This window comes from Podarcis gaigeae, assembly GCF_964106915.1.
Source record: "Podarcis gaigeae genome assembly, chromosome: 13".
In the NCBI taxonomy this organism is placed as follows: Eukaryota; Metazoa; Chordata; class Lepidosauria; order Squamata; family Lacertidae; genus Podarcis; species Podarcis gaigeae.
The window spans coordinates 35,954,184-36,530,899 of NC_139689.1; the positions used below are offsets into that span (position 1 = coordinate 35,954,184).

General features: G+C 46.5%; 9 protein-coding genes and 1 long non-coding RNA gene across 20 annotated transcripts; 6 read left to right on the forward strand and 4 right to left on the reverse strand.

Annotated features, from left to right (window-relative positions):
* Positions 1 to 62,031: 62,031 nt before the first annotated feature.
* DLX4 (distal-less homeobox 4) lies at positions 62,032 to 94,952 on the forward strand. The gene is made up of 3 exons (XM_083709860.1): positions 62,032 to 62,838; positions 84,860 to 85,053; positions 93,080 to 94,952. The coding sequence occupies exons 1-3, from the start codon at positions 62,451 to 62,453 to the stop codon at positions 93,329 to 93,331; spliced, it is 834 nt and encodes a 277-aa protein (XP_083565986.1). The 5' UTR covers positions 62,032 to 62,450; the 3' UTR covers positions 93,332 to 94,952.
* A 33,563-nt stretch (positions 94,953 to 128,515) lies between these two features.
* DLX3 (distal-less homeobox 3) lies at positions 128,516 to 145,861 on the reverse strand. The gene is made up of 3 exons (XM_083709848.1): positions 145,298 to 145,861; positions 142,109 to 142,299; positions 128,516 to 129,352 (listed from the first exon to the last, which is right to left on the reverse strand). The coding sequence occupies exons 1-3, from the start codon at positions 145,626 to 145,628 to the stop codon at positions 128,981 to 128,983; spliced, it is 894 nt and encodes a 297-aa protein (XP_083565974.1). The 5' UTR covers positions 145,629 to 145,861; the 3' UTR covers positions 128,516 to 128,980.
* A 57,676-nt stretch (positions 145,862 to 203,537) lies between these two features.
* On the forward strand, positions 203,538 to 290,132 carry ITGA3 (integrin subunit alpha 3). 3 transcript variants are annotated; one of them, XR_014557430.1, is made up of 26 exons: positions 203,577 to 204,211; positions 245,378 to 245,505; positions 246,245 to 246,327; positions 252,316 to 252,565; positions 254,241 to 254,330; positions 254,660 to 254,867; positions 254,972 to 255,165; positions 256,170 to 256,258; positions 257,036 to 257,169; positions 259,856 to 259,942; positions 261,978 to 262,045; positions 263,436 to 263,572; positions 264,279 to 264,425; positions 267,434 to 267,531; positions 267,721 to 267,886; positions 269,224 to 269,292; positions 270,379 to 270,458; positions 271,444 to 271,521; positions 272,644 to 272,746; positions 273,857 to 274,039; positions 274,667 to 274,783; positions 275,973 to 276,086; positions 277,095 to 277,193; positions 278,315 to 278,440; positions 281,264 to 281,425; positions 284,766 to 290,132. XR_014557430.1 is itself a non-coding variant. In XM_083709128.1 (25 exons), exons 3-25 carry the CDS (start codon positions 246,274 to 246,276, stop codon positions 284,925 to 284,927), a joined length of 2,853 nt encoding a protein of 950 aa, XP_083565254.1. In that variant the 5' UTR covers positions 203,538 to 204,211; positions 245,378 to 245,498; positions 246,245 to 246,273; the 3' UTR covers positions 284,928 to 285,423. The 3 variants fall into 3 exon arrangements, 2 of the variants coding, with proteins under 2 accessions (XP_083565254.1, XP_083565253.1); XM_083709128.1 differs by lacking the exon at positions 281,264 to 281,425 and having other exon boundaries at positions 203,538 to 204,211; positions 245,378 to 245,498; positions 284,766 to 285,423; XM_083709127.1 differs by lacking the exon at positions 281,264 to 281,425.
* Positions 290,133 to 293,748: 3,616 nt separating this feature from the next.
* On the forward strand, positions 293,749 to 319,823 carry PDK2 (pyruvate dehydrogenase kinase 2). Of its 2 annotated transcripts, XM_083709653.1 has the most exons (12): positions 293,749 to 293,989; positions 298,212 to 298,353; positions 305,368 to 305,439; positions 306,078 to 306,262; positions 307,092 to 307,181; positions 311,017 to 311,094; positions 311,646 to 311,675; positions 314,378 to 314,454; positions 315,724 to 315,822; positions 316,442 to 316,549; positions 316,650 to 316,763; positions 317,924 to 319,823. In XM_083709653.1, exons 1-12 carry the CDS (start codon positions 293,869 to 293,871, stop codon positions 318,062 to 318,064), a joined length of 1,257 nt encoding a protein of 418 aa, XP_083565779.1. In that variant the 5' UTR covers positions 293,749 to 293,868; the 3' UTR covers positions 318,065 to 319,823. The 2 variants fall into 2 exon arrangements, with proteins under 2 accessions (XP_083565779.1, XP_083565780.1); XM_083709654.1 differs by lacking the exon at positions 311,646 to 311,675 and having other exon boundaries at positions 293,760 to 293,989.
* A 4,401-nt stretch (positions 319,824 to 324,224) lies between these two features.
* Positions 324,225 to 354,036, reverse strand: SAMD14 (sterile alpha motif domain containing 14). Of its 3 annotated transcripts, none has more exons than XM_083709642.1 (10): positions 353,402 to 354,025; positions 348,524 to 348,575; positions 340,516 to 340,652; positions 335,158 to 335,467; positions 333,508 to 333,595; positions 333,265 to 333,339; positions 331,337 to 331,496; positions 328,946 to 329,074; positions 327,718 to 327,873; positions 324,225 to 325,279 (listed from the first exon to the last, which is right to left on the reverse strand). In XM_083709642.1, exons 2-10 carry the CDS (start codon positions 348,561 to 348,563, stop codon positions 325,121 to 325,123), a joined length of 1,254 nt encoding a protein of 417 aa, XP_083565768.1. In that variant the 5' UTR covers positions 348,564 to 348,575; positions 353,402 to 354,025; the 3' UTR covers positions 324,225 to 325,120. The 3 variants fall into 3 exon arrangements, 2 of the variants coding, with proteins under 2 accessions (XP_083565768.1, XP_083565767.1); XM_083709641.1 differs by having other exon boundaries at positions 340,516 to 340,673; XR_014557475.1 differs by lacking the exon at positions 324,225 to 325,279 and adding an exon at positions 325,427 to 325,532 and having other exon boundaries at positions 325,754 to 327,873; positions 340,516 to 340,673; positions 353,402 to 354,036.
* An 8,880-nt stretch (positions 354,037 to 362,916) lies between these two features.
* PPP1R9B (protein phosphatase 1 regulatory subunit 9B) lies at positions 362,917 to 448,738 on the reverse strand. 3 transcript variants are annotated; one of them, XM_083709271.1, is made up of 11 exons: positions 448,650 to 448,738; positions 446,407 to 448,363; positions 403,219 to 403,351; positions 400,304 to 400,424; positions 393,229 to 393,333; positions 387,881 to 388,016; positions 384,584 to 384,736; positions 378,720 to 378,773; positions 374,481 to 374,710; positions 373,147 to 373,243; positions 362,917 to 367,362 (listed from the first exon to the last, which is right to left on the reverse strand). In XM_083709271.1, the coding sequence occupies exons 2-11, from the start codon at positions 447,853 to 447,855 to the stop codon at positions 367,309 to 367,311; spliced, it is 2,532 nt and encodes an 843-aa protein (XP_083565397.1). In that variant the 5' UTR covers positions 447,856 to 448,363; positions 448,650 to 448,738; the 3' UTR covers positions 362,917 to 367,308. The 3 variants fall into 3 exon arrangements, with proteins under 3 accessions (XP_083565397.1, XP_083565395.1, XP_083565396.1); XM_083709269.1 differs by lacking the exon at positions 448,650 to 448,738 and adding an exon at positions 448,493 to 448,603; XM_083709270.1 differs by lacking the exon at positions 448,650 to 448,738 and having other exon boundaries at positions 446,407 to 448,468.
* Positions 448,739 to 479,354: 30,616 nt separating this feature from the next.
* On the forward strand, positions 479,355 to 510,865 carry SGCA (sarcoglycan alpha). 2 transcript variants are annotated; one of them, XM_083709687.1, is made up of 10 exons: positions 479,355 to 479,470; positions 482,453 to 482,587; positions 483,287 to 483,438; positions 492,531 to 492,603; positions 496,531 to 496,729; positions 499,100 to 499,262; positions 499,367 to 499,575; positions 500,707 to 500,733; positions 508,868 to 509,071; positions 510,438 to 510,865. In XM_083709687.1, the coding sequence occupies exons 1-9, from the start codon at positions 479,431 to 479,433 to the stop codon at positions 509,058 to 509,060; spliced, it is 1,191 nt and encodes a 396-aa protein (XP_083565813.1). In that variant the 5' UTR covers positions 479,355 to 479,430; the 3' UTR covers positions 509,061 to 509,071; positions 510,438 to 510,865. The 2 variants fall into 2 exon arrangements, with proteins under 2 accessions (XP_083565813.1, XP_083565814.1); XM_083709688.1 differs by lacking the exon at positions 500,707 to 500,733.
* LOC310830214 (uncharacterized protein) lies at positions 502,039 to 502,985 on the forward strand. The gene has a single exon (XM_083709945.1). It carries the CDS (start codon positions 502,274 to 502,276, stop codon positions 502,937 to 502,939), a length of 666 nt encoding a protein of 221 aa, XP_083566071.1. The 5' UTR covers positions 502,039 to 502,273; the 3' UTR covers positions 502,940 to 502,985.
* A 5,672-nt stretch (positions 510,866 to 516,537) lies between the features above and the next one.
* LOC310830303 lies at positions 516,538 to 548,765 on the forward strand. The gene is made up of 3 exons (XR_014557562.1): positions 516,538 to 516,688; positions 547,012 to 547,268; positions 548,685 to 548,765. It is a non-coding gene; the product is annotated as an uncharacterized lncRNA (long non-coding RNA).
* On the reverse strand, positions 520,345 to 564,836 carry COL1A1 (collagen type I alpha 1 chain). 3 transcript variants are annotated; one of them, XM_083709006.1, is made up of 51 exons: positions 564,484 to 564,836; positions 561,881 to 562,066; positions 560,823 to 560,860; positions 560,685 to 560,720; positions 559,991 to 560,083; positions 559,803 to 559,871; positions 558,700 to 558,744; positions 557,620 to 557,673; positions 557,311 to 557,364; positions 556,729 to 556,782; positions 555,529 to 555,582; positions 554,913 to 554,966; positions 554,763 to 554,807; positions 553,408 to 553,461; positions 553,213 to 553,257; positions 552,842 to 552,895; positions 551,497 to 551,595; positions 551,345 to 551,389; positions 551,162 to 551,260; positions 550,046 to 550,099; positions 549,834 to 549,941; positions 548,716 to 548,769; positions 547,126 to 547,224; positions 545,476 to 545,529; positions 545,246 to 545,344; positions 544,381 to 544,434; positions 543,262 to 543,315; positions 543,097 to 543,150; positions 542,565 to 542,618; positions 541,119 to 541,163; positions 540,911 to 541,009; positions 539,934 to 540,041; positions 538,562 to 538,669; positions 536,855 to 536,908; positions 536,622 to 536,675; positions 535,000 to 535,107; positions 534,850 to 534,903; positions 534,003 to 534,056; positions 532,876 to 533,037; positions 531,961 to 532,068; positions 529,249 to 529,356; positions 528,530 to 528,583; positions 528,261 to 528,368; positions 527,175 to 527,228; positions 526,636 to 526,743; positions 524,808 to 524,861; positions 524,536 to 524,643; positions 524,158 to 524,440; positions 523,115 to 523,305; positions 521,772 to 522,014; positions 520,345 to 520,680 (listed from the first exon to the last, which is right to left on the reverse strand). In XM_083709006.1, exons 1-51 carry the CDS (start codon positions 564,563 to 564,565, stop codon positions 520,534 to 520,536), a joined length of 4,356 nt encoding a protein of 1,451 aa, XP_083565132.1. In that variant the 5' UTR covers positions 564,566 to 564,836; the 3' UTR covers positions 520,345 to 520,533. The 3 variants fall into 3 exon arrangements, with proteins under 3 accessions (XP_083565132.1, XP_083565133.1, XP_083565134.1); XM_083709007.1 differs by lacking the exons at positions 536,622 to 536,675; positions 536,855 to 536,908; positions 538,562 to 538,669; positions 539,934 to 540,041 and having other exon boundaries at positions 535,000 to 535,079; positions 540,919 to 541,009; XM_083709008.1 differs by lacking the exons at positions 528,261 to 528,368; positions 528,530 to 528,583; positions 529,249 to 529,356; positions 531,961 to 532,068 and having other exon boundaries at positions 527,175 to 527,226; positions 532,964 to 533,037.
* Positions 564,837 to 576,716: the final 11,880 nt, after the last annotated feature.

Genomic DNA, 576,716 nt, shown 5'->3' on the forward strand with positions numbered 1-576,716 from the left:
GGAGCTGTTGCCTTGACTCCCTCGCTCCCAAATCAGGAGATTTCAAAAGGCAGGAGCCTGAATTAGCCCTGGAGGAGGCAGCTCTTTCAACTCCGTCCAAAAAAGAGAGCTGGGATGAGCTGAGCTAGTCACGCAGCTGTCCGTCACTCCGATGGAATGCAGACAGGGCTGCCCTGTGGTTAGAGTTTGCTCCACCCCAGAGACAGGGGCAGGCGCCCAGGTACCAAGGCATACGCTCTGGGGGACTTGGACAGAGTTCCCGGCGCCCGCCCTCAAACAGGTTAACCCTTGCCTGCCTGCAAGGATCTCTCTCTCTTAAAACCCAGCCCCTGTAAACAACCAAAAATAAAATAAAATAAAATAAAATAAAATACCGGTGTGTCTTCTTCTGAGCACTTCCCCCTAGATCTGGGAGGCCTGAATCCAAGTGAGGTAGAAATCAGAATGGAGAATGACAAATTTGTCAGCCAGTAGGTGGAGCTCTCTGTTCAAAACCAGCTCTGCTTTCTTTTCAGTTTGTGGGACCTTTAGGTGAGTTGGCATGATGTGATATGGGCCATAAGGAAGCCTTCTCCAACCTGGTGCCCCCTGCAGATATTTTGGACCTCTGCCCCCATCAGCCTCAGGCTTCTTTGTAGCCATGGCACAGAGATCTTAAGAAGCAATGGGTTCTTCCCGGGGTTGTCTTCTTCCTTCAGCTCCCTGATTGGCTGCCAGCCTAGCATTTTGATTGGCTGGGAACCTCATATAAATAATCCCCCTGCCAACTCCCTCTCAGACCACTCTGCGGCTCTTCGTTCTCAAGTAAGGGGGCTCTCACCAACCTAGTGAGGGGAAACCATACTCTTTATACACACTAGGGAGTGTGTTTTTGGGTTGTGCAAAAAACTGAACTTCTCAGATGGAAAACCTGGTCATCCTGCCTGGAGGGACGTGGGTGGCACTGTGGGTTAAATCACAGAGCCTAGGACTCACTGATCAGAAGGTCAGCGGTTCGAATCCCCATAACGGGGTGAGCTCCTGTTGCTCGGTCCCTGCTCCTGCCAACCTAGCAATTCGAAAGCACGTCAAAGTGCAAGTAGATAAATAGGTACCACTCTGGCAGGAAGGTGAACGGCATTTCTGTGCGCTGCTCTGGTTCGCCAGAAGTGGCTTAGTCATGCTGGCCACATGACCCGGAAGTTGTACGCCGGCTCCATCAGCCAATAAAGTGAGATGAGCGCCGCAACCCCAGAGTCGGCCACGACTGGACCTAATGGTCAGGGGTCCCTTTACCTTTAAATGTGCAAAACACTGAACTTCTCAGATGGGAAACCTGGTCATCCTGCCTGGAGTGGGTGGGAGTCAGAATCTAACCACATCTAGAGGACCTGAGGTTGCCCACCTCCTTCTTTACTTATTTCTTCTCTCGCTTTCATCTTCAGAATAATAACCTCCATGCCAGCTCCCTCTCAGACCACCCTGGAAATCAACACTCTGAGATGTGGGTGGGTGAAGCTGAGGTTGTTCAGTGGCGAAACAAAAAAAATAAAAATACTTTGCCTATGCTCAGGGACACTCTGTTAGTATATCACATTCTAGGCCTCAGTTTAAGTTCTATTTTTATTTATTATTTATTAAATTTATATACTACCCTCCATCACAAGATCTCAGGCTGGTTCTGGTTTTGACTCCTTTTCCATCTCACTGTGTTCTCAGGAACCAAAGCGCCTTACCAAAATTTGTTACCAACACTAGGCTGAAAAAAGGAAGAGAGAAAAGAAACCTTCTTTTAACAGATCTCCTTTCAAACAATTGAATTACCTCATGCTTTATTGTTATTGTTTTAAGTGTAGGCCTTCCTCTTCCCTGAAGGTCGCATTTGCTAATATCAGATCTGCAGGGCTTGTTGTGGTGACTTGGATGGAGAGGGAAATGCACTCTGTACATGTCTGGAAGAACTTGACTAATGCATCGGATGTTCTAGTACAGCCTTGACTCTTGTTACCCTTTCATTATTGCAACCGATTCTGTATATTGTGTTGTTGCTATTACGGTTACACAGGTGAGATTGCAGGCAATTAATTAACAACAATTAGGGATGTGTGCAATCTCTGCTCTGAGTTCAGGATAAGAACTAGCCAGGCCAAATTAAAATGCAGAACTGTACAGATCCAGGACGCAATATCATGCAAATTGAGACAGCTCATGTAGAGGTGGACGGAAGAAGGAGCGCCGACCAGAGAAGAATGGCAGACCAAATTGACGGGATATGCAGAGACGGCGAGACTGACGGGAAAGATCAGAAACCAGGAAGATCACGTATTTCTAAAATTTCTAAAACTGAGAGCCAGTGTGGTGTAGTGGTTAAGAGTGGTGGACTCGTAATCTGGTGAAGTGGGTTCGCGTCTCCGCTCCTCCACATGCAGCTGCTGGGTGACCTTGGGCCAGTCACACTTCTCTGAAGTCTCTCAGCCTCACTCACCTCACAGAGTGTTTGTTGTGGGGAAGGAAGGGAAAATGTTGGCCACTTTGAGACTCCTTTGGGTAGTGATAAAGCGGGATATCAAATCCAAACTCTTCTTCTAAAAGACTGGAATAACTTTTTAATATACCTAAAAGACCACTGTAGGCAGTTAAAATCACTGGCAGGGATACAATGACACTTGTAATGTGAAACCAACTATGGTGACTATGATTATAAAACGGATGGATAAGGGTAAAAGATGCAGAAAAAGAAAAATGAATTTATTTTCAATGGAAATGGAACCCATGGAGGGAGGGGAGGAGGTCCGAAGGTTTGAAAGAACCTTTTTATTTTGACAATTTGAAACGGTCAAAGCTATTGTGAAAAAATTCATGTCATATATATATATGACATGATATATATCTATCTCACATGGCTTTCCTTCCCAAAAGCTGGACACGTCTTTCCCTTGTCCGGCTGGTCAGATGGGTAAAATGCCTCTCAATTTTTCCTGCCCTCCAGAAAGGAAGGGAATAATGTTAATTGGATGAGAGCAAAGGACGAGGGGGGGAGGATGTGGTGACTGCCTTAAGGCACAGAGGTCATGGTGAGATTCCAGAGGGGTGGCTGTTTTCCACTTCCATCATTTGAAAAAACGAATCTCTGGTGATGTGCAAGACCTGAGAGTGCTGCTACTGATCAGAGAAGTCAGTGCCATGGGTCAGGGAACTGGCTTTACACTGAGGGCCACATTCCCTTAAGGCAGAGGTTTTCAACCTTTTTGAGTCCATGGCTCCCTTGACCAACGGCATTCTTTCTGCGGCTCCCCTTTGGCAATGGGCACTCGGCTCCCAGGCAGGCCTTGCACACAGCAAACACAAGGAAGGTCATCTTGGCACCTGCCTGCCCAGCCTCCCAGTTGTCCGTCCATTCCCAAGAGCAAGGGCTGGCGGACGGGCTGGCTGGGCTCCCTCGCCCGCTTGTTTGCTCATTCCAAGGCCGCCTCAGCTCCTGGCAACCAGCACCCCCTGGCCAGCCCCAGAGGCACCATTTGCCTGCGGAGCTTGTAGCCTGGGCTGCAGCAACAAACAGCCACACAACCCTTTGAGAGGCAGAGATGGGAGAGGGCGTCAGAGGAGGGAGGTCAGTGTTGCCCATGGCACCCCTGGCCATCATTCAAGGCACCCCAGGGTGCCATGGCACACTGGTTGAAAAGCCCTGCCTTAAGGAGAAGCACTTGGGAGCCACATGTTGCAAGTGGACCGAGCTGGAGACAGTGGTGAGTGGAGCCTGAGATATGGAGGGGGATGCACTGTATATCTTTAACTTTGACACGCCAGTGTGGTGTAGTGGTTAAGGGGGTAGACTCGTAATCTGGTGAACTGGGTTCGCGTTTCCGCTCCTCCACATGCAGCTGCTGGGTGACCTTGGGCTAGTCACACTTTTTTGAGGTCTCTCAGCCCCACTCACCTCACAGAGTGTTTGTTGTGGGGGAGGAAGGGAAAGGAGAATGTTAGCCGCTTTGAGACTCCTTCGGGTAGTGATAAAGCGGGATATCAAATCCAAACTCCTCCTCCTCTTCCTCCTCCTCTTCCTCCTCCTCTTCCTCCTCCTCCTCCTCCTCCTCTTCCTCCTCCTCCTCCTCCTCCTCCTCCTCTTCTTCTTCTTCTTCTTCTTCTTCTTCTTCTTCTTCTTCTTCTTCTTCTTCTTCTTCTTCTTCTTCTCCTCCTCTCAGTCCTTGCCACCCACTTTCCCCTTCCTCCATGACTGCATGAAATTAGGCCAACGGCTACAGGTTCCCTGCCTCCGCAATATAGTGGTACTTTGGTTCTCAAATGCCTTGGTACTCAAACTCCTTGGTTCTCAAACGCTGAAAACCTGGAAGTAAGTGTTCCGGTTTCCGAATGTTTTTCGGAAGCTGAACGTCTGATGCAGCTGTTGGTTATTGTTTCCAGGGCGCCTGCACCAATCAGAACCTGCACCATGGTTTTCGGACATTTTGGAAGTCAAATGAACTTCTGGAACAGATTAAGTTTGGCGCTTTTGTTTTTGCTATTTATTTTGCGTTTTTGTTTGTGAGGCTTTTTCGGTTAATTTGTTTTTGTGACTGTGTGGAACCCAGTTCAATTACTGATTGATTGATTGATTGATTGTGTGACTGCAGAAATGGATCAAAGCCCCCATCCAAACAATGACTATCATCAGTGCAGGTAAGAAAAAAATAATAATTTTGATTTTTATCATCTACAATACTGTCTTATTTATTTTATAGTACAGTACCTTGATTATTGCTTTCATTTTATGGACCAATGGTCTCGTTAGATAGTAAAATTCATGTTAAATTGCTGCTTTAGGGGTTGTTTTCAAAAGTCTCAAACGGATTACACCGTTTTGCATTACTTTCTATGGGAAAGTGTGCCTTGGTTTTGGAACGCTTTGGTTTTGGAATGGACTTCTGGAACGGATAAAGTTTGAGAACCAAGGTACCACTGTACTACATGGACCAGTGTTCTGGCTTGGTGTAGGACAACTTTGTAGGGAAGGGTCCACAGCTCAGTGGTAGAGCATCAGTCTGGCATTCAGAAGGTCACAGGTTCAATTCCCAGCACTGCCAGGTAGGGCTAGGAGAGACACCTGCCTGAAACCCTGCCAGTCAGCGTAGGAGACAATATTGCGCTTGCTAAGGAGATAAAGTCCTGATTAGAGACAAATGGCTGACAAAGATGATGGACTATGCCGGAATGGCGAAATTGACCGGGGAAATCAGAAACCAGAAAGAGAAGAACTTTAAAAGGGAATAGGGAAAATTTACAATGAATTTGCGAGAACACTGTAAACAACTAAAAACTTTGGCAGGATTTGAGTACCGCTTGTAATGTACTAAAAACTAATGTAAAATTGGATTATTTAAGAAAAATAGAGAAAACAAGTGAAGCAGTGGAAAAAATTGAAAATGGTAGCCATGGAAGGGTGGAGGGGAGTCAAAGGGTTCAGGGAATCCTAAATGATGATGATGTTTATTGTTTGAATTTAAATTTGCAATGTAAAACTCAATGAAAAAGATTTATAAAAAAGAAAAAAGAAAGGATATCAGGTCCCAGGGCTAGGAGTGGCCTGTACTTGAACTGGTATGCTTGGGATTGCCAAAATTTGCCTCAATCAGAAATTTGACTATAGTCTAATGAGAAACCCATCTCTCTTGGTGGACGAGGAAAGGATGGGAAGCTGAAACCTCTGGGAAGATTTAGACAGCAATTTGATCAGATGCAATCTTTTAAGTCTACTTTGGTGCCACTATGGCAGGAATTTCCCTTCTAGGATGCTGTGTGTGTGTGTGTGTGTGTGTGTGTGTGTGTGTACTGTGGATGGGAGAGCCTGGGAGGAGCACACTCTGTTCTCTATTGTGTCTTCACATTAACCCATCGGGCAAAGATAAGACATCTTGTTGACTAGACTCCCACAGACTTTTCAGAGCAGCCAACAAAGTCCTGATCTGCATTCCGTTTCGGCAGGAGATTAAATCAGCAGCAGCGTTGGAGCTACGGGGCCTTTTTGGTTGTGTCCACCCACCCACTCCTTCCCACAGGAGACCTGCTCAGGACTGACACTCAAAGGCTGGTGGGTGACTTTAGAAAGTCTGGCTTCAGCAGATCTTTGGGTGAAGCGTTTGATTGACATATCCTTACTTCCCGTAGCCATTGTTATAAATTGACTGGTTGGACACAGAGGAATGGTGGGAGGAACTAGCTGGAGAACCACCAGGGGAAGAAGCTTCAGAGCCCAGGGAGTGGGATGACGATGGGTGGCCAGAGGGAGAAGAGGAAGCAGAAGGGGTAACAGGGCTCTGTGAGCTGGGAGAGTCTGTGGCAGAGAGAATCGGAGGCAGAAGCAGAAGTGGGATAGTGGGAAGAGGGAAGCCAAGAGGCAGAGATGAGCCAGGTTGGTGAAGAGTTGCAGGTGTCTCCTCATCTCGCTGCAACAAGCTCCCCTTCCTCTCCGTCTCCAAGAACCAGAAGGGGGCTGAAATGGGCGGAGGAGCAGCAGGCTTCACACAGGTGTAGTCTCCAATTACTCAGGGGGAAACCCTGGAGAGGAGGAGTCTTTGTGTCTGTGCTTTGTGGGTTTTAAAATAAAAATAAAAATCTCAGGGCATCATTTGGTCAGTTGGCTTGCTGAAAGCAGCATGGTGAATATCCTCTTCCCCCCTCAAAAAATCCCCCCCAGTGGGATTATTATTATTTTCTTTTTTTAAAGTCCGGAACCTTAAAGCAGTTTACAACAACAACAACAACAACAAGTAAATTATCAGTAAAAATAATAATGGAAAACAATAATTTGAAACCTTCCCAAAAAATTTAAAATCATTGATAATGCTGAAAACCAAATTATTCCTCTTCTTCTTCTTCTTCTTCTTCTTCTTCTTCTTCTTCTTCTTCTTCTTCTTCTATTATTATTTATACCCCACCCATCTGGCTGGGTTTCCCCAGCCACTCTGGGCAGCTTCCAACAGAATATTAAAATACAATAATCTATTAAACATTAAAAGCTTCCCTAAACAGGGCTGCCTTCAGATGTCTTCTAAAAGTCTGGTAGTTGTTGTTCTCTTTGACATCTGGTGGGAGGGCGTTTCATAGGGCGGGTGCCACTACTGAGAAGGCCCTCTGCCTGGTTCCCTGTAACTTGGCTTCTCGCAGCGAGGGAACTGCCAGAGAAGGCCCTCGGCGCTGGACCTCATATCAACACTCTCCATCATCTAGATAGACATGTCAGAACAAAAATGTTTTCAGCAGATGCATATAAAAGTGTGGTGAAGAGTGAGGAGGAGCGCCAGAGAGAAGGGAGGGAGGAGGGGGCGAAGGAGGGAGAGGAGGTCCTTCTTCCCACCTTCTCTCTATTGTCGCTCATGCTGGACTCCTCGTCAGCCGCACCAACAAACGACAAAGCCGCCATTTTGGGCCGGCCAAGCTCAAATACAGGAGAAAGATGTCCCGTTTGAAGTCAAAACAGGACAGGGGACACTTTTGTCCAAAAACGGGGCCATCCCGTTTTTCTAGGGATGGGTGTTTGTGTGTGGCAACCCTACCTAGAAGAGCTGACTGTCGGTGGGGAGGCAAAAAAACAACAGCTAAAAAGCTTTTAAAAAACTTTTTTTTTAAGTACTTTAAAAGCATGATGATTAACTCTTGGGATTTGTCAGCAAGCTTGGGATTTGAATCTTCATGATTTCCAGTCGCTCAGTGGGGTGTGTGTGTGTCGAGCTCTGGGAGAAGGATCTGCGATGGCTTCTGCTGGGTTAAAGCAGGTGGAGGAGAACTTGATAAACCAAAGGCATCTTAGCCCACCCTGGAGGGTTAGCGTGCTTCTGATAGTCTGCCCCAGCTTACTTCCACACACCCCCAGGAGCCTCTGAGGTCACAGGTGCAAGGTGTGCCTGGGCTTTGTTTTCAACCCCCCTGTTTTTCTCCATCCAGCCAGGAAAACAGGCTCTGCAGCAGGAGCGCCAGGCAGCGCAGGTCAAACTCCTGCGAGGCACCTGTTTGTTGCTCCTCCTGCGGCTCGGCGAAGCTCAGACACGGGTCCCCGGTGGGTATCTCGGCAGGCCCGAAAGCAAGGCAAGCAGCTGGGAGCCAGCTGCCTCTCCACCCCCTGGGATGCTTCTTGGGGAGCCGGCAGTGTCTCTGAACAGTCACCCGCATGGTCCTCCCAGGGGCCTAGAAGAAATCGGCTTCTGCTCATTAGATGCCAAGGTTCTTCTTTTCCTTAGTTTAAGTTCAGAATGCTGATGGGCAAAAGCCCCATTGGAAGGGAGAGAAGGGACATGGGGTAATCTGACTTTTTGCCAAGGACACCATCCTGCCACAAAGACACTGTGCCACTTAGAAATGGGAGTTGATGGGAATCAGATGTGCGAGGGGTGGTCGGTGCCCAAACATAGCGTTCTTCCGTGAATTGGTTATGAGTTCAGGTTGTTGCTGGGTTTTTGTTTATTTAAAAGGATCCACTCCACCCAAAATCTGAGTGCAAATAAAGGGAATCATTTTGCAGAACCCCTTAATAGGCAATTGTTAAGCGTTTAAGGACATAAGAAGCAATTATAATTTAACAGTTTTCATGTTATTCTATTTTATTAAAGCAACTAGGGGAAAAAATATTATGATGGGAAGGTCTCACACAGGTGAAGGGGAGGAGAGGAGGGTTAGGTTGAATTTGGGAATTAAAACAATATATGGGACAGCAAAGGATATACTGTAATAGAGTCTTATAGGATAGTAATATATTGTAACCAGAATAGAAGTTCAAAAGGGAAGTAAATGTATTTTTAGTATTTTCATTATTGTAATAGTTGTTGTTATTATTATTATTTCTTATTGGTAGAAGTCAATGTTAATTTAGGCTTCTTCGTTTTGCTCTCTGTATAATTTTCTTAAGTCTATAAAAATTAAATAATAAAAATAAATAAATAAATAAAAGGAATCATTGTGCTCCAGTCACCCAGAAGATGTTCAGAGTTGTCCCCCCCCGTAGGAACATAAAGGCGTTACAACCTCCTCTCCTTGGACAGTTCCTGGGACCCCTATGCTTCAGCACTTGAATAAAATATTTGGGAAGACCGGGTCAGCCCTGCCCTGCATAATCAATCTCACGATGTAGTACACATACACCATTTGAATGGCAATTCCTATCAACTTGGGGGGGGGGGTGTCAAATATTTTATGGTGTGGGGTACCTCAGCCCCTAGGAGTTGGCTGCTATGCCTGCCGCTGACCCTTATTCTGGTCTTCTCTCTTTTTAAATAAAGGAACAATATCTATATTTTTAATTGAATCCATATTACGTTTGCGATAGAGTCCGGTACAGGATGTACACTGGTGACTGCTACCTCACAGGTTGTTGTGGGGATTAAGTGAGGACTAGGAGATCAGGGTTTGAATCTCCACTCAACTATGAAGCTCACAGGGTGCAACCCTGGGCCCAGTAACTGCCTCTCAGCTTAATTTACCTCACAGGGTTGTTGCGAGGATAAAATGGGGAGGGGGAGAACCATGCCCGCCACCTTGAGCTCCTTGAGGCAATAAACAGACAGGCAAACAAACTACCCTAGCCACTCTTTTTACTACCCACAATGCTCTGGGGCAATGCTGCACCACGGGCATTGTGGGAAATTTCAGGGGTAGCTAGGTACACTGTTACTGCTTGGAGTACTGCCGGGGGGGGGATGACACAGACCTTCCACGTGCCCCTATTTTCCAGGGACAGTCCCGGATTAACAGAAGGCATCCCAGTTTCTGATTTGATCCCAGAATGTCCCACTTTTCCTTAGGACGTCCCTGTTTTAATCGGAGAAATGTTGGAGGTTATGGAGTTATGCGACCCCTGAGCAAAGGAGATAAGTAACTATACAACCTTTAGAAGACATCTGCAGGAAGCCTTGTATAGGGAAGGTTTTTTTTAAAGAAGGTTGTTTTATGGTGTTTTTATATACAGTGGTACCTCGGGTTACATACGCTTCAGGTTACACACTCTGCTAACTGAGAAATAGTGCTTCAGGTCAAGAACTTTGCTTCAGGATGAGAACAGAAATCGTGCTCCGGCAGCACGGCGGCAGCAGGACGCCCCATTAGCTAAAGTGGTGCTTCAGGTTAAGAACAGTTTCAGGTTAAGTACGGACCTCCAGAATGAATTAAGTACTTAACCCGAGGTACCACTGTATGTTAGAAGCTTCCCAGAGTGGCTGGGGCAACCCAGTCTGGTGGGCAGGGTAACAACAACAACAACAACATTATTATTATGGAATAGGACATCTCTATTTTCATTGGTGAAATGTTGAAGGGTATAGGAGTGACTCTGGATTCGAGGGCATTTTGTTACGGTCCCCCTGAAGCCTGGTCTCCCATGTAACTGCATCCCTGGGGAAAGGGTGTTTAAGGTGGCATTGTGGGGTGGGGTGGGGCGGCCAGAGGGAACACCCTTTTAACTTTCAACCTCTTGCTTCAAAGCCCAGAGGCAAAAGACATGTCAGGGTGTTTGGTACAACTGAATTGTAGTTATGCATGCTTGAGAAAGATGAAACAGGCAATGCCAAATCTTCTCCCCGTATAGTGAGGCAGAAACTTGCCCTCTGCACTCCCAGAAACTTCCAGTCCACAATATCATCTTATGCATTGCGAGGCCTTAACAAATGTAGGAGAAAAAGATAATGGTGGGAGGAAAATAATAAAGAGAGAGAGAGAGAGAGAGAGAACAAGACACTGAATGCGGCATGAACCATGTCCCCGAAAACAGGAACCCCAAAAACCAAGCAAAAAAAAATGAGGGAGACCACAAAAGGAAATTATCAATGGAATTTGAACCTCTCTCCCTCATTAAGAGGAAGGAAAAGTCTATAAAGCAACTTTTAAGAGAGCTTTGGCCAATGAATTCCTTCTCCGGAACTGTGATCATGTGCTTTTTATTTATTTCATTGCGCGCTAGAGGCGTTGAATGGAGCCAAACGGGGTGAGCTTTTCACTTCACAAACATTCTCATCATTAAAACATTTTACAGCCTGGTCCTATGCAGAGGTAGGAGTGATTACTCTCTGAAATCAGTTGACTCAGTATAGGATAAGGCTGTCACCTGTAGTTTTTCCACCTTGGGAGTTATGTCCCATCTGATCTTGGAAGATGAGGATAATTGCTTATTAATTATTAGTATTATTTATTTTGACCCATTAATCACATGTTAAAGGTAAAGGTAAAGGGACCCCTGACCATTAGGTCCAGTCATGGACGACTCTGGGGTTGCGGCACTCATCTCGCTTTATTGGGCAAGGGAGCTGGCGTACAGCTTCCTGGTCATGTGGCCAGCATGACGAAGCCGCTTCTGGCGAACCAGAGCAGCGCACAGAAACGCCATTTACCTTCCTGCCAGAGTAGTACCTATTTATCTACTTGCACTTTGACTTGCTTTCGAACTGCTATGTGGGCAGGAGCACGGACCAAGCAACGGGAGCTCACCCCGTCACGGGAATTCGAACCACTGACCTTCTGATCGGCAAGCCGTAGGCTGTGTGGTTTAACCCAGAGCACCACCCGCATCCCTAATCACATGTTACATAGAATCATAGAACTGTAGAGTTGGAAGTGACCACTAGGGTCATGTAGTCTAGTCTCCTGCAATGCAAGAATCTTTTGCTCAATGTGGGGCTCAGGGGCGTAACCAGAGGGGCAGGGGGGCAGCTCCCCCCCAATCAAATAAAACAATAGAAAACTTAATGAACTGACCAATCATGTTGGTTCTGTCCCCCCCCCCAACAAAAATCCTGGTTACGTCCATGGTGGGATTCAAACCCACAACCCTGAAATTAACAGTATCATGCTTTACCAACTGAGCTATGCCAGAGATTACTTACATCAGGCATGTCCAAAGTCTGTTTCGGGGGCCTAATCCAGACTGCTGGTCGGTTTAATCCAGTTCAACCCTAAAAAAAACTCAACAACTTGGTTGGCCCTCACGGCCCTTCACTTCATCAAATCTGGCCCTCTTGAAAAATGTTGAAAAGTTTGAACACCACTGACTTACATGTTTAATTTGAAAACAGAAATGTAGTATACCTTAGGTGGGGGAATCATACTACAAAACATTAATGTGTAGCCCCTATTTGCCCTGTCAACTACTTGGTTTGGGGGTGGTGGCACAAAATATGGGGTTCATTGCACAAATCAGCACTAAACAGATTCTGGAAATTCCACTTTTGCAGTGAGAATGTTTGTTAGAGATTTCAAGTCAGCAAAACGACAATCTCTCCAGTTCCTTTTCATGGCAGGAGAACATTCTAGGTTAGACAACAAATCTATGTCAGCCTGATGTAGAATTCTGTGAAAATGGAAATATTCACCCAGCATTTCAGACACAGAGTTTATCAAAAAGGCTTTTTTTCTTCTTTTCCTGCTCTTCGTCTGGAAAGTTTCCTTTCTGAGCAGAGTATATAATTTTTCCAGAGTCAATGGCTTGAGAGGACGACTTGACCAAGCTGTCAGGTGGCCCTCGCACCACAACTCGTCCCGAGGACAAGTGAGTCACAGAATTATGGCTCGTGAGGAATCCAGCAAGCCTGGATCTGATGAAACAGCCTTTGACGGGAGAGAGAGATACGAAGAGGCGCACACATGGAGAAAACTTTGTAGCACAAGACTCATCCAACAGGTCTCACGGCTAACATCATCTGAAAGTGTCATCCTTACAGAATGGTGCCAAGAAACCCTTTCAATCTGCCTTTTAGTTTCACACTCGGCCTAGAGATTCCTGGATTAATCATTCTTAGCTTAGTGTTTACGTTTGACAGAGATGACAAGCACATCCTTGTCATACCTATGGAGAGACAGGCAAGTGAAGGCGCTGTTGTGTATTTCGATCCCAGCTCGGCCACTTCCTGCAGCCAAATGAGCTGGGTTAAAATAATCAGTCGTCGCTGTTCATTGCTCCTCAAAGCAGCCGTTGAACCTCACAGCAATGCTTTCAGGCTTTCAATTGGAAGCTGTGGACTCCAGTTCCCAGCAGCCTCCACCCACAGGGGTCAGTTGTCAGGGATGATGGGAGTTGGAGTTTTTCATGGACATGAAAAAGGTATTATATTTAAATGCTTGATTGCCAGTTTTCCATTGTTGAGGGCTATCTTACACTTATGCCACCGAGACCATATAACACTGGCCCTGAAAGAGCTACACTGGCTCCCAGTACATTTCTGAGCACAATTCAAAGTGTTGGTGCTGACCTTTCAAGCCCTAAATGGCCTCGGCCCAGTATACCTGAAGGAGCGTCTCCACCCCCATCGTTCAGCCTGGACACTGATGTCCAGCTCTGAGGGCCTTCTGGCGGTTCCCTCTCTGCAAGATAGGGAGGGAAGATATTTGATAGCCATGTTCAAATATATAAAAGGATGTCACATAGAGGAGGGAGAAAGGTTGTTTTCTGCTGCTCCAGAGAAGCGGACATGGAGCAATGGATCCAAACTACAAGAAAGAAGATTCCACCTAAACATTAGGAAGAACTTCCTGACAGTAAGAGCTGTTCGACAGTGGAATTTGCTGCCAAGGAGTGTGGTGGAGTCTCCTTCTTTGGAGGTCTTTAAGCAGAGGCTTGACAACCATATGTCAAAACTGTGATCTTGGGTAAAAAAGAGAGAATGTTATCGTCAGTTGCTTAAAAACAGACAGTGCTTCCCTGAGGAGAGCATTGCACAAATGGGGAGCCACAAGTGAAAGAGGCCTGTTGTCATGTCGCTGCTCTCTGCACCTCCCTTGGGGAGGGCACACAAAGAAGAAGCTCGGATTATGAACTCAGCCATCAGGTTGGCTCATGTGGTGCATAATTCAGCGTTGCGGCTCTCCTTTGAAATCCCGATGGGCAGCTGTGTGGTCACACCTGAAAGGATGTGGGATTGAACAGACACACCTTAGGACCGTAAAGAAAGATGGGCTGGTCTCCTCTCCCTAGAGGTCTGGCTGAATCCCCACCCACTCCCAGGTAGGACTTAATCGTGGGGCAACGCAAGCGGTTGTGATGTGTGTTTGCTTGCAATCGCCATCCCAGAGGCAGTGACCGTGTGACCTCTGAAAACACCCTTAAGGCAGGGCTGGAGAAATCCCAGGTGCAGGACAACACAGAATGCTGGTGGTGTCTAGGAATTCAAAGTATTTATGGAGTGTTACCCTTATTTGGCATCAGTGGCTGCTGGTATTAACCTCCACACACACCAGTGGCACCTGGTATAAGCCTCATGCGCAAGAACCCCATCCAACACCAGCATCCATTTCTTCCCCATGTCCTCCTGGTGCAAAGTAATTCACAAACCTGTTGCTTTATTCACTCCTGGTGAGATGATCCTTCACACCAGAGATTCACACCGTAGGACACAGAAAGCGCTATGGCGGACGCAGATCATCTCTCGACACATAAGATCAGGGATGATCTTATGGAGATGGGAAATAGCAAGTACCGCAGTGAGAATTGTTCATATTCATGGCTCCAGTCAAACAACTATGTTCCCTGCACTGAGACATTCCTCCTTCCTTTCTCCTTATTTCCCATCCCACCCATGTGGAAAACAAGAAAATAGACACTTAGCATTCTGTGTCCTCTGGTCTCATTGGCTCTTTAAGGGTTGGGGCAGATTTTTGTAAAGATTTTTGAACTTCTGCAAACCTTTGCGTTTCCAACTCTCTCAGTACATGCACATTTGGCTTCCTTAGGGCTGGCGCTCATGCCTGCACTTGGGGAAATAGAGGGAATGATTTGAAAGCCACTGAAATATTCCCTTTCAAAAGGATAGCGTCCCAGAAGGATAGACAGTATAAAGCCCTTTCTGACAGTAAGAGCTGTTCAACAGTGGAACCGTCTCCCTCGGAAGGTGGTGGTCTCTACTTCCTCGGAGGTTGGCTGGACATCTGTCATGGATGCTTTAGTTGAGATTCCTGCATTGCAGGGGGCTGGATTAGATAATAATAATCAATAATAATAAATGTTTATTTATACCCTGCCCTTCCCGGTTCAGAAACTGGGCTCAGGGTGGCTAACAACAAATTTAAAACACTTAATTGATGCAGCAAAAAACAGCATAAAATACAGTATAAAATGTGAATAACAATAAATTCAGCATTCAAAAATCAATTTAGCGGGAAAATCCATCCAATAACCATTAGATGATCACCAGGGCTAGCTGGCTAAATTAGGATCCCTTCCTACACCATGATTCTATGATATACTCATATTGGGGCTAAATCTATTTCCTTTTTCGTTTTTATTACACAGAAAATTACAGAAGAATGCAACCATGCACTTGCCACAAAATAGAAGCCAATGTTGAAATAGTAAACGCGTCTTCATAATGTGAGTTGTGAATGCATCCGAGTACAACAGAAAACAGAGGCGAGGGTGAAAATGTGCAAAACACATAACTGGCACGAAGTTAACTGCAACGCAAAAAGTCTGTTAGAAAAAACATTAATACAAATACAATAGAAAAGTCCAGACAGATGTTTAGGCTCAGAATCAGCGGGGGAAATAATGGGAAAGAATGACTTTTAGAAGACATCTGAAGGCAGCCCTGTTCAGGGAAGTTTTTAATGTTTGATGTTTTATCATTTTTTTTAATATTCTGTTGGGAGCTGCCCAGAGTGGCTGGGGAAATTCAGCCAGGTGGGTGGGGTATAAACATATTATTATTATTATTATTATTATTATTATTATTATTATTATTAAAAAATCAAGACTCTTTGCTCTCTGCTCTGCTCCCCCTTTCTTCCCAATCAGGGTGGCCCTGCCTTCTGCCTGCCCCTCAGAGCCAGTGTGCCACACATGGCAGGGAAGTAGCTGTTTTACTACAAAGGAATTTCAGAAATAGACTGGAAAGAGAAGCTGCTGAATTGCAACTTATTACCAAACTTAAAACCATGGAGAGACCTGGTCTGAACAAAGACATTGGATTCTTATCTCATTATACATGACAAAGCCATTTTTCACCTTCTCACCCCTTGCTTTTTCCTGTAAGACCTATTGCAGTCATTAAGAGTTGTCAACAGGTTCATCACAGCTATCTGCCAATCACCCATTCCCACCACCCTTCTGAGTAATACCCCTCCCCACCTTCTCACTATATAGAAGGGTCTGGAAACTTCTGTTTCAGTGTATCTGAAGAAGTGTGCATGCACACGAAAGCTCAAGAACTAACTTAGTTGGTCTTTAAGGTGCTACTGGAAGGAATTTTTTTTGTTTGGACATGGCAGGGAAGAAGAGGCAAGCCTTGGTATGGGAAAGAGGGCTTGTGAGCTTAACTGTGGCAGGCAGCTACAACTGCCCTGGCCTTCACCTACTCCCCAGCACACTAGAGACAAAACAGTATCAAAATGTAAAGTGGTAATAACATTCTGGGCTTGCCTCATGCCCAAAGGTTTGGCTGCTGCTGCTGTTTCATAGCACATGCCCAGCGGGAAATGGATTCAGCTCTTTGGGGCTGGTGTTTCGCCATGGCCAGCTGCCCACCATTTGAAACAGGATAGGCCAGGATTCCATGTAGACAGTCTCGCCACCCACAACACAGTGGCGAAAGTCTACATCCAGCCACACAAAAGCAATCCATCTTGGAACCACAGTGAACACCCTTGTAACTGGGGCCAGCTCTTCCCAATAAATCTGTCTTACTCACCTGGAGGAAGCTGGCAACACCTCCTTAGATTGCAGCACACCTAGGCTTCTTTCAGAAGGACTGCCTCCCAAACTATACTGAGCTATGATTGGTGGTTGCTTTTTTGGGGTACTGGGAACTTACAATGGTCCGAGCTGCTTGTCAGGGCAGGTATCTGCTGGCTCTGAGCCAGTGATGAGTTAGCCCTGTTGCAAGAGAAGGTATCTTGGCTCCCCAAAGGAAAGCGTGTTCACCAACAGCACAGGCTCTGTGGAAAACAGGAAGCAGAAGGATGGGGTTCTGGTCACCAGCTTGTGAGAAGAAAACACCCTGGCCTCTAGCTCTTGAGTAAACAAGGAAGCACAGATTAACTTGGGCTTTCTCATAAGAAGGATCTACTGGATGAGGCCACTTGCCCCTCTAGTCCAACATCCTGTTCTCACGATGGCCAACCAAATGCCAGTGGCAAACTGGCAAGCAGGACCTAACCACAAGAGCACTCTGTGCTTTCTAGAAACTGGTTTCCGGACTCATTGCAGACTGTGAAGCCACAGCATGGCCTCCAATGGATCAGTGTGCCAGACAGTATAGATTTAGAACAGTGGTTTGCAGAAGGGCATAGTTCAGAGGCTGCAGAGGGGAGAAGCTGGGAAATATTGGGGGAGGAACAGCAGGAAGAAGAAGAAGAAGAACCAGGGGAGAGACAGCTGACAGACTCAGTGTCCTTGGAGAACATTCCTGATCCCCCTTCTCCCAGGACCAGGAGGGCTTTGAGGGTAGTAGAACAGAGAGCTCAGAGGCAAAAAGCTCAAAATAGCCAACGCAGGAGTGACGTTGAATAGGGTAGATGTAGGGGGGGTGGGACTTTACTTGGAGCAACACCATTTTTTAGGGAAAGCTGCATTTCTTTGTCGCTCTCTGTGAATTATTGATTAAATTGCTTGGTAGGAACTTCTATCATTTCTCTGATTCTTGGCTGCCACTGTGGGAGGGATTTGATTCCCCGAAGCCTGACAGTGGCCATCACTGCCTCCTGAGACAGCATGTTCCATAGTTTAATGACGCACTGTTTTGAAGAGGTACTACCCCAAATCGTCTAACATTCAGCTTTGTTGGATACTTCATTTTGAGAGAAGGGTTTAGTATATTGCTGCCCAAGGAGCGCCGTGTCTTGAAAAAAGGAAGAGACTACCAGTCAAGGGACACGAGTGACGCGGTGGTCTAAGCCACAGAGCCTAGGGCTTGCCGATCAGAAGGTCGGCGGTTCGAATCCCCACGATGGGGTGAGCTCCCGTTGCTCAGTCCCAGCTCTTGCCAACCTAGCAGTTTGAAAGCACAAAGTGGAAGTAGATAAGTAGGAACTGCTCCAGCAGGAAAGTAAACAGTGTTCGCCAGAAGCAGCTTAGTCATGCTGGCCACATGACCCGGAAGCTGTACGCCGGCTCCCTCGGCCTATAGAGCGAGATGAGCACGCAACCCTAAGTCGTCCGCGACTGGACCTAACGGTCAGAGGTACCTTTACCTTTTTACCAGTCAAGGAAGACAATACTGGCCTGGTATACGATAGTTGTTTACGTTCCCATTTTCAGGTCAGCAGCAGAATGCCTTGGGAGACTGGAATGTTCTCCCATTGATTTCTGATTTTGATGGCAAGCTTATGTTCCTAGATTCTTGTATACAGGACCAGAATGGAGGACTTGCAGCTCTCCAAATGTTGCTAGACTACAACCCCCTTAAAAAAACACACCCCACCACTTTTAAGCACCGAGGAGTAAAGGTGGGGGAGGAAGAAATTCAGTTCAGTTCACATTGTTCGGCTTTTTGTTATGTTATATATTTTTTGTGGTTTTTATACTGTAAACACCCCTGTGAGACTCAGAAGAAGGGTGGCATATAAATTTGATTGATTAATTAATGAAAGCAAACTTGCCTGATTTGTATGTTCCAAAAGATTGTGTTAACTGAAACACAGCTGTTCTTAAAAATTCACACTTCTCTGAATTTTGCAATAGAGTTCTCCAGCCACGTAATGTGTTCAAAAATGCGTATACTCAGGTAAAATGTGCATGTTAGTGGAAAAAGCATACCAAAATGTGTTATATTAAGGGAAATCACTTTGCGTTTACACACACACAGGGAAATTGCATACAAGTGTATATATTATGTGAAATTTGCAGTAACATGCATGTGAATTTTCATGAAGGAATAAATAAACTGCAAGCTGATGCTGAAATCTGGAGAGCTGAAGCCAAGATTGGGAAATTGAGAAAACCTAAATTTCCCATCTCAAGTTAGGCGTTGTGCTGTTATTTTGCTGTGACCCTCTGAGATTTATCCACTGTTTTGAGATTCGTGCATATGTGTGTCATCTTGTATTGTGGTTTCATTTTCATTGCAAAGGCACCCTGGGAACACCGTTGTGTCAAAGGCGTGGGATATAAATATGGTAAATAAATAATTTGTTGGCAGCTGATGGCATGGGCCCGTGTGATTAAAAATCAAAGCCCAAGGGTTTCTCTCAGTAATAATTTCGGTAATAGCTGGATACTAATAAGGTGCTACAGGGAGAAGACAACAACACTACCATTTATATAACTGTGCTTATTGGTGAACTTGGGTCATGCAGTCCTGTGTGGTGGCAAGCAGAGAGAGAGCGGATTGGGATCTACTAGCAGAAATCTGGGTTTGCAGTTGATCAGTGAGGGTTTCTGACTCCCAACTCTGTAAGAAAAGCATCAGCACAAAGGCTTTAAAAGACACTGCTAAAACAAAAGAGGCGAAACCTAAGAGTTGTTTTACTGTGAAAGGACTGGGAGCTCAGCTATTGCACCGGAAATGGTGATGGTGATGATGATGAACTAAGCTTGGGTGAAAACCAGGAGTGGATTTTTGTATGTGAAAGGATCGGGAGCTGGGTGCTGGGAACAAGTACTTGAGCTGAACATGTACTGCTTACAGGTGCTCTGGTCCTTCATCAGTGTGTCCTGCATCATCATCATCATCATCAACAACAAATTTATCATGTATACCCTGCCCATCTGGCTGGGTTTCCCCAGCCACTCTGGGCTGCTCCCAACAGCATACAGTGGTACCTTGGTTTACGAACTTAATCCGTTCTGGAAGTCCGTTCTTAAACCAAAGCATTCTTAAACCAAGGCGTGCTTTCCCATAGCAGCAGGGGACTCAATTTACAAATGGAACACACTCAACTGGAAGCGGAACATGTTCTGCTTCCAAGGCAAAGTTCACAAACTAAAACACCTACTTCCAGGTCTGCAGAGTTCTTAATCCAAGTTGTTCATAAACTAAGCTGTTCTTAAACCAAGGTACCACTGTATTAAAAACACGATAAAACATCAAACATTAAAAATTACCCTAAGCAGAGCTGCCTTCAGAAGTCTTCTAAAAGTCAGATAGTTGTTTATTTCCTTGATATCTGATGGGAGAGCATTCCACAGGGCGGGTGCCACTACCAAGAAGGCCCTCTGCCTGGTTCCCTGCGGTGAGGGAACCGCCAGAAGGCCCTCAGTGCTGGACCTCAGTGTCTGGGTTGAACGATGGGGATGGAGACAGTCCTTCAGGTATACTGGGCCAAGGCCGTTTAAGGCATTAAACGTCAGCACCAACACTTTGAATTGTGCTTGGAAACGTACTGGGAGCCAATGAAGAACCGGTGTTATGTGGTCTCGGCGGCCACTCCCAGTCACCAGTCTAGCTGCCACATTCTGGATTAGTAATAGTTTCCAGGTCACCTTCAAAGCTAGCCCCAAGTAGAGCACAGCCAGGTTATAGATGATTGTCTTATTTCATAGAATTGGAGAATTGTAAAGTTGGAAGGAGATCCCCAGGGATCATCTGGTCTAACCCCTCTGTGATGAAGGAATCACAGCTAAAGAATCACAGACAGATGACTACTCAAACTCTGTTTAAAGACCTCCAATGAAGGAAAGTCCACCACCTTTTGAGGATGTTGAACACCTCTTACTGTCAGAAAGTTCCTCCTAATGTATAGTTGGAATCTCATTTCCTATTGCTTGAGTTCTTTATTTCAAGTCCTATCATCCAAAGCAGCAGAAAGGAAGCTTGCTCCATCTTCCATGTAACAGACCTTCAGATAGTGGAAGACGGCTTGAAGATTTGATGGACTTGTCTGGTCAACAACTGAGAAAAAGACAAAGAACCCTACTTTGGGGGCATTGCTCTTCAATATGTACCTGCAACAAGCACGCCAAAATGTATTGGTAATACTGTTCATGCATCAAGGCCAAGAACAGCCTTCTGTGGTCTGAAGTAGGAGTGATAGAAGAAGTCCAGTAGTCACACCAAACAGCAAATCAGGCTCAAAGGACAAGTGAAGAGTTGGGCTAAAGGAGCAAGCAGGAACCAGAAATATAGGAAAACAGCAGAGCTCAGAAGGATTTGGTTATCAAGCAAAGTTCCACTCAGACAGGAAGTCCTCTTGTATTCCTTCCTGCCTAGGAAGGTCCACTAGCCAGTCTGGGAGGGCAGAAGTGGTCCAGGACCTTCACTGTCACCTGCAGTTCAGTGACTTATCACACAAACAACTGTACATAGTTCCATCAGCTTTTGAAACCATGTTTCTGGAGGTCAACTTCAGGTCTTTTGGGGTGCAACCAGAAGAAATACAAAACCTATGGAACCCATTTGACCCGATGGTGCATGGATGGGGATCCTGTGGCCTTCTAGATGATGTTGGTCTCTAATTCTTACCAGCCCCAGAGAGCATAACAATGGTCAGGAATGATGGAGGTTGTAGCCCAATGTCTGGAGGGTCAAAGTTTCTCCATCCTTACCATAGTCACATCGACACTTTGCTATAGGTGGTGAAAGATCCTCTAATTCTCAGATAACCTATTATCAATACACAGTTTCCGTGGGGGAATGCAGACTGATAAAAGAGTGTGATGCATGGATCTGGAGATCCTCACCCCAATGTGATTCAGTAGGAGTTGGAGGAGTCCCCGCACTCACTTCTACCATGGCATTTTGCTGAACTCTTCTGTGTTCTGGAATCAGCTGGGGAACTTCTCAGATGAATTCTCCCATCTTGTCTGTCCCCACAGATGTTGGGAGCCAGAACGAAGAGCCTTGAATTTTTCTCACGGTGTGTTCCAGGCCTGACAGTGTGATGAGAACTTCTCCCTTATTTCAGAAGCAAAGAGCTCCTTCAGAAACAGAAATTGAGGCAGAGGAGTGGAATCTTTGTTTCTTTCTTAACCAGTTTGCTTACAAGTAGCTTCCCCTTAGGGTATACAGGGAGATTAGGTTGTCTCCAGGAGGGCGTTGAGTCATCAACATCACCACAAGGGACTTCTGTGAAAAGGAGAACAATTTGTGAGGGCTGGATGTGAAGTTCTTTGTGAAATGGGTGACCACAGAGCTCAGAGAAGGCCAATGGGGATGGGAAAATAGGGATGTGTTGGGGGGGGGGTTTCCTGTCATGCAAACATTCCTCCCCTCCCCCCAGCTTGGATGCAGCTCGGTGTTGCTGCCCCCCAAGAAGCTGGAGGGTGACTTTCTTCTGATTGTAGCTGGAGCTGATGTAGCTTCACATACCTACAAAATCTAGTGAGATTTTGGTTCTGGATGGGAATTTCTAATCTCACTTTTGTCTTACCCACCTGCGTAGCAAATAGTGTAAAAAAGAATTGGCACCCTTTGCTTCTTCATAAGGATGGAGTTCAGAGTGCCGAACAGTTATGCTTCTTGGAGGAATTAGTTGTTTAATGTTGGGCTTTTGTTGCTTTAAATCATCATCATCAAACCTTTTATGGGCATCACATACAAACATCCATAGCAAATCAATACAGAATTCCTGCCTTCCCAGTGACACAAAACTTTGTTTGCTGGGGAGATAGGAAGCTGCCATGAGGAATGACCATAGCACATTGACAGAACATCCACCTAACCAGTTACCTTTTCTGGTCGACATTTTACCAGCTTTACCATGGGGGATTTTGTCAAAAGCCTTAATGAAATCAAGATACACTACACCCACAGCATTCCACTGATCCATCAAGCTCTATCCAAAAAGAAAAGAAATGAGATTTGTCGGGCATGACTTGTTTTTGAGAAACCCATAGTAATCACAGCATCCTTTTCTGAGTGATCACAGATGGACCATTTAATTATATGTTTGAGGACATTTCCTGGTATTGATGACATGCTCACCGGTCAGTAGTTACCTAGCTTTTCTTTCCCCCCGTTTTGAAGGTGAGAAGAACATTTGCCTGCCTCCAGTCCACAGGGACCTCACCTGTTCCCCAGGATTATAGACAGAGGCTCTGAGATTACACCCCCAAGCTCCTTTAGTATCCTTTTTGAACAGCAGTGGCTTTCCACGGTCTCAGGGAGAGGGCTTTCCCATCCCATTCTATTCAATCCCCTTCATTTAAATGTAAAGGTCGAACCCAGGGTCCTCTGCATGGAAAACACGTGCTCTGCTATTGCACCGTGGTCAAACCATGCCGGCAGTGTGTGTCACTCTGCAAGCATTTCTCTCCTCCCACCCCAAGACAAGCTGAAGCAAGCACCTGTAGCTGTTCGGCAATTTAGAGCTGATGGAAAGTGTTTGGCTCTAGGGAACAGAGATATTAACCTGGCTGCAAATGATGAAAAAGACAACATAAAAAGATGCCAAACCTAAGCGGGGGTGGTTTATTTTGTTTTCTTTGTGAAGGGGGAAACGGGTGTAGAATTCTACGCAAGTGAACAACACCAGAGGTCATCCAGTCCAGCCCCTTGCTGCAATGCAAGACTTGCCAGTGTGAGACTGAGAGCCAGTGTGGTGTAGTGGTTAAGAGTGCTAGACTCGTAATCTGGTGAACCGGGTTCGCGTCTCCGCTCCTCCACATGCAGCTGCTGGGTGACCTTGGGCCGCTTTGAGACTCCTTCGAGTAGTGATAAAGCGGGATATCAAATCCAAACTCTTCTTCTTCTTCTTGCTTCCCTCCACACAGCCACCGAGTCGCCAGCTTTTGAACCAACTCTTGTAGCTGCACCTTGATGCTCAGGCAACAGCAGGTGGCCATGTTTTGAACCATTTCAGCAGCTTATTTCTGCAGATCAAGTTCATGTTAAAACATTTAGTATTTTCCTGTTGCAAACTGCCCTGGGATCGTCGGATAAAGAGCGGTATACAAATTTAACGATATTGTTAATGGATTAACTTTTCTGTCCTGCCTTTCATCCAAGTTGCAGGAGCAACATTCACGGGCCACCCCTCCCATTTTATCCGAACAGCATCCCTTTGTGCCTAGCAGTGATTGCTGAAAACCGCTCCCTGCAAGGCCCTTTCGACCTGGCCTAGGGGGCAGTGCCCCGACTCACTGGGGTTGGGGCTCTGGGGTTGGGGCAACTGTCTGAAATGCTTTTAAATGTTGTTAAATAGTTTTTAATCTGTGGCGTTTTACATTTTGGGGTCTTTTTGTTTTGTTTTTGCTGTATTTGGCGGTGGGTTAAACATTTAGTTGGGGTTGGGGATTATTTTAATTTGTGCATAATTGGAAATTGTATTTCATATTACAGTGGTACCTTGGTTCTCGAACTTAATCCATTCCGGGAGTCCTTTCGACTCCCAAAACCATTTGAAAACCAAGGTCCGGCTTCCGATTGGCTGCAGGAGCTTCCTGCACTCAAGCAGAGGCCACGTCGGACGTTCGGCTTCTGAAAAACATTTGCAAACCGGAACACTTATGTCAGATGGCAAAGGTGGTTGCTCACGAGTAACCAGGCAGGACTCTGACCTGTCTTTTACAGGTTTTATTTAGGCGCAAAACTATTTACAGTGTAGAACCCCAAAGTTCTTGTCTGCCTCAATCGCTAGCGGAATCCGGGGGTGCTTGTCTCCTGGATCTCCCCCAGCATAAAAGTTTCATTACGCCCAGCCTTTCCTCCCCTCTTTGTACTATAGACTTCTGCGCAGGGTGGGCGATGGAAGGGGCGTGCTTCCCTCCTAGCCAGCTTTGCCAGGAGTGGTGTTGGGGCTCCTACCAGCATCCTCTGGTCCTTTCACCTCTTCCCCACTGGAGGTGCGGTTTTCCTCATCACCGGAAGAAGAACTGCTTCGCAAGATTTTCGGGGGCTCCCTGTAAGACAACTGCCCCTCTGTTTCCTGCCCCTGTTCTGATGGCAGTTCCCTGACATCTTACTTCCAGGTTTGCAGTGTTCAGGAGCCGATTTGTTCGGTAGCCAAGCTGTCTGAGTACCAAGGTACCACTGTATTAGTTTCTACTGTTTTGTTGGTTTATTGTATGTATAAGGTAGGCTGAGAGATCATGGCTGCCCCATGGTTACCCAGTGAGCTTCATGGCTGACTGAGGATTTGAACCCGGGACATTCAAGGTTCCACCACATTGTCTGTTCCAAAGACACAGGCAAAGGCCAGGTTGTTGTTGTTTGGTCTGGTCAAAGAGAAGAGCAGGATCCAGTGCTGCCTTCGGATTATTTCCCAATGTGTCTTATCTCTCTCGTGTAATGTTCAGTTTCCAAAATTAGCTGGAGGAGAGGAGGCCAAGATTGGGGAGGGAGAAGCAGATGCAACACAAAGACTCGGCAGCAAGGGGTGGGGAAACCATCTGTACCGGTTGGGTTGTTTAAAAATGGGGGGGGGGGAGTTGTTCCTACCTCCACACCTTCCCACATGAAAGAGCTGTGGAAACAGAGGCCCAGAGCTAAAGGCAATGCCCTGCCAGAGATGGAATTGAGATGGATTGGGTTACATGGCTCAGCTTCTGAAAGTTCCACTGAAGGTCACCAACGGATTAGAGAATTCCGGACTCCGTTTGGTGACCAGCGAACCAGAGTTAACGAAGATGCTGTTGTGGAAGCAGGCAGGTGGGAGACAAGGGAATCCATCTGCAGAGATGGGCAGTTCATAGCTACATGCTCTTTAGTACTGATGCAGCACAACCAGCGGGGGTGGAGGGTGGGAAGATTTGCTGTTGAAGGTTCAGTTTGTGGGTGCCTCCAGACTGTCAATAAGCAATGATTCTTCAATATCAGCTTTGTTGGACTGGCCATGTTGTGCGGGTGGCTGATTATCGTCTTCCAAAGCAACCACAATGGTACCTCGGGTTACAGACACTTCAGGTTACAGACTCCACTAACCCAGAAATAGTACCTCGGGTTAAGAACTTTGCTTCAGGATGAGAACAGAAATCGCATGGCGGCGGCATGTTGGCAACTGGAGTCCCCATTAGCTAAAGTGGTACCTCAGGTTAAGAACAGTTTCAGGTTAAGAATGGACCTCCAGAACGAATTAAGTTCTTAACCTGAGGTACCACTGTACTCTATTCCAAACTTAAAAATGGAAAGTGTAATGTTGGCGGTCAACAAGAGAGGTTTAAAGAGGCAAATCTTTAAAAAGTAGCATAAACACCAACAATTGGGGAACACTGGGCTGTGAGCGCTCCAACTGGAGAACAGCCTTTACCAAACGTGTCGTGCGTTTTGAAGACACTCAAACTCAGGGAGAAAGGGAGAAATGTGCTAAGAGAAAGCATGCTTGGCAAATCCACACCGTGATCAACTCCCACCCGGAAACCAATGTCCCCACTGTGGAAGGATGTGTCAATCCAGAATTGGCCTCCACAGTCACTTATGAACTCATTGTTAAAACCATGTTTATGGAAGACAATCTTACTCAGCTACGAGTGATCACCAAAGAAGAAGAAGAAGAAAGAAGATATTGAAGGAGCGATTCACATGTGCATTGGAGTTTTCTGTTTGTGCAGTGCAGTGCATTTAAGCACTCTGTCACCCTAGGGCAACAACTATAATAATAATAATAATAATAATAATAATAATAATAATAATAATAATAATAATACAATACTGAACTTTTCACAGTTTGATAACAACAACAACAACAATTTTAATAAACAATTTTATTGTTTATACCCCACCCATCTGGCTGGGTTTCCCCAGCCACTCTGGGTGGCCCACAGCACATAAAAAACCATAAAACATTAGACAGAAAAAAATTCCCAATAGAGGGTTGCCTTCAGATGATGGGGAAAGGCACTGAAAAATGTGGAATGGACCATGGGAAGGTGTGTAAATGACCCACAAGCGAGTCACGTTGAATGTTCACTGTTGTGTAACCACCCCATAAACAAATCACAATGAATTCTCAATAAAGGCCGGACAGGATGAATGCTGAAGAAGCAGGTTTTCTGCAGTTGATTAATTTAAGAACACTCTTAATTTAAGAACAATCTGAAAGGCTCCAAGTTTCTAAGGCGGGGGGAGTGAGAATGACACCAGGACATCAGGACACCATGACATCATGACATCATGCTGCAATGTGATGTCATGATGTCACATGCACTGGGCAACCATAACCTAGGGCCCATCTCAACTCCCCTGTCTTCTGGATTTCTCTTCCTTTCCCCCGAGCAGTCAATCAGCATTCTGTGCCCACTAAACGTATCAGTCCTCGTTAATCTATTATGGGGTACCCACTCTCACAGATAGGGATTCCCCATCCCTATATATTTTTTGTTCTTCTGCAGACCTTGTGTGTCTTTGTGTATTTCAAGCGCACTGTTCTTTTTGCCACAGAACTGAATGACAAACCTATTTGTGAAAGCTAATACCTAGGAAATGAATTCCAGGGTCCAGCAGTAGAGGAAACCACAGGATGAAGAGGAGGGTTATTTAGGTTTCGAAATGTTGAAAGAAGAGGGTATAAATTAAACTTTGTGGTATCGTTAGACCCAAGACAACATCAACAAAATGGACTTCCAGAGAATGAAGAAGAGTTTGGATTTGATATCCCGCTTTATCACTACTGTAAGGAGAATCAAAGCGGCTCACAATCTCCTTTCCCTTTCTCCCAACAAACACTCTGTGAGGTGAGTGGGGCTGAGAGACTTCAGAGAAGTGTGACTAGCCCAAGGTCACCCAGCAGCTGCATGTGGAGGAGCGGGGAAGCGAACCCGGTTCACCAGATTACGAGTCTACCGCTCTTAACCACTACACCACACTGGTGCTCCTCTCCATGGGCGTTGGGAGATTCACCCACCAAGGGCCATGGTGGCCGGCCAGGCTCCCCTCTGCATGGGCAAGCAGGGGGCGTTCCTGTCTCGGGCCCCAGCAACCCACGCTATGCCACTGCTATAGAGCCCAATGGAACTAGCATGTATAAAATTGCACTGTAAGTGAGTGTAAGACTGCAGCCTTGGTCTACTGTTTCCTTGGATGGGTGTGTGTGTGTGTGTGTGTGTGTGTGTGTGTGTCAGAGAGAGAAGAGAGAAAGATTTCAGTCCCTCCATCACCCAAAGAGTAGACTGGTGCTGAGAAAGTCAATTCACTGACCATCTGTCAGAGATGTCGGAATCTGATCAGACACAAGCTACTGCTGCTGCTTGTCCAATCTTGTTGCTTTGGTCGTGTGTGTGTGTGTGTGTGTGTGTGTGTGTGTGTGTAGAGTGCAAAACTCTTGCACATTAAGTGGCTCCATCCAGCAATGACACACCTGTGTGCTTCATCACTGTTCTTGGACTGGGGCAACTGCAAAACACACATGGCCCTTAATGGGAGGTGTGGAAGTTAGAAAAAAGCAGATGGGCAGTGATGAATTGCCTGATGGCACTGAATTTCTGAAAAATTACCTGGTACTGGATGAATTTCAGAGCTTGACAGCTCTAGGCTCATTGGTTTGTTTCAGTCTGTTGACGGTGCCTTTCAGCGCAAAAGCCCTCTAAAGACAACTCACAGCCACCATCATAAAAAGGGGGTGGAATATAATAACCATATAATTCTTTATTTTTTTTATTATTAAATTTGTACACCAGCCTTCATCCGAAGATCACAGGGAAGTTCACAACATAAAAATACAAAATGAGAACACAAAATACATAGTAAAGCAAAGCAAAGCAAAAGCAACCAATAACCCCCTCCCAGAAAGACATATTAAACTTGTCTTTTGAATACATTTTATTAGAGTTTATAAAGAGAGATACAAATCTTAATACCAAATATCTTTTTATCCAACATTATTCAAAATAAAATAAAAACATAGAGGAAAAGAGGAAACTAAAAAGAAAAGGAGGAGAAAAGACAAGGACAAATGAGAGAATATGTTAGGAAAAAAGAGATAGAAAAGAACTTGAAAGAGAGAATAGAAAGGATAAAATACAGAAATTAAAGAATTTCAAATTCTTCATTGGTCCTATATGTAAACGATAGTCACTTCATCCACTTCAATATAACACACATCAAAACAACTTTCCATAAACCAACATTATCTTCAATCCCCAAATCCATATGTCATTCTTTCATTTTCTTTTCCATGCAAAATGTCTATGAAAACACATTTAAAACTAACACATCAGCATCCAAATGCTTAGTCCACCCCCTGTGGTCCAGATAGTACAAATTAAACATTTTAACACAATTTTAAACAGAGAAAGAGCAATGGTTTTAAACCATCTTTAATGAAAAGCAGATCAAAAGGGAAAGATCTTTAAGGTCTTTGGAAAAATAGATTCCACAGCCCTGATTTAGATGCTGGTGGACTCTGTTCCAGCCTTCCCAGATGTGGCACCCTCTTGATTTCATTGGACTCCAACTCCCATCAGTCCAGTCCATCATGGCCAGTGGTCAGGGAGGATGGGAGTTGGAGTCTAACAGCTTCCAGAGGCCACCAGGTTGGAGAAAGCTATTGTCTGCTCAGAAGTCCTGACGAATGCATCAGGGGAAGGGCAGGGCCAGCAGGTGTGTGTGTGTGTGTGTGTGTGTGTGTGTGATCCCACCCCATTCTTTTACCTGTGTTGAACCACCATTTTAGGCATTCAGGACAAAAAGCTGGCCTAGATAGGACATTTGCCATGGGGATTGACATGAATGGAGGCCACCAGGTAGCGTAGGGCTGAGAAACCTGTGACCCTCCTCCCGGCATTACCACAGGCTCCCCACCACTGCTGTAGCAGTTTCCCCAACAACAGTCATCAATGGGTGCTGGTCAACTCAGGACATGGGTAGACCATTGTGAGTTCTAATTATGAATGAATGAATGAATGGATGGATGGAATAATGAATGAAGGCTTGTGTCAGGGATGCCCTGGAGAATGCAACATCTAGACTAACCATAGCTGGCTGGCAGAGAGGGAGGGAGAGGAGCTGCTTCCTTTGAAACCGGGAAAATTTAAGATACATCATCAATAAGGGACAGTAGTGGGACACGGTGCTGGGATAAGGAAGTTTCCCGCCAAATAAGGGACGGTTGACAGCTATGCGACTAACTCAAGATGAGGTGATAGGAAGAAAGGTGGCTTTTGGACTTCCAGAGGTCCACCAGTTGTCCATGCCAAGCAATACCTGGACCTTCCACCAAGGCTGCACCTGGTCTTGGATCTGCACTCGGTCACAGCCTTCCCTCCCAGGACCACCTTGTGGCTCTACAGAAGGGCGGGTGGTAAAGCAAGCAGAGCTGAAATCCGCCCGCAGCACGTCTGTCTTGCTAGCAAAGAGACTGTGAGGCGCCTCTTAATAGCCCTTTAATTATACATCTACCATCACTTATTCGTTTTATTCTTTTTTTCTCTCTCCCCTTTTCTTTTTTAAAAGCTTAGGGTTCCCTAGATATGTAAATATACCACACAGAGCACAGCGCTGCTTAATTACAACTTAGAGAACACTCTGCAGGCAGCCAGGCGGAGATAGGATGAAGCCCTGGGTGGGGGAATACAATTTAGAGGACCCTGTCCCAGACAGAAAGAGATATACAGGGCAATTGAGCGCATTCTTTCGTGGGCATCGCAGGCAACTCCGAAGGCGGGGCTTCGGCTCATTGGGGGAGACCCGCCGTCTGTACAGTTCATAGCGATTTGGGTGACCGCAATTGGCAATTACTCATTGCGGAGGCGGGAATAGCGGGCCGTTTGTTTTCCTTTGTTTTGCATTCCCTGTTTCGTTCAGGAGCATCTCCTCTGGACCAGGGAATGATGGCAGACTGATTTGCTCCAGGGCTGGGCTTTTATAGGATGCCGCTGATCCAAACCCTAAAACTCAGGATAGGTTCTATGGCATGAAAAGCAGCCAGTTATCATCAGAGCTGAAGGGAAAGTGAGAAGAGCCTAGATTAGCCCGAAGTTCACGCCACTCTCCTGCAAGTCCTAAAAACCTTTGTTCCAGAGGTGTGTTCAGTGTCGATGCTTGCTTAGGCACGAGGGTATGGTATTCTGCACATGCTCAAAGGCGCTCTGCGCTACTGTTCCACGTTACAGAGTAGGAGAGTCCTTTATTTGAAGAGCGGTCCCGTCCCAGTGTGCTTTAAGGATAAAGAGCCCTACGCAAGGAGAGCAGGAGGGGTCCAAAAGTTAGCCATTTACCATTGGTATCCGAAAACAGTCAAACCCGGGCAATCCATTCTGGAAGCCCATTCAGCTTCCGAAATGTTTGACAACCAAGGCGTGGCCTCAGATTGGTTGCAGGAGCTTCCTCCACTCAAGCGGAAGCCGCGTTGGATGTTCAGCTTCCAAAAAATGTTCAAAAACCGGAGCATTTACTTCCAGCTTTTCAGAGTTGAAGAAGAAGAAGAAGAAGAAGAAGAAGAAGAAGAAGAAGAAGAAGAAGAAGAAGAAGAAGAATTTATACCTTGTCTATCTGGCTGGGTTTCCCCAGCCACTCTGAAGAAGAAGAGGAGTTTGGATTTGATATCCCGCTTTATCACTACCCTAAGGAGTCTCAAAGCTGTTAACATTCTCCTTTCTCTTCCTTCCCCACAACAAACACTCTGTGAGGTGAGTGGGGCTGAGAGACTTCAGAGAAGGGTGACTGGCCCAAGGTCACCCAGCAGCTGCATGTGGAGGAGCGGGGAAGCAAACCCGGTTCACCAGATTACGAGTCTACCACTCTTAACCACTACACCACACTGGCTCTCAGTGGGAGGCGAAACATTCCAAAATGGAGGTGTTTGGGAGCCGAGCTTTGACTGTAGTAGACTTAGCAGGATCATCGATCACCTGCTCACAGTCTTCCCCACTAGGATGAAATGGGTTTTGTTTTTAATAACATAGCAATTATCATACCCTCCAACATTTCTCCAATTAAGACACAGATGTCCAATTCAATGACAACAAGAACAACAATACCTTACCCATCTGACAGTTGCCTCAGCCACTCTGAATGGCTTCCAACATATATAAAAAACGAAACATTAAACAAGGGCTGCCTTCAGATGTCTTCTAAAGGTTGTATAGTTACTTATCTCCTTGGCTCAAAGGAGTCACATAACTCCATACCCTCTAACGTTTCTGGAATGAAAATATGTACATCTTACGAAAGAAGAATGGCAGACGAAATTAATGGACTGTGCAGAATTAGATAAATTAACAGGAAGGATTTGAAACCTGCGGGACCAGAGATTCTTAGAAGACTGGAGTAAATATATGAACTGTTTGAAAAGCAACGGTAATGAACAGATTACACTAGTAGGACTGCAAGAAGTTCTGTAAGGAGGATTATTTGAAATATTGCAAGAAAGACTATGAGGAGAATTGTTAATTAATGATAATTAAGAGTAATAGAGAAATTAAGAAATGCAGAATAAGTGATAAAGAATGGAAAATCATCAGAGGTTGTTGACGGAAGTCTAAAATGTTGTATAAGATAAGAAGTTATGTTAAATGACTGCTGGAAATGATATATTAAAAAATCAATAAAAATGTATATATATATAAAAAAAGAAAATAGGGACATCTTAGGAAAAGCGGGACATTCTGGGATCAAATCAGATCTAATCAGAAACCGGGGCAGCTTCTGCAAATCCAGGACTATCCCTGGAAAACAGAGACACTTGGAGGGTCTGAATTATTTCTAAATGTGCATCTATACATATAATAAGGAAATCTATGTCCTCTTTTGTCCTCTGTGTTTTTTAATTATGCATTTCCTCTTTTTTGGTGATGAGTAAATTACTGCCCTGAGCCACAGGTTCCAGTGAAAGTCCTTCAGCCCGATAAACATTGTGGACGCAGTGCATGGGATTTGACCATGCTAAACAACTGGCACACCACACATCTGAAGCACAGTTGAATCGCCCTCCCCCAAGAATCCTTGCAGAGCTGGCTCAGACATTAGACAGACTGATGCGGCTGCTTCAGGCAGCAGGAGCCTGCAAGGCAGCAGCCCAGCCAGCGTGGAAGCAGCACCCATCTCAGCTGAAATCGTGTCTGAAACCACGTGGGTTCTTGCGGAATGCGCGAGATCTCACACGGTTTCTGCAAGATGTCGGCCAAAATTGGCACCGATGCCAGTGTCCCTTCTCTGCCAGCAGCAGAGGCAGCAGAGCAGGTGGGCAAACAGCGGTGGCAGGCATGTTTCACCTCAAGTGGTGAAAGGGCATCGTGCCCAAATCCTTGGAACTGTCATTTGCTGTCTAATAATAATAATAGGTTACAGACTCCGCTAACCCAGAAATAGTTCCTCGGGTTAAGAACTTTGCTTTAGGATGAGAACAGAAATCACACGGCGGCAGCAGTGGGAGGCCCCATTAGCTAAAGTGGTACCTCAGGTTAAGAACAGTTTCAGGTTAAGAATGGACCTCCAGAACAAATTAAGTTCTTGACCTGAGGTACCAGTGTAAGACAATGGACTATGCAGAACTGGCAAAATCAAGAGGCATTTTATGGAAGAATGGATGCCTTTTTGGGGACTATTGAAAGAAATATTATCATATGATGAACTCACAAGCAGGAATTGCGCTATGAACGACTAAAATTATTAGATTATAACATTGTTCAGCAAAAGGGGAGAAACAACTACTCCTTGGGAAAAGGGGTGGGAAGATGACAAAATAAGAGGAATAGCCAAATTGGGTTTTGACTGTAAAAAAATGCTGAAACTTAATAAAATATAATTGGGGGGGGGGGAGGGAGAGTTGTACCATAACCAGGCAGTATGCATTCTAGAAAATTGCTTAGTGTTCATGGTGGATCAAGGCAAGCTGGGATTCTTGAGGTGTCGCATTCTGCCCCAGGGAACATCTTCCATCCCTGCAGATACTTGAAACATACTTTTACATAGCCCAGATCTAAGGGCGCTATCTGTCTCTAATGGAGCACAAGGAGGGAGGAAGCTGGAACCATCTAAGTGCTGTTTCTATTTTCAGCAGAATGGGGGTGAAACGTGATTTGTCTGCTTCTGCTACCTCCCCACCCCCCGATCTTTCTCCTGCCAGAGACTCCACTTTGCCTCTTAGCAAAGTGGGGGTGGGGTGGGGTGGGGTGGGGGGAACGACTCTCTGCTATTTCCCTTGTCAATCACTTGCCCTCCCCCAGAACCTGGGCAACAAAGCAATTTTCTGTCATTAGCAAAGAAAAGCCGTCACAAGTGGGGACTGAGAACATTGTCAGATGTGGGTTCACCTTTTCCTGTCAACTCTTTGAAAGCACTGACAGATTCTTCCCCTCAAACAGTCTGCTTTGACATATCCAGAAGGAGACAGCAATGGGGGCCCTAAGCAAGTCTGGCTAGGGAATCAGGTCTTCTTAGTCTGGAAGGCTTCCAAAATCCCAAATGGGTGAGGCTGCACTCAGGGCAAAAAAAAGGGAGGGGGAACCACTCTGTACATGCACAGAGGCACTCTTGAATTAGGCTCGATTTGTCCAGGCTCCACGATGGCATTCAGAGCTCCTGTGGACTAGGGTCCACGTCATCATAGCATCGTGCAAAAGAACTTGCAAGGAGCAGATACAGTGGTACCTCAGGTTACATATGCTTCAGGTTACATACGCTTCAGGTTACAGACTCCACTAACCCAGAAATAGTACCTCGGGTTAAGAACTTTGCTTCAGGATGAGAACAGACATCGTGCTCCGGCATGATGCTTCAGGTTAAGAACTTTGCTTCAGGATGAGAACAGAAAGTGTTATCCGGCACGGTGCGGCAGCAGCAGGAGGCCCCATTAGCTAAAGTGGTGCTTCAGGTTAAGAACAGTTTCAGGTTAAGAACAGACCTCCGGAACAAATTAAGTACTTAACCCGAGGTACCACTGTAATAACACCCTCGTATAGTGGGGTTTGTTTTCTAGAGTTGGTAATCCTTGGCCCAATTAGGAGCATGAAGGGGCAGAGGGAGAAATTGGATTCACATCACCTTTAAAGCCAAATTTATCAAATTTCCACCTTCCAAAAACAGTACGGGAACCAAAACACAACACACCTCCAAAATTCACACGTATCTGAATTTTGCGATACGGTTCTCTAACCAACAACTGTTTGCAAATACCCACATATTAGTGGGAAATGTGTCTAAGAATGAAGATATTGGTGAAAGTAAAGGTAAAGGTAAAGGGACCCCTGATCATTAGGTCCAGTCGTGGCCGACTCTGGGGTTGGGGCGCTCATCTCGCTTTATTAGCCAAGGGAGCTGGCGTACAGCTACCGGGTCATGTGGCCACTAAGCCACTTCTGCTGAACCAGAGCAGCGCACAGAAACGCCGTTTACCTTCCTGCCGCAGTGGTACCTATTTATCTACTTGCACTTTGATGTGCTTTCGAACTGCAAGGTTGGCAGGAGTAGGGTCCAAGCAACAGGAACTCACCCCGTCATGGGGATTTGAACCACCGACCTTCTGATCGGCAAGTCCTAGGCTCTGTGGTTTAACCCACAGCGCCACCCACGTTCCCCACTTCATCATAGCATCGTGCAAATGAGCTTGCAAGGAGCAGATAATAACACCCTCATATTGTGGGATTTGTTTTCAAGAGTTGGTAATGCTTGGCCCAGTTAGGAGCATGAAGGGACAGAGGGAGAAATTGGATTCACTTCACCTTTAAAGCCAAATTTATCAAATTTTCACCTTCCAAAAACAGTACGAGAACCAAAACGCAACACACCTCTAAAATTCCCACGTATCCGAATTTTGCGATACAGTTCTTCAACCAACCACTGTTTACAAATAATCCACATATTAGTGGGAAATGTGTCTAAGAATGAAGATATTGGTGAAAGTAAAGGTAAAGGTAAAGGGACCCCTGATCATTAGGTCCAGTCGTGGCCGACTCTGGGGTTGGGGCGCTCATCTCGCTTTATTAGCCAAGGGAGCTGGCGTACAGCTACCGGGTCATGTGGCCACTAAGCCACTTCTGCTGAACCAGAGCAGCGCACAGAAACGCCGTTTACCTTCCTGCCGCAGTGGTACCTATTTATCTACTTGCACTTTGATGTGCTTTCGAACTGCAAGGTTGGCAGGAGTAGGGTCCAAGCAACAGGAACTCACCCTGTCATGGGGATTTGAACCACCGACCTTCTGATCGGCAAGTCCTAGGCTCTGTGGTTTAACCCACAGCGCCACCCACGTTCCCCACTTCATCATAGCATCGTGCAAATGAGCTTGCAAGGAGCAGATAATAACACCCTCATATTGTGGGATTTGTTTTCAAGAGTTGGTAATGCTTGGCCCAGTTAGGAGCATGAAGGGACAGAGGGAGAAATTGGATTCACTTCACCTTTAAAGCCAAATTTATCAAATTTTCACCTTCCAAAAACAGTACGAGAACCAAAACGCAACACACCTCTAAAATTCCCACGTATCCGAATTTTGCGATACAGTTCTTCAACCAACCACTGTTTACAAATAATCCACATATTAGTGGGAAATGTGTCTAAAAATGAAGATATTAGTGAAAGTAGAATCCTATAATTGTAGAGTTGGAAGGGAGCATGAGGGTCATCTAGTCCAACCCCCTGCAATGCAGAAATCTTTGGCTGAATGTGGGGCTCAAATCCACGACCCAGAGATGAAGAGACTCATGCTCTTCTGACTGAGCTATGCCGTACCAAAATGTATTCTATGAGGAAGAATTGCTTGCCTTATTAGGCCCGCGGGCCCAAAGTTCTCCACGCCAATTTTATACGAGGCAAGGATTGTGTGATGAGAAGGGCAGGGGAGTAGCAGATGCAAAGTCATAGATGGCAAAGTCATATAGTTATAGACTTGGAAGGGACCATGAGGGTCATCTACAACACGGGAATATCTTGCCCAACGTGGGGGTCGAACTCACAACCATGAGATTAAGAGTCTCATGTTGTCAGGGACGATGAGGAGTGGTGGGAGGCTTTAGCTGGAGAACCCCCTTTGGAAGTCTCAGAACAGGTCAGAGAATGGGGGGAGGCACAATGGTTGGATGCTGAACAAGCAACAGGCTTGAGTGAGAGAGAGGAAGGAGAGGCAGAAAGCACTGCAGACTCAGGACAGGCAGCTGAGGAGGAGGCGGGGGCTAAGACTGCACCAGATTGACAGGGCCAGCTGATCCTACTGCTCCCCTCCTCCCTTGTCTCCAAGGGGGCAATTAGGCAATTGAGGCACTGCCCCACCAACTTCAGTCTGCCCCCAGACACCCCATCTTCCTGCCTTCTTACTTAGAATACACACAGGGTGACAGTGGCTGCTAGCATCCGCCATTCCTTCACCTCTGGGGGGGAGGGCGGTATACTACTACTAGTAGTAATAGTACTACTACTAATTATAATAATGATGCATGGCCATCCTTCAAAATTCTCACTTCTCTGCATTTTGTAATGCAAGTGATGTGTACCAGAATGTATATACTAGGGCAGAAAATACGTATCTTTGTGACAATATGCATTACATATGGGGAAATCGCTTTGCAAAAATGGGTATGTTGGGCAAAACTGTGTATTTTAGGAGAAATTCATACTAAAATGCCGGGAAATTTTCACACTTTTAAAAAAATAAATAAATCACAAATAGATGTGGAAATGGGGAGAACTGAACTTCAGAGTGGATAAAAAAAAACAATTAATGGAGAGAAAGGGAATTGGGACAGATTTGTCCATCCCTAGCCAAGGTTCATGTTTTCTTCGGGTACCCCCGTTAGAGACGACTCTCCATCTTGCTGCCTCCAAGATGGCACGTTGCATCTTTCGTTGGGGCACGATTGGGGATCTTGCCTCTAAGCTCCTTTCAATCTTGGAAACGGCTGTTTCAAAGCCTGCCAGAAAATTGTGCTGCTGTTTCAGGTGCCTCCTGTTTATACCTGCAAATTAGAACCAGAAAATTGTGCTTGGGCTGAGACAGCGTGCCTCAAGCCTGCAAGTTGACGGATGTCACCATGTTACCGCCATATAACTCCCCGCTCAACCCACAACAACACTCTCCACTTAAAGTTTTTCATGGTGGCTGTTTAAGCAGTAGCAAATTCCACAGGAGAGGCAGCCATATTAGACTGCTGTAGCTAATGCAACAGGGAGCCTGGACTCTGGAGGCACATTTTGGCGACAGTTTGTTCTACTCCTTAATTTGGTGCAAATAGAATAATTTCTATCTCGTCATGGAAACTCCAGTGTCTGGCCAATGTAGACTCAGGTTTCTTGGGGAAAAGTTGCAAAATTGAATTCAGCGAGTGAGTAAACACAAAGCCTTTCAATATATGCTGGGGGGGCGGGGAGAGACTCAAGAGGAAGATCTGTGGAAGCCGGTGCAGAATAGCAGCAAATCAAGTCCTGAGTTCAAATCTCACCCCTGCACCAATTTTCACAGTGGCCTTAGGCCAGCCAGCCTCTCTCTCTCTCTCTCTCTCTCTCTCTCTCTCTCTCTCTCTCTCTCTCCATCCTGCCATCTGCAAAATGGGGATGAGAGCAAGACCAACTTCTCTAAGTGGATTGTTGTAATTAGACAACATGTAAGAAGCACTTTGAATCCTTGAAAGCACCGTGGAGGGACCCCTGACCATTAGGTCCAGTTGTGGCCGACTCTGGGGTTGCGGCACTCATCTCGCTTTATGGGCCGAGGGAGCCGGCATACAGCTTCCAGGTCATGTGGCCAGCATGACTAAGCATGACTAAGCCGCTTCTGGCGAACCAGAGCAGTGCACGGAAACGCCATTTACCTTCCCACTGGAGCGGTACCTATTTATCTACTTGCACTTTGACATGCTTTCGAACTGCTAAGTGGGCAGGAGCAGGGACTGAGCAATGGGAGCTCACCCCATCGTGGGGATTCGAACCGCCAACCTTCTGATCGGCAAGTCCTAGGCTCTGTGGTTTAACCCACAGCGCCACCCGCATCCCTGTTAAGCTATATTACATCTGCTATTAAATTCAAATAGGAACCTGAATCTGCCAGTGCTTCTCTGCTGGTGCTGACTGATGGTGGATCTGGAAGCTGTAGCACAGGGATGGAGAAACTGTTCCTGAACTACAACTCCCATCAATCCTGACCTGGCCAGGGATGATGGTAGTTAGAGTCTGACAACATCTGGAGGGTTCCTCACCTCTGAAGTAGCTGGGTGCAAAGTTCCTCCAGCACAACGCAGTCCATGCTAACATTGGTCCCTCTCCTTTCTTCCTTGACCCCCTCCAATTAATGGTCACCGTGGCCAAATAGTAGTTAAAAGAGGCCATGTGAGCCGCTCTTCTGCCATGGAACAGACACAAAGGCTGGAGTTAATTAGTGGAATAATTGATCAAATATGGCACATTTCTTGTTGACACATCCACACCTTTTCAAAAGGGTTCCAGATGCAGGCTGCAATTACATCTCCACCCACCCACCCAAATCAGCTTAACACGTCAGGCCGAGGGGAGAATAACAAGGGGGTCTGCGGGGGAGGGGGGTTCATCTGGCGGAAAATTGTGCTTCCCAATTACTGCCAGGCACTCTGGAAGGAACACTGACGAGAGGGACGAGGAAAGAAAGAAAGAAATACAAAGCCAGAAGAGGAATCGTGTAACGTTTAAGTAGTAGTAGAAGAAGAGTTTGGATTTGATATCCCGCTTTATCACTACCCGAAGGAGTCTCAAAGCGGCTAACAATCTTCTTTCCCTTCCTCCCCCACAACAAACACTCTGTGAGATGAGTGGGGCTGAGAGACTTCAGAGAAGTGTGACTGGCCCAAGGTCACCCAGCAGCTGCATGTGGAGGAGCGGGGAAGCAAACCCGGTTCACCAGATTACAAATCTACCTCTCTTAACCACTACACCACACTAACTCCAGGAATATAAGAAGCTATCATACCAAATGAGGCCATGAAACCACCTAGCTCAATACTAGCTACACCAGAGGTGGAGAACTGGGGACTCTCCAGTCTTGACCAGCAGGGCCTGCTAATGTGCAGTTTTATATAGTGGAGGGGTGGGTTACTGACATTCTTATGTCAATTGTATTTATGTACTTTTAATTATGCGCTGTTTAAGTCTCCCAGAGGCTCCACTGTAGGCCTGTGGTGGCCAATGGTGGTGCTCTTCCAATGTTTTGGACTACAAATCCCATCAGCCTCAGCCAGCAAGGCCGGTGCTCAGGGGCAATGGCTGTAGTCCAAAATATCTGGAGGGCACCCTGGAGGAGGCAGAGCACAAATGTAAGAAAAGACAATGGGAGCTGGAGTTCAAGAACATCTGGAAGGCCACAGGGTCCACACTCCTGGTCTACACTGACTGCCAGGTAGGCGCTTACCAGACACTTTCCTAGCCTTACCTGGAAAGGCTAGAGATTGAACCTGGGATCTTCTACATGCTAAGCCATACCCTCCAACAAGTCCCGGTGCAAAACTGTGACCCACTCTGGAAATGTGTACTTGATTCTGACCAAACTAGGCCTCCTAGAGCACAATAAACACCAGGAGGCTTAGTTGGGGCAGAATCGAGCATACATTCCCAGAGTTAACGCTAAATTACTTCTGGTAAATGAGCCACTAAGAGGGCCGTGGAAATTTGTGTCCTGGGCTTTTTAGCCTCATCTGCCCATGCACTGTCTGAAACCCAAGGGTTTCCAGGCGCAATTCAAATTGTTGGTGCTGACCTTTAAAGCCCTAAACAGCCTCGGTCCAGTATACCTGAAGGAGCGTCTCCACCCCCATCGTTCAGCCCGGACACTGAGGTCCAGCTCCAAGAGCCTTCTGGTGGTTCCCTCACTGCAAGAAGCAAAGTTGCAGGGAACCAGGCAGAGGGCCTTCTTGGAGGTGGTGCCCGCCCTGTGGAACACCCTCCCATCAGATGTCAAGAGAGATGAAGAACTACACAACCTTTAGAAGACATCTGAAGGCAGCCTTGTACTGGGAAGTTTTCTAAAAAATGTTTGATGTTTTATTATGTTTCTGTATATGCTGGAAGCCACCCAGAGTGGCTGGGGCAACCCAGTCGGATAGGCAGGGGAACAAACAATAAAATGGTGGTGGTGATGATGTACGCTGCCTACAGAAGCTGTGGAGGATGTGAGCATTGCATGGGACCAGGGCCGTCTTAAGCATATCCAGCGCTGTGGTGCAAAGATCCCTCTGGTGCCCCCTGGCAACTCCAAAACAAGAGAGGGGGCAGTGGAAAATGTCCAGCTCCAAAGGCCTTTTGGCGGTTTCCTCCTGTGAGAAGCGAGGTTACAGAGAACCAGGCAGAGGGCCTTCTTGGTAGTGGCGCCCTCCCTGTGGAACGCCCTCCCATCAAATGTCAAGCAAAGAAACAACTATCTGACTTTTAGAAGACATCTGAAGGCAGCCCTGTTTTGAGGAAGCTTTTAATGTTTGATCTTTCATCGTGTTTTTAATGTTCTGTTGAGAGCTGCCCAGAATGGCTGGGGAAACCAGCCAGATGGGCTGGGTATAAATAATAAATTATTATTATTATTATTATTATTATTATTATTATTATTGTTGTTGTTGTTGTTGTTGTTGTTGTTGTTATTATTATTATTACCAGATGTGAAATATAGTGGCATTCTTTTCAGCTCTCCTACCCCGCTACTGAGATCCCCCACTCCCCTCTGTGGGAGACCAAAACTTAGTGTACCACAGGCCTTTTGTGTATTTCCTAAATTAACTTGCTGCCTTTGAGCGCACCTCAGGAACGTTATCCTGTCACCAGGGCTGAAGGAAGATTTGGTCACCAACCCATTTAGCACATACAAGGAGAGGACGCCTCGGGCAGCACGATTTCTTGAGCCGGCCCTGCTGAGTGGGTACCAGAACTCCTGGGTCTTTGCCCAACACTTTAACCGCTACACTGCGAGAGCTCCATAGAAGATCCGGCTCAAAGAGAAACCAAGATACCACTTGGGCAGCCCTCTGCTTTGATACCTCTGCAAAGTTGTTGTTGTTGTTTAGCCGACTCTTTGTGACCCCCTGGACCAGAGCACGCCAGGCTCTCCTGTCTTCCACTGCCTCCCACAGCTTGGTCAAACTCATGCTGGTAGCTTCGAGAACACTGTCCAACCCTCTCGTCCTCTGTCGTCCCCTTCTCCTTGTGCCCTCCATCTTTCCCAACATCAGGGTCTTTTCCAGGGAGTCTTCTCTTCTCACGAGGTGGCCAAAGTATTGGAGCCTCAGCTTCAGGATCTGTCCTTCCAGTGAGCACTCAGGGCTGATTTCCTCCAGAATGGAGAGGTTTGATCTTCTTGCAGTCCATGGGACTCTCAAGAGTCTCCTCCAGCACCAGAATTCAAAAGCATCAATTGTTCGGCGATCAGCCTTCTTTATGGTCCAGCAAAGTGGGGGGCAGAAAGTTCCCTGTTTGCAAACACACCCTCCTCCTCCTCCTCCTCCTCTTGCCCCCTAGGTTTTCCTCCTTGGCGGATTTATTATTCATGGTTGCGCTGCTGCCACTCGCTGAGCAAGGCTTCAGCCGTGTGTGGGAGGCCAGACGCCAGGCTGTCTGTAAAGACTCCTCTTGTCTTGTTATTAACTTCTCCTTGGGCTTCCATTAAAGCGGAGCTTCTGTGCTTGGCTCCAGGCCTTTGCCGTTGTTATTGTGGCTTTTCCTTCACTCTTTTCTTCTCCGTTCCTTCTTCCTTGCTATCTTTCCTCCTTCCTTTCTGTTTTCCCAGTTCCATCACGAGTGCATAATTACAGCTGTCTGGACTTCCATTATCTTCGAAGGTTTGTGTGAGTTTATGGCCTTAAACCTGCTCTTCCTTCTCCTTTGCATCCTGGATTTTTTCCCCTCTCCTCCCTGGCAGGAGGAGAGTCCAAACTGAAAAAAAAAAAATGTAGGGAAAATATGATCTAACGTCCTGCAGCTGCTGGAACATTAAGCATTGTAATCTTTGTACATGGCTTGGAGCGCTAGACAAGAAGGTGGTTAAGAGGGTTTTTTTGAACAAAAATATTTATTTGCCTGCCTGCTTGGCTCCTCTTTACATCTAGATGACCTGTTTATTGTGCATTTGTCCTGATTTGCTTGCAGGGAGATTAGACAATGTTGGCATTTTAATGGGCATTTGTTCCGATCGGTTTGCAGAGAGATTAGATAACGTGGCATCTCCACAGGTGTCGTCCCACGCTTTGCAGTGCATTTCTCAATCACTTCCCATAACGCAAGAAGCCCTGATCTTTGGGGGGAAATGGTTTGTTTCCCAAACTGTCCCGACCACCTGAATTTGCTGGTATGTGCCTCAAACCCACCCCAAAACAGCAACAGAATAGGAATACCCTTTGTCTTCCCTGCCTTTCCTTCATCCTTAGTGGTGCAGCAGCAAAGATGCTAGCACAGTTGCAAAGCTAAGCAGGGTCTGGTATGATTTCAGATTGGATGGGAAACCACATGCTGAGATTGTTGTATTGCAGGGGGTTGGGCTGGACAACTCTTGGAATCCCTTCCAACTCTATGATGTCATTTCCTTTCTTCTTCTACTCCTTTTACACTTTTCTACTCATCTGTATTTTTCTTTTGTGTAAACCAGCCATGGGATTGAAGGGCAGTACAGACTTTTCCTTCCTTATTTTTATTTTATGCTTGCATTTTGCAGATAGGCACTGTCCCGCACACTTCCATTCACCTATAATTTCCTCTCTCGTCTTTTCCATCTTCTGGGAGCCAGCAGTAGTGTGGTGGTTAAGAGTGGTGGACTCGTAATCTGGTGAACCAGGTTCGCTTCCCCGCTCCTCCACATGCAGCTGCTGGGTGACCTTGGGCTAGTCACACTTCTCTGAAGTCTCTCAGCCTCACTCACCTCACAGAGTGTTTGTTGTGGGGGAGGAAGGGAAAGGAGAATGTTAGCCGCTTTGAGACTCCTTAAGAGGGGTGAAAGGCGGAATATCAAGTCCAAACCCCTCCTCCTCCTCCTCCTCCTCCTCTTCTTCTTTTCTTCTTCTTCTTCTTCTTCTTCTTCTTCTTCTTCTTCTTCTTCTTCTTCTTCTTCTTCTGTGTTTTTCTTTTACATGTCCTTCCTAAAAATTGGTTTCCTGCTTTCTTCTCTCAGGCACGTACAATGAGCATTGAGGACCTGCAAAACTGATTTGGGGTGAGTGGAGATTGAATGAGCAGGTCCAGAATAGGTCTAACCACAGCATATTCCTGCAGTGGTGTGGGAAGAAACATAGACTATGCATTGTAGATTAGAAAAAGGTGGATGGATTTAAGTGCAACCAGTGGCATAGCGTCAGTTGCAGGTGCCCCGGGTGGGTGCACTCTCACCTGGTGAAGGGAGGAGTGCACCAGTCCATCCATTTCCACCGGAATCACACCACCCCCAGCGGAGCAAAGTGGGGCTGTGCTGAATTAAATTTCCATAGTGCAGTACTGTATTATTTAAAATGCACCATTTTTTATGTTTATTCATTTATTAAACCATTTTTGTTTCATTTTTGAAACAAACTTACTAAAGGTTTGCAATAGATAATGCAATAAAAATGAAACAAATCCAATACAAAATAATAAAGGGGGGAAAGACAAAGAAAAGAGAAAAAGCAGAGGGAAAGAATCATTAATAACTATGTAGCTTCCATCACCATTCTAACGCCGTTTAATTTAATACACAAGCACAAAAATTAATATGCAAACAGATGTATATACTTTCACTAACAACACAGACATCGAGTTACTGTCAGGATAAAAAGGCAGGGTAATAATAATAATAATAATAATAATAATAATAATAATAATAATTTTTAATAAGGCTTCTAGTCAAAACAATTTAAGTCTCTTGGGAAGCCAGTAAATAAACATAGCCCATTGGTTGTCAGACCGTGGCATCACCTCCACATTACTGCTTTCATGTGGAATTGTTAGAAGGAACATAGAGATAAAGTGGAAGAGAATGGCCATTGCCACTTGCAACACTCCTTTGGCACTTAGCAAGGGCTGCCAAAAAAAAGACCTCATGTGGCCCGTGGGCCATGGGTTGGACCACCATGTGCTAGGTGCAGGTGGGCAACTTCAAGGCCCTGCCTACTCTTCCTTCTGTAAGAATCATAGAGCTCTTCATCTTTCAGCTGGACTTAGGCCAGACAGTCCTTCAAAGAGAGGACACCTTCAAATAGGCAACTATCCTCTGAGAGCCCTTCAAACAGAGGATTGTCCTCTGTGTGGTAGGACACATGGCCATCCGAGCAAAGGCACCATCAGCTTCACCTACAATGCCGTGACCTCTAAATATTCCCTTTATTTTTATTTTTACATTTCCATCTCACCTGTCCTCCAAACAGTCTAAGGAAACAGACGTGGTTCTCCCGCTTTGCATTTTATCCTTGCAAGAACACTGAGACAGAGACTGGCCAAAGGCTGCCCAGTGAGCTTCATAGCCAAGTGGGGATTCAAACCAGGGCTTGGGCCAACCCTCTAGCTGCTACGCCAGAGCTTTCCAAACTGTGTGTCGCAACACTTTTTCTGTCAGCTGCAATGCGTAGGTGTGTCGTGCAAACACTCCCTGGGCTTCTCGCGGGGCTGGAAAGGGGTTAGTTCAACCTCTTATTTGCTAGTAAAACTGAATTACTGTGTCACGAAATGACACGTGTCTAAAAAAGTGTGTCACCAACATGAAAAGTCTGGAAAGCTCTGTGCTATGCCATAATGTCATCAAGCTGCCTGGGCATGTGTCCCTCTAATTCGTGTGCCTTGCTCTGCAGTCCCAGCTTTGTGATACTGGCTGTCATCTCTGGTGGCGTAGCAGGGTTTGCCAGTGCCCAGGGCAGGAGTAGGAGTGAAGGAAACAAAGGGAGGAAGCAGGCACACTCAATTGCCTAATGACGTATGTGCCACCCAGGCGATCACAGCTGCAGAGATAAGGAAAGAAGAGTCGTTCCGTTGTTTGGAGAGGTCACTTCCTGGGACACGTGGAGAAGCCGCTTTCAAAAGAGCTCAGCGGCAGAAGCGCACAGCTGTATTGAGGCAGCACTGGGTGTGGACATTTTTCACCCCTAACCATTTTGCACCCAGAGCAACTGCCCCGTGGCCACCCCCCCACTACACCATCATCACTCAGTATTAAGAGAAATGCACTCTGTACATGCTCAGAAGCTTTTCTGTCTTTTTTTACTATTTTGTGTGCTCCTATATAAATAATAATACCGTATTGGTGCAAATATAAGCCACACTTCCCCCCCCCAAATTCCCACCGTGAAAAGTTAAAGTTTGGCTTAAATTCGCAACCTTACAATTATTGGCTTTTGCGATATCGCTGCTGAAACAGACATACGGTAAAATGGAACGGGTGTGAGTGCCTGCAGAATTTTATGGGAGCGGCTTATATTCGGGTATTTTTTCCCCCTCCCCCAATTTTAAAGGAGTGGCTGATATTTGGGCCAATAAGGTAATACAGTCATACCTCAGGTTGAAGTAGCTTCGGGATAAGTATTTTCGGGTTGCGCGCTGCAGCGACCCGGAAGTAACGTAGCACGTTACTTCCGGGTTTCGCCACTCGCGCATGCGCAGTCAAAATTACGTCACGCGCATGCGCAGAAGTGGTGAATTGCAATCTGCGCGTGCGCAGACGCGTGGACTCGTGTTGCTTTCGCTTCTGGATGCAAACGGGGCTCCGGAACAGATCCCGTTCGCATCCAGAGGTACCACTGTAATAATAATATCACCTGGGACCCTGATATTCAGCACAGGTTCTGCAGCTCAGTTCTTGGCTAAGGTTTCTTCTGCCATGCTACATGCCTATATTTCATAGATGAGCTCAGCCTTATGGCCACCACCCCATAAAACCAAGAGGGTATGTTCTCTGCCTCCTGGTCTAGCGCGATCAAAAAGGGCCAGTGAAGGAGGCTCGGAGGTGTCAGCCTTGCTGAGTGAAATACAATGTTTGCACTGAGCCGTAATGTTTCTTTTGGGAAGCTGTATGAATGCAAGGGGAGAAATTGCAGCCAAGGATGTTAATCTTAACCCCGGCATCTTGGAAACCTTTACTGGGTAACTTGTCAAGGGCTGACGGAGGACGCCCAAGAAATGGGGGAGAAAACAGAGCTTTAGCAAAAGTGGGACCAGCAAGGAGAACTCATCTGGGTTAGATATGAGAGGGCGAAACGACTCTGACCAAATATTGTTTGTATCAGGGTGGGAATGATTAGGGAGTAGGTGGAGAGAGGAATGCCTGGTTCCACATTTGTACGTGTGACAGCATTGCTTCCAAATGACGTTGACTGGAAACACGGTCGGGAGATGGCCTCATTCTGGAGGCGTCACATCCTTCCAGACTTCTTCTGCAAAATGTCCCACTCGCGATGACAGGGTCTCCTCCTCATAAGCAAACAGAACTGCAGGGGCTGGAATGAGGTGCGCTGAATTTTGGGCTGCTCAATCCACAGCCTGAGCTAGGCAGACTCTTGCCCTTCTCCAGTGTTACACTGACCTTAGGCCCTGGAGTACAGTTGTACCTCAGGTTAAGTACTTAATTCGTTCCAGAGGTCCATTCTTAACCTGAAACTGTACTTAACCTGAAGCACCACTTCAGCTAATGAGGCCTCCCGCTGCTGGTGCACCGCGGCGGCGTGATTTCTGTTCTCACCCTGAAGCAAAGTTCTTAACCTGAGGTACTATTAATGGGTTAGCGGAGTCTGTAACCTGAAGCGTCTGTAACCTGAAGTGTATGTAACCTGAGGTACCACTGTATATGAAAAGGTAAGACGAAAGGAGCATTTCAGAGCATGTGAAGAGTGCCTGTTTCCCATTGCTCAGAAACTGCCGTCAACCTATGTGAAAATCGAATTTACAAATTTAATAAATAACAATAACTCAAACAGGGCTGGTGTCAGCACTTGGAGGACCTGAGATTCCTGGCCAGCTGTTGACACCCACCATTGTCCACTGTTCAGGCCTGCCCTCCTGGGCACTCGCGGACGAAGGTGGGGCTCGCCGCGCACCCCCGGGACGCATGCCAGCCATGCCCCTGGATATACACTGCTCCCAGTCCCAGAGCAGGTAGCTCCTCCACTGCTCCTGGGCCCCCCTTTAAAGAATTAAATTATTTTTCTAGCCCAGCACTCCAAAAGTCACCAGACTGCTGGATCTGGCTTTGGGTTTCAATTCCCCACAGTCCCCTGATATAGGCCACATTCATACAAGACATATAAAGCACTATGATTTAAACTGTCATGGCTTCCACCAAAGGATTATGGGAGCTGTGATTTGTTAAAGGTGCTGAGAGATTCCACATTCCCCTTGCAGAGCTGCCATTCTCAGAGAGAAGGAACTCAGGGAATTGTAGCTCCCTGAGGGGAGTAGGGAATCTCCTAACAACTCCCATAATCCTTAGCAAATGACAGCTCCCATGATGCTTTGGGGGAAGCTGCGACTATCTAAAATGGCCTGGTAGTAATTGTGTGGTATGAATGTAGCCATCATGCTCCTCTGAGGCCTTGTGGGTAATTAAAATGGCAGCCAAATCGAGGCAGTGGATGCTTCTCAAATCGCTGCTGCTGTCTCCATCACCTAAGTCTGCCAGGGTCTACTTACATGAGGAGACCCGCCACCCTCCCCAGAGGGCACTTTGCCTAGGGCAGTGGTGCCCAAAGGGTGTGGCAGGAGAGGTTGGCAGGTGTGGCAAGAAGGTTCAAGGACAAGCAAGGGTGCCCACTTGAATAAAATTTGGAGGGGGCAGGTAAGCCCCAGCCCCACAAGATCGATGACAAAACATGGAACACACACACCCATTTGAATGGCAGTGCCCATCAACTTTGGGGGACCTGGACCTCTATAATAATAAACAAACAATAACAACAATAATTTATTTATACGCCGCCCATCTGGCTGGATTTCCCCAGCCACTCTGTGCAGCTCCCAAATGAATATTAAAAACACAGTACATCATTAAACAGTAAAAACATCCCTAAACAGGGCTGCCTTCAGATGTCTTTTAAAAGTAGGATAGTTTCTTATTTCCTTGACATCTGATGGGAGGGTGTTCCACAGGGCAGGTGCCACTACCAAGAAGGCCCTCTGTCTGGTTCCTTGTAACCTCACTTCTCGCAGGGAGGTAACTGCCAGAAGGCCCTCGGAGTTGGACCTCAGTGTCCAGGCTGAACAATGGGGTGGAGACGCTTCTTCAGGTATACTGGGTCAAGGCCGTTTAGGGCTTTTAGGGCTCATATATTTTTGGGGGGGGCTAAGGGACCTCAGCCCCAAGGAGCTGGCTCCTATGAGGACAATCAAAGAAACATTTCAGTATAGTATGATATCAATATTAATATATTGTGTATATCCAATATATATATATTAAATATATAACCGGTAACAGTGCCCACGCCTCTCTGTAAGAGCATTGGCTATTCTTTTGCAGTTCTCCGCAATGTATTGTTGCTAACAGGGATTTTCAATTCTGACACATATGAAAGACGGGGAAAGAGAAAGTCTTCTCCGTGTAGATGAGATGAGAGTTTGTCTCCAATTAGACCTCATATAAATGAGATTACCCGCCGATAGCAAACTCACACCTCTAATTGAGTTTGGATGCATATATAAGGTACACATGTACGAGGCTCGTTTATAATTATATTTTGGGAGTGATTCATGCTCTTATGAAGCTGCATTGTTATATACTTTCTGGATGTCCCATGAACATATTATAAAGTAGTCATGTTCTGTGCTATAAATCAAGCCCTGCTAGGTGTTGTTTCTTTTTGTTTCCCAATGTATTATCAATAAAAAAAATCAGCATGGCATGAGCAAGTTTTTATTCTGAATGTGTGGCTCAGAGAAAAGGTATGAGACGACTGGCCTAGGGTCTCTTCTCTTGCGGGTTCCCCAGCTGGTCCTCCCGCCATTCCCCAGATGGTTTGATTTCCATCTGTCATGGATGCTTTAGCTGAGATTCCTGCATTGCAGGAGGTTGGACTAGATTTCCCTTGGGGTTCCCTTCCAAATCTACAGTTCTGGGATTCTAGGATTTCGCCAGTCCATTAAAGGGAAAGGGACCCCTGACCATTAGGTCCAATTGCAAACAACTCTGGGGTTGCGGCGCTCAACTCACTTTTCTAGCCAAGGGAGCTGGCGTACAGCTTCCGGGTCATGTGGCCAGCATGACTAAGCCACTTCTGGCGAACCAGAGCAGTGCACGGAAACACCGTTTACCTTCCCACTGGAGCAGTACCTATTTATCTACTTGCACTTTGATGTGCTTTCAAACTGCTAGGTGGGCAGGAGCATGGACTGAGCAACGGGAGCTCACCCGTCGTGGGGATTCGAACCACCAACCTTCTGATCAGCAAGCCCTAGGCTCTGTGGTTTAGACCACAGTGCCACCCGCCAGTCCATTACAGCCCTCCAGAAGATTCTCAACTACCTCTCCCATCATCCTTGACTATCACAATAGCTTGGACTAATGGCCGTTGCAGGTCAACAACATGGGGTCGGCCTAAGGTTCCCCATCCTTGGCAGACAGGGTGGACGGCGGAAGGCAATCATCTTGTATTCAGGTCCTGCACTAAGCTGAAGTCTTCTTATGAGGTCCTTTTCTGCGTGCCACTAGGCTTTGTTGGCACTGATGTCACTGGGGGGTGAGATGCGAGAGGGTCTTCTCGGTGGTGGCCCCCATTACGTGAAGCTTCCTGCTATGGAGAATATTCTGTCTCTTCCCTTGCTGGAAAAGCAAGGTTTTCAAGGAAAGATGGAATACCAGGAATCTTTTTCTCTACACACCCACCCCTTCTGTCTGTATTATAAACTCTTCTTATTGCAGTTTGGCTCCATGCTAAGTCATTAATTCTTTTCTGGTTATACTGCTGCTCTTGTTCTCTGTTTTGATGTGGTTTTTATAATTTATGATGGATTGCTTTTGTTACTTGCTCCAGGCAGCTCCATTTGGTAGAGGAAAAGAGGTTGCGATCCTTAGAATGAATAAATGAAATTAAAAACTTTATTGCTGAGGACAGCCCTGGGACTGAGACCTAAATTTAAAGTAACACTTAAAACACCCCTTGTCTCAAGATATACAGGAGTTAAATGTGGTGACAACAAAGATTTCAACACCTACTCAAAGTTCCTGCTACTGTTCTTTGCCATATATATTTGAAAGGTGAGGACTACTAGCCCACATTTCCCCTTGCATAGTTGTAAGGAATGATGGTATGCTTTTGCGTGAAAAACACTCCCTCTAAGAGCAAGCTCAGCTGGTGAGAGCCGATTGGATTGCAGCCAAACAGGGTCACCAAGTTAGAAATAAGACGTAGATGATACTAGTATGCTAAGCAGAACCACAAGATTTGCATGGTTGAGAGGGAAAATGTAAGAGCCCCCTCCCTCAAAAAGAAACCAGCCCTCTGGGGCCAGGTATACTCAATAGTCCCAAAATGTTGTTTCTGGTATGGTGTGTGTGTGTGTGTGTGTGAAAATGGTGAGGAGGTAATGGAATGGAGCATTTCAAAGGAGACATAGCTGGCTGGCTGGTTGGATTTGCAGGAGGGCTGAAAACTCAAGAACCAATGTGGTTTAACTGTTAGCATGTTGGACTAGGACTTGCGAGTGCAGGGTTCGAATCTCCACTCAGCCATGAAGCTTACTGGGTTACCTTGGGCCTGTCACTGTCTCTCAGCCTCACAGGGTTGTTGTTAGGATAAAATCTGGAGTGGAGAACCATGTTCATCACCTGGATCTCCTTGGAGGAAAAAGTGGTACAGTCATACCTTGGGTTGAAGTAGCTTAGGGATGAATATTTTCGGGTTGCGCAACGCGACGACCTGGAAATAACGGAGCGCATTATTTCTGGGTTTCTCCACTCGTGCATGCGCAGGCACTCAAAATGATGTCAAGCGCATGCACGGAAGTGCCGAATCGTGACCCGCGCATGCCCAGATGCAAAGACGCAGGTTGCCTTCGCTTCTGGATGCGAACGGGGCTCTGGAACAGATCCCGTTCGCATCCAGAGGTACCACTGTATATAAATTTAATAAAATGAATGGCAACAACATTGAGTTGTGGGTCCCACTTCTATGATTTTTGATGCAGGAGGTGGCTCTAGTTCCCATGCAGTCTATGCATGACTTGCAGAGCAGCGAGTGATGCTCACGTTACACTTGACTTCTATGGAAAGAACTGCTGAGTTTTGTGAGCAAAGAGCAGGAAGCCCACATGGACACTGTCTCATGCAGAGCCGCCTTTTCCAATGGTCTTAGTGGTTCGTTGCGCCAGGGCGCCAGCCTCTCAGGGCCAACCTAGCGAGTGGGGGAGCTGCGAGGCTTTGCCAGCAGCCTCCCCTTTTCCTGCATGCCCGCCAGCTGCACCCCGCCAACTATATGGCTGGCAGGCACACAGCGTCCCTCCCAAACCTCTGCACCTGCTAAAGATGTCCATGCTCCCAGTTGTTGTCCTCCTCCTGCTTCCTGGCGAAAGGTGGCGCGCAGCACGTTTTCCTGCTTGATCGCCGCCGCCACGCAGGGGATCAGGGCAGTGGGAGAGGCAGAGGACATTTTCCACTGCCCCCTCCCTTGTTTTGGAGTTGCCAGGGGGGCACCCGAGGGATCTTTGCAGCACAGCACTGGATATGCTTAAGACAGCCCTGGTCCCATGCAATGCTCACATCCTCCACAGCTTCTGTAGGCAGTGTACATCATCACCACCATCATTTTATTGTTTGTTTCCCTGCCTATCCGACTGGGTTGCCCCAGCCACTCTGGGTGGCTTCCAGCATATACAGAAACATAATAAAACATCAAACATTTTTTTAGAAAACTTCCCAATACAAGGCTGCCTTCAGATGTCTTCTAAAGGTTGCATAGTTCTTCATCTCTCTTGACATCTGATGGGAGGGTGTTGCACAGGGCGGGCACCACCACCAAGAAGGCCCTCTGCCTGGTTCCCTGCAACTTCGCTTCTTGCAGTGAGGGAACCACCAGAAGGCTCTTGGAGCTGGACCTCAGTGTCCGGGCTGAACGATGGGGGTGGAGATGCTCCTTCAGGTATACTGGACTGAGGCTGTTTAGGGCTTTAAAGGTCAGCACCAACAATTTGAATTGTGCCTGGAAAAGTACTGGGAGCCAATGTAGGTCTTTCAGGACTGGTGTTATATGATATTGGCCGCTGCTCCCAGTCACCAGTCTAGCTGCCGCATTCTGGATTAGTTGTAGTATCAATCAAGGCGAACGTGTGTGTTTTCAGACTTCCTCTCCCTCTGCTTCCCATGCAAGAAGAGTCCTAATTTTCAAACACACACCAAAGCCCCACAGATTAATTGCTTGGCTACCGAAAAGGTCTCCCCGTCGACAGGTTGTAATAAGGACAGGTGGTGGCTGGTTCTTCTCCTGGCAAAAGAGGCCAGAGTTTGGATTTCCATTGCCAGGCTGGGCAATTATCGTGTCAAACCTCGGAGCCTTCGCCCTGCCTTCCCTTGTTGAAAGTGGCCCCTGAAGAAACTCAACACCCGACAAGATTTAATTGCTCTGCCAGCGGCAGACTGGGGCTGAAGCTTGGCTGTTCTTTCCTTTTCGTGGAAAGCAGGTCTCATTTGCATTGCTACACACCTCGAGCTGTCAGGCTTCTTCTCAAAGGCAGGGCTGATAACCTATCGCAAAGATCAGACCTACCACTGTGCATGTCTGTGCCACAATCTGCTTCAGCTCTGATATAGGTAGGTTCAACTCTGAGTAGGAGCTACTGTAACTAAAGGAAGAGCAGCTGTCCTTTGTCCTTAAGTATGTCCTTAAAGATAAAAGGACCCCTGACAGTTAAGTCCAGTTGCAAACGACTCTGGGGTTGCGGCGCTCATCTCGCTTTAGAGGCCGAGGGAGCTGGCATTAGTTTCCTCCACAGACAGTTTTTCCGGGTCATGTGGCCAGCATGACTAAGCTGCTTCTAGCACAATGGAATACAGACACCAGAGCAGCACACGGAAATGCCGTTTACCTTCCCGCCTGAGCAGTACCTATTAATCTACTGTGCTTTTGAACTGCTAGGTTGGCAGAAGCTGGGACTGAGCAACAGAGCTCACCCCATCACGGGGATTTGAACCGCCAACCTTTAGATAGGCAAGCCCAAGGCTCAGTGATTTAGACCACAGCGCCACCCGTGTCCCACAAAGTATGTCCTTAAAGGTAAAGGTAAAGAGACCCCTGACCATTAGGTCCAGTTGTGATCGACTCTGGAGTTGCAGCGCTTATCTCGCTTTATTGGTCGAGGGAGCCGGCGTACAGCTTCTGGGTCATGTGGCCAGCATGACTAAGTCACTTCTGGTGAACCAGAGCAATGCATGGAAACGCCGTTTACCTTCCCGCCGGAGTGGTACCTATTTATCTACTTGCACTTTGACGTGCTTTCGAACTGCTAGGTTGGCAGGAGCAGGGACCGAGCAACAGGAGCTCACCCCATCGTAGGGATTTGAACCGGCGACCTTCTGATCAGCAAGTCCTAGGCTCTGTGGTTTAACCCACAGCGCCACTCGCGTCCCTAAGTATCCTTAAATCCCCCCTTTCCAAGATTTCACGGACTGCCCACCTGCTATAAGGCCAGGGTTGAAGTGTTGGTACTAACATATTCAGCCCCTGTACAGCTCAGGATAAGCTTATTTATCTTATAGAATCATAGGGTTGAGAGGGAAGCTGAGGATCATCTAGTCCAAACCCCTGTAATGCAGGAATATGCAGGGGATCGAACCTGGAACCTTGGCGTGCTCTAACCAACTGCGCTATCCAGCTATCCCAAGACTCTGCAATCTAGCTGAGCTATCACAGTCTTCAAATACCAGAAGTGCTGTCACACAGAAGAGGGCAGATACTTCTTCTCTTGCTGCCCTTGGGGGCTGAACTACACCTAGTAGGTTGGTATTTAACAGGAGGGTAGATTTTTGTTGAATGTAAGGATAAAAATCTTAATAGTAAGAGCAGTTTGACAAGGGAACCAATTTACCTGGGAGTAGAGATGAGAGAATATGTCCATTTCCGTATGTCATTTTCCCCAATCTTAAATTCAGCCCCGCACATTTCCAAATCAGTTTGCGATTATTATTTTTAGGTCCTTGTGTAGATTTGTTTTAGTATGAATTCCTCCTGATATACACATTTTTCTATGCAATTGTGCCTAATATACACATTCCCCGCCCCCCTGCAAAGCTGCTTTCCTTAATATAATGCACACTTAACCACAGTCCATGTGTATTTTTACATATGACTCGGCTGGAGAAAAACACAGCAAAAATTCAGAGAAGGGCAAATTTCGGTTTGTGTATTGTTCCAGAAAGTGTGGAATTAGTATGTTTGCCTGTAAATGCAAATTGAATCACATTTCTCCCCCATCCTTATTTGGGAGTTATTGGGTTACCGTCACAGGGTGCCCTCCAGCAGAAGATGGATGGCCACCTCTTGTGGATGCCATAGCTCTAAACCTTTTGCTTTTAGTGGAAAATTGGACTAGTTGACTTACAAAACCACTTCCCAATTCTGCCATTTTCAGGGAACAATAATATCATAAGGTGCAGCAGCATCCACATGGGATGTTAACATCGTAAGTCAGAAGTGAAGTGTTGGAAAACAGGCAAAGCTTCCCAAAAAATTATCTGAACCAATTCCAAATTGAGCCAAGGGACGTTCACCTATCACCAGGCGTCCTGATGGATGGAATCTGTGGGAATGTTCAGGGATGCAGGAGAGGATATATTGTTTGATTGTCTCCTTTCCAACTTGTGTTAACAAGTTCTACAATTTAGCAGAGTAGCATTCCCCTTTTAAACTTGCACAGCGGATGCATTTGCTCAGGCTCGCTAAAGCCTCTGAAAGAAGTTTCCTTGGTAATTTCCCCTTTAGTCCCTCATAAAAAGATAGACATGACACAGTCTTCTATAAAAGTAGGAAAAAGAGTTTACTCACTCACTCATTCTGTTCACAGATGGATCCCAGAAGGCAGACTTAAGTTACAAAAGTAATATACCTGGAATGTATCCCATAAAGAGATAGTCCCTTTGCATAGCTGTCAACTTTCAGATTTGAAAATAAAGGATCAGCAGCATCGAAAATAAGGGATGAGAAGCCTCACCTGTCCTAGGGACAGTCTATGGGATATCTAACAATCCGGGATAGCAGCGGGAAGCAGCAGGAAACGGTGCTGGAATAAGGGAATTTCCCGCAAAAAAAGGGAAGGTTGACAACTTTGTCCTCTCTTGGCTGGACAAGCTGGAAGCCAAGAGAGCATCTAAGGCTAAGCAGGTGTTGCTTCTTTGATGAATGTAGTCAGAAAGAGAGAGATGGCGGCCTCTGCTAAGGTATTTTATTACCTTCATAGGTGAGGTCACGCCTACGTCTGGTCACATGAAGAGGAAGTCTGTCCTAGCCTAGGAGGAAACAGGAAGTTCCGACTGGCTGGTCCAGACATCCCCTTTTTATGTCCACTCTAGGGATGTTGTACTTGACTGCTCTGTGTTTCACATCCCACAGAATCAAAGTTTCCTTTGAAACAATACTGAACCCAAGAACTTCCTTTAAAAGGTAGGGAACTGTTGGGATAGGTCAGTCAGTAGAACATGACTCTCAATCTCAAGACTGAGCCCTGCATTGTTGGAGGGTTGGACTTCAGATGACCCTCATGGTCCCTCCCAACTCTATGACTCTATGAGATGTGAAGCAACGGTAAAAGAGAAACACAGAGTGTACATCTCTGATTAGGGCCGCAATCAATCCCTACACAACTGAGATTCAGGGTAAAGAGTTCTAAGCAGTCTTGAACAAAGACACCTCTTCATTATATGATTTAGGCTTCTGAGAATTAGAGAGTCTTCAAGGTATGGATGAACCAGAAGCATTGCCGCCGCAGAGACTTAAGCGCAATCATAGGAGGCTGATGCTCATTAGGATTAAACAAACAGTAGTAAGTGATCTTTTGGAGTTCACTTAAACAACCAAGACAATTACTGTCTTTTCTTGTCCCACGGTTGATTTTGGCCCCGAGTCAACGATGTGAGTGATAACAGGTATGCTTTGTGCCATTGTCTTTGCAAGATCTTCATGCTGTCTGTCTTGCACAATGCTGAATTCAGCACTCTACGTCTCAAGCAACCAGTTTCTGAAAATGCAGACAGCCACCTCTTTTTGGACAGGAATGATGAAAACTTCATTGGAGACTGTGTGATTGACAGCACGGCTTTGCAGAGTGGCAGAGAAATGTATCTGCTGCTTTGGCTGCTTCTTATAGCAGGATGATGCTTCTTGCTGAAATGAATTTTGCTACCCTCCAACCTTTCCCTGGTGAAAATAGGGACACCCCATTCCATAATGATAACTTTACTATTTATACCCCACATATCTTACTGGGTTGCCCCAGCCGCTCTAGGCTGCTTCCAACATACAGTGGTACCTTGGTTCTCAAATGCCTTGGTACTCAAACACCTTGGTTCCCAAACACCAAAAACCCGGAAGTAAGTGTTCCAGTTTTCGAACGTTTTTTCGGAAGCTGAACATTTGATGCGGCTGTCGGCTATTGTTTCCTGGGCGCCTGCACCAATCAAAAGCCATGCCTTGGTTTTTTCTGAACATTTCAGAAGTCAAACGGACTTTCGGAACGGATTGTTTGAGAACCAAGGTACCACTGTATATAAAAACACAATAAAACGTGTGTTTTTTTAAAAAAACTTCCTTATACAGGATTGTCTTCAGATGGCTCAGGGGTCGCAGAACTCCATACCCTCCAACATTTCCCCAATGAAATTAGGGAAATCCTAAGGAAAAGTGGGACATTCCGAAATCAAATCAGAAACCAGGATAGCTTCACTAAATCAGGGACGTCCCTTGAAAATAGGGACACTTGGAGGGTCTGAATTTTGGGGACCAAGGGAAGTGGATGAAGGATCTGTGAACCGCCCTGAGATCTTATGATGAAGGGTGGTATATAAACCTGATAAATCATCATCATCCTGGGAGGTCATTCAGTCTACCCCCTGCTCAATGCAGAATCTACAGTGTGGGACACACAAATACAACATCCCTAACAAGTGGCAGTCAACCACTAGTTAGACACCTCCAGTGAAGGACAGACAACCACTTCCAGAGACAGTTTGTTCTACAGTTTGGAGAGCCAGCGTGGTGTAGTGGTTAAGAGCGGTAGATTTGTAATCTGGTGAACTGGGTTCGCGTCTCCGCTCCTCCACATGCAGCTGCTGGGTGACCTTGGGCTAGTCACACTTCTTTGAAGTCTCTCAGCCCCACTCACTTCACAGAGTGTTTGTTGTGGGGGAGGAAGCGAAAGGAGAATGTTAGCCGCTTTGAGACTCCTTCAGGTAGTGATAAAGCGGGATATCAAATCTAAACTCCTCCTCCTCCTCTACCGTCAAACAGTTCTCATTGTTGGGACGTTTCTCCATCTGCTTCCCTGCCATTTCCACCTATTCCTTCTAACCCTTTCCTCCACAGAGGAATCTTTGGCCTCCAGGTGTTGCTAAACTACAACTTCCATCATCCCTGACCCTTGGCCATGCTTACTGGGGCTGATGGGAGATGTAGTTCAGAAAGGGCCAAAGGTTCTTCCCACCTGATCTATTTGCTTCCTTGCCATCCCCACCCATTTACTCTACTCCAGGCTTCCTCAACCTTGGCCCTCCAGATGTTTTGAGACTACAATCCCCATCATCCCTGACCACTAGTCCTGCTAGCTAGGGATCATGGGAGTTGTAGGCCAAAAACATCTGGAGGGCTAAAGTTGAGGAAGCCTGCTCTACTTCTTGCCTCAGGAGCAACAAAGTCCTTGTTCCTGTGTTCAGATATTGAAGAGGGAAAGGACTTTGGATTTCCAAAGAGCACGGCATTCCATTCCACCCATTTCTCCTCTAGGGGCAAGAGCCAAGTCACTTCCATACTCTGTAATATTAAACCCGCCGCACGGCCTGAGCTGTTTATCGCTTTTTAAAGCAACGGGCTGGACCAAGGGGAGTGGGGGCGGGCGGGCTTTGCCATGGGAACCTAATTCAAGGGGGTGTCAAAAACATGATTAAAGTTAATAACACACATATATCCATTCTTTACAGCAACTAAAATTAATTTGTTATTATTAATTTATTACCCGCCCTTTACCCTAAGGTCCTGGGGTTTTAGCATTGAAACACAATTTTACAAAAATATATATTAAACAACTTACAATCATAAAAATTAAGTGGGTCATTTACTTGATTTAGGGAAGCCAGCCACCACCACCCAGCCACACCCATGAATGGAATCCTTTTATTTTTATTTTTTTAAAGTTGGGAATCCTAATTCTCATATGGAATATTTTTAACAGGGCCAAAACTTAGGTACCTTGTTGCCAGGGCAAATAACACAAAGTGTGCTGCAGAGACAACCCCATCTTTTATGACATACAAAATTAGGAACAGTTGTTATAGAAAACGATCAAAGAGTACATATCATTTGCACGTTCATTTGCAGTAACATCACAATCGCAGTTAAATCAGGAGCATGAAAAAAACCCGTAGTCATTCTAATGATTTATTACATCAGTAACTTTGCATGTTATTATTTTTGCTGCGACTGCAAATCTCATCCCCAGCAACCCTCCAAATACATTCAGAACCGCCCATCACCAAAAAGCTTACCTAACTTGTTCGAAGGGACTTAGTTGTGAGAAAAACATGGTCAGGATTGCCCTGCAGGCTTCTATATGGCAGGCTGCTATTTGAGACCAAGGAGCAGGATTGGCAAAACGAACTGGGACCTTTGTTTTATAGCCACATCGTAGAGTTCAACTGGTTTAACAGTCCCTCTCAGAGGAACTGTAGTGCTGCAGAGGGTGTCCCTGTAAGAAGAATGCTAAACCAACTACAATCCCAAGATGCTTTAGAAGAAACCAAAACTGGTATAAAATTTTAATCTGCCTAGGTCACCCAGAGACAAACAGAACCAAAGCAATATATATATATTGACTCTTGAGACTCTTGAGAGTCCCATGGACTGCAAGAAGATCAAACCTATCCATTCTGAAGGAAATCAGCCCTGAGTGCTCACTGGAAGGACAGATCCTGAAGCTGAGGGCTCCAATACTTTGGCCACCTCGTGAGAAGAGAAGACTCCCTGGAAAAGACCCTGATGTTGGGAAAGATGGAGGGCACAAGGAGAAGGGGACGACAGAGAACGAGATGGTTGGACAGTGTTCTCGAAGCTACCAGCATGAGTTTGACTAAACTGTGGGAAGCAGTGGAGGACAGGAGGGCCTGGTGTGCTCTGGTCCATGGATCATCAACCGAACTGAATTCGCCCATTCCCGTCCATTTTAGTTCACTGATTCTCAGGATGTCAATATTTATTCTTGCCATCTCATTTTTGACCACATCCAGCATATCAAGGTTCGTGGTTCTTACATTCCAGGTTCCTATGCAATGTTTTTCTTTACAGCATTGGCTTTCCCTTTCGCTTCCAGGCATATCCGCAACTGAGCGACCTTTCAGCTTTGGCCCAGCCGCTTCATCAGCTACTTGTACTTGTCCTCTGCTCTTCCTCAGTAGCATGTTGGACGCCTTCCGACCTGAGGGGCTCATCTTCCAGCATCATAACTTTTATATGCCTGTTGTCTTTGTCCATGGAGTTTTCTTGGCAGGGATACTGGAGTGGCTTGCCGGTTCCTGCTCCAGGTGGATCACGTTTAGTCAAAACTCTCCACTATGACCTGTCCATCTTGGGTGGCCCTGCACGGCATAGCTCATAGCTTCTCTGAGTTGTTCAAGCCCCTTCGCCACGGCAAGGCAGTGATCCATGAAAGAGATTACTCTTGGTACAAATTATGATTTGACTATCTTCCCCATTTCATCATATACTCTTCAGTATTTTGAGCGATGGACTGGGTAATTGAACAAGCCAGAGCCGTCTTTCCCATAGGGCTTAGTGGTTCGTCGTGCCAGGGCACCGTCCTCTCAGGGGTGCCCCAGCGAGTGGGGGAGCTGTGCAGCTTTGCCGGTGGCTTCCCCTTTCCCTGCACGCCTGCCAGCTGCGCCCCACCAACTAAGCTGGCAGCAGTGGTGGAGGAAGAGGGGAGCAGCAATTGAAGAGGAAGAGGGCGGCTGCACCAATTGGCAACCCCAGCAGGCGGATGGCGTGGCTGCACCAATTGGCAGCCCCAGCAGGGTTCCTTTCCTCCCAGCAAAGTCCATTTTGTGATATCAATTTCATAATTTTTGACCTTGCAATATATTCTGAATCAGGTTGGGTGGCTGGATGGGTGCTAATGCAAAAATTACAATGTGGAGGGAAACCGTGAAGCCAGTCAATGCCTCCATCTTTATTTCAGACACCATGAAATATCAGTAAACAAACAGTGATGTTTAGCTGGTGACGGCACGCTGTTGAAAACCACATACCACTTAGCCTAGGCTTCCTCAACCTTGGCCCTCCAGATGTTTTGAGACTACAATTCCCATCATCCCTGACCACTGGTCCTGCTAGCTAGGGATCATGGGAGTTGTAGGCCAAAAACATCTGGAGGGCCGAGTTTCAGAAAGCCTGCCTTGGTCCTAGTCACAAACAGAAAACAATGAGATAGTTTTGTTTTTTTTAAAGAAAACCTTTCAAGCAGTTCCATACTTGACTCAACATACTATATTAAAAGGATAGAGAAACCATACCCATCAATAGGGCAACACATCTTTCAATTGTATTATGCTTTCTACCGCTCTTTTAACTACTAAATCTTAAGGGAATTCTCTCTCCCCCCCCCCTCCACCTTCCTAAGTGTGTTGACAAACTTTTCTATCTGGATTCCTCTTCATTTCCCCAGAGGGACTTGGAAGGGCGAAGGGGACTTGTCCAAACCTGTCCACACGACGTTTTTCGCCATCTCAGCCCCGGCCCCAATCCTCCCCCGCCGGACCTAATTATTTACTGTGTCGTTTTTTCTCTGAAATTTCAGATACTCCCCAAGCCAGCTCCCCTGCTGCCTCCCTCCCTCCTTCCCTGCCAGCCAGCCCCGCCCACTCGCAGGGTTGACAAACATTTCAGCCCTGGACTTCCCTTTCCTCTCTTTCCAAGATGGGCGAGGAAAATAGGACAAGTCCCAACCTGTCGCTGCTGCATCCCTAACTTAGGCTCCCTGTGCGTGTGTGTCGTGGGTCGGGGGGGGGGGGGCAGGAGGTAGGAGGCAGGAGGTAGGAGGGGCTTCATCCCAACAACAGCTGCCTTTCAAGCCGGCGCTTAATGAGGGGTGTCCCTAGGGGGCTCCGTGACGTCACTGAGCCTCCCGAGCCAACCGGGAGAGGCGGTGGGCGGGGCTCGGCGGGGAGATGAAAGGCGGCGGAATGGAGGCGCGAGGGCGGAAAGGGAGCTACCCCGCCCCCTTAGGCAGCTCTTCGCCCTCGCCGTCTCTTTCGCGGGAAGCTGGCTGGGCGAGAGGGCGCTGGTGCGGGAGACTTTATTGTTTTGGGAAGAGACGAGCTCGCTGCTTGGACGTGAGCGATCGGCGGCGGAGTTTTCAATATCAGTACCGATAACAGTCATAATAATAATAATAATAATACTAGCAGTGGCGGTGGACTTAGCTTGATCTGGGCAAGGAGGAAGGAGTCGCTGCCCCAGGCATGAGGTTGTCCGGGCCCCACGCTGCCGCTGCCGCCCCCAGAAGCCGCCGATCCTCTGCGGGAACCCGATAGTCCCCTCCACCCCACCCCGCTCCGCCCCAGCTCTTGGGGGGCTTCCTCTGGATGCGGCTGCGCCTGGGCGCTGCCCGCTCCGTCCGGCTGCCGCCAGCCCCGCCGAGCTTTGGATGATGACGATGAACTCTCTGGCCGAGAGCTTGCTGGGCCCTCCGGACCCGTCCAAGGCGTCCTTCCTGGACTTCGGGCTCGGCCCCCCACCTCCCTCTCCGCCTCTCCATCATCAGCAACAGCAGCAGCAGCAACCCGGCTTGGCGCCCCCTTACTCTCTGCAAGCGCTGCAGCCGCCGCCGCACGACGGTAGTGGGGGCGGCGCCTTCCCCCCCGGCGCAGCCTCGTACGGCAGACCCCTGGCTTACGCCCCCTACCCCGGGGCAGCCGGCAGCAGCCCCCACCACGCTTTCTACCACCACCACCATCACCACCACGGCGCCTCGTACTCGCCTTACCAGCAGACCTCCAGCGCCTTGGGACACGGGACGAGGCTGGAGGAGACGGGTAAGGCGAGGCTGGCTGACTTGGAGAGGGGAGGGGGGTCTTGAAAGGGTGGGAAGGGGGAGAGAAGCATCCCTCTGGGGCAGCGAAAGCACCCCCGGCGCGTAGTCTTTCTCTGACTTGATCCGGAGTAGCCGGCTAGGCCGTTCACACGGTCGCCGATCCGGTTTGTCGGCGATACGGATCAAGGGCTGGGTTGCGGCGCAGTGACGAGAAGACTGCTGGAAGGGGCTTGCTCGCCTAGTGTAAGGAGTCTTGGCATAAGCGCCGGTCACGGCTAGGGGTTACAAGGCCCCCGTTTTCCGTGGGCAAGCACAAAAAGTCTGAAAAGGACACGTAGTAAAGGGGTCGCGAATGTGGATGCCTTGACGTGACTTTGAGGCGAGGGAGAGCGATGAGTTGGGGGGCGCAAATCCACGGGTTAGGGGGTGCAAATTACTTGCCTTGCCCCGGGTGCTGACAACCCACGCTACGCCACTGCTGGGGAGGCAGAACTTGGGGGGAAAGACCCTATGTCTCCCGTGGCTTTTAATGCCAAATTTGGCAGTGTTGGTCAATTCGTTTCCCCTTTCCATCAAACCCCCATTTAACACGCATTTAATATATACACGCATATAAATAAAATGTTGCCCCGGCATAGGAACCAACTGCTAGGGGCCGAGGTCCCTTCGGTCCCCCCAATAAATTCTTTAAAGGTCCTCCCCCTTAATGGGTATTGCCATTCAAATACTGTGCGTGCACTGTCTTGTAATCGACTATGTGGGGCGGGATTTACATGCCTCCCCCCTCCCCAATATTTTATTCAAGTTGGCACCCCCGTGCCACGGTATCATCAGCGAGGATGGGGAGGGGTACCTAGTGAGAACCTGTTGTGAACTTTAAATCGGATTTAGGATTCATTCAGCGTCAAGGCTTAGCACCTGGTCTCTCTCACTCTTGATTTCTGCCCTGTATCAGTCAACATTCGCAAGTGTGGGGATCTCATACTAGCTAGCATCGATCGCTTGTGGAAAACACCCACTGTTGATTGGGTTTTTGGAGAGGACCCTAACTTTTGTATACCCTCTAGGAAAACCACCTGGTTTCCATCCAATGCCAGCTGTATTCTGATTTGATCTGTTGGAGGTAGGTAACTGAGAACCACTAATTTCAATGGACTTGGTTAGATGCAACCCACCGGCCTACAGCGGTAGAGAAGCAGTTGGCAGCTTCACAAATTCAGTTGTGTTCTTAGGTGCAGACCAAAATGCAAATCAGAAGCCTGCTGGCTGCCGGGACTGTACAAGGACTGTGGTGTACAGCTCCTCGCACATCCTTTGCAGTTTGCAGGTCTCTTTCCCGTCCACCAAGACTGGATACAGACACTTTACTTGAAATAAACCTCTCCCTCTGGCCACCAGCTGCAGAGAGGCTCATGGGAGGGGCTGCTAGAGCATTTGCCCCGCGGGGCAACCCACCTGACAGGCACCAAAAACATCACCAGGAGTAGTTGACATGACTAAATCTCTATGGACAACGAGCATTCCTCTTGGGGCAACAACCTTTGCAGTTATCTGAACATAACTGGGGGCTTGGAGTCACTGGAGATAAGTTCCTCTGCTCATGATACCCTTTATAAATAGGATAGTACTGTATTTGGTTTCTTGGTTGTTGTTTTTGGGTTTTTAAAATCATTACGGTCGTCTTCAAATGTATTTGAAGCGCGGGTGGCGCTGTGGGCTAAACCACAGAGCCTAGGACTTGCCTATCAGAAGGTCGGCGGTTGGAATCCCTGTGACGGGGTGAGCTCCCATTGCTCTGTCCCAGCTCCTGCCAACCTCGCAGTTCGAAAGCATGTCAAAGTGCAAGTAGATAAATAGGTACCACTCCAGCGGGAAGGTAAACGGTGTTTCTATGTGCTGCTCTGGTTCGCCAGAAGTGGCTTAGTCATGCTGGCCACATGACCCGGAAGCTATATGCCGGCTCCCTCAGCCAATAAAGCAAGATGAGCGCCGCAACCCCAGAATCGGTCATGACTGGACCTAATGGTCAGGGATCCCTTTACCTTTACCTTTAATCGCAGGAGGTTTGACGAGACAACACCGTTGGGTCCCGTCCAACTCTACAATTCTATTATTCTTATACACTTAAGAGTATTTGTGCAGCAACATCCATGTCTCAGGACTGTTGGAGGTGGGGAGGGAAATTTTGGAGACATTGATCCCCCACCCCCAGTCTCCTTCCAGGTCCAAGATGCTGTTGCACCTCTCCTTTAACCCATAGGTTGCTGTGGGTAAGCCCTGGTCTTTCTGCCTCAGTCTCCCTGTCTGGGAAATGGTCAGAAGGGTCACAAGTGCCACAGAAGAGGTACATAGGCAAAAGAGGATAGGAGGGGTTTAGATGTGTGGTGTGCAGGCTTTTGGCAACCCCTTTAGTCCTCCTCCTGAAGCTGGAGCTCTCCTAACTGCAGTTGTTCACAATCACCCTTTGTTAACCCTCTTCTCTTCAGTCCTCTCCTGTTTCCTGCTCTGTTCAAATCGAAAGCGCCTGCAGGCAAGGCCTTGTTGCCTCTTGATTGTATTGCTCTGTAAAACTGCCATGTACCTGGATGGTGCTGTGTAAATAACTTGCCACAGGAGGATGAGGGAGGTTCAGCCACCCAGCAAGCCTCATGGCAGCCCTTAGACTGATGTTCTGGGGCTGAGCCCTGGCTGTTTTCAGTTTGTTCCACCCTTTGCACATGGGCAGAGTGCCTTTTGATCCAAGACACTTCCTCAGCTCCAAGACAGGATGCTACACACACACTTACTTTATGTCAGAAAAGGGATATAGTCTGTGGCCCCACCATGCAGGGAGAGATATATTCCATCCCCAGTACTTTAGGAAAACTTTTCTTTTGTATTTTTTTTTTGGGGGGGGTATATCTCTTCCAGGGTGGCGCTGTGGGTTAAACCACAGACTTGCCGTTCAGAAGGTCGGCGGTTTGAATCCCCGTGATGGGGTGAGCTCCCGTTGTTCGGTCCCTGCTCCTGCCAACCTAGCAGTTCAAAAGCACAAAGTGCAAGTAGATAAATAGGTACCACTCCAGCAGGAAGGTAAACGGCATTTCCGTGTGCTGCTCTGGTTCGCCAGAAGCGGCTTAGTCACGCTGGCCACATGACCCGGAAGCTGTCTGCGGACAAACGCCGGCTCTCTCAGCCAATAAAGCAAGATGAGCGCTGCAACCCCAGAGTCGGCCACTGCTGGACCTAATGGTCAGGGGTCCCTTTACCTTTACCTATATCTCTTCCATTCACAGCTCCTTCTTGACACATTTGATGGGCAATTTTCTTTCTCATTCCTCCCCCCTCCTTCTGACATACTATCAAGGGGTATCTTTGGAATGAGTCCCTATCCGTTCTGGGTAGCATTGTAAATAATTTTGACAAAACCCAGATGCTTTCTCCAACGACGAGGCAAACTCTGCAGAATCCTTTAATAGGAAACTGCTTGACTTGGTTTCTTCCAAAGAGGGCATGCAAATATATTAATATTTCTCTGGCATGTTTTGCATTGCAAAGGGGCTTCTCTGTTGCATGCCGTCCCCAACCAACTTGGCTTTAAACTGAGCTCCCAAACCTAAGAAAAAAGAATGTTAGATGGATTCATTCCTGAGACACTGAACTGCAAAAGATGATTTCTAGATATTTTGTTTGTTTTAGGGCCTGCTGCATTTTGAAAAATTATTATTGGATTTAAAAGAAGCAATTGATCTTTCTTTTTTCTTTTTCTAAAAAGCCATTTAAAAGTCATCCGGTGGTTCATAAATGGGAAACATATGAACGCTGTAACTGAAAACATTGTCTGTTGTTTAGATTTTTTTGTTCTAAATCTGAAATGGAAATGCTAACTTTTATACTTTTAATTTTTTATTTAAATGTGATTTAAACAGAGGACATTCCAAGCCAGTCCTCCTCCCCCACTTCATATGTTAATGAATTGGGGTGGGACGGGTGCTTCAGAGTGCAGTGATAAAATGTTGTCTTTGCATAAGATTTAAAAAGATGTATAAGAATATTCTTGAATCAGCTACATGACTGATTTATTTTTATTTTGAAAATAGGATGCTTTAGAAACAGGATATGCTGAGCCATTTTCAGCTAGATAGTCTGGACTGAAATTAACCCATAAAATTAGCCCCCTTCCATGGGAGTTTCTGCTCAACTTTTTTTGTGAAACTGGGTCCGTAATGCTAAACTTGGGGAAAATCCAAGTTAGAATCGACTCAGTTCTTGATTATTAAGTGTGTGTGTGAACTCGGGATTTTTCGATTGCACCATTTCTTACATCTCCAGTCGCCCCAGCAGAATGTTTGTAATATATTTCCATTTTCAATACAGCTCTAGGACCTGAGTGGTAGAAAACACGGCTGTGAAACGGATGGGCTTCCGCGCGTGGTTCTCTCGGTCTGCGTTTTCCACTGCCCAAGCAAGGAATATGCATTGTTTATATTCAAGGAATATGTATGCTATTAAGTTTACAGACAAAGCAATGGTTCTCATCTTAATAGCTGGAGATGGCGAGGAGTTGAGTTATTACCCCCTTGACTGCCCAGGCAATATCAGTGCGTCTGAGCATGCACAGAGTGCTTCTCCATCATCCCCTCAGAACAGTAGGCTGCCCTCTTGAAACGAGGAGTCCAGGCAGCTCTCAACACCCCCCGCGCCGCTTCTTCAAAAGAAGCCCTGAATTATAGCCAATAATTCATTTCCTCGCAGCGTGTCTTGTTTATATATTTGAATCCCCATCCCTCCCCCCCCCCCACAAACACTCTTTTTAATTGGCACCTGTCAAGATCAGCAAGGGAGATAGAAGATGTCTTTATGGTAATTTGAGGCAGAATTGCAGCACCACGGAAATCCATTTGCAAGAGCTGCCCTCTCTGTTTGGCTGAAGAGCAATTTCGATTTATTAGGCCGGCGTAGATCGCACGCACCGACGGCTTAATTAATGAGCTTTGGAACGCGCCGTGGCGCTACAATTCGAGGAGGCGATGATTACTACTTGCCACAGGGGCAACCCGCTTCCATATCGCTTAATCATGCAATCCAAGACCCCAAAATTAAGAGGGATCTTCCTAGCTGGCGCGGCTAGCGGAGAAAGACCGTTCATAAGATTCTGTCCCACCCCACGCGCAAACACACAAAACACGTGGCCTCGGTTTTCTTTTTGTTGCAGCCACCCCAGAGTTACCCAGAACTCTCCCTCAAGACAGAAAGGGTCGCCTTATCCGTCGGCGCTTCCCAGCTCGCTGCTGGGCCCGTTTACTCGGAAGTAAGCGTCTCTTGAGTCCAGTGGGACTTGGCCCCAAAGCACTATGTTGGGTAGGTCGCTAGCTTCCCCACGCCCATTGAGATCAGTAAGACTTAGGCCGCCTGGTTGCGTCCTGATTGCGCGCGATCCTAAACGTGCTTCCTGGCGAGAAAGCCCCGCTGAAATCCCAGGAACAGATTTTTTGACGAAGCGCGGTCAGCTAAGAGGTGTCAAACGGTCCTGGCTTTTGATGGCACCAGTTGCTGTTGGTTAGAAACAGGAGGTTGTGGCGGCTTTCGAATGACACAGAGCTCTTAGTTAGGCAAGAGGGAAATTAGTTCTCAAATTGGAGGAGAAGTGGTTCCTTTGTCGTGCCGTTTACTCCAAGGTAAATGGCATTAGGGTGGCGCGTCAGTCTAGCGAAACAACATGATCGATTTATTAGAATTGTTTTTACACCGAGTGTAATCATGTTTGCAGAGCAAGGCGGACTACAATGGGCGCGCACGTATACAATCCGCCTTGCCCTGCGAATCTGATTGACCTTCGAATCTGATTGACCTTCTTGTTCTTCTCAGGAGTAAACCCTATGGACTTTAACAGGGTTACTCCTAGGTAAAGTGTGTTGCACGGCAGCGTTAAGGCTGTCAAATCAATTCTGTTGGGGTACTGAGAATTATTAATATCTCACATCGAATACAACTAATCTGTAGAAAGGACTTTATGATCTGAAAACAGAGATAATGTACGTACTTTTGTAACCTAAGGAAATCATTAATAAAAACAATGTTTAAAAATGGTTTGGAAGAATTGCGTCGGAGCGCGCAATTTCCCACAAATCGCTTCCGTTTAAACGGGTGCGCGCTTGTAGAAGAGGAACTGTGCAACCCTATGCGCGTCTACTCGGAAGTAAATCCACTGAGTTCAGCGGATTGCGCAGGAATAGGGTTGCAGACCAGTAGCGCAACGCTTGGGAGAATCCAAGTGACCTGTTTTAAAGCTGCAATCCTGTGTGCATTTAGTTGGATTGAATGCAGTGGGACTTGCTTCCGTGTAGCATGTGGTATGAGCCAGGGAACCCTGGCTTCAAAAAGAAATCCTAGAAGTACGGTAATTCCATTGTCGTTGTTATTTTAATGATTCGCCTTTCAGCCCGAAGCTTCCCAAGGCGGCCTACAAACAAATGCGTTAAAACGCCACTCACCAAGAGCCCTTAAAACCAATAAACGTTGACGCCAATGATTCCCCCCCCCCAAGGGAGGCTGATTCTTTTATTACAGGCGTGTGGTATGGGGGAAGAGGCGGCTGCAAAATCACTTTCAAAACAAAAACAATAATAAATGTGGTATTAAGCCTTACAATTATATAATAATAAAATTAATTGAAAGTAGTGCCATAAATTGCGGTGTGTCGGAAATGTAAAAAACCAACACCAGCAAAAACCCACACACAGCGTTAGCGCGGAACCCTGGCAAGTCCTGGTTTTCTGGCTTTGAAGAAGAAAATAGGCAACGTAGCCGCCCTTTTGATGTTTTTATATTTAAGCTTCAGCAGGTGAGGGCGTTTAAAATCAGCATTAAAATCGAATCCGCCAGTGCAATGAGTTTTGGGGCATGGAAAGGCAAGATAACCCGAATTGAATCGGGTTTTTAAAATTATTATTATTATAAAAGCATGATCTTACGCCTACTGCGGAAGAGCTTGGCAGAAAACACACCGGTCCCTGGAATAAGTAAAAGGCGAGGCCAGGAGTCCGCTTGGCTTCATCCCAGCAACCCCAGAAACGTTCGCGGAGAATAGAGACACCGCATGGAATAATTTCGGTCTGTGCGTCCCAATTAATTTATTTAAACCATTTAATAACCTCTCCGTTTTATTTTTCCTTCGGAAAGGAGCCGTGAGGAGCAGAAGGCTTAAAAACAAAACCCTCGTTGCGCATGCACGAGGGTTTCCTTCCGAGGAAGCGCGCGCGGGATCGCCCTGTAGATCATTTTAGTGGAGCAGAGGCGATCCGAGCTAAAGAGCGCTTTTAAGAAAGAAGAAATCGCTCACCTGTTGTTTTTAAAACCAGCGATCTGGCTTTGGGCGCGCGCGTTTTGGAGCGAACCCGAAACCCCCGCCGTTTCCACCCGCTGCGCATTCCCTCCCCCCGAAGGCCTGCAGTTTAGGCGGTGTTAAATATCAGGTTAATTTCGCTGCTTCGTTTCTGCTCGGTTTCTTGGGCTTGTCTTGTGGTTCCTCCCGGCTGGCAAAGCAAGCTCTTCCTTAAGGAGAAAAGTGCTCTTATGTGGTTAATTTCAAGGGTTCCATTTAATCCGCGCTCCAATTCCTGAGCGTCCTCAAACCTGGCTAATTAAAATCTCGATTTAAAACCTGACATGGTGAAATGAAGATGATTTCATGCAGCCAAATCGTTGCTGCAGGTTTGCGCTTTCGACGGATCGTTATTTTCATGAATCATCCGAGCGACCGCTCTGGATGTGTTAAAGTTTCTTGAAGGGCGCTTTCGTTTCCAGATTTTCTCCTCGCCCCCTCCCTTTTTTAAATTAGAAAGTGAATGAATAAGGCCCTGAGATCTTTCTTCCAAACGCATCGGAAGCCCCCTTCAATTTCAAGACGGCTTGACAGAATCCAAGTGTATGGCAATCTCTTAGAATAAATGCTTAATAAATAATAATAATAATAATAATAATAATAATAATAATAATAATAATAATAATAATAATATCTCTACGCAGGACCGAGAGAATCTCCATGTTGAAATCAACCTGCCAGCCATTATATTTAATACTGAGCTAGGTGAGCGAATGGTCCCACTTAGTCATCTCTCCTTAGAGTTGTTGTATATTAATAATATACAATAGTAATATATTAACACGAAGGGCACCTGTGGTTGCAGGTGTGTTAGTCACACCAAGCGAAACAAACAGACACCCCCCCCAAAAAAAAAAACCCTCACATGTTCTCTCAGGGAATAATTCATCGCCCTGGCTCTGCTAAACTTCAGATATCTGGTTTTATTACGGTATTGGTTTTATTTTGTCAGCCGCCTTGTTTTTTGTGCAGTGAAAGGCGGTCTCCAAAGTCTTTAAAATCAAGACTTCGGCATCTGTGTTTCAATACTAGCAGACGAGATTTCTTGCTTTAGAGAATCAAGAGTTTAAGAAGCGGCTAGTCGGGTGTGATCCCCCCCCTTTTTTTTACCAACCCCAGTGTTAGATACAGCAGGGAAACGGTCAACTTCGCCTGGGGTGGGAGGCACCTGCGTTGTAGGCTCCGACCGGAAGTTCTCCTGCGCAAGAGGCGAGGTTGATTTGCAGGAGAACCACCGGCGGATTTGTGCTCCGAGACGTCACCTTGACGGTCTCTTAAAATCAATTGTGTGCGTGCAAGGTCGGTGTTTACATCGATCACTTGTGATTTTTCTACTCAAAGGAGTCCCTAACTTGTGATTTTTCTACTCAAAGGAGTCCCTAACTGGCTTTTACCATTCGCGATCAGAGACACTTCTGATCATAAACGTTGTGGGAAACGTCAGGATTTTAGGTAAAATTTCCATTATATAGCACAATAATAATAACAACAATAACAATAAAATATAATAATTATACATTAGAAATTATATAGATTATATATTTACGCACGCATTCGGATCTCCCCCTTCCCCCGTTTAAGTTTCTGAGGGCCTCGATCCCCGTGCATCTACTCCTTACACACGCAGCCAATCCACGTCCCCCACCCAGCAGATCCTTCAGCATAACAGAACACAGTCATCCAAGCAAAATCTGGCAATCGATAAACTAAACTAAAATCCTCGGTTGGATCCAGACCGCTGGTCCCCTTGAATTACAGTCTTAACAATTTAAATCGCTCAAGTCACGGCTTAGTTCCAACTGATTTCGATGGCAACTCCTCAAACCCTAGCCATTGTATACTCTGAAGCAAGCCCCATTTGACTCCATGGGACTTACTCCCAGGTAAATGTGTGCTTAAATACAGCATTGCAGCCTTGGTCTGAATCCAGTTTTACGCGTACTCTAATTGATGCAGAAATATTAAGGCTTTTCTTAGACTGACTGGAGGGGCGGTGTTCCATTTTCTTTTTCTTCGTGTTTATATTTATTAAACTGGTTTTTTTAAAAACGTAGACACAGGGTCAGGCGCCTTGATTTTTCTTTTCAACTTAAATTATTCCTTAAGGGCTCGGCACTTTAATCTTTCTGACTAGCTGACATCTCGTACTTTGTGGATTGAGTGTAGGCGGTCATTATTTAGGTCTCTCCTCGTCTATCAAAGACAAGCGGCGTCTTCAACCGATTTATAAAACCACAAGAATTGTGTATTATTATTTTTTTTAAGGAGGGGAAAGAGAGCTTACTTTTCACTTTGGCGGGGTTTGCGCAGGAGAACTCCCCCGCTGTTTTGCACTGCTCGATTTCAAGCAGATAAGAAGCGCGCTCCTACGCGCGTTTACGCGCAAATAACTCCCATTGAGTCCAACGGGAGTGAGAGCGCAGTTTGCGCGCCCCGCGCGCTTTTACTCGGGAGTAAATCCCATAGAAAACAAATGGGGCTTCATTCTCAGTAGACAAGCCCTGCGATTTCGGATTAGATCGTTTTGTCATTTCCTTCTGGAGACCGTTTCCGGTAGAAACGGAGCGGACAGGAGGAGTCTACTCAAAAGTAAGCCCCATTGAGTTCAAGGGGATTTGCTCCCGCGTAAGCACGTGGTCGGTTGCAGAATAAACTGGCCCCCCCAAAAAGAAAAAAAACAGAGAGAAGCGAATTATATTTAATAAAGGTTCGTGCCCAATATTCGCCAGTTAAACTGCAACCTGCAGTTAAATTAGTGAAATTCGGAGTCCCCACCTCCGCAAATTGTGTTGATATTATTATTATTAATCCATTTGAATCCAGGTATTTTGGTTTAACCAAGCAAGGCCGATCGCGTTTATTTGATAACATTAACCGGTTGTGTTGGTATCAACAGAAAAGAAAAAAAACCTGAACAGAGGATCTTCTTGGTGAAACTGTGTGCGTGTGTTTTAACTGAGATCAACAAAGTACAACCCTAAAAAAAATTCTTATAAATTTCCTTAGGGGAAGAAGAGGGGTGGGGAGGACCACGTGGGCGGGCCCAGGTAACCGAACACCCTGCACTCCATGCAATTATTGGCCCTGGAACAAATAACTTTCTTCACTTGCAAAGCTCCCGCTCCCGAAGTGACTGCGGCTTGTTTACTTTGAGATCTGTTGCGACTCCGGGATTGACAGCCAGAACCGACGCTTGTTTACCGGGAACGAAGGTCTCCCGGGCTTGACAGTCCCGAGAAATGACTGCATCCTTTACTCAGGAGTAAATCTGACCGCCTACGTCGGGATTTACTCCTGCGTAAGTGGACGCAGTGGTGCTGTGGTCTACTCTAAACCACTGAGCTTCTTGGGTTTGCCATCAGAAGGTCGGAGGTTCGAATCCTTACAACGGAGTGAGCTCCCGTTGCTCTGTCCCAGCTCCTGCCCACATAGCAATTCGAAAGCACACCAGTGCAAGTAGATAAATAGGTACCACTGCAGTGGGAAGGTAAATGGCATTTCCGTGTGCTGCTCTGATTTGCCAGAAGTGGCTTAGTTATGCTGGCCACATGATCTGGAAGCTGTACGCCGGCTCCCTTGGCCAGTAAAGCGAGAGGAGCGCCACAACCCCAGAGTTGTCCACAACTGGACCTTATAGTCAGGGGTCCCTTTACCTCTACCTTTATCTTTTAAGTGTGGACGTGGGTGGCGCTGTGGTCTAAACCACAGAGCCTAGGGCTTGCCGATCAGAAGATTGGCGGTTCAAATCCCCATGACGGGGTGAGCTCCCGTTGCTCGGTCCCTGCTCTTGCCCACCTAGCAGTTCGAAAGCACGTCAAAGTGCAAGTAGATAAATAGGTACCGCTCTGGCGGGAAGGGAAACAATGTTTCTGTGCGCTGCTCTGGTTCGCCAGAAGCGGCTTAGTCATGCTTGCCACATGACCTGGAAGCTGTCTGCGGACAAATGCCAGCTCCCTCGGCCAGTAAAGCGAGATGAGCGCCACAACCCCAGAGTCGTCCGTGACTGGACCTAATGGTCTGGGGTACCTTTAAGTGTGGATAGGGTTGTAAGCCTTTCGTCGCGATCCCTATCCGGTTCAAGAAGTCCAGAGCAGCTTGCTCTTGAGGAAAACCTTCCTTGGAGGTTTTCAAGCAGAGCTTGGGTGGCCATCTGTCATGGATGCTTTAGTTGAGATTCCTGCATTGCTGGGGGTTGGACTAGATGACCATTGGGTCCCTTCCAACTCTATGATTCTATGAAACAAGTTCAGGCCGAAACCCCCTTCTAATCTAGCTTCCTGGTGTCAGAGCTGGCCAACCTTGTGCTTATGGGATGCCCACACAAACAGGACAACCTGCTCCATTGCCCTCTCTCGTCCCCAGCATACTGCCTCTGGTGGCAGACATAGAACATAGCCATAATGTCTAGTAGCCATGGAAAGACTTAACTTCCATTAATTTCTCTCTCCTTTTGAAAGCCATCTAAGCTGGTGAACATCGTTGCACCATCTTACAGGATTTTGTGCTTTAAACCACGTGCTGTTAAATTTATTCCCCTTTGCTGGCTGGGGTGGCCTTGGGTTCTAATCTTACAAGAGGAGGAAAAATTGCTCCTTATAATCCACTTCCCCCATTCCATGCACAAAATGTTACACACTTCCATCAATTGCCCCTTTACTCTAGGGTTCCCCCGAAAAAACTAAAAAAGAAAGCAAAAAAAACCTAGAATCTTAGAATTGTATTAATAATAACAACAATAATTTTATTGTTTATACCCTGCCCAATTCCAGCAGTAAGGGACGTGGGTGGTGCTGTGGGTTAAACCACAGAGCCTAGGGCTTGATGATCAGAAGGTCGGCGGTTTGAATCCCTGCAATGGGGTGAGCTCCCGTTGCTCAGTCCCTGCTCCTCCCAACCTAGCAGTTCGAAAGTACATCAAAGTGCAAGTAGATAAATAGGTACCACTCTGGTGGGAAGGTAAACGGCGTTTCCATGCGCTCCTCTGGTTCACCAGAAGTGGCTTAGTCATGCTGGCCACATGACCCAGAAGTGTACGCCGGCTCCCACGGCCAATAAAGCGAGATGAGCGCCACAACCCCAGAGTCGGCCACGACTGGACCTAATGGTCAGGGGTCCCTTTACCTTTAATTCCAGCTGTAGAATTTGAAGGAACCCCTTGGTCATCAAATGCTTAGCTTTGCACTTGTGCTAGCAGTTTTGTTGCTGCTCCTCATGGTGGAGTTTTCTTTATCCCCTAGATATTTTTGGTTGTGTTTTTCTGAACCCTTTCCAGCTCTGCAATATCCTTCTTGAGATGAGGCAGCCAGAACCATCCATGGCCTACCAAATGGGGGTCTCACCTTAGATTTGTACAAGGGCATGATGATATTACTGGCAGTTTAATTTTCAGACCCTTTCTAAATAATTCATTTATTATTATTATTATTAAATACTTTTAATTACATTTTCCATTTTAACAATCCAATCCAATCACATTAAACATTCCAAATTATACAAATCATATAGTCCAAATATTCTGCCAAATTATAGTTTTTTTGGGGGGCTTCCCATGCTTCAAGTTTGGGGGGCTCTGATCCTTTCTGAATAATTCCTACCTTGGAATTCTGCTAGGATCCCAGCTTTTCCATTTTAAGCTTATTTCTTTGGAAGTCAATGGGCCTTACTCCCATGTAATGGCAGTTGTGCAGTGTGGCTCTGCCTTTAGTCAGAACTTAGCCCAGACAAGCATGCATAGGATTTTGCAGCTTTATAATGCAAGCCTGTACATGAATACTCAGGAACAAGCCCCATTGAGTTCAGTGGAAGTTGCTGCTGAGTAAGTGTGCATAAATTTGCAGCCTTAGACTTGAAAGGCAGGTCTACTTCTTCCTACTTTATGTAAGTTGCCCTAGTCCCACCGCCCCCAGTTGCCATTATTGTTGTTTTTCCAAATCAGTGCAGTGTTTGAATCATTTATTTATTTAATGCATGTGTGTGTGTGTGTGTGTGTGTGTGTATGTGTGTGTGTTTGTGTGTGTGTGTTTTAATACTAATATTTCATAAAGAAGCTCAAAGCAGTGGCGTAGCGTGGGGGTGCAGGGGGGCCCGGCCGCACCGGGCGCAACATCTGGGGGTTAGGGTTAGGGGGCGCAAATCCACGGGTTAGGGGGTGCAAATTACTTGCCTTGCCCCGGGTGCTGACAACCCACGCTATGCCACTGGCTCAAAGTGCTGTACAGCATTAAAAATGAACACAATTATTGTGGTTTTTTTAAAAAAAATAATAACCGATACAACATAAAAAACCAGTAGTATAAAAGCATATAAAATCAGAATTTGGGGGATTTCGAAAAATAAAAATGGGATTCAATTTTATGGCCCAGGAGAAACGGAAACCTGTGTTTTTAGAAGGCGTCTGACGCAACTGATAGTTGCTGCTTCAGGTTTCTGTAAATCCTTTTAGAGAGGAATGTGAATCAGGTGAATTCATTCCCAGTTTGATTACTGCAAAAGCAACAGAGACCGCCCCTTTCATAAAGTCAGGTAAGGATGCATAGGATCAGATCCCACATTGTTTCTGGGGGGGGGGGGAATGCTTCCCCTTCCTCATTTTAGAAGATTCTCACACCTGTCTTGGATCAAATATCCTGTCCAGTCCCCCTGTTGGTCTACCAAGATGTGAAAATATAACACAACCACAGGGACTTATTAATCTGCCCAATTCAACAGGTGAAGCTTCTCTGAGCAGGAAGCTGCGGTGATGGGCTGAAGCTACACCACTAGCATTTCTGCCTTACCGTGTTGCTCTGACAGAGAGCTCTTGCTTTGTAAAAAAATAAAGGAAAGTAACACACCCCGGAAGGATGTGGATCTAAAATGACCAAGATGAGCTCATCAAGATAGAAATCCCAAAGGATTAAAATGTCCAAGCTCTTGTTATGAATTTATGTTCTAGGAAACCAAGATTATGAGAAAGGATGAGCTCTAGCTATGTTACTCTAGTGGAGTGGTTCTGTTAATTGGCAAGGATATGCTGTGAAATGTGATCCAGTGGAAGATTTCTTAAATGTTATTACTGGGTATTATTAAGTAGTGTTGGTATGATCCTCATCTGTATAGTTTGTCATACAGAAATTCAGATGGTAATCAGGCTGCAAATAAAATCATAATGCGTGTACATAATATTGCTTAGTGTTAAGAGTAATTACAGACCTAGTAATCCTTGTGGTGGCCCTAAAGGGGAAGGGCAATATTAGCAGAGCAAACAGGGGAGGTGGCAGGGAATAGTTGCTACTCTCAGGCACCCACTTACCTGAGAGTAAGCTCCATTGAACTTGAGGGAACTTACTTCCAAGTAGATGTATCTAAGATTGTAACCCTAGGCACATTTATTTGGATACGCTGTTGGGATGATGGCGGTGAAAGCAAGATAGGAACCAGAAATAATATGTATTTGGGTGTGGATTTGAGTTTTATCTTAGGAAACTAAATTCTCTGCCTGGTGGATTTTAATATTCTTTCTGCTGACTCTATCTCTGCATCATTCATGCTAATGAAATGGATCATGTCCTCTTAAGATCAACCAACATGGATCTCTTACCAAGATAGGAAAGATTTCTTGGCAAACATTTGGCTATGCTTTGCATAACATAAAAAGCCAACAGTATTATTATTATTATTATTATTATTATTATTATTATTATTAATATTTTATTTGCCAACAGTATTATTTATATGCTTTTACCATCAACATTTATGTGTCCTGGTGGCTTTTAACCATAGCAGGTGCCAAATCTTATGGTCTAACCAGCAACCACAGCAGTTTTCCAGCCCAATTCTATGTACATTTACTTAGGCATGAGTATGCAGATTTCAGTAGGACTTAAATCCTGTCCGGTTTTGGATTTAGGACCACAGACTTAGGCTATTGTTTTTGTACCCGCTAATTAGGGAGGAAGCCCCATGGAACTCAATGAGACTTGTTTCTGAGCAGAGATCTATGTCACTGCAGTGCTTTGCACTCTTAACGTGAGAGGGAAGACAGCAGGGCTTAACTTCTAACTTGGTGCCACACAAAGATGTTTTGGGAGAATGAAGTGGGGAGCATTGTGATGAGAAGTTAAACTTCCAACATTTGATTTTTAAAGCATTAAAGGTGGTTGGGGTGGGAGTGGGGAGAAGCTCTCCTGCATAAATAGACAGAATAAAATTGAAGAGATGGGGGGAAGTTTGTGTGTGTGTGGAGGTGAGAAGGCACTACAGTGGTACCTCGGGTTACAGACGCTTCAGGTTACAGACTCCGCTAACCCAGAAATAGTACCTCGGGTTAAGTACTTTGCTTCAGGATGAGAACAGAAATCGTGTGGCGGCAGCAGGAGGCCCCATTAGCTAAAGTGGTACCTCAGGTTAAGAACAGCCCTCTAGAGCGAAATAGCTTCTTAACCTGAGGTACCACTGTATTATGATTTTAAATTAAACAAACAAGCAAGCAAGCAAGCAAGCAAGCAAGCAAACAAACAAACAAACAAACAAACAAACAGGGGAATTATGTGCCCCAGATGGGATCTTATGGGGTCCACACTGAAGTCGGCAGTTGGAGAGACAATAGCAATGGGTCCCAAGATCCCTTGCAATATTGCAGATAGATGCTTTTCAGCAAACAATGGTAAACACGAATTCTCCAGAATTTTGTCCCATTCCACTTCTCTCTCCTAGGCTATCCCCCTAGTTTCTGACAATGCACCCCAGGCTTGTGATTGAGGCAGTATTGAGCCTCTGGCGCAACATAAATATCTTTGTGCCATGACAGCAGTTCTTAGGTAACAGGGCATCTCAGCCCCCTCTGTGCAATGGACTTGCAAAAATTTTAAAAGCAGAGAGTCAACTTTTTTTTTTGCCAAAAGAAGCAGCTACTTTCTTACAGGGTGTTACTTCGTCATTTTGTTTGTTTGCTAGTTGAAAAACACAATAAAAACATGTGGCTTTATTGTTTCAAAACCATCTGCACACCATACATTTAAAGCACTGCCACCAAAGAATTCTGGGAACTGTAGAATTTGTTAAGGGTGCTGGGAACTGTAGTTTGGTGAGGCTTGAACTACAATTCTCAGAATTCGCATACCCCTAAACATTTTGTGAATCTAAGTTTGGCCTCAGTAAGGGGCTGTATTTCAATATGAGTAGGAAAATGAGAGTACCCCCTCAACTTTTTGTATTTTAAAGGGAAAAAAGCACTTGTTTGCGCGTATATGTGTAAAGCCACTTTGGCATCTAAGCGGCATATAGGTAAAGAAATAATAATTAACTGTGTATATGCACATCTTGATAGTTAAAGGGAGCGGCTGTTTTTTGTGTGATTCCCCTGCCCTGAATCTTTCTCTGACTTGCCAAAACCTCTGTCTTCTGCAAGTGTTTGTCTTCTCTATTGTGGCTTCGACAGTAGCACATGGATGTGGTTTATTGAGGCGCCTAGGGAGTGTTCTTCGTTAAGCCTAACAGCTTGTCTTTTGCTTTGCACATCAATTGAGCTTCTTAATTAAAATTCACCCCGGTGAGAATTAAAAGCCACACTGCCCAGGGACCTCTCCCCCTCGCCTCCTTCCCCTGACACAGTTTCAAGCCAAGATGAGGGAAAACAAGGCCTCTGATTGGACAGCGACTCTTTCCTGAAATTGTTTGCATTTTTTGGACTCTGCTTTCTTCTCCTCAATTACTCTCTCCTCCTTGGGGGGGAAAGGAGCAGGTTTTTAAAAACAAGGAATATAATGAGGAATTTTTTTTGCATAATACAATCAAGTCTGGAATTTTTATGCAGAGTATGTCGGGTTGGAAAGAACTGAGAATGTGTGCTAGATTTTCTGTTCCCATTTAGAAAAAAGAAGAAGACCAGAATTGTTAAAACAGAATAGGCTTTGCAACTGCAAAGTACGGAGGAGGAAAAATCATGCTGATCAACTAGGCATTATAATCCTTAGGTTTTGTACTTGGTAAATTATTTTTTTTAATTGCCTGTTCTCCATGAGACTGCTATAAAAAAAAGGAGAGAGATATGAAAAATGTGAATTTCTAAAGTTGAAAGTTTGGAGGCTTTTTGTCTAAGTGTAATTGCTGCGCAGGGTGGGTGATTTTCATGGGGCTGTGACTAGGGAGGGAAGGGTTAAATTACCCTTCCTCCCCTAGTCCTTTAATGCACCCTCTATGCATTAAAAGAAATCCAATGAAAATTGCTTATCATTTTTTTAAAAATTGCTTATCAAAAAATTGCATTATCCTTACTCTTAACGCTGATGACATTGAACACTTTTAATTTAATGTAACATGGCACTGAGCCCCTTAGTGTTATAATGATTTTATTTCCTTCAGAGATGGTTTTATTATAATATATATACCGTAATTTTGCGGCAGAGACTTGAATTTCACAGGGTTGCATCAAATGGACACATTTTGACCGTGGAGCTTTGTATATGCATGCAAAATGTCCTCCCAACTTCCCCACGCTCATCTCCTCGGCTGTTGTTCGCCGGCTGATTGGCAGCTGTTTCAACATATCATTCCTTCTAGTTGTTGCCTAAACTGGGGCTCCTTTTTCCTGGTGATGTGACTGAGACTTAGCCACCGTGAGGATGTCGCAGGACTATCATGTAGCCAATCAGATCTGGCCAGCGCTATCATGTAGCCAACCAGATCCGGCCATGTGCTGACATCACAAAGCCAATTCATGGCAACCTTTCCTGCCCTCGCTCGAGCGAAACCCTTTTAACCACACCGGAATTGCCAGGCAAGGGGGAGGTGCCTACAGGTTGCCAAAGCTTCCCTGGAAAATTGCCTTTTGTGGGGACTCTGCTCGGTTTCAGCCAAGAGCTGAAGGTGCTAGTGTAGTCTGGATCCTGTTCCTACTCTGGGGCTGCAGCCCCCAAAATGCTGCATTCTGGAGGTTCTGATGGCTACCAATGGTTGCTAGTGGTAGCTTCTGCCCAACCACAATTGAGTAGGCAAACTGGGGTGCTCCTTGCTGGCAAGGTTCCCCCAGTCAGTAGAAGACTCCCATCATCAGAGCCAAGCAGGGCTGGGCAGGGAGACACTTCTACCACATCCAACATTTCAGGCAGTGCTGGATTTACGTATAAGCTAAACAACCTATAGCTTAGGGCTCCACTCTCTTTGGGCCCCCCAAAAAATTTAAAGGAAGAAAAAACCTGGATGTGCATTTCCAAAATATAAGATAAAAAACAAATAAAATAAAACCTACATACAGCAACAGTGTTTTGTGTTGTGTGGGCTCCTGGGATGTAAGTAATGGGCCCTGCCTGCTAGCCTGCTCCCTAAAATATCACTGGTTTGCTCATTTCTATATATAGGGTGCCGACATAAAATTGGTACCGTATTTTATGATAAAATACATGTGCAAATGGCTTTAGATACCTATTAGGTCCATAAATTACTATATAGCATATATTCAACTAAAAAAAATCCAGTGACAATTTGTTGTTGACAAAAGACAGCTGGACATATAAAGGGCCCCATTACCTTCAGTAGCTTAGGACCTCATGAAACCTAAATCTGACCTTGATTTCAGGTCGGGGTTAGATTGCTCTGTTAGTTCATTCCTTCAACCCTTTCTACCACGATTTCTCTTCCTATCTGTTGATAGGAAACAGTTCAGAAACACCTTTATGCCAGGAGATTTATTTTGCCGTAAAATGTTAATGGTGGTGCCCTTCTGTCGCCCCCTCTCTTCTCCCAGCTGCCCATTAGACTTGCGTTTCGGCAGGGCTTAAATCCTTGCACAGTGTTTAAATGCTCCGAGTCCCTTAAGCAGATTTGGGCACCTTTTTAAGAAGCACATTGAAGGTCCATATATCATCACATCGACACTGCAGAGTGGGTTAATGGTTGAAGGTCTCTCAAGGGGTCTTGGGAGATGTAGTTCTGTGCAGAAAACTCACTCAAAGTTGATGCCATATTTCTCTGAGGAAAATAGGGATGCCCTAAGGAAAAGCAGGACATTCCGGGATCCAATCAGAAACCAGGACAGCTTCTGTAAATCTGGGACTGTCCCTGGAAAATAGGGACACTTGGAGCAGGGTTGTCTTTCCCGGACGTAGTGGGGATTTGGCCATCAATAACAGTGTCTGGGTGGGAATCGCTGGAATGTCAGGGAAAACCAGACGTATGGCAATCAACGTCGGAAATGTGGTTTTTGGCTCAAAAACGGGGTTGTTGTTTTTTTTTAAAAAAACTTTTGTTTCTGGATTTTCACTTTTTGAAATTTGCCAACCCTAACATGGAGATTCTGTGATAACATGCAAGCCCTGATTATTTCCTCTACAATATTGTTGTTCACTGCAATGGGAATCCAGTAGCACACAGACGACTGGGCTGCTTTCCCCTGAATCACAAAGATCACTGGGAAGAAGGAATGTGGCATTGTGAAAATTATACAGTTTTCAAGATTCTCCATAGCTTCTAGAAGTGATGACATAGCAGGGCTTTAAATGTGTAGTGAGGAGGCAGCCGTTCTCTGTATGCCTGACTGCCTTTGTATGTTTGTGTTACTGGAATCTCAGCCCTGTTCAGATATCCTTGCCCATTGCTTGATGCACAACTAAGTGATGACTTCAAACTAAGTTTGAAGGAGCCTTCAAAAGACAGATGCCAGCTACACTTTCCAAGGGAGGTAGTCAGGAAGGAATGTGCAAGAATACCCGGTCCCTGACGCCCAGTTGATCCACATGGTCATTTTAGGGTTTAAAAAAATGTCTGCAGCTATTTTCCTGCTCCCTTAGCCAGTGCCGGATTTACGTATAAGCTAAACAAGCTATAGCTTAGGGCCCCACTCTCAAATCCCTGCAGATTTGTGAATTAATATCTCAGCCCCTAGGAGTTAGTACTAGAGTGTTCCTGAGTGTACACAGAGAGCCACATGCAGTCACCACAACCTGCCCACCTACCATAAAAATTGAGACTTTTGTGTCACCTCTCCATTTAGGAATTAGGAACTGAACTGTGACTAATTGGAACAGTGGGCATTTTCAGATTTGTTTTTGCACCTGCGGGTTGACATGTGAACACCGTGCTTTGAACATGTGCAGAGTGCTTTCTTCACCTAACTGCAGTGGTATAGCTAGGTAATTTTAGACTCCAGACTCCATGCTATTATTGAGGGGTAGATGCAGAGATTCCAAAGGACCTTATAAAATTGTTTATGTATGCCACAACCGCAGCTAGAACGGTATTTGCCCAGAGGTGGAAAGAAGACATTATTCCAACCAAGGAAGAGTGGCGGATCAAATTAATGGACTATGCCAAAATTAACAGGTCTAATAAGAAACCAAGAGGGGGAAAGAATTACTAAAGAGTGGGGAAATTTGTGGAATATTTGAAAAGTTCTGGCATCAGCAGGATTAACCTAAAACCAGCAGTTTAATAAAAAATGATTATTAAGAGAAAGAAAAGAATAACCTAAAGAGGGAGCTATGTGGAAAATGCAGTATATAAAAAACCTAAAACTAAATAAAAAACCACAAAAGGAGGGGAGAGGGGCAAATTCATAGCTCTTCTGGATTACTTGTGAGTTATGTGTCTGGTATTTGTATGTTTGTAAACTTCTGAAAAACCAAAATTCCCACCAGAAACAAAAACAAACAAACAATGCTATTATTGGGGGGGGGGGGCAGAGACTCTCTTTAGAAGTTAGTGGGTTTACCTTTGTTCACTTCAAAACTGGTCATTCTGCTGACTGGGGCCCTGGGTGTCTGCCCCAAAATCCTGCTTGATGGCATCTTCAAAGTCTTTGAGGACATCAGGGGCTCTGAGGTAGATTAAGATTCCTATACCACCCTCTTGGAAATCGATTCCAGCTCCTGTGCTGATGCATTCACCAGATTTCAAGCACTCCAATAAACAAACAAACAAACAAACAAACAAACAAAGCGCAAAATGGCTGATTTGAAAATTCAGTTTGTGTGAATAGCAGTGTTTTCAGCATCAAATGCTAATGAGCAAAACAACAACAACAACAGATGGAGTAGCTACCACAAAGCACCCTTTTCCAAATACGCCCTTCATCACTGTATCTTGCAATCTTATGATTGTACAATCCTCACTGGGAAGGGAAAAAATCCCTTTCCTGGTGCCATTTCAAGCAAGGGTTGAAGAAGATGATACAAACACAGATTTCATTTAAAAAAAAATATTGAAAAATTTAAAAAGTACAAAATTACAAGTTCACAGAGTAAGATAAGACACAAAGAAGAAGAAGAAACAGGAAATAGTACCCATGCAGAAAACTAAGCAGAAAAAAAGATGTTGTGTACATTAAAAAAGGGGGTAGGGGCCTGTTATTGTAGTTAACCAGACCTTAATCTAATATGGTATTTATGAACTGGATAAATAAAAATGTATCTCTCTTTAATGATTGGATGGAGAATAAGGATAAGCTTGCTACAAATGAACAAGTTGTGCACAAACATAGACTTGCCATGGACAAATGTAACGATATTTGGAATTTGTTTTTATAAAGATGTAACCACAGATTTAACAAGATCCCACCACACACCCCATCCTGGTGGTTGCATGCATTTATCCAAATCCTGGATAAATCCTTGTCTGGTTACAGTCGCTGGAATTGGGCCAGTTACTTACTTCCCTTTCCCTTTCGCCTTTCTGTTTGCTTTCAAAGACCTTGAGAAATCGACCATCATTGAGAATGGCGAAATCCGTATCAACGGCAAAGGCAAGAAGATCCGCAAGCCACGGACAATCTACTCGAGTCTCCAGCTCCAGGCCCTCAACCAGCGCTTCCAGCAAACCCAGTACCTGGCGTTACCCGAGCGAGCCGAGCTAGCAGCGCAGCTGGGCTTGACCCAAACCCAGGTGAGATGTTGCAAATGTCCTTTGGTTCATTTATCTGTAACATAACCTCCCCCACCCCCAGGTTTCTAGGAGTTTTAGGTGTGATCTACATGTAGGGTAAGGGACGCGGGTGGCGCTGTGGGTTAAACCACAGAGCCTAGGACTTGCTGATCAGAAGGTCGGCGGTTCAAATCCCCGTGACTGGGTGAGCTCCCGTTGCTCGGTCCCTGCTCCTGCCACCCTAGCAGTTCGAAATCACGTCAAAGTGCAAGTAGATAAATAGGTACTGCTCTGGCCGGAAGGTAAACGGCGTTTCCATGCGCTGCTCTGGTTCGCCAGAAGCGGCTTAGTCATGCTGGCCACATGACCCGGAAGCTGTACGCTGGCTCCCTCAGCCAATAAAGTGAGATGAGCGAGATGGGCCTAATGGTCAGGGGTCCCTTTACCTTACATGTAGGGTGGCCTGGTGAGAAAGAGGACTTTAATACTTGTGTAAAAAAAAAAGAATAAAGGTAAAGACCCCTGGACGGTCAAGTCCAGTCAAAGGCGGCTATGGAGTTGTAGCGCTCATCTTGCTTTCAGGCCAAGAGAGCTGGCGTTTGTCTACAGACAGCTTTCCTTCTTTTTCCAAAGAAAAGGAAGAAAATAAAGAGGAAAGGAAAGGAATGCAAGGCCCTTTATCACAATTATATCTTAACCCTTATTCCATGCACAGAAGAGTGAAATCTCCCAGCTGTCGCTTGGGAGCTCCCCCCCCCCCCACTTTCCCCAGTCTCCCACCACCCTGGAATATCCTCTCTGCCCATCACCTTCCTGCATCTTCATTAATCCAAGATGGGGAACCTCAAAAAGCAGAGCATAAATATAAATAGAACCAGGGCATTTTTTTCAGCCTGAACTCACCAGAACTCAGTTCCAGCACCCCTCAGATGGATGCCATTGCCATTATAAGAGAACAAGGGAGGTGTTCATGGTGAGTTCTGGCACCTCTTTTTCTAGAAAAATAGCACTGGATAGAATTAACAGAAAGAAAACAAGAATTAGAGATCACAGAGAGGTAAGATACCCCCACAACCCCTGCTCTTAATTACTACATCCAGGGGCAGATTTGGGTTTGATGAGGCCCTAAGCTACTGAAGATAATGGGGCCCTTTATATGTCCAGCTGCCCTTTGTCAACAACATATTGTCGCTGTTTTTTGTGTTGAATATATGCTATCTGGTAATTTATGGACCAGATAGGTATCTAAAGCCACTGGCACATGACAATATATGTATTTTATAAAAGTAATTGATGAACTGAAATACAATTAAGAAGAAATATATTAATAGTGAAATGCAATTAAGAAGCCCAAGTTTGAGAAACAAGGTACCATTGTATATAGAAATGAGCAAACCAGTGATATTTTAGGGAGCAGGCCAGCAGGCAGGGCCCATTACTTACATCACAGGAGCCTACACAACACAAAACACTGTTGCTGTATGTAGGTTTTATTTTATTTGTTTTTTATTTTATATTTTGGAAATGTACATCCAGGGTTTTTTCCCCTGTAATTTTTTTGGGGCCCCCAAGAGAGTGAGGCCCTAAGCTATAGCTTATTTAGCTTATACGTAAATCCAGCACTGACTACATCACACTAGTTGTGATAGTCCAGTCTCTCTTTAGTAGCTATGTAGTAACAGTAGTAAGGTAAAGGTAAAGGGACCCCTGACCATTAGGTCCAGTCGTGACCGACTCTGGGGTTGCGGTGCTCATCTCGCTTTATTGGCCGAGGGAGCCGGCGTACAGCATCCGGGTCATGTGGCCAACATGACTAAGCCGCTTCTGGCGAACCAGAGCAACACACGGAAACATCGTTTACCTTCCCGCCGGAGTGGTACCTATTTATCTACTTGCACTCTGACATTCTAGTAGAAAATGCAATAATTTTTCTGATAATTGAAATTGGATTGAAATGAAATGTTACCGTCGTTTCCCATTCCCTCCATTTCTGAGCTTATGGCTGTGTGCGTCATTCCTTTCCTAGCCACAACTGCGCAGCCTACGGACAAGAAAGAGGTGACAGCAGACTTGAGAGGTTTGCGGAAGTACAAGAAATGCATTTAGGGGAAGGTGCATTGCGTAGTGTGGGACCCAATAGCAGCCGAGTGCGCACTGAGCACGCTCAGTGGCTGTGGAATGCTGATGGATGGTTTCAGGGAGGTGGTGGAAAGCGAGGGAGCGAGGGAAGGGAGAGGCTGGAATCCTGGGCAGCAACACTTTGCGCCGGTGGTGACATTTTATTGCGCAGGTGTGAGTGACTGTGGCAGGTGCCGAGCAGAGTGAGGTGTTCTCTGCCCGGAAGGTGTTGCGCTCTTCCTTAGGCAAGACACTAATGGAGAAAGCTCAGGAACATACAGGAGGATTGTGGGAATGGGGTTGAGTGGAAATGAAGTACAAGGTGTCCCCCTGTGGCTAGAAATGCTTCACCTGTTGAATTTCTGGCTGAGCCCCCAGTATTTAAGAAGCACGGGATCCCTGCCACGATGACAACAACCATGTATATTCAACTGGTAAAGCTTATGAACTCCCCTTTTGGTGTGCCAAATCCAAAGGCACGGTCCGGTGATATCTGTTTCCGCGGGACTCGGGCTGGAGTCTCACCCCCTGGGTTATGCCCACAGTTTGGGGGATTTTAGGGGAATTGGCACCAGTGGCGTAGCGTGGGGGGTGCAGGGGGGGCCGGTCGCACCGGGCGCAACATCTGGGGGTTAGGGTTTGGGGGCGCAAATCCACGGGTTAGGGGGCGCAAATTACTTGCCTTGCCCCGAGTGCTGACAACCCACGCTACGCCACTGATTGGCACCGTCAAAAGTTTGTTCCACTCACCCAGAAGCCCTTCCTCACAGGTGGTTGAGCAGCTTAAGGAGATCGCTCGAGACAGACAGATGTCAGGGGTGAGCCCAGAGCCAGAGGCATAAAAAAGATTTATTTTTATTTAGGCAGAGAAGGAGAGAGTCAAGTAAGAACCTGCCAAATCTGCATGCTGAGAACTTGTGGGGTGGGTGAGGGCAGGGAATTGTGTTGTAGGGCTGTGAAGCATTATAAAATGGGGTTCTTCCTCTGTGCGATATCAGAATTAGCAGGTAAACCAAACGTGAATAGGAAAAAAAGGCAGCAGTTTGTTTTGGTCTCTTTCTGAGGAGCTATGGGCTGGAGCACATGGAATATTCCGGACTAAATAGCTCCCCCAATTGGCTGCTTGGCAGATAAAGGTTCTATATGTGTATTTCACAGAATCATAAGAGCTGCAAGGGACCATAAGGGTCATTTAGTCCAACCCCCTGCAATGCAGGATTTTTTTCTCCCAACATGGGGCTTGAATCCATGATTCTGAGGTGAAGAGGACTCGTATTATGTCATAAAATTGACACACCACTCGCTTGTAGAAACCTCAAAGCAGTTTATGAAAAGATAAAGCAATGAAATCAAGAAAAAAAAATTACAACAGCGCTCTAAAACGTACAAATGTTAACATGCTAAAACAGATTTAAATTAGAATAGATTAGCCCATGGAATTTTTGGCTTTCGGGCGGGGGAGGAGTTGGTATTCTGCAACAAATTCTGGTTCCGCAGTGGAATTAAAGAGTAACAGCAAAAGTTAGGACTCTTGCCTCAATGTGAGGAACTTGTGGAAACAAGGATCTTAGATAGTTCTGCTCCTGTGGGTGTGCAAAAACTTGCTCTATACTTTGGACACCACAAGCACCCTCAGCTTGCACACGTAGACACTGTGTAGCATGAAGTTCAGCCAAAATAAGTAACCTAGGATATTGTCTGTATCGGCTTGTATCTGAGTAGGCTTCAAAAACTCATTTTGTTCTGTTCAGTGTTTTATTTTTGTGTTGCATGTGCTGGTCGTAAAGTGTGGCTCCTATTATTATTATTATTATTATTATTATTATTAAATTAATAATAATAATAATAATAACCTGTTTTACCCTCTTTAAAAAAAATGTTTTATATGATCAATTGAGTTTTGTTTTACATTCTCGTGAGCTTCTTTGGAAAGGGTTTCTCCCCCTCTCAAAAATGTTGGGGTATAAACTTATTATACAAATAAATTGTCTTCCCAGGTGCACCAAATATGAGCCTATACTCTTCTCTTAAACTTCATCAGAACCAAAGAGGTTTAGTTTTAGGCCTTGAACAAATCTGTGGGGTTCAGCAGCTGTGATGCATTTATGCTACAGTTTTCATACACACCATGCATTTAAAGTATGTGACTTTCTGTAAACTACGGTTTCCAATATGTTTCACAGCATTGGGGCAAGTTTAGCCCCTCCCTCCCTTTAATAGAGAGAGAGAAAGAAAGAGAGAGAGAGAGAGAGAACTTAGTATGAATATAATGTTGTTTTTAAAAATTGAGCCTTGTCGCCTAAATCCACTTCCTCATGGGTAGTCCATGGTGGACAATATATATATATTTCTTTTAAAAGAGAGCTTGAGGTGGTTTCAGGGAGTCTTCGCTTCTTGTGGGGTGCACATTTATTTTCTCCCAACCTCCCTTCTGGACAAACAGGTTTGGCAGGTTTTGGAGACAAAGCAACAACCTGCAGGACCTGTTTTTCCGGGGATGAAAGTGGGATGAGTTCTTCACACCATGAGCAAGGATCCCTCTTCTGAGCCACCCTTTCTCAGGAGAAAATAATCTGTCCCAGGCTCTCTCGTGTGTATGTTCAATAATAAAGGCTGATGGTGCAGCTGGAGCAGACAAAACTTCCTTATGCCAGCATTGTCTACCCTTGTTGGCAGAAGCTCTCCAGAGTCTCAAGCGAAAAGGGGGTTTTCACATCTCCTGCTACCTGAGATTCTTTGATCTGGAGATCCCTGAGATCTAGGTTGCATCCATACTATGTCTTATACCACATTGGCTTCTCCCCAAGAATCCTAAAGGTAAAGGGACCTCTGACCATTAGGTCCAGTCGTGGCCGACTCTGGGGTTGTGGCGCTCATCTCACTTTACTGGCCAAGGCACCTGGCATACAGCAGAAACGCCATTTACCTTTACCTTTATCCACTTGCACTTTGACGTGCTTGTAAACTGCCAGGTTGGCAGGAGCTGGGATTGAGCAACGGGAGCTCACCCCATTGCGGGGATTCGAACCGCCGACCTTCTGATCGGCAAGTCCTAGGCTCTGTGGTTTAACCCACAGCGCCACCCGCGTCCCCAAGGAATCTTGGGAGGCCATAATTTGCAAAGGTTGCAGAGAGTAGTTAAGAGACTTGTCACATACAGCGGCCTAGCTAGCCACTTGGGTGCCTGGGGTCTCAGGAGAGACGCGTGGCTCAGGCACGCTGCAGGCCCCGTGGTGTGATGCCCAGTGCCCCCCTCCTCACCTAGTTACAGCTCTGGATTAGGCAGGTTCATGGAGGAGGGGGCTGTCGAAGGCTACTAGCCATAAAGACTGTGCTCTGCCTGCAAAGTTGGAGGCATAATGCTTCTGGTCTCTGGAAATCGCTCGAGGGGGGAGTGTTCCTGCATTGGCGTAGGAAGGGGGGTGCGGTGGGTGCAGGAGTTATTTTTTCAAAACCACATATTTTTTGCCATTTTGTCACCCCCCCCCCAGTGATGACACCCGGGGTGGCCCGCACCCCCCTTCCTACACCACTGGTCACAGAACTACAGTTCCCAGGATTCTTTGAGAGAAGCCATGACTGCTGAAGTGGTATAAGAGTGCTTTAAATGTAAGATGTGAGTGTGACCTGGATTTCAGACCTCCTGCATGCAACATGCATGCTCAACCATTGAGCTATGACCCATTAGCTTCAACCTGGCCTTTAGCCCCGGCACCTATTTTAAAAGCTCACCAAATGGAAGGTGTACAATAAGTCTACATATTTTCTACCACCTTGTGGCCCCAGCTGGGGCAAAAGGGAGCTGTACGTTGCTGGCAGGGTATTAGCAGTGCATTTTAAATTGTTGTAAGCTTGGCATTGAGGGCAGGTAATAAATTAAAAATACATATTATTAATCATAGTGGAATCACAGTCCCAATCCTTCTGGCTACTTTTCACTTATGAGGAACCAGTTACTAGGAAGATTAGCCTCCAGTGAATCTTCTTTTGCATGCAAAAAAAATTTCCCCAAAGTTACAGGTGCTTGACACTAGATTCTCCCCCCCCCCATTGTTTCTCTCCTTCTGTATTTTAAACTATTACCCAGTAATATATGACACTCCATCTGCTCCCCCTGCTACACTACACTCCTAAGTTTTCAACATGATGAGACGGGGATAATGTAGCACATAAGAAGGGAAGACTCTGGAGGGATAAATCACATATTTTTCTACTGCTTCTCCCTCCAGTAGTTTTCCACCTCCTCAAAATGCCCTGAAGACCAATGTTTACACTTTGCCCTCTCTGATCTTTCCACAAATGCCATTGTGCAACCAGCTTTTTTTTTGGGGGGGGGGTGAAGAAGAAGGAAGAAAAGGTGGGGGAGGAGAACTTCTTGAAAAAGTTAGCTGGGGTCAGGCAGCAACAGAGCGTATTAAAAAGGCAAGTAGGGGCAAGTAGCTGCTGGAGGTTGCCAAAATATGCAGCATGCTTCACAAGCCCTGATCTTTAATCCTTGCAATAGCCCTAGGAGATAGGGCACGATTATTCCCATTTTACAGACTAGGAAATTAAGGCAGATGGAATGAGGATTATGGTATTGGAAGGCACCAAGAGGCAAGGCAACCCCAGCCCCTTGCCTTGAGGCAGGAATATCCATTCACCGGCTTATCACAGGTTGACTTAAAGTGTTTGGAAATTTCTGGCCTCAGAGGCCATGCCACACGATCCAATAGGTACCAGGATGCAATGAATTCTAGGGTATCCTTCTCTAGACGCAGTTCCTTTATTGGCACAGTCCCCGCCACACATTACTGTACTGCTGCTTTGAGTGTCCATGCTTACCTTCCAACTCAACCACTGAGCCCAGGCTTGCTGATCGGAAGGTCGGCGGTTCGAATCCCCACGACGGGGTGAGCTCCCGTTGCTCGGTACCAGCTCCTGCCAACCTAGCAGTTCGAAAGCACACCAGTGCAAGTAGATAAATAGGTACCGCTCCGGTGGGAAGGTAAATGGTGTTTCTGTGCGCTGCTCTGGCTTCGCCAGAAGCGGCTTAGTCATGCTGGCCACATGACCCGGAAAAAGTGCCTGCGGACAAACATTGGCTCCCTCGGCCAGTAAAGTGAGATGAGCGCCGCAACCCCAGAGTCGTTCGCGACTGGACTTAACTGTCAGGGGTCCCTTTACCTTCATTTTAAAACAGAATCACTCTTTTGGAGGGCTAAGGGCATGTGTGAGAGAAAGTCCCAGCCCACAAGTAGAAGTCTTTGTCTTGATGTGATGGGCTAGTTGAATCCTACCAGCAATACCACCACGATTTTGCCCTTGGTGGAAACAGTACCACGGCAGTGCTATTCAAGAATATTATACACAAGTGGTTTGACATAGGCATCCCCACACTGCGTAGGAGCATAGGATCGGATGTCTTAAGCAGAGTCAGGCCACAGGTAGGACCAGTAATGGGCTTCCTTCCTGCATGAATGTTACTCCAAGTCTCACTATCTGGCTGAGTCCATATATGGCAACTTCAACACAGACTGGAAAGGGAAAGGAATGTCAAGACAATTCAATACCTGGCAGAAGTTCTGCATCCAAATTTTGACTCTTTAGAATTTCCCCAATGATTTCACATTTGAGTTTCAACTTGAGTCCTGCTGGAGAACTTTAAGACAATTGGGGCAAGTGTTGACTTGCATATTCAATATTCGACCGCACTACAGTTATTGAACCTAACACTATTCATAAATTCAAAGTGGGGGAAGACCTTTAAGATGAGAAATATATATATATATTTAGCAAGGGCGTTCAAGAAGGAAGAACTTGCTTGATGACTTTTTTCCTTTCTTTCCCCTAGCTTTGTTTCGCTTCTCTCAACTGGTTATTGACCGAAATAAATTTAGGCTGCTTCTCTGCAAGCTCTGTTTACACCTTTCCCTCTCTGTTATCGCAGGTGAAGATCTGGTTCCAGAACAAGCGTTCCAAGTTCAAGAAGATTATGAAGCAGGGCTCCAGCATCCAAGATGACCACCTCCACAGTTCCTCATCCTTGTCCCCTTGCTCTCCCAACATCCCCCCACTCTGGGACATCCCCATGGCCTGCAAAGGCCCTCCCCTGCCTCCCAGCAGCTACATCAACAGTTTTGGACCTTGGTACCACCAACCGCAGCACCAAGACGCCATGGGAAGGCCTCCGGTGATGTGACAAAAGGGGCGCTGGCAGCATCAGCCCATCCTCGATGTATCTCTTCCTCCAAAGTGCTGATCAGGGTCCCCGGAACAGGCGAATGGAGGGCGTGGAGTTTGGTGGGAGAAGTTGGCTTCTTTGAAGGAATCACCAGCACTTTCCTCTTGGTGAGAACATCCCTGGCAGGAGATGGACTTCGAACGGACATGTCCCGGGACCAAATCTTAACAACGATGGCAGGTTGTGTGAGGCAAAGTTAGGGAAAGAACCCCCCAGCTCTGAAACACGAATGGAAGGTCAGGGTCCCATTTGAATCGGCGTCTCTTCATCAGGGATTTTACAAGAGAGGTGCTTGTGTGTTTTTCGTTCCAAAGATAGGCTCATGGGTGACATGGACCTTACGTCAGATCTAGTTGTGTTGGTAAGAGGTCAGGTTTTGCCATTCTTCCCCCCTCTCATCCAGCAAGGCTTCTGTGCCTTAAGCAGTATTGATGGAAGACAGGAAATAAACAGGCAGTGGTGTTGCTGGTTTGGAGGTTCAGTGACGGGAGGACTTTATCTGTTGTATTTCTGCCTTGTCCTGCAGAGGCTCAAGGCACAGGAGCATTGCCATATTTATGTTTCTTTTTTTCTTTTTTTTCTTTTGGCAATCCTAGTTAGTGTAGCAAAGTTTTGAGCTGCACGGAGATCTACTCCAGGCAAGGACCTGAGAGAAGGAATGATTAACTGGTCAAACAGGCAAGAAAGCAGCGCTTGGAGAGTTCTTTTTATTTAAGGGACTAGTTCTAGTTCTATATGTCTAAAAAGGAAGTAATTTCAGTTCATGTTCTTCCCTTAACAAGACAAGCTAGTTCAGTTCACAGTTCAATTCAAGTCCGTCCAAATCCTCAACAACAACAACAACAACAACAACACACCAAAATAAACCGATTCAGAATGTTATAAGCTGTGGTGCTGGAGTATAGAGTATACTTAAGACTCAGAAAATGTCAATGCACACACAGAGAGTGGAATGAGAATTGTTTCATTTATTTCCCCCCAAATATCATGTTCTATAAACTTAAAGGCCCAAAGAGTCTAAAATATAAAAATAAATAAAAAAGAGAATGAACTAGAAATCATTCAAAGCTCTACCCCAAAACAAACTTGATTTTAGTTCACCTGTTAGTTATAGGAATGGCTTTCAGCTTCAGAGATTTTGGAACCAATTCAGTGAACATTATAAAAATCAAAACAATTCACTCCAAGCACTATAGGAAAGAGAGCCTAAATATTGGCATAATTTCATAATGGGGAGGGGGGCAAGGATACAAGTTAGGCTGGATATTCTCATGGGGTTAAAACTGGCAAGAACTTACCTATCAAAATTGGTTCAATTCACCTTCTACCTGCAAAAGAAATTGGTGATAGTTCTAGGTAGCCAATCCCCATAGAGCCGCAATTTGCTAAAAGCAGGGGGGAAATATATATATTTTTTAAAATATCCAACCACTTTCTTCAAAGCCAAATTTGCTTCTATGTCTGTCTGTACTAAAATATTTTTTCATTAAAAATTGTGCTAAAGCCAGGATTATGTTTACAGTCAACGAAACGTTTGTGGAATGTAATCTCCATATCCTCTCCCCACTCCCATTTTATTTTTATTTTTAAAGAAAAGGGATCTTTCATATTTGTTTCAGCTACAACATGAAGTCTCTCCCCCCCACCACCTCCAGCAAATAACTGGAGGCTATTTAACTAAATCATTAAAAGAAAAAAGAAAAAACTAATTTAACTTTTCTCTCTCTCTCCCTCCCCCCCCCCCCACTTTGCCAAGCATAATGACATTTTTATTTATTGAAATACAGCTTTTGGTATATTGTATTGTTTTCAATTTATAAACAGAATGTAAAACTATAAATAAATTTTTTTTGTACAAAGAAACGCTGTCAAGCTCCTCCTTTATAGTTCTTGTAAAGTAGGCAAGGCCAAACTTGGCCCTCCAGCTGTTTTGGGACTACAATTCCCCTCATCCCTGACCCCTGGTCCTGTTAGCTAGGGATGATGGGAGTTGTAGTCCCAAAACAGCTGGAGGGCCAAGTTTGGCCATGCCTGTTGTAACGTTTGAATCTAGAAAATAAATGGAGACAACTGTTATGAGTCTTCAACACCACCGTTCCTGCAGACTCAGTTATTGTATGGAGTGGACCTCCAGAAACACAATGCCATGCTCTGCCTCAGCAGCACCCCACAACTGCATAATGAGGAACCCCATAGAACAGACAAAGGCAGTCTAGTGCCTTCTGTATGTTGATGGACTACAATTCCCATCAACCCCTCCAGTATGGCCAATTATCAGGAATGGTGGGAGTTGTAGTTCAGGAACATCTGGAGGGCACGTTGACTACCCCTGCCATAGGGCTTCCCCAGGGCTGGATTTAGGTTTGATGAGGTCCTAAGCTACTGAAGGTAATGGGGCCCTTTATATGTCCAGCTGTCCTTTGTCAACAACAAATTGTCGCTGTTCGGTGTTGAATATATGCTATATGGTAATTTATGGACCCCACAGTCCATGAAGAATGTAGGCATCCTGTACAGCCGTTCCTCGGGTTACATATGCTTCAGGTTACATACGCTTCAGGTTACAGACTCTGCTAACCCAGAAATAGTACCTCGGGTTAAGAACTTTGCTTCAGGATGAGAACAAAAATTGTGCTGCAGTGGCGGCAGGAGGCCCCATTAGCTAAAGTGGTGCTTCAGGTTAAGAACAGTTTCAGGTTAAGAACGGACCTCCGGAACGAATTAAGTACTTAACCTGAAGAACCACTGTATATAGAAATGAGCAAACCAGTGATATTTTAGGGAGCAGACTGGCAGATGAGGCCCATTACTTACATCATAGGAGCCTACACAACACCAAATACTGTTGCTGTATGTAGGTTTTATTTTATTTGTTTTTTATCTTATATTTTGGAAATGTACATCCAGGTTTTTTTTTCTTTAACCTTTTTTTTAGGACCCCCAAGAGAGTGGGGCCCTAAGCTATAGCTTATACGTAAATTCAGCACTGGGCTTCCCATTTATTCAGAGTTTGCATGGTTAGAACAATAGAATTGTAGACTTGGAATGGACCCCTCGAGTCATCTAGTCCAACCCCTGCAATGTAGGAGTCTCAGCTAAAGCATCCACGACAGATGGCCATCCAGCCTCTGCTTTCCTCCAAGGGAGGAAAGTTCACAATCTCCGGAAGGAGACCGTTCCACCGTCAAACAGCTCTTGCTGTCAGAAAGTTCACTTGAAGCCATTGGTTTGAGTCCTTCCCTTCGGAAAAAGCAAGTTTGTTCACTCTGCCTTGAGACAGCCCTTGAGATCTTTGAAGATGGCTGTCATATCTCCTCTCAGTCTCCTCTTTTCCACACCCGACGCAAAAGTCTCCAGATTGGGACCTGTGAATGGAACATAACAGGGGTCCTAAATGCACTGATCTTAGTCAAATCCATGCCGTTAAAATCTCTCTCAGCTGTCCTCAGCCTGGTGCCCACCAGATGTTTTGAACTAAACTCCCATCAACCATTGACCACCTGACCATTGGCCATGGTGGTTGGGGCTAATGGGAATTGAAGTCCAAAAGATCTGGATGGCACCAGTTTCTGGAAGGCCGATGAGTTTCGATGAGGCGTGGGGAACCGGGGACCTTCCAGATGTAGGTGGGGTCCAGGTCCCATAATCCTTGACTGCCAGGCACTGATGGGAATTGGAGTCCTACAGCAGTTAGAGGATCACAACCTTTACTTTAGAATATGTGGTTAGGTATCTCTGCAAACCTGCATTCCACCCCACCACTGAAGTTTTAGATTTACCAGTGTTACTAATAGTTCTTTGTTGATTGAAGGTCTGGGAAGAAACCCATGGTTGGCTTTGTAACGCACACACACACACAATCACGTGGTGTAGCCGTGGCATAGCGTGAGCCATAGGGGTGGTTGCCCTGGGCACAAAATTCTGTGGGGTGCAAAATTTCAAAAGGGAAAAAAAGAGAAAGTCATAATCATAGAGTTGGAGGGACCCTGAGAATCATCTAGTCCAACCCCCTGCAATGCAGGAATATGCAGCTGTCCCATATGGGGATTGAACCTGCAACCTTGGTGTTATTAGCACCACATTCTAACCAACTGAGCTATCCAGCTTCCTAGTGTGCCCTCCCCCTCACATAGAAAATCTCCCGAAGTTTGCATGGGCGGACTGAGAAGTGGATTTGGGTGATGACCTGTTGATAGGGCACCCTCTGCATAGGGCTTTAGAAACATACCCTCTCCAGACCAATCCCCCGTCCCACTCTCTGCCATGCTCCATGCTCCTGGGGCACCACAGCTGCCACTTGGGCATGTTGTCAAGCTATTGCCCCTTCAGTCCAGCCTATTGCTAGGTGGTGCTGAGAATACTTGCCTTGCCCCGGACACTGGCTACTACTTCCTGCCAACTGGTAAGGGATCATCACAAGATGTGGTCCCTTTGGGGTGTTTGCTTCTTGAAGGTCTGGACTAAATAAGAGTGATACAATGGGACCTTGGGTTATAAACACCTTGGGTTACAAACACTTCGGGTTACAGACTCCGCTGACCCGGAAGCAGTACCTCAGGTTAAGAACTTTACCTCAGGATGAGAACAGAAATCGCGTGCCGGTGGCACGGTGGCAGCGGGAGGCCCCATTAGCTAAAGTGGTACCTCAGGTTAAGAACAGTTTCAGGTTAAGAACAGACCTCCAGAACAAATTAAGTTCGTAACCAGAGGTACCACTGTACTTAGATTTTCCTTCAGTATGATGACACCCCCTGTGTTTCTTTAGAGACAGGCAAGGTGTTTTTGCTCATACCCACCAAAATCAATTATTGCCCAAGTAGGATCTCCAGCTCTTGAAATAATTTTTTTGGGGCCCAGAGACGGAGCTTGGCAGGCTCAGAAAATGTTCTGCTGGCAAATGAAACCTTCCAGTGTATGAGTTTACAAATCTGTCACCGGGCATAGCACGACTGTACGATAGCAGGCGTTGCAAGATCATAATCCGAACCAGGTTACAACTCTGTCACATCCAGAAAATGGGATGAAATATACATGCAAAGCAGAAGATGCAGGAAATGAGCTCTGAGCCACAAATGTCTTCAGCTCAAGTCACACACATGCAGCACATATTGCCGTGGGAATTAAGCATCTAGAAAGCATTTATCCATTTTACAGATGAGAACCACTAGGGCAATTGGTGACTCAACTGCGGAGAACTCAAAACACATAAAAAAAGACAAAATAATTTAAGAAAATGAGCCAAGCCACAGACTTCTACTGGTAAAGTTATGCAAAACATGGTGAATGAATTAAGCTCCTCCTCCAATGCTGGGGTGACTCTTCCCTGTCTGCTTGCCACACAGGATGTGGTGACCATTTTAAATGTTGTAGTCTACACAATGTAGCCCCCACCAGGGTTCTGCATGCCACAATATGAGGTGTGTGTGTGTGAAAAATGCATCAAATGCATAAAAAATAAAAATTCTCTTGGGTAGAGATCTCCACCTTAAACTTGGGCTGCATCGGCATTGAACATCTAAAACACTGCAATACCACATTAAACAGGGACAGGGGTGGCGCTGTGGGTTAAACCACAGAGCCCAGGACTTGCCGATCAGAAGGTCAGCAGTTCGAATCCCCACAACAGGGTGAGCTCCATTGCTCGGTCCCTGCTCCTGCCAACCTAGCAGTTCGAAAGCACATCAAAGTGCAAGTAGATAAATAGGTACTGCTCTGGCGGGAAGGTAAACGGTGTTTCTGTGCGCTGCTCTGGTTCGCCAGAAGCGGCTTAGTCATGCTGGCCACATGACCCGGAAGCTGTACGCTGGCTCCCTTGGCCAATAAAGCGAGATGAGCGCCACAACCCCAGAGTCGGTCACGATTGGACCTAATGGTCAGGGGTCCCTTTACCTTTACTACCACATTAAACAGTTTTGATTTCCACCCCCCCCCCCCAAAAAAAGAATTCCAGGAACTTGTTAAGGGTGCTGAGAGTTGTTCTGCAACCCCTATTCCCCTCACAGAATGACAATTCCCAGTTGCCTGGAAAGAGGGATTGATTGTCAAAGCACTCTGGGAACAGTAGTTGCTTTTGGGAAACAAGGGTCTTGTGGCAAAACTCTCAGCACCCTTTAACAAACTACATTTTCCAGGATTCTTTCGGGGGAAAGCACGGCTGTTTGAAGTGGTATGACACTACTGTGAAGTGGCCTGCCATCTTCTGGGTTGTCCCTACAGAACCTGCTCCTCTTAGCCCCACCACAATCCCCGGGGGAAAGAACTGCCCTAACCATCAAGTGTTTCAAATCATATGCAGAGCATGTTTTCCTCATTATGGAGGGTGTTGTTCACACACTCATGGTGCCGAAGGTGTGTGTGTAAGGAATGAGTCACTTGTGTAGCCTCTTTCCATGCTCCTGGAATCTCTAGTCATACAGCAGGTATGACTTTTGGCCGGTAGCCATGGCAGAAATCCATCCATCCATCTCTCTTTCTCTCTCTCTCTCTCTCTCTCTCTCTCTCTCTCTCTCTCTCTCTCTCACACACACACACACACACACACACACACACACACAGTCTGGCAATTGCTTCACATAGAAAGACACACAGCACATTTACAGCGCCCCCCCCAGGATCCCGAGAACTGTAGTTTGCTAAAGATGCTGTACATTGTAGCTCAGGCTTCCTCAAATTCGGCCCTCCAGATGTTTTTGGCCTACAACTCCCATGATCCCTAGCTAGCAGGACCAGTGATCAGGGATGATGGGAGTTGTAGGCCAAAAGAAGAAGAAGAAGAGTTTGGATTTGATATCCCGCCTTTCACTCCCTTTAAGGAGTCTCAAAGCGGCTAGCATTCTCCTTTCCCTTCCTCCCCCACAACAAACACCCTGTGAGGTGAGTGGGGCTGAGAGACTTCAGAGAAGTGTGACTGGCCCAAGGTCACCCAGCAGCTGCATATGGAGGAGCGGGGAAGCGAACCCGGTTCCCCAGATTATGAGACTACCGCTCTTAACCACTTTAAGTTTGTGCACTTTAAATGTATGGTGTGCGTACCCCTTCAAAGAATGAGAGCCATTCGGGGTTCAGGGTTTAGTCAGACTGACAGGCGGGCTTAACTTCATCAACAAGTTGATGAAGTTGCCCTTGTCGATGCCTCTGGACTGGCTCTTTTCATAATTCACAGGTCAGAGCAGACACCTCCAAATTATCTCTGCCGTGTAATTAACCCCCAATGAACTTCGCCAGGGTCACTGGACTCACCCCCCCCCTCAATAGGCCTTCTGGAATAAGAAGGACCTTTATATTCCTCACACACGGTCTCAGTTTCGTTTCTTTCACCTCCACTGCGGCCTCTGCAATTACCTGAATGGGGGCATATGACAAATGAAACTGAGGTTGCAGCTATTTGGGGTTTAAAGTGAGGGGGGAGTGGAGGGGCAGAGGGAGAGAAGACAGGCAGGCTTTTGAATTTAGCTTTTTATGGGAGGTGGGCTGCCTCTTTCCCTCCCTCACCCCCCCCCCCCGATTTGCAGCCATTGAAAAGTTAATTACTTCAAGATTTGACTTAGAAAGCCGAGAAAGACAATAACAGCCATAAAGTGGGCACCAAATAAAAATTCAATCTGCTGCCCCTCTCCAAACTTCAAAGCCAAGCCATATCTAGACAGTGGAAAAGCAATGCAGGCATTGTAATCCATATTTTGTGGAAACAGATGTACTGCTTTGGTGTAGGGGCACACACAGAGAGGAGAGGAGAGATGTCATTGAACCCCCCTGGCAAACTACAGAGTGACACATCATCATAATCATCATCATTGTTTATTATTATTATTATTATTATTATTATTATTATTATTATTATTATTATTATTTTCTTACATTTATATTCCACTTTTCCTTTGGGGATTCAAACTCAGGATCTGCGAGACTGCAGTCCAACATTTTAAAGCATATAACTTCCCTCAAAGAACATCAGATCCCAGTCTTTGCCTTGCTTTTGACAGAAAGCAATCCTAGTGTATCTCAAGTGTCCCGGAACAAAACCACCCTGTTTTCTATTGCAAGAGAAGAGTGGCCATTTGGGCTGCTGTGATATCAAGTGATTTTGTGGCGCGATTCCCCTTCTCCAAAGAAGTTTTTTCGGTAAGAGAAGTTGCAGGATTTCAGCAGGAAGTTATGACACGAAGCAGTGCGGCTGCCCCAAAACTGTTGCCAGCACAAATGGCATTGTTATGAGGCCAGGGAAGGCCCGGGAACTGGTTGGGCAAGCTTCTTTGAAGACAAAGACCGGCTTGAGTGCCCTGAGGAGGACTTCAAAGGGATGAGCTGGGTTGCAATAGCTGCAACTAAGGGAGAAACAACAGAAAAGGGTAGCTGGGCTAGACAGTCGCTGCGCATATGAGCTGGAAGCTGGAGAAGGAAGAGCTGGGGACAGAGACATGTCTTGCCGTGGGCTAGATCCAAAGCTGTGATTAATGGAGAAGCTAGATATTGTAACTCACTCTACGTGGGGCTGCCCTTGAGACTGACCCAGAAACTCCAAACAAAAAAAATTCCTTCCAGTAGCACCTTAAAGACCAACTAAGTCAGTTCTTGGTATGCGCTTTTGTGTGCATGCACACTTCTTCAGATACCATGCACACGAAAGCTCATACCAAGAACTGACTTAGTTGGTCTTTAAGGTGCTACTGGAAGGAATTTGTTTTGTTTTGACTATGGCAGACCAACACGGCTACCTATCTGTAACCAGAAACTCCAGTGGGTGCAGAATGCCGCAGCGAGACTCCTTACGGGCCTCAACCAGAGCCAGGGCTTTTTCGGCTGTGGACCCGATCTGGTGGAACGCTCTGTCACAAGAGACTAGGGCCCTGTAGGACTTCACAGTGCCGGATTTACATATAAGCTAAACAAGCTATTGGTTAGGTCCCCACTCTCTTGGCCCCCCCCCCAAAAAATTAAAGGAATAAAACACCAGGATGTACATTTCCAAAATATAAGATAAAAAACAAATAAAATAAAACCTACATACAGCAATAGTGTTTGGTGTTGTGTAGGCTCCTATGACATAAGTCGTGGGCCCCGCCTGCTAGCCTGCTCCCTAAAATATCACTGGTTTGCTCCTTTCTATATATAGGGTGCCTACATTCTGCATGGACTGGTTGCTTGGCAAAATGTGCAAATGGCTTTAGGTACCTACGAGGTCCATAAATTACCATATAGCATATATTCAACACAAAAAACAGCGGCAAATTGTTGTTGACAAAGGACAGCTGGACAAATAAAGGACCCCATTACCTTCAGTAGCTTAGGGCCTCATCAAACCTCAATCCGGCCCCGGCTTGGAGGTCAGGCTGGCATGTAACAGTATTGAAAGTGGGATTATATATAAATGGCTCAATACAATCAGGAGCATAAATACAGGCAAACATCAGTTCCCCAACGGCTCTGTTTTGGAATGTTCCAGCTCCCAAGCTCCGAAAACCCAGAAGTAAACGCTCCAGTTTTTGAACATTTTTTGGAAGCCGAACATCTGACGCGGCTTCTGCTTGAGTGCAAGAAGCTCTTGCAACCAATGGGAAGCCGCAGTTCGGTTTTCGAACATTTCAGAAGCCAAACAGGCTTCCAGTGGCGTAGCGTGGGGGGCGCAGGGGGGGCCGGGCGCACCGGGCGCAACTTCTGGGGGTTAGGGGGCGCAAATCCACGGGTTAGGGGGTGCAAATTAATTGCCTTGCCCCAGGTGCTGACAACCCACGCTACGCCACTGCAGGCTTCCGGAACAGATTACGTTTGACAAGCGAGGTTTGACTGTAATCGTAAGTGTATACTCAAAAGGACGCCTTGCACTTAAATTTGGCTGAAATATGCCCACCGTAGCAAATGGCCACGGAACTGAAATACATGTGGAGGGCAAGTTTTCTATAAAGCCAGACCCTCCAAGTGTCCCTAATTTCCAGGGACAGTCCCAGATATACAGAATCCGTCCCTGTTTCTGATTTGATCCCTGAATATCCCACTTTTCCTTTTGACATCCCTGTTTTCATTGGGGAAATTATTTTCATAATCTCCTTACTCCCATAAATAGTCAGTAAATAATCTGGTAGAGCTAAGGTTAACACACACACACTTGTCAGGTTTCATTTGAGCCATCACGGAGGAAAGGTGTGTGTGTGCGTATGTGTGTGTTTAAAGTTTATTCCTTTCTCTCAGCTGTCAAAGCAATTTCAAGATAACATTTCTTTTTTTTGCTGTGTTGGTTTTTTCCCTTAGCGAGCGAAAGACATGCCACAGGTAGATAAGATCTAACATAAATGTCTCCCTGGAGTGGAAGTTAATTGGGACAAGCGTGGGGGGCATTAAAACAGAAGAGGCTATAAAATAAAATATATAAAGTTGCCCTTCATGTTTCTATTTATTGAAGCGTCATGACAAGGTTGGGTGGGCTTGTCATTTCTTAATCGTTTGATCAAGGTGGGACTATTTTGCATTTCCATTTAAACAAATGTTTTCAAACTTTGGTGGGAGCTTTCTACAGCTGCAGTAAATTTTTGAAACAGTAAATTAAAATAATATATATTAATCTTATCTTACTTGTGAGTAGACATCAATGAATTTGTGACCTCCCCCCATTATCCCTGAACGCTACGAAACCTGCATCCTAATTTTCCTCCCAAGTAATGTAGGAAACGCAATGGCATACCTGCATCAGTACAATGAGATGCCTTCATCTGCCCCAGCAGTAACAAAACATGTCTCTCCTGCATCCGTCTCTACAGCCACAGCAGGTGCTGTAACTCTCCAACAGTTTGACATCGCCCCCAAAAGCGGACTCCTCCATTGTCTCCCGAGACAGACAGATACCAGCTTATGTTAAGGAGTGTTATGACTCTATTTGTGAATAAAGAAATTTAGTGTTCAGGATGCCTCAAGGTTTTAAACAAGAGAGGTTGAATTATTTCAATTGCTTTCTGCCAGCCTGGTTTCCTGCTTGCTAGCTTTGAGGACTAGTAATTGTTTTCTTAAAAGGACGCGCACACAGATATACTGTATTTTTCCATGTATACAACGCCCCCATGTATGATGCCTCCTATTTTGGCGGGCTCCAAATTAAGAAAACACTCCTCAGCACTACCTGTGTATAAGACGAGTCCCAATTTTAAACCTATTTTTTGGTAAAAACAAAAAACCTAAGCTTATACACAGAAAAATACAGTGTATAATAGTGAAATCCCATACTTTACTCAGAACAAAGCCCCATTGAGGCCCAGGCAAGTGTTTATAGCAGGGGGAGGGAACTTTTTCCTTTGGGAGCCATATTTCCTGGGAGATCAACGCACCACTTGCTGCTAGTGGGTGGACCCAACCCCAAACGTGGGCGTAGCCAGAGCCAAAAGGGGTTTCCTTCCCTTTCCTCTATTTCCTCTTTTTGCCACCCGCATGAGATTAAGCTGAATCTCCATGAGATCAGGGCAAGGGATGGAATGTGCTCCCCCTGCCAGCATATAGGGCTCGGCTATGTAGCTGCAAATAGAACGTTTTAAGTGTGTTGCAAAGTGCAATATACAAATGTGACACTGGATGGCGATGGCGAGCTACGGCAAATTCAATATATTTTTCAAAACGTTGTGATGATTATTATTATTATGATGATTATTATTATGATTAAAAAAGCATTTTCACAGCGTTTTTTAATGTGTATAGATTCAACCTAGTCTAAGCAACCTCCGTCTTTTAAAGAACAGGTGGGTTGCTCTCTGTTTAGGTTAGTTTTTTCTCGACTCACCCTTATACCACTTTAACAGCCATGGCTTCCCCCAAAGGGTCCCAGGAACTGTAGTAGCTGAGAGGAGTTAGGAGATCCATCGCAGAACTAGTCTGATCTTCCTCTGGAATTCCCAGGCAGTTTGTAGCAATAAATAGTTCCTAGTGAAGCACTGGACTGTTTTCTGCTCCCACATACAAGCCGCATTAGTACCCCAATGTTTTGTTTTCTTAAAAAAAAGTATCTCCCTGGGCTGAGATAGGCTCCTTAAGAGTGCTTCTAGACGATCCGTTTATTGAGCATTGAATCTGATTTGTTTGCAGGGAGGTTACACGATAGGTCAAAGTATTATCCCGGTCCACTTTTCTTATCACCAAAAGTCCAGTCTTTCAGGAAAGAGGGTTTGTTACTCAAGACCCTCCCAACCAACTGCAATTGCACAAGCTGAATTTGCTGGTATGTGATTGCAAATACCACGTGAAAATAGCAACAACCCAAAACGCCTTAAGACAGTTATATCCTAGGCATCTTTTAAAGCAGAGATTGCGGGCCTCCAACAGTTTTGGGGCTGCATTTCCCATCATCCTTGACTATCAACTATGGTGGCTGGAGCTGATGTCACACAACTCTTAAACTTTATTCTGGGGCATTTTGAGGCACAACAGTAAGTCACCTTGCCCATTGTTTTGTATATTTCTTCTGCGTATAATATTGCGCTGGAAAAAATATTAAGATTCACGCAGAACCTCCTTCAATCTAGAACAAAGAAACAAGGATTTAATTCTTTGCGCAACTTCGCCTGAACTTTCGGCTTGTAAAACGCTATTCATTTTACAGCCCCACAAGTAGAGAAAACCCTTGCGAATAAGAAAGGGTGTAAATGTATGTGTAAAAAAAAAAGAAAGAAAGAAAAAAGAAAGGTAAAGGACCCCTGGATGGTTAAGTCCAGTAAAAGGCGACTATGGGGTTGAGGTGCTCATCTCACTTTCAGGCCGAGGGAGCCGGTGTTTGTCCACAGACAGCTTTCCAGGGTCATGGGGCCAGTATGACTAAACCGCTTCTGACGCAAAGGAACACTGCGATGGAAGCCAGAGTGCATGGAAATGCTGTTTACCTTCCCACCGCAGCCATACCTATTTATCTACTTGTGCTGGTGTGCTTTTGAAGTGCTAGGTTAGCAGGAGCTGGGACAGAGCAACGGGAGCTCACTCCATCGCCGTTTACCTTCCTGGTGCAGCCGTACCTATTTATCTACAGTCATACCTCAGGTTAAATATGCTTCAGGTTGAGCACTTTCGGGTTGCGCTCCGCGGCGACCTGGAAGTAACAGAAAGCATTACTTCTGGGTTTTGCCGCTCGCACATGCGCAGATGGTCAAAATGACGTTATGCACATGTACGGAAGCGGCGAATCGCAACTCATGCACGCGCAGACACGCAGGCGTGGGTTACGTTCGCTTCGGGATGCGAATGGGGATCTGGAATGGATCCTGTTCATATCCAGAGGTATCACTGTACTTCACTGGTGTGCTTTCAAACTGCTAGGTAGGCAGGGTTAAGGCAGGACTGGAAAGGGATACTATCAATGGAAGAGACTCCTCCTCATTGTCCCCCTCCCATTCTTCTGAGGTACCTGAAGAAAACGTGCAAGGAGTTAAAAAGTTACCCCCAGCCCAGCCCAAGTGTTTGCCCCAAATCTGAAGGCCTATAGGTTGTCCGTCACTGAACTCCTCCCTTCATGCAAACATGTAAACTGGTGCCCCCCTCAGAAACTTTGGACTCCATCTCCCATCAGCCCCAGGGTGTGCTGGCAGGGGCTGATGGGAGTTTTGATCCAAAACATCACATTGGTGACAGACGAGGTAAACAAACCACCACCAGGCTTGCTTAGCAAGACACCTAGGTCTGAGCTCATACTTTGTTTTGCTCTGAGAAACCACAATGGCCATCCAGCCTTGTATAATAAGTTTGTTGCTGGCTTGGCAGCCATGGTTTGTTAGGGCCAAACAAACCACGATCTCCGGTTCGGACATCATGCCTAGTCATGGTTTGCTTATGCAACTGCATGAAAGGAGAAGCACAACAGGGAGCGTGCGCCGGACAGTTTAATAAAGCACGCTTCGTGTTGTAGCGTGTTACATACAAGCATGGCAAGTGCGTGCTTAATTCTGCTCTAAAACTAATGGGACCACAGTGTGCTTCAGTCTGGCTGGACCATGTCCAACGTTCTGGAGGTGTGGGTTCATCTTGAACCAGACCAAATATAATACCTTGCTTTTCCCTCCCTGTGCCGTTGTGGAGGTCACATGAGGCTAACTAAAACAGAAAGTGCGCTGTCTTTGTGTTCAATGCAATTTAGCACAATTTAAGCAGCTCTCCTCCGTATGACTAAAGAAGAAGACGTCTTTGTTCAGCTCCTTTGTATGGTAGAGTATATATGCTTGCAACATTTGAACCGTCTGCAATTTGGAATAGTATCAATTTGTCTTTTTTTGTTGTTAGCGGGAGCATTAACCAGAGATAAAGATCAGTGTTTAGCTGTGTATCCTCAGTGTATCCGATCTCTGACACAGGATTATTAAGCAAAAATTATCTGATTGAGCAACTGAATATAGAATGGAATGCAAATTTTAATCAGTATCTTAGGAAGCGAACTGGCAAATAATTAGCCAGCAGTGGAATAAGTAGGGCTATACAGAGCATTTGCATTGAATTATGGAAATGGCCTGCTCTGCAACCTACAGCCTAAGGGATACAGGTAGAAACCTGCTGTTTATTTTTAAAAATTATTATTATTATTATTATTATTATTATTATTATTATTATTACCCTCGGCTGTACTTGAGGGATGATTCCAACAGATTCCACACGAAATACGCTTATGTCCCTGTGGAAATGGCAGTACCTTCTGGCGGCTTGCACTGTTTATAAAGCCTTGAGGAATGAAAATATCACCCCTCTTTTATTCTCCATTCCAGGTTGCCCAGCCACTGCCACAGTGTCCTTTCTCTTGGCAGATGAAGATGAGCAGGTGACAGCAAAGGCTGCAAGGTTTTTAGCCAGGGCAATTAGAATAAGATCCACAATTTGTCTACTGATTCAAAACCCTAAAATGTATTTTATATAATAGATTTTTTATTTCTATCCTTTGTATGCCGTATTGTTGTTTTATTGCTCTGGCCAATGGCTGACACAAATAAAGATTCATTATTATTATTATTATTATTATTATTATTATTATTATTATTATTTGCCCGTTCCCCACCATGAAGTTCTGAGCAATCTAAAACACAACATTAAAAACAGTTTAAAACAAATGACCGTCACAACTAGTGTAGGTCCTAAAATCAGTGGTGGAGGAAGGGGTGGGTGGGGGGCACGGTCTGCCCTGGGTGTCATACCTGAGGGGGGGGGGTGACATTGCCACAGGCAGTGTCCCCTGGAACACTCGCCACTCGCTGCACCCCCCCGGATGCTCGTTGTGGTCGTTGGAGCCTCTGTGGGCGGGACGCTAGCTCCGCCTCCGCCTCCGCCTAAAATATCCCTCTCTCAACAATTTACACTAGCATTATAACTATTTATTTTTCAAGAGTATATATGCATACCGTAGATGCACAGAGACACCGTTAATGAAAGCGTGCTTTTCTTAAGGAATTGCCGTTTCATTTTTAGTCCAGGCAGGGTTGCCATATTTTGAAGAACAAAAACAGAAGGCACATGGACAAATCATGGCTCGTGACATATCAAAGGAATATAATGTATAACACATTCCAAAAACATATTGGAAACAATCAGAAATGAATAATACCCACGCAGCCCCAAACAAACCCCAAAATCAAGCCATACAACATTGCATGGATTCAGTACAAATGCAACAGCCTAATTTAACAGCTTTAAACTCAACAGGGGACAGAGAAATGCCTAACACAGAAACTAAAAAGCAGGGTTTTTTGGTTTTTTAAAAATCACAATTTTCCAGACAATGCACCTGTCGTTTGGACCCAAGACTCAAGCTTCACACATCTAAGCACCCACCCCATCTCTCACTTGGGGTGGTGCAGACACTCTCCCCCCCCCCGGTAGGACTGTAGGCTCCCATTATTGAGGGTTATCGCCCTACATGACAGTCAGAAACCGTCCTTCTAACCTGTTGCCCCCTCCTCAGTCACTGATCCAGGCTGGAGGCTAGGAGCACAGTTAATTGAAAGTAGGGCTGGAGGAGAAATTTGATTCTGTTCGTATTTAAAGGCAATCTTGTCCACGCTTTCTGAAACAAGTGGCGGTCCAGCTTTGAGGGCCTTCTAACGGTTCCCTCATTGCGGGAAATGAAGTTACAGGGAACCAGGCGGAGGGCCTTTTTGGCAGTGGCACCCTCCCTGTGTAACACCCTCCTGTCAGATGTCAAGGACATAAAGAACTACACAACTTTTAGAAGACAGGCAGCCCTGTATCACGAAGTTCTTAATGCTTGACATTTTATTATTTTTTATATTTTGCCGGAAGCTGCCCAGAGCGGCTGAGGAAACCCAGCCAGATTGGCATGGTAATTATTATTATTATTATTATTATTATTATTATTATTATTTCTGGGAAAAAGTTATCCTTCAAAATTCACACTTCTCCGAATTTTGCAATGCTCTTATCCAGTCAAGTAACATGTATTAAAATGGAAATACTGGGGTAAAGTGCCCATTAAAAATGTGTCTGTTAGTGAAAATATCATACAAAATGCATTATTTTGGTAGTACGTGCCCTACAAAAAAAGTGTATAAAAATGTGAACATTAGGAGAATTTTGTAATAAGATGCTGATGAATTTTTCAAAATGCCTTTTCTTTCTTTTTCTTCTTCTCCCCCTTTCCTTTTCCTTTCCTTTCCTTTTCAAAAGTGCAAATCACACACTGATATGGAAATGGGGAGAATGGGATTTAGGATGGGGAAATATAAGAAACAGAGAGAAACTGAAATTTACAGATTCACTCAGCACTTTTTGTAAGCCTGCTATGTCTGTCTTCTCCTATTTTGCACCAGCTGGTGGGCCTTTGGGGCTCTATTACAAATGCACATATAAGCTAAAATAGCATGAATAAAACATGTGATATTCTAGGGGAATGTCTGGCAAAAAATGTGTATGTTAGGCAAAATTGCATACTGCACTGCATACATTAGGAGAAATTCGACATTGAAATGCTGATTTAATTCTCACAGGGACTTTTTTAAAAGATACATGCTTGAAAATATGGAGAATTGTACTTATAATGAAAAAATGAGAAGCAGAGAAAACGAAAACTGACAGATTCGCCATTCCCTACTCCCAGGCAAGTGACTGCAGTCTAAGTCAGCTGTAATTTGAACACCTGCCAATTCGGTTTACTATTTGGGTTCCGTCCTGAGCAGGAACGGCGACAAAAAAAGAATGTGTTAATTTCCAAAGCTCCTCCAGGACTCTAGAGTCAGCCTCTTCCTTTACTGTGCCTATTAAATATTTCAGGGTTAGGGGGAGAGTTCTTCCATGCCAGCAAGCAACACACCCACAAAGCAAGGACAACTGGGAGGGGATGTCCCGGATTTTGCTAACCGCACCCTGGTTGTCTCACTGTTTCTCTCTCTCTCCCTCTCTGGGCTGTAGCCGCCACCCACTCTGTCCCACCGGTTTGGTAACAAGTCACCGTTCGGCCTCGTCAGCGAAACAAGTTGGGCAACTTCTGTTTGGCACGTGGCTCTTCTGAGGGCGAGGTGAGCTTGGGCTGTCACCCCTGGGCAGAATGCCTCTCTTCCCTTGTCATAGCAGCTTCCTGTCATGGCAGGACATTGGGGACACCAGTGGGAGGGAGGAGGAACGGCAAAGTGGATTAGGGACCCGACAGGCCCACCTTTGAGTCACTCAAACCCAAGGCTCTGGGGCCTTCTGTTTCGTGTTGGCTTGGAATGATCTGCTTATGCAGCTGATATGATCTGTGTTCTCTGAGCTCTCAAAACATGTGGCGGTTTGTAATTCCTGCGCGAAGGATAGAAAGCTTAAAGGTAAAGGGACCCCTGACCATTAGGTCCAGTCGTGACCGACTCTGGGGTTGCGACACTCATCTCGCTTTATTGGCCGAGGGAGCCGGCGTACAGCTTCCGGGTCATGTGGCCAGCATGACTAAGCCGCTTCTGGCGAACCAGAGCAGCGCACGGAAACACAGTTTAGCTTCCCACTGGAGCGGTACCTATTTATCTGCTTGCACTTTGACGTGCTTTCGAACTGCAAGGTTGGCAGGAGCACAGACCGAGCAACGGGAAGCTCACCCCATCGCAGGGATTCGAACCACCAACCTTATGATCGGCAAGTCCTAGGCTTTGTGGTTTAACCCACAGCGCCACCCTTGTACCAAATCAGACCATGGGTATAGCTAGTTCAGCACTATCTATGTCAGGGATAGGGAACCCGATATTTGTTGGAGTATTTGCATGAGGTATTAGGGGACGGGCAGTACCTTCCTGGTGCTCTTCAGAGATTGCCAGACTCTGATGGATGGTGTAGGATGGAATAATGAGAACTACAACCCAACAACATCTGGTCTACAAGTTGGGGAAGATGGTTCTAGAATTACTTGGCCTTACCTGCCTCTGGCTGGGCTGACAATGAGTTGTGTTCCAAAACATCTGGAGGGCACCAGGTTGGCAAAGGCTGAACTAGATGGCGGAAGGCCACTCCGAGTTTGTTCAATTGTGTGAACAAATTTTAAAAAAATGCAAATGAAATAAATGAAAGTGAGAAATGGAGGAAGCGCCTGACAAGGAAGGAGACAGGAATGGGTGGAGGAAAGCAGACGAGCAGGAGGAACGTGAGATTTCTACGGAGGAATAACACAAACTGAATCCTGCAAAATATTGGGAGCCGGCCAAGAAATGCAAAGCAGAGAAGCAGGGGCATTTTTTTGGGGGGAGGGGGACGGGGACTGAAGAGTTAGACAGCATGCAACCTGTTTTCTGCACACCACGAAAGGTCAGGTGTGAAGTAATGATAATGATATAGCTTCTGAGCATGTGCAGAATCTGTCTTCTCAATCACTAAAGAAGAAGAAGGAGAAGAAGATACAAGTCACCACCACTGCCCCCTCCCAAAAACCCATACAGAGATATTCTGCTTACTTTTAAATTGGATAATTGAGCATTCAGCTTGCTTGATGCTGAGTCAAGCAGTTGATCCATTGAGCTGAATACTGTCTACACTGGCTGGCAGTAGCTCTGGCAGGTGCTCTACCACTGATCCGCAACCAAAGCTGGCTCAAGACATTTTGCTGCCTGAGTCAAAGGACAAGATGGCGCCCTCCCCCAAGTCGCATACAGAAGCCAATTGGACGGGTGGTTCAATCTGATTCCAATACTGGCAAAAGGTCAGCGTCTTCCACTGCTGTTGAGGGCAGCAGGCTAGCCTAGGGGGCCACATAGCAGGCCACATGGCCCTCACAGCTCTGTGCCCTCCCTGCACCTCCACGTTGGCCACTTGAGGCAGCTGCCTCACTTTGCCTCATCGTAGGGCCAGCCCTGGCTGTGGCCCTTCTTCTTCAAAGCATCTTTAGCAACAACCAAAGGTGTGCAGTGCGTGTGTGTCTGCTTTTAAACGAACTCCCAGCATGGACTTAAACATGTCAGTCAACTCCCTGATTCTTGTTCTCTCTCTCTCTCTCTCTCTCTCTCTCTCTCTCTCTCTCTCTCTCATATATTCTTTAGTTGGCAGCCTCGTTGTAGTAAAATATGCTGCTGTCTCCACATTGTCTGCCCACCCGCCGGCAGAAGGATCCTGTTTGCACGCAGTCCTGAGAGGAGAAAGCTCTGTGGAACCGTGTGTGTGTGTGTGTGTGTGTGTGTGTGGAGTTACTCCTTGGATTAACTCTTTAGTAGTTCAAGACATTCTATTCCAAAAATTGTACATAAGAAGCATAGGTGCTGGGTGTGTGTGGGCCCCCACAACATTCTCCATGAAGGGGCACCCACAATTTTTTGCACTGGGGCCACGCACACCAAGGGGCGTGACCTGACGTCAGCATGTGCAGCGACAGAGCATACGCTCCTGCCACCCGGCCGGAGCGCATAGGATGTGCCGAGAGCCTGTTTGAGGAGAGGGGTGGCAATGCTGCCACGACTATTCTTCTTCTCTCCCCTTCCCAGGTCAGACCTGACCCAGCAGCAGAGCTGTGGTTGGGCAGGAGGGAGTTGGCTGCTCCCTCGCATGGGCAGCCCAAAGTGCAGTATAGAGATACAGTGGTACCTCGGGTTACAGACACTTCAGGTTACAGATGCTTCAGGTTACAGACTCTGCTAACCCAGAAATAGAACCTTGGGTTAAGAACTTTGCTTCAGGATGAGAACAGAAATCGCACAGCGGTGGCGTGGTGGCAGCGGGAGGCCCCATTAGCTAAAGTGGTACCTCAGGTGAAGAACAGTTTCAGGTTAAGAACGGACCTCCAGAACAAATTAAGTTCTTAACCCGAGACGTGGGTGATGCTGTGGGTTAAACCACAGAGCCTAGGACTTGCCGATCATAAGGTTGGTGGTTCGAATCCCCGCGATGGGGTGAGCTCCCGTTGCTCGGTCCCTGCTCCTGCCCACCTAGCAGTTTGAAAGCACATCAAAGTGCAAGTAGATAAATAGGTACCACTCCAGCGGGAAGGTAAACGGCGTTTCCATGTGCTGCTCTGGTTTGCCAGAAGTGGCTTAGTCATGCTGGCCACATGACCCGGAAGCTTTACGCCAGCTCTCTCAGCCAATAAAGTGAGATGAGCACCGCAACCCCAGAGTCAGTCACGACTGGACCTAATGGTCAGGGGTCCCTTTACCCTTTACCTTTACCACTGTAGTAAAAATCATACAGCAGCTAGCAAACTGCATTAGAATTGCTTACAGCTGACAGAAGAAGAAATGACATGGTTTGCCAAGGCAATTTCAAGTGGTCTGTGAGCGGAGCCACTGCGTTTTCTGAACACGTTTATTTGGTTGGAGAGCTGCATTGCGAAATCCAGAGAGGCGTGAATTTTGAAGGCTGGCTGTCTTTCTGTTTGAGAATCATTTCTGAAAGTGCGAATTAAGTAGGTTTGCTTTTAAACGTGAACGGAGTTGAATTTCTTCCTATTCCCTAGCAGGCAGGCACATAAACCCTGAGCATAACAAGAGCTTGCTGGGCCAAGCCAATGGCCCATGTAGTCCGGCATCATGTTCTCACAGTAGCAACCCAGGTGCCTGTGGAAGGTCCACAAGCAGGATTCAAATGCAAGAGTGCTCTCTCTTCCTGTGGTTTCCACTACAGTGGTACCTCGGGTTACAGACGCTTCAGGTTACAGACTCCCCTAACCCAGAAATAGTACCTCGGGTTAAGAACTTTACCTCAGGATGAGAACAGAAATCATGTGGTGGCAGTGCGGCGGCAGCTGGAGGCCCCATTAGCTAAAGTGCTACCTCAGGTTAAGAACAGTTTCAGGTTAAGAACGGACCTCCGGAACAAATTAAGTTCTTAACCCGAGGTACCACTGTAACGGGTATTTGACTGTGGAGGCCATTGTGGCTAGTCGCCATTAATAACCCTCTCCTCCATGAATTTAACTAATCCTCTCTTTTTAAAGACATAATTCTTTAATTGTTTTGCACAGGTTTTACAGATTTACTTATATTTCAATATGGTTCCCCCCCTTAAATGTTGACTTCCCACCCTCACTTCCTTGATGTTTTTATTCCTACTACTGCTTTATATGACATTAACCCAATACAATTATCCTTCATGTCACTTATCATTGTTTTCATTCCGCTGCTCATCATTCAAACCCTGCCTGCATGTTCATTTTACTATAACAGTTCTTCAGCTATGCTGAAAAGGGTCTCCACTCTTCCACAAACTGTTCATCTCTTTTGCATCTTATTTTTTGCCTTCAGTTTTGCCATTTCTGCACAGTCTGTTAATGTTTGAAGCTCCCGTTGCTCTGTCCCAGCTCCTGCCAACCTAGCAGTTCAAAAGCATGCCAGTGCAAGTAGATAAATAGGTACCGCTCCGGCGGGAAGGTAAACGGCATTTCCATGAGCTCTGGTTTCCCTCACGGTGCTCTGTTGTGCCAGAAGTGGTTTAGTCATGCTGGCCATAATATGACCCAGAAAGCTGTCTGCAGACAAACACCGACCCCTCCTCAAATCCTCCCCCCCCCCCGAGACTTCCCTCAGCTCCTCTCTCTGGTTTCTCAACCCATATTGTTCTCTGCATGTTATAAAATTATACAAATCATCACATTATCTGTCTACCATGTTATCAATCAATAAACCTTTCACAAATTACTTAAAAAGACAACAAAACGAATTGGACTCCTTGGCAGGTTTTGAATAAACATACACAAATTTATTGAAAGCTTCAGGACTTTTTGAACATTTCCCTCAATTCATTATGTATAATTTCCCCAAAGCCTTTAGCTTTTTTACATGTCCAGCAAGTATATTTTTTTTAAAAAAGACCCTTCAGTATGCTTACACTTCCAACGTTTACTTGACACATTTTGTCTAATCCTCTTTTAAAGTCATCGAGGTTGTGGCAAGGAGTTCCATAGTTGAACAATGCACTGTGCGAAGGGCTTTCTTTGGTCTGTCCTGAACCTTCCAACGTTCATTCAGCTTCACCCCTAAAAGCATACGCCCTGCAATATCAGGGAGAGGAAAACAGGCGCACTCAGCATGTGTGCACCACTGCAGTTTTTGCAATTCGGTACACAGAGCGGGAGAATTGCAACACTGCGACACTGACAGGCAGCATCATGCCAGCTGGCTTGGTAAAACTGGTAAGTTAACCAGAGCAGGAGGTGCAACTTTGGGCAGCATTAGAAATGCATCTACGCAGGAGGGAGACGAGGGCTGTGGTGAAAGCCTTGTGTGGACACTTCCTTCGAGTTAGGAGTGAAAGGGGACCAGTATTATTTTGCAGGAATCGACACTTTTTCCTACATTGCTGGGTTCCACCAATATTCTTCCTAGGGTGGTGGCTTAAGGCATTGTCCCCAAAGAGAGAACGCGACACACACATGGGAGCAGCTTTGCAGTGAATGCGCACATGCTAATTTTAAATCGTCGATGCAAATTTAGACATTAACCACTGTCATTGAAATATAGCACATCTCGGTGCAGTGGGGAAGGCAGGGGGAGGTGACCTGAACACTTGCTCAGTTTGCTTTCCCGTTGCAAACTGCAAATAGGCAACTTCAAGGCCTCTGCCCTTCTTTTAACCCAGTGGTTCTCAAAGGGTGTGGCATGTCACCCTGGTGCAGCAGGAAGGGATGGCAAGTGGAGCGGGGAAGATTCAAGGACAATCAAAGAAATGTGTGAATGTTTTGGTGTAAAATATCATGGGAGCCAACTCCTAGGGCCCCCCAATAAAATATTTGAGCCCCCGCCCAAGTGATGGTCATTGCCATTAAAATTGTGTACGCGCAATGTGATCGATTATGCAGGGTGGGGCTTATCTGGGGCCCCCCAATTCAAGTTGGCACCCCTGTATAGTATAGTAACTACTACTACTACTACTACTACTACTACTACTATTATTATTATTATTTATTTTTACCCCGCCCATCTGGCTGGGTTTTCCCAACCATTCTGGGTGGCTCCCAACAGAATATTAAGAATAATAGATAGAATATTAAGAAGAAGAATAGATAGAATATTAAGAAGAAGAAGAACAGATAGTAGTCTTTAGATACTAAAATCCATGTTAAATTGCTGTTTTAGGGGTTGTTTTTAAAAGTCTGGAACGGATGAATCCATTTTACATTGCTTTCTATGGGAAAGAGCACCTTGGTTTTGGAATGCTTTGGTTTTGGAACGGACATCCAGAACAGATTAAGTTTGAGAACGAAGGTACCACTGTAAATTTTCTGCATTGGACAAGAGGATCTTTGAGGTCACTTCCAATTCATTCATTCATTCATTCATTCTTCTTGTGGTGTATCTCTAGGGCTCAGAGTGGTCTCCAGCTGTTTTTCTCAAGTTGAATAGTTCTGTTCCCAGGAGTTTTACAGCTGTTCCCAGGGGTGGTACAGCTGGGCACCTGCTGAGGCCCACACCTCTGCAACCACTGTCCTGCCATTTCCCCATCCATTCCCATTCCCTTGTCCCTGCCCAAGCCAGCTCCAAAGTGCATAAACAACCCTTGGGCTGCAGCAGAGAGCTTTCGCAGCAGATGACAGCCGTGCTTCCATGGGGCAAGGACACAGAGTGCCTCTGCAGTGAGTCACAGCCCAAAGGCCTCCCCCGCAGGGGGAGGGTGCAGGAGGACAAACACGAGGCGCTCGCCGCCCCCAGATGTTTGGCTCTTTGTTTATGTGGTGTCAGCCTTCCTGATGTCAAAACACCCTTTCTTCTGGCAAGACCTCAAGGGCTTTTTTTTCCTCCATAGACTCATCGCCTCATCCTGCATTCAGAGCAACTGGGGACAGGACTGGGCAAGGAAGTGCAATATTGCCTGGCAAGGGAGAGTATGGCTTCTTGTTGGTTTGAGCCCCAGGACCTCTCTCTCTCTCTCTCTCTCTCTCTCTCTCTGTGTGTGTGTGTGTGTGTTTTGCCAATTTTTAAAAATCTATTTTTCCAAATTTTAACCCACTTATGTGTTTAATCGTTTAGTCATGTCCGACTCTTCATGACCCCCTGGATCAGAGTACGCCAGGCACTCCTGTCTTCTACTGCCTCCCGCAGTTTGGTCAAACTCATGCTGGTAGCTTCCAGAACACTATCCAACCATCTCGTCCTCTGTCACCCCCTTCTCCTTGTGCCCTCCATCTTTCCCAACATCAGGGTCTTTTCCAGGGAGTCTTCTCTTCTCATGAGGTGGCCAAAGTATTGGGGCCTCAGCTTCAGGATCTGTCATTCCAGTGAGCACTCAGGGCTGATTTCCTGAAGAATAGGATAGGTTTGATCTTCTTGCAGTCCATGGGACTCTCAAGAGTCTCCTCCAGCACCAGAATTCAAAAGCATCAATTCTTCGGCGATCAGCCTTCTTTATGGTCCAGCTCTCACTTCCATACATCACTACTGGGAAAACCATAGCTTTAACTATACAGACCTTTGTTGGCAAGGTGATGTCTCTGCTTTTTAAGATGCTATCTAGGTTTGTCATTGCTTTTGTCCCAAGAAGCAGGTGTCTTTTAATTTCGTGACTGCTGTCACCATCTGCAGTGATCATGGAGCCCAAGAAAGTAAAATCTCTCACTGCCTCCATAGTTTGTGGTGACTGCTGTCACCATCTGCAGTGATCATGGATCACTGCCTTGCCGTGGCGAAGGGGCTTGAATAACTCAGAGAAGCTATGAGCTATGCCGTGCAGAGCCACCCAAGATGGACAGGTCATAGTGGAGAGTTTTGACCAAACATGATCCACCTGGAGCAGGAACCGGCAAGCCACTCCAGTATCCCTGCCAAGAAAACGCCATGGACAAAGACAACCCACTTATACAAACTATTATTTCCAAATCGATACAATTTTTAAAATTCGTTTTTAATTGAAGATTTTCTTGTGTTAGAAAATAAACGAATAGGCAAGGGAAAGTACATAGAGCATCTCCACTTTCGATTCAAAGAGTCTTTTTCACAGTTCGCTAATGTTCAGTATGAGACACCAATGTCATGGACATCTTATGGCTGGGGGAAGAGAAAGGGGAAAGAAAAGGGGGGAAAAGATGGAGATATTGTTCTATCGTTCTGTCGCTTAGTGCTAGTGTGGGGATTTGTGTCAGCATCACATGGGAAGGTTCTTTATTTATCTTTACTCGGCATGTTGTACTTTGAAAGAGAATTACATGAAAACGATGTACCGGTGGTATTTGACTCCTATCAAGCTGGCAAAAATGTATAGGACAAGTACAAATACCTGCTGGAAATGTAAAGAAAAAGAAGGTACCTTTTATCACATGTGGTGGACCTGTAAGGTAATAAAAGCTTTCTGGAGATGATATATAATGAAATGATTCTTTTTTTTAAAAAAAATAACATTTGTTAAAAAACCAAAAGCATTTTTATTAGGAATTACATCCACACTACTGACTCCCTGTTGCTACTCAGCTTCAAAAAGGAAAAAAAAGGGGGGGGGAAGAGTCCCCTGATTCATTGAAAAAAAATCTGGTAATCATAACCTGGGAGGTAGAATGAGGCCAAGTGATTGGCCCAAGATTGCCCAGTGAGCTTTGGGGAAGAGACGTAGCTCAGTGGTAGAGCTGTTGCCTTGCATGCAGAAGGTCCCATGTTCAATCCCCGTGATCTCCAGCTCCCATCAGTGCCAGCTCGCATAGCCCAATGATCAGAGGACGGTAGGTCAACAACAAAGAGGAGGGCACCAGTTGGGGGAGGCTGACGCAAAGGCACGGCGGCACTGCAAGAAGAAAAGAGTTGGCCAACCTGCTCCACAGGAAGCTTCAAAGGCAAGGAGAAATTGGAAGCAGGGTTTATTACAGCCCAGCCCAGTGCTCTAATCACTGCGCCACACTGCCGCTCTGCCTGGAGTACTTTTCATAAACAAGGCATGCACACACGCACACACACACAGTTGTCTGCTTTCCGATCTGGATTTCCAGCTCTTCCTGAGGTGTCAGTTTGGGGTGAACGGCAACAAATTCCAATCTGATTCAGGGAGGTCCAAAGGAGCAAACCATCGCTCTGCTACATTTACCACCCCAAACCAGGATCCAGCAGAGCTTCCCAGCGCTACTTAGCTCAATAAAAAAAGTAGGCCAGCTACAGGAGGGACGGCAAATGATGCTGATGGAAAGCATGCAGTGAAATTGAATGACTTTCATTTCAGAGGCTGGAGAGTGGAAGGAAAAGTCTCCTGGTCTGGGGATTCAACTTCCTTATCGCAGGGATGGGGAACTGCCTACCCAGAGGCCAAATGCAGAAGGATGTCTGGATGGTTCAGTTTAAACCCGCCACAAATGTGCTACTACAGCATCAGTGGCGCGTGGCAGAATATACCCACCCCAAAACACATTTCCAATATAGCAGCCAGGCTATTGACTAGGTCTTGTTGGTGGGGACAGGGGTGTACCTAGGGACTGGCCAGGCTGGCCCCCACGAAGAGCCCAGGCCCAGGGGAGTGCAAAAATTGTGACAGAGACCTGGCGATTGCCAAGGGTGCAAAGGGCAGCGGGGGAAGGGAACGCTGAAGCAGCTCATTGCCAAGGGTGCAAATGAGCCTAAGTATACCTCTGTGGACGCGGGTGGTGCTGTGGGTTAAACCACAGAGCCTAGGACTTGCCGATCAGAAGGTTGGTGGTTCGAATCCCTGCGATGGGGTGAGCTCCCGTTGCTCGGTCCCTGCTCCTGCCAACCTAGCAGTTCGAAAGCATGTCAAAGTGCAAGTAGATAAATAGGTACCACTCTGGCAGGAAGGTAAACGGCGTTTCCGTGCGCTGCTCTGGTTTGCCAGAAGTGGCTTAGTCATGCTGGCCACATGACCCGGAAGCTGTACGCCGGCTCCCTCGGCCAATAAAGCAAGATGAGCGCTGCCACCCCAGAGTCGGTCACGACTGGACCTAATGGTCAGAGGTACCTTTACCTTTACCTTTTTATGCACTGCCCTGGGAACCTTCAGAAAGAAGGAGGGACGATGGTGATGAAATAGTGAGTATGCTCAAATCTCTGCTTGGTGGGGGGATAATACCCCCTTAAGTACTTCCTTGGCATGCTGTTAGCTCCCCCGGTGTCTTATTAGCCGGGTTTGGGCCCAATTTCTGTAGGCACCTGCTCCACTGGAAAGGAGTTGACGGACAATATGCCACTCAGAGGGGTCAGTATTGAGCTAGAGGAGTTCATGGTGTGATCCAGAGTAAGGCATCTTCCTGTGCTCCTATGACCTCAGCCTCAGGCAGCGATCCTATACTGCTACTGTCCCTCATACCTTATAATTTAATGTGTCGGGGTGGGGATCCATTGAACTCTCCAAGGAAGCAGACTCAGTGCTGGACTCTCATTCTGAGACCACCTATCCAGGCCTATCAAGGGGAGGGGAGGACAGGACCTGAGTTTCCTTCTGCACAAACCTATCGACTGCACATGGGTCTTCTTCTCAGTGGCGCCATTGTGGCCAGACCATAGGATCCAAGTCTGGGACCTGCTCAGCTGAGGGCCGCTCCCGCAAACAGGGCTAACAAGAGTTGCACATGCTAGGAACCGAACCCCTGGATTGGCAGCTAAGGTTCCAGCAGCCCCTCTCATCATTCCGGCTCTCTCATTGGCCCTGCAACACCAAAGGTGGCATCTGATTGGCTGAGCTCACCACCAGTCTCCACCCTGGGGTTGGAAACCATTTAAATTAAAATGGAGGGCAGCTGGCAGCCCAGAGGAGTTGGTGGGTGCAACGTTTTGCTTTGCAGTGTGGAGGTGTACTTCCAACAAAAGCAACATCTCTGCCACTTTGGAGCTGTCCGAGGTGCTGCAGAATGTGGCAATTCTCACTGTTGCTCCAAACCTATGACCTGATTATTCAGATATCCTGGTGCCTATCAGCCTGGTACTCAACCCACCGATTTGTATGTCTGAGCCCATAAATAAAACAAATATGTACACACAGAAGCACACCATGCATGTAGAAAGTCAGGTCAAGGATTGGCTTATACCATTCCCCTTGACATGGTAGCTCGTTTAGCTCTGCAATGTAAAGATCTTCAGAGTGATCTCTCACATCAGCTTCTCATTATTGCAAATCCATCAAGGGTCCTTGAGCGTTAGTGAGGTTTTTCCACTATTTCAACATATATATTTTTTAAAACTCTTGCAAATGTCTCTTATTCTCTCACTAGACTTACCTGCTCTTCTGGATTTACCTGCTGTTGCATCTAGTAGCTGCTGGCGACCACTTTGGCGTCTGCTAAGCTAGCAGTCAAAGAGTCTCTGAAAACTCTTATCTACCTATCCCTTTTTTCTAGGGATGGTTCTGGAGACGCCTTCTTTCAGACACCCCCAGTCCTTTAAAGCAGCCCTTCAAACTGAAAATCTTAAATTCTTCCCATGGCCCTACATTGCACAAGGACGCTTCAGGGTTATTAATGGTTATCTCCATCAGAGCCAGCTCCAGGACTGGGGAGCGCAACAAAGAAACCCCCTCCCCATACAACGATGTGTTGTGCACCTGGAGTTCCTGGGGATCTCTAGTAGGTGTACTCTACAGCATCATTCACTATCCATTTCTGCCCTGGACCTTTGTTAAAACATAACAGAAGACCTCTGACTACTGCCAGTGGCAGCCGTTTTTCCTTTGCAAAGTCCCACAAGTTGAGCCAACCTCTGGGGCCTTGTGGTGATGGAGAATGTCCATTGCTAGGAGTTGTTTAATCTTTGTTTAATGAGGGGCCTAGTCAAAGGGCTGGGACCATGTCAGCTGCCTGAGGATGCCTGGTGCTGCTAGGCCTGGCCTCAGATTTGACTAGCCTATGACTAGGGCGTTTTGTGAGCTTCCAAAACAATTGGCTGGCCTCTGTTGGAGAAATACAGGCAACTCCCCATTGATGCGGAGCAAAAATAGGCCCTAACAGAGTTTAAAAATGGCACAAAACAGAATCTGGCAATTCCACAAGCCTTTGCAAGTGCGATCCCAGGAGCCCTTGCACCAACATTTGAGGCCTGTGAGAGTTGGAGTTTGAGCAAGGAGGTTTGGAGGGAGCTATTGTGGTGGAGTCTGATGGATTTTTGGTTTTCTTTAAAAAAGGGTTTCCAAGGGTTTCAAGAGGTTTAGAGGGTGTTTGTAGGCTTTTTCAGGGGTGTTTTCAATGTACAGTGGTACCTTGGCTCTCAAACGCCTTGGTACTCAAACAACTTGGTACCCAAACACTGCAAACCTGGAAGTGTTTGGGTTTGCGAACTTTTTTCCGGAAGCAGAACGTGCTCTGTTTTGAGTGCTACACTTCCGATTTGAGCGCCACACTTCCATTTTGAGTGTTATGCTTCTGTTTTGAGTGCCACACTTCCGTTTTGAGTGTTACACTGAGGTCTGTTTTTGCTATCCATTTTGCGTTTTTGTATTTGCGGCTCTTTCCCCCCCCATTCTTGTGACTGTGTGGAACCCAGTTCAGCTACGGATTGGTTGATAGTGTGACCGCAGTACATTGTTTATTGCTTTCATTTTATGGATCAATGGTCTCGTTAGATAGTAAAATCCATGTTAAATTGCTGTTTTAGGGGTTGTTTTTAAAAGTCTGGAACAGATTAATCCATTTTGCATTACTTTCTATGGGAAAGCGTGTGCCTTGGTTTTGGAACGCTTTAGTTTTGGAACGGACTTCCAGAACGGATTAAGTATGAGAACCAGGGTACCACTGCATGCGATTTCACTTAAACGTACAGTGCCTTGGAACGTAACCTCCCGCCTAAATGCAAACTTGCCTGTAGTGATGGGCTACACAAAGGATGGAGATCCTGTAGCCCTCCAGATGTTGGGACTCCCCACTCCCATTGGCTTTGCCAACTGTGGCTGATGAGAGCTGGAGTCAAGCCACATCTGAAGGGCTATTGGTTTTCCATCCCTGGAACAGACTCACCTTTGGTCTGATACACCAAGCTTAACTTTTCTGTCCTCTGATTAGCTGGTTTTTTTTTAAAGGTTAGTACAGTAGTAGCTCGGTTTACGGACGCGGGTGGCACTGTGGGTTAAACCACAGAGCCTAGGACTTGCCGATCAGAAGGTCGAATCCCCGCAACGGGGTGAGCTCCCGTTGTTCGGTCCCTGCTCCTGCCAACCTAGCAGTTCAAAAGCACATCAAAGTGCAAGTAGATAAATAGGTACCACTCTGACGGAAAGTTAAACGGCGTTTCCGTGCACTGCTCTGGTTCACCAGAAGCGGCTTAGTCATGCTGGCCACATGACCTGGAAGCTGTACGCCGGCTCCCTCGGCCAATAAAGTGAGATGAGCGCTGTAACCCCAGAGTCGGCCACAACTGGACCTAATGGTCAGGGGTCCCTTTACCTTTACCTCGGTTTACAAACAGCCCTGTTTACAAACTATTCGCTTTACGAACTCCGCAAAATCGGAAGTAGTGTTCCGGTTAGCGAACTTTACCTCGGTCTATGAATGGAAGCCAAATGGTGGAAGGGCACTGGCGGCAGGAGAGCTTGTTAGGGAAAGTGCACCTTGGTTTAAGAATGGATTTGGTTTAAGAACGGACTTCAGGAACGGATTAAGTTCGCAAACCGAGGTACCACTGTATTGCTTCCTTCTGCTGCTCACGAAAAGCCCAATTTCTAAGCTCTTTGTCTATTGTCTGACTCTCTCCTGGTTTGAGGACTCTTAGCTGCTGAGCTGCGCAGGGTGAACAGAGGCCTCTCCTTGTCCCAAAGTCTCACACACCCATCACATAAACCATCCCTGTTATGGGGTGAGGTTCTTTGCATGCAATACTCCCTCCCACTTTGTTTGTTTGCAAATGGCTGTATTGGCCTTGGCCTGCCGGAGGACGACAACCTTTGGTGCTGTGTCAGAAACCATACCAATTACATTTCTGTGGTATATTTGCCCCTTCAAGGGGTCAGGGAGAGAATCCAAGAGCTTGGTAGTTCCTTTTTTCCTTCTCCAGCTCAGGGAAAATAAAACTTATTTCCTTGAAAACAAAGACCAGCTGAAGCTGAGCCACATTGGCGAATGCAGAGATGGGGAATCTGTGGTCCCTCCAGAGGCTGCCACACTCCTACTCCCATCAGCCCCCAGCCACTGTGGCCAATGGTCAGGAATGATGGGAGTTGTAGTTTTGAATGATCTGGAGAGCCACATGTTCTCTGTCTCTGCGCAAATGTACAGTATGTCACGAGCAAGACTGAGGACCAATATATTTCTTGCAAATGGTAGACTTCGCAACATGGACTGAGCTTTGAAATGCGATTTAAGTTTTGTGTGTGTGTTGGCTGAATTAAACACCTGCATGTGGTATCGAAAATACGGCCCTTCCCTTTCCCTTGTTGCACTGTGAGTGAGGTATATACACACACACAAACACACACACAGGCTGACATTTCCCGTGATCCCAGAACAGATCATACAAGGGATCCATATGATTGCAGATATACATATCGCAATGCAACCACATGTTCTGTCGCCCGTTGCATCACGCATTTGCATCTGATGTGGGATCAGTTCCTCCTAGCCAAATTTGCCGGTGGCAGGTTGGTACAGATGATGAGAGTTTACCCCCATAATAGTTTGCCCAGCTGCATGAGGTCCTTTAGGCAAGAATTGCAAGTCCCCTCCTGCAAGGGGTATGTGCAAAGACTTCTCTTCCCTACATCTTTCTAGAAAGACGGCCCTAGTCTGCCTTGTTATTTCAGCTTGCTCTGAGAACATGCCCCATACGGAAGTTGGGTTGAGCTTGGCACAACACACATCCACATTTCAACTAGAATATAGACAGTGGGTCCTGCATTTTAGTCCCTTGTCCACCTCTGCGCATGTCAAACAACCAGGACCAGTTGCAGGATCGCCCCCAAGATGACACATATTCTGACTTAGTCAAGGTTTGGAATTCTACCTTTGAAACCTTTTATTGCAGCTCAGTTCTTGCAACGCTTAGGCTGCTAGATTTAAGGTATGCTGACAGAACGAGGAACGGGTGATTCTGTTAAATAAACATTCACAACTTTCTGGATAGGGAACAAATAATGTAATAAAAGGGGAAATATGATATTTGTAGAAAATGGCAGAATATAATGAGGATAATAAATCATAAATGGAAGTTGAGGGAAGTCCAAAGGGCAGGGGGAGAGGGAGAGATGTTATGTAAATTGTATGTTATAAGTATATTTGCAATGAGAAAAAAGAAAATTAATTAAAAAATTTTAAAAATTTTTTAAAAAAGGAACAGGTGATTCTGGGGGAACTGTTGGCATTGCCAAACACCAACAAGGGCATTTGCAGCCCCAGATTGACAAAACACACACTGCGAGATGAGAGACAACAAAAGGGCCACTCTGAAGTTCAAAATGTTTTGAAGTTCAAAATGTTTTATTAACATTCTATGAGAAAGTTTCCGTTCGCTACCGAAGCACAAAGAAGCTCGAGCAAGTTCTCACCTTGCTCTTCCCCCCCCAAGCCAAGATAAAAAAGAAACTTCTTTTAAAATTTAAAATAAGCTTTATACAAATCAGCCCTATATACATTCCCCCCACCTTTCTCTCCTTATCTATTATACAAGGCGACATAAATAGCAACCTTGACACTGTACAACATTAGAGAATGCTTATTAAAATTGCAGCTCTTTGTTTAAAAAATAACAACTCCCCCCAGCTTTATTTTTTTTTTAAATCCAAGGTGGATTTGTTTTTTTTTCTTCTTTAAAAAATAAGCTTTCTTCTCTGACAATAGCTTAACATGATGCAAGTAGAGCAACACTTAAGACAAATTTTCACTTTCTTTTTCAAAAATAACAATAACTTAAATTATTCCCAAAGTATTTTAAATATCTCCCTCAATTTTTAAAATAAACATTTATCCGCCATCCAACCCCTTACAAACCCGAATGTAAAGGTCAAGGGATATAAATTCCCAAGCCAAATATTTTAATTCTTGGGGTAATTCTGAAGCATCTCTAAAAGGGTTAAGATTTCTCTTTCTTTTCTGGGATTTTGGTTTGTTTTATTTGGCTGAAAGGGAAACAAGAATCTGGTCCCTTGGAACAGAATAATAAACAGGTCTACCAAAATAAAATAAAAGATATGAGTTCAGTAGAAATCAACTACTATGAAAGTGGGCACAGAACTATATGGGTTGTCATATTTCAAGAAACAAAAAGTTTTGGGAAAGTTGAGATTTTGGGGGGATATTGCCCCAAAAAAGTTATTGAGCTTTTTGGGGGAAAGTTTCAAAAAATCCAGACATTTTTATGACAGCCGGAAAGGAACTCAGAAGCTGTTTTGTACTGAATTTTATACCATTGATCAGTTTTGTCCTTAACAGAGATGGGAAACTGATGGTCCTCCGAGATGCTGTTGTCTCTGACTCCCATCAACCCCAGTTAGCACAACCAACATCGAGAGGACTACTAGTTCCCCATATCCATGAAACAGAGTTTCAGACTGGGGAGATTCCCAGCACTAGGTGGAGGTGCCAGGATTCAACCATGGGACTTTCCCCATACAAGACATGTGCTGTGCCACTGAGTTATACAGCCCATCTCCTAACCTGATGTAAACATGGAATAACCCACGATAATTTGGGCCAGGTTCCCTCTCCCCACGCCTTCCTCCCCGCCACCATGCCACTCCACAACACCTTTGTCCTTCCAATCCTGTGTAAGCTGAATGCCCTCTTGCGTAACTTTAGTTCAAAAAATTGGTAGCGCAGATGGGCAGTGCCATAAAGGAGATCAGAATCTTTCATGCACACCCCATGGCAAATAGTTCCGTCAGGGGATAGCTCAGTTGGCTAGAGCATGAGACTCTTAATCTCAGGGTCGAGAGTTCGGGCCCCACAACGGGCCAAAGATTCCAGCATTGTGGGGGGCTGGACTAGATAGATGACTCTTGTGGTCCCTTCCAGCTCCATTTTGGTCTATATTAAACCTGGACTAATGTTCCTGAGATCAGAACTTTTCTTCCTGCATAGGGATTTTTATCCTCAGTTTATCCCCAGTTGAAGAACTGGGTCTAAGCCCCCACCTGTTTGGCTTTCCTAATCCAGAGGGCTCCTGGAGTAAACCTGAAATAGCCACTAGTGAGATCAGAATTGGTCCTTTCCATCACAGCTCTCTGAACTTTCCCCCTGTTCTCTTTGACCACAAGCTCTCCAGCACTATGTTAACACTGCACACCAGGAGGGGGAACCTTTGACCTTTCGGATGTTGCCAAACTACAGTTCCCATAAGTCCCAGCAAGCTTGACCAGTGCCCAGGGATGATGGGAGTTGTAGTTCAGCAACATCTGGAGGGCCAAAGATTCCCCACACCTGCTATACGCTGCCCAGTTTTATAACACAGTCATGTCTATTTCTAAGGAATTGGCTTTCATCCTAAATTTATTAAATGTGTGTGTGTGTTTAAAGTTGTGACAATGTTTACTTGCCCCCACCATCTCCTAAATGTTCCTTAAATTAAAAATAATAATAATCCTAGCTGGATATTATTTCTGGGAGGTCATGTAGGAATAGAGAGAGGGGGGTTCGTTAGACTGGTGATGTTTCCTGCTTGGCAGGGGGTTGGACTCGATGGCCCTTGTGGTCTCTTCCAACTCTATGATTCTATGATTCTATGACTGCCCCCATTCCCCAAATGAATGGATGAGTAACAACAGAAATCCTGTTCCTGTCATAAATGACACTGATTGGACTTTGAAACCTTGCCAGATCCTTCAGAGCTCTCCAAGGAGATCCCTCTCTGAATCACTTTGCTTGGGAAAGTGAGCAAACAACACCAAATCAACAAAACAAGAGGAAGGTAAAGAAAACCAGTTGTATACTTTCTTCTCGGGAAGCTGGGGCAGTGCTGTGTGTGACGCTGGGCTTCTCTCCAACCAAGCAGAGAACCTTCTGACTGAAGCTGTTGGTGGTGGTGATGATGATGATGGAGAACTGCCTACAGATAAACCACGCAGGAAGTTGAGGAGGTTGGCCACGTAGGGCGGGTGAAACCAATTTGGCTGAGATACAACATGGACTATGAGCTTTTCTCCCTCCCTCCCGCCCACCTTTCCCTTTCCCTTGTTTTTAGATGGTCTCTCAAAAGTCTTAGCCTTTACTGCAGCTCAGTTGTTCCTGAGATGGGATGGAATGTGTACATGTCCTGCAAAACACATCAAAGAGTTTTGACTTGTCGCTGTCTGTCTGTTTCTCCCTGTCTCCCTCTCTCTCTCCTTCATTCCTTTGTTCCTGCTCCACTGGTTTCATCAAGGAGGCAAAGGAGGTTAATATACCGCTCCAGGATTGGGAGGAGGCCCTGGAGATGGGTGATGCATAGAGCCAGGAGTGGGCGGAGGTCCTTGCTGTAAGTGAGGCCCGCTCAGGTTCTGATGATGGTACCAGGGGCTGTGCTCCTCCAGGTAGCTTGGTGGGGAGTTATAGGAGAGCGGCTGTGGGAGCTGGCTCCGGCCGGCTGGGTTGTTGTTGTTGTTGCTGTTGCTGTTGTTGTTGTGGGTGTTACTGTCCCAGAGGGTGGGAGATGGCGGAGAATTGCAAGCCATGGAGTCACTGTTATTGGGGCTGTGTTCCAAGGGGACCTCTCCGTTCTTGTACAGTTTCTTGAACTTGGACCTTCGGTTCTGGAACCAGATTTTCACCTGAGAATAAAGAGAGAATGAAAAATGAAAAAAGAAGAAAAGGTTTCACAGCTGTGTGGTAGGACTGAGAGCTTCATCTGTGGCACTCTGTGCTCTGAAATCAGGGTATGGGGTTGAAATAACAACAACAACAACAATTTATTTATACCCCGCCCATCTGGCTGGGCTTCCCCAGCCACTCTAGGCGGCTTCCAACAAACTATTAAAATACAGTAATGCATCAAACATTAAAAGTTTCCCTAAACAGGGCTGCCTTCAGATGTCTTCTAAAAGTCTGGTAGTTGTTGTTCTCTTTGATATCTGATGGGAGGGTGTTCCACAGGGCGGGTGCCACTACCGAGAAGGCCCTCTGCCTGGTTCCCTGTAACCTGGCTTCTTGCATTGAGGGAACCGCCAGAAGGCCCTCAGTGCTGGACCTCAGGGTCCAGGTAGAAGACATCCCTACCATGGACTCCTGAATGGAGAGAGTTGTTACCACTCCTTCTTGGTCCATGTGGTGGAGCACATGCTTTGCATGTTCCACGTTCAACCCCTGGTTTCTCAAGTTTGGGTTGGGAAATACCTTTTCCGGAAACCCTGGAGAGACGCTGCCAATCAGTGTGGGCAATACTGCGGTAGATGGATCAGTGGTCTGCTTTTGTGGTAATGCATCTTCCTATGTTGAGTGCTCACTTATCCCAGATCATGTCAACTTTAGAACGCCAAAGAGAAGGTGGATCTCAACCAAGACAATGTGCCAGCATCTAAAATAAACATTCAGTGGCATGGTCCCAATCTGTGGCCCCAATTTCACGCACAGGAGGCAAGAGGTGGCCTATGACTCTTATTTTCCCAACTGCATTTCTAGGGATGATCATGGAAGCTCCCATCATTTGAGGGGAAGTTTTTTCTGAGTGGTGTGTAGAATAGATGTCAGAGGGAAAAGAAGGACTGGAAAGACCCACTTGGTGTACTTAATATAGAATTTTGGGGTTGGGTTGTAGCTCTACAAACTGCTAACGCTTCTGAGAGCTCCACGCTATACCAGGCAGAGACCCCCACACCCAGAGACTACTGCTGCCTAGAACTCAGAAGAACTGGGACTTCAGCGTTCTACAGAGTTGCTCCATCATAATGAGCCAGGATTTAACCCGAGCCAAAGCTTGTCGGCTTTCAGTCATCACATTTCTTTTCCAGCCTGGGAAGACGTGGAGAAGCAACATTTGCACCTCTGAACTTGTGTACGGTTCATGCTTTGAGTTACCACAGCAAAAGACATCTCTGGAATCATGATGGCACTTCAAGATCTGAGAATGTAAACCTCTCCTTCTGTTTCCAGAGAAATAAATTATTTCCAAGAGGAAGCCGTCCTCAGGCAGAAGTGCCTGGTTGAGACAAAGGCAGAATGTATAAATTCCACACATTGTCAAAGAGTTCAGATGAAGTGAGGGGAAAATGTCCCTCTTTCAAGTAGGAGTGGGGCCATCCAATTGTTGTTGGATTCTCAACTGGGTCCCAGCCAGAATGGTCAATTTTCAAGGACGATGGGAGTTGGCCTCTAAAAACATTTTGCAAGGCCACGGGCTCCTCATTCCTGCTTTAACTGTAGTCTAGACTCCTTGGACCAAAGGTAAAATGAAATAATAAATATATTTTCCAGAAGTCCCCCCCCCCACGTCACACTCCCTAGAAGAGGTGCCACATCTACACGTTTTTCCAAAACAATCGCCCTTTCCCCCCAAAACTCATCTTTCGAGAAGTCTTGGTGACAAGCTCTTTCAGAACGTTTTTTTTTTTACAAGTCCTCTTGGGCTGGGAGGACTAAGGTGACGAAACTTAGGGCAGGGCTGGGAGGGCGGCCTAGCTGGCTTGGAGCCTTTCCGATAGTGCTCTGAGGGCTGCGGTGATGACTTCACACGCGCCCCACTTTGGAGAAAGATCCGAGGAGCAGAGAAAGAAAGTGGGTGGTAGGTGGAGAAGGAAGAGCAAGGGAGGAATGACTAGAGAGGGAGAGAAACTCCTGGGAGTCAAAACAAGGAAGGAGGAAAGATTAGGACTCCTTTGTGCCTGGTTGGGAAATAGCCATATTTGTGGGCGGGAGGAGGGAGGGAGATTTCTCCCCCAAGGTGGTGACTGACGATGCAAACCTGGCAACGGGTTCCTATGAGCAAAGTCATCTTCCAGTCTTCCAAATTGCAGCCTTCGGTATTTGTTGCCTGTCAATTAATTAATTCGTGAACGGATAGATTGCAAGGTCACGAAGGACTGAGCACATTACCTGAAGTCAGCCAAAGTTCTCACAGCGTGTGCTTGCATTAGAGGGCATGGGGAAATTACGTATTAGAGTCTGTGCAAGCCGGCTGTAATAAAGGAACACACACACAATGGGAAAGGCCCTTTCCAAAGGCCAAAGGGCCCCATCCACCAGCACATTCTCCCTGCAAGCTCCACTGAAATGAATGAGAAGCAAGGACACTACTGCAGAACATGACCCCTTAACAGTATTCCAAAATAGGCTGCAGTCCTATATGCAGCGGGAAGTAATTTTGGGACTTCCATCTGACTGCAGATGTCTAGGACTGAACTGTTAGTGGTCCAGGACTAACAAGGAAGGGGCAAAGTGAAAAAGAAATTGCTACGCTCTTTTCGGAGAAAAGGAGATGCCAAGGCAGAAATGGAAAGAAAAGCGCCAGGGTCATGTCCACAACATACACAGTTTCCCCTAAAAGAATCCTGGGAATTGTAGTTTGCCAAGGGTGCTACAGTTCTGTGCAAAGTAAACTACAGTCCCCAGAATTCTTGCGGGGGGAGCCATATCCCTTTATGGCTTGGCTGCCTGACGGATCAGCTCAATTTCCAAATCCAAAGAGGCATTTCCAAAATCCACCAAGATTAAAGAAACAGCTCCCCCTCATGTCCAAAGAAAAATCAATTGGGGCTGGTGTGTGTGTGTGCGCGCGTGTGTGTGTGTGAAAAAAATCAAGCCTTTGAAGAGGTCCCACTAAAAAGTTGTGTTTAGGACGCGTGCTCCTTGTGTGTGAAAGTTTTTTATTTTTGCAGGGTCCGCTCAACATCATTAGCATCAAAATGCCAGCCTGTATTTGCTCTTTGGGGGCAAATCCATTCATGTTTTTAGAAGAAGAAGAAGAAGAAGAAGAAGAAGAAGAAGAAGAAGAAGAAGAAGAAGAAGAAGAAGAATATTGTTGCCAAAAACCTGTTATCGCAGTGTCCCATTTGCAAATTAAGCCTCCTGTCTGGAAGCACTGTGAATCTATCGGTGATGGCACCTTCTTCATTTCAGAGCATCTTAGCTCTGAAGAACTTCCTAAAATGATCAAGCACACCCATCAGGTCCTCTCCCAGCCTCTGCACACTTTTGGACAACAAACACTGTTCAGCCTTGTAAGGAGGTCAGAAACACCCAACCTATAAATCCTAGTGACATCTCGAGCAAAACAAGAAGAACGGATACATTCATTTTGGGGAAGGGATCCTGGGCTTTCAGCTACAGAGCTCATTTGGTGAGATATCTATTACAGGGTGAACCTCCAGCCCTCTGGATGCCAGTAGACTCCAATTCCCAACCCAGGTGAACTTTGAAACTCCCTGCCTGTTGACATTAAGCAGGTGCCTTCACTACCATCTTTTCATTCATAAAGTCATTCATAAAGACATTTTTATTTGGACGTGTCTACCCATATGCTTAGAACGTTGGGGTAATTTTAATCTGTTTTAGTATTTTAACTTTTGAATGCTTTAAAGTCGGGTTGTGTTTCCTCCCTCAATTTTATTGTTTGACCTTTTCGTAAACCACTTTGATGCTTTTTAGCAGGAAGCTGTGTATAAATTTCATGAAATGAAATGAAATGAAATAAATGATAGGAGTTATAGGATTATAGAACCATAGAGTTTGAGGGACCCTGAGGCTCATCTGATCCAAGGTTTTTCTGTTTTGCAGCTGTGCCATTTGTGCTCCTATTGTACAGTGGTACCTTGGAAGTCAAACATAATCCGTTCCGGAAGGACGTTCGACATCCAAAACGTTCGATTTCTGAGGTGCAGCTTCTGATTGGCTCTTGAAATTGGAAGAGCCAATCGGAAGCCGCTTGTCTGCCGCATCAGACGTTCGGCTTCTGAAAAACGTAACACTTACTTCTGGGTTTTTGACATCCGGGAGCCGAAACGTTCGGCAATGGAGACGATTGAAAACCGAGGTTTGACTGTATTGGCTACAAACAATAAAACTGATTGATTGATCTGGTCCAACCCCTTGTGGTGCAGAAATGCAGGGATTGAACCTGCAACCTTGGTGTTATCAGCACAACGCTGTAGCCAACTGAGCTAGTCCAACAACAACTTGAGGGCCACAGGTTCCCCTGACATACACACCATATATTTAAAGCACATTCCCAACCCTCTAAAGCAGGAGTCCGCCTTGTGGGCCTTATTTATTGGGGTCAAATCCTAAGAAAAGCTCAAAAAAACTTTTGGGGTACAATCCTAAAAAAAGCTCAAGAACTTCGGGCAGCCCCCACACATGTTCATTTCATCAAATCTGGCCCTTTTTTAAAAAAAACGTTTGGGCACCCCTGCCCTAAAGAATAATGGGAACTGTAGTTTATCAGCCCCCTTAATTACAGTTCCAAGGATTCTTGGGGGGGGGATGTTATTTAAATGTGCATATGCAGCCTTAGTAATGACGTGGAATATTTTACGATCATGGAACTGCAAGGGACCTTGTAGAAGCCTCCAAGCTCATCCCAACCTGGCCACCCAGTGTGTCTCTTGAGCAAACAACAGGTACACTTTAAGCAAGGAGTTTCAGGTGACTCAGGCAAGCGAGCCAAGCCAAGCGCCCTCCTGCAGGAGACAAATAAACACCAGCCTAGCCAACAGGACCTTGGGGGAAATTCCTGTGATCACACGGCAAAAAGCTCCAGGCGACTCAGGGGAGTGAGCCAAGTGCTACGTTGCACCAAATTAGGGGGGAAAGGGGGTCACTAATCAATGTGTGACCCCAGGGAGTCACCTGACCACCATGAGGCTGTGTCAGTGTCACCCCACCCACAACATGTGCCCTGAGAACATTTTACTGAGCATTCTCAGGTGGCCATGAGCATGCTACATTGCCACATCTTTCTTGGCGGTATCATGCAGCCCAGAAGCACGCCAGCTTGCTGCCTTATTTATATCGCGGCAATTAAGAAGGCCGACCTTTTAAAAGAGAGGGAGCAGAGGGAGAAGCTTTGCTGTCATCAAAGTGCTTGGCCAACCTTGCGTTCCATCTTCGCTTCTTCTCCCTGACTGACCTGCTTAACAGGGATAGTCTAAGCGAGGAGGAAATAAACAGTCAAGGCTTCGTGTTCGAAGGTGGGAGGGATGAAGCAGAGGAAACCAAGATGGCCAGTCGGAGGAGACTTGCAGGAATTTGGCATTGATGCTCGTGAATTTAAAGATGAAAGTTTTCTTTTTAAAAAAAAGATTTTGAAGGAACTAAGATCTTGAGACTCAGAATGTCAGGGCTAGGGTGTAGAACAGCAGCTGTAATTGGTAATGCACTCAAAGGGGGGGGGGTGGAGTTGGAAGAATATTTATATTTACTAATTTAAGGCCTTTATATACCACTTAACCATTAGCAATTCTAAGCAGTTTAGATTAAAATAAATCAAGTCATCTTGTCCAACCCCCTGCAATGCAGGAATCTCCACTAAAGCATCCGTGACAGACAGCCATCCAATCTCTGCTTAAACCATACAGAGAATTTTTAAAATCATCATAAAGTCAAAGACAAATCTGATTTATATATTGTATATCAATCAAGGGTGGGGAAATTATTACCCTGAAGATGTTGTTGGACTTCAGCATCCATCAGCCCCAGCTGGCCTGACCAGGACTTTGGCATGATGTGAGTTGTAGCTTGACAACATCTGGTGAACCACCTCTGGTTTATACCATTCTCACAATTTTAATTTATATATATATATATATATATATACCACATTTCTAATTATACATGCTGTTCCAATTACACTTCTTCTTCCTCAAGGAAGTTTATCCTGATGCAGAATATGAATTAACACTATGTCCCTAATATTTTTCAGTCTCAAGATTTTAGATCCCGTAATAAAATAAAACAAAATCTTCACCTGCTTAAATTCACGAGGAAATTCAATTTTAGCTCAGCCAAGCTTGTCTCTCCCGCAAAATAAATCCTTGCTTTCAATCCTAGGGAACCATCTGTATGTGTGACGGGGGGTGTGTGTGTGAGGGGTAGGATCCTGCCCACATAAGGTTTTATGCGGTGAAGAATCCTTTGAATCTTTGCTTTTTGCTGAGCTATTTTAGCACAGCTGATTGCAAGCATGGATAAACTGGTCTTGCAGAGGATTTTCAAGGGTAGCTGGATCCTGTCCTTTCCATCACCACCCAGGGAAAACCTTTGAGAAGCAGGTTATGCTGGGAAGAGGAGCTGAGCGCGATCTCCGATTGCATGTGAGAGCATTTGTGAGCAACCACACGTCTTCAACAAAGCACCCCCCCCAAAAAAGAATCCTGGGAACTTTAGTTTACCCCTCGCTGACCTACAATTCTTTCGGGGAAGCTTCAAATGTTTGGTGCGGGTCTTCCGCTGGAGAACTTTTCGCAGAGGCTTTTTAGAAAGCCATCAATGGGGACGCTCTAAGATCTGAGCAGGCGATATACATCACCAAGCAGGGAGCTGGATCAGATAGACCAGGGATGTCCAACAGGTCAATCGTGATCCTGGGAGGTTTTGGTAGATCACGGTCGATCGCTGGGTCCCTTTCCTTAGCGTTGGTAAAATCGAACCCTGCCCCACCCCCTCGCCCTGTCCTCCATTGTTGCACGGAAGATGGAGATTAATCAGGGAGGCTGTTTGTTTCCCCAGCGATTTGTTGGTTCCTCTTTTCCCCCAAACCCCTTAAAAAACAGGGCTCCTCCATAAAAAAAAAAGCTCAACAACTTTGACCCCCCAAAAAAAGGGGTAGATCACTGCCAGTTTTTAATTCTGTAAGTAGATTGCAGTCTCTTGGGAGTTGGCCACCCCTGAGAAAGGCCATGAGGCTTCTGCACAACTCTATGACGCCATGCCTTTATCTTTTACCAGGCATACCAATCTCCATCCCTCCAGATGTTTTGAGACTACAATTCCCATCATCCCTGACCACTGGTCATGTTAGCTAGGGATGATGGGAATTGTAGTTCCAAAAACATCTGGAGGGCCGGAGTTTGCCTATGCCTGATCTTTACTGTACAAGTTTTGAAACAGAACCCTGGGCTTGGAAAGATTCCGGTTGTGAGCCTTGATTGGCGCTGGAGACGAGAAGGACTGCTCCAAACCCATCTCTGTGGTTGTACCAGATAAGAGGTCAGCGACTCTTCAAGTCTCCCTGCTCCTCCTTGCCTAGATAGCCACCGCCTTCCAGCCAGAGCTTGGCGTAAACAGCGGAAGTTGCATGACTGCTATTATGTCCTCATGCCTCTGCCTCCCCAAATTGCAGCTGGAGTAATTGGGTCAAATTGCTTCTGGCGTCGGACGTCCTACTGGAGAGGGCCTAGCAAGGTTTCCAGGCAGTTTGCTATAGAATATATATATACATATGAGAGCAAGAGAGCGAGAGCTGAACAATGATATGAGCCTTCTGTGGGCAGTTTGCAACTTTGCAATACGAAAAACTTTTATCTCCACGTGCTTTAAAGGGCAGGCAATCCATCCATCTTCTAAACAATACAAAGGATCACTCCTAAGTGTTTACCTGAAAGCAGGTTTGTGGTTATCTGCACACTGTACATCATGATGCAACCCCTGCACTTTTAATAGTGGCGTTGAAGGAGGAATTTCAGCAGCTGGATTTTGCATACCAAGCTACACCTGCTGAAATTCCCTCTTCTGCACAACAATTAAAGGTGCAGGAGCCCTGCCTCCCCCTTTTTAACATCTGGGCACCCGGCTATATTGCCTACTCAGAAGTAAGACCCATTGAACTCAATGGGTTTAGGGAGGAGAAAGAGTGAGATGGCTGTAGTTGGAGGAGAACAGCAACTGGAGGAGGGGGAATTAACGGAGGCAGGCAGGCTTTGCAATCCACACTAAGCTGAGGAATGGATGGGCCTTTACTGGCTGGGAGTGAGGCCCACTGAACACAGTGAAACATCCTTCTCATGTAGATTTGCATGGTTAAGTTTCACAGGAATAGCCAGCTGAGTTTTACTTGCTATAAAATGTCTACCAGATAAGGCCAGAGAGCTAAGTTTAAGCAATCTTCCAGCTTTGGGGTTTTAACTTCGGTTTCGACGCAGCCAAATGCCACCGGGCCTGTTTCTGATTTTCAGACAGCAATTAATTTCACGGGCAGAGTTCGAATCCAGAACTCTGACACAAAACCCCTGCCAGGTATATGAAGAGACGTTAGTGGGAAAATAAGTGGTGAAAGGAAAGCACACTGCACATGCTTAAAGGCAGTCTGGTCCTTATGACAACAGGTTCCAGTGAGCCTTGGCTCAACTTCAAACCTTTGAGTTGAGTTTTATACCAGGAAAATCGAACAAGAAGCCAGAATTGTACAGTTAAACCCTGACATCTAGGCAAACATGTCCCTGCACTGAGTTCATCTCCCAAATGTTGTGAAGCAGTACTTGCCAATATTGCTTTATTTAGTATTTTGCATCATTGTATCAGAAGGAACCCAAATGCTATTTAAGTCTAACTCCATAATATCCTTACTAACTCTCCATCACTGTTCCCATCCAGGCTCCTTAAAGTCACATTAAAGGCTAAGAAGGGGTGTCAAAAGTCCTTTAAGGTGGTACAATCTGACCTCCTGTCATGCCTAACAGACAGATGGCCTAACCCCACTACTTGCCATAGTTGTCTTAAAAAGCAGATTTATTTTATCGCATATTCATGCTGATTTGCTTGCAGGGAGGTCAGATGCTAATGCATCAAAGCAAAGCAAATGTTACCCCACGCTTCACAGCACAATTTCCCATCGCTTATTGCAAAGAGTCCAACTTAGGGAGGGGGGGGGCAGGCTTGTTGCTCCAGACTTCCCAGCCAATTATAGTGGTGCAACCTAAACCGGCTGGTGCTTGTGATTGAATCCCACCCAAAAATAGCAAGCTTCTGGAAGCACCCAGAGACTTTTTGGCCTCCAAATGTCCCATTTAAGCAAAGACAGGCGGAGAAACTTCCGTTGCCCAGGAAACTTGCCAAATTCATCCAAAAGCATCGGAGGACGGGGATAGCCCTGCCCAGGCAACTCAGATATCACTTGGGGAACCGGAAATAGGATTGTCTACATTTAAAAGAAAATCTTTATAGCAAGCGAATGAGCCCTGAAATTATGGCACAGCACAGGAGGTTAAGCCTTTCGAGTGCACTATTTTCCTCATCAAAATACCATCCCCGCTCCACTGCCAAAAACAAAAAACAGAGGTATCATAAAGTTTTGGTATTTGATTTGAGACACACACACACTGCTGCGGTTAGCACTGCAGGAAATGCTATCTCTGCTTTGGTCCTCCACAGATGACGATTAGCTGAGATTTCAACTGACAGTACAAATCCTTTTGATGGAAATCTCCCTCTGTTCAGTGGGTCTTACAGAGCAACCCTATGCAGGTCTTCTAAGAAAGAAGTCCAGGCCGAGTTCAAATGCCCTTTACTCCCCGGGAAGCTTGTGTAGGATTGAAACCAGTTAGCGCTGGGCTTTTTTCATCTGGTTTAGATGTTTCAAAAGTCTTTTTCTTCTTTTTTGTCCTCCCTCCCCCTTGAAAGCTGCAGCCACCATTTGCCCAAGGAAACAGATGGTTATCGGCAGTCTAAAAAAAAATGACATACAGGTACACCCACCTTTCCAGTGCTTTAAACTGTATGGGCAAAAATCCAAGAAAAGGAGAAATATTCACAGCCTGATCCTATTCATGTAAGTAAGTCTTGCTGGATTCGATGGGACTGATTCCCAGATTAAGAGTGCAATCCTAAGGATGTCTACTCAGGAGTAAGTGAGGTCAGGATTGCTGCCCAAGACTCCAGCCGTGCAGCCTGACCCACAACGCATGTATTGCTAGGGCCAAAGTAATTATGCAGAGGGGCAGTAAAAAAATAGGGGGGTGGGGGTGGGACGTAGCTCAAACGGAGAAAATCAGGTGCTGCCAGTATAATGCTGCCACCATTTCCCTCTTCCTTTCTTTCAGTTTTTTTGTTACCCGAGGAGAGTTTGCCTTGAATAAGATCTGCCCAGCTGTTCCCGTGGCCTACTACTAGATAGCTTGGTGAGCTATTCTGGTAGATCCATCCTCAGCCCAGTCACACTTGGAACAGCCTTGCAGGAGTTCTTAACCTTAGCTCCCTCCTCCCTCAATCCTGTAAAATTGGAATAACAACGAGACAGCTTATGCATCTGATCAGACCCTCCATGTGCCCCTATTTTCCAGGGACAGTCCCGGATTTTCAAAAGCCATCCCGGTTTCTGATTTGATCCCAGAATGTTCCGCTTTCCCCTTAGAACATCCCTATTTTCATTGGAGAAATGTTGGAGGGTGTGGAATAAGACGCCCCTATTTTCATCAGAGAAATGTCGGAGGGTATGGAAGAAGACGTCCCTATTTTCATTAGAGAAACGTCGGAGGGTTTGGAATAAGACGTCCCTATTTTCATAAGAGAAATGCCGGAGGGTATAGAATAAGACGTCCCTATTTTCATCAGAGAAATGTTGGAGGGTGTGGACTAAGACGCCCCTATTTTCATCAGAGAAATGTCGGAGGGTATGGAATAAGATGCCCCTATTTTCATTGGAGAAATGTCGGAGGGTATGGAATAAGACGCCCCTATTTTCATAAGAGAAATGCCGGAGGGTATAGAATAAGACGTCCCTATTTTCATCAGAGAAATGTTGGAGGGTGTGGACTAAGACACCCCTATTTTCATCAGAGAAATGTCGGAGGGTATGGAATAAGACGCCCCTATTTTCATTGGAGAAAAGTTGGAGGGTTTGGAATAAGACGTCCCTATTTTCATAAGAGAAATGCCAGAGGGTATAGAATAAGACATCCCTATTTTCATCAGAGAAATGCCGGAGGGTATAGAATAAGACGTCCCTATTTTCATCAGAGAAATGTTGGAAGGTATGGAATAAGACGTCCCTATTTTCATAAGAGAAATATTGGTATGCTGTTTGTGTGGAGAAGCATGAGAGGCAAATATTTTGTGTCTTAAACAACAGTACGCAAAAGACACATGCAAGCCATCCTACTTGGGACATGGCGCCTTCTGTCACCCAACAACTGTCAACCCGGATATGCAGTCGCTAGTTGGTCCACCAGCTGCTTGTGTTCAGCCAATGTGGCTTCCAGATATTTCGGAACTACAAGAGCCCCATCCTCCCTGCCCATTGGTTGTGCTGGCTAGGGCTGCTGGGATCTGCGAGTCCAGCAACACCCGAAGTGCCACAAGTTCCCCACACCTCCTCCAGAGGCTAGCAAGGAGTTGTTTTCCAAACTTGGTCAACTTCCTCCTCGCAGTTACCCATCAGCACCTCTCAGCTGAGCCTCCCTTGGCCTCAGGAGGAAGAAAGGGACTCTGCCAAAACACAGGAGTTGCATCGCCACACCTACGTGTTTCCTGCCGCCACCGCCTCTCAGGGCAGTCGGCATTCCACTCTGGATCACTGAGCCCCAGCCAAAGACGAATGAGTAGGCCTGAGACAGTGGAGGAGCGATGGAGACTTGACTCTTTCCCTTCCGTGCTGCGGCCCATTGCTCCAAACCTGTCAATATTGTCTAAGCCGATGCCAACACATGATCCCCATGTTATCAGAGCTACTGCTCTCATCAAAGAGACATCGACATATGTCGCCTTGCACAGCAGCAGAAAAACCCAGGCCCCTCTTCTCTACGATCCCCTCCATCCCAAAACTTTTTGCTGCGATGCCACGGAATGCGCAAACACATTCTAACTGCAGAGGTTGAAAAGTGTGGAATGCTGGCATTCCGCACAGCTTGCCAAGAGAGAGAAGTGAAATATTGGCTGTGTGGGTTAAAACATACACCAAACAAAACATCCTCACAAATGCCTAGGAACTGGAGGGGCTGAGGAAAATGAGGTCAAAGCGGCAGATAGGGGGGAAACCTGCATGCAGAGCCTAGAGGAGTGGGGAGGGGGTGAAGGAAAATACAATCAAGGGGGCTGAATTTCATACAAGGATTTGACATGTATCATCAGATTTTCAGCTGCAGGACTCCACTTTTGTAGTACAGTGGTACCTCGGGTTACATACGCTTCAGGTTACAGACTCCGCTAACCCAGAAATAGTACCTCGGGTTAAGAACTTTGCTTCAGGATGAGAACAGAAATCGTTCTCCAGCGGTGCGGCAGCAGCGGGAGGCCCCATTAGCTAAAGTGGTGCTTCAGGTTAAGAACGGACCTCCGGAACGAATTAAGTACTTAACCCGAGGTACCACTGTAATGGACTGGGATTCCAACAGCTGGAAGTCCCAAAGCAATTGGGAAATCGAGAAGAAAGATCAAACATCCAAACACCTGAAACTATTTTTTCTCTTACTGTCCTAAGCTATTTTATTCCAGAGCTGTGAAACTCCTGTTGGGGATCTCCCAACCATCTAGGGCCACTTAAATCCAGCAGCTTCCTGAGATTTTGCTGGAGTTCCACGCACATGTCCCTCTCACGTTTCCCAAAACAGAGTCGGAAAGCTAAACAGACCAGGATGTTCTTATTTCCAATGTGTGCTTGTTTCTACCTGAGTCTGGGTCAGTCCAAGCTGCGCGGCCAACTCTGCCCTCTCTGGCAGCGCCAGGTACTGCGCTTTTTGGAATCTCCTCTGCAAGGCAGCCAGCTGGTAACTCGAGTAGATCGTGCGCGGCTTTCGGATCTTTTTGGGCTTCCCGTTGACCATCCGCACTTCTGGCTCGGGTTCTTCCTTCACTGAGACTGCAGAAAGGGGCAGAGGGGGGAAAGCAGAGGAAGAAATACATCAGAGCGCAAAAATAAATAAAACCACAGCGAGTTGCTGGATCGGAACTGGAAAAGGAGTTGCGGGAAAGGAGTTTGCTTTTTATACTTTTGGAGAGGCAAGCTGCCTTTCCGCAGAAGGCTCCAAGTTCTCGGTCTCTGCTGGAAAAGAGAATGAATGAAAGCCTGGCTGCAGAGAACAACGTGCATTTCTCTAGGACGGCAAAGATCAGCCCTTTGAGAATGGCGGCTCAACAGACGGGCAGGATAACTGTGATCGCCTATGGAGACTATTTTATTTTCCTGGGCTGCTCCCCAAAACTCTTAATTTGCCCCCAAGAACCCGCCCGACTTCTGCACACCACGGAAGCATCTAACTCCCCTCCACTGGTTCCCAGGGGTGCAGAAAACATAAAATTAGAAAACCAACCTCTGATGTCAAAGACCCATCACACAACCCTAAGTGGCCTGATACATATAACACCACCATAGGCATGGTACCTCCATCATCCATTCCCCCCAACCCTTCTCAGTCAACAAAGCTTCATAAACTCCATATTTTAGGGCTAGATCGGGGAAACGATGTGTGGTTTAAATGGGGTATCTGTAGCATGCTATAGGAAGCAAAGATACAGGGTTACATCCAACCTGAGTTTCACTCAAAGTCGACCCATAGGAATCATGCATTCTAATTTCGCCTTGTCAATTCATTTCAATGGGTTTACTCTGAGCAGGTACGGCATATTGTACACTTGGGATGAATGCAGTCAATTCACCTCCCTGGAGCCTGTACCGCAGAGGTTGCTTCGAGCCAACTGTTGCTTTATTGTCATGAGATAAAATCAACTTTACCCACAAATATTGGAAAAGACCCTTCTCCTGCCCAGTCTTCTGGGAGTCTGTACCATCCTATTCAGTGGAAGCGGAAGAGATTGCACTGATAAGATTTCAGAAAATAATTGAACTTCCCATGGTTTTAGCACTTTTCTTTCTCTTCCCTTGCCCGATATTTTTCTCGTTTTCAATTTTTCCTCCGCTCGGCTCGACTCTGGTGATTTGATCGCTGCCTGGGTTTCTGTATTCAGATTTCCCTTTCTCCCTCTGTTCTAGTCTCAGTTTCTTCACTTTTTCACCTGATGTTTTTAGCATTTCCAGGGCTGAACGTGGCTGGACTTTGGCCTAGCCGGCTTTGCTCTGCTTCAAACCTCCTGGCTCGCAAAACCTGCCTCCTCCTCCTCCTCCTCCATGTCCTTCCCAGTTTGCCTTTCTAAAACTGTCTCCATTTCTCAGTCTCACTCGTGTATCCATGGGTATTTTTTCTCCCTGGCAGGAAGCATTGTCCGGTTACGTGGGGACAGTCGGAACCACACAGCCCCCATGTTCCCTTCCTGAAATATTTGTGGGGAGTGAGGGCGTGAATTAGGCCTCAAACGGCCGGCCAGCATCTCTAGCCTGCTTCACTTAGAAAATCGGCATGCTCAGTTTTGTTGACAGAGAAAGACTTTTCTCACCTTTACACCCCTCCATCCTAAACCCATGTACTTGGAAACAAGAACTACTATTTTCCATGGAGCTTTTATTTTTATTTTTAATAAAAGAAACATATTGCCTTCTTGCTGGCATCTTTTGCTTCTTAAACTTTCCACTTTATTTCCTACGTTTTAATCGGTGATAACAAATCAAACGTCTCTCCTCTTCCAATCATAAGTTGCAAAGTATCTCAAATAAAAAGTTTGGGAGAGGAGGGGGAGAGAAGCCCAGCAAATTCTGCACACCTGTTCGTACACTCACAGAAAATAAATATGTATAAACTTGGAAGAGACGGTCACAGGACAAAATAGTGGTGTTTATTTTTTAAGTGTGCGTGTTGGGGAGGTGAATATTATTTTTCCCTTCAAAAAGTCACAGAATCAGCAGGGTGGGGAGGTGGGGGGATGTACAAAATATCAAACTCTCATTTGAGCAAAAGAAGCTATTGTGATATTCTTGTCAAAGTCACTTGTAGTTTACATAAGAAGAGACAGCAATCAAAAGTCACGGACCGGTTCATAATATATTTTTTTTTATGTAGACTGGGTTACGAAGTTATACTGCCGGGTATTCCTAAACTTGTATCTCTTAAGTACACTGAAGAAATAGATCTAGGATGGAAAAGCCGCCTTCGGGTATTTTTCTCCCCTCTTTCTCGAACTGAGAGAAGATAGTCCACCACCGCTTTTAATACCCCTTTGGCCAGGGGAAAAAGTTGTATAACCCGAAGACCTCCATCAGTGGCTTTGCTATTTCATGCCAGAATAAAGCCTGCAATGAATTCTTCATATTACATCTTTTATGGCAGAGTCTGAATGTGGCAAATGGCAAGGGAATAAGGAGGGAAAGGATGGGGCAGTAGCCCCCTTGGCTACGCTGTTGTCGCCTCTAACTTGCCAGTGGCCAGAGTTGTGCTTCTGAAAGGGATCACAGAACTGGAAACACCATTTCAGTCTTTTAATATTGCAGGATAACTTTATGGACGGGACTAGCAATCTGGTTCAAGAGATGCAGAAACGTCTAACAGCAGCAAGCCCTGAAGCAAATGTTTGTGGATCGAGGGCACTGATTTAGCCTCATCCTAGAAGTTCATGATTCTGGTTCAGTGGGGCTACTAGACCCCTCCAGAAAGTGTACTTGTAGTCTAGTGTGACAGAGCAAAAGAGACGTTCCCCGTGTCCAGTTTTCCTGTTCAGTCATAATACCTTTCTCAGAAGATATTACCAAAGTATATCCTCCTTCTCTTCTATAAGTAAGAATATTTTCCAAGAAAATGGGGGGAAAGTGATTCCACTTTCTAGGAAGGTCTTAACCTCCCTGAACCCTAAAACTCCCCTTTCTCAATAGTGTCACTAACACACACACACACACACACACACACACACACACACACACAGCTTCTCATACCCTTGACTTCGCTTGCCGGGAACATAAATATTCTCCTTACCTGTTTCTTGACTGGGCAATGGCTGATCCCGGAAAGATCCATATGGCCTGTAGGAAGTGCTGTAGGGGTAATCAGATTTCGGGGAGTACGTCCCAGCACCCCCAATCCCATTGAGGTTAAATTGGGGGTGGTATGCATAATGGTTCATCGGCTGGGTGTACGTTTGGCTGGGATAATACTCGTGCTGGTTATGTGGGGTGCTGTAGTAACCCAGATCTGTGATGGACGACTCGGGGAGCGTAGGGGAGTCCTTGGTGGCCACATGGCAACTCAGGGAGCTGGAGATGTCCGTCAAAATACTGGTGATCTTCTTATCAAAGGATCCACTCATGGTGAGAAGGTCCACGCCGGCGTTGCAAAGGTCCACCAAGTTGGGCAAAAGGAAACCAAACCCACCCACCCCTAAAAATAAAAGTGTGCAAGGCTTGCTTGTAGGGTTTAGGGCAGATCTCCTCCTCTTCTTCCTCCTCCTCCTGAGTAGGCTTACTCAGTCATTGCTGCAGTAATAGCTGCTGCTGCTGCTGCTGTTCCAGCCCTCCTCCAGGGAAAATGTGTAAGAAATCCAACCCAGCCAGCTTGCTTAAACCCTTTAATTAGGGAGTAGGGAAGGGTGGATACTGCATTCCGATTGGCTCCAGAAATATTGCCTTGCAGGCAAAACAGACTCTCCCCCCCCCCACTCCCTTCTCTCTTTGCCTTTTCTTTCTTTCCATCTCTCCATACTTCTTTTAATTTTTTTTTTTAAAAAAGGAGCGGAGGAGAAAACAAATGCAACCCTTTCGAAGCACACATGCACACACCTATTTACATATACATGCCTCTTGGGAGCACGCACACACACACACACACACATATATAACACCTTTGGAGAGGAGATGGATCCCCCCCCCTCACAAAACCCCCCAGGGTGGCTCTCCCTATATCTCCCCCCTTGACTGTGGGAGGGATTAACTGTCTTATAAAGAGGTGCATCTGTTGGGATGGGGAGAGAGGCAGACCTGTTCTGCGTTTGTTTTGTTCTGTTCACCTATGGAAAAGTGTGTTTGGGTGGCGCTGGACCTGATTTTGGGGGGGGTCTGCATGCGGCCTCCATCTGTCCCATTCCAGCTGGAATGGCGGAGGTGCACTCAAATTCTCCGGGTTTTTGTTTAAATGATGCACAGAGCATTCTTTATCTGTTTTTAAAGCACTTCACAAACCGTTGCCGGCATTATAGTCTGAGGTGGTTGGAAACTCCCCCCCCCCCGTTAAATTAAAAGTTTCTACCTGTCCTTCAGAGTGCCCTGTGAATTCTCTTATAACACCTGGATACCTTGATGACGGATGTAGCACTTAGTTCACTTGGTTAGAGGATGGTGCTGATAATGTCAAGGTCATGGGTTCGATCCCTGTATGGGTGCGTATTCCTGCTTTGCAGCGGGTTGGACTAGATGACCCGTGGTGTCCCTTCCAACTTTATGATTCTATCATTCATTTGCAAATTGCTTTTGGGTCTTCATTACACACACACACACCAGATCCAGCACTTGTTCATTTATAAACTGCTTTGCAAATTATTATTATTATTATTATTTCTTTGCAAATCTTTATTCCACCTCCCGTTCCTCCGACGCGTGTACAGTGAATCCTGATTAAATCCAGCTGAAAGGAAAAGGTGGGGTTTAAACAAAGTTGTGACTGATTTCTTTGTTGCCTTTTATTGGAGGGGTAATTGTTGGCTGGACCTGAGCCAATGCACTTCTCATAATAACCGCCTTGCGAGGCAGATCCTCTTCTTCCCATTTTATTGATAAGGAAGTGAAGCCCAGAAAGCAACACACCCAGAGACAGGATTTGAACTCCCTTCCAGATCTATTGCACCACATGTAAGCCAAAGTATCAGTGTTCCAATATGTCATGTTCAGGGGCGCGCATATGCGATGCGTGGGTTCTAAGCGGGCATGCATTTGTGCATTTGTACAAGGATATCTGTGTCTGGGCTGGGAATGTGTGTTTCTAGCTGCGTGGATAAAGGACCTGAATAAATCACATACACATTTTTACATTTAGCAAAAAAGTTTTGGGTCTGAGTTTTGATAATGTTCCCATTTGGAAAGGTGAAATCTTTTTTAAAGAAAGTTTTAACTAAGCGTTTTAAGGCTTTAGCACCTATCTGGCAAAGTCGGGGCTTTTTTTGTTTGTTCTGAAATCCACCCAAGCCAGCTGTTTCCAAAATTAGACAGACTGAAGAACCTTCGCATGAATGAATTTCTGCAAAGCGTATTCAAGTTAGGGAAAGTTATGGGAGAATTTCCCACTGGCTGCTATGTTGGTATCATTCTTCTGACTGTATAAAGCAAGTGTGGTGAACCTTTGGCCTGCCAGATGTGGCCAAACTACAACTCCCAACAGCACCAAGAAGCAAGTAAACATGCCCAGGCCTGCGCTTGTCACAGTGTACCTTCCAGTACATTTCGTGCATACCTTCCAGTACAGAATCATGTAGGGGACAAGATAGTTCAGTGGCTCAAAAGTATTGGCCCCAACCTGAGTTCAAATCCCACTTTCCCCATAGACTTAACCTTGGGCAAGCCTTTTAGAGAAGGCGATAAATTAAGCTGATGATAACAACTGGCCCATCGCTGCTAATGAACCCAGTGGCTGAACAGGGATTCCAGCTCCTCTCCCTATGCAAATAGTAGCTTTGGGTGGGCAGGCAGATTTTAATTTGGACTATTGCTAGGGGGGGGGAGTTAAACTTACCATGCTACATGGACCCGATCCGCCATACCCACGTGCTGCTGTGAAAACAACCACACAACTTAAAATAATGCTGGCCGCATTGGCCGCAAGAGAGGCATGAAATACTCACTCCTTAATAAAAATGGAAATATATATGGACCCAATGCTAGTCCTACTCAGAGGAGACCTGTGGACATTCATGAATCTAGGTTTGTCATGTCCATTCACTAATCTGAATAGGACCAGCATTTGGTACAACCTATTGGCTGTGTGTGTCCCCTTTCTTAAAAAGCAAAACAAATAAACAATTATTTACTTGTTAATTCTGTTACAGTGGTACCTCAGGTTACAGACACTTCAGGTTACAGACGCTTCAGGTTACAGACTCTGCTAACCCAGGAATAATACCTTGGGTTAAGAACTTTGCTTCAGGATGAGAACAGAAATCGTGCGGCGGCAGTGGGAGGCCCCATTAGCTAAAGTGGTACCTCAGGTTAAGAACAGTTTCAGGTTAATAACAGACCTCCAGAATGAATTAACCCGAGGTACCATTGTATTATTTTGTCTTGCCGCCTGCCTGTCCCCATGAGCCAAGGGCTCCTCTTGCTTTTTGTCCTTGGCCACTGTGCTTTGAAGGGACAGCCCCGTGTGTGGGAATGCGCCCACAAATAGATGCCTTTGCGCAACATCTTGCAATCCTATGTGTGATTCATTGCTCCCATCTCCCTGAGCCCACAGACCTGTATTTCCGAGACTCTGAGATATGTTGTTGTCTCGCTTTGCATATATGCAAAAATGTGGCAACTCGTCATGCGCTTGCTAAAGGATCGAGGTTGAGAGCTGGGGATTGTGGGTGTAGCAGATATTTCTGGTGCCAAGGAAGAAAGGAAGCTGCCTTGGGCTGAGCCAAACCAATGGTCCATCTGATTTGGGGTTCTCTGAACTAGACAGCTACTCTTTTCCAGGGTTTGGGGGATGAGGCAGTCGCAGCCCTGCTTGGAGATCCCATTGTGGAATGAACCTGGGACCATTGCGCTACCACTGAGCTACTGGTGTATGGGTTTGTGTGTTGGCTAGGGATAAAGGACAGGTGGAGTTGTGCGATGGCAAAGAATGCTGGAGAACATTTGTGTAGGTGGCGAAGGTTAGGGCGTAGATGGATTTAAATATGTGTGAGGCCACAAGGTTCATCTCTGAGCACATGGCTGAGCAGTGTTTGTTTTTTAGAAAACTCCCCATGAAGTTGTGACAGTAAGTGCCACAATTTTTAACCCCCAAGGTACCGGTACTGCTTAGCATTGAGTACCCCCTGGGGAAAGCACTGGGCAGGAGACTGAGCACATAGGGGAAAGATAATCCATGGGGTGTGTATGTTTAGGGATGGTGAGAATTGGGAAAACAGAAATGTATGGGATGCACTATTTAGAGCCAAAATAGTTTGCAAAAACACCACTTGGAACGGAAGCCGCAGCCTTCAAGAACTGGGCATTTCAAATCGTCAAACGTTTTCTTCTACGAAACTGGATACATTTGTGTGTATTTTCCCCGACACTTTTGCTTCACTGAATGCTAAGCCTCGTTGATGGATCTGAAAGCAACTTGGCCCCAGATTCAGTTTCTTGGCCCTGGGTTTCTGAGGCTGCAATCTTGCTTCTGAGCAGAAGGTATCCAGGATGGCACTTCCAAAAACAGGCTCCACAATGAGGAATAATCAAATCAGAACAAATGATGAGACTTGATAAACTCCCCTCCGATCTATTCCAACACTTTTCTAAGAATTTTTCTCTGGGTTTATCTCCATGCTCATTTATTATCATTTATTTGCAAAAAAACTCCTGTTCCACCAATTAAGGGGAGGGGGAAACCCCGTAGTGGTCAACAACAAAAAACCAGCAATTAAAAAAACAAGTACAAAATCCATCACAAAGCAGTAGATCAATTTAATCCATCACCCCTCAAGGAAAGCTTGGGTGATGAGTTTAGTTGTAAGCAGATGTCTACCTGATGTTAATTTGAAGTACATTTCAAAGTGGCGGGTGTCACTTTGCTCTCGGTGGATATAAAGCAAACCTTGAGAGCATAGAAGTAAAGGATCCAAGCAGCAGGACAGGGATGTAAGATGAGACACCTTTGGTCACCACAGGGGTCAGGTGTGAAGGGGGTAACCGGAATCTGCTTGTTTCAGAGGGATCTAGTGAATCTAAGCATCTCAGGGTTTCAGCTTGTTCTCGTCCCAGCAAAGATGCTCACTGTGCGCAGCCATTTGACACCTGCAATATGGGACATGCTTGGCTGCAGTGTGAAAAAGATAAATAAACTTTTGTTTCAAAAATTATTAGTGCTGTCCTGCCATTTGTTCCTGACTTAATTGCATTTATATGCCAGCTTTCCTCCACAGAGCAAAACATGGTGTGTGGTTCTTCTTCCATCAGTGCTGTGAGGTAGGTTGGTCTGACTGGGCCAAGGTCAACAGGTGAAATTCATGGCTGAGGGGATTAGAAATTTTGGTCTCCCAACACTCTGGTGCTCTAACCACCCTGTCCTGCTGCCTTCACAGCCTCTGAGGCCTTTTACAGCACACTCGCAAACACAAACTATACCATCCCGCTGCTTTTCTCTGGAGCCAAAATAATGGCGTCTTGTGGAATCGGGAAGCAAAGGAACCAGTAGATCAGAATGACTTTGAATTTAGCCCTTAAGCTTCCTTCCTTGTCCAGGTTGAGATAAACCTCTGAGCCGATGAGATTGTATTGTCGTTGTTTTCCTTCCATGCTTTCTAGAAGAAGAAGACCTCTGCCAGATTAGGCCAATGGTCCTGCTCTCGTTGCAGCCAGCAGAACAGCACACTCCCCTCCTGTAGTTCCCAGCGACTGCTCTTCAGAAATATACTGCCTCTGGCAGAAAAAAGCCACCAGGGTTACGAATGACAGTGGGCTCTTCCTTAGTCCCTTGTTTGAATGGCAGCCTGTGGCTTTGTGAGCTAACGCGGCGTAATGGTTAAAGTGCTGGACTTTGACTGAGGAAACCAGAGTTCGAAACCCCACTTAGCCATGGAGCTCGCTGTGTGACATTAGTCCTGTCGCGGTCTCTCCCTTGGGCTTCTGTGAGCAGGGGGACGGGGACAGGATATATGTGTAATATTTAAGTAAATTGTATGCTTGATTTAAATCAGGGCTCAGTCCCTAAACATGTTTGGAACACTCAGCCAAACGCTGGAGCACGTGCAGATTATCGCATACCCGCCGCCATTTCTCTGATGAAAATAAGAACATCTTATTCAATAATAATAATAATAATAATAATAATAATAATTCTACTCCACCCATCTGACTGGGTTGCCCCAGCCACTCTGGGCAGCTTCCAATATAGAAAAATAATAATAAAACATTGAACATTTTTTAAAAAGCTTCCCTATACAGGGCTGCCTTCAGATGTCTTCTAAAGGTTGCATAGATACTGTGCTTATCTCCTTGGCTCTGGGAGTTGAATAACTCCACACCCTCCAAAATTTCTCCAATGAAAATAGGGACGTCCTGAGGAAAAGCTGGACATTCCGGGATGAAATCAGAAACCGGGACGGCTTCCGTAAATCCGGGACTGTCGCTGGAAAATAGGGACACTCGGAGGGTCTGTTATTGTGAGCGTCAAATGGGGACTTTGCTGAGGTCTCTGCCCCACACTCAATTGCATACTCAATCAGAAGAAGGAGAAAAGTGAATGATATACAGTAGAAGAAAGAGACAGATCAGTGGTCAAATTATTGGAGGGCATAATAGTTTGTTTGATTCTTACTTCATTAGAATAGCCCCTCCCCTAGTCAGAAGATTAAATTTCACCTCTGGCATGTTTCTTCTGCATCCGTGCTTTGAATAGACTCCCCAGCAAAACATCTGAGGCTCCTGGGGACACTTTGAAGTGGATCTCGTGAGCACATGGGATCATTAAGTCAGAACTTGTTGCACATCAAACGAGTCTCGAACAGGCGCACCCCCAGATTCTTCCTTGGAAGGGGTACGCGGGGAGAATTTTGATCAAATGGGCTCTCCTGTGTGTGGTCGTGGGAATCTGTCTGCAAATTGGCCGTGGGGCAAGGGAGAACACAGGAGGAAATCCCACCACAGATCAGGGGCAAGCAGTGGGGTGTGCTTCAAATCTCGTTGGATTTCTGCTCTCATCAGCCACAGCCAAAGGAAGGCCGAAAAGGCCAGAGGTGATGGTTGTTGCAGACCAGTTCCTTCGTCCCTTCACAGAGCAGTGATGATTCTACTGCACTTCCTTAAGTGAGTCTTCCACATGGATCTCAAAGAAGAAGAACGAACTCTAAAATACAAATGGGACTTAGTTCAAAATCATGCTCGAAGTTTGGGGGTAGGGAGATGATGTTTTTGTTTTTGGCTTTGGGTGGGACATCAATAATGATAGGAGTTACGTCTGGCAGCAATATTTCATTTTACATTATCAGCGCTGGATTTGGGCGCACAAATGGTGAAGGAAAAAGAAACCCCATCAAAGCAAATGCCCCTTTGCACAGATTTGACTTATTTTTTTCAGTTTCCAGGTCAAAAAAGGAGGCTAACAGGCCAACAGGCTCCAATACTTTGGCCACCTCATGAGAAGAGAAGACTCCCTGGAAATGACCCTGATGTTGGGAAAGATGGAGGGCACAAGGAGAAGGGGACGACAGAGGACGAGATGGTTGGACAGTGTTCTCAAAGCTACAAACATGAGTTTGACCAAACTGTGGGAGGCAGTGGAAGACAGGAGTGCCTGGTGTGCTCTGGGCCATGGGGTCACGAAGAGTCGGACACGACTAAACGACTAAACAACAACAACAACAGGCCAACATGTTACCCTCCCATTTCCCAGCATATTTCTTGTATAAATGAATTACCCTGGACTATCTTCTGTTCTTGCGACATGGACATTACACCAGGGAGAATTCCAGGGTTTGTGATGGCTTTCAAATGGAGGTCACCAATGTGTCATGTGTGTTTTTACAGTCAAAAACCCAACAATAGGGTGTTCAGTGGAATTTCTTTGTTGCCAATTTCTCTTCTTCCACCCCAGATGATAAAGTTAAAAAAAAAAATGGGTGAGGGGGTAGTGATATAACTGGCACCAAAATTCCCAGTCCGAAAGAAGTGATCCTTGACACATTGAGTAATCTATTTATTCAGTGCCTCCATGTTTATATTCGGCTCCTAATGTGTTTGTGTGACAAGAAAACTTTCTGAATAAATGTGACACTCATGTGACGTGCCCATTGACTCATGTATGATATCCTCCTGTCCTGTTTATATATATTAAAAAATCTCATTTGGGGATGTGCAGTGCAACATTGCCATCTACTGGGAGTCATTCTGTACTACCTCACTGCCTATATCCTTTAAAGCCGGGAATCTGCAGCCCTTCAGATTTTACTTTTTTGTTCTTCAACTTTCATTTGATGCAGCCAGCATGGCCAATGGTCAGAGCTGCTGGAGGTTGTAGTCTGGCAAGTCCTGGAAGGCGGCAATTTAAAGATAAATGTTGTAAAGCAATATGTGCTGTAAGGCCATATAGGTAAAGGTAAAGGGACCCCTGACCATTAGGTCCAGTCGTGGCCAACTCTGGGGTTGCAGCGCTCATCTCACTTTATTGGCCGAGGGAGCTGGCATACAGCTTCCAGGTCATGTGGCCAGCATGACTAAGCCACTTCTGGCAAACCAGAGCAGCGCACGGAAATGCTGTTTACCTTCCCGCTGGAGCGGTACCTATTTATCTACTTGCACTTTGATGTGCTTTCAAACTGCTAGGTTGGCAGGAGCAGGGACCGAGCAACGGGAGCTCACCCCATCACAGGGATTCGAACAGCTGACCTTCTGATCGGCAAGTCCTAGGCTCAGTGGTTTAACCGACAGCGCCACCCACGTCCCAAGGCCATATAGGTGGGATCTTTTTTGTTGTTGGTGTTGCATCCTTCCTTGCCTTCCTGTTCAACATTTCAGCTACAACTGCTGCTAAAAACTAGGCTGTGCTGTGCTTTTCCCTGCTGCAAGTGATTGCTTGATAGCTTTCCCCTGAACCCAATGTTCTTCTCCAGTCCAGTCGCAATGAACTTTTACTCAAGGGGAGGCCCACTGAAATGACTGGATCTACATTTGCAATGTTCTTTCGTATGTGGTGGACCTGTAAAAGGGTGAAAGAGTATTGGGAAATAATCCACAATGAATTGAAAAAAATGTTTAAAAGCACTTTCCCAAAAAAACCCACCATAGTCCTTTTTCTTGGTGATAATTTGGATGGAAATTCCCAGGTGTCAAGAAAGGTTATTTATGTATGCCACTACTGCGTCCTGTGTTTCGTTAGCCCAAAATTGGAAAGCGAGCGAGGTTCCAACTAAAGAAGAATGGCAACTTAAGCTGATGGAATATGCACAGCTTGCAGATTTAACATATAGAATAAGAGAAGAAGAACATACACTTAAAGAAGATTGGAAAATGTTTATTGAATACAGTGGTACCTCGGGTTAAGAACTTAATTCGTTCTGGAGGTCTGTTCTTATCCTGAAACTGTTCTTAACCTGAGGTACCACTTTAGCTAATGGGGCCTCCCGCTGCCACCGCACCGCCAGAGCGCAATTTCTGTTCTCATCCTGAAGCAAAGTTCTTAACCCGAGGTACTATTTCTGGGTTAGTAGAGTCTGTAACCTGAAGTGTCTGTAACCCAAGGTACCACTGTATATAGGGGGAAATTGTGTACACTTGAAAACGTGGGCAGCATTAAGATAATTCTAAGAGTGTAAATAAGTTTTGATGGATGTAATAATGGAATGTTGAATGGTTTAGTTTGTGTAAAATATTTTTAGGGGTACTCTCCTTCCGTCTGAGACTTAGGAAACACAGTGAAATGAGGCTGCCATCAGAGGTAGCAAGGAACTGACGATTCACTGTGCTAGAAAAGCAACTATATTAAAATTTATTTTTAGTTTCTTCTGCCATTAGATTCACAAAATGTTTAGGGGTATGTGTACCCCTGCGTCCCCCCCCCAGAAGAAAGGACTCTGTGTGTGTGTGAGAGAGAGAGGGGGGGGTTAATGACTGGATCTAAGTGTGTCTTGATTGGAAATTTCAGTGGATATACTCTGAGTAAAAATTTCTTGGATACAACCACATTGGGAAGAAGATTCACACATTGCCAGGGATTGGATTGAAGAAGAAGAGTTTGGATTTGATATCCCGCTTTCTCACTACCCGAAGGAGTCTCAAAGCAGCTAACGTTCTCCTTTCCCTTCCTCCCCCACAACAAACACTCTGTGAGGTGAGTGGGGCTGAGAGACTTCAAAAAAGTGTGACTGGCCCAAGGTCACCCAGCAGCTGCATGTGGAGGAGCAGAGACGTGAACCCGGTTCACCAAATTACGAATCTACCACTCTTAACCACTACACCACACTGGCTGTCCACAGGATTAGATGTCCCTCAGAGTGCTTTCCAATTCTACAACTCTATGATTCTATGAATAAGAAACAACAACACTAATTTTCCATCATCATCATAACAATGATAATTTTATTATCCACACCCCACCCATCTGACTGGGTTGCCCCAGTCACTTTGGGCAGCTTCCAATAAGGGCGCCCTAAGGAAAAGTGAATGGGACGCAGGTGGCGCTGTGGGATAAAGCCTCAGCGCCTAGGACTTGCCGATCGAAAGGTCGGTGGTTCGAATCCCTGTGGCGGGGTGCGCTCCCGCTGCTCGGTCCCAGCGCCTGCCAACCTAGCAGTTCGAAAGCACCTCCGGGTGCAAGTAGATAAATAGGGACCGCTTACCAGCGGGAAGGTAAACGGCGTTTCCGTGTGTGGCTCTGGCTCGCCAGAGCAGCGATGTCACGCTGGCCACGTGACCCGGAAGTGTCTCCGGACAGCGCTGGCCCCTGGCCTCTTAAGTGAGATGGGCGCACAACCCCAGAGTCTGTCAAGACTGGCCCGTACGGGCAGGGGTGCCTTTACTTTTACCTTTAAGGAAAAGTGGGATATTCTGGGATCAATTCAGAAACCGGAATGGCTTCTGTAAATCCGGGACTGTACCTGGAAAATAGGGGCACATGGAGGGACTGACCTTCCATATGAATATGAACATTACTTGAGATTTTGCTCTGGGTGCCCTTTAATTTAGTTGTGTTTTTCCTCTCAGCTCCCATCACCATCTCCCGGAGGGGTTATTAGGGGTGACCCAGGGACCCCCTGAGCTCCTGGCTCTCTTGCACCCAGATCTTCTCCCCCTTCGCTTACAGTGCATCTGGGAATGCGGCGAAACAAATGCTGGTGAAACCTCAGCCATTTGCTCCCTTAAGACGCAGAGGGCCCAATCCATGAACAGTACATTGCTCCTCACCCCTGAGTGCCCACAGATCAGTGCAAGCTCTGAGAGCAAGAGCCAGCATTTGTTTGCCTGCTTTGCTGCTATGAAAATTGGTCTGTATTCACATGTGCAAATGTTACGCAAATGTGTGCCGTGATCCTATGCCCTACAGTCTTACAAATGCTGAAGCCCTCTGAAATATACTCGAGAGTGGATTTCATGCTCTTTATTCAGCTCATAGTGGTGAGGAGGAATGGAAGTTCCCCCAGAATGTCTGCTTTATATACATTATTTACACAATGGGCCCCACATGATTGGCTAATTCCGGGATTCTCCTGTAGGCTAATCAGGTTGCGGATTCACTTGCATCTGGAGCTGGATTGGGTGGCTCCTGTGGACCAATCAGACTCCTGCATTCTGGATCCTATTGTTCTAGGACCAATCAGACTGCTGCATTCTGGATCCTATTGTTCTAGGACCAACCAGACTACTGCATTTTGGATCTTATTCAGCTCAGTACATAACACCCTCCCACTCGCATTTCTCCTCTTCTGGTGCTCCCTGCTTGCAAAACACCTGCATTCATCCATTCCCATTTCTCTCTTCCTTCGCGCCTCTCCATCCCTTTTCTTCTGAAAGCCTTTTCCATTTATCGATGCTTCACCTTGGCAGGGTAGCAATCACCTGATCATTCCCTTCTCTAAAGCAGCTCGCTTTTCTTCCCTCCCACCGACCCACCGGTGATCCTACCTGGTGAAATTCTGCAACACAATTTTTCAGATCGCCAAGCGGTTACATTGGGGTACGTAAATAGTAGCACGGGGGCATTTGTAACCACCTGCTAAGGCAGCAACTGCAAACCAGTTGCCCTCCAGATGTTGTCAGACTCCAGCCCCTTCCAAACCGGGCTGCGGTTGTTGTTTTGTGGGTTTGCGTGGGTGAATTACGCAACATCACATTGACGCACCAGTACTGCTTTAATGGTGAGTTTATTCTGGGCTGTCCACATATCAATCTGCTTGATCAGTTGTTTTGCAACACTTCCCCAACAATATTGTGTTGTCCCCATCTGGAGAGGCTCACTGAAGCAGGACAGTCACCAATAACACCTTAGAATCAAAGACCTATGGCCACCCTGAAACTTTTGCAGGCACCAACAGTATTTTTTTTTAACATTGTTTTTATTTACTGTTCATGGTACAGAAGATAAATTATGAGAAAACAGTTGTTGCAACAGTAAACGACAAATACAGTCATACCTCATGTTATGTTTGCTTCATTTTACGTTCTTTCAGGTTACGTCCCGCGGCGACCAGGAAGTACCGGAAAGGATTACTTCTGTGTTTCGCCGCTCGCACAGACGCACAAAATGACGTCACACGCATGCGCAGAAGCGGCAAATCGCAACCCACGCAAGCACAGACGCACCGCTGCGGGTTGCATTCCTTTCATGTTGCGAATGGGCCTTCGGAACGGATCCCGTTCGCAACCAGAGGTACCACTGTAACTTGTCCCGATACAATTACAAGCTTTTGTCACACTAGGCAATAAAGTTTCATTTGATCACTCTAAAACTACAGGGAATCCTGCAGAGGGCCTTCTTGGTAGTGGCACCCACCCTGTGGAATGCCCTCCCACCAGAAGTCAAGGTGATGAGTATCTACATAACCTTTAGAAGACCTTCAATCCAGAACGCCTTGCTTGTTGAACGTTTTGACTCCCGAACGCCGCAAACCCGGAAGCAAGTGTTCTGGTTTGCGAATATTCTTTGGAACCTGAACGTCCAACACAGCTTCCACGGCTTCTGATTGGCTGCAGGAAGTTCCTGCAGCCAATCGGAAGCCAAGCTTGGATTCTGAACATTTTGGAAGTCAAACGGACTTCCAGAACGGATTCTGTTCGACTTCTGAGGTACAACTGTGTAGGGAAGTCTTTTAATGTGTAATGTTTTGTTGTTTTTACATATGTTGGAAGTTGCCCAGAGTGGCTGGGGCAACCCTGTCAGCTGGGTGGATTATCATCATCCTCATCTTCATCTTCTTCTTCTTCATCATCATCATCATCATCACACCACATTTTCCCATAATCGTTGGGTGGATTGATGCCACAGGGACTGTGATTGCCCTTTGCTGCTCTGACCTGACATGTCAATTCCTCAGCCAATGCAACAACAGTATTAAAAGCAGGTTAACGTATAACCCCCCGATACCATTGTGAGTGCAGAGCATCATGAACGCTCAATGAAAAGAACATCTGGAGGCTCCTTCCATTGGTCTCAACCAGCTTGGCAAACGGTTAGGGACGACGGGATATATGTTCCAATAACATCTAGAGAGCCACGGCTTGCCCCGCCCCCCCAGAGCTTATGGTAAGTTTGTTGTTGTTGTTTAGTCGTTTAGTGGTGTCCAACTCTTTGTAACCCCTGGACCAGAGCACGCCAGGCCCTCCTGTCTTCCACTGCCTCCCGCAGTTTGGTCAAACTCATGCTGGTAGCTTTGAGAACACTGTCCAACCATCTTGTCCTCTGTCATCCCCTTCTCCTTGTGCCCTCCATCTTTCCCAACATCAGGGTCTTTTCCAGGGAGTCTTCTCTTCTCATGAGGTGGCCAAAGTATCGGAGCCTCAGCTTCACGATCTGTCCTTCCAGTGAGCACTCAGGGCTGATTTCCTTAAGTATGGTAAGTTACACACCCTGAATTCCTTATTTGTTATTGTCACCTGAAGTCATCACACCTTCACAATTTTAACCGCAAAAGACCAATGCAGATCTTGAAGGAAACAGTCCCCCAGTCATGGAGACTTATGATATAGGGCATTCTGAAGTTTACTTTGGGGTTCAGGAACTTATAAACTTTACTCCTTTTTTCCAAACCTTATCTGAGTGAGCTGTACACCGTAAATGGAAAGCACATTTATAGCACAGCCCCCTCTCCCCAAATCATGGGAATTTTAGTTCACCCCTCACCAGGCTACAATTCCCAGCACCCTTAACAAACAATATTTCCCAGGATACATGTGCGTGTGTGTGTGGGGGGGTCCTTTAAAAGTATGGTTTCAAGCTTTCAAACTGGGAACTAGTAGCCAGCATGGTACGTGGTCATTATCTCCCAGCTTTTTCTCTTGCTTGGTGAAGCAGCGCCATCTACTGGCTTTAGTAACCCACAACAGAGCATATGAGAGGCATTTAAGCATGGACTTCACATTCCCAACAAAGTTGATGTGACTCGAAAGCATATGCAGTGCAGTCCTGCGCATGTGCACTTGGAAGTCAGTCCTGTTGAGTTCAATCTCGCTTGATCCCTGTAAAGATAAAGGTAAAGGATCCCTGGACGGTTAAGTCCAGTCAAAGATGACTATGGAGTTGCAGTGCTCATCTCGCTTTCAGGCTGAGGGAGCCGGCATTTGTCCACAGACAGCTTTCCAGGTCATGTGGCCAGCATCACCAAATCACTTCTGGTGCAACGGGACACTGTGACAGAAACCAGAGTGCACGGAAAGGCCGTTTACTTTGCCGCCACAGCACTACCTATTTATCTACTTGCACTGGTGTGCTTTCAAAGTGCTAGGTTAGCAGGAGCCGGGGCAGAGCTCACCCCGTCACGGGGATTCAAACTGCCGTCCTTCCGATCAGCAAGCCCAAGAGGCTCAGTAGTTTAGACCATAGCGCCACCTGTGTCCCCTACTCCAGAAACTACCCTAGAAGGAGCATGACGTGCTCCCTACCAGAGGGTCTGCTCCTTCCCTAACACCCCCTACACTCCAGTTAAATTATACTGATTTCTAAATCTGCACCTAACTATGACGCTGAGTGGATGCAAAGGTGATGCAGATGTGTGTTTTCTTTTTCAGTGTTGAAAATCCACTCTTTGGGCAGTGCATCACCGGAAACCCTAACAGTAGAGCCGGCCCCATATGGAGCAGCTCATGTTCCTGCTGACTTTCCAATCCGTTTCTGGGAGTGTCTCCCCAGTCTTCACCGACAGACATTTGGCCTCCTGCCTGCCTGGCTTGTCAGCCTGAAACCCACTTGCCTTTGAAGTATCTGCCTGCCCTAAGGCAGGGTGCCTGGCGACAACAGCCCCACATTGACAAACACACAAACATGGCCGCACCCTTTCGGAGATTTATTTATAACTGAATTTAATTCAGAAGGCTGTCGGGGCTACGTGCTCTCTTGCTGTACCGCTCCAGCACAGAGAAAAGCTGATTTAGCTTTTGGAGGGAAAGGAGGAGGGGAAAGGCACTCCCTGCTGCACGGAATGACTCTAAACCCCACTGTGCTTCAATGGGAGAGTTTTATTTTACCATCTCCACCAAGCAAGAGGCACGGTCAGAGGAGAAGGACACATCCCACCCAGGCCAGGGTGCAAAAAGAGGACTGGGGAGGATTGCAAATACAATAACCCAAGTGGCTTGCTGGTAGGCTGCTGTTACTGACCAGAAGGGAGAGGAGTGAAGCTGTGGAGGAGCTGAATGCTAGAGGTGTAGCATGATGGGGGCAGCGGGGGCAGTTTTTGCCTTGGGGTCCAAAAACTGAAGGGTGCAACGGGCCCTAGCGTAGGGTTACCAGATGTCCCCGGTTCCCAAGGACAGTCCCCAGATTTGCAAATCTGTCCCCGGACAAATTCCGTCCCCGGAATGTTTCCAGATTTGTAAATCTGTCCCTGGGAAATGTGGCAGTGGCAGCCTCAGCAGCCCGGAGCCAGCCTGGTAGCACAGTTGGCTCTGGCTGGCTTCAGGAGCTGCTCACTGCCATGGCGCATGCTATTTTTCCTCACCAGAAGTCCCCATATGATGTGCGCAACAAGAGCAGATCCTGCCGCTGCTGCCACCACTGCCGAAGAGGAACCAGGGACGTCCGGCAATACAGATCTCCAGGCCCCTTCCCCCTTTGTTTTGACTGATCAGGGGAGGCTCAGGAGATGTGGGCAGCGGCCATTACCCACATTTATGTTTTACAGGGTGCAAAAGAAGGGCTTTGCACCCTTATACAATATGCATGTGTGCTTGGGCCCAGGGTCTTTTGCCTCACTATCCCCACTACAGACTCCCTGTTGCTACTCAGCTTCAAAAAAAAGAAAAGAAAAGAAAAGAAGAAAAAATGCCACCAGATTCATTGGGGGGGGGGGAATCTGGTAACCATACCCTAGTGGTCCCGAAGGCACCACGAAACCGGGAGGGAGGTGGCTCCCTTTTCTGGCAGCAGCAACATTCAGCATATGCAGTGTGCCCCACACTCTGCCTTGCCCCCATTATTGAGGGGGCCCGGGGCTGCACGACGTCAGCACACTATGTGCGCATGTCGCATGGTGTGTGAGCATGACATCAGTGGCCCCACAGTTTGTGCATATGACATCAGCGCATGTACGTATGATGTCAGCACGCTCTGTGGTGTGCTGACATCACGTGCACAGACCAGTGGCATGCTGATCTGTCATGCGGCTGCCACATAACTTGGGGGGGCGCGCGCGGCCCTCTGATTTATGATTTTTGGGAAGCCTTGGCCCTGTGTTCCTCCCAGTGCACACATCTCCTAGGTGGCTGGTGGACTGCAAGAGGAGAGCAAGCAGCCAGATAGGCCCTCCCCTGTTGGGGTGGAGCCCCCTCTCACTGCTCACACAATTAGGTGCCTCGGGATGCTGCACCACACACTCCATGGACCATAGCTGCACCGTTGCTCTGCGCACCAGGTCACTGCTGCGCCAGGAAGCCCCCTCAGCTCCCTCCTGCCCCAGGACCACTGCAGATACCCCAGCCAAGGCCCCTGTCTGGTAGAAGGGAACCTCAGGCATGGCAGGGCATCGCCAGAGCACCTGCGTGGACAAAGTTGTGCTTCCTGTGGACTCCCCTTTTGCGCCTTGCCCCAGGTTCCGGCATGTGATGCTACGCCCTACGCCACTGGTCAGCGCAGTGCAGACACAGCAGCAGAGCCAGCCCAGCACTCCTACTAGTTCAAGTTGCTTCTGCAAAACACCCAGGGCAATCCACCCTACAGGAAAAAGCCAACATCTTGGCCCCACCTCCTCAAAACAACATCAAAAAGAGTCCTGATGTTTTAGTAGATGATTGAGTCCTGCCCTTTGAAATCTCATTGACTTCGCTGGGAAGAGTTGCAATCCTACTATGTTCTTCAGGGGGAAAGAGACTCGAGTGGTGCTGTGGTCTAAACCACTGAGCCTCTTGGGCTTCCCGATCAGAAGGTCAGTGGTTCTAATCCCCACGATGGGGTGAGCTCCCATTGCTCTGTCCCAGCTCCTGCCAACCTAGCAGTTCAAAAGCACACCACTACAAATAAATAAATAGGTAGCACTGCGGCGGGAAAGTAAACAGTGTTTCCATGTGCTCTGGTTTCCGTCACGGTGTCCCGTTGCACCAGAAGTGGTTTAGTCATGCTGGCGTGATCTTTATCTTTACAGGGATAGTGTGACAGTGGCCACACCCTGGGAACATGGCTTTGAATGGCTGGCTAAACCAGGTGAGGGTGGTCCATGGGTCTCAAACCCTCATGAGTTAGGAATTTCCCTTGCTTGCGAAGACAGGCTCTGGTGGATGCAGTGAGTCAAGGCGGTTTCTGCAACAGTCAAGAAGGTGGGTTCTGCGCATGCTGTAGTTCAGGGTTTCCCAAAGCTGTGTCTCCAGCTGTTGTTGGACTACAACTCCCATCATCCCTAGCTAGCAGGACCAGGGATGATGGGAGTTGTAGTCCAACAACAGCTGGAAACCCATGTTCGGGAATCGCTGCTGCTGTAGAGGGAAGTGAGGGGAAAATGGGGCTCACCAACCTGGGAAGGTAGCCCATCCATGTAAGAAAAGAAAAAATTGGATCAGGAAAATGCAGTGAAAAGGATAACAGCTACTTGATGCAACATCTTCTAACCTTCCTGCGAACAAATAAAAACAAATGCTCAGTCAATAGCCGGCATCCTCTCACATCATAGCTGTCAACTTACAGATTTGAAAATAAGGGACCAGCAGCCTCGAAAATAAGGGATCACCAGCCAAAATAAGGGATCAACAATTACTTTGATAAAATACATATTTTGTTGTGTGCAAATGGCTTTAGATACCTATTATGTCCATAAATTACCATATAGCATGTATTCAACACAAAAAAGCTACAATTTGTTGTTGACAAAGGACAGCCGGACATAGAAAGGGCCCCATTACCTTCTGTAGCTTATTTAAGGGACATCATCAATAAAGGACAGCAGCGGGACATGGTGCTGGGATAAGGGACTGCCCCACCAAATAAGGGACGCTTGACAGCTATGTCTCACATTCCTGCAAACTTTGGGCAAGCAGATTCAGATGAATGCTGAATAAACTGCATACACAACCTGAAATTCACTCTCAGGCTTTCCTCTTAAATTTTGAGCAGCACATTCCAGTGGCCACTTGGTGGCGGAAGTAAACCATTTTCTTTCATGATGCAGCAGTGGTTTTTCTACTTTCAGGGAACCGCTTCCATATACATTTGCCTGCCCAAAGGGCACCTTCATTGGTTGGTGATGGGTTGTGTTTTAAGCCATACCTCTTTGGTCTCCTATGAACACGACCAACACAGCAGAATCAGCAGAATCTCAGAAGGTGTTGAACTCTCCTTCACTTCAGGTTCTGTGTCGAAGTCCTCTTGTGGCCCCATTCAGTATGAAAAGTTGGGCTGCCCTGCGCCTAGAACACACTTTGCAAATCGCAGCTTTAAAGGCTCCCCCATCCCAACTTTACTTCTCTCAACTTCCCCTTCCACCCAGAAAGATTTTGGATGTGTTGGATTCATGGGCAAACGTTATGTACTGAGTTGAATAGGATCCAAAAGGCTGCAGTCTGATTGGTCCTAGAACAATAGGATTCAGAATGCAGCAGTCTGATTGGTCCTAGAACAATAGGATTCAGAATGCAGCAGTCTGATTGGTCCCAGAACAATAGGATCCAGAATGCAGCAGTCTGATTGGTCCACAGGAGCCACCCAATCCAGCTCCAGGTGGAAGGGAATCCGCAACCTGATTGGCCTACAGGAGAATCCCGGACTTAGCCAATCACGTGGGGCCCATTGTGTAAATAATGTATATAAACCAGACATTCTGGGTGAACTTCCATTCCTCCTCACCACTATGAGCTGAATAAAGAGCATGAAATCCACTCTCGACTCTGAGTATATTTCAGCAAAAAAAACCCTGGGGGGATTACGAAGTCTCAGCCTGCCAGACTACTTGGTCAGAGTTATCTCCCCGACTGGCAAAAGCTTAATTTGGAAGGAACACTGCATTTTTTAAAAGAGAGAGAGAGAGAAACAAAAAGCAGGTAGCCCTTCTGTTCTGTGCTGACTGCTCAATAGCTGTTCTATTCTAAACAGTAGCAGCTGGAGACATTGGTGCACCCCAGGGAATCTTATCTAACTCCAGAAGGACTCTGGATACTGTAAAAGACTGCAGTCCTTGTCTGCTTGCACTTTGAGCAGCGAGGACTGCAACTGGGGAGCATCGTGCATTGTTGAAAATACTTTTTGCATGCTGAGAGCTAATGTCTTAGCTAAGGAGGGTCTGGAGAGGCCCAGATCTCCATTCACCCTTGCTCCTGACTTTGGAGAACTAGGATTTCTAAAGCTTCTTTTCCTGTCCCAGAGTAGGAAGTGAAACTGATCAGAGATGGCAATGAGATGGATGGGTTGCCACCAGAAGGCCAGGAAGGCAGTTTCTTCCCGAAGACATTTGTGGCTCACCTGCCACACCCACCCACGCCGTCCACAAGGAGACAATCTGCCAAAAAAGGAGAAAAAAAGGGGAAAACATGTCAGTGAACTATTTGGGACAAACCCAAAGTAGATCAAAAGTTTTCCAAAGTGCTCTTCTCTGTGACACATCATTTCAAAACATCATTTGGGCCTTCAGCCTTTCAAAGCTGGACTACCACACTGCACACATCATTGGCTGCCCTTGGAGACCGTTACCGGCATTTCGGCTGGTTCAAAACATGGGGTAGGTTGCAGAGAGCACATGAGGGGTGGGCTCCTTTTTGACTTCCAGTTGGGCTGACTCAATGAAACTGACTGGCAAGAGATTCAGAACAGACATACAGTGGTACGTTGGTTCTCAAACACCTTGGTACTCAAACAACTTGGAACCCAAACACTGCAAACCCGGAAGTAAGTGTTCCGGTTTGTGAACTTTTTTTGGAAGCCGAACGTGCTCCGTTTTGAGTGCCACACTTCCGTTTTGAGTGTTATGCTGAGGTCTGTCTGCTTTTGCTATTTATTTTGCGTTTTTGTTTTTGCAGCTCTTTTTTGTTTTGTTTTTGTGACTGTGTGGAACCCAGTTCCGCTACTGATTGATTGATTGATTGATTGATTGATTGTGTCACTGCAGTACATTGTTTATTGCTTTCATTTTATGGACCAATGATCTCCTTAGATAGTAAAATTTGTGTTAAATTGCTGTTTTAGGGTTTTTTTAAAGTCTGGAACGGATTGTTCCATTTTGCATTGCTTTCTATGGGAAAGCGCGCCTTGGTTTTGGAACGCTTCGGTTTTGGAACGGACTTCTGGAATGGATTAAGTTTGAGAACCAAGGTACCACTGTACCGCACATATAGAATAGAAATCAGTGTGTGTATAGAATTGTAAGATTGGAAAGGGGTCCATGGATCATCTAGTCCAACTCCTTATAAGACGGTCCCCATCCAATTTGAAACCATCCCGGACCCTGCTTAGCTTTGCAAATGTGCTAGCAGTTTTACTAGGAGGGGGCATACATATGATAATAGTATTGTTGAATTGTAGAGTACGAAGGGACCACGAGGATCATCTAGTCCAGACCCCTGCAATACACTCTGAGAAAGGCACCTACAGAGAAAGGCACTCTGTACATGCTCAAAGAGGGACGCAGGTGGCGCTGTGGGTTAAAGCCTCAGCGCCTAGGACTTGCCGATTGAAAGGTCGGCGGTTCGAATCCCTGCGGCGGGGTGCGCTCCCGCTGCTCGGTCCCAGCGCCTGCCAACCTAGCAGTTCGAAAGCACCTCCAGGTGCAAGTAGATAAATAGGGACCGCTTACCAGCGGGAAGGTAAACGGCGTTTCCGTGTGCGGCTCTGGCTCGCCAGATGCAGCTTTGTCACGCTGGCCACGTGACCCGGAAGTGTCTCCGGACAGCGCTGGCCCCTGGCCTCTTGAGTGAGATGGGCGCACAACCCCAGAGTCTGTCAAGACTGGCCCGTACGGGCAGGGGTACCTTTACCTTTACCTTTACCTTACATGCTCAAAGAAGACCCCTTCTTTGCATGATCCTGAGTAGAGATCTAGCACTGAAAACAGGCCCTGCAGGGAACAAGCAGATGCCTGTAGCATTTCCTCACAAAAGGCATGACCCCACCATCTTTTTCCAAACAGTGCTACATTTTTGGAGGGGGATTAATTTCCTCCCCCATCAGCCCCATCCCTGCACCAGGTGGTATCATGTAGGAGGGATGCTCCCGGTGCCAGGTAAAATGGGGAGTCCTAGCTTTTCCAACCTAGTTGTCACATTCCTGGAATTCCAGCTGCCCTGCGGAGGAAGTATGAGCAATATTAGCTTTGCAAACAAAGTCTGCTTTTCTCAAGTCATGCCTCCTGATAGCCAGTGTTCGCACATAATGTTTAACTAGAGGTGAAGTGAAGCAGGCTCATGGGCCATTGGCTGGCAGTCAGTCTCTCTCTCTCTCTCTCTCTCTCTCTCTCTCTCTCTCTCTCTCTCTCTCACACACACACACACACACACACACACACCCTGAGTCTCTCCAGACTGCTGTTGCTATTTTGTGAATGCAACCTGCAACACTCCATCAATACAGTAACAGTGCATTATTGGTTAATTTACACTGGACCACCCAAACACTAGGGGGGACGCAGGTGGCGATGTGGGTTAAACCACAGAGCCTAGGACTTGCCGATCAGAAGGTCAGCGGTTCGAATCCCCATGACAGGGTGAGCTCCCATTGCTCGGTCCCTGCTCCTGCCAACCTAGCAGTTCAAAAGCAGGTCAAAGTGCAAGTAGATAAATAGGTACCGCTCTGGCGGGAAGGTAAATGGCGTTTCCGTGTGCTGCTCTGGTTCACCAGAATTGGCTCAGTCATGCTGGCCACATGACCCGGAAGCTGTACGCCGGCTCGCCCAGCCAATAAAACGAGATGAGCGCTGCAACCCCAGAGTCAGCCACGACTGGACCTAATGGTCAGGGGTCCCTTTACCTTTACCTTTCAACCCAAACACTATTCCACTTTCTTGGCTGTCCTGTGATGTTACCTCAATATTACTGCGCTCCTGATGCTGTCTGGAGGGGCACCACAGACAAAATTAATATATAAGCAAACCAGAACATCTTTTCTTAAAAACAACAACAACAAAAACAGCATACAAAAGTTTGTTTATTAGGAGGAATTCAAACTAGAATGCTGACAAATTTCCATGAGTGTTCCGCTCTTTCAAAATTGCTGTGGAAATGTGGAGGACTGTTTTTTTTAAAAAAAATAAGCTCAGAAAACCAGAATTGACAAATCCATCCCTGCCTGCCTGCCTGCCTGTCTGCCTGCCTGCCTGCTAGAAATCTTTCACCTTTAGCTTTGGAACATTTGGGGTATGGAAAGTTACAGGATTTCAGCAGGAAGCTACAAGACATGCATTGATTCCAAATGGAACGGTATGTCCATTCCAAAACCTTTGCGGGTGCAAATGGTATGGAAAGCGGGATTGTGTATAACCTCCCCAATATAATCTCAAGTGTGAATCATCGTGAATGTGCAAGGGAAAATACACCTATAGGGGGAGCCTCTTCGATTCTAAACCTGCTTCCTAATCTACCTGGATGATTATTTCTTCCCGACCAAGGAACTGAGCCCAGATGAAGCCTCTCTTAGGACTGAATCATTTATTTCTAAACCAGGAAGCAGCAACAGCAGCAGGGCACTCCACCTAAGCACTGTGATGGCCTGTCAGGCCTGAAAATTTTCCACTAAATATACATTTCTTACTTCCACAATTACATTTAACTCATAACTGATATCTCTATTCTTCCTCTACTTTGCAATGTTTCATACATTTCTCCTTACAAAACTTATTGTAGTCCTACTAGCGTAATTTGTTGATTACAGTTGCCCTTCAAATAGTTTGTATATTTCTTCCAATCTTCTGTGAATCTCTGGTCCTGCAGGTTTCAAATCCTTCCAGTCATTTTATCTGATTCTGCGTAGTCCATTAATTTTGTCTGCCATTCTTCTTTCGTCGGAATTTCTTTTTTTTTTAATAATAATTTTTATTGGTTTTTTAACAAAAAGACAAACAAAACACAAAACAAAAACATATAAAAAACATTTAAAACATGACTTCCCCATACCTCCCTTTCACTGCATCCTTGTTTTACAACTCTTTAGCAACCCTTCAGTCAATTTCTCTAGTAGTTTTCTTTAAATTTCCTTAATGTTAATGTTTACAGCTGTAATTCTCTATTTCTTACCCCCAGACATCTTATCAGTCCTCAATTTTACAACAATTTTTAAGATATATTTTAAATTTCTTCCAGTCCTCTTCCACTGTCTCTTTCCCCTGGTCACGGATTCTGCCGGTCATCTCTGCCAGTCCCATAAAGTCAATCACCTTTGTCTGCCATTCTTCCAGAGTAGGTAGTTCTTGCATCTTCCAATACTTTGCCAACAGGATCCTTGCTGCTGTGGTCGCATACATAAAGAAAGTCCTATCCTTCCTTGGCACCAGCTGGCCGACCATGCCCAAGAGAAAAGCCTCCGGTTTCTTTATAAATGTCCACTTAAGGACTTTTTTAATTTCATTATAGATCATTTCCCAAAAGGCTTTAATCTTTGGGCAGGTCCACCAAAGATGATAGAAGGTACCTTCAGACTCATTACATTTCCAACATTTATTATTGGGCAAATGGTAGATTTTTGCAAGCTTGACTGGGGTCATGTACCACCTATAGATCATTTTCATTATGTTCTCTTTTAAGGCACTACATGCCATAAACTTAATGCCGGTGATCCATAACTGTTCCCAGTCAGCAAACATAATGTCATGACCGATATCCTGTGCCCATTTAATCATAGCTGATTTAACCGTTTCCTCCTGTGTATTCCATTTCAACAGCAAGTTATACATTCTAGATAGATTCTTAGTATTGGGTTCTAGCAGTTCTGTTTCTAACTTTGACCTCTCCTTCTGAAATCCTAATTTCCTGTCCTGCTTAAATGTCTCATTTATCTGATAGTAATGTAACCAATCTCGAACTTTAAACTTTAGCTTCTCATGACTCTGAAGTTTAAACTTTTCGCCATCTTGTTCTAGGATTTCACAATATTTTGGCCAGTTAGGTTCCATATTTAATTTTTTCACCGCCTTGGCTTCCATTGGTGACAGCCACCTAGGGGTTTTACTTTCCAACAAATCTTTATATCGAATCCAGACATTATACAAAGCTTTCCTAATAATATGGTTTTTAAAGCCTTTATGCACCTTTACCTTGTCATACCATAGATATGCATGCCAACCAAAGTTATTATCATACCCTTCTAAGTCCAAAATGTCTGTATCTTCAAGGAATAGCCAGTGTTTCAACCAGCAGAAAGCCGCTGATTCATAATAGAGTCTTAAGTCCGGCAGGGCAAAACCCCCTCTATCTTTTGCATCAGTTAAGATCTTAAATTTTATTCTGGGCTTTTTGCCCTGCCAGACAAATTTAGATATATCTTTCTGCCACCCCTTGAAGCAATCCATCTTGTCTAGAATCTGTAAGGTCTGAAATAAAAATAACATTCTAGGCAATACGTTCATCTTGATAACAGCAATTCGGCCTAACAAGGGAAGTCTCAGCCTAGACCATATTTCTAGATCTTTCTTAACTTCTGTCCAACATTTTTCATAATTGTCTTTAAATAAGTTCACATTCTTAGATGTTAAATTCACCCCTAGGTATTTCACTTTTTTCATTATTTCCAAACCAGTTTCACTCTGAAATCTCTCTTTTTCTTCCATTGTTAATTTTTTCCCCAACACTTTCGTTTTCTGTTTATTCAGTTTAAATCCTGCTACTTGACCAAATGTCTCAATTAATTCTAATGCTCTTTTGGTACTAGTATCTGGCTGTTGCAACGTTAACACTAAGTCATCTGCAAATGCCCTTAATTTATAATGTTTAGCTCCGACCTATATTCCTTTAACCAACTGATCCTTTCTGATCATGTTTAACAAAACCTCCAGGACAGATATAAAAAGCAAAGGGGATATTGGGCACCCCTGTCGTGTACCTTTTTCTATAGGTATTTCTTCCGTTACCACATTGTTCACTATTAGCTTTGCTTTTTGTTTAGAATATATTGCACCTATACCGTTTTCAAAACCTTGGCCTACCCCCATCCCTTGGAGATTCTTCATCATAAAACTCCAGCAAATGTTGTCAAAGGCTTTCTCCGCATCCACAAAAATCAAAACCGCCTTTCGGTTAATGTCAACTTCTAATAACTCCAAAATGTCTATAATGTTCCTCACATTGTCCGACATATGTCTCCCTGGGAGAAAGCCAGCTTGGTCTTTATGAATCTCCCCTATCAGTACTTTTTTTAGTCTTTTTGCCAAAATGTCTGCAAAAATTTTATAATCCACATTAAGTAAGGATATAGGGCGGTAGTTTTTAACCTGGTTCTTTTCAGTCTCTGTTTTCGGTATAAGTGAGATGAAAGCCTCTTTCCACGATTCAGGTGCCTTTTTCCCCTCCATAATTTCATTACAAACTTCCTTCAATGGTTGTATTAACCATTCCTTCAACACTTTGTAATATCTAGCAGTCAAACCGTCTGGTCCTGGAGATTAGAATTTCTTCTTGCTTCCATTTCTGGGCTAACAATACTCTTGCCACTGTTGTTGGGTTGGGGCTGGTTATTCAGTGGGACAAGGAAGACGTTCGTGGTCGGAGGCATTTTTAAATATGATGCTGGTGGTGATCTTATAATTACAGTCTGGAATTGCATCATTCTTACAAGAGTCTAGCTCTGCATAGAACCCTGTGTCTGGATGTGGCAGCACACACACCACCATGCCATGGTTGGCATCTTGTTCCACCTACCCTCCTATACTTCACAGAAGAAAAGAGTTACAGATAGGTAGCCATGTTGGTCTGCCATAGTCAAAACAAAAAAAATTCCTTCCAGTAGCACCTTAAGACCAACTAAGTTAGTTCTTGGTATGAGCTTTCGTGTGCATGCACACTTCTTCAGATACACTGAAACAGAAGTTTCCAGACCCTTCTATATAGCGAGAAGGTGGGGAGGGGTATTACTCAGAAGGGTGGTGGGAATGGGTGATTGGCAGATAGCTGTGAAAAGAGTGACGTGTTTATTTATAGCGCTCACCTGTACAGTAGGGATCATTGTTCTGCCTTTCGCCAAATAGGGATTTAATTCTTTGGAAGCATGATTGGTGTAAGTAAATAATAATAATATACAGATGAGACACAGTTCCTTATATAGCCAAAATGGCACTGCCTGGGAACAAAAGGGAGGTACAGACATACAGTGGTATCTCAGGTTACAGATGCTTCAGGTTACAGACACTTCAGGTTACAGACTCTGCTAACCCAGAAATAGTACCTCGGGTTAAGAACTTTGCTTCAGGATGAGAACAGAAATCGTGTGGCGGCAGCGGGAGGCCCCATTAGCTAAAGTGGTACCTCAGGTTCTGAAAAACATTTAACAACCAAGGCACAGCTTCCAGCCGGCTGCAGGAGCTTCCTGCATTCAGTCGGAAGCCATGGAAGCCGCGTCAGACGTTCAGCTTCAAAAGGACATTCGCAAACCAGAACAACTCACTTCTGGGTTTGCGGCATTTGGGAGCTAAAACCGATGAGTACCAAGGCGTTTGACAACCAAGGTATGACTATTGACAGTCTTGGGCTGAAGAACCCAAAATCTGTGGAAGTACAAAAAAGGAAGGAAGGAAAGGAAAGGGTGAGTTGGAGATGATTAAAATCTCAAAAAAGAGCCCATTGAGGGCTGAACATGCTCAGTATGCATAGAATGTTGACTCATTCTTGGGGATGGAACTGGAAACCAGAGTTAGATGGAAGTGGAATAGAGTCTTCTGTGAAAGGGCATGGCTGGCCATCTACAACCCTGAAGGGGAGCACTCCGCAGGTTCCAGGGGTTGCTGTGAAAGACAGAGGCTTCATCCATTCTCAGTAGTTGCACTTGCCTTGTGGAATGCCCTCCCATCTGATGTCAAGGAAATACAGCGGTAGCTTGGGTTAAGTACTTAATTCATTCCGGAGGTCTGCACTTAACCTGAAATTGTTCTTAACCTGAAGCACCACTTTAGCTAATGGGGCCTCCCGCTGCTGCCGCGCCGCCGGAGTACGGTTTCTGTTCTCAACCTGAAGCAAAGTTCTTAACCTGAAGCACTATTTCTGGGTTAGCGGAGTCTGTAACCTGAAGTGTATGTAACCTGAAGCGTATGTAACCCAAGGTACCACTGTAAACAGCTACCTGACTTTTAGAAGACATCTGAAGGCAGCTGTTTATAGGGAAGCTTTTAATGTGTGATGTCTTACTGTGTTTTAATTTGTTGGAAGCTGCCCTGAGTGACCAGGGTAACACAGTCAGATGGGCGACATATTAACAACAACAACAACAATTATTTTTATTTTTATTAGAAGCTGTTCCCTCTGGCTTGTGTACTTGCTGCAGTGTCTTCCAGACTGGGCTGTGTAGTGTTAATAAGCCTGTTGTAAGATTTCCCTAAGAATGCTAAATGGAATGTTTAATCTCGCAGTGGATCGCGGTTGTGTTTAGAGAATACTTGCAAGACAAAAATTGCATTCTCAGGCATTTATTATCAGTGCAGGGCAGCGGTAACAGAGGAGGGAGAGGACAGAGTGTACTGGTGTTTTGAGTCCGTCTTTGTATATTCACTTGCTCATGTATTGGACACACACACTGTCCCCAATTCCCCACTTAGTACCTAAACTCCTCACATCCAGCAGATGTGAGAAAACCTGGAGAGCTCTGGTCTAGGGACAATGTGCTGTAGCAGTTAGAGCACAGGAAGAAGAAGAGGAGTTTGGATTTGATATCCCGCTTTATCACTACCCGAAGGAGTCTCAAAGCGGCTAACATTCTCCTTTCCCTTCCTCCCCCACAACAAACACTCTGTGAGGTAAGTGGGGCTGAGAGACTTCAAAGAAGTGTGACTGGCCCAAGGTCACCCAGCAGCTGCATGTGGAGGAGCGGGGAAGCGAACCCGGTTCACCACATTACGAGACTACCATTCTTAACCACTACACCACACAGGACTAAGGACCGGGAAGACCCAGGTTCAAATCCTCAGTCTATATACACGTTACTGGCTTAAATGCAACTGGGTCATTCTTTTTCTCAATACGGATTGAGCTGGTTTGGTGGAAAGCACATCAAAACTCAGTACTTCATTAAAAAAAAAATGGTCTGCCTGGGTGGGCAAAGTCAAACCGGAACATTCTTCACTAAGACGGCTGCTGCTTGTAAGTTCAGTTGTTTACCACATGAGGCAGCCATGCACAGATTCCAGAAGCTTTTGGCACACCATGTTCCCAAAAGTGTAATAGGTACAAGAGATGGGGCAAAATTATTGGAATCAATAAGTAATGGGAAAGCTCTCAGCTTCCCCTAGCTCAGGAGCAGGGCCGTCTTAACCCGGGAGTGCAAGGGGTGCAGGGCACCCGTGCGCCAAATTCTGGGGGGCACCGAATGTATACCTACTGTATACTGTTCCCTCTCGATCGGCGGCAGTGAAAAGCAATGGAGCAAAAGTCCCCGCCCCCTTCCTCCGTCGCTCTGTTACTCTGTAGCGTCAAAAATTCCTGACAAGTCAGGAAACAAAAGTTTTTTCCGAGGTGTCATTGTTACAGGTGAGCGATTCCCGCCCTCAAAAAACGCTCAACAACTTTGAGTTTGGCTTTTTAATTAAAAGTTAATTTGGGGACGGCAGAACTAAATTTGGGGGTGCTGAGTGGATCTTTGCACCCCGGTGGTGCATATGCTAAAGACAGCTCTGCTCAGGAATGGTTGTTGAAATGTCTAGGTCTGTGTGTACATATTGCCATTTCATCTGGGTCCAGTGCAGCCCCACCACTGACTTTTGAATCCATGCACATGCAATGTTACCCCTGATGCAGAGCTACCCTGCAGGTTATTGAGAAATGCCACTGTCTGATTCACTCCCTTCAAAACAGCTTCTGTCCGAAAGGAAAACGTAATCCGCATTCAATTTGCAGGGAAACTGAGGTGTGTACGGCTGAGACAGGCATTGTACATGCTCAGATGATAGTTTAATGAATAAGTGTTCAGGAGGGTTGCAGGGACAGAGGAAGCGAATGAGCATTGCATGCTGGGCGAAGATATCCCCATCACCTCACTGGTGTGTGCAGCAAAATGCAAATGCGCCTTGAAGCACAGCGTGGGGAGAATGACCTCGCTGTTTCAAGCCGCTAATAGCCTAGATTTGGCAGAAACGGACCAATTAGCAGAAACAATTCATGAAGAGAGGTTTGCAACAGTCAATTAATGTAGCAGATAAATGGATGGACTTTATATTTTACTGGAATACGTGTAGTGGTTGTATTAGGTTGGACAGAAGCTTGGCTTTATTAGTTTTTTTTGTAATCGGCACTGTTATTCCTCATTTTGTTTCTTGTGCCTTATTTCTCTCTCAGGGAAGTTTAGCTGGTGCCTTCTTTATACACCTTTAGGCCCCAGGCCAAAGCGTTCCTCTTCTAACCAAGCCTGAGCTGATTGATGTCCGATGCCCTTTTAAACTGTCTTGGGGAGGGGGGATTCTTGGGTTTTCCTTGTTCTTGTTTTTATCACGTATTCTGTGTCTTTATATTGTGATTAACTACCCTGAGACCTGCGGGTATAGGACAGTATACAAATTTCATAAATAATTATAATAAAATAAACTATGTGTTGTGCAACAGTTTTAAAATACATATACAGTGGTACCTCTGGTTGCGAACGGAATCCGTTCTGGAGGCCCGTTCGCAACATGAAAAGAACGCAACCCACAGTCTGCACATGCGTGGGTTGTGATTCGTTGCGTCTGCGCATGTGTGTGATGTCATTTTGTACTTCTGCATATGCACGAGTGGTGAAACCCAGAAGTATCCCTTTCCAGTACTTCCGGGTCGCCGCGGGACGTAACCTGCAAGAACGTAACATGAAGTGGACGTAACATGAGGTATGACTGTATAGTCATACCTTAGAAGTCGAACGGAATCCATTCCGGAAGCTCCTGCAGCCAATCAGAAGCCGCAGAAGCAGAAGTCCAGTTTCCAAAAATAGTTCGCGAACCGGAACAGTCACTTCCGGGTTTGCAACATTCGGGAGCCAAAACGTTCGGGAAATAAGCTGTTTGACTTCCAAGGTATGACTGTATATTGAAAGCAACTCTTTACATCAGGGCCGTGTGAAATAAAGACTCTCCCTGAGAATTAGAGATAGCGGAGCCTAAAAGAAGGAAGGATGAAGAGAGACAGATCAGGGCTTCTCTCTTTGTCCCCAAAGCAGACTTCCAGCAAGTCGTCTTGCAGCAGCTATCGCTCCGTTTGCACACCTTTTCTGTATTTGGGTTGACAGACAGCTGTCGATATTCCTTGAGGAGTGGGAATAGGCCCTGGGACTCCACTTCCTAATCCTGCACCAGCTTGACCTCTGACCTCTTCCCTTCCCCCACTCCTGTAGCACCCCCCAAGCCAATAAAGGTATCAGGAAAAGCAATGCAGACCATTTTCGGCATGAATTTGTGCCCTGGACTGCCTGGTTCTTCCTGCAAGGAAAGCACCAGCAGGGGGGTGGATGCATTTTTAGGGCCAAGTACATCCTGGCAGCCTAACTCATCATGTATCATCGCTTCTCATCATTTCTCCTGCTGGCTCCTGCCTCAAGGTGGTTGCTGCCTCGGGTGATGAAAGGGCAACGATCCAGGAATACTTCACTGTGAGATGACTCAGGAGGAGTGATCCCAAGGCTGTACATGGTAACATGCCACCCCCAATCTCTGAGCAGTGTGTGATTCCGGGGGGTGGGGTTCCTGGAGCTGTTTCCTTTTGGGAAAAATGAGCCACAGTGCAGATTGTGGTGTCTTTGTGATACAGTGGTACCTCGGGTTACAGACACTTCAGGTTACAGACTCCGCTAACCCAGAAATAGTACCTCAGGTTAAGAACTTTGCTTCAGGATCAGAACAGAAATCGCATGGCAGCAGCGGGAGGCCCCATTAGCTAAAATGGTGCCTCAGGTTATGAACAGTTTCAGGTTAAGAACGGGCCTCCAGAACGAATTAAGTTCTTAAACCGAGGTACCACTGTATATGGTTTATTTAATAATGATGATGATGATGATGATGATGATGATGATGATTTATTTCTACCCCACCCACCTGGCTGGGTTTCCCCAGCCACTCTGGGCGGCTCCCAACAGAATATTAAAAGCGCGATAAAGCATCAAACATTAAAAACTTCCCTAAGCAGCGCTGCCTTCAGATGTCTGTCAAAGTCAGAAAGTTGTTTATTTCCTTGACATCTGATGGGAGGGCGTTCCACAGTCCAAATATTCCTGTAATAAGTCCAAAAGAACAACTCTTTACGTGTATACTTGTTGCTGGTGCAATTCCGACGGAACTCCGGCAACAAGATAACTGGATTTCATTCTCTGTTTTGTGACTCTTCTTCTGGTTGGACCGACTAGGAACTATGCAATGGCAATTCAATTAGGATTGCCATACGCCCAGAATTTCCCAGACATAGCCGGGATTCATATGTTGAAAATGGCATCTGGGCTGAATTTTCTAAAAGCAGTTAAAATGTTTGGGGAAACCCAGGCATATGGAAGCGCATATCAGAAGTTTTTGGGTGATTTTCTGGAAAAATAGCTTTAAAACATTTTTCTTTTTTCTTTTGGAGAAAACTTGACAACTTTGGCAAAAAGTCTGGATTTTCAATTCAATGCTCAACCAAATAGGTCAGCTCCTACTTTAGAATGGCACCTTGTTCCTCATCTGGTGGAACGCTCTGTCACAAGAGACTAGGGCCCCTGTGGGACTTGACATCTTTCCACAGGGCCTGCAAGACGGAGCTGTTCTACCAGGCCTTTGACCAAGGCACAGTCTGACCCCCTCCTTCTGTAATCCTCATAGAACTCTAGCCCAATGGTTGCCATTAATTTGACTCTGAACTGATTTTAGAATGAATTGATTTTAGAATGTATTTCAATTAATTGATTGTGATTTTATGTAAACGGCGTTATTTTTACTGTTGTTAGCCTCTCTGAGCCCGGCTTCAGCTGGGGAGGGTGGGATATACCGTAAATAAAATTTTAATATTTATTATTATTTATTATTTGAATTTTTGTACATTACTGTTGATGAATTTTCGCAAACCACATGCAGAGATGTTTAGTTTGGGACCGAGAAGCTGTATGCCCACACAACCCACACCAATCCTGTTGTTTCTCGTCAAATGCTGGCTTTTGTTGTGTTTTTCACCCAGGAAGCTTCGGTCCTCGTTAAGAAGAGGAATGATCTAGCAGCGTTTTAAACGACTAATGTGCACACAGCCTTATTGTTTGTAGCTGAAACGTGGGTGGGTGCACTCACACACATTTGGGGGAGGGAGCTTACACAATCCCCGGCCTTGCTTGTTGGTAGAAGTTTCGACTTGTCTGTTCCTCCCCCCTCTCTGCCAACTCCGCACACGAGCTAGAATTCTCTGAATTTTATTGCATTCCTTTTTACCTCCTTCCCAATAACAGCTCTCCCCTCTGGGCATGCAATATTCAGGATGAGGCTTGCCCATCTACCTCCCATGCCCTAGTTATGTCTACGAAGGGAGGAGAAGGGAGGGGACCATTTTCTTTGGGTGGGGGCTCAGCAGGGATGAGATGGGACGCCGCATGCCTTGTGTGGCGAGCTGTGTGTGTTTTGTGGCGTGGCGATGGGTGGGGGAGACATTACCACTGCTGACAAACATGGCTTGCTCAGGTTCCTTGGGCCTTAATCGAGGTGTACAAAATACTTTCTTCTCGCAAAAGCAGATAAATCTCCGGATGTCTCACAAACTAGAACTGAGCCCCAGAACCTGTTGAGTCAAGGATCTGGAATGTGTTGACCTGAGTGATGAAATGGCTTTTCTCAGAATGTGCAAAGTGCTTTTCTTTACTGCCGCTCAACCATGGACAGCTTGTATATATATCTGGGACTCTGTGCGGGATCTTCCAGGATGTCTTGAGCAGTGCCGGATTTACGTATAAGCTAAACAAGCTATAGCTTAGGGCCCCACTCTCTTGGGGCCCCCCAAAAAAATTAAAGGAAAAGAAACCTGGATGTACATTTCCAAAATATAAGATAAAAAACAAATCAAATAAAACCTATCAAATAAATCAAATAAAAACATACAGCAACAGTGTTTTGTGTTGTGTAGGCTCCTATGATGTAAGTCATGGGCCCCACCTGCTAGCCTGCTCCCTAAAATATCACTGGTTTGCTCATTTCTATATATAGGGTGCCTACATTCTGCATGTGCAAATGGCTTTAGATACCTATGAGGTCCATAAATTACCATATAGCACATATTCAAGACAAAAAAACAGCGACAATTTGTTGTTGACAAAGGACACCTGGACATATAAAGGGCCCCATTACCTTCAGTAGCTTAAGGCCTCATCAGACCTAAATCCAGCCGTGGTTGTGAGTTTTGGTGGCTTTCGTTGTAGAAATTAACCCCTGCTTTTACATTCAGTGCAATTGTTGCCCATCTCTTGGCTATAAAAAAAAAAGGATGTGCATTTCCGAGTCACACAGAGCTCTTCACGGCTGTGACTTACCTCCAAACATCTCAGAAATTACATGAGAAATGCCTGCTGGATCAAGCCAATGGCCCATTTAGTCTCACATCCTAAGCTTGCACATCTGCTAGGCGCTATCAATCTGTACACGCAGCAGTTTAAACTATGCCTTGTGGCCATTGGTGGCTTGTTTGGGTTCTCTAGATGGACATATTTGCATTTGCTTTGTTGCCACCGGCTATTAAGACAGCTGCAATTTCTTCCCCTTAACATCTCCAAACATCGGTCGGTCTTTTCCCCATCGCTCGTTTGTCCCATGCTTTCCTTTCATCTGGGGAAGCTGCATAAACAAAACCCAGATATACGAGGAACCATAAATATCCTGTAAATATACAGATGGAGGGGAAGATAAGAAACAGTCGCTGGAGCTGCTATGTTTCTACAGCAAAGGGATAGAGGGACGGAAGGGCGGGGTTTCTCCACCCCACCCTAAACGGCTTGGAAAGACAATTGATGAATGTCAGGCAGACGGCAGCTGCTTATGGGATCCTGAGAACCGGAGGCTAGATTCACATAGATGTGCCAGCAGAGGCAAAACCTGAACTCTACGTGGCTTGGTCAGCTCTCTTTCAAAGAAGGTAGTTTGCAATGGGAGAAACCAGTGCTTGAAAGTCTTGCAGGGAAAAGATCATAGAACCCAAAGAGCCATCTAGTCCAGCCCCTAAAATGCAGGAATCAAAGCTAAAGGCTGTTTAGTGACTGCAGAATGTGTGTAAGCTCTTCTGCGGCAGCCTAGGAGCGGTTTTTCCTCTGATGTAGCTGCATCCCCTAGTAGAGAGGCAACATTGGAGAAGACACAAATGTACCCTCAGTATTTTCTGTCACAAGTGGTGGAACTGTAAAAGAGTACTGGGAAATAATTCATAATGAATTGAAAAAATATATGTTTAAAAGTACTTTCCCCCCAAAAACAGAGTCCTTTTAAAAAGGTAAAGGTAAAGGACCTCTGACAGTTAAGTCCAGTTGCGAATGACTCTGGGATTGCGGCACTCATCTTGTTTTACTGGCCGAGGGAGCCGGCATTTGTCCGCAGACAGTTTTTCTAGGTCATGTGGCCAGCATGACTAAGCCGCTTCTGGAGAAACGAGAGCAGCACACAGAAACGCCGTTTACCTTTCCGCCAGAGTGGTACCTATTTATCTACTTGCACCTTGACGTGCTTTCAAACTGCTAGGCTGGTAGGAGAAGGGACAGAGCAACAGGAGCTCACCTCGTCACAGGGTATCAAACCGCCAACCTTCTGATCGGCAAGCCCTTGGCTCTGTGGTTTAGACCACAGCAGCACCCACGTCCCTAGAGTCCTATTAGTTGGGGATAATTCAGACGGATATTCACAGGTGTCAGAAAAGGTTATTTCTGTATGCCACTACTGCGCTCCATGTTTTGTTAGCCCAAAAATGGAAAATGAGTGAAGTCCCAACTAAAGAAGAATGGTAACTTAAGCTGATGGAATATGTGCAGCTCGCGGACCTAACATATAGAATAAGAGAACAAGAAGAACATACAGTGGTACCTCAGGTTACATTCGCTTCAGGTTACATACGCTTCAGGTTACAGACTCCACTAACCCAGAAATAGTACCTCGGGTCAAGAACTTTGCTTCAGGATGAGAACAGAAATTGTGCTCCGGCGGCACGGCGGCAGCTGGAGGCCCCATTAGCTAAAGTGGTACCTCAGGTTAAGAACAGTTTCAGGTTAAGAACGGACCTCTGGAATGAATTAAGTACTTAACCCGAGGTACCACTGTAAGTTTAAAGAAGATTGGAAAATGTTTATGGGCGTGGGGGTGGAATTGTGTACATTTGAATATGTGGGCAGCATTTCAGGAGTGTAAATAAGTGTTGATGGATGTAATAATGGAATACTGAATGGTTTAGTTTATATAAAACATGCAGGGATTTATTTTATGCAGAATGAGCCATGGAAAGAGAAGAAGGGAAGTCGTTAGTATTTTAAGGTTGTTTAAATGAATATTCTAAAATGTAAAACAGAAAAATTAATAAAAAGAAAACAAAAAAGAAAACATAAATGGGGAAATGCATCAAAATGTTGCAGAATGGAGAGCTGAGCTTCAGGGTTCCAGCCAGCCTGCCTGCCATGCAACAAACACGGGTCCGAAAGGAAATGGATGTCTTCTGACATTCTGTCTTGGACCCCAACACACAGAAGCCACCTCTCAAGAATGCCTCTGGCAGTTGGCAATCATATTGAGAAAGCACACTGGTTGTCTTTTTCAGACCAGGCTCCAAGTCAGGGAAGATGGGTCCCTATGCCACCATGGGGAACTGCTAGGACTGGTGTGGAAGCCATCAGCCCATGACCTCACATATTCCAGGCCTGAGCCTGGCTTTGAACCCAGATTCCTAGTGGTGGTGGTCATGGGGACCATCACAGTCCAACTGATCTCAACTTCACATCTATAGTTCAGATGGCCATGGTGCAGGAGGTCTTGGGCTCTCCAGACATCACAGGACACAACTCCCATCATCCCTATTGGACATGCTGAAAGAGGCTGATGGGAGTTGTGGTTCAGCAGCATCCAGAGGACCAAAGGTGCAGATATTCTGTGTGAGGAACCTCAAAGGGAAGCCACAGCTAGCAATAGGGAGGCTTGCACTGATGCAACAAACCCAGTAGATCTGCTTTTTCTCTCCTTCTGTTTTCAGCCCTTGTTTTTTCTTTAGCGTAAACCCTCCCTCACCCCAACAAAACAACTTGCAACTTATCACCAGCACAGCAGGGTAGGAAGACTGACCAGCCAGGATATCCTAAAACACTTGTAGGAAACCTCGGGGTTTTCCAGTTCCTGAGAAAACTGACACTGTGTGATCCAGGCTTTATTTCTGAGCCTCAGTCTATTGGGGCTTAGCTTCAAGCTTAATCTTGGTGCCACTTGGGTGCCACACAACTAGCTCAATATTGTCAACACTGGGGTTTCCCAAACTTGGGTCTCCAGCTGTTTGGGGACTACAACGCCCATCATCCCTGGCCACTGCTCCTGCTAGCTAGGGATGGTGGGATTTTTAGTCCAAAAACAGCTGGAGACCCAAGTTTGGGAAACACTGATCTTACCCTGATTAGCTCTTCAGGGTCTCCTGCTTCTTTCCCAGCAGATGCTGAGGATGGAACATGCCCATCTGGTCCTTTTGGGGACACATTGGCTTTCAATATGAGCCAGGAGGCACCACATGTGTTTGGCATCGCCTTCCAGGACAACTAGGAGCTCAACAGCTAAAGAGTTTGGCTTGCTTCTAGATTTTCCATGTAGCTTCCCCTTCATCTCCCCATTCCCATTCTAAGTGGGAAAGCAGCATGGAGAGGGCAATTTTGAGCTGGAAGCATAGGAGTCAACTCCTAGGGACTGAGGGTCAGCCCCACAAATGGACATTGTCATTCAATAGGGCACAATACCAACGAAGGAGGAATGGCAGACAAACCGGATAGACCAGGGATGTCCAACAGGTTGATTGCAATCTACTGGTTGATTGCACGGCGTCCCTGGTCGCTCATGGGACCCTGAACCCCCCCAAAAAAAGAAAAAGCTCAGCAACTTTTGCTGATGCTCCCCTCCCCAAAAAAGCTCAACAACTTAGGTAAAGGTAAAGGGACCCCTGACCATTAGGTCCAGTCGTGACCGACTCTGGGGTTGTGGCGCTTATCTCGCTTTACTGGCCGAGGGAGCCGGCGTACAGCTTCTGGGTCATGTGGCCAGCATGACTAGCCACTTCTGGTGAACCAGAGCAGCGCATGGAAATGCCGTTTACCTTCCCGCCGGAGCGGTACCTATTTATCTACTTGCACTTTGACGTGCTTTTGAACTGCTAGGTTGGCGGGAGCTGGGACTGAGCAACAGGAGCTCACCCTGTTGCAGGGATTCCAACCACCGACCTTCTGATCAGCAAGTCCTGGGCTCTGTGGTTTAACCCACAGTGCCACCTGCTCAACAACTTAGGCTCCCTAAAAACAACTCTGGTCAATACAATGGGTAGATCACCACCAGTGTTTTTTTAGTGGGAGTAGTCTTTCAGAAGTTGGACATCCCTGGGATAGACTATACAGAAATGGCTCATTTGGTGAGTAGACGAAGAAACCAGGATGAAAGAACTGTTAAGGAAGATTGGGAAAGTTTTGTAAAATATTTTGGGGAAAAACATTGTAAACATATTAAAATGTGAACGGGATTGGAATAAATTCAGCAGTATGAAGGAGAAATAAAACCAAAAATGATAAAATATGGGGCATGGGGATAGAATATTGAACAGTAAAGGCTTAATAAAATGAACCAAGAATGGAAGGGAAGGGAAGTTGATGATATGGTTTGTATTCTGTTAAATGCTATTGTGTAAACTTGTAAACTTGAAAATGATTTTTTAAAATGAAAGACATTGTCATTCAAATGGTGTGGAGTGTGCCGTGTCATGTGATTGATTATGCGCATGGGGCTTACCTCCCCCCCCCCCAATATTTTAATCAAGTTGGCACCTCTGGCTGGAAGATGTGTCAGGAGAGGAAAAGGTTAAGTCATCCTTCCTACTCACCTTTTCCCCTCTCAGACATAGCCTGCCCCCAGGCTGCTTTTGAGTTAAAGCAAAAGAACAGAACAAAACCAAACCACAGAAGTGTGAGTCACCAAACTTTTAAGGCGTAGCTTGAGTTTAACAGCTTATGTAGCTCTGACCCTGATGACGAAGAACAGGGAGCCACAATTGTTTCACGCAAAATGGCCCTGGAGGGCAGTCTTAAGAGGCAACTATTCTGCGGCGCAGTTAGGTATTTTTTTAGGCTGCAGACATATTGCTGTTTACTCCACTGGTGTTTGAAGCAGTGCGGATAACATCAGGTGTACTCTGCTTCAAACACCAGTGGAGTAAACGGCAATATGTCTGCAGCCTAAAAAATATATCCTGTAGCTCCTTGGGGACTCCTCCTGTTTGATGTGCCTTCCCTCGCGCTAGCTTCCATGCCATTTGAAAACATGAGCTGCAGTTAAGTTGAGGTGTGTACGCTTCAGGTGGCTGTTGCACATGCCCAGATGATAGCTATGAGCGGCCTGGGCAGGCTGGGTCGTCCTCTTATATACCGGCTGGGACTGACAAGGCACCTGACCCTCACCTGAATCTTGTGGGAAATAATTAGCATCACACATCATGTGATGGAAGTTGCCAAACCAATTAACCAACCAGAAGGATTACTGTTAATAGCACCAGTTTTCCTATAACTTGATATTGCTGGATAGTTTTTTTTCCTAAAAAACATTTTTAGTTTGCATTCTGTTGCCACCCTGGAACTTTTCTTTATTTGTGCCACTTTGTTTTGTATGATTCCTTGCAAATGAAGGAAAACAACTTTTCTGCTTGTATACGTTGATAATATAATTTCAGTTACTGAGGACAAACAAGATTGTACAAAAACAAGATTGGGTGCAGGCCTGGCCAGGACATAGGTGTGACACACCTGTGACAAAGGTGACCTCTGCTTGTTTTTTTGATTAACAGTTGTTGGGAACTTCAAGGTCCCTGCTCTCTCTTCTGATGGTCTTTATACTGGAGACTCCAATAGAGAGCATTCCATGTCAAGAAGGAGGGCAAGTGGGCACTCTATCAAATGACAGGGCAGGAGTTACACAGAGCAGGACCTTTTCACTGGTGGTTCCCATTGTATGCCTCACTCTCCCCAGACCTGCTCTCTTTTGGCCTGTATTTTGGAGCTTTATAATTTAGGAAGACTTTGGAAGAACTGTTTGATGAGTCTTATCAGTCGCTGACATATGAGTGGATTTTATTTACTGCTATTCTGTGCTTCTGGTGCACCAGGGTTTACACCAGCGTAATAGAGTTGGCCAAGATGCCAGAAGGGATACAATTTAGGAGCTATCTCCATTATCTGCACAGCAGGATGTGTTCAGTCAACAGTGCAAAGGCTGAGCTGAAGCATTCCCTGCTGGTTACCTGCTTCAGCAATAGGGGTCGCTGTTTGGTAGTACCCGATTGGTTAGCTGTCAGATTCCAGAGCTCCCTATTGGTGGCTCTTAGGTAATTCACAAAATACAAAGTCCATTCATAAAACGCAGTGTTCATTCATAAAGCAGTAACATAAATCTCCGTTGCTACATATTGGGTGTATATTTCAGCAGTTGAACGTACAAGTTTATGGCCGTGCTGTAGTGTAATGCTTATGCGACTATGAATAAAAGGTGGTTGGGTTCTTTGTCCTGGGGTTTGGGGGGGGGAGAGGTGACAAAACTGATTTCCAATAAGTGGCCCCCTTATTTCCATAACAAGTCCTTGAGTCTGTACTCTGAATGGTGACACCAGGGACCGAGAAGGTGCAGGACTTGTCAGTCCCACCCCTGCACAGACTCATCAGGGCTGACCTTAAGGCAATTGGAGCAATTGGGCCAATTGAGGACCCCTGCACCAGGGCAATCCAGATGGATTTTATTTATATCTATAAAATTTAGCAGAGTTTGGCTGTGAACTGGGGCCCTCCAATTTTTTTTTTTTTTAAATCAAGTTGCGTCCCACTTCTTCAAATTGGGCCCCACTGGCTAGCCCTGAGTCTAATAGTTGCTGTGCCTGACTTGCCCTGCCCTTGCATGAAGTCTTGGGTTTACAATTTTGGGAGACAGGAGATTGCCCGCTGGGGAATGGGAGGGCTGGAGAGGCCCCCAAGATTTAGAGGCCCTAGGCTTCAGCCTACTTAGCCTATACATAAATCTGGCACTGGCTCTAAGCATGTTTGTGCAGAAGACAGCTGCTTACATGCAAAAGTCGAATTGTGAAAATCCAAAAGGAGGGGGATTTGGTGTTCTCTGCCATAATCTCCTTTTCTGCTTTTTTTTTACCATTCCACTATCTCCAGGCCCAAGGCAAGAAAATCAAGGCAGTTGTTTTAATATTTGCTGTCTTCCCGTATGTGTGTCGAGCACATATGTGTGCATTTTTGTAAACATTTGTTGGTCGATGAGTTATATCAGAAAAAACCAAATAAGTGCAAATCTTGAAGGATATCTATGCTTTTGTACTGTTTCAGAAAGAGTGGATTTGATAGGCTTGGCTCCCAATGAGACTTGAATCAATTTTTTCTCCCATGCCCGTTCCCTGCTTTGAATCTTACTCAATGGTTTTGACAAGCTATCACCACTCATCACTTCTTGCAGTGAGGGAACCACCAGAAGACCCTCGGAGCTGGACCTCGGTGTCTGGGCTGAACGATGGGGGTGGAGATGCTCCTTCAGGTTGAGGCCGTTTATGTCAGCACCAACACTTGAATGGTTGTTTTGCACTGGAAGGCTCATCTAGTTGGCTGTCAAAGGAACATATTAGCTGAGCCGCTTGCAAAATCTCAGTTCTGCACGGTTTAGCAACCCAGATTTTGAGAAGGTCCTTAGCTGATACTTGGCAAAGGTGATACTCTTGCAAAGCAGCTTTGTGCAAAGGTGGGAGCAGACTAGGCTGGGGTACAATGGTAACTGGACAGATATTTCAGGATAGTAAAGAGTCAGATTTGGTTGTTTCCTGGACCTTCATTTAAGAGTCTAATATTTATTTAGAAAGACACTCATTTATTTATTTTTATTTAGCATGCTCCATTCAGTAAACACAACAATAAAGTATAATAAAGTCACCCTGCTGAGAAATGAGGGAAGGAAGTACATAAAACAGAGGAATCTACAGAGGAAAGAGGGGAGTAGTTTTTAAGCATCAGGTAGCACAAGGGACGCAGGTGGCGCTGTGGGTTAAAGCCTCAGCGCCTAGGGCTTGCCGATCGAAAGGTCGGCGGTTCGAATCCCTGTGGCGGGGTGCGCTCCCGCTGCTCGGTCCCAGCGCCTGCCAACCTAGCAGTTCGAAAGCACCTCCGGGTGCAAGTAGATAAATAGGGACCGCTTACCAGCGGGAAGGTAAACGGCGTTTCCGTGTGCGGCTCTGGCTCGCCAGAGCAGTGATGTCATGCTGGCCACGTGACCCGGAAGTGTCTCCGGACAGCGCTGGCCCCCGGCCTCTTGAGTGAGATGGGCGCACAACCCCAGAGTCTGTCAAGACTGGCCCCTACGGGCAGGGGTACCTTTACCTTTACTAGCACAAGGGTCGGCAAGGCTTACCTTGCCTGGGCCGGTTCACTGCCACAGGGCCCCCTCCGTGGGCCGGATCATGGACACGCATGAGCACGCATGCCTGTGATTTCCTGTGTCTGTGCAGACACGATTTCCGGTGCCGTGAAAGCGAGTCCCCACACCTTGCTGCGCCGGTTTAGAGCAGCGCGCAGGGACTCGCCGAACAGGCAGCTTGGTTAGGGGGCTGCTTGTGAGTCAGTAAAACAACCCCCATAGGCTGCTTGTGGCCCATGGGCCTTAGGTTGCCGACCCCTGATGTAGCAGAAAAAGTAACACAGCATAGATTAAAACGACTAAAAAATCTAAGAGAGGTATTCTTGTATGCAACCGCAGTGGCTCGAATACTTGTGGCCAAGGGATGGAAAGTTCACGAGGCTCCAAAAATAACAGATTGGCAAATCAAATTACAGGAATTGGTGGAGATGGCTCAATTGGCTAGCAAACTCAGAAGAAACTCAAAGCAAAAATTTGCGGGAAAATGGAATGGTTTTAGAAGATATGTTCAAAAATACAATAATAGTTTTGACTCCGTGCCAGCATTCAAGTGACAAAGGAAGTAAAAGGAGGTGGATAACAATTAAGGATTTATCATGTTTTCAGAATGTATTGGAAAATTTATATAGACAGGTTTATTGTTTTGTGTACATTCGATTGTAAGATAAAACATATGCAAAGGGACTTGAAGTCAAAATTGAAGAAACGTTTTTGTAAGATAAAAGGGGGAAAATATTTACTTTCATTATCATTTTTGTGTGTGTGTGTGTGTGTGTACATATGTGTGTTTTGTATGGAATGTTTGGGAGGAAATAAGACGGTAAATAACAAATAACAAACTAAATATTGATGTATGTAATTTTTATTTCTCAATTATATTTAGTGGTAGTATGGTTGTAATGTTTTTTGTAACATAAAATCATTCAATGAAAAAAATATTAAAAAACAAAAATAACACAGCATAGATTAAATGACTGTTCTCACAGTCTTTCTCGGAGACAGTCCTTTAAGAGAACCTGACAAGTCTCTTTGCAGGGAGGCAGGGAGGCTTTTGTGATTGGATAAGACTGGCTGGGCAGGGGAGTTGCATGCACTCTGCACATGCTCAGAGGCACTCTTGCCCGGTGTTCCGAAACCAGCCCAATGAAGCCTTTTGCTCCTTAACTGGCTGCTGAACCAGCGACCCCAAAGACAAATGCCAATCCCAGATCTCTAGGATTAGCACTCTCTGCAGGGTGGTTTGGGGAGTGGAAAGGAAGGTGACGAGCCCTGGCTGATGATAAGCCCAGGCACGTCCTGTCCTGGGCAAGGTCCGGGCCACATCCAGCCAGAGAAGGGAAGTGACTCACGCCGGTTCCAGGGTCGTGCGTTGTGGACACAGCGTCGACTTTCCTTTTCAGGAGGAAATTTATTCATCGCCCGACATGAAAAGCAAACCGGGGCGGGGCACTGCCGTCCAAGTTGCCGTGGGCAGAGGGGGGGGGGTCAGGATGGATCAGAACGGATATTGAAAAGAGGCTGTTTGCATTGGCTCATCTTGGCCTGCCTGCCTGCCTGCCTGCCTGCTGGAACAAGTGCGCTGTGCTTTGTGGGGCTGCGCAAGCCCTGGCGAGACTCCAAGGGCTGGAAGGTTCAGCTCTTCGACGTCTCCTCCGCCGCTCAGGTGCAGTTACAACCCATCCCCGCCTCCCGTTGACTTTTGAAGCAAGAGAGGGAGGGAGGGTGCGACCCACCTGTGTTTATGGCCAGGGCATAGCGAGCCAAAGTGCAGTGATATAATTACACCCGTGTATTGTCTACACTGCAAACCAGAGGCCCAGTGTTTCGCAAGCAGCCAGACTGAGCCATTTTTCAGGCTGCAGAGGAGGGCTTATGAAAACTGGTTGCTCAGCAGTACCAGAATGCACGCACATACAACTCTGCACTAATTAAATTAGCATGTCAGTGGGGCGGCCAGGCTACTGCCCTTCGGCCCGTAATGCAGTTTTATACATAAGAGGGATTTTTTTTAAAATGGTATAGGCTAGAGGCCACCTCTACACCGTAAGCTTAAAACACTGTTATAACACTTATAAGTGTCACGGCCATAGTGATTTAACCATCAGTCCCTCTTCCTGGTGAATTTTGTGAGGGGTTGCCTACTAACAGCTCTCAGCACCCTTAACAAATGACAGCTCCCAATATTATTCGGGGAGAGCATATACTATAATAGGGAGTGAACTTTTCAACAACAAGAACAACAAAGTTCTCCAGTGGAGAATTTTCAGTTACTGACCGCAAGAGTCTTTGGATGAAGCCATGATAAATTAAACTGGTACAGTGGTACCTCAGTTTTCGAACGTAATCCATTTCGGAAGACTGTTCGACTTGCAAAACGTTCAAAAACCGAGGCGCAAAGGGCGGTCTGCAATTTCAATGGGAAAAATGTGGGGGGGGGGGCTCAGCGGAAGCTGTTTGACTTCCGAAAAGCATTCAAAAAAGTGAAGCAATTACTTCTGGTTTTTCGGCGTTCAGAAACCGAAACGTTCAGCTTCCAAGATGCTCAAAAACCGAGGTACCACTGTATAAATAATGTAAGATGTTCCACTCTGGAGGTCGCATGAGACTTACACCAGTTTGTAATACAGTGGTACCTTGGTTTTCAAACGCCTTGGTTCTCAAACAATTTGGATCCCAAACACTGCTGAGCTCTGTCTTTTATTTGCTATTCATTTTGCGTTTTTCTTGTTTTTGTGGCTCTTTTTGTTTTGTTGTGGTGACTGTGTGGAACCCAGTTCACCTACTGATTGATTGATTGTGTGACTTCAGTACATTGTTTATTGCTTTCATTTAATGGGCCAATGGTCTCGTTAGATAGTAAAATCCATGTTAAATTGCTGTTTTAGGGGTTGTTTTTAAAAGTCTGGAACGGATTAACCCATTTTGCATTACTTTTTATGGGAAAGTGCACCTTGCTTTAGGAATGCTTTGGTTTTGGAATGGGCTAAGTTTGAGAACCAAGATACCACTGTATTTGTGTTTATTTCCAAATTTACAAGTTGAGTGTAGGTGGGAGAACAGCATTAAATACCCATCAGGCACCCCAAATCCACTATTAGATCTTCACAGAGAACAGCCAACACACCCTGAAGTTGTTTCAGAGTCCTTACAGCTCAGCTCTTTCTTCCTTCAGTCTATCTTGGTTAGGGTGACCCACAGAGGAACATTCGAAGTCATTGTATAGATATTTAGGACTCACCTTAAATTTTGTGATCTGTAGGCCCCTCAATTCTGATGATGCTTTTTGCTCTCTTGGATGGAAGATGGAGAGCCATGTGAAGTTGTGTGTACAGATACGAAGGTAAAGTTGACATTCATTGCTCACCCTGCTTTGACTTCTGGCCCTGCGTGTGGCTCCTGGGAGGTTGCTGAGAAAGGAATGAGGCCCTCAGACTCCCCACCCCTGTTCTAAGCAGAAAACATGTGCTTTGCTGGGGGTCTTCTCTGCCATGCCAGCCCCCTACTCGCCCCACAAGTGCTATGAACGGTGTCCATCCTAGTCCCAGATGAAGAAATTTCTTAAATTGATTTTTGTTTTTTGCCCCATTTGTTTCCTCTCATCTTACCTTCCAGTTCCTTTCAAAAGCTTGCGGAACGCCTGCGAAGGTCTGGCCCAGCCGTTTTACCCTTAACACACCCGTTGAGCCAGGCAAATATTTAGAGAGCTAATCGAAGATAAGGAAGCTCCTGGCAGCCTTCAAGGGCCCTCAGGGCAGTATTGGGCCTCCTCCAGTTTGGGCTGGGCTGTATTTGCACCTATGAAATTCCTAAGATGCCGTCCTTTTGCTTCTCGTCCCCTCCAGCAACTGGGGAGAGCTCAAGGCAGACTTCTCTGGGCTCCGTTTCTGGGGGTCTGAGACAGCGACACATAAAACCTTAGGGCTGTCAAATTTCAAAAAGTAAGAACCAGGACACCTTGAAAAATCATGATTTTTCAAGTGGCAAAGCACTGCCTTTCAGAAATCCCACCAGATGTCAATTCTGCTTTTGAAATCCCAGTAATGTCTGGGGAAATCTGGATGTACAATAGCCCTACTGTCTCTTGGCAAGCCGATTTTGGACAGTGTTTGTTGTTGTTTTATTTTTCATTTTCATTTTTGGGGGCAATTGCATAATTGTTGCACATTACAGTGGTACCTCTGGATACAAACGGGATCCGTTCCGGAGCCCCGTTCGCATCCTGCAGTGAACGCAACCCACATCTGCTCGTACACAGGTTGCGATCCACCACTTCCGCGCATGCGTGTGACATCATTTTGAGCGTATGTGCATGCGCGAGTGGCGAAACCTGGAAGGAACACGCTCCGCTACTTCTGGGTTGCCACGGAGCGCAACCCAAAAATCCTACTTCAACCCGAGGTATGACTGTATATGTTTTATTTTTTTTAAAAAAGCACTTGCCATTTCAGAAATCCCTAAGCAGCACACAGTGGGAACATAAGAAATTCCCTTATAGTGAGTGATGAGATTCCTGCATTGCAGGGGTTTGGACTAGATGATCGTTAGGGTCCCTTTCAACTCTACAATTCTATGATTCTATGGTTCAGATCCATTGCTCCATATTTTTTTAAAAAATATTATTTATTAAAGATTTCTTGTATTACAAAAGTATGTGCAATGTCTCTTTTTTCAAGTTACATTGTCTACAGATCAGTTTCATTTGTTGAGACATTAGTGTTACATTAGGGAGAAAAGGGGGGAAGAGGTGGAGGGGACCATGGCGAGTGTCCCTAGACATCCTCAAAGCTTTTGATTGCTTAGAGTGGACATACCTATTATCAGTACTAATTAACATGAAATTTGGGTATACGCAACACAATACAATAAGAAATAAAAACAAAAGAAGCTGTAAAGTGGTGGAGGGAAGTCACAGGTGTAGGAATAAGGAAAATATGTATACATAGAGATTTACGTATATAGTATTGGAAACAATAATAATTTGGACTGTATTGCTAAGAATGTTAAAATGTGTAATTGAATGTAGTAAAATAAAAAATATAACCAAAAAAGAAAAGAAAATTGTTACTATAATTTAAACAGAAATTCAGTCCTACTCTAACCCTAATAGGAATGTGATCTATCTCATTCTCATGGGGGGAAACTGCGATCAGGTGACCTATGTCCCTGCTCCGCTGGTACGTTGCAGGCGACTGGCAATTTCAAGACCCTTGCAAGCTAGACTTTAAACCAGGCATGAACTGGACAACACTTCAAATAGATGACTGTCTTTCTTGTGCAAAGTAGGATTCATGGACACCCTAGTTGGGAATGAGAAGTAGCGGGTTAAGGCAAAAGGATGCTATAAGCTTTTTCATGCGGGATGAGATTTTCTGAGGCACTCTTTTTTTTATAGCCATTCTCTGTAAAGAAACCACTTAACAGAGATTTTAATCCCCTCTCTCTTCACAATGGGCGTTGCTATTCAGGTGAAAGGGAAAGGTCACAAGAGGCTCTGTACAAGGATGGAAGGGGAGATTTGTACAAGGTTTAGGGCTGTAACTGACCAAGTCCTCTTTGGAGTGGACTCACAGAAATTAGTAAACCTAATTTACTCATGCCCACGAATCACACTGGGTCTGCTCCTTGAGTAAGACTAGCATTGAATACAGTCCTTTGTTGCTGCTGTTTTAATTGACAGGGAATAGAAATGATGGACCCAACCGTATGCGCAATATATTAATCCACACACAATCTAAAAGTAATCTGTTTGTATGTTGCCAGAGTTTCATTTTCTATCTGTTGTATTAGCTTTCCAAAGAATCAATAAGCAAACTGGGAGCACAGCTATCGTACAATATTTGTGCATCCTTCCAAGTTTTGCAAAGCCACACTCTGCCCCCAAAATGTGCACAAAAAAAGTGTACCTAGAGGAGAAATGTCCTCAAAAATGCGTATGTTGGTGGGAGAAATGTACAAAAGTAATCGTTGTAGGGAGAATTGCTTGCAAAAGCATCTGTACAGTGGTACCTCAGGTTACAGACGCTTCAGGTTACAGATGTTTCACATTACAGATGCTTCAGGTTACAGACTCCGCTAACCCAGAAATAGTACCTTGGGTTAAGAACTTTGCTTCAGGATGAGAACAGAAATTGCGCAGCGGCAGTGCGGTGGGAGTGGGAGGCCCCATTAGCTAAAGTGGTACCTCAGGTTAAGAACAGGTTCAGGTTATGAACGGACCTCTGGAACGAATTGAGTTCTTAACCCGAGGTACCACTGTATTTGGCAAAACGCTGTACAAAACTACACACAATGGGAGAAATACATGTGAATTTTCATGCAAGAGCCTTCTTGTTTAAAAGGAAAATTGCAAACTAATGCAGAAATGAGATAAAAACTGAAACACTGGGAAAATGAGAATCCAAAAAGGGGGAAATTGCTCGTCTTCTGTAAAGGAATGAGCTGGAGTTTGAGAATAACATGTGTGGATCATTTTAAAATATTGGGCAAGGGGGACTTATATTTGCTCTGATGCTCATAAAGCCTTTCAGCAGCTCTGGGGGAAGAAATAAGCAGCTGCAAAACTTGCTCCGGGAAGGGGATTTTGCGATGGGGACGGGGGAGTAGGGAGGAAACACCCAAAGATCAATGCGACTTTCCATTTGGAAGGAGGCATACTTATCGCAGGGATTATAAAAGCCACTGTGGTTGCCCTAATGCAAACAAGACCTGTGCTGTAGAGCCTCGCAGAGGAAGGGGAGGCGGAGGTGAAGCATCACAGAAATGACACGGGCTGTTGTTGCACCAGCCTTTATTTGTGCAAAAGCAGGGTTTGGGTTAAAGCAGAGACATCACCTTGCCAACAAAAGTCCATATAGTAAAAGCTATGGTTTTCCCAGTGGTGATGTATGGAAGTGAGAGATGGACCATAAAGAAGGCTGATCGCCGAAGAATTGATGCTTTTGAATTCTGGTGCTGGAGGAGACTCTTGAGAGTCCCATGGACTGCAAGAAGATCAAACCTCTCCATTCTGAAGGAAATCAGCCCTGAGTGCTCACTGGAAGGACAGATCGTGAAGCTGAGGCTCCAGTACTCTTCTCCACCTCATGAGAAGAGAAGACTCCCTGGAGAAGACCCTGATGTTGGGAAAGATGGAGGGCACAAGGAGAAGGGGGCGACAGAGGATGAGATGGTTGGATAGTGTTTTCGAGGTTACCAGCATGAGTTTGAGCAAACTGCGGGAGGCAGTGGAGGACAGAGGTGCCTGGCGTGCTCTGGTCCATGGGGTCATGAAGAGTCGGACACGACTAAACGACTAAACAACAACGACGCCGAAAGAATTTGGTGGCTCTTCCCTCTCGCTCGGGCCTGCCAGGCTCAGAGAACGGCCCCGACTTCCTGGACCTCAGACCGCGGCTTGGCAAGGGGTGAGTCTGCAAAGAGAGAGGCGGCAAGGCTGCAGCCATGCCCCAAATTTAGCTGGGTGCACCCAGGCCGTTCACAGTGGGCGAGGGCAAGGCATTCTGTGTACACAGAGCCAGGAGGAAGAGAAGCAGTTGCGTCTCAGTGGTAATCCCAAACAGGGAATGTTTTGGACTGCAACTCCCATCAGCCCTGGCCAGCATGGTCAATGGTAGAGGATGACGGGAGTTGTAGTCCAATATTGGAGGGCACCATATCGGCTATGCCTACCTGCACAATGGATTAAACCACAGAGCTTAGGGCTTGCCGATCAGAAGGTCAGTGGTTCGAATCCCCGCGACGGGGTGAGCTCCCGTTGCTCGGTCCCTGCTCCTGCCAACCTAGCAGTTCGAAAGCACGTCCAAGTGCAAGTAGATAAATAAGTACCACTCTGGCAGGACGGTAAACTTGACCCAGAAGCTGTACGCCAGCTCCCTCGGCCAATAAAGCGAGATGAGCGCCACAACCCCTAAGTCAGTCACAACTGCACCTAATGGTCAGGGGTCCCTCTACCTTTACCTTAGGGAATAGGATGTCCCTATTTTCACCGGAGAAATGTTGAGGGTATGTATTCAGTCACCAGCATCTCCAGGTAGGGCCAAACTGTATAGGTTTACATTGCTTGCTGTTTTTCGAATCCCCTAAATCAGGGGTCAGCAACGTACTGCCCATGGGCCAGAAGCAGCCCACAGAGGCCGTTTAACCGGCCCACAAGCCCCCCAGAACCAAGCCGCCTCAGCACGCTGTGCTAAACCGGCGCAGTGCAGCACAGGGACTCGCTTCCGCGGCGCCAGAAATCACATCAGATGCTGGAAATCGCAGGCGTGCATGCGATCCAGTGCAATCTGGCCCACAGAGGGATCTCCATGGGACCGATCCTGCCCTGGCAAGGTATACCTTACTGACCCCTGCTCTAAATCCTGCAGCAGCAGCAGCAGCAACAACAACCCGAACAGGCAACTCAATGACATAATGAACATGCCATGCGTCTTATTTGAACTCTGCGAGGAGTCATAGCTGAGTGGTAGAGCCCAGGCCCTGAATGCAGAAAGTCCTGGGTTCAAATCCTGTCATGTTCTGTTTTGAAAGTATCCGATAGCAGGTGGTTGTGGGTGGGGGTTCTGTTTCAGACCTTGGATAGCAGCTGACATGCCCATTATCCAAGTACTATGCTAGATCAGGGGTAGGGGGGGAGCCTTAGAGAGTGGTGGGAAGGCAGGGACCCTCAGTCCTTGAAACACCTGCATTGGGGCAAGACCTACTGGGAATAGTGACCACTAGGCCTGCACTGTTTTGTTTTCTTTCAATAAAGAGTTAACTTCGCTGGCACCGCTGTTTTTTCAATTGCTGCCCTACACCTGACTAAGGCTCCCATCATCAGGCACCCTTCAAAAGTGATGCCTGGTGCATGCAATTTATCCTTGGGGATTATATCCAAGTGCAAAAAAAAAAAAAAAAAGCAACTGGTCGAAATAGTTCAAAGAGAAGTGTGGTCCAAAGTATCTTTGGCAACGAGTAGCATGCCCTGCTTTCGGATGCCGGGAAGATCCACAGGAATCCATTTAGTTACCTGGCGGAGCGCTGCTTGGGTCTTCCTTGACACTAAAAGCAATTAATGCTGTGTCCTTAATGTTATCTTGATGTAGCTTTCGCTGCACAACGGTGCTCACTTGCCTTTATTTTATTATTCATGAGGAAACGTTTACAAGGGTGTTAGAAGTGCCAAACATTGCAAACGTTTTGATGCCCGAGGCAGGAATTCGTAATGTTTGCCTTGAATAGCACCCACAATCCTCAACCAGGAGATGTCAGGAGGTGTCAAGTCCACAGTAAGTCTTGAACCTGAAGCCATATTGGAGAAGCGCCCAAGCTTCAGCAAGCTCTGGAAGGAGCTACCAAGACTTGGAGGAGAGGGCTTTCAAGACTTGGAGGAGAGGGCTCTGCCTCCACAGTCAGATGCAGCAATGCTTCTGAACGTCAGTTGCTTGAAACCCTGGGAGGGGAGAGGGGTCTTGTGTTCAAATCCTGCTTGTGGCTTCTTTTGTATAATGATGGCCATCCAGAGAAAGCTGGAGTTTTCAGCGGAAAACGTTATTCTGAACTATATACCTATTATATACGGTAAAGGTAAAGGACCCCTGACCATTAGGTCCAGTCGTGGCTGACTCTGGGGTTGTGGTGCTCATCTCGCTTTACTGGCTGAGGGAGCCGGCGTACAGATTCCGGGTCATGTGGCCAGCATGACTAAGCCGCTTCTGGCGAACCAGAGCAGCGCACGGAAATGCTGTTTACCTTCCCGCCGGAGCGGTACCTATTTATCTACTTGCACCTTGACATGCTTTTGAACTGCTAGGTTGGCAGGAGCAGGGACCGAGCAATGGGAGCTAACCCCGCCATGGGGATTCGAACCACCAACCTTCCGATCGGCAAGCCCTAGGCTCTGTGGTTTAACCCACAGCGCCACCAGCATCCCTTTAAGTCCAGTCAAAAGTGACTATGGGGTTGCAGCACTCATCTTGCTTTCAGGCCAAGGGAGCTGCCATTTGTCCACAGACGGCTTTCTGGGTCATGTGGCCAGCATGAATAAACCTCTTCTGTCGCAATGGGACACCATAGCGGAATCCAGAGTGCACGGAAATGCTGTTTACCTTCCTGCCACAGCGGTACCTATTTACTGGCATGCTTTTGAACTGCTAGGTTGGCAGGAGCTGGGACAGAGCAATGGGAGCTGACCCTGTCACAGGGATTTGAACCACCGACCTTCCGATCGGCAAGCCCAAGAGGCTCAGTGGTTTAGACCACAGCGCTACCCATGTCCCAACCAATTATATGGAAGCTAACAACAGACAAAGAAAATGGATTCGACATGCTACCACCAAGAGACTGACATCGATCAACTGGAAGAATGAAGATAATAAATGCATTGACAATATGATAACACTTGCAAGTTATGAACGGACTGCTTATAGACGTAGACTTTGTTTGGTTAAATATGACAATATTTGGAATGAGTTTATACAAAATGTAGTAGGCTATTAATATTTACACATCAATATTATTAATAATATTTACATATTAATGGGAGCGTGTGGTGCTGTGGTCTAAACCACTGAGCCTCTTGGGCCTGCCAATCGGAAGGTCGACGGTTCGAATCCCCGTGATGGAGTGAGCTTCTATTCCTCTGTCCCAGCTCCTGCCAACCTAGCAGTTTGAAAGCAGACCAGCGCAAGTAGATAAATAGGTGTGGCTGCGGTGGGAAGGTAAACGGCATTTCTGTGCGCTCTGGTTTCTTTCACTGTGTCCCGCTGCACCAGAAGCGGTTTAGTCCTGCTGGCCACATGACCCAGAAAGCTGTCTGGGGACAAACGCTGGCTCCCTCAGCCTGAAGCGAGATGAGCCAAGTTTCACTGGACTTAACCGTCCAGGGGGTCCTTTACCTTACATAAATATTAGGATAATAACACCAAATGTATATAAGTATGTATGGGTTAGCGTATTTTTAGCATATTGGGTATATGCGCACATTGTTTCCTTCTACACATATTTGTGTCTTCTTTCCTTTTTGCCTTTTTTTTTTTGCATCACTTTATTTCTTTAAAACAGAAACCTTTTCAAAAAATATATTAATACCAAAAACCCCCCAAAAAGTTTAAAACAGGCACCTGGTCAGCCATTGTGAGATCAGAGGTGCTGGATTAGATGTGCCATGAGCCTGATCCATCAGCCTCTTCCTATGTTCTTACATCCCTAATTGGACCAGAAATGACTCTCTCCATTTCCCATGACAAGCCAGCTCAGTGTCAGATGAGCTAAGCATTGCAAAATTTGAAAACCATGATGCTTTCTTTCCATTGAAAGGTTGTATACACTGTAACAGATTTATGGGCAGGCAACCCCCCCCCCCCAGGGCACTTTGGCATGTGGGGTGCACCTGTCATGAACTAATCCACCCAACGATATTCTCAACAGCTGAAATGAGTTTCACGTACAGTTTCTATGGCATGAGTGAATATAGAGTTACAGATCATAGCGTGACAGGGGTAAATCGTGCATGCAGATCGCACATCAAAGTCACGCAATGGGTTACCCCAAGGTATTGGGACTATATATATATATATATATATAGCTGAACGAATGGAATGGGCAGAAGACGCTCCTCACCTGGAGGGTGTCATGAACTGGTTGGACGCAGAGGAATGATGGGAGGCTCCGTCTGGGGGAACCAGCAAGGAAAGAAAGCTCAGAGGTGGAGAGGTGGTAGGACGACGACAAGTGGACCGAAGGGAAGAGGAGGAGTTGGAAGCTGAGGAGGCAACGGGGTCTAGTGAGCAGGGGGAGTCTGTGGCATAGAGCAGTCCAGAATCAGAGGCAGAAGCTGATACTGTGGCAATGCTAGCCATCCCCTCCCCGTATTCTTTAATAACATTGACAACTGGGAAACACTGGCCTGCGAGCGCTCCAATTGGAGAACAGCCTTTACCAAAGGTGTCGTGGACTTTGTAGATGCTCGAACTCAGGACGAAATGGAGAAATGTGCTAAGAGGAAGGCACACTTGGCAAACCCCACCTAGAAACCTATGTCCCCACTGTGGAAGGACATGTGGATCCAGAATTGGCCTCCACAGTCACTTATGGACTCATTTTTAAAACCATGTTTATGGAAGACAATCTTACTCGACTACAAGTGATTGCCAAAGAAGAAGAAGAAGTATATTCTTTAATACTAAGAGCATGTCTTTTGCATGTGGTTCTTGGCATTCTAGTAAAACCCAAGGTGGTTTGTGAGAGCCTGAAAATGGGTGGCCAGGGCCAGATGTTGGGGACTACAACCAGCCTAGGCAGAACAGTCAATGGGCAAGGATAATGGGAGTTGTGGTCCAAAACATCTGGAAGCCACAATGTTAGCTACCCCCGAGAAAGGCCTTTGGTATGGTCCAGCAGGGCTCTTCTTAGGACTGAGAACAGAGGTCAGCAACCTAAGGCCCATGGGCTGGAAGCAGCCCATGGAGGTCATCTGACCGGCCCACAAGCCGCCCCCAAACCAAGCTACCCACTCACGTGCTGCACTAAACCGGCGCACTGCAGGGACTCACTTTCGTGGCGCTGGGAATTGTTTCTGCGCACATGCAGATGCCAAAAATCACAGGTGTGCACGCACAGAGGGATCTCTGGGGGACCGATCCGGTCCAGGCAAGATAAACCTTGCTGACCCCTGACTTAGAACATGAAGACTGCCTTTCTTGAGGTATGTTCCCATACATGGTGATGAAGGCACAGAATTTCATTTCCAGTGACCCCTGGCCAATGGCCATGATGCCTGCGACTGAGGGGAGTTGGGAGTCTAAAAATACCTGAATGGGCACAAGTTAGCCACCCCTGTTCTGGAGGGAGGACTTCTCCTTTTAGGGACCAAGAACTGAGAAGGTATCTGTGAAAAGGCTATGCATCAGAAGGAGAGAAAGAGGCGATCCGAAACATCTAAACTCACCAGGAGGGGAGAGCAAAGCTGTCTGGTAGAATTTGAGTTTGGGGTGAGAAATCAAGCTCATCTTGATTGATGCCTTGTTCACAATTCCTCCACTGCTAATGGGGAAAATCAAGGATTCTGCACCAAACCTCTGGAAGACTCCACATTTCCTCCTGCCTACATTTCCTCTTTTCTCTACTTGGAATCCCAAGATTATCAGGCAGAAAACATCCAGCAGCAATTAATGCATTCCATTCCTCAAACAGAAGAGCTTGCAATGATACGCAAGCAAATTTCCTGGGAACAACTTGTGGTTAAGAGCAGGGAAATGTAGACATTTCCCTTTTGGGTTTGAAAGTCCTTTTTTCTTTTCTTTTGGCCACCCAAAAAAAAGGGTGGCCTGTGTCCTATCACAGACACAACTGGAAGCTGAAGCAAATTCTTTCCCCACCCCCGAAGATCTCTGGTGTGAATTTCAAAGTTGATTGTTCTCCAGATATTCCCCAGTTGCTCAAATATTTGCTGTCTGTATTTGCCAATATGTGGACATGTGATACGTGTCACTGGCTGCCTTGCTCCTATCGGCATCAGCGCTGACCACAGTTTGAAACACAGAGAGCGCTACAGTAGTCCATTCCGAATGTAACCAGTTCATGGGTCACTAGAGCTTAGAGCACCTTTCTCAACCTTGGGTCCCCAGATGTTTTTGGCCTACATCTCCCATCATCCCTGACCACTGGTCCTGTGAGCTAGGGAACAGGGGAGTTGTAGGCCAGAAACATCTGGGGACCCAAGGTTGAGAACCACTGGCTTAGAGGGAAAGCACATGTACCTATTTACCATATTTTTCGCTCTATAAGGTGCACCAGGACACAAGACGCACCTAGTTTTTGGAGGAGGAAAACAAGAAAAAAATATTCTGAATCTCAGAAGCCAGAACAGCAAGAGGGATCGCTGCGCAGCGAAAGCAGCAATCCGTCTTGCTGTTCTGGCTTCTGGGATAGCTGTGCAGCCTACATTTGCTCCATAAGACGCACACACATTTCCCCTTACTTTTTAGGAGGGAAAAAGTGAGTCTTATAGAGCAAAAAATACGGAATTTAACATATTTCTGTCTCGCTTTTCAGTGCAAGCCCTCACAAGGCTGCTTACAGTGGAAATGTTAAAACCCAAACAGCTGAGTGTTGGAAATGTAAAGAAGTAGAGAGCACATTTTACCGTATGTGGTGGACGTGAAAGGAGCTATGGACTTTTGGGAGATGATTTATAATGAGTTGAAAAAGATATTTGAGGCAACTATTCCCCCCCCCCCAAAAAAACTAGAAGCTTCTTCTTCTTTTTACTAGAGATAACTGGAGCAGATATTCCCCCAAACCCAGATAAATCTATTTCTTTACACAACCACGGCAGCACGAATATTATACGTGCAAAAATGGCATTATGAGGTGCTCCCTACTGAAGAAGAATGGCAGCTGAAATTGATAGACTGTGTAGACCAGGCAAGTTTGACGTGCAAAATTAGAGTTCAGAAAGAGACTGGTCTTAAAGAAGATTGAAAAATATTTGCAGAATGCTTAAAAGCTTGGTGTAAAAATGTTAGAATGCAAATAGGATTTGAGTAAGAACAGCAGTGGAGGGTGAGCTTTTTGTTTTTTATGTGAGATAAGGTGAAGGTATAGAGTAACAATAATATGCAGCATAAATTGAAATTTTGAGGGAAACATGGAGGGATGGAGAGGAAGTCGTAGGTGGAATGACTGCTAAATTTGAAATGTTGTTGAATTGTTTATTTGTTGAAAATTTACAAATAAAATGATAAAAAACAAAACAATTGAACGAACATACAATAAAAGCAGCAGGTTATAAACCTAACTTCACAAATCAGAATGAAAACTCAATAAAAAACGACAGCCAATGTTTTCTAACCTTCCCACAAACTTGGTGCAAACAAACCAGTATGAATGCTTAGTAAACATACAACATCTTTGAACCAACATGCAGAGTTTATGCAAATAAACCAGAACAAATGCTCAATTAGAAGGTCACCTGGAAGTAACTTATATGTCACAATGATGAATCAGCTAAGGGGTGTGGTTTTGAAACTATGAAATCTATGAATTCGGAGAGCACACACAGAGAGCACTTTGAAATACAAACATCCGAAGTTGAAAGCCATCTTAAGGAGGACCAAACAGCATAGCTAGATTTTGATACACACACACACATTTTAAAATCTACAGGTTAGTATCACAGATTTGTAGATTTGGAAGGCACCCTGAGAATCAACTAGTCCACTACTTGCAATGCAGGAATACACAGCTGTCCCATACAGGGATCGAACCTGCAACCTTGGCGTTATCAGCACCATGTTCAAACCACCTGAGCTACACTGAGATGTGGATGTATGCTTGCCACATTTGAAAGCTGCGAACTTGAGGGAGGAACCAGCCTCTCTCTCACTTAAAGTTGTATGTAATTCCAGTGCAGTTTACTTGACTCGGAGAGGGCTGGCTCAGCAAGGATCAGTCCCAGAACCTCAAAACTAGAGAACAAGTGAGGTGGAGTGGCTAGGATGTTGAACTTAGACCAGGGAGAGACAGCTACCAAGCTCTGTTTTGCAACAAAGCTCACTGGGTGATTTTGGACCTCTTTATTGCTTCCTACCCTATAGGGTTGTTGTGACAGTGGACTTGGGACAGGCAGAGAGTGAGGCGAGCATCTTGGCCAAGGAACAGGATAGCAATGCAATAACAAAACAGACAAACCTCACAGCACCAATGGTAGGGCTTCGCCAGGGCTGACTGAGGGAAATGCAAGGGACATCTGGTAAAATATTTTGATCCAGTGATGGTTCTGAGTCAGGCAAACTTCTGCTTCCTTTAGATAAGCACAGCGGTTTGCCCAGGAAAGCCGGCAAGTGCGCCAGAACCGGCTCTTGTTATTCCTCGCGCGGCGTCATAATAAAAACAAGGGCCCCTGAGCGCGTGCAGAGTGCACCCCCTTGCCCGCTGACTAAACGCAGCGCGCCCCAATACACCTGTGATCAAGGAGAGATGAGCTTCGAGGGGAAAGCGTGCGTCTGGAAACCTCCAGGCAAATCTGGGTCTTTGTACCTTTAAGGTACTTTTTTTATATAAAAGAAAAAGAAAATACTAGCAAGAATGAAATCAGTTCCCCGGCCTTTTATCTGCCCTCGTCTTTGTTTGCGCGCTGGGCAGGTGTCCAACCTGTCCGGGGCCCCTTTAAGAACCAAGCGCTTGTCACTCCTGCTCGCTCCGATTGTTTCTTTTTCCCCCGGAAGAAAAGTGTAGCCAGAGCGGCTGCTCAGACTCTGTGCAAGGTGGGGAGGGAGGTAACCAAGCAAGCACGCGCGCGCCTCGCTTGCGCGATACCAGCCACAGAACCGGCTCCATCCGAGCCTTTTGCGCGTAGGGAAGAACCGGGTGGAGAGGAAGGAATCCCCGATCGCTAAGCAGGGAGGCTGCTGCTGCTGCTGCTGCTGCTGCTGCTGCTACAATCTGCAACATTCGCAAAGGAGATTGGAGAGAGGAGGAGGGCAAAACTCCAGGAACTGAAAGCAACAACAGCAAGCCGGGTCCCCCCCCCCCCAGCCCCCAGCAAAACGAGCAAGCCACGCGCAAACTCCTTTGCAGAAGGGCGCAGCTGACTCCTGGGAAGCAAAAAGAAGAAGGAGAAAGAAATCGGTGAAACACGACATGGGCGCTAGCCAGTTCCACCTTTGCAGACCCGCAGGACGCAAGAGCCAGCTTGGGAGGCAGAAAGCGCTCCTGCTGGCATGCGCCCTGTGGATTTCCCTCTGCGCCCCGAGATGCGCGGCTTTCAACCTGGACACGAAATTTCTGATCCACAAGAAAGGAAAGACCCCGGACAGCTACTTCGGACTCTCCGTGGCTCTGCACCATCACATGGACGGGCAACGATACCTGTAAGTGAAAAAGCGTTGGGACGGGGAGCGTGCAGTGTTTGGTATTGTGAGAGGCGCCTCCGGAGCCTCCCATTCTCTTTCTGAACTTGAGGTTCAAACCGGAGGCATAAAATCTGCAGTAGTTAAGAGGGGAACAGGCATTCGAATCACACAGAACTGTCGTGCAAGCAGGGACCTGAGATTTAGAGAGCTGTCCGATATTTAAGCTGACATCCCTTTTCGTTCCTCCCTCAGGAAGCCCCATCTGAACTCTGTGGGACTTACTTTTGAGTAGACCTATGTTATACTGAGAGGCACACTCTTTTTTCCCTGCCCATTTTTGCCTAGAACAACAGGTTGGCAAAGCCCCCATTTCTGCGCTCCTTCCCCCTCCTTGCCGCCAACAAAGTTTGGCAGTTCCCCAATCTGCTTTTAATTAAATGTCATATTCTTGGTTCCTTCTCTTGGGAATGGAGATCTAGCATATTTTTGTGGTCTCTGGTTAGCAAAAGGGACTCTTATAATAAGTGTCTGTGAACTAATGGAGAAGTTACTTGCATCTACCCCCCCCACCCCCACCCATGCATGCTGCAATTCACATCTGTTTGTGCCATTCAGCTTGTCAGCTTTTTGGATTTAGCTGGAATCCATCTGTTCCTAAACTCGATGCCTGTCTGCGTGTGTTCGAGAGCAATTTATGCCCTATTGTGTTGGGGTTGTACCACATGTGGCCTGGTGCGTCCAACATCAATTGGCCCTTTCCTTCCGAAGCGAGATGTTGATTGAAACCAGGGAAGCGGCTGCAAATGTGATGGTTAATGCTGTTTGCTGACAGAAAATATATTCAGGGTCACTGAATATTGGTGGCCACCGGTAGCACAAGACCGGCGGTTGCCAACGTGCTGCTTGTGGGTGCCTATGAAGGTTTTTCCTGGTTGCCTGAAGGGTTTCTTCCACACAAATTAAGCTTGTAAGAAGCATTCCATTGTAGCCAATATCATGGGTTGCAGAGTGTGCTTGGTTGTGGTTTGCAGATATGTTCACAGACCCAGAAAGATGGCAACTCTTGCAGTTAAATTCAAGTCTACCCAGTGGCACAATGCAACCTAATCAGAAAATGCAGTGTTAGAAACTCAGATGTATGAGCTAGGATCCAAATAGCTTCTTAAACCAAGGTTACAGTTGCCAGAATGTCTAGTTTGGGGGTAAGACGGCTCTAAAGTCTTATTTTTACAAATGATGGATGACTGACAGTGATGGATTCTCAGTTAAACATCTGGCTAGTTCAGATGACCACCTTGAGCCAGGTTAAGAGCTCTGAAAACTTAGGGAAGAAAAGTCACTTTATCCAGGGACAGTTCACATGTACAGTGGTACCTCAGGTTAAGTACTTAATTCGTTCTGGAGGTCCGTTCTTAACCTGAAACTGTTCTTAACCTGAAGCACCACTTTAGCTAATGGGGCCTCCTGCTGCCGCTGCGCCACCAGAGCCCAATTTCTGTTCTCATCCTGAAGCAAAGTTCTTAATCCGAGGTACTATTTCTGGGTTAGCGGAGTCTGTAACCAGAAGCGTATGTAACTTGAAGCGTATGTAACCTGAAGTACCACTGTATATCTGCTCCAAACTCTTTTTCTTAATGATGACTTCTGCTACTTAGGCTGCACAGAAAATGCATTTGGTTCCAAAAATTCGTTCTGATTGTGCAGATAATATATAACTGACAGGATGGGGGCATGGGTGTGCAAAAAACAGTCCAGATTCAATGATCCCCAGGTATGCACCTTCCAGATGGTGGAGATGATATTTTATGTGAATCGCCCTGAGACCTTCGGGTATAGGGCGGTATATATAAATTAAATAAATAAATGATAAAAATGTCAGGTGCCATCCTGGCACCCAGGCATCTTCGCTTGGTCGCAAGTGGTCAAAAGCCAGGTGCAAAATGCTCCTGGCGCCTGGCTAATTTCGAACACCGACAGCATGTTGAGATACCTTACTGGGGAGTAGTGCAACTTTACTGCTACATACCCCTGAGCAGAATAAAAAGGGCAAATCAGAACTTAAGGTAAAGGTAAAGGAACCCCTGACCATAAGGTCCAGTCGTGACCGACTCTGGGGTTGCAGCACTCATCTTGGTTTATTGGCCGAGGGAGCTGGCGTACAGCTTCCGGGTCATGTGGCCAGCATGACAAGCTACTTCTGGAGAACCAGAGCAATGCACAGAAATGCCGTTTACCTTCCCGCCGGAGGAGTACCTATTTATCTACTTGCACTTTAATGTGCTTTAGAACTGCTAGGTTGGCAGGAGCAGGGACCGAGCAACGGGAGCTCACCCCGTCATGGGGATCCGAACCGCCAACCTTCTGATTGGCAAGTCCTAGGCTCTGTGGTTTAATCCACAGCACCACACTTAGGGACAAATCCTTACCGTCCCAAACCTGCTTAATTCAGAGCATCACAGTTTTGTCTGGGATATGCATGTGAGGGCGAGGCTCCCTTAGTATTCAGTGTGTGTTTCCCTGGATGAGGCTCACTTCTTATGCCAGTGGTAGCAGATAACAGATGCCAACCAAACCAATGCAACATTCTGTTGGTTCACAAGAAGCCTTTTGAAACCCTATCCAGCAAGAATGCAGTACTAAATATTTAGTACCTTCTTTTTTTTTAATGGCATCAGATGGTTGTGGGAATGCTTTTATTTCTTCTAAGAAATTTATATCCCACTCAGTATTTATTTAAGTAAAAAGAAACCCAAGAAACTTCATTTTTTTATTTAAAAAAATCCATAAAATATTTTATGCTATTATTTCCATTTATATGCCATTTTTTTCCTCTGTAAATTTGCACAAACGCAACAGTACCTCTGTTCGGAGAACTGCCTTGGTTGCCCATTTGCAAATGGGCCCAATTAAAGGTGTTATAACAATTATTATTATTATTATTAGTGCCCTGCCCATTTGTCTGGGTTTCCCCAGCCACTCGGGGCGGCTCCCAACAGAATATTAAAAACACGATAAAACATCAAACATTAAACTTCCCTAAACAGGGTTGCCTTCAGATGTCTTTCTTCTAAAAGTCAGATAGTTGTTTATTTCCTTGACATCTGATGGGAGGGCATTCCACAGGGTGGGTGCCACCACCGAGATGGCCCTCTGCCTGGTTCCCTGCAACCTCACTTCTCGCAGCGAGGGAACTGCCAGAAGGCCCTTGGAGCTGGACTTCAGTGTTTGGGCTGAATGATGGGGGGTGGAGACACTCCTTAAAGCCCTTAACAGCTTGGGACCAGTTTACTTGTGAGATCGCTTTACCCCATATAGGCCCATACGACCGCTTCAGTCTAAAGAACTGGCAGTGTTACAGGTGCCACATAATACTGATTCTGAACTTGTTGTTGGCACCCATCTAATTAAATCCATACACAGTGGAATTCCCTGCCTCTTGACATTAGCCAACCACCTTCGCTGCTCTTTTCAACACCTGCTTAAAATTTTTTTTTCTAGGCAAGCCTACCCAGACAGGCAGAAATCATCGTTGAAACACCTCAGTCGATACCAGCTAGTTAAAATATATGTGCTCCACCAGGAATCTGGTGGCATTGTTGACGGGGGCAAGATCTGTCAAGATGGGCAGTTTAGGATGCATAGGTGATCTCTGGCTCTGCTGGTGTTAAGTAACCAACCTGGCTTAGCCAAAGATACACCAGCATAACATAATAATAATAATAGTAATAATAATAATAATAATAATAATAATAATAATAATAATAATAATAATAATAATAATAATAATATTTATACCCCCACCCATCTGGCTGAGCCGAGGCCAGTGCAAGACGCCCCAAATGGACATTCTGGGGGCGTGGTTTGGGCAGCACCGGGGGTGGGGAGGGGAGGGAGACACTTAGGCCGAATCCTAAGCTTGTTCTACTCATTCAGATGATTGGCAGCCCTCCATAAAACACTATTTTAAAGGCATGTTCCCCCTCTTCCAGGCTTAGGCAGAGCAGCTGCAGCGGCTCCACAGCTGAACGGGATTTGGCTCTGGTGTACCTTTAGGGCAGTTTAACTTAACACGGCTTGTATTACGCCAAGCTTCTTGTGTGCATAGGATTGCTTCCTATGTTTGGTCCACACTTCTCAAATGGGTAGTTATAAAAAAATATTTAAAATAATAATATTTATTTATTTACCACTCGTAGTTACGCAAAACTCTTAAGCGGTTTACAGCACAGGTTAAAACACCTTAAGTAAACAGCAAACACCAAAACAAAAAGGAGGGAATTTATACATTCGATGAAACGTAATTCAATAGAGGATCCTCGTCAGTGTCAAAATAAACATTGCCACATAAAAAAATCAGCTGCAAAAAAATGCGAGGAAAATCCATAGTAAAAAGACTAAATCCAAGCATAGCATCCTCTAAAGATCAGGCAGCAAAATAATTAAAAATGAAAATGAGCTAAAAAGTATAAATTTCACCTTTTTAAAAAACGACGACAACCCCCCCCCCCAAACCTGATTCGCAATGAAGCAAAAGAAAACTGACTCATTCTTCCCCACCAGCATACATCAATCCATCACCCCATGAAAATCACGAAGAAAACTTTGGCTTAGAATCAGTTTGATTCCCTCCCCCTCTTTCTTTTTCCTTTCTCCTCCTGTGAAGAGGCTGCTTCCTCATGTTTTAATGTTGTATTTTAATCAACTTGTTTTTATTATTGGTTGTTAGCCGCCCTGAGCCCGGTCTTGGCTGGGGAGGGCAGGGTATAAAGAAAAATTTATTATTATTATTTAAAACAGCCACTGTTAAGAGCCATTAAAAAAAAATACACTGGGGCAAGAGACATATAAGCCTAGTGGGTCAAAAGCAGGCTGCCATGGAATAATGCAAGGAGAATAGCTCAGTTGGTTAGAGCGTGGTGCCATTAAGGCAAGGTTGCAGATTCAATGCCTGTATGGAACAGCTGCATATTCCTGAATTCCGGAGGGTTGGACTAGATGATCCTCAGGGTCCCTCCCAACTCTATGATTCTATATGAAGGGGCACGTGCTGCTGGATTTCCAACAGCCATCCCCTTGGGGCATGTGAATTGGAGGCTCTTGGCTCTGTTCTCTCCTCCTTTTTTGCACGTGGCACACACTGGCCTGCTTTATCCCTTTGAGTTTGTTCTTCAAAGCACATGCCTAGTCTTGCAGATGCTTCCCTGTGGTTTGCGCCTCCTCCTTCACTCACGCTGCCTGTCTGCCATGCAGAGAGAGTAATCTGGGTGGGATGCAGGTACCTAGTGCGTTGGTGGGGCTGTTTGTGGAGCAGCTGATCTAAGGTTCTAATCCTACATTTACTTACTGGGCGGAAGGGGGGGGGCAATGGAGGAGAAATTTGAGTCAGTACACCTTTAAAGCCAGATCTAACAGATCTACGCTTTCTGAAACAATACGAGAACTGGAACGCAGCTCGTCTTTGAAACGTACATTTGTCTGAATTTTGCGGTGCCGTTTTCCAGCCCAAAGTATACAAAAGTGCATATGATAGTGTGCCTGAGAATGAGGATATTAGATACAGCAACGCATTCTATTCAGGAAAAATCGCTTGCGAAAATGGGCACATCAGTCTAAACTGCGTATGTTCATTAGCAGAATTCTGCGCTAAAATGCTAAGGACTTTCCCCCTCAGTGGAAAATTTCTGCAAATATGTAGAGAAGCCGAAATGAAGATTTGAAAAATGAGAAACTGAGAGAATGGAAAAGTATAGATCCTTCCAGCCCTACCTGAGAGTAAGGCTTGTTAAACTCAATGGGACTTACTGCTAAGTAGTGGTTTCTTCTTGAAACAATGCTGAGCTGAATGGACCAGTGATTTAAAGCAGTTTTCTCTGCCCTTACGATATGAAACACCGCGCAGTAAAGCATTGTATTAATTCTCTCTACATGGCTGGCAAACCTTACTGACTATCTGAGGCTGGCATTGAAAAATCTGAATTTTTCCTCCAGCCTTCCTAAGCAGTCTGTTCCTCTGGCTTTTGTTACCTGTCACCCACATATTTTGTGTGTGTGTAAATACACTTACAAAGCACTGAGACGAATTCCAGCCATGTGCAAAAGGTTAAATGGAAAGGTATTGCCCTAATGCACAAAGTACCTATGCAAAGGTGAGGGTGGAAAGCGAAATCAATGGAAATTCTTTCCCCACAGAAGTCTATTTTCATATGCATTAATTATGCTTTTGTTTCACGCGGCTCGGCTCAGGATCAGCCAGAGAGCTTCATGGCTCAGAAAGATTCGGATCTGAGGCTTTGCAGTCTTAAACTGATCCGCTTGCTGTCTGGCGTGTTGCTTCCAAATCATTCCTGGAAAACCCCAAGCGGTTGTAGTTCCAGGAGCCCTAGAGCACAGCTCCCCCCCTCTCCCCATAGTCCCTTTCCTTCTAACTCTGGGTGTAGAAACCACTGTCTCCAAGAGGGAAGAAACAGGCAAATAAGCAACAATCGCTCCTACTAGCACTCACTTACTGTATTGGCCCGAATATAAGCCATACCCGCAAATAAGCCGCACCTTTAAAATTCGGGGGGGGGGGGGAGAGAATACCCAAATATAAGCCGCTCCCTTAAAATTGGGTTACAGGCTGAAAGTTGCTGCGGTTGGTAGAATTTTAACTCGGAGCCAATTTAAGCCTTTGATTTTCCAAGCCCGCAAAAGTTACCGTACAATCGCTGAAATCGCAAATCGTTACTCAATTGGCTACAATTTCCGCAGGCACTCATACCCGTAAATGGCACATGAACAGTCTCAAGCTCGCAAATCGACAATAAAACATTTACCATATGTCTGTTTCAGCGGCGATATTGTAAAAAGGCCAATTTTTGTAAGGTCGCGAATTTAAGCTGCACTTTAACTTTTCATGGTTGGAATTTTGGGGGGAAAGTGAGGCTTATATTCAAGCCAATATGGTAACTTCATGGAAGTTCAGCAGAAGTTTAGTGGACATTTCCCCTAACTGACACACAATTGTGTGCAATTTTGCCTAAGACAAGCATTTCTGCAAGGTGATTTCCCCGAATGTGATGCATTTCTGCAAGGTGATTTCCCCGAATGCATTATTATTATTGCATGTCCTCGTCACTAGTATACACATCCAGGGTTGCCACATGTCCTCTTTTTCCAGGACATGTCCTCCTTTTCATGGGTAGAGTCGTCATAGCGATCCATAGTTAAAAGTTGAAGTTGGCCCAGGTGCCCTCTTTTTTGCTCTTCAAAATATGGCAACCCTATTTTCTTTAACAATTCCCAATGGCAAATGCCCCTCTGTACTTATTAGTTTGCTGGAAAACTACGTTGCAAAATCCGGAGAGGTGTAAATTTTGAAAGACGGCCATGGTTCAGGCCTCGTAGTGTTTCAGGAAGAGTGAATTGTGTAGTTTTGTCTTTAAATGTGGACCGTATTGAATTGGTCCCCACTCCCTATTGGAATAACCTTGAGTCTTTTCTGATTTTCTGATCTCCTCCCCACCAGCCAATTTGAATGTTTTGACCCAGAGCGATGGCCCAAGAGTATTTTTTAGGCCCAAGAGTATCTCTTCATCCAGACCCGACCGTGAATTGTTCATTTACAAACAGAGGCCTATCCTAGACCAGTCTCATCCTTGAGGGTCAAGGTGTGAGGTTCCCATGGACCTGTTAACATTCTTGTAGTTCTTTGTTGGATTGGATAAATTCTACGGTGCTTTACAAAAGACCTTTTCAAACCACCGGATTTTTCCTCTTGATTAACTAACTCTCTCTCTTAGCTCAGGCCTCCGTTCCCATGGAGACGTGTATTATGTTGTTTAAGAGGCAGGGTTTTTTCCACACACCCCCTTCCTTACTTAGCCTTGGTATAAATCACGGCTACTTGCACTAATTCTAAATGTACTGATCTTCTAGATTGCATTTCAGCCGGAGATCTGTTTGTGTTCTTCTGTTCTTACTGGGGCTGCGCAAGGATGGGCGAATCTGTCTGTTTCAGTTTTTTTTTTCATTTTCCCAATCTTAAATTCAGCTTTCCACATTTGCACATAGGTTGGCAATTTTCTTTTCTTTTATTTTTTGCAAAAGGATTTCTCTTCATAGGCACATTCTTGTAGGCCATTTTGCCTGAAATAAACCTTTCGGGAAAGAGATTCCCCTTACTAGAATGCATGAAAATGTATTTTATTTTCAGTAATATATGTATTTTTAGGTGCCCTTTGCCAGGGCCGGCCCACACATGAGGTAACATGAAGCAACTGCCTCAGGCGGCAGGATCCACAGGGTCAGCAGAACCCAGTGTAGATCTTTATTCCACCCCCACCCCCATTCCTGATGTAGATCTTCACACACCCCTTCTTCCCCGGCAGGGAGTGGGGACGCCATTTTGTGGTTTACCTCAGGTGCCAAAATGTCTTGGGCTAGCCCTGCCCTTTACGCTAGCATAGCTAGTTCCTGGACCCACTTCTAATCTAAACATACATTTGGGGACCTATTTCTTAACCTTTTACCACATATTTGCATGATGGTAGCACTCCTGTTGTGACTCACCGTGGATCAGGCCGCAATCCAGTAGTTGAAGACGAGCACGCTAGTAAGTGCAGTGCACTTTCTTTGGCTAGAGAACTGCAATTCAAAATTCAGAGAAGTGCCGGTCTCAAAAAATGGCTGCGTTTTGGTTTGCATATTGTTTCAGAAAGAGAAAATTAGGTAAGTTCGTTTTTAAAGGCGATCTAAATCTATGCCATATTTGGTGGGGAGTCCTGTTCCTCTTAGGGACAGCGGCTGGCGCTGTGGGTAAAACCTCAGTGCCTAGGACTTGCCGATCGCATGGTTGGTGGTTCAAATCCCCGCGGCGGGGTGAGCTCCCGGCGTTCGGTCCCAGCTCCTACCCACCTAGCAGTTCGAAACCACCTCTAAGTGCAAGTAGATAAATAGGGACCGCTTTATAGTGGGAAGGTAAACGGCGTTTCCGTGTGCTGCGCTGGTGCTGGCTTGCCAGAGCAGCTTCGTCACGCTGGCCACGTGACCCGGAAGTGTCTGCAGACAGCGCTGGCTCCCAGCCTCTTAAGTGAGATGGGCGCACAACCCTAGAGTCGGACACGACTGGCCCGTACGGGCAGGGGTACCTTTACCTTTACCTGTTCCTCTGCCTTTAATAGTGGTCTTCCATGCAAGCATTTAATAAAGCTTTTCCTGATGATATTATTATTAGTAGTAGTAGTAGTACTTTGTCCATATGCCTGGGTTGCCCCAGCCACTCTGGGCAGCTTCCAACATAAACAAACATCAACAGAACAGAACATTACAAGCACCTTGATACAGGGCAGCCTTCAGATGTCTACAGGCAATCGTATAATTATTTATCTCTTTGACATCTGATGGAAGGGCTTTCATGGGGCAAGAAGGCCCTTTGCCTGGTTCCCTGTAACTTTGCTTCTCACAGTGAGGGAACTTCAGTGTCTGGGCTGAACGATGGGGGTGGAGACGCTCCTTCAGGTATACAGGACCGAGGCCGTTTAAGGCTTTAGAGGTCAGCATCAACACTTTGAATTGTGCTCGGAAACGTACTAGGAGGGGGAAGATGGAGAAAGATGTCACAAATTTATGTGCATCAGGTGTTAAAAAGATCTGAAAAAGAAAGAAAAATTGTTTTATTAGACATCTGGCATTTAGGGGGCGGGGCATTTCCTCCGTGCACTTATTCTGAATCAGTTTGGTAGCAGTTTAATTCTGCAAAGTGCTCCATGGCCATAATTTCTTTCGGCCTTGTGACTCTGTTCCAATTTTGCGTAGGAAGCTACCTTATATCAAACCAGACCGTTTGTCAGCCCAACTCAAGATTGGCTGCTGCCCTCTCCAGGTTTTCAGACTGGGTTCCCAACTCCACCCTGGAGAATGAATATAGGATCTTCTGCATTCAAAGCAGCAGCGTGCAGTGAAATTTTTCATAGGGGAACAGTTAGGCCAGAAGCGCCAGCTTGTGAGGGTGATGGGGGAGAGGGTGACATCATGTGTGTGATGTCTCGATGTCCTGACATCAGAAGCATGAGCATCACACCTTCCTCCCTATAAAAATTATTATTATTTATACCCCTCCCATCTGGGTGGGTTTCCCCAGCCACTCTAGACAACTCCAAACAGAATATTAAAAACACGATAAAACCTCAAACATTAGAAAGTTCCCTAAACAGGGCTGCCTTCAGATGTCTTCTAAAAGTCAGAGAGTTGTTTATTTCCTTGACATCTGATAGGAGGGTGTTCCACAGGGCGGGAGCCACCACTGAGAAGGCCCTATGCCTGGTTCTATGTAACCTCACTTCTTGCAGTGAGGGAACCACCAGAAGGCCCTCGGCGCTGAACCTCAGTGTCAGGGCTGAACGATGGGGGTGGAGACGCTCCTTCAGGTATACTGGGCCGAGTCCATTTAAGGCTCACTAAGCTGGGCAAAAGCTTCCTGGGCTTTGGGAAGGAGGCAGGGCTCTGACAGGATGCTGAAGCCCCCTGCCTCCTTCCCAAAGCCAGGTGGGCACTGGGAAGGTGGTGGGAGGGCTCATGGACCCATGGGGGCATCACGCCTCCCTCCCTAAGACTGACAGAAGTTTTTCAGGGCTTTGGGAAGGTGGTACCAGGGGAACATTTATGGGGCTAGCCTAGTCTTCCTAGTCCACTGACCTCACAGCACTGGTTCAAAGGCATGTGTTCTACTACTGATCTGTGAACTTTCTCAAAATGGATGGAGCAGTGCGGCTGGACATTCATGGCTCGCTCAAAATATGTGGATTGTTATTGAATCTGTTGCTGCTGCAGTTTAGTTCCAGGATTAAGCCATGAAATGGTCAATGAGGAGCTTGCAGCCTTCTGGATTTTGCTGGAACACACAAAATCCTAAAGGCGCTTCTGAGCATATGCAAAGCACCAGGCTCTGTGCATCTGGAATGAGCAGCGAAGCCTTCCAAGGAACATGGCAAGACTTCTAAAGAGCTGCGAGCTCCGGTCACCTCTCAGAGGCGAATTTTGCAATAGGCCTTGTTTGCTCACGCTGCGGTACCTACTTAAAAAAATAACAAACATATTAACACCACCAAGGCAATAACAGTGGGAGAGCAGGGGGGGGGGGAATGAGAGGAGAGCCAGACTTCTTGGCTTTTGCATTTCTGAGACAGCTGGAGGGTCTCCCTCGCTCTCCTACCCCTTTGACAAGGATGTCTTGTGCCCTGGAGAGGATTTCTGACGGCAGCAGCTGCATGGCTCGGAAAGCATCTGTGGAGACATTCCAAAGATTCATTTGCAAAGCTCTTGATGAAGTTGAGGGCTTCTCTGTCGAAGGCAATGGGCAATTCTGGTTTCCCCCCCTCGTTTTTCCTCCAAGAACATAAGACCCCCCACCCTCACCCCACAGCCTTTAGGTGAAAAGGGGGGGGGGAGAGGCAGCTGTGCGCTGTGGAACATGTGTCTGCATGTGCAAACACTGTGAGAAAGTTTGGGGGTTTGATCTGCGAGCGGTGTTTTAGGAAAGGGGCAGCCCCAGAGTTGAATTTCACCCACAGCTCACCCTTGAAGTCAATTTTGAATGCACAGAGGTTTTGCTTTCTCCTAAAAATGCACAGCAAAGGGGCTTAGAACCCGAGAATCATAGACTTGTGGAGGGACCCTGGGGGTCAACTCATTCAACCCCCCCGGTGGCATCTCTAAAGGCTTACACATTTATTGGAATCCATCCTTTACTAAAGGACTAGCGACAAGGGGTATTTTGACGACGGTTAAAAATGATGGACTTAACCTATAGCTAAGGATAGGGGGAGAAATGTGATTCCATTCCCATTTAATAGAACCATATAATCATAAAATTGTAGGGTTGGAAGGGCTGTCTGGTCCAACCCCCCAGCAATGCAAACTTAGCCCATTCACACTTCCCAAAACAATGTTCAAATTGAAACACATAGGCCATCCTTTGAATTTTGCATTGCCCTTCTCCAGCCAAAAGTATTATGCGTGTATAAGTTAGTGCAATGGGTGCCTTTAAATGCACGTAACTAGTGAAATAACATACAAAAGCGCATTTCGTTAGGGCAGTGTTTCCCAACCGGTGTTCCGCGGCACACTAGTGTGCCGCGAGAAGTTGCCGGGTGTGCCGTGGGAGGGAGGCGGCTTTAGCCCCGTGCCTGCTCTCCCAACTGGAGAGGTGACGCACGCCTATGGAGGCTCCTGCCATAGGCGCGCGTCACCTCTCCAGCGGGGAGAGGGTCGCGGGGGGCTGCTTTAGCACGCACGGGGCTAAAGCAGCCCCCCGCGACCCTCTCCCCGCTGGAGAGGTGACGCGCGCTTATGGCAGGAGCCTCCATAGGCGCGCGTCACCTCTCCAGCTGGGAGAGCACGCACGGGGCTAAAGCAGCCCCCCGCGACCCTCTCCCCGCTGGAGAGGTGACGCGTGCCTATGGCAGGAGCCTCCATAGGCGCGCGTCACCTCTCCAGCTGGGAGAGCACGCACGGGGCTAAAGCAGCCCCCCGCGACCCTCTCCCCGCTGGAGAGGTGACGCGCGCCTATGGCAGGAGCCTCCATAGGCGCGCGTCACCTCTCCAGCTGGGAGAGCACGCACGGGGCTAAAGCAGCCCCCCGCGACCCTCTCCCCGCTGGAGAGGTGACGCGCGCCTATGGCAGGAGCCTCCATAGGCGCGCGTCACCTCTCCAGCTGGGAGAGCACGCACGGGGCTAAAGCAGCCCCCCGCGACCCTCTCCCCGCTGGAGAGGTGACGCGCGCCTATGGCAGGAGCCTCCATAGGCGCGCGTCACCTCTCCAGCTGGGAGAGCACGCACGGGGCTAAAGCAGCCCCCCGCGACCCTCTCCCCGCTGGAGAGGTGACGCGCGCCTATGGCAGGAGCCTCCATAGGCGCGCGTCACCTCTCCAGCTGGGAGAGCACGCACGGGGCTAAAGCAGCCCCCCGCGACCCTCTCCCCGCTGGAGAGGTGACGCGCGCCTATGGCAGGAGCCTCCATAGGCGCGCGTCACCTCTCCAGCTGGGAGAGCACGCACGGGGCTAAAGCAGCCCCCCCGCGACCCTCTCCCCGCTGGAGAGGTGACACGCGCTTATGGCAGGAGCCTCCATAGGCGCGCGTCACCTCTCCAGCTGGGAGAGCACGCACGGGGCTAAAGCGCGACCGTCTCCCGGCTGGAGACGCGGGGCTGGGGCTGGGGAAGCCCGAGCTTCCCCCTCCCCCAGAACGGGACCCAGAGCTCTGGGAGCTTGCGGGGCTGGGGGAGGAGGAAGCCCTCCGCCAGCCTCCAAACCATGTCGGGAGACAGCGGGTGGGCGCGCTACGCCTCTCCCGCTGTCTCCCGAGTTTGCGGGGCTGGCGACGGGGAGGAGCAGGCTTCTCCCCCCGCCAGCCTTCTAGCCAAGTCGGGGGACAGCGGGAAGGGCGCGCTACGCCTCTCCCGCTGTCGCCCGAGTTTGCGGGGCTGGCGACGGGGAAAAGCAGGCTTCTCCCCGCCCCCCCCCCAGCCTTCTAACCAAGTCGGGGGACAGCGGGATGGCGGCGTTCCTTCGGAGGACGCCCCGTGCTCCGCGCTGGTGTTGGCCAGCCTTGCGCACCCGGGGGATCTCCCCCCAGGAGCGCAAGGCTTGCGGGCGGCGCAGAGCACGGGGCGCCCTTCGGAGGACGCCCCGTGCTCCGCGCTCGTGTTGGCAAGCCTTGCGCACCCGTGGGGGCGCGTGGGGCGCCCTGAAACAGAGGGTTCCCCATGCTGCGGACTGTAGCCTGCCGCCCGATGCGCGGGGCGCCCTGAAGCAGAGCGCCCCTCGCGCCAGGCAGACATGGGCCAGCCCCACAAGCTCGGGGGACAGCGGGGAGGCGCAGCACCGCCATCCCACTGTTCCCCGACCTGGTTTTGGGGGGGAAATAAAGGAAAAAATTTTTTCCTTTATTTCCCCCCCCCCAAAAAAAGTAGGTGCGTCCTATGGGACGGAGCGTCCTAAAAATACGGTACTTACTATTTCATAATAAAGTAATTATAAAATACCGGTACTTTCTTTGTGTTTATTTGATGCCTATTAAAGAGAGTTACTTTATATATAGTCAATATAGGCACAGAGTTAATTTTTTAAACATTTTCTAATGGTGGTGTGCCTCGAGATTTTTTTCATGAAACAAGTGTGCCTTTGCCCAAAAAAGGTTGGGAAACACTGCGTTAGGGGAAATTGCTTTGCAAAAAAAGAAGAAGTGCATATCAAGAGCAATTCACTGACAAATTTTGATGAGGACTTTACAAAACAAAACAGAGTATCAAACAGATGTGGAGATGTGCAGAAATGAATGTGAGACTGGAGAAATGAGAAACTGAGAGGAAGAGAAGCGGACATTTCTGCCCTTCCCTACTGAGCATGCTCTGCCAAACAGGTGATTGCTGGGAGATGAAGTTCCTTCTGGGTATTCGTAAAGGACTCTCCCCACCCTTGAGAAATGTAAAGTCCAAAGGGTAAGTAGGTTTGTTTGGAGAGTGCTGCTCTGCATCTGTCCTTTGCTCCCTCCCCCCCCCACTCTACGAATAATGCCTTTTCACCTTTGAGAAAGGGCTAAGGATGCTTTCTAAAGGCAGATCTTCCCTAAAGCTAGGGCCGGCCCACCCGTGAGGCAAAGTGAGGCAAGTGCCTCAGGTGGCAGGATCCGCAGGGGTAGCAGATTTGACCTTCAAATAATGCATCTTCAAATAATGCTGTTGCTGCCGTGGCGGTGGCAATGTCTGCAGTCCACTCCTTGGAGGACAGATCTACTGTCTCTTGGGCAGCCCCGCCCCCCAGTGGCATAGCATGGATTGCCAACACCCGGGGTCACACAGCGGGGGTGGGAGGGAAGCGGACACAGTACCCATGGACATTCAACTGCCTAATGGCGCTTGCGTCACCCAGGAGATCGCAGCCACAGAGATGAGAAAAGAAGAGTCGTTCCGTTGTCTGCAGAGGTCACTTCCTGGTCCGCATGGAGAAGCCGTTTTCAATAGAGCCCAGCGACAGAAGTACACAGCTATATTGAGGCAGCAATGGGCGTTGAAATTTTGTGCCCCCTAACAATTTTGCGCCTGGGGTAACCGTCCCTGTGTCCCCATGATATGCCTCCTCCCCAGTTTTGCATCTACAAAGGCCTCTTGATGAACAGAAGGTCTAGTGGTCTCTTCCCACCCCAAGGGAGAAAATGTCAAGGGCTTCCCTTCTGGGATCTGCAACCACCTGGTTTGATTCAGAGCAGTACCCCCCTCTCAGTGATAGCCTTTGATTCCCTCTTCAGCCATTTGGTAAGGATGATCTGACCCCCCCTCCATTATTCCCGATGTAGATATGTATTCCCCCTTGTTCCTGATGTAGAACTTCCCTCACCCCTTTTCCCCTGGTGGGCGGGGTTCGCCTCGGGTGCCAAAATGTCTTGGGCTGGCCCTGCCTACACCTGTGTGCCCAGGTGCGTGACTGGCGCACGTGTCTTCAACTGGACCAAGTGAATGGCGATCCATTGTGCGCATTTTTAAAGATAGCTATCCTGAATTCTGAACCTCGAAGCAGAATAGGGTTGGGCGATATATCAATATATCGTCCAAAACCGGTTTGAAGTCGTGATATTGGTTTCATCATTTTTGACCTAACAATATATCGCAAATCATGACATGTGTATGTGTGCGTGCGCTATGCGAAAATCATAATGTGGGGAAAACCGTGAAGCCAGCCAATGCCTCTACATAACTCCATCCTTATTTCAGACATCATGCGATATCAGTATATCGCAATATTCAGCTGGTGATCTTTCGTGATGTTGAAAACCAGATATCGCCCAGCCCCTAAAGCAGAACTTGAAATCCTCCACTTTTTGAACAGATTCCTGAAAATTTCAGCTTTTGCGTACAGCAGGTCAGGAGCAACACCCATAACATCTCTGGCACTATATAAGGTAGGGGTTCGAAATCTATGGTGCTTCAGATGTAGTTGGACAGTGGTGAATGGAGTTCTAATGCAGGAACACCTGAAGGGCAAATGGTTCCTCTCCTCTGGTATGATGAGTGTCTTGATTTCCTGTTCTATACAGCACTGAGCACATTGGGGCTGCTGATTAAACAAGGGGGTACAGTTCAAAAACAAGGGGGCAGCCCAAATTTGCAGAGGCTGTGGCTTTTGCAGCATGTCTACGCAAAACCATGCCAGCTTTAAAGGCTAGACATTGTTGTAGGGGGAAGCTTTTACGAGCGAGGATGGAACCGCATGGCAGACTGCATGACTGCAGTTTTTTTCCCCCTTCCAAAAACATTTATAGCTCCTGTAGCAGCAGCAATTGTTGGATAACTTTAGGAAGCACATCTTGGGCTCCTTTGAGAAGATGTTTGCACTGACCTTTGCAAAATTGACAGAAACTTTCTGCTGATTTTTTTTTTTTAAAAAAAGTTGCATCCTTCCTTGTTACGCTTCTTGGAAGAGGTCCCAGGTCAGAGAACAAAACAAAGGCAACAGGTGTTTGGGGTGGGGGGAAAGGCTTCTGCAATGCAGCTTTGGATTGATGATAAAAGCCAATAAATGGGTGGCTTTTTTTAGTTGCTGTGATTCCTGGAAAGAGAGCTTTAAAGAGAAACTCCCTCGCCCCAAATCACCACCACAACGCTTTCCACCTTAAGGAGGAGACAAGATTAGGGTTTTCGGATGACAGGGGATGGGGAGTGAAGCCTTGATCAAAGTTCGGGTGTGCTGGCTAAAATTTCGAAATTCAAGAAGCTTAGCTGGCCTTGAAGTCTTCCCCCAGGTTGGAATAGGGGTGGCTATTCCTTTCACTTTGGAACTGGTTTCTTTTTATCCCATAATTCCGTTCTGTTTCTGTATTAATCTGTGATTTATTTCTTTTGTTTAAAAACCCTGTTCGAATGCATATTCAAATGCTTCTTTTGCTGCATTTGAGCCATCAACACCTGAGCAACATTCACAGAGGTGTGAAATCAGATGAGACAGCTAGGTTTTCCAGTCGCGCATTAGTCCGTGACATGCAGATCGGGTGTGTGTGTGTGTGTAGGAATTTGCAAATATCAAGTTTCTTAATCCTCCCAATTGAAACATCTACCCTGCACATCTCCTTGCCTATTTCTCATGACTATGAATCACTGCTTGCCCTTTGCATCCCTTCTTCTTCTTTTAAATATTTTTATTAATTTTTTAACAACGAGAACAACAAATGTCACAATTCCAAAATAGGAGCTGTAAAATACCCAAATTGGAATGTTCATAATAGTAGGATACACAATAACCAATTTGGTGTTCTGCCAATATAATATAGTAAAGGTAAAGTGACCCCTGACCATTAGGTCCAGTCGTGACCGATGCTGGGGTTGCAGCGCTCATCTCGCTTTATTGGCCAAGGGAGCCGGCGTACAGCTTCCGGGTCATGTGGCCAGCATGACTAACCAGAGCAGCGCACGGAAATGCCATTTACCTTCCCGCCGGAGCGGTACCTATTTATCTACTTGCACTTTGATGTGCTTTCAAACTGCTAGGTTGGCAGGAGCAGGGACCGAGCAACGGGAGCTCACCCCGTCACGGGGATTCGAACCGCCGACCTTCTGATCAGCAAGTCTTAGGCTCTGTGGAGTAAACCCACAGTGCCACCCGTGTCCCTATCCAATATAATATACACAATAATAAAAAGATTTCATCAAAGTTCTCAAACTACAAATAATATATGCTAAATCGCTAACATAGTACATACATTTAGAGCATAGTGCTAAACATAGTACAGCCCTCAACCATGTTGGCAAAGGCTGCCATAGTATCTCTCCCCTCCATTATTACCCAGGACCCCCCACCAGCCTTGATATTGCCCAGTTTCTTGACTGCTCAGTTGGGCCACTGTTTCATGTCAATTTCACATCCGTGCTGCCGCAAAACAGACAGCACATCTGGCTGTTTGAAAGTGGCATTGACCTCGTCGTAAATCCCGCTGGCTTCTTTTGACGCAGAATATTAGATTTAGGTTTGTTCCATTTGTACCTTTGAATATGAGCCAGGGTTTCAGTAGTCCTTTTGCAACACACACCTGGTTTGTCTTAATTAAACCAGCGGAGGGGAGCTTCGACCAACTTCAGCAACTAAGCCCTGACAAAGCTCACCTTGGCTGGGCTCAACAGCCCATACTGTTGTGCTCTTTTGCACTTTTGTACCTTTGCTTATCTTAATTTATTTACGGTGCAATCTAGCCAAGGTGAAGAGCTCTTCTTCCCCCAGTTTTCAAGGAGAGATTTAAACCTGCACGTTAAGAGGATTAAAAAATGCTTATCTTTGGACAGTTCATGCGCTTGCAGAGCAGCTCTTGCAAAACATACCAAGTCAGCTTATCAGCTGGATCTACCATTTTCTGCACATGTACACGGGCAAATGACTTGGAGCACTCCAATATCTTCTTTTGGAGGAGTAATAATAATAATAATAATTTATTTATACCCCACCCATCTGGCTGGGTTTCCCCAGCCACTTTGGGTGGCTTCCAACAGAATATTAAAAACATGATAAAATGTCAAACATTAAAAACTTCCCTAAACAGGGCTGCCTTCAGATGTCTTCTAAAAGTCAGAGAGTTATTTATTTCCTTGACATCTGATGGTAGGGCGTTCCACAGGGCGGGCGCCACTACTGAGAAGGCCCTCTGCCTGGTTCCCTGTAGCCTCACTTCTCACACTGAGGGAACCGCCAGAAGGCCCTCAGAGCTGGACTTCAGTGTCTGGGCCAAACGATGGGGGTGGAGATGCTCCTTCAGGTATACTGGGCCAAGGCGGTTTAGGGCTTCAAAGGTCAGCACCAACACTTTAATTGTGCACGGAAACATACTGAGAGCCGATGTAGGTCTTTCAGGGCCAGTGTTATATGACCTCGGCGGCAGCCCCCAATCACCAGTCTAGCTGCCGCGTAGTGTTTTCCTTGAAGTATGTCGCAGAAGTTGCACACCATTTTCTTGAAACGGAAGCAGCCCTTCTGCTTTCATTGTTCCTAAATGTGCAGCTTTGGAGCATACAGAAACACTCCTCCCTGGTGATCTCCTAATGCGCTTTCTCCGGAGTGACCCCAGGAGCCAATCCTCAAGGGCTGACTCTCTTTCACTCTGACTGGCTCTAATCAGCACAAACGGTGAGAAGGCTTATTCTCAGTGGCAAAAGGATTCCCTTCCTTGCTCATTGGGCGGCACTTAGATTCTGGAGATGGTGGCATATCGGTGGTTGTTGGTGCCTGGGGCAGGCGGGTGCACACCAGACAAGGGGCACCAGCCCAGCCCTTGCTGTTGACGCCGCCACTGGAGCAACCCCACCCACACCACAGCAAAGTGGGGCAGTGCTGAGCCACTTCCTTGCCTGTGCAGGGGGGAGCTTGGCAGACAGAGAGGAGCACCGGGCCAGGACAAACTGGGGGCGTCTGGTTCATGCCCCCTCAAAAAATGTGCACTGTGGGCTACACACACACCCTGACACACGTGCACACACACCAATACTATGCCCCCTTGCTAGAGATTGGGACCCTGCAGGAGAAATAGCCAGGCAACCCCGAACCGCTGCACCTATGGAACCAACCCTAATGCTTGGCGTGTTTAATGATATATGCAAATGTATATGCAAACGTCCCTCCAAAATCTGTTTGACCCACTCCCTCTCCCCAACAAATCTTCACATCCTCAAATCCTCACTCATCTTCCTTAGTAAATATACATATATTTGGCCTGGTGCTGTTTAGTTTACTTGAGTTTATTTATATGTCAGTTTTCTCCTTTGGAATGCGCTCAAAGGCGCTCGCCGTCGACCTCAAATAAACATCCACCCAACGTTTGGAAAACAATTCAATTAACAATTCATAATAGCATGTCAAACAAATGGAAATGAAGTCATCAATTCAATAAACATACCATAAATGTAATATTTACAAGGATGACATACAGCCCACTGCTTCATTTTATTTTTTTAGTTCATGTTTACCTCACTTTCCCTCCATGGGGTTCAAAGAGACGTATGTGGCCCTTCATTTTATTCTCACAACAACCCTGCGAGATAATGAGTGGACCCGGTAGGCTTTGAAGCTCTAATTTGCAGTTCATTAATATTTAGCAATTGGATACAAAACGAAGATCCAAATTAGCAGCAATAAAATAAAATAGCAATAAAATAAAATAAAATAAAATAGCAAAACCAACCCTTACTGCTGTTGCTGGTTTGGGGATACTTCAGCAGCCTGGATTTAAATACAGTTTGGGATCTTGCGAGGTTGGGGTCACACTGGGCTAAATCAGGCCTCTCTAATTCTGGTGCCCCTCCAAACATTTTGGACCATAACTCCCACCAGTCAGCTAGATGGTTCTCAGCTGGCTCCCTCAACACTCTTCCAAGGAGGCATTTCATCAGATCCTGTTGGTGTTCCAGCCCAGTGCAGGTGGTCTGCCAATTATCCTGGTAGCATTCCCATTAATCCGCCATGATCCAATTGCAGGACTCAACGGCCAGCTGGCATGTTGTCAGGCAGTATCAAGCAGAGACCCTGATTCTTGTGGGAGGTCATGCAGGGACACGACAATTCCACCAGAGATGAGGAATCTTCCCGTCTCATTTGGAAAATCCTTGGTTCTCCCAGGCATCAGAACGTGGCCCTTGGTGGTGGGGCTAAGACAACAGGACAACATGGATCTTGGGTAGAAATAGGAAGTGGCCTTGCAGCAAGCAGATAACTGGTCCACCGAGCTCAGCATAGTCTGTAACTGGAGTGAGAAACCTGTGGCCCTCAGATGTGGTTGGACTGGAACTCCCATCATCCCTAGTTTGCAGGACCAGTGGGCAGGTATGATGGTAGTTATAGTCCATCTGGAGACCCAAATTTGAGAAGCACTGTCCTCCATCTCTGGTCTGCATATGGTACGGCTGGTGGTATCACCCCAAAGTTCCAGCCAGGACCTTTTCAAAACGTACCTGGAGATGCCAGGGATCAAATCTCTGCAAAGCATCAAAGTGCATGCTCTACTACTCAACTATGACCCAACCCAGATGTTTTAAGTCACAAAACTTGTTGGGCTTGGAGCACCAGTGGCAGATGATGCCCATTGAGACTGGTGGGATAGGAAGCACGGATCCCAACAGCAGGTGGCGCTGGAAGAAAAAGAAGAGTTTGGATTTGATATCCCGGTTTATCACTACCCTGAAGAGTCTCAAAGCGGCTAACAATCTCCTTTTCCCTTCCTCCCGCACAACAAACACTCTGTGAGGTGAGTGAGGCTGAGAGACTTCAGAGAAGTGTGACTAGCCTAAGGTCACCCAGCAGCTGCATGTGGAGGAGCAGGGAATCGAACCTGGTTCACCAGATTACGAGTCCACTGCTCTTAACCACTACACCACACTGCTTCTAGCGCCAATGGTGGGCGGAACCAACTAATTCTATTTTTGCCCCCATTCTCCTGCAGTACAAGGAGAACACTGAGGCTGAGGGCAAGGAAGCAGACAGCTGCAGCCACTCTCTGAACCTGTTGTAAGAAAACAGGTGGTCTTAGAGGAATCAAGATGGAAGCTGGTTGGGCAGCACCCCATTTGTCCTAATGGAGTGGCCTCCACTGCCTTGCAGGTCTTTTGTCGGCTGTCATTCTTCTGGGGAATCGGCTGCCTCCCATGGGGCAGCCCAGAATCAGGGAAGCAATATGAGTTCTTACCAAGCAATTGATTCAATAATTCACAGAGAATGATGAAGGAAAGAAGCCTCCCTAAAAATGGCGCTGCTCCAACTGAGCTCCTTTCCCCTCCCTTCCTAGCAACAGCACTTCCTATTACGGCGGCCACCAGGGGCTAATTGTCTCTGAGTCCTTTGCTCTTCCACTTTCAACGCACGCCGGGTTCTGGGAGAAGGGGGGTCAGAAATGCTCTCCCCGGTGATAACGTGTCAGCTGGCTGCTCAGTCTCTGTCTCCCCCTTCTCTTCTCCCAACACCTCCTATTCACCTGTCTCTGAGCTATGACCTTCCTCAAACCACTGCTGTAATTCAATACAGTGGTGCCTCGGGTTACAGACGCTTCAGGTTACAGACGTTTCAGGTTAGACTCTGTTAACCCAGAAATAGTACCTCAGTTTGAGAACTTTGCTTCAGGATGAGAACAGAAATCATGCAGCAGCGGGAGGCCCCATTAGCTAAAGTGGTGCTTCAGGTTAAGAAAAGTTTCAGGTTCAGAACAGACCTCCAGAATGAATTAAGTTCTTAACCTGAGGTACCACTGTACTGCCTTCCTCTTCTCTGGGAAGTTCAGGAGGAGTGGCGGTGGTCTCCACCATTCCTCCTCAGTCTTATCAACCTCAATCCAGTCCCTGACACCGGCTTTCTGGGAATCTGTCTTCTTCCTTTTACAGATGCTTCAGGTTCTGTTTTTTCGGGTTACGGACCGCCAAAACCTGGAAGTACCGGAATGGGTTACTTCCGGATTTCGGCGGTCGTGCATGCGCAGAAGCGCTAAATCACGCTTTGCGCAGAAGCACCAAATTGCAACCACGCATGCGCAGACGCGCCGCTGTGGGTTGCGAACATGCATCCCGCACGGATCACGTTCGCAACCCGAGTGTCCACTGTATGTTTCTTTACCGTGCTTCATGTTTCCTCCCTGCTTGGAAGTTCTAGGTAATGGTTTCTTTCTGACCTGTGAGCTCACCTGCTTGCACATGCCTGGGGAAACAGGTATCATTCCACTTCATTACTCTTAGGCTCCTTATTCATCATCATGACACACAGAGCAGCACAGGCGTCAGGCAAGAACGCTTCCAGCTTCAAGTTCCTTGGCAACCGCCGTGAGGCTCTTGGCTCAGAACTGCAGCGTCAGCTGCTACTTATCATTGCAGGGTAGCAACGCGGGCCGCTGACACAGGTACCTGTTGAATTGGCCAGAGATTACCCATTTTACCTCACAACCCAAAGCCAGGCTTTGCTGAGTGGCAGGGCCACATCCACAGAGCATGCCAGCCGGGTGTCGAAGGTGGCAGGGGGGCAGGCAAATTGCTGTACACACCTGAAGCCCGTTTGGGGGCTGCCCCCAATGCGAATCTCACCCGTGCTACTTCCACATGCCTGGATTTTTTGGGTGGGTGGAGCACCCCAACACAAAGATGCTCCAAGGAAAACCCCGGAGACAAATTCCCACTCGGCAACGCTTGCAGTAAGTCTTCCACCTTTATGTGTTAGCACAAAGGACACTGGGGTCCAGCTTCGAGGGCCTTCTGACAGTTCCCTCCCTGCAAGAAGTGAGGTTGCAGAGAACCAGGCAGAGGGCCTTCTCGGTGGTGATGCCCGCCCTGTGGAACACCCTCCCACCAGATGTCAAGGAAATAAATAACTACCTGACTTTTAGGAGACATCTGAAGGCAGCCCTGTTTAGGGAAGTTTTTGATGTTTGATGTTTTATTGTGTTTTTAATATTCTGTTGGGAGCTGCCCAGAGTGGCTGGGGAAATGCAGCCAGATGGGTGGGGTATAAATAATAGATTATTATTAATTATTACAAAGGGGGCTGCTAATATGGCACCCTGAGTGAGGAAAGCATTTGGCACTCCCACCCACAACCACACGAAATATTTCTTATTTTCACAAAAATTCCTTTTGGTACAGTTGCTGTTTAAATGAATCTTCTCAGTAGGTAACCGTATAAATATGGGTATTATTATTATTATTATTATTATTATTATTATTATTATTATTATTATATTTTGTGCTCCCTCAGCTCAGAGCCCTGCCCGCACTGCCCTAAATACAGTGCTATAATGACTTTGTGAGGGACTCCCTCATGAAGGGACTGTGTATTAATTCATTCTCTTCCAAATGTGGTGAGCCAGTCCTGTTGAATTTTGAAAGGGCTTTCCTGTTCATTCTGCTGAGTGGGAGCTTCCCCAGTGTCCCGGCCTACCCGTGTCCCAAATATGGTTTCAGGTTATTTTAGTGATTTTTGGTGCTCTTAGCCATCTTACGGCTTCCACTTCATTTGCGTCCGGTCATGTGAAGATTACTTTATCTACCTATCATCCAGCAATCTTTCCATCTCTGCATCCGCCTATCTCAGGTTTCACATAGCTTGGCCTTTGCTTCCTGAGGAAACCACAGCCAAACCAAATTTAAAGCTCTCTAGAGTGCCTAAGCATTAGCATCATAGAAGGGACCCCGAGGGTCATCTAGTCCAACCCCCTGCAATGCAGGAATCTCAGCTAAAGCACCCATGGCAGATGGCCACCCAACCTCTGCTTAAAAACCTCCAAAGAGTCCACAACCTTTCGAGGGAGACCGTTCCACTGTCAAACAGTTCCTACTGCCAGAAAGTTCTTCCTGGAATCTCCTTTCTTGTAACTTGAAGCCACGGGTTCGAGTCCTACCCTCCAGAGCAGGAGAAAACAAGCCTGTTCCCTCTTCCACTTACGCCCCTTAAGATATTTGAAGATAACTATCATATTTCCATATTAGATTAGGAGCACCACCTGTGTAGGGTGTGTGACCAGGCTAAAGTTGTATGCAGCTGTACATAATTTCAGCAGTGAGTCTTGCACTTGCTGTGGTTTAGCCAGACACATGCATGTTGGTTAGAGAGAGATGCACAAACCTTTCACCTGCATCCTCTGGTCTCTCACTGCATCTTCCCGCTTCCTTTCTTGATGTGCTGCAGCAAGCCGCAGAACTCTACAGCTGAGTGTAGTTTCTCATTATGAGCAAATTGGGGGGGCGGGGGGCGGGCACATGCTGTGGTTGCCATGTCAGACACAGCATCTTAAACCACTGTCTGAAAACCTTTTTAAAGGGTCTGGCTCATTCTAAGGCTAATAATATAGTCGTACCTTGGATCCCGAAATGCCTTGCGAGTCTAACGTTTTGGCTCCCGAATGCCGCTAACCCAGAAGTGAGTGTTCCGGTTTGTGAATGTTCTTTGGAACCTAAACATCCGACGCAGCTTCCACGGCTTCTGATTGGCTGCAGGAGCTTCCTGCAGCCAATTGGAAGCTGTGCCTTGGTTTCCAAAGGTTTTGGAAGCCGAATGGACTTCCGGAACGGATTCCGTTTGACTTCCAAGGTACCACTGTAATAGCAGCAGCAGCAGCAGCAACAACAACAACAAATTTATTATTTATACTCCGCTCATCTGGCTGGGTTTCCCCAGCCACTCTGGGAAGCTTACAACATATCTAAAAACATAATAAAAATATCAGTCCTTAAAAACTTCCCTAAACAGGGCAGCCTTCAGATTAACAATAATAATTTATAACAATAATATAAGATGCAGCCTCAGAGATTTCTCAGTTTGCCTCTCCCACCTCTTCCAGATTTTGGGGAGCACTGAGGACCCCCAAAATCTTGGAGCCAGGACTGCCAGTAACCATTATTTTCCAGCCTATATATAACCAGAGGCACTGCTAGTAGTTAAAATATTTAAAATACTTAGTTATTTAAAATATTTGGGCTATGGACCTATAGACAGAAATTTACATCTATTCATATAAATTAGCATATGCATAGCTTATGTAAATTTAAAAGAGTAGAATTTAAACTTCACAAAAGCCAAACCCCCAAAATTCCCATTCAAGTCACCGCAGAGAAAGTCTTCCTTTAATTTTTCACCACACCCTAGATCAATTGCTTTTCAATTAATTCTCTCCTAATTAATTTCCTAATAGGTCCTGCTTCAGATCAGCTCCCCTTCAGCTACCTGCTGTCACCACCACCAAATCATCGATAGATAAAGCCATGTGAAATTAATTTATTTTCCTCCAAATTAATATCCCGCCAGCAACCCAGATCTCTCTCCCACTCTTTCACATACACCTCATTCAATTATCCCCAAATGCATTAGCAACCCAAAACAGCTTGATAAGCTTCAAAAAATATTCCTGCATTTTGCAACAGCCCTGTAAACCATGGTCAGTTGAAGGCTTTTGTGGTTAGCTATAGTGCACTGAAAAAGGAGGAAGGGGTTGGTGTGCCCAAGCAAAAGGCTCGTTCATATTTTGATATATTAAGACAATTTTCTGAATGCATCAATGTCTTCTCCTCTGGGTCAGCCATGGAGGAAAATATTGAAGCTTCCATGTACAGCAGTGAATGGCCAAGAATGGAGATATCATTAATCTACACCCCACCCTTTACTAAAGCAGTTTTTTCAATGCTTAAAATTGATTCTACAGTGGTACCTCGGGTTACATATGCTTCAGGTTACATACGCTTCAGGTTACAGACTTTGCTAACCCACAAATAGTGCTTCAACTTAAGAACTTTGCTTCAGGATGAAAACAGAAATCGTGTTCTGGCGGCGCGGCGACAGCAGGAGGCCCCATTAGCTAAAGTGGTGCTTCAGGTTAAGAACAGTTTCAGGTTAAGAACGGACCTCCGGAACGAATTAAGTACTTAACCTGAGATACCACTGTACTACTTAATATTTCTAAGGAAAAAAATGAGGGTGGGGTAAGTTGCACGACTTCTGAGCTCTCGGATGCCCCTACAAACCAAGTGAGTAACAGCTCACAGATGAGTAGAGACTTTGGTGGCTGGTTATGAGAGTTCATGTGTGTGTTAGGGAGGGAGAGAACTGTCCATTTCTGTTTCTCTCCGTTTCTCATTTTCCCCCAATCTTAAATTCAGCTCTCCACACTCCTGTAGCAATTCACAATAAAAAACAACAACAAATCAATAAATTGGCAAAAGTGGAACTCCACAGCGCCGTCTGAGGTCACAGTGTTATAATGCATCTACAATGCATATAAAACGCTTTTTCCAATCTAGCTGAGTCCCAGGTTTGTATACAATTCTGCCTAATATGCACTCTCTCTTTTTTCCGCAAAGCCATTTCCCCTAAAATAATGCATTTCTGTGTGCTCCTTTCACAAACACATGCGTTTTAATGCACACTTTGCAGCGATATATATGCATTTTGGTACATGTAGAGAACTGCATTGAAAAATTCAGAGGAGCGCGAATTTCAGAGTTGATGTATTGTTTCAGAAAGTGTGGATCTGGCAGATTCACCTTCCAATAGGAACTGGACTGGATTTCTCCCCCACCCCATGTGTGTGCCAGACACACAGAGGAAGGTCATTCCCATTTTGACCAATGAAAAACTGAGGCTGCAAAGAAGCAGTTTGCCCAAGGCCACCTTGCAAGTTCTTGACAGAGATGGCATTTGAAAACAGGTCCTTCACGTACTACGAGACATCGTGTACACTCACACTGGTGGGACACGCTGCCTTCTGCTAGATTTCACAGATTGAGGATGGGGAAAACATGAATCTTCTTGCCATTGTGGTGGGGACATTTGGAACCCCTCTCTCAACCCACAAATGAATAGGGGCAGGGGTTGTGATTCAGAGAGGCTGCTGGATAGACCGAGTCCACTTTGTACCTGCACAGCTTAAGATCTCCCTTACATCACATTCCCTTTGTTCTTCGGTCTTGCCCCTTCGGTCTGAACCGTGGGTGGTCCAGCTGGACAAGGAGTGCAAAGCCATAAAGGCACAGAGTTCTCTGGAAAGGAGTTAACATGGAATGAAGCCAGCCTGCTGGTGCCAGCAGCCCAGAGCTGTTAATCTGGGGAAAGGAGGGAGCAACTCGGCTTTTCCCAGCTTTAGACCTTCGCAAGCAAGAGGAGCCTCCGTTGTCTCTTCTGTGTTGAGCATTGCCTCCCTCACCGTGAAGGTTCACTTCCTTTCCTTTTTTAAAAAAATAATAATTTTTGTTTGATTTTACAAATATAAAATTATAACAATCCAAACTACATATCCATATTTAGAGATTCCTGCGAATCTCCGGACTTCCCGCCTTCCCCTCCATGGATCCTATTGTACACCTTCTTAGCTGCATATTATTTCGTAATCCATATTTTATATCTATCCATATTGTCCATAATGCAGTCATACCTCATGTTACGTTTGCTTCAGGTTGTGCGTTTTCAGGTTGCGTCCCGCGGCGACCCAGAAGTAACGGACACGCAAAATGACATCAAGCGCATGCGCAAAAGTGGCGAATCGCGGCCTGCGCACACGCAGAAGCAGGTTGCGTTCTGTTAAGGTTGCAAACGGGCCTCCGGAACGGATCCCGTTTGCAACCAGAGGTACCATTGTATTTGCTACATTACAAGTGTTATTAAAGGTAAAGGTAAAGGGACCCCTGATCATTAGGTCCAGTTGTGACCGACTCTGGGGTTGCGGCGCTCATCTCGCTTTATTGGCCGAGGGAGCCGGAGTTTGTCCACAAACAGCTTCCGGGTCGTGTGGCCAGACTGACTAAGCTGCTTCTGGCGAACCAGAGCAGCGCACGGAAACGCCGTTTACCTTCCCGCCAGAGTGGTACCTATTTATCTACTTGCACTTTGATGTGTTTTTGAACTGCTAGGTTGGCAGGAGCAGGGACTGAGCAACGGGAGCTCACCCCGTTGCGGGGATTCGATCCGCCGACCTTCTGATTGGCAAGTCCTAGGCTCTGTGGTTTAACCCACAGTGCCCCCCGCGTCCCATACAAGTGTTATTAGAATCCTGCTAATGTTTTCATCTGCTTACAGTGGTCTCCTAGATAAATTATAATCTCCCCCCCCCCTCAATTCTTTATTGAAGTTTTTATCTTCTTGGTTCCTGAGCTTTCCGGTCAGTTTTGTCATTTCAGCATAGGCCAACATCTTGGTTTGCCATTCCTCTCTGCTCAGGACTTGGTCTCCTTTCCATCTCTGGGCTAGTAGCACCCATGCGGTTGTCGTCACGTCCATAAAAAGTTCACTTCCAAGCAGTTTGCCACCTAGCAGCTGAGGTTTAGCAAAGTACAGACGAGCTGAAAATAACCTTGCAAAATTGCTTTGTTTTGATCTAACATGTTTGAAAGCTACTGAAGCTGCTGATGGGAGGTGACTTCAACCCAGCTTTCTGCATGGCTAGGCTCTGCAGGCATCTTCCCCATGGGGAACTCAGCCTCAAAGCCAAATCTCTACCTGCCTCTCTCCTGACATCAGTCGTGAGACAGGTGGGCATGGTTTGGGGAATATGGCCTTGTGGACCACATTGGGCCATGTGCCTGATCAAATTTCTTTTTTAAAAAATTCATTTATTGACTTTTTATCTCACCTTTCCTTCCAAGGAGTTCAAGGTGGTGTGCACAGTTCTCCTCCTCCCCATTTCCTCTTCACAACAACCTTGTGAGGTAGGCTAGGCCGAGAGACAGCGACTGGCCCAAGGTCATCCGGTGAGCTTCATGGCTGTGCGGGGATTCGAACCCCGGTCTCCCAGGTGCTACCTCAGCACTCCAACTATTATGCCACAGGGGCCGCAGGCTGGGGGTTCCCCACCTCTGCCCTAAACAGAGCTAGGCAAGAGACCTTGTAGAGGTGCTGACTGGCCTGATGTATAATAATAATAATAATAATAATAATAATAATAATAATAATAATTTATACCCCGCCCATCTGGCTGGGCTTCCCCAGCCACTCTGGGCGGCTTCCAACAAACTATTAAAATACAGTAATGCACCAAACATTTAAAGCTTCCCTAAACAGGGCTGCCTTCAGATGTCTTCTAAAAGTCTGGTAGTTGTTGTTCTCTTTGACATCTGGTGGGAGGGTGTTCCACAGGGCGGGTGCCACTATAGAGAAGGCTCTCTGCCTGGTTCCCTGTAAGTTGGCTTCTCGCAGTGAGGGAACCACCAGAAAGCCCTCAGCGCTGGACCTCAGTGTCCACGTAGAACAATGGGAGTGGAGACGTTCCTTCAGATATACAGTGGTACCTCGGGTTACATACGCTTCAGGTTACAGACTCCTCTAACCCACAAATAGTACCTTGAGTTAAGAACTTTGCTTCAGGATGAGAACAGAAATCGTGCAGCAATGGGAGGCCCCATTAGCTAAAGTGGTGCTTCAGGTTAAGAACAGTTTCAGGTTAAGAACGGACCTCCGGAACAAATTGAGTACTTAACCTGAGGTACCACTGTACTGGACCGAGGACATTTAGGGCTTTAAAGGTCAGCACCAACACTTGGAATTGTGCTCGGAAACGTACTGGGAGCCAATGTAGGTCTTTCAAGACCGGTGTTATGTGGTCTTGGTGGCCGCTCCCATTCACCAGTCTAGCTGCCACATTCTGGATTAGTTGCAGTTTCTGGGTCTCCTTCAAAGGTAAGGCCTCTTCCCATCTTCCTACCTCAGAGCATCTGGGATTGGGGTCCAGGCAGAAGCTGCTGCTTTCAGGAGAACCCGAAAACTCCTCTCTCTCCACAAACTGAGCCCTGTTTTAACTCGACTGCCCAGCCTCAAAAGGGATTATTCTAGGCAGGATTTTGGGTCTCATTCAACAGAGGTCTGAAGGTTTAAATGAAATCTAGCAGGGCTCCTGTTTTTCAACCTCCCTACCCTCATTCATTGGGACGTGGGTGGTGCTGTGGGTTAAACCACAGAGCCTAGGACTTGCCGATCAGAAGGTCGGCGGTTCGAAACCCAGTGACGGGTTGAGCTCCCGTTGCTCAGTCCCTGCTCCTGCCAACCTAGCAGTTTGAAAGCACGTCAAAGTGCAAGTAGATAAATAGGTACCGCTCCGGCGGGAAGGTAAACGGCGTTTCCGTGCGCTGCTCTGGTTCGCCAGAAGTGGCTTAGTCATGCTGGCCACATGACCCGGAAGCTGTACGCCGGCTCCCTCAGCCAGTAAAGCGAGATGAGCGCTGCAACCCCAGAGTCGCCACGACTGAACCTAATGGTTTGGGGTCCCTTTACCTTTACCTTTACCCTCATTCATGCCATGCCCATGTCCCAGGGCAGGACTTGGTGTATGGATCAATGAGAGTCAAGAGTGCAAGAAGGACTCTGCTAGGACTTGGGCACCAGTTTCTCCTCTGTCCAGCCTGTCTTGTCCTGAAGAGCAGGTGCGGGGAGAGTTGAGGGGAAGAAGCAGTGCTGAACTGCTACCCTAAGGGTTCTTCAAGACCTGGAAGGGGACTGAGCTCTCATCCTTCTGGACTGCTGGCAAAGAAGGGGCTTTTCCTGCTCCTGTGGGTGGACTAAGGAAGGTTCTCTTCGCTGCTTTCTATCCGATTAAAGTGGTAGCGTTAAGCCTGCCCTGCTCTCCCTTTCCAGTCTCCTGCCTGTAATCTCCGTTTCGATCTTTCCTCCATTCGTCCTTAGCCAGAGCCAAGCTGCCTCTTTAAGCGGATGGACTAATGGGAAATGACATTTGCCCAGAGTTTGGCTCTCTGAATGCCCGCCATCTCTCCCTCCCTCCCTCTCTTTCTCTCTCTCGACGCAACTCCCTGGCTGTGTTTACACTTGGCTTCTCTGGCACCAGTGCAGATCCCTTTTGGACTAGCTTTACAATCTCTGCCACTGCTGGCGCCAGGGGAAGAGGTGCCCATGGGGGGGGGCACAGAGGACATCCCCCTCCCTCTTTCCTCCAGTCTGTCCTCCTGGTGCATTTTTGTGAGCGCTGAGCAAAACTTTGCCTAAAGTCAGGAGAGTAGAAATATATATACTGTATATATATTTGAAGGTGATGGTGGTGGAAATGAGAGCATGTAAGTAACCTAGATGGCATCTTAAAAAGCAGAGACATCACCTTGCCAACAAAGGTCCGTATAGTTAAAGCTATGGTTTTCCCAGTAGTGATGTATGGAAGTGAGAGCTGGACCATCAAGAAGGCTGATCGCTGAGGAATTGATGCTTTTGAATTGTGGTGCTGGAGGAGACTCTTGAGAGTCCCATGGACTGCAAGAAGATCAAACCTCTCCATTCTGAAGGAAATCAGCCCTGAGTGCTCACTGGAAGGACAGATCCTGAAGCTGAGGCTCCAATACTTTGGCCACCTCATGAGAAGAGAAGACTCTCTGGAAAAGACCCTGATGTTGGGAAAGATGGAGGGCACAAGGAGAAGGGGATGACAGAGGACGAGAGGGTTGGACAGTGTTCTCGAAGCTACAAACATGAGTTTGACCAAGCTGTGGGAGGCAGTGGAAGACAGGAGTGCCTGGCGTGCTCTGGTCCAGCGGGTCACAAAGAGTCGGAGACGACTAAATGACTAAACAACAACAAAAGTAACCACACCCTGAAGGTAATGCAAAATCACACCCTCATTCAAAAAAAGGACAAGCAGAGGGAAGTGAATTTTGGAAGAGTAGGACATCTCTGTCCCCAGCCCCAAAGACCACAGTGCATTCGAGAGGCTGCAGGGAGGCTTGAGGGGAATTTCAACTGCCTTGTGCACCTTCACAACTCTCCATCACTGTTCCTGGCTTATATCATTACATCCACTTATAGCTTTCCTTTCCTGTGTTTGTGAGGGGGGAGGTTCTCTCCACGGGGCAGTGCATTCAAAGAAAAGGAAGAAATCTCACATCTTTGCCAAGCTCAGGCATTCTGCAAGATTATGATCTTGTGTGCTGGATTTTAAATTCCATAGCATCGGAGCCAGTGCAATGGGACCTAAAGGCCATCTCAGTGTACTCCATGTTAGGAAGGAGGACTACACACACACACACACACGCACACCACCTGCACTGTACTTTTAAAGCGCCATGAGGCCACTCCATAGAGTCATGGCTGTTAAGTTGTGGATGAACCTATCAGACGACACAGCGATTCTTCAGACAGCTCTTGTTTATTCACAGGCCAGAACAGAACTGAACTGAAGGTTTCAGCCAACCTGCTTATATAGAGCTCAACTACAAAGCAACAGTAACAACTTTCTGTAGCTATCCAATCACTGAAGGTCACTTTCAATTCCTTATTTGCATATGTGGACCTGAGTGAAAACTATCTACAGTATCCCCCTGCTGGCCCAGGGTGAGAACTTCAGTACATAACAGTGGCTCCTCCAAAGAGTTCTGGGAAGTGCAGTTTGTTGAGGGTGCTGAGAATTGTTAGGAGACCCCTATCCCCACTCCCGGAGCTACAGTTTCCAGAGTGGTTTAACAACCAACCCCTCTTCCCAGGGAACCATAGTTCTGCGGGGGCATCAGGCTGCCTCGGTGGGGCAAATGGGGAGCAGAACTTGCCCCACCAGCTCTGCAGCAACAGTCCAGACCCACCAGCCCTCCCCCCCCCGTAGCCATTCCACCAGTCTGCCTCAGTGGGAAGCAGGCCTCTTTCCATCAGCTTTGCCGAAAGCTGTGTCAGGTGCCTCCTACCCCTGAACTGAGCCATTTGGCCAGTAGAAGAACAACAGTTTAGGAATCGGTGCCTGAGTTTGAGGTTTTCCTCCTCCCTCCGTGTCCCTTTCCCCTTGTGTGTCTGTCTGTCTGTTTGTTTTAAGCCTGTGAGCAGAGACTGTCTTCTTCACATTGTAAGCCACTCTACATATAAGTGCCTTTTTGGCTGACTGGTGGGTTACAAATGCTCTAAGTATCTAAATAAGTTGGGATGAAGATTGAGAAATTCTAAATGTGGCACTAGCAGCGTGGACCCTGGGGGCTATTTTCTTACAGTGCTGCAAGCGAGCGGCACTGTGTCTGTTCTGAATTAGCCACCCCTGAAGCCTGTCTCCTGATTTAGCACCAGGGAATTTTATTGATGGGAAATCCATTTTATCCTGTTCTTTGTCTTTTAGCTGTAGCAACCCTCAGTAGTGAAAGTGGAAGGAGAGAGGATCGGTTTTAGCTGGCTGCCAGCAAATTTCCAGACACTAAGGACTTTGTTAGGGGGTATCCCAGGGGCCTGCAACTTAGAAGAGGGCTTGTCGTTGTCTTTTGCACTGGGCCTAGATGCCCCTGCTCCTTTCACCCCTTTTCAAATGTACAAACTTTTTTTTAAAAAAAAAATGCTCCCAGCTGGTCTTGATGGAAACCACAGCACCCTAGCGTGCAAAGCAGAAACTAGGGTTGGTGGGAGTAATATAGTACGGTGGTTATTGTTAAGTTGTGGGTGAACATATCAGACGACACAGCAGTTCTTCAGACAGCTCTTGCTTATTCACAGGCCAGAACAGAACTGAACTGAAGGGTTCAGCCAACCTGCTTATATAGAGCTCCTCTACAACGCAACAGTAACCACTTTCTGTAACTATCCAATCACTGAAAGTCACTTTCAATTCCTTATTTGCATATGTGGACCTGAGTGAAAACTATCTACAGCATCCCCCTGCTGGCCCAGGGTGAGAACTTCAGCACATAACAGTTATAAGGTTGAACTAGGACCTTAGTGACCCAGGTTCAAATCCCTCACTTGGCCATGAAGCTCACTGGTGAGTGTGGACCAGTCGCTGCCTCTCAGCCCAACCTACCTCACAAGGTTGTTGTGGGGATTAAAGGAGGAGGCGAATCATGCACACACCCAAAAAGCCCCCAAATCTGGAGGGCACTAGATTGGTGAAGGCATCTCTGGAGAATGCTGCAGGGCTTTCCTCTTTCTTTCTTTCTTATTTCTTTTTAAAATTTGATTATTATTACTTGACATCCATACACAATTTAAGAAAAGGTAAAATACAAGAGAAATACAATACAAAGAAAAGGTATAACTGATAATGATAGTAATAACAACGTTAAATAATTATACCGTTAAATATTGATTTAAACTTGCACATGCTTTTTTCTTATAATTTCTAGCTAAACAAAAATAAACCAAAGTAAAAATCCAATAAACTAAATTATATCAAAACAGACTTCCCGTCATTCCTGATGTAAGTTACAACATTGAATGTACTTATCCTTCTTACCTTATTCTTACTATAATTTCTAGTACTTTCTTATAACAAATCGTGCCGTTTTTCCTTATTTAATAGTATTTGATTTACACAAGGGTCGTTCAAACACTTCCCTAGATGTTATATCATTGGTATATTTTTTGTAGGTATTTCTTGAACATACCCCATTTTTGCGTAAATGATTGGTTTGTATTTCCCCTTAACCTATTTGTCAATTGAGCCATTTCTGCGTAGTCTAATAACTTATTCTGCCATTCCCTTACTGTTGGTACTTTCCCCCCTTTCCAGTTTGATGCAGTTAATGCCTGGAAGCTTGGGGCTCCGTTCTGGGTTAAGCTGACATTTGAGGCCTCTGTTGTACTTCCTCAGCCCCCTCCTTCCTTTGCGAGTCTCTCTGCGACGCACAAAAAGCCACATTTTTGACCCCGCAGCCACAGAAGCCCGAGGGCTGCTGATATATAAACGGAGGCAGGAGGAGGAGGAGAAAAAGTCCCTCTCCCTGATTCTGGCCTTGGGATTTTCATCTCCCTCCCCCTTCTTCCTCTTCCTTAACAGGGTGGGTTGGTACTATTGCTGGCACTCGCTCAAAGCCATTGTGTTTTGTCCCAATGACTTCCTTGTCATGCCAGTTGGACTTCCTGGAGCTGCCAGATTGATTGAGAGCAGAAAGCTGGGCTTGCCAAGAGACCAAAGGCTTAATAAAAAGATACTATGTCCACTTATAGGTAAAGGTAAAGGGACCCCTGACCATTAGGTCCAGTCGTGGCCGACTCTGGGGTTGCGGCGCTCATCTCGCTTTATTGGCCGAGGGAGCCGGCGTACAGCTTCCAGGTCATGTGGCCAGCATGACCAAGCCACTTCTGGCAAATCAGAGCAGCGCACGGAAACGCTGTTACCTTCCCGCCGGAGTGGTACCTATTTATCTACTTGCACTTTGATGTGCTTTTGAACTGCTAGGTTGGCAGGAGCAGGGACCGAGCAACGGGAGCTCACCCCGTCGCGGGGATTCGAACCGCCAACCTTCTGATCAGCAAGTCCTAGGCTCTGTGGCCACCCGCGTCCCAATGTCCACTTATAGTACTCTGGCAAATAAGTGGTTATTTCCCTATCCCAATTAAAATACAAGCCTAACGCTTCAAGCTGCTTTCGCATGTTCCGAATATTACTTTGTGTCCAGTCTGCTGGATGCAAGCCATGATCAATTGCCGCATTCTCGACAGGTAATCCAAATGCATCCCATCCCATCCCATTGGATTGATCACCCCGGTTGAGAGTCACAGGACTGTCTCACGCAGCACCTAGCCTACAGTTCTATAGCCTGACTGACAGCATGAAGCAGCCTTGCCCCTGAATCTCCCCAAAGTGGCTTGGTGTAGGCTAAGTGTGAGCCAGTGAGAGCCAGTGTGGTGTAGTGGTTAAGAGCGGTGGACTCGTAATCTGGGGAACCGGGTTCGCTTCCCAGCTCCTCCACATGCAGCTGCTGGGTGACCTTGGGCTAGTCACACTTCTCAGCCCAACTCACCTCACAGAGTGTTTGTTGTGGGGGAGGAAGGGAAAGGAGAATGTTAGCCACTTTGAGACTCCTTCGGGTAGTGATAAAGTGGGATATCAAATCCAAACTCTTCTTCTCTCTTCTTCAATTGATCATGGCTTGCAGTGGCGCCCACCCTGTGGAACGCCCTCCCATCAGATGTCAAGGAAATAAGCAACTATCTGACTTTTAGAAGACATCTGAAGGCAGCCCTGTTTAGGGAAGTTTTAAATGTTTGATCTTTTATCATGTTTTTAATACAGTGGTACCTCAGGTTATGAACCCCTCGGGTTACAAACACTTTGGGTTACAGACTCCGCTAACCTGGAAGTAGTACCTCAGATTAAGAACTTTGCCCCAGAATGAGAACAGAAATTGTGCGGCAGCGGGAGGCCCCATTAGCTAAAGTGGTACCACAGGTTAAGAAAGGTTTCAGGTTAAGAATGGACCTCTGGAACAAATTTAGTTCATAACCAGAGGTACCACTGTATTCTGTTTGGAGCTGCCCAGAGTCCAGCCAGATGGGCAAGAATAAATAAATAAATTGTTGTTGTTGTTGTTGTTGTTGTTGTTGTTGTTGTTGTTGTTGTTGTTATCATCCATGCTTTCACTTGTCCTGCTGCTTTTCCCTGTGGGAGAACCATTGTTTAGCGCTCAACTGGAGCCAAGGACACTGGCTTGACCCCCGCGATTGAGGAGACTGGCGCCACATGAACTGCACTTATGATAGCAGCACATCGCATGGTGTGTTCACGTGAGCATAGCATGTGACGTCCTTGCATCAGGCGCGCATGTCACCGCAGAAGACTGAAGGGGGCCCAGTCCCCTCCTTCAAATTCTAAGGGCCCTTTTCCCTGGGCAAGCAGACAACCAAGGAAAATATGGACGAGCTATTAGAGAGCAGCAGGGGAAAGAGACCGGTTCAAATGTCCACCTGGCTCACCTTGGGGATGTTGCATTTTTTCAGCCTAACTCAAATCTCTCTGCCTAAACCACTGGCCTGCTTTGAGCTTGAAAGGAATGACACCGCCACTGCCACACAGGCACACACACACACACACAACCTTCTTGGAGGAAGGGCGTGACAGAAATGTGAAAGGGTGTGAAAGAAATGTGACAAAGGGCACTTCCTGTCTGTCACATCCCAGAGCTCAATAGCAGAACAATTTGTCTTAATAAAACAGTTTGTCTTGGCGCGGGGTCCGTTTCGACATCAAAGAATCCCAGCCTGGTGACGGCCATCTTCGAGGGAGGGGCCCAGAGTTTGGTGGCAGTAGAGCACATGCTCTGCATTGCAGAACGTCCTGGGTTTGAATTCTGCCATCTTCGGGCAGGGCTGAGAATTATCCCTGCCTAAGACCCTGGAGAAGGGACGCGGGTGGCGCTGTGGGTTAAACCACAGAGTCTAGGGCTTGCTGATCAGAAGGTCGGCGGTTCGAATCCCCGCAACGGGGTGAGCTCCCGTTGCTCGGTCCCTGCTCCTGCCAACCTAGCAGTTCGAAAGCACGTCAAAGTGCAAGTAGATAAATAGGTACTGCTTCGGAAGCTCCTGCAGCCAATTGGAAGCCATGGAAGCCGCGTCAGACATTTGGGTTCCAAAGAATGTTCACAAACCGGAAGACTCACTTCCAGGTTTGCGGCGGTTGGGAGCCAAAAGGTTTGACTCACAAGGCATTCGGGATCCAAGATACGACTATACTACTAATTGTGGTGCAAACGGATTTGAACCCCCCCCCCAAAAAAAACCCCAAATGCACTTCAAAGGGCTGCACCTGTGCTCCCCTCCCAGGTGTAAGAAGCAGCAGTTTTAGCATAGAGATACGCCGGGCAGACGTGTGATAAAATTGCGCCCTACAGGCACTGTCTCTTACACACACACAGTCAGGATATAAGAGAGCAAATTCCTAAGCGCTGGCAGGAGGAGGAGGGGAAGTTGCCGCTTGCAAATGATTCACGGATTGAGTCAGGACAGGTGAGAGATGCCTGCCACTCAGCTTCCGTTTCTTACCCATTCATTGTTGGGGGGCTAGGCTGGCTGGATGTGGCGTCCCTGCGGGAAGCCGAAAAGCATGCTTCATCTGATGACTCATGTACCTTTTTATCTGGGAGGCAAAATATTTCCCGCACAAATCACATCTCTCGCGCACAGAGGGCACGATGAGTCACAGAGACAGCATCCGTATGTGAAGAGGTCTCTTGGCAAAGCTCACCAGAGCTGTGCCGGGGGGGGGGGGGTCTGGATTGATCCAAGGACATGGGCTTCCCTGCCCTTCTTAAGTTTTGCCCTCTCTTTTACACGATCCTGTTTTTATACATGCAGCTTGAGTGCATATAATGATCTTGGTTTCATGCTTATGACCTGACGATATATTGTGCATCGTGATAGCTGGTTTTGTTGTTGTTGTTTATAGTCGTTTAGTCATGTCCAACTCTTCGTGAGCCCATGGACCAGAGCATGCCAGACACTTCTGTCTTCCACTGCCTCCCACAGTTTGGTCAAACTCATGCTGGTAGCTTCGAGAACACTGTCCAACCATCTCGTCCTCTGCCATCCCCTTAAGGCAATTTTGGGACCCTATAGCAGATCCCCACAGAGAAAAGAGCTCAAATTTGGCATCTCCCACCTCTTGCCTTCCAATGTGCAGTGTGGGCAGTCTGGTAAAGGTAAAGGACCCCTGACCATTAGGTCCAGTCATGGCTGACTCTGGGATTGCGGCGCTCATCTCGCTTTATTGGCCATGGGAGCTGGCATACAGCTTCCGGGTCATGTGGTCAGCATGACTAAGCCTCTTCTGGCGAACCAGAGCAGCGTACAGAAACGCCGTTTACCTTCCCGCCGGAATGGTACCTATTTATCTACTTGTACTTTGATGTGCTTTCGAACTGCTAGGTTGGCAGGAGCAGGGACCAAGCAACGGGAGCTCACCCCGTCGCGGGGATTCGAACCGCCGACCTTCTGATCAGCAAGTCCTAGGCTCTGTGGTTTAACCCACAGTGCCACCCGCGTCCCTGGGCAGCCTGGTAGCCCTCCCCTAAATCTCCCTCCTCAGGGAGCCCCAACCATTTGGGATCCATTTGGAAATGTGATATGAGGCATGCAGCTGGCAGGGAAGGGGTTAGAAAATCGATTCATTCCATGTTTGTCCTTTTAGAAACAATACATGAATGAAAATTCAGGTTGTCCTGCGAAATGTGCACCTCCCCAAATTTTGCAATGTGCTTTTCCAACCAAGTGTGTACATAGATGCATATACTTAGGGTGAAAGTTGCATTGACGTACGTGTTAGTGGAAACAGCAGACAAAGAAGGACAATGAAGGACAATCACTTTGCAGAAATGGATCTATCTGGAGAAACCTGCACTAAAATGCTAGTGAATTTTCCCGAGGACTTCCCCCAAAAATTGCAAACCCATTAAGAAATGTGGAAGACTGAAACTAAGGTTGGTAAAATGAGAAATTGAGGGGAACCAGAAACTCAGTGGCTGGTCATGAAGTGGGTGCCATGGCAGTTTGGAAAGGACTAGTAACTTGCTCAAGAAATTGAGTACTGTGGAACTTTGGTTTTCGAACGTAATCCGTTCCAGAAGACTGAGTTCTGAAATGTTCAGAATCCAAGGCCCAAAGGGCGGTTTGCAAATCTAATAGAAAAAAATGAGAAAAATACAGTCGTACCTCAGCGGAAGCCGTTTGACTTCTGAGGCGCATTCGAAAACGGAAGCATTTACTTCCAGGTTTTCGGCATTTGGAAACTGAAATGTTAGTCAATGGAGACATTTGAAAACTGAGGTAGCACTGTAAAAGGCAGAGCCCCAGATACCAGCGCATATTTTTGGCCCATACGAAGCACACTAAAATGCTAATTCTGCATCCAAACTGTCTTTTACCTGTGCGCCTTCATGCATCAGTTCATACCCTCTCTAGTTCATACACATACATTCCATCCATCCATGGCTTTTGTGCTTAATGTTTTACTCCCGCCTGCCACCTGCCACTGTGAAATGTTCCCTTGGTGCGTTCTTTTGCTTTCTTTCCTTTGTCTAGCGCGAGAGGTGCCTTGCCCACAACATTGAAAAAACACAGCTGTGTTTTTAGAGTGCGGTCGAATGCACGCCCTAGCTGCCTCTGTGCCAGGATGGAAGTAATATTTTGCTGGAATGGAAGAAGCCTCTTCTCACAGAGGACTAGCTACTTTGACAGGCTAGCTGATGCTGCTGTAGTTTCATGCCTGATCAAATTTGATATGAGTTTAAAGATTGAGGTGGGCAACCTCCGTCCCATGGGCCAAATACAGCACTCCAAGACATCTCCCTCTGGTACCTCAGGACTCTCCCCAACAGCCTCCCCTCACTTACATCTCTTACCATTCCTTCTTCTTACCCTCCATGAATGTTTTTTGCCTGACTGGAATGTGGGTTGCTTTTAGAGCTGATGTGTTTTTAATTTTGCGTTAGGGTTAATTTTTTTTTACTTCCGTTATGAGCCACCTGGAGCTTTACCAAAGATCAGGAGGGATTAAAATGTTCTTTTAAAAAACAAATGCGGGGAGGGAGGAGGTGCAGGCAAAGCGTGTTGCTCCAAATAGCGGCAGTTTGGAGGTCAAGTCGCTGGTGCAAAGTGGTATTTGATTTCCAAAACAAGAAGTGCTGAGTTTCAACTTGCTTGGAAGTTCCTCTTTATGAGCCGGGAGCCGTTTCCTGGAAACACCAGTCACGGATCAGCAAGGAAGGAAAGGCACCCTGCTCTTACCCCAAAGCCTTTTCATCTCTCTCAAAACATGAACTGAGGTGGAATAGACCTAGCATTAAAAAAAAACAAAAACCCAAGATTTTGTTGTGATGAGCCGTTGCCCAAACTAAACCCCAAAGTGACCAAGACGGGGAGTCCTTTCCGTGAAAAGCATACCGTCTCTTCCAAATTACATTGCAGCCGTGTTTTCTCACTGTGAGCAAGTGCTCCCCTTCCACCAACTCTAATCCAACATTATTATTATTATTTATTCTCCCTTTCTTCAGGCTGCTTGCTGGAGCTCCTCGCGATACGGCTACAGGGATGGAGAACGCCACGCGAATGGGCGCCATGTATGCTTGCCCTCTGACAGCGGCCACTGATGACTGCGAGAGGGTGGACATCAAGGTGAAAAGTACGTGGGCATGTGCAAAGGAGAGCCCTCCCGCTAGATTCACAAAATATTTAGGGGTATGAGTACCCCTACATCCCCCCAGAAAAAACCCTGATTATTATTATTGCAAATGAAGTGATAAACAGCAAGCCCTGATTATTCCTCTGCTGGTTCCTGTTAGGTTTCCAGATGAAACCTGCTTGAAGTTGCTTATCAATTATCAGGCTATCTCTATGCTCTGTAGTGCCTAAAGCTTTGATTACTGGTTTCAAACAAGATCCATTCATATGTGATTTTTATCTTCCTTCCTTCCTTCCTTCTCTCCTCTTATATACTGCTTATATTCCAGAACAACTTCCAAGCGGTTTATAACTATTAAATTAATCCGTAATTAAACTATACAATAGTATCTGTCTTTCTGCAGCTATGAAAACTGCATCCCTTTTTTTGTGTGTGAAGCCTAGATCTGAAGAACTTGTAGCCCTTAAGATGTTGGACCACAGTTTCCATGCTGGCTAGGGAGGTTGGAATCCCTGCAGCATCTGGGTGGCCACAGATTCCCTACCTGTGCCTTAAAGGACCTGGCAATAATCCTTTGCACATTTATGGGGGAGGAAGTCCTATTCCACTCAAGGGGACTTACTTCTGAGTAGGCATGCATAGGATTGCATGGCAGGGGTGTTTGGAACATGGTGGGAAGGTGGATCGTGTCCTAACTGCATTTCTCCCTCTTCCTTTTGCCCCTCTGTTCTCCCCGCAGGCGACCCCCACAGTAATATTGTTGAAGACATGTGGTTGGGGGTGACGATAGCAAGCCAGAGAGAGTCTTCAGGGAGAGTGATGGTGAGTAGTTTGTATTTATGGGGCAGGGAGCATTTCCATGGCAGGGATGGTGCTGCCTGGATGTTGTGGAGCTTCTTCTTTGGCGATCACTCGTAGCCGAGTAAGATTGTCTTCCATAAACACGGTTTTAAAAGTGATTCCGTAAGTGACTGTGGAGGCCAATTCTGGATCTACACGTCCTTCCACAGTGGGGACATAGGTTTCTGGGCCGGAGTTGATCATGGTGTCGATTTGCCAAGCGTGCTTTTCTCTTAGCACATTTCTCCCTTTTGTCCTGAATTCAAGCATCTTCAAAGCCCATGACACCTTTGGTAAAGGCTGTTCTCTAATTGGAGCGTTTGCAGGCCAGTGTTTCCCAGTTGTCAGTCTTTATACTACATTTTTAAGATTTGCCTTGAAAGAGTCTTTAAACCTCTTTTGTTGACCTCCAGCATTACGCTTACCATTTTAAAGTTTGGAATAGAGCAGTTGCTTTGGAAGACGATAATCAGGTATCCGCACAACATGACCAGTCCAAAGAAGTTGAAGTTTGACACTGGTGACCTTTCCTTCTTCCAGTACACTTCCTAGGTGATGTGCAAGATACCATCCATCTGTTAAAATGCTGTTAGTATGGCATGCCCAATCCAAGGTGGGTCAGAAGCTTTTGGCAAAACTACATGTTACACTTGGCATGAGGCTGTCACCCAAAAATGGCCTGCCAAATCCAGTTCCTTTCCTCTCCCCTGTTAAAATGAAGGATGACCCCTATTGGCATTTATTTTTTCTCCCATATTTGCTCCATTGCATTGGTTCTCATGGGCATTATAGCTCTAAGGGTGGATTCAAAATGATAACACTGTTTTCAGAGCTGGCTCCTATGATAGAATCGGAGGCTAAAACATCCATGACGGAGGGCCGTGGCATGTCTGCACATTCGTGGCTGAAGACGGGAGATGGCACATGAACTTCATGAAATATTCTTCGCATTGATTTTAAATTGCATTTAAAAAAAATATTGTATTATACCGTGGTACCTCTGGTTACATATGCTTCAGGTTACATACGCTTCAGGTTACACACTCTGCTAACCCAGAAATAGTACCTCGGGTTAAGAACTTTGCTTCAGGATGAGAACAGAAATCGTGCTCCGGCTGCGCAGCAGCAGCAGCAGGAGGCCCCATTAGTTAAAGTGGTGCTTCAAGTTAAGAACAGTTTCAGGTTAAGAACGGACCTTCGGAACGAATTAAGTACTTAACCCGAGGTACCACTGTATTTCTTTTCTTTTCTTAATTTTAATTTTTATTATTAGTTTTATTAAATATTACAAGGTAAATAGAAAAGAAAAATCAAAACAAAGTCCATACATAACAATATAAACACAATCGTCTACATATTTACCAAATATTTAAAGAAGAAGAAAAACAAAAGATAAAAGAAAAGAAAAAGAAAGGGGGGGTGGAAACTACTTTCCATAATCAATAGTACCACATTTTTACTTTAAACATTACATTTTAAAAATCCCAGTTAAAATATTATGAAAGACTTCCACCACATTTACCACACGTCTCTTAATTTCTAGTTCACCTTTACATCTGTTCTTCAGTCACTTCCTTTCCTTAAGTTCTTTCATAGTCAATCAGTTCTTTGTATTCTTTACATTCTTCACAAGGATAGTCTAAGCACAACCAAACTTTCGTATTTGAGCCCTGCTTGCTTAATATTCGTTTAGACAATCCCATAAAGATAAAATAATAATAATAATAATAATAATAATGCAGTGGTACCTCGGGTTACATACGCTTCAGGTTAAATACACTTCAGGTTACACACTCCGCTAACCCAGAAACAGTACCTCGGGTTAAGAACTTTGCTTCAGGATGAGAACAGAAATCGTGCAGCAGTGGGAGGCCCCATTAGCTAAAGTGGTGCTTCAGGTTAAGAACAGTTTCAGGTTAAGAACGGACCTCCGGAACGAATTAAGTACTTAGCCTGAGGTATCACTGTAATAAATATTGTATTGTATTTCATTGTATTGCGGTATACAACATATATACAATGCTGCACAATGTACATTAAATAAAAGATGCAACCATAATACAACAACAAAAAAATACAGCAACTAGCTCAGTGCATTACAAATTCCACAAGAGGTGGGAAAATCAATAAGTGGTTCACCAAGACCCTCTGTAATTTCCAGGTGCTCTGAGTGGGGGAGTTTGGGAACCAGTGGGTCGGACCCACTAAGAACCCCACTTTTCTTTCCTGCTCCTTCCCAAATATTGCAAGCAGGAAAAAGCTGCCACTATGCACATCCATAGGGGACGCAGGTGGCGCTGTGGGTTAAAGCCTCAGCGCCTAGGACTTGCCGATCAAAAGGTCGGCGGTTCGAATCCCTGCGGCGGGGTGCGCTCCCACTGCTCGGTCCCAGCGCCTGCCAACCTAGCAGTTCGAAAGCACCTCCAGGTGCAAGTAGATAAATAGGGACCGCTTACCAGCGGGAAGGTAAACGGCGTTTCCGTGTGCGGCTCTGGCTCGCCAGATGCAGCTTTGTCACGCTGGCCACGTGACCCGGAAGTGTCTCCGGACAGCGCTGGCCCCTGGCCTCTTAAGTGAGATGGGCGCACAACCCCAGAGTCTGTCAAGACTGGCCCGTACGGGCAGGGGTACCTTTACCTTTACCTTTATGCACATCCATAAGATCTTCAGGAACCTGCTACGAACTGGCCCTCCATTTCCTGGTACATCTTAGATAACATCCTCCCGACTTCTGCCCCAAAGCCCTTGGCATCCTTGAATCTCTCCCGGTAGCTATTTTGATCCTCTGCCACATCAGCGCCTTTAAATGGTTTAAAAACAAACATAAAAAACCCCCACCAATCTCCACTGGCATTTGCTGAAATTCAAGAAATAGCTTTGGGCAGTGGCAGCCAGACGGCCAGGCACCTTGGAGATCAGAATCCAGGTGCCAGTTCTTTTCTGGCTTTATAAGAAAATGCCAGCGGTAATTCCTTTTCGGGTGGGTTTAAGTTTCTTGAGAAGCTTGCTGCTTCTGTTCCATTCCTTTCCCTGGCTTATTGGAGACGTTACTAGTTTTGTCATCCACTGTCTCCATTGTGGTCCCTTGCAGCTAATTTTGTCCTGGGTTAGGCCAGGAATTTGTTTTCCTTGCCAATCACAAGTCCCAGAATACTCAATGCAAGGAAGGTTAAAGTTTCTCTGAGCATGTACGGAGCGCTCTTGACAGCATCGTGGAATTAGAAAGCATCCAGCGAAGAGTTTAATTTGAGCACAGGGTTCAGTCAGAATTAGCCTGTTTGCAATACCAGCCTGGTAACATACAATGAGAGAAGAGAGAACCTGTAAGCATGCGCAGAGTGCCTATCCCTCACTACTGAATAATCACAGCCAGCTCAGGATGGGAGTTGGAAGTGATGGCCAGAGCCGTTCGATGGTCAGATTCCCTTGGAAGGTAGTGGGCTCTGGAACTGCAAATAATAATACAGTGGTCCCTCGGGTTAAGTACTTAATTCGCTTCGGAGGTCCATTCTTAACCTGAAACTGTTCTTAACCTGAAGCACCACTTTAGCTAATGGGGCCTCCCGCTGCTGCTGTGCCGCTAGAGCATGATTTCTGTTCTCTTCCTGAAGCAAAGTTCTTAACCTGAGGTACTATTTTTGGGTTAGCGGAATCTATAACCTGAAGCGTCTGTAACCTGAAGTGTATGTAACCCAAGGTACCACTGTAATAATAATAATAAATTTTATTTATACCCCACCCTCCCCAGCCAAGGCCAGGCTCAGGGCGGCTAACAACCAATAATAAAAATAAGTTGAATGAATCCAACTTAAAAACAAGATTAAAATACAACATTAAAACATTAAAATGACTACCAGACTTTGAAAAGCTGGTATCACTGAATCAAGTTCATAAATTTGTTGGATTAATTAAACTAATGTCAAGGCTTCAGAGAATCCTACCCCTTCCCACAGTGGGATGCCAAGAAGCAAAAACAACAACAAGAGGAGTTCTTACCAAGTGGTTTATTCAATAGTCACAGAGAGAGACAAAGGAATGCAGTCTCTCTTTGATAATGCTGTTGCTCCAAGTAAAGTCTCACCCCCCTCCATCTCACCTAATCTATGTCACCCTTGTGTTGGTTGATCTTCTCTGGTTTTCTGCCTCTGAGCTTTCTTTTCTACTACCCTCAATGCCCTGCTGGTCCTGGGAGAAGGGGGAGGGGGTCATGAATGCATTCCAAGGACACTGGGTCTGTCGGCTGTCTCTCCTCTGGTGCTTTTCCTTCTTCCTGCTGTTCCTCCTCCAATATTTCCCAGCTACTCCCCTCTACACGCAGCTGGTGCTGTGGGTTAAACCACAGAGCCTAGGACTTGCCGATCAGAAGGTTGGCGGTTCGAATCCCTGCGACGGGGTGAGCTCCCGTTGCTCAGTCCCTGCTCCTGCCAACCTAGCAGTTCGAAAGCACATCAAAGTGCAAGTAGATAAATAGGTACCACTCCAGCGAGAAGGTAAACGGCGTTTCCGTGCGCTGCTCTGGTTCGCCAGAAGCAGCTTAGTCATGCTGGCCACATGACCTGGAAGCTGTACGCCGGCACCCTCAGCCAATAAAGCCAGATGAGCGCTGCAACCCGAGTCGTTCACGACTGGACCTAATGGTCAGGGATCCCTTTACCTTTACCTTTACTCCTCCTTGCAGCCTCTGAACTATGCTCTTCTGCAAGCCACTGTTCTAAATCTATACTGTCCTCCTCTTCTCAGGAAGTTGCAGGAAGGGGGGGCACTTCCTACCATTCCTCCTCAGTCCAGTCCCGGGCAAATGAATAGTTTTAATTGAATTCTGAATAAATGTGCAATTGCCATATTTTCCCATGTATAAGACTAGGTTTTCCCCCTAAAAAGTAATGTCAAAATTTAGGGGGCATCTTATAAACGGATAGTGTCTCCCCCCATTTTCTTAAACCTGAGTCCCCCAAACTAGGGGGCATCTTATACATGGGGGTGTCTTATAGATGAAAAAATACAGTAATTGCTCCCGCTTTGTATTTCGTTGTGTTGTTATCTTCTTTAGTGAGTCGTGCAAACCGCTGTTCTGAATGATGCTCTTTATAGGGTAGGGGCCACTGAGAATGAATTTAGGGAACTAAGGGGACGGTGACCCAAAAATGTTTGGGAACCTTAGGCTATGGAAAGATTTTCAGTGCTAAAGCTGAGTATGCACGGACCATACATACATATCTCCAAAGTACCTAGAATCAAGGGTATGGCATACCCTCCAACCGTTTCCAGAATTACAGGAGCCATCTGGGCTTCTGATTTGATCCCAGAATGTCCTGGGGATGAGCTAGAGCTTGCAGCAGTGCCGTGATCTTGCGTGAGCATGGCCCCGACAGAAACACATCCCAGTTGCAGTCAGGGGAATGATGAAGGCTATGGAACGGACTTAGAAAGGCAGAAAGTGTCAGGAGTTCAGCCTACACTCAGGTAGAACCCTGGCAGAGACACATGCCCAACCGGCATGTTCTCTCCCTCCTGGCCAATCGTTCAGGAGCTTCAAGAGCTTTCTTCAGTCCGAACATCACAGCGACCGATGCCAACAGACACCAGCACACTTAGGGATCCGCAGAGTTTGCGCAACTTGCGTGACAGACCTCAGCAACTCAGCATTTTGGCTAATCTACTTTATTTACATATAAACACACACGGAGCACTGCAACATGGCTCCCTCTCTCTCTAGCATCAGACAGCAAAGAGAAAAAGAACAAAGGACAATAGTCCCACTTCACGGAAAACAATAACACAAACGTCCTGTTTTCGTCATTTCCCACTCTGTGGAGTTCAAACATATACCGTCATGTGAATGACAACAATCCCATGACTGCAACCATGGAGCAGGAATTCTAACAGAAAGCGTGCCTTCAAGGAAAGGCTGGAGCCTCACCCCACCCCGTTTCAGCGCAAACTAAAGCGTTGTCTGCTTGACTTTGCTAGGCTTGTGCCCACCGGTACACCCGAGTCTTGTGGGCTGGCAACGAGGACCAGAGGCGCATGGTTGGGAAATGCTACGTCCACGGAAACAACCTACAACTTCAGGAGCAGGATGAATGGCAGCATTTCCACAACGAGATGTGCAACACCAACAGTGACTCGGACGTAACGGGCATGTGTCAGATGGGCATCAGCGGCGGCTTCACCGCCAACAGCATTTATTTCGGAGCCCCCGGTGCTTTCAACTGGCAAGGTTTGTGACACTTCCTCAGCCCCTCCTTCCTGTGTCGCCATGTAAATGTGTGTCTTAATGGGTTAATTCAGCCAGAGACGAAACCAAGCAGGTGGGAAATTGCCAAAAGCACATTAATTTGCAGGCCGTACACAGTCGTACCTCTGAAGTCGAACAGGATCCCTTCTGGAAGTCCGTTCGACTTCTGAAACGTTTGACTTCCAAAGCGCAGCTTCTGATGGGCTGCTGGAAGCCAATCACCCCACACCTTGCAGAGATGGGCCGACGCTGCCGACAGACCCTGAATCCCTTCGCAACATCCAAAGGCCCTGATCCACTAGGTGCTGGGGTGGATTGCACCCTGCGCCTTGCAGAGTCAGGCCCAGGCTGCCAGCGGGCCCAGCAGTGGCAGCAGCAACAAGCAGCTCTGGCTCGCCCAGACCTACCCATTGCTATTCCACCACCACGCTTACCTGACCTGGGGGTTCTAGATCACAGGCTCTACTGGTCAAAGTAGAGCCCTCTCCCACCAGAAACAAACCAGGACTGCTCCAAGAAAACGCACGTTTGTGATTGGCTAGGCAGATAGCCAGCCATTTTGGGGGGGCATATTCCCCCCTTCACTTCTCACTTCCCTCTGTGGCCCCCTGACCTTGTGCTATAGCCCCCCCCCCCATTTACACACTTTTCACCTGTGGCCCCCTTGGAATATCCTGGGGCCCCCAGGGGTCCTAATAATAATAATAATAATAATAATAATAATAATAATAATAATAATATAATGATTTATTATTTGTACCCCACACATCTGGCTGGGTTTCCCCAGCCACTCTGGGCAGCTTCCACAGAGACCAAAAATACACTAATATGTCATACATTAAAAACATGGCTGCTTTCAGATGTCTTCTAAAAGTCAGGTAGTTGTTTATCTCTTTCACATCTGATGGGAGGGCGTTCCACAGGGCAGGTGCCACTACCGAGAAGGCCCTGTGCCTAGTTCCCTGTAGCTTTGCTTCTCGCAATGAGGGAACCACCAGAAGGCCCTCAGAGCTGGACCTCAGCATCCGGGCAGAACGATGGGGGTGGAGATGCTCCTTCAGGTATACTGGGCCGAACACTGAACTAGAATGTTTTTTGGACTACAGTTCCCATCATCCCTGACCACTGGTCCTGCTAGCTAGGGACAGTGGGAGCTGTAGTCCAAAAAAACAGCTGCAGACTCAGGTTTGGGAAACTCTGAACTAGAGATTTATTTATTTTTTAATGAGAAGCAGACAAACTGAAACGGACAGAATCGCCCATCCCTAAATAAGCCCTGTCCCATCGCATCTCTTCCTTGTGGTCAATGACCGGTGTTAAATAAGCCCCATTAAATTTAGTGGGATTTACTTCTGGGTGGACGAGGTCAGGAATGCAGCCTTACCTGGTAAACTAAATGATGAAATAAAAGCGGCCGAGCAGAGCCCAGTTGAGGGGAAGACATGCGCTCTCCTTTTCTTCTGTGCTTAGAGCCCCTGAACCTCCGCACACACGTCTGGGTTCTGAAACACAGGGAATAGTATCCAGGCAGGATTAAAACCCAGGACCTCTCTCTCTGGAAAAGCAAGTGGCTCGATAGACACCGGCCGGAAGGGAGCAGTGGGTCTCTTTGTCTGTGTTGAGTTAAAATGTCGCAACTTTCCTCTTTCTGGCACAGGAACCGATTACATGATCCTTCGAGGGGACCGGGAATGGGACCAGCAGGATTATTCGTATCCAGATCAGAAGTACAGCTACAGCTATTTGGGTAACTGCAACTGATATGGTTTTTCCTGGTCCGCTGCCCAGTTTGCCTGCCGACATCTCCCTTCTTTCCTCACTCGCATACAAACATGGTGATAGGATCACCCCCACCCCCACCCTAGCTAAGATTTCTTAACGCAGGAGTTTCCTGCAGCCAATCAGAAGCCGTGCTTTGGTTTCTGAACATTTTGGAAGTCAAATGGACTTCCGGAATAGATTCTATTTGACTTCCAAGGCATAGGACTGGAAGACAACAGTGAGTGAGAATTATGCTTTTGGAAAGGGGGTGATCAGGATAAGAAGGAACTCATGCACTTCCCCTCGTATCTATAGGCTACACAGTCGAAGCAAGAACTGAGGTTCTGCGCAAAAATGAGACCACCTTAGTCAGTGGAGCCCCTCGGTTTAACCACACGGGAGCAGTCTTCCTGATGGCAGCGGACAGCGCCACAACCCTTCAGGGGAAACTGATTATCTTCGGGGAGCAAGTGGGCTCCTATTTTGGCAGTTCCATTGCTCTGGCTGACCTCAACAATGACGGGTGAGTCTGCTGGCCGGCAAAGCTGATGGGAAGCAATGTCTCATTTGCCCAGCAGAGGCACTGTGATCACACCTCTCTCTCTCTCTCTCTCTTCCTTTTGGTAGGTGGCAGGACTTGATTGTCGGAGCACCCTACTACTTCGACCGGAAAGAGGAGAAGGGTGGGGCTGTCTACGTGTACATGAACCTGGGGGGAACGTTCCACAGCAGCCCCAACATCACACTGACAGGGCCCAGCAGCTCTGCCTTTGGCTTCGCTGTGGCCAACATCGGAGACGTCGATAAGGATGATTTCCAAGGTGGGGAGGGGGCTTTCTCCTCCGACTGTTGCCCCCATGCATACATTACTGGAAATGCATTCTGTTAGGGGACATTGCTTTGCAACAATGTGCATTTTGGGGGTAAATGCATATAAAATGTATTTATACAGTGGTACGGTGGCGCTGTGGGTTAAACCACAGAGCCTAGGGCTTGCCGATCAGAAGGTCGGCGGTTCGAATCCCTGCAACGGGATGAGCTCCCATTGCTCGGTCCCAGCTCCTGCCAACCTAGCAGTTCGAAAGCACGTCAAAGTGCAAGTAGATAAATAGGTACCCCTCTGGCGGGAAGGTAAACGGCGTTTCTGTGTGCTGCTCTGGTTCGCCAGAAGTGGCTTAGTCATGCTGGCCACATGACCCAGAAGCTGTACGTCGGCTCCCTCGGCCAATAAAGCGAAATGAGCGCCGCAACCCCAGAGTCGGCCACGACTGGACCTAATGGTCAGGGGTCCCTTTACCTTTTACCTTGGTTCTCGAACTTAATCCGTTCCAGGAGTCCATTTGACTCCCAAAACAGTTCGGAAACCAAGGCGCAGCTTCTGATTGGCTGCAGGAAGTACCTGCACTCAAGCAGAAGCAGTATCAAACGTCCGGCTTCTGGAAAACATTCGCAAAATGCAACACTTATTTCTGGGTTTGTGGAATTCGGGAGCCAATTTTTTCGGCGACTAAGCCGTTGGGGAATCAAGGACCACTGTAATTAGGAGGGAATCGTGGACATGGAGAACTGTAATCATAGAGAAAAGGTTTAGCTTAGCCTTCTCTCTGTTGTTCTCATTTTCTACATCCAGAAAGAGTTCGTGAAATTGTTGTTGTTGTTTGGCCTAAGCCGAATATAGTTCTACACTTTGGAGGCTGTTGCTGGCAATGGGAGATTTTAGCGAGATTTGTTTTGAAGAACAGCTGTAGGTTTCTTTTAGATGCCTCCTTTGGGAAGCCGACGAACGAGTCCACCTGACCCTTATCCTCCCTCCTTTCCTCCATAGATATCGCAGTTGGAGCTCCTTTTGAAGGTTCAGGGAAGGTCTACATCTACCACAGTGGTGCAGGAGGGCTTATTGATAAGCCCCAGCAGGTAAGCTCACCTTGCTTGTTCCTCTTCATCATTTTTCTCCTCCATGCTAGGCAAGGAAACTGCCTCTGATCGCATGCAATGTCTTCCCCACATTTTGCAGCTAATGCAGCAAGCCTGCAGGCATTAGGAAGTCAGGGACTGGGTTTCAGCAGAGCTTGGCCCCACAACATGGATCCGCTGCAGGGGCTGCAGTTCTAGGCTAAGCGCCCATTATGGATCTGCACCATCCCCAGCTACAGAAGAGTCATAGCTCAGCGGTAGAGGACATATTTTGCATGCAGAAGGCTGTGAGTTCAATTCCCGGCATCTCCAGATAGGCCTGGGAAATAAGAACCATATATTTTTTGTACCCCACACATCTGACTTTGTAGCCCCAGCCACTCTGGATAGCTTCCAACAGAATATCCCAAAACACAACCTGTCTTTAAACAAAATCCCTGCCTAAAATGCTGGAGAGCTGTTTGTGTAGACCACTGTTGTTCGATCCATGGTCCCCAGATGCTGTTGGACTACAACTCCCATCATCCTTGACTAGGCTGGCTGGGGTTGTTGGGAGTTGTAGTCCAACAGGGTGTGGACGAAGAACACTGGTTGCAGGCAATCTCCGTTTGAAAGCAAGGTATGGCCTGGTGACATCAGTGGCAGTCCTGCTCTCTCCCACACCAACCCAACCTGCTTGGCCAAGGCATCATCAACCTTGAGGCACAGCTCACAACATAGATATTTCTCCTTTTGATGGCTGCCCTTCCTCCTCCCTCATTTGCTCCTCCTCTGCAGGTTATCAGCGGCGAAGACGTCGGACCCGGAATCAAGACCTTTGGCTACTCCTTCAGTGGCGGAATGGATGTGGACGGGAACGCCTACCCCGATCTCTTGGTGGGCACACTCTCAGAAAACATCCTACTGCTCAGGTGAGAGGAGACTAAAAAAGGGACAGTTAATGTACCCCTGAGGGTCTGCAGAATTCTTTCCCCTCATGGCTGATTCTTCCAAAGCCACTGCTGATGTTTGGGACTATTTGGGCTTTAATTATTATTGTGTATTAATATCCATCTTCCTTCTGTGAGGAAGTCAGAATGGCATAAATATTGCTTAATAATAATAATAATAATAATAATAATAATAATAATAATAATTTATTATTTATACCCCGCCAATCTGGCCCAGCTTCCCCAGCCACTCTGGGTGGCTTCCAACAAAATATTAAAATACAATAATGCATCAAACATTAAAAGCTTCCCTAAACAGGACTGCCTTCAGATGTCTTCTAAAAGTCTGGTAGTTGTTGTTCTCTTTGACAACTGGTTGGAGGGCATTCCACAGGGTGGGTGCCACTACCGAGAAGGCCCTCTGCCTGGTTCCCTGTAACTTGGCTTCTCTCAGTGAGGGAACCGCCAGAAGGCCCTCAGCCCTGGACCTCGGTGTCCGGGTAGAACGATGGGGGTGGAGACGCTCCTTCAGATATACTGGACCGAGGCCGTTTAAGGCTTTAAAAGTCAGCACCAACACACAATGAGGTGAGCTTTTTTTTTTTTACTATTTCCACTAAAACAGTAATTGCATTTTATATGCATTATTGCACACGATTGTACGTACTATAGGGACGTGAGTGGCGCTGTGGTCTAAACCACTGAGCCTCTTGGGCTTGCCGATCGGAAGGTCGGCAGTTCGAATCCCCGCAACGGGGTGAGCTCCCGTTGCTCTATCCCAGCTCCTGCCAACCTAGCAGTTCAAAAGCACACCAGTTCAAGTAGATAAATGGGTACCTCTGCAGCAGAAAGGTAAACAGCGTTTCCATGCACCAGAAACTGTTTAGTCCTGCTGGCCACATGACCCGGAAAGCTGTCTACAGACAAATGCCGGCTATCTCGGCCTAAAAGCGAGATGAGCACCACAACCCCTTTGACTGGACTTAACCTTCCAGGGGTCCTTTGCCTTTACCTTTTTACCTTACGTATGATATTAAGCATGGATACATTCCAGGTTTCCTTAAGTAACCAGCGTATAAACAGATATGTACTATAACCACTTAGAAGCCAAACAAGAAACAAAACAAAACAAAATAAAAAAATAACTGTATTAAAAATACTTATATTTTGCTACTTATACCATTTTGCCAAAGGTATATAGTACTGCATGGGACTTGATCTTTGTTATACAGTGGTACCTCGGGTTAAGTAATTCATTCCGGAGGTTCGTTCTTAATCTGAAACTGTTCTTAACCTGAAGCACCACTTTAGCTAATGGGGCCTCCCGCTGCCAGCACACCGCCACAACACGATTTCTGTTCTCATCCTAAAGTAAAGTTCTTAACCTGAGGTACTGTTTTTGGGTTAGTGGATTCTGTAATCTGAAGCGTCTGTAACCTGAAGCGTATGTAACCTGAGGTACCACTGTAGATACTATATACGTTTATAATATTTGCATATAGTTAATCAGGCTGCTTTTTAAAACACTTGCCGATGTGCAAATGTCAAGTTACAAGAAAGGAGATTTGGACGAAACATCAAGAAAAACTTTCTGACAGTAGGAGCTGTTTGACAGTGGAATGCAGACTCGCCTTCTTTGGAAGCCTTTAAGCAGAGGTTGGGTAGCATCTGTCATGGATGCTTTAGCTGAAATTCCTGATTTTCAGGGGGGTTGGACTTGATGACCCTGGGGTTCCCTTCCAATGCTACAGTCCTATGATATGCTTGATGCAAATGGCAGTCCAGTGCAACCAAAGCTCAATTAGTTCAGAACCACCAAATTCCATGTAAAATGGACTCCGCCTCAATCCATATGAACCTACCTGAACCCTGAGATCATCTTCTTCGTGTGGCTCCTCCTCAAGAGGTATAGAGGGCGGCAACACAAGAACAGGGCCTTCTCTGTAGTGGCTCCCAGTCTGTGGAATGCTCTCCCCAGAGAAGTTCACCTGGCGCCTTCATTGTACACCTTTAAGTGCCAGGCAAAAACATTCCTTTTTAACCAGGCCTTTGCTTGATCTGATTTACATCCTATGCCCTTTTAAGATGTGTTTTGTTGGGGGGGGGGGCTATTGGGTTGTTGTTTTAATTTTTGTTGTGTATTTTGTGGTTTTATATCTTGATTTTATTCTGTGAACCGCCCTGAGACCTCCGGGTATAGGGCGGTAAAGGTAAAGGGACCCCTGACCATTAGGTCCAGTTGTGACCGACTCTGGGGTTGCGGTGCTCATCTCATTGAGGGAGCTGGCGTACAGCTTCCGGGTCATGTGGCCAGCATGACAAAGCCGCTTCTGGCAAACCAGAGCAGTGCACAGAAATGCTGTTTACCTTCCTGCCGGAGTGGTACCTATTTATCTACTTGCACTTTGATGTGCTTTCGAACTGCTAGGTTGGCAGGAGCAGGGACTGAGCAACGGGAGCTCACCCCGTCGCAGAGATTCGAACCGCCGACCTTCTGATTGGCAAGTCCTAGGCTCTGTGGTTTAACCCACAGCACCACCCGCGACCCTATAGGGCAGTACATGAATTCAATTAATAATAATAATAATAATAATAATAATAATAATAATAATAATATCCTTAAACAGTACCCCACTCATTTCCCTTTTTTCTCATTATCTCTCTGCAGAGCCCGTCCGGTGATCAACATCTTAGACAAGTCGTTCACGGTTACCCCGACCACATTGGACCCAAACAGCTGTACCGAAGACTCTTGGTAAAGGCTTCCTTCTATGTTCTCTCCTCACAGTTTTTTCTCCTCACCCGCCTGCCCGGGTTCCAGGGCTCTTTGAAAGGCGTGTGACGGCAGAAATGCGATGGAACTGGTTATATTTAGCCTAAGGAAAGGAAGATGAAAGGGGAGCACGCTGCCAATTTTCAGCTTGTTTAAGGGGATGTCGGAAAGAATCAGGAGAACAATTGTTTGCCCTCCCCGCCGAGTGCGGGACAAGAAGTAGGAGTGTTTACACAAGAAAGGGCGGGATTCAGATTAAATGTGAATGAAGAAAACATCTGTCGCTAAGAGCAGTATAGCGCACTGGAGCAAGCTTTATAGAGATGTGGCAGAGTCACCTCCTTTGGATGATTTCAATAATTATTATTAATAATAATAATTAATAAATTGTATACTACCCTTTATCTGAAGATCACGGTCGACAACATAAAAATATAAAATGAAAACACAAAATACCTAATAAAGCAAAAACAAACCAATAACACCCTCTGTCCCACAAACACATTAATTATTATTATTATTATTATTATTATTATTATTATTATTAATACCCCGCCCACCTAGCTGGGTTTCCCCACCCATTCTGGGCAGCTCCCAACAGAATTGTTGTTGTTGTTGATGATGATGATGATAATAGTAAAGCGATAAAACATCAAACATTAAAAACTTCCCTGAACATAACTTGTTCAATCAGCCAAAGGCCTGGTTATAGAGAAACGTTTTTGCCTGGCACCTAAAGATATGTAATGAAGGAAAGGGGATGAATTGTGGAATAATAATAATAATAATAATAATAATAATAATAATAATAATGGAGTTCCCTCTCCTGCGGGGGAGAACTCCTGCTCTTTCAAAGAAAACTCCATGCCCCCGAAATACCACTTGCTGCTCAAGAAAATTCATCACAGCCCTATAACAAAAGCACCCAAGGAATGCATTTCAATACAAAACATCTTTAGGCTGCCATTGTACACTGGGCGTTTAGAGTAGAGCCTTCCAAGGCTGGTTGCTGTGGCTTCAGAATAGGTTTGTGCTCTGCTCCTCCCTTTAAAAAGTGATCACTGCTCGGTTTTGGTTTGCCTGGAGGGAGTAGCAAACTAAGAAGTGCAGGGTTCCTTCCTAAGAGTCACAACCGCGCCCCTTCTAAAATAATGCAATAATTTTATGGTTATACAATAATAATAATAATTTGCAATGCAGTGCCACAATAAATGCAAATCTCCATGTGCTCAGAAAACATCCTACTGCTCAGGTGAGAGGAGACTTAAAGAGGAACAGATAATGTACCCCCAAGCGTTTGCAGAATTCTTTCCCCTCAAGGCTGACTTATCCAAAGCCACTGCTGATGTTTGGGATTATTTGGGTTTTTATTATTATTGTGTATGAATATCCACCTTCCTTCTGTGAGGAACTCAGAATGGCATGCATATTGCTCCATAATTATAATAATAATAATTTATTATTTATACCCCGCCCATCTGGCTGGGCTTCCCCAGCCACTTTGGTCGGCTCCCAACAAAATATTAAAATACAGTAATGCATCAAACATTAAAAGCTTCCCTAAACAGGGCTGCCTTCAGATGTCTTCTAAAAGTCTGGTAGTTGTTGTTCTCTTTGACATCTGGGGGGAGGGTGTTCCACAGGGAGGGCGCCACTATTGAGAAGGCCCTCTGCCTGGTTCCTTGTAACCTCACTTCTCGCAATGAGGGAATCACCAGAAGGCCCTCGGATCTGGACCTCAGTGTCCGGGTAGAACGATGGGGGTGGAGACGCACCTTCAGGTATACTGGGCCAAGGCCATTTAGAGCTTTAAAGGTCAGCACCAACACTTTGAATTGTGCTTGGAAACGTACTGGGAGCCAATGTAGGTCTTTCAAGACTGGTGTTATGTGGTCTACACCCCTGCCTGGAGGAATCTGTGTTTACTCCCATCTCATCCTGCTCCAAGATTTCCAGGTCAATCACATTTCTCTCTTTCTTTCTCTCTCCTTTCCCTCCCCACCTCCTCGACTAACAGCATCAAGGTGCAGCTCTGCTTCTCCTATTCCCAAAGCGCGGGAAACCCGACATACAAGGAAACCATAAGTGAGTAGAAGTTCCATTTGAGAGGGATTTTATTTTTCAGGAGAGAAGTTCAGGGGCTCATCCTCTGGCAGCTGCACAAGACCTGAGCTTGAACTGTCGCTCCTAAATGTATGTGGGCATTCCAGATATGCCCAGAGGCACCTTCCTCTTTCAGTCTTGCCTTTTCCCGGGTTCAGGTTAAACCGTTACCAGCACTGCTTCGGGAGGAACAGCAGGGCAGAAATTGAAGGATAGATAAATATATAAATCGCACCCAGAGCTCATTTTCCGTTCTGGAGCTTTCTCAGAACTTCAACTTGAACCCAGCCCTTACCAGGGGCTTAGGCCCAGAATACAACAGCCGAGCTGAGGTGGAGGCAGAGTGAAGCAGATGCCTCGGGCGGCAGAATCCCATAGGGCACTGACCCCACGGGCACACAGCCCGCCCCTGCTTCCACTGGGGTCACGTGACAGCGGTGGCTGCGGCTTCTGGCGAGATCTCGTGAGAGTTCTGCGAGATCTCACGAGATCTCGCCAGAAGCTGCCAAGTGATGGAGAAAACAATAATTTCATAAACTGTATCGTTTTGGTTATTCCGTTTTCTTTTCTACGGCTCACACTGAAAAGGCCTGTGCCTGCCTACTTTTTTACAGTACAGAACTGGTTGTTTTCAGGCACTGTATGTAGCAAATGTCCCTAACAGAACACGGAAAAAACATAAACTGTTAGAATCTATGGCAGCCGTTGCACGCAAGAGAAGGGAATCGTCTAGGCATGGTCGTTGTGATTAATCTTGAATTGCCGACAAAAGAGGATAGTGGGAGACATTTAATGAACAGGAAAATGAGCCAAAGTCTTATTAAAGACATTGAAAAATGATTTTAATCACAGGATGTTACAACCTGGGCTGATCCTGCAGACTAAAATGATATCGATTGGTTCAGAATGGTAACATTTGGTGGCAACTGCCGAGATTGCTGTAATCCTTTGACTGGAGAAATGAAATCACCAAGGGTGTAAGAAACATTGCTTTGCGTGCGATTCTTCCCCACCACCTCCTTATTTTTGAGGCCATCCCTCTGACTGTTTGTATTTCAATAAAGGCTTCTGTTTTCACTTGGAGCCTGCATCCTTTTCGATTTGGTTTCTGGGAGGGATACCTCCAATCGAGGAACCCCTTTTTAAATTTATCCAACACACGCTCCCCCGGTAAGTGAGGATTCGGCAGGATGGGGGGTGGAGACGACGGGAGCAGCGCTTTCCTGTTTTGCCTCAGGCGGCAAAATGGGACAGGCTGCTTCTGGGTGGAGAGAGTGGGGTGCACATGTGCCTCAGTTTGCCTGCTGAGTCTTGGCAGTGCCTCCGGCCTGTTTTCCCCAGCCTGTCACTTCCCCTTTGCATCTCATTTCAGAGTTGAACTACATGGTGGAAGCTGACCAGGACCGCCGTCCACCTCGGGTATATTTTGCCAGGACGCAGTCCGCAGTCTACAAGGGACAATTTTCCATGCCAAGGGAGAAATGTCAGACCTTGGAAGTCCTCTTGCGGGTAAGGCGAGGGCAGCGGGCAATTTAAGCAATGCATTCGGATAGCTGGGAGTGAGCGAAACATTGCCTATTTATTTATTTATTCATTCATACATACATACATACCCTGCCCCTCTGGCTGAGCTTCCCCAGCCACTCTGGGCGGCTTCCAACAGAATATTAAAATACAACAATCTATTAAACATTAAAAGCTTCCCTAAACAGGACTGGGCATAATGTGTTTGCTACTAGAATAATCTGCATTGTACACTGGTACCTTGATTATTTTGCAGAAATGTGATTGTGGGTTGCAAGAAGGGAGCTGACCAGAGCCGTCTTTTCCATAGGGCTTAGTGGTGCATTGAGCCAGGGCGCCAGCCTCTCAGGGCCGCCCTAGCAAGTGGGGGATCTGCGTGCTTTTGCCAGCGCCCTCCCCTTTCCCTGCATGCCCGACAGCTGTGCCCCGCCAACCATAAGGCTGGTGGGTGTGCACCTTCCCTCCCAAGCCTCTGTGAGGATCACTCTCCTCCCGAGTAGGCTTGGGAGGGGCGCAACTTCACTCCCAAGCCTCTGCGTGGATCGGTCTCCTGCAGCGGCATGGCAGCGGCAGTGTCGCATTAAGATGGCCCTGGAGATGACCCTCTGAGCTTTCAAATTCCTCGACAGAGTACAATCACTCAGAACTGGGTGGAGGGCTTTCTGCAATGAACTCTTCCCTTGCTCTGCAGGCTGACATGCGAGACAAGCTGCACCCCATTGCGTTCTCCATGAACTATTCCCTTGCTGAGAAGCCCATGAGGTTCCAGTTGGGCCTGCGCTCGCTCGATGCGTTTCCTGTCTTGAACGAGGATCAGTCCCGTGAGAATCAGACCGAGGTGAGCGCCATGCAGTAATCCAAAGCATTTCCCCTCCCCCACTTTGCACAAGCTCATTCGCTGTTCAATTTCTTTGTCTCCTCCCCCTGCCTTTGTGAGGAGAATCAGAACTTACAGGGTTAAACAGTTCTGTGTGACGTCTCACATTCTGAGGCGTGGTTATATTCACATACGGGAATCTTTCTCTGTGTGTGAGTTCTCTTTCGGTTTTGACTGAGAGGCGAAGGATGCCTGCTCTTTCGCCAGGCTGATTTACGATGTTTTTCTACGCATTAAAGACTGTTGGAGATAAGCAAGAAGCCTGCATTCAGTCTGATTTATTACCCACACATGGCAACAGTTTCTCCCGCTGCTGAACTCTGCTAGGACTATGCTAAGAGAGCTAATGAGAGCTCAAGTTTTCTATCGGCACGGACGTCTAGTGGCGCAGCAGAAACGTGCCGGACGCCATATTACCTCACAGCCTTCTGCCTTCTGCTGGGTTGCTCAGTATGACTGGACAGCTCGGTTTCCCCCTACTGCTCTTCTTTCTGCCCCTAGGATCTCCCCACTTTCTGCTAATTGCACCGACCTTTCAGTTATGCCGCAGGCGCTGCTCTATTTGCCAACGTTCTTTTTTTTTTAAAAAAAAATATTTATTTATTTAAATAATACAGCAAAAACAGAACACCAACAGAAAAAAAGAAATTTACAAAGGGGGGAAAAACACAGTTAGAAAACATTGAAAACAAACATACTTGTGGTACAGTATTCCCCCCACCCACCCGCAGCTTCCCTCCACCACAATTTGACTTCTTTAAATTTCTATCTCCACATTTATCCTTGCATTCTCCAAATATGTCATTATTTGTCCTTTTTTATCTCTTTTCTTTTGCAGTTCACACATATACTTTACATTTTTATTGTAAGCATATTAGCATATCCTTCTTAGAACAATACTTTAATGTATAATCTTTGAAACATTTCCATTCCTTTTTAAATTTTTGATTTGACTGATACCTTATAATTGATATTAGTTTTGCCAGTTCTATTTGCCAACATTCCTTTTGCTGGCTCCTTCCCCCTCATCAGTTAGAATGTCTGTGCAAATTCCTAAATTTGGTCCAGCAGCTTAAGTTTAAGCAAACTGCAGGTCGGGGTCTCTTGCAAACGGGTAACACATGCACACTAAGGTGAGTTATGTGCATGCACACCCATATGTACAAACGCATACAAATATCTGTGAGAAATCGTCTCTGGTTTCTCATCATCAGCCTTCATAGATCCAGCATCCAGTTTGCCCTCTGGCACCATCTGGTGGGAAAGCCTGTTCACCATCATTTTAAAGACAAAATAAAATAACATCCTGAAAAATGAGTTGCCGGTGGACTAGTTTGCTGTGATGCTGGCATTTGTGCAGTCGTCGTGCGATGACTTTGACATGTGCTCGTGTTTCGCATCAAATATGTCAAGTGGGCTAGCCAAAATTTGGGAGACTCTTCACAGCGCAATATTTATTTTGTTTGGATGGTTTATATCCTGCCATTCAGTTGACTGATCTTCAAGATGGCTTGCAAGTAAGCTTAGGGCCCCACTCTCTTGGGAGCCCCCAAAAAATGTAAAGGAAAAAAACTGGATATACATTTCCAAAACAAATAAAATGAAACCTACATATAGCAACAGTGTTTTGTGTTGTGTAGATTCCTGTGATGCAAGTAATGGGCCTCACCTGCTAGCCTGCTCCCTAAAATATCACTGGTTTCCTCATTTCTATGTATAGGGTGCCTACATTCTGCATGGGCTGGCTGCATGGCAACATGTGCAAATGCCTTGAGATACCTATTAGGTCCATAAATTACCATAGAGCATATATTCAACACAAAAAGCAGTGACAAGTTGTTGTTGACAAAGGACATATAAAGGGCCCCATTACCTTCAGTAGCTTAGGGCCTCATCAAACCTCAGTCTGGCCCTGCTTGCAACATATTGCCATTTACACCACCCACACATCCCAGCAGCTCTTAGTTCTCTCGATGATTGATGGGGTCACAGTGGCCATCACAACTACTCTAGGTGAATCCTGGCTTTGGAGAGACTGGCTGGCTTGCTCCAAAATAACATAGTGGTTTCATTCACTGATACACCTCTCACCTCTGTGGCACACATACAAACCTTCTTACCTAAAGATTGAGAAATAGTTTTTGTTGACTTTTTGCAGGTTTGGATGTAATGGTTAAGCCAAGATGCGGCTTAGCTCTGGGTAGTTGAGAGACAGCAATTTTTCCTCTCAGTCCCCAAATACCTGCTCGCTCCTTTGTTCATGCTTAACAATGGTTTGGCTTAATGTTATGTGTGAACCAAGTAGCCAATCAGGGACTAATCTACACCGGTCAGTTAAAACGTTAAAACGCGTTATAAAAATGTAACACCAGAGGGTGCTGTGGAGCAGCGATCAATCATCAATGTAAAGTTGCATTGAGAACTAGACTACTTTTTTTATATATATACCGCTTTCCAGATCATTGTAGATCCAGTCCAGGGTGGTAGGACTGCATGGGAAGCCTCTTACTCCAGCTGGTTAGATCAGCTACACTATGCCGGTGTGCCTTGTTCACATAAAGCAATGGAGCAAGTCGAAATATTGTGGTAGTACAAGTGGCACATTGGTTGTCAAACTTAATCCGTTCCGGGAGTCCATTCGACTCCCGGAACCATTCGAAAACCAAGGCGTGGCTTCTGATTGGCCGCAGGAGCTTTCTGGACTTAATTGTAAGCTTTGTCAAACGTTCAGCTTCCAAAAAACGTTCGCAAACCGGAACGCTCACTTCCAGGTTTGCAGCGTTCAGAAGCCGATTTGTTCGGGAGCCAAGCCTTTTGACAACCAAGGTACCACTGTATATAGATTATTATTGTATGTATAGGTACTAGTTTGATACTTTCTGTGGTTTACTGGTATATAATTGTTGGTACAGAAATAAAAAAAACCCCCAAATTGATTGTAACAATAGCAACAACTCTACCGCTTTCAGATTCAGTTCAAGAAGCAATGTGGAACAGACAACAAATGCAACAGCAACCTGAAGATTAAGGCTGTCTTTTTAAATGACCAGAACCAGAAGCTGCCCAGGTGAGAAATGCGTTCCCTTTGCACCCTCACTGGCTCGCCACTAGGGGCAGCAGCACGCAGACTTTGCACGTCTGACGTTCTTTCCCTGGCAGCTCCAGAGAGATAACTAGGAGGTAGGTAGGTCGGTGGGTGGACAGCCCTGCTCTGCCTCTGGTCACCCCCCCATCTGTGCCATCTCCCCCGATGCAGGCGGAATGGGATGCAGGTGTTGCAGTACAGCCGGGATGTCAAGAAGCTGAACCTGGGCATCAGCGTCACAAATATACCGTCATCACCCACGAATGGAGAAGATGCTCATGAGGCTTTCCTCAACATCACGTTCCCGCCCTCTCTGCTGCCTTCCTCTGTCCGGCCGGTGAGAGACTTCACCCCTCCCTTTTTATATAAAAATAAGGAGAATATATATATGATTCCCCCCCCCCAAAAAAAATTATGAAGCAATAAAGTGATTTGAAAAGAAAGAAGTACACAAAACACTGTAAAGAGGAATATATATCGTATTTTTTGCTCTATAAGACTCACTTTTTCCCTCCTAAAAAGTAAGGGGAAATGTGTGTGCGTCTTATGGAGCGAATGCAGGCTGCGCAGCTACCCCAGAAGCCAGAACAGCAAGAGGGATTGCTGCTTTCACTGCGCAGCGATCCCTCTTGCTGTTCTGGCTTCTGAGATTCAAAAAAAAAATTTTCTTGTTTTCCTCCTCCCAAAACTAGGTGCCTCTTGTAGTCTGGTGCATCTTATAGAGCGAAAAATACGGTATATTGTAAAGAGGAATATATATATATATATATATATATATATATATATATATATATATGAGAATCTATACAAAGATGCCCCATTCCAGGCATAGGCAAACTCAGCCCTCCAGATGTTTTGGGACTACAACTCCCATCATCCCTGGCTAACAGGACCAGTGGTGAGTGGTATAGAATAATAGTATTCAGTTGTTAGGTAGGTTCATCTGGCAACCTGTTTAAGGCCATCCAAGGACTGGGAAGGAGGATTTGGATTGGGGTAAGTGGGGAAAACCTTGGACCTTCTATATGTTGCCCCATAAACTTTGACCATGGCTTGATGGGAGTCATGAATGAGCCAGCTCCCAGGAACGATTTGCAGCCAGCTGAAGAAAGCAGCCAGGAACAGAGAGGGTTAACTGCCATGCAGGATGAGCAGTAGCTAGTGCCAAAACCCCGACCCCCTTGGAATGCCGGCTGATAAGGGAATGACTGAGAGCAGGCTAGAACGCATTCAAAGAACAAACAGGCGGGAAAGAGACAGCCTCTCAGAGAATGGGGAAGAGGCGGGAGCTGACCCACTGAGTCCGAGGTTTCGCCGAATGGGAGGGCTACAAGATAGGAAGCAAAACAAAAAACGTATGAAGCAAAAGTTCAGTTGCTTCTGGTCATGCCGGAAGCAGTCTTCAGAAGGGTCATCTTGATTGATGATGGTGGAGGCTGTGTTAAAGGCGTCCAGAGCTATCTGTTTGCTTTGACAATAAAGCATCCTATTTAGTTAACTATGCTCACTGTGTTATCAAGCCGGGAACTGGACTCCCGACAATGGGGCTGGTGGAAGTTGCCCCTGTCTGAGCGCAACATTTGCTGCACCACATCGAGTCTGCTTTTGTACAGAAGCGTCAAATTGCTGACGAAATAAGGCAATATTCAGCAAGGTGGCCTTTTCTTTCTTCAGAGCGGCGCCTGCAGGTTCGAGGAGACGGTGATATGTGAGCTCGGCAACCCTTTCAAAATGGACCAGCGGGTGAGTTGTTTTGGGTCCAGGTGCTCCAGAAAGGCAAGGGTTCCGAAGTGGGAGACCCAAACTATGATATCTCATCCAGCACAAAAGATGTGTTCAGGCCTTGGCCCCCTTAGTGACCCTTGGGACTTGGAAATAACAAAACACTGGAACCTTTGACCTGCTCCCAGCCTGCATTCACATTTAAAGCACTCTCTCGCCCACACAGAGAATCCCAGGAACTGTGGTTTGCTAAGGGGGCTGGGGAATCATTGTTCCGTGAGGGGTAAACTACGTTTCTTAGAATCCTTTGAGTGGGAAGCCCTGTGCTCTAAATGGGTGTTCAATGTTTTCTCAATGTATGGTGTGGGTGTTCATATTTTCTGGGGTAAACGGCAATTTCCAGGATTCTTGGCAGGAGGGGGGTGTCTTTTAAATGTATCGTGTGTACGCAGCCCCAGTGTGCCATTGAGGAAGAGCAGACATACGGTACCAGAGTCAGATCACATGTAATTACTCCTCAGGAATGATCTTTGTAGACGGGGAATATGCAGAAGAAACAATTTTGAGGAGATAAGGAAGGTGTTTGTAGAATTTGTACTGCTAAAACGGACAGGGTTCAAACCATCGCAAGAGGTGTTGAAATTTTGGGAGGTTGGATACTTACAATGGAATGGTCTCAGTGGTGGGGTGCACATTTTTATTTTTATTTATTTATGTGGTTGTGTTTTTTTAAAGGAATGGTTTTCGTTTGTTCCCGCAACATTTTTGCACCTTACCCATCCGATTAAAAAAGCACAATAGTTAAAAACCTATCAAATCCCATCAAAGTATCACCCATCAGTGGTAACAGAGTACTATACCACACAATGGGTAAAATAAATACATTTCCCTTTTATATTTAAAGAGTGCTGCTGAGCACGGGGTGGGGGAAAATAAATGAATATCTACTAAGAGGGAGTTCCATATGTAGGGTGTTGCTGCTGCAGTGTTAGGTTTATATCCCCTTATTTGATCAGTATTTGAAATGCTGGTTCTTCTGATTTGCTTCTGCAACCTGCAGCAAGGCATGCTGGGTAACCAGCTTGTGCACTCTTGCCTCCTTTCCAGGCAGAGCTGACTATCACGTTTGAAGTTACTGGAGTTACGCTAAACACTCAAGATGTCACCGTGCAGGTGGAGCCTTCCACGTGAGTCTTCTCCCCGGAGCCAAATAGTTGTGGTTGGAAATGGGAACGTGCATCAGGAAGCCCAGTCAGTACTAGTGTACTTTGCTATAGCAGTTCGAAAGCACGCCAGTGCAAGTAGATAAATAGGTACCGCCGTGGCAGGAAGGTAAACGGCGTTTCCATGAGCTCTGGTTTCCGTCACAGTGTTCCATTGCGCCAGAAGTGGTTTAGTCATGCTGGCCACATGACCCAGAAAGCTGTCTGTGGACAAACACTGGCTCCCTCAGCCTGAAAGCGAAATGAGTGCCACAACCCCATACTCGCCTTTGATTGGACTTAACCGTCCAGGGGGCCTTCACCTTCACCTTTTACTTGGGTATTGACTGAAGGGCTGCAGGGCCAGTCCACCCATGTGGCAAGGTGAGGCGACCGCCTTTGGTGGCAAAATCCACATGAGCCACACAAGGAACGCGTCGCCCACTGTTGCTCCATTGCTGTGGTGGCAGCGACGGCTTTGGTGCACTCCTTGGAGGCTGGATCTGTCACCTCCTCGGCAACCCCAAAATACAGAAGATTCTTGGAGAATAGGAGGTGCTTCCAGTCTTCTCCTAAATGGCAGGGGGTGTCCTCTGGGGTCTCCTAGGGTCTGCACCCACCTGACTTGATTCAGGGTGGGGCTCTTTCCCTGCAACAACCTTTGAGTCCCACTCCAAACATCCGGCAAGGTTGAGTTGATTCCCCAACTTGTTCCCAATGTAGCTCTTCACTCACTCCTTCTTCCCTGGTGAGTAGGATGCCATGTTGTAGTTTGCCTCAGGTGCCGCAAAGTCTTGGGCCAACCCTACAAGGACTGGCGTGGGTAGGGACCTCTGTGTGGACTCACCCCACATGGCCTGGGGCTTCTCGTGTGACTCTACTGAGGACGGAAGGGACACTGTTTTGGTTGACTGTTAAGCATCCCATCTGAGAGGCTCCGACTGACCTCTCTGAACGATGTCTCTCATAGGATCAGCTATCAAGAAGATCTCGCACCCGTGTCGGCAGTCCTGTTGGTAGACTACACCATTGATGCTTCCCTGAGCATGTGCGTATCCACCGCAATGTTTGACGTGGGTTTAAAAAAGAAGCGATACAATCAAATCTTGGTTCTGGAACGTAATCTGTTCCAGAAGACCGTTCGACTTCCAAAACATTCGACAACCGAAAACTGAAAGCGGAAGCCTCAATACAATAGGGAAACTCAAAACGGATGCCGCATCCGACAGTCGGCTTCCGAAAATCATTCAAAAACCGGAGCAGTTACTTCCAGGTTTTTGGCGTTCAAGAGCCAAAACGTACAATAACGGAGGCATTTGGGAACTAAGGTTTGAGTGTATACAAATGCCTCTCAAGATGAGATTGTAAAGTGGGATGTGTGTTATGCTGAGACCTCTACCGCCTTATAACAAACCCAGGGAGCTTCCAGACTGCCGCAATTACCCATGCCATCAAAGTCACTTCGGACACACACACACACAAATAAGTTGTGTAGTTCTTCATCTTCCTTGACATCTGATGGGAGGGTGTTCCACAGGGCGGGTGCCACTACCAAGAAGGCCCTCTGCCACTCTGGGTGGCTCCCAACAGAACATGATAAAACATCAAACATTAAAAACTTCCCTAAACAGGACTGCCTTCAGATGTTTTCTAAAAGTCAGATAGCTGTTTATTTCCTTGACAACTGATGGGAGGGCGTTCCACAGGGCAGGCGCCACTACCAAGAAGGCGCTCTGCCTGGTTCCCTGCAGTGAGGGAACCGCCAGAAGGCCCTCAGCGTCTGGGTTGAATGATGGGGGTGGAGAAGCTCCTTCAGGTATACTGGACCGAGGCCATTTAGGGCTTTAAGGTCAGCACCAACACTTTGAATTGTGCTCAGAAACGTACTGGGCACCTACTCTTGACTCTCATGGTTCCCCATATTGTTTTATGATGTTGCTTGAGTTCCCAGGATTCCACGATTAGCAGATTTGGTAGTAGAATAGGCTTGACAGCAGTATAAATCTACATTGCAGACATTTCCTAAATGAATTCTAACAGGTTACACTTCCCATTGACTAAATTAGGAAAGTGTGACCCGCTCATCCAAGTTGTGAACAGAGCCTGGTTCCTCACTTTGTAAACTTTTCCATCCTTCTCACCTGTCACTGTGTTCCTCTCTCCATGGCAGAGTCAACCGCTGGCTCCAGACGCATTTCAGTGGGACAGTCATGGGCGAGTCAGCCATGAAGCATGAGGAAGACGTAGGCAGTCCCATCGAATTTGACTTCCAGGTAAGGATCTTCCTTGAGAGGTGAGGCTAATACTCTTAAAAATTGAAGCATAGAATCATAAAGTTGAAAGGGACCACAAGGATCCTCTAGTCCTGGAATCTCATCTTCTACCAACTGAGGTATCCCAGAATTGCTTCTGAGTCTCTTCGTGGTTAAAACCCACATGGGCTTGTTTACTTGAGCTGGATTCCATAGGGGGCCATTGATCCCTTGTCTAGAAAGCAACTAAGACACAATCCAGGATTGAATCCATCCCAGTGTGATTTGTTAATTTGTAGAGTTGAGAGTACAAGCACAAGACAGAGGGTTCCTGAAGGGCATGTGTGTCGGCTTATTTCTCCCAGTGCAAAATGTTAAGCCAAATATTTGAAAAGATCTCTTCCTATTTGTGCCTGAAAGAGAAGGTTGAAATGGATTCTTGACATTTCCCCCCAAATCTGTTCTTCCAAGATACTTTGGGAAGGGCAATAGATCAGTGGTTGAGAATCAGTCCTGCATGCAACCTATATAGAGCACTATATAAATTTAATAAATAGTAATAAAATAATAATAATCCTTGACATCTCCAGGTAGGGATAGGATAGACCTCAATCTGAAAAGCTGGAGAATGGTTGCCAGTCAGCCTGGACTGAACTGGATTCACCAACTCAGTATAAGGCAAATTCCTATATGCTCTTATACCTTGACCTTGATTTTTGAAACTGTTGTATTGGCACTGATTTATTACACCTTGTCTTCCCAAATATGTTTGGCTCTTTTATCTCTTATTTTGGCTGTCAGTTTTGCCATTTCTGGATAGTCCATTTATTTTTGAAGCTTACCTCCTTGGTTGGTATTTCTCCTTCTTTCCATTTCTGAGTGTACAGGATTCTGGCTGGTGTTGCCACACAGACACACCAACAGTTTAACTATCTTTTTAGCTGAAATTGAATAATCTTGACACCGAGTGTGTTTTATAAACTCCTGTCCTGTCCCCACACTTTTGCCTAGGGTTTTCTTCAGGGCGACCTCTGCTCCGCTGCTCTCTGAGTTGACCTTCTTTGTACTGTTTCTACCACAACCTGAGGTTGAAAAGGGGCTTCAGCTTGTCACCTTGCCTTTGACTTTCAGGTGACCACGAAAGGCGAGTCTTTAGGATCTTCGGGAACAATCACGCTAGGCTTCGAATGGCCTTATGAGGCCAGCAATGGGAAATGGCTGCTGTACCCAACTCAGATCCTGGTGAAAAGGAGTGGGAACGAGAGTCGGCTCTGCGTACCCCCCGGGGAAGTCATCAACAACCGCAACCTCACAGTGAGTCTGATCTCCAGCGCGAGCCCTTTCTCCCTTCTGCATTCTCTCTCTTTTTCTTTGTACCCTTTTCAATGGGCTACGCCTTCCACCTTGGCCTGCCACCATGTACTGTGTGTAGCTATTTCTACTAGCTATACCTGGGATGCAGGTGGATCTGTGGTCTAAACCACTGAGCCTCTTGGACTTGCCGATCAGAAGGTCGGCGGTTCGAATCCCCATGACGGGGTGAGCTCCCATTGCTCTGTACCAGCTCCTGCCAACCTAGCAGTTCTAAAGCACACTAGTGCAAGTAGATAAATAGATATTGATGTGGCGGGGAGGTAAACGGCATTTCCGTGAGCTCTGGTTTCCGTCACGGTGTTCCGTTGTGCCAGAACCAGCTTAGTCATGCTGGCCACATGACCTGGAAAGCTGTCTGTGGACAAACGGCGGCTCCCTTGGCCTGTAAGCGAGATGAGCGCTGCAACCCCATAGTCACCTTTGACTGGACTTAACCCTCCAGGGATCCTTTACCTTTACTAGCTATACCAGTGGTTCTCAAGTTGTGTTGTGCGACAGGAGAGGATAGTCTTCTTGAGCACATGCTTTTTCAGGAAGAGAAAGTGACCAGTTCTTCTCCTTTCCCAGCTACACGACTGGAGCAGGACCTCAGCGCGGAGGAAGCGCGATCTGCAAACATCTCCAAAGCGTGAGCTTCCCGTCACCTTGCCAGCTTCCAAAAAAGCCAAGTCAGAAACGTTACTGGTGAGCATTTTGGCCATCTTGTGTCATTTCCACTTCTGCTCAGGAGGGCTTTTCAGGAGCAGGTATGTCCCAACCTGGAAACTATGGTTAAACAGCTTCAGAAACAAGCCATATTCTGGAGCCATTAACCATTGTTTTCTCATTTGGGCGATACAAGAAACCATGGTTAGCTGAAGACTTCCTGGTTTGTTTGCTCAGCCAGCATGAAGAGAGGGGTGAGTCAGCTGCATCCATGGGCACAAATCTTTGTCAGATCAGAGCTTATTAAATCAAGTTATGGCCATCCAAATCTAGCCAGTGAGTGGTTGGATGGGAGTGGTACATTTTTTCAGGCAGGAAATAGCTTAGTAGTTCTAGGGATCTGGGCACCCTTATCACCTCTGGACTATATATAATCTTCAATTGGACTATATCCCCATGTCCTATAGGGCAAGTGGGGGAAAAAATGCAAATGTTTCAGATTGTACCTATGGGAAGGCCTCCAAATTAATAACCGGCCATTTATTCCCGCACCATACCTCCAGATCATAGAATCATAGTGTTATGTATTTGGTGGGTCCTGTGTTTGCCTGAGTCTGGACTAAGGATTATGAGCCCCTCTATTCCGATTCAATACATTAGATCCAATCACAGAACATTTCAGGATTTGGGCCTCTGCCATTGGCCCTTAAACTCTGAGTCATGATTGGCAGCTTGGAAGTTTAGACAGCCAATCACGTTGGGAGTGGGAGTGGCCCAGGCCTTCAGGAATGTATATAAGCAGTTGCTTTGTCCCTGTTGTCCAGTTCTGTTAGTTCAATAAAGGTTCTTGCTGTTATCTCTGTGTGTTGCCTTGTGGGAACCCACCTACATTTCACATAGAATTGTAGAGTTGGAAAGGAACACAAGTCATGTAGTCCAACCCCCTGCAATGCAGGAATCTTTCCCCCAATGTAGGGCTCACACACCTGACCCTGAGATTAAGAGTCTCAACCTCTACCATCTGAGCTACTGCATTTGGTTTAGGAAGAAAGGTGGGGGGACCTAAGAGAGATGTACAAAAGTGTCCCTGGTGGTGTGGAGAGACTTGTAGTTTTCCTGGGCTGTAGCTCAATGGTAATGTTCCCAGGTCCAATCCCCGCTGTCATCTCCTGGTAGGGCTGGGATTGTCACCTGTCTGAAATATCCACCCCCCCTCCTTTGTTTCCAGAGCTGTTCCAAAGGAACATGTCGCTGTATCTGGTTCGAGTGCCCCTTGTGGGATGCTGCAGATGTGACAAACGTGATCGTTCGTGCCCGGGTCTGGAACAGCACGTTCATCGAGGTAAATGCTTGTTCTGTCCCCTTGCAAGGATTTTCTTTGGTTAACGAGAGAGGGAATGTTCTTGTCAGGCAACTGCCCCCCCCCCCCCGGCAGTTGATAAGAGATCAAATGAAAGAACGCCTTACCAGTTAGAATCTTTAATAATCACAGCTAGAGAACAAAGACCTCCTAGAAATGGCGGTGCTCCCAATTAAGGATCACACTCCCCCCATCCCTATTAATCTACGTCACTTCTATATCTTGTAATCTGAGTTTGTAGCCTCTGCACTTTCTGTTCTGACACTTTCTGAGCTCTCTGGGAGTTTGGGGGAGGCGGGTGGATTCTGTCCAGAGACTGTGAATCTGTTAACTCTCTCTCTCCCAGTCTTTCTTCTCCTAGCTGTTCCCCATCCAGCAGTATTTCCCAGCTTCTGCCTTCTGAGCTATGCCCCTCTGCAAACCACTGTTCCAAATCTATACTGTCCTCCTGCTCCTGGGAATATTCAGGATCAGGATCAGGGGAGGGGGAGATTCCCATTATTCTTCCTCAGTGCAGCCCTCCTCTTCATGGTACCTGACAGTTCTGGAACATTCCAGAACATCCACTTTGCGCAATTTAAAGTGGGTGAAAAGGCATCCTCCTCCCTAGTACAACAAACCCACTATGAAAAAACACACAAACTGAGACTTGTTGTGGCTTGGAAAGTGACTGGGATGAACGAATGATGGGATGGGAAGATTCATAAAAGCAAATCGGGTTGAATGCAGGACGGATGCTGGTCGCCGTATAACTGCCCTGTAAACAAACCGAAACAAATTTCTCAATAACGAGAAACAAATTTCTCAATAATGTAATCTAACCTCCAAGTGAGCTGTTTGTCAGCAAATCAGGATGTTCAATGAAAGGGTCTCTCATTCGAAGGCATCTTCCTGTGTTCAGTGAGTGGGAGTACATTGAAAAAAGAGTTTATGTTGCTGCTTTTTGATATGCCCGCTCTTTCCTATCCACTCCCCCCCATGGAAATGTAGGACTACAACAACTTTGACCGTGTGAAGGTGGATGGGAAAGCCACGCTGTTTCTCAGGACAAACTCCTCCACCATCAACATGAAAAACGACACTGTGTGGGTGAGTGAGACTGGATTTGTTGGGTGAGGAAACTTCAGAAAGTCCCGAGGTCCAACTATCAATCCCAATGGAAGGCCTCCCAGTCGCCATTCCTTTCTCTCTCCCAGTTAAACTCCCATAATTAGCAAACTCCGTCAGTTCTTCTTGAGCAGCAGCTTTGTTAATTCAAATGAAATCAATTTATTTTCAAAGCAAACAAAGCTGCCCTCACATCCCCATGTGTAAACTCAGGCCTAGGCATGGGATGGTTTGCCCAATGTTGATGAATTAATCAACCCAGATGAGAATACGAGGCCTGAGCTAGGAGCATTTGAATCCCACTGTCCACCTCAGGTGTTGCCATGTTGATCTCTACACACCAGGTCGATGACGTTTTAGGGGGTGAAACTTAATTTTTGCACATTTCTTCAGTGGGGATGGGAACCTTAAAAATATATTTTTGGGCGTGAGGAATTCAAATCTGCCATTGTTTTTATGACTGGACAATAATCAGCTTGGTAAATCAACATTTGATGAAGGAGCACGTGAACTGCTCTCGGGAAAACCAAAGAATTTCCCCTTCTAACAATTCAGGTAATGCTAAATAATAACAGTACAGTAATAAATAATAATATCAGTACAGTGGTACCTCAGGTTACATACGCTTCAGGTTACATACGCTTCAGGTTACACACTCCGCTAACCCAGAAATATTACCTCAGGTTAAGAACTTTGCTTCAGGATGAGAACAGAAATCGTGCTCCAGCGACGCGGCGGCAGCAGGAGGCCCCATTAGCTAAAGTGGTGCTTCAGGTTAAGAACAGTTTCAGGTTCAGAATGGACCTCCAGAACGAATTAAGTACTTAACCCAAGGTACCACTGTACATCATATAACCACAAGTACTTGGCAATCATTTTTTTTTAATGATTTCTGTGCAACTTGACACACATTTTACTTACCAAGCAAAAGTAAATTATACTCATTTAAACCAAAATACCTTTCGAATTCCCAAGTCACGTTACACCCCTCGTTTGGGGAAGTTGAAAGTTGAAAAATTCAGCGCTGAGTCAGTGTCCCCTCCATTCTGCCCTTCCTCCCTTGAGGCAAACCCATCTCTCCCCCTTTTCCCCCCTTCCTTCAGTTCTCGGTGACCATCGACTCTGAGCTGATCGAGGAGCAACCAACCGAGATTGAACTCTGGCTGGTGCTGGTTGCCGTGGCAGCCGGACTTCTGCTTTTGGGCGTCATCGTCTTACTGCTGTGGAAGGTGAGAAGAGGAGGTTTTTTGAAATTGGGGAGCAAGGGTTGACAGGCTACAAACATCAGCTCCTTCCTTTCCTCTCTCTTGGCCCCCATATTTGTAGAGAGACACTCTCAAAACTGCTTCTGCAAAGCCAACCCGGGCTGCACAAAAGAGAAGAAATCACGCAGCAACCCACACAATTTTCTGTGGCAAGCTCAAATGCCTTAGCAGTATTTTCAGGGCTGATATAAATATGCTATAGGCGGGCTGGCCTCGCTGGAGAACAAAATGTTCAGGCATTCAGCCATCGCAGAAAAAACAAACAAACTAGCCAAGCCAGTTTGAAATGGACCAGGCAGGAAGTTAACTGCTTCCTGCCCCAGCTTTATCCAGAAGTGAAGTAATCTGCTCTGACTTGGGTGCTTGCATTTAGCTTGTGCAGTTAATATTGGAGAACAGCCAAGCAGCTCATTGTATCTGTGGGATGCTTGCTATAGCCCTTTTTGTCGCCATAGAGAAACCGGTTGGACTGGGAGGAAAACTATATTTAGAACCTGATTAACCAAGGCATCAGCTGAGTATTTGGGATCCTTTGGTGCATACCTCAAGATAAGATGATAACAGTAGTCATCTGTATTATGGTCGGTCCTTCACCCACACATTGAGAGATTAGATAGATAGATAGATAGATAGATAGATAGATAGATGATAGATAGATAGATAGATAGATAGATAGATAGATAGATAGATGATAGATGATAGATATGATTTTTAAAAATATAAACATACGGCAAAAAACAATTCAAGATCCAAATATCAAGATTGCTCTGAATATCTTAACTTCCCCCCATCCCCTCCATGGGTCCTAGTGGTAATATTTACAACTGCATATACGTACTATCCAAGTTTTATCCTTCCAAATTATCCATACTTTCGTTAGTTTACAAGTGTGGTTAAAATCCTGCTAATGTTTTAACCTGCTTACAATGATCTTGTAAATAGATTGTAAACTTTCCCCATTTTTAAAAAAGTTCTTGTCCTCTTGATTTCTGAGCTTCCCAGTTAATTTTGCCATTTCAGCATAGTCCATCAACTTGGTTTGCCATTCTTCTCTGGTCGGGGTTGTTTCTTCCTTCCATCTCTGGGCTAATAGCATCCATTTGGCTGTAGTTGCGTACATAAACAGTCTTTTTTGGTCCTTTGGTATCTCGGTACCTGTAATTCCTAATAAGAAGGCTTCTGGTTTTTTAACAAAAGTTATTTTAAATATTTTTTTCATTTCATTATATATCATCTCCCAGATTTTTTTTATTATTTTACACGCCCACCACATATGATAATAGGTACCGTCTTTTTCTTTACATGTCCAGCGGGTATCTGAACTTGTTCTTAAGCAGTTTACAGTGGTGCCTCGCAAGACGAAAATAATCTGTTCCGCAAGTCTCTTCGTCTAGCGGTTTTTTCATCTTGCGAAGCAACCCTATTAGCGGCTTAGCGGATTAGCGCTATTAGCGGTTTAGCGGCTATTTAAAGGCTTAGTGGCTAAAAGGCTATTAGCGGCTTAGCGGCTTAGAAAAGGGGGGGAGCGGAAAAAATCGCAAGACTCGCAAGACGTTTTCGTCTTGCGAAGCAAGCCCATAGGGAAATTTGTCCTGCGAAGCACATCGAAAAACGGAAAACCCTTTCGTCTAGCGGGTTTTTCGTCTTGTGAGGCATTCGTCTTGCGGGGCACCACTGTACTTCGTTGATGCTTGGAGCATGCTGCATACCGCCTGTGTGCCTGACCTTTTTCAGAAATCCCTTAGTTGTTGGCATCCGTCTGTCTCAGGAGACAATGGAGTGCACCTCCAGGGGTGAAGTCAAACTGCTGCATTAGCAGTACCAAAATGACCTTCCTGGGGCGCAAGCCTAAACTGCTCTGTTTTTCCAGAGCAATTCCAACCATTACCTTGTCATTGAGGGAATGTGTGTTTTCAAGCCTCCCTCTGCTTGTATTGGTTTCCAGAATGAAAGAAAAAAAGGATTCATACCTCCTGTTCCTAGAGTACCAAATGCAGATTAAAAATGTGGAGGCAGTCGTGGCTTGCAGAGCACTTCCAAAGCTAAGTCTCCACTAGTGCTGTGTTGCATTCCAACTCCCAGAAATAACTGGCCATATTCAAGTGGGGAGTTTCACCAGCCCAGCTGAAGTGGCAAAAAGCATCTCATTTACTCTAGTGACAATTGAACACAGGAAAACAACCACCGCCCGAGAGGATGTTTTCCTGCTCCTCCCTATGGCTCAGTATCTTTGTGTGCTGCAAATTCAGCATCCAACATGCTCAAAATATAGAAAGTGAATCCTGGAAGTGCTCTCCAACTCTGGTTGCCTGTATTGGCTGCTGGGGAAAGCTCTCCTCCGGAAGATCACTACAGGCAAGATGGGTCGTGAATATACCTGCACCTTTCTTAAGAGGGTAGCATGGAAGTTGTCTTTTAGTTCTGTGCAGGTGAATTCAAGGGCATGTTTGAAGTTCTGACCACCGCGTGTGGCATCCTTGCGGCTCCAGATTCGCCATTTTCTCAGTGGTGTCGGCCCACTTCTTATCAATTCTCCTTGATATTTTTTTGCCTTGGAATTGTAGCCTTGCGGAGGAGCCCACAGCAGCCCCCGATTGTGTGCATTTGGCAACCCCCAAAACTATCACTCCTGGCGCCTGGCAATAAAATGAGGCCAATCCCGTCTGCATGTTGAAAGTTATATCCTTTGCAACAAAGGGGCTAGAACGCATGAGCTGGTCATCTCCCCAACCCATTGCGCATTGTTTCCTTGTTGTGCTTGACCTCTGACCCCCTGCTTCCTCATAGTGCGGCTTCTTCCGGCGGGCAAGCACACGAGCCATGTACGAGGCCAAGGGCCAGAAAGCCATGATGAAGATCCAGCCATCTGAAACTAAGCGGCTGACCGACAGCTACTAGCTCCTGTCTCAGGGGGAGGGGAAACTGCCCACCCCTTTGCCCTGTCTCTTGGTAAATCAAGCTCTTGCAGCAGGTCTACTCCTCTTGTTCGTTGTCTCTGTCAACCTCTCCACTTCTTAATCTTTCCCACAAGACCCTGGCGTTGAGAGCTGTGTCCCAGTCCTGGTTCAGGGAAAGTGGACTTTATACTGTTTGAGTTACAGTCAAACCTCGGTTCTTGAACGGCACCGTTTTTGAACGTTTCGGCTCCTGAACGGTGAAAACCTGGAAGTAAATGCTCCAGTTTTTGAACGTTTTTTGGAACCCGAACGCTGGCATGGCTTCCGCTTGAGTGCAGGAAGCTCTTGCGACCAATCGGAAGCCGTGCCTCGGTTGTCGAACAGGCTTCCTGAACAGATTATCGTATTTTTCGCTCTATGGGATGCACCTGACCATAGGACGCAACTTGTTTTAGAGGGGGAGAACAAGGGGAAAAAATTCTCCCCCTCTCTGCTCAGCGCCCCTTCAGCGAAGCAGCAGGAGAAACAGAGCCCCTTCCATTTCTCCTCCCGCTTAGCTGAAGGGGTGCTGCGTAGCTCTCCCTCTCTGCTGAAGCCGGGAGAGTCTTGCTCTCCCGGCTTCAGCAAAAGGAACTCGAAGCCTTCGGAGCGCAGCGCGAGTTCCTGCTGTGCTCCAAAGGCTTCAGCGAAAGCAACGCGAAGCCTCCAGAGCATGGAGGGAGCGCTCCCTCTGCGCTTTGGAGGCTTTGCGTTGCTATCACTGAAGCCAAGGAGCCTGCATTCGCTCCATAGGATGCACACACATTTCCCCTTAATTTTTGGAGGGGGAAAAGTGCATCCTATAGAGCGAAAAATACGGTACGTTTGACAACCGAAGTTTGACTGTATATGGGATTAAGCGCTGGCTCATTTAAACGAACGGACAGGACCAACCTACGTGTGCTCCACTCACAGAGCACAACTAATAACCACAATAATCACTATTCTTAGCCACTCCCCACCTGGGGGCAAGTGGGGCTGTGCTGCACCTCCTGCCCACCAACACAGGGGGGAGCACAGTCGGCCAAAGTGGCCCTTGCCAGATGAATGCCTTGCCCATCTCCCTCCATCCACTCTAACTCAGTCTGGGGAGTGCACCTAGCAGCCAGGCCAAGCTGGGGCCCAGAGACCCCTGGCGGTTGGCAGGGAAGAATTGGGAGCTGGGAACAGCAATCCCCTTGATGTGTCTGGGCAGGATGGGTGTAGGGGTGCCTGGTTCGCGCCCCTTCAAAATTGTGTGCCCCTGCCTCTTTTTAAAGCTTTTTTTAAAAGGAAATCTGATTATGACTCTCCTGTGTGACTGGGCCCTTTATTCTAATGAGCTACTATGGGTGCTCCTGCTTCAGAGCCCTCTTTTGGCGCAGGAGGAAATGTAGGTGTGCAACATGGAGCTTTGTGATTGGGAGGTAGTACAAAGCCCCTGGATTGGCTATGCCCAGTAGGAAAACCAAGAGCCTACCCTTGTTGTCTATGGGGCAGAGAATTCTGCCTGTTCCTTCCCTGCCTCCCATCTCTGACTATCGAAGCCAAGGACCCTGAGATAAGAGTCTGGATTTGCAGGTGGCAGAGAAGCACACCTGGCCTCAGCCCTTGTCCGGACAGTTCTCTCAGCATCCAACATCTGAGGTGTCCAGATTTCCAAAACCCTCTCAATACCAGTTAGCACCAGGCATTGCAGGCCCTCCCTCTCTTAGTTGTCTTCAAGGCATGTTCCTCACACATTGCACTTAATGCTCTCCCCCAGGTGTCTCCAGGTGTCATGTCTGCTGACCTCTTTGTTTTACCTGTCCGTCTCACTAACCCAAATGTGTTTCTTTTCCTAGGCTTTAAGAACCACCTAAGTTTCAGGTGGCTTCTGAGGTGGCTCATCCTACTCTCACAAGGGACTTTCCTCTTTCTCTCTCTTTACCTTCAATCTTCTTTCCGTTCACTGGGCCATTCATTCCAAGTGACCGTTCTGAGGTGGTGCTGAGTCGGCAACACTGGCGGGGGTTGACTTTGATACAGGAGTCAGTCTAGAGAACACTCTAATACAGGGTTTCCCCAAGCTTCGGTCTCTAGCTGTTTTTGGACTACAACTCCCATCATCCCTAGCTAGCAGGACCAGTGGTCATGGATGATGGGAACTGTAGTCCAGAAACAGCTGGCGACCCAAGTTTGGGAAACCGTGCTCTAATATATACCCTGATTGGCAGCTCACCCTCACATATTTTGAGTTGTTACACACACACACACACACATTTTGCTACAGAATCATGGCAGGTGTCAAAGATCAGTGGCCAATCCCAGTGTTAAACCATTTAATCCATTGTGTCTCCTCCAAACCACGGCTGAAGGAAAACATAAAAAAGAATTAGCAAAACTTTGAACCAAATTTCGAGCCAACCAAGTTTTGAACCAATTTTGAACCAACCTCTTGGTTGCTGAGTCGCCATTTTGTTGGCTCTCACTCAGAAAACAACATGGCGGGCCATATCACTGCCGCCTTTTCCTCCCCAAGCTGCAAAAATAGTCTTACCTTAGGGCCGTCTATGGCAGACAACTACTCCCAACACATGAGAGGGGATAATGAGATCAATCTTTTTCTCAATTTCGATTGAAGCTGGTTTAAAGGTAAAAAAGGGTAAAGGACCCCTGGGCGGTTGAGTCCAGTCAAAGGCGACTATGGGGTTGTGGCGCTCATCTCACTTTCAGGCCGAGGGAGCCAGCATTTGTCCACAGACAGCTTTCTGGGTCATGCGACCAGCATGACTAAACTGCTTCTGGCGCAACAGGACACCGTGACAGAAACCAGAGCACACGGAAACACCATTTACCTTCCTGCCGCAGTGCTACCTATCTATATACTTGCACTGGCGTGCTTTCAAACTGCTAGGTTGGCAGGAGCTGGGACAGAGCAACGGGAGCTCACTCTGTCGCGGGGATTCAAACCGCCGACCTTCTGATCGGCAAGCCCAAGTGGCTCAGTGGTTTAGACCACAGCGCTACCCACATTTGGGGCAGAGGTTTGGTTTGGGGCAGAGGGACACATCAAAATGCAACCTTTCATAAGAACCGACAAAATAGATACAGGTTGTGATGAATACTATGTGCACACCGCTTCCCAAACCACTGGAGGCAGAGTAGATTTTCTCCGTTTTAGAACCAAAATGGAGCCTTTTCAGCCTTTCAGCCACCACAGGAAATTGGTCCAATGAACCGGCCTTCTCCGCTACCTCCCTACTTCCTCTCTCGCCTTCTCTTTCACCCTGCCTCTACTCTCCCTAGCATCCCTTTGCTCAAATTCCCAACTTCGGTCAACGTGTCCTGCCACTAATGTGTCTCTTTCCCCCCCTCCCTCTCTCCCCGCGCAGTGCAACTTTTTCAAGCGGACCCGCTACTACCGAATCATGCCCAAATACCACGCCATCCGGATCCGGCAGGAGGAGCGCTACCAGCCGGCCGGCGGCTTCCTGGCTCCGAGGCACAAGAAGCAGTGGGTCACAAGCTGGCAGGAGACGAGGAGTTACTACTGACGCTTGCCTTCCTCTCCCCCATCCCCTCCACCATCGCCGGCTGCTTCACTCCCTTCTGGACTTGGCGTTGAACCAACGACAAAACTGCTATCGAAACCCTAAGTTATGTGACTCAGGTCGGTGACCACGACCCAAGAGCTTTCTCCAGATGCAGCGATCTTAGGAAGGGGTGTCCCCTGCTGGGATGAGGGGTGGAGAAGCTTTTTCAGCCTTTGTGGGGCAGCCTGGTGGGGCCCGAGGCAAAAAATGGACAGAGCGACAGGTGCGATTCTCACCTTTGTGCAACAGGCTGTGTTCCAGCCACGCAAAAGCTGGAGGCCTCCCAACTCTCCATCCTGGTTCAAGGACATCTGCCAGCTAAGAAAGGGACTGAGGAGATGAGGGAGGCTGTGTCCCGGTGAAAGTCTGGAGGGGTCTGCATTTGGCACCTGGGCTTGAGTCCCTTTACCCTCACCCCCCTGAAATACAAAGCTCAAAGGGGCAGCTTTTTCACTTACACCAGTTATTTATTTCTCCACCCACAACCACCACCACCAGGGTCCTGATGACTGCATTTCTGTGAGGTATGACAATCAGCTTAGCTTCATTCTGGACAGATCGACCCAAGCCAGCTGTGTTGAAGTTGTCTTGGTGACCGAAACACAAAGACATCTCTCTCTCTCTCTCTCTCTCTCTCGGCTTCTCAGATGCCCTTGTTGTTTCACACGCCCACTGCTTCTTGCATTTACACTCCGCTTTTCCTCTGGAAGGGACCCGGGTGGCGCTGTGGGTTAAACCACAGAGCCTAGGACTTGCTGATCAGAAGGTTGGCAGTTCGAATCCCCACGACGGGGTGAGCTCCTGTTCCTCGGTGCCAGCTCCTGCCAACCTAGCAGTTCGAAAGCACGTCAAAGTGCAAGTAGATAAATAGGTACTGCTCCAGCGGGAAGGTAAACGGCATTTCCGTGTGCTGCTCTGGTTTGCCAGAAGCGGCTTAGTCATGCTAGCCACATGACTCGGAAGCTGTACTCGACCAATAAAGCGAGATGAGCGCCGCAACCCCAGAGTCGGCCACGACTGGACCTAATGGTCAGGGGTCCCTTTACCTTTACCTTCCCTCCAGAAGGCACGGAGCAATTTCCAAACAGCTCTTAGTCCGCCTCCCATCAGAGGTGTACCTAGGGGTTGGTGAAAGCAGCCCCGCCAGGAATGCAGGCCCAGGGTCGCCCTGCAAAAACCACCTATGAGACTAGACTGTGTGACGTATATGTGACGCACTGCCATTGTTGCCGTGAGATCAAACGCAGGAGAAGATCCCCATGCTTCATGTAGAACAAAGGCTTACAATTATTATAATTTTTGCCCTTCCTCCTCTCCTTGCCCTCACTCCAGACGCTTTTGAGTACTTGGGTTGCTAAAATGTAGCAATTTCTAATGTGGCAATTGCTTTAAAGTGATTTCTTTTTCTCTCACGGGGGGAGCGGATACACCGACACAGTTCCTTGTCGAGGGCGCAAGGGGTCCCAGGTACACTTCTGCCTCCCATCCCAGCAGCTTACAGAGTCATGCCAGCTTAGTGGCGAGACTGTCTCATAGAATCGTAGAATTGGGACTCCGGGGGGGTCATCTAGTCCAACCCCCTCCAGTGCAGGAATCTTTTGCCCAGAGTGGGGCCCTGAGATCGAGCGTCTCATGCTCTACCAACTGTTCTCTGGGCAGCCAGAAGGTTCCTCTTATGCAAACTTTGGGAACATAGGAAGCTGCCTTGTATTGAGTCAGATCCTCAGGCTATCTAGGTCTGTATTGTCTACACTGACTGGCAGCAGCTGCCCAGAGTTTCAGAGAAGCGTCTTTCTCAACTGCACCTGGAGGTGAGGGCTGAACCAGGCACTTCTGCAGACACTTGTGCAAAACCTCTTGTGCATGGACAGCTACGTGTGCCATGGTGTGAGTTGGCTTGGCTAATGCAGATGCGTACAAGCAAGCTTTCATGTCCTTTCCCCCGATAGCATTATCTTTGATGTTTACACTTTCTTTCTCCCCCACCTTTGGTTCATTTTTTTTATCGCTGACAAACCAGGGATTCCGACATCCTTCCTTTGGGGCCTTGCTAAAGATGACACCCTTCTATCTTAATTCTCTTCACTCCGACACACACACACATGTACCCAGGGCCTTGTTATAGACATTACACTGAACGGAAGCCATTTTGGCACATGTACAAGTGTTTGTGTGAAGGACTGGACGCAACTTGTTGATTTGTACAGCTCAGCTGTTGCACACATAGACTGAAGGGGGGGGGTGCCAAGTTGAATACAATATTGTGGGCGCCTAGGTGCACACACCTCATTTGAATGGGAATGCCAATCAACTTTGCAGGGGCCCGGCCCCCCATATATTTTATTGTGGGGACCGAAGCTCCACGGCCCCTAGCAATTGGCTCCAATGATAGATAGTACATTTACTCAATGTGAGTAACTATGAATGTACAAATCAGCTACTTACGTACACAGATTGTACACTTGTTGGATGTAATGTGGGAACGACCCTAGACTAAGCATAATTTGGAGAGAAGGTTGAACGGACTTCAGTCCCTGTGCTATGGCTTCAGCCGCCTCCTTCCCCAACCCCATATTGCTATACCACAAAAACACTGGATGTCTTGCCACTGGAGCTCTGACTATGCCAAAAACTACTGATCCTTTCTTAGTCACTGTGTCGTTTCTTGTATCCCCTCCACGGTTCTTCGGAGGGAGAGAAAGTGGTTTTTACTACTTACTGCGGTCCAGCTTCTTAAGGAGCGCAAAGAAGACTTCTGAGCTTGAAATGTGGAGAGTGGGCAGAAATATTATAATGATTCCTTTCGAAACCCCTTTCTGCTCATTCTGTCGGAAAAGATGTGAAGCCACTTTCTGCAATTTGGGGAATGCCAGGGAAGGGACCTCTACGCAGGTCAGGCTTTGTGTCTGAGGAGGTCTGGACAATGTACTCTTTAGTGGGTTCTCTCCTCGATCTGTGAGCCCCGGTTGGCTTACCTCTGGGGCAGGGATTGTTCTCAAGCCAGTGGACCAGATCCTGGGTTCCCCCACTCCTGCCAACCCACTCAGACAGGTGGGTGAGGCCGCTGACCTGTCAGTCACCTGCTATCACCATGCCATCGGGTGACCCGTTTTTCCTTCCTAGCATGGCTTGTGTTCAAGTTACACTGCCAAGGAAGACCCAAGCAGGGCTTGACGTCATAGCCGATCAGCTGGTTTCAAGTCATGCTTCCTGCAGGGATCTGCTGTGCTGTGGAGTTCAGGCTTGGTCAGTAGCACCTAGCAAGCCCCGCAGCAAAGCTCATCCCAGTGCACTTGAAGTCAGCACCTGCCAGCTGATCGGCGCTGGCAGCAACCACCCCTTGCCAAGGTGCTACTGGGAGCACACTTCAATGAACCTCTATTATGTCCTCAGGGGTGCGGCTGGAGGGCATAGTTTGGAGGGGCCAAATTGGGACCCAAGCTGGACCTAGTTAGGCCCAGGAAGTTGCCCACCCCTAGTTTACTTCTGGGTGACCGTGCTACAAGTACCGTATTTTTCACTCTATAGGACACACTTTTCCCCCTCCAAAAATTAAGGGGAAATGTGTGTGTGTCCTATGGAGCAAATGCAGGCTCCTTGGCTTCAGTGATAGCAACGCGAAGCCTCCAAAGCACAGAGGGAGCACTCCCTCCGCGCTCCGGAGTCTCTGTGTTGCTTTCGCTGAAGCCTGGAGAGCGAGAGGGGTTGGTGCGCACTGACCCCTCTCGCTCTCCAGGCTTCAGGGATAGCCACCTGAAGCCTTTAAAGCACAGTGGGAACTCGCGCTGCGCTCCAAAGGCTTCAGGTTCCTTTTGCTGAAGCCGGGAGAGCAAGACTCTCCTGGCTTCAGCAGAGAGGGAGAGCTGCGCAGCGCCCCTTCATCGAAGCGGGAGGAGAAATGGAAGGGGCTCCGTTTCTCCTGCTGCTTTGCTGAAGGGGGGCTAAGCAGAGAAGGGGAGATTTTTTTTTCTTGTTCTCCCCCTCTAAAACAAGGTGCGTCCTATGGTTGGGTGCGTCCTATAGAGCGAAAAATACGGTAATATGGGGAACTAGGTCTAGCCACCAACATAATTCCTCACAGTGCCTCACAGGAACACAATGCCATTAATATTATGTGAAGTGTAAATGTTAACTAGAGCTGCTTCGAGCGCCTGGGCAAGTTTTTTGTTTAATGAAGAATTCCAGAGGAAGTGTCATTCATGGGCCCTACTGAGGTGCTATCTGCCCCAGGATGCTGGTGGTCTTGGCCAAAACAATTGGCCCTGGAAAGTATGTTAGTAATAAAGGTGTCTCTCTCTCAAAACTGACCAGCTGCAGCCAGTTCATGGGGATGGGGCGTTTGTGAGTGCCAAGAATGGGCATGCTTAAAGTTCCTGTTTCAGACATTACTCAGCGCTTGTGGAGAAAGGATGGGATGGTAGGGACAGCCTGCATTTCAGTGGAATACAGCAAGGCAGAACGAGACTTGCTCCCCGCTTCTCCCCCACTGCCCAGCCGCCATTTTGAATCCTGAGGAAAATTTGGCCTTGTGTGCTCCACGTTCCACAGCAGAAAGGGGTGGGGTTTGAGGGCAACTGCTTCTGCAATTGGGCAGCACAGCCGCCCGTCTTGCCAAGAAGTAGATGCCCGTGGCAGCTCAGTCCGCGATGCTTTCATTTCAAAACGTCCCTTGCCCGTGTCTGACTCGGAGAACTTACTGAAGCTGGATTTGGGGTTCTTTATAAAAGCATGTTTCCATTTTCAGGTTTCGTATCTAAATATCCAAAGTGTTGACCTGTTCGTAAGACACAGTTCCTCACTGTTTTACAAGTGTGGTTGGCACCAATGGACAATACTGATCTGGGCTGCAAAAAAGGGGGGAGAAAATCTGAAAGTTCCCCTCCTACACATCACAGTTAAGGAAACTACGGTTGTGTTGAATATCAGAGAATGAGCACACCCCCTTTGCCCTCTGCCCACCTTCCTCATTTCCCAGCTGTATATTAAATTATTAAGAATGTACTTAACTATAGCTATGTGTATATAAATATATATATATATATTTGTTGCTCACTGGAATTTACCACTGTTTATGGTACTGGAGGTCTGGAATCATTGTGCCTTGGTTGTAAATAAGCTTGAGTGGCTATTTTATTTTATGAATAAAAAAATGACTCTGATTTGTAACTTGCGGCTTCCGGTTTTTGTTTTAATGTAATGAATGAGAATCCCCAAGCTCACTTCAGCAGCCTCTGATTTATGTTTGCGCATTCAAAGGAAGGCAGAGTTTGCTGAAAAGGTGTGGCTTTGCTGGCAATGGCGCGAGGTATACAGAAGTATTCCATGAACGCAGGATAGCACCCCTGTCTTGAGTTGATCGCCTCTAAACTGGGGCTCCCAGTGAGAAGGCAATTTGGACAAAGGGCTTAGCCAATCCGTATAGCCCAGCCAAAACACCCAGATCAAATAGAACCAGGGTAAACAATCCCAGCTCTCCCTGTACATCTGGGAAATGGTAACAGTCTTTAGCACTTAGGTAAAAAAAGGTAAAGGACCCCTGAACGGTTAAGTCCACTCAAAGGCGACTATGGGGTTGTGACGCTCATCTTGCTTCCAGGCCGAGGCAGACAGCATTTGTCCACAGACAGCTTTTCTCAATTTTGATTGAAGCTGGTTTAGAAAAGGGCAAAGACCCACGGGCGGTTAAGTCCAATCAAAGGGGACTATGGGGTTGTGGTGCTCATCTCGCTTTCAGGCCGAGGGAGCCGGCGTTTGTCCACAGACAGCTTTCCGGGTCATGCGGCCAGCATGACTAAATCACTTCTGGTGCAACGGGACACCGTGGTGGAAACCAGAGCACACGGAAATGCTGTTTACCTTCCCGCTGCAGCAGTACCTATTTATCTATTTGCACTGGTGTGCTTTTGAACTGCTAGGTTGTCAGGAGCTGGGACAGAGCAACGGGAGCTCACCCTGTCGTGGGGATTCAAACCGCCGACCTTCTGATCGGCAAGCATTTTAGACCACAGCACTACCAACGTCCCTTTAGCACTAAAGCCTGCGTGTCTCTCATTTTAGATATCAGTGCGTAGTATCTAAAAAGCCTGGGGTCAAGAGTTCCATTCCTAAGAAGAGGATTATTCCACATTATACAAAAGAGAGAAGTCTGATGTTACATCTCTGAAGTCAGGTTTTATACATAATGGCCCAGCTATATATGATTAAAGAATGCCAGAGGCTGCTGTAGGCCAAAGGTTGTTGAAGTAATGTGGACTTATTCCATGAACAGAAGTTAGCACAATTTTTCTCATTCATTGTAGTCTTCCCATACATTCCAGGTTTCACAGATAGAATTGTAGACTCTTAGAGTTGGAAGGGACCCTGAGGATCATCTAGTCCAACCCCCTGCAATGCAGGAATATGCAACTGCCCCATACGGGGACTGAACCTGCAATACCTTGGTGATATCAGCACCACGCTCGAACCAGGCTAGGCTATCCAGGCTGCCTTGTTTACCAGTAATACTTGTGCACAGGCCCCGGCACTCCAGGATACAGCAAGCCACCGACTTCACAAGCAGAAATAAAGGGGGCACTACTCAAACAGCAAAGAAGGTGGAATATGAGAGCTCTGACCAAAGTGCAATTAATGAAATATCACCTGATCTCAGTGAATGGATAGTCTTGTGAGCCACACAGCGCACATGATGTAACTCATGGATTTATCAGAGGTGGGAAGAGGGAGTGTAGGACAAAGTTTGGTAAACTAAGAGGAAAGAAGGAGCTGACACTCAGACCAATCATGTCTGTGTTTTACTCAGAAGTAACTCTTCATAAACCTTAATGCAGGCTTCCTCAACCTTGGCCCTCCAGATGTTTTGAGACTACAATTCCCATCATCCCTGACCACTGGTCCTGCTAGCTAGCTAGGGATCATGGGAGTTGTGGGCCAAAAAGATCTGGAGGGCTGAGGTTGAGGAAGCCAGCCTTAATGATCAATTATTGATTTATTAATTATCAATTAGTACATAGTGTAGCATTTTATTCTGGAAGCTGCTTTTTGCTTTGGAGATGCAGCACAGAAAAGTTACGAATGCATCCAGTCTTCCTAGTTTCTAGCTCACTTGGTTAGAGTACGGTGCTGATAAAGCCAAGGTTGCAGGTTCGATCCCTGTAAGGGGCAACAGCTGCATAATCCTGCATTGCAGTGGGTTGGATGAGACAATCCCAGTGGCGTAGCGTGGGGGGTGCAGGGGGGGCCGGCTGCACCAGGCGCAACATCTGGGGGTTAGGGTTAGGGGGCGCAAATCCACTGGTTAGGGGGTGCAAATTACTTGCCTTTTCCCGGGTGCTGACAACCCACGCTATGCCACTGGACACTCCTCAGGGTTCCTTCCTACTCTTCTATGATTCTGTGATTTTAGCCTTCACAAAGTGCACTTACAAAGCTTTTGCTTATCAATAGCAAAGCTGGTATTTCTCTTGGGCAGGCGATCTGTGACCGAGACGGAGCTCTTGCGTAACCTTAGCAAATAAGCTTTCAAAAACTACCAGTCTGCATAATTATCTCACCCAGGTGGGTTCCCAAACCGCAGTCCACAGCCCAGCAGTGTTCCTCAAGTTTCATTCAAGTGGACCATAGGGTGTTGGCCAAGAACACTTACAATGTGAGTTCTTCGGAATTCAAATTGTAATTCCATAAAATACATACAATATAATCAGTGCCAGATTTACATATAAGCTAAACAAGCTGCTATAGCTTAGGGCCCCACTCTCTTGGGCCCCCCAAAAATATTTAAAGGAAAAATAACTGGATGTACGGGATGCGGGTGCCGCTGTGGGTTAAACCACAGAGCCTAGGGCTTGCCGATCAGGAGATCGGCGGTCTGAATCCCTGTGATGGGGTGAACTCCCATTGCTCGGTCCCTGCTCCTGCCAACCTAGCAGTTCGAAAGCACGTCAAAGTGCAAGTAGATAAATTGATACCGCTCCGGCGGGAAGGTAAAGGGCGTTTCCGTGCGCTGCTATGGTTTGCCAGAAGCGGCTTAGTCTTGCTGGCCACATGACCCGGAAGCTGTACGCCAGCTCCCTTGGCCAATAAAGCGAGATGAGTGCCACAGCCCCAGAGTCGGTCACAACTGGACCTAATGGTCAGGGGTCCCTTTACCTTTACCTAACTGGATGTACATTTCCAAAATATAAGATAAAAAACAAGTAAAATAAAACCTACATACAGCAACAGTGTTCTGTGTTGTCTAGGCTCCTAAGTATGATGTAAGACCTGCTAGCCTGCTTCCTAAAATATCACTGGTTTGCTCATTTCTATATATAGGGTGCCTACATTCTGATGTGCAAATGACTTTAGATACCTATTAGGTCCATAAATTCTGCATGTATTCAACACAAAAAACAGCGACAAATTGTTGTTGACAAAGGACAGCTGTACATACAAAGGGCCCCATTACCTTCAGTAGCTTAGGGCCTCATCAAACCTAAATCCGGCCCTGGATATAATAGATGCAAGAAGCGATAAACATGCAATTACAAATCGGACGACTTCTAGAACAGCACCTTACGACGACGGCAACAATAATAGGCAGAAAAAGGAAGAGTTAAATGGGCGTGTCTCCCCTCCCCTTCCTTTTCCACGTGGTGCCGAGCGTCTTCCCATTGGCCGGCCACGTCTTGTTTTTTTCCGCCGCGGCCGTCCGTCGGAGTGGGTGGGCGGGCCCCCGCCTCCGATTGGCCGGGAGCGGGCGAGGGCGGGGCTGTGCCTTTCCGGGGTTGGCGGCTCCTCCAGGGCTGTTGCCAGTCGCTCTCTGAGCCGCCCGAGAGTGTGGGTCGGCTGTTGCAAGGCGGGAGGGCCGCTGAGTTGGCCTGCCGGGGCCTGGCTGGTGCCAGGTGCAGCCGCCGCCGCCGCCGCCATGCGCCTCCTGCGCTGCCTGCTGAAGGGCCATTCAGCGCTGGCCGGGGCGCCCAAGTACATCGAGCACTTCAGCAAGTTCTCGCCGTCCCCGCTTTCCATGAAGCAGTTCCTGGACTTCGGTGCGTGGACGGGCAGAGGGAGTCGGGCAGGCAGGGGAAGGAGGCGCATTGACCCACCAGCCGGGTCTCCCTGCTGTCTCCAAAAATAACAAGCCAATCCGCACAAATGTGTGTTTAAATCTCTTTGCATCCGCTCTGTTGCTACTTAAACAACAGCGGCAGACAAGAAGTTTTTTTTTTAATGGTAAACAAAAGGGGTGGGAAGCTTTGGTTGCGTTTCTGCTTTGCTTCTGCTCCATAGATTATTATTTTTTTAATGGTGAATTCAGAGGGAGGGGGAGTTTCGGAGCACATTCCTGTCTTGCGAGTGCAGGGAATGACCTGATTCGAGGGGGGTGGGGACTTGCTCCCAGGTAAGTGCATGTAGAGTTGTAGCCACTGGTTGCTGCGTTGTTTTTCTTAGCTGCCTTGGGTGTTTTGTAGGTGGGAAAGTAGGATAATATGCATGATCTAGGGAAGCGAGAACCGGCTGTCCCCCACCCTCCTGCGCCCAGCTAAACTGGATTAAGGACCCGCTTCTCCTTTTGTCTCCCTAACCTTGTTAAGCCCATCCCCTGCGCTTGGGGCTTCATCAAAGTGGAGTTATTCTGTTTCAGGTGTTCTAAGTCCTTGGTACCTGAACAGGTTTGACATGGTGGTGGTCTTGTGCAAGTGTGAGTAGAAGCAAGTCCTGTTGAGTGGAGTGGAATTGGCTGCCAGGTCACTTTGCCTACAGAATTGCTACCTTGTAGATCAGTTGTGGCTCAAACAGTTCAGTGTAACCAGGTGACCTCAGAACACCTCCCCTCTGCGTAAATATACCAAGTAACACTTTAATCTGGCTCTCTGAACAGCATTCCCTGTTTATCTATGGAGGAATGTCCGGCAGCCGAACAGGTGATCTTTCCTTTTGTTTGTGTGTGTGAGAGAGAAGATTGGGAGCATAGCTCACTTTGTGTGCAGAAGGTCTCGGGTTCAATGACATCTCCAGTTAAAAATTTATATAAGTAGATAAACATTCCTATGCACATGCAACTCACGCCATAAGCGTGCAGCCACCCAACTTTCCTCAAATTTAGCCTGTTCTTTGCCTCCCGTGCAGTCCAGTAAATCTCTTCCTCCTGTGTGCTCCCATGCCTTTAACACACGCATCCATTTCCACAACTAGATACTTCAGGCTGATCTCTGTGCTTCCACAAGTCACAGAGTGCACTTCTATAAGTAAATATGCCCTGTGTAGCTCAGATAAATGTGGTAACCCCAAAAGGGCTCTGCATCATTCCCGCTTCTGTACGTAAACATTCTGTTTTGTACAGAGTTCTTGTGCCCTTCCTTGCTAATCCATTGCCACAGTTCTGAGGGATTTGGGATGTGCAGAAAGCTCTGCTTAAATGCGGGACCAGTGTTTCCTGGGGGCTAAAAGTGTATATATATGAACTAGGGAATTGCTGCATTCAGCCCCCTACTCCCCCCCCCCATTGTCATTTGGTTCAGCAGTTTTACCTGCAGGGGGCTAGTATAGTTTCAGTGCTGCTAAATGACCCAAATCTGAGCAGTGACAGCACCACCATCTCCCTCTATCCACAAGGTTGCAAGCCAAACACCTGGACTAAATCTGGGCAGGTACAACTTCTAAGGTTCTGTTCCCAACAGTGCCCCTTTTGCCAGGATTTGCTCACTTGTCCACCTGGATTGACATCTCCCCAAACACATTGCTATTTTGAAAGGACATCAGAGATGAATGAGAGAGAGAGGGCAGGACGGACAATATTTCAAAGTTCCCTGATGGCAGAAGCGATTCTTGTGAATTGCAAAGACCTTGCCTCCTCGCTCTGGGTTTATGCTGCTGAGTTGGGAGGGGGGAGTTTTGTGTGATGCCCTCTGAAGGATATGAAGGACAAGTGGTGCTGATTGGGGGATCCTCAGCGTCAAGACCTCCCTTAGCTCCACTTGCCAATGGTTTTTTTGGCCAGTTCCCCCCTCCCTCTGTTTTCCCTGCAGTGCTTCATTCTTTTCAAAACAGCGGGGCTAAATAAAGAACTCCGCACTCTTTGCCTCTGTAGCAAACGGAAACATGCACAATGGATTCCTTGTCTCCCTTTCCAGCAGTTGCTTGCACAGCTCAGCTTGCTGCTTAGTGCTTTGACCTGTGTGCAGGTTTCCTTCTGTGGAGAGTTTGGATGGGAGGGGTGGGGGCGGTGGGAAAAACCTTTGGGTGTATATGGCCCAGCTTGCCTTCTCCTACATCCTCTCCTTGCTTTTCTGTCTCCTCTGTTTGCTGAACAGCTCCCTGTTTCCCTGTCCTTGCCCAGCGCTCTCACCTTGGGTTCTTTCCTTCTCCTTTTTTTGACAGCATAAATTGCTTCCACACATCTGCTTCAGTAATAAACACATCACGTCCCTGCTGTCTGCAGACCTTCCTCCTGTTAGTAGAGAAATACCCTGTTTCCATACGGTTTGATTTATGGAATTCGGAGGTGGCAGGGCTTGGAAATAACACCATCCAATCCTGTGTGTGTTTTTGGAAAGCTGGTTCCCTACCCCCACCCCGTGCTTCTTACTAATGCATTACAGTGGTTTCTGCATCTCTTTTTTTTTAAGCTCTCAGGACTTTTGTAAAATAAGCCGGGTATTTTTTTTTTAACCACCTTGGATTTCAAGGTCAAGCTGCGCCACCGAAAACAAATTCCAGCAGTTGCATGTGAGGGATTAAGGCCTGCTATGCTAATTCATTTGCCTGGGAGTAAGATCCTTTGAAAGGTCTAAACCACTGAGCCTCTTGGGCTTGCCAATTGGAAGGTCGGCGGTTCGAATCCCCGCACCGCGGTGAGCTCCCATTGCTCTGTCCCAGCTCCTGCCAACCTAGCAGTTCGAAAGCATGCCAAAAAGTGCAAGTAGATAAATAGGTACCACTCCGGCGGGAAGGTAAATGGCGGTTCTGTGTGCTGCTCTGGTTTCGCCAGAAGCGGCTTAGTCATGCTGGCCACATGACCCGGAAAAACTGTCTGCGGACAAACGTTGGCTCCCTCAGTCAGTAAAGCGAGATGAGTGCCGCAACCCCAGAGTCGTTCGTGACTGGACTTAACTGTCAGGGGTCCTTTACCTTTTAAGATCCTTTGAACTGAAGAAGATTTACTTATGAATAGACGTGGTTAGAATTGTGGTGTTTTTCTCCGTTTCTGCGCTTCCATCTACCCCAGGAAATGGTTTTCTTGCCCAGTGAGTAAGGGAACATGGAAAGCATTGAAATCCGAGGTAATCCGTAGCAGATGTTGGAAATCCACCCCAGAAATGGAGCAGTAGCAGCTGGGTGAATGGATTTGTCAGCAGCTGAAATGGCAAAGTGTGTGGCTATACAAACTCTTGGCGCCTGACTGCTTGAATCTACCATTTTGTTTCTAAATCTTGAGCAGAATCTTGCCCCCCCCTTTTCTTTGCAGTTTGTTCTCTACAAACATGAGGTCTAGCAACTTTCAAGGAGCAGTGCCTGAGCAGCTAGCTTATTCCGTGTTCGTTATCTTACTCCAACATAACAAAAGCAACAGAGAGCCGTTAAGACACCTTAAATACAAAGAGCGTCACCTGAGCTTTCCCTGATCAGAACCTTTGTCATCATAAATATGGAGGGGACAGTAAAGGAAGATATAAAATTTGTGTGTGTTTGTGTTCACACATGCATGCATGCATGTTGCGCTTGTAATACTGTAGGTACGTGGTAACATAGTTAATTGCAGGATCTGGAACAGGTATAGGCAAACTCGGCCCTCCAGATTTTTTGGGACTACAACTCCCATCATCCCTGACCACTGGTCCTGTTAGCTAGGGATGATGGGAGTTGTAGTCCCAAAACATCTGGAGGGCCGAGTTTGCCTATGCCTGATCTGCATCTTGCAAGGCTAGAATTTTATAGATTATCCTCCAGTTAGGGGGCCTTCGTTGGGGATCACAGGCTGGTTTGCAATAACTTTCCAGAGTGGCACCTTGGATCCTGACCAGGGTTCAAATCCCCACCCTACATAAAGCCTTGGGCCAGTCGCTGCCTCTCAGTCTAACCTACCTCACAGGGTTGTTGTGGGGGCTATTTGAGGAGAGGGAGAACCCATGCATAACACCTTGAGCTCCTGAAGGGAAAAAAAGGAGGGATAGAAACTCAGCAGTCAAATAAATAAATATTGGCTGGCATAACCTTTTCCTTGGGGTGTCCGCCAGAACAGCTGATAGCAGGGTGTGTGTTTTTTTTCAGGATCCAGCAATGCCTGCGAGAAAACCTCATTCACTTTTCTCCGCCAAGAACTCCCTGTCCGGCTGGCAAACATCATGAAGGAAATCAACCTTCTCCCAGACCGTGTGCTCAGCACCCCTTCTGTTCAGTTGGTGCAGAGCTGGTGAGTCCCTTCTGTTTATTTAGATGCTTATGGGCAGATAAAATCACAATATATAAAAAACACCATACACAATAAAAACAAGAGCAAAAACAAACTAATAATACGCTCCCTCCCACAGCACATTTAAAAGTGCATCGGATGTCATTCACCCTGCCTGAAGAGGAACAATTGCTGCCTTGCGCCTAAAGGTGTATAATGAAGGTGCCAGCCAAAACTCCCTGGGGAGAGCATTCCATAGACAGGGAGCCACTGTAGAAAAGGCCCTGTTCTTGTGTTGCCACCCTCCAGTCCTCTCATGGAGGAGACACACGAAGATGGGCCTCGGAGGATGATCAGGGGTTCCTTTATTATCCAGCCTGCCAAACCAAAGTAACTTTCCAGTCCTGGAGCGGATGTTACTCGGCTGGAGGGGTAGGTCTTCTGGCTCGATATAAGGCAGTTTCACAGTGCCCAACACCCTTCAGCAGTTGCCTGGGGGCTTCTCATTCACAGGGCTCTTTTACAGAGCCATTCTGCACAAGTCTACTCAGAAATGTAAACTCGGTGTTCATCCTCTGTGGCCCTTCTTCATGTGCCTCCTCTGTGTAAGGTCTGGATCTGGTAACATGAGAAGGGTCTTCTCTGTGGTGGCTCCTTGTTTGTGGAATGCTCTCCCCAGGGAAGCCTGCCCGGCGCCTTCATTATATAGTTTTACCCTCTGGGCAAAAATGTTCCTCTTCAACCAGGCCTTTGGCGGATTAATACTCTACAGCCTTTTAAATACGTCTGGGCAAACTGGGGTTTTCTTGTTGTTGTTTTGGTTTAATTATTTTCTTGTGTTTTGTCTTGTATTTTATTCTGTCAACCGCCCTGAGATCTTTTGATGAAGGGTGGCATATAAATTCAATTAAATCAATCAGTCAGTCAATCAATCAATCAATCAATCAGTGTTGTTCAGTTCAAAGGGGTTTACTCTCGGGTAACCCTGTGTAGAAGGGATGCGGGTGGCGCTGACCACAGAAACCACAGAGCCTAGGACTTGCTGATCAGAAGGTTGGCGGTTCGAGTCCCTGCTCCTGCCAACCTAGCAGTTCGAAAGCATGTCAAAGTGCAAGTAGCTAAATAGGTACCGCTCCGGCGGGAAGGTAAACGGTGTTTCCGTGCGCTGCTCTGGTTCGGCAGAAGCGGCTTAGTCATGCTGGCCACATGACCCAGAAGCTGTACGCCGGCTCCCTCGGCCAATAAAACAAGATGAGCGCTGCAACCCCAGAGTCGGTCACGACTGGACCTAATGGTCAGGGGTCCCTTTACCTTTACCTTTTAACCCTGTGTAGAATTCTCATTTGGCATCCAAAAACCAAAGCAGAGAAACTTTTCTCTTCAGGGCTTGTCTTTTGGTATATCATGACTCACACACACAGTTTTAAAAAGATGTACAGTGGTACCCCGGGTTACAGACGCTTCATGTTACAGACGCTTCAGGTTACAGATTCTGCTAACCTAGAAGTAGTACCTCGGGTTAAGAACTTTGCTTCAGGATGAGAACAGAAACTGTGCGGCAGCGGGAGGCTCCATTAGCTAAAGTGGTACCTCAGGTTAAGAACAGTTTTAAGTTATTAACCTGAGGTACCACTATACAGACTGTGCTTCCTTACGTTCTGTGGCCGCTTGTGCTCCACTGTTCATGAGTTTGTCTTTCCAGCCATTGTTTGTGTGCGTTAAAAAAATAGTCTCACTCTTATCTGTGTAGGCCAGGGATAGCGACCCTGTGAGCTTCCAGGTGTTATTGGACTCCAACTCCCATCAGCCCCAGTTAGCAAAGCCCAGTGCTTGGGTCACGACATCTGGAGGGCCACAGGGTCTCTATTTCTGCTATAGGTCCAGGAAAACCCTTCTAAGTGTGGGTTTCACTGGCCATCACTGAAGGTTGACAGACAAGAGTGGTTTATCCGAGGGTCAGTGGAAGTAAGTTTATAAGGAAAAGGAGCCTGTGGTGAATGCAGCTACAACTGGTTACCTCCTGAACTAAACCCCACCCAGCTAATCCCCTCTACCTCCCCCCCACCCGCTTTTAGCATGACATGAACGCTTTATGCAAATATTACAGTCCACAAGAGCTTAAAGGTAAAGGGACCCCTGACCATTAGGTCCAGTTGTGGCCGACTCTGGGGTTGTGGCACTCATCTCGCTTTATTGGCCGAGGGAGCTGGCGTAAAGCTTCCTGGTCATGTGGCCAGCATGACTAAGCCGCTTCTGGCGAACCAGAGCAGCGCACAGAAACGCCGTTTACCTTCCCACCGGAGCGATACCTGTTTATCTACTTGCACTTTGACATGCTTTCGAACTGCTAGGTTGGCAGGAGCAGGGACCGAGCAACGGGAGCTCACCCTGTCACGGGGATTCGAACCGCCGACCTTCTGATCGGCAAGTCCTAGGCTCTGTGGTTTAACCCACAGCGCCACCCGCGTCCCTCCACAAGAGCTTACATTTCAATAATTGAGTTGTCAAGGTGCTCCCCCCCCCCTTTTGTTTTGGAAGCACACAGGGTTTTTGCAATCTCTCAAACCGAAAATATGGCTGCCGTTCTTTTCTCTTTTTTTGGTGGTAAGCTGGCAGCTCTGAGTTATAAGGACCGGTGGTTTTGGTGGAGATCAGGGAGTTGTTATGTGAGAGAAACATGAAACAGCAGAGGGAGCCGCAGATGTTGCTGTACTACAACTCCCATCATCCCTTGAATTACAACTCCCATCAGCTGTGCTGGCATCCTGCTTTAAAGGGACTGGCTGCTTGGGGCCGTGTAGATATGTTTAGGAATAATGATTTGGAGCACATAGGATAACGCAGTGCTTTTCTTGTCCTGATCTGCAAAAGTGTGTCAGAGTGGAAATAGGTTCTAAGCAGGGTGGATTTGCTTTAAATCAAATTGATTTAAATCACGATTTAAATCACTAGTCAGTAAGACTTGATTTAAATCATTTTTTTACAGATAGACTCACTCTTGCTGGTATAATCTTAATATTTACAACCAGATGAAGGTTTCCTTTTTGGAATAATAAAATTTCAGAGTAGTTTTTACAGTTATATCAAAAATTACTGATTTGGTTATACTGTTAGAAACACATAGATAATTATGAAATTATTGTCAGGTTTAATAAGTTAACTGTTTACATTTGGACAACTTTTTTGCTGTACTTTATTGGAAGGAGAAAAACAATCATTTCCTTAATAACAATTTAAACAATTTTTTAAACTAAAACAGTAACATTATAGCATATGTATCCATGTTTGTTAACTGATGTGGTTAAACGTTGTTTTTTAAAAAAAACACTGTGTTTTAGCACACATGAAAAACTTAAAACAAATCCTTATTTCCTTATTAATAGCCTCTGGACTATGATGTAACTTAAACAGAAAACTTTCTTTAGAAATATTTTTCATCCAAAAGCATTTTATTTTAAAAATCCAATTTAACTTTTTTTAAAAAATCCGATTTTTAAAATATTTTTAAATATTCTAAGGCATCGAGGAGGGATGTGGCATGTCTCGACGGGGCTGGGGAGGGATTGGCGTGTAGTTTCAAACACCCAGATTGTGCTCTAAAACACTTTCAGCAGCTGTGAGTCTTTGGGTGGGTGAACCTGGCGGCTGACTCTTAAGAAATACAGTGGTACCTCGGGTTAAGAACTTAATTCGTTCCGGAGGTCCGTTCTTAACCTGAAACTGTTCTTAACCTGAGGTACCACTTTAGCTAATGGGGCCTCCCACCGCCGCCGCACGATTTCTGATCTCATCCTGAGGTAAAGTTCTTCACCCGAGGTACTATTTCTGGGTTAGCGGAGTCTGTAACCTGAAGCGTTTTTAACCTGAAGCGTCTGTAACCTGAGGTACCACTGTAAACATACAAGGGAACAGGTGAGGTTTCTGCTTGGAGCCTGATGCCACAATAAATCTGTTGGCCTTTAAAGCATCCATCGCCGACCCGGTACCCTCCACATGCAAGTGCCAGCAGCCTCAGCCAGCGGAACGGATGGGCGTTTCAGTCCAGGTACATTGTAGTGATGAGGTGGGATTGCTATGAGGAATTATAACAAATATAGAGTAAGCCATCTGTGTCAGCAATGAAAGCATTGCGTTGACTGGGTTTAAACTATTTTGATACGATTCTTGATCAATCCACACCTCTGCATCCCTGTTCCATTTCTCTTTCTTCACCAGTCAGGTACACAGCCCAGTTGCTTCCCCAGGCAGGCTCCTGGGTCATTAAAGATAGTGGGCAAGCTTCTTTGAAGTAGCCTTTCCAATATGTTAATCTCAGGATGTTAATCTTAGGGCCAGGAAACCGGTTTCACATAAAGGTGATAATGATCTTTGTCCTCCTGGCTATCCTCCTTATCATGTATATTGCTTGTTTATGACCTCAGGGGTTGCCAAATGTTCTCCTTTGTAGTTCTGTTCTTTGTTTACCCCAGAAATATGCATGCTAATTAGTTTTAATTCGTTTAACTTTTCCACACAGTGGGGTTTGTGGAAATGCTCAGAAGAAATCTGATTGGTTCTTACGAACACTCTGTAAAAAGTTCTTTTGTGAATAAAACGACCTGGGCCGAGGGGTGGAGACACACACACACACACACACACACACACACAGATTATTATACGCACCCTTCCCAGAGTCTTGCTGGTTCAAGCCTCTGTGTGTATTCTTATTAATCAGAGTTCAACCCTTCCTTTGTGAACGCCTCAGTACATCAGGAGGACGGCAGGTTGGCAAAGGAGGCTTCGCGGTGCCACAACACTCTGTTTTGTTTTCTTGGTGCGGCACACTCACATGGCTCCCTACGCATGCTCAGAAAAGTGTAGCACCTTGTCATATTCAGTTCCCAAGGAAGGACGATGCTTGGCCGGTTGCCTGCCTGCTTGGGTCTTTTAACTTCTGTTTCCCTCACTCCCCTTTTCTTCCTCCCCCCCCCCACCCCTTTTTAGGAAGGCCTTTTTGTTTTGTTTTCTCTTTGCCTGAAGGTGCCGCTGCTTTTAAGCGGCTTGCACGAACTTTGTCCTACTTTGAGGAAAGCACGTGATGAGGGACTGTTTGTTTGCTTCGCTTCGCCCTGTTCTCACATCCCTTTGCAGTTGCCTGAGAAACGCGGCGTAGGAAAACCGCGATTCCCCCACGGCAGAGCAAAGCGGCAAGTTGATTGCTGCAAACCCTCTCTCCCTCCCTGCACCCACCCAGTGCCCTAGCTGGCGTTGAAAGCTGCCTGTTGCCTTATCAGCACCTCCCAGCTACTAATAAATATGCTTCTTTCCTTCCATGCAGCACCCCACTTTTGTTTGAAAAGTTCCATTTGATTTCCCACAGATCAAAACCCAAAGGAGAGATGCAAGTGGAAAATAGGTGATGCGGTTGTGCATCTACATTCACACAAATACAGTCATACCTCAGGTTACAGCCGCTTCAGGTTGCGTTTTTTCGCTGAAAACCGGAAGTACAGGAGCGGGTTACTTCCGGGTTTTGGCGGTCGTGCATGCGCAGAAGCGCTGAATCGCAACCTGCGCGTGTGCAGACGTGGGTCGCGAGCGCTGGGGGTTGCGAACTTCCATCCCACACAGATCACGTTCACAACCCGAGCGTCCACTGTACGCATTTACTGTGGTACCTCGGGTTACATACGCTTCAGGTTACAGACTCCGCTAACCCAGAAATAGTACCTCGGGTTAAGAACTTTGCTTCAGGATGAGAACAGAAATCGTGCTCCAGTGGCACGGCGGCAGCAGGAGGCCCCATTAGTTAAAGTGGTACCTCAGGTTAAGAACAGTTTCAGGTTAAGAACGGACCTCCGGAATGAATTAAGTACGTAACCAGAGGTACCACTGTATGATAAAAATTGGGGGTCATCTTATACATGGGGGGGACGTGTGATTGGTTGCTGCCACGAGCTGGAAATTGTCAGTCTCAGGTTATTGGTGGCTTCGGCAAGGGCTGGTGTTGATTGGCTGTCGCTGCGGAAATAGGGCGGGTGATTGGTGGCTTCCGCCGGCACGGGGACAGACGATAGCTGGAGGGTAAGCAACCCTGGTACCTCAGGTTAAGAACAGTTTCAGGTTAAGAACGGACCTCCGGAACAAATTAAGTACCTAACCCGAGGTACCACTGTATATACATAGAATCAAAGAATCTTAGAATTGTAGCATTGGAAAGGACCATGTGCGTCATGCAAGTGCACCCCCTCCTCTGCAAGGCAGGAATCTTTTGCCAAGCGTGGGGCTCAAATCTACAGCCCTGAGTGTAGCTCAGTCGGTAGAGCACGAGACTCTTGATCTCAGGGTTGGGGGTTTGAGCCCCATGTGGGGCAAAAGATTCCTGCATTGCAGGGGATTGGACTTGAGGACCCTCACAGTCCCTTCAAACTCTATGATTCTTTGATCTAAAGATATGTGTCTCTCCTTTAGCCTCTTGCCCTAACACTAATAATAATAATAATAAACAATAATTATTATTATTATTTATACCCCACCCACCTGGCTGGGTTTCCCCAACCACTCTGGGCGGCTCCCAACATAATATTAAAAACACCACCTAACATAAGAAATTCCCTAAACAGGGCTGCCTTCAGATGTCTTCTAAAAGTCAGATAGTTGTTCATTTCCTTGACATCTGATGGGAGGGCGTTCCACAGGGCGGGCGCCACCACTGAAAAGGCCCTCTACCTGGTTCCCTGTAACCTCACTTCTCACAGGGAGGGAACCGCCAGAAGGCCCTTGGCGCTGGACCTCAGCGTCCGGGCAGAACGATGGGGGTGGAGACGCTCTTTCAGGTATACTGGACCGAGGCCGTTTAGGGCTTCAAAGGTCAGCACCAACACTTGGAATTGTGCTCAGAAATGTACTGGGAGCCAAAGAAGGTCTTTCAGGACCGGTGTTATGTGGTCTCGGCGGTCTTCACATACCCAGTTCATGAAGGCCGCAGGCAACTCTTCACAAACTTCTTCTCCATCCAAGTAGTCCCTACTCTTCTTTCTCTCTTCCTTCTACCAGGTACGTGCAGAGCTTGCTGGACATCATGGTGTTCCTGGACAAAAACCCTGAGGACCAAGGGACATTGGGACAGTGAGTTTGGGTTTTTTGGGGGGAGGGAGGAGGCTGTTGAGCACAGCGCATACAAGAACCCCACTTCAGAGCATCACTGCAAAGCCACTTTTTATGTGACATCTTTCCTGCATGGAGAATGTCAACAATCTTGTCTGGAGTTGTTGCAGTATTGGGCTTTGGTCTGCTCCCACTGGAACGTGACTTGGGAATTCAAAATAATATTTTGGTTAAATCAATATAATTTAGCTTTGCTTGGGAAGCAAAAGGTTTGTAAAATTGCATAGAAATCATTCAGAATGATTGACAAGTACTTGCAGTTATGTATTAATATTTTCAGAAGGTAAAATTAAAATCTTAAAGCGGTTTTATGTGCATCTTCATCAGACATAGGCCTACCACAAAAATAATAGCAGATTGTTATTCCTCACACCCCAAAAAACATATTTTAAAGATCCCTCATAGAAGGAATCTGCATAAATTATGTTTAACACCCCCCACCCGTCAATGAGATGCCCTAATGGGGCAAGGTGTGTGATTTTTCTCTAGCACACAGTGAAGAGTAGAAGGACGTTGTTCCGCTCTCAGACAGAAGACCTACCTCCCGTTTTTGGGATTTATTCTTCTCCCCTCCTCCTTTGTGACCTGTCTCCTCCCAGATTCACGAACGCCCTGGTCACGATCCGTAACCGCCACAACGACGTGGTCCCCACCATGGCGCAGGGCGTGATTGAGTACAAAGAAGCTTATGGGGATGACCCCGTCACCAACCAAAACATCCAGTACTTCCTGGATCGCTTCTACCTGAGCCGCATTTCCATCCGCATGTTGATTAACCAGCACAGTGAGTTCAGTGGCAGCCATTTTGGATTCCTGTTCAACCCTCACCCTCCTTGTTCCTGGTCTGTAACACTGCTTCTGCAATTCCTTTTTCTTTTTTTGCTAATTAATTTTTATCAGTTTTCAAAAAAATTGAGGCATTTACATTCAACAATTCAGTGCAAATCTAAAGTTGTCTTCCCACCCACTTTGTTTTTGGCAGCAGTTCCCTTCTCTCCCCTTCTTGCTACATCATAGTAGTGGTGCTGTGGTCTAAACCATTGAGCCTCTTGGGCTTGCCTCTTGGGCGGTTCGAATCCCTGCAATGGGGTGAGCTCCCATTGCTCTGTCCCTGCTCCTGCCAACCTAACAGTTTGAAAGCACACCAGTGCAAGTAGATAAATAGGGACACCTGCGGCAGGAAGGTAAGCTGAGTTTCTGTGCGCTCTGTTTTCCGTTATGGTGTCCCGTTCTGCCAGAAGCGGTTTAGTTCTGCTGGCCACATGACCTGGAAAGCTGTCTGTGGACAAACGCTGGCTCCCTTGGCCTGAAAGCAAGATGAGGGCCACAACCCCATAGTCACCTTTGACTGGACTTAACCATCCGATGGGCCTTTACCTTTTACCTACATACTTCCCAATCCTTTACTTAAAACAGTTTAAATTTTTTATCCTTTTTAAAAATCCTTCTGCATATCCTGGGGCTTGTCACCACCTCGAAGTGAAGTCGCCTGTGCGTGGGGCAGCCCGACCCTCATTCCTGGTGCGCCAGGATCTCCTCATGCCTGTCCTGTCATGGTTGCCACATGCCATGGTTTCTGCCTTTGTTAACTTCACCCTTTCCTCCCCTCACAGCCTTGATTTTCGACGGCAGCACCAACCCGGCCCACCCCAAGCACATCGGGAGCATCGATCCCAACTGTAACGTCTCGGACGTGGTCAGAGGTTGGTGGGCTTTTATGTTCTGTGTCTCCTCCCCTTCCTGCTCCTTCCTGAAAATGAATGAACTGCAGCTAAAATGCAGCGGAATCTCGGTTTCCGAACGTCTCCATTGACAAACATTTTGGTTTTCAAACGCTGTACAGTGGTACCTTGGGTTACATATGCTTCAGGTTACATACGCTTCAGGCTACAGACTCTGCTAACCCAGAAATAGTGCTTCAGGTTAAGAACTTTGCTTCAGGATGAGAACAGAAATCGCGCTGTGGAGGCGGGAGGCCCCATTAGCTAAAGTGGGGCTTCAGGTTAAGAACAGTTTCAGGTTAAGAACGGACCTCCGGAACGAATTAAGTACTTAACCCGAGGTACCACTGTAAACCCAGAAGTAAATGCTTCGGTTTTTGAACACGCCTCAGAAGTTGAACATGCCACACGGCTTCCGTATTGTGTTTTCTATATTGAGGCTTCCTTATTGAGTTATCGAACGTTTTGGAACTCGGACGGTCTTCCGGAACAGAATACATTCAGAAACCGAGGTACCACTGTATTATGTTTATTTTTCACATGGTCTAGTCCTTCCCCTGCTCACCCCCCTAATATTCTTAAGAGGGTATCTTCTCTTCAGAGAGTAGCTGGAAGTCGGGGAGGAAAACGGTCCTTGTTTCCTTTCACTCTGCAGTTTTCATCTGAAATCTTCGGTGCAGTACTGCGCTCAGAGCTCAGAATCTGCCCTCGCTAATGAAATTCCCTGTCACAAAATGCACCTAGCACAGTGGGAGTTTCGAACATGGCCCTCACCTGAGGGCAGTGAGGAGGATTGCCACATGAGAACAGGCCATTTCAGGAGTCTGTGGAATTCTCTCCACAGATAGACACGCCAGACACCGTCCTTGTTGACATTTCCACACCAAGCTAAGACTTTTCCTGTTTACACAAGGCCTTGGGTCAATTAATCTTGCCTCATTTGCAACTGTCTTCAAGGGCAGCCCCACATGCAATGCTTGGTGGTAGTCTAACCTGCAGGTTACCAGGGGCACAGACAACCGAAGCCAGGCAGTTCTTTTTTTTTTATAATCATATTTTATTAATTTTCCATACAAACATATAATCATTCCACATTACAGTTTCTATTAAACTTTTCAGTTTTTGACTTCCTTCAGCTTTCCTGCCAATCATTCGTATTTAATTTCTTTAAATACACATTTCCAAATTTTTATATTGCCTTTATGTCTTCCCCCTTCTTTTATTTTACTTTTTTACAATATTACTTAAATTTATCACAGAGCTTCTCTAAATGCCACTAACGTTATTTCCTTGTCACTTAAACATTCCCAATAATTTGTTAATTTTCCCCAGTCCTCGATGAATTTTTGATCTCGTTGATATCTGATCTTCCCAGTCAGTTTATCAAGTTCTGCATAGTCCATCAGCTTCGTTCTCCATTCCTCCAGCGTTGGTAGTTGCTCTTGTTTCCATTTCTGAGCCAATAATATTCTTGCTGCTGTTACTGCATATTGGAAGATTTTATGGTCCTTTCTATTTATTTCATTACCTACGATTCCTAAGAGAAAAGCTTCTGGTTTCTTAACAAATGTATATTTCAACATTTTTTTCAATTCATTATATATCAACTCCCAGAAGCTTTTCATTTTCTTACATTCCCACCACATATGAAAAAATGTACCATCTGTCTCTTTACATTTCCAACACTTCTTACATGTTTTATACATTTTTGCAAGTTTTACTGGTGTAATGTACCATCTATACATCATTTTCATAATATTTTCTTTTAATGCAGTACATGCAGTAAATTTGATACTTTCATTCCATAATTTTATCCAATCATTAAATTGTATATTGTATCCAATATCTTTGGCCCATTTTATCATAACTGATTTGACTTCTTCATCTTTTGTATGCCATTCCAACAATATCTTATACATTTTGGATAGGATTTTATATTCACTATTTATTATATCTATTTGAAATTTAGAGTCCTTCTCTGCAGATCCATATTCTTTAAAATCTTTTTTAAACATTTCATTTATCTGCAAATAATGCAACCAGTCGTACACAAATTCTTTCACTTCCTCATAAGGTTTCATTTTCCATTTCCCCCCTTCTTTCATAGTCAAATTTCCATATGTAATCCAGTTCTTTCTCATATTAGTTCTTTTAACGGACATAACCTCTAACGGAGACAACCAGTGTGGAGTTTTTGGTTCGAGTAGGTTTTTATACCTCTCCCATACTTCTATTAACGATCCTCGGAAGATGTGGTTTTCAAAACTTTTATGAATTTTCTTCTTTCCCGCCCATAGGTACACATGCCATCCAAATCTATTATCAAAACCTTCCAAATCTAACAATTCTGTATTTTCTAATTTTATCCATTCCTTTAACCAACAGAGACACAAGGCTTCATAGTACAGTTTCAAGTCTGGCAGGGCGAAGCCTCTTTCCTTTGCATCAGTTAATAACTTAAATTGAATTCTTGGCTTCTTTCCCTGCCAGATATACCTTGAAATAACTCTTTGCCATTCTTTAAATACCCCGGTCCCCTTGATTATTGGAATCGTTTGATACAGAAATAACAGTTTTGTTGTTGAGATCCTTCCCCAGAAAGACAATTTCATTCGTCCCCACACCTCCAGATCCTTCTTTATCCCATTCCACACTGGTGTATAATTATTCTGATATAAATCTATATTTTTGGGGGTTATCCAAATTCCCAGATATTTCACCTTTTTCACCACCTCTATGCCAACTTGTTGCTGTATATTCTCTATCTTATCTTGATCCATATTCTTAACAATTATTTTAGTCGCCAGGCAGTTCTTTCATAGCTGAGTTTGAGTGTTCCCAAAGAGCAATTCCAAGGGAAATACCAAGAGAAGGGGGGAGAGAGTCCTCCGTGGCAAAGAAGCAGAAGCGATACAACTCACGTTGCCTTCTGTTTCTCTTTTATTACTTGACGAATGGTGATTTTATTACTTGGGTGGCCTGCTGGGTCTTTAAGGGGAAGATCAGGGAAAAAATAATTCCTAATCCCATCTTGTAGCAGCCGCTTTCTAATTCATACCAGTGTGCAGCAAAACCATCATGTTAAAAGAGTTCCAAAAGCAGACTGGGCTAATTAGATCTAAAGACTTGTTAAAAGAAGATTTTGAATCATGTACCGGACTGAAGCGGGACGCGAGTGGCGCTGTGGGTTAAACCACAGAGTCTAGGACTTGCCAATCAGAAGGTCAGCGGTTTGAATCCCCTCGACGGGGTGAGCTCCCGTTGCTCGGTCCCTCCTCCTGCCAACCTAGCAGTTTGAAAGCACATCAAAGTGCAAGTAGATAAATAGGTACCACTCCGGCGGGAAGGTAAACGGCGTTTCCGTGTGCTGCTCTGGTTCGCCAGAAGCGGCTTAGTCATGCTGGCCACATAACCCGGAAGCTGTATGACAGCTCCCTCAGCCAGTAAGGCGAGATGAGCGCCGCAACCCCAGAGTCCTCCACAATTAGACCTAATGGTCAGGGATCCCTTTACCTTTACCGAAGACTGACAAATTGATAAAACGAAGATGGACAATCAGAATTATGAAATTGGAACCAACAAGCAAGAAAGCAAAATGTAAATAAAAGATATTACCTCAAGAAACCAGAACATGAGGAGTCCCTGGAAATTATTTAATTTGGAATTTATAATTGGTGATAAATGTATATGATTTGATCTGATTTGTTAATAATTGGAAGATTTTTACTGGAAAATGAATACAAATTATAATTATTATTATTTAGCATACTGTGTTCCTGCAGCAACCTAAAATGTTGGGTCTCTCTTCCTGCCGCAGATGCTTACGACATGTCCAAGCTGTTGTGTGACAAATACTACATGGCTTCTCCCGACCTGGAGATCCAGGAAGTGAATGGTGAGTCCTGCAGGGGACAGAGCCAGAAGGCAGGGCGGCAAGATTGAAAAGAGGGTTCATTTAAATTCAGGGTGATAAAGTAAACATGGGTGCTCCGGTGGTGTCTAGGCCAAGAGCTGGTGGGCATCGACGAAGGCCGTTGTCCTAACTCTGCTTTACCTGGGAGCAAGCCAGGGCTTACTTCTGAGTAGACGTGATCAGTACTGTGCTTGCAGGCCAGCTGTGGAAGGTCCTCTCGACTGCAGACAGGTTTCGCAAGGCTTCCTGATAAACAGAGGTGCTACTCCTCCACCTGAATATGAGGCTCATAATCATAAACGTTGCAGAGACGGGACCTTAATTTACGCTGGAGTGTAATTTTGGGGAAATGGGCTTCGTAATAACATTTCAACGGGTGGAAAATGCCCCAGTTTATAGTCTGTTTCCATTTTGGACTGCGTAACTTTCTCTCCAGGCTTCCCTTTTTAAATGAAATAAAAGAGAGAAAGTCCATCCTTTCAGCTTGTAGAGCAACTCTTGGCCTCATTCATTTCCTCCCCCTTTTAATTCAGCATCTGGAACAGGACCTCACCCGTGGCCTAGTAAGTAAATCATTCAGTCAGCAGGCTGTCCTGAAGGTTAGCATTGTGGCTCAGTGGCTAAAGCTTTGCTAGAATCCCGGCTTCATTCCTTGTGGCTTTTTTTTATCGCCTCCTAAACCAAACGATAGCAGCTCCCGTCCCTTTAATTGGCGGCATGGCATGGAGAATTCAACAGGTGCAGCTCTTTGCAATGTGGAAATCGGAGTAAGGGGAAATCCTAGTTAACGGACAACTTAGAGTAGATGCTTAACTTATCTCTTTCATCAAGACTTAGGGGCATGTTTGCATTTTTATTTTATTTTTTTGCATTCAGGACTGAATCGGTTCAATAAGGATATTGGTTTTGCCCTTTTCCAGTATTTTCTAATAAATACAGAGCAGCCTTTTGACAGAACGCAAATACTGATCTTGAAATAATAAAAGACAGAGAAACACAAACCCTCGTTTGCTATTTTTCAGTGCTCATTTGCAGTCAAACAATATCTCCCCCACAATTATGCAGCCCTTCGTGTTCATTCTGGAAGGAAGGGCCCTACAATTTGAGCCTGGATAGCTCAGTTGGTTAGACCATGGTGCTGTTAACACCAAGGTTGCAGGTTCGATCCCTGTATGGACCAGCTGCATATTCCTGCATTGCAGGGGGTTGGACTAGATGATCCTCAGGGTCCCTTCCAACTCTACAGTTCTATGATTCTATAAATTTATTAACAATAGATCTCTTTTTCCTGGGTCTGCAGTAGGAGGTAAGCAAGATAGACAGGGGCAGATAGTGGTTCTGCTTCTCAGGTATCACCAAGGGGTAAACAAACCACTTTCATCGCCCATGTATTAAAGCATCCAAGTTCCACTAACTAACAGCAGGCAACCCCGATTCACGTAGGAGAAGTCTGTCAAAAACTATGAAGCTACAGTGGCTAAATGGAGCGAGCCTCCATGTTCAAGAGCAGTATACCCCGGATTTGAGTTTGAATGGTAGGGCTGTTGCAGTCATGCTTGGCTTTTGGGCTTTCCAGAGGCATCTGTTCGGCCCACGATGTTGGATTGGTCTGCCTCAGCGGGTCTTTGCTCAGGATGGTAAAAGCATTTAGCCCACAAGTGGACCCTCCCAACCATTCAATAGTATTTGGGGGGACGGAGAGTCCAGCTCCCGAAAGGGGGACACATATCAGCATACATTTGATATCACACAGCCAAACGGTTGCATTCTGCCATTGAATAAATGTGTATAACCTCCAAGGCTGCTTTATACTAGCATGCAAAATCTGATGGTTCTGCAGCAACTAGAATTACATAGAGTCGTACGTTGAATTTCAAACAGCTTAATTCTCAAACGTTTTGGCTCCCGAACGCTGCAAACCCGGAAGTGAGTGTTCCAGTTTGCAGACTATTTTGGGAAGCCGAACATCCGATAGGGCTTCCACGGCTTCCGATTGGCTGCAGGAGTTTCCTGCAGCCAATCAGAAGCCGTGCTTTGGTTGAACGGATTCCTTTCGACTTCCGAGCAGGGCCGGATTTAGATTTGATGAGGCCCTAAGCTACTGAAGGCAATGGGGCCCTTTATATGTCCAGCTGTCCTTTGTCAGCAACAAATTGTCACTCTTTTTGTGTTGAATATATGGTATACGGTAATTTATGGATCTGATAGTTCCATACACAACTCAAAACACTGTGGCTGTATGCAGGCTTTATTTTATTTGTTTTTTATTTTATATTTTGGAAATGTACATCCAGTGTTTTTTTCCCCCTTTAATTTTTTGGGGGGCTCCCAAGAGAGTGGGACCCTAAGCTATTGCTTGTTTAGCTTATATGTAAATCCGGCACTGCTTCCGAGGTATGACTATAGAGGCATTTGGGGATTGTGCTTTTGGGAAATGGGAGAAGTTTTGTGCATGTTGAAGTGGGGGGGGGGGAGGACTTGCGAAGAGCAATAGAAACGGTGACATGTCAGCTGGTAAAGGTAAAGGGACCCCTGACCATTAGGTCCAGTCGTGACCAACTCTGGTGTTGCGGCGCTCATCTTGCTTTATTGGCCGAGGGAGCAAGTGTACAGCTTCCGGGTCATGTGGCCAGCATGACTAAGCCGCTTCTGCCGAACCAGAGCAGCACACGGAAACGGCATTTACCTTCCCGCCGGAGCAGTACCTATTTATCTACTTGCACTTTGACGTACTTTCGAACTGCCAGGTTGGCAGGAGCAGGGACCGAGCAACGGGAGCTCACCCTGTGGCGGGGATTTGAACCACCAACCTTCTGATCAGCAAGCCCTAGGCTCTGTGGTTTAACTCACAGTGCTGCCCGCGTCCCAATGTCAGCCTGATGGGGAGCTAAAAGAAGGAAGTCTTGGAGGGCTCCCAGGGAGCCAGGGAGCCAACCAAGGAGCCAGGGGAAAGGCTTCGGGGAGCAGGGAAATGCAAGGAGTCTCCTCTGCTTGTGAGGCCTTCTCTGTTTGGTTGAGTAGCTGAGGCGTCCTGTATTTTGGCATGAAAGCATTGGGGGTGTGGCGTCTTGGGGGCAGCACCTGACATGAGCCAGAACATCTAACCTTGAACATGGAACCTGTGTGGCTAAAGCAGCGTTTCTGAAAACTGGCAGGTAAATGCAGCAGGAAGCATGGGCGACTTGCACGTGGCGGGTTGGTGGAAGGGAAGGTAGAGAATAGCAGCCGTTGTGCTTTCAATGACCTCTCCTCTCCTGCTTCCTAGCTAACCACCCCGAACAGTCCATCCACATGGTCTATGTCCCGTCTCACCTGTACCACATGCTCTTCGAGCTGTTCAAGGTAATTCTTCCCTGCGGTTTTGATAATAATAATAATAATACCTGAAGGAGCATCTCCACAGCCATCGTGCAGCCCTGACACTGAGGTCCAGCTCTGAGGGCCTTCTGGCGGTTCCCTCCTAGCGAGAAGTGAGGTTACAGGGAAGCAGACAGAGGGCCTTCTCGGTAGTGGCACCCTCCCTGTGGAACGCCCTCCCATCAGATGTCAAGGAAATAAACAGCTCTTTGTCTTTTAGAAGACATCTGAAGGCAGCCCTGTTTAGGGAAGTTTTTAATGATTGATGTTTTATTGCTTTTTACATTATTAATATTTTGTTGGGAGCTGCCCAGAGTGGCTGGGGAAACACAGCCAGATAGGCAAGGTATAAATAATAATAATCATCATCATCTATTTATTACAGTCCAGTAATAGCCTCATTATAACAATAACAATTTATAATACAATGACTAATACCAGTCAGTGGAAGCCCCTCTTTTCATCACATATTCTGGCATGGGAAGCAGTCTTGTTACTTTTGATAAATCAAAATCACACTTACGAGATTAATAACCGTTTTTTAAAAATTCTCAAACACGCATGTCTGTTTAATACAATAAATATTACTTAGCAAAAGAGCAATTGGAGGAAACTGTCGCCTGACATTTCCAGCGGAATCCTAATCCCTTTGTGGATCCATAGCGAGTTACCTGCTTGAGTTACCTTGATGGCAGTCGGCCATTTCCCCCCCCCCAGTATGCATTTCCTTGTCGTTCTTAATGGCCGACTGCTGAGGTACACTCTAACTGCAGGAAGCAAACCTGTGCCAGTTGGGTGTGAAGCTTAATTCTTCCAAATTTATTCAGTGAAGGGTCTTAAAAATATGCTTTTGAGTGTGAGGAATTCCAGTCTTCTGTTATTTTTGTGGCTGGACAGCTTTTAGCTTGCTAAGTCTAGTTTTGATGAAGAATCACCTAAGCTGCTTTTAGAAAATCAAGTAATTTTGATTCTACCTTCTGAAAATGTCAGGTAATGCTAACTAATAATAATAATAGTATAGAATTGCAAGTACTTGGGGATTATTTTTAATGATTTCTATGTAATTTTACCTGCAGTTTACTAACCGAGCAATGCTAAATTATATTAATTCAACCAAAGTGTCTCTTGAGTGCCCAATTCTTGTTGCAACCTTTTTTGGAATTTGAAAGCTGAAATATTCAACCCAGTAGGGCAGGGAGGTCTGGTTTAGAAAAGTCTGGCTAGGGGAGACCTTGTTTTTCCATTGCCTTCCAGAATGCCATGAGAGCCACCGTAGAAAGCCACGAGTCCAGCCTCACGTTACCACCCATCAAGGTGATGGTGTCCCTGGGCCAAGAAGACCTCTCCATCAGGGTAAGCGGGGAGACTGGGAAGGGAGGAGTTTCAGAAGGAAATTGTTCAGAAGGAGTGGCTGCCGGGACCACATAACACCAGTCCTGAGAGATCTGCATTGGCTCCCAGTACGTTTCCAAGCACAATTCAAAGTGTTGGTGCTGACCTTTGAAGCCCTAAACGGCCTCAGCCCAGTATACCTGAAGAAGCATCTCCACCCCCATCATTCAGCCCAGACACGGAGATCCAGCTCCAAGGGCTTTCTGGCGGTTCCCTCCTAGCGAGAAGTGAGGTTACAGGGAACCCAGCAGACGGCTTTTTCAGTGGTGACGCCTGCCCTGTGAAATGCCCTCCCATCAAATGTCAAGGAAATAAGCAGCTATCTTATCTTTAAAAGATATCTGAAGGCAGCCCTGTTTAGGGAAGTTTGTAATATCTAATGCTGTATTGTTTTTAACACTCGATTGGGAGCCGCCCAGAGTGGCGGGGTATAAATAATAAACTCAGCCAGATGGGCAGGGTATAAATAAATTATTATTGTTATTGTTATTATTAATTTTTCATCATCATCTAGCAGCAGTAACTGCCCCCCCTACAGCCATCACAATTGATTCTATTTTCCTTCCCTGTCTTGGAACAGATGAGCGACCGCGGAGGTGGGGTCCCTCTGCGCAAGATAGAGCGGCTCTTCAGCTATATGTATTCCACAGCACCCAAGCCAGAGTTGGGGACCGGAGGGACGCCCCTGGTATGTGCTCTTAACTGGGCCCAGAGTGGTGGAAGGGGGAGAGAGAGAGAGAAGACCATTTACTAACCACACTCTTGTCCTTTCCTCCTGCTAAAACCAGGCTGGCTTTGGGTACGGCTTGCCAATTTCCAGACTCTATGCCAAGTATTTCCAAGGTGACCTTCAGCTCTTCTCCATGGAGGGGTTTGGGACGGATGCTGTTATCTATTTGAAGGTGAGTTGGTCTTGTCCTTGTCTTCCTTCCCCCACCCGCAAATGTGACTTACTTCTTTTGAGTGCCAACCTGGTTTCTTCACATTGAGGAGCTGTTCCTTTCCTGCTTCTCAGGAGAGATGAATGTTATAATAATAATAATAATAATAATAATAATAATAATAATAATAATAAATTTATTATTATTTATTATTATAATTTATTATTTATGCACATCCAAAGCAGATGGCCTGCAGAGCGAACATCCCTAAGTTAACGCCCAGGTCTTACCTGTAATCCCAGCTCATTACAGTACCTGTACAAAAGACACCTGTCGACAGAAGCAATCAATCCAGCAGATTCCAAAGTAGCCACCATGACCAAGACCAAAGAGCTGTCCAAGGATGTCAGGGACAAGATTGTAGACCAGCACAAGGCTGGACTGGGCTACAAGACTAAATTCCAATAAATTTTTTGTTATTCTGTCTCCCACAGCTACAATAAACCTACCATAAAAATGATGGGCTGGTCATTTCTTCATCAGGGGGCAAACGGGCAAATTTAGCAGGGGATCAAATACTTTCCCCCCTAACTGTACTTTCTTCCGAAAGCCCTGAAGTGTCACTGGGAATTCCAAAAGAAGCCCGGGCGAAGAGGACCTTTGTTTTGGATGCATGTTTGGGTTAGGAGAACCTCTACGGGAGATTTTGTGACCCTCCTTCAGCCGTTGACTCTGCACAAGAACTCCATATGAGTCTCCTGTTGCTATTAAAATAGGGACTGTGGGAAGGCTGTTACTTTTTCTGTCTCTCCCTCCCCACACATACCTTAAAAAACACACACACACACACACCCCAAAGATACAACCTGGCATTGGAAAAATCTATACTGCTACAATGTCCATCTCCCTGAGCCAGTTTGGCCAGTGGCTGAGGATCATGGGAGTTGTAGTCCAGCATCTGCAGGGCACCACACTGGCTCTCCCTTTTGGAGTGAGCTCCCCAACTTGCAGGGCCCACAATGGTCACCTGGTGGTCCCTGTGGGCATTGCCAGATACAGGGGGTTGAAGGCACGGTGGATTGGGCACTTACAGCCGCGGAGCTGCCATTGGAGGTGTGTTGGCCGTGCACCTGGCCCTGCTAGGAGCCCCTAATCCCACACTGCTTTTGTCCCTTTCCCAGGCCCTGTCAACAGACTCTGTGGAGCGGCTTCCGGTGTACAACAAATCGGCTTGGCGCCACTACCAGACCATCCAGGAAGCCGACGACTGGTGCGTGCCCAGTACGGAGCCCAAGAACACCTCCACGTACAGGGTGACCTAAGACGGAGACTTTTGCTCGCTCGAGGGAACGGTGTCTCGACGCCCGGCCTCGTCGACGGAGGCACTGAAACTTTGGGGCGGGAAAGAGAAACACGGGATGATCATCACCAGCACAAACCCACCTCGTTCTGCAAGAGCTCGTGGTTGGCCTGGCCTGGAGCCTGGCAGCTTCTCAGATTCGATTTTTGGAAGTACGTAGCCTAGATCTCCTTCACAAATATTGCCACAGCCCCGCATGGAACTTCTTCTCCTCCTCCTTGCCCCTCAGAACTGCCCTCTGGCCTAGCCGATTGGATTTTGCCTTCCACGAGTGGTTTGGATCATACTTAAGTGTTTTGCACACCATCTATTATTATTATTATTATTATTATTATTATTATTATACCTTAAAATGGAAGAGCTTAAAGGATTGGGCACCTAAGATTTAGAGAAGAGTCAAAGGGATGGCATAGCAGCTGGCGCATGTGGGGTGTGTTCGTTTCCTGACATGGCGGACAGAGGGGAAGTGTCACCTATAGGCAGATAAACCTATTGAAACGAGCAGGCAAGTTTGAGAAAATTCAAGGCCACCCGGGTTGCTTCTCAACGCAAGCAGAAGAGGGAGGGCAGTTTCTGGTACACAGAAACCTTTGTGTTACATTCTGTACTTTTCCCAACGTGTATGACTCCCCAGCAAGGGAGGACGTGACATGAAAAAGAGGCCGTTTGAACTGCGGGTTGCGTAGGTGGGAGATGGGTACCCAGACTAGGGGCAGACAGACTGTAGGTGTGCCGTGGGATCTGTGCCAGCGTTGGAAGGAGATCTCAGAATTTCACTGGTGGCTCCCTGCTCAATCAGCTTGTCCACCCACCATTGGCTGAAATGGTTCCGTGACTGAGCGCAGATCTGCTCCTAGTGAGGCTCATGCTGACATGCTTCCCTTTGTGGTGGGGGAAAAAAATCCTGCGCACCCTGTTTTCTGCGAGCCAAAGCGTTGCCCCCGAACGGGGTGGGCAGTTTGGGGGAGCCTTGCAATGCCAGAATTCCCATGTGATGCTTGCAGGAGCCACACGGAGCTGCTAGGTCACTTGAGGCGCTGTAGCAAAGCCTTGTGGGAAAAACATGGCGGCGTAAGCAACTGGGCCTAGTTCAGTGGGTTGTGGTGGGTGAGGGAGAGGCTGGGGTGGAGAGTGTTGAGGGCTTCCACCTTCAACTCCGGTGGAGCAAGTGGAGGTCTCTGCCCAGAGAAGAAAGGGATTGTCTCCTCGACTATGGTGTGTGGAAGTGATAGGCAAGAGTCGCTGTTTGCAGTATAGGCACCAGTTTGGGAGGTGCAAAGACTGTAGCACCTCCCTCTGCCAGTCCTCCTCCCTTCTCCTGTAGCTCCTGCCAGGGTCCCTCCTTTCTGGTCCTCGTTCGAAGCAAATGGGAATGGTGATGGGTTTGGGGCAAAGCATCCCCATCTGACTCCTGCCATTGCTTTCCGTTCCAGTCGCTTCCCCAATTCATCTAAGCAGGAATCACCTGCGCCCCTCCCCCAAATTCTTCTGATCTCACCTTTTGGCTCCCCAAGCAACTGCCAGCCAGCCTTTGCTTGGAACCTCCTGCATGGCACACTCTCAAATTGTCTGGAAGTTTCCATGTACATATATATATATATATATATATAGATCTATTTTATTCTCTGGGTGGAACCACGGACACACAGAAACTGCCACAGTATTCTTTGCTCGCTGACGAACCATCGGGGGGGGGGGAAACCATTAAATTTTAAACCCTACCTCCCTGGTTGTGTGACGCGTTGCTTCATTGCGGATTGACTTTTTGGTGTTGGGTTTTCGTCGCCCCACGTTTACTGACTTTTCGAGGAATTGTAGAATGGGAGAATGCTCCTTTAGAGGCTTGCTTCACCCTATTGTGCTTTTGAAGCTCAGATTTGGATTCTGTCCCTGAAATGCCCTTGGCTGGCAAGATTCAGGTCATCGGGCAGAATCTTGGTCACTGGTTCCTGTAATGGTACTTCCCCCTTCTCTTTGGTTTTTGAAAGAAGCAGCCGTTAGGGTTGTCGTTTGAGAAACACAGCGTTATACCTCAAGCTGCGTGTTCTCATCACTTTCCTCTGTGCTTCGTGGCTCGAGGAGCCGCAGAGTGAGGGCTCCATTAGGTGTGGCAGAAAGTGGCAGCAATCCTGACATTATTAGGACATGGGTGTAAGGCTTGCAGAAATGGCACCACCTTGTGTGTGTGTGCGATGAATGTTTTAAGCATTGGCTCAAACCATGGTTATGTTTTGAGTAATCAAAATCATCTCTGCGAAAGTCTTCCCATGTGGTAGAGCATCGTACAGTGGTACCTCGGGTTACAGACGCTTCAGGTTACAGAAGCTTCAGGTTACAGACTTCACTAACCCAGAAATAGTACCTCAGGTTAAGAACTTTGCTTTAGGATGAGAACAGAAATCGTGCGGCAGCAGCGGGAGGCCCCATTAGCTAAAGTGGTACCTCAGGTTAAGAACAGTTTCAGGTTAAGAACGGACCTCCAGAACGAATTAAGTTCTTAACCCGAGGTACCACTCTAAAGGCTTTTGGAGCAATGATGTTGATATACCCTGCTGCCACGTGGTGGACCTTTTTATGAAAAATGGTTTACAAATTGTTTTAAGAGGATGAATGATGTTACAGTCAAACCTCGGTTCCTGAACAGCTCCGTTTTGGAACGTTTCGGCTCCTGAACTCCAAAAACCCGGAAGTAAATGCTCCGGTTTTTGAACTTTTTTGGAAGCCAAACGTCTGACGCAGTTTCCGCTTGAGTGCAAGAAGCTCTTGCAACCAATCGGAAGCTGCACCTCGGTTGTTGAACGGTTCGGAAACCGAATGGGCTTCCGGAATGGATTATGTTCGACAACCAAGGTTTGGCTGTGTATATTGATCCAAGCAGGCATTGGGAACACACACAGACACACACTCGGGCAGTGGGCAGTGCTAGTGAGCAAAAGGCCTGTCCAGTAACACACGAGAACCGCTGGGGCTTGCCGGCTTCTCTGGACACCTGTGATAGTTCTGTTGGCAAGAAACACAAAAATACATACATGCAAGTGTAAATAACCACCCCTGTTATCTCAGAGACAGGAGGTCATGTGGCCTTCCCAATGACGTCGGACTCCTTTGGCTCTAGCTGGCATTAGCAATGGCCAGGAATGTTGGAAGCTCAGCACCATCTTGAAGGACACACTGTCCCCCATCCTGCTTAGAAACTGGGACCGTTTGATGATGCAACATTCGGGCATGCAGAAAGATCCATGCCATTGACATCCCATATAGTTTGGCTCTTTTGGTGGGGATTGAGTTACGGATTTGTGCTTTGCTTTTGTCATCCCGTGGAGAAGAAAAGAAAAACCCCCCGTGGGAAAGGGGCTCTTGGCTGTTCCTTCCATGGACGTCTGCTCCGTCCACCGTCTCTTTTCAGGCTTCTCTGACCCAAGGGGCAGTACCCTTCAGTCACTGGGGCACCCTCAGGAACAGATGTCCCATCAGCAAGCTGCCAGGTATGCTTCAGTTTGTTTTTTTCTGGAGCAAAGTCGCTGAAGAGCACCCAGTCTTGGCACGTTCTTCCTGGTGACGTGGGCAAGCTGATGCAGCATTTAAGGGAGCGTCCTTGAAAAGGGACTCCTCCTTTCCTGTCCTTTCTTTGGACGCCGAAGGACGCTCTGCAAGGGCAGGTTTCTGAGACGCAATGTGCAAAGGCACTGTTGTGTCTCCTCCCACGACCGCTGATCCCAAGGTGTGTCTTGCGTTGGTGCTTTGAGTCCCTTTGATCCGTTGGAGCTCTTTCCTGTTCCCTGCAGCTTTGGCTTCTGTTCTCTGCAGACGCCAAACTCCCAGTGTCATACGCATGCAATTATTTTTTTTAAAACAAACAAACCCAGAGTCCTCTTATTCAGTCAGCTAAGCTCTTGTGTTTGTGCTCCTTTATTGCACGGAGTTGTGATCTAAGAATGAATAACCATGGAACGTGCTCAGCCTGTGTGGACATCCCTCTGTGGACTATTGTGCCTTGAGCTTTGAAGAAATAATAGATCCAAATTACCACATTTTTTTGACAATAAGACGCCCCCTATTTTGGGGGACTCAGTTTTAAGAAAATGGGGAGAGATGGCCCCATGTATAAGATACCCCCTAATTTTAGACATTATTTTTTTGGGGGGGGGGGGGACTAGTCTTATACACGGAAAAATACAGTATCTTCCCAGATACTGCAGGTTCAAGGTTTGACAGTGTGTGGGTAGGATTCTAGAAGCTAAAAGGCACACACTTATCCGTTGTAGAATCATGGTTCAGTCCAACCCACTGCAATGCAGGAATCTCAGCTAAAGCATCCATGACAGATGGCCATCCAACTTAAGCGATCAACTTATTTCTACTTTTCAGCACTTGCAACTGGTGAGATCATCGAGTGACATCACAGCAGCCCAGACAACTTGTGCCTGTCATGTGTCTTTAAAAACACATAGATGAAATTTTTCATATATAAATCACACCGCAGCCTGACATTTCCAGCTCTAAAAATAAAGCAGGCTGGAATTCACACTGTGATGTAGGGACAGGAGTCTGTGTCCTTGCTATGAGTTCATAGGGAAACGCAAGACCTAAGCTAATAATAACAACAAAAACAATAATATTTATATCTGGCTGGGTTGCTAAAACAAAGACTTTGCTAAAACTCTTAGTGGGTATGATTTGCAGAGTCTTGAAGAGACGAGACTTAACTGTTAGAGAAAGGGCATTGTTTGCAACACTTTAAAAATCTAGGTTTCTAGTCCTCATTGCAGCCAGGAGAATTCTTTTTGAAGGTGTGATGATAGGAGGAGGAGCAGAGCAGGGAGGCCCAGAAATTCTCCAGCAATAGCCTAAAATTAAAACTTGGCACATCAATGTTCAGAACGCTTTAAGAGGCAGAACTTGCCCATCAACTGGATATGGGGTGAGAAAACACCTAGGAACTGGCAGCTTGTTGGGTGCTTGTGAAGCGTTGCGTAAGGGACTTTTGATAGGTGTCAATCACCAGATGTCAGATAACTTGACAAGGGGGCTGTCCCACCCAGCTGCTGAAGTTGATACACAGAGATGAGCGGAGATAAGGATCTGGCCCATCAGGATAAAAACACACACACACACACCCATCCATGATGTAGATAAGGTAAAGGTAAAAAGATCTAGAAAATGCTTACAAGAAAACATAGCTAGAGTTATGAGGTCCTGAAGACAACTGCAGCCATTTGAAACACTGAGGGGGTGAGAGAAAGGCCAGAGAGGACGGGTGGATATTTGGAATGAATAATAATAAAGTGTCCCTCCCATTTCTCTTCAACCTCCTGAAAAGACTTTTCGAGCTTTGCTCTTCTGCTTTGAAAAGGCTCTTAGCTGCATTTGCTTGTACCTGTGTAATGCACTCTACATGGGGCTACCTTTGAAGGTGACCCAGAAACTACAACTAATTCAGAATGTGGCAGCTAGACTGGTGACTGGGAGCGGCCACTGAGACACTGGTCCTGAAAGACCACATTGGCTCCCAATACGTTTCCAAGCACAATTCAAAGCCCTATATGGCCTCGGCCCAGTACACCTGAAGGAGCATCTCCTCCCCTATCGTTCAGCCCGGACACTGAGGTCCAGCTCCGAGGGCCTTCTGGCGGTTCCCTCACTGCGAGAAGTGTGGTTACAAGGAACCAGGCAGAGGGCCTTCTTGGTAGTGGCGCCTGCCCTGTGAAACACTCTCCCACCAGATGTCAAGGAAAGAAACATCTGAAAGCAGCCCTTTTTAGAGAAGTTTGTATTGTTTGATTTTTTTACTGTTTTTAATGTTCTGTTGGGAGTCACCCAGAAAACCAGCCAGATGGGTGGGGTATAAATAAAGTATTATTATAATTGTTGTTGTTGTTTGGCCTCTATCCCTGACTAATGTGTGCCGACTTTTCCGTTGCAAACCTTTTAAAATTGGGGTAGCCAACCCTGAGTGATTTTTCTTGCCACCCCCTGCCCTCCACACTAAAGACCTCGGCAGTTTTGATGACGAAAAAGGAAAACAATACAATAAAACTGGAGACGGCACTTTCTGTTTTGCAAGCCCTTACCCCACCACTTCCCCTTCAATGAAAAAAAAAATTAGGAGCACATCCTGGGAACAATTTAAAATTTTCTTTTATTCCTTGTGGTTCCTCATTGTGTATTCACCAGACATCTGTGGCTCTCTCACACAGTTCTACCTCTCGGCTGAGCCTGCCCCCGCCTCCCCCCGCCCCCTTTTCTCCGCAATGCAGGTCGCCAGGTAGGTGGAGCGGGGGTGGGGAAGAAGTCAGGCCTGAGTAGACCTGATACAGAACCTGTTCAGGTGGGAGGATGCAGGGCTGGGGAGTGGGGAGAGACAGACAAGGTGGTGGTGCTGTGCATTCATCTCGTCCTTTTCCGTTTGGGGAAGTTGTGTGTGAGTGTGTTTGTGCGCACAAGTGTACCTGTGGCTTGTGTCTCTTGAGGCAGCTGTGGCCCGCCTCGCAGGAACGAGGCGGTGTGAGGGGACACCCAAATGGCACCGATCGGGTGCGGACACATCTGGGCTGCTTGAGGGAACGGAATGGAGTCGACGGGAGGTGTGATTGGAAGGTGTTCGCCGGTCGTGGCTTCGGTTCGCATCTGCGCCACCGCCCTTCCCGCATCAGGAGGGCTCGTGGGCCCACTGAATATGAGGTTGGACCGTCCAGGTGATGAAAGGGGGTGAGGACGCCACTGGGCAGAGGTATCGCCTTCTCCTCCATGGCCCAACTCGGCCATCGGCGATGGTGTCCGGCCGCCACCGCCATCTCCGTCATGCCCGGTTCCACAGCAGGTTCAGCCCCCACCCAAACCCTTAACCTTCGCCGGCAGCGCTCCGCCTGCTTCTGGTACCTCCCCTGTCCGTTTCCTTGTTTGCAGATGATCCATCCCACCCCCACCCTAGAAATGCTCCATGGGTGAAGAGGGTGTGAGCCCCGTGCGCCTGGAAGCGGCCACCCCCGTATTTCCCGCCCCCCACACTCTGTTTAGCTTAGCTCTTCTTCTGTTCCAGTTCCCGCTCTTTCTTCTTCTGCTTCTTCTGCTTCTCTACTTTCTCCTGAGCTTTCCTCTCCTTCTCGACGGCCGCGTTCAGCTCCTTCAGCTTCCTCTTGAGGAGGGAACGGTCATGAGAGTTGCTGACGCCGAGAGCCTGCAGGGATGTGGCGGGAGAATTTGGAACATGCAAAGTTCAGATGTTTTTTCCTCAACATACACACACACACACACACAAATATCCACATCACACACACACACACAAAAATATCCGCATAGGTGCCAACTCCCTGGGTGCCTGAGCCCCCCAAAATTCCTCATGAAAGGGCTGGGCACCCACAAATTTCAGTGCACACTGCAAGGCACCCATGGCCCTAGGCACCCACAGTCATGGGCCCAAGCTGGCACTCCTGAATACAGTGGTACCTCGGGTTAGATACGTTTCAGGTTACATACGCTTCAGGTTACAGACTCCGCTAACCCAGAAATAGTGCTTCAGGTTAAGAACTTTGCTTCAGGATGAGAACAGAAATCGTGCGGCGGCAGCAGGAGGCCCCATTAGCTAAAGTGGTGCTTCAGGTTAAGAACAGTTTCAGGTTATGGAACGAATTAAGTTCTTAACCTGAGGTACCACTGTATCAGCAATAGCATCGCTTTCTGTATCTCTGTTCTTCCTGCAGTGGAGGTCAGGGCTCAGACACCACCTTCACAGAAGAGGTTCTTAAGCTGGCTGACTAGGCAGTAATCTGTGGTCAGACACTCAAATGTGTGTCAAGGGCACTTCGCAGCCAAAGGAATGAACATGGCAGATAGTTAAGTCTCTATTGTTGAAGATAACCCTGCCACTTCTGCGGCTCTGGATAACTACGCACAACAATCTAGCGTCTAGACAGCTATTCCCAGGTCCACGCTCTATGGAGCAGTTACAGCAACAGGGGACCACTCTCCCTCCACCGGTTTATGTACCTCCGCTGACGAGCTGAGACTAGGCCTGAGTGGAAACCTCCTCTGCTCCTCCCTCTTCAGTCCCCTCCTGGTTCTGGGGAAATGGTGCAGGAGAGGGTGGGGAAGCACTTGGGTCCTTCCTTTGCCTGACCTGCCTCTCCTTCCCATTCTTCCGACCTATCCTGTGCTCAACCCTCCAGCTCTGAAACTTCCCCTGCCTCCGATTTCCCCCCAAATCAATGACCCCTTTCCCCACGTCAGACTCCAGTCCTCCTTCCCAGTGGCCTGCCAGTCTCTGACATTATGGTACACCTGCTCTTCTTTCTCCTTCCTCATCCTAGAGTGCCATTTTGTCAAAAGAAGAATCCTATACTCAACCCCTGGCTTCAATGGTTTAAAAATGGCAGGTGTTGAAAAAGCTGAGACCCTGTGACAGTCCCTGCTGGTACAGCAGGCCAAGGGTAGCCACAGTGATACCCATCCCGATTTTTTGAACGATGACTCTCATAACCCCAAGCCAGTGTTGCCAGCAGGGATGATGGTACCATGCTGGCTACGGCTGGAGTAGACAGCACTGGGTTACAGGGACAAATATTCCAGACAAAACAGCTTCATGTACTCCTAGGATTCCTTGCCCGTTGAAAGTTCCTGAGTTCATTTTAATTCTGCAGGTGCCGTCCTAGTTAACTTTTGCCACATTTTTTGTATTGTCTGCAAAAGTTAATTAGGTGCTCGTTAGTAAACACTAAAAAAAAATAGGTTCCGTGTATCTGTATCAAACCTTATCTGCAAGGGGGATATTATTATGATTTGTTGAATTTATATACCACCCTATACCTGGAGGTCTCAGGGCAGTTCACATAAAAGGATCGCAGTATATAAAATAAAAATAAAAGCAATAACCCAATACCTCCCCCCTCCCCCAAAGAGCCACATTTTAAAAGGGCATAGGATGTAAATTGGATCAACCAAAGGCCTGGTTAAAGAGGAACATTTTTGCCTGGCGCCTAAAGGTGTGTAATGAAGGCACCAGGCGAACTTCCCTGGGGAGAGCATTCCACAGACGGGGAGCCACTGCAGAGAAGGCCCTGTTTTCATGTTGCCACCCTCCGGACCTCTCAAGGAGGAGGCACATGAAGGAGGGCCTCAGAAGATGATCTCAGGGTCCGGGTAGGTTCATATGGGAAGAGGCAGTCCTTGAGGTATTGCTGTCCTGAGCCGTTTAAGGCTTTATAGGTCAAAACCAGGACTTTGAATTGGGCCCGAAAACTAATTGGTAGCCAGTGCAGTCAGACCAGGATCAGTGTAATAGGTTCAAACCGTCTTGCTCCTGTGAGCAACCTGGCTGCTGAATTCTGTACCAGAACCATCTTCAAAGGCAGCCCTACGTATAACGTATTGCAGTAATTTAACCTTGAGGTTACCAGAGCATAGACAACAGTAGTTAGGCTATCCCTAGCGACCACGTCAGAGCCCAACCCAGCTTAGTAGTATAAACCAGCAGCTCCCCAGCCACCCACTGCTCAAAGATAGAACCCCAAAGCTCTCTGCAGCCCACTAAAGCAGAAAAGCATTGCCATCCCGCCAGCAGAGCTTGCAAAGCAGGAGTGTGGCTGGGATGCAAACCCCCTCGCCCCTTTTCTCCATCACCTTCAGCTTGGTTCCATCGAGGAGGAGGAGCTGCTGGCCGTCCACTTCCTGGGCGGCAAATTCTGCCATGTATTGCTCCAGGTTCAAGCTCTCCAACCACTGCCCCACTTTCTGACTGCTCCACGTCGAAGCTGCACTCAGAGGCTCATCCAGGAACTGCAGAGAGGATTATGAGAGTATGCAATGAATGAATGAATGATGATGATAATCAGTGTTGTTGTTTTTTTCTGAGGGTACTCAAGGGTAAATGGTACTGGAACCTCTTTTTTCCTAGAAAAAAAGCACTGATAATAGTAATAATAATCATAATAATGATGATGATGCATCTTGATGTTTTTGTTTTTACTTATTTATTAAATTCAGGAACCCCCCCCCCAGCTGGAATGCACTGGAACTCAGTTCCAGCACCTCTCAGGTGGGCACCATTGTCATTCCAAGAGAATGAGGGTGGCTTTCATGATGAGTTCTGGCACTATTTTTCCAAAAAACCCAGCACTGATTAAATTTATCCATCTGACGATCGCAGGGCGGTTTGCAGTATAAAAGGAGAGACCATCATCCAGCTTGGGCTGCCGTCGGTAGCGAGTGGTGTATTCTTCCCATACTCAGAAGCCCTGATTAGTAGTTCACATGGCTCAGCGCTGGTGAGCCTTTGCTCAAGATATCCGTTCTCAGAACAGCAGGTTGAGCCAAAGACAGGTGCATTCAGGATCCAAGAGAAAAAAGTTACTAGTCCTCATTAAAGGGCAGACTGGGGGTAAAAAGGTAAAAAGGTAAAGAACCCCTGGACGGTTAAGTCCAATCAAAGGTGACGATGGGGTTGTGGCACTTGTTTCGCTTTCAGGCTGAGGGAGCCAGCGTTTGTCCACAGACAGCTTTCCAGGTCATGTGGCCAGCATGACTAAACCGCTTCTGGTGCAACGGAACACTGTGACGGAAACCAGAGTGCACGGAAACGCCGTTTACCTCCCCGCCACAGTGGTACCTATTTATCTACTTGCACTGGCGTGCTTTCAAGCTGCTAGGTTGGCAGGAGCTGGGACAGAGAAACGGGAGTTCACCCCATCGCAAGGAATCAAACCACCAACCTCTTCTGATCGGCAAGCCCAAGATGCTCAGTGGTTTAGACCACAGCTCCACCCATGTCCCTGGCGGAGATATCGGTGGCATTGCGCAGATGGTTCTAAATACCCAGGTGCAACAGGGCATCGCCTGCCAGGGGACTTACCTCATCAGACGACTGGGACAGGGTGTGGTAGGGGTAGGAGCACTTTGTCGTCTCAGGATGAGCTCCACTCAGGGTCTTGGGGCTGCTGCTACTGCTGGGAGGGGTGGAGTCATCACTCAGGGTAGATTCCTGTTGGCAGGAGAGACAAGGGTTAAGGAAAAGTCCTGCAAGGTGACTCTCAGCCTGGCCCTGTGGGGGGGGGGGGGCTGACTGACTCCAGCTACAAAGGCTGCTTCTGCTGCCTATGGTTCCTAGCAGAAAATATCGGGGCGAGATATCAATTAGAGGTTGCTTCTGGAGTCAAGATTCAGTTTGGGATATGTGTTCTAGTTTGCTACTTATCTGCACCTTATTCTTTATTGTTAGCTCTTGCTATCGGTGAGTGTTTTCACTGAAGATTTATTCATAGGAACCTAGGACCCTCGTACCTATGAGACTGCCTCTCCTGGTATGCCCCACGGAGGACCTTAAAGTGCATAAATAGCAATACTCTAAAGGTCCCAGGCCCTAAGGAAGTTAGATTAGCTTCAACCAGAGCCAGGGCCTTTTCAACACTGGCTCTGGCCTCGTGGAATGCTCTGTCTCATGAGACCAGGGCCCTGTGGGATCTGATTTCTTTCTGCAGGGCCTGTAAGACAGAGGTGTTCAGCCTCGCCTTTGGCTTGGAACCAGCCTGATCTCCTCCCACTCTTTCCTTTTCCTTCTGTGACGGAACCCCTATTTGGGGACTTCCCTGGCTTTTTGCTTTTTTCTGGCCCACGTAGGACCAGTCTGCATAGCTGGCCATGGTGAAGATTTGACGTTTTCTCCCCCCCCCCCCCAAAAAAAAAATAGTTTTTGATCTGGGCTTCCACTGAAATGAGGCTGCATTTTAAGTTGTACTTTAATCGTGTTTTTAAGTTGTATTTTAATCAATTGTTTTTATAGTTGATGTTAGCTGCCCTGAGCCCGGTCTTAGCAAGGGAGGGCAGGGTGTGTGTGTGTGTGTGTGTGTGTGTGTGTGTATATATAGCATATATAACACACACACACACACACACACACACACACATATATATATATATATATATATATATATATATATATATATATAATATTGTTTATTATTAATGTTTATAAATGTTGCGGTAGACAAACAATTATTGTACTGGAGGCACCGGGGGGGGGGGGGGGACACACATGGACACACCAGTCTTATGCAGGAATAACACCACTCTTGCGGGGGTTATATTCTGGAGGCCTACACACATATGCGAAAATCATGCAAGAGGCTAACAGGCCTCTAAATGCCTGTTCCTTTCTGCTCTTGCTCCTGCTCTCTCTCTACACACAACTCTCTCCTCAACTAAAGCTGCTGTGCTACCCCATAAGTCAGCTGCTAGGTGGGGAGGCTGAGCAGCCTAAATAAAGCCCCACGGGGCCCCTCTGGTCTCTTTGGGCTTCTTCTGCCTTCATTGACATCCTCTCTGGGCTCCGGGGAGGATGTCCTCTCAAGCACAAGGACTCTCCAGCTCTCTATTTCCTGGTTTGAACCTATTTATTTATTTCCCAGTGCCATGCGTATACGTGGTTGCACACTAGTTGATCATGTGTAACCGGGGGTGGGGGGAATGACAACACACAACGTCTGCATACTCAAACTGTATGCAAATCTGGGTCTCCTCATTTGGTGATGAATTTCCTCCAATAACCCAGCTCACGCTCACTAGGAAAAGCTTCCCTTTCTCAGCCTCACCAAAACAGCATACACATAAGCTGTCAGTGGTGTAGCGTGGGTTGTCAGTGCCCGGGGCAGTGCGGAGCGGGTAGGAGGGAAGAGGACGGAGTACACATGCACATTCAACTGCCTAACGGCACCAACGGCACCCAGGATGTTGCAGCCGCAGAGTTAAGAAAGGAACAGTTGTTCCGTTGTCTGGAAAGGTCCCAGTGAGAGCCAGTGTGGTGTAGTGGTTGAGAGTGGTAGACTCGTAATCTGGGGAACCAGGTTCACATCGCTCCTCCACATGCAGCTGCTGGGTGACCTTGGGCTAGTCACACTTCTTTCAAGTCTCTCAGCCCCACTCACCCCACAGAGTGTTTGTTGTGGGGGAGGAAGGGGAAGGAGAATGTTAGCCACTTTGAGATTCCTTCGGGTAGTGATAAAGCGGGATATCAAATCCAAACTCTTCTTCTTCTTCCCTTCCTGGTTTGCACAGAGAAGCCGTTTACAACAGAGTCCAGCGACTGTATTGAGGCAGCACCGGGTGCTGACATTTTGTGCCCCCTAACAATCTTGCACCTGGGGCAACCACCCCTGTGACCCCCTACACACACACTACACCACTGCCAACCATGCCCTAGTATGGGGCTTGGGGTACCAGCCCATTACCCATCAGACGGACTCATAACCTGCGAGGCAGACTTCTTGCGGCTGAAGGCCTCATTCTTGGGGGAGGAGGTGGGGGAGGCAGTGCTTCCTGAGGAGGCGGAGCCTTTGCCGCTGTCCGTGAACCAGGAGAAAGGCATGAAGGTGGAGGCAGAGGAGCGGCTGGGGCCCTCCATCAGCTCCCTGCAGGAAAGGGGGACAAATATTAACAGCAAGGAAATGGGGTTGCAAAGCTGACGATATAATTTGAGATAAGAAAAATCTGGGGAGGTCGCGGGATTGGAAAAGAGACTCCCACTGGAATACTGACATAGGTAAAGGTAAAGGGACCCCTGACCATTAGGTCCAGTCGTGACCGACTCGGGTTGCGGTGCTCATCTTGCTTTATTGGCCAAGGGAGCTGGCATACAGCTTCCGGGTCATGTGGCCAGCATGACTAAGCCACTTCTGGCGAACCAGAGTAGCACCGGAAACCGGAATCGGAAACGCCGTTTACCTTCCCACTGGAGAGGTACTTATTTATCTGCTTGCACTTTGACATGCTTTCGAATGGCTAGATTGGTAGGAGCAGGGACCGAGCAATGGTAGCTCACCCTGTCGTGGGGATTCGAACCGCCAACCTTCTGATCGGCAAGTCCTAGGCTTTATGGTTTAGCCCACAGTGCCACCCATGTCCTTTGTGCAATACTGGGATCAGAACTAAGTGCTAAGGTGCTGGAAAAGCAGTACTAGAAGCAATTTCAGTCACGCAAGTGAGAAATGATAAATAATCTGAACTGATACTTAATCATTATACAGTGGAACCTTGGTTCTCAAACATAATCCATTCAACTCCTGAAACCGTTCAGAAACCAAAGTGCGGCTTCTGATTGGCTGCAGGAAGCTCCTGCAGCCAATCGGAAGCTGCGTTGGACATTCAGCTTCCAAAAAACGTTTGCAAACTGGAACAGTCACTTCTGGGTTTGCGGCGTTTGGGAGCCGATTTGTTAGACAACTAAGCCATTCAGGAACCAAGGTACCACTGTAGTGTTAAAAGAACCAATAAATTGTGTGGTATTTTGTTGCATTTAGCTATATTTCCTTATTCTATATGTACAAGATTCACTTGTGTTGGAAATATGCTATATGGTAATTTATGGACCTAATAGGTATCTCAAGCCATTTGCACATAACAGAATATGTATTTTATCAAAGTAAAGTAATTATTGAAATGAAATACAATTAAGAGGTATATTAATACTGAAATAATTATTAAGCTCTAGCCTAAAATGATTTTTTATTCATAACAAACTTAATAATGCAAACACATTGGTATTTTGCAATAACAAAAGTTCCTTTAGAAACGCAATGTACAAAGACTCATAATCTAGTCTCTAGAAACTTGCTATAACATGAAATAATAATAGGTGTAAGTATATGATGCAAAATACTACTAATTATGAATAGCAGAATGTAGGCACCCTATATATAGAAATGAGCAAACCAGTGATATTTTAGGGAGCAGGCTAGCAGGCGGGGCCCATGACTTACATCATAGGAGCCTACACAACACAAAACACTGTTGCTGTATGTAGGTTTAATTTGATTTGTTTTTAATCTTATATTTTGGAAATGTACATCCAGTTTTTTCCCCTTTAAATTTTGTGGGGGCCTAAGCTATAGCTTGTTTAGCTTATACGTAAATCCGGCGCTGCTCCCACTGTTTGAGGACTACAATTCCCATCATCCCTGACCACTGGACCTGCTAGCTAAGGATGATGGGAGATGTAGTCCAAAAAAACAGCTGGAGACCCAAGTTTGGGAAAACCTGTAAAAGCTATCACTAGGGGCATCTTATTCAGACACAATTGCATGGCACTTTTTCGGGTAGATGTTTGTGACGCCCCTCTATTTACAGGGTTCCACGAGAAATCAATTTGAGAGGAGCCTCAGGAAGTTGCCCATTGCTTACCTGTTGCCCATGGAGAGCCGGTTGCCCCCTTTTTCTTTCCTGCTCTTCCCAGAAGATGCCCTTCTGAGGGTGACCCTGTGCATCAGGAAGGGGACAATTAGGCACATGTGGAAAAACCAGGTGCAGATCTGAGATATGTAGAAAGCACGCAAGCAGAGGGGGCTGTGAAAGAGACCCCAAGGATACAAAATGAATCAGTGTGGTCCACTCCTTGTCTCTGAATAGCCAGCTTTCAAGACTCACCCTAAGTCCAGAAACTTCCGTCGGGTTTTCTTGTCGAGACCAATAGTTGGGCTTGCAGGATCTGGCGGGCTCGTGTCCCGGCTGTCATCTGGAAGGGGAAATGGGGAGATGAAAGGGAACAGTGTTTAATTTCTGAAATGAGAAGTGCTTAGGCCAAAGCCTGATACACACATAATGTAGGGATTTTAACCACTTTTGAATTAGCCTAAGGGGGCCTGTGTTTTCTGACTGCTGTATGGAAAAGCACATGAACCTGACCTTTGAAGAGTTTATAAGTAACCATTTTTAGCTTTCCAAATGTGTGGTCTTTTTCTGTACTAGGGAAAATGGAAGACTGGGAGGACCTTAGAAGAGCATATTTTAAAAGCACAGTAGCCTATATTTACATGCTTTGCTTTGTTGCATATTTTGTGATTTTAAATATTTGCTGGGGTTCTTTCACTAAAGATTTCTTGCACCCAAAGCTGGATCTTGGCATCCGGGGAATTCTCCTTTTTATATTCCCCCCCCCCCCACAACCAACTTTCTGCACATGCTCAAGAGCTCCGTTGTTTTTACTAATATTTCCCGTGTTCTGCGCATATGGCCTGGGGTTGGAAAACTAAGCTCTGAAATGAAGCCCTGGCTGAAATGAAGCCTTGGAAAGATGTGCAAGGAATATTATTCAAGAGCAAATATTTTACAATTTAGTGTATTCATTTAAATAACGTTAAAATATCAATGACTTCCCTTCTTTTCTTTCCATGGTTCATTTTGCATAACATAAGTCTCTGCATATTTTACGTAAACTTCAGTGGCACTGTGGTCTAAATCACAGAGCCTAGGGCTTACCGATCGGAAGGTCGGTGGTTCAGATCCCCGTGACGGGGTGAGCTCCCGTTGCTCGGTCCCTGCTCCTGCCAACCCAGCAGTTCAAAAGCACGTCAAAGTGCAAGTAGATAAATAGGTACTGCTCCGGCGGGAAGGTAAATGGCATTTCTGTGCGCTGCTCTGGTTTCGCCAGAAGTGGCTTAGTCATGCTGGTCACATGACCTGGAAGCTGTCTGCGGACAAACGCCGGCTCCCTCGGCCTATACAGCGAGATGAGTGCACAACCCCAGAGTCGTCCGCGACTGGACCTAACGGTCAGGGGTACCTTTACCTTTTATTCCATTATTACATCCATCAAAACTTATTTACACTGTTGAATTTATCTTAACGCTGCCAACGTTTTCAAGTGTACACAATTTCCCCCATATATGCAGTAAACATTTTCCAATCTTCTTTAAACTTATGTGCTTCTTGTTCTCTTATTCTATATGTTAGTTCCACAAGCTGCACATATTCCGTCAGTTTAAGTTGCCATTCTTCTTTAGTTGGAACTTCGCTCATTTTCAATTTTTGGGCTAACGAAACAGGGGCCGCAATAGTGGCATACAGAAATAACATTTTTTTTGAGGTTATTGTGTGTTTACTTTCTTTAAGAACTTACAGGAGGATGGAGGCATAACCTTTTCTGCATCAAATCAATCTAGGGAGAGCTGCAGGTAGGTTTGTGCATCTGCAGACAGGTTATGTGCCCTTTAGGCACTTCTTTCCTCAATGATGATATGTGTTGTGGCAAGGTCTATGGTTTCCCCCAGCCCCAAGCTGCCCAGAGCCCCTGCTTACCTTCACTGTGCCTCTCCCTGCGTGCATAGATGGGTGAGCTGTCTGAACTGTGGCAGGACTTGGGCGAGGAGCTGGTGGGGGTGCCCCCTAAGGCCTCCTGGGAGGAGGTGTTGGTCAGAGGTCGGTAACGGATGAGGGGCGACGACGGCTGCTCTTCCTGCTCCACCGACCTCCGGACTGTTGGGGCATCAAAGGAAAACTCGCCGGCGCGAGTGAAGGGCGAGGAACCGGAGAGAGGAGATGAGGCCTGGAGGGAACCGTGGAGAGGAGACCTCAGGCGGTGGAGAGGGCTTCCACAGCTATCACCCGCCTGCGAAAAGAAGCAGATAGAAAAGAATCCAGCTGCCTGGGCATTCAGACTGCAGGCGGACTTCCATGCCCAGTGGACTAGGAGGGGGGGACACAGAGGACAACTGGCCACCTAACCATCCATGGGAACAATAGTAATAGTAATACAGTGGTACCTCGGGTTACATACGCTACAGGTTGCATACGCTTCAGGTTACAGACTCTGCTAACCCAGAAATAGTACCTCGGGTTAAGAACTTTGCTTCAGGATGAGAACAAAAATAGTACTCTGGCAGTGCGGTAGTAGCAGGAGGCCCCATTAGCTAAAGTGGTACTTCAGGTTAAGAACAGTTTCAGGTTAAGAACGGACCTCCAGAATGAATTAAGTAATTAACCCGAGGTAGCACTGTAATAATGATGATAATGATAATGATACAGTGGTACCTGTGGTTGAGAATGGGATCCATTCCGGAGGACCGTTCGCAACATAAAAAGAGCGCAACCTGAAGCGCCATATCTGCATAGGTGCGCGGCATGATTTGGCGTTTGTGTGAATGCGCAAGCGCGATCTAGTGCTTCTGTGCATGCACAAGTGGCGAAACCCAGAAGCAACACTTTCTGATACTTGCTGCGGAACGTAACCTGAAAGAACGTAACATGAAGCAAACGTAACATGAGGCATGACTGTAATATTCATTCATTCATTCATTCATTCATTCATTCATTCATTCCCCGCCCATCTGGTTAGGTTTCCCCAGCTACTCTGGACAGCTCCCAATAAAATATTAAAAACACGATAAAACATCAAACATTTTAAACTTCCCTAAACAGGGCTGTCTTCAGATGTTTTCTGAAAGTCAGACAGTTGTTTATTTCCTTGACATCTGATGGGAGGTCGTTCAACAGGGCGGGCGCGGCTACCAAGAAGGCCCTCTGCCTGGTTCCCTGCAACCTCACTTCTCACAGGGGGGAAACCACCAGAAGGCCCTCAGCACTGGACCTCAGTCTCTGGGCCGAACGATGGGGATGGAGATGCTCCTTCAGGTATACTGGGCTGAGGCTGTTAGGGCTTTAGGTCAGCACCAACACTTTGAATTGTGCTCGAAACCTACTGGGGGCCAATGTAGGGCTTTCAGAACCGGTGTTATGTGGTCTTGGTGGCCGCTCCCAGTCACCAGTCTAGCTGCCGCATTCTGGATTATTTGTAGTTTCCAGGTTACCTTGAAAGGTAGCCCCACTTAAGAGCGCATTGCAGTAGTCCAAGCAGGAGATAACCAGAGCATGCACCACTCTGGCGACGCAGTGTGGGCAGGTAGGATCTCAGCCTGCATAGCAGATCTATGCCCTGGACATAGAATTGACCTGCGCCTCCATGGACAGCTGTGAGTCCAAAATGACTCCCAAGATAGTGTCTTGAAAATGCCCAATAGTCTGGAAAAGCAGATGCCGTTTGCGATCTTGGTTGGAGAGAGGCCAATACAGCACCCAGTAAACCAGGTGAGAGCAGGATTCTGGACTAGATGGGCCATTTGTCCTGATGCGCAGGCTCCTTTTATGTTCTTAGTCTTTTTGGCAGGGAACTAGCATTCAGTAGGATTCATATATACACTAGCATCGTCCAGAATTGCTACTGACTCATTGTGGGCAAGGCAACATCTCTCAGCCTCAGTTCCTCAGTATAGAAAATGGGAATACTGTGGCCTATCTCACTGGACTAGGATGAGGAAAGACATAAGACCCCCCAACAAGATCAGCCCATTAAGTCCAGCATCCTAGTTCTCACAGTGACCAACCACATGCCGATGGGAAGCCCACAACAAGGACAAGAGGACAATAATGTTCTTCTTCTGTTAAGCCACAGAAATGGGGATCCCACAGCATACGGCCTCTGAATCAAGAAGGTGCCTATAGCCATCGCGACCTGTAGTCATAGATGAACTCATCCTCCAGGAATTGGCCCAATCTGCTTTTAAAAAGCCATCTAAGCAAGTGGTCATCAAGTACAATCTGCAATTTGCAAAATGGAGGTGAAAACGCTAATGGGCCCTAATTGTAGTGATTCTCTAAACAGCACCTCCAGATCTTTCATGAGAGATTTCATCTGGGGGTGAAGTGGAGTGAGTAGAATGATGGGAACAGAAGGCGGCTACGAGCAGGATTAAACACATTCGCTGCCTGGGTGTAAATAACAGGTTAAATAACATCTATGAGCACCTTCCCTACAGAAAGTGTACAGCAGCAACACTAATTTGGAAATTAGGGAGGCTTAGGGCTGGTCCATCCACAATGTGTCTCTATAGAACTGTAATAACTTAAGAACCGGCATCTGAATGGGTGAACTGGCCCCACTGGGGATTCTGTTATTGGAGTGATTAATAGTCTATCTGTGATATTATATGTAGGAATAAGAGAAAAGTCAGACCAATGGTGTATCCAGTTTAGAACCTTGCTTAACAATGGCAAACTGGATGAAAGTTACTTATTTTCCTTTTGTTTAAAAGCATTTATATACTGCTTAATGTTTAAAACTAAGCGATGCATGACACAGAAGCAAAACAATGTCGTGGAAGCAAAAACACAACATGAAACTAGTAAAATGGTTGTGTCAAGGCATATAAAACGAGAACTCAGGTACTTAATGAACGTTCAAACTTTCCCCTGGGCAAAAAAGGTATATTTTCCACAAGTGATCTGAAACAACTGGTGGCTGCTGCTTCACATAGCAGTGAAAAGGGCATCCCATAATCCAAGGGAAATAGTGTGAAATGCCAACTTTGGGTCACTGCCCCATGGTATTCTGTAAGGTGTGGTACCACAAGTGCCTTTTGCCCAGGTGATCGTCAACCTGTTCAGACCCAGAACCCACTTTTATCCCAAACATGCGTCTGGGGACCCCTTTTCTTAACCCCTGTGTGCCAACCTGAATAAAATCAAATAATATAGGGGAGGCAGCTAAGCCTTGCCTTGCATAGTCAATCACAAGAGACAGCACACACGCACCATTTGAATGGCAATGCCCATCAACTTTAGCCTCCCCCAATAAATATTTTACTGGGGGGAGCAAAGGGACCTCAGCCCCTAAGAGTTGGCTCCTATCCTTTCACCCTAGATTTGCATGCTGGCAGTGCTCCTGCTGCGCCCCACCTTAGATCTGGCCGCAACCCCCCAGTGGGCCTTTAAGTGACCTTCCAGGTCCACCCAGGGGTGGGCAGTCTAGGCAACATGATTTGATCCCTTGATGTTTCAGCCACCAGGAGATGAACAGGTATCTCTGAAAGCCCAAACCAAGGAGGTGATGCTTAGGATCCTGGTGGTGTGTGGGTTTACCTGTGAGCTCAAGGCAGACCCTCCAAGTGTCCCTATTTTCAAGGGACAGTCACAAATTTACAGAAGCTGTCCCAGTTTCTGATTTTATTCCGGAATGTCTCACTTTTCCTTAGGAAGTCCTATTTTCGTCAGAGAAATGTTGGAGTGTATGGAAGAGACCAGTGCCGGATTTACATATAAGCTAAATAAGCTATAGCTTAGGGCCCCACTCTCTTGGAGGCCCCCAAAAAATTTAAAGGAAAAAAACCTGGATGTACATTTCCAAAATATAAGATAAAAAGCAAATAAAATAAAACCTACATACAGCAACAGTGTTTTGTGTTGTGTAGGCTCCTGGGATGTAAGTAATGGGCCCTGCCTGCTAGCCTGCTCCCTAAAATATCACTGGTTTGCTCATTTCTATATATAGGGTGCCTACATTCTGCATGGACTGGTTGATTGGAAAAATGTGCAAATGGCTTTAGGTACCTACGAGGTCCATAAATTACCATATAGCATATATTCAACACAAAAAACAGCGGCAAATTGTTGTTGACAAAGGACAGCTGGACAAATAAAGGGCCCCATTACCTTCAGTAGCTTAGGGCCTCATCAAACCTAAATCCGGCCCTGGGAGATACTGCCGCCACTGAGGCCCAGCCCCACAGCGGAGGGTGGGGGGTGGGGGTTGAGGAAGGTCCGCTGCAGGGTGGATTTGATTTAAATCAAATCGATTTAAATCACGATTTAAATCACAAGTCAGTAAGACTGATTTAAATCATTATTATTTTTACAGAAAGACTCATTCTTGCTGGTATAATCTTAATATTAATATTTACAACCGGAGGAAAGTTTCATTTTTGGAATGATAAATTTTCAGAGTTCTTTTTACAGTTATATCAAAACTTACTGAGTTGGTTATACCATTAGAAATACATGGGCAGATAATTATGAAATTATTGTGAGGTTTAATACGTTAATTATTTATATTTGGACAACTTTTATGCTGTACTTTGTTGGAAGGAGAAAAACAATCATCTCCTCAATAACAATTTAAACAATTTATTTAACTGAAAAAATAGCATCATAGCATATGTATCCTTGTTTGTTAACTGATGTGGTTAAACAGTTTTTTTTTTTAAGCTTAGACTGAATTTTAGCACACATGGAAAAACTTAAAACAAATCCTTATTTCCTGATGAACAGCCTTTGGACTATAAAGTAACTTCAATAGAAAACTATCTTTAGAAAGATTTTTCCTCCAATAGCATTTTATTTTTTTAAAAATCTGATTTAAATTTTAAAAATCTGATTTAAATTTTAAAAATATGAATTATTTTTATTTTTAAAATTCATTGATTTTTATCCACCTTGGTCCATTGGTGGAGGGAGTGAGAAATATCCCTGTTTTCGTCTGTGGGATGTTGGAGGGTCTGAAAGCGAGAGTAATGCATAGGGAGTTATTTGGTGGGGCATCGGCCGGGCACTGACTGTTATGTACTGAAGTTCTCACCCTGAGCCAGCAGGGGGATACTGTAGATAGTTTTCACTCAGGTACGTCCACATATGCAAATAAGGAATTGAAAGTGACCTTCAGTGATTGGCTAGTTAAAGAAAGTGGTTACTGTTACGTTGTAGTGGAGCTCTATATAAGCAGGCTGGCTGAACCCTTCAGTTCAGTTCTGTTCTGGCTTGGGAATAAATAAAAGCTGTTTGAAGAATCGCTGTGTCATCTGATATGTTCACCCACCACTTAACACTGACCTTCTTCTCCAGGATATCATCCCCTTCTGTGGAGCTGACGCTGTCTCTCAACCGGGACCTGGAAGGGCGCTGCCGCCTGCCTTTGGCGGAGAGCTGGGCTCGGGCCTTCTGCAAGCTGCTGTCCAGCCTCTGGGTCTCTGGAATCACATCATTAAAATCTGGGGGTGAAAGAGAGAAACGGGAAGGGGGGCAGAGCGGTGGCAGGCGAGGAAAAGCGAGCGTGAGAGGAAGAGGTCGGCGTAGAAGCGGCCGGGGGGGGGGCGGCCGCGGGAGGAAGGATGGAGTGCGGAGAGGGCAAGATGCAACGTAAAGGAAGGAAGGAGGGAAGCGGGGAGGGGGCAAACAAGTGAAATTCAAGCCCCAACGAGCGGGGGGGGGGACACAGAAAAGGGGTGGTGGAATGGAGGGCAAGAAGGGAAGGAGACACACAGAGAGAGCATTCAGAGAAGAGAAGAGCACAGTCGTCATTCAGAAGTATCCTTTCAAAGACATGACCACCCAGAGCAGAAGAGGCTACCTATAGGGCAGGCGTCCTATTACACCTATTGGCCTGGGAGACCTTCGAAATGTCCCTATTTTCCAGGGACAGTCCCGGATTTCCAGAAGCCATCCCGGTTTCTGATTTGATCCCGGAATGTCCCGCTTTTCCTTAGGACGTCCCTGTTTTCATCGGAGAAATGTCAGAGGGGATGGAGTTATGAGGACCCCCCCCCCCAACCAAGGAGTTAACTAGACAACCTTTAGAAGACACCTGAAGGCAGCCCTTCAGGGAAGTTTTTAAAAATGTTAATGTTTTGTTGTTTTTATTTACCGGTATGTTGGAAGCCCCCCAGAGTGGCTGGGGCAAGCCAGTCAGATGGGCAGGGTATTATTATTATTATTATTATTATTGAATACAATGTCCCTATTGGTTAGATTGCTCTCAACTAGGGCCACGGCCTTTTTAGTACTGGCCCTGACTTGGTGGAAGCTCTGTCACAAGAGACTAGGGCCCTGCGGGACTTGACATCTTTCCTCAGGTCCTGCAAGACAGAGCTGTTCCACCTGGCCTTTGGTTTGGACTCCGTCTGACCCTTATGTTTCCCTCCCCTTACGGTTTTGATCTATGGGCTACTTTTAAAATGACGCTGCATTTTAAATCACATTTTAACCTGTCTTTTAAATTGGTTTCCCTCCCCCCCATTATATTTTTATTGTAATTTTACTGATGTTAGCCACTCTGAACCTGGCTCTGGCCAGCGAGGGCGGGGTATAAATAAAAATTATTATTATTATTATTATTATTATTATTATTATTATTATTATTACTACAGTGGTACCTCGGGTTAAGTACTTAATTCGTTCTGGAGGTCCGTTCTTAACCTGAAACTGTTCTTAATCTGAAGCACCACTTTAGCTAATGGGGCCTCTTGCTGCCGCCGCGCCACCGGAGCACGATTTCTGTTCTTATCCTGAAGCAAAGTTCTTAACCCAAGGTACTATTTCTGGGTTAGTGGGTTAGTATTTCTGTAATCTGAAGCGTGTGTAACCTGAAGCGTATGTAACCCGAGGTACCACTGTATTTTATCGGAGAAATGTTGGAGGGTATACATGTGGAGGCTTGTTTAAAATGCCCCTACTGCAGGCCTGCCCCCATCCCGTTGAAGTGAGGAAATCTCAGCTCTTCCCATTTTGATTTAAAAACACTGCTCCATCCACCCCTCACTTTACACATGAACAAAGAAGGCAGTGTGAACAAGAAACACGGCTGAAGCAACATAGCTTGGCTGTCAGGACCCCTTTTCAAAATGGCACCCTGCGTGTGTTTTAGAAACGGCAGCAACTGAATTGAAAGGGCAGCAAGTTGCTGCTGTTATTACTCCTCTTCCTATAGTATTTTCCCGCCTCAAGTGGCAAAAGAACTAGACCTTAGGTAAGAACACCATTTGTGTTCTGCCTGAAGCAGCAAAATGTCTTGGGTCTGAAGCACTGGGCTGACAGAATGTCTTGTGGGTTTTTTTTACAAAAAGTTTTCTTATCATTTTTTTACAGTCGGTGTTTTAGACTCCACTGCTTCTGATTTATTTTTTATTGTGAGCCTTCCCAAATGTGCCGAGGATTACAAATGTCCCAACAAAGTAATAAAACACATTGTATTTCAGTTTAAATGATAATAATTCTTTCTAAATTTTCTTCTATTCCTATAAATCAACATATGCAAATTTTATGCAAATCTATGCCACCTTTCATTCATGTGAAAGGTAGCGGTGGAGGAAACTACATCTAATCCAGAATGCAGCAGCTAGACTGGTGATTGGGAGTGGCCGATGAGACCATATAACACCAGTCCTGATAGACCTACATGGGCTCCCAGTGCATTTCCAAGCGCAATTCAAGTGTTGGTGCTAACCTTTAAAGCCCTAAACGGCCTCAGCCCAGTATACCTGAAGGAGTGTTGCCACCCCATCATTCAGCCCGGACACTGAGGTCCAGCTCTGAGGGCCTTCTGGCGGTTCCCTCCCTGCGAGAAGTGAAGCTACAGGGAACCAGGCAGAGGGCCTTCTCGGTGGTGGCACCAGCCCTGTGGAATGCCCTCCCATCAGATGTCAAGGAAATAAACAACTATCTGACTTTTAGAAGACATCTGAAGGCAGTCCTGTTTCAGGAAGCTTTTACTATCTGATGTTTTATTGCATTATTATTATTATTATTATTATTATTATTATTATTATTTAGTATCTAGTGCAAATCGACTGTCAAATATGAGTATCAAGCAGTCAAATACCAGATGTGACACAAACACCATTATCAAAGTTCTCAAAGAAGCATTTACCAGCTTGTAATACGGACATCTTATGTCTACTCAGGAGTAAGTTCTGTCGAGTTCAATGGGGCAAACTCCCAGCTTGGTGTGTATGGAGTTGCAGACTAAGCCTCACACAGTCATATTTCTTTTTCATTCGTTTTCCCCCCCTTCACACACAGAAGTACATGAGAGCTGTACATAGAAACATATGTACACCTCTATATTTCTCTCACATATTTTTACTTTTGTTGCTGCTGAACACAAACACTTTTTTGCTCTCTTTCTCCCTGCCCCCCTTGCAAATATACATTCAGCATCTTTCAGGGAGGAATGCTATAGGTGTGTGTGTGTGATTTAGTAGGGGGAAATGGCCACTGAAGAAAGGTTAAGCACCTTCCCTCTGTGCCACTTTTGCAATCATGTCCTTCTGAAGTAGCTTTTAAAGCAAACAAACGTAGGTGTCAGATTACAGTTCCCCACGTTTGCAGTCAGTTTGACCGCGAACTTCGACCCCGCCGTGCGCAGATTTCAGTTCTGAGACAAAACCATTTATCCGTACATACCTCTCTCTTTCACACAAACAGACACCCACACATGCTTTGCCTGGTCCCTCAAATGCTCCAATTATGCCCACACATCAACAGTACGGTAGTCCTATCTCCCTTGCCGTTTGCAACGCATGTTTGCGCCATCTCCCAACAGCGCCTTCCCTGCATATAGAACAGCCTCATGAATTAATCAGATCCGCTAGGCATCTCGAGGCAGGAAGCGCAAGGGGCTTGCTTGTTTGTGTGAGTGTGTGTGTCGCTGTGCGTGTAGCCATGTGTGTGGCGAGGTGTCTCCCGGGAGCAAAAAGTCAGCCGCCGCTTAATTGACTACACAGGGATGCCGGGAGTGGAAAACGAGGAACAACGGTATCGGGAGGCATGAAACATCGGCAGGCAAAGTTGGAGAGGTGGCAGAGAACATGTGCTTGCACATACAAGACAAAACACAATACTGCTTACGGTAGTTTTAGAAAGGGCTCGGGTTGCATGGATGCTCTCAGCCATAGGGCACCTGCTCCCCATATCCCAGCTGCGTCGAGGCTGATTGTAGTGGTGCGGGTGGAGCTGTGGTCTAAACCACTGAGCCTTTTGGACTTGCCGATCAGAAGGTCGGTGGTTCGAATCCACGCAATGGGGAGAGCTCCCATTGCTCTGTCCCAGCTCCTGCCAACCTAGCAGTTCGAAAGAACGCCAGTGCAAGTAGATAAATAGGTACCACTGTGGCAGGAAGGTAGACAGCATTTTCATGCGTTCTGGTTTCCATCAGCGTTCCGTTGCACCAGAAGCAGTTTAGTCATGCTGGCCACATGACCCGGAAAGCTGTCTGTGGACAAACGCTGGCTCCCTCGGCCTGAAAGCCTGATGAGCGCTGCAACCCCATAGTCTCCTTTGACTGACTTAACCGTCCAGGGGTCCTTTACCTTTTTTTACCTAGAGGTTACTCTACAAAGAGAGTTTTCTGCACATGCTCAGAGATGCTCTTGTAATGCAGCCCCTTACATGAAATATGCATGCGTGCATATGCAGAAATCCAAATTGGGCATAGATTTGAAAAAGCTGGGGGAAATCTGGCTCTGGATGAATGATAGGATGAGGAACAGAAGAATGTCAAGCAAATGTAGCTTTTTGCACTGCCTGGGTTCAGCTTGCCCTCATTGCAACCAGATATTCTGAATTGTTTACCATGAGCATTGCCACAATTGTTCAGGCAGGAAGAAAAGCATCACTGTACAATTGGGGTGACTGGGTGAGTCAGCCCTCTTCAGCACTCATTTCCATCCAACCATAGCTTTCAGGATATAAAACTTTCCAAGATGGCACACAAGTAAAATTAAAATTTCAAGAATGAAATGCACAGCATAGAAAGGTAAGTCCCAATGAGTTTTTATCAGTGTTTGACGTCATGGAGGGAGGCTACACATTCATATTTTATTTAAGTAATTTTTAGCCTGCACTGCAGCCAAAAAAGGTTTCCTTCCAGAACGGCTTACAGGGTGATTTTTTTAAAAAAGAGGGAGAAAGACTGCCCTCGAGATTACAATCTGAAAAACCATGGCACAAAAGGAAATTGGATTGGTGAGGGAGGAGGAAGAAGGTATGCTCAGGTATAAGTTAATGCCTGGATTCTTAATTACAATTTCTTAACTAATGGCATATTATAGCCATGTTTTGGTTGTAGGTACTGAGAGCCTAACCTCCATCCTCTTTCCGTTCCTTCTAAATCATGCCACCCCAGAAAGTTTTTGCACAGTGAGGTTCCAAATGCACCTCTGTGATTCAGAATAGTAAGGCTACCCTTTCCCCCTACAATGTTTGTGCTGCTTTGTGACTCTTTAAAGGTTTTTATTCATTTTGTTTTAGTTCTTTAGTTGCCCATTGAACAGTTTTAAGAGGGAAGTCTCAACTAACCATTTTTTTAAGTGCCAGAAAAATGCAGACGACTATCCCCCTCCCCGTGACGGGGTGAACTCCCATTGCTCGGTCCCTGCTCCTGCCAACCTAGCAGTTCGAAAGCACGTCAAAGTGCAAGTAGATAAATAGGTACAGCTCTGGTGGGAAGGTAAACGGCATTTCCGTGTGCTGCTCTGGTTCGCCAGAAGCAGCTTATTCATGCTGGCCACATAACCCGGAAGCTGTACGCCGGCTCCCTTGGCCAATAAAGCGAGATGAGCACTACAACCCCATGGTCGGTCATGACTGGACCTAACGGTCAGGGGTCCCTTTACCTTTTATCCCCTTCCCACTTGGTTAAAGTTTCATTTATCTACATTCATTTAATGTTTTCTTTAAAATAAAGGGGGGGGGAATCATTTTTGGTTCCCACTCCTCTTTCTATATAAAGCTAGTGGGGATGTGGTATAGTGGTTAAAGTGCTGGGAAGGACGAGCACTGGGAAGACACGGGTTCAAATCCCCACCTAACTGTTAAGCTCACTGAGTGACCTTGAGCCAGCCGTTTTCTCTCAGCCTATAACCCACCTCACAGAGTTGTTGTGAAAATAAAATGGTTGGCGGGAAGCAGGCATGCCAGCTTCTAATGGTGATGGGGGACTTAAGATATATACTGTGGTACCTTGGGTTAAGAACTTAATTCATTCTGGAGGTCCGTTCTTAACCTGAAACTGTTCTTAACCTGAAGTACCACTTTAGCTAATGGGGCCTCCTGCTGCCGCCGCACAATTTCTGTTCTCATCCTGAGGTAAAGTTCTTAACCCGCGGTACTATTTCTGGATTAGCGGAGTCTGTAACCTGTCTGTAACCCGAGGTACCACTGTATAGATGTACTAAAATAATATGGCACTGCTATTTCCCCCAACTCATATCTAGCATGTGTTTGGGGTGGCTAAGCCATAGAGCGCATGCTTTGACTGCAGAAGGCCCCAACTTCAATCTCACAGCATCTCCACTTAAAAGGATCAGGTAGCAGGTACAGTAATGAGAAGGAGTTTCTCTTGCCTGAGTTAATAACGAAGAGCTGGGGAAATGCAGACCCCCAAGCGTAGTCCCATCAGCTCCAGCCAGCATGGCCAATGGTTAGAGGTGATGGGAGGAGCTTGCAACCCCATTTATGTTCCAGCTGTGTCTTAGGCTGCCAAATGGTCAGGATATGAGTATTTGAAATGGAAGAAGGGGGCATTGCACAAGGAATAAATTCTTCTGGGTCATGCTAGGACGTGCAGAAAGTGACACCCCCCCCCCCAGATTAAAGACGCAGATGAGAAGCTAGGATGGCAATCCTCAAAACAAGCCCTGCCTCTCTGCCTCCTCCCTCAGATGCCAGGTTTGTAAGCTCAAAAGCACAGAAATGGAAAATGCCCAGCAGGCAGCATTGGGCACCATGCCAGCAGCATCAAATTCTTCATCCAACAATGAGTGTGGCTGAGCGTTGGCATTTTGTTTTGGGTCGTTTTTCTCCATCCTTACCCCCCAATAGCTTGGTTTGTAGCTGTGTCTAGAGTTAATTCACACTGCGCTCAGGGCAGGGCCTGCGATTTAAAATCTAGGGCCCTGGATGAACGTTGTGCTCTGTGTGTTTGCTTGGGAAACTGCCTCAGTCCCTGCAAGGTGTCACTGCACACAGGCTTTTGAACCACAGCGTAATAGAATACGTGCCGCCAATTCGAGAACAATTCCTGAGAATTGTGTGTCTCCAATTTGCCATCTCTATGGGGGCCTTATGAAAGGGACGGTGGGTGGCGCTGTGGGTTAAACCACGGAGCCTATGGCTTGCCGATTAGAAGGTCGGTGGTTTGAATCCCCGCGACGGAGTGAGCTCCCGTTGCTCAGTTCCTGCTCCTGCCAACCAAGCAGTTTGAAAGCACATCAAAGTGCAAGTAGATAAATAGGTACCACTCCGGCAGGAAGGTAAATGGCATTTCCGTGCGCTGCTCTGGTTTGCCAGAAGTGGCATGACCCGGAAGCTGTATGCCGGCTCCCTCAGCCAATAAAGCGAGATAAGCGCCACAACCCCAGAGTCATCCGAGACTGGACCTAACAGTCAGGGGTCCTTTTACCTTTTTATGGGGGGCTTATGAATGTGAGGGTGTCTCTCGAGCACATGCAGAATGTTTCCCTTGCCACGTTATTTTTGTTGTTATTGTTTAAACGTCTATCCCGCCCTTCATCCGAAGGTCACAGGGCAGTTTGCAATATAAAAAGAACCCCCCCAAAAAAACCTCCACCCTCCCACCAACATGCCACCTGTGGTGAGGGTCCTAAGGTAAAGGTAAAGGTACCCCTGCCCATACGGGCCAGTCTTGACAGACTCTGGGGTTGTGCACCCATCTCACTCAAGAGGCCAGGGGCCAGCGCTGTCCGGAGACACTTCCGGGTCACGTGGCCAGCGTGACATCGCTGCTCTGGCGAGCCAGAGCCGCACACGGAAACGCCGTTTACCTTCCCGCTGGTAAGCGGTCCCTATTTATCTACTTGCACCTGGAGGTGCTTTCGAACTGCTAGGTTGGCAGGCGCTGGGACCGAGCAGCGGGAGCGCACCCCGCCGCAGGGATTCGAACCGCCGACCTTTCGATCGGCAAGTCCTAGGCGCTGAGGCTTTAACCCACAGCGCCACCTGCATCCCGGTGAGGGTCCTAGGAGGTTTACAAATACTTCTTTTTAGGCGCAGCCCCTGGGTGGCGCAGGGATCGGGAGAGGCCGGGGAGGATTAAGGAGCTTACCGAAAACCTCATCCGCATCTTGGAGTTTGGAGGAAGACATAATGAAGTAAATCTGTGAAGGAAGAGAGAGATGGAGGGAGGGAGAGAGAAAGAGAAACAGTTGTCAGTCTTTACAACTGGCATGAGGAATCTCTAGACCTCCCTGTCTGGCACATGGGAGTCCCTATAAATCACACCTCCTATCCAACCCTTTCCCATGCCCTTCCCAACTGGAATGTCTTCTTCAACTGTGATACAGTGGTACCTTGGTTCTCAAGCTTAATCCGTTCCAGAAGTCCGTTCCAAAACCAAAGCATTCCAAAACCAAGGCGCGCTTTCCCGTAGAAAGTAATGCAAAACAGATTAATCCATTCCAGACTTTTAAAAACAACCCCTAAAATAGCAATTTCACATGAATTTTACTCTCTAAGGAGACCATTGATCCACAAAATGAAACCAATAAACAATGTACGGCAGTCACATACACAATCAATCAATCAATCAGGAGCTGAACTGGGTCCCACATGGTCACAAAAACAAAACAAAAAAGCCTCAAAAACACAAAATAAATAGCAAAAACAGACAGACCTCAGCGTAATACTCTAAACAGAAGTGTGGCAGTCAGAATGGAGCACGTTCGGCTTCCGGAAAAAAGTTCGCAAACCGGAACAGTTACTTCCGGGTTTGCAGTGATTCAGTTCTAAGCTGTTTGAGTACCAGGGTGTTTGAGAACCAAGGTACCACTGTAGTGCCTTGTGAGACATTCTGCCTTCTGCCCCTGCATGCTGCTTCTGCTTTTCAGCTGCTGGGGCGGGACAGGAAGGGAGGGAAGCAGGGATTCACACTTATTGGCCAAATGGATCTGAATAAGGCACCTTAATGGATTTGATTGCTTTTGCTGCTGCCGTCCCTGGAGAACATACTCTGTGTGTTCAAGTCTTGCATCACAACACGCCATCACTCAACAGGGCCTGACCAATAGCGAACAGCCGGCTGCCTGCCTAGTCAACATCTCTGGTATCCACCAGCCTTGGGTTGGGGCAGGGGAGAAAATAATTCCAACCTCCTCATCTAATCCCACCCTCTGCCTTGACGCAAAAGTTGCGTCCATTTCCTAGGGCTGACGGGGGGAAACCAAAGAAATGGTGAAAATACAATTCTGTGTCCAGGGCAGCTGTCTACCAGCTCCATCTGATGCACAGACTGAGACCCTACCTGCCCACAGACTGTCTCACCAGAGTGGTGCATGCTCTGGTTATCTCCCACTTGGACTACTGCAATGCGCTCTACGTGGGGCTACCTTTGAAGGTGACCTGGAAACGACAACTAATCCAGAATGCGGCAGCTAGACTGGAGGCTGGGAGTGGCCACCAAGACCACATAACACTGGTCCTGAAAGACCTACATTGGCTCCCAGTACATTTCCGAGCACAATTCAAAGTACTGTATTGTTGCTGACCTTTAAAGCCCTAAATGGCCTCAACCCTGTATACCTGTATACCTCCATCCCCATCGTTCAGCCCGGACACTGAGGTCCAGCTCCAAGGGCCTTCTGGCGGTTTCCTCACTGTGAGAAGTGAGGTTACAGGGAAACAGGCTGAGGGCCTTCTCAGTGATGGTGCCCGCCCTGTGGAACACCCTCCCACCAGATGTCAAGGAAATAAACAACTATCTGACTTTTAGAAAACATCCGAAGAGAGCCTTGTTTAGGTAAGTTCTTATTGTTTGATGTTTTATTGTGTTTTTAATATTCTGTTGGGAGTTGCCCAGAGTGGCTGTAGAAACCCAGCCAGATGGGTGGGGTATAAATAAAGTGTTGTTGTTGTTGTTGTTGTTGTTGTTGTTGTTGTTGTTGTTGTTGTTGTTGTTATATCTGAACTCACAGTGAACTATTGCTTAGGCCTGTCTACCAGCAATTTTGACCTACCAGTAACTTTGGGTGGGGTAGGAGAAAAGATTTATTTAACTACACAGGAATCTGCTTTATACTGAGTCACATAGTACACATAGAACCATAGAACCTAGCTCAGAAGGTTCTTGCATTGCCTATCTTAGGTTTCAGGCAGAGGACACCCCCAGGCCTACATGGAGAAGCTGGGGATTAAACCTGGGACCTTCTGTGTGCAAACCAAGATGCTCTACTATGGCCTTCAACCACAGAGCAATATATCATTGTCTGTTTTCTGATGGCCTGGATAGCAAAAAGTTGTAGCATGTGCAACACCTCCCATGTCCCAAGCTGCATTTTTGTTCTCATCCATCATGTCCCAGCTGCACTTTCGCAAAAAAAGGGGTGTATTTTAGATCTGCCTGACATTATAAAGGCCAAGCTAGCTTATCTGACGTATTCTTTCTAAGCCATGAAGGATAGGTAAAGGTAAAGGTAAAGGGACTCCTGACCATTAGGTCCAGTTGTGGCCGGCTCTGGGGTTGCGGCGCTCATCTCCCTTTATTGCCTGAGGGAGCCGGCGTACAGCTTCCGGGTCATGTGGCCAGCATGACTAAGCCGCTTCTGGCTAACCAGAGCAGCGCACAGAAACGCCATTTACCTTCCCGCCAAAACGGTACCCAGTGGCGTAGCGTGGGTTGTCAGCACCCGGGGCAAGGCAAGTAATTTGCGCCCCCTAACCCGTGGATTTGCACCCCCTAACCCATGGATTTGCGCCCCCTAACCCTAACCCCCAGATGTTGCGCCAGGTGCGGCCGGCCCCCCCTGCACCCCCATGCTACGCCACTGACGGTACCTATTTATCTACTTGCACTTTGACGTGCTTTCGAACTGCTAGGTTGGCACCGAGCAATGGGAGCTCACCCCGTCGCGTAGAGTCGAACCGCTGACCTTCTGATCGGCAAGTCCTAGGCTCAGTGGTTTAACCCACAGCGCCACCTGTGTCCCTAAGCCATGAAGGATATAAACAAGTAAATAACCACTGCAGGTTTTTATCAAAATGCCCATTCTTTTGGTGCATATGAACTTCATACCCGTCCCAGTCCAGAAAACAAATGAAGCAGCCTGTTGTTTCCAAAGAGAAACACTGCTAAAATTGCATGTAGTTGGAACATGTGGAGGGAAACCTTTTATGGGAAATATGCAAAGAGCTGCACATGCAGTATCCCCCAGAAATTGCCTTTTGTCCCAAGAGGCATCTTTTACAGGGCACAGCTGCTTCCAGATGTGCTCGCAAAAGCTCACGTTAGCACATTTGCAGGGTCAGTCTTCCCTTTAGAGGTGCAGAGCTTCTAATTATTATTCACTTCCTTCCCAGGCGCCTGACAGAGGGAGATTCAGGAGGGGGAAATGGGGAGGAAAAAGCAGAGAGGGATGGAAGAGCTTGTGGAAACGCCTGTGTGCATGAAAACAAAAGAGGAGGGGGAAGAAGGGATTCAGAAAAGTGTAGGTCTGCAGAGATGGAGAATGGAGGATGAGAAGAAGGGGGAATTGATGCATAGGCCGAAGGTCCTTGATTCATGCAATAGCACTCAAGACACGTGAAAAATGGTAACTGGGCCAGGATCACACCCAAGGCCTAGATCTGAGCTGCCAGCCCTCTTCTAACTCAGCGCACAGCAGCATTAAACGACCCGACCCTTTTCTTGCAAATAAGGAAAAGCGATGTGCTATCCAAAAGTAAGAGCCTTATTTTTGTGTTGCATTTCTCTATTCCACCCTTCCGCTTAGCTCACAGCAACAGTTCAGCCTCACAACAACCCTGGATGGTAGATTAAGCTAAGAGAGGGAAAGAGGGAGATATTGAAAAGGCCACCCAGCGGGGACCCAAACCTGCTTTCCCTACACCTAAGCCAAACATTGTAGCCAATGCACCATGTCTTCCTAACCCTCTGAATTCACAGTGACATGCCGGGGGGGGGGGGGGGCGATTAGCTGCTCAGAATCTCTTCCAGGGTTGAAGAAAGGCAACAGAACGAAGGAAAAGGGGGAGAGGAAATCCACCCACAAATTGGATTTTAAAAACACAGTGTGGAATGGCTAGTGTTGAAGGCCAGGAAAGGGGCTTGAATAAATGGCAGTGGAACCCTCAGCACACTTACTAGGGAGTAAACAGAACAAGGCTTGTTTTTGAGCAAACATGCTTAGAATTGCACTGTAAATAATAATAATAAATCACGCACACACCATGACACACAGTCAAAGGCCCGCCTATAGACTAGCGTAAAGAATAACAGGAAAGAGAAAGAAAGGAAAGGGAAAAAACACAAAACAGGAAGGCAATTCGAAATACTGTCCACATCTCAGGTATGGGCATAGTTTTAGGATTATACTAATGAGGTCGATGAAAGGAGAATTTCCAAATACTCTCTATACTGCAGAAATGATGATAAAATACTGGTTTGAATGTCCAAACCTGCAGGGCTATGCATGGGGACTCCCAAATATGCAAAAAAGAAAACGAAAACATGTCCCTGTCCCACCACAATAATAAGAGGCCGGGAACGAACGAAGGCAAATTTCCTTGTGTTTCCCATTCTGATCCGGCGTGCGGGAAATCCTGCAGCCATCCAGCCTTTCCCAGTGAGAGCAGAAAGGAAGGAAAAAGGGGGAAGAGATATTTCGCAGGGCCAAAAGGGCAAGTGAGATAAGAATGGTGATGTTGATGGTCATGGGAAATCTCCAGCGAGCGACAATGCAGCAGCAGCAGCAGCAGCCCAGATCCAAGACAAGGAGGAAGGAGGAATGATGGAAAGATGAGCGTCAAGAGAAAGTGAGCCGCTGAATTCAAGGGCCTGCATTATCACTCATTCGTGATCCCCCCCCCGTAAACAGCACTGCTTCCAATTCTTAGCCCCCCCCCCCACTTTCGCTGTTAAGGACTCTCTCAAAGTCCGGGTGGGGAAATTGAAATGGATAAAACCCACCAAGGAAGGGCGAGCGTGGCTTACCTGGCGCGCGGAGGCATCCTCAGCAAACGCCTAAAGGTCTCCTGCAAATCCCACGCCCGGCTGCCAGGGCCATTTTCCTTTGCCTGCCATTCCCTTCTCTGTTAGTCTCCCGCCGGTCGTTCTCCCGATGCTTTATCTTCTGGTCCTTGCGATGTTTGCCTCAAAAAATAAAATAAAATCAAAGCATCATCGGGAGGCGAAGCCGGAGGTGAGAAGGAGGGAGAAACACAGACAGGTTGCAACTACTTTGCGGTGCTGGATTTTTTTTCTGTGAGGCTCCTCGGTTTTGGGACCTGTGAATTCGCCAAACTGGGATTGGGATGGTCCCAGGGAGATAGGGGGAGGGGGAGGAGGCGGGGAGTAACTGGAACCCGGAAGCAGCAGCAGCAGCAGCTTGGCTGGAAGTCATCCGGAGCAAGGCGCGCTCACTGCGCTGCTTTTCCTGAAATCCCCGCCCAGATGCTCTCGCTTGGCTCGGCTCCTGTGTATTCCCAGGAGCCCGGGATGCGAGCTGACGACGCGAGGCTCGCCTGCCTCCTGAGGCAGCAGGGAAGGGGAAGGAATAAAGGGGCGGGATGGAGGGGAAAGAGATGGGAAAGGGGTGAGGGTGCAAGGAGACAAAAGCGCAGGGGAAGGTTGCAGAGTCTTCGCGCTGACATGCCCTCCAACGTTTCTCCGATGAAAAGAGGAGCGTCCTGTTCCATCATCATCATCATCATCATCATCATCATACCATCTATACCCCCACCAAGCTGACTGGATTGCCCAAGCCATTTTAGACGCCTTCCAACACATGTAAAAACATAATAAAACATTACACTTTTTTTTAAAACTTCCCTGTACAGTGGCACCTTGGGTTACAGACGCCTCAGGTTCCAGACTCGGCTAACCCAGAAATAGTACATTGGGTTAAGAACTTTGCTTCAGGATGAGAACAGAAATCATGCTGCAGCGGCGCAGCAGCAGCTGGAGGCCCCATTAGCTCAGGTTAAGAACAGTTTCAGGTTAAGAACGGACCTCCAGAATGAATTAAGTTCTTAACCCGAGGTACCACTGTATGTGCCTTCAGATGTCTTGGCTCAGGGGTCACATAACTCCATAACCTCCAACATTTCTCCAATGAAAATAGGGACATCCTAAGGAAAAATGGGACATTCCAGGATCAAATCAGAAACTGGGACGGCTTCTGTAAATCTGTGACTGTCCCTTGAAAATAGGGACACTTGGAGGGTCTGCCTTGAGCTCACAGGTAAACCCACGCACCACCTGGATCCTAAGCATCATCTCCTTGGTTTGGGCTTTCAGAGATACCTGTTCATCTCCTGGTGGCTGAAACATCAAGGGATCAAATCCTGTTGCCTAGAAGGCTGCCCACTCCTGGGTGGACCTGGAAGGTCACTTAAAGGCCCACTGGGGGGTTGCGGCCAGATCTAAGGTGGGGCGCAGCAGGAGCACTGCCAGCATGCAAATCTAGGGTGAAAGCATAGGATCCAACTCCTGGGGGCTGAGGTCCCTTTGCTCCCCCCAATAAAATATTTGAGGGGGGAGGCTAAAGTTGATGGGCATGCCATTCAAATGGTGCGTGTGTGCTTCCTCTTGTGATTGACTATGCAAGGCAAGGCTTAGCTGCCTCCCCTATTTTATTTGATTTTATTCAGGTTGGCACACGGGGGTTAAGAAAAGGGGTCCCCAGACGCATGTTTGGGTTAAACGTGGGTTCTGGGTCTGCAGTGCCATAGCGTGGGGGTGTGCAGGGGGAGCCGGCTGCACCGGGCGTAACATCTAGGGGTTAGGGGGTGCAAATCCACAGGTTAGGGGGTGCAAATCCACGGGTTAGGGGGTGCAAATTACTTGCCTTGCCCCAGGTGCTGACAACCCACGCTACGCCACTGTGGGTCAGAACAAGTTGATGATCATCTGGGCAAAAGGCACTTGTGGTAGCTGCACCTTACAGAATACCATGGGGCAGTGACCCAAAAGTTGGCATTTCACACTATTTCCCTTGGATTATGGGATGCCCTTTTCACTGCTATGTGAAACAGCAGCCACCAGTTGTTTCAGATCACTCGTAAAAATATACTTTTTTTGGCCAGGGGAAAGTTTGAGCTTCCTTAATGTGTTTGAAGTACCCAGGTTCCTGTTTTATATGCCTTGACGCTACCATTTTACTAGTTTCATGTTGTGTTTTTGCTTCCACGACATTGTTTTGCTTCTATGTTGTGCATCGCTTAGTTTTAAACATTAAGAAGTATATAAATGCTTTTAAATAAAAGAAAAATAAGTAACTTTCATCTGGTTTGCCATTGTTAAGCAAGGTTCTAAACTGGATACACCATCAGTCTGACTTTTCATTTATTCCTACATATAATATCACAGATAGACTATTAATCACTCCAATAACAGAATCCCCTTGTGAGGCCAGTTCACCCATTCAGATGCCGGTTCTTAAGTTATTACAGTTCTATAGAGACACATTGTGGATGGACCAGCCCTAAGCCTCCCTAATTTCCAAATTAGTGTTGCTGCTGTACACTTTCTGTAGGGAAGGTGCTCATAGATTGTATTTATCTTGTTATTTACACCCAGGCAGCGAATGTGTTTAATCCTGCTCGTAGCCGCCTTCTGTCCCCATAATTCTACTCACTCCACTCCACCCCCAGATGAAATCTCTCAGGAAAGATCTGGAGGGGCTGTTTAGAGGATCACTACAATTATTGCCCATTAGCATTTTCATCTCTATTTTGCAAATTGCAGATTGTACTTGATGGCCACTTGTTTAGATGGCTTTTTAAAAGGAGATTGGGCCAATTCCTGGAGGATGAGTGCATCCATGACTACAGGTCGCGATGGCTATAGGCACCTTCTTGATTCGGAGGATGTATGCTGTGGGATCCCCATTTCTGTGGCTTAACAGAAGGAGAATGTTATTGTCCTCTTGTCCTTGTTGTGGGCTTCCCACTGGCATGTGGTTGGTCACTGTGAGAACTAGGATGCTGGACTTAATGGGCTGATCTTGCTGGGGGTCATATATCTTTCTTCATCATGGTCCAGTGAGATAGGCCACCGTATTCCCATTTTCCAGACTGAGGAACTGAGGCTGAGAGATAATGCCTTGCCCACAACCTCGCAATGAGTCCCTAGCAATTCTGGACAACACTAGGGTATATCTGAATAACTCAGCTGGTAGAGCATGAGAGCCTTAATCTTAAGGTCATGGGTTTGAGCCCCACGTCAGACAAAAGATTCCTGCATTGCAGGGGTGTTTGGACTAGAAGACCCTTGAGGTCCTTTCCAGCTCTATGATTCTATAGTTGTCACTGTCTTTGTTCCACTGCTGTAATGTTTGTGCTTCTTAATGGTTTGTTTCAGTGTATATTTTAATTAACAGTGTTTTAATGTCATTGCATGATTTTGTTGCTTTGGAGTGTTTCTCCCCCTCTTCCCTCTTCAGCTTTCCCCATGCTTTCTGTAACATCCAGCTTGATGATTTGGCAAACCCAAATGCTTTCTCACATGGATTTTGGAATCCATCTTGACAAGGCACAACACAACACCCCCACCCTCTCTTGTATTTACCCTACTTCTCTCTCTATTGCGCCTTATCAATATAAGGTAAACAATTCAGAGGTTGAAAATAACTTGCGCACTTATCTCAAGATGAATAGGTTATGTGCAACCTCTCCTTAGCAGATCAATTATTTGGCCTATTAATTCCTGGCTCTGATCATGCAGAGATTATCCCCCATAATTATTATTGCTTCCCTAAGATGAAGGAACTGATATACGCACCTCTTCCAAACTGAGACTTGAACTCAAGTTCTTCCAGCACCTTCCTGGAGCGGCTGGCTTTTGGGAATGAAAAACTGGGTATGAGAATTAAGGTAAGAATTTGCTGGTGATGGGGAGAATAGCTGGTGCTGAATGGACAGCTCCAAGAAAACCGTTCAACCAGCTTGCAGAAGAGGATAAAAAGGAAACCCGTCTTGCGGGCTGATGTTGTTGATTTACATTTAAGTATTTTGTTAAAAAGGTAAAGGAACCCCTGGCCATTAGGTACAGTCATGGCCGACTCTGGGGTTGTGGCGCTCATTTCGCTTTATTGGCCAAGGGAGCCGGTGTACAGCTTCTGGGTCATGTGGCCAGCAGGACTAAGCTCTGGTGAACCAGAGCAGTGCACAGAAACGCCGTTTATCTTCCTGCCGGAGCGGTACCTATTTATCTACTTGCACCTTGATGTGCTTTTGAACTGCTAGGTTGGCAGGAGCAGGGGCCTAGCAAGGGGAGCTCACCCTGTTGTGGGGATTCGAACCGCCAACCTTCTGATCAGCAAGTCCTAGGCTCTGTGGTTTAACCCACAGCATCACCCGCGTCCCTAGTATTTTGTTACATGCAGTTAAATATTCTAAACAAAAAAAGGCAGAATCCCAGACAGAGAGGGAAGATACAATCTGATTCCCACGGTGTCCAGCCAATCTGAGAGGTCCATTGTTTCACTTTGATTCATGTTTCAGTTTCTGACCAATCCGGTACAGATCTCTGAGGTTCACCTCTTGCAGAGTTTTTAATTAAAATGCAAAGGTGGATAAATTACAAAAAAAAAAACACATTTTCTTTTAATATGTGGACTCTCCAGGATATCCAAATAGGTGAGACTTCTGGCTAATCTAATCAGCCATTATCCGCTAGAGAGCTGCTTGCCTGGGCATTTAGAAAAACACCACTAGATCAAAGAAATATTTTGTAAGGATATGTGTGAAACAGGGTCATCTCTGCTGGCTACAACTAATTGAAATGGGATTTAAAAGTCCTGATGTAGTAGATATTAAAATATAACACATTCAATTGGCTCTGCTTTATTAGTCCTTAAGGTGCTGCCATGCTCTTGTTTTGTTTTACTGTATTATAATTTCTGCTGCAACAGAGGAGCTGATATGAATATAAGACAATTCCCATATGCAGATGACACAACTTTGATGGCAGAAAGTGAGGAGGAATTAAACAACCTCTTAATGAGGGTGAAAGAGGAGAGCGCAGAATATGGTCTGAAGCTCAACATCAAAAAAACTAAGATCATGGCCACTGGTCCCATCACCTCCTGGTAAATAGAAGGGGGGGGGGGAATGGAGGCAGTGAGAGATTTTATTTTCTTGGGCTCCATGATCACTGCAGATCTATTCTGAAGAAAATCAGCCCTGAGTGCTCACTGGAAGGACAGATCGTGAAGTTGAGGCTCCACTACTTTGGCCACCTCATGAGAAGAGAAGACTCCCTGGAAAAGACCCTAATGTTGGGAAAGATGGAGGGCACAAGGAGAAGGGGATGACAGAGGACGAGATGGTTGGATGGTGTTCTCGAAGCTACTAACATGAGTTTGACCAAACTGTGGGAGGCAGTGGAAGACGAGTGCCTGGAGTGCTCTGGTCCGTGGGGTCACGAAGAGTCGGACATAGCTAAATGACTAAACAACAACAAAAAATATGGGCAGGGCTTTTCGACAGCTGGAACTCACAGGAACTCAGTTCTGGCACCTCTCAGGTGGTGCCATTGCCATTCTAAGAGAACAAGGGAGGAGTTTATGGTGAGTTCCGCCACCTCTTTTTTTAGAAAAATAGAAGTGTATATAGGAAACAATTTCACAGCGGCAATAGCCGGAAACCCTCCATTGATCTGACAGTGCTGAATAGATCCCACTGCATGCTGTATGGTATAAGGTAAAGGGTAAATGGATCCCTGACCATTAGGTCCAGTCGTGGCCGACTCTGGGGTTGCGGCACTCATCTCGCTTTATTGGCCGAGGGAGCCGGCGTACAGCTTCCGGGTCATGTGGCCAGCATGACCAAGCCACTTCTGGCGAACCAGAGCAGTGCACGGAAACGCCGTTTACCTTCCCGCCAGAGCGGTACCTATTTATCTACTTGCACTTTGACATGCTTTTGAACTGCTAAGTTGGCAGGAGCAGGGACTGAGCAACGGGAGCTCACCCCGTCGTGGTGATTCGAACCGCTGACCTTCTGATCGGCAAGTCCTACGCTCTGTGGTTTAACCCGCAGCTCCACCCGCGTCCCTCCTTCAGCCTTTACCCTGCTATTATTAGGAATGGTCTCCTCAAACCATTTTTTATCAGCCTCACAGGTCTGCTCTAAGCCCTTGCCAAGGTCACTTCCAAAAGCGAGATTCTTCCGAGGGGTTGCAAGGGGGATGAGGAAGCAGCCCATCAGATTTCAGACCCTGCCCCCCTCTGTGTGCGCAAGGAGGATGCTAAGAGGAGATGTAGAGGAGTCTGCCTCCTTAAGTTTGACCTACATAAGACCTGCATTGTTTATAATGTGTCAAATGACTATTGTTCTAGGGAGACCCGCCATCTGTTTCACATTCGGACCTGGGTAAACAGTTCTAGTCAGTATATTAATAGGATTGCTGTTGCGATTAGAGGTAAATTAGGAAGATGTTGATTTAGCCCAGCATGGTCTGCTCTGACAGAAGCTTTCCAGGGTCGCTGGCAGCAAAAAGTCTTTCCCATTACCACTCAATCCTTTCTGAAGAGGGGATGCCAGGGACTGGAGAGCCATGCAGAGTGGCTGGGGGAACCAGATGAGTGGGGTATTATTATTATTATTATTATTATTATTATTATTATTATTAAACATGGAACTTTGTTCATGCAAGCTGCTTACATGACCACTGCATCTATCTTATACAATACATGATTCACATGTGGAGGTTCCAGATTCAAATCTCCAATCTCCAATATCTCATGAATGAGAAAGGTTTCAGGGGACCTCCTGCCAGTCAAAGTCTCTTCTTCTTCAGTGAACACTCATAGCTGAGTAAGATTGTCTTCCATGAGCACATTCTTAACAGTGAGTCTGTAAGTGACTGTGGAGGCCAATTCTGGATCCTCACATCCTTCCATAGTGGGGACATAGGTTTCCAGGCAGGAGTTGGATCAAGGTGGTAAAAGGTAAAGTAAAGGGACCCCTGACCATTAGGTCCAGTCGTGACCGACTCTGGGGTTGTGGCACTCATCTCGCTTTATTGGCCGAAGGAGCTGGCGTACAGCTTCCGGGTCATGTGGCCAGCAGGACTAAGCCGCTTCTGGTGAACCAGAGCAGTGCACAGAAATGCCGTTTACCTTCCCACTGGAGCGGTACCTATTTATCTACTTGCACTTTGACGTGCTTTTGAACTGCTAGGTTGGCAGGAGCAGGGACTGAGTGATGGGAGCTCACCCTGTTGCGGGGATTCGAAACGCCAACCTTCTGAACGGCACGTCCTAGGCTTTGTAGTTTAACCCACAGAGCCACCCGCGTCCCAAGGTGAGGGTTTCCCAAACATGCCTTCCTCTTAGCACAGTGGTGTCCAAACTTTTTTCCAAGAGGGCCAGATTTGATGAAGTGAAGGGCCGTGGGGGCCGACCAAAGTTGATGACCTTTTGTAGGATTGAAGTTAGGCCCCCAAATGGACTTTGGACATGCCTGTCTTAGCACGTTTCTCCCTTTTGTCCTGAGTTTGAGCATCTTGAAAGCCCATGACACCTTTGGTAAAGGCTGTTCTCCAACTGGAGCGCTCACAGACCAGTGTCTCCCAGTTGTCGGTGTTTTTCATTTGGTTAATAGCTGTACACAACTCTCCCAGATTTGGAGATACTGCAAGCTCATCTCTAATTTGTTTTTGCAGTATTTGTGAGAGGACATCAGCAGCTACGGGGGAGTTGCGGTTAAGGAGATGCTGGTAATGTTCTTTCCAGCACAATGCAATAGTGTTTGGGTTAAATCAGGGGTAGGCAACCTGCGGCCCAATTGCCTTCTCAATCCGGCCTGCGGGTGGTCTGGGAATCAGCATGTTTTTACATGAGTAGAATGTGTCCTTTTTTTAAAATGCACCTCTGGGTTATTTGTGGGGCATAGGAATTCATTCATTTTTTTCTCCAAAATAGAGTCTGGCCCACCACATGGTCTGAGGGACGGTGGACCAGCCCATGGATGAAAAAGGTTGCTAACCCCTGGGTTAAATGATTGACAAATAATATTAGAAACAACTTCAGGAACCCAGTAATCTTGATGCACTTCCACCATGAGGGTTCTTCTCGTCTGACAGCCCTGCTAGTGTTGGAATGAAGTCACAGAGGTGATGTGAGGGAACTTGACCGGAGTGCTACCTTCAGCACTGCCTCATGGACTATGGCCAAAATGGTCTTCATAGGAGGCTCTGTCCCTATTTTAGCCCAAGCATTTTGGTCTGCTGTTATGCCTAGGTTGTACTCCTATGCCTGGCTCTCTCTATTTGCATTTCCCATCCTACAATCAGCAATTTATAAATAAAAGAATAACTCTTCAATTATGAAGCAGATTGGATCGAATGATGTTCAAAAGCCATCGTGCGGCACAGACTAGTCCCTTCCATGAATAAGCTTTTAAGGAATGTCGTAATCTGTAGCAGCTGAAACCAGGAAAAAGTGGAGCTTGTCACATAAGGCATTGGCTTTATGGGTCTCCCTCTTTTCATAAAGTTTCTGATTCTGTATAACCCTTCTGTATAACACCCCACCCTCTCTCTTTTTTAAAAGGCAACCAGTTTAACATGGTTATCCTGCAACTGGGTTTTTGGTTATGGGGAAATAGTGGCTAGCTGTGCCATGCCCTGTATTTTGAGAACATTCCCTTCCATAGCCAATGGTGCAATGTGTTATACTAGAAGACATTTCTCAAGATCAAGAGCCATCTGTGCAGCAGGAGCTCTCCATGATGGTTTGGTTGCACTTATTCCTAAAGAAATTGGACGTACCTGATGTAGTGGCTGGGAGATATATCGCTATATGGTCCAAAACTGCTTTGAAGTCCATACCGTAATATTGGTTTCATAATTTCCGACCTGGCAATATATTATGAATCATGGTGTGTGTGTGTGGGTGTGTGTGCTATGCAAGAAAACCACAACGTGTTTAGCTGGTGATATATCACAATGTTGAACACCAGATATTGCCCATCCCTACTGTTCACCTCAAAAGCATTTACATACATAGTAAAGGTAAAGGGACCCCTGACCATTAGGTCCAGTCGTGGCCGACTCTGGGGTTGCAGAGCTCATCTCGCTTTATTGGCCGAGGGAGCTGGTGTACAGCTTCCGGGTCGTGTGGCCAGCATGACTAAGCCGCTTCTGGTGAACCAGAGCAGCGCACGGAAACGCCGTTTACCTTCCCACCAGAGTGGTACCTATTTATCTACTTGCACTTTGACATGCTTTTGAACTGCTAAGTTGGCAGGAGCAGGGACTGAGCAACGGGAGCTCACCCCATCGCGGGGATTCGAACTGCCAACCTTCAGATTGGCAAGTCCTAGGCTCTGTGGTTTAACCCACAGCACCACCCGCATCCCATTTACATACATACATACCTATATATATGGAAGGGCTGCCTTGAAGATCTCTAGAAATTCCAGCAGTGGACACCCATAGCTTTGCCCCCCCATCCCGCCTCCCCCAAGAGCACATAGTGGCGTTTGAAAAACCGAACAGGGTGGAAACAAAGACCTGCAGTTTATCTGATATGACCGGATGATAGGACAATTGGAATACAAAACCAGGAACAATACGTACATACATACATACATATATATATTATATATATACATACACATTTATACCTGTGTAAAGGAGATTAAATTAAAATTTAAGATGATCTTTTAAAAAACTCATTTGTTTTTCAGAACATTACATCTCATTCCCCTGCACGTCATTCTCCACCCCCCATGCTCTGATCCTGCACCCATTTACTGTTTACAGTACACTGTACACCTCTTGAACCGACTTTTTTTTTTGGGGGGGGTGCAAAATCTGTTCCATCCTCTATGTAACCCAGGATGGCGGTGGCGTGGAGACACCTTGTCACCTAGAGAATCAGTCCTTGCAGCCCTCGCGTGGTAAAGGGATGGGGGGGGGGGAGAATTCACTGGCAGCTTGCCAGTTTTGCCTGCCTCTGTGGTCACCACCACTAACAGTCTGGAAGCTCTGCGTTTGGCAGGTGTAATGGCAGCGTGTTGCAGCGAGCAAATGGCGAGACCCGTGCCCGTTTCAGATGACATCACTGCGTCACGAAATGGCCAAGCCTTTTGTGGACTCTGCCAACGTGGAACACAAGAATTCACATTCCGTAAAGGGTGTGTGTGTGCATGTGCGAATGAGAGAGCTGCTTACCTCCAGAAGTAGGGCTGCATTTCAGGGTGTACACACACAATTTGACCACTGAGGTTTAAAGGAGATGGGGAAGCAGTCAAACCCCCTGAAACACATTGCCTAGCTCTGGGATAAAGGACACAACATGTCACCTTTTAATTTTGGATTGTTGGATCCAGATATTTGCCATGCCCAGGTTGTCTACTCCCAGATCATGATATGTGGATTAGAATCCCCACTCCAGTCCACAGAAACATACCCTGGAAAACCGACCCACCATTTTATCACAGTATTTAATACTCTGGGGGAGTACAAATGGATTGTGAAAGCGCATGAAGGCAAATCTACCCACATTACGTTGTCTTGAGTGGGACACATTCTGCACATCATTGCCATGAACTGTTTTCGTTCCGTGATAAGACAAAACAGGGAACTGTGAATTCAAAGTTATGAAGGAAACATGGGAGACGTCTATCCTGAAGTTATCCTCATTATGGGATCTGGACATTTCTGGGCTAGGTCCGTCAAAATTGGAGGAAAGACTAGTTTGAAGTTCAAAATGAACCCCTTCAGTGCTCCTTCCCACATCCAAAGCTGTCATGCAGACTGCTGAAATTCACACTGAGTTTCTGTCTGAATCGCAGCAAGAGACACTAGGATGAGCAAAGGATGTCTTTCTTCCAAAGCAGCCACTATTAAAGCCCACAAGAAGTAAACAATAAAAGGGGTGGGTACCTCTTGAGGCAACAGGAGGAAAACACCCTGTTGTTCTCCCCCACCCCCTTTCCTTCAAAGTGGAAACCTTGTGGAGGGGACAAGACAACAGTATTTTCTACTCCCTTCACAAATTCCAGTTTAGAGGTGAAAACCCAAAGGCATAGCCTTTCCCGGCAGAATACTGCTTTAAACCAAACAAAACATACAGGCTTTTGTATTGGCATTATTTTGGCTCTTTTTGAGGGGGCAGGGGGAAGCAACTTTTCCCAGCAACCGCTTTACAAAACGTACGTCCAGTTCCACTTTACATAGACGTTCCACAGCAGCCTTAGCTAATGGCCACGCCGGAAAAAGAATACTGTCAAAAAGTTTGTAGATGATGCAGTAGGCGGAGTCCTGCTTGAGTGGGTAGAGGAAACGTCACCCGATTTGCATCGTTTTTTAAAATATAAAACTGAATCTAGGTTAATAAATATATCTCTCAAACAGCTGAAAGAGGACCAGTGAATCAGTGACGCATCTCCAACCATCTCAGTTTATAACAGCCTCCCCCAAGCAGGTGCAATCCAGGTATTTTGGACAACGCTCAGCATCCCTGACCACTGGCCATGTTGGCTGGGGATGATGGAAGCTATAGTTCAAACATCAGGAAGGCAACCAGGTTGGGAGAGGCCCCCAGTGGGACCCGATTGTGTTATTTCCAAGTTGGGTTGAGCGATGTGGCACTCTTGGCCAAGCTCCAGGGCATGAATGAATCATGGTGGCCAAAAACCATGCCCAAGGACAGGGATAGGGAAAGGTCAGAGAAGCCAAAATGCAGGCAAAGGAAGCCTCCAAATGTGTTCACACAAAGCTTCACCTTGCCATATTTAAGGTAAGATATTTTCTGACTTTTCCCCTTAAGAAGCCAATTCCAACACTACACACAACACACAGATGTTGGCGTCAGGCCAAACTGCATCCTTCTGGTGCCATGGATGCAGATACAGAAAGAAACTCCCTATAAGTTTGGTGCCATACAGAGAGGACCGTTCCAACATCGTGGCCCTCTGGGCAAAGTGCAGCTCCACGGAAGTGTTGTTTTGGTGCCTCTGTGTATGTCAGCATAATGTTTTGGCTTGGCGCCTGATGCCTGGGTTAGGGTGTAAAAGCACGGGCAGCGCAGGAGCTGCAGTCAGTGACTTCTGCCCTTGTCAGATTAAACAGACGAGGAAGAAAGAAGCTGCAAAACCCTCTGGCACCTTAGAGATGAACAGCTTTTGTGACTCGCTGCCGGCACCCCTCACCTGTCCAGTTTACCACTAAGGTGACCCAGCGCTTTCTGGCTACTAATAACAATCTCAACTATTTCTCTAGAAAGGGCGCAAAATGCGGAAGGCAAGGCGCTGACTGGCTGGCCACTGCAGCAACAGTTATGACGCCGTTGTGTTGCTTCAGAGAGGACTTCCCTGCGAGCTAGAGATGCCATGTAAAAACCCCCAAACTAAATGCACCCATGCAGCTCAATTGCTGGAAATGGGGGTGATGTGAAACAAAGGGACATCTACGATGGTCCAGTGTTTTGTCCTGGGACAAAGGTTGACCTCATAAATTAAGGAACAAAGAAGGAACCAGGCAATACCTCTTACAATCTAATGATCTTAGAAACTGGGTCCTCATTACCTGTGCGTCTAAGGCACTCGTGCCTCTTTTTTTATCTTTTGCTGCCCCCCGGCTGTAAGCACACCCACTTCCACAACAAACCCTGGTATTGACAACAGCAAAGCAGAACCCTGTCAAGGTGTTGGGCTTCCGAAAAGGTGCTGCCCTTCACAGCTTTCTTCCAGTCAAATGCAGAATGGCTGGTGCAGAACCATGAAACTGAAGGCTTGCTCAAGAGCGGGACCAATTATTTCTTCCCTGCTCAGTTCCATGTTTTTTTCTCTCCAAAGTCTCTAGCTTCAGCTTCTGGCTCGATACCTTTGATGCGTTTGCTCCCGGCTCTTAGGTTTTAATACTCAGCTCCCTTGGGAGGGTCCAGTTCATAAACCTCCTGGGCGTTGATTCCCAGAAATTCTCCAAGACAAACGTGAATAAAAATGCAGTGAGGAGGGGAAAGAAACAAGGCGAATGCTCTTTTCCTGGTTGTAAAAAGTCAGCAGTAGCGTCTATTCAGATGCCGACAGGGGTTTCAGAGGCCGGAGCCTCTCCTCAGTCGCAAAGGCGGCGACTGGCAAAATCGCCCGTGGAAACCCTCCTTAAAAAACACAGACATATTTCCCACCATCGCACGAAACATAGAGAATAATGGATTCCATATTGTCCAAAAGGATGGAAAATAAAGGCAAGATCATCCAACCCTCCCCACCCTCACCAAATCCCAACAATAAGACCCCCCCACTCCCAACCCCGTAACCCCTCGCTCAAAAGTTTAAGATTCAGGAAAGAAAACAAAAAGAGATAGAGAGAGCTGGTCTCGCTTCTTGCCAGCAGAGTCCTGCTGCGTTCCAGTTTTGTCCCCTGCGTCCACGTGAAGACAGTCTCGATCCTGATCTGCAATGGCTGGCGCAAGGTTCTCATCAGGCAGAGAGGACAGGGGACACAAATGGCCGGACACACGGGACCACCGCCTCCCCACCCTCCACGGTTTGTCGATCCAGTTGACACAAGACGCACACCGGACATAGAAAACTGACAAGTGATTCACCACTCTTGTCAAGGTGTCTGGGTTTTGCCTCTGCGGCCCACTTTGACCTTCGCCATCCCGCCTGACCCGCCCGGCCTTTGTCTCACCCTCAAGAGAAGGCAAGGCCGTTGGCTACTCTCGCTTGCCGTAGTTCTTCTGACTGTGTTGGGGTCTTAACACTTCCCTGCTGGGAAAACCGGGCAGGGGCTGAGGGAAGAATAAAAGAGTGGAGAACAGGCAGGAGGCATTTCTAAACAGGTCCCTTGCAAATGATAGTAGTAGTAGTAATAGTAATGAGAAGAATTAATTGCTCTGGTTGGTTTATATGTGTGTGTTTTTTCTGCTCTCTCTTTTTTTAAGTCGGGTTGGAATTTTTCAAAGTCTGCAGCTTCGCCTCCAGTTCAGAGATCTGAAAAACACACAACAGAAAGGGGGTGAAGAGGAGATTTCCAGGTAGAGAAATAGCGGGGGGGAGGGGGAGAGATGGGAAGACACTAGGGAAGGAGACATGGTGGAAATTGGCTGGCTGGCTCAGCGCCCATTAACAGCAATGGGAAAGGGCTGGTGGAGAAGAGGGCTGTGAAAAAGGGGAATGAAGGGGCACGCCAAAGGAGAATTATATGGATATAAGTGGTGGTGGTGGTGGGGAGCTCATTAACACGGCTTCTGAACATTTAGGCTTGCAGTCGGTTCCACGTCTGTAAACTGTGCAGATCTAGTTAAAAGTTGCATATGCCAGATAAGCTTTGTATAATCAGCTCTGCTTCTGGGAACCAAACGTTGCTGCACCTTCTGTATTGCAAGCTGCATGGGTATAATAATAATAATAATAATAATAATAATATATTATTTATACCTCACCCATCAGGCTGAGCTTCCCCAGCCACTCTGGGTGGCTTCCAATTGAGTGTTAAAAACAATACAGCATTAAATATTAAAAACTTCCCTAAACAGGGCTTCCTTCAGATGTCTTTTAAAGATAAGATAGCTCCTTATTTCCTTCACATCTGATGGGAGGGCGTTCCACAGGGCGGGCGCCACTACCAAGAAGGCCCTCTGTCTAGTTCCCTGTATCCTCACTTCTCGCAATGAGGGAACCGCCAGAAGGCCCTCAGCGCTGGATCTCAGTGTCTGGGCTGAATGATGGGGGTGGAGACGCCCCTTCAGGTATACTGGGCCGAGGCCATTAGGGCTTTAAAAGTATATTTAATGAAACACATGAATAATGAATAGTTAAAACTAAATAAGGAAATGAAACGACCGAAGGCTCAAAGGGCGAATCAGAGGTGGAAAGAGAGGAAGGAAATCTGTGCTGAAATTTGGGTTTCTTACTTGTCAGAACTGTGCTCCTTTATAATACCAGATGTTAAATCTCTCTCTCTGTGTGTGTATCTGACATTCCTTGGAAACTGGTTAAATGTGGCCTCAGTCCTCAGAACCGTGGACAGTGAGACTATGTCAGAGTGGGACTCTGGGATCAAATGTCTAGGAGTCCACTCAGCGGAATAAGAAGGAAGGGCCCCAAAATGCAACACTACAGGATTTTCACATTTTGAAGTAATACAAAGATAGCTCAGTTGGTGCTGATAACGCCAAGGTTGCAGGTTTGATCCCCATAAGAGACAGCTTCATATTCCAGAAATGTGAGGGGCTGGACTAGATGGTCCTCAGGGTCTCTTCCAACTCTACAATTCCATTTTACTTTCTAAAGAGCCCTCAGCCCCTGATTGTTCAGTTGAAAATCACCTAATTGCACCGCTGTGGAACCAGCAGAAGGCCATGCACACAGTACTGTGTTCTATTGATAAAACAGTGCTTAATCCACATCCATGGTGCAAATCCATGATGGTTTGTTTTTTTTACATGTGCAGCTGGTAAAAAAACATGTGCATCCACACATCTGTCTTTTGTATGCCTAGGAAAAGGTAAAGGTAAAGGACCCCTGGATGGTTAAGCCCAGTCAAAGGCAACTATGGGGTTGTGGCGCTCATCTCGCTTTCAGGCCGAGGGAGCCGGCGTTTGTCTGCAGGCAGCTTTCCAGGTGATGTAGCCAGCATGACTAAACCACTTCTGGAGCAACAGGACACCGTGACAGAAACCAGAGTGCACGGAAATGCTGTTTACCTTCCCGCCATAGTGATACTTATCTATCTACTTGCACTGGTGTGCTTTCGAACTGCTAGGTTGGCAGGAGCTGGGACAGAGCAACAGGAGCTCATCCTGTCGCGGGGATTCAAATGGCCAACCTCCTGATTGGCAAGCCCAAGAGGCTCAGTGGTTTAGACCAAAGTGCCACCCGCGCCCCTTTCTTATGTCTAACAAAACAGACTAGCACACACAAATCAGTTTCTGCACCCAAACTGGAATAGGGCAATTTTAGGACAGAGTTGCTAATTTCAATGAATCACCTCTCGAACAACCTTGCTTAGCCTGATCATGTTAGATATGTCTCTAGAGTGAACCATAAAACAGATACATATCTAACCTTTCAAAGCTGACACAGGCTTGAGGTTCCAAGACTAAAAATGATATTCATTCCCCAACGAGGAATTAAGTGCCTCCATCTCCCATAATGGGAAGCGGGTGGTGCTGTGGGTTAAACCACAGAGCCTAGGACTTGCCGATCAGAAGGTCGGCGGTTCGAATCCCTGTGAGCTCCCATTGCTCGGTCCCTGCTCCTGCAACCTAGCAGTTCGAAAGCACGTCAAAGTTCAAGTAGATAAATAGGTACCGCTCCGGTGGGAAGGTAAACGGCGTTTCCGTGTGCTGCTCTGGTTCGCCAGAAGCGGTTTAGTCATGCTGGCCACATGACCCGGAAGCTGTATGCCGGCTCCCTCGGCCAATAAAGCGAGATGAGCACCGCAATCCCAGAGTTGGTCATGACTGGACCTAATGGTCAGGGGTACCTTTACCTTTACCTCCCATAATGTTGTGCTCAATTGCACCCTGCAGAAACCAAACTTCTTAATGGTTACTGCAATTGGTCGTTTTCTTTGAGGCATCTTTCAATGTGCCATTTTCAACCTACCAAGTTCTAACTGGCTTGGCCAAACCTGAAGTCTATCTCTCTTTTCCTCACAGTAACTAAGATTTGCTGTAGGTGCTATCTTGGTATTACTAGCCATGTGTCACGCCAAGGCATTTATTGATGGCTCCTCTCCACTTTAGTACTGTTTCCCTTGGAGAGGAACAGCAACTTCTAGAAACCCTTCCTATTTGAGTTGGCTTTTGGGGGGAGCCAGGGTCAGTTAGGTAGAGAGGTAAGATACATCAGCTGATACCTGGCTCAAGCTTTTGGAATACAAGCCTTTGGCTTTGCATTTAACTAACTGATTAACTAAGCTATCGCATTAGAGCTTGGTTTGTGCAGAAGTGAGAGTCAGAGAGCAAGCTGCCTTGGAAACAGCTCTTTCATTATGCAAATGCACGCATTCCTTCCTTCCCAAAGATTCCTACCACTGTCTCCCTTTCAAGGCAACCCTTCAAGAATCACTGTGCCCAACTGGGAAAAGGCGGCAGATGGGAAAGAAGGGGGAAGTTGGCCGGGAGCAGTTCTAGGAGAAATCAGTGGGCTGATGGGGTGAAGTAATGGTTGGGGAATGAGAGCTGATGGACATGGCTGAGAAAATAAACATGGCAGAAGCCTTCGGCCTGATGCTTGGGTCAAATCAAAGGTATAACACGTTTGCTGATGGGGACAGTGCCCTGATGTGGTCAGGCTGCTGTTCAGCAGACTAGTTCGCCATACTTTTATTCATTAGAGAGAGGTCAGCCCAGGACAAATTCAGACACAGTCAGCAGAAGGCATCCTAAGATAATAGGGCGATCACAATTAAGGTAAAGGGGAAGTGATGGCTTGATAGGCTCTATTCACAGCTGTATTTTGTAAAGCAGGGAAGGCCCGAGACAGCCAGCCTTCTCAAGATAAAGGACAGCGGCTCACGATTTGCACCGCTTTCCTGGCTGTGTGTGCGCGTGCCTTGTCTTGCCTGTGTTCAGCCACATCAGCCTGTCGCCAGCACCTTTCCGCAGCGTCCTCTCCACCTGGGACTCTACGTGCTGATTTTCCCAGGGTGCCACCAATTAAGGTAGGAGGGAGGTGAGGTGGCAAACTGCACTGGCTCCCAGTGGAGTACAGGGTCAGGTTTCAGGTGCTGGTTTGGACCTTTAAAACCCTAGGCAGCCTAGGACCCATGTACTTTCCTGGTATGCCCCACGGAGGACCTCAAGGTCCACAAATAACAACACTTTGGTGGTCCGGAGCCTCAAGGAGGTTAGATTGGTTTCAACCAGGGCCAGGGCCTTTTCAGCACTGGCCCCGACATAGTGGAACGCTCTGTCACAAGAGACTAGGGCCCTGTGGGACTTGACATCTTTCTGCAGGGCCTGCAAGACAGAGCTGTTCCGCCTGGCCTTTGGTTTGGACTCAGTCTGACTCTTATATTTCCCTCCCCTTATGGTCTTGATTTATCAGCTATTTTAAAATGAGGCTGCATTTAAAATTGCATTTTAACCTGTATTTTAAATTGTTGTTGTTTTTTCTCCCTCTCTTTCCCCCCTATTATGTTTTTACTGTGATTTTATTTTATTGGTGTTAGCTGCCTTGAGCCTGGCTCTAGCCAGGGAGGGCGGGGTATAAATAAAATTTATTATTATATTATAATTATTATAAAGCAGATTGTACCACACCAGACAATGCCAATGCTGAATGTTCCCTTATGCTAAAAACTCACAAATAGAAGGTTCCTCTTTGCTGTGCTAGATTTCTGTTTGCAGGGAGAGGTTGGTGGTTACCCCTCTGCCCGAACTGTCTCATGGCCTTGCTTTTTCCATCCACCGCAGTCGCGGCAATTGCTGCCTAGTGCTCTAGCCATGTAGAATGTGGTTTGTGCTGCCTGTTCTCCGTCGAGTGGCAGGCCGCAGCCATGTAGGAGTGAAATGACTGTGCAAAGCACAATGCGGTCCTGGCAAAATGTGCACCTCTGCTTATTCTGGGCCCTGGGCAGGTGATCCTCAGTTTTTCCTTAAGAGCCTGGCACTTTGTAAATGCTGAAGAGCAGCAGTGGTGGCAGGGCTCAAATGCACGTGCTAGCTTGGTCTACCCCAATAGAGATGAATGGCGCAGGGGTGTGTGTGTGTTGCGTTCAGTGTTCTGTGCAAAGAAGAGGAGCACACTGAGACCTGCTGCTGTGATTTGGGTTTTGGAGGGGGCTTCTAGGAGCTGCAGTACAAGTGATGTCCTCCAGAAGGAGCATGGGGAGCCTCCTGGACGTTGGAAGAGAGCGATTCTACCTTGCTCGCCGATCAGTGTAGCCGCAGTACAGAAACCCAGGTGCATTCACACACACACACACACACACACACACACACACACACACACACAGAATGCAAACATTTAACACACAGAGGCATGGGAACATCCTGACGAGTCTGACATGATCCACTGCCTGATGTAGGAACCAGGGTGCGGAAGGGATCTGCAACTGGCCAAGCAAGGAGAGATATAGATTTGACACGAGACCTGTTGCAGGATCAAGTGAAGGCCCAACACCCATGCATACGTGGTGGAGAGACAGTGTTCGATCTAGGATCAAGTGTCTGCAAACTAAACAGAACACTGCACAACCTTAAGAGATCCCTGTAGATCTGGGATGCAGAATCCCGGTATGTTTCTCACATCACAGGATCTGGAGAAGGTGGGTGAGCGTGGGCTTGTAAAGATCCACTTTGTCCTGGTGGAAGTTTCAACGAGACTCTGTAGAAAGGACACCCCGGCCACCAGTGCCCCCCAAAATATAGGTGTGGAATTCTCAACGTGGAATTCAAAAAGATCAGAGTCTTCCCACCCCCTGCCTTTGAGCAGCAGGATCTGCTTAATGAGTGATCCAGCACTTGACACAAGGTCCTACAAGACTCAAGCATTGATGCCCAACTCTAAAGGAGTTCAGAAAGATGGGAGTGTTCCCTCTGCCCCCAACCCTTCCTCTACCCACGTCAATAACCAGGCCCCTTCCAAGTGTACACATCTCACATGTATCCCTGAGCTGAACTGAACCAAGGCCTCTCCAGTCACAGCAAAACCCTTTCTTTCTTTCTTTCTTTCTTTCTTTCTTTCTTTCTTTCTTTCTTTCTTTCTTTCTTTCTTTTCCTCGGGGGCTCAAGGCAAACCCCCAGTGCTGTCCTTGATGCCCACCTTCTCCTGCAACTTGTCCACTTCCTCCTTGTGGGCCAGCTCAGACTCCTCCTGGATGCGGCGCTGAGCTGTCTCCTTCTTCAGGAACTCAATCTCTCTGTAAGAGGGGAAGAGCCAGAGTCAGAAGCACTCCTTAATAATAATAATAAATTTTATTTATACCCCCAACCTCCCCAGCCAGAGCCGGGCTCAGCACGGCTAACATCAATAAAATCACAGCAAAAACATAATAGGGAGAAAAGAGAGGGGAACCAATTTAAAATACAGATCAAAATGCAATTTAAAATGCAGCCTGATTTTAAAGTAGCTGATAAATCAAGACCATAAGGGGAGGGAAACATAAGGGTCAGACCAAGTCCAAACCAAAGGCCAGGCGGAACAGCTCTGTTTTGCAGGCCCTGTGCAAAGATGTCAAGTCCCGCAGGGCCCTAGTCTCCTGTGACAGAGCATTCCACCACGTCGGGGCCAGTGCTGAAAAGGCCCTGGCCCTCAGTTGAAACCACTCTAACCTCCTTGAGGCTCCGGACCTCCAAAGTGTTGTTATTTGTGGACCTTAAGGTCCTCCGTGGGGCATACCAGGAGAGGCGGTCCTGTAGGTCCTTATAAGACATCCCCCATGCCTGATTTCCTGCCTCGTGTCCTGCCGTGGCCCTGTCGGACTGACTCGCAGCAGAACCTATGGATTCTGGACTGGATCAGGACCGCGTTTCACGGGTTACCCCCGCGCCCAGCACACCCATTTCTGGCTGCCAGCCGTGGGGGAGGGGGATCAGATTCCCTGAAGCCTTGACACTCAGGGAGTTAGGAACTGCCCTGGTTTGGTGGGTCAGATCAAAAGCCCTCAAGAGGGGCACACCTGCTGCCCCCATGATGCTATCCAGCAAGGTGTGATAGTAGTGTCCACCCATTTTGTGTTTGTCCTCAGCAGTTGGCCACTCTCCCGAGCTGCAGAGACTGAGGTCTGAGAGAAGGAGAGACCTGAGTATTCGCAGGAGGAGTACTCACCTTCGGGCGAAACAGGGAGGTGAGTCACCAGGGGAACAGGACCGGTCGCTACCCCAACAAGCATAAAAGGCTGTCGGACCCAGCCCCAGGTGGCGGGAGCAACATTGCTGTATGCTAGATCCTGCCTGAGATCTTGTAGCTGTCCTTGCCTTGTGTCCTGCCTTGGCCCTGTCGGACTGACTCCCAGCGGAACCTGTGGATTCTGAACTGGTCCTGGACCGCGTTTCACGGGTTACCCCCGGGCCCAGCACACTATGGTTCCATGATTCTTAGCAGACATGCATATCATTGTGCTTTACAGGACAGGGCTGTGGAAAGGGAGTCCTTACTTCTGCTGATACTCTTTGATGAGCCTCTTGGCTTTGCTGTACTTCCTCTCCAGAGTCTGGTACTGGGCTTGGGTCTCTTTCAAGTGCTCATCCACAGCCTGGCACAAGTTCTGGGCTTCCATCCAGTACCCCTCCAGCTTCTCCATCCGCTCCTTGTTCTCCTCCACGCTCTGTTCTAGCTGGGCTTTCTCGAGGCGCCAGCGGGATTTCTCTTGCTCAATGGACTGCAGCTGAGGGAAGACAGCGCGAGGGAGAGGCTTACTCGTTTTCTCAGAAGCTAACTAAATCGGCGCACTGCTTTGAGCCGTAATTAAAACAAAACGGACGGTGAACATACAGATTTGACTGACTATGAAAGAATTTAAGGGAGGGAAATGATTAAAGAACAGATGTAAAGGCGAGCAAGATACCGTATTTTTTGCTCTATAAGACTCACTTTTTCCCTCCTAAAAAGTAAGGGGAAATGTGTGTGCGTCTTATGGAGCGAATGCAGGCTGCGCAACTATCCCAGAAGCCAGAGCAGCAAGAAGGGATTGCTGCTTTCACTGCGCAGCGATACCTCTTGCTGTTCTGGCTTCTGAGATTCAGAATATTTTTTTTTCTTGTTTTCCTCCTCCAAAAACTAGGTGCGTCTTGTGGTCTGGTGCGTCTTATAGAGCGAAAAATACGGTAACTAAGAGACGTGCAGTGAATGCAGTGAAAGCCTTTTATAATATTTTAACTAAGATTTATATATTGTAATGTTTGAAGCACGAATTTGGTAATATTATTGGTTATGAAAAGTATTTTTTCCTTTTTCTTTTAGTTTGTATTTTGGAAAATATGTATATAAATGTGTTTATAGTGTTATGTGTTGTTCTTTGTTTATCTTTCTTTTTCTTTTTTTGTAAAATTCAATAATTTTTTTTAAAAAATAAAAAATAAAACAAAACGGACGGCACCGACGTAACTGAGAGCCATCTCGGCGAAAGGCAGAAATCAACACAAAAAGCAGCAGTAAACATATAAGGAGTAGAAATTGCAGGAAGGTGCTCAGCCAAGCACCTGGGGTAGCAACCGAGGAGGCCCTGTTCCCTGCAGAGGTCAGTCAAGCCTCCCTCCAATCAGGCTGGATTTGATTTAAATCAAATCAATCTAAATCACGATTTAAATCAGTACCCAGTAAGACTTGATTTAAATCGTGTGGTTTTTTTCACAGAAAAACATTCTTGCTGGTATAATCTTAATACAACCAGACGAAGGTTTCATTTTTGGAATAATACATATTCAGAGTAGTTTTTACAGTTATATCAAAAATTACTGATTTGGTTATACTCTTAGAAATACATAGACAGATAATTATGAAATGATTGTGAGCTTTAATAAGTTAACTGTTTATATTTGGGGAACTTTTCTGCTGTACTTTATTGGAAAGAGAAAACAATCATTTCCTTAATAAGAATTTAAACAATTTATTTAAGTAAAACAATAACATTATAACATATGTACCCGTGTTTGTTAACTGATGTGCTTAAACATAAACAAAAAACAAAACAAAAAGACATTAGACTGAGTTTTAGCATACATGAAAAACTTAAAACTAATCCTTATTTCCTGATAGCCTTTGGACTATGATGTAACCCAAATAGAAAACTATCTTTAGAAACATTTTTCCTCCAAAAGCATTTCATTTGAAAAGCCAATTTAAATAATAAAAAAGCCAATTTAAATTTTTAAAAAGCCAATTTAAATTTTTAAAAAGCCAATTTAAATTTAAATTTATTTTTTTTAAAAATTGATTTTTATCCACCCTGCCTCCGATGCTCCTTGCGGTCTCCTTTTCTTGGCAGAAACAGGTATATCTAACAGTGCTTCTGGCAAGCAAGGATGGGAGGTGAGGTGAGATAAGACAGGCAGTTTTGCTAGGCTGGGCAGCATTCCCGGAAAGGTAGATGCCAGGAAGCTACCTAGTGGGTGGCCCCTGGCATATTTACGTCTCCATACCTAAAACAGCTCAGGGTAAGGGATGGGATTTTTCACACATTTCTGCTTCTGCACACATTTCTCCCTAAGGACATCTACACACCATGCAGTTAAAGCACATAGCTTTCCCCAAAGAATCATGGGAACTGTAGTTGACCGCTACAGTCCCCAGCACCCTTAGCACCCTACAGTTCCCAATAGTCCTCGTTTGCTTTTAATGCATGGCTGTTTGCCTTCTTGCTCCTTGAACTTGTCAAGAAGCGAGCTACTGCCCCCCCCACGAGAAATACAAACAATTATCGCACATTATATAAGCCTTTAGTGAAGGTAAAGGGACCCCTGACCATTAGGTCCAGTCGTGGCCGACTCTGGGGTTGCGGCGCTCATCTCGCTTTATTGGCCAAGGGAGCCGGCGTACAGCTTCCGGGTCATGTGGCCAGCATGACTAAGCCGCTTCTGGTGAACCAGAGCAATGCATGGAAACGTCGTTTACCTTCCTGCCGGAGTGGTACCTATTTATCTACTTGCACTTTGTGCTTTCGAATTGCTAGGTTGGCAGAAGCAGGGACCGAACAACGGGAGCTCACCCCGTCGCAGGGATTCAAACCGCCAACCTTCTGATTGGCAAGTCCTAGGCTCTGTGGTTTAACCCACAGTGCCACCCGCGTCCCTATATATGCCTTTACTGTAGGCATAATATACCCTTATTAAAAGCAGACACATTCCAGGTTTCCCAAAGTTAAACGGCACATAAAAATGTGAAGGCGACTTTATAAAAACACACTTAAGTATTCATGCTTAGAAAATTATGCTATGGAAATGTAGTGCCGCCTGAAGTTTCCCATACCTATTATACCTATAATATTCTTATTTTGTGTGTGTATCGTTTTCCATCTAATTAGCTGTTTAAGCGCACACACAACAATGCACAAGTGGTTGGAAAATAAGCAGGTACTTGATGGTCTGATGTGGTCAGAGCTGCCAAAATCTCCGCATTACCGTATTTTTCGTGTATAAGATGCCCCCTATTTTTGGGGACTCCAAATTAAGAAAATGGGGGGAGATTGCCAAGAGTTACTGAGCTTTTTTTGGGGGGGGAAGATTGCCCATAGTTGTTGAGATTTTTTGGGGGGGGGTGGCGGCCCAGAATTGTTCAGGTTTTTTTTTAAGGGTGGATTGCCAAAAGTTGCTTACCCTCCAGCTATCGTCTGTCCCCGTGCCGGCGGAAGCCACCAATCACCCGCCCTATTTCCACAGCGACAGCCAATCAACACCAGCCCTTGCCGAAGCCACCAATAACCTGAGACTGACAATCTCCAGCTCGTGGCAGCAACCAATCACACGTCCCCCCATGCACTATTATCCATGTATAAGATGACCCCCAATTTTTATCATACAGTGGTACCTCTGGTTACGTACTTAATTCATTCCGGAGGTCCATTCTTAACCTGAAACTGTTCTTAACCTGAAGCACTACTTTAGCTAATGGGGCCTCCTGCTGCCACCGTGCCGCCAGAGCACGATTTCTGTTCTCATCCTGAAGCAAAGTTCTTAACCCGAGGTACTATTTCTGGGTTAGCGGAGTCTGTAACCTGAAGCGTATGTAACCTGAAGCGTATGTAACCTGAAGCGTATGTAACCCGAGGTACCACTGTACTTTTTAAATTAAAAAACCCCCTCGTCTAATACAGTGGTATCTCTGGTTGCAAACGGGATCCGTTCCGGAGGCCCATTCGCAACATGAATAGAATGCGACCCCGTAGTGGTGCAAATGCGTGGGTCGTGATTCGCCACTTCTGCACATGCGTGCGATGTCATTTTGCACGTCTGCACATGCGTGAGCGGCGATACCCGGAAGTAACCCTTTCCGGTCCTTCCAGGTTGCTGCGGGACGCAGCCTGAAGAAACGTATCATGAAGCAAATGTAACATGAGGTATGACTGGACGTGGAAAAGTATGGTAACCCCATTTGATAAGGATTCCTCCACCATCCCTAGCAAGGACAGTCAAACCAACTGCCTAAATATTAGATCCATTCAAGCATTTTATTTCAGGCACATCACTTCCTCGAAGATACTCAGGGTGGCTTTTATGGGGCTGTTTCTATTTTATCTTTGCAAGAGAAGAATCTCGGGATTGTGACCATGAGGGTGGGGCAGGGCCTCCCCGCTCCAAACCCTACGAAAACAGATTAAAAATAGCCCCGCTATTAAAAGAAGAAGCTCTTACAGATTTGGGCAAGTCTCCAAGGGGAGGGAAAGGGATCTCATAACTTACCTTTCTTTTCAGTTGCTGTATTTCAGCCTCAGTCACGGCATGCTTGATCTGGAGCTGCCAAAAGAGAAGAACAGAGAGTTCAGGGCGGGGAAACCTTTTCCAGGCTGAGGGCCGCAGTCCCAGCTGCGCAGCCTTCCGGGGGCCACTGTGGTGGGCGAGGCCAGAGGTGAAAGCAGAACACGGAAGCAAATGTCAATCCTGCCTCTGTTCCTTATATCCCATTCCCTTTATCCAATAGCTGCTGCTTTATCAATTCCCACCCATACATTTATTGTATACCTCTAAAGAACAAAAGGCACGGGACGCGGGTGGCGCTGTGGGTAAAAGCCTCAGTGCCTAGGGCTTGCCGATCGAAAGGTCAGCGGTTCGAATCCCCGCGGCGGGGTGAGCTCCCGTCTTTCGGTCCCAGCTCCTGCCCACCTAGCAGTTCGAAAGCATCCTTAAGTGCAAGTAGATAAATAGGTACCGCTTTATAGCGGGAAGGTAAACGGCGTTTCCGTGTGATGCGCTGGTGCTGGCTCGCCAGAGCAGCTTCGTCACGCTGGCCACGTGACCTGGAAGTGTCTGCTGACAGCGCTGGCCCCCGGCCTCTTAAGTGAGATGGGCGCACAACCCTAGAGTCGGACACGACTGGCCCGTACGGGCAGGGGTACCTTTACCTTTTAAAGAACAAAAGAGGTTACACCCACCCCCACCGCCTGTCTATTTTAAATCATTATTTATTAATTTCCCTTTCTTATCATCTTGCACATGTAACTTTTCTCCCCCGCCAATATTTTTTATTTGATTTTACAAACATGAATTTATAACCATACCAAATGCACATCCATCTAATGAGATTTTTCTGAATCTCGAGACTTCCTCTCTGGCAAGGACTCTTTCTTCTTTCCATTTCTGGGCTGCATGTGTAACTTTTCAAAAAAAAAAAAAAAAAAACCTACTCTCCATCCTAGAGAGATCCCTATTTTCCACCCTTACTTTGGTTTTGTCCGATTCCTATTTCCCAACAACTATCGCTTTAGCAATACAACAAAACAAAAGAAATTACACACACGCCTGCCTATCTATTTCAGATCACTTATTATTTCTATCCTATTTTTCCCTTCATTTCTTCTTGCATGTGCAGCTGTCTGTATCCTCTTTCCTCATTCATTAGTTGAGAGGTCCGGAGGGTGGCGACATGAAAACAGGGCCTTCTCTGCAGTGGCTCCCCGTCTGTGGAATGCTCTCCCCAGGGAAGTTCGCCTGGCGCCTTCATTATACACCTTTAGGCGCCAGGCGAAAACGTTCCTTTTTAACCAGGCCTTTGGTTGATCTGACTGACATCCAACACCCTTTTAAGATGCAGCTTTTTTGGGGTGGCATGTTATTGGGTTATTGATTTTATTTGGATTTTATATGTTGTGATCTTTTTTGTGAACTGCCCTGAGACCTCCGGGTATAGGGTTGTTGTTGTTGTTTAGTCGTTTAGTCGTGTCCGACTCTTCGTGACCCCATGGACCAGAGCACGCCAGGCACTCCTGTCTTCCACTGCCTCCCACTGTTTGTTCAAACTCATGCTGGTAGCTTCGAGAACACAGTCCAACCATCTCATCCTCTGTCGTCCTCTTCTCCTTGTGCCCTCAATCTTTCCCAACATCAGGGGCTTTTCTAGGGAGTCTTCTCTTCTCCTGAGGTGGTCAAAGTATTGGAGTCTCAGCTTCAGGATCTGTCCTTCCAGTGAGCACTCAGGGCTGATTTCCTTCAGAATGGATAGGTTTGATCTTGCAGTCCATGGGACTCTCAAGTCTCCTCCAACACCATAATTCAAAAGCATCAATTCTTCGGCGATCAGCCTTCTTTATGGTCCAGCTCTCACTTCCATACATCACTACTGGGAAAACCATAGCTTTAACTGTACTGAGCTTTGTTGGCAAGGTGATGTTTCTGCTTTTTAAGATGCTGTCTAGGGCAGTACATAAATTCAATAAATATAATAATAATAAAAATAAATAAATAAATAAATAAATAAATAAATAAATAAATAAAGGCTGGGTGGGTAAGTGAGTGAAAAAGGACATGTTAAGACCTGAGCTGGGGGGGTTGTGAGTAGGTATGTGCACATTACCAGTTTTTTTTTGGGGGGGGGGCTAAAGAGCCATACCCGGACCTTTGCCATCTTTATTATCTGCTATTATTTCCCTACACCCCTAAACCCTTTGATTTGGCTCCACCAACTTTCTCCATCTTCTTGTCCCATGCTCTCTAGTTACAGCTCCAAGAATTTTCTTTATTTCTTTTGTCCCTCCACTTCCCCCGGGAAAACCTGCTCTTTACCGCTCAATCGGAACGAACGTCCGCACAAACCCATGCTGACTTTGTCATGATTCAGCGGCTTTTCCCGGGGGGGGGGGGGGAATCAGGGCAAAAGAAAAGCCTCTTGGACCCACACCTAGAATGGGGCAAGGGAAAAAGAGTGTGAACAAGCCAAAAACTGGCAGCGGCACTCCAGGATTTCAAGCTTACCGGGAGATGCTGGGGACTGAAACCCAGGTCCTTTTGCTTGCAAGGCAGATAGTCTGCCAGTGAGCTATGGCCCTTCTGCGTCTGTCTGTCTGTCTGTCTGTCTGTCTGTCTGTCTGTCTGTCTGTCTCTTGAAATCCAGCACAGCGTGTCAGCAAGCCAGCGCCGGGGCTGGCTTGATTCTAGGTGCCTAAATGGAAGCTTGCTGACACACATTCCAGGGTCAACTAGAGGCCACTACCCACATTATGGGAAGAAGCAGAGACATTAAAATTTAGCGCCTCCCAGGCTGCCTTTCTCTTGTCTTTAATTGCCACTTACACACTGCAGAAGACGGCAAGGGAGAGTTAGAGTTGCCTGCGGCTGTTCATTACACTTGGCCCCATATATTTATGGGGGGTGGGTTGAGGGAGGAAAGGGGTAACTTCCTCACATGCCGCTGGGCAGAAGCAGACGTACGGAAAACGCAAGAAGGTACCAACACTGGAAGAATGGCAGATGAAGATGATGGATTTTTCGGAGCTAGCCGACCTGACTGGAAGAGTCCATGACCAGGAGGAGGAGGAGTACCAGGAAGAATGGATGAAATTAAATGACTATTTAGTTAACTATGTTACGTTAAATTAATTGGAAAAAGCTTGCAAATACCGGATAGGCTTAGGCTTCAAATATATAATGTGATGAACTAATATGTTTAATACTGAATTGGGAAGAAAGAAAGATGTTAAGTGACCAGGTTAATTTTATCAGAATATTGATTTGGAAAACCGTTAAAATGATATACAGTGGTACCTCGGGTTAAGTACTTAATTCGTTCCAGAGGTCTGTACTTAACCTGAAACTGTTCTTAACCTGAAGCACCACTTTAGCTAATGGGGCCTCCTGCTGCTGCTGTGCTGCCGGAGCACAATTTCTATTCTCATCCTGAAGCAAAGTTCTTAACCCGAGGTACTATTTCTGGGTTAGCGGAGTCTGTAACCTGAAGCGTCTGTAACCTGAAGCATATGTAACCCGAGGTACCATTGTACGCTGAAATCCAACCAGGGGGATACGAGGAAGTCACTTAACAATGTTAATTGGATTAGTTTTAATAAGGTTATGATTTATGTGTGTTTGTTTATTTGTTTGTGTGTTTAATTTTTTGTGAAAATCAATAAAAAAATTGGAAAACAAAGAAGCAGACGTATGAAGCTTAACGTTTGCTAGCTTCCACAACAGGCAGCTGCCAGCGAGGTGCCTGAAAGGGATTCCTCCCCCTGGCAAGGATGTGGAGGGGGCTGCCGTTTTAGGAGACTTGTATCACACATGCAGCAGCCGTGTGGCGTCGCGGTTTCTGTGCAGCTGAGCTAAAAGCGGAGGGGAGCAGCTCCCATCAAGCGTGATGCTCTATACTTAGAGAGAAGAACAGAGGCCTGCGTCAGCCACTAGGGGTCAGCCGAGACGTGCAGCCGTGGGCCAGGGATATGAAAAGCATAGAGGCACCGATTTCTCACAAACCGCACATAAAACACAAGGAGCATCGTGGCAGCTTGGCCGTCGCCACTTCCTTCCTTTCAATGCTCCATGGCCTTGTTTCCTTCCCACCTCACCACCTGAAGGTTTAACTGATTCCCCCTTGCTGGGCTGTGCAGCTCGATACAACCCATTCTCTTCTTTCCCTATGTTTCAACGCAACATTTCTATGGTTCTGTGATTTCAAGGGGTGCCAGAACTGCCATAAGTAGAAGCCCAACGGTGTTCCTCCTTCAGACACACATTCCAAGCACGACTTCTCTCAAAGATCTGGGGAAATGTAGTTTACTCCCTCATAGTGCTACAATTCCCAGCACCCTTAACAAACTGTGGTGCCCAGAATTCTTTGCGGAGAAGTCATGCGCTTTACATGTGTGAGGTGTGTGTCATTTGCAGGCACATCCCTAAAAAAAACCACCATAAAAGAGAGATATGTTTACCAAGACTGGGAAGATACTATGGCCATCTCATGGCATAACCTTGTTCCCAGATTGGACCATTCCCATGGAGAAAATCCCACCCACTCCAAAGGTTAATATCTTTGGCCAAATCTCTTTGCCCCCATCACAAAAATCTCCAGTGCTGCTTTGCTCCCACTATCCTGCAACCTATGAAAATAAACTGAATTCATGCGACAAACTCTTATCTCTCAAGCCACTGTGACTGTTATGTGGTCACTAAAGCAAACTGCATTTTTAAAGTCGGTTTTTAATTGTTTAATCTAGTCAGTTTTTAATTGTTTAATCAGGTTTTAATTGTTTAATCTAGCCAGTTAACTGGTTGAAGACTGTACCCTACTCCTCATATCTGCTTCCTGGATCCTCTTTCTTCTCTAACCTGAGCTAGGAAGTGGGATCAGATGGCAGTTGTGGCCTGCCATTGTCTTACCTAGTTTTTGCCAATTGTGTCTCATTCCTTACGAAGTCTGATTTTTTTCTGGTCTCCCACCCCTCTTGCTTCTGGAGAATGTTTATTTTTAAACCCAGACTCGGCATTCGTGCAGCTGCGGGCAATGTTAAATTTGCATGCGTTTAAAATATATTAGCAGATTCAGCTGCCTTTCCCCAACACCACCACTCCCTTCTGAGAAGCAAAGTGCACAAATGCACAACCCATGTGCTCAAGTGCTTCTGCAGCCACCTCTGCAACTCAGCAGACAGCACCCTTCCCTGTTTGTTTGAGTCAAAGAGCAAAGGTTTTCAGTTCCCTAAGCTGCAGGTAAAGGTAAAGGGAACCCTGACCATTAGGTCCAGTCGTGGCTGACTCTGGGGTTGCGGCGCTCATCTCGCTTTATTGGCTGAGGGAGCCGGCGTACAGCTTCTGGGTCATGTGGCCAGCATAACTCAGCCGCTTCTGGCAAACCAGAGCAGCGCACGGAAACGCCATTTACCTTCCCGCCGGAGTGGTACCTATTTATCTACTTGTACTTTGACATGCTTTCGATCTGCTACGTGGGCAGGAGCTGGGACCGAGCAACGGGAGCTCACCCCGTCGTGGGGATTCGAACCGCTGCCCTTCTGATCAGCAAGTCCTAGGCTCTGTGGTTTAACCCACAGCACCACCCGTGTCCCTTAAGCTGCAGGTAGCTGGGGCCATTTCTGTGGTGTGCTTAGAAACAAGGAAAGGTTCCACGGATGTGTTCATTAGTCATGTGACACTTCCATCAGCCACAGAAGCCACTGTATCCCTTTTAGGTCCCCAGTGAGGAACATGTGGCCTTCTGGAGTTTGTTGGACTTCACTCCTCCCCATCATCACAGTCCTGCTGGCTGAGACTGATGGGAGCTCGGAGCCCAACAACACTGAAAAGCTTACGGGTTTCTTATCCTTGCCTTTTAGGCTTTTCCTTACCTCCTTAAATTTATGCACCAGCTTTTCAGGGTCCATCTCAACAGGAGACAGCATGTCTTCGTTTTCAGCCAGCTCAAAGACCTCAATGGCCATCTCGCTGCTGGGGAACATGGGACTCATCTCCTCGTCTTCATCTGTGGCATATTCACCCGTCTGCAAATTGCAAAACAGGCAAGCTTTATGGTTTGGCTTTTAAAGTTAACATCAATGCTGGACAGAACCAAGTGTGTGTTCAGATAGTTGCCCTGAGACCCAGCAAGAGGGGAAAACAGCAAAAGGTCTTGAGGAACCTAAAAAACCAAGGTAATCATTATGGCATAAGCTTTTGTATTCGCTTTGTTGTTATAAATCCCACATCAGCAATGCCGTCAAGCCTTGCCACTTCTGATGCCAGATTTGTGATTACAGTGGTACCTCGGGTTACATACACTTCAGGTTACATACGCTTCAGGTTACACATTCCACTAACCCAGAAATAGTGCTTCAGGTTAAGAACTTTGCTTCAGGATAAGAACAGAAATCGGGCTCCGGCAGTGCGGCAGCAGCAGGAGGCTCCATTAGCTAAAGTGGTGCTTCAGGTTAAGAACAGTTTCAGGTTAAGAACGGACCTCCGGAACGAATTAAGTACTTAACCTGAGGTACCACTGTATTCTTCTTTGATTGGACTACAGTGGTACCTCTGGATACGAATGGGATCCGTTCCGGTGCCCCGTTCACATCCAGAAGCAAACATAACTAGTGATGGCACGTCTGTGCATGTGCGTGTCACTTTTTGCTGCTTCTGCGCATGCACGTGACGTCATTTTGAGGGTCTGCATATGCGCGAGCAGCAAAACCTGTAAGTAACACACCTGTTACTTCCGGGTTGCCACAGAGCGCAACTCGAACACGCTCAACATGAAGCATATTCAACCCGAGGTATGACTGTACAGTCTATGAAAACTTGTGCCACAATGCAATAGTTGAGTCTTTGAGGCACCACAAATACTCTTTGCTGTTTTTGCTGCAAAAGAGACTTTACACAGCTACGCGTCTGGAAACTTAACAAAGAGAGAGAGATGTAAAAGTGAGTCATGCTTTCAGTTTTCACATGGCTCGAGTAATACCAAAAAGGGGTGCGTGGAGGAAATGTACAAGCTAATTCCACACCAGGGGACTTGCACATCTTCCCAAAGCCACTCTCTTTTCAAATGTTACCATGTAAAAACAGCAAGTGGAGCTTGCTTGTACTTCCTATCTCCCAGCATCGAGAGAATGTCTGAAACCATACACATAAACGCAGCAGGCTTAAAACATTAGGAGTAGCCAGAGGAGGAGACACCAATGGCCCTTCTATGATCTCCAGCACAAATATTCCTTTGGTATTCAATGTCTTGATACAAGAAAGAAAGCTGATTGTTCCCCTGCCTCCAACCGTGGCCAGCCAGGGACCTCCATGAAACTTCCAACAGGCTGGTTCAGTGGAGAAAGCCATTCTCTATATTGTTTGTACCTAGCAGGTATCCTGCTGTTGGGAATGGAGGTTCCATTCTTCGCTCTCATGGTCAATAGCCAATGACAGACCTGCCTTCTGTTAGCAGGTACAGTGGTACCTGGGGTTAAGAACCTAATTCATGCTGAAGGTCCGTTCTTAACCTGAAACTGTTCTTAACCTGAGGTACCACTTTAGCTAATGGGGCCTCCTGCTGCCGCCACGCGATTTCTGTTCTTAACCCGAGGTACTATTTCTGGGTTAGCAGAGTCTGTAACCTGAAGCTTCTGTAACCTGAGGTACCACTGTATTGTCAAAAGCAGAATGCACATTGGTTTGCTTACCCCGAGACAGTTAACCTCATGCTGACCTAAGCCTTACAGCAAACAATCTGAACTGTAATGTGCTACAGAATTTTGCGATGACTGGCAGCAGGGCTGTCTTACCCATAGGCACTAGGGGTGCGGGGCACCCGGACGCTGGGCTCTCAGGGATGCCAGGCCGAGAGTCTGGGGCCTGAGAGTTGAATCTGGGGAAGAGCTCACCTGTCGGTTGGAGTGCCGCGGCGGGCTCTTCTGCTGCGGGTGGCTCCGCGCCGCGAATTCGGGGGCTACCAAGCCAGCGAGATGTTGAGGCAGTTGGCCAGCTCTCCTGTGCACCTGGGACTGGGCAAACTGGGGGTGTGTATTAAGTGATTCTTTGCACCCCGGCGCCACGTATGCTTAAGACAGCCCTGACTGGCAGAGATGGTTGCGAACCCTCTAGCAGCCATTCAGCTAGTACATTGGCCTCCGCTGGAGACAAGCGTAATTCTCTGCTACCACTTTAAAAGAAACCAAAGCTTATCCATTTAAGGATGGCACACGGGAATCTGAATTATTATTTTTTCTTCCAAAGACTGGTTTCGGACATGGGTAGCAAGCATGACAGGAGGCCTATGAATATGAGTGGAAGAAGGGACAAAGGGGACTTTTGGCAGTCAGCTTACAAAAAAATTGGGGAGGGGGAGAGACAGAGAGAGGGTGGGAAAGAGGGAAGTGGCTGGAAGACTAGGACAGGGATGGAAGGCTGTTCTTCCGGGCACAAGGAGCAACAGGGCAGAGGGATGGGAAGGGAGAGACATGGAGGAGGCATGGAAGGGCAGATGAAGGAGGAGACAGCAGACAGCTTTAAAGAAGGACTAGGAACTTAAGAAGGGCTCCAATTGTGTGCGAAAAGATAGGCAAGGCTTGATGCTATCGATTTGTTCTGTTTCTTTATTCAGGGCCCCTCCTGACTGGCATTTTGTGGGTTTTTATTTCTCATTTCAGAAGATGTCCTTGACGCAATAATAGTGCATTAATGGCGGGTTTATGCTGGACCATTCACGCACCACCCTGCTTTTTTAGTTGCTCCCCCAGTGCAGCCACATTGCTGCTGTTTGAAGAGGCTACAGAGCGACAGAAGCTGGGACTAGACAAAAAAGCCCCCTCAGAACACCTGTGGTATGAAAAGTGACAGGAAATGCGCCGATCGGAAAGGAAGCTTCATGACTGTGCCAAAACCTTTGCCAGGCACAGAGCGGTATTGAAAGCGGGACTGTGCAGGGCCGCCCCAATAACAGCACAATAAATTGCCGGGAATGCACAATGAAAAGAATTTGTCCGGAGTAGGCTTCGATTTCAGCCAAAAACGTAGCCATCACAAAGAGTCAGCAAGGGAACCACAACTTCCTCTGACTCTCCTTTATGTTCAGAGTGTTGACAAGAGGAACGAGGAGGGGAATCGGGGCGCCGTGTCCTTTTCCTCCTCTCCCCAACAGGCTGAGAGAAACCCGTCCCACTTACTTCTTCGTCCTCCTCCGTGTACTGGGTATATCTCTGCTCCATCATTTCCCGCTGCCATCGTTCCTGCTCCAGCGTCTGTTGGATGAGTTGCGCCACCTCACTCTGCTCACCCGGCTTCTCTCGCCCAATCAGGAATCTAAGGAAAACGAAAGAGGTGGGAGAGAGGGGGATAAGAGTATGGATCTCAAAGAAGTGGGTCAACACACCAGGAGTTATGCGGCCAGGCTATAGATATATATACACATATAGGTACTGGGCTCAGAAAGATCCCAGTACAATCAGTTTCTGAGCCGTGATACAATTGGAACGGATTTGCTTATTTTGTGCAATCAATTCTTCTACGGTCATGCAATGAGGACAAGGAAGTACGCCGAGGACTGAGGTCCTCTCATCCCACTAAGTGGAAGCCCTATCCCGCCACCATTTTTGAGGGCTATAATACATAGCTGTCAACGTTTCCCTTTTTTTTAAGGGAAATTCCCTTATTCCGAATAGGATTCCTCGCAAGAAAAGGGAAAAGTTGACAGCTATGCTATAGCTGTGGGGGAATCTGTGATTAGATATTTTGGCGTTTTTAAACTTAAAAACAGTCGCCAGAGCTCCCTGATTTTGATCGGGAGAGTGTTGCTGTTGAGGGAGGGGAGGTTAAACTCTTCCTCATTTCCTCTCATCTAACTCTCTCACCACCTAAGTTCCAACGGGGTGGGGGGGAATATAGATATTGTATTGTGTCTGTTTTTCTCCCACAGCAGGACTTATGGCACCTTTGGGTGTGTGGGATTTTGGTTGAGGAAATCATGCCAAAGGGTTAAAAACCCCTCCAACCAGAGCCACTGATTCACTAACAATTGGGAGTCCCACTGCCACAGTCCTCTAGACCAGGGGTCAGCAAACTTTTCCAGATCTTGTGAGGGGCCGGACTATATTTTGAAGAAAAGAAATGAACAAATTCCTATGCCCCACAAATAACCCAGAGGTGCATTTTAAATAAAAGGGCACATTCTACTCATGTAAAAACACACTGATTCCTGGACCGTCTGCGGGCCGGATTTAGAAGGTGGTTGGGCCAGATCTGGCCCCCAGGCCTTAGTTTGCCTACCCATGCTCTAGACCAGCGGTTCTCAACCTGTGGGTCCCCAGATGTTGTTGGACTACAACTCCCATCATCCCTGAGCTCTGGCCTTGCCAACTAGGGGAGATGGGAGTTGTAGTTCAACAACATCTGGGGACCCACAGGCTGAGAAAGGCTGCTCTAGACAGATCTTCTGCTTTGGGGTTTTTTAAAAATTAAGATCAGTATATAAATAAATGAATCTTTCTTATTTTATCTATTGGGTCCCCAATATTTGACAAGTTGCTACCCATTGCTTTTTGGCTTGGGGGAAGAGAGAGTTGTTGCAATCAACTAACCAAGGAGGCCGCAGGTATATGTCCCATGGATACAGAACCAGAAAGCCATACAGATTTCAGTCTTAGCCTGAGGCCCGCCACAGCCCATGTCTGCAAGCGATGCTCAACGACAAGGCTCAGAAACTGGTTGTGATGGGGAAAGTATAATGACGAGTGCCCCTGAGCATGCACAGAGTGCATTTCTTTCCCAAGTGGACAGCTACTACATCCAGTTAAAGGAAAAGGTAAAGGGACCCCTGACCATTAGGTCCAGTCGCGGATGACTCTGGGGTTGCGGCACTCATCTCGCTTTATTGGCCGAGGAAGCCAGCGTACAGCTTCCGGTTCTTGTGGCCAGCATGACTAAGCCACTTCTGGCGAACCAGAGCAATGCACAGAAATGCCGTTTACCCTCCCGCTGGAGCGGTACCTATTTATCTACTTTGATGTGCTTTTGAACTGCTAAGTTGGCAGGAGCAGGGACCGAGCAACGGGAGCTCACCCCCTTGCGGGTATTCGAACCGCTGGCCTTCTGATCGGCAAGTCCTAGGCTCTGTGATTTAACCCACAGCGCCACCCACATCACTTACTACATCCAGTTGCCTGCTCCCAAATGGGATCAGGACTAGGGCTTCTAGATGAGAGGAAGTGACTTCCTGACACAACTCGCATCCTGGGGGGGTGGGGTGGAAGGAGATTCTATTCAACATCCATGACACGGTCTTACTTTCTGGAAGGTTTGCTAACTCTCGTTTCCTGAAAGTGACATTTAGGCATGGGTCTTGTGTTTGTGTAACCTGAGTTCACGCGGCACAGTGTCAAGGGGTGTGTGGTTTTTTTTAGCAGTGATAAAAAAAAATATGGGCTGGATCACCAGTTAAATGGATTACCAAACCCTTTAACTGGTTAACAGGGCCTTTCTATCTGGGAAAGCAGAATGGTGCCTGTGGAGTATGGAGGAAACTGGTTGCCTAGCAACACATTCTCGTAGTTGAGGTTCCCGTCGCTTGGGAACCGATCAGCACTCAAATCTCGGAGGAATGGGTTAGGTTCTAGGTGTAACCCCCCCCCCAAAAAAAAACCTGCACTGCCCTTTTTGTTGAAAGAACCAGAGAGGGCCCACATATGCCCCCCCTCCCTCTCTCTCTCTCTCTCTCTCTCTCTCTCTCTCTCTCTCTGTGTGTGTGACAGAGGTTTTCTGGCTTGATTTCCATTCTTTCAAAAACCACCGATGCAAGGATCCTGGGATGGGGCCAAACCTCTCATTCTTAATGCTGCCAGGAAAAGTCAGGCCAAATGCCTCTGGTGAGATTTAAAAGAGAGAGAAAAGGGGGGAGGGCACAGTATAGATAAAAGGACAAAAACAGAAGAACCACAGCTGACAGGATAATTCAACAGCCCACAGCCCTATGGTCTCCCTCACGAGCACATATACACATTTCCATTGAGCCGAACCCTTGTTTCGTTTCGTAAGAAATAATAAAACGGGCATGACATTGGACACTTTCCCATGGTGCATCGGGGCACATTCTGGGGAGCAATGGGCACTGCTCCCCAGTTTAAAATGGAACCAGATGCTGACTGGGCAATGCTGCCAACCACTGGCCATTTCCTAGGAAGCCAAAGGCCTGTTCGCAGACTCCCTTCCGCTTGCACTTCCGCTTCCGCTTTCTTTTCTCTCCCTCCCCTTTTCTTCGGGGATTTCGAAGGCAAAAAGGAACACAGAGTTGGTGGTGAGCGTGAGGGGCAGTTGTTGTTGTTGTTTAGTCATGTCCGACTCTTCGTGACCCTATGGACCAGAACACTCCAGGCACTCCTGTCTTCCACTGCCTCCCGCAGTTTGGTCAAACTCATGCTGGTAGCTTCGAGAACACTGTCCAACCATCTCGTCCTCTGTCATCCCCTTCTCCTTGTGCCCTCAATCTTTCCCAATATCAGGGTCTTTTCCAGGGAGTCTTCTCTTCTCATGAGGTGGCCAAAGTATTGGAGCCTCAGCTTCACGATCTGTCCTTCCAGTGAGCACTCAGGGCTTATTTCCTTAAGAATGGATAGGTTTGAGCTTCTTGCAGTCCATGGGACTCTCAAGAGTCTCCTCCAACACCATAATTCAAAAGCATCAATTCTGAGGGGCAGTAGAGAAGTAAAAAAACCTGCCATTTTCACATCATGGGTTTGCATGTCGTGGTTTACTGCAAAAGAGCAGGGTGTTAGTTCATGCGATGAACCCAAAGGGGCCAGCTTTGTGTGATGTATGAATGCAGGGTCCCTATCTGTTGGTCCCAAACCAGCCAGACTTTGCAGGATAATTTTAAAACCCTGTTTTACAATATTGGCTTGTTTGGAGGGTAACAAACTAGGATTGTGGGTTCGCACTAGCACTGTTTGCGTGAAGGGAGAAGTGAAGTTGAAGCCAATGGCCTGCGTGCTTTTTCAGTGAGGTCAGAAATCCCATACCCTCCAACATTTTCCCAGTGAAAATAGGGACTTCCTATTCAGTACCCTCCAACATTTCTCTAATGAAAACAGAGATGTCCCCTTCAATATTTCTCTGATGAAAATAGGGACGTCCTAAGGAAAAGCAGGACATTCTGGGATCAGACCAGAAACTGTGGTGGCTTCTGTAAATCTGAGACTGTCCCTGGAAAATAGGAACACTTGGCAGGTCTGAAATCCTCACTCACTGTAATGTGCTAATCTAGCCAGTATGTGTCCTCTTAACATACAAGAGTTTATAAAGAACAAGTGTTTCAGAGCCTCGGTGCCCCCTGGCTCTTCAAGTAATGCTATCAAATTGGCAGAACGTCAGGCAACATTTAACTTTCTGTTGAGGTTGAGGGAGATTTGCCAGAGAGGCAGGAAAAAGGAGATACGAATTGGGCACTCAGACCTGGAAGGAACAGCAAAAGTGAGAAGAGCCCACTTGACCAGGAAATGAAATGAGGAGTGTTGAACCAGGACTTTAAGAGGCTGAGATGCAGATTTGAAACCTGGCAGAAGTGAAGTAGGCTTTTGCATGCAGGTATAAGTACCCGCTGAGAATATGCTTTGAAATATTCATTTAAAAGAAATATACCTTTAAAAGACAGCATAATAAGCAGAAATTCCAAAGGTGCTGGCTGTCTCCCATTAGACAGCCGTGAAGGGGAAAAGCCAAACCAGTTCAACTTCTGTGTATCACAAACTTAAAGACACAGCTGCCCCTGCCTCTTCCTCTGTTTTTAACCCTGTGCAGCTTGTTCTCTGCTTTCAAAACGCCACAACAAAAAAGGAGCCTTCAAGCTACATTTTAGCGCCTTGAAAACAACAACGAGAACAACAGCAGCTAAGTGACAGGTAGCAATTTAACAGGAAAAGCCTCCATCTGTTGCCCTTGTGTCTGGCAGAAGGCATTTAGAAACTCAGTAGCCCCTCCAGAGGAAAGAAGAAAAAGAAAAGATGTGAACTCTGCCAGGGGAAAAAAATGTCATCATCGTCTAGGTTCTTTTATACACTTTGGCATGATTAGCTGAAAGCACTGCAATGAAAGGGAGCTTCTAACCCTGTCTGCTTTATTTGGTTTTTAAAAATCCATTCCTATGCATTTCTTTTGCTGCTGCTTCACACACAGAGCATTCTATCAACTTCATTTGGGAGCAAGAAATATCTCCACTAAGAAGGTAGCCCCTTGATGTAATGAACTCACCAAGGCAATACAGTCCTATATCTGCCCAACTCTACATAAATAAGAGAAGAAGCAGTACCACGGCTGCTAGGAAAACCTTTCAGCTGCCATCTTACACCCACAACCATTTCACGGCAAACAAAATGACTGTTCCGAGAACAATTTCCCACAATGCATCAGAGAGCTCTCTCTGAGGCAATACTTCTGCTCTTCTTTATATGTGTTTTTCTTCCCCAGACAGACAAACAAAACAAATTCTGGTCCCATCACAAAACTGGGGTGCACACCGTTCCCCTACCGGACTCTACCCTTGGTATTCCTCAGCACGGAGGCAGCAAAGCTTTGGGTCACACCCACCAGACTGGTGCCATCCACCTCGACGATAAGGTCGTTTACCTGGATCCTGAGGGGAAAAAAGAATGGAGAAAGTTAGACGGGGACTGACCATTCAGTTGCAATATATATGTGTGCAAAGCCAAAGGAAAGGCATTCTGCATTCTTTAACTATCGGAAAGCACACCTGTGCCAAACTTGCATATACAGCGGCACCTCAGTTCTTGAACATAATCCGTTCTGGAAGACCGTTTGGGTTCCGAAACGTTCAGAAACCGAGGCACAAAGTTGGCTGTCTGCAAATTCAATTGGGAAAACTGAAAAACACACAGCAGAAGCCGTTCGTCTCCTGAGGCATATTTGAAAATGGAAGCATTTACTTCTGGGTTTTCGGCATTCAAAAACCGAAACGTTCGTCAACGGAGACGGTTCGAAAACCGAGGTACCACTGTATTTTTAAAACCCAGCAAGCATTATGGAAGTTGGCCACGTTCTCATTTGTGGAGAAAATGGAAGACGTGGGGCTTTTTAAAATCAATCTGCAATACTGTGGATGTTTTTTTATCAATCAGTTCTTTAACACTTTCCCGTATATGAAGGATTTCATACTCTCTTACTTAGTTGCCAGTAAGTTAGAATGCAACATAGCGACATAACTTGCCCAAGGTAATATTTGCTTTCCTCTGTTCAAAACCAACATTTTTTTTCACTATAACACACACATTCCCCCAATCCCCATACACAGCTCTCTCTCTATGTGACTTTAAGGCACTGAGAAGGACATTTCTATCGCTCTTTGCATTCATGCCACTACAGTTCACAATGCGAGGGCAGAATTGCCACCACCGGGCCACTCTTATTAGAGGGGGCGGTCTGGATGAGCCTGCATAGGCCTCAAGAAGTAATTTCTATGGGAAAACAGAAACACTACTTTTTTCCAAGATTAAACAGAGAAGAAGAAAAATAAAGCAGATGAGCAGGTGGAAAAGAAAACTCAGGCAGGTCAGTTTTAAAAGAGAGCAGGTGGCATCCACACATTGTTTGACCAGAGGTAAAAAAAAAAAGCCAAAACCAGAACATCTTGAGCATGCGAAAGATCCTTTGCCAGATGTAACTTGGTGAGCGGTTTCTGTAATCTTACCAAGCGTTCTCCCATGAATACCCCCTGTTTATATTTCACTGGTGCCCCTGGAACTGGGCAGGCAGCCATGTTTGTTGCTATGACAGCGAGCGGCAGCCCTGCTGGCATTTCGCACCAGAGTTGCTTCTCCTCTCCCCCACCGCCACCCCTTCATTTCTCTCTCTCCCCCCGCCCCACATTTCAATTCTGTGAGAAAACACACAGGGAGCATTAAGGCGTTCAGTTCCAGCAAAGAGACAGTGGTTGCTTCTTGATTTAAATTGGTGGCCTGGGATGGGTAAGGGCTGGTTAAGGATCTATTATTGTAACATTCTGTGTCGTATATATTTATTTCAGCTTCTGCCCCTTCACAAAACTTCATGATGGGGAACGGCACATTTAAAAGGCTAAAATACTGCTTAAAAACTTGGAGCGAGCAATCAATGAAAAGCATGCCAACCCTGAAGCATTTCGACCTTAGCCCCTAAAAGCCCGTTCCAATTAGGTTAACAGCATATAGCAGAATTGGAGAACGTCCAGCCCAAATTTGGCCTGCGAAGCTGTTTTCCCCAAAGCATGCCCGCCTGACCCATATACAGTGGTACCTCGGGTTAAGAACTTAATTCGTTCTGGAGGTCCGTTCTTAACCTGAAACGGTTCTTAACCTAAGGTACCACTTTAGCTAATGGGGCCTCCCGCTGCCGCCGCACGATTTCTGTTCTCATCCTGAAGCAAAGTTCTTAACGTGAGGTACTATTTCTGGGTTAGCAGAGTCTGTAACCTGAAGCGTCTGTAACCCGAGGTACCACTGTAAACATAGCACTGCAGAGCTGGGACCGCAACGGTCATCTAGTCCAACCCCTTTCAACACGGGAATCTTTTGCCCAACGTGGGGCTCGAACTCATTAACCTGAGATTTAGAGCCTTGTGTCATATGTGATGTCAGGATTGACTGCACAACTAAGTTCTCCGTTGCAAACTTGATCGTGCACCGAATCCCTGCAGGAAGCAGCTCTGAAATCGCTGCTGGTGGGGATGGTATTTCAAGCCTGTTCTCAGAGTGGCCAACAAGATGTCTGTGGGGAAGCCTGCGAGCCAGGACATGGGTGCAACAGCAGGATTGAGTTGAGAGAGATCCAGAGGATCGATTCGCCAATGGAAAGGCCTAACTACCGCTTAAAAGAATCTGAGAGCAAACGACTGAAACGTTTTGCAGGAGGAGGGAATCATTTATTTATCATATTCTGGAGCACCGCAGAAAGACACGCCAGAGTGCTCCATCTGTTTTTCGACTGTACTGGGACCTGACAGGGTCTGCTTTGTTTTGAATTCTGCTTATTCAGCCTTGTGTTCAAGCCAATAGCCGCAGGTGACAAGAAATCACATGCAGGCAAGTGAGGAGGCTGGTGGAGGAGAATAGATGAAGTGCCCAGTCCATAGCTGTCAGCTTACAGATTTGAAAATAAGGGACCAGCAGCCTTGAAAATAAGGGACCAGCAGCCTTGAAAATAAGGGACCAGCAGCCTTGAAAATAAGGGACCAGCAGCCTTGAAAATAAGGGATCGGCAGCCAAAATAAGGGATTTTGCTTAGCTTATGCACGTCGGGGCTGCCGTCGTCCTGGCACGAGGAGTTCCATTGTACAAATAAATTATTATTATTATTATTATTATTATTATTATTATTATTATTATTATTATTCCATCGGCCCTTCCCTGCCCGAGAGAGAGGGAGGGAGGAAGAGAGACTCTCACCCGTGAGCCCGGCATGAGGCCGTTGCGGCGCTGCGGTGGCCGCTGAAGTGCCACCCTTCTGCGTCCCTCCCCATCCCCTTCTCTTCCTCCTCACTCAGGCCGCCTCCTCAGCCGCCTCCGGCTTCCCTGGCAGCACGGCAGAAGTCTCGCAAGAGAGGGGCTGCCTGCCTGCCCGCCGCCACCCGTTTCCTCACGATGCGCCCTCTTGAGGTGGAAGACCCCGGGCCGCTGCTTCCCTCCTGAGCCGGGTGAGCATGAAACCCGGGAAATTTAAGGGACATCATCAATCCAGGACAGCAGTGGGACACAGGGCTGGGATAAGGGAGTTTCCCACCAAATAAGGGGCGGTTGACAGCTATGGCCCTGTCCCTATCAGCCTGTCAGAGGAGAGAAGTCCTTCCTCTGAGCCTTGCACAGAAATGCAGTGTGCCCCTGATGGAAGGCCCTGCTCATCTCTGCCTCTTTTGTACCTCTGATTGCCCTTTGCCCCTTCATCACAGTTCCTCGTTCTCGTGATCCCTGAGGGTATTTTTTTTTAGCTTTTCTATGAAAACAAGCCAAGTTGAGGGGGAGCAGGGGAGGGTGAAAGGCATGGAGGAAGTTTCCAAAAGGATTCTTGCGCAGTTCTAGAACTCAGGGCCACCCAATCCCATCCCTTGGCAGCGGGTCCCGAGTTCAGAACAGGAAGAAGTTCTTCACACAGCTAAGCCTGCGGACCTCTCTGCTACAAGCTGCGCAATGACGAACGACTGGACGCGTTCCAGTGGCGAAATCAAAAGATATGACAGGAAAATGGACCCCTTGCATTCAGTAATGGCGTTATGCCTCTGATTAACAGCTGATGGGTGTAAACAGTGGAAACTGGATGACACTGCTTGACAGAGACTTGGAGTATCTAACAGGCTCCCTTTGGAAGTTTTGGGGTGATTCAGAAAGGCAACAATAATTTACAATGCTCCTTGTTTATTTCACAGCTGAGGTGATTTTAATCTGTTTTAATATTATAGCTTTTATATGTTTTAAAAATATGGTCATGATTTTTTTCTTGATTTTATTGTTAACTGCTCTGAGGTTCTTTACAATCAAGCAGTGCATAAATTATATGAAATGAATGAATAAAATGAAAATAAATAAATATCCATGTAACTACCTTTCTATAATATCAAATCCCACACCTTGTGATTACTCAAACACAAACGCATCACAAATGCCATAACTCATTATCTCATTGCTGTCAACCTGTGGGATTCTTTATTCCCTGTACAAGGCCATAGTCTTTAAGGTTTTAATTGCTCTCTTCATACTACAGATCTTCCAGCGGTGATTTCACCTCAAACTATTTTGGGCAGAGAGTGAACCTGCAATGGCAGGTGTAATCCCAGCAATTAAAAATAGCACAGTAAGGTGTGTACAGTTTGACTTCCTTTAATACGAAAATGTTTTCAGGGTTCAAAGCTAAACCGAAGCAGGTTACACTGCTCAGGAGATGCTACCGATTAATCAGAAGCATGCCTTTTTAATTTTCACTGGGTAAACAAAATTATAAATCATAGGACATGATCCAACTGTTATTTCAATAAGTGTTCCCCTAGTTGTGACATACCGTATTGAGATCAAGCATCTCTGCTACGTTGTGGTCACGTATAACAAAGCCACCCAAATCCATTCTTCTTTCCAAATCACTTTTGGAAGGGGGAAATTAAAAATGGAGGCAGGGGGTGCAGTTTAAGAGAAAAGCAATTGGCAGGTGAAGGGTTATGGATTGCCCATTCCTTGCACCCTCCTTCCTCGGCACTGATGCACATCACACCTTCCAGAAAACTGCCAACAATGGATAAGGTGCTGCTGCAACAGAGCATGCTTTCTGACATCTTAAAAATTTGCTCGGGGAGAAAAGTTTGGCTCTTCATTGCAGAACAGTATGAGAATTGTTGCTTCGACATATCATTGTTTTATGATATGTTCGGGTCTGTTATGAAACCAGGAAAGCAGTTGGTTAAATGACCCTGCCTTCCACAAAAACATTCCATCTCTTTATTTATTTCTTCTGGAAACAAACATGCAGCCCTCAACGCATTTATAAGGGAATCAAGTCAGTAACTCAGTAAACTGCCCTTCAACTCGGTGCTTAGGATTACGCTGAAAGACTCTGAGAGCCTGGCCGCAGACTAACACTCGCTGCATGAGAGAATCCCCGACATGCGAAAGTTTTTGCCTGCTGAGAATTCTGTTTGCTGTCCCATGAACAAGCCAAGAAAGTTGGAGGGAACAGAAAAACCACAGGCATATATACACACACGCACACAAGATGGTGAAGGAAGAGACTCACGTCACATCAAAACACCGCACATTTAAAGCATGTTGCTTTCCCCATAGAATGGGAGAGCTGGGAATTGTAGCTCAGCGAAGCGCCAAACTACAGCTCCCAGGATTCTTGGGGGACGACGACAATGTGCTTTAAAGGTGCTTCGTATGTACAATGTGTGTGTGGCCTCTGGAGGCCTTTCCTCTCCATTCTTTATCTCTCCTTTGCAGATTGTTGTCCCTGCTGCATCCGTTCCCAGTTCCTAAGGAAAGTTAGGAATTTTCTGAGCAGAGGGATAAAGAACAGATGCAGAAAGACAGAAAGAAGCTCCTTCTTCACTCTGTGTATGTGTGACGTTTATCCCCTCCAGCTTTCTCTGCCAGTTGAAGAGGAAGGCGGAAAGTACTTCATAATTTTCAGCAGAATTGTCCGCTCTCGTGCGGTGAGCGTAACATGTTTGAACATCGAGTATAATCTGAATGCTCCCTCTCCTCCCATGTTTCACTTCCAAAAACAGATAAGCACTCATAATCCACCTGTGTTCTCCATTTCTTTCCCAATGTCTTTGTTTTCTCTGTTTTTAGGTGTTCTTATCTGTCAGCCGCCTTGAGTCCCTGTCTGGGAAAAGGAGGGGTATGTATGATTGTTTGCAAGTATCCCTTCACCCAGAGCTGGTTTTCCTAAACTTGGGTCTCCAGCTGTTTTGGGACTACAATCAGTGCTGGTTTTACATATAAGTGAAACAGGCTGTAGCTATAGCTTGTTTCACTTATATGTAAAAAGAAAAAAAGAAAAAAATGTATTTCACTATTAATATACTTCTTAATTGTATTTCAGTTCAACAATTACTTTGATAAAATACATATTCTGTTATGTGCAAATGGCTTTAGATACCTATTAGGTCCATAAATTACCATATAGCTAACCGTATTTTTCGCTCCATAAGACACACTTTTTTCCTCCTAAAAAGTAAGGGGAAATGTCTGTGCGTCTTATGGAGCAAATGCATGGTCCCTGGAGCCGAATTGCCCGGGGCAAAAAGCAGATTGCGCTTTTTTTTTTTTTGAAAGAGGGAGGCGGGTGTTGAAACAAAGCCACTGAGCAGCTGATTGGCAAGCGACTGGGAGGGAGATAAGGGATGCTAGGGATAAAGGAGGCTGCCTGGGAGTGAGTGGGGAGGTATCCTCAGGATTTTTGCATTGGGTCACCCCAAATTCACCATCAGATCACATAGCATGTCCATGGCTACATCCTGCACAAAAAAAAACACACATCCAGGGTTTCGTGGGGCCGCAATGGCACAAAAACATAGCTACAAAGAACGGATCCACATGGATCCTCAGGATTTTTGCATTGGGCTACCCCAAACTCACTGTCAAATCACATATCATTGTGGCCACAGCATGACCCACAAAAATCATACGTCCACTGTTTCGTTCAGAATATTTTTTTCTTGTTTTCCTCCTCTAAAAACTAGGCGCGTCTAGTTTCATGGAGTGAAAAATACGGTATATTCAACACAAAAAAACAGTGAGAATCTGTTGTTAACAAAGGACAGCTGGACATATAAAGGGCCCCATTACCTTCAGTAGCTTAGGGCCTCATCAAACCTAAATCCGGCCCTGACTGCAATTCCCATCCCACTGGTCCTGCTAGCTAGGGATGATGGGAGTTGTAGTCCAGCAACAGCTGGAGACCCAAGTTTGGGAAGCGCTGACTCAGAGGCATGGAATGCTTGATAAGAGCAGGAGAAACATGTCACATCACAGCTAGCAGGGTTTTTCTTTCCCCTGCTCCCAGTACCCCCTTCTGTGAGTCAAAGTTAGGGCGTTTGCGGTGGGTTCAATGCCAACCAGACTGACCTGCCATCTCGGTGAGCTGCTCCTCCTTCTGTCACCGTCTTGACAAAGATACCAAGTTTTTCTAGGCCCATATCAGCACCGGCTCCCATCCCGATGATGCTGATTCCGAGCCCCTCGGAATCTGAACAAGGGAAAGCAAAGGGTGATTTTCTTAAGAACACGCAGTTCCAGAGGAGTTACCAGAATTAGGTCACAGGGCAAGTTACAGCCCTGGACAGCATATTGCAACAAATACAAGAGATAAGCACAAGGATAAGTCAATAAAAACTCCTTTGAACTGCTAAGTCAGACAATCACAGTGCTTTTCACACTGTAGATGTAAACTAATAGCAGGGGAAATGGGTGGAAATTTCTCTGCTCGCACTGCGGTGCACCCTGAACATGGACTGGACCACAGGCAAGACGATCCAAGCATCGCCCATGAAATTAGAAGCGAAGAAGAAGAAGAGGAGGAGGAGGAGGAGGAGTTTGGATTATGATATCCTGCTTTATCACTACCTGAAGGAGTCTCAAAGTGGCTAACATTTTCCCTTCCTCCCCCACAACAAACATTCTGTGAGGTGAGTGAGGCTGAGAGACTTCAGAGAAGTGTGACTAGCCCAAGGTCACCCAGCAGCTGCGTGTGGAGGAGCGGAGACGCGAACCTGGTTCACCAGATTACGAGTCCACTGCTCTTAACCACCACACCAAGAAAACCAGGACATGCAAATTAGGGATGGTTGATGTATCAGTGCTTCAGGTCCTAAGGATTAACATTCTTGGTGGTAGGGTGGAGGAAACATTGCATTAAAGGCCTTTTCCTTATTTGTTGTTTATTTCCCGAGTTGTTTACTTTCCTTGCTTCGACCACATCCCAGTTTCTATGAAAAATTACCTATTAAGGTAAGAAAAAAAAACCAAAAGGATAGGACAAGGTGGGTGTTACAGGTAGCCAGGTTTTATGAACAAACACAAACACATACATGCACACACACCCATACAAATGGTAAAGCTTTGCTGCTAACACAGCTGTGGTCATTCCTGCAGAGGAACAGTTTGGCCAATATGGTCAAGGTGTTAGTTACCTCAAGAACAGATAACTTCACAACTCCATTACAGTGGTACCTTAGTTCTCAAATGCCTTGGTTCTCAAACAACTCGGAACCCAAACACTGCAAACCCAGAAGTAAGTGTTCCGGTTTGCGAACTTTTTTGGATGCTGAACGTGCTCTGTTTTGAGTGTTATGCTTCCATTTTGAGTGCCACATTTCCGTTTTGAGTGTGACACTGAGGTCTGTCTGTTTTCGCTATTTATTTTGCGTTTTTGTTGCTTTCTCTTTTTGTTTTGTGTGGGACCCAGTTCAGCTACTGATTGATTGACTGTGTGACTGTCATTGCTTATTGCTTTCATTTTATGGATCCATGGTCTCGTTAGATAGTAAAATTTATGTTATATTGCTGTTCTAGGGGTTGTTTTTAAAAGTTTGGAACGGATTAATCCATTCTGCATTGCTTTCTATGGGAAAGTGCGCCTTGGTTTTGGAACGCTTTGGTTTTGGAATGGACTTCTGGAATGGATTAAGTTTGAGAACGAAGGTACCACTGTAGTCCACAAGCTGCCACTAGGCTGCCCATTATGCCACTGGGCTCAGTTCAAGGTTTTTCTTTTAGCATTCTGAGAGCTATACAACTTGGAGCCAATTGTGTTCCTCCGATGGGACATGGTTTAGAGTCCCATACGCTGAGATATGCTTGACATCAACTAGATACTAGGATTTTAGTTTTGCGGCTCCAGCTCTGTGGAATCAGCTCTTGATCTCCTTTCATTTTTACTCTTAGGCAGCTATCAAATAAGCGCTCTCTCTCTCTCTCTCTCTCTCTCTCTCTCTACAGCATGGTGTAGTGGTTAAGAGCAGTAGATTCGTAATCTGGGGAACCGGGTTCGCGTCTCCGCTCCTCCACATGCAGCTGCTGGGTGACCTTGGGCTAGTCACACTTCTTTGAAGTCTCTCAGCCCCACTCACCTCACAGAGTGTTTGTTGTGGGGGAGGAAGGGAAAGGAGAATGTTAGCCGCTTTGAGACTCCTTAAGGGGAGTGAAAGGCGGGATATCAAGTCCAAACTACTCCTCCTCCTCCTCCTCCTCCTCCTCCTCCTCCTCCTCCTCTTCTTCTTCTTCTTCTTCTTCTTCTTCTTCTTCTTCTTCTTCTTCTTCTTCTTCTTCTTAAACAATGGCTTTCCCTGAAGAGTGACTCAGCCATTTTACATTGTATACCACAAAACACCTGGGTTTTTAAGATCTGCTTTTCAGATGGTTATGCACATTTTTGCTACCTATTTTGTTGCTTTTTAAATATTTCCTTCACACACACTGCTTCAAAATCACTTTTTTGGGGAGACGGTTTGTAAATCCTTAAACAAATAAATAAATAAATAAAGAAGGGGAGGGAATGTAAAGGCTGATGTTAATGACAACGGAATGCAAAATACCGTCTGGGACAATTTAATTAGAATGTAAATGTATGCAAAATTACCCTTCTCAGCAGCAGTAGCTGGTGATAACACAGTAATCTCAGCATCCCTGAGTAAATCAGAGCTTAAATGTATGTGGAATGAACACGGCCGTGACACTTCACAGTGGCAGCGGCGGGTGACAACAAAATCATCTGAACATTAGCACTTGCAGTGGGGCTACGAAACCATTGTTGCTATCCAGGCCCAAATGGAAAGAAATGAACTATTGGGTGCATTGCAATTCAGTGGCCAGGCCATGCCTCAGCTAAAAATCTCTGACAAAGACCTTCCTGGGTGATGTTTGTGTGAATGTAAAGAAACATCTTACATTCCCCAGCTGGCTGAATCAACAAATAGCCTCCCACCTTCTCCACTCCAGAAAAACCATTTTTACCTCACATCTGTACCAGATTTCTCCATTACCTTTATCTAGTTCCACAGGAAAGAGGTCTAGCCTCTCCACCCGCTTCTCGAGTTCATACTCTGCCGAGGCAGCCATGGGATCGACATCTTCGTTCCGCCGGTCATATTCCTCATTGGAATAGGTGCTAAAAACCTGGACAGAGAAAGAAAAGATATGAACACAATGGCACAATGGAACACCGTAACGGAAGCCAGAGCACATGGAAATGCTGTTTACCTTCCCGCCGCAGTGGTACCTATTTATCTACTTGCATTAGCGTGCTTTCAAACTGCTAGGTTGGCAGGAGCTGGGACAGAGCAACGGGAGCTCACTCTGTCACCGGGATTCGAACCGCCGACCTTCCAAGCAGCAGGCTCAAGAGGCTCAGTGGTTAAGACCACAGCGCCAGCCGTGTCCCTGGACTAGATGGGACACTGGCCTAATCCAGCAACACTCTTCTTATATTCAATTCTCTATTCTTATGTACACACACAAACACACACACAGTGTGCGTTAAGAAAAGCACTTCCCTTTGTCAAGTTCTGTGCTGCGACAGGGAAGTCTCTTTCTCCAGGTACAGCATGGAAAACACAACTTAGGAAGTCAGGAAGAGATCACAGGAAGCGAAATTCGAGACACTTAACAACGGAGAAGGGAGGTGATTTTGGTGTACTTTGGATGGAGACCTTAGTGACAGCTAAAGCAAGGAGCGCTCAAAATCCTACGCCAAGTCTTTCGCAGAGTAGATGGGTCACCCGGATATCATTCTCAGTGAGCAAGGCCTCATTGTTATGGCCTTTTAGTGACCTTCGACAAACAGGGCTTGATTCCTTGTTCCACCATCTCACATGGCCAAACTGGCTCTCACTTCTTACCTCCTAAGTCAGAATCCACATTTATATATCCTCTCATATTCACACGAAACAGTCCTTATCCCTGGGATGAATTTGTAATGAATCTGTTCAGTATTTAACCTTTCAAACTCCCCACTCCCATCATTCTAAAATTGATATTTGCTTTTATTGCAAGCTGATTTCTGGGTCTGCCATACCAAAAGTGCTGGTATATGCTTAAATAAAATTTGTAACTTGTCCGTAATTTGAGCAATACAGGATAAGTGGTGTTAATTTGGTTTGAGGTGGTACATTGATTCGGTAAAGTGACTAGTTGTGTGAACGCAAGGTGTATTCAGTTTGCAACGCTTTGACTGCTGCAATGCACTCTACGTGGGACTACCTTCGAAGGTGACTCAGAAACTACAACTAATCCAGAATGTAGCTGCCAGACTGGTGACTGAGTCTGGGACCATATAACACCGGTCCTGAAAAACCTATGTCGGTTCCTGGTATGTTTCCAAGCACAATTCAAAGTGTTAGAATTAGAGCTGAGATAGACAAATGGTGAACTCCTCTCTTTGCTGCTACATTTTTTTTTAGGTAGACACACAACATTACTAAAACTTTGGACATCTGAATTGTTTTATATGGCGCAGCAATCGTTTCTCTACCAAGGACAAAAATTAAAGGCTTAAAAATGACCCAAGAAGTTTCTTCTCCAGATGACAGGAGTATCATTCTAGTTGCCTTCTCTTTGTTTTATTGGCTAGATCCACTTCCCTAAATTACTTCATTCATTGGTTTAAAACATTGAAAGGCTGGGGCAGGCTAGTTTCTTGCCGAATGAATGAGCAGAATTCGCGTTTACACCATTTTACCTCATTTCTCTCGTTGTAGAAGGCAAGAGGCTTGCAAACAGCAAATCTAGGGATTATAGACCCATGGTTTCACTCATGAGTTTGTTTGTTTTTGTTTGTTTGTTGCAGGGCTCCTTTGCCCTCTGAACAGGCAAAACTTTAGTTACCAAAAAGCCTCATGTAATCATGAATAAGTGATATCTCTTCTCTTGTTTTGCCCCCTCACATCCATCTGTAATTACAACACGAAATTAACTGATGGCATCACTTCCCCAGCAGCTCTGTGCTCGCCTTGATGTGAGTTGCCAACATCGCAGACAGTTGACACCTGAGCACAGATGCAGGGAGGTCACCCCAATCAACCCCTCTGGATGATTACAACCGAGATTTGTCTCCATGGCCCAGGTTTGCTGTTTCACTGCACAATTTAGAAACACAGAGTGAATGAGTACCCCGCCTGGTACAGTATTTAGACCAGGTTGCCAACCCAGTGCCTGCGGGCACCAATGTGCCTTTCAGTACCTCTACTGCAGCTCATGAAAGTTCTCCGAAAATATCCTCTCGGAAATCCCCTGTTATGTATTCAGTGGGGTCTGTGTTTGCCTGAGCTTGAGTCTGGACTAAGGATTCCGAGCCCCTGTGTTCTGATTCGATGCATGACATCCAGTCACAGAACCTTTCAGGATTTGGGCCACTGCCATTGGCCCTTAAACTCTGAGTTATGATTCGCAGCTTGAAAGTTTAGACAGCCAATCACGTTGGGAGTGGGAGTGGCCCAGGCCTTCAGAAATGTATATAAGCTATTGCTTTGCCCCTGTCATTCAGTTCTGTTAGTTCAATAGAAGTTCTTGATGTTATCACTGTGTCTTGACTTGAGGGAACCCACATAAACTTCACACTTCACCCACCATGCATAAGACTGCTTGCTCTTTCCGGTCGGCATCTCCTATATTTAACATGCCTTGCTCAACATGTCCACTTGACCTTCTGTTCTGAACAGAGAGATGCAAAGAGCATGTGGGTGCCTGTTTTCTATTGAGAGCTGCAACAGTACCGTCCAATGCCCTTTTAAAGTGTCTGTGTGGGAGGGAGCGTTATTGGGTTATTTCTATTTTGATTATGTATTTTGTGTTTTTAGATCGTAATTGTATCCTGTGAACCGCCCCGAGACCTGTGGGTATAGGGCAGTATACAGACTTAATAAATTACAACAACATTTTGTTTTCCTGTCTCTTTTTCTGCTCTTTTACATGAGGCAGCCATTTTATGTTATGCCGCACTCCCTATGTCATCCATTTTGTGAATGGTGCCCATGGAACTGCCTCAAAATTTCAAATGTACAGTGGTACCTCAGGTTACATACGCTTCAGGTTACACACACTTCAGGTTACAAATTCCGCTAACCCAGAAATAGTACCTCAGGTTAAGAACTTTGCTTCAGGATTTGAACAGAAATCGTGCTCCGGAGGCGCGGTGGCAGCAGGAGGCCCCATTAGCTAAAGTGGTGCTTCAGGTTAAGAACAGTTTCAGGTTAAGAACGGACCTCTGGAATGAATTAAGTATTAACCTGAGGTACCACTGTACCCAACTGGCCGAACAAACAAGCAAACCTTCTGACGTCTCCAGGCACTGCAAGAAGGAGTTAAATGAACATGTGGAGGAATGGCAGTGGGAACCAGGACCTCAATCTTTTGTTGTTACTTGAATAGTCCTCATTCCCCTTCCTTCCTTAAATGCTCTCTCTTGAGGCCATTCCAAGGCATTTCGCCATCTAAGGCAAAGCACAAGACCAAGTTCTCCCTGAGCCTCACAGAACCTGAGTTGATTCATAGGGCAACCTTAATTTACTTGAACGTTACTTCGACACAGGAGACAAGACAGCACCCTCCACTAGCTTAGGAGATGAAGTGCAAGCCAACTGGCGCAACATAGCACTTTCCTCCAAAGCCTTATTGCCACTCCCCAACCCCCAATATTGCACCACCTGAGGCGGCAGCTTCACTCTGCCTAATGGCAGGGCCGGCCCAAAACCTCTTCTACATTTGTTCACCCTTTCCTGCCTTCCTTTCCTAGATCAAAGGACGAATTCTTTCCCTTTAGCTTTCTCGCTCTTTCCCCTTGACTTTGGAAAGCTCACGTTTCCACCCTGCCAAACACATGCTTTGAGCCCTCCGCAGATCCCGATTTAGCTGCCATCCCTGTATGTACGCTTCCCCGCTTAGGAGATTCATCCCCGCCCCTTTGCAACTTCCATCCTCTTCCGCCTCCAATCCTCTCAGGCTCGCTCTATCCTGTAATCAAAGTCGCAAAGGCTGTCACAGCCAGAGACAGAAAGCATGAAAACACCCCACTCCCAAAACCCACGGTGGCATCAATTAAGCTGCCAGGGTAGCCGTCCGGCCTGCCCCTGCCTTGCCTTTGCACCCACCACCTGCGATGCCTAGTCAAGGACAGGGAGTGGGGGGTCCCCACCACACTCAGTCCCATCTATGGATACAAAGGAACACGGAAAATAAAATAGGAGGAAAACACATGCTTTCTGAGCTTGTGTGTGGGAAGAGAATGGAAGTTTGGAATAAATATGAGTCCTGATTAGCCCCGTCCCCCCTGCCTGTCAGGGTTTAGTAAAACCCTCAGCAGATCCGTTGGGCTCAGAAAATTATTACTCAAAATAGACCTGTCAGGAGATTAAAACACAGCTGGGAGAGGGAGCGCAAGTGGTTTAGGCGCATTCATGGAATTCCCCCCTAGATCGCCTGCTTTTGAACTGTACCCATTGTACAGAAATTGACAACAGGAGAGCGAAAATGGATTCTACGCGTCCTAATGGTGACCAAGGGACCAATACTGATGAATTGGAAGAATAAAGATACGGTTCCCCTTAATCAATGGTTTGACAATACGACAACTTTGGCAGCATATGAACGGACAGCTTGGATAAATACAATGATATCTGGAATGAAGTTACACAGAATATATCAGTTTGTTGACAATTACGTGTGTATTTGGCTAATAAGAATATTCACATCTGTATATTATTGCACAACAGTATTTTTCTTTTTTTCCCACTCTCCCTCTTTCCTTTCTTTTTTTCTCACTCTACCTTTTCATAAATGAAATTCTTCTAATGAAATATCAATAATAAGAAGAAAAATCCTATTTTTCCTTAGGAAACGATGGATTTTCCTTTTTCATCCTTCTAGACTGTCATTTTCCTCTCCACTCCCATGTCAAGGGCACTCTTGCCTATACATATGTGGTCTGGAAGGAATTCCCTCTCTTGTCAGAATGGGTAATAGTCACCTTTATTTCATCATTTCATTCTCTAATAATACATAGCTGGGCTCACTTATGTGAGCCATTTCTTTACACAGTCTGAGGGGCTTCCTGATGCAACGAAGCCACATCCGACCTAGGGAGGTGGTGGTGTTGTGGGCTTCACACCCCCAACATGCACGCGGGGAATCCTCGGCCGCGTCATCCCCTGGCCAACCAATCGGCTGGCCCAGGGGGTGTTGCCTGTGCCATTTAAGGCAGGCGCAGCCGGGGATCTCCTTCTTTGGCCGCTCAGCTGCTTCGGTTTCCCAGCCACCCGCCCTTCAAGGTTCCTCTTTTGACCTTGCTATGGACATCGGTTGGTTGCCGTTAAGGGGCCTGGTAGGAATTTTTTTCCACTTGGCAAATTGGCACCAGTCACTTGGTTTTTCGCCTACCTCGTAGCAAATCGTCACAACTTCCTCAGTACTGGCGGTTAGGCATTGGTATGGGAATTGTTATGTAGATGGCTGGGGGGGGGGGAGGAAGCGTCATCACCTCCCCCAGATATTGAAGGGTAGTCCGATAAAGGATTCCGAGGGGGTGACCCTGTCCGAAGCCTATGGAGGTGTGGGACTAAGGCATGCCCCTGAGCGGTGACCCCGGGGGAGTTCCTAGTTGATGTGCACCAGCAGGGCCCCCCCTGCTGGTGTTAACCCTTCCTGGTCTTCAAGCAAACAGGCTGAAGCTGGATAGTCGGTTAGGACTAATGCCCAAGCCAATCATCACCTGTAACCAATAAAGTTGTGGCCAATTATAGCCCATTAACCTAAAATAACGGTGTCATGTGTCTTTATTCCTACTGGGGGGAGGCGGGAACTTGCCACGCAATACCTTCTCTGCTCAAGTGGTCAACAATACAGCACCCACCAGTACATTCTGCTGTGCCCACAACAGGTTTCAGTAAATATCCCCTCAAAAATCCACAATGCATGAGAGATTGTTGGCTCTTGCTGTTCAGTTCGTGTTCTCTCCTACACTGAACACATCCTCTTAAACATGACCAACCTTCACCGGATGCCAGGATTTGCTGCCCACCCTCTCATCTGTTCCAAACACAACATGTGCAGCTAATGTATGAGGAGGGGCACAAGTTATAGCTCTGGGCCCCACTCTCTTTGGGGGCCCCAAATTTTTTTAAGGAGAAACAAAACTGGATGTACATTTCCAAAATATAAGATAAAAATCAAATCAAAACCTACACACAGCAACAGTGTTTTGTGTTTTGTAGGCTCCTATGATGTAAGTAATGGGCCCTGTCTGCTAGCCTGCTCCCTAAAATATCACTGGTTTGTTCATTTCTATATACTGTATGGTGGTAACTTGTTTCTCAAACTTAATCCATTCCGGAAGTCTATTCCAAAACCAATTTCACTATTAATATACTGTACTTCTTCTTAATTGTATTTCAGTTCAACAATTACTTTGAAAAAATACATATTTTGTTATGTGCAAATGGCTTCAGATACCTATTAGGTCCATACATTGCCATATAGCATATACTCAACAACAAAAAACAGCGACAATTTGTTGTTGACAAAGGACAGCAGGACATATAAAGGCCCCGTTACCTTCAGTAGCTTAGGGCCTCATCAAACCTAAATCTGGCCCTGTGTGCATGTAGGTCTCTTTTCTGCTCTTTCAGAGGTGGCACCTTGCGTTATTCCATACCCTCACGGCAGCCATTTTCTGTTACGCCATATCCCCATAACCACTGTTTTCGTGACTGGCGCCCAGGGCACTTTCTTAAAAATTCCAAATGTGCATCCTGACCCAAAGATATTGGAGTCCCTCATCTCAGCTTCTTGCCTTGCCTGTTGCCTCAGGCAGCAAAGGGCTGCCCTCACCTACAGAACATTGCTGGCAGATGCACAACACTGGTTTGCCACTGTGGGCTGAGGGGGGTCAGGGAGAACCCCATTGAGGCTTTGCTGGCAGCTGCCACATGTAAGGGCATTTGTTGATTCTCCACTTTATAGACTCAGATGAAGGTGGATGGGTCCAGCAAAGGAACCATCTCAGGCTCAGCCCCAGATCTGAGGGACACAGTGCGATGGCCACCCTTCTACCTTGCAAGCCTCAAAGGTGGCATGTGGTGGGCAGTGTACACTGGGTGGCCAGCGAGAACCATTTAAATTTTCCTCACAACATAGAATAGTTTCGGGGAATTCACAGAGAACAACCCCCTTCCCCTTCCCAGTGGAGCTGGCATCAACAGCAGGCCTTGCCAAGGTACCCCAGGAACTGCCTCAGGGTGTTTCGTGCCAATGCCAGGCCTAGCCCTGAACCTAGCATATGCAGTCGACACTGGGAAACTGGGAGCAATCCTTTAAATTTCCCACAATGCCTTGTTGTACATTGAAATAAAACTTTATGAAAATGATGTACCAATGGTATTTGACTCCTACTAAGTTATCAAAATGTATATACCTGCTGGAAATGTAAAGAAAAAGAAGGTACCTTTTTTCATATGTGGTGGACTTGTAAGGTAAAAAAAGGTTTCTGGGAGATGATATACAGTGGTACCTCGAGTTAAGTACTTAATTCGTTCCGGAGGGCCGTACTTAACCTGAAACTGTTCTTAACCTGAGGCACCACTTTAGCTAATGGGGCCTCCCGCTGCCACCGCGCCGCTGGAGCACGATTTCTGTTCTCATCCTGAAGCAAAGTTCTTCACCTGAAGCACTATTTCTGGGTTAGCGGATGTCAGGGAACTGCCATCGGAGCCAGAGGCGGAGGGAAGGCTCCAGAGCGATGCCGGAGAGGGTCCCAGCAGGGAGAGAGGCAGCCCATCTGCTGGGGAAGGAAATCAGCGTAACACCAGGGGTGAAGGGGGGCAGATGGGGGAATCGGAGAGAAGGCTCCAGGGCTCTTCACCGGAGACCAGCGGGGAGAGCACGGGTACGCCGCTGCCCACACCCTCCCTGCGCAGAAGACTTCCATGCAGGGAGAGTAGGAGGAGACTTGGCGTCAAAGAACTTGTTTGCTGGAATAAGTTTAAGAAACGCCCACTGACGGATTCTGCCAGCGATTGAGACAGCCACGGATGGGTGGCTGTCCGGACAGAAAGGGTTCACCCAGGTAACTCAGCCAGGTGTGGCGAGGACTTACGCACGAGCAACCCCCTAGAACCATTACAGTGGAGTCTGTAACCTGAAGCATATGTAACCCGAGGTACCACTGTATAATGAAATGGAAAAATGCTTAGAATAACGTTTGTGAAGAAACCAGAAGCTTTTCTATTAGGAATTACAGGTACCGACATTCCAAAGGAACAGAAAAGACTTTTCACGTATGGAACAACAGCCACCCAGATGCTACTAGCCCGAGTTGGAGAGAAGACAAAGTCTCCACCAGAGGGGAATGGCAAACCAAGCTGACGGACTACGCTGAGATAGCAAAGCTGACTGGAAAACTCGGAAACTAAGAGGAGAAAAACTTTATAAAAGAATGGGGGGGGGGATTATAAGTTACCTAGGAGACCATTGTAAGCAGATGGAAACAAGAGCAGGAGAGCAGGATCTTGACTCACTTGTGGTGAAAAAAATACTATGGGTAATATGGTTTGATATAAGAATTGGAGTATGGATGAATATGTAGTTGCAGATGCTTAGAATAAGACTCCAAGGAAGGGATGGGGGGAAGTCTTGAGAGTCAAAGAATCTCTTTATACAGATATGTTTTTACTAGTTTGTGTTTATTTGTACTTTGTATTTGTAAAACCAATAAAAAGGAATTGGTATATATATATATATATATATATATATATATATATATATATATATATATAATTTCCCACAATGCCCTTGTGCATTGTGCAGGGCATCGTGGGAAAACACCATGGCTCATGGCTACGTTTAGGGCTTACCTGCGCATTCTCTGCGCTCACTTGAAGTTCACGTTTGTCAGCTCATATATACGCTGCCTGCTCATATGAAGTTGTGCAATGGATGAAAAGAGAAATGATGCAGTACCAACACTTCTGTAAACGAGGCACGTCTGTGTCTTGTTTCCTTGTTCTGTGTCAGGATGGGAGGAGACCAAGGGCCACATTCCCCTCTGGGCAGCCTCCCAGGAGCCACATGCCATGTGAATTTTGCTTTTGTACCTTAGGCTGATTTATTCACACACAAACAAACACATAACCTGTTAAGTTGTGGATGAACATATCAGACGACACAGAGATTCTTCAAACAGCTCTTGTTTATTCACAGGCCAGAACAGAACTGAACTGAAGGCTTCAGCCAGCCTGCTTATATAGAGCTCCACTACAACACAACAGTAACCACTTTCTGTAACTATCCAATCACTGAACGTCACTTTCAATTCCTTATTTGCATACGTGGACCTGAGTGAAAACTATCTACAGTATCCCCCTGATGGCCCAGGGTGAGAACATAACACAATCCTTCATCCAGGCAAGCAAGAAGCATTCTCAGAGTTCAGGGACACCTTCCAGCCTGGCTAAAACACTCACCCCTGCTCTGTTGCCGCATAATGTGATCTGCTTTACTGAGTCTGGTCCTTCCTTGTAAAGGTAAAAAGGTCAAGGACCCCAGGATGGTTAAGTCCAGTCAAAGGCGACTATGGGGTTGCGACGCTCATCTCTCTTTCAGGCCGAGGGAGCCGGCGTTTGTCCACAGACAGCTTTCCGGGTCATGTGGCCAGCATGACTAAACCGCTTCTGGCACAATGCAACACTGTGATGTAAACCAGAGCGCAAGGAAATGCCGTTTACCTTCCCGCCACAGCGGTACCTATTTACAGTGGTTGTGAACTTAATTCGTTTCGGAGGTCTGCTCTTAACCTGAAACCATTCTTAGCCTGAAACCATTCTTAACCTGAGGTACCACTTTAGCTAATGGGGGCTGCCGCGCAATTTCTGTTCTCATCCTGAGGAAATGTTCTTAACCTGAGGTACTACGTCCGGGTTAGTGGAGTCTGTAACCCAAAGTGTTTGTAACCCAAAGTGTTTGTAACCCGAGGTACCACTGTATCTACTTGCACTGGAGTGCTTTCAAACTGGTGGTTGGCAGGAGCTGGGACAGAGCAACGGGAGCTCACCCCATCGCGGGATTCGACTGCTCACACAAGCAGCTCTTAAACGCACACAGCACCAGTTCAATTCAGGGAGCACAGGTCCACTAATGGCTATTGCCCCCGATGGACAAATGGAGACTCTGTATTCAGAGGTAATCTACCTCCGAGGACCAGGCGCCGGGCAGAAGCAGCAACTCAAAGGTGGCAACCTCCTTTGCTCCTTGCTTGGAAGCTTCCCAAAGGCTGGTTGCTATTGGAAACCGAACGCTGAGCGAGATGGATCTGGTGGTAATCCAACAAGGCAATTACTGAGTTCTTAACATTTATTGCATAGCTCAGCCCCCTAGACATAGCGGGGAAGTAAGTGTCTGGCATAGCAGGAACCCAGACCAGACCAAGCAATTGGACATCACTGCAGAAAGCTACTTTCGGCTTTTATGCACTCTGTGCAGTCATGATATGGGTGGATTTTCACACTCGCTGCGAAAAGACGGCTTGCTCCATATTGCTTCCCTTGCCAAGGAGGTACCCCAAAGCCCAAGAATCTTGCAGAAACAGACTGGTTAGGATTATAGATTCAGAAGCTGCGCCCACCCATTCCCTTTCTGGAACACTCCCTGCAAATTAACACTAGGCAGTGTCCTTTGTTGTGTTGTTTTCAGCACCTGCTAAAAAAACTTCTCTGTTTAGGCAAGGCTACCCAGAAATACAGTGGTACCTCGGGTTAAGAACTTAATGCGTTCCGGAGGTCCGTTCTTAACCTGAAATGGTTCTTAACACGAGGTACCACTTTAGCTAATGGGGCCTCCTGCTCCCAGCGCACGATTTCTGTTCTCATCCTGAAGCAAAGTTCTTAACCCGAGATACTATTTCTGGGTTAGCGGAGTCTGTAACCTGAAGTGTCTGTAACCTGAAGCCTCTGTAACCTGAGGTACCACTGTATAATGTTAATACATAATTTTAACATGTCATTTTATTGTGTCTATTTTATTTAAAACTCCTGGTTTCACATTTCAAATCTTGTGCAACTTTCGATTTTATTGGTACATTTTAATGGATGTTTAAAATGTCACGTGCCCTGCTTGAGAGGTTTTGGATACAAATCTTGTTAACTAAAAATAAATGAAAGAAAAAATCTTACCCGTCTCAGATCAGCCCCTCCCTTCTACATTTCATCCTTTAAAATTCCCCATGATGGCGTACAGTTGTACCTTGGAAGTCAAATGCCTTGTGAGATTAACATTTTGGTTCCCGAACGCTGCAAACCTGGAAGTGACTGTTCTGCTTTGTGAACATTCTTTGGAACCCAAATGTCCGTCGCACCTTCCAATTGTCTGCAGGAGCTTCCTGCAGCCAATCGCAAGCTGCGTCTTGGTTTCCGAACGTTTTGGAAGTCAAACGGACTTCCGGAATGGATTCCGTTCGACTTCCGAGGTACGACTGTACTATGAACAGAGAGAATTGGGCAAGGAGCTTGCAGAGCCAATGGCAAAAAGTATAAAAACAGATGGACTGACAATTCAACTCTGGCTATCTAAAGACATGAACGTAAGAAGAGAGTGCTGGATCAGGCCAAGGCCCATCTAGTCCAACAATCTGTTCTCCTGGTGGCCTATGGGGAGCCTGCAAGCAGAATCTGAATGCAGAATTGTGGAGGCAGAATATAGCCACTCTGGTAATTATTATTATTATTATTATTATTATTATTATTATTATTATTAATGCCATTCATCTAACTGGATTACCCTAGCCACTCTGGACAGCTCCCACCAAATTAAAACACAATAAGACATCAAACATTAAAAACTTCCCTATACAGGGTTGCCTTCAGATGTCTTCTGAAAGTCAGATAGTTGTTTATTTCCTTGACATCTGGATGGGCGCCCTCTGCCTGGTTCCCTGTAACTTTGCTTCTTGCAATGAGAGAACCACCAGAAGTGTCCAGGCTGAATGTGTCTGGATCTCAGCGTCTGGGCTGAATGATGGGGTTAGAGATGCTCCTTCAGGTATGCAGGGTCAAAGCTGCTTAGGGCTTCAAATTAGGTCAACACCAACACTTTGAATTGTGCTTGGAAATGCACTGGGACCCAACGTAGATCCTTTGAGATCCTTAGTAGCCTTAGTGGCTGGGGAAACCCAGCTAGATGGGTGGGATATAAATAATAAAATTATTGTTGCTGTTGTTATTGTTGTTTCTGCCTAATTCTCCGTGAATTTGTCTGATCTTCTTTTAAAGCCATCTGAAGTGGTGGCCATGGCTCATGACAGGCCTCAGGGGAAAAGGGGGGGGGGGGGAGATGTAATTTTAAACTGATAATATTCTTCATAAACAAGTGACTTCCCGTCTATTCCATTTTGTACCAATAAACTTACTGCCTATATTCATCGTCTTTTTATTTATAATGTTTTCTTATATATCAATTTTCCTTTTGAGGCATCTAATCATAAGCCTGCATTTTTATTAAGGCTTGATCAGGGCCTGAATCTTAAAATGAGCTTAAAGATTTTCAAATGTTTCATGCCAGGCAAAAGACCAGCTGCCTAAAAGGCCTTGGCAATGTTTTTTCCTCCTAGACAAGGGGCCCCCTGATTTATAGCAGAAAACAATTCTCAAAGTCGTAAAAAAGGAAATTACAGGCTGAGAGCGAGGACACTGATCCTACATGTTACAGAAGATAAAAAAAGCAGAGATAAACATAATTAGGAATGAGTAAATAATAAAATGATACCATGTGCCTCCCAGTAAAATGAGCCATATCTTCTTCCTAAGGTTAAAAAGGCCAAGAGCAAATGGAAAAGAAAAGCAACTGGTCTGGCTGGAAAGGAGGGGTGAAAGGAGGGGTGTAAACTGAAGAGGCTTCTTTTGAAGCTGTTTTTTTTTTACTGAGTTCCTTTTTTACTTTACAAAGGCCTTATTCCTTTTTAAAAGGCTACCTATGATAATGTATTAAATATATTGGCTTAAATGTAATTATGCAAAGGATTTAAGAAATGCTAGATTCTTATTTCATATAGTTGTAAGAGTTTTAACTATCCTGAAATTAAGTCAGCCACCAGCCTAGCCCCCCTGCCAGACAGGAGACGCCATAGAGCACTCCTGATATATAGTTGTCAGGCTTTTTGTTTAGAAACCTTCAAATGAAGGAGATCTTTCAATGTTGATGTGAACTCAAGATCCTTGACATCTGTTGAAGATAAAAATTCAAGATTAACTATCTGTTTTGGAAGGCAATAGGGCAAGGAGGGCAAGAGGTGAGCTGGTAATTAAGATTCCTTGTTGAGACACATGTAAGATATATTACTACTTATTTGTCATTTATATATAGCTCTTTGTGTTCCATAAAAGGACAGAAGGAAATGGGTGTATCTTTTGTGATTGGTTCTAGCAAACAGCCAATAGGAATTTCAACCAGGCTGATTGGACAGAGGCAGCCACAGGAGGAGCAAGGGGGCTGGATTAAGGAAATATAAGTGCTGGCCAGAATGGCAGGAGGCCAGGCCAGAGCTTGGTAACCATACCACTGTGCCTCTCATTTATTTGTCTGACAAATAAATTATTATTTTAATTTCTCTATTGCTGCGTTGAATATTTCATTCCAGCTAAGCGTTAACCACAAGCAGGGTGCTACACTTTTAGAATTGTTATCCGCAGAAACTACTAAAAATCCTTCTTTTTCCCCTCCCCCCCTTCCCCCTTTCTTCTTCTTCCTTGTGTACAGCAATGTTTGCCGATCTATGATAATAACAATCATAAACCTACTTTGAAAATAAGAATATGTATAATTGCAAGATGTAAAGTTATGATGTAAAGATATACTTGTGAGTATTAAAGGAAGACTAATAATAATAATAATAATAATAATAATAATAATAATAATAATAATAGAAGACAGGCCTCAGGGAAAATCTCTACATCTCTAAGGTGGAAGCGAAAGTAGCCAGATGTCTCACCAAACCCCCTTGGGGTGGAAGAGGCCTGGTCTTTGCTGCATCCGGTCAGTCTGGAATGGCCTCGTGCTCCATCTCTTGTCCTCCACCCCCACCCTGGCAGATGACTCCTCTCGCCTTTCCCTGGAACAGCGAAGAACTGAGCCGAGCTGTACCAAAAAACTCTGCCCACTCACAAGCTGCCAAGCCCTGGGAAGGAGTGTGCCAACCTGCCAAGCAGTGCCGTGACTCAGCAGGCACACATATGGTGGAAGTCACGCCTGCGAGCTAACGGAGGCCAGGACATCTTCAGGAATCCAGACCAGGATTCCTACCCAACGGCACTGAGGTGGCAAAACAAGAACCGGGGCACCCACATAAAGGTAAAGGTAAAGGTACCCCTGCCCGTACGGGCCAGTCTTGACAGACTCTAGGGTTGTGTGCCCATCTCACTCAAGAGGCCGGGGGCCAGCGCTGTCCGGAGACACTTCCGGGTCACGTGGCCAGCGTGACATCGCTGCTCTGGGGAGCCAGAGCCGCACACGGAAACACCGTTTACCTTCCCGCTAGTAAGCGGTCCCTATTTATCTACTTGCACCCGGAGGTGCTTTCGAACTGCTAGGTTGGCAGGCGCTGGGACCGAGCAGCGGGAGCGCACCCCGCTGCGGGGATTCGAACCGCCGACCTTTCGATCGGCAAGCCCTAGGCGTGAGGCTTTTAACCACAGCGCCACCCGCGTCCCAAGGGGCACCCACATACATACACACAAATTGGGGTTCTGATGTGACTTCCGATTTCTACTGGAAGTTGGGTCAGGGCTCTGACCTCCCAGATGACGTCAGAGGTCCTGCCAGGCCTCCAAACGCGATTTCCGGTAGAAACAGGAAGTTGCGCAGGAGGTCTCATGAGGCCTCAGACTTAATAATACAGCTATACCTTGGGTTGAAGTAGCTTCGGGATAAGTATTTTCGGGTTGCATGCTGCGGCGACCTGGAAGTAACGGAGCGCGTTACTTCTGGGTTTCGCCACTCACGCATGTGCAGACGGTCAAAATGACGTCATGCGCATGCATGGAAGCTCCGAATCACGACCCGCGCACGTGCTGATGCGTAGAGCGTTCACTTCTGGATGCGAACGGGGCTCCGGAACAGATCCCGTTCGCATCCAGAGGTACCACTGTAATAATAATAATAATAATAATAATAATAATAATAATAATAATAATAATTTATTTATACCCTGCCCATCTGGCTGGGGTTCCCCAGCCACTCTGGGCGGCTTCCAACAAAATATTAAAATACAGTAATGCATCAAACATTAAAAGCTTCCCTAAACAGGGCTGCCTTCAGATGTCTTCCAAAAGTCTGGTAGTTGTTGTTCTCTTTGACATCTGGTGGGAGGGCGTTTCACAGGGCGGGGGCCACTACCGAGAAGGCCCTCTGCCTGGTTCCCTGTAACTTGGCTTCTCGTAGTGAGGGAACCACCAGAAGGCCCTTGGCGCTGGACCTCAGTGTCCAGGTAGACCCTAAGAGGCCTCAGAAGCGCCGCTGTGCCACCGACACAACGTGATGTCATGACATCACGTTACATCATGGGCACCATTGGACACCCATAACCTGAGGCTCATGTCAGCATCCCTGAATGCCATTCATTAGTGATGCCTCTGCAACTGGGTGCAAAATGCATGGAATTAAAGAACAGGGCACCTCTGAGCGCCTGTTGAGCCAAGTAATCCGTTTGCAGATCTGAAAAAGAGTTCTCCGCCCTTTTACGTGAAAGTCTGTTCTTAGTAAGCTTTCTTCGTTTCAAGTAGCCTAATTTAGGTGGGGAAGCTGGCTTGTTGTTGCTATTGTTAAACAGCTGGAGAAACCCATGCCCTAAACGCCCTTGTTCAAGTATACCTGAAGGAGCGCCTCCACCCCCATCGTTCTACCCAGACACTGAGGTTCAGCGCCGAGGGCCTTCTGGCGGTTCCCTCCTTGCGAGAAGCGAGGTTACAAGGAACCAGGCAGAGGGCCTTCTTGGTAGTGGCACCCGCCCTGTGGAATGCCCTCCCACCAGAATGTCAAAGAGAACAACAACTACCAGACTTTTAGAAGACATCCGAAGACAGGCCTGTTTAGGGAAGCTTTTAATGTTTGATGCATTACTGTATTTTAATATTTTGTTGGAAGCCGCCCAGAGTGGCTGGGGAAGCCCAGCCAAATGGGCGGGGTATAAATAATAAATTATTATTACTTTTATTATTATTATCTACTGCAAACTACCTGGAGATCTACCTTCTGCGAGGAACAGGTGGATCCTTCCATTTCACTTTCTCCTTTTTCCTGCCTTTCCTTCTCCACATTCTGACATCAGTTTGCAACTGTTAAAAAACAGAAATTTGCACTAAAATACTGCACTCATGAAGACATGTCAGTATTTTATTGCAAATTTCTCCTAAGAGACAAATTTGCCTAATATATGCATTTCTGCAAGCAGTTTACCCTACTATGCAATGCGTCTTTGTTATTTTTACTAGAAGATTCCTTTCTATGCACGCTTTACTTAGTAGATGCATTTCTGTATGCATTATTTAGGTTTACGCCTTAGCCTTTTCTTCTCCTGAAGATATTCAGCTAAGCAGCAGAGGTTTAGGATCAGAGTTTTCCTTCTCCTAGACTCCATCTGCCCCTCACTTCTTCCTACAACTTGTGAAGAAGATGCCTTCTTGACTGTTGGACCCACTATTGGTCTCGTCCACTCAATCTGCCTGAGCCTGTCCTTGAATGCAGAGGAATATATATATATATATAAAGTACCCACATATAAACAGATGCTGAAGCAACCATTTGTTCAACTTTGGTATAATCAGATGCTACAGGAAGCCCTGGCACAGCCTTACTCATTGCATTTTCATGGCTGATAAGCATTTTTGCAACGCAGCACTCAGACAAAACGGGAAGCAGTGGCAGGTGTGAGGGCGGAAGTTGCTTGCTTACTTACGTACTTAGAAACTTACTCTGCTTTTCCAACATTTGCTTCTCGGTCAACACAATGACCTGCCTGTGCTGCTAACAACAACAACACGGCTTTGATGATCCAGCCACCCAAAGTTTGGTGCTTCACTGGATGTCCAAAGGTTACAAGGGAGAAAACAACATTTCTCTCTTCACCTTCTCCACCAGAGTCCCCGCACCTGTGCAAACTCAGATCCCCACGCCCGTCCCGAACCTCATCCCCAAGCATGCACTTTGCATGTGACTGTGGCATTCCTTATCCTGCAATGTAAGAGGCAGAATGGGACGCAGGTGGCGCTGTGGGTTAAACCACAGAGCCTAGGACTTGCTGATCAGAAGGTTGGCTGTTCGAATCCCCACGACGGGGTGAGCTCCTGTTGCTCGATCCCAGCTCCTGCCCACCTAGCAGTTTGAAAGCACGTCAAACTGCAAGTAGATAAATAGGTACCACTCCGGTGGGAAGGGAAATGGCTTTTCTGTGCACTGCTCTGGTTCGCCAGAAGTGGCTTAGTCATGCTGGCCACATGACCCAGAACCTGTACGCTGGCTCCCTCGGCCAATAAAGCGAGATGAGCGCCACAACCCCAGAATCGTCCACAACTGGACCTAATGGTCAGGGGTCCCTTTACCTTTAAGAGGCAGAACACCTTGAATGGCGCCTGCCAAGGAACCAGAGGAAATTGCTTCGCCTTGTCTTATCAAGGGTTAGTGAGATACTGAAAACAAAATAGAAAAGGGAGGTGCACCATTCACAGCTCACGCCAGCAATACTGCTGGCCTTGCACTAGGACAGTTGAAAAGTTATTTTATATCCCATGTGGGTGACCTTTCAGGACCTTCATCCTCCCACAGCAGTAGCAGAACCCCCATTCCTGGTTTCCTTTTGCACACCAGCTTTGCTTTGGGAAGAGACAATATCCCTAAATGAAGCAGCTGAGCCTGAACCGGACCTGTGTACTCGAATGATGAAGCAGCACAGGAGGGGGCGGGCAAAGTGAGGCAGGATTTTACTTGTGCATAACCTAGGCAAAAGGATGGAGGAGGGAGTATCGATCTCAGCCAGCTGTCCATGCGTGGATGCTCCAATAATACTGCTAATTCCCCTGACCCTGCCCCCCACTTGCTGCCCTGCACACCATCTCTTGTAAACAAGCCACGGTCAGTTTCAATTCGAATCACCAGAGAGGCATACTTTTGCCGTTTCCCATGGACGCGGTTTGCAAAGACACCAGCCATAATCTCCTACACAGGAAAAGCGGCCCTGTTGCATTGCCCCGAATGTCCCATTTGCATGGGAAATGGGGAGAACCAAATATACCATCCAGCCCAGATACTGAGGTCCAGCTTTGAGGACCTTCTAGAGCAGGGGTCAGCAAACCTTTTCAGCAGGGGGCCAGTTCACTGTCCCTCAGACCTTGTGGGGGGGCCCAGATTATATGGGGGAGGAGAATGAATTCCTATGCCCCACAAATAACCCAGAGATGCATTTTAAATAAAAACACACATTCTACACATGTAAAAACACCAGACAGGCCCCACAAATAACCGAGAGATGCATTTTAAATAAAAGGACACATTCTACTCATGTAAAAACATGCTGATTCCCGGACCGTCTGCGGGCCGGATTTAGAAGGCGATTGGGCCGGATCTGGCCCCTGGGCCTTAGTTTGCCTACCCATGTTCTAGCGATTCCCTTACTTTGAGACATGAAGCTACAGGGAACCAGGCAGAGGGCCTTTTCAGTAGTGGCACCCACCCTGTGGAACGCCCTCCTACCAGATACCAAACAGATAAACAACTATCAAACTTTCAGAAGACATCTGAAGGCAGCCCTGTTCAGGGAAGTTTTTAACAGTTGATGTTTTACTGTGTTTTTAATATTTTGTTGGGAGCTGCCCAGAGTGGCTCGGCAACCCAGTCAGATAGGCAGCATATGAATAACAAAATTATAATTGTATCTGGTGGCTCTGATCAGGAATCCACTTAACTATCACAGCTCATCAAGCTGCACCTAGCCTTATTATGGACTATTAAGTCTGCTTTGAATGCTAGGGTTGTCCCAGGGACAACTGAGGTAACTATCAAGGAGAGAGTGCTTCTGAGCATGAGAGGAGTGCCCCGTAGATATCCACAGACAAGCTGTAACAGCATGGACAGAGACAGATTTAGGGCAGCATGACCGGATCCCTCGCACTGGGCACCAAGCCAAAGTGGACACCACAGGGCGTCACAACCATGACATGCACAGAAGAGAAGGCAAGAGGAGGCAGGTGGCAAATTTTGCCCTTGCACAGGGCACCATTGAAATTTGAGAGACCAAAGTCTGCCCCTGCCGTGCCATGGACTTGGGGGGTGAGGGCTTTAAGATCAGAGGGTTTGTGATTTGCAGGCAAGTCTGATCCGGGCACCTCCCGTTTCCGACAAATCAGTCGCTTGACCCAAATGGAGAACTTGTTGTTAAATGCCAAGGCTGAGCTTTGAAATGGGAGGCCACAATCAACAGACTGCCTCTGGGCATAGACAGAGTTTGTTTACAACACACACACACACACACACACACACGACCGCCTCTGCACCATGGGAGTAAGTGAGCTGTGTGCAGAGGATGTGACTTCTTTCTTTAGATGCCTGAGCCCCCACCCTGCAGCACCATAGCTCAGTGGCAGAGCAACTGCCTTGCATACAGAAGGTTGCGGGTTCAAGCCCTGGCATCTCCAGGTATGGCAGGGAGAGAGCTTGGTCTGAAACCCTGGAGAGCCATTGCCAATCTGAGTAATAATAATAATAATAATAATTTATTATTTATACCCTGCCCACCTGGCTGGGTTTCCCCAGCCACTCTGGGTGGCTTCCAGCAGAATATTAAAATAAGCAGATAAAACATCAAACATTAAAAACATCCCTAAACAAGGCTGCCTTCAGATGTCTTCTAAAGGTCAGGTAGTTGTTCATTTCCTTAACATCTGGTGGGAGGGAGTTCCACAGGGCAAGCGCCACTACCGAGAAGGCCCTCTGCCTGGTTCTCTGCAACCTCACTTCTCACAGGGAGGCAACTGCCAGAAGGTCCTCAGAGCTGGACCTCAGTGTCCAGGCAGAACGATGGGGGTGGAGACGCTTCTTCAGCTATACTGGACCGAGGCTGTTTAGGGCCTTAAAGGTCAGCACCAACACTTTGAATTGTGCTCAGAAACGTACTGGGAGTCAATGTAGGTCTTTCAGGACTGGTGTTATGTGAACTCGGCGGCCGCTCCCAGTCACCAGTCTCACTGCCACATTCTGGATTAGTTGTAGCTTCCAGGTCACCTTCAAAGGTAGCCCCATGTAGAGTGCATTGCAGTAGACAATTCTAAGCTATGGTGTGGCTCAATATAAGGCAAGTATGAATCACAATGGACCCTCATGCACAAAGTAGGCAGAGAGTCAAAAGGACTAGTACCACGTTTCGTGGTGTTTGTGTGTCCCAACACCACCACCTTCTCTTTGTACATCCAGCAAAACCATGGCACATCGTTACAGATAGCATGCATAGTTTGGAAACAGAAAACAAGGTTCTCCTTTCACAGCGATCTCCCGCTCCTCCTCTGTTGTGTATTGAGTCAAAGGACTTTATATCTGTATTATTATTGTCTGTATTGCATTAGGGTAAAGTAACTGCCTTTTGGTTCCAGAGGGTACAGCTACTATTGGTTCATTTAAGCTGCTGTATTTGGATCCTCTGTCTTATTGGTTGCCTCCAAAAGGCAGGACTGTGATTGCCTGATATTGTTCCCTCCAAAATGTATCCTTTCTAGCTTGTTCCCTGTCCCTATAAATGTAGCTCTCCCCTCCTCAAGTCTTAGTCTTGCTTGCTTTAATAAAGAAGTGTTACTAGAGAACTGTCTCCAGCATATTATGTCAAGAGAGCTGAAATCACAAACCCCACGTCACAACAACTGGCGACGAAGGTGGGATCCGGAATGCTGAGGAGCGGTTAACACAGCCCTGCCTCAGAGTCCGGATTGTAGCTAAAACAAGACTCACTGGCCAGCTGAGAAGACGACCCTGCCCACAGGACAATGGAGAGTCCAAGGGTATTGGAGCCCTTCCAGCCATCAGAGCCCCACACGTGGGTAGACTACGTCGAACGCTTCGAGTTCTTCACGGAGGCTCAAGGGATCACTGATGCCAGCAAAAGAAGGGCCACATTCCTGAGCTACTGTGGGCATTGCTTGCTCCAGCGAAGCTAAGTGAGACATCTCTCAAAGATATTCTTGCCTGCCTAACAAGCCATTTGGCGCCTACTGAGACCAAGATGGCCCAGCGGATGGAGTTTCATAAGAGGCAGCAGCGTGCTGGGGAGTCTGTATCTGCATTTCTAGCTGAACTGCGGAAGCTCGCTCAGCACTGTGACTTCCAAGATCTGGAAGAGACTCTCCTGGATCGTTTTATCGGTGGTCTGAGCAGCAAGAAAGCCAGAAGACGCATCGTGGCTAAAGAAGAGGTTACCCTTGCTTCAGCCTTGAAGGAGGCCACCGCCACGGAGAATTATGAAAGAGAGGAGCTTGATGCCAGTCGCAGGGTCCCTAAGCCACAGATAGAAGTTGCGCATGCCATGGACGAGCTAGAGGCTACTTCGAGCCAGAGCCCAGTCCGTGGGGTCGAGTCAGTGCATCAGGCCTGCACAGTGCACAAAGATCACCGAGGCAGGTGCCCTGGTTGTGGCGGAAACCATGAGCGGAAGAGTTGTCGTTTCCGGGATGCTATGTGCTGGACGTGCGGGAAGACAGGTCACATCGCCAGGGTCTGTAGATCGGCGGCGTTGGGAGCGACAGGAGCACCTAGACTGGAGCATCGCAGACCGCCCACAGCAACCCACGTTCTACAGGACTGCCACTACGTAACGGAGATCAACGGGAGGGTCGTGCAGTTTCCAGCGCAAGGCAAGGCACACGTCAAGGTGAAGATTGAGGGTCAGCTGTGCGACATGGAGGTGGACTCCGGATCTGGATTCACTATCGTGTCGGACCAGACCGCGAGGACATTCTTCCCCAGAGGTAAGTTGCCCCCTCTGGAGCCCTTCCCGGCAACTTTTCAGTCATACTCAGCGGGCCGCATCCATGTCATGGGAATGTGTGCCGTGAGAGTACAGTTCCGGGACAAACAGGCGGTACTCAAACTGGTGATTGCGAAGGGCAGTCGCCCCAGTCTCCTGGGCACTGACTGGTTCCCCGCCCTGGGACTGAGTATATCAGGGCTTAATTCAATCCAAACCTGCCCTGAGATGAGCGAGGCATTATGCAAAGAATTTGCTGGTCTCTTTAATGGAAAACTGGGTTGTTATAAAGGGCCCCCAGTTGACTTTGAATTGGACCCTGGGGTGGCCCCAATCTGACTCAAACCAAGGCGAGTGCCATTTGCACTGCAACCCAAGATCGAAGCAGAGTTGGATAAATTGGTCAAGCAGGGAGTTCTCTCACCCGTGGACTCCGCTAAGTGGGAGACTCCAATCGTCACACCCCTTAAAGCAAATGGGGAAGTCAGGATCTGTGCTGATTACAAATGTACTATCAATAAGGCACTCAGGGGAAACTCATACCCCATTCCAGTCATATCACATCTGTTGGCTAAACTGGCTGGGGGCAAGGTGTTCGCAAAAATTGACCTGGCACAAACTTACCAACAGCTGCCAGTAACCCCACAATCAGCGGAAGCACAGACTATTGTCACACATAAAGGGGCGTTCAGAGTTAACAGATTACAATTTGGAGTTTGTGTGGCCCCAGGGATTTTTCAAGGGCTCATGGAACGCCTGTTAAGAGGTCTGCCGGGGGTCTTGCCATTTTTTGATGACGTTTTGATTGCTGGAAAAGACCCACAGGAACTGGTTGCGCGTGTCCGTGCAGTGTTGCTCAAGTTCAAGGAGGTGGGGTTGCAACTAAAAAAGGAAAAATGCAGTTTTGGGGTGCCAACTGTGGACTTCTTGGAGTTTAAAATTGATGCATCAGGCATCCACCCCACAGATGCTAAGGTTAAGACCATCATCGAGGCACCACGACCACAGAACAAGACGGAGTTGCAGTCATTCCTGGGACTTATTAACTTTTATCATTCGTTCTTACCCCAGAAAGCTTCGGTAGCTGAACCATTACATAGACTGTTGCAGAAAAAGAATGTGTGGCGATGGGGGCAGGAGCAGCAGAAGGCTTTTGACTCCTTGCGAGGAATGCTGAGTAGCAGGAGCGTCCTTGCTCATTATGATGAGTCAAAGCCGCTGGTCCTGGCATGTGATGCCTCTCAATACGGTCTGGGGGCGGTGCTGAGTCATAGGGAACCGGATGGGTCAGAAAAGCCCATCTCTTTCTATTCCCGTACGTTGTCGGCCACGGAGCGCAACTATGCTCAAATTGACAAAGAGGCGCTTGCAATTGTGGCAGGAATCAAAAAGTTCCATGATTATGTGTACGGTCGCCATTTCTCCATTGAAACGGACCACAAACCACTGTTAGGGCTGTTCAACCCGAACAAACAAACGCCACAAATTCTCTCCCCCAGAATGTTGCGTTGGTCTATATTCCTGAACGGGTTCCAGTACACCTTGACCCATGTGCCGGGGAAACGGTTGTGCCACGCTGATGCGCTGAGTCGATTGCCCCTTCCTGGCGGGAGCAATGAGGATCCTGCTCCAGCGGAGCATATAATGATGCTGGAAACACTTCCGGGGGCTCCTGTAACGGCTACTGATATAGCTGAGAAAACGAGGAAAGATGCTGTTCTCTCCCGTGTGCTCACTTGGGTGGGGAGGGGGTGGCCAGGTGGTCCGCATGAAGACAAATTCAGGCCTTATGCGACAAGGCAGCACGAGTTGTCCATGCATGAGGGTTGTCTCCTGTGGGGAGATAGGGTGATCATCCCAGCACCACTGAGAAACAGGGTTCTTGAGACGCTTCACATGGGACTCCCGGGAATGGTCAGGATGAAGTCGCTAGCCCGATGTTATGTGTGGTGGCCTGGAATGGACCAGAACATAGAACAATGGGTACGAACATGCAAGGCATGCCAAGAGGTGCGGCCAGAAGTGGCCAGAGCACCAGTTCACTGGTGGGAGCAGTCCAGATCTCCCTGGAGCCAGCTGCACTTAGATTTTGCTGGGCCATTCCAGGGGAAGGTCTTTTTGGTTATCGTCGATGCATATTCCAAATGGTTAGAAGTGGCGATGGTCCCTAGCATGGCATCAGCTGCCGTAATCAAGGTGTTGAGGCAGCTGTTTGCAACCCACGGGTTACCTGAGACCATTGTATCAGATAATGGGGCAGCTTTTGTATCCCAAGAATTCAGGGCATTCTTGGCTGATAACTTCATAAGAGGGGTCACATCCGCGCCCTTTCACCCATCCTCCAATGGGCAGGCGGAGCGCATGGTAAGAACAGCCAAAGAATCCATTGCGCGCTTAATGGAGGGTGACTGGTCAGCTCTCATCGAGCAAATGTTATTTTCGCAGCATGCGACGCCGTGTACTGCGACGGGCAAGTCGCCAGCTGAGCTGCTCTTGGGTAGAAGACTGGTAACGGTGCTGGATTATGTCCACCCGGATAAAATGCCAAACCGTAATTCAAGAGCAACCCCCCAAGCTGAGACTGACACAACAAGGTATCTCGCCCCTGAAGATCTGGTCTGGGTGAGGAACTATTCACGAGGTTCGCGGTGGGTGGCTGGTGAGGTCACCCGGACTAGTGGACCTGTGTCCTATTATGTGACCTTGGAAAATGGGCAAGTTTGGAAGAGACATATAGATCAGCTGAGGCGCCAGGCACTCAGCAGAGAGGAGTCTGATAATTCATCCCTGGCTAATGACGCAGAGCTGCAAGACCAGGGTGAAAATGGCCCAGAGGTGCAGTCACCAGGGGCCTCAGCAAATGAACCAGGATCTGCTGGTCCTCAGGATGACGAGGTACAGGTAGGGGACCCTGAGATGTCTGGGACTCCATCTGTTCCTGACGAAACCCCTATAGCACCCCCCCTACCACAGGTGACACCCAATCCAGAACCGGCAACACCTGTTGTCAGGAGATCAAGTAGAAGTTGTAGGACCCCACAGTACCTGAGAGATTACGTCTGCTGTGCTCACTGGGGGGGGGGAGGGGTGTCAAAGGATTTTATATCTGTATTATTATTGTCTGTATTGCATTAGGGTAAAGTAACTGCCTTTTGGTTCCAGAGGGTACAGCTACTATTGGTTCATTTAAGCTGCTGTATTTGGATCCTCTGTCTTATTGGTTGCCTCCAAAAGGCAGGACTGTGATTGCCTGATATTGTTCCCTCCAAAATGTATCCTTTCTAGCTTGTTCCCTGTCCCTATAAATGTAGCTCTCCCCTCCTCAGGCCCCAGTCTTGTTTGCTTTAATAAAGAAGTGTTACTAGAGAACTGTCTCCAGCATATTATGTCAAGAGAGCTGAAATCACAAACCCCACGTCACAACATCCTCCACCCTGTTACCCCTTCTTATCTGCCTTCCCTGCTCTTGAGAATTCCTATTGTTGCCATTTCCCTCTGCACAAAATGAACTTCATGGCACTTCTTCGCATACAGCACCTGCCCCCTCTGCTTTGGGAGGCGAAAGAGAAACGGCTTCGTCCATCTCTCAACAGCCCCCTCCCCCCATTGTACCACGTCCCCACTCCCCACCTGATCTCCATGGGACCCTCTATCTGAGCACCCCCCACCTCATGCATCTTGAGCTACAACAAATGCCACGGACATGGGAGCAGTGAGCAAGGTGGAGAAGGCGGAGAGAGGGTCAGTTGCAAGGTCACAATTATACCAGCAACCTGAATGGTTCAGCTATTGGTCTTGTCCCTATGCTTCAAGTCTGCTTAAAACAAAATAAAAAAGTGTAAAGTAGCATAGGTATCTGTATAAACTCATTCTTCACCTTTTCACACACACAGTATTATGAGCATGTTAACAACCTCTGTAAAACTGCTCCAGGGAGCTGGTGACGCCACAGATGCTGGCCAATAAGTAGCTTTGATGGCGGTCTGTTCCTCCCCTTATAAACGTACAGTGCATTGTTTTACTGCAAGGGTGAATGACATAGAAAAGGGGTCTTGGCACTGCACAAAATGTTTTCAAACTGTATCCCCTGCTCTTCAAATGCTGCATTTGGCCTTCACTACTCTGCTGATCAGTCTATGCTTTAGTCAAGCACGGCGGAGAAATCTCTTCTCCTGAGCGTCATGGATGGGACAATGAAGCTGATTAATGGGTAATTAGTTGCAACAAGATGCCATTTGGCAGGCCAAACATACCTGGGAATCTCTCTGCTTTATAAGGGTGGCAGCTGAAGACAGTCTCCAGGTTTACATTTGTAAGAAGAGTTTTGGTTTGCTATGTGCGGAGCTGATCAAAATTTAAGTGACCTGAACAAAATCCATAATACAAGGTGTTTGCTGCTAGACAGATCATGACCCAGTTCACATGAGCCTATCTTGGCTTACATTAGCTTCATGCAGCACCCCCTCCTTCCTCCCTTTTCTCAATACACCAGAAATAAACCCAGAGCTCTTTAAGTAACCATAGTTTCATTTTACACCCAAACCAGGACTCTATGGTTATAAGCCTCGGAAGAAGCCAGAATCTCAAAGGATCTTCAAACTGTGTGTGTGTGTGTTATTATCATGGCTTGTTTTGAGGCTGATAACCACAGTTTCCCAGTTCCGACGAAACAGGAAACTATGGTTAATTGAAGGCTGCACCAAGGCACACCAAGAAGAGAGAAAGGAAGGGGTAGCATGTTTACATCTTGGCTTATTAAGCCGAGATATAATAATCCGAACTGGGCAAATAACTGAGCAGACCGCAGATTTATAAAGAAAGGTCACATCCAAAGGACTGAATGACCAGTTTCATCATTCCGGCCAGGTTCTGGATTTGTGAAACAATGGTGCCTTCCTCCCCAAGCTAAACTACTTTTGAAACTCAGGTGAGTCTGCATCTAGGATATGGTGGGAGTCTGTTATTTTAAAAAGAAAGGCTCCCTCCGGCTTCTGCTTGAAGTAGCTGCCTGGATCTCAGTCAACAAGATTATTTCAAGGACACCACAAGCTACTAGGGAAGGGAGCTGACCAGATGCTAGAGCATATGCCTTGCTTGTAAAAGGTCCTCAGTTATACCCCCAGTATCTCCAAGCCTGGCTGCGAAAGACTCTCCTGCGTGGAAACCTGGAAACTTTCTGGCGGCCAGGATCAACAATGCTGAGTTAGATGGACCAAATCGTCTGTGACGTGGTAGAAAGCAGCTTCCTGGCATAGGGGCCAACTCTATGGGGCCCAGACCCCTTCAGCACCCCCCCAAAAAATATCTGCTCCCCCAACTGACGGTGCTGAGCCATTCCAGGCTCCTCTGCTGCCACCACTTTGTGATAGCGCAAGCAAGACACCCAATTGCCCACTCGCCTCCCTCTCTCCAGGGATGAACTCCTTCCTATCCTCTGACAGCCTTGGCATGGACCTAATGCCCCGTGATCCCCCCACCACAGAGGGGACTTGTCTGCTGCTTGCTGGCATCTAAGCAGAGAGACGAGGGTGCAGTGTGAGGGCTGTTCCTGCCATTGTCCCCTTGCAAGCCCCCTGGCTCAGCCTCTCAGCGCCAGACCCAGCCCAGACAGCAATGACTGTCATGCCCAGAGCCTGACTGCCTGGGCCTTGGAAGCCTGGCTGAGGGAGGAAGGCAGAACAGCCTCACACTCGGCTGTGCTCACTTGGCTCCAGCCTCCCTCGCTCCCTCCGTCCTTCTGGTGAACTTGCAGCAGGGGACAGCCGCCCAGTATTCTATTCAAGTTGCTGCCACAACTGCCTGGGTTTCTGTGAGCCAGAGATTACCACAGAGCGCACAAGGCACATGACATCTGGTACACAGGATGAGACCCTACCTGCCCCCAAGACTGTCCTGCCAGAGTGGGGCATGCTCTGGTTATCTCCTACTTGGACTACTGCAATGCACTCTATGTGGGGCTACCTTTGAAGGTGACTTGGAAACTACAACTAATCCAGAATGCGGCAGCTAGACTGGTGACTGGGAGTGGCTGCCGGGACCATAGAACACCAGTCCTGAAAGACCTACATTGGCTCCCAGTACGTTTCTGAGCACAATTCAAAGTGTTGGTGCTGACCTTTAAAACCCTAAACAGCCTCAGCCCAGTATACCTGAAGGAGCGTCTCCACTCCCATCGTTCAACCCAGACACTGAGGTCCAGCTCTAAGGGCCTTCTTGCAGTTCCCTCACTGTGAGAAGTGAGGTTGCAGGGAACCAGACAGAGGGCCTTCTCAGTAGTGGCGCCCGCCCTGTGGAACGCCCTCCCATCAGATGTCAAGGAAATAAACAACTCTCTGACTTTTAGAAGACATCTGAAGGCAGTCCTGTTTAGGGAAGTTTTTAATGTTTGATCTTTTATCATGTCTTTAATATTCTGTTGGGAGCTGCTCAGAGTGGCTGGGGAAACCCAGCCAGGTTTGCCGGGTATAAATAAAAAAATATTATTATTATTATTATTATTATTATTATTATTATTATTACTCCTGAACTGTGGTGCCTCCACACCTTGGTGACTACTGATCAAGTGGTCAAAAGCAATGTGACTGGCAGGTGCCTAGGAGAAACAGCAAAAGGATTAACCCCCGCAAACATCTGCTGTTCCAAGCCTTCAGATGTCCTCCCAAGGGGGGCTCTGCAACAAAAATGTCATTCTGACCTAAGTCTCCGCATAGCAACTAAAAAGCAGCATCTTTTCTCCACAACACTAACTCAGAAATACGATTATTTAAAGAAAGAAAACTTGCCCTTTGTCTTCCTGAAAGCTCTCTCAAAGCTGTGCGTGTTCAGAAAAAAGTATATTCTATTTTCCCTCCCCTTCACGTTCTGTGGCACCATCAGGGCAGGATTTTTTGGGGGGAAAGACTGGAACCCCACGAAGCAAAACGAGCAGGAACCCCAACCCAAACAACAACAACCACACAGTAGGGCTGGCTCAGCCATGTTGAAGTCAATGAAATAATGCACAGATGGGGTCCATTCACACATCACCCCCTTTTTACATAAGAACTCAATGCACCAATTTATATATACAGTAGCAAATATGGGGACTGTGTCTAGAGTTGAGATACGATACATCTGACTGTAGTGGAGAAGAGGGCAAGTATGTCCTGCATCCCTGCTCATTCTGCGCTCCTAACTGTTGATGGGAAAATCCAAGATCCCTGGCAGTTCTCCCTTCTCATTGTCCTTCCAGCCAGACTTAGACAGGGCAGTTCTTCCAACAGAGGACTGTCCTCTGTAAGGTAGGGCATCTTCAAAGGGGACGGGGAGGGCATTCGAGTGCAGAGTCTAAAATTACCTAACCGCAGTGCTGTTCACAATCACCAAAGGCACGCTGTCCCTTTCCGCAGGGTTGGATAGAGGGCTGCCAGCTCCCTTTCGGACCGCTGACCTTCCTGAAACCAAGGTGTGTTGTTTGTGTGTTTTTTAACTCCTTTCACGACTGAGGAAGACGAAAGGCTGGCATGGTTCTGTGTCCAGACAGAGAGCAAGCAGCGGTGAACTGGGAAGCCTGTTGGACCAGGAAACCTGGGAGAGCAGGGTTTGAATCCCCACTTGGCTGTGAACCTCACTGGGTGACCTTGGGCTGATTGCTGCCTTTCAGTCTAACCCATGGATAAGCAAACTAAGGCTCGGGGGCCGGATCTGGCCCAATTGCCTTCTAAATCCGGCCCACGGACAGTCCGGGAATCAGCGTGTTTTTACATGAGTAGAATGTGTCCTTTTATTTAAAATGCATCTCTGGGTTATTTGTGGGGCATAGGAATTCGTTCATATTTTTTTTTCCAAAATATAGTCTGGCCCCCCACAAGGTCTGAGGGACAGTGGACTGTCCATGCTGTACCATCTGAGCAGTGTAATAACAAAACAAAAAAACCCCAAATATCGCCATGAAATTCGCTCCTCAAAAAGCTATGGGTAGGCTGTGTGTGTGTTGACGCTCCTACTTGTCTGATGGTGCTGAGAGCCGCTTTGCCGTTTGTTACAGGAACCGAAACTGAAATACAAGTCAGAAAACAGGAAGCCATTGCCCCCGCCTAGGGCTTCTGCGGAAATTTTCATCTCCAGAGCTGCCCTGTGACATTTTGCAGCCTGACGCAGAAACTCCGAGCAGCATGCCACCCAAGGTTACTGCTGGTAGCTGTTGGTAGGATAGCAACGCTCACCTGACCTCCTAGCACTGGTGTCACTGTGACTTACTGGGAGGGAGAGGGGGAAAGGCGGTGGTGAGGCTGGCATGGTGCAAATGCATTGGTGGAGCCAACCCAAAGTTCCAGTATAGTGTGTTTGCACCAGACTGGCCTCGCTGCTATCGTGTCAGGTGAATGAAGGAACCCCATGTCATGGCTGGGTGCAAAGGAATGGTGGGAGGAACCAGCTGGGGAACCCCCAAGGGAAGAAAGCTCAGAGCTCGGGGAGTAGGGGTGGGACAACAACAACAACAACAACAACAATATTTATACCCAGCCCATCTGGCTGGGCTTCCCCAGCCACACTGGGCGGCTTGCAGCACATGTCAGAACATGCTAAAACATCAAACATTAAAAAGCTTCCTTCTACAGAGCTGCCTTCAGATGTCTTCTAAAAGTCAGAAAGCTGTTTTCTTCCTTGACATCTGAAGGGAACGTGTTCCACAGGGAGGGCGCCACTACCGAGAAGGCAATGTTCAGAGGGAGCAGAATGGGAGGAGGTGTCAGAAGTTGAAGAGGTAACAGGGTTTTGTGAGCAGGAAGGAGCTGTGGCAGAGGGCAGTTCAGAATCAGAGGAAGGAGCAGAGGCTGGAGAGGAGGGGGGAAAGAGGCAGAGATCTGGCCAGCTGCTGAAGAAGCCAGGGGGTCTCCCCCTCCTGCTGTGACCAGCTCCCCTTCGCCTGGTCTTCCCAGAACCCGAAGAGGAATGAAGAGGGCAGAGCAAATAGAGATAAGACGAAGGAGTCTCAGATTGCTTGGGAAGGACCTGGGGGAGGAGGTGACTCAAAGAGCTTTGGGGAGGCAAGAGCAACAAGTGAGTTGCTGTGCTGACTAGGCCTGGTCTCCAGAGCTGTTTGTGTCTTTGAATAAAGAGTTAACTTCACTGACGCTGTGTGTGACTTCTTACTGGCCTGCTACTAGCTCCCACCCACTTGACACCCCACCGCTCACTGCTGTCTGCTGCACGTGTGCCGACATACGCCTGTGTTAATTTACACAAAGCACAACTCACTGAGAAGTGCTCTGGTGAAAGTTCAGTTGAAATGAGCAGGAGCCCATTGCCAGCTGACCCTTCCTTGATCCTTGATGGGTTGTACAATTTGGGACATCTGAGCATATGGGGTCAAACTGAGCCTGCCTCACTCATGCTTCTGCCCTTAACATCACCTCAAAGTCCCAAGTCGAAACATCCTCAGGAAGATGATGATGATGATGAAGAAGAAGAAGAAGAAGAGCTGGATAAAGGTGAAGGAAAGGACAACCAAATTGATCAGGGAGGGAGCTGGGGCAATTCCCTGAGAAGGAAAAGTTATAACGGTTGGGTCTTTTTAGTTTAGGGGAAAGACAGTGAAAGGGGGGGAACGGGAGAGATAGTGCATAAAAATTATGCACAGTATTGAGCAAATGAGGGGAGGGAGGGAGGGAAGGAGAAAGAGGGAGAGAAAGAAAGAGAGAGAGAGAGAGAGAGAGAGAGAGAGAGAGAGAGAGAGAGATGGAAGTCCTCAGCCCCCCCCCCCCTGCTCTCATAATGCTACGACTTGTGGTTACCCGATGAAATTGATTGACGGGAAGTTCAGGACAGACAAAAGGAAGCACTTCTTTGCACAGCATGCAATTAATTTGTCGAATTCATTGCCGCACAATACGGTGCCAGCCAACATCTCGGATGGCTTCAAAACGGAAGTGGGGATGCTGAGGCCCTGGGGACGTTGTCAAACTCCAACTCCCATCAGCCCCAGCCAGTAGTCGAACAACATTTGGATGTCTGCAAGGTCCATCTGTCCTGTCCCCCCCGATCTATGCATTCTGCCTGGATTACTTTGTTTTCTATCTTCTCTAGAGCAGTCCTCCAAGACCTAGCAGCCCATCCTTGCAAGCATTGTGGACCCTCACAGTCCATCCTTCTTGGGAGCAGAGGTACCATTCCCCTGCTGCCAGGCCTTGTGGACACCTGTCGGGCTGCCTGCTTTATAGGCAAACAGCACACCCTCTTCCCCATCAGCCCCTTTGATCCTGAATTCTTGTTAGGCCGTTTGTCACAGGACAGGGTCTCTCCTCCTTCCAGACTTATATACCCTTCCCTTAACCATCCAGATCGAGGGGAAGTGGAGAGCAACTAAAGCTGGCCAGCAGGAACGGGAAAAGGGGCTATTGTCTAATAATTTGCGCTGTTTGGCTTATCCCCAGTGCACAAAGAGTCCACCTGATGCTACATGGCAAAGCTGAGCAGATGGCCCATCAGCCTGAAAACGGGGGCCACCTAGGAAGAGGATAACCCGGCATCCTCTCCTGGGGTGGGGGGCGTGGGAGGATTATAGCAGCAGGGGGTTAACGACAGCAGACAATAACACCACTCCAAGGAACCCCGTGGGCCAACATAGCGTGTGAGAGAGAGCACTGCTGCAGGACACACGGCTCAGTTCCAATTCCCCTACACAAACATGATAGGGCCGGACCAATTTTGCTCCTGAAAACTACCCTCAAAAAACAGTAGCAGGCTGCCCTACCGAAACGAGGAGGCGGCAGGGAGGGTGGCACAGTGCGGTCCCGGCAGCAGGAACTCTGGATTGGCTCTGCTGATGCGTCTGTACTGCACCCATCTTGCCGCCACCATGTCCCTCCCAATAAGCAGCCATGATCTACCCTAATGCAATTCTGTTTTTAAACACAGGATAAGGAATCTCTATAGAACTATGTTGTATTTTAAAATGGGGTTTCAGAGGTTTTAGGGGTTTTAGGTAGATTTTTCAATTTCATTGTTCTGCATGGGACAATGACAATAAAGATATTGTATCTAATCGATCCGCCTGCCAGAACAGGTAAGCGCCTTCTCCCCACCTGGCTGTCCGCTATCGCTCGCAATTCTCATTTGCTAATTCTGCCAAGCCTGTAAATGGCTGCATGTTTGCCAGCTGTCGTCAACACCCCACCCTATCTGATTTCATTGTTTTGGTATCTTGCAGGTTGATATTTGACAGTGATCTGTTGTTGACGTGCAGTGGTATTTAGCATCTCACCCTGCTGATAGCTGGTATATGAAGGCGGATGCTGAACTGTCTTCGGCAAAGGCTTTCTACTTTGGTTTACCTTCCAAGGAACCCTGGCCCCCGTTACCAGACTCAGAATAAGCACCCAGCACCCTCGGGAAGCTGCCATGACCCTGGCAGCTTGACGTGACCCAACCACACACATCTAGGATTGGTGATGTGCCATTTTAAATATTCCACAAAATGGGCTGCCTCTTTATCCTTTACATCAAAGGGTTCTGGGCACTACAACCAACTTGGATGGCTTTGAAAACAAGTTGGACAGATTCACGCAGGCTAGCACTATCATTGGCTACTAGCTATGATGACAATATTTGCTCCACTATGAGACTCATGTTCTGCTAGTAGACAGCCCATAAGCATCTTTGGGGGCATTGGACTAGGTAGACCTTTGATCTGATCCAGCAAGGCTCTTATGCTCATAACATGAAGGGAATCTGAGATTTCTGGTTTCATGGAGTGGGGAGGGGGGGATGGACTGCTGTAATAATAATAATAATAATAATAATAATAATAATAATAATAATAATAATACCCCACCCCTCTGACTGAGTGGCCTCAGCCACTCTGTGCAGCTTCCAACCAATTATAAAACCACAGTAAAACATCACACATTAAAAACTTCCCTGCAGTTTTTCAACCTCAGTTTCCCACCTGTAAAATATGGAGTTTTGTATAGGAATATAATGTGCTGAAAACTCTCTGAAAGTGGAAAGTCTTTGCTTCCCCGCACATCAGTCGCTGAGCAAGTGTGTAATTATGACATGTTCACAAATGTTCTAACTGATCACGGGGAAGCTGACAGCAATGGGATATTATCCATCAGTGCAGGTTCCTGTCAGGAAAATGAAAAGATAGGCCCGGCTAGTGAGGAAATGTTACACAGCATCTGGGAATTGTTGGGGCTATGAGCAGTTGGGAGAAGAAAGGGTGTTGACAAAGGAAGAGAAGCTGGAAAAGGTGCAGAATTTGGCACAACTGCTGAAAGCAGAATTTCAAATCAAGAAGAAGAAGAAGAAGAGTTTGGATTTGATATCCCGCCTTTCACTCCCCTTCAGGAGTCTCAAAGCGGCTAACAACCTCCTTTCCCTTCCTCCCCCACAACAAACACTCTGTGAGGTGAGTGGGGCTGAGAGACTTCAGAGAAGTGTGACTGGCCCAAGGTCACCCAGCAGCTGCATGTGGAGGAGCGGAGACGCGAACCCGGTTCCCCAGATTATGTGACTGCCGCTCTTAACCACTACACCACACTGCCCATCCCTGAAGAGAGCCAAAGTGTGATGTCGTGATCACACCAGGACAGGGAGGCTTGAATCAAATCCCTGCTCAGCTATGACCTTGCCCATTCTCTCTCTCTTTCTCCTCGCCTGCCTCACAGGGTTGTTGTGAGGAGAAAGGGGAAGGTGACTATGGAAGCTGTTCGTGAACAAGTAAGAGTAATGGATTCATTTTTGACCAGGTCTTCATTTGAGCCAAGACTCTGCTTCAGTGTCTGAATCAGCGACAAGAGCTCAACTACAGTGGTACCTCTGGTTAAGAACTTAATTCGTTCTGGAGGTCCGTTCTTAACCTGAAACCGTTCTTAACCTGAGGTACCACTTTAGCTACTGGGGCCTCCCGCTACCGCCATGGCATGATTTCTGTTCTCATCCTGAGGTAAAGTTCTTAACCTGAGGTACTACCTCTGGGTTAGCGGAGTCTGTAACCTGAAGTGTCTGTAACCCGAGGTGTCTGTAACCCGAGGTACCACTGTAGTTGCAAACAAAACAAAACAAAACACAACTTCTGAAGCAAGCCAGAGCATCAGTCAGAAGCTTCATGATAAGGTCTGATGATATGTTAGCATGAGAGGCTGTAATGTTTAATTGCATCCTTTTTCCACTGAAGCTTTCATCAGAGACTAAAACCCACCACCCCGCCCCTGACACCGGGGTTGACTAAAGGACATACCACTGAGTAGATCTCATATGCACACAGGCAGGCTAGCTTCCTCTTTCCCCCTTCTGCAGAAGTCGCAAAACATATTTAAAGATGGCTTTCCCTTTCAGTTTGGACCTTAAAAGAAGCAGGAAGCTTCCCTTTCATGGTGCTGCATTTCCCACTAGCAAACATGTGCCAACTCATCTCGTATACTTGTCTCAACTTTGAAACCTGCTTTGGCTCTTGTATGCCAGATGAGAAAACACTGTGTTCCCACATGTGAGGAAAAATAAAATCTTAAAGATGAGACTCTTAATCTCAGGGTTGTGGGTTTGAGCCTAACATCAGGCAAAAGATTACTGCATTGCCTGGGGTTAGACTAGATGAACCTTGGGGTGCCTTCAAACTCTTCAATTCTATGATTGATTATATGTTTCGGAAAGTTGTTTCGCCATCCGCTTGGATGCCTCTTATGATATCACAACCAAATTTTGCATGAAAGTTCCAGGGACCAAGGAGCAGGGTTGTTGTTGTTTTTTGTCAATGTTTGGATACAAACGGGCGCCATTTTGAATCAAGATGGCGGACTGAACCTTCCAAAGCTGGTTTGAAACACCGATTTCAAAACTGCGCTCCTTTTGATGCTTAGTATTCCTGAGCAAAGCTGGGTATGCGGTTGCTAGTATGAAACAAAGCAGGAACATTCCCTCCTAACCACAAGATCTGAATCTAGTTTATTAAATTAAGCTGTTTTTCACAGGAGTGATTTGCCCCCTGCCATTGCGACCTTCCTTGGTGTAGTGCCACTGCTGGGAATACACTCCCTGAAAGAATGTCTCCTTCCTCCTGGGTGGCACATTTGACTGGCAAGGGTAGCAAAGCATTGTGTGACTCTGGAGGGCAACATGCACCGTGCCATCTCGCCCCCTCATTGTGTTTGTTGCTGTTCAAAGAAGAGTTGTTTGGGGCTATACCTAAGGAGCTGCCTTTCCCCATTATGAACCTGCCTGGATGCTGAGAACATCACCTCTTCTGTGAACTCCACATCCCAGGGAACTTGAGAAGGTGGTGAGGAGAGACTGAGCCTTCTCTGTAGTGGCCCACTGTTTCTGGAATGCTCTCCCCCGGAATGCCTGCCTGTTGCCAACCTTGTCATTGTTTCAGTGCCATGAAAATAACATTTTTATTTCCCCAGGCACTTGGGAAGCAAAAACGCTGCTGTAGTGTTAGATCTGTTTTTAATATCCTATCTGATTTTATCATTGGTGATTGTTTTTTACTCGGCTATAAATGACATTGTGGTATTTTTTAGTGGGAAGCAATATATTGTTGTTGTTATTATTTAAATTTGCCCTTCATCCACAGCTCTCAGGGCAGTTCACAACATAAAATCACAACATGAAATCACACAACATACATAATAAAAACAAAAACAGACCAATAACCCCACCCCCATCCCACAACACATTTAAAAGGGCATCGGATGGCAATCAGCCCAAGGCCTGGTTGAAGAGGAACATTTTCTCCTGGTGCCTAATTGTGTGTAATGATGGCACCAGCCAAGTCTCCCTGGGGAGAGCATGCCACAAATGGGGAGCCAACACAGAAAAGGCCCAGTTCTTGTGTTCCCACCTCTGGGCAGAGGAGGTATGTGAAGAGGGGCCTCAGATGATGATTGCAGGGTCTGGGTTGGTTCATATGGAGAAAGGCGGTCCTTGAGGCATGGTGGTCCTGAGCCATTTAAAGCTTGATAGTTCAAAACCAGCACTTTGATCTGGTCCCAATTGGCAGCCAGTGCAATTGGGCCAGGATCAGTGTAATATGCTCAAACCGCCTTGCCCCAGTGAGCGATGTAATAAACCTGCATCTAAACCATTGGCAATGAAGCTCTCCAAACTGCTGGGAGGGCACAGACTGGAGCAGGAATATGATAAGCTGCTCTTCCTACAGACCACAGTTCATCTGCAGAACTAGCTTGAATAAAAGAAGACAGGAACAGATTTCTCACCAAAATAAAGGCTGAGACCAGCGGCATTTCCTTTCAAGGTAGGATTCACCGTTAACCAAATCTCTTCATCCACTAACACAGGCATAGGGAACCTTGGCCCCAAGGGCCAAAGGCATCCTTCCCATCTCTTTCTGACTGTCCAGGCCTCACCCCTCGCTGGTCCTGCTTCATAGTGCAAAGGTTTTGCCTGGCTGGGATGTGTCCTTGAATGCTGATTGTGCCTTTTGCTGGTCTGTTCGCAGGTTAAAGAGGAGCATGTGAGTGTGTGCAGAAACTAGCCTACAGCACAAAGGTGAAATTTGCATTCATTGCCCCACCAGTTTAATGATGATGATGATGATGATGATGATTTATTACTCATACCCCACCCATCTGGCCGGGCTTCCCCAACCACTCTAGATGGCTTCCAACAGAATGTTAAAAACACAACAAAACATCAAACATTAAAAACTTCCCTAAACAGGGCTGCCTTCAGGTGTCTTCAGATAGTTGTTTATTTCCTTCACATCTGATGGGAGGGTGTTCCACAGGGAGGGCACCACTACCGAGAAGGCCCTCTGCCTGGTTCCCTGTAACTTCACTTTTCGCAGTGAGGGAACCACCAAAAGGCCCTTGGAGCTAGACCTCAGTGGAGGTGGAGATGCTCCTTCAGGTATACTGGGCTGAGGCCATTTAGGGCTTTAAAGGTCAGCACCAACACTTTGAATTGTGCTCGGAAACGTACTGGGAGCCAATGTAGGTCTTTCTGGACCGGTGTTATGTGGTCTCAGCGGCCACTCCCAGTCACCAGTCTGGCTGCTGCTTTCTGGATTAGTTGTAGTTTCTGGGTCACCTTCAAAGGTAGCCCCACGTAGAGCGCATTGCAGTAGTCCAAGTGGGAGATAACCAGAGCATGCACCACTCTGGCGAGACAGTCTGTGGGCAGGTAGGGTCTCAGCCTGCGTACCAGATGGAGCTGGTAGGCGGCCGCCCTGGATACAGAATTGACCTGCACCTCTGTTTCCACCCGCCACTGGCCCACAGCCCCTGGAAAGCTGGAAATGTGGCCCTTGAGCTAAGAATAGTTCCTTCCCCCCTGCACTAACCTATCAGCAGAGACCCAAAGGGGACGAGGGGCGAATCCAGGCCAAGCCCACCAAGCAGGAGAAACAGGAAAAAGACCAAAGAAGACCCACCCTTCAGGGTCACCGGCAACGGGGGAGGTTTCCTTCCCAGCCACACATGCGGCAAATGTCGTGCCTTCTGTTCGGCACAAGGTTCGCCCACGGAGTCTCCCTAAAAGGAATTTCACGAGCACAAAAGACCTGCCAGGCATCCTGCCACTTTCTGTGGAAGCCCTCACTGCCTAAGACGCCTCGCTGCCCGGGGAGCAACAACAAACGCTGCCCTCAACTCCAGAGAAGGACAAAATGCACCGTCCCCCAAAGGCTGGCCAGGTTTATATTTTGCTATCTGAGACAGAACATCCCACAAGCACCTCTCCTAGGGAGCAAAAAATATCACAGAAGTAACCATGCCTGAGGCACCTGATTCAGTCTGCCCAATGACAGAGCCGGCCTTGCCAATGTCCTAGACTAGGTCAAGGTTATCTGCTTTATCTCCCTGAGGAACTTTGTTGTTTTCTTGTTGTGTTGGCATTTGGCAGATTTAATTGTTATTTGCAGGGGTCTAACCATTTAATTGTTATTTGCAGGGGTCTAACCAAGGTAAACGCCGTTTCCGTGCACTGCTCTGGTTCGCCAGAAGTGGCTTAGTCATGCTGGCCACATGACCCAGAAGCTGTACGCCGGCTCCCTCAGCCAGTAAAGTGAGATGAGCGCCGCAACCCCAGAGTCAGTCACGACTGGACCTAATGGTCAGGGGTCCCTTTACCTTTACTAACACTCAGCTCCCATCCATGGGTAAAACACACAAAGCAATATGGCTCTGTTCACATGTAAATTGTGGTGGTCCCTAGTTTGGAGTTGGTGATCATGGATTTTAAAACCCCAGGGTCTTAAAATTTGACCCTTGAGCCTATAAGCTAACGCACTCTCTCAGCTCCCAGGGACCTGAGCTCTCTTATGCCAGCCTGACTGGAGCAATGCTTCCTCTTCTGCCAGGGAGCAGTCCCATATGCCATGACCTGGTGCCAGGATATTGGCTAAGACAGAACGATGCCAGAAGGCCAAAGAACATAAGAAAAGCCTGATGGATCAGGTCCATGCCAGCATCCTGTTCTCACAGTAGCCACCCAGATGCCTATGGGGAAACTCGCGAGGCCTGAGCAGAAGATCACTCTCCCCTCCTGTAGTTTTCAACAATTGGTACAGTCATACCTCGGGTTACAGACGCTTAAGGTTGCGGGGGTTTTTTTTGCGTTATGGACCCGCCAAAACCTGGAACAGGTTACTTCTGGGTTTCAGCGCTTGCGCATGCGCAGAAGCACTAAATTGCACTTCGCGCATGCGCAGAAACGCTGAATTGCAACAGATGCAGTGTGTACAGACGCAGCGCTGCGGGTTGCGAATGCTGCTGGTTGCGAATGTGCCTCCTGCACGGATCATGATCGCAACCCAAGCATCCACAATATTCAGAAGTATTACTGCCTCCAAGCATCAAGGGCAGAGCAGAGTCATCGTAGCGAGTAGCCCTGACAGCCCTCTCTCCTCCATGAATTTGTCCATTCTTTTAAATTCACACAAATTGGTGAATCTGAATCCCTCTTGAGGGAGTGAGTTCCACAGAGTAACGATGCACTGTGAGAAGCTAAGAGCTTTGCTGCATCACATCAAAGGTCTATCTAGGCCAGCATCCTGACCCCATGGCAACCAACTAGATTCCTATGGAAAGAGCACAGTTGCAACATCGCTCTCCCGTCCCTGTTAACTTATTGGCGCAGGGCACCTTCTTCGCAGCGTTAGAAACTCAGGATATATATAAGCTAGGCACCTCATGGCATCTTAAACCTACGTAGATTACGATCACCACAATGGAATGTCTGGGGCTTGACTAGGTGGCCCTTAGGTTCCCTTCCAATGCTACAATTCCACGATGCTATGATCTCGACAACATTAATGGGCTGTAGCTTACTCTGGCAACGGTTCACTTGTCCCAGAATGCAAGAAGGAGAATCACACACAGGGGGAACGGAATTGGTATTAACTGTGGACCAAGGCAGAGGTTTCCTAAACTGTGGTTGCTAGCCTGGCACCCAGAAAACTCCACATAATCACAACCGGACCCACACCTGGTGTTTGGTAAATTTTGAACACAGCTTCTTTGCCCCTGCCATCTGCTCGTAGGACATTCACCCATGTTCCCATGTTCTAATCTTTCTCCAGACATTTTCCTTTTTTGTCCCAACTACCCAAAGAACTCAAAACGACTTGTGTTTCTCCCCTTTATCTTCATGACAACCTAGCGAGGTGGGTTAGGCTGAGAGATGGGGGACAGACTCAGGAAGCTTTGCAGCTGAGCAGGGATTTCAATTGGGGTCTTGCTGGCCCGGCTGCCAGCAACACACCAATCAGAGTGGAGATATCATGGGCAACCTGAGTTAATGATCTATGTTGAATCCTATCTCAGAACCTGAAAACGTTGGCCTGATTGACCATCTCCTCCTATCCAGGCCTGTGACCCCATGGGCACCTGCCAGAGGGCTGTCATGTTCCCCTGCCTCAGGTTCCCAGTGCTGGCCTGAACATGGATCTGATTCGGATGACAAACCTGTCAACCCACTGGAGAGGAGACCCTTCAGCAACAGCCCCTTCTACACTGACCAGGCCTGAAGATGTAGCTCTTGCATATGAAGATGATCCCCATGCAAAATCTCCTGTGACTGAAGAACAGGCTACAGGCCCTTTAAATATTGCCAACAGCTCTCTGGGGTCGGGGCAGGGGGGCAGAGCTACTGGAAAGTCAAACCCTGCAGTCCTTTCAAAGGCTTCAGATGACCCTAAGCCTTCTGCTGAGACAACATCACCCCAAGCTCAGCACGCAGCGCCTAGTCGGAGCTGTCCATGGTCCTGATTTGCCTCGCCTTACCACACCCCTGGACCAGGCTCTGGTTATTGATTGCCCCTCTCCCTGTGGGCCCCAGTCCCCAGCAAAACAGGAGAGCTGCCATTCATTTCCCTCATCTGGGGAAGACTAGAGAGTCTTCCTGCCTCCAGATTCCCCCCTGGCAAAGCTGGCCTTTTGCAAGGGACAAAACCTAGCTAACTGTTTGGGAATGATGGTCAGTACGCCTTTGATCCTTGCAAGGTGTTGAAGAGTAGAAAGGTAGCCAATCCGAGAGATAAAAAGATAGCAACTCCGAGAGGGAATAAGGGGCATTGGGGCGGCAGGAGGGCTGGAAAGGAACAGATGGCGATGAGCCATCTCCCTGAATTTGTGTCGGTGACATCTCTCTCCCCAGCCCACCCCTCCCCTCTCCCTCCTTCTTCCAGAAACATGCAGCCCCCAGCCGAGGTGGGATGGAGTGTGAGAAACGGAGATTTCACATCCAATGTGTTATCCTCTTTACTACCAGCAGCCAGACAGAAACAGGTTCATTAATAATCCCTCCCTTACCCTGAGTGTTCCATAAAAGCAGTGGTTTTGCAAAAAAAAAAAAAGGGGGGGGATGGAGAATGGTTTCTCCCTCTTCCACCCCCAGACTGCTTTGCAATATCAAGTCACCTCAGCAGCATCTCCCTGTCTGCCGAAATCTCAGGCTAGGGAACGGTCTCCTTCAACCCCACCCATTCCCTGATTTTCCACCCTACACAAATACTCTCTCTCTCCCTGGGATTCTACAATGGAAAGGAAAAAAGGGGGGGATTGAGTGAGAGTAGGGGCGGGGGCACTCCTAAACACTGTCACTCTCTGCCATGATACTGTCTGGCCTATTGGTCCTAAAACCACCTTTGCACAGATAGTCTCGAGTCCTGTAGATCTGCCTCAGAGAGAGGCCAGCCCTGTTAAAAGCAGAAACCAGGCCCCTTTTTTTCTGCCCCTAGCCCTTAGGATGAGAGTTTTGCTTTGCTGTTCTTGAAGAGAACCTTCCCTCCGGTGTTTCCAGAGCTCCCAAAGTTCAAAATAAAAATACATATATGCAAAAGGGGCACACACAACCCCTTTCCTGTCGGTCTGTAGTCCTCAAGTAAACGTTTGCTAAGGCTTTTTGATATCGAGGTCTTCTCATTGGAAATCTTCCTGAGGTGTGGGGAGAAAGCCCATCTTTAGGCCCGGTCCTCCCCAACAGGCCAGTGGGTTGTGGGAGTCTGTGCCACGACTAGGCCAATCCAGATGGCAGGTTTATGCAGCTCCACACAAACAAGCGCATGTCTATTTACACGCCTTTCCTTTCATGTAGAAATCTAGCTGATCAGGAAGAAGGTGGAGCTTCATGCCTTCTCCTTGGCATGGCATGTACAGGGAACATACTTATTGCACACAAGATAATTTTTGGATGGAGAAGCCACCCCATCAAGCAAGCTCGGCTTGCAGCCTTTGTGGAGGTACAGTCACGATACAGGGACTCAGAAAGCCACCTTACACTGGGTGAGACCTCTGACCATCTTCCTCAGTATTGTCTACACTGACTGGCAGCAGCCCCCCAGGATTTCAGGCAGGGGTCTCTCCCATCTGTCAAAGTCACGGGCTGCACCTGAAACCTCTTGCATGCAAAGCAGATCCACTATCCCTGAGCTGTGGCCCTTCCCCACCTCATAAGCTACATGTGAGAACTAGGCCAAACTGAGGGGTAGCTCAGTTGGTAGAGCGTGAGACTCTTAATCTCAGGGTCGTGGGTTTGAGCCCCATATTGGACAAAATATTCCTGCACTGCAGGGCATTGGACGAGATCATTCCCTTGGTTCCTTCCAACTCTAAAATGATTTGAAGATTCTAGCTCAGAAAACTCACTGACAGTGACCCCCAGCAGCCGACGGACTTCCCAGACCCAGGAACACCTGAGCCTTGCCAAGCCCAGTCGTATGTCCTACCTGCTCAGAACATCTCCTGCCTTGGCCTACCTGGATGGGAGCAGTGCTGAAATGGATCTTGCGGTTGGGGGCGGCCTCCTCCTCTTCCGACAGCCCGGCAATCTCCATGCAGCTGGATTCCGGTGCGTACAGCCCGTCGGCGTCTTCGTCTTCGTCCAGCCCGCTCCCTCCCGAATCCTCCCCCAGCCCGCTGTAGGCACTGATGTCCACCAGGTCAGCCTCGGAGAAGTCCTCTCTCTTCGACTCATCACACAAGTCATTCTCCTCCGGCCCTTCCGCCTTGGCCCCTTCCTCGCCGAAAGCGTCCGCCAGAGGGTCTGGCGTCTCCAGGTGCCTCTCGCCACCCGGCCGGCCGTTCTCCAAGGCGGCGTGCACCGTGACCTCGGCCTGGATCACCTCTGCCCGGTTCGCCTCGCCAAGCCCCTTGGAAGCGGCTTTGCTGCGCTCTTCAGCAATTGCCGCCGCCACTGCCACCTCGGCCGCCTCAAACTCCTGCTCCGAGTCCCCACTCTCCTCCACTTCCACGGGCTTGATCTTGCGCACCTCCTGGACCTTCTGGGGACGCAGGCCTCCCGCGTTGCCATCCCCCGGCTTCACCCCTGCCCCTCCGCCAGCGGGAAGCTTGGCCTGGCTCTTGTCAGCCTCGGGCAGCCTGCCTCTCGCCTGGAGAGCAGTAGGCCCGTCGCTACTACTACTACTACTTCTTCCTTCTGCTTTGGCCCCTTCTGGGGCCTGAAGGAAAACCCTGGGCCTCTTGGGGACGATCTTGGAGTTGAGGGACCCGACTTTCCCAGGGGCCTTGTGGAGGTTGTTCCTCAAGTCGGCCTTCTCAAAGACGGCGCTGAGCTGGCTTACGGTGGGCGACACGGCCTCAGTGTCCAACTTGTCCAAGGACTCAGTGCTGCCGTTGAACCTCACCACCACATCCAGCTTCCTGTCCTGGAACCCGGCCCTCTCCTTCCTCAGCAGAAGCTTGTTGCTGGTCTCCTTCTCCTGCAGGCTCCTCTCAAAGATCTTCCTCGTCTCCTGCAGCTTGGAGAGCGGTTTGTCCGTCTTGGAGTCGAAGCGGCTCACCCTCTCGGACACGCTGGTGCCCAGCTTCAGAAGGGCGCTGTGGTCCACGTTTTCGTTCAGGCTGCTGGCCCGGGGCAAGGACAGCCGCACGGGCTTCTCCTTCATCTTGGCCAGGTCCATGGCACCCTCCCCGGCGGGGCCCGCCGTCCCCATCTGCAGGAACATGTTCTTGATCCGGTGGACGTTGGAGCCATACTTCTTGTTCCGGGCTTTCTTGGCCTCCTCGCTCTCGGCGTTGCCAAGGGCATCCTTGGTGGCTTTCAAGGCCTGGATGCCAGCTTCGTAGGCGTTCCGGTGAGGCGAGGCACTCCGTAGGCTCCCTCCTCCGTTGTTGCCGCTGACGCCACCGCTGCTACTGCTGCTGCTACTGCCACCAGGACTATTCTGGGGCTCAGTCTTCATCATGGTTCAGCGAATCTTCGGGTGTCCTGGACACCACATAGCCCCACGTTAGGTCCTCTTTCCACGCGCCCACCCTTCCTCCGATTCCCCCTCCGAGCTGCCTCTTCCCAGACGAGCTGCGGCAGCGGATTCACATCGCGAGAAACAAGGGATGGAGGGGAAGGGGGGGGGAGCTAATGCACGCTTCTCCTTCTTCCTCCTACAACACGGCGTTCATTGTGTCAGGGAAATGTGGTCAGCGGGGGCGGAGGAGAGAACGTTTCCAAAAAGAGAGAGGCTGCTTTTCCTTACCGATGGTTACAGGGAAGCGCGACCCTTCAGGCTCGGATCAGCTCAGGCCCACTGTCGCCGGCTGCTCGGAGCGTTACGCCTCCCCTTCATCCCTTTGCCTCCCTCTCTTCTTCTTCTTCGTCTTCTTCCTCCTCCTCTTGTTTCTGGTCGCTCTCTCAGTCTTTGCAGCCCGATGGTGGTGGAGACCCGGCGCTTCTGCGAACGGCGCAGCCTGTCGCTCCTAAAAAAAAAAAATTAAAAATATAATAATGATAAGGTTGGGGGGAAGAGAGGAGGGGAGAGAGAGAAGGGACGGGGGGCAAACCCGAGAGAAAATTCCCGCTGGGTCTTAAAGAGATCAGCTTCTCACCCCTCTCTCGCGCGCCTTGTCCACCCCCCTTTTTTCTGCTGTGGCAGGAAAGGAAGCTAAACGGCAGGCGACGACGCGCTCTTCTTCCTCCTCCCCCTGCGCGTCCGTGCCGCCCTCCGCCCCCCTCGCCATTGAAAGAGAGAAAAACCCACTGAACTCATCCACCCCGTTGCAACAGGGAGGGAGGCAGGCACGGCCATCCTATCCCTTCCCCGCCCCCTCCCCGGCCGACGGATTATTAAAAGAAATAACAGCAAGCGATGCAATCCAACCCCTTCTTCCGCGCGTTTTTGCGCTAAAATGCGTAAAGCAACGCGCGCCCTGCACTTGCTCCGAAATAGGATCAAGCGCGGCCGGGGAGATTTGCCACCCTGATCCCTAGCGCGCAGTTGGGGACGTGTAACCCCGGGATCCGGCTGCATAACATTTTAGGAGGGGGAGAGCAGATCCATCGGAGAGGAGAACGCCCCGGGATCTTTGGCGGTGTTGCAAAAGCCGCAGGAACGGAAAGGGGACGTTTACGAGGCCGAACTGGAAATGTCACAAAATTAGGAGGAAGCTGGCTCGCTATTGTTTGGTGAATTTTTAGCTGGCCCTAATATAACGGTAGTGCTTCACCATGGGGGGGGGGGTTAATTCTCATGGGCCAACTCTTCTCCCCATCATTGCAAAGGATTTCAAAGATGCAACTGCTTAACTAGGTGCTTTAAAAAGCAAACAAAAATATAAATATATAATGTGCCTCAACTAGTGAGAAAATATGATTTGTACTGAGGACCTCCATTCACAAGACAGCTATTCTAAATGAAAACTTGTATACAACGTCTTGAAAGGACCTGAAGCCCAGTTTTGGAAACTCCCGTTTTTCTAGGCGCATTTTGCGACAGGGAATTTCATTAGTGCGAGCAGTTTCTGAGCCTGGACCTAGTACCACGCCTAAGATTTCAGATGAAAACTGCAGAGTGGAAGGAAAAGAGGAGCTTTTTCTGCCTCCCCACTTCTAGCCACTCTCTGAAGACTGGAGAAGAGACCCTCTTAAGAATCTTAGGGGGGTGGGCAGGGGAAGGACCAGACCATATGAAAAATGAACATAACATTTTAGCTGCAGTTCATTCATTTTTCAGCTTTCTGTTCTTATATACGTATAAAAAAAGTGTGCCTAGACATTCCATTGTTGCGCCCATAACTCTAGGCTTAAGGTGCCATTTAGCTCCTAGCTTTCATATCTCAGTTTCTAACACTGCTGAAATCACCACCTCCTCTAACACAGTTTGCAATGTATTGTCCTACTCCAAAATAGGCCAATGTAGCTAGCTTGTTTGGACAGTGGCAAACTGAGCTGATCCCAGTTTTTAACTGCTGTATGTTTATCATGGACAATCCATTATCAAGAGCTTAGAATAGAAATGCTGATTGACAGCTCACTGTTTCTCAGCCATTTGCTTGTTCATTCTCACAACGCCCCTGTGAGGTAGGCTGTGGGCAGCTTAGGGCAGCAAGGGGGCTTGGCAGTACAGTTTGTGGGTTTTATTAAGGGACTACTATCCCCTGCAAAATGGCAAAAAACCAAAAAACAAACCACCAAAAAACCCCACACACAATGGAAAATTGTTTCTGCCACTGTGATTTTGGCTTTTGTGTAGTTTTTAATGCGTATATATATAATTTTTGTCCAATGCTTTGGTAAGAAATGTTTTTATGCAATTGCAGCAAAGAAATATTTTTTTTAAAAAAAATATAAATAAATACGTTGAGCATTGACTGATAAATCTGAAATTGTTCACAGCATGGTGCCATGAAGGCAGGTTCAAGTGGCCTCTATATGGCGAGAGTTTCTTTTGAAATAGCCTTTAGTTACCTCATAGACAATTACCTTTTTCAGAAAAACAAACAAACAAAAAGCAAACCCCATTATTGTATGCATGTGGTCTGGGCTGGATTGAGGTTTGATGAGGTCCTAAGCTACTGAAGGTAATGGGGCCCTTTATATGTCCAGCTGTCCTTTGTTGACAACAAATTGTTGCTGTTTTTTGTGTTGAATATATGCTCTATGGTAATTTACGGACCTCATAGGTATCTAAAGCCATTTGCACACGTTGCCATGCAACTAGTCCATGCAGAATGTAGGCACCCTATCTACAGAAAGGAGCAAACCAGTGATATTTTAGGGAGCAGGCTAGCAGGTGGGGCCCATTACTTACATCATAGGAGCCTACACAACACAAAACACTGTTGCTGTATGTAGGTTTTATTTGATTTGTTTTTTATCTTATATTTTAGAAATGTACATCCAGTACTTTTATTCCTCTCTTTTTTGGGGGGGGGGGGCAAGAGAGTAGGGCCCTAAGCTACAGCTTGTTTAGCTTATACATAAATCTGGCACTGCATGTGGTCACGTAATATAAGATCTCTAGCGCTCACACAGTGTGTTCCAGTTACTTTGAGCAATTCCCGCTTGCCTGGGTGCAAACCATTCACACTGTGTGCAAGTGTTGTGGCAGCTATCCCAGACTGCTTTGCAACAAGGGCAGCTGTGTGTAAGGTAAACGTAAATGGACCCCTGAGCATTAGGTTCAGTCGTGGCCGACTCTGGGGTTGCGGCGCTCATCTCGCTTTACTGGCTGAAGGAGCTGGCATACAGCTTCCTGGTCATGTGGCCAGCATGACTAAGCCGCTTCTGGCCAACCAGAGCAGTGCACGGAAACACTGCTTACCTTCCCGCTGGAGCGGTACCTATTTATCTACTTGCACTTTGACATTATTTCAAACTGCTAGGTTAGCAGGAGCAGGGACCGAGCAACGGGAGCTCACCCCGTCGTGGGGATTCGAACCACCGACTGCCCTAGGCTCTGTGCTTTAACCCATATTGCATCGCTGCCTCAATATTTTGGTCAGGGACATCTCTTCAGCTCCTAGAGAATTGTCCCAGCCTGGGCTGACTTTCTCAGAAGCACTGGCAGATCCAGCAGCAACTAGGTTTGGATCTCTATGCTCTGTCTTCCCTGCTGAAGTCTGATCTTCTGTACTGGCATACATGCTTCCACACTAAACACAGCTCCAATGAACCGATGGCAGCATTTGAAGATGACTTATACTGAGTCAGAATGTTGGTCCATCTAGCTCAGTAGTGGCTGGTAGCAGCCCTCCAGGGTTTCAGGTAGCGCTACCTGGAGATGACAGCAGTTGAACCTGAGATCTTCTGCGCGCAAATTGGATGCTCAACCGCTGAGCTATGACCCCTACAGAGCCGTAGCTGGGTGATCTTGTACCCCTGGCAGAACCGTCCAGATTGCACCCCCTTTTGTTGTTTAGTTGTTTGGTCGTGTCTGACTCTTTGTGACCCCACGGACCAGAGCATGCCAGGCACTCCTGTCTTCCACTGCCTCCCGCAGTTTGGTCAAACTCATGCTAGTAGCTTCGAGAACACTGTCCAACCATCTCGTCCTCTGTCATCCCCTTCTCCTTCTGCCCTCCATCTTTCCGAACATCAGGGTCTTTTCCAGGGAGTCTTCTCTTCTCATGAGGTGGCCAAAGTATTGGAGTCTCAGCTTCAGGATCTGTCCTTCCAGTGAGTACTCAGGGCTGATTTCCTTCAGAATGGATAGGTTTGATCTTCTTGCAGTCCATGGGACTCTCAAGAGTCTCCTCCAGCACCAGAATTCAAAAGCATCAATTTTTCAGCGATCAGCCTTCTTTATGGCCCAGCTCTCACTTCCATACATCACTACTGAGAAAACCATAGCTTTAACTATACGGACCTTTGTTGGCAAGGTGATGTCTCTGCTTTTTAACATGCTGTCTAGGTTTGCCATTGTGTTGTCTTTGTCCATGGAGTTTTCTTGGCAGGGATACTGGAGTGGCTTTCCGGTTCCTGCTCCAGGTGGATCACGTTTGGTCAAAACTCTCCACTACAACCTGTCCATCTTGGGTGGCCCTGCACGGCATAGCTCATAGCTTCTCTGAGTTATTCAAGCCCCTTCACCACGGCAAGGCAGTGATCCATGAAGGGGATTGCGCCCCCTAGCCACAGACAAATCAGCTCTTCTATCCGCCTCTCCTCCAACCCCCCACCCTCCACCCATTCAATTCACCCTCTGTTTTAAAAATATCATTTTTTATTTATAGACATATTTCTGAACATATTTCAAGCCAATTTTGTGCCCCTTCCTCGGCTGCGCCCCTGGCGGGGCCCCACTTCGCCACCTCCTAGCTGTGGCCTTGCTTCCCGACATGTGATGCTGAAAGGCTCTATTTTAATCTGAAGTGTGTCCTTTATGAATCACAATGCAGAAGAGAATGGGGAGGGCAGCACTTTTAAATTGAGCGCCTGTTCTGTTTATTTTATTTTTCAATTTATTAGTCACTTGCCACTTACGGTGCTTCCGAGCAACTTACACAAATTTAAGAGCATAAAGCAGGCATAGGCAAACTCGGCCCTCCAGAAGTTTTGGGACTACAACTCCCATCATCCCTGACCACTGTTAGCTAGGGATGATGGGAGTTGTAGTCCCAAAAGATCTGGAGGGCCGAGTTTGCCTATGCCTGGCATAAAGCATAACAAAGGAGCAATACGTCGTGATTTTAAAAAAATCCAATGACCCAGTAAAACAGCAAGAAAAACATGCAATCCATCAACAGCAAAATCAGCATTATCTGTCAAATGTCTGGGAGAATATGCAGCTAGAGGATCCTCGCCAGTGGCCATAGGCTGTACCTATGTTTTGCTTAGAGAAGACCTATTTAAATTAACAGACCTACATTTGTTAGGTCCATTCATTTCAATGGGTCTCCTCTGAGTATTATTGGATACAACCAATCGGGCATCCTTTCCTTTTCACTGCCTTTTCACATTTTAAGGAGCAGCAGAGCCAAATTTCCCACTGAAGGTAGATACATTCATTAGGCTGCGGTTCACCAACAAGTAAATTTGTAAATGTATGTTGCAATCAGTTCCCCCTTTAGGAACTTCCAAGGGCAGCTGTTCTGCAACTTCTCTTAACACAACAAACAATACAAGCAACACGCAGACCAGTATACTAGATAGCACTGTAATTCTTATTGATTAATATACATGATTTAGTAACAAAAACAAAATGTGTGCACTTGTAAATTCTCTAATATATTTGAAATCAATTGAACACACGTCTGTCAATCTTTGAAAGTCTGCAGAAGTATAATAAGTCTATGGTTGAAACAAAGTAATAGATGCTATCCTGCGGGCTAAGCGGTAAAACTTTTTTTAGGAGTTCATGGTGCCGAAGTAGTAAGTGAATAACAACGGACAGTGATGCCGGATAATCTGACTGTTTCGCTGGAATCTTCTTCAGCACAACCCATAGATTAGAAAAATGCACAAGGAGCAGTGGTCATGTGGATATGTAACCAGTGCCCACAGGGGTTTGTTGCAACACAGGGGTTTGTTGTTCTGTACTGCAACTTCTTAAAAAGCAGAGACATCACCTTGCCAACAAAAGTCCGTATAGTTAAAGCTATGGTTTTCCCAGTAGTGATGTATGGAAGTGAGAGCTGGACCATAAAGAAGGCTGATCGCCGAAGAATTGATGCTTTTGAATTCTGGTGCTGGAGGAGACTCTTGAGAGTCCCATGGACTGCAAGAAGATCAAACCTCTCCATTCTGAAGGAAATCAGCCCTGAGTGCTCACTGGAAGGACAGATCCTGAAGCTGAGGCTCCAATACTTTGGCCACCTCATGAGAAGAGAAGACTCCCTGGAAAAGACCCTGATGCTGGGAAAAAGAGTGAGGGCACAAGGAGAAGGGGACGACAGGGACGAGATGGTTGGACAGTGTTCTCGAAGCTACCAGCATGAGTTTGACCAAACTGCGGGAGGCAGTGGAAGACAGAAGTGCCTGGCATGCTCTGGTCCATGGGGTCATGAAGAGTCGGACATGACTAAACGACTAAACAACAACACTGCAACTTCTCTTGGCAGCTTCTCCTATGACTGCACTGATTTTAGTGACCCCACCTCCCAAGTGTTGAACCTCAGTCGACTTTTCTGTAGTTTATACCCATTGCCCAGTCTTTTCCCAACCTGGGTGCCCTCCAAATGCTTTGGAACTACAACTCCCATCAGCCCCTGGGATCAGCACATGCTGGCTGGGGCTGATGGAGGTTGTAGTCCCAAACAACTGGAGGTTTGGGAAAAGCTGTGATCCTCAAGTGAAAGCCAGCCATGTGTGGAAGCAGGCTGCCGTCACAAGCAGAGCAAGTATACTCCATACATTTAAATCAACCTACACAACCCCCTGCGAAGAATCCTGGGAACTTTAGTTTATCCTCACAGAACTACAATTCCCAGCACCCTGAAACTATAGTTCCCATACTTCTTTGGAGGGGGGCTTTAAATATATGGTGTGTACGCAACCTCCAGTGTGCAAGAGCCTGTTTATGAAGAGAGGGGAAGGGTTATTAATGATTTGCTCCTAAGGATCACAGCGCAACCCAAGTTTGCACCATTTCCCCACGAGCTGAAGAAAACTGATGCATGCAGCAGCTTCCCTTCAGCTCGTCCAGCAAGCTCTGGGGATCTGGGTCGTTGCTTCTTGTTGGGAAAATATCGATCCCCAACAGCACGGGGATTGTGCGACGTGGCCAAAGCAAGCAAGCAAGCAAGCGAGCGAGCGAGCGAGCCCCCGGTCAGCCACAGATGCGCCCATCACCCCCGAGGCTATGCAGAGATGCTGAGGGCGCAAGGACCCTGCGGGAAATTCCTTAGCAAAGCTTCCCTCCCAGGCTACGCGGTTTCCTGCATCTTTTCCCCGTTTTTTGGCGTGTGCGCAAAGCACTCCTCTTTCCCGTTTCCTCTTTTGCCGTCAGTCTTATCAGCTGCTGCAGATTCTCCAACGAGAGTGGAGGAGGACGCATCAATTTTCTCCATACACACGAGCTGGAGCCAGTTATTTTGGCTGCCTACACCTTTAAAGCACAAAGCACATTCCTCCAACTCCCCCCACCCCGAAAGAATTCTGGGCGCTGTAGTTTGCTAAGGGTCGCTGGGAATAGTAACCCCGTGAAGGGTAAACCACAGTTCCCAGAATTCTTTGAGGGAAAGGCTCTGCTTGATTGGGGAGGTGGTTAGGGCTCCTTCTTCTATAGCTCTCAAAGCTCAGAGGGGCCTGAATGTTCACCTCCCTCCTTTTCCAGGATGCTTTTGGAAGCGGCTTTTCTCTGCGGCGAAGTGGAAGGCACTCCGCACATGCTCAGAGGCACTTGCTTCTAAATTACTGTTTCATAAGTACCGGGTGCCTTGAGATTGGGGACGAGAGTGATGTGGAAATGGGAAAGGCGCAGAACTTGTAGGTTTGGCCACTTGCGTAATTTCTCCCTCTCAGCCACATGGCCTCTGGTTACAGTTGTACCTCGGTTTACAAACATAATCCATTCCAGAAGTCTGTTCTTAAACCGAAATCGTTCTTAAACTGAGGCGCGCTTTCCCTAATGAGGCCTCCCGCCGCTGGTGCCCTTCCACCATTCGGATTCTGTTCTTAGACCGAGGTAAAGTTCGCAAACCGGGACACTACTTCCGGTTTTGCGGAGTTCATAAACCGATTCGTTCATAAACAGGGCTGTTCTTAAACCGAGGTACCACTGTATATTCCCCTGGTGTGCCTCACATCCCTTTCCGCTGGCTGGCCCCTCTCTCCTTCCTGCCATTTCCCACTACAGTGGTACCTCAGGTTACATACTTAATTAGTTCCAGAGGTCCGTTCTTAACCTGAAACTGTTCTTAACCTGAAGCACCACTTTAGCTAATGGGGCCTCCTGCTCCTGCCATGCCACTGCCGCGCGATTTTTGTTCTCATCCTGAAGCAAAGTTCTTAACCCGAGGTATTATTTCTGGGTTAGCAGAATCTGTAACCTGAAGCGTATGTAACCCAAGGTACCACTGTACTGTATGTTTCTCTTCTTACATAAAGGTCTGCTCAAAATTCTGCAAAAAAACCCCAAGAGAGTGACAATGTGATTGCCGTGCAAAAAAATCCCCAGGTGGGTGGGACTCATGTATCGCAAGCCCCTGCTGCACACATTGCACAGGAAATGTGAAAGAGGAAATGCAAACCGCAGATGCTTTCACTGGCACTTCCTCCCTCTGCCGCTTCTTGAACACCCAAAGCCACAGCAGACACACATGACAGGGAAAGACTCCATGTGACAGAGGGAGAAACTGCCATTTCTCAAAGCTACGGCTGGTGCATTCCCAATTTCCACCTCACTGAGGACTAGGAGCATAAATAGAACCTAGTGGATCAGACATGACTGAGGACACAGGTGGGCATGAAATCTGAGTAATATATATGTGCAAATTTAGAAACCATCACAACCATTTTAATAGATATGCAAACAATACACCACGCATACCCCCCAACCCCCCAGAAACCTTAAACCTGAAACTGTTCTTAACCTGAGGTACCACTTTAGCTAATGGGGCCACTGCACAATTTCTGTTCTCATCCTGAAGCAAAGTTCTTAACCCGAGGTAATATTTCTGGGTTAGCAGAGGCTGTAACCTGAAGTGTATGTAACCTGAAGCATATGTAACCTGAGGTACCACAGCATATATAAAAACACAATAAGATATTAAACAACCTTTTCCATACAGGATTGTCTTCAGATGGCTCGGGGGGTAGTGTCAGATAACTCCATACCTTCCAACATTTCCCCAATGAAAATAGGGACATCCTAAGGAAAAGTGGGAAGCGGGTGGCACTGTGGATTAAACCACAGAGCCTAGGGCTTGCCAATCAGAAGGTCAGTGGTTCGAATCCCCGCGATGGGGTGAGCTCCCGTTGCTTGGTCCCTGCTCCTGCCAACCTAGCAGTTCGAAAGCACGTCAAAGTGCAAGTAGATAAATAGGTACTGCTCCAGTGGGAAGGTAAACGGCATTTCTGTGCGCTGCTCTGGTTCACCAGAAGCGGCTTAGTCATGCTGGCCACATGACCCAGAAGCTGGACGCCGGCTTCCTTGGCCAATAAAGCAAGATGAGCGCCGCAACCCCAGAGTCGTCTGCGACTGGACCTAATGGTCAGGGGTCCCTTTACCTTTAAGGAAAAGTGGGACATTCCGGGATCAAATCAGAAACTGGGATGGCTTCTCTAAATCAGAGACATCCCTGGAAAATAGGGGCACTTAGAGGGTCTGTACATCTCTCCCTAGCAGGGAAGGCTACGACCATCTGAGCTGTCTGCTATCTTCTGGATTGTCCTCTGCAAAGTAGGCCACCCAAACTGTGCCATGAATGCAAAGGCTTGCTGGATAGGAACCACCCCTTAAGGTTTTGCACCCTGCCTGGAGTCCCCTGTTGCATCTTGCGCACTCACACGCAACGACGTCTCTGGCGGTGCAGCAGTGTGCAGACAGCATCCTGCTGCTAAACGTGGGCGATTCCGTGGCAGCCGACTGTGTTCAACCTCTGCATAGGTTTGTAGGTCATGAGGGGAAATACCTGGGCACAAGGCTCCTAGAATAGCCTTACGTTCGGATTTAGGTGTGCTAATCCAGGCCTGGAATAGAACGGTGCTGCGTGGAAGGGGACCCGCCCACCTGTGGATGTTACCTGTAATACACCTGCCTCTGCCGCAAAGATAGCTGGCTATTTGTAGCAGGGCCTTACGGAGGAAATATTGACCCATACAGTGGTACCTCGGGTTAAGAACGTAATTCGTTCCGAATGTCCATTCTTAACCTGAAACCGTTCTTAACCTGAGGTGCCATTTTAGCTAATGGGGCCTCCCACTGCCACCACACTGCCGCGGCACGATTTCTGTTCTCATCCTGTGGTAAAGTTCTTAACCTGAGGTACTATTTCTGGCTTAGTGGAGTCTGTAACCCAAAGTGTTTGTAACTCGAGGTACCACTGTACTCTCATTTTGTCTCAAGAAAATCGCTGTTTTATAGTTCAAATCGGGAAAAATAAATACAGTAAATGGACAAAAGTACAAAGTTTAACAAAATGTTTAGGGGTATGTGTACCCCTGCGTCCCCCCCCAGAAAAAAAGCACTGCTCACAACAACCAGGTAGGGTAGGTTCGGCTGAGGGGCTGGCTCAAGGTCACTGTTATGTACTGAAGTTCTCACCCTGGGCCAGCAGGGGGATACTGTAGATAGTTTTCACTCAGGTCCACATATGCAAATAAGGAATTGAAAGTGACGTTCAGTAATTAGATAGTTACAGAAAGTTGTTAATGTTTCTTTGTAGTTGAGCTCTATATAAGCAGCTTGGCTAAACCCTTCAGCCTAGTTCTGTTCTGGGCCTGTGAATAAACAAGAGCTGTTTGAAGAATCGCTGTGTCGTCTGATATGTTCACCCACAACTTAACAGTCACCACCCAGTGAGTTTCATGGTTGAGCGGGGGATTCGAACCCTGATCTCCCGGGTCCTAGTCTGACACCCTAACCCCCACAGCAGTGTTGCTTTCTGTATTGTTTCCCCCTTACTCCAACCCTCTCTTGTTTTTCTTTCTTTTTGTTAGATTCTCTATTAAAAAAGCAATATTCATATTATTATTATTTTTAAAAAAGGAGGAAATACCCTTCAGCGCAGGGCAAGAAGAAAAGCTGGAATCAAAACACTGAGTCAGCAGCGCTGATTCATCTGTCCACCCACCAATGATATGTTGCTGTGAAAAAGAGGAGGGGGGTGAGGTTTAATGCCAAACTCTTGGCTATTACTGTTTCGTAATAATCGGTTTACATACAATTTGATAAAGAGCAGGGGTATTCATCCTGCGTTGTCATAGGCAGTCTCCCCTAACGTCTCTGCTTGACTTTTTAGCAATTCTTTTTTATATTTTTAAATAGAGTTCAGATGAAATTTGGGGGAATACAGAGAGAGAGAGAGAGAGAGAGAGCGCGCATAAAAAACTAATAGTAGATAATTGGGTTTAAAATTAAATGCTATACAGTAATGTTTTCTTTGATATGTTAGATTTGCATTCATAAGCTGCTTTTCCACAAAGAGGACTTTAAAGTGACTTACAGAAGCTAAAGCCCAACTTGCAGCAACTGCAGCCTTAAAATATCAAAAATGCAAACTGAGAAACACAGAACTGTAGCATAATTGTCAACGAGACGCCAGAACACTGCAAGAGAATTGCTTGAGGCCTAAGGCTTAACAAACTAAGGGCAGTTCCGTTGGTCTTTAAGCATTCAAAATGCCACATACATTTGGATAGAAACAAATGTAGTGCAAGCAAATTATCAAGTTTAATAAGATGCATGAATATAGTAAAGGTAAAGGGACCCCTGACCATTAGGTCCAGTCGTGGCCGACTCTGGGGTTGCGGCACTCATCTCGCTTTACTGGCTGAGGGAGCCAGCATACAGCTTCCGGGTCATGTGGCCAGCATGACTAAGCTGCTTCTGGTGAACCAGAGCAGTGCACAGAAATGCCGTTTACCTTCCCGCCGGAGTGGTACCTATTTATCTACTTGCACTTTGACGTGCTTTCGAACTGCTAGGTTGGCAGGAGCTGGGACCGAGCAACGGGAGCTCACCCCGTTGCAGGGATTCGAACCACCGACCTTCTGATCGGCAAGCCCTAGGCTCTGTGGTTTAACCCACAGCGCCACCTGCATCCCCTGCTAGACTAGAGCTCCCATCAGCTCCCATCAGTCATGACCCTTGGCTATGCTGGTTGGGGTTGATGAGTCCAGCAACACCCAGAACGCAACAGGTCTCCCAACGCTGCTACGTAAAACCGACACCCCAAGCTTCAAAGGGAGCTTCCACAGTCCTCATTGTTGGCATCTGCAGCCAACAAAAAAAGGAGGAACATGCCCTCCCAGCATCACCCACCATCTAGGTTCTCCAAGGAAGAGTACACAGTGTTCCTAATCCGTCGCCCAAACCATCTGCGCGGAGGACAGGCATGAAAAAAAGAAAATCTCCATGGAGTTTTCTGCACAAGCTGTGCCAGGCAAAGTAAAGTAGTGTAATTATTTTAAGAAGCGGAAGAGGCACGGGGTTGCTTCTAGGTTCGTTGTGGCAACTGAGATCTCCGTGTTGTGAAGGAACCCGGGCACAACAAAACATCCCCTGGCTACAGCGGCCCAAGCACCAGGTGTTTGGCCTGCCCCTTCTGCCCTTCCACATTTCTTTTAAAATGTTCTCCCTTTATATTTCTCTACTTAGTGCCGGCCCGCCCATGAGGCAAGATGAGGCAGCCGCCTCGGACAGCAGGATCCACAAAGGCAGCAGACCCCGATGTAGATTTTTATCCCTCGCCCTTGTTCTTGATGTAGATCTTCACTTACCTCTTCTCCCCTGGTTGGAAGGGAAGAACCATTTTGCGGCTCGCTTCAGGTGCCAAAATATCTTGGGCCAGCCCTGCCTATATCTATACCGATAGCTAGAGAGAAAGATCTGGAAATTTGCAAAGAGGATCCTTTGAAATGTGTCCTGAATTCGTATCTGTACATTAATCGTCATCAGCATATGTTAAGCAAGTCGTAAGGATCTAGCAATGTGTGTGGGGAGAGAAAGAAGAATTTCTAAACATTGAAACAATGCCGCCGCCCCCCGGAAAACATTGTGGAGAAGTACAGAAGAAGCAGAATATCCCACATTTTAAATTTTGTTGGAGGTAACTTAAATAAGAGGATGGATCCCTGCTGCTGCACCAGACTGATGACCTATTCAGTTCCACATCCTGTTTTCCATGGGTGGCGCTGTGGTCTAAACCACTGAGATTCTTGGGCTTGCTGATTGGAAGGTTGGCGGTTTGAATCCCTGTGGCAGACTGAGCACCCGTTGCTCTGTCCCAGCTCCTGCCAATCTAGGAGTTTGAAAGCATGCCAGTGCAAGTAGATAAATAGGTACCACTGCAGCATTTCTGTGCACTCTGGTTTCCGTCATGGTGTCTCACTGCACCGGAAGCAGTTTAGTCATCCTGGCCACATGACCCGGAAAGCTGTCTGTGGACAAATGCCGGCTCCCTCGGCCTGAAAGCGAGATGAGTGCCGCAACCCCAGAGTCGCCTTTGAATGGACTTAACCGTCCAGGGGTCTTTTACCTTTACTTTATTGCCTCTGGAAATCCTACAAGCAGGACAGCAGTGAGGGCCTTTAAGTCTGGAGGCAGAGGACAGCCATCATTTCCAATAGTCTCTTGTTCTCCATCAACATTGTCTCACATCCTCTTTCAAAGTCACATTTTCAAATAAGCAGGCAGAGGATAGGAGGCCTATTTAAATCTCCAAATTATGATTGACTTATAATGTGAAAAACATCTTTCAGGTCCATCAATGACCATCAACTATAAGGGACCATCAATGAGGGGGCAGAATTTAAGAACGATGTGTTTGAAGAGGGTGAAACTTGCCCCCACCCACCCTGGCACCATCTTTAAAAGGAACATAAGGTAGGGTTGAGGGACCCGGGTGGCGCTGTGGGGTCAACCACAGATCCTAGGACTTGCCGGTCAGAATGTTGGTGGTTCGACTCCCCACGACGGGGTGAGTTCCCGTTGCTCAGTCCCTGCTCCTGCCAACCTAGCAGTTCGAAAGCACGTCAAAGTGCAAGTAGATAAATAGGTACCGTTCCGGCGGGAAGATAAACCACGTTTCCGTGCGCTGCTCTGGTTCGCCAGAAGCGGCTTAGTCATGCTGGCCACATGATCCGGAAGCTGTACGCCGGCTCCCTCAGCCAATAAAGCGAGATGAGCGCCGCAACCCCAGAGTCGGCCATGACTGGACCTAATGGTCAGGGGCCCCTTTACCTTTTTAAGGTAGGGTTCCCATATTTCAAAAAGTAAAAACCAGGAGAGCTCAAAATTGTTGAGCTTTTCCCATGGTTTTTCTATTGGCTTGCCTAAGATCCAGAACAAAGCGTCATCTTTCAGAACTTTACCTATGCCACAATAGGTGTCTGAGTTCAACGCTGTTCAATGTTGTTCGCTAGAAAGGTTGGCTTTAAATGTTCAAAGGTGCTAAGATGCTAGGAAATAATTCATAGTGTTAAAGGACATCAGAGCCCCACTAACAAGTTCAACATCTGAAGTAGACATGCACCAATGGAGCGATACTTGCCCCCATTCCCCATCTTCACTGCCAATTGGAAATTCCAATAGCATGCAAAAGACAGAAAGAAAAATTGAAACGGTGTAAGTCTGCGGTATTAATTCACTGAACTTGTTTCAAACAGTGGTCAAAGCAGATATGCTCTGACATTATCGTGCCGATGAAACTTTTGGTCCGGGAGTCTCTGAATTCTCTGAAGGCTACTGTCTCCAGCTGAGTACATTAGGAACAGAACACACATTATCCTGTGGCAATCTCACAGTGTAATAGACCAGACCGGTCTATACTTTGTGCTAAAAGGAACAGTGTGCACCAAGCAAAACCCAATCTGGCACCCATTTCCAAATTCAGCACCCAAATGCTACATTCATTTAATGGACTATCCTGTGCAAGTGAAAATATATTTGCTATGTGGTCTGATGGCAAATGATGTGACGGTCGGGGCCCCTCAATATTCCTCAGCCCGCCGGGGCCCGACAGTCCTTTCCGCAGCTAGCAGAAGGCTGCATTTACTTGAGGACTTCGGAGCCTGTGAAAGCCGGTGAGCTTCATGGCCAATTGGGGATCTGAACCCTAGCTTTCCAGGTCCTAGTCTAGTACGTACTCTACCCACCACAGCACCTGTGGCCCTTCTGCAAGAAGGTAAAGGTAAAGGACCCCTGGTCGGTTAAGTCCAGTCAAAGGCGACTATGGGGTTGCTGCGCTCATCTTGCTTTCAGGCCGAGGGAGCCGGCGTTTGTCCACAGACAGCTTTCTGGATCATGTGGCCTGCATGATTAAACTGCTTCTGGTGCAACGGAACACCGTGATGGAAACCAGAGCACACAGAAACACCGTTTACTTTCCCACTGCAGTGGTACCTATTTATCTACTTGCACTGGTTTGCTTCTGAACTGCTAGGTTGGCAGGACTTGGGACAGAGCAATGGGAGCTCACCCCATCAAACGGATTCAAACTGCCAACCTTCTGATTGGCAAGCCCGAGAGGCTCAGTGGTTTTAGACCACAGCACCACCCGCATCCCACCGCAGGAATCATGGAATACACATGGGTAAGGCTAAGGCAGGGGTGTTTTTTCCAGATAGACAATAACCCTTTGTGCAGATTTTCTTGAGAGAAACCCACCAACTTATTTTCACATGCCAATGCAAGCAAAAACAAAACAAAGCAAAAAAAACCCCAAAACTAATGGCAAACCAGGACAGTCTATCCCAAACAAATTTCTGGTTAATCTGTCACCTCACTTCCCCACTTCCCAGACTGCTTTCTCTTCTTCTGCAAACCAAGACTAGCCAGGAAGACTCCTGCAAGATTTGGGGGAAGCCATGCATCAGTGAAAAACAAACAAGAAAACGAGACTGCACATCCATCAGATGCAAAACCCCCCCCCACAAAAAACCTCAGTGTATTGAGACAGTCGGGGGGGCGGGGCGGGGAGGATGTAGAGATGAAAGGGCCAAGATAAACGGCGGCGGCCCACAATTAATTATTCATCAAGTTATTAATAGCCGTGATAGTTCCTTTGCCAGGGCGATCCCACCCCCAGGGAGACAGAGAAGCTTCTGTTCAAATAACCGAACCTCTCCCCAAATGAAACTCATTCTGCTCCTAACCCAGCAAGGCTGTGGAAGAAGGAACTCTGTGATATTGATACTTGTGAGCGTTCTGAGGTGTGAAAAGCGCATGTAGATTATTTGAGCTTTGTTAATTGTAACCAGGGAACAATTGCATCCACAGCGCCGAGATTAGAACATCCCAAGCTGTGAATTGATTTGGCTCTGAGAGACCCGAACCAAGGCTTTTTTCTGCAACATCTAGCAAATGCATACGAAATCAGGTTCCTACTTTGTAGATCTCCTGTATGGGCTGCTTGGCTAGAGGCTGCTGGACCAGTGAGGTGTGATGGGATGCTGGGAGGCAAAACTACATCTCGTACTGTAATGAATGCTGAACAAAAACAAAAACCCAAGCAGCTGAGCCACTAGCTTGCAACATCTCCAGAGGTTGTTTTTAGTAAAGGGCATGTTGCTAGACATCAGAATCGAAGTTACAGAGGTCAGTGGCTCAGTTCTGACATCACACCTGACTACAGCTTGCAGTCAAGCCATAATCATGTTAACGGAGAAATCCGAGGGCTCCCTTGGACAAAAAGCAAGGACACCAACCAGGAAAATTGGAACAAAACAGCAGCCAGTAGGCTTGGTCTTTATTGAAGGCTGTCGCAACAGGACTCCCACCTGCCACAAGATGGAACAAGATGGAAGCCCTGAACAAAAGAGCCACCCAACTTTTATTAGCTGTGGGTTAAACCACAGAGCCTAGGACTTGCTGATCAGAAGGTCGGAGGTTCGAATCCCCGCGATGGGGTGAGCTCCCATTGCTTGGTCCTTGCTCCTGCCAGCCTAGCAGTTCGAAAGCACGTCAAAGTGCAAGTAGATAAATAGGTACCGCTCCGGCGGAAAGGTAAATGCCGTTTCCGTGCACTGCTCTGGTTTGCCAGAAGCTGCTTAGTCATGCTGGCCACATGACCCGGAAGCTGTACGCCGGCTCCCTCGGCCAGTAAAGCGAGATGAGCGCTGCAACCCCAGAGTCGGTCATGACTGGACCTAATGGTCTGGGGTCCCTTTACCTTTATCTTTAATCCCCATGTTACACTCCCCAAACTACATCACTAATACATCATGGTTACATCATGAAAGGGGAGGTCTGGTGGCAGTAATCTGAGCATCCTGGACCCTGCCCCATGGTTCTTGCCCTCAACCAAACACCCATCAAGTGTAACGAAATATATTTACATTTTCCTGTTTCCCAGCGAAGTTAATCACACCATTTTGTCTTCATCTGGGTTTGTTATTTCTGGAATGGCTACCTGCCTGGCACTCAGGTATCAGGATGCCAGGAATTATCACTCAGGCAGAGGGGCTGCTGAGTAGCTGAGCTCACATGTCTATATGAATTTCTGAAGTTTTCCCTGTGAGCCAGTACATAGATACATTTATCAGTGAATTGTTACATTTGGTATCGTGCAGCAAAGGCCCTTTGAATAGATAGGAAGAAACTGTGATGAAGTGTTTTGTGGGGACAAATCACAAAAGTCACAAAAGTGATTGTGCTGATTTTGGCAGTGGGCTGCATGTGCATGATATCTGCTGGAGGGGTAACCATCTCCCCAACCTATACATAAATTCCTGCAACAATCAGAAACCCTGGTTTGAAATGGCTTTTGCTAACTATTGTTTGGTGAGATGTTTGAACGGACAAGCCATAGCTACAACTTTTAAAGGTTCCAAGAATGAAGTAAAAAAGTTTGGAGAGCTGGACTGATAGGATTTGAAGGCAGTGGCGCTGTGGGTTAAACCACTGAGCCTAGGGCTTGCTGATCAGAAGGTCGGCGGTTCAAATCCCCGCAATGGAGTGAGCTCCCATTGCTCGGTCCCTGCTCCTGCCAACCTAGCAGTTTGAAAGCAAGTCAAAGTGCAAGTAGATAAATAGGTACCGCCCCGGCGGGAAGGTAAACGGCATTTCCATGCGCTGCTCTGGTTTGCCAGAAGCGGCTTAGTCATGCTGGCCACATGACCCAGAAGCTGTACGCCGGCTCCCTCGGCCAATAAAGTGAGATGAGCGCTGCAACCCCAGAGTCGGTCACAACTGGACCTAATGCTCAGGGGTCCCTTTACCTTTACCTAGATACAGACAATGACCAATTGATGAATGTCCAATTGACGCATGACCATGTATGCACACATCACGGTGACCTGGGAGTGGCCCGAAAAGGGAGAGTAATGTGTGTGTGTGTGTGTGTGTGTGTGTGTGTGTGTAATAAGAGGGCATGATGACATGGAATGTAACCCCTGTGCAATTCAGGGCATGCCTGTAGCTTGAAACAACAGTATGTTCTGTATGTTCTGAAGTTCAAGTTATCATGTGGTTTGTAAAGTATAGTTAGTGCAAACCATGGTTTGGGGTGGTGTTGGAACTGAATCAACACCTCTGGTTTTTAGGTGCTATTTTGGTACAGGGACAAAAAACAACCACGTGATTATGTACCAACATCAAATTTTGAGTGATGCAGCCAAGATTGGGCATGGCTTCTGATGGTGGGAGGTGAAAGTCCTTTCCAAGCTTGCTCCTGTCTGAAATCCTATCTAGCTTTTGATGGAAACTGGCTTGACTTACAAAATGTATCCAGCTTGCAGGATCTGGTGTTCTGCTGGCACAGAATTCTCATTGTCTCAGAGATCACGCAGAGCTGCTTGCAACAATTCAAAGGGCAAAAGAAAGCATGATTTAGAAACTCTTGCAACTCTGAGAACAAAACACTTATTGAGTGCTTGCAATCATTCAGGGGGCTTGAATTTAGTCGCATTCATCAAATTTTGGGTTGGGCGCACAGAGGGACTGCAATGGCTACCAGGGGGTGGGAGACTGTGAGGAGACAGCCCCCCCCCCCAAAAGAAGGAGTTCAAGCTCCCTTTTAGTCTTCCTCTGCCTGGGAGCTTGTAAAGGTGTCTCACAGTGGCAGAATACAGGAAACAGCCCCCCCTCCATCCTCTTTCTTTGCCTTTTTCGCTTGCGGCTGCCAACGTTTCATGCCCACTCATCAATGAAAATCTCTGCTTCGCCGCGCACACAGAGTCACCCCCCCTCCCTCTGCTGTAATTCTAATACCCATTTTTGAAGCATGCTACCTAAGCGGTTTCCCCTTTAGGCAACACAGCAAGTGTGCTAAGCAGAGAGAGAGAGAGAGAGAGAGAGAGAGAGAGAGAGAGAGAGAGAGAGAGAGAGAGAGAGATTGGTGTGTTGTCTCTGAAGGCTGCTGCACACACAACCCTTTTCAGACATGGGGGTAGTAGAATTCCTGCTACGCAGATGTGCATATAAAAACACAAAGTGTCCACACACACACACACACACACACACACACTTATTTAATTATATGTTTTGCAATTTAAAATACTCAATTTTACATCCTTAAAATATCAATGACTTCCCTTCTTCCCTTTCCATGCTTCATTTTACATATCATTAACAACAACAAGAACTTATTATTTATACTTTGCCCATCTGACTGGGTTTTCCCAGTCACTCTGGGCAGCTCCCAACAGAATATTACAACAGAATAAAACATCAAACATTAAAAGCTTCCCTTCAGAGCTGCCTTCAGAGGTCTTCTAAAAGTCAGATAGTTGTTTATTTCCTTGACATCTGATGGGAGGGCATTCCACAGGGCAGGCGCCACTACCAAGAAGGCCCTCTGCCTGCTTCCCTGTAACCTCACTTCTCATAGTGAGGGAACCACCAGAAGGCCCTTGGAGCTAGACCTCAGTGTGGAGGTGGAGATGCTCTTTCTGGTATACTGGGCCATTTAGGGATTTAGAGGTCAGTACCAACACTTTGAATTGTGCTCGGAAACATACTGGGAGCCAATGTAGGTCTTTCAGGATCGGTGTTAAATGGTCTTGGTGGCCACTCCCAGTCACCAGTCTAGCTGCCACATTCTGGGTTAGTTGTAGTTTCCAGCTCACCTTCAAAGGTAGCCGCAGGTAGAGTGCATTGCAGTAGTCCAAGCGGGAGATAACCAGAGCATGCACCACTCTGGCGAGACAGTTTGCGGGCAGATAGGGTCTCAGCCTGCGTCCCAGATGGAGCTGGTAAACAGCTGCCCTGGACACAGAATTGACCTGCACCTCCATGGACAGCTGTGAGCCCAAAATGACTCCCAGGCTGCACACCTGGTCCTTCAAGGGCACAGTTACCCCATTCAGGACCAGGGAGTCCTCCACACCTGCCCACCCCATGCCCCCCAGAAACAGTACTTCTGTCTTGTCTGGATTCAATCTCAATCTGTTAGCTGCCATCCATCCTTCAACCACCTCCAGGCACTCACACAGGACCTTCATAAATCCCTGCATATTTTATAAAAACTAAACCATTCAGTATTCCATTATTGCATCCATCAAAACTTATTCATACTGTTGAATTTATCTTCATGCTGCCAGCATTTTCATCTGTACACAATTATTTCCCATATATTCAATAAACGTTTTCCAATCTTCTTTAAACGTATGTTCTTCTTGTTCTCTTATTCTATATGTTTAGTCTGCAAGGTGTGCATATTCTGTCAACTTAAGTTGCCATTCTTCTTTGGTTGGGACCTAGCTTGTTTCCATTTTGAGGCTAATGAAACACGGGGCTCAGTTGTTGCATACATAAATGCAACACTTATGTTGAGTGTCTATTTTGTTGCATCTTCAGACACATGTCCAGAGATATCTGCCTCAGTTTTCTTTGATGAAAGTAGGGATATCTATTATTATTATTATTATTATTATTATTATTATTATTATTATTATTATACCCCACCCATCTGACCTGCAGTTCAAAGTGGCATGGTCCAGGAAGAAGTTCCCACCAAAGAACAAAGGATAAGATGGACTATGTGGAATTTGCAAAGTTAACAGCTAAAATAAGAGAACCTAATGATTGTTTTGTGGTGGAATTGAAGCCCCTTTCAGACTAGCAAAAGAAATATTATAGTATGATGAATTTGCGAGCAGGATTCGAACCAGGAGCAACAGAAGGAATTAGGGATTATTGTATTATTGTTATGGTATATGAGAGAGATGTGCAGCAAGGGGGAGAAATAAAAAAAACGCCATGAAAAATAGGGTCAGAGGTCAACAAAACAAATGAAAAATTTATTATGTGTTGGAATGTACGGTATATGTGATTCTTTTTGAAAATTTGATAAAATGCAACGGAAAAAACAAAACAAAATGGTACAGCCCAGATATATCCTCAATTGTGGTTTGCAGGGACTAAAAGATCAAGTCTGTAGTTTCTTGAATTCCTCCAGGAGAAGCAATTGCCTCTGGAATTCTTCATTTCCTGATTTGGCCGAAATAGAGAATGGGCATGGGGAGAAGAAGGACGGCAAAACAAAGCCCTCAAGCACATTCCCTTCATAAGATGTAACCTTAAATTAAAAACAAAGATCAAAAACAAGCCTTGTCCATGTGCAAACCAGAACAAGCCTCGTTTTTCTCTTGACAATGCTAGGCAACCTTCTGCCACATGAATTTATTATTCCACCCCAAAATCTGGGTTGGGGGGGGATGTTATTCTGTTATATCGGGGCAGGTGTTTGGGAACACTATGACAGAGGGAAGTGGAGGTGAAAGATAGGGAGACATCCCATGATAAGCAAGAGAGATACAGTTGCATTTTTCAGCTGAATTTGGGGGGAAACCGCTGGAAGCATCTGTTGTGTTGAGCTACTTCAATTGCATTTGTTTGATTTGCTCATTGCAAACAGCTGAAAGCCTGTAAATTTCGATAATACAGTGGTACCTCGGGTTAAGTACTTAATTCGTTCCGGAGGTCCGTTCTTAACCTGAAACTGTTCTTAACCTGAGGTACCACTTTAGCTAATGGGGCCTCCCGCTGCCGCCGCGCGATTTCTGTTCTCATCCTGAGGTAAAGTTCTTAACCCGAGGTACTATTTCCGGGTTAGCGGTGTCTGTAACCTGAAGCGTCTGTAACCTGAAGTGTCTGTAACCTGAGGTCCCAGTGTAAACCTTTTGCAACTGTAGCAGATAAGAGCACTCGAGGCAGGTGCAAAGCAAAGTAGGTGAGGGGGGTGGCAGAAGATGGATTTGTGGCATGGTGAAAGTCCCAAGGGCCAGCTGAAGAGATTTGGAGGGCCGCATTCAGGCCAGAGTTTCCACGCCCCTGGTTTAGAGCACCATTTGCTCAAAGTCAGCGATTTCAACCGATTCCTGAAACAAATAGGTAACCCAAGCAAATGGTACGGTATTCAGTCCGAAAATTAGGCCCACCAGAACATCATGGCAGCTGCATTTTGTACGAATGGAAGTACCCGGCCTGGTTTTAAAGGCAGACAGGCACATGTTGTTTTTTAACGATGCTCGGTCCCGTCCCCCCCCGCATCAAGTGGACCAGATGGTCCGTTGAAAAATAGCTTTCCGGAAGGAATGGTTCTGGAATAGTTTGTCTTGTGTCAAACTAAGGCTAGTGTATAGCACTCACCTGCTCAGCACACAGTTTTGAGGAGGGATGGCAACCTCTATAGCTGAACGGTTAGCTGTTAATCTGAAGATGGGGTTTCTTGTGTGGGAAGGGGGAGATCATCCTTCCAACTTTCCCCACATTGTCCAAGCAGCATTACTAGCAACCAAACGGCTTCCCTGCATTTCCCACCCAGCTCCATTTAATCTGGATTTACCCTTTCCACAGCAAACCCAGTAGATTCCACCCAAAAAACCCATTGCCAATTTCCTGCCTGTGATATCTGAGTGACCCGGTTACGATATTAATCCCCTATCAGGAAGCACCCTTAGTTAGCCTTACTTAATACAAGGCAAATTTTAATTTGCAGAGTGCTTTGGGTTGTGTTTTGCACAACGGTAATCTCACTATCTTCCTCCCTGCATTTAATACAGGGGTCAGCAAACTTTTTCAGCAGGGGGCCGGTCCACTGTTCCTGAGGGGGGGGCAGACTATATTTTGAAAAAAATAATGAACAAATTCCTGTTCCCCACAAATAACGCAGAGATGCATTTTAAATAAAAGCACACATTCTACTCATGTAAAAACACGCTGATTCCCGGACTGTCCGCAGGCTGGATTTAGAAGGCGATTGGGCCTAATCCAGCCCCTGGGCCTTAGTTTGCCTACCCATGGCTTAATATTTTCATGCCTCTGCTTTGAGCACTTAATTGGAGGCAGATTGCAACGTCAATGCGATTCCAACAATAAAATCACACCGCAGTAGTAAACTCAATATATTATAGAACAGTTTAAATCATAATGGCCGAGAGATGGCAGCTACAGATCAGAACGTCCCCATCAGTGCCCTTTATTTATTTCAGGTGTGGGGAACCTTTGAAGCAGATGCTGCTGGACTACATCCATCATCCCTGGCCCTGCTGTCTCAAACGCTTATGCCTAACTGGATTTTTGTTGTCGTTCCATTTCTCAATCTGCAGAAGAGAGAGCAGATGCCTTTGGAACTGCACACAGCCTCACTGGCGAGATCAGCCAGCGGTGATCACTGTCATTCGCCTTAAAAACGAAACCCCCCCCCCAGCAGATCTGTTCTCTTGCTCACACACAGCAGGACGAAACCAGTACTGCTCTCTTCCTGTAAAGGTCGGCCGTTATCTCTGAACGCAGCCTGCCTGCACTGGGACATGTTGACATTCCTCCTTAAGGGAGAAGAGGAAACCTGCTGACCTAAATATGACAGCTTGCGGGTAATAGAAGGTGCTTTGGGGACTGGGGAGGGGGGGTCGGAGCTGTGGTCTTCGGTGGGAGAGGTGTGAAGCAGTAGGGCATCAAGATGAGTTTTACATGCGCTGTATGCTCTAATTGGTTCCAGTGCAACCGCCTCCTCTGTGGATATATGGAAATCCATCTCCTCCTCAAGCTCTTTTTTTAATAAAAAAAGTTCCTGATTCTTTGTCTTTTTTATCAATCTTTATTACGGTCCAGAGACCCAACAAATCATTACAAAGCAATACACAATTCATACAGCCTACCTCCAGGTTAAACAAGCATTTTGTTCAGAATATAGGGATCATTTGTTCTTGCGACCACTGAGAAAAACTTTGCCACTGCTAATGTTCTAGCATTTGTCCGGTCTTCCAATAGGAACCTAACATAGCGAGCCTCTGATTTTCCCAGGAAAGGTACCAGCAAGGGTAGTATCAGTTCAGCCCCGGCTTGCTCATATTTTGGACAATGCAACAAAATATGTTTTATGGAATCAATGTCTTGAGCACACGGATTCTTTGTCTTTTCCTGCTTTCAGATACTATCCTAGAAAGCAACCCGAAGCAGCAAGCACTTGCTCAGATCCCACCAGCAAGATCAGTTCCGTCAAGGCCTGCAGTTAAGACTGAATTAATTTTTTAAAAAATGAAAGAAAGGGCAATGGAACTCAAGTTGTTCCTGGAGCAAGCCAATTCTCCCATTTGGGGGACTCCCCCCTCCTTCCCACATGCTGGAGGGCAAATACTGTGGTTACCCCACGGCGAAGGAAAAGCACTTTGTGCATGCTCAGATGTAGGTGAGTGCAGTGGTAGACCTACATTTTGGGAGCCCTGGAGCTTGAACTGTTTTGGGGACCCCTTCACAACCAGCAATGAGGTCTGGGATGCAGGTGGCGCTGTGGTCTAAACCACTGAGCCTCTTGGGCTTGCTGATCAGAAGGTCGGCAGTTCAAATCCCTGTGACAGGGTAAGCTCCTGTTGTTCAGTCCTATCTCCTGCCAACCTAGCAGTTCGAAAGCACGTCAGTGCAAGTAGATAAATAGGTATCGCTGCAGTGGGAAGCTAAATGGCATTTCCATGCACTCTGGTTTTCATCACGGTGTTCCATTGCACCAGAAGCAGTTTAGTCCTGCTGGCCACATGACCCAGAAAGCTGTCTGTGGGCAAACGTCGGCTCCCTCGGCCTGAAAGCGAGATGAGCGCCGCAACCCCATAGTCGCCTTTGACTGGACTTAACCGTCCAGTGGTCCTTTACCTTTTTTAAAAAAAACCACTGTTATCTTCTCCAATGGGGTTGTTCCACAACAAATCACCGCACCTTAACAACATCTGTGCTACTGACTCTCAAACTTCGGGATTGTTGAAATAGAGACAACAAAAAATGAACCAAATTGAGTCGTGCGACTCAAATTGGGTCTACTAGACCCAAAGCTTTTATTTTATTTTATTTTATTTTTAAATTTCATTATTAAATTTTTATTTCATGGAAATAAAGAATATGTACACCCAAAGCTTTTAAGCAATGAAAGTCGCTTCTGGGGCTCATCTGGGATCAGGGACCCTGAAGCTTAAGCTTTGTTAGTTTCATAGTAGATTCACCTCTGCGTGAGTGGCACAGCAGCAAAACACAGCTCACTTGGAAGAGCATGAGACTCTTAATCTCAGGATCGTGGGTTTGAGCCCCACATGAGGTGAAATATCCTTGCAGCTCTATGATCATATGGGTCTTGGGGTCCAATCCTCCAGTAAAGTGTCATCCGTTTCCTATTTTGTGCTTTAAAGCCTGGATAGCTCACTTGGTTAGAGCGTGGTGCTGTTAAGGCCAAGGTTGCAGGTTTGATCCCTGTATGGGGCAGCTGCATATTCCTGCATTGCAGGGGGTTGGACTAGATGACCCCTAGGGTCCCTTCCAACTCTACAATTCTGTGATTCTAAGGAAGACCCTTGAAGACCCTAGAGCAGCTGGTTACTTATCACTAAAGAAAGCCCACATAAGCAGACACAGATTTGCACAAGAGGATTGCAAAGCCTAATTTACATGCGCAGATCCAAATTTAGACGTTATTACTATGATTTAAATAGAAGTTCAGTACATCACACCACAGCAGGGGAGGACTGTCGATTGGGTTTCCTGTGTGCCTGTCCATTCCGGTGGGCAACTTCAAGGTCCCAGTGGCGTAGCGTGGGTTGTCAGCTTCCGGGGCAAGGCAAGTAATTTGTGCCCCCTAACCGTGGATTTGCACCCCCTAACCCCCAGATGTTGCGCCCGGTGCGGCCAGCCCCCCCTGCACCCCCCACGCTACGCCACTGCAAGGTCCCCTCCTGCTCTCCGCTCTGCATCTTTAAACCCTACTTGGATAGAAAGCCCTTCAAACATCAGACCCCTTCAAACAGAGGAGTGCCGTCTGAAAGCCCTTGAAAATAAGAGGACTGCAATCTAGTAAGTCGGACATGGGGACACCCCCGCTGTGTGACGTGGCTCGGTTTGAGCACAGGAGCCGCTGGACCCGGCTCACGAAACCATCACTTTGCTGCCATGGTGACCCCACTCAGAAACATGCCGAATGATCAGAAAAGAACAGCATGCGCAGAGTGCTTCCAAACCCGACCAGAGGGGTGACCTCTGGAAAGATCCTGGGTTTCAAACCCATCTTTTTAAAAAAGAAATCAGCCAGGGTGCTTCGGCATGTAAGCACCAGGAAGTGCATCTCTCTGCAGCCTATACCAAGCTGTCACACGGAGACTCAAGACATCAGGAGACAGCTACACGAAAGGCATTTTTAGCTGGTTGTCCCTCAGTACCAGGTGTCCTTGATTGTCGGGGATGGCCTAGATTTGAAACAGATCTTTCCAGCTCCTCCCTCTCTTCGTCATTCCTCTTGCAATGTCCCTGGCTTTCCAAATCTTTCCTTCTTCAGCTCAATTGGCTGGTCTGCTCTCACTCTCTTTTACAAATAGGAATTTATAACATTCCAAATGCATATCCCTATACAGTGGTACCTCAGGTTAAGAACTTAATTCGTTCTGGAGGCCTGTTCTTAACCTGAAACTATTCTTCACCTGAGGTACCACTTTAGCTAATGGGGCCTCCTGCTGCTGCTGCCCCAGCGGAGCATGATTTCTGTTCTCATCCTGAAGCAAAGTTCTTAACCCGAGGTCCTATTTCTGGGTTAGCAGAGTCTGTAACCTGAAGCGTCTGCAACTCCCAGGTACCACTGTATACAGAGATTACTCTGAATCTCGAGACTTCCCCCCATCTCCTCCACAGGTCCTATTGTCAATATTTACAACTGCATATTATTCCACATTCTATATTTTATGTCAACCCATATTGTCCATAGTATTTGTTACATTACAGGTGGGGTTCAAAGCCTGCTAATGTTTTCATCTGCTTACAGGGGTCTCTTAGATAAGTTTTTTTTTAAAATCCCGTGCTTTTTAAAAAGTTTTTGTCTTCGGACAAAATACAAAGACTTATTGGAAAACAAGACTCCGAGGTGGCTTTCGCCTCTGGAAGCTAAGGCCCGAAAAAGACCCAATATGGAGGCCAAATGGCCAAAATATTGGGAAATATTAGAAAAAGATGGAGACAATTGGAAATTGCAGAGTTTGGAGAAAATGAAGGATAAAGTGCGAGACTGGTTACATTACGCTCAGATTAAAGAAGTTTTTAAAAATGACAGAAAGTTAGGGTTCCAGGTGGAGAAATCGAAGTTGGAAACAGAATTGTTAGAACCAAAGACTAAGGTACTATCTAGAATGTATAACTTGCTGTTAAAATGGAATACACAAGACGAAATGGTTAAATCGGCTATGATAAAGTGGGCACAGGACATTGGGCATAACATTATGTTTGAGGACTGGGAAAGGTTGTGGACCACTGGGCTGAACTTCACCGCATGTAATGCTCTGAAGGAAAATGTAATGAAAATGATATATAGGTGGTACATGACCCCAGTTAAACTTGCCAAAATATACCATTCGTCTGATAATAAATGTTGGAAATGTAAAGAAAATGAAGGAACATTCTTTCATCTCTGGTGGACTTGCCCTAAAGTGAAGGCCTTCTGGGAAATGATATATAATGAGTTGAAAAAGGTATTTAAGTATACCTTTACTAAGAAACCAGAGGCCTTCCTTCTGGGTATTGTCGGCCAGAAGGTGTTAAAGAAGGACCGAACATTTTTTTTGTATGCAACAACGGCAGCAAGGATACTCATCGCTAAGAACTGGAAACCGCAAGATCTACCCACACTGGAAGAGTGGCAGATGCAGCTGATGGACTATATGCAACTGGCTGAGATGACTGGCAGAATCCGAGACCTGGGAGAAGAGAGGATCGAGGAAGACTGGAAGAAATTTAAGACGTATTTACAAAAACATTGTAATTTGGTTGAATGTTAAGAAGGATGCTAGATTATAAATAATTGGCCACCACTAAATTAGATTTGAATTTGATGATAAGTGAGATAAAAGAAAACATAAACCTTTTGAAGAATTGCTAGATTGTATTTAAATGAGTGGATATAAGATTGTAAACAAGTTGATAATTTGCTTGGAAAAACTTTTTAACGATGCAAGTGGGAGCGGGAGATGTGAGGGAGTCCAAAGAAGTGATGAAACCACGTTTTGATATAAGTAATGTTGTTTATTATTTGTGCATTTGTATCAAAAAACTTTAATAAATATTTATTAAAAAAATAAATAAAAAGTTTTTGTCTTCTTGGTTCCTGAGCTTCCTGGTCAGTTTTGCGATTTCGGCATAGTCCATTAGCTTGGTTTGTCATTCTTCTCTGGTCAGGACTTCTTTCCATCTCTGGGCTAATAGCATCCGAGCAGCTATTGTCCCACACATAAAAAGTATTTTCTGCTCCTTTGGGATGTTGGTATGTATAAATCCTAATACGAAAGCTTCTGGATTTTTAACAAAGGCTATTTTAAACAATTTTTTTTTCATTTCATTATATATCATCTCCCAGAAAGCTTTTATTACCTTATTCGACCACCACATATGATAAAAGGTACCTTCTTTTTCTCTACATTTCCAGCAGGTATTTGTACTTGTTCTATACATTTTTGCTAACTGACTAGGAGTCAAATACCACTGGTACATCATTTCCATATGATTTTCTTTCAGCGTACAACATGCCGTGAATTTCAAATTTGTTTTCCATAACCTTTCCCAATCTGCCATCTGCTGGTCTGCTCTCTCAAACAGCTGTGGTACCTCCCAAAATCCCGGACACTTCAAGGTTTGCTAGCCTTTTTATCGGGTCTCAGCTTTGCCAGGAAGACGGATTTCATTTCAAAGTGTTACGTTAGTGCAAACTTCTTCTAAGAAACACATTTTTAAATACAGTTTTGGGTAAGCAATGTACACAGTTTGGCAAGCAGTTCTCCTTCAGACAATGCATTTTTAACATTATTTTTACTCACGCGTGGATTTTTGTAACCCTTGTTTGGTTGGAAAACTGCATCGCAAAATTCGGATGAATGTGAATTTTGAAGGGTGGCTGTATTTCGGTTCCCACATTGTTTCATAAAGTGCAAATTTGATCGATTTGGGTTTAAATGAGGACCAAATTCAATTTCTCCTTCATCCATAGTGACAGCCATCATTTCAGAAGAGGTCTGTACTCTTCATTCTCACACGGTGGAAAGAAACACTTCTCCTACAATGGTGTCTGTTTCAACCCTATACATTTCTGCTCAGAAGTAAGTCCTAGTGAGTTCAATGGGAATTACTGCTGGATTAAAGTGTACAGGTTAGTAGCTTTATACATGCACCTTCAAGGGACGCTGGTGGCGCTGTGGGTTAAACCACAGAGCCTAGGACTTGCCAATCAGAAGGTCAGCGGTTCGAATCCCCGCAACCGGGTGAGCTCCCATTGCTCAGTCCCTGCTCTTGCCCACCTAGCAGTTTGAAAGCACGTCAAAGTGCAAGTAGATAAATAGGTACCGCTCCAGCAGGAAGGTCCACAGCATTTCTGCTCTGGTTCGCCAGAAGCGGCTTAGTCATGCTGGCCACATGACCCAGAAGCTGTACACCGGCTCCCTCGGCCAGTAAAGCGAGATAAGCGCCGCAACCCCAGAGTCGGTCACGACTGGACCTAATGATCAGGGGTACCTTTACTTTTACCTTTTACATGCTCCTTCAGGTGTTAGACTGCAACTCTCATCTGTCCTGCCAGGTTGGTCAGTGATCAGGGACATTGGGCATTGTAGTAAGGCCACAGGTTCCGCATATATGATATAAAAGAAGAATGCTTTAAAAAAACATGTATAGTCCACACGCAAGTGTATAGGGATTTAATTGGACGTAGATGAAGCACCTAAGATTTCTTGCTTCAGGTGACACCCCTAATCTCTTTAAATGTTCCAAATGTTGTGTGCTGTTTTGCGTTCAGCTTTGACAGGAAGTTTCGTGAACGAATATTTGGGGGATGCATTACGAAGGTTTAGGGGTGAATTTCTAGCTTAAACACCTGGCTTGTTAAATTGTGGATTAATATGATGAGCTTTGTCTTGCATATAGGTATATGTCGATTGTGCTCCCTCGGTCATTTGTTTTCGTTTCTTTCTAGTATTCAAAATAATAATAATACACTGTGAAAAATTGCGTGATTTTTTTTTTGCGATTCCATCCTGCCTTTCGACTCTCGAGCCAGACCTTTGATTGCATGGGGATTCCTTGCCACCACTAATAATTTTGCAGCTGCCGAGATTGCATGAGCAATTAGACCTGCTCTTTCCCCACAATAAAGAGCTGTGTGCTCTTAACGATTCAGATGATTGGTCCATCTGTATTGTCAACACGGGCCAGCAGCAGCTGTCGGGTGTTTTAGGGTAAAGGTAAAGGGACCCCCGACCATTAGACAGCTTCCGGGTCATCTGGCCAGCATGACTAAGCTGCTTTTGGTGAACCAGAGCAGTGCACAGAAATGCCGTTTACCTTCCTGCTGGAGCGGTACCTATTTATCTACTTGCATTTTGAGGTGCTTTCGAACTGCTAGGTTGGCAGGAGCAGGGACCGAGCAACGGGAGCTCACCCCGTCGCGGGGATTCGAACCGCCAACCTTCTGATCAGCAAGTCCTAGGCTCTGTGGTTTAACCCACAGCGCCACCTGCATCCCTGTCGGGTGTTTTAGGTAGGCAATATTTCCAGCCCTAAATGGAGATATCGAGAATCAAACCTGGGACTTGCTGCAGAAGGCAGATGCTCTACCCCTGAGCTACATCCTTTCCTTCTAGCCAAGGTGCACCCCTGTCTTGTCTGGATTAACCCTCCACTTGCCAGGCTTCACACAGCCTCTATTATCTGTTCTACTTTGCTGTGTTACATTGTCATGATATTAACCATGCAAGTGGCTTCTACAGGGGTGGCTGGTGCAGTCTGTATCCTGCAGTTTTGCTCAGCAATGGGACCATCTCCTCGCCTGCTGTTTTGGCTGTCTTGCAGTGCCCCCTTGAGGCAGTGACAGGGCCTGATGCTCGGGACTCTACTGACACCCATTCTCCTCACCCCCTCTGTCTGACACAAGGCGCACACACCATCCCACTGCCTGTGATCGCAACCTGCCTCTGTCGATCAAAACTTTCCTCTTGAAAGATGGCAGAACAGCGCCTGATTGCGAGCTGCTTCCTTGCAGGCAAGTTTCTAGATTTTATATGGGAGCATACAGGAATCTGCTGTACAGCAGAGGGTCTCTGTGTGTTTGTGTGCCTTTATCTTTAGGATCCACTTATAGGCTTTGGAATGGGAATGCCAAAGGACCTGTTTTAAGACAGGATGAGTAGCCGCAGGAAGAGTTGTCGGTCAGACACTGTACCAAAGGCTATTCCAAACTTTTTTTTTGAAGAAGAGCTCCACTCTGGTCAAAAAAGAAGTAGCCACATGTATGTTTTTCACCCTGCGGTGTGTCTTTCGGTACAATTTTTAGCAGGGCCCGTGTGCCTAAAATTCTTGGGGATCAGGAACTTTGCCTGTTTATTCTTGCTGTCTCTCTTTTGCAGCACCTTCTAATTTTAGTCTCAGGCTGCAGCCCCTTTCGTTCGCCGCTTGGCGCAGAGACAGCTGTTGCCATATTTGTGAGGGAGAGCAGGGAACCATGCCACAGCAGTGGCAAAATCTTTTTAAAATGCTTTTGGTTGCATTTCAAAACAATGCCCTTTGCAGCAGCAGCTGGCGCACCAACGTTAAGTAAGGACCCAGGAATGGAAACAAAACAAAACTGAGGAGTAATGTGGTTTCACAATCCTGCTAAAGAATACATGTTAATCACACTTGTGGTGTTTCTCATAACCAAGTAGGTAACTTTACCAGAATCTACTGGTACATGTAGGATCTTTCTGTCGTGTAGCATGTGTCACAGGGGTACATACTTGAGAAAAGGGCTTAAGAAAGGGGAACTAAGGAGAACTACTTGAAAATGATTTACAGGTGGCATTTAACTCTGAGTAAGCTTGCTACGTTGTATAAGACTGAATCAGATAAGTGCTGGAAATGCAAAGAGGTTGAAGGAAAGTTCTTTCATATGTGGTGGACCTGTAAAAGGGTAAAAGAGTATTGGGAAATGATACATAATGGATTGGAAAAAAATGTTCAAAAGTGCTCCCCCCCCAAAAAAAAAAACCCCCAGAGTCCTTTCTGTTGGGGATAATTCAGACTGAAATTCCCAGGTGTCAAAAATGGTTCTTTATGTATGCCACTACTGCAGCCCATGTTTTGTTAGCCCAAAATAGAAAATGAGCGAGGTCCCAACCAAAGAAGAAGGGCAACTAAAGTTGACAGAATATGCACAACTCGCAGAGTTGACATATAGAAGAAGAAAGCAAGAAGAACATATGTTTAGGGGAGATTGGAAAACGTTTATTGAATATATGGCAAATAACTCTGTACAGCTGAAAATGTTGGCAGCATTTAGATAAATTCAACAGTATAAATAAATTATGATGGATGTAATAATGGAATACAGTGGTACCTCGGGTTAAAGACACTTCAGGTTACAGATGCTTCAGGTTATAGACTCTGCTAACCCAGAAATAGTACCTCAGGTTAAGAACTTTGCTTCAGGATGAGAACAGAAATTGTGCTCTGGCAGCATGGCGGCACCAGGAGGCCCCATTAGCTAAAGAGGTGCTTCAGGTTAAGAACAGTTTCAGGTTAAGAACGGACCTCTGGAACGAATTAAGTTCTTAATGCAAGGTACCACTGTACTGAATGGTATAGTTTTTGTAAAACATGCAGGGATTTATGATATGCAAAATGAACCATGGAAAGAGAAGAAGGGAAGTCATTGATATCTTAAGGCTGTAAAAATGAGTACCGTATTTTTTGCTCTATAAGACTCACTTTTTCCCTCCTAAAAAGTCAGGGGAAATGTGTGTGCGTCTTATGGAGCGAATGCAGGCTGCACAGCTATCTCAGAAGCCAGAACAGCAAGAGGGACCACTGCTTTCACTGCGCAGCAATCCCTCTTGCTGTTCTGGCTTTTGGGATTCAGATTTTTTTTTTTCTTGTTTTCCTCCTCCAAAAAGGAGGAGTCTTATGGTCTGGTGCGTCTTATAGAGCGAAAAATGCGGCACTTTAAATTATAAAACATATATATCGATATCTATCATCTATCTATCTATCTATCTATCTATCTATCTATCTATCTATGAACCAAGATATATAGAAGTTGTTGTGCTTGACAAGACCCTGAACTACCCTGCTGCATTGTGTGAGGTGTGGTGGCAAGATATGAATGTTATTAAATCAGACTGCAAATGAGCTTTGCTCTTGCAAGGAAGTGACAATTTCTCTCCAGGGACAATACTGTAGAAGAAAAGGAAAAACCTGTTGTCTTGGGTATAAAAGAAGCAAGGAGTAAGAAAAATCTATAGCCTTAGCAACATTTAGATGTCCCGACCCTATTAAGGCCAGGAAGAAGAAAAAGGAAACAGCCATCATTCGAATGACAGAGTCAGAGAACAAAGCACATGAGGTGAAGAATGAATCAAACAAAGGCCAATTTGGTTTGACACATGTGCAGTTTGAAAGCTTGCCCCCACCTTTATTTTATTTTAGGGATTTTTGTCTCACCCCGCAAAAGGCCCCCAGGGCAGCTTACAAAAAGTTAAAATAACAGGGAAATTAAAACAACTTGCAAAACACTACAGTATAATGGTATAAAGGCAGTCGGCAGAAATGAAAAGCAAGCACAGCAGCATAATGTCAATTTACAGAGAACTGAGAAACAGTGGCGTAGCGTGTGGGTGCAGGGGGGGGCCAGTCGCACCGGGCGCAACTTTTGGGGGGTAGGGTTAGGGGGCGCAAATTACTTGCCTTGCCCCGGGTGCTGAAAACCCACGCTACGCCACTGCTGAAAAACCATTTGCCCGGCGAAGAAGCATTCTGGGCGTTATGAACTCAGCCAAGTCACGTTCCAAAGCGGATAATAACCAACTTTGACGACTCTTTCGGTAGAGTGTGCAGGCTTCCCAGCGATTTTAAGCTCCGTCTTGGGCTGTGCAAAAACCCGCAGTTTGCTGAAAAGCAAAAGGCAGTGGAGAACATTGAGAGTTTGTATTTTGTGTCATACGAATCCGGATTCTGGACCTAATTCCGTGTCTCCTCTGCTCTGTCTTAGGGCTCCTCTTCAGCCGGGGCCTGGCTGTCAGCCTCCCTGTCCTCAATCTCTATGCCGTGGTTGGGGAGATCTTTGTCCATGAGTTTGAAATAGACGACTTTAAGGATGCCTTTCCCTCCTCCATGGACGAAAATGGTAAGGGACCCGGAGCGGTTTCCTTTTAATCCATCCCAGGCACAGTTAAATAGCTAGCTTCCTTTCTACAGATATGCTTTTGTCCAAATAATGGGATGTGTCTGTGTACCTAGATCTATATATGTTGTTGTGATTAACAAAACAAAGTTGTTGTTGTTGTTGTTGTTGTTGTTGTTGTTGTTGTTGTTGTTGTTCATGGGGCCAGCTGCCCTGCTTTGTCAATCACAGTAGTATATTATTTCAGCAGAATCCTAAGAGGGATCTGCAGCAAGCTTGTGTGAAGTGCTCTTTGATGCCAAGACTACAAAAGGACAGGTCCCTGCCCTGGGAGCCTACAATCTAAAACGTTCGGTTTCTGAACGCTGGAAGCCCGGAAGTAAACGCTTCCGTTTTTAAACGTGCCTTGGAAGTCAAACGGCTTCTGCTGTGTGTTTTTCAGTTTTCTCAATTGAACTTGCAGCCAGCCTTTTGCTATTCGGTTTTCGAACATTTAGGAAGTCGAACAGTCTTCCAGAACGGATTATGTTTGAGAACCAAGGTACCACTTTGTTGTTGTTGTTGGTCCTGCCTCCATAGAGATCAACCCTATACACTGTAGCCTAGGTTTTTCAAGGACCAAGCTTCAGGATCACATCTCCATCTCCCAGGGAGGGCAGAAGAAGCGCAACATTAGCTCAATTTGGGTCTGAAATCTTACAGAGCTGCCTGAGGCCCCTGTCACTTTCCACACCAATCTCCTGGATCACCCAGACTTGCCCCGCTGGCTGCGCTACATTCAACGCACCCCCTACCAGACGGGATATCTCTACGGGTCCCCCACAAGCAAAGAACTCGGCAAGCAAACAATTGAGGTGCGTGCATGTTTTATAATTCCCTGACGGATAGGAGGGTGGTCATCTATTTTGCTCAAGACTCACTTGAGAGCATCTTGGGCAGAAGCCCAGGTCAAGGTTGAGTCTGAAGTCATGCCCACATCCTATATCTAAAGCATATTTATAACACGTAGCTCCCCTCCTCCAAAAAAAACCACAACAGGAATGGTAGTTTGCCCATCACAGAACTGCAATCCTCAGCACCCTTAACAAGCTACTGTTCCCAATATTTTTTTTTTGGGGGGGGGGGGGGAATCTTGACATCAAACACGTGCACCACACACCGACACCCCTGAATTTTGGAGGCAACCGGGTGCCATGGATTGAGCCCTGCAACAGTGGGACACTGATGTAGAGCACGTCCCTATTTTCATCTGAGGAATATTGGAGGGTATGGCTAAAACCCATGACTAGAAATCACTGGCAAATGCAAGTGTAGACAAGCCCTTAACAAAGGCGCCGACTCCATGGGGCCTGAGGGGGCCCGAGCCCCCTCAAAAATTCGTTTGGGAGGGCTCCGCCCCCCCAATAATTTAAGAAAATTATTAGTTATATTATGCTTTGTAAAATCACAAAATTATGTTGGTATTTTTTATTTTCCTTGTTTGATGATAGTTACCTTTTAAAATACATTCAGTAATGAGTTAAAACAAAGCCACTCCCGATCTAGAGAGGGGGTGGGGTTGCGGGCTCTCGACCCATCAACAATCTCGCGGGGCTGGCGTCAGCCCCACGAGAAGCGGGGATTCCCCCTAGCTCATTAATATTCACCGCCCACGGCGGCAGCCAATCGGCTGCCGCAAAGGGCGGGCCCTCACAGGTTCACTTAAGGTCGGGGCAGCCCGGGGCTCGCCCCTTTCGTTCCCCCAGCAGCAGCGGTTTGGAGGTCTTGGGCCCCCCCAATATTTTTTATAAGTCGGTATGGGCCCCCCCAATATTTTTTATAAGTCGGCGCCCCTGGCCCTTAATTACGGTAAGTTGATCTGCACTGAAATTCAAACCAAATTAACCCCTGTTTCTCCCCCCCCCCACTGGACACAGACACATTTTGAAGCCATTGTCGAGCCCCTTGTCACCTTAGGGCTGATCCAGGGAGCAGTACTGCCAGGGCTGGATTTAGGTTTGATGAGGCCCTAAGCTACTGAAGGTAACGGGGCCCTTTATATGCCCAATTGTCCTTTGTCAACCATAAATGGTCACTGTTTTTGGTGTTGAATATATGCTGTCTGGTAATTTATGGGCCTTGTAGGTACCTAAAATCATTTGCACATGTTGCCATGCAAGCAGTCCATGCAGAATGTAGGCACCCTGTATATAGAAAGGAGCAAACCAGTGGTATTTTAGGGAGCAGGCTAGCAGGTGGGGCCCATTACTTACATCATAGAAGCCTACACAACACAAAACACTGTTGCTGTATGTAGGTTTTATTTTATTTGTTTTTTATCTTATACAGTGGTACCTCGGGTTACATACGCTTCAGGTTACAGATTCCACTAACCCAGAAATAGTACCTCGGGTTAAGAACTTTGCTTCAGGATGAGAACAGAAATCGTGCTCTGGCGGCACGGCAGCAGCAGGAGGCCCCATTAGCTAAAGTGGTGCTTCAGGTGAAGAACAGTTTCAGGTTAAGAATGGACCTCCGGAACGAATTAAGTATGTAACCAGAGGTACCATTGTATTTTGGAAATGTACATCCAGGTTTTTCTTCCCTTTAATTTTTTTTTGGGGCCCCCCAAGAGACTTCCGGAGGCGGCGCGAACGGTAATGGCTGCCCTTTCCTAACCGGGAGAGGGAAGCTACGCTGGAAAAGGGTCGTCCGCTACGGCGAAGCGGAGACCCATTCTGGAAAACCGCAGGCAGCGGAAGCCTGCGGTCTCGGGACCCGGCGGGCGCCAGGAGCTACCCCCGAAACGTTGAGGGAACCCCGTAAGGGGCTCCGGATCGCAGAGGGGGTAGCGGCGCTGTGGGTCTATGCGCATTCAGCGGAGCGAAGCCGCGTTGCCGTTGCCGGTGAGCGCCGACCTTTCTTCCTTCAACACAAGATTCTAAAACGTAACAACCCGTGAGTAATTGAGGACTTTACTAAATTTCGGGACTAAAAATATTGAAAATAAGCTGAAAGCGGAGAGACGAGGAAAAGGAAGTCCGTCCTCCGCAGCCATTGACTTTTAAAGCAAAGAGCAGGAGGAGTGGAGGCATAGAGAGAACTTTTGACAGCTCAGATTGAGCACCCGCAGAAATTACTTTTCCCTTTTAAAGACTGTAAGCAATTGATTTTTGGACTTTTATTAGGACTTATACACTCCTTTCTTTGTGGATTACAATTCTGTTTAAGAAGCCCAGGTGTCAGAACTGCCTGAGCAGTAGAACTGTCAGACTGCAAATTTGGATACATTCTATTTAAACTTTGAGACAGTCTGAGGGAGTTCAGAATGGTTACGTTCTTGCATTTTGGAACTCCAGTAAGCACAACTTGAAATATTGTGGCAAACCTAAAACCAACTCTGCTAAAACTACTTTTGTGAAGATCCCTAAGTATTGGTTCAGATTTCGTATGTGGAATGGACTCTTCTTCCTAGGACATTTTATGCTCCCCCTAGAGGATTGAGGATTTACAACAAAAACATTGTTTTACTTTCTATTTCCCGGCCCTTTGTTTGACTGCTACCATCTGGGCCGTAGCTTTCCCATGGGAATAACTCAGCTTGACCTTGACTGCTAGATAACTTTGGAATGAGTGGCGCAAAAAGAAAGGGATTAAGAACCAGACAAACAACTCTGACAACTGTAACTGCAGCCTCACAAGCACGCAGATCATCTGTGCCCACTTTGCCCTCGGAGGAAAAAGTTACCTCCCTGTCACAGGCAGGGGAGGAAGAAACTGAGGATTTACAACTAGAAGAGATGGCCTCAGGAGGATCTGGTTCTGTACTAGAGAGAATTCTTGAGAAATTGGAGTCTTTGGAGAGGAAAGTTGACCAACAAACTGCGAAAATTGACCTTAATACAGAAACTTTAAACAAATTATCTGGGCAAGTTGCACAGAATGCACAAGCAATCGGACAACTGAAGGAGGCTGCAGGTGAAAATCAGAAACTGGCCGAAGAGACCAGCCAAAGAGTGGGAGAGTTGGAAAAAGAAGTAAGGCCGCTCAGTAAGCAGGTTGGGGAACACCAGACCTATCTCTCCATGTTGGAACTTCGGAACAGGGAGATTAATTTAAGGATAAGATCGATACCAGAAGTGGAAGAAGGTAATCTAGCTGAGTTTCTGACCAAAGAATTCTCCAAGTTCTGGGGTCTAGAGGAGGAAGATTTTAAAATTGTGTCAGCCTTCAGACTTGGAAGACTCACAAAGAGAGAAAGGCCCAGAGACTGTTTGATTACGTTGAGATCAAAGGAGGAAAGGGACAAGATTTTGGGCCTGCACTACGGAAGCTCTTTGAACATTTCGGACAAAAGAATTGAGATTTTTAAGGACATTCCTAAACAGCTGTTGGATCTTAGATCTGAATATTTGGATTTAGTAAAACTGCTGAGAAGCAACTCAATCATCTTTAGGTGGGACTTTCCCCAAGGACTATCTTTTACCTTTAGAGGGAAGAAGATTAAAATTAGAACTTTGGAAGACAGGGATAAGTTTTTGACTGCCTACGGAGAGGACCTTCATAAAGGACTTGAACTACCCTCAGGGCCTGAACCACCACAGGTGCCTGTACCTCAGAACCCTGAAGACTTACAGAACAAAATACCATCCCAAGGAAACTAAACAGATCTATCCAGGATGTCTCTGCAACTTTTAAGTTGGAATATAAATGGCTGCAACAGCCCGGAAAAAAGGAAGAAAATCTTTCACATATTAAAAAAGGAGCAACTAGACATTACTTGTTTACAAGAAACACATGTGACTAGGCTCCACAGAAAAATATTGGTAAATAAAAGGTTAGGCCAAGAATTTATATCTTCGGACTTAGTTAAGAAGAGAGGAGTGGTGATATATGCAAAGGAGAGCCTCTCACCAAAATTTCTATTTAAAGATGAACATGGAAGAATTTTGGCAATTGAAATACAGCACCAAGGAGAGAAAATTTTGATATTAGGAATCTACGCTCCAAATGAAGGGAAATCAGAATTCTACAAGAAGTTGCATGAGATTATGCTGGATTATCTGGACTATGATAACATCATAATGATGGGAGATATGAACGGGATCGTTTCTACAAACATGGATAGGTCACAAAGCCAAAAGGTTACTAAAGAAGGCAGACTACCAAAGACCTTTTTTGAAATGACAGACAACATGGACTGGATTGATATATGGAGGACAAAGAACCCCTTAGGGAAAGAAGGAACATTTTTCTCTGAAGCCCAACTGACTTGGACAAGAATTGACCAAATATGGATTTCTAGAGGTCTGGCTCCTAAGGTGAAGAAAGTGGAAATCTGCCCAAAGACCTGCTCCGATCATAACGCGTTGAAAATGGACATGACATTATTACCAACCGGCTCCTTTAGATGGAAGATGAATGACAACTTGTTTAGAGATCAGGAGATTATCAAGAAGGCCAAAAAAACAATAAAGGACTATTTTGAGATAAATTTGAACACTGCTGTGGAAAAAAGAACAATCTGGGACGCAAGCAAAGCTGTGATGAGAGGGTTCTTGATACAACAGAACGCCATAAAGAAAAGACTACAAAATGAGAAAAAGGACAAGATTTTGGGGAAAATTAAAGAGTTAGAGAAGAAACTAAGAGTAAACCCGAAGTCACAGCCGATTTTGAGAGAAATTAAACTTCATCAGGCACAATATTCCAAACTGATAAATCAGGAAATAGAATGGAAGATTAAATCAATGAAACAAAAAACATTTGAATCGGCTAATAAATGTGGGAAACTGCTGGCATGGCAGTTGAAGAAGAGACAAAAGCTGAACATAGTAACAAATTTGGAAATAGAAGGAAGGAATATTCAGAACCCGGTGGAAATTAGAAAATGTTTCCAGAAATATTTTAAGAAATTATACACTCAAGGGCCACAAAAGGAGGAAGAGATTGCAAAATTTTTGGAGAAAAATGGACTTAAAAAACTATCACAAGAAAATAGATCACTCCTGAATAGTAAAATAACACGACTAGAGATAGAACAGGCCATTCAGAATATGAAGTTGGGCAAGTCTCCAGGGCCAGATGGCTTGACCTCCAAGTACTATAAGACATTAAGTGACTATTTGATTCAACCATTGATGGAGGTCAGCAATGAAATTATGGAGGGAAAGAAGGCGCCTGAATCGTGGAAGGAAGCTTTCATCACATTGATACCAAAATCAGAAACTGAAAAGACACAACTTAAGAACTACCGCCCCATTTCCCTTTTAAACGTGGATTACAAAATATTTGCTGACGTTTTGGCAGGAAGACTCAAAAGAGTTTTAAATGAGATAATTCATAAAGACCAGGCAGGCTTTCTCCCAGGAAGACATTTATTTGCTAATACAAGGAACATTATTGACATTTTGGAACTTTTGCAAACAAATATTAACACTAAAGCAGTTCTAATTTTTATAGACGCGGAGAAGGCCTTCGATAATATTTCTTGGAAATTTATGAAGGGGAATTTAAAAGAAATGGGAGTGGGGCGGGGTTTTGAAAATGGGATTGACGCGATTTATTCAGAACAAAAGGCAAAACTGATAGTTAACAATGTGGTTACAGAAGAGTTTAAGATTGAAAAAGGGACACGACAAGGCTGCCCGATTTCCCCCTTGCTGTTTATTTCTGTCCTGGAGGTGCTCTTGAACTTGATTAGAGGGGACCGGTTGGTGCAAGGGATTCAGATCGGAGTGAAACAATTTAAACTTAAAGCTTTTGCAGATGACCTTGTTTTGACATTGCAAGAGCCAGAATCTAGTACAAAAAGAGTGTTACAATTGATTCAGGACTTTGGTCGGGTAGCGGGCTTTAAATTAAACAAACAGAAAACTAAGGTGTTGGGAAAAAACTTGACAGATGCAGAGTCAGAACGGTTTCAGAGAGAAACAGAACTAGCTGTGGTTAAAAAAGTAAAGTACCTAGGGGTAAACATAACAGCAAAAAATCTGAGTCTATTTAAGGATAATTATGAAAAATGTTGGTCTGAAATTAAGAGAGACTTGGACAGTTGGTCCAAATTGAAGCTTTCTTTGTTAGGCCGAATTGCTGCTATTAAGATGAATGTATTGCCTAAGATGTTGTTTTTATTTCAAACATTGCAAATTGTGGATAAGACGGAGTGCTTCAGGAAGTGGCAGAGAGATATTTCTAAATTTGTCTGGCAGGGCAAAAAGCCCAGAATTAAGTTTAAGATATTAACTGATGCGAAAGAAAGAGGGGGCTTTGCCCTGCCAGACTTAAGGTTGTACTACGAAGCCGCAGCTTTCTGCTGGCTAAAAGATTGGCTACTTCTAGAGGACACTGATGTGTTAGATTTAGAAGGTTTTAACAATGCATTTGGCTGGCATGCATACTTATGGTATGACAAAGTTAAGATCAACAAGGCCTTTAAGAACCATATTGTCAGGAAAGCAGTGTTTAATGTCTGGACAAAATACAAAGACCTATTGGAAAATAAAACTCCAAGATGGCTATCACCTCTGGAGGCTAAGGCCCGAAAAAGACCCAATATGGAGGCCAAATGGCCGAAATATTGGGAAATAATAGAGAAAGAGGGCAACAATTGGAAATTGCAGAGTTTGGAAAAAATGAAAGACAAAGTGCGAGACTGGTTACATTACGCTCAGATTCAAGAAATTTTTAAAAAGGATAAAAAGTTAGGATTCCAGGTGGAGAAATCGAAGTTGGAAACAGAATTGTTAGAACCTAAGACTAAAGTACTTTCAAGAATGTATAACTTGCTGTTGAAATGGAATACACAAGATGAAATGGTTAAGTCGGCCATGATAAAGTGGGCACAGGATATTGGGCATAATATTATGTTTGAGGATTGGGAAAGGTTGTGGACCACGGGGATGAACTTCACGGCATGTAATGCTCTGAAGGAAAATGTAATGAAAATGATATATAGGTGGTACATGACCCCAGTTAAACTAGCCAAAATATGCCATGTGCCAGACAACAAATGTTGGAAATGTAAGGAAAATGAAGGAACATTCTTTCACCTCTGGTGGACTTGTCCCAGGGTGAAGGTCTTCTGGGAAATGATATATAATGAGCTGAAAAAGGTATTTAAGTATACCTTCCTTAAGAAACCAGAGGCCTTCCTCCTGGGCATTGTCGGCCAGATGGTGCCAAAGAAGGACCGAACATTCTTTTTGTACGCAACAGCAGCAGCAAGGATACTTATCGCCAAGAAGTGGAAAACTCAAGATCTACCCACTCTGGAAGAATGGCAGATGCAGCTGATGGACTATATGCAACTGGCTGAGATGACTGGCAGAATTCGAGACCTGGGAGAAGAGAGGGTTGAAGAAGATTGGAGGAAATTTAAGATTTATTTACAAAAATATTGTGATTTGGTGGAAAGTTAAGTAGGATGTTTGATCATAAATAATTGGCCACCACAAAATCGGATCGAAATGGGATGTAAAGTGAGATTAAGGGAAATTAATTTACAGAGGATTATATTTAAATAAGTGGTTATAAAATTTGCAAATTAGATGATAAATTGCTGGGAAAAATTTATGATGATGAAAATGGCAGCGGGAGATGTGAGGAAGTCCAAAGAAGTCATGAAACTCTGTTGAGATAAAAGAAAGGTTGTTTATTTTTGTACTTTATTTTGTAAAAACCCCAATAAAAATTTATTAAAAAAAAAAAAAAAGAGAGTGGGGCCCTAAGCTATAGCTTGTTTAGCTTATACATAAATCTGGCACTGGGCACCGTCTCTCCTCCTCCCCCTCCCCCTCCTCCTCTTTAGTCTCAGCCTTGTCTTGTTGAAATCAGCAGAGAACAAGGACAAAGCAGGAATTCGCTGCCTCAGCTTGTCATGGCATCCATGCCTTCTGCCCTAGCAATCCCAGAGGGCTCCAGTCAGGCCCATGCAGGTGATAGGGGGTAGCTGGGTACATTTGCCCTGGGCCTCGGTGGACTAAGCTGACCTGCTGGACTCACTCTGTCATGCCAAGAATGCCCCATGCCTCCCAGCTGATGGGAGAATCGCGGCACCAGCTATCGCTACTAGCTGGAGCCAGATATCTCCAAAATTAAAAAATTCCTTCCAGTAGCACCTTAGAGACCAACTAAGTTTGTTATTGGTATGAGCTTTCATGTGCATGCACACTTCTTCAGATACCTTCATGCATGCGCACAAAAGCTCATACCAATTACAAACTTAGTTGGTCTCTAAGGTGCTACTGGAAGGAATTTTTTTATTTTGTTTTGACTACGGCAGACTGTTAAGTTGTGGGTGAACATATCAGACGACGCAGCGATTCTTCAGGCAGCTGTTGTTTATTCACAGGCCAGAACAGAACTGAACTGAAGGGTTCAGCCAGCCTGCTTATATAGAGCTCAACTACAAAGCAACAGTAACAACTTTCTGTAACTATCCAATCACTGAACGTCACTTTCAATTCCTTATTTGCATATGCAGACCTGAGTGAAAACTATCTACAGTATCCCCCTGCTGGCCCAGGGTGAGAACTTCAGTACATAACACAGAACAACACGGCTACCTACTTGTAACCAGATATCTCCAGTACCAGCTCTGAAGAGCCAGCTCCACTCAGACATAGGATATGATTGCCTCTGCTTCCAGCTTTTGTGGTAGCCATCGACCCAGAAACTATTTATTTGCTGTTGTTATCCTTATTGGAAACCTGCTTTTTTTTCTTTTCTTTGAAGTCTGAGATACAACAGTGTGTGTGCCATACCCTCCAAGATTTCTCCAATGAAAATAGGAGTGTCTAAAAGAAAAGCGGGACATTCTGGGATCAGATTAGAAGCTGGGACGGATTCTGTATATCAGGGACTCTCCTTGGAAAATAGGAACATTTGGAAGGTCCAGTGTGTTTGGGCATGTGTTTTAAAGAAAAATTAAATTAACCCCCAAGTCTCTTTCTCTTATTTGTGACAGGTGAAGGCATATAACAGATACACTTATGAGACTGTGAGGCAAACCATGATCATCACCATTGCCCCATCTTCAGGTAATTCCCCCTCCTCCATGAAGTATATGGGGCAAATTCAGCTGTATCTCCTTACGATTGACTTTGATGGGGATACTGGATCTTGGCTGGGTGCAGATCCTCACTGCCTGGACTCCCATGAAAGGCCTTTGTTGGGTTTTTTGGGGAAGGTGGGTGAGCAGGTGTCGACCCGAGCCGGAAAAGTTGGAGAAGACTTCCAAATCCATCTAGGTCCAATGTATATATATATATATGCATTATTTGGGCTTATTGATGCCAGTGATGGCTTGGCCCTCTCCTGGGCCAGTGATGAAGAATCAAATCTAGCTCTCTCTCTTTCTCTCTCTCTCTCTGTGTATTTCTGTTTTACACTTAAGAATACTCATTTAAACAACCTTAAAATGTCAATGACATCCCTTCTTCTCTTTCCATGGTTCATTTTGCATATCATAAATCCCTGCATATTTTACATAAACTAAACCATTCAGTATTCCATTATTACATCCATCATAGCTTATTTACACTGTTGAATTTATCTTACTGCTGCCAATGTTTTCAAGTGTACACAATTCCCCCCCCCATATATTCAAAAAACATTTTCCAATCTTCCTTAAATGGATGTTCTTCTTGTTCTCTTATTCTATAAGTTAGATCTGCAAGCTGTGCATATTCCATCAGTTTAAGTTGCCATTCTTCTTTAGTTGGGACCTCACTCGTTTTCCATTTTGGGGCTAACGAAATACAGGCTGCAAATGCGGCATACATAAATAACCATTTTTGACATCTGGGAATTTCCGTCTAAATTATCCCCAACAAAAAGGACTCAGGTTTTTGTGTGGATTATTTCCCAATACTCCTTTTACGGGTCCAAGAATCTAGCTGTGTTTTTACCTGCCCACAGCTCAAATGTGAAACCCTCATGAGGCAAATGTGAGGGGTCCCCTCCACCCTAGACCTTTTGCCTTAAACGTGTATCTGGGCAGATCAACACCATATATTTAAAGCACATCCATTTAAAGTGCTCTTCCATTGAGCTTCCTTCCCCACTGCATAATCCTAGAATTGTACAGTTGGAAGTTACCATCATGAGAATCATCTAGTCCAATACAGGAATCATTTGCGTGGCAAGTCCCCTCCCCCCATGAGAAATGAAGACACTGGAACCATTATTTAAGGTTAATGGGCATAAAAAGGCCACAACTTTATTGATTACAGAATTGGAAGGTATTGGCCTTAGGCATTGGCTCCTATCGTCTACCCGGCATGGAGACCGGGAAGGGTTGTCCACAAGCCGTGGGAGTCCTGTTGAAGTACGCCAATTAGGATCCCACGGGTGTCACCGCTCGGGGGCGTGTCGGGGGCCCTTACCTCCCTAGGTTTCGGCCAAGGCAACACCCCCTGGAGTCCTCTACCGGACTACCCTTTCCATTGGGGAAGGTGATGGCGCTTTCTTCCCCCCATTCATTTGCATAACAATGAACCCCTGCCAATGCCTAACCGCCAATACCATGGAAGTTGTGACGTTTGCTACTAGGTAGGTGAAAAAACCAAAAGGCTTGAAGTGTGGCAACTTGGAAAAATTCCTACAAGGCCCCTTGCGGTGACCAACCGAAGTCCATAGCAAGGTCATAGCTAGCTAATCCTAAAGGGCAGGTGGGATGGGAAAACCGCTCGGCTGGGAAAGGGAAAAGAGGGCGGTCCCCGGGCATGCCTGGCCTTAAATGGGCTAGGCCCCGCCTCCCCGGCCCACCGATTGGCGGACGGGGTGGAAGGCATGCCCGGGGATTCCCTGTCCACACGGGGGCAAGATCCCACCCCCGTGTGTGTGGGTGGAGGGTTTAGCCCGCAACCCCCTCTCCTCCCAGGAGGAAATGGCTTTGCCCAATGTGGGGCTCAAACCGGCGACCCTGAGATTTAAAGTCTCATGCTCTACCAACTGAGATATCCAATCTCCCCCCTGTGCTGGTTTACTCAGGAGTAATAAGCCTCGCCGTGTTCTGTAGCGCTTTCTCTCTCTAGTAAACGGGCTCAGGATTATCGCTCTGCAAGTATGTGTCAAATGACGAGTCAGGGTTTGGAGCGATTATGAAAGGAACTGGAAAGGAAACAGCAGGCATCGCAATGCCTTTCTGTCAGGCGGCTGCAGTGTGGCTTCAAATAGAATATCATCTCCCTGTCTCGAAAGGATGTAATAGCGCTAGGGGGAAATGATCAAAGAGCTGGAGCGCTTTTGCCTGCAAGCAAAGGCTAAATTGAAGCTTTTAAGCTTAGTATAAAGGACAGCAAAAGAGCATGATAGAGGTTTATCAGTTTTTGAGCAGTATGGGAAAAGTGACTTGAGAGAGCCCTCCCTTCCCTTTCTTAGAATTGTAGAGTTGAAAGAGGACCGTCTACTTCAACCCCCTGCAACGGCAGATGTCGCATACGGGTTTCAAACCTGCAACCTTGGCATTATCAGCACCTCGCTCTAACCAACTGAGCGGTCTAGGCTCACAATCCACAGAGGAAGAGATTTGATTGGCTGCTGGGAGTCAGCTGATACATGGGATCATGGGCTTAGACCCTAAATAGAAGGGACAGTTTGTGGAAGTCAAGGAACGAACAGGGCAGAACAGAGAAAAAGAGGTGTTTCTTTACATGAATGGTAGACAGTACCACTCCAATACACATTTTCCAATATTCCTTAAATGTATGTTCTTCTTCTTCTCTTATTCTATAAGTTAGATCTGCAAGACACACATTTTACATCAGTTTAAGTTGCTATTCTTCTTGAGTTGGGACCTCGCTCCTTTTCCATTTTGGGGCTAACAAAATATGGGCTGCAGCTGTGGCATACATAAATAACCTTTTTTGACACCTGGGAATTTCCGTCCAAATTATCCCCAACAAAAAGGTGGGTTGTGGAGCCTAGTCTGCTCTGTTGGTTAGAGCATCATCATCATCATCATCATCATCATCTTCATCATCATTTTATTTGTACGCCACCTTTCCATAGTTAAAACAATGCTCAAGGCGGCTTACAACAGGACAAGATTTACATAATTACCAACATAACAAAAGTCATAAACAATAGATAAAACACATCGAAAAGTACACAACCAAGGGGAAAAAAATTTCCACATAAATCATACAATCTAAGACTAGAAATACAGCATTAATATTAATCACAATTTAAAATGACATGTTGTTGTTGTTTAGTCGTTTAGTCGTTTAGTCGTGTCCGACTCTTCATGACCCCATGGAGCAGAGCATACCAGGCACTCCTGTCTTCCACTGCCTCCCGCAGTTTGGTCAAACTCATGTTGGTAGCTTCGAGAACACTGTCTAACCATCTCGTCCTCTGCCATTCCCTTCTCCTTCTGCCCTCCATCTTTCCCAACATCAGGGTCTTTTCCAGGGAGTCTTCTCTTCTCATGAGGTGGCCAAAGTATTGGAGCCTCAGCTTCAGGACCTGTCCTTCCAGGGAGCACCCAGGGCTGATTTCCTTCTGAAGGGAGAGATTTGATCTTCTTGCAGTCCATGGGACTCTCAAGAGTCTCCTCCAGCACCATAATTCAAAAGCATCAATTCTTTGGCCATCAGCCTTCTTTATGGTCCAGCTTTCACTTCCATACATCAAAATGACATAGATAAAAAATGAAAGCAATTAAAAACAAATATGGAGGCCTCTCTTCCCAGCAGCAGCAGCAGTCCTTTATGGAGCCTGTCAGGCCCCGCTCCAAGCCAGGTGAAGAGAGGCAGGGCAGGGCCCTTCAGGCTTCCAGCAGGTCAGTCCTGCAGCACAGTGCTGATAACGCTCAAGGTTGCAGGTTCGATCCCTGTATGGGGCAGCTGGATGAGGGCAGACAGAGGTGGGCTGGGCAGACAGACCAGGACTTTTTGTGGTGGGAAGTAATGCATATATCCCCTAACCCGAACCCTAACCCTAACTCTAAACTCTTTCTGTAGATGGAGAAATGCCATACCAGGCTGACTTCCTGGTGAAGAACTGGGACGTGGAGGAAGTACTGCCAGCAGATATCCAGGATCTTTTCCAGCAAGCTGTGGATAGCATGTGGGAACAAGATGGCCTGACCGTCGTCAATATTACCTCAGCGCTGGACCGGGGAGGCCGCGTACCTTTGCCCATTGAAAACCAGAAGGAAGGGTAAGAGGAGGGGAGTCTCTCGCAGGCTGTAGAAATGGTCCCCAATTCTGGAAAGGCTCCTGCCTTTCCTACAGAACCCTCTCAGATGCTGTCAGGTTAATGGTCTGAAGCAGAGGGATGGGGGATGCATTCCCAGGCAGAGCAGCTTCTCTCAGAAAAGGAGCTGGAGGAGGAAGATTCGCCGTCCCCCCCCTTGCCTACAGTTGTCTCAGAAGCCGAGACAGACATAGACACAGAGCGGTTTAGGCAGGGGTTACCTAGCTGGGAGATAATGGCAAAAGGAACAGAAGGGAGGGGACAGATAGCAGAGACGTCATTACAAAGCGTGGGGGACACTCCCAGAGATCCAAATGTATTAGAGAACAAAGGTTGCAGAGAGAAGGAGGGACCTCCTGTTGGTGCCTATCATCTTGCGCAAGGGGGAAGGGGCAAAAGTTAGAAAAGCCAACTTCTCTCCTTGGGGAGGGATGTGGAGTTTTGCTTGCAACCTGATGCCTGAACTATAAAATACAGTGGTACCTCGGGTTATATATGCTTCAGGTTACAGATGCTTCAGGTTACAGACTCCGCTAACCCAGAAATAGTACCTCGGGTTAAGAACTTTGCTTCAGGATGAGAACAGAAATTACGCGCAGCACGAGGCCCCATTAGCTAAAGTGGTACCTCAGGTTAAGAACAGTTTCAGGTTAAGAATGGACCTCCAGAACGAATTAAGTTCTTAACCCAAGGTACCACTGTATAAACTTATAAAAATATAAACGTATAAAAGAACTATAAAATATAAGGTAAAGGTAAAGGGACCCCTGACCATCAGGTCCAGTCACAGAAGACTCTGGGGTTGCAACGCTCATCTCGCTTTATTGGCCGAGGGAGCCAGCATACAGCTTCCGGGTCATGTGGCCAGCATGACTAATCCGCTTCTGACGAACCAGAGCAGCGCACGGAATCACCCTTTACCTTCCCGCCAGAGCGGTACCTATTTATCTACTTGCGCTTTGACGTGCTTTCAAACTGCTAGGTTGGCAGGAGCTGGGGCTGAGCAATGGGAGCTCACCCCATCGCGGGGATTTGAACCGCCGACCTTCTGATCGGCAAGCCTTAGGCTCTGTGGTTTAGACCACAGTGCCACCCGTGGTCTAAAATATAGACTGCCTGTTAATTTTTAAGTTACCAGAGGGGAGACGGACTCTCCACACCTGACAGATGCGAAGATCACAGAGGGGCCCCACTTATTTGTTCCACTGCCCTCAGAAAGTGTAAATTGGGAGGCCAAATAACAGGAAAAGGAGTATTTATCTGATGACCAGCAAGGCTCAACTGTACACGTTTTCTGGCTTGCTAGCACTGCAGATCGGAAAGCTGCTCATTGAAAGTCTCTTCTGCATTGCCCAATATCAAAGGTGTCAGTCTGGGTCTCAAATCCCACGTGAGATAAGGACTTCCCCCTGCATGCGAAGACAGGCTCCAGTGGATTGAGCAGAGAAGACCAAGTGTGGGTTCAATGGTCAAGAATCAGTTTCTCCATGATCTGTAGAGGGAAGTGAGGGGCAGATGGGACTCGCCCACCAGGGAAGGTAGCCCATCTAGGAGAAGGAAAACTCTGATCCTAAACTTCCTCCGCCTTGTGGGATATTTCAGGAGAAGAAAAGGCTTAGGAGTAAACCCAACACAATTCCAGAGTGGAGTCCCTAAGACAGTTGGATGGTGTCTTTTATGCCTCCTTCCAACAACTCCTGCAGCCCAGCTGGTGCCAAACATATCGCTCTGCTTTCCTTTGGCCTCAGCCCAGTATACCTGAAGGAGCATCTCCACCCCCCATCATTCACTGAGGTCCAGCTCTGAGACCGAGGCCATTTAGGGCTTTAAAGGTCAGCACCAACACTTGGAATTGTGCTCAAAAATGTACTGGGAGCCAATGTAGGTCTTTCAGGACTGGTGTTATATGGTCTCGGCAGCCTTCTCTCCTTCTCACAGGGTGTTCATCAAGGTGGGCTCCATTAAAATGGTACACATTAAAAACTTCCCTGAACAGGGCTGCCTTCAGATGTCTTCTAAATGTCAGGTAGTTGTTTAGTTCCTTGACATCTGGTGGAAGGGCGTTCCACAGGGTGGGCGCCACTACCGAGAAGGCCTGGTTCCCTGTAGCTTGGCTTCTCACAGTGAGGGAACCGCCAGAAGGCCATCTGGGCTGGACCTCAGTGTCTGGGTGGGGTTGGAGATGCTCCTTCAGGTATACTGGGCCAAGGCCGTTTAGGGCTTTAAAGGTCAGCACCAACACTTGGAATTGTGCTTCGAAATGTACTGGGAGCCAATGTAGGTCTTTCAGGACCGGTGTTATATGGTCTCAGCGGCCTGCTCTCCTTCTTGCAGGGTGTTCATCAAGGTGGGCTCCAAGGAGCCGTTCAACGAGTGCTTAACCAAGGTCAAGTCCCCTGCCAACCGCAACCGGTGCAAACTGCTGCAACAGCCGGCCCTCACCTGTTACGACACCTTCAGTCCTCGGTTCCAGATCGACTGGTGCAACCTCACCTTGGTGAGAAGGGACACTGGAGAAAGTGGGTGGTAGCATGCGCTGGGCCATCCTAGAGATGCTCACTCCCCCTCCGTCCTTCCAACCCCCTTTTTTCCGCTTCTCAGATAGACCTCACCAATATAAACACCACGGAAGCAGTGACCATCTATGGAGATGGAGTGCTAGAGGAAGGCAGCGAATTCAATCCTCCAGATGACGCCCCCGACAGGGAGTTCTTCAGTGACTTCCTGCTCACGTTCCTCCTCCCTTTCCTCCTGGCGCTCCTCCTCGCTCTCCTCCTGGCCTACATCATGTGCTGCCGACGGGAAGGCGTGTAAGTCTGAGTCTGAGGGAGGACCACAGCCTCCCATGTGCATTTCATAAAACAGTGGTACCTCCGGTTGCAAACGGGATCCGTTCCGGAGGTCTGGCCGGATCCCGAGGTTTTCACAACCTGAGGATCACTGTTATATGCATGCGCACGGCGGTAGACCACTTCTGCGCATGCGCGTGCAGCGAAACACTTCCAGGTTGGCCGCTTTTGCAACCAAGGGTAACGTAACCCGAGGTGCTACTGTAGTACATTACCAAAAAGTTATACACCATAAACACAACATTTTCACACATTAAAAAGAAAAGAAAAGGGTTCTTTTGAACCTTGAGACCTCCTTCCTTCCTCCATGGATTCCAATTCTAAATTTTATTCCTGCATACTTTACTGTATTCCATCTGTTATATACCGTATTTTTTGCCCTATAGGATGCACTTTTCCCCCTCCAAAAATGAAGGGGAAATGTGTGTGCGTCCTATGGGGCGAATGCAGGCTTCAGGAAGCTATCCGCTAGCCATGGGAGACGCAGCTCTCCCACGGCTAGCGGAGAGCTTGCTGGCACCCAAGAGCTTGGGGCGCGCTGAGCAGTCCCCCGCTAGCCGTGGGAGAGCTGCGCGACTTCGCTCGGGCTTCCCCCGCCCCACCTGGGGGGGGAATAATTTTTTTTCTTTATTTCCCCCCCCAAAAAAATTAGGTGCGTCCTATGGGCTGGTGCGTCCTATGGGGCAAAAAATACGGTAATCATAGTACCCAATGTTACATTATGAGTGTCACTGTATTCCCGCCAATGATTTGAACTGTTTTCAATGATCTCTCAAATATGTTAGAAGTCATTCCAGTCTTTTGAAAATACTTGGTCTTCCTGATTTCTGATCTTTCCCATCAGTCTTGCCATCTCTGCATATTCCATCAGCTTAGTCTGCCACTCTTCTATGGTCAGTACTTCTTCTTCATGTTCACAGTCTCCCAAAAGGCAAAAATGGGTTCAAAATCCAACAGTAATTTACCAAGGACAGGTCCAGAAAATGTTCAGCTAGAGTATATAGGACGGTAGAGCCGTGAGTATACTAAATTAAAGGTTTTCTGTTGCCAAATTGGACCTAACCCCCATTTTCTCCCTTTTTAAAATTGCAGGCAGAAAAGGGACGAGAAGACCTCAGAGTAAGTAGTTGTGCCTCCATTTGCATGTGAGTGGTTTGTGAAAATGTGAAATCATTACTTCCACATACCCCACACCCAGTGTCTGTATTTCAGAAGTTGCTTTTCCCCTTTCAGCCACACCCTTTTTTGCATTTTCTATTGTCGTCTTTTAAAAGTGAGGTGATCCGAAGTACACACCTTATTTGAAAATGTGGATGAAACAAAACCCACACGTCAGCGTTACATATCCGTCACGGGTATTGAATGTATGAATTTCTTCTTCTTCTGTTGACCAAATCCTTGCAATCATTTTGAAATTCCTGCCTTACATGCCATGACTACAGAGCCAGTCCCACCATTAGACAGGCTGAGGTCACTTCCAGACAGTTGATATTTCTGGGTGAGAAATATCACAGGCTGGCAAATTTTAGCATTTATCTGGAGCTCTTTTGCGACAAACCCACTTCCCCCAAATCTTGGACTTTATGCGGTTAGGAAAGTGATGGTGAACGGATGCTTGGTAAATAGTGGAAGTCACCTGACGTCCTTGCAAACTAGTTAGGGTGGATGCTCAGTGAATGGGCTATGAGTGGGGAGTGGTGTTGGGGTGATGGAGCTGTGTGTTCTATGGAGTGGTGTAGCATGGGGTGCAGGGGGTCCGTGGCCCCAGGAGCAAATTTCTGAGGGGACTTTAAAGTTCCAGAGTAAAGTAGATCACTCCTTCTGGACTTTATGTCTCTTATAAAAGTCAAAGACAGAAAATGGATTTTAAGTCTTTTTGTAGGTCTGCTCAAGTTCCCTGCTACTATGATAGCAATCTTGGTAAAATTAGTCCTTTCAAATTTATATTTCCCCCCAAAAGAATGGGAATCAGGTTTTCTCCATCTCCCAAACTTGTTTCTTTGCTGTGATCATTAAAGACTCTTTAAAAAATCAGGCATAGGCAAACTCAGCCCTCCAGATGTTTTGGAACTACAACTCCAATCATCCCTAGCTAACAGGACCAGTGGTCAGGGATGATGGGAGTTGTAGTCCCAAAACATCTGGAGGGCCGAGTTTGCCTATGCCTGCTTTAAATGGTCAGGGACTCTTTTCGCTTTGTCCTGCAGCAAAAAAAAAAAGGGGGGGGGGGAGGAAGCCAAGTGCCTGGAGCCTGACACCTGTCTTGCACAGCCTAAATGGGCCTACTGCCCTTGGTCACAGTGGGAGACATCACTGGTGTCTGAATACAATAAATATTCTGGTCTATAACAGGATAGGGATGTCACTGGGCCATTGGACACGCCTTGGGGCTTACCATGCATGAATAGAAATGTACCTTTGTTGATGACATCATCACATGGGAGCAGCATCACAGGGGGCTTGTGATCCCACAATGCACCGGGCTGTTTCCTTGGTGACCATTTAGTCCAAGTCCCTCCCCTGTAACCTCATAACCTCTGGCAAAGCAGGATGGCTTTGTCATATCTGCCTTGCACAGGATATCACCACCCAACATCTTCCTCAGCTGCGAGGCAGGTAGCGTAGGGATGTACCAACACAAGCCAGGCTTAAGGAGAAGATGAGTGCCTTAGGTGAAATGCAGATTGATTTCTTGGTTAATAATGAGGAGTGCTCAGAGGAGAAGATATCGGCGGACATCTTTGACCCCCCGGCACATCAGGAAGACCAGGCCTTAAGGGAGCCTCAGCCGTCATGTTCCGGCGAACACCTGAAGGCTACCTCCAAGTCCAAAACGAAAGGCAGAGAACTCCACAAACCTTCCTTCCCCTGGAAATTCCTCTTTCCGAAGCGCGGTGTCTCCAAGCTCATTTTCCAGGTGGTGGCCTCGGGAGAGAAACGCCACGGCGTCTCCCTGCAAGCCCTCAAGAAGAGTGTGGCGGCCACCGGATACGACCTCGAGAAGAAGAAGAGCTACTTCAAGAGGGTCTTGAGGGCCTTGGTGGCCAAAGGTGTTTTGCGGAAGCTGACTGGCCGAGGGCTCACTGGCTGCTACGCCATCAGCCGGATGATGATGAGGTTGCTGAGGAGGAGCCAGAAGAGGAGGAGAAGGGGGAAAGGGAAGGGGAAAGGGAAGGGGAAGGCCTTGCCAGATCTTAAGCCGAAGCAAGTACCCAAGAAGAAAAAGAGGAAGAGCAGAAAGAGGAGGAAGAAGAAGACCAAGAGGATGACATCTAAGCCGTCTGACTTGCAGAGTCCTATGCTGATGACAGGTTCCCATAGCTGACACTGTGTGTAAGGAGGAAAAAGAATAAAGTGTCGTATTTGAAGTGTCTCTGTTTTTGTGCTTCTTATTTGAGATGATTAACATCTGATCCAAAGACATGAGAAAGGGCAGCTTCTTCTCAGTCTTTTGAGATGGAGGTCCGATACAACCAGGGGACATGTTTGTGTGTATCTATCTATATCTAGGGGGACGCAGGTGGCGCTGTGGGTTAAAGCCTCAGCGCCTAGGACTTGCCGATCGAAAGGTCGGCGGTTCGAATCCCTGCGGCGGGGTGCACTCCCGCTGCTCGGTCCCAGCGCCTGCCAACCTAGCAGTTCGAAAGCACCTCCGGGTGCAAGTAGATAAATAGGGACCGCTTACCAGCGGGAAGGTAAACGGCGTTTCCGTGTGCGGCTCTGGCTCGCCAGATGCAGCTTTGTCACACTGGCCACGTGACCCGGAAGTGTCTCCGGACAGCGCTGGCCCCTGGCCTCTTGAGTGAGATGGGCGCACAACCCCAGAGTCTGTCAAGACTGGCCCGTACGGGCAGGGGTACCTTTACCTTTACCTTTATCTATATCTATCTATCTATCTATCTATCTATCTATCTATCTATCTATCTATCTATCTATCTATCTAATCTATCTTATCTATCTATCTATCTATCATCTATCTATCTATCTATCTATCTATCTATCTATCTATCTATCATCTATCTATCTATCTATCTATCTATCTATCTATCTATCTTCTATCTATCATTTATCTATCTATCTATCTATCTATCTATCTTCTATCTATCTATCTATCTATCTATCTATCTATCTATCTATCTATCTATCTATCATCTATCTAGCTATCTTTAGTATGGTCCATAGATCCACTAAACAGTTTCAAAACAAGATACAGTTGAGATAACCAAACAACAGGCAAAAGAGACCAAGGTAGTCATTTTGCTATGTCGAGAGCACGATGGTCTCTGTTTCTTGCAACCTCCAAAAGAAACTTTGCCACGGTCAGCGTAATATCGTTTGACCTATCCTCCAGAAGGTTTTTAATATGGGAGGCTACAGATTTTCCTGGCAAATTTGCTAGTAAGGGTTTGATCAGCTGATCCCTTGCTTGCTCATACTGCCCACAATGCAGTAGGATATGGTTCATGCAATCGACGTCCTGAGAACAACAACAAAGCCTGTTCTGGCAAGGGACTCCTCTCAGTCTACCGTTTAGAACTTCCGATGGAAACACATTTAATCTAGCTTTGGTAAATAAACGCCGATAGGTGGGTACGGACAAATTCCTAAGATATGAGGCTAACTGGAAGTCCTGCCCGTATTGTGAACGTACACCCATCGTTTCCTCTTGCAGCCACATTTTTTTTTACAAAGCTACAAGTCCTAATATAATGGCTGCTCGCAGTCTTTCCCATGAGTGGTGGTTGTGGCCTGACACTGTGCCTCCTTTCTCGCCTGGACGCACAGCGCCATTTTAGAATGTTTTCCCGTCCCCTCCGGCTGCTGTGGAGGCTCATGGGAATGCATTCCGGAAGTCCATTCGACTTCCAAAACGTTCGGGAACCAAGGCGCTGCTTCCGATTGGCTGCAGGAAGCTCCTGCAGCCACTCAGAAGCCGTGTCGGACATTCAGGTTCCAAATAATGTTTGCAGACCGGAACACTCACTTCCGGGTTTGTGGTGTTTGGGAGCCGAAATGTTTGAGTCGCAAGGCGTTTGACTTCCGAGGTACGACTGTACACTGGTGGCTCCTATCTCCTCTGATGTGGTAGGTGGCTCTGCCCTTAGGGATGCTTGAGGAATCCAAACTCTGCAAATTCCTACATGAAATTTCCTACACCTTTTGGACTGATGTGCAGATAAGTACTTTGCTAACCGCCAGATCTAAATGTAGTGCAGTTACTGGCAATTAAAAATGTTGCCAATGTACCCAACTCATTTCAAGAGCAAAAGCACATTTAAATTATGCACTCTGAGGTAAACGATGCCTGTAAATAATCTATTAAAGTACATCTTAAATACACATTTAACACCCGCACACCTGCTGCCAAAATTGCAGATTAATGCAGAAAGGGGATTGAATAGCATTTGCCCCCTTCCCATTCATGAAAGCCTTCCTTGAAGTGATTTCACAGTAAAGAATAAGTACAATTAAAAAACATCCACCAAGGAAAAATGACGACAGCCACATGGTGAGTAAATTGTGGATGAAAAAGGAGGCCTCGTCCACGACAGTTCTGGAGCGTGACAACACTGAGGTCCAGTGCCAAGGGCCTTCTGGCAGTTCCCTCACTGCGAGAAGCCAAGTTACAGGGAAGCAGGCAGAGGGCCTTCTCGGTAGTGGCACCTGCCCTGTGGAACGCCCTCCCATCGATGTCAAAGAGAAGAACAACTACCAGACTTTTAGAAGACATCTGAAGGCAGCCCTGTTTAGGGAAGCTTTTAATGTTTAATAGACTATTGTATTTTAATATTTTGTTGGAAGCTGCCCAGAGTGGCTGGGGAAACCCAGCCAGATGGGCGGGGTATCACCTGGTTCACCTGGTGCTTTCATTATAAGCCTTCGAGGGCCAGACAAAAATGTTCCTTTTTTAAAAACAACTTTTTATTCAAAATTAAAACAAAACATATTATCCAGAAACATATTATCCTCCCCCCACAAAACCCACCCACCCCACCCCCCGACTTCCCCCAGTTCCAGTCTTTGATTTCTCTAGAAATGCTGTTTTCTGCATGTTACACAGTTGTATAGATCCTCAAACTATTTAGCTGATTATTATCAATAAAAAGCTTGTGAATGTTTATTCAAAACCAGCCAAGGAGTCCAGTTCGCTTTGTTGTGTCTTCAAATGCTTTGTAAAGGGTTAAAAAAAATTCACCTGGCGCTTTCATTATAAGCCTTCGAGGGCCAGACAAAAATGTTCCTTTTTAACCGGATCTTTGGCCAATGAACATCCGGTGCCCTTTTAAAATGTGTTGGCAGTGTTACTGGGTTTTTTGTTTTTCTTTCGATTGTGCGTTTCGCATTTCTGTGTTTGGATTATATCCCGAGAACCACCCTGAGACCTGCGAGTATATGGCGGTATACAAATTTAAATGATGATGATGGGACCTACAGACTGGAAAAAGACAATTCACCCACCCCCACACTGTTTTTTAGTTTCGTCCTCCCCCTTCCCCACTTATATGTGATTTTGATTTTTTGAGGAATGGGAAAAATTACAGACACCGGTGAATTTTAAATACAGGGCTTGCTTTATTCGTCATAAGGATGCGGAAGTCACTCTGGAGGACACAGCAAGCACCCTTCACACTTTGACCTGATTCTGGGCAGCTGGGAGAGAGAGAGCCCTGCTTCTCTTTGCGCCTCGGCCGGACTCTGCCTTCCCTTGCTTCTTGTTCCTGCCACTCCTGGACGTAGCTTGGCTGCCTTTTTTCTTGGCAGCTTCCTTGGCCTTCCGGCCTCTCATCTTGGGCTGGTACTTCTTGACGATGTTGGGGTTGACCTTGAAGAAGCCCGTGGCTCCCTTCCCTTTCACTTGCCAGAGTTGCCCTTTGGACACCATGTTGTTGATGGACCTCATGAAGTAGTGCTTCTTCTCCTCCATGTCATAGCCCATGTCGGTCACGGTCTTCTGGAGAGATTGCAGGGAAAGCCCAGTCTTTCTCCGGCAGGTGGCCACGGCTGTGAATATCAGCAAGGAAAGGTGGGTGGTCGGTGGCTTGGGCACAGCGGCTCTCGTTGGATTGCGGTCGGAAGCAGTCCTTGCCCCAGGAGTTCTTCTGCCTCTCTGCAAGGAAGGATCCAGGGACGAAGGGTCCTCAGAGGAACCCAGGGATTGCATGTTTGGGGAAACATCAGATTCTTCAGTGTCTTCTGGAGCTGAGTCTCCGTTGGTTGAGCCAGTTTCAGATGCATCAGCCGAAGGAACGTCCGCAAATTCTTTTGACTCCATCATATTGCTCAGAAAGTGCCTTCAGTTTGACCTTCTTGTTGTTTCTGGGTGGATAGTTCTGTCGGCTCGTTTCTATCTGGGAGGGAAATGTGTCTCTCTCCCTTCTCAGATTTAAAGAAAGTCAATGGGGGTGTTGCTTTTGTCTTTCTCTCTTGGTCTATATTGTCTGCACGTGTCTACCACGTCTGTCAATTAACGTAAACGGGTTTGGAGATTCTGTGGCTCCGAATATCTTGTCACATTCGCAACTTGACTCGCCCGCGCGCTCACCCAATCCTTGCTGCGATACTGGGGGGGTTCCTGAATAAACAGTTATCTCTTTTCAACCTCTCTCAGTACTTTTGAGTTTGCTTGCCTTGGTGGGTAGAGGATTTCAAGTTGATGGTGCTCAGCTGCAAGGCAAATCAATCCTGCTATCTCTCAGGCAGATTTTGAGTATTTAGGTCCAGCTAGTTGCCATGGGAACAAAGCTGGGTGCTCTGTGATGTCAGCTTAGTGTTCTATGATGCCACAAGGATACTGCCTGAGGTTTTGCATCACATGCCTGCCTCTTCCACTTAATGGTTTGCTATTTTCTTTTAAAAAACACACACACTGAACTATTTGTTAACTCAACAAATGAGAATAGTAGTAGTAGTAGTAGTAGTAGTAGTAGTAGTAGTAATATTTGTACCCCATCCATCTGACTGGGGTTGCCCCAGCCACTCTGAGCAGCTTCCAGCATATATAAAAACACAATAAAACATCACACATTAACAACTTCCCAATACCGGGCTGCCTCCAGATGCCTTCTAAAAGTTGTATATTTACTTATCTCCTTGACATCTGATGGGAGGACATTCCACAGGGCGGGCACCACTACTGCCCTCTGCCTGGTTCCCTATAATCTCACTTCTTACAGTGAGGGAGCCGCCAGAAGGCCCTCGGAGCTGGACCTCAGTGTCCACATGTCAGCTGAGTGATGGAGAGAATATGTAGCACAGAAAAGGGCCCAGGCTCAGTCTCCAGGTAAGCAGGGCCACAATAAGACTCCCACCTTGGCTGTTGGAGGGGAGCTGCAAGTTAAAGTCCAATACATTTCATGCATCATCATAAAGCCAGGTCAACTGATCCTTGTGCCCCATGATTATTATTACTATTACCACATTTATAGCCATGGCCGGCTCAAGACATTTTGGCGCCTGAGGAGGACCACAAAATGGCACCTCCCTCCCTGCCAGGGAAGAAGGGATGAGGGAAGATCTACTTCAGGAACAAGAGGAGACTAAATATCTACATTGAGATCTGCTGACCCTATGGATCCTGCCACCTGAGGCAGTCGCCTCACCTTGCCTCAAGGGTGGGTTGGTCCTGTTTATATCTCACTTCTCCTTCTCAGTCATGTACAGTGGTATTTTGGTTCTCAAACGCCTTGGTGCTCAAGCAACTTGGAACCCAAACACTGCAAACCTGGAAGTAAGTGTTCCGGTTTGCGAACTTTTTTCGGAAGCCGAACGTGCTCCGTTTTTAGTGTTATGCTTCCGATTTGAGTGCCACACTTCCGTTTTAAGTGTTACGCTGAGGTCTGTCTGTTTTTGCTATTTATTTTACGTTTTTCTTGTTTTTGCAGCTCTTTTTTGTTCTGTTTCTGTGACTGTGTGGAAGCCAGTTCAGTTACTGATTGATTGATTTATCGATTGTGTGACTGCAGTACATTGTTTATTGCTTTCATTTTATGGATCAACGGTCTTGCAAGATAGTAGAATTCATGTTAAATTGCTGTTTTGGGGGTTGTTTTTAATTGTCTGGAACTGATTAATCCATTTTGCATTATTTTCTATGGGTAAGTGCGCCTTGGTTTTGGAATGCTTTGGTTTTGGAACTGACTTCCGGAATGGATTAAGTTTGAGAACCAAGGTACCATTGTAAATGGTTCCCTCCCTTCCCATTTTATTCCCACGTCAACCCTGTGGGGATAATACCATTTCTTTTCTTCTTCAGTATCCAAATGGTGCATCACCACACAATCCACGACAACACCGAGGAACTGAGGGAGATGGCCAGCACCCGAGACGTTCCCCGGCCCCTCTCCACCATGCCCATGTTCAACGTCCGCACAGGTGAGAGGACCAATCCCATGAGAAGCGCCCGCTTCGACACTGCCCAGGTGCCTCTCATCCTGGCTCAGCAGTGAACGTTTGTCAGGTGAGTTCCTCCACAGCCACTGTGGAGCCATAGAGCTGAATGGGGCCTTGGATGCCTGGGAACAGGCATGTTCAGTAGGGTTATAACATTTTTTTTTACAATCTTGTGTTCCTGTAGCTTAGTTAGACGAACTTTGGCCTAAAAACAATGGAATGAACTGTCATTTCCAAATTGTTTGAAAAAAAGATTTTACCCCCAAATCAATAAATTGATTTTTGTATATGTAACTATATACAGAGGTACCTTGGTTGTTGAACGGTTTGGCTCCCGAACAAGTCAGCTCCCAAACATCACAAACCCAGAAGTGAGTGTTTCGGTTTGTGAATGTTTCTTGGGAGCCGAATGTCCAACGTGGCTTCCGATTGACTGCAGAAAGCTCCTGCAGCCAATCAGAAGTTGCGCCTTGGTTTTCAAATGGTTCCAGGAATTGAACGTACTCCCGGAATGGATAAAGTTTGACAACCAAGGTACCACTGTAGTGTATTCTGTAATACACACAGCATGTATTATAATACAGGAAAAACAGAGATTGCAAAGTTTATAATACTTGTGCCTTGTACATTGTACATCATTGCAAAGTTTATAATGCTTTGTACATTGTACATCAGTTCTTACTTCTTAGAATGAATCAAGGTTGCAGTTTGTCTTTGTTTCTGAAGCAAGCACCATAAGTTCCCACATCACTTTTGATTGCGCATTCTGCGCACTGATTACTTCTCAGTATCTGGAGTATTGTTGGCTTCCAGTGATTCTCCAATATAGTTTTAGGAATTTCCAGACAGCTCTAAAAGTTCTAAATAGTCCCATAAAGTTTTAAAAATTGCTAATACTTATGAGTAGCAATGTTACATATATGGTGATACCAACTTTTCATTTCGGGGTGAACTTTTTTTCGCAACTGAGAAGAATTAGTCTCTTTTTCAGTGTTTCTAAGCAAAAGTTCATCCCTTTATGATACAGGAAAGAGGTGCGTTTTCTTTTCTTTTTTTTAAGTCAAAAGGTTATAATGGTAGTGCTCAGTCAAGACAGGATTTATGCATATTCATAACATGTATGTATTAATGTTGAATGATTTTAATAATAAAAAAACCCTTTCCTTTTTGCAGGGGAGGGGAACCTTTTTATTTCTTTTTTGTAAGTACAAAGACACAGAAACATAGCTGTCAATGTTTTCCCTTTTTTTAAGGGAAATTCCCTTATTCTGAATAGGATTCCTCACAAGAAAAGGGAAAAGTTGACAGCTATGCACAGAAACCTTCTGGTGGATGAGTGACCCCTCTTGTAGTCTCCGTTCCCCCTTCTCAGTAATGGAAGCCAAAGAAATGCATGTGGTATTAAACTCCCCCCTCCTCTTTCCCCCCAACAGGTCAAATCCAGCGAGGCTGTGGAGAATGTCCCCACCAAAGACTTCTCTCAATATTGAGGCAACTTCTCTCGAAACTCGGGAGAATGGATTTTGCTTTCCTGCTTATTTCCACTTTGATAATGGTGGGAACTGGGATGATGGTGGGAATTCGGTAACTCTGTGCATATGTTTGTAGGGTTAAGCAATTTGACTCCCGGGGCAATGTTGTTTTTGTGTTTTTGCTACATATCCAAGTGGTGGGTGGGTAGTTCAGAGCTACTAGTGCCAGGCATTGTGGGTACGTAACCTTGGTCACAGAACTACAGTGCCCAGAGTTCTGTGGGTAACATCACAACAATACCTCATATTGTTTGAGCCCATAGAGTGACTGCGATCAAAGAGTCCCTTGATTACCATTTTGCACCTTGTAGTGATAAAAGGTTGAACACCCTTCTTTGTATTGTTTTTATTTATTTTATTTTATTATTTTATTTATTTACCTTCACTTGCATGGTTAATATCATGACGATGTAACACAGCAAGATAGAACAGATAATACAGGCTGTGTGAAGCCTGGCAAATGGAGGGTTAAGTCAGACAAGACAGGGGTGCACCTTGGCTAGAAAGAAAGGATGTAGCTCAGGGGTAGAGCAACTGCTTTCTGCAGCAAGTCCCAGGTTTGATTCTAGACATCTCCAGTTAGGGCAGGAAATATTGCCTACCTAAAACACCCGACAGGGACGCGGGTGGCGCTGTGGGTTAAACCACTGAGCCTCTTGGGCTTGCTGATCAGAAGCTCGGCGGTTCAAATCCCTACGATGGGGTGAGCTCCCATTGCTCTGTCCCAGCTCCTGCCAACCTAGCAGTTCAAAAGCACACCAGTGCAAGTAGATAAATAGGTATCACTGCGTCAGGAAGGTAAACGGCATTTCCATGTGCTCTGGTTTCTGTTGCACCAGAAGCAGTTTTGTCATGCTGGCCACATGACCTGGAAAGCTGTCTGTGGACAAATGCCAGCTCCCTCGGCCTGAAAGCGAGATGATTGCCGTAACCCCGTAGTCGACTTTGACTGGAGTTAACTGTCCAGGGGTCCTTTACCTTTTTTTTTTTTTTACTGTACCCACTTCAGCATGGATCTATTAATGAATATAATAAATCTCCCACACCCCCTTAGCACATGCTGTGTCCTTGCACATCCTACTCTCTCATTTCACACAGAGAAATCCTCAATACCTCATATTCTGAAAATGCTGCCTACCCAGCTAGGAATGGGAGAGAAATTTGGTTCAGTTCACATTTAAAGGCAAACATACATAAATCACACTTCACTGAACATTAGGTGACCTGAAGCATTCTTCGGAATTCAGTGTTGTCTGGATTTTGCCATGCAGTTCTCCAGCCAGGTAATGAGTAAAGAAAATGCACATACGCAGAAATGTATGATTATTGGAACTGACATATCAAATTGCATTACATTAGGGGAAATTGCTTGCAAAAACGTGCATAAAATTGTATTGACATGTGTGTATATGGAGAAATTTGCACTAAGATGCTGTTTAATTTTCACAATTACTTTTTTTAAAAAAAGAAAACAATGAATAAAAATTAATGTGACAGGGCGGAGAATTGAGTTTAAGACTGGAAAAATGAAAAACAGAGAGAATCTGAAATGGACATATTCACCTAATCCTACTTCCTGCTCTGTACAAAGAAAACCTCAACACCTTTGACTGCCACATGCTCACAGACACCCCGAGCTATAGATTCAAATGTTCTGCACCCCTGGTTCACACAGTATGTTGCAGCTGGACAACAAAAACTGTCAAATAGAACATTATAGAAGCCCCTTGTCTTAAAAGAGTACAGGTCCAACCCCCCTTGGTTTTTAAGTCCTAAAATGACAACTCAGGCAAAATTACCCGCTTTGTACTGGAAGAGGTGAGATCTGTATATGTCAGCTTTCACAATTCACAGAACGCTTCATGAGGTTGCACCCAATAAAAATATTTTACAGTTTTGTACTTTAAATATGACACTCTTGTTAAAAGACAAATACTTCTTTCTTTCTTTCTTTCTTTCTTTCTTTCTTTCTTTCTTTCTTTCTTTCATTCCCCCCCCCTCTCTCTCTCTCTCTCTCTCTCTCACACACACACACACACACACACTATACCTACCTTTGCACTACCACCAAACTAAATAATAACCTTTCATTGTTAACAGACGCACTGTGATGCCACAAGTGAACTCTGAACAGTGATTAAAGCAATATTTTTAAAAAGTCTATTTGGTGTTTTTAAGTCTTTAGTTCTGGGAGGAATCAAGAGTCATCTGAAGAACAACCTACAGATTTAGTGCCATGGCAGTTGACTGGAGCAGAATGTCCCAGGATTATTCTCTTCCTCCTCCATCTCCCGAAAGTATTGACTCTCTTTTTAGCCTGCATCCAGAAAAAAAGCAAGCCAGGTTTTTCTTTCTTTTTCTGGTTCACCGGCTAACCAAGGACCATAACATGAAAGCACATAATCCACGAAAAAGCAACATGTTCCTATACTCGTCTCCATTCCATTCAGTTGCAGAAAAGTGGAGGAGTCTCCATAGCCCACAATACGGAACACAGCTTTTCTATCTAGCTGTCATTTGCTTGGAGCAAACGGGTTTTTGCAGATCTTCAGCACGCTTCACGCTCTACCTGGGGAAAGAAACAGATTCTAAGCTTGATCTCCTAGATATATGTGTGGTTGTGGTAGCTGCTGATTGGCCAGTTTCTGTGACATCACCAGAGGAGCATTCCCTCCCTCCGAATCTGTGGAGCAGCCGTGTGAAAAGTTTGATTTAATAAGGCAAATATGAAGGTGCATACTGTACATCTCATATACCTTGCACCTTGATTCGGAAGCTAGGAGGAGAAATGGATAAATGCATGAACAAAACACAAAGGCAGTCCTTTTTGCAGCAAAGCCTCATCATTGCATGATCATTTTCCATTCTGTAAAATCCATTTTCTGTCAAACGGGGCACAGATTTTGCTGCACAGCAAGCATTGCCTGAGTTCTGAAGGAGCCAATTCAGAGTATGCTGCAAAGATATCCCACCCCCAGTCCAAGTCAAAGGCACAAAACTCGGCACAAAAGCTTCATTGTAGGTGAATAGTTGGAGCATTATGCGGACTCTGTTGTAGTTCTTCCTGTCCTGAGAGTGCATCGTTGCTAAGTGGGCATTTCAAAGCAGTCTTCATATTGATGATGGATACATTTCTGGGCAGTGGGTGTTTCGGGGCTAGTATACATGTAGTTAGGGTCATCTTGAACAGACCCTCTGAGTGTCCCTATTTTCCAGGGATGTCCCTGATTTAGAGAAGCCGTCCCGGTTTCTGATTTGATCCTGGAATGATCCACTTTCCCTTAAAAGGTCAAGGGACACCTGACCATTACGTCCAGTTGTGACCGACTGTGGGGTTGCGGCGCTCATCTCGCTTTACTGGCTGAGAGAGCCGGCGTACAGCTTCCGGGTCATGTGGCGAACCAGTGCAGCGCACGGAAACACCCTTTATCTTCCCGCTGGAGTGGTACCTATTTATCTATTTGCACTTTGACATGCTTTCGAACTGCTAGGTTGGCAGGAGCTGGGACAGAGCAATGGGAGCTCACCCCGTCGCGGGGATTCGAACCACTGACGTTCTGATCGGCAAGCCCTAGGCTCTGTGGTTTAACCCACAGTGCCACCCGTGCCCCCCACTTTCCCTTAGGATGTCCCTATTTTCATTGGAGGTATGTTGGAGGGTATGGTGTTATCCAACACCCGAGCCATCTGAAGGCAATCCTGTATAGGGCTTTAATAATGATGATGATGATGATGATGATGATGCTTAGGGCCCCACTCTCTTTAAAGGAAAAAAACTGGATTTGCATTTCCAAAATATAAGATAAAAAACAAATAAAATAAAACCTAAACACAGCAACAGTGTTTTGTGTTGTGCAGGCTCCTACACAAGCCAGTGTGTATGTAGTGGTTAAGAGCGGTAGACTCGTAATCTGGTGAACCGGGTTTGCTTCCCCGCTCCTCCACATGCAGCTGCTGGGTAACCTTGGGCTAGTCACACTTCTATGAAATCTCTCAGCCTCACTCACCTCACAGAGTGTTTGTTGTGGTGCAGGAAAGGAAAGGAGATTGTTAGCCGCTTTGAGACTCCTTAGGGTAGGGACTAGGGTGGCACTGTGGTCTAAACCACTGAGCCTCTTGGGCTTGCTGATCAGAAGGTCGGCAGTTCAAATCCCTGCAACGAGGTGAGCTCTCGTTGCTCGGTCCCTGCTCCTGCCAACCTAGCAGTTCAAAAGCACGTCAAAGTGCAAATAGATAAATAGGTACCGCTCCAGCGGGAAGGTAAACAGTGTTTCCGTGCGCTACTCTGGTTTGCCAGAAGCGGCTTAGTCATGCTGGACACATGACCCGGAAGCTGTCTGTGGACAAATGCCGGCTCCCTTGGCCAGTAAATCGAGATGAGCGCCGCAACCCCAGAGTCATTTGTGACTGGACCTAACGGTCAGGGGTCCCTTCACCTTTACCTTTTAGGGTAGTGATAAAGTGATAAAGTGGGATATCAAATCCAAACTCTTTTTCTATGATGTAAGTAATGGGCCCTGCCCGCTAGCCTGCTCCCTGAAGTATCACTGGTTTGCTCATTTTTATATATATATATATTTTTATAAAGATATTTATTAGGGTTTTTTATAAAAAATACAAAAATAATAAACAACATTCCTTTTGTCTTAACAAATTTTCAAACCTTTTTGGACTTCCTCACGGTTCCCGTTCACACTTACATTGTCAATACATTTTTCCAAGCAAATTATCATGTAATTTATAGTCGCTCTTTTAAATGATAAATAGCAATTCTTCAGCAATTTTTGTTTTCTAAAATCTCACTTATCTTCCAATTCAAATCCAGATTAGTGATGGCCAATTTTTTGTAATCAAGCACCCTTCTTAACATTCCACCAAATTACAATATTTTTGTAAATAAATCTTAAATTTCCTCCAATCTTCTTCAATCTTTTCTTCTCCCAAGTCTCGGATTCTGCCGGTCATTTCCGCCAGTTGCATATAGTCCATCAGCTGCATCTGCCATTCTTCCAGTGTGGGTAAATCTTGAGTTTTCCAGTTCTTAGCGATAAGTATCCTTGCTGCCGTTGTAGCATACATAAAGAATGTTCGGTCCTTCTTTAACACCTTCTGGCCGACTATACCCAGGATGAAGGCCTCTGGTTTCTTAGTGAAAGTAAATACTTTTTTCAGCTCGTTATATATCATTTCCCAGAAGGCCTTCACTTTCGGGCAAGTCCACCAGAGGTGAAAGAATGTTCCTTCATTTTCCTTACATTTCCAACATTTATTTTCGGACAAGTGGTATATTTTAGCAAGTTTAACAGGGGTCATGTACCATCTATATATCATTTTCATTACATTTTCCTTCAGAGCATTACATGCAGTGAAGTTCAGCCCAGTGGTCCACAACCTTTCCCAGTCTTCAAACATAATATTATACCCAATGTCCTGTGCCCATCTTATCATTTGCTCATTTTTATATATAGGGTGCCTACATTCTGCATGGACTGGTTGCCTGGCAACATGTGCAAATGGCTTTAGATACCTATTAGGTCCATAAATTACCATAGAGCATATATTCAGCACAAAAGAACAGCGATAATTTGTTGTTGACAAAGGACAGCTGGACATATATAGGGCCCCATTACCTTCAGTAGCTTAGGGCCTCATTAACCTAAATCCGGCCCTGCAATGGGCAAATGGTCTGACCCTGTATAAGACAGCTACACAGCAACATCAAGGCAGAAACTGCCGAGACTGGTTTTCACCCCACTCCATTTGGGCCTTGGGGTTTCCCAGACAGATGTTGGTTGTTTTGAAAATGCTCCATCCATCCTTTGTGTTTCCAAAAGCTTCTTATTCATGAGCAGCCGTCCGAGCGGCTGTGCTTTTTCCGCCTTCACAACCAGGCCTCTTTGGAAGGGGGCAAAATATCCACCGTGCGCATGTTTGCGCATGATGCCCTTGCTGTGCGTTTTCCCCTTTGACAAAGCACCCTTTGATGCAAAGAGCCCCTCTTCTCGCTAGCTCCTGAATGAGGACCATTGAACGCCGTCCAGCTTTCCTGGCGTGTGGGGAGAAGATGCCAGCTCTCGCGTTTGGTGAGGGAGGAGGAGGAGGGTTCTCTCCCCCCTCACACAACCTTCTCCCTCTCCTGTTTAGAGCGTCAGGTAAGCAAAAGGAATGGGAAGCTCCGTCTAGTTTGCAAAGATCTCAGAAATGCTGAGTACATGAGAGAGCTGGTAGGGTTTGAGATGGGCTGCAACTGGTGCATATCTGACATAATGGCAAACTGGAAAAGGAGACCAGGGGCAAGGATGGTTCCTGGACAATGGATAAGAGGAAGAAGAAACCCAAGGAAGAAAGGCTGGTGGATGTTGAGGTGAAGCAATGAGGCTGCGAAGCTTGTTCCTTCTGGCTTGGAGCATCTGCAGACAGGATCCCACCGCTTCGCATGTGCCTCCACAGCTCAGCCTTGAAATCTCTTTTCAGTGCCACGGATAAGTGCTTCTGAGCATGCACAGAGTGCCTTTTATTCCCCCCCCCCCAGCATCTCTCCCACACAGTTTGGATCGTTGGCACAAGGCTTCAAGGGTAAGATGGCATTGGCCACTAGGCAAACTCAAGCTCTGGCGTTTCACCCTCATAAATCACACTTTGCAAGAATGTATTGCAGGAGGGGAAGGTGACCATTGTAGTGTTGGCGCACTTTTTTTTTTTTTTTAATGGAACTGATATTTTGTTTGTGGGAGGGCAGATGGGCTTTTGGTTTCTGGAATTTGTTCAGTTTCCTTTAAAAGAAAGGTGTTCTCCGGCTCATAGAGAAGAGGGAGGGGGGAGAAATATATGAGGGGAGAAATGCAGGTGTGAAAAAGAAATTTTGGGGGTGGAATATTGTCAGAAAGTTTATTTGCTTTATAAGTATTTGTCGGAACTTAAGCCTCCTGCCTCGAGGAGTACCATCTTCCTCAGCATTTTGATAAGTATTCAGTTTTTATATGTCTTTTTGTCCAGAATTCATTGCCACTCTTTTATGAAACTGAATGGTTGGGTGGTGGGTTGGCTGTTTGCTTGTTTCTTCCAGCTCTCTGGGGGTTTTGAGATGGTGGGGAGGGAGGATTAAAAGAGAAATTTCATGGGGGCTGGAAACCAGCAGGGAATTCCTGCGGGGGCAAATGTCTGAGGTGAAATATCTGGAGACGGGGAGGGAAAAAATCAAATCAAAATGAATCTGTTGAACTGAGGATGAGGGTGGCAGCCAGGAGGACAGGTGTGGTGCATTTTTGGCTGGAGGAGCGTGACCCACGAAGTGACAAGAGGCATTTTTCTTCACAGGGACCTAAAATGACGAGCGCTTTACCTGCTTAAGTTTGTTTTTTCCGTCTCTCTGTGTTAAAAAATATGGGAGCCAGGCGGTTAGAAGTTGTTGAGACTAATAGCAGCATTGGGTGGGGCAGGGAACATATTGACCAGTTCTAGAAGAAGTTGTGGGGTGGGAGGAAATAACCAGGCATACAAGGAGAGAGTGAGGATGAGACAGGACCATGCAAAGGGAGAAGTTGTCAGAAGAACTAAGCGAAGGAACAAAACTCAGACTTCTTTTCCTCAGGCTACAGCATGCCCACACTGCGAATGTCAATTGGTGGGGCTCCCAGTGAGAAACGCAGGGACATGTTTCTCCCCAAAGCAAGGATCCTGTGGCCTTCAAGATCTTGCCGGACTACAAGTCCCACCATTTCTGACCAGGGGCTGATGGGACTTGGAAGTCTAGGAACATATGGAGGGCCTGGGCTCCACTTCCCTGACAGAAAATTATCTCAGTGCCCTCACACAACTGTGTCCTCCTTGGTTCCTTGAGGAAAGCCATGACAGTTAACAACAGGGCATTTTTTAATCTAGCCAGAACTCGCCGGAACTCAGTTCTGGCACCCTTGAGATGGGCGCCATTATAAGACAACAAGGGAGGTTTCATGGTGAGTTCCGGAGCACCTCTTTTTCTAGAAAAAAAATTAGCACTGGTTAGTAATGATAATTTCCCAAAGCGGCTCACGTTTTAAATGTTAGGCACACCAGTAAAAGTGCAGGAAGCCTTTGCCCCGTTCTCCCAACCGACGCCCTGGCCTTGCGTGACAGAAAAAGTCCGAAGAACAACCGGTGTGTTGGATCATTTCACATGCTTTATTTCAGCAGTCAAAATAATTAAAAACATCTCAAATTATTATACATATACAAAATAGGTACAGAATCTTCGGCCGCTCACACTCCCTACAACATCTGCCTTTTGTGAGAAAGAGAGGAATTATGGGTTTTTTGCTTGAGTCGGAAACCCAACGAAAGACAGAAAGTGGAGGGGGGGGGGAGAAAAAGGGAGATGAGGGGTGATGTTGGCAGAGCTGAAGAGAAAGAGGTGGATAAGAAAGGGAAGAATGAATCAGCAGCGAGGGAGGGCGATGAGCAAAAGTGTTTGCTTGTGGGATGGGACGAAAGATGGAAGAAAGAGAGAAAAAGAGAGAGAGGTGGTGATGGGGGGAAGAACTGAGGGAATGGGGGAGAAAATACAAGCCAAAAGAGAATCCACCTGCTTTACAAGAGAAAGACAGAAACTGCTGAGACCTTGATCCCTTGTAGCAATGTTTGATTTATTTTTTTCCTCATCCTCGATTTTTTTAATTATTATTTTTGCTTGTTAAAAAAGAAATAGCACCTTTTGAAAGAAAAAATTCACAAGTATCTCTGGGCAGCAAGGCATCCAGTTTGCTTTCCCCCCTCCAATAATCTCATTTCTATAGCACCAAATGGCCCCCTTTTCAGCAAAGCTGTGATCGGGGCGAGGTTTTTCTAGGTTTCGTCACCTCAAAAAATAAAAAGTTCATGGGACCTGAAAATTATTAACATAGCAGACTAAAAAAAAAAAAAGAAATATGAAAGACACAGGTAGCACCTTTATCTAAACCTGAAACTCTGCCCAGTTTCTTCCCCCCCCCTCCATGCAAGCTGATGCTAGTATTAAAAAAAAGACCCCAAAACTACCCCAAAGAACTTGAAAAAGACAATGGTGAGGTAGCCATCCATACAACAATAATATACATTTAAACATTACATTTTCTCTGCTTCCTGGTATTATTGGCCATTTTTTTCCTTCAGTTGCTCACCGACAAAATACTTAAAGCTCTTAAACCTGTCTTTCCCCCCCTCTACCTGATGTCTCTGAGAGGGAGAGGCACTATCACCTGGTCTTTTCCTTCAAACAGGTTTCTGTTTCGAAAAACCACTCAGTGCCACACCTTTTTTTTATGATAACTTCGCCAAATTTATCCCTGTTGCCGACTGAACAAAACTGAAAAAACCGTACATTTAAAATGGCTGAAAGAATCATCTTTTCAGTGGCATTGCTCCGAGTAAAAATAAAAAAGAGAGAGAAAGATAAATCTCTTTCTATCAGGTACCGGCAGAGAAAGATGGTCTATGGGTAGATTTTGGGATTTATTTATTATTACAGCTCTGGGCTGAGAGGAGGGGAGGTTATTTTTGATGGGCTTGTGATGGGCAGGTTCTACCACTAAGTTTAGTATTGCTCTGATTGCTGCCAGGAAGAAAAAAAAAACACACCAGATTTTCATACAGATGTATTTCAGGTGTTGCTTGGTTTCGACTGATTTTGTCATTTTGTATGGTTTTTATATATGTATTTTTGGAATGTACAAATATTGGTCCCACAATATTACTTGATTTTTTTTTTTTAAAGAAGAAGATAAAATCAAACCATTCTGTCTTTGGGGATTTTAATAATAATAATAAAGTCAAGCAAGTGGATGCACTTCCTTAATTATTTTTGAAAAGTCATTTATTTTTATTTTTTTGGTTTAATGCTTTTTTTGTTTTTTTTTTAACGGAAACAAAAATAGTTTTAGAGATGATGGATAGAAAAAGACACAAATTCAAGTCCATGTGAAATTTCCTTCTTTTTTGGCTGTTTTTTATTTTATTTTTTAAACTGTCAGGTTTCCTTTTGGGTTTACAAGAAGCAGACTGGTCCAATCTCAAGGCCGAATTCCTGGTCTCTGCCACCAATGTCCATGGGAGCCACATCAATGATGGGCAACCGGGAAGTTTTTGTTGTCTTGTATTCGATGACTGTCTTGTCCCAACTGCCAGTGTGACGCTGCAGAGGGAGGGAAAAATCAGAATTTAGAAATCAGAATTTTGTTTTTGGCTCCATAGACTTTTGAAGCTTCCCTCCCCACATCCAACCTGAACTTTCTCCCTGGTCAACTGTGCTCCTAAAAGCTGGCTCCTGCCCTCCCCACCCTGGATGCCCATCCCATTGTGCCACTGGAACACATAATTAATCTGGCATTTAGAACTTCAGGGATTCAGGGCACTGTGAGAGAAGAGGCAGAACCAACATAGAAGTTGGAGGATATGTTATGGTCTATCTTCTGCATGACCAGAATCCAGGTCCTTAAGTCCAGAGGAAGCCACCATGAATAGCCAGGGGGAGCAGTCACACCATCTGATCCATCACTGTCTTCTGGTGGATTTAAGCTACTCTGGACTCAGCCATCTGGACGTTCTCTTGCCTTGAAGGCCTTTTTGGCTCAAAAAGCAGGATGTGCCTTCAAATGGAAATACTAAAATGTCCAAGAGTCTGTCCCCGATACAGATGCCAAGAGCACAAGCAAGTAGGGACCGCTATACTAAGCGTGATACACCTATGCAGGTTCTGAGGATTTATTATGGCAGCAGTATGGAGACTGCGGCCTTCCAGATATTATTGGACTGTAACTCCCATCACTCCTGAGCACTGGTCATGGAGCTGATGGGAACTGAAGTCCAACAAACTTCTGGTGGGCCACGGCTTCCCCGCCCTGAGATCTTTCAGAGGGTTCTGCTGCTGAATAGGGCTATTCCATCCCTCATCTGCCACGCTTCAGCACTGAAAAGCACCCTGTGTATGTGTTTCCAAACATAGATAGGAATCACAGCACCGAGACGTCAACCTGCAGTCCTGACTTCCTCAGCCAGACCTGCCTACCCCTATTTCTCCCTGCCTCTGGCCATTCTTACATATGGCGTTTGTTTTTATATGGATTGACTCCCAGTTCCAAATCATGGTTTTAGCAGGAGGTATAGAGGGTGAACACCCCTGCCAGCTGCGAGTAAAACACTGCAGCTTATGCACAAGGTCTCCAGTCTGAGAGAGAGAGAATCTATTGTAACCCCCACCCCACATCTAAAGACCCAATCGCTCACCGTGCAACCATCCTTGGGGACTCCATAGAGGAAGCGGCTGTTGCCCTCTGCTCTGATCTCGATCTCGTTGGAGCCTTGGAGGAGCAGAGCGTTCTGCAGGTTGCCGGTCTCTGCGTTCATGTAAGCCACGCTGTTCTTGCAGTGGTAGGTGATGTTCTGGGAAGCTTCAGTGGACATCAACCGCAGGAAGGTCAGTTGAATGGAAACGTCAGCTGGGTCGGATCCCTCGCCACCATATTCGAACTGTCATTGGAGACGGAGGGAAGGAGGAAGCAAGGAATTGGTTAGCGCTCGCGTCATGTCCTCTAGGAACCCCACCCCCTGCTACATCTAGGAATCTAACCAGCTCCTTTGCTCAGAGGGCCGAGGCAGGAAGTAATGCAGTAATGGGCAAAGCCAGATAAGCTGACTGCTGCTTTAAGGAGCCAAAATCCAGCTTGGAAACAAATGAGATGTAGAGAGATAGATGAGGCAACAGGTATACATTCTCCTTGACAGACTGCTTCTCCAAGTTGTACCATCTGCAACTTCTTTGAGCTAGACTACTCCAGCATGCTAAGTCAAGGGACCTTTGAGCCCAGCTGAACCTCTGGAATATATCATTTGAAAATTGGCTATGCTTGCTTTTAACCAATGATCTTCCCCTCTCCCTTTTGCTTCCAAGTATCATAGAGTTGGAAGTGATTTGAGGAGCCATCAAGCCCAACTTCCTGCAAGCACCAGGAATTGTACTCCAAGGTGCCTTGGTCAACATAAATTCCCTCCTTCCTGTCCATTTTTCATCTATTGTGTTCAACATCCTTGGATAAAGGTTAGAAGTGGCATCAAGCCACCATCCAGGTCCTTCTTCTGCCTTGTGAATCAAGCCCATTCCAACGAAGCCCAATGATGCCCAGGCCTCCCTAGGCAACCAATTCCAGGGCTCTTCCGCCTTTTACAGCTAAAGGCCCTTTCTCAATGGGCAACTTAATCTTTCTGGTTACAATCTGAGCAGATTCCATGGCAGACATGGAAAGTCGACATGGATTTCTCAGTCTCATTGAGGCCACTCCTACCTGTGCATTAAGGTGATTATCTATTCTCAGTCTTTTCATCCTCTTGCTAAACAGTCCCAAAGCTTCCATTGAAACAACCAAGCAGTCACCAGGTTCTTCTGCCTGTGACATTCTTTCCGCACATGGAATTCATGTGGAATTTGTATCCATTCTAGTTCAGCAGGTGACTTGGAGGAAACCTGACCCTGAAATAACTCTCTCCGGTCCGAGCTCGGAATAAGGGATTGGCAGTCCCAGCTAAGCCACTTGCTGGTTAACTGTCGCTGCCTCACCGATTCCTGGTCTCACCTGGAAGCCATCGGACATGCTTTCGCCGAACCAGACGTGCTTCTTCTCCTTGGGGTTCTTGCTGGTGTACCAATTCTTCTGGGGGATGGTGGGCTGAGAAGCTTGGACACAAGTCTCTCCAGTCTCCATGTTACAGTAGACCTTGATGGCATCCAGGTTGCAGCCTTGGTTGGGGTCAATCCAGTACTCGCCTGGTGAGGAATGGGGTCAAGTGAATGGGGATGATGGAGAACGGATCACAGGAGCAAAACAAAACATCAGTTTACACCAACCTGATCTAAAAGGGGACTGGCCAACCATTTGCCCCCTCCTGCTTCTTCCCATCTCACAGATCCCACCCTCCATGCAATGAGTTCTCAGACTTGCCCAAGTGGGTCAGGAAAATATCTGCCCAAGCCTTACTCCATATAAGACGAGGAGGCAAACAGTTAAAAACAAAAGAATAGAACTACATATGTATGGCTGAGATGGACTTCAGAGAGCCAGGGAATAGGGGGAGGTGGATGTGTGTTATATAAAATAGATGGTTGCCCCATCACTTCCCAGCATTAATTATCTACACAAGAAATGACGTTCTGCTTCCTAAGCATATTTTTTTTTGTAGGAGAAGGGAGAGGGGCCAGAGAAGCTCTACAGCAACTTAGAAGGCCCACTTCACCCTTTAGGACCTAAGTAAATGCAAGTCACATTCTGCAGATAGAAGCTACTTGGGAGAATTAATCGTTCTGCTTGACTCAAGCATGTTATTTAGGGAAGAGGCTGTGAGAAAAGGCACCCAAATCACTGCCCAGTCAGCTCCGGTGGAAAATCCATTCCTGGCCCAGGACCTGAGAAAACAACTATATGCTTGGCTGTGCAAACAATCCTCAAGTGAAAGAGAAAGGTCAACATGGCAGAGAAGAGAGGGGAAGTGAGAAGATTGATATATGGGGAAGGAAAGAGCAGGGCAGAGCCATTCTGCCAACGGACGTGGTCCAGAAAAAAGGAGAATTCGTGGCATTTAAGAGATGCACCTGAGAATTGTTTCCCCCGACTGTACTCACCACTCTTCCAGTCTCCGTGGCACATCTTCAGGTCGCGGCAAGTGCGGGCTGGGTTCTTACGGGTTCCGTCAGGGCTGCGGATGTTCTCGATCTGCATGGACAGGCTCTTGAGGGTAGTGTCGACTTCCAGGTCGCGGTCGCGCATCACGTTTGCATCATCAGCTCTGTAGTAGCGGCCACCGTCGTGAGCTTTCTCCTGAGGAGGCTGGGGCAGGAAGCTGAAGTCAAAGCCGCCGCTGGGTGGACCTGGGGGACCGGGTGGTCCAGGAGGTCCGGGAGGACCCTGGAGAAGGAAAAGAAGAAGAGTTGGAGACAAAGATCTCATCTACCCATTGTGCTGATAACTATGAGCTTTGTACAGTGAGAAGGAATACGTACAGCAGGACCAACATCACCAGTGCGACCACGGGGACCAGGTGGGCCAATGGGGCCGGGAAGACCATTCAGACCGTCTTTGCCAGCGGCACCGGAAGAGCCAGGGGGACCCTGTCAGGAAGGCAGAACAAAAATGTACCATGAGTGAAGCTTTTGTTGTTAACATGAATGATGCAGCAGCAGCAGCAACAACAACAGGTGCATAGAAGGACTGAAGTCTAGCAATAATAGCTAATAGCTAAAATGCTGCGCTTTACAGCCCAATCCATACTTACTCTTGGACCAGCAGGGCCAGAAGCACCAGAGGGACCTTGTTCACCAGGAGAGCCCTGCACAAAAGAAAAAAAATTGTCAGTTTTGATGATCATCTGGGGGAAAACAGGTTTATTTAAATGGGAGAAAATGCAGTCCTGTTCAGTAACAGAGAGGAAGTATCAATCTAGCTTCTGTCCATGCCAATCTCACATGTGTTCCTTCATCAATCTACTCTTCCAAGTGGCAATGGGAACCATTAGGTTCACTCAGTACAAAATAAAATAAAATAAAATGATATCTATGCTGCCATATGTCTGGATTTTCCCAGACATTACTGGAATTTCAAAGGTGGAACTGACGTCAGGGAGGAAATTCCGAAAGGCGGCGCTTTGTCCTGGATCTTAGGCAAGTCAATAGAAAAATTGCTTTGGTGTGTGTGGGGGGGGGTGTCCTGGTTTTTACTTTTTGAAATATGGCAACCCTATATTTTTTTTAAAAAAGGTTTAATTCAGTACAATGGAAACTGGGTATATCTCAAATGGAAGCCTTTCAGCAATTAGATTTCTAGGTCATGGGTGGAAAGAAGGATAGGCAATATTTTTGTGGCATATTTTTCATGTGCCTTGCCCATGCTCGTCACAACTACTGGGTAGCATACTGTATTCGCATTTGGGACCAGGAAGAAATGTGTATCAAATGCAGATTGCTTTGAGGTGTGTGGAGATCTAAATACATCTTCTCCAATCTTGCCACTGTGTAAATAAGTGGCCTGCGTTAATGAGGGACCCGAAGGAAGCCACAGCAATCTAAGGCCTCCATCTTTAAAGTTCTTATTTCTTTGCCGCTAAGGTAGGCCCAAGCCTGCCTTGGCCATTGCTCAGTGACAACAACTATACACCGAGTGACAGCTGAGGCCCACTGCTGCTTTCGACCACATGGCAGGCTCAAAGCCTTTCTGGACGGAGGAATGCGTGGAACAAATGGGGATGTGCATGAATGCAGGCAAGCACTTATTTGCAAAATGCATGGCGTGACAAAACTGACATCTGTAAGGGGAAGGGGAAAAAATACATATGGGTAGCTGAAGAAATTTAGGAACAAAATTGTTGCTTGTTAGCCTGCCCTCTGTCTCTAAAAGTTGGAAAACTGGAATTACAAGTTTTGATTAAGTAAGTTGGTGCAATTGGAGATCTGGATGGAATTGTAAACGGAAGCCGATTAATGGGCGAGGGCTTTGGTGACCCTTCAAGGACCTGCAGTCGTACAGGCCAAATAGATGTCAAAGTTCCCCCTTTTCTTTCCTCCACCCCCCCGACTAGATGTTTCATTGAAAAGGCATCCAAAGGTGGAATTTCCTTGCAGAAAGCGACGGTAGCTTTTGCTCATTAAACAACTGGACCGAAATCCACCTGTCTCTGAATAGTGGCTAGTCAGAGGCCTCTGGGGAGTTCAGAAAACAGGGTGGGAAAGGAGGCAGGTTTCCTCTGAATGCAGAGGCTCAATTTAAGTTATTGTGGCTATTGAAAGAAAGGTCTGTCCTTCATTCTGTTCCAGACCGTCTTAAGCCACAGAAATGAGACAGGAAAGTTCTAGCTCTCTAGATCAGAGGTGCAAGGCTCCAATTTGTGTGAGGACATTTCTCTCCTTCACGAGGACTAAAGCCTTAAAGCAAGACCCTCCAGGTGTCCCTATTTTCCAGGGATGCCCCTGACTTAAGAGAAGCTGTCCCAGTTTCTGATTTGATCCCACTTTTCCTTAGGACGTCCCTATTTGAGAAATGTCAGAGGGTATCTGTGACGTCTGGAGCTTCTCTACATCAAAAATGGCAAAGAGCTTTCTGGTACTTACAGGGGGGCCAGGGGGACCCTGGAGACCAGAGAATCCTCTGTGACCCTTCATTCCTCTGTCACCTTGTTCGCCAGTCTCACCCTTGTCACCACGAGCACCTTGTGGGCCCTAGAAACGGAAAGCAAGATTTTAATTTTAATTTTTAAAAATTGGCTTATTGGGCTTTCACAAAGGAGAAAGGAAGGAAATGCCTATCAGCAAGTCTCTCTGCGTAACTCGGGATATGAACTTGGAGTGCTTATTTCTAGTTGTATTTCAACCATAAGGCAAAGGTAGCAGAGATCATACAGACAGGAAGTGTCCAAGTATATCCATTCAGCCTTACTGAATAGCATATTATATATTCTACCAGTATAACATAGCTGAGCTGGTAGAGCACGAGACTTACTCTCACGCTCATGGGTTCAAATCCCATGCCGGGCAAAAGATTCCTGCATTGCAGGGGGTTGGACTAGATGGCCCTTATGGCCCCTTCCAATTCTATGATTTTATGAAAAGAAAGAGAGAAAGAGAGAGGACATTTCAAAGCCCAAACTTACTGCAGGACCACGAGCACCAGCAGGGCCAGCGGGGCCAGCAGGGCCAGCGGGACCCTAGAGGGAAGGAGAAAAGGAGAAAATGTATATATCATCGCTTTTAAAATTCCGCATGTAATTGAGCATGCAACTTATTCCTTTAGTCGCCCAGTCCTTGGAAGGGAGGGCAATCACAGCAGGAAGAGCCTGAGTCTGTCTGTAGAGTCTGTCCACCTATCTGTCTATCTGTTTGTTGGATTGTTGGTTGTAAAGTGTTTTCACTACAGCAGCCAGCCTGATGCTTAGGATGTGTAGGTGGGCATATATGGCCACCAGATGGCTGCATCCACCTTGCTGAAACTAAGCAGATTTAGGTCTGCTCAGGATTCGCACGGGGGACCACTTGGGAACCCCCGTGCAGACTGCCTCGAGTTCCAAAGACGAAAAAGGCAGGATATAAGCACGCCAACGAATAAATCTGGGAGTTGTCTATTCCTGCATTTGCTAGCGAGATCCTGGGATGTTCCATAGGATTCGAGCGGAAGATATTGCTCCCTGGGTTTGACCACCCCCTGCTTAGAGAGTGGAATCGGAGCACGTTAAGATCACAAATGAGTGACCTCATTAATCCTCTGGCAGAGTTGCAATAAGGATGGGGAGAGTGTAATGGAAGAGGTTCCCCCACGGCGCTCTCATATGGCTCGAGTAATTATTTCGAACTAACAAATGAGGAGCCATAGGTGGATGCCAATCCAAGTTAATTAAAGCAGCGTGAAAGAGAGCCCCTTTAGCGAATCTGAGCACAGGACCAGAAGTGTTCCACGTTAATTAGATACGAAGGCACGCTCCTGAAATATGTAAGATCCTGAAACCGGGTGTGGAGGGTATGCCTACTTCATCTGCAAATGGATACCCATCTTGCCTGCATCTTTACTGATTGTGAAAAGGGAAAGTTGTGAATGACTGGCATTATTTCAGATCCACTGATCTGAAATAAGTCGGTTTACATATATGTGGCCTAGTGGGATTTGGAAAAATGAAGGATTCAGAAAACTCCCACCCGCCCGCCACATTTTGCGTTGTAGCAGAAGGAAAGGAAGCGCCACTTACAGTCTCGCCGCGGTCTCCATTCTTGCCAGCAGGGCCAACTGGGCCAGGGGCACCAGGGGCACCGGGAGCGCCAGGGGCACCAGCTGGGCCAGTCTCACCACGATCACCCTGTTTGGGAAAGGGAGAGGCAAGAAGAGGTGATCAAAGCTCAGAACCAGTGTGCGTTTGTGAAATCAAGTCTTTCGTTTTGCAAAGTTATCGGACCTGGGTCTTGCGACACCAGCCCGTTCCGGACACCTGCTGCATACACACATGCATGTGCAACTCACCTTGGGACCAGCAGCACCATCGCGACCGGGAGCACCTTCTGCACCAGGAGAGCCCTGTCAATCAAGAAGAAAGATGGTGAGACTGAGATCACGGCGGCGTTGAAACTCTAGAACTCTCTAGCTACCAATGGGGGATCTAGAACTGATTTAAAACTATTCAGCTCTGTAACTGAACTATATCATTCAATGCACATCTACTAGTAAGGATTTACAGACATACGAAGTTGCCATATGTCGTTCTACCCAAACACTGAAGTCCAGCGCTGAGGGCCTTCTGGCGGTTCCCTCATTGTGAGAAGCCAAGTTACGGGGAACCAGGTAGAGGGCCTTTTCGGTAGTGACACCCACCCTGTGGAACGCTCTCCCACCAGATGTCAAAGAAAACAACAACTACCAGACTTTTAGAAGACATCTGAAGGCAGCCCTGTTTAGGGAAGCTTTTGATGTTTGATGCATTACTGTATTTTAATATTTTGTTGGAAGCTGCCCAGAGTGGCTGGGGAAACCCAGCCAAATGGGTGGGGTATAATAATAATAATAATAATAATAATAATAATAATAATAATAATAAACTGAGGAGGACTACTGGTCTATCTAGCAGTATTGTCTATCCTCTGTAAGGACAAAAACAATTGGGCACCATATCTCCAAGGTCTCAGGCAGCAGCCTGCTTGAACACCCTTTTAACAGGAGATGCTAAGGGAATTTGGAAGACTTGCCTCACGTCCAGATTCACCAGGGGGTCCGGCCAAGCCAGGTGGTCCCATTGGGCCGGGAGGACCGCGTTCACCAGAAGGACCAGATGGGCCTTGTTTGCCAGGCTCGCCCTGTGGAGATCAGTCCCATTTAGAACAAAAAGAAGCCAGTTGTTGAGATACAGAAGGAGGTGGGAGGAAGACAGCAGGAGAGGAATCGCATTCACACATCATGCTTGACCACGGTTAACTACAGTTAAAAAGAGCGAAAGAAGGAGCCTAGTCCAGGCAGAGTTTGAATTCTGTTCCCTGGGGTCTCAGAAAGCACTAAAGTAGAACTTTCAATGCATAGGGTTCTGTATCACTTGAAATATATAGCTCTGCATTTCAAAAGTGGGGAAGCATCTGTTCTATAAAGCATGGGCTAGTCTCAGATAATAGATTTCTATGGAGTTTTGTTCTGTAAGGCTTACATCACTTTCCTAGATACCGCAGAACCCAGAGCACTGTTCTATTTATGAAAGCTTGCTCACTTCCTGGTATTGAGACTCTAGGAAGTTTTTTCAAACCAGAATTGCATTTTACATTTTACAAATTGAATCTGTTTCAGCTTTGAAAACTGAGATTTATAAAACACTTTGCAAAACCAGTTTTTTTTGTCTTCTTGATCAATGCTTAAGGCAACAATATTAAGTTATAACTGACCAAGTTCAATATTTTAACTCCTCCCCACTTTGTCCCCTATCCTATACCCCTTAATCCAACTACATCTTTAGCAGTCTAGGCTGTGAGACAAATCCTCATTAAGAGATGACAAAGTCAAGATTTGAAAACAAGTTTGAGCTAGAAGAACTTGTTTGAGAATGTTCCCCCCCCCCCGAATTCTTTTCATTTCCAGTACACACAACTGTGGGGTTTTTTCTGTTCTGGGGAGCTGTGGATGGTTCTTTTAAAACAGAATTGCAAAAATTAGTGAGCTGCTTCTAAGAAACAGCTGCACTCCACAAAAACAAACAAACACCTGCCCTTAAAACACAGAAAACATGCCAAATGCATTTCAAAGGCCTAGCAAGATGCTCAGATTAAAAACCTGAACAGATGAATGTTACTACATCTTTCAGGACGTCCTGTCTCAGGGCTTACATTTAATATGATCAACAGGATTCCCTAGAAATGTTTCTTACTTTTGACAATTCACAGAACTTGTGGTTGAATGATAAGTCTTTTTGATGAGGTAGGGAAGATTTGGAACTGAATTCCAGGGTTTAGCCTTCACTTTTCAGCAATTCGGCCAGGGGCTGTGCAGGTATTTGTGAGCAAGCTAAATTAATAAACAGTGCTTTGTCTTAGCTCATCCAGACTTCCTTTTGGGCCGTGTTTCTGGGCACAGGTCCACATTTCAAATCTCTGTGTTAGAGCATTTTGTTGTTGTTGTCCTTGCGCTTTCCTTGCAAAAACCCACTCCGAACTGCTGAATTGGAACAAACAGCAATCTACAGAAAACCTGAATTGCTGTTTGTTCTGATTCAGCTTTAAAGAGCAGGTTTCCCTGGGGGAATACAGAGCTTTAAAGTGCAGGACTTGTGCCTAAGAAAGCCCGGGGCAAAAGGTAAGTGTAGGTAAGCCCATAGATGTAATATGGAAAACATGTTGCTCTGTTTCTACAGGATAATGATATTGACCTTTTATTTTATTTTCATTCTTGGCCTTGGAGGAAACAAAAGTGATTATCTGGGTTAATGCACACTCATACTGCCACTAAGGAAAACGACGACAGAGCCCATAGTTATTATGCATTATATTAGGAGCAGAAACAAAGAGCAGCACACGGATGAAAAGAAGCCTTGCTTTGAGACCCGAGTTGCGATCCAAATCCCTCGTATCTGCAGATGTACCGCTGATGCTGACTTCCATATAAATGTGTTTAGCACAAGAGTGCTGAAGACTAAACATGAACCAGCAACTCAAATTGAAACTTTGCTGTGCTTCCTCCTCTTCTTTGGGCCTCGTATGCCAAGCATAGACTTCAGGCTGAGTCATCAGACACTGAAGTATATTGTCAGGGAGAGGCGGGAGTCTGAAGGGAAGGGCAGAGGAGGAGAATGATCCAGGGGAAGGGCCAGTTATCTGTGATGTTCTGTGCCACCAATGAGGCAGCGGAGAAAGGAAGCGGCTGGGCAGTCAGAGACAGGGGAACAGCTGCAGGGAATCGAATCTCCTCTGTCCCCTCCTGCACTGTCTCCAAGGATGAGGAGGGGCTTAAAGGGACAGGAGCAGCCGGGCATGACACGCAGGAAAAGTCACTGGTTGCTTGCATGTACCATGTCCCAAGGTGGTGGGGGTAAATGGGCTGGAGGAGGCATGGTGCACTGCTGCTGCAACTGCTGGGACAGACCACAGGTCTGAAGGAGGACCTGTTCAGCTAGCTAGATTCTTGCACCTTCAGAGTTGATGCAATTGAGCGCTTTGCCAATTGATAACTAAACTTCTAATTGCGGGCACTAGGTATACTTGGGTCATAGATTCCAGTTAGACTCAGGGTGTGTGTGTCTATTTTGCTTTTATGTATCCTTGCGTTTTCAGCCTTCTATGAGGCTGAGTCCACTTAAGAAACATTCCCCCTCAAATAAACATTTCCTCACTGTTCCCCAGCCCACAAACAGCAGCCCCAGAAGGAAACTGAAGCCAGACTTTCTGCGCAGAGTTGTCAGAGAAGAGCTGAAGGGGAGCACTCACAGATGGTCCGGGAAGACCAGGGAAACCTCTCTCGCCTCTTTGTCCAGGAAGACCGACCACACCACGCTGTCCAGCAATACCTTGTGGGCCAGGAGTACCAGGTGCACCCTAAAGGAGGAAAATGGACATGAGCATGAGATGTCGACAGAGAAGATCCTGGCTAGAAAAACACATTTCATTTTTGCCAGCATTGTGCTGCACTGCAAAAGGGTTGGAGGCGAGCTGGGCATAACCCAGACACTGTGGAAGGACGTGTGGATCCAGAATTGGCCTCCACGGTCACTTACAGACTCACTGTTAAACCGTGTTTATGGAAGACAATCTTACTCAGCTACAAGTGATGGCCAAAGAAGAAAGAAGACCCCAGACAGGCTGGGAAATAAGAACATGGTGGGCTTGCTTGAAGGAGAAGAACTGTTGGATGTCCTGACTCCACTTTACGTTGTGAATAATGCCCAGGGGGCTTTCTACCCTTGCCTAAAGGAACCCACACCTTGTTGTATCTTGGCTGGCTAGGGGATTTTTCTTCAGGCTCTCTTTAAGCAAAGTGTGACCACGCATGGCAAGGACTACCTTTTCTACTGAAAAACATCCCACATTTTAAAAAAACAAACACTTGGCAAGCAACAATCTGAACGAATGGATCTGGTCTCTAATGTAGGAAGCCATTATGTGGCATTTCAACGATGCTCACTAGAACATCGCCACTAAAGAGGTGCAGCCATAAAGATCTGCACAAGCAGTGGGAAATTCCAAAGCCAATTTAAGGCAGAGTAATCGTTAACATGGCAGCTGGGCTGCCATCAGGGAGCCAGATGTTGCGACAGGGAGATAACCCCATGGAGGAGGCGCCCAACTTTGGCTCGAGCAACCCCGTTCAAGAGGAATGAAAGGTAAGATGAGGCATTTACTTACAGCAGGTCCATCGGAACCAGGAGAGCCCTTCTCGCCAGGAGGTCCGGGTGGGCCAGCAGGTCCAGCTTCACCAGGGCGTCCAGCAGGTCCAGTCTCACCACGGGGTCCTTTGGCACCTTCCTTTCCACCAGGGCCTGGGGGGCCGGGAAGGCCGATGTTACCCTTTGGGGGAAAGAAAAGAGGACAAGGAAATCAATGACACTCACAGGCCATGTGTTGAGTTTGGGAACAGTGGCTCACAAATGAAGCATCTTTGAAGGACCCCCACCCCACCCCAGTGAGGTTCTAGTAGGTCACTGAGAATGAGAAGGAGTTTCCATCCCACCAGCTAGATTTTGCATTGGGTTGCATGTTCCTAGAGACAGCCAAAAGCTTGGGCCACCGCATTTTGAATCAGGTGCAGCTCCAAGTAGAGCAAACTGAAACGAAAAGCCTGCCCATGCTTATGTGACAGCGTCATTTAAATGCCGTGGTTTGCTCCAGCAAATCCTGTGGACTGCAGTTTTGGCGAGGATGCTGAGAACTTAATGCTAAAAGATCCTTGGCCTCTCCTCCCCAGCTGCAATTCCACGAAGAAGGAATGGCCATTAAGATAGTGGTATAAACATACTTAGAGATTCTTGTGTGCCATAATAATCCACAAGGCCCAACAATTTCTGCTATGTCTGAAGACTGGATTTTTTTTATTGTGGGGGGGATGGGGCTAAAAATTTGGGGGAAAAACCCTGGATATCCAGTTTGCAAACTTGGGGAGTATAAAAATAAAAGTGGATGTACAAAGACTACTTGAAGGGGGTTGGACTAGATCACTCTTGTGGTCTCTTCCAACTTTTCCAATTCTATAAGGAATGCTTCTGGTTCGGACTAAAACCATTGTATATATTTAGATAGGAATTGATTCAGCACTATTCTCAATCTGTATCTTTTCCACCTTATGGCCCTCTTTTCCCATCCTCTCTGCTTCCAAGAGAGTCAACATATATCTTTGTAGGTCCTCTAATGTAGGCTCTAAGGAACTTCCTACTGAGCATCCTCTCCCGCCACCAGCCACCTGGGGGTTGTGTAACAGCTTTCTAAATTGTTGCCCACAATGCCGGCATGTGTGTGTTTTGTGGTTGGGTACTTACAGATGGGCCAGGGGGTCCGACTCTTCCAGCAGCTCCGGGGAATCCAGTAGCACCCTATGAAAGGAACGGAAGAGAAGGTTCCTTTTCAATAACTCCTCCCATACCAAGCAGGAACTGTACGTGTGATTCTAACACAGATTCCCCACTCAGCAGGATCCTGCAATGGATTTCGTCTTAATTTCTCAGTTCGGCAACCTCTTTGCAATGCCAAAGCTCCTTGCCACAGAAAGATAATGATATCTCAGCTCTTCTAGCATCTTGTCACTACTGCTTCCGGGTATGCAGAAAAAGGATGTGAATTTTATTTTATTATTTGTTTCTACTAGCTAGAGATCCTCATACATCATGCAGCCAAACCAGTTTGGATGACGTGATCGAGGTTAATTGCATTGCAATCAGCTCGTGCTTAATTTCAGCCTAAAACCTGCCGGTGGCAAGCTCTGGAATGTGATTCCCCCACCCCCTTCTTGTGTGTTAGATGGGTTTAGGCTAGCTAGTGAGAGCCTCTGAACATGCACAGAGACTTTTCCTCATCACAGTATAGCTGGTCTGCTGTGAATACCGATTAACTATTTTGCATCAGGTACTGAAGAGCCCTGTCTTGCCCACCTCACATAGACTGTGATCTTTCTGGGCAAAGGTTGCACGATCCCTTCTGTGGTTCATTTCTGCAGCCCACTGCTGCAGCCGAGAGCTGCATTAGTTTTCTAACCCACGATCTGCTTTAAATGTCCTAGGGTGATGAACTGGGAGCGATTTCCTTAGGATGTGAAAACTCTGAGTTTCGAACATGAATGCATTTTTGACTCGCACCCAGCTTAAGAATGCAGAAGAAGAAGGTACTCACAGGGGGTCCTGCACTTCCACGAGCACCTTTGGGTCCAGGAGCACCAACAGCACCCTGCAACAGGCAGGAGGGAGACAGCGTTAAGCCAAAGGCTGATGGAAGGTGATGGGTTCACAAAAGAGATTGGGGTGCAACAAGAGGATCACTTACAGCGGGTCCGGGAGGTCCAGTGGCACCAGCAGGTCCGGGAGGACCAGCATCGCCTTTAGCACCAGCATCACCTTGTTCACCTTTAGCACCAGGTTGTCCATCAGCACCCTGTGGAGGTAAGAGCAGAGCAGGTGGTGGTGAGTTACAGAAGGATGGAAAAGGAAAGACGTATCTACTTAAGATGGAAGGTATTAATGGATCTTTCTCTGCATCGTCCAAGTACATCTGACTAAAGGATCTCATTGTGCCAGGGGAGGTTGGACTACATTGCTTCTGATAACCTGCTAGGTGTGAATCAAACAGGAAGAGGCAGCATGAGAAGCAAGGTTTGCTCAACCTCGAACAGGGAGAGTGCAAATGGAGAGGAGGGTTCTCTATCAGGTTTGGGAGATACAGTTCCCAGTCTCTCTCAGTTACATAGTGGAGTCAACCCGGTTGCAGTTCAGCTTGGGACATAGGGAAATCCAGGTTCGAATGCCCATTCCTCAGCTTTGGGTTCAAGCATACCTTTCTCACAGTTTAATCAACCTCAGGGGATTTGTTGGGAGGACAAACAGGATGAGCACTTGCAAAGCAACTGGCAGATCCATATGTCGTCAAGAAACAGCATGGAAGCCAAATCAACTTGTGATTTACTGTCTTGACTGACCCAGTTCTTTAGTAGCACTACACTCAAGTTCACCCAGTTCTGGAAAATACTCCTAAAATGAATTCAAGTAGGACATGGAGGATTGTTGTCTGGGCTCCTATTTTATTTATTTTAATCGTGCCCCACCTTGTTCTCCAAAGGACCTCAAGGTGGCAATGCAAGTGGTGAAAAGTGGCATAAGGCACTGAAAAAGGCACTGCTGGGTTGAATTTGCCATCCCAACACCCAACAGTGCACTAATTAATGCCTGCTTGATTGCTGTAGTTAGGAGGAAGGTAAGGGAGAACTGAATTGTTCTTCCAAGCCTTATGAGGAACAGTTGAAGGAACTGTGTATGTTTAGCCTGGGAAAGAGGAAGCTGAGAGAAGGTATGATAGCCATCTTCAAATATCTCAAGGGCTGTCACGTGGAAGATGGAGGAAGCTTGCTTTCTCCTGCTTTGAATGGTAGGACTTGAATCAATGGCTTCAAGTGACAAGAGAGGAGATTCCAACTAAACATCAGGAAAAACCTGACAGTAAGAGTTGTTCTACAGTGGAAAGGTCTCCCTGGGAAGGTGGGGAACTCTCCTTCCTTGGAGGTTTCTAAGCAGAGGTTGGATGGTCATCTGTCATGGATGCTTTAGCCGAGATCCCTGCATTGCAGGGAGCTGGACTAGAAGACCCTTGGCGTTTCTTCCAACCCTACAGTTCTATGATTCTATGAATATACCCCAAATTGGGACTATTTTCTTTACTTTATGAGCGCTGCTAACTGAGGAATTGCAATGCCTGGAACGTATAACTTTCTCCTACCAGAGATCACTTCATAACAATCTACAGGTGCTTCTGGTCGCCAACCTTGCCTGTCAACTGTTGTCACTTGTTTGCCACAATGTGCACCAACATGGAAGGATTGTCCACTCTGCACCTGACACCCAACATGCAACGAATCAACAGTTTGATGAGAACTGAACACTTGTCATCATACTCACAGGGGGGCCGGCAAATCCAGCGGGTCCGGCAGGGCCAGGCTCACCACGATCTCCCTGGGAAGGAAAAAGAGACAAATGCATTTGGTCAGTGGTGATGAGAGGAAGGGCCAAAGGACGAGAGAAGGTGATAAGGATGAGATCCCTGCGTTGCAGGGAGGTTGGACTAGATAACCCTTGGGGTACCTTCCAACTCTACAATTCTATGTTTCAAGGATGGAAAAGAAAGTACTTACGGGAGCACCACGAGCACCGGTGGGACCAGCAGGACCAGCAGGACCAGCTTCACCCTGGTTGAGAAAGAAAAGAAACAGAGATGAGGTTAAGCTCCAGGGAACCGGGAAGAACCACGAAAGGTGCTGTAACACAAGTAGGAAAAAAGCACCAAAGAATCCCAGGATGCATAGCTCAGTCAGTCGAACACAAGACTCTTAATCTCAGGGTTGTAGGTTTGAGCCCCACATTGGATGAAAGATTCCTGCATCACAGAAGGTTGGACACAAGATGACCCTTGTGATCCCTCTTCCAATTCTACAAATCTGTGATCTAAAGCTGCAGAATCCTACTGGTTAGTTACGTTCCTCTCTTAGACCTTGCTACTCTCACCAGTTTGGATAAATGCCTCTTTTTCTAATCATGTACACACTGCCTCGCATGGAGGCCTAAGTTCAACATGTGAATTGAAAAACATGAACCGTTTGCCTTCATATCTAGCAGAGCGTGAGAGAGCCATTGAGTTTTATGGTATGAAAACAGGAGGGGGAAAGCTTATTAGTGACAAGTTGGAAGAACAAAATTGGGGAAGGATGGGGAAAGATCATGGCTCAGTGGTAGAGCACATCCTCTGTAAGCAAAGGGTTGATCCTTGATACCTGCCTGAAACCCTGGAGAGGTGGTGCCACTCACTGTGGACAATACTAAGCTAGATGGATCAATGGCGCTTGGATTGTATGAGGCTGGAGAGGGGAAACTAGAAGGCTGGTCATGTCCATACCTTTCAGCCTAGCCTATTCGTAGGACCTGAAAGCATCCCTAAATGGTGTACACGATAAAGCACGTTGAGCTGGGGAAATCCTTTAGCTGCGTAGTAAGGGTGGCCTATAAGACAATGTGACCTGCAGATGATCACCTGTCGGCCCATTGCTCTCATCCATGCAATTCTGCAGGCAAAAAGAAGCCCTTTGTCCCCATGTGTTCTTTCCACAGCCAACAACCTTCATCCAGTGTCCTTCCCATAGGCAGGATGCTGTTGTGGAAGTTGTAGCCTCAGCCAGCGATGGGTGTCCAAGTGGCATCAAGTGAATAAGGTGAGGAGGAAGGGGCTAAGCTCTTCTCCCCAGTGCTCCACTCCAGATTGACCTATCACTGAATCTAGTTGCTGGCCACTGTTTTAATTTCAAACTAGCCCCTGTCAAATCAGCTCTGGTCCATGTGGACACGAGCTAGAAAGGTTCTGATATAGAGCGACATTCCACTAGCGTCTTGCTCTCTGCCCAAGCCTAGCCCAGCTGACCTCATAGAGATTGAGGGCTTCAGATGAAGCCAGTCATCATAGGCTAAAATCCCAGGATCAGGATCCAATAAGGGCACACAATGCTGAGATTCTCATACTTGGGAAAGGGGGCTGTCCCCATGGCTGCCTTGTTCTGGCCGTCAGCATGTAGGGTGGGGACACTGAGCTGACTAGAAGGGGCCAGGTTGGATCTCTGCATCCCTATGCCATCAGAACACCTGGTCAGGAAAGAGTTGCCAACTGCCTTTGTCTCTCCACTGCATGCTTTGCAAAGGAGTGGCGTCAAAGCCCAAGTCGAAAGACGCCAAATAGCTCCCAGCTCATTCACAAATTTGTTAATATGCCAGAAAATGCACCTAGACATCTAACAATTGGAGATCACTAGACCTTTTTCTGGAAAAGAGGTACATAAAGTCAGTGAAGCACTTGCCTTGTCACCAGGAGCACCAGAAGGTCCAGGTGGGCCAATAGGTCCAGTCAATCCTCTAAGTCCATCCTTGCCAGGAGCACCATCAGCACCTTTGGGACCAGTGTCACCCTAGGAGGAAGGAGAAACAGAGCAGACCATGAAGCACAGAAAGGAACAGGCTGGTGCAAGAACCGGGAGGAAGAACTCTCTGTTGACGATACAATGTGTCTCATATCTGAAGGTCTTGAGAGACATCCAACCATCTAGCAGAATCTGCATTAGGATGTCAATCCGAGTTTGGCACAAGGGAATTTATCTCAAGGAAACTGATGGAAGAAGTACTAGGTGCTGGATAGCACCCCGAGATCTGCCCTTCATTCCAAACTCTTAGGCCAACCCTGAAGGCAAAGGCCTGCAAGCCAGAGGTGGGGAAACTGTGCCCCTCCAGATGTTGAGTTTCTATTCATCCCCAGCCAGCGTGGATGATGGTCAGGGATGGTGGCAGCTATAGTCCAGCAACATCTGGAGGGCTGCATCCTTTTGTTTTGGCCATACAGAAGGGAAGAGTCGTCTGCCCACTGGATATTTTAAGGAGGAGAGTTTCTAAATACCAGCGAGCAGAATTTAATATTATCTTCCTTATTTCCCACATTACGATTCTGTCAGCAGTCTACTTCAAGTAGAGGAAGGTCTGGGGGCAGATCACAGGCCTTGCATGGAGAAGGCCTAGGTTAGATTTCTGCCTTTTTTTTCATTTTTTAAAAAAGGATCCCATGTGCTGGGAGTGGGAAATGTCTCAGCCAGATATGGTGGAGCTCTGTAGCCAGCTGGAATAGACAGAGTACTGAGCTTGATGGACCAGTTCCCTGACACAGTGTAAGGCAAGTCCGGATGTTACTTTTCCACAAACTTCCCACCCAATTGAAATGGTGTGTTACAAAGCTAGTCAATAGCCCAGTGCATTTTCCTATCACTTTCAAGTCCTGTTTTGGAGGGAAGTGGTTGTGTTGCCAAACAACACCAAACACATTTCAATTGCACAACCTGAGTTTGTTGGTGTGCAGTTAAATCCCACCTGCAAAACAGCAACAACCTTGCAAGTGACCTCCTGTTTTTATTAAGTCTTCCACCCACTGGCCCCCTATGACCCTCATATGAGTCTGTGGGCATGAGGACCTGTGTCAAGATTATCTCTGCACAGTTGCAGTAATGGTGAAAGTGGGCTGAAGAGAGATACGAGGAGAAGTTGGGAAAGCCTCCTAATTGGAGGGTTATATTTGGAAGAGTCAGGGGGCTGTTGCCGTTGTTGTTTGCTTATTCGCCTTCTTTATAGGTTGGTTAAGTTAGTGAGCTGCCATTTTGATGGCATTGTTTCCAAGGACCAGATACTTACTCTGTCTCCCTTGGCACCAGGCAGACCAGCAGCACCACGTTCGCCAGGCATACCCTGAAGGCCAGCAGGACCTTGGTTTCCGGGGGCACCAGGAGCACCGGCATCACCCTAGAGGAGCAGAGCCAAACAAACACATATCAGAAACAGAGCTAAGATACCAGGCCCAGCATAGATGGCAGCACCTAAACCCTTCTGAATTCTGTCTGTCTGTCTCATACACATTTGCAAAACAACATTTATTTATTTTTCAGATTTTCAGTCTATGCTAGGGAAGAAGAGCCTTGTTGCACCCAGGAAGGCAGTGATTCAGAGGGATTGGGTAGATGATACTAAGGATTCCTGAACGTGCCCATGCCAAGGCAAATCCATTTCTTTCTTATTTGCTTTAGGGTGCAGAAGTTGCCTTGCTTGGAGTGAAATGTGCCTCTAGGTTCTGAAGGGAGAAAGAAGGTCCCAGAGCTTGCCCCATGTGGTCTGGCTAACGTAATAAGGCAGCAGAATGGAAGCTGTGTCCTGCTTCATGGCAGATGCTTGGTTGGATTCCAAAACTTAGCCCAGCCCTGGTGAAATGAAACAGCTCAGCTGTGGGTCTCTACTCCTGATTTGCCCAATATCCTTATAACCTCTCTTCCTGTGCGTGTGGAGATGCACTATTATCAAGTTCCATAAGCTCATAAGAGGACCCCAAATACTACAGGTGCTCCCACTCTGTCTTAAGCTGGTGAGCACTGTACATCAGCTTGGTTGAGAAAACAGGAGTTGTGAGGGGATGCCTCAGAAGGCATAGATTGTTTCCTTCACCTCTTGATTTATAGATGTTTTGTTGCCTACGTGGCTCAAAACCTAACTCTGATCATTTGAAAAAATCCCAAGCATCCAAGACAGATTTTTATATTTGTCATGCAATATATTTTCAAGGAAGAAAAAGGACATGAATAATAATTAGTGATGGAATACATCCTATCATGCACCCTTACCTTAGCACCATCGTTACCAGGAGCACCATTAGAACCACGGGCACCCTGAGGACCTGGGGGGCCTTGGACACCACGTTCACCAGGGAAACCTCTCTCGCCCTAAAGGGAGGAAAGAGATCTGGTTAGAACGCCAGCCTCACAGTAAACAGCAGCGGACCAATGAAAATACATATGGAAGACCAGTATGGAGAAGAAGATCTTCACTTACTCTTGCACCAGAGGGACCAGGAGGACCAACATCACCAGGGACACCCTATCAGAAGAAGAAGAAAAATCATTGGTTAATGAATCTTTGACATCCAGGTGTCATAGGTAATCCAAGATGGGGTTGATGGATGATCCTGCTGTGCAGAAATGGGGGTGGATTTTGCTGCTTCACGGCTGAGGACTATGTGGACTTAAGGTCCCTTTGAGTTATGGAAGTCTAGAAGGAACAGCTCAAGTCTGAAGTGGCAGGATTTGCGCAGTGTGGGCAGGGCCTCTAGCATATGAAAGCATGGAGGAAAGCAGATAGCACAATGAGAAGCATCTAGCTGTTCTCTTCTGCCTGGTAGGAGACACTTCAGGAGGTATGCATTGTAAACCCCCCTTGACGGCTTCTCCAAAACCGCACGTTGGAAACATGAGTGGACAGGATCTGAAGATGGACTCTTTTAAAATGCCAACTTCAGCCACAGAATATTAGCATAAATTACGGGCTCCTCAATCATCAAGTTGTGTCCAATCCAATGGCTTACTGAAAGAGTCACTAGGCCTAAACTAAGGACTCCACTCGTTTCAGCATCTCTTCACCTCGCTGAGACAACGTCCCCTTGAGGAAGAAGAAGCATCAAGTATTTACAGTGCTTTGAATGCCTGAAATCCCAGTTTTAGTCCAAGCAATCAATCCTATCTCTAGTAGGAGAAGGACATGGGGGAGATACAGATCTGTTGCCTACAATATGGGAGGTTTCTATGGCCATTGGGCCATGCAAAAGGAAAATATTTCCTTCCCTCCCTCCCTCCCTCTATACTTCTTTGCCGGTGCTCTGGATTTTTATTGTTGGCCGATCAACTGGAAGTCCATTGGCTTTGCAAAGGGAGCATGAGAGAAGCGTCATACGAAAAGCAGGCATGGCATGGACTCTGCTGTGATTGCACAGCTTCCAATTCATTCAATGCAAAAGGTGCATGTGGTTCTCAGAAAGTTGCTGGATAGATTCAGCACCAGCACTGTACTGTTTTTTTAGCAAGGAGTGGATGAAGCCTTTCTAAAGAAAGCCACCCGAGCTAAGGGATTCTAAGCTTGCTGTGGCATGGTCCTGAAAGGAAGGAGCAAACTTTGCCTGCTGAAATTCCCTCCAGCTATTCAAAGGAGGAGAAACCTCATCCTGCTGTGTGTGTGCACGTAGATTGTGAATAACCGAGCAGAAGAAGCTAAATGGGGAGAAGCTTGACCATCCAGTTCTCCTCAAGGTATCCTTACGTCTTTCTATAGTATGGTGTAAGTACTGCATTCTGTCTGAAGGTATTCAAGAAGGCAGATGCAAATGGCATATCTATATGTGGAGCGAGGCTTACTGGGGAGCCAGCAAGCTCAGATCAGACCCTAAACTACCTCTCTCTGAACCCAGTCTCTTCTTCACATTTCTCTATGTGCAGCCTCATTTCTTACCTGTTCACCAGGCTTTCCAGATTCACCAGGGGCACCTGCAGGACCGGGAAGACCCTGTAAGAGAAAACCAGAGATGGAGAAGGTGTTAGATTAGGAACTGAAATCTTGCTTTTCAAAGAGCTTAGCTATATCTATCCTACAATTTGATCACCCACAATTATTTTGTGTGTGTGCACAAGCACAGGCATTGATGCCTGTTGTCATGGTTTCTGCATAGTTAAATTTCCCAGCTTTCCTTTCTCCTTCTTCAAAGCCTTGATTTGAAGAACATATTTGCATGTTGTGCCCGTCAAACTATTATACTGTTGCCTCCCACTCTTTCCAGAAAATTTGCAAAGAAATCTGAAAACCTGAAGCAAAGGAGCAGGTTTAAGCATGCAAAATGCAGAAATGGACCATGTTTGCAACGTTTATTGCTATCCCTGAAGTTTCTTCCCCATCCAGCCGGCTTCCAAATTTGGAGTTTTGCTGTGGCAGAAAATACACACACAGTTCTGTATGTGTCTCTATTCATGGAAAGCTTCTTTTTTACCTGGAATCCGGGAGCTCCACCGGGACCTTGTTCACCTCTTTCTCCAGCAGGGCCCTAGGATGGGAAGCAAAGGAAAGTTCAAAGGTTGGTAGGCTTCAAAAAGTGGTTTCCTACAATAGCCATCAATGGTACAGAAAGTGGGATCAGGGAAGAATTCATACTTACACTTGGGCCAGGGGGTCCCTGGGCACCAGTTTCACCATCTTTACCAGGAGCACCCTGTAGGGGAGAAGAGGATCAAAAAGGCAGAGATGAGAGTATCTGGATGAACTCTTCGGAGAACAGTCTACATTGAAAGCACTTCAGCGTTTTTCTACTCCTGTGTCCAGATCTTCTGAATTCATTGCATTGACTTCCTTGTCACTCTAAACCACTGTCAAACTTGCAGCCTCTAACGTCTATGTGCTGCTCTTCTTTGTGTGACTCGCCACACAAATGCATCCCATTTGTGATTTGTCCTTAGTAAAGCCTTCCCAGAGCTTCGCCTTGCCTGCTCCTCCACTGCACTCTGACTGGCTTATGGGACAAAGGCCCAGGACAAATGTATCAGTCCCCAACCTCTCCCTCTGCTCTCAGCCTTCTCTGTTACATAGATTGAAAGCTAGGGTTGTGATCACTTCTGTGTTCTATTGTCAAGTACAAGGGTTCCCCTCTCCCTTCCGGTGGCTCACCGATAAGAATTAACGAGCGTTTGGTAGATTTATAGTCCTTTTATTACAGCATTCTGTTACCAGCACAAACAGGCAACCCTCTGCAAGGATATCAGTTGCCTACTCTGACTCCTCCCCACTTCCGCAGCAAGAAGTGTGCGAAAGGGAAGTACCCCCCCGCGTCTCCTTTGTTTTCTGACATGCTCGGACCTCGAAGTTTGGAGGGAGGGGGTCCCCCACACACACTCTTAACTGATGTATCGTCCAGCTGCTCCCTCCCTTCTGGTTGCTTAGCTACTATCTCATACCTGGGTAGCTCCTCTCTAACTGTGCAGCTTCTGTGTCTGCCTGTCTCTCTGCTTCTGGAAACGCTGGAAGCAGGCAGGGTCAAATATTTTTTTCCCCCTCTTCTGTTAGGAACTGATCTTCCTGCAATTGCACCCCCCAATCTTCTGATCCAGACCAGCCCTTGACATCTATATAGTGTCTTGGTGTCAAATCCATCTCCTTGCTGCGACGGGGCTTGCTGTAGTGAACAAGTGCCCAAGATTTCTTGCTTTCATCTAAAAATTCCCGTGTAGGTGCAAAGCCATATGTGAACCTGGCTGCAGAGGGCATTAAGCAAAATACTTACAACAGCACCAGTAGGTCCAGGAGCACCTCTCTCACCAGGTTTTCCGGGCTCACCCTAGAAGAAGAAGGGGACAAAGGGGGTCATTTCAGAGACAGGATTGACAATTTGACAAGCAGTGAGCAAGAAGGTATTCATAGCAGTGGGACTCCATTGCACTCTTTGGGTCATACTAGAATGAGTCAAATCCAGGGTATGTGTATGCTGTGTTCAGAATTTGGACCACAAATGGATACAACCATTTATGGGGAAACCACACAGCCTGCATGTTGCTGCATTCTTGGGAATGATTTTTGTCTGAAGGGTAGCTTTATTTTGCAAAACAATAATGAACATGGAGCCATAACTTGTCTTGTGTGCCCACTGCTCATACTGAATCCTTGGACTGCAACTGTTTTACCACATACCCAGAACAGAATCACTGCAATGATCTGCTTAATTCTAAGGTCCAATACAAGAAATGAAGATTCAGTTTGGGAAAGGGAGCCATCTAAACCATGAAACCATGCTGATGCCCCATGGCAGGAACTGCAGATGCCGAACCACAACGAAGAACAGAAATGACCAACAATTTTGGTCTTTATAGACACTCAGAGTTTTTGGGGGTGTTTTTTTGTCCCTCTAGTTGCTCAAAAACGTAAGGAGGGCAGCTAGGAGGAGCTTGCAGTTACAGGCATTGCCAGCCGTTATTTCATGAAGACTTGAAGGCAGCCATTTCAGGAAGTCCTGAAATGATGTTCTGCCATTTTCATGGCAACACTGCAAGCTGAACTTCAAGCAAAGACTAGGCACTGCGAGGAGAAAGCTGGATTTCTTGAATTTTCATCTAAGGGAGCGTGAGATTCGGGAAAAGGAAGCAGTTACTTACAGCAGCGCCTTTAGGTCCAGGGAATCCCATGACACCAGCTTGACCTCTTGCACCAGGTGGACCTGCAGGTCCGGGGCGGCCATCTTGACCAGCGGGGCCCTATTAGGAGACGAAAAAGCCCGTAAGTTTTGTCTGTGTGTGTGTGTGTGTGTGTGTGTGTGTGTTTAAAAGAACAATTCCTTTCTGAGCAAAGTAAAAAAAATGAAGAATGCCATCTTGTTGCTACTTACAGTGGGTCCAGTCTTGCCATCGGGGCCGGGGCTTCCAGGGCTACCAGTCAGACCCTACAGGTGGGAGGGGAAAGGAAGGAGAGTTAGGAAACATCCTTTGGTCAATAACAAAGAGGGTTTGTGACCTAGAAAGGGTAAGGTAGGATTGCTCTGTCTTTGCCATCCCATTCAGCTCAGTCACTCCTAAATGCTCTACAACCCCTGTTTTGACAACATCTGTTTGCCATAGGAACCCCTTCTTGTGCATCTCTTTTGTGAACGATTCCCAGTTCTCCTAAATGCTTCTTTACAGCTTTTGCGCTCAGAGTCTCTTCTGGAAGCCCTCGCCCTTCCCTTAAATAGTCTCCAGCTGTACAGAATATTTGAGTAGCTAATAAATCCAATGTGTCCCTTGCAGTTGGCGTTTTTTTCATAAGGGGGCAGGGGAAGACTTTTGTTTTGTTTCCAAAAAAATTCTAGGGATTGCTGGTTTCTCTTAAATCAGTTCCAGTTCGAGTCTTGCTTTGTTGTCCTCCTTCTGGTTTTGTTTTATTTCAGATTAACTGGTGCATTTTTGTTTTAAATCCGATTTTAATTTTGTTCTAAGTTGCCCTGAGCTCATGGGAGAAAGTGGTAGATCGATACATTAGATAGATGGGTGTAATGCTCCCCTTTGCATCTTGAAATGGGGCCTAGAAGGCAGGGTTCAAATCACTGAGCAAGGAAAGATTTGAGAGCCTGTGTGACCCAGTAAGAAGGGTTTTTCAGCTTGGCTAATAAGCCCCCTAGTTAAATTTACAGTGCTGTATTTCATTTTCTAGTGCTCTTGGGCAAGTCACTTCTTTCTAAGGTTGCACTGAACGTTTGCCTCTGAATATGTTCTTGGCAAAAATGGGGTGTTCACGGAGGCTGAATTTCCCCCTAAAAACTCCTTGCTTTTACTTTGATGGTGCTGTTTGCAGCTATTGCTTTCCCACATTGCTGCTATTTCTTTAAGGGCTGCTTCTCCTTCCAGAAATGACCCTCACCAATGAAGGATCACATAGGGAGCTACAGGGTGCCACAATGCCATCTATTACCCTGATTCTAACTGGGCAAATTCGTACCCTTATCCCATCATGGCCCTTCTGTAAAAAAGCAGCCAAAAGAGGACACTAAAACCTGTCGCCAAAAGCCTTCCTCCTTTCAATTCACTTATGCATTTCTCAGCCTCATTCTACCCGTCTGCAAAATGGGACCATTGCAGACTTTCCTTGCAGGGGGTCATCTTTCAGATTTTAACAGCAAAGCCACAATTTAGTGCCCCCTGGCTCTCGCCTCCCATTCTGCACAATTCACTGTGTCATATTTGCGACGCCCCCTGGCTCAGTGCCCAGTGTGGCGGACCCGGTCATGCTGCCTGAAATCTGCTTCTGCTCCTTACCAAGTTGTTAGGACAGGGAATGCAAAGTCCTTTGCATACTTCAAAGCCCTGTGTTATTTTCTAGGTGCAATTACTATAATAACAAGGGCAGCTTGTGATTTCCTAACACAGTTTGTTTTTCAATTCCTCTCTAGGGCATGGGAGCTTCTGGCAAAAGGCACCTCATTCCCCACTGCCCAGGGCCTAACAGGAAAGCGTATGGCTAGATCACCTTTGCAATTCTGCCAGATCTCTTGCAATCCACTCACCTTGGCTCCAGGGAGACCAGGCTCACCAGGGCGTCCAGCTTCGCCAGTATTTCCTTTGGGGCCAGCAGGGCCGGGAGAGCCACGCTCGCCAGGTGGGCCCTGGAAGAGGAAAAGCGGTCAAGTTATCCCATTAAGCACTGTAGGTAAATGCCAACATTGTTTCATCTTCTTCTGGTTCAGAAGGCTGTGATATCAGAGCTCAATCTAAGATTCCCAGAATTGTAGACCTCGAGGGCCATCTAGTCCAACCCCTTTGCAATGCAGGAGTCTGAACACATGGCCTCCCTTCCAGTTTGAAACCATACCGGACCCTGCTTAGCTTTGCAAGGGTGCTAGCAGTTTTATTGCTGCACCACTAGGAGGGCAGCAAGGGAAGGAGACCAACACCAGGCTGCCTGATTCTGTGTGGATGGCTTAATCTTCATGGGCAGAAAATATAAGATACGAGCCATAAAAAAAGTCCCAAACCCAACAATATGAGCAATAACTACTGAGGCTCTGGTTCTCCATTAGCCAGATGAGCATATGTGAGTGGTTTGAGGTTATGCTGGAGAATTCCAGAACGTGAGAACATAGTAAAGTGTGATATATCATAATGAAATGTTGCTGGGGTGGGAAGGGCAAAGGGTGGGTGAGTTGGTGGGACTACAGCTGGCTTCCAGACAAGATCTGGTGCCTTTAGAAAAAGAATAGAAAAAAAAGCTCAAGAAAGCCCCTGGGACTGCAGGAGTGGGAAGACATGAAAGCAACTGGTGTTGTTAAGCAAGAGCTGGGAGCAATGCTCATTCATCTGGGGGCTTGAGGATAAGGCTGCAGTGTCTTCAAAAGGGTGTGATGCTCTCAGATGATTAGGCAACCTCTGCTGGCCCCTATAAATTTCCACAAGACTACCCAGCTCCTTCAGGGAGTTTTGGAGGGAGGTGGAAAGCAGAGGAGCTCCTTAGATTTCTACATTTGTTGGACAATTAGACTTCCATCTTAGAGTTCCGGGCACAAGCCTGCCACAAACTTATTCAGCAGGAGCTTGGCCAAATTCCCACTCAGCATCCACCTCTAAAATGGGAGTAGTATGAAGTTAATTCGAGCTGGAAGCTTTACTTTTTAAATTTTTTAAGAAAGAAAATTGCTATTTTCGATGTTTTTTACTTTCACTGCATTGGCAGGGCAGGAAAGAAATGAAAGAAATTAAGAACTAGTCATGTTTTGATAGCATTAGAACATGTGCAGAGTGCCGTTTCCCAACGTTGTTAAAATCTGCTCAGGGGTCCTGAGATTAAGGGGAGTTCCAAAGAAGAAGACTTTCTTTCCATCACCCATTTAACTCCTTTAAGCTATTCCTAATGTAGGTAACGGCTAGCAAAAATAAAATAATATCCAGTAGCATTTAAGATTGCTCCAGGCTCCTTTCTTCTAAGAGAACATTCCATCTCTCGCTGGTTTAACTGTCTCTGCCTTGACCCACATTCCCAGAGCCTTATCAGAGGCTTCCCATCTCAGCCCATTGGAGTGATGCCAATGGATGGAGAGGCCATTATTTTTATACCTTTTGTTCTGTACAGAAGAAAGTGACAGCGTGAGACTAGAACCTACCTTGGGACCAGCAATGCCATCAGATCCGGGGAAACCACGGCTTCCGGGAGCACCCTGTGAATGGTAAGGAGGAGAACAGGTTAATGTCATATACACAGCACTGGGTTCTCCCATCAAAGTGGACAGGGAACATAAACATTGATTGGCCAGAAAGGACCAAAAATACAAATCCCACAAGGCAGAATCACATGCAGATCAAAGAAAGTAAATTCAGATTCAGGATAATCTCGAGAATCTCAGAATCCTAGTTTAGGGCCCAGGCTTAAGACAGGACCCCACACCTGCCAACCCCATCTCAAAGCAGCAAGACACAACCCACAAATAGAGATCAGGGGCTGAAAAGGTGTGCAAAGAGTTGCAGGTAACTCGAGCAAAAGTACCGGATGGCATATTATAAGAGGGAGCAAAGAAACAAAAGTAAACAAGAAAAACTGTGAGAGGGAAGTTTGGATTTGATCAAATGTTTGAAGTTCAAAACACAACTGATGACCTGGCTATATTGCAGAGGTCTTTTGACCTCAAAGGTCTCAGTTGTTTTTTATTTCTCTGTATGAAATCAATTCTCGTGGGACTGCCCTGGGATTTGAACTTGAGGACAGAAAAGAATGACAGTGTTTCTTTTTCTAAATTCAGCCGTGGAGGGAGTGATCTGTTAAGTGAAAAGGACAGCAATGTTCTGGCCACCTCTGGGCCTTGACAGTGCTACCTCGTGGGTTTAAAACACTCCATGGTGAACACATTGTACCAATTGGGCTCACATCTTAGACACCTTAAGAGGCAGTTCCTAATAAGTGGCAAAGGTATCTGCAGATTCACTTTTCTTTGAAGTGCTGCAGCGCACTCTATTTTTGCAAGAGCTTTTCCCTGCAGAATAGCTCTCCTCTGACTCACAGAGGCTTCTCAAGGCTGCCTTTCCAGACTGCTTTGCTTTCATTTGTAATTTGACCCAGCAATTCCTAACTAATCTAATAATGTACTGTGAGTATGTTAGACAGATACATGGTCCGTGCACAAATTAGTCTGCTTGCTAAGAGAGTGTGATCTCGCTGCCCACAGTTAAGGAGAGACTAGTTTTGGCTCGGGAGGGCAGTAATATGGAGAACAACGTTGGTACGTACACGTTCACCAGCAGGTCCAGGCAAGCCAGCGGGTCCAGGCTCACCACGAGATCCTCTCTTGCCTTCCTCACCAGGTGGACCAGGGGGGCCTTGGACACCAGCGGGGCCCTGGAAGATAAAAGGAAGGAGAGGCAAGCGTTAACAAAAGTGAAAATGAAACAAGAACAGATGCACCATTTTAGAAATACATCCCAGGTGAGAGGGATACTTACGGGTTCGCCTTTAGAGCCAGTATCTCCTTTGTTTCCGGGAGCGCCAGGTTCACCCTAAACGTATATAAAGAGACAGAAAACAACATGATCATAAACCTCATTCAGCACAAGGAAGGCAAGAATGAATCCTTTTTTCTACGAGCGAATAAGGGGATGTGGCTTCTCTGAGATGGCTTTCAACATGCATCTGTTATCAAGACTTAGAATTGCAGAGTTGGAGGGGACCCTGAGGATCATCCAGCCCAACCCCCTGTAATGCAGTTGTCCCGTACGGGGATCGAACCTGCAGCCTTGGAGTTATCAGCACCATGATGCAACCAGCTGAGCTATGCAGGCTGACAATCCACAGAAGAGATTTGATAAGATGCTGATGCATGTGATTATGGGCTTGGGCCCTGAATAGAAGGGACAGTTTAGAGCAAACTTGGCCCTCCAGATGTTTTGGGACTACAATTTCCATCATCCCTGACCACTGGTCCTGTTAGCTAGGGATGATGGGAGTTGTAGTACCAAAACATCTGGAGGGCCAAGTCTGGCCATGCCTGGTTTATAGGAAGCAGATTCAAGGAAAGGGAACTTGAGAATGTAATAGTGAACATGCAACTCAATGTAAATCTCCACCATATGAGAGTTAACAATGGGGTTTGGTAGAAGGAGCGCCCTGCTAAATAATCTTGGATACTGCTACCCTTAAAAAAGAGATTTGTGCACCATCGCCTACCATTTTGATACCTTTATCCTACCTGCTACACAAATCTAGCAGCTCTGGAATACTGTCATTTTCAGAATTTTAAAACCCAGTGTATTATATGATGCCAAGGCAGGAAAGCTGGTATTATTGGTAGTATTGGAGGTCATGGTTTGAAAAAGACTAAGAAACAGTGCTTTAGCTATTAAACAAGCACAGTCGGAGAGGATATGCAGAGGGCGGTATTTTCTGAATTAGTTATGTTATGATAGGCTCCTCCTTGCGTTCTCCCAGTTAGGCTAAAGAAGTCTGGGTTTCCTGGATAACCCACCCAGATGCCTCTATTTCTAATTTCTTCAAAGACCTCTGAAGGCAGGCGCAACTTAAATGACGAGCCAAAAGGTGAGGGGAGATCAGGTGAGACTTACGCTGTTACCCTTGGGACCAGGAGCGCCGCTGGGACCCTGAGGTCCAGCTGGGCCGCGAGGACCGGGGAAGCCGGGGGCGCCAGAAGCTCCAGGAGCACCCTAGGAGAAAAGAGCAACACTGGTGAAGCAACTGGGAAAGGAAGGCATTGGAGAAGACAAGAAAAGCGATGGGAAGGTACTTACAGTTGCACCTTTGGCACCAGGTTGACCATCAGAACCGGGGTTGCCCTAAAGCAGAGGAGAAGGAGGAAAGAAGAGTCATTATGATGATGCTCCTTAGAAAGTCCCGAAGTGCATTCAACAAAAGCCAAAAATCGGCCAGTAGCGCAGCTTACAGAAGGACCAGCAGCGCCAGCGGGACCGGCGGGACCAGGTTCACCACGAGCACCTTGTGGGCCTTCACTACCACGAGCACCTTGGGGACCGGTTTCACCCTGTGCAATAAGAGAAAGAAGAACAAGGGACATAAGCACTCTTCCACAGGTATGGTGGCAGCGTCTCCCTGTCAAACTACACCATCCCACACCCAGCCCTTCTGAAGCTTCACAGTTTTGTCTTGTTGGATCAGTACTACAAAGCCTTAGGCCTTCCTTTGCCACCCTGTCCCTCAGAAATCAAGAGGTTTGAGGCCTGCCACCTGAAGCACACTACTTGGTCCTCTTGAGGCAGGCTGTTGCTACAGCTTCTTTGGGCTCTACCACTAAGTGCTTATGCTGCAGGAACTTGGCAGTCACTAGTCCTTTACAGGCTTCCATCTTGCTGCTCTGGGAACACCTGAAACCCATAGGCCACCCTGGAGGTTTAGCAATGCGGTGGCTTCCTTCCCAGACCAACATTGCCTGTTGTGTGTGAAAGAGACGCTGGAATGGGAAGCAACATTGCGGGCCCCTCTCAAGTAGCCTCTAAGCTTCAGACATTGCTGGGCAGGATGAAAAGCTACCACTCATGGTGTAGCCTCATAAGGCTACAATGGAATTTAAGAACTGGGCCCATGTAGATGTGTTACCCTCCATTCTTGAATGAAGAGCTTTAAGGGATTCTCGGCCTTCAAGGCAGAATACAGAGACTCGGAGGGAGGAGGGCCTTTCAAATCATTATGAGGGCCATGGCTTTTCAGAAATAGCCTGTGATCTTTCCCACAGAAGACTAAGGTGCTTGTAGCTGGTTTGGTAAGAAATAGTTCATCTAGAGCTGGTGCTACAGAGCTTTTCGTCTAAGAAGGGGAAGACTGTCACTCCCCTCCCCCCTTTTAGAAATATTATTATTATTATTAACAATAGACTGAGGAATCAAGAAGACAAGTGGGAGCTGCAACAAAATGTTGCAATCTCTGTCCACAATACCAGATACTCCATTCTACTTCATCACCTGCCCTGATTTCTGTTCTTCACACCCCAACAGTCTCTTAGCATTCTGTGCTGAGTCTGCACAGTCATTATCGGTTGGTATTTATTATTTTTTTTATCTATAAGAATTTCCCCCTAAATATTTTTGTACACCTGCAAACACTGGGATTCTCCTAAGCCTCCTGCTACCTCCCTCTTAATGCACTGATGGTGCAATGTTGGCTTGCATGAGGACTGGCACCTGAGATATTGATAGAGTCTAAACCCAACAATTTTTGATGTTCCTGATACAAAACAATTGCTTCTGAGCATCAGTGTCGTCTGGTGTCTTTACCTTAGGGCCAGCGGCACCAGGGAAGCCAGGGGGACCAGCTGGACCAGTTGGGCCCTGAAAGAAAGAAAGCAATGGCAATTATAGCATTTTCCTTGGAGTCCCAAATTAGCAACCTCTTAACACTAGCCAACTCCACCCCAGCAATGGCCAGAGGTTTGGTCTGTGATTTAAAATGCCAGGGAAAGGGGAACAAGAGTCAAGGCCTTCCATCCCATGGCTGGTTTAATTACAGAGTGTGTTGTCCTTCAAATCCCCATTTAGGATATGGAGTCTGGCAACGGCCAGTGTTTGTCTGGCAGGACAATCCCTCTCCACAGGAAAATAATCACCACGTGAGCAGAGAAGAAACTGCAGGTTGCAGGAATACTTACTGGGGGGCCAGCAGCACCGGGGGCACCATCATTACCACGAGCACCCTGTGGTGAACAAGAGGGGGAGAAAGGCGTTTCAGTTACTGCCGCCTCTCCAGGCCACATTAGACCTGGAGGATGCTATACCAAGGATGCCTTGGTACCAGTTGCATCCAGCCCCACAATATGTCCCACAAGACAAAAGAATGTACTTACAGCAGGGCCAGAAGGTCCAGGGCGGCCTCTCTCACCGGGAAGACCACGTGGGCCCTAGGCATAAGGAGAAACAAGTTTAGTTTAGGGGAAGGTAGCTTTGATCCATGCCCTGTTACCATCCACCCAACCTTTCATTAGCCGTTCTGTTCTTTAGCATCTACCATTTCTAATGCCTCTACTGGTGTTAAGGGGTTCCTTTGTTCCCCAGGGAGACTTAAAGTGTGAACGAAGACTTTGTATATGCCAGCATGCCTTGCTTCTTCGTGTCTTTGCTTCATACCTCTCAAGTGCCCTAGCTTAAAATTGTTTTTTATCAACCCCCTCATTTCTTGATGCAATCCCTTCTGACTCATTATGTGTTCTTGCGCTCCTGGATCTGGCTGCAACTATATGCAAAAGGATGATATATGCCACTGTGGAATCCATTAGACCAAGCGAAAGAGCCTTTGATCTGTAGCTTTCGCCACCCGGATGCTACAAACACCCATGACGTCTGCCCTGCTGTCTGAAATCTCAGGCATAGTTCTCTGCAAAGTAGAGTTGAGGAACTCGCAGCCCTCCAAACGTTGCTGGGTGACACTTCCCACCCTTCCTGACGAAATGGCCATGGTGACTGGGACTGATGGGAGCTAGAATCCAACCACATCAGAGGGTACCTCAGTTTCCCCAACCCTGCTATGAAATAATGCTTCATCTCGCTGGATATTTCTCCTTGTGTTCTTTTATGTCAAAATGCGCCTGTCCCTCATGTAGGTTGCTACTGGCCTACACTTAAGGATGGATTCAGATGGAACTATTACGTTATCCTTTGGGATTACTGCATGTTAACCATCACATGGAACTAGTTCACCTGAAGGGTTTTCATGAACAACATATGAAAGGAAGGATACTGAACTTGGACGCCTTCAGACAAATTATTTCCACTTGATTCACAAAGCATGCTAGGAATCAAATCCATCCTCAGAACACAAAGGATGTAAGGTGTGATCACAGTAGGTAGAAACCTAACAGAGATACCTTATATTGAATCGGACCGTGGGTCTACCTAGCTCAACACTGTCTATGGGATTGCAAGAGGCTCCTGAGGATCAGACAGAGGTTTTGCCCATCATCTGTTCCTTGTTCCTTTTAATAGGCTAGGGATTGATCCTGGGATATTCAGGGACACAAAGCATGCACTCTACCAATGAGTAAGTCCTCTTACTTCCCCCCCTTTTGGTGACTAGGAGTTTTCCTTTCCTCATCATCCTTTCACCTGAACAAATCCATTTCTGCTGATACCCAGCCTATGCTTGTAAGTTTTAGAAAGATGGTCTACCCATCAAAGCAAAGGGCAGAAGAACAATGATACTCACGACTTGTCCAGGAGCACCATTCTCACCAGGGCTACCAGGCTCACCCTGAAAGAGGAAACAGAGCAGATGTCAACACCCTGTTGCTGAAACAGGAGGGGATAGAATTAGGTATAAACGGAAGGGGGCACATACTTAAAAGTGGGCACTCACCTTGGGGCCAGCTGGACCAGCATCACCTTTAGCACCATCAAGACCGCTGAAACCCTAAAGTGGTGGGATGAAGGAAAGGATGGAAAAGAAGAAAAGGGAACATTAAAAAAGGCAATGGGGTGCCTTAATTCTACATTTGGAAGGTTAGCAGCCCCTCATTTTACTGTTCAACTGAAAAGATTACAGGTTCCATATTGGCAACCACGCAAAAGCTGAGGAGGCCTGGGTGGAAGACCACCTTGGAACCAAGCATATGAATATACAAGATAATAATATAATGGTCAACTAGAAACACTTGACTAGACATTTTTAAGGGTTTGTTTCATGCTCTTCTCAGCTTGGACCTAGGCTGCCTCCTAAGATCAATAGTTGGAGGTGGGTCTTCACCCCAAGGTTCATGTGACCATATGGCTATTGTCACCTTCATGGCAGGCATTATCTAGTGAAGGTGCCATGTTCGCAATGGCAGATGCTGTTTGTATTGTGATGTCTGTAAACCTTAAAAGCTCCAGAGGGGATGCATGTCTACTCCTAAGTAAATAATCTAGCCAGGGGACATTCTGAATTGCAAGATCCCCGAATTTTCTTGGTCATTGAGCTATTGGAGCATACTTACTCTGTGTCCCTTCATGCCTGGAAGGCCAGCTGTTCCGGGAAGACCACGGGCACCCTGAAGCAAGAGAACAAAAAGTTATTTAGGAGTCAGAAAAGAAAAAGAAAACATGTCTCGCCTTTCTCGCCTTCTTTAGGCAAGTGGGTGAGACCTCTTCACACCAATAGCTGGTTTATGATTGGGACATACCGAATGTGCTTTTCATCAATAGCAACAACACTGTAGAACTCAGTTTAAAAGGGTTAAGAAATGCCGTTAAGGCAGATGGCAGCATATTTACTGCTAGTTTTGTGCTATGTCCTTACATCTCCTTGAACATCCTAGTTCTCTGCACAGCTGGGACCACCCACCAAGAGCTCAAAATTTCCATTCTAGGAAGGAGTCTGTCAGTGATCACCCAGTCTAGTGCGCAGAGTGGATGTGTTCAAATGTGGGCTCCAAAATCTCACCCAGCCATCTCAAGGCCTTAGGCGCATAAATTGTTTCACAGTCAAACCTAACCACCTTGCAAAATTCCCGGGAAGGTGAACTGAAGTAGGGATGCATTGCAATACAGTGGCACCTCGCAAGACGAATGCCTCGCAAGACGAAAAACGCGCAAGACGAAAGGGTTTTTCATTTTTTGAGTTGCTTCGCAAGACGATTTTCCCTTCGCAAGACATCTTGCGAGTTTGTTTCCTTTTTTCTTAAAACTGCTTGAAGAGGTGCAGTTGCGACTGACCGTGCTTCGCAAGACGAAAAACCGCGCAAGACGAAAAGACACGCGGAACGAATTAATTTCGTCTTGTGAGGCACCACTGTACAGCATTTGGGGTGGGAATAGGTTGTATGTCACCCTTCGCCAACCCCGTGTCCTACAGGTGCTGCTGGACTCCAAATCCCATCAGTCCCAGACGCCATCATGGCCAGTCGTGAGGCGTGACAAGAGTTGTAGTCCAAAACATCTGGAGATTGGAGATGGCTGTAGGGTGGGTTTATAAATGAACCATCCCTCTGTACCGAAGCAGGAATCGAAATATTTAAGTTGCTTCTTGCTAATACGATCGTCGAACCTGCTCTTTCAGGCCCCCAGTGTAAGACATTGCATCACTTTCCCTAAACAACAGGTTGTAATATCAAGGCTCCAGGGATGCCAGGACAAGGAGCAGCTCTTCCTAAAAGGACAGGTGCTTGACAGCCACCCCATGATGAGAGACATCTTACCTGTGGACCTTGGGCACCACGCTCACCAGGACGGCCAGGTTTTCCAGCTTCACCCTTGGAGAAAGAAGAGGAGACGGGGTCTGAGCCAATGCTCGAGAAACAGCGCACTAGGCGAGGATGAAAGACCACTGATTGGGGAACTGTGTTTGTAAAAGGGACTTGGACCTCGCATTAAGGTTTGCAACCAAATGACCCTGTAACGTCTACAGGTGTTCTTTAAAGATTGGTGCTTCTGCTCAGCAGAAAGGGAGAAGCCAGAGAAAGTGGGAAGGGGCAAGGATGGATAAGGCCCAGCACTGACAAACTGTGGGGGTCTCCCATCAAGTCCTGGTTTGGTGGGCTGCTTAGGAGTTCAAGTCACTAATTGCAGATAAGGCTTTTTTTATTTTTACACTGCGAGTTTTTTAGACCTGACTCACTTTACTTGGAGGCAAAGCAAGGCAGGTGGGTAAGTCGGCCAACTCAAGTTTGTAAGTTGACACTGAAACAGTGTGGCTATTTGGGCACACTCCATCTTTGGATAATTGGAAAGAAGAAGTTTCCGGGGGCCCCCCACTCCAAAAAAAGACATAAGTCACTCACATCATCTCCATTCTTTCCGGGTGGGCCAGCTGGACCACGGGGACCCATTGGACCCTAGAGTTTGAGAAGAAATAGATGCATTAAAATCCAAGTCGAGTCGTCCCTTCTCCTATTTATAAGCCGGTTGAATTTTTCAAAAGTGGGCCAAATAATCCCCAGTACGGAAACCTATCTACTGCATTCGAAGTTCAAAAGCTCCCCCAAGTGGTGGAAAAAGAGAACTCTGTGGAACAGACTCCAAGGAGGCCGTTCAGCTTCGCTATAATAATGCATGCAAGAGATAGGAAAAATAGTTCAGATGGTACTCACAGCAGCACCAGGCTCTCCGGGTTCACCAGGGGGACCTTGGAAACCTTGGGGACCCTGGAAGATAAATCAGAGCATCTATGTTAGATGGAAGGCCACTGCACCCCTATTTGTTTTGGATAGACCATGATGGACCACCTAAGTTTTGTCAGCCCCGAGTGCCCCCTTCCTTTCATCTCCACCTCCATGACTTTTGCCGTGCTGCTCTCCTGGCCTGAAGCAACTTCTTCTTCCCTATCAACCTGCACCCCTCTTGGCCTGCTACAAAGCATCTCTTCTTGAACCACCTTTGTCCTATTCTGGCCTACATCCCAGTTTGCCCAACATAGATGCATAAGCTTCCTAGTAAAGCTCAACTGGAGCCAAAGGTCACCAGTGCTGGGAGCTCAACAAAGAAATAGAAACAAGTGCCACTGTGCATGGGCAGAGTGTTCTACAGAATATCTAGATTCTTCATCTATCTTGGATTGGAGTTCAGGACACCTACATCTCCAGCACACACACACACCCTCTTGTTCTAAGAGGCAAGTGATACATTACTTAAGTTCCTTTGCCTGACTTCATTGCACACTATTGGTCTACCCGCTTTAAGAAGGAATAGTGTCAATAAGTAACCACCTCACACATCAATGTGGAAATGGTTATGTATTCCATGCCCCCTTCTCTCATCTCTCCAGAGTTTCTGTGAATGCCTGTGAACATCCAGGCCTATGGAGTAGGCCTCTCAAGCAATCTCCTATTCTGCGCCAAGGTTAAATGAATTCTGTGACTCCACAATTTATACAAATGAAGATTTGCATATAGCCTGCATTATTATTATTATTTTCTGGAAAGAGACAAAGATGGCACAAAATCCTTGCTCTCCAGAGCACTAGAAACCCCACTAGCCCCCATTCCTCCAACCAAAGGAAGGAATAGGACCAAAGGAAAGAACTGGAAATTTCTGGTTGGTGAACATTGCCTCAAGTACTGAGGTCCGTACATTTACAATGCACCTCTCTCATCTGAAATCCCAAATGCACAACCCCTTGTCTAAAAAGTATTGAGAATTTGTTATTAAGATGGAAGCAAAGAAGTACTTACGGGAGCGCCAGGAGGACCAGGAAGACCACGGGGACCAGCTGGACCCTACAAACCAAAGCGAGAAGAATCAGTCATGTTTCCTGAGTAAATGAAATTGGAGCCATCTTGTCTTGACCCTTGTGGATATCCATTCTTGTACTGCCTTGCTCTAACCATACATTCTTGACCTTTTCTCTTAACTAGGCCTCACTCTGACCTCCACCCACTTTTACGTCATTTCCTAAATTGCTTTTCCTCCATCTCTCTTTAAACAACCATTTCGTCTCTCTTGGTCTAGTGTTCCACATTGATGTTGGGGTATGACTGATTTTGTAGTTGCTATATCAGTGGTCAGCGTGTTTGGATACCTCCCAGCTGAGAGGCGTTGGGCTGCCATCAGATTTAGCCTAAAGTGAAACGTAACACAAAATGGGAGGTTCCTGCAATGGAATAACTTCTGAGAAGCTATGAGAGACACTCAAAAGATTCCCGCAAGACTAATTGAATTTCTTGGTGGGGATTTGCTCACCGTTAAGTCCCCTGCTCCTTTTTCAAACCAGATTAACCGGTGTATTTTAAAGAAAGTGAGTATACTAACCCACACTGCTCAGCCATAAACTCAAGCCACTGTTGCCACTAAAATGAGTTTTCATGACTAACTTGTTCCACGGGTTTCACAGGGAGCTGCATCTAACCAACTTAGTCTGGATCTAACGTTATATAACTAGATGAATCTCAAGTTCCCTTCCAACTTTATGGTAAACACTTAGGACCATAAAAAATTATCATTGTCATGATGCTTATTATTAGTTCATGGAACCCACATTCCATGTCCCTTTTCCTCATGGAAAGAAGCAATGCTATCCCTTAGTTACTCAGCTTTATTAGTGAGATGCCTGCCCAATCAAAAAGAATAAAGTTGGAGTATCTTTGATACTTCAGTTTCTGCTACTAAGAGCTCATCAGTTAGCAACATGTACCTCCCTAACTGTGGCCTCACCATTCTGTCCTGAGATTAAGGAACCAAGAAGGCTGAAACAGACTCCTTCATTCATACTTCTACAATCTTCCCACTTTTCCCCTTCCACACTAAGCTCAAATCCCCTGAGACCGTCAACACTTACCATTGGGCCAGGAAGAGCAAGGCCACCAGATTTTTCATCATAACCGTAACCCATCTGAGAAGCGAAGTTCTGTAAGGGGAGAGGAGGAGAAGGAAGAGAGAAGAGAGAACGTGTTGCTGAGGTTCTTAAAAATGCATCCTCCGTGAATTGTTGGAAAAACAAAAGTTATGGAGGCAAACCCAACTTACTCCGCCAAGGCCTGGGGGGCCTGGGGGGCCTGGAGGTCCAGGGAGTCCGGGTTGGCCAGGAATGCCATCTCTGCCTGGGGGACCAGGAAGCCCCTGAAAACAAAGAGCAGGAAGTCGCAGGTTAGCACCGTGGCAGTATATGGTGCTGAATGCACAAAAATGTATACGTTTCCTACAAAAGAGACACAAAACTTTCAGATTCCTGAGTATGCTAAAGCTATCCATTATTAGAAGGCAATATTAGAAGACCGAAACTGGTTTGGAAATTCCTCACACCCCAGCAACATTTGAAGGGGGACCTTCTATTCTCCCACTCCCAAAATATGAACCACCGTGATGCTGTAGTAAATAATGCCAAAATGGCTGGGTCTTTTTGCAACAACTTTGGGGTGTTTAGTTAAAAGGTGATGTGAGCTGAATAAATTCAAATGTTGTTAAAAAGAAGAAGCAAAGGGAGATTTGAATCTCCTTTTTGTAGGTTAGAGGGGGGCGAGTGTTCTTTTAAACAACCTAAGTAGGCAGAATTTCTTTTGCGTATAGGAATGGTAATTTCAAAATGCGGCCAAAGAATATTTTATGACTGTCCTAGTCACACACAACTACTTGCCACCAATTTTTCTGGCATGCATGCATATTAATTTTATTTCCTTTCCCCTTTGAACTATTATCAGCCAAAGTTTCATTAGATACCTACCCTGTCTCCTTTAGGACCTCGTTCCCCCTGAGGACCCTGCCAATTAGGAAGATAATAGTGATTAGCTGGTTATCAAAAAGAAAACAAAATTGATGCATCCAAATAAATGGAAGTTAGGGTTACCAAAAGATAATTTACCTCTACTCCAGTGGCTTCCAGGGCAGGTTCACTGGTTTCTTGAATACAAAAGGAAAAGGAATATTATGAATCAGACCCATCACCCAGAATTTATCATCATCACCTGATGCCATTGCAACCCCTCCCTTGCACCCACAATGCCCTCTGGTCTATCAGAACATCCTTCCCTTCATAAACATTGAATGAAGACCAGGCTTCTTTTCTAGGTACATTTAGAAGTTGATAGGAAATGGCAACTCCTATCATTGGCCTAATCAGAATATGTAATGGGCCAATCTGAAGGACCATCCGAATTCACATCATCCAGTCTACTTGGGCAATCCTATTTGAAGTGTTGACTTTTCAAAGAAAGGAAAGAAAGCCCAGTTTCTTCCCATAATGCACCAATATAGCATCAACTAAAGTTAAGATGCCTGAAAGGTCCTCTCCCAACTCTTCACTCTCTTTCCTGACTCTGCAGAATTTTCTTTGCCAAATTTCTGCAATCTCTCAAGGAAGGGACGCAAATATCTCATTATATCTATTCTAGTTTTTACTCATTATATCTATTCTAGATATCTCTATGAAACCAGTGGTTTGTTATTGTCGTTTATGATGAAAACAAAACCTCAGGCAACTGAACCAGGAGACAGACGGGTGGTGGATGGATGGATGGATGAGCGGTTAGATAGCACATAGAGGGGTGGATACAAAGAAACAATTAAATGGGTGATGGGGCTGTAGGTGGATGGATAAATGGATGGGTGATTAGATGGCTGTTGATTGGTTGATGTAAAGAGAAGAGAGGGAGAAGAGGAACTAGATAGCTAAACAAATGGATTTTGGTGTACATTAGTAGAAGGTGGATGTTTCGTTTGGGCAGATGGGTGAATTAGTAAAACTAGAATAAATATAATGAGTAAATACATTTGCGGGCAGGCAGTTTCTCCAGGAGACTGATTGGAGTATGCTTAAATGGAATGGGGGGGGGGGCTGAGTGACCATGGACGGACAGAACCGTAGGCAATACTGATGGTATGAGTGGATGGAAGAAGAGTAGGTAAAGTCAGTATCCATACCAGGGCAAACAGGGCAGCATTCTCCATCGCGGAGCTCGGGATTTGGGCAGTCTGCTGTGGTTTCACATATCACCCTGTCGCAAAGGATACTGCCGCTGTCGCACACGCAGATGTCGCAGGGGGTTGTTTTCCAAACATCTCGGTCACTGTACGTTATTCCGTCCTGTATGCAGCTTCCAGATGGCACTAAAGAAGGAGATGACACAAGAAATGAGGTGGGCAAGGGAAGAGGGGAAGGGTCCTTTGGGAGCCAGCAGTGTTGGCAGAATGGCCAAGGTGCAAACATGTGAACTTCTTACAACGGATCGATCTGGAAAGCGCATACATTTTTTAAAAAATAAAATAAAATTGTTTCCGATGTTTGGCCTCCCTTCCCTCCTCCTCCTGCTCTCCACTTAACGCTGACATTTTGTGTGTGTGCTCTAAGAAAACCCTCATCTGCTTTTCATCAAGCAAACTCTATGACACAGGAAACGAGCCAGCCTCACAATAACTCTTTCCAGTTGCTTTGGAATTTAAACAAAACTTCTGGCCGGTTGTTGCATCCAACTTGGTAACCTCAACGTTCTGAGCTGAAGCCAAGCCAAACACAGAAAGGAGAAAGAAATTCACAGCCTTCTAAGAAGCAAAAGAGATAAAGAGGAGAGGGGAGAGAGAGAGAGAGAGAGAGAGAGAGAGAGAGAGAGAGAGAGACTCAGGAATTTGAACTGGAGGAGGACCCGTGTAAGAGAAGAAATTGCGTCCCGCTGATGGCGTGTGGCCTTGGGAAATCAGCTCCACTGCAAACAATTTATGTAGGATGAGGAGTCAGCAAGTGTGGATCACAATAGGGCAGGCTCACTAGGCCTCCCACCTTGGCTGAAATCCGACGCCACCTTGCTCAGAAACAAGGAGTTTCGTAGCACCCTGGATGTTAACTGTGGAGCATACCTGAGCTAAGGATGGTACCAAGAGATATGACCAAGGACGAATGCTGGAGAAGAAGTAAGAATTTGCTTTTCTAGCAGATTTTGTTTTTGTTTTTTAAATGAGGGACCGTGCATTTTATAAATTATTTCCTCCTTTTAAATTTGAGCACTGGACTGTTGAGTTTTCTGCAAAAATAAAAAAAACACCAGATACTGGACAGGGAGGGAGAAAGAAAACCCGCTATTCTCAGGGAAAAATTAAAGGGGGAAGGAGTCAAGTTGTTTTGGGAACATGAAACTCATGTTTGAGAATACTTTCCTGGGATGCTGCAGGAAAACTTCCCACCCATCACTAGATGGCAGCAAAACATCCATAATTGGAGTGATGAATATACTACACACACAAAATGTTGCTTGCTTGATGGTAAATTGATTTCCCTCCGGTGTGGAGTTGTTTACTAATCCTGTTCAGTTGTCGACCCCGGAAATACACTCCCTTTGATCATTGCTGACCCATTTTAAGGCCACTCCCCACAACCCCACCCCTGGCAAGTCTATAGAAGAATGCCAAGGACAAGCGAGTCCCTTGATGGCCAGTAGATGTCGCCAATGGACTTGGTCGGCGAGCAAAAGTAATTCCCTCCAATCCTTTACCATCCAAAAGGCTTTGTCTATGAAGTGATGTCTAGACTCCTGCACTTTATAAGTTGCTGAAACATTTTCCTTATGAATCATCCTGAAACTTCTCTCTCTCCTCCTCCTCCTCCTCCTCTCCCCCCCCCCCCCAATATTTTCCTGATGGCTTTTGCAGACTTCTTCGACAAGGCAGGGAAAACAGCTTTGTCCTGCTCGCCTCTCCTCCCTGTCAAGCGCTTGGCTTTCCAAGAACGCACAATGAGTTTTCCATCATTTGCCCCGCTCCCCTTTCCTGTCCCCCCTCCAGTGACAACCCACTCGCAGTTCCCACCCCTCTTTCCTGAACTTGGCAAGCCAGCGCAGAGATTCTAATTGATCCAACTTGTTATCTGGCCCCAAGGGACATGTTAAGAGAAGAGAAGGAGGGAGGGAGAGAGAGAGGAGGGAGACCAAAGGAAACACGCCCAAGGCTATGCACAGCTGGCTAAGTTTGCTTTTAGAAGAGTGGTTTGTTTTCTCCATAGAGCACTTTCAGGAGAAATCTGCGAGGTGCGAGAGATACCTTCTTTTTTCAGTCTCTTAAGCCTTCCTCCCTGCATTGCCTTCATGCCAACTCCTGAAGGTTCGGAAAGGTCACAAACGTGTGTTGACCTTTCTCAATTTTTTTTTTATTCCTTTTTTTTAAGGAATCTTAAGACCGTATATAACAAGCGCTCTCTTTGCCTGGTCTTATATCTACATCTCTCAAGCCACCGCAACACGCTGCGAGTATTACAAGCACAGGGAAGCACAGATTGCAAAATCACAACTCAGCCTCCGCCGCCGCCCCTCACCCCCGACTTTGGCAAACTGCTCGGTAGGAATGGTTTGGTGCTTACTGTCTTTTGCACTTCTGGAGTTCTGGGTGGTGCAGAGGAGGGAAATAGTTTTGCATTCGACAGAGAAGAGATGGGGGAAAGGAAATATGGGGGCAAGTACCACCCCATCCATAGGACTACAATAAAAACTGTCATTTAACATGTATACACTGTGCGAGAGTACATAAGATGCTTTACTTACGGTCTTCTTCGCCTTGACCTTTGGTGAGTAGAACAGTTGCTGCTATCAAGAGCAGTAACCGGGAATCCACAAAGCTGAACATGTCTAAATATTAGACATGAAGACTCTTTGTATCCTTGGTTCTGCTTTAGTGTCCAGTCATACAGGGATGGTCTGGTTTATGTAGTTCCACTCCAGACCCCAGCAGAAACTTCCTACTGACTCTGTCAAGTTTTTAGCCTCCCTTTTTATACGGTCCAGTGTCCCAGAGGTGGATCCCTTCTTCGCTTGCTTCTGAGTGCTGAGGGGGAGATCTTGGGCCAGCCCCTCAGCCAATCAGAGGAGCCCAGCCTGCCCCCAAGGCGCACACAGACACGCACACACACACACACACGCACCCACTCCCAAAAAGTGGAGAAGCGAAGCCAAGCCCCTTTTTAACCAATCACAAAAAGAATGGACCCCGCTAGCCTCTCTTCCAGAAAACCAGTGGATCTTCTGGGTTGGCAGTAGATTCTGCAGGAAGAGGGAGGAATGTAATGGGGTATGAATTGAAGGGTGCTTATGTGTGTGTATGGATTTATGCAGACTGGGGGAGTTAAAAGAAAAGTGGGAGCAGACTGATTTGAAGAATAGGAGTTACAGGAGCATTAGGAAGAAAAAAGCTGAATATTAAGAGGCATGCAAGATCAGATAGTAGTGAGATGGAGCTTGCAGGTTTTGCACGACCTAGTAGCGTACCTGTGCAGGTGAGGCACCAGAGGGAGATGTAGAGCAAAATGTGTATTTGTTTGTCCTTGTTTTTTCTTCTTCTCTAAGTACAGAAAAAGCCAAACTCTGGGGATCCTGCAAACTTCCTCTAAATGCGATCTGATCCTTGCTATGTTGTTTGCTTTAATTTTATATCCATCCTTTCTTTTGCCGCCTTGTCCTCTTTCTCGCTGTCCTTTCAAAAATAATTGCCGCTTAATTTCATATACACACCTTTAAAGTGTATATAGTGGCTTGGAGATTGTCCTATTTAAAAAAAATGCGAAGGGAATGAGAAGGGAAGGGAATGATCTACAAAGGACCAAAAGAAAAGAAGCAAATAGGCAAAACTGCAGGGGAAAGAAATATCTCTGCAACTCCCTCTGTGTTTAGCAGCTCTGCACAGAATTTCCTGACCTTCAGAGTTCCCCCTGTTCCTTTTCTACACCATATGCATATGGGGACTCTGTAGGTGAATCTCAGTACACCTGAGATTCTGCATCAGGAAACATTTGCTTATGACAGCTTGAAAAGAGGAAAGTTCTGGAGTTGGTCTTGTTTACAACCCCAGCGAAGTAAAACATATCTTGCTTGGGAATTCCATAGAAAAAATCGGTGGGATTTAACTTGCATGCAATGCAGTCATTAATGGAGCGATGAGTTATGATCACAGATAGTACAGGGTTGCGGTCGGGTGTCTCAAAGTATCAGGGTTTTGGCTTTCCATTTTTGACCACCCTCCCTGTGAAAAACAACAACAGGAAGGCTACATGTGCATGTGTGTTCACTGTGTTATATGGCTTACCCAGTGCTGGTACTCACCGTGAAGTTGTTACAGTAAGTGCCACGCTTTTTAACATTTGAAAAATGAAAAAATGCCGGTACTGCATACGCCTGAGTACCCCCGGGAAAAATCACTGGGCTTACCTATATACATGGCTGCCTGTCTGTTAGGATGTGTAACAGAGCAGGGTAGTTTTCACATGTGCACATAGCAGATTGAAACACATTGTTAAAACCATACAAAGTTGTTTTTCCCATTGTACACAATGTTACCCATATTGTACTGATGTGAAAAAGAAAGAAAGAAAGAAAGAAAGAAAGAAAGAAAGAAAGAAAGAAAGAAAGAAAGAAATCACAATATTTCTCTTTCTATCCTAATCTGGAACCTCAGCGAGACTTCCCTAAGAGTATCCCAAACCTTTGATCAATAAAAACGATTCCCTCAAACTTTCCACCGCTTATTTCACAAAGGTTTGAAAGATCAAACCCATCAAATCCCAATGGCAAAGATTGCTTTGTTGTTGTGACTCAAATAAAAGCATTCCAGGAAGCTCAGGGAAAAATCCAAAGGCAGATTTCTTATTAGCTAGTATACTCCGTCTCCCTGATGGACCTCAAGGGCATTTTTCTTTTTTTAAAAAAAAATAAGAATGGCAAACTTCCATGACTGTTCGAAAGCGTGAAGAGCCACGTTGGTTGGAAAAAGAAGCAGCATCGTGACAACAGCACACAAGATACGTTGCAGTTTTTAGAAGCTGTAATTACCGCTGCATATAAATGTGTGCGTATGCATGCATGTATGTTTAACAGGCCAACCTCTCAACTTCTGGGTTTTAAAATAAGGACCAAGAAGATTCCAAAAGGAAGGCATCCCAAGGCAAACATCATGAGAAAGAGAGCAAACTTTTCCCAGAGAAATAAAAAATGTAGAGAGAAATATCATTGTGTGACTTTATCCTTGGAAGCATGGAGAGGCAGCGGGATTTGAGTTCTGTGCTTCTTTGAAGTTTTAAGGTTTTACATGCATCTATTCCATGAAACAGGAACACTCTGGAATGAGTTAACGCTCCTAATAATCACGATGGCAGCAGAATGGATCATAGCAGCAGACACAAACAAATCTGTCCAATTTCTGCTTATTTTCCCAGTCTTAAATTCGGTTCACCATATTTCTGCCCCAGTTCGTGAATTTTTCGTTCAAAATTTCGCAACAAAGTTTCACGACAAATCATGAAAAATTGTTAGAGCTTTAGTGCACCTTTCCCCTAATGAACACACATTTGCAAGCAATTCCACCATGTATAACACAACAGTTGTACGTTACTTTGACCAGTATTTGCATTTATATGCACATGCTCCGAATGTATGGAGTTTTGGAGACCGTATTTTGACTGCGTTGCAAAATTCAGAGGAAAGCAGATTTTGGAAGGGCGCCTACATTTCGGTTGGCATATTGTTTCGGGAAGTGTGAATTGGGTGGGCTCACAAGGCAAAATGCATGTCTTTCTCCCCCCCCCCCACACATCAGGCAAATCCCGTAGAAACATGGCGTATAGCAGAAACACAGGGATCAAATCAACCTTTGAAGTTGATCAAAGACAATGGCAAGGAGAGGGGCTTGCTCTGAATCACACTGGGTTGCTGCAGAGCCTGGGAGACCCCAGAGGGTAGACCCCGCCATTTCCTCCTTAGGGATGGGAGGAGACCACCAGCACCTCCTATTTGCCAAGGGTCTACTGTAAAGGTGGCACTGGGCAGGGAGGGGGGACTGCCAAGGAGAAGGTAGAAACACGGTTTGATGCATTCCTCATGAATGGGCCAGCCTGGTCGGGATCCCTTGAACCAACTGTAAACAAGGATGGATCACGGATCAGAATATATTTTAGAGATTGTCAAGGGCAGTGGCTGTGGGAAGTGATCCATGAGAGGCAGTCAAGTACAACATTCCTTGTAACGCTAGAAAAGACACGCGAGGGAATGTTTGGTCCAGCCAGTCGAATCTTCCTGTTCCTCCTGGCTGGAGCATCCTTCCTTTTGCATGTGGTAGAAGGTGGGCGTGGCTTTACCTGTCCAGGTAACAAAAGGACCAGTCACACAGCACACTTCCTCTTTTTTTGACTTCCTTCTTCATTTGACCAGCTTTCAGCTAGGACTGATCTGCTAGCTCTCAGCTAGCAGAAGCACTGCCATTATTCCCCCATAAGGGGTAGATCCACATGTACATATTTGTAACTAAGTCTGCCTTCTGGAATCCAACTGTGAACTGATGTGAGTAAACTTCTTTTATTGACTTTGAATAAGATTGTGGCGTCTTTATTCTTTTAAGAGGGATTCAAGGGAGCTTACCAGGAACGTACAATTCAATCTGAGACAGACTGAATTGTATAACAGTGAGAGGCTCACACGAGCCTGCAGCCAGCTATCTGCTGTGCATGTAAAAAGGGGAATGTAACTCTGCTACATAAAGGAACTTGCCAGTGCAAGTTAAGAAGGATATTAATAAACAATATATGCTCTCCTGTCACCCTGAACATTCCCACAGTGGCTCCCAAATTTGACTCCTTTACCCAAGACCAGGTGAAAATTGCTGAGGGTCTTGGCCATGGGTAGAAGCTAAGAATGCTGAGGAAGAAGCTGACAATCAAATAGCATCTCAGCTCCTGAGTGCAGAACTGTCATTGGTTCGCTCCAGAAGTCCTATCCCTGCCCATATCCCTGCTAGGTTCAGATTGAAGGTGCAGCCAACGAAGGATGGTCCATCAGAGTGAATGGGGCCCTTCCCTAGCAAGCCCAGCCTGCCATGTGCTAGTCAGCACAGATAGGCAAACTAAGGCCCGGGGGTTCGCCAGAAGTGGCTTAGTCATGCTGGCCACATGACCTGGAAGCTGTACGCCAGCTCCCTTGGCCAATAAAGGAAGATGAGCGCCGCATTCTGAGAGTCGGCCACGACTGGACCTAATGGTCAGGGGTCCCTTTACCTTTACATTTAAGCTACTGGGGGTAATGGGGCCCTTTATATGTCCAGCTGTCCTTTGTCAACAACAAATTGTCACTTTTTTTGTCTTGAATATATGCTATATGGTAATTTATGGACCTAATAGTTACCTAAAGCCATTTGCACCTGCAGAATGTAGGCAACCTATATATAGGTAAAGGTACCCCTGCCCATACGGGCCAGTCGTGACCGACTCTAGGGTTGCGCGCTCATCTCGCTCAAGAGGCCTCCTGGCGGCGCCGTCCAAAGACACTTCCGGGTCACGTGGCCAAGCTATAGCTTGTTTAGCTTATATGTAAATCCAGCATTGGTTAGAAAACCAGACCATTCCAGTCCCATCCTCTTGCTTTTCTCTGTTGGTTCATCTTCTGCTCTGCTGAAAGCCTTTGGTGTTTTGGAGGTGGAAAGACGAGATGCACATAGAGGAACAGGTAAAATGGTAAAGGTAAAGGACCCCTGGGCAGTTAAGTCCAGTCAAAGGCGACTATGGGGTTGCAGCGCTCATCTTGCTTTCCGGCCGAGGGAGCCGGCATTTGTCCACAGACAGCTTTCCGGGTAATGTGGCCAGCATGACTAAACCGCTTCTGGCACAACGGGACACCATGATGGAAACCAGAGTGCAGGGAAGCGCTGTTTACCTTCCTGCCATAGTGGTACCTATTTATCTACTTGCACTGGCATGCTTTCAAACTGCTAGGTTGGCAGGAGCTGGGACAGAGCAAAGGGAGCTCGCTGCGTTGCGGGGATTTGAACCACCAACCTTCTGATCGGCAAGCTCAAAAGTTCAGTGGTTTAGACCACAGTGCCACCCGTGTCCAATGAATATATTTAGAATGGGGAAAGGGACCTCCCACCTCCCACCTATGTTCATTAGAACATCCATGGGGGGCTCCTCGCAGAATGAATGTAGGTCTTCCCTGTACCCATTCATTGTACAACTGAACATACGGCGAGAGCTCACATTTTAGGGCCAAGGCAACACTCCTGAGGGAACCCTTAAAATCTGGGTTGCTCCAGCCATCGCTGTCTCTGACAGGGCCACTTGTGTGAGTTACAGCCAGGCTTGCATTTCTACGACTCGGCCTGGGGCAGGGAGAGAGAGAAAGAGACGAACAAAAGTGGGTTAGTTGAATTTGGCTCACAAAGAAGGAAATGTTTCTACCCCAGCCACATGACTGGGTTGCCCCAGCCACTCTGGGTGGCTTCCAACATATGTAAAAAAAAGAGAGAAAACATTAAACATTTAAAAACATCCCTATATGGGGCTGCCTTCAGATGTCTTCTAAAAGTTGTATAGCTACTTACGGTGCCATATTTTTTGCTCTATAAGACGCACCAGACCATAAGACGCACCTAGTTTTTGGAGGAGGAAAACAAGAAATCTCAGAATCTCAGAAGCCAGAACAGCAAGAGGGATTGCTGCTTTCACTGCCACTTGGAAACTCTTCATATCTCTGCAAACGTTTCCTTCTTTGTGAGCCAAATACTCTGCCCAGAGACATCTACCTGGCACCAAGTAAGTTTCAGGTCCCAGGTCAAAACAATTTTCTTGCTATGTGGTTCCATGCCAATTTTTCTGTTGTTTTGTGTACCAATGGGAGCTTTTTAAGGTAAGTTTGATTGCTGTGGAGGAAGGTCACTTTTGTGGAGGAATGACATTCTCCGTGGGCTGTGGTCCTGATGCCAATTGGCTTCCCTAGCCCTTGTTATTAAATGAACCCCCACCCTCCCAGCTTATGACAATGCACTCTAAGCATTTAATGTAGCCAGATCTCCTTCCTATTGCCAGATCTGCCCAAGGAACTTGGAAGACTGTGATGGAGAATCTTGCCAGCAATGACCAGTGATGAGGGGGGCTTTCCCCAAGGGTAAATATATATGAAACAAAAAACATTGGCTAGCTTGTCCAATATTCAAGGTATACCTCAGCCGATTGAGCATGACACTCTTAAGCCCAGGTTTGTGAGTCTGAGCCCCACATTGGGCAAAGGATTCCTGCACTGGAGTACAGTGTCACCAATATAGAAGTAAAGGTAAAAGGTAAAGGACCCCTGGGCAGTAGTTATGTCCAGTCAAAGGTGACTGTGGGGTTGCGGTGCTCATATTGCTTTCAGGCCGAGGGAGCCAGCGTTTGTCCACAGACAGCTTTCCGGGTCATGTGGCCAGCAAGACTAAACTGCTTCTGCCACAATGGGACACCATGACGGAAACCGGAGTGCACGGAAATGCCATTTACCTTCACGCCGCAGCCATTTACCTATTTATCTACTTGCACTGGCATGCTTTCGAACTGCTAGGTTGGCAGGAGCTGGGACAGAGCAACAGGAGCTCACCTCGTCACGGGGATTCGAACCGCCAACCTTCTGATCAGCAAGCCCAAGAGGCTCAGTGGTTTAGACCCCAGCGCCACCCGGAATATGCTGATGACACGCAGCTCTACTTTTCCTTTACAGAACCTCCTGGTTCATTATTTCCTATCAGCAGAAGCACAAAGATTTCCTATTTATAACTCTTGAGTATCTTGCATGTGTCCACAAGGAACATCTTTCATATATCTAAATATTTAAAAGAATAAGACATAAAAATACTAACAAGAACAACAATATATTCAGTACCTAAGAGAATGGGCAGAAATGTAAACAAGTACACACATAAGACGTTACAAGTTTGGGCTGCCTCAATTAACACAAATGAGTTTATCACTGTGATTTTTGCCAAGAAAAGATGATGGGTTATCAGGAATGTTAACAGAAGGACTTTAATGGGCCTTAATGGCCTTAAACTCTCCCCTCTCCACCCCTGGAATGTGACATTATAAGAGCAGAGGAAGGGATGGAGAGAAGAGAAGCAAGTCAGTCGGAGCTGGATAGAATTGGGAGCTGGCTGAGAAGTCCATGCTTTCTTCCCTGTTCCCAAATGCTCCCCTCGCGTATTTGTAAACAAACAGATATGTCTTATCCAAAGGAAATTAAATCATGGACTTCTCAGTGGTCAAGAAAGTGAGGAGCACAGAAGAGTGCATTTTCTTTTCTTTTCTTTTCTTTTCTTTTCTTTTCTTTTCTTTTCTTTTCTTTTCTTTTCTTTTCTTTCCTTCCTTCCTTCCTTCCTTCCTTCCTTCCTTCCTTCCTTCCTTCCTTCCTTCCTTCCTTCCTTTCATTCAAAAAACAGACCTGAGGAACACAAGGATGAAAAAGTTGTGTTCTCCTATCGGAGAAGAACGGCAGGTGAAGTTGATGGACTATGCTGAAATAGCTAAAATGACCGGAAAAATCGGAAACCTGCTTCACAGTGTTTACAATTTGAGAAGGATGTTCTCAAGCTGCAACGTGTGCAGAGGAGGGCGACCAAGAATATTATTATTATTATTATTATTATTATTATTATTATTATTATTACTATTATTAATTTTTTATTTATACCCCGCCCTTCCCGGTTCAAAAACCGGGCTCAGGGTAGCTACCAATACATTTAAAACACTTTAAAACACTTAATTATAAAAACAACATAAAATACAGTATAAAAACATGAATAACAATAAAATTCAAAAATCAATTAGATAATCCCCAGGGCTAGCTGGCTGTATTGGTCCTACTTGGGCCAGCGAGGAGGCCAGGGGAAAATTAGCTGTGGGGTCTTAGAGCGGGTGATCTTCATAAAAGGGGGAGGGAAGAGAAGATCAAGGGTTTTAGAAACCAAGCCTTATGAGGAACCGTTGAGGAAAACGGATATGTTTAGCCTGGTAAAGAGGAGATTGGGTTGACATATGATACACATATTCAAATATCTAAAGGGCTGTCACATGCAGAATGGAGCAAGCTTGTTTCCTCCGGCTCCAGAGAGTAGGACACAAACCAACGGATTCAAGTTACTAGAAAGGAAAAGAACTTTCCGACAGTAAAAGCTGTTTGACAGTAGAAAGGTCTCCATCAGAAGGTGGTGGACTCTTCTTCCTTGGAGGTTTATAAGCAGAGGTTGGGTGGCCATCTGTCATGGATGCTTTAGCTGAGATTCCTGCATTGCAGGAAGTTGGATTAGATGAACTCTACAATTCTATGATTCTATGATTTTCTTCTACCCTCCACACATTATTGCAATGAAAACCCAGTGAGCTTCATGGCCAGGTGGCCATTTGAAGCCGGGTTGGTTAATCCGGCACTCTAACAACTACACCACCCTGCGTAAAAACGACTTTAGGAAATGGAGCTTTTACATATTCTTGGCTGCTGCGGGACACATAAGGGGAGCGCAACTTCCTTATGCCTCATTTGTGAGCAGGGCCATCTTTACCGGGGGTACAAGGGGTGCGGGGCACCCAGGTGCCGAATTCTGGGGGGCGCCAGGCACCCACCGCTGAAGCAGCCTAAGCTCTTAACTACCTACCTGTTATGAAATAATAATTTTGATCAAGCTAGAAAAACAAAATACATATATACCTAGGTACAGTGGACGCTCAGGTTGTGACCATGATCCGTGCAGGAGGCACGTTTGCAATCTGCAGTGCCGCGTCTGCACACATGCGGGTCATGATTCGGCAAGTCTGCGTATGCGCAAAGCATGATTTAGCGCTTCTGCGCATGCACGAGCACTGAAACCTGGAAATAACCCATTCTGGTACTTCTGGGTTCGGCGCGGTGCACAACCTGAAAACGCACAACCTGAAGTGTCTGTAACCCGAGGTATGGACTGTATTACCGAAATGTATACCTACTGTGTCACTAAAGGACTTTTGACTTTGTGCGCTCATTTACCAAAGATGCGCTGCCCCAGCAGTGGCTCTTGTCATTCACACCGGCGGCGCTTGTCAGACTCAACGAGTATAAGTGTATTGTAAATAACTTGAGGAAATAAAAAAGTTTGCTTCTTTTCCCTCCCTTCTTTCGTAAACAAGAGATAAGGCGTAAGCGTGGTGTCTGACACAAGTATAATAAAAGTTAATTTGGGGGGATAAACTAAATTTGGGGGCGCTGGGTGGATCTTTGCAGCCTGGCGGTGCATATGCTAAGGACTCCCCTGTTTGTGAGGTTTGGCTTCCTCTGTGCCAGGGTGCTGGGCTTTATGGGGGCATAAACTTCACATTTCACCAGAAGTTGTTTGAGAGGCACATTGAAAATAGAGCGCTATGGAGGAGAAGTGATAACTCTGATCCCATCAACTGGGAAATAGCTGCTCTGGTTTTCTACTATTTAACGTGCATTGGGCTATGTGTGCGCTACATTGCAGCTTTTTAGCTGCAATCAGGGGTGCAAACTTGAATCAAATATGGGGTGGGCAGACAAGCCCCTCCCCACATAATCGATCACATGACGCAGCACACACACACCATTTGAATGACAATGACAATCCACTTTGAGAGGTTCTTGACCCTCTCAAATATTTTATGGGGGGGAGCAAAGGTACCTTGGCCCCTAGGAGTTGGCTCTTATGGCCGGAATCTAAGTAGCTATCTTGACGCTCCATCAGCCAGCCTTAAAATGGGACCCATGGCGAACCTGGGCAATGTGGGGTGCTGCAGTTCAGAATGCTCTGTTCCTGGGCAGTTTGGTTTTTTGGCCTTTCGCCAGCCGAGTGTGCCAGCACTCCATGGCTGTGGTGCACATGCATTTCAAAGGAACTGCAAATAGCATAGCCTGGACCCTGTGCTGGGTGTCCCAGTGCCACCTGTGGAGAGCTGTCCCAAAGTAGCGGTTTTTTGTTCGTTCGTTTGTTTGTTTGCAAAAGCAAGCCAATCCAGGGCATTGAAAAAAGTCAAAAAGCCCCCTACCCCGGTTTCCCTCCATGAAATTTTGACTGAAACCTGCAGGCGCCCAGGAGGTTTTGCAGCGGAGGTACATCGATGGGGGTCAGTTGTTAAGAAGCCATTGAGAAGACATCAGAAGGTGTCTTCGTGGGGGGACTCCAGCCACAAAGGCAAGCAGCAGCAGCAGCAGCTGCGTCATGCTCTCTGTCTGTTTCTCTCCCTTCCTAATGAGAGGGTGACTATTCCTTTTCCTTCTTTCTCTTTCTCTCCAAGTACATTCTCCTCTCTCCACCCCCCACCCACCCCAGGCAAATCCATTGCATTCCTGAGCCCAAATTGAGAACTCCAAGTGATGAGGTGGCGTCTCTCCCCCTTCTTAACCCAGCCTCATCCTTCTCATTCTCTCTTTACACACACACACATGATGGGATTCTTTTCTTTTGGGTCATGCTGCAAAAAAACCCAAAAAAACAAAAATTAAAGACACATCCTTGTTCTGGAAAGCACCCAGCTTTTTTAAGCGTCCAAAAACCCAGTCAGGATAGAAGGGAGGAGGAGGTTCTCCTGCAACGTGTGCGTTGCCGCAGTCAATCAAAGCCGGCGGGATTTTTTTTGCATCTGCGTTGCTGGAGGGAAGTCTCTTTCGTTGCTTTGGTGGAACTCTGGTGTGCATTTAATTGCAGCCTATTAAACCCACACAGAGCCAGGGCGCCTGCGCAGAAGGCTTCGTGGCTCCACTTCTGACGTGTCCCTTTTGAGTCGAGAAGAATACACGTGGATCTGAAAAGTGGAAATGCAGAAATGTTTTTTTACTTATTTATTTTTAGGGCAACGTGGAAGAGAGGAGGGCTCCGCGGAGCAAAGGGGTGAGGGATACAAAGCGATCAATTTTTGCATCATCGTTAGCAAGGCCTGCCTGCGGAGGGTAGCAAGGCTGGGCATTTGAGGTGGTGGAAATGGGGATGGGTTTGCCACACACATTCAATGCCAATGCTGTAAACTGTGGCAGCCTGTAAATCTCCTTTTTGACCCAGGGAGATCATCAGATGCACACGGCGCTACGACTCGTCATTTCCCCTGCTCCTGCCAACCTAGCACTTCGAAAGCACATCAAGTTCAAGTAGATAAATAGGTACCACTCCAGCAGGAAGGTAAACGGTGTTCCCATGCACTGCTCGTGTTCGCCAGAAGTGGCTTAGTCATGCTGGCCACATGACCCGGAAGCTGTACGCCAGCTCCCTTGACCAATAAAGGAAGATGAGCGCCGCATTCAGAGAGTCAGCCACGACTGGACCTAATGGTCAGGGGTCCCTTTACCTTTACATTTAAGCTACTGAGGGTAATGGGGCCCTTTGTATGTCCAGCTGTCCTTTGTCAACAACAAATTGTCACTTTTTTTGTCTTGAATATATGCTATATGGTAATTTATGGACCTAATAGTTACCTAAAGCCATTTGCACCTGCAGAATGTAGGCAACCTATATATAGGTAAAGGTACCCCTGCCCATACGGGCCAGTCGTGACCGACTCTAGGGTTGCGCGCTCATCTCGCTCAAGAGGCCTCCTGGCGGTGCCGTCCAAAGACACTTCCGGGTCACGTGGCCAAGCTATAGCTTGTTTAGCTTATATGTAAATCCAGCATTGGTTAGAAAACCAGACCATTCCTGTCCCATCCTCTTGCTTTTCTCTGTTGGTTCATCTTCTGCTCTGCTGAAAGCCTTTGGTGTTTTGGAGGTGGAAAGACGAGATGCACATAGAGGAACAGGTAAAATGGTAAAGGTAAAGGACCCCTGGGCAGTTAAGTCCAGTCAAAGGCGACTATGGGGTTGCAGCGCTCATCTTGCTTTCCGGCTGAGTGAGCTGGCATTTGTCCACAGACAGCTTTCCGGGTAATGTGGCCAGCATGACTAAACCGCTTCTGGCACAACGGGACACCATGATGGAAACCAGAGTGCAGGGAAGCGCTGTTTACCTTCCTGCCATAGTGGT

Coding starts and splice junctions, on each gene's coding strand:
- DLX3 (XM_083709848.1), bottom strand. CDS start 145,628: ATGAGTGGATCCTTTGATAAGAAGATCACCAGTATTTTGACGGACATC. Junction 142,300..145,297: donor ATTGCCCAGTCAAGAAACAG/GTAAGGAGAATA, acceptor CCCTTTCTGCAG/TCTCAGTGAAGGAAGAACCC. Junction 129,353..142,108: donor TTGGACTGACCCAGACTCAG/GTAGAAACAAGC, acceptor CTTTATTCTCAG/GTGAAAATCTGGTTCCAGAA.
- DLX4 (XM_083709860.1), top strand. CDS start 62,451: ATGATGACGATGAACTCTCTGGCCGAGAGCTTGCTGGGCCCTCCGGAC. Junction 62,839..84,859: donor GACGAGGCTGGAGGAGACGG/GTAAGGCGAGGC, acceptor TTGCTTTCAAAG/ACCTTGAGAAATCGACCATC. Junction 85,054..93,079: donor TGGGCTTGACCCAAACCCAG/GTGAGATGTTGC, acceptor CTGTTATCGCAG/GTGAAGATCTGGTTCCAGAA.
- COL1A1 (XM_083709006.1), bottom strand. CDS start 564,565: ATGTTCAGCTTTGTGGATTCCCGGTTACTGCTCTTGATAGCAGCAACT. Junction 551,596..552,841: donor CTGGTGCCGCTGGCCCTAAG/GTAAAGACACCA, acceptor CTTATTGCACAG/GGTGAAACCGGTCCCCAAGG. Junction 534,057..534,849: donor GTGGAAGTGCAGGACCCCCT/GTGAGTACCTTC, acceptor TTCCTTTCATAG/GGTGCTACTGGATTCCCCGG.
- LOC310830214 (XM_083709945.1), top strand. CDS start 502,274: ATGAGTGCCTTAGGTGAAATGCAGATTGATTTCTTGGTTAATAATGAG.
- SGCA (XM_083709687.1), top strand. CDS start 479,431: ATGGCAGAACAGCGCCTGATTGCGAGCTGCTTCCTTGCAG. Junction 483,439..492,530: donor TCGGCAAGCAAACAATTGAG/GTGCGTGCATGT, acceptor TATTTGTGACAG/GTGAAGGCATATAACAGATA. Junction 496,730..499,099: donor ATTGAAAACCAGAAGGAAGG/GTAAGAGGAGGG, acceptor TCCTTCTTGCAG/GGTGTTCATCAAGGTGGGCT.
- PDK2 (XM_083709653.1), top strand. CDS start 293,869: ATGCGCCTCCTGCGCTGCCTGCTGAAGGGCCATTCAGCGCTGGCCGGG. Junction 307,182..311,016: donor CGTCTCGGACGTGGTCAGAG/GTTGGTGGGCTT, acceptor TTCCTGCCGCAG/ATGCTTACGACATGTCCAAG. Junction 311,676..314,377: donor AGGACCTCACCCGTGGCCTA/GTAAGTAAATCA, acceptor CCTGCTTCCTAG/CTAACCACCCCGAACAGTCC.
- SAMD14 (XM_083709641.1), bottom strand. CDS start 348,563: ATGTCTTCCTCCAAACTCCAAGATGCGGATGAGGTTTTCG. Junction 329,075..331,336: donor GCAAGAAGTCTGCCTCGCAG/GTTATGAGTCCG, acceptor TCCTGCCAACAG/GAATCTACCCTGAGTGATGA. Junction 325,280..327,717: donor TCGATGGAACCAAGCTGAAG/GTGATGGAGAAA, acceptor ACATCCCTGCAG/GCTCTCGGCGTCAGCAACTC.
- ITGA3 (XM_083709127.1), top strand. CDS start 203,982: ATGGGCGCTAGCCAGTTCCACCTTTGCAGACCCGCAGGACGCAAGAGC. Junction 204,212..245,377: donor ATGGACGGGCAACGATACCT/GTAAGTGAAAAA, acceptor CCCTTTCTTCAG/GCTGCTTGCTGGAGCTCCTC. Junction 270,459..271,443: donor GTGCAGGTGGAGCCTTCCAC/GTGAGTCTTCTC, acceptor TGTCTCTCATAG/GATCAGCTATCAAGAAGATC.
- PPP1R9B (XM_083709271.1), bottom strand. CDS start 447,855: ATGATGAAGACTGAGCCCCAGAATAGTCCTGGTGGCAGTAGCAGCAGC. Junction 384,737..387,880: donor ACACGGAGGAGGACGAAGAA/GTAAGTGGGACG, acceptor TGCAATTTGCAG/ACGGGTGAATATGCCACAGA. Junction 373,244..374,480: donor ATCAAAGAGTATCAGCAGAA/GTAAGGACTCCC, acceptor CCCCTCTTACAG/AGAGATTGAGTTCCTGAAGA.